The sequence below is a fragment of the Pituophis catenifer genome, unplaced genomic scaffold (assembly GCF_029215685.1).
Source record: "Pituophis catenifer annectens isolate HBS135680 unplaced genomic scaffold, rPitCat1.0.hap2 SCAF_3, whole genome shotgun sequence".
Classification (NCBI taxonomy): Eukaryota; Metazoa; Chordata; class Lepidosauria; order Squamata; family Colubridae; genus Pituophis; species Pituophis catenifer.
Genome location: NW_027256883.1, coordinates 26,173,927 through 26,744,199, shown reverse-complemented (window position 1 = coordinate 26,744,199; position 570,273 = coordinate 26,173,927). Strand labels below are relative to the sequence as shown.

General features: G+C 37.2%; 7 protein-coding genes across 18 annotated transcripts; 4 read left to right on the top strand and 3 right to left on the bottom strand.

The window, feature by feature from the left end:
- Window positions 1-20,969: 20,969 nt before the first annotated feature.
- On the top strand, window positions 20,970-30,961 carry OSR2 (odd-skipped related transciption factor 2). 3 transcript variants are annotated; one of them, XM_070942097.1, is made up of 4 exons: window positions 20,970-20,991; window positions 26,700-27,506; window positions 28,787-28,886; window positions 30,425-30,961. In XM_070942097.1, exons 2-4 carry the CDS (start codon window positions 26,788-26,790, stop codon window positions 30,605-30,607), a joined length of 1,002 nt encoding a protein of 333 aa, XP_070798198.1. In that variant the 5' UTR covers window positions 20,970-20,991; window positions 26,700-26,787; the 3' UTR covers window positions 30,608-30,961. The 3 variants fall into 3 exon arrangements, with proteins under 3 accessions (XP_070798198.1, XP_070798197.1, XP_070798196.1); XM_070942096.1 differs by lacking the exon at window positions 20,970-20,991 and having other exon boundaries at window positions 26,709-27,506; window positions 30,507-30,961; XM_070942095.1 differs by lacking the exon at window positions 20,970-20,991 and having other exon boundaries at window positions 26,709-27,506.
- Window positions 30,962-91,804: 60,843 nt separating this feature from the next.
- On the top strand, window positions 91,805-408,009 carry VPS13B (vacuolar protein sorting 13 homolog B). 2 transcript variants are annotated; one of them, XM_070940432.1, is made up of 61 exons: window positions 91,805-91,951; window positions 93,680-93,823; window positions 107,228-107,345; window positions 108,636-108,803; window positions 109,822-110,003; window positions 111,215-111,389; window positions 116,738-116,982; window positions 120,207-120,302; window positions 120,846-120,968; window positions 122,615-122,752; window positions 124,624-124,711; window positions 127,702-127,893; window positions 129,301-129,470; window positions 129,697-129,891; window positions 130,348-130,472; window positions 133,710-133,891; window positions 151,928-152,062; window positions 152,586-152,759; window positions 182,167-182,276; window positions 197,644-197,785; window positions 199,351-199,481; window positions 204,695-204,929; window positions 208,802-209,022; window positions 212,965-213,171; window positions 217,077-217,248; window positions 218,065-218,179; window positions 228,644-228,785; window positions 232,283-232,691; window positions 233,889-233,997; window positions 250,805-251,008; window positions 254,449-254,575; window positions 256,119-256,262; window positions 283,499-284,189; window positions 290,547-290,684; window positions 297,825-298,232; window positions 320,026-320,228; window positions 322,028-322,235; window positions 323,492-323,676; window positions 342,019-342,215; window positions 343,196-343,377; window positions 345,490-345,839; window positions 352,796-352,957; window positions 361,270-361,425; window positions 363,851-364,114; window positions 366,155-366,238; window positions 366,396-366,571; window positions 367,115-367,285; window positions 369,298-369,499; window positions 371,082-371,270; window positions 371,995-372,141; window positions 373,051-373,334; window positions 376,868-376,995; window positions 377,314-377,513; window positions 385,540-385,655; window positions 386,899-387,722; window positions 391,702-391,878; window positions 393,279-393,449; window positions 403,172-403,348; window positions 406,659-406,761; window positions 407,347-407,596; window positions 407,713-408,009. In XM_070940432.1, exons 1-61 carry the CDS (start codon window positions 91,805-91,807, stop codon window positions 407,959-407,961), a joined length of 12,057 nt encoding a protein of 4,018 aa, XP_070796533.1. In that variant the 3' UTR covers window positions 407,962-408,009. The 2 variants fall into 2 exon arrangements, with proteins under 2 accessions (XP_070796533.1, XP_070796534.1); XM_070940433.1 differs by having other exon boundaries at window positions 369,298-369,503; window positions 371,086-371,270.
- Window positions 408,010-412,615: 4,606 nt separating this feature from the next.
- On the bottom strand, window positions 412,616-417,932 carry COX6C (cytochrome c oxidase subunit 6C). Of its 2 annotated transcripts, none has more exons than XM_070942094.1 (4): window positions 417,849-417,932; window positions 415,332-415,459; window positions 413,448-413,583; window positions 412,616-412,721 (listed from the first exon to the last, which is right to left on the bottom strand). In XM_070942094.1, exons 2-3 carry the CDS (start codon window positions 415,443-415,445, stop codon window positions 413,467-413,469), a joined length of 231 nt encoding a protein of 76 aa, XP_070798195.1. In that variant the 5' UTR covers window positions 415,446-415,459; window positions 417,849-417,932; the 3' UTR covers window positions 412,616-412,721; window positions 413,448-413,466. The 2 variants fall into 2 exon arrangements, with proteins under 2 accessions (XP_070798195.1, XP_070798194.1); XM_070942093.1 differs by lacking the exon at window positions 417,849-417,932 and adding an exon at window positions 416,325-417,304.
- Window positions 417,933-425,595: 7,663 nt separating this feature from the next.
- On the bottom strand, window positions 425,596-511,744 carry RGS22 (regulator of G protein signaling 22). Its single transcript, XM_070942092.1, has 28 exons — window positions 511,720-511,744; window positions 509,595-509,623; window positions 503,521-503,583; window positions 500,984-501,211; window positions 498,167-498,252; window positions 494,079-494,244; window positions 492,286-492,430; window positions 490,286-490,357; window positions 487,494-488,142; window positions 486,296-486,457; window positions 482,977-483,157; window positions 481,016-481,176; window positions 478,802-478,907; window positions 476,796-476,921; window positions 473,837-473,938; window positions 455,809-456,003; window positions 452,359-452,451; window positions 450,551-450,717; window positions 447,033-447,195; window positions 442,528-442,686; window positions 441,399-441,467; window positions 437,829-437,987; window positions 434,332-434,511; window positions 431,326-431,469; window positions 429,210-429,320; window positions 428,225-428,333; window positions 427,727-427,849; window positions 425,596-425,618 (listed from the first exon to the last, which is right to left on the bottom strand). Exons 1-28 carry the CDS (start codon window positions 511,742-511,744, stop codon window positions 425,596-425,598), a joined length of 3,996 nt encoding a protein of 1,331 aa, XP_070798193.1.
- Window positions 511,745-520,034: 8,290 nt separating this feature from the next.
- Window positions 520,035-524,285, bottom strand: FBXO43 (F-box protein 43). The gene is made up of 4 exons (XM_070942091.1): window positions 522,814-524,285; window positions 521,892-521,994; window positions 520,659-520,844; window positions 520,035-520,283 (listed from the first exon to the last, which is right to left on the bottom strand). The coding sequence occupies exons 1-4, from the start codon at window positions 524,283-524,285 to the stop codon at window positions 520,035-520,037; spliced, it is 2,010 nt and encodes a 669-aa protein (XP_070798192.1).
- A 9,346-nt stretch (window positions 524,286-533,631) lies between these two features.
- POLR2K (RNA polymerase II, I and III subunit K) lies at window positions 533,632-538,121 on the top strand. Of its 8 annotated transcripts, none has more exons than XM_070942085.1 (4): window positions 533,632-533,825; window positions 535,398-535,504; window positions 536,044-536,136; window positions 537,990-538,121. In XM_070942085.1, the coding sequence occupies exons 2-4, from the start codon at window positions 535,411-535,413 to the stop codon at window positions 538,010-538,012; spliced, it is 210 nt and encodes a 69-aa protein (XP_070798186.1). In that variant the 5' UTR covers window positions 533,632-533,825; window positions 535,398-535,410; the 3' UTR covers window positions 538,013-538,121. The 8 variants fall into 8 exon arrangements, with proteins under 8 accessions (XP_070798186.1, XP_070798185.1, XP_070798191.1 ...); XM_070942084.1 differs by lacking the exon at window positions 533,632-533,825 and adding an exon at window positions 535,107-535,170; XM_070942090.1 differs by lacking the exon at window positions 533,632-533,825 and adding an exon at window positions 535,114-535,170 and having other exon boundaries at window positions 535,441-535,504.
- A 1,328-nt stretch (window positions 538,122-539,449) lies between these two features.
- Window positions 539,450-569,138, top strand: SPAG1 (sperm associated antigen 1). The gene is made up of 19 exons (XM_070942081.1): window positions 539,450-539,597; window positions 542,630-542,771; window positions 543,331-543,490; window positions 544,049-544,174; window positions 544,730-544,794; window positions 545,112-545,221; window positions 545,921-546,026; window positions 547,246-547,376; window positions 548,692-548,798; window positions 550,817-550,970; window positions 552,108-552,527; window positions 552,946-553,045; window positions 555,580-555,732; window positions 561,639-561,814; window positions 562,464-562,605; window positions 563,104-563,230; window positions 565,597-565,761; window positions 567,448-567,819; window positions 567,924-569,138. Exons 1-19 carry the CDS (start codon window positions 539,450-539,452, stop codon window positions 568,053-568,055), a joined length of 3,036 nt encoding a protein of 1,011 aa, XP_070798182.1. The 3' UTR covers window positions 568,056-569,138.
- The last annotated feature ends 1,135 nt before the right edge of the window (window positions 569,139-570,273 follow it).

Genomic DNA, 570,273 nt, shown 5'->3' with positions numbered 1-570,273 from the left:
CTTTCATATACGTAAGAGGGAGCAGAAAGGAGCTCTGTCAGACTTCCAAGATTATGTTCATATTCCCTACAGCTATAAAGTCTTTATGGTGTCTATTTCCTGACCTGTCTACCTTGAAGGACTTAGAAGAGATGCTAGCCAATAATTAGGCAGAAGTGGAGGTGACCTCATTTTTAGATAGTCCAGCACCTGGGTATCAACTAGATCAGGGGTGTCAAACTGGATTTCTTTGAGGGCCAGATCAGTATTGTAGTTCTCCTCCGTGGGCCAGGGGGGAGGGGCGGGGGGAGATGGGATGGCTGGCTCCTGCAGCACCCTGCTGGCCAAACTGGGGCACGGGGGGTCCACATGCAGCCCCCCGCGGCTCATTTTAACCCTCCATGACCTCCTGCAGCACTCTGGTGGCCGAAAATGGGCCCCGCATGGTCCATTTTCAGCCCTGGTTTTGGCCCATTTTTGGCCCTGGTTTTGGCCCATTTTGGGGACATTTTTGGGCCCATTTTTGAGCCCATTTTCAGCTGGCAGAGTGCTACAGGAGGCCATGGGGGGTGAAAATGAGGCATGGGGGGCTACACACGGCCCATTTTAGCCACCAAAGGCAGCGTGGGCTGGTCCTTTGATTTTCCAGGCTGGCCCCATGGGCCGGATTTAAGCATCCCGTGGGCCAGATCCAGCCCACAGGCCTTGAGTTTGACACCCCTGATCTAGATGCATTTCATCTAAATTTTGGTCATATTCTCTCTGCAGACATAGTCAGCCAAATGTTAAGACTAAATTAAACATTTTTATCTACCTATTCAGTCCTTCTCAAGGACCTGGGATAGGTAGAAATTGTTTAATAATGTAAAAAGTATCTTTGCAGAATGTAAGCTGTTCCAAGTAAAGCTGCCTTTTGAAATTGACTGATAGTGATTTTGTCAATGTTGATGGTGTTTGAGTGGTGTCCAGATGTTTTGAGATTGCACCCAAAGCAGCTTTACTATTGGTGCCACAGTTGTTCTATTTGTATTGTAGATCTTGGCATTTTGTGATTTTCTCCAGTTCTTTCTCTCCTATTTCGCTGTGGCCAGGAACTGTAGCATCGACTGTCTGGACTCTTTTGTCCTTCTTATTAACACTTGTTAAAGTATGGGATGTTATGTGGCAGGTGCTTGTCTGTTTGATTTCTAAAGTTCCAGAGGACTTTAATGTCTTCATTTTCTATGATTTTGTCTGTTTTGTGATCTCATCAGTTCTTGCTTGCAGGCAAATAGTATTTCTTCCAACTAATGGTATTAGATCTTCATAGATCTTCACACCATTGTTGCTACTTTGTCATATCATTGTTTATAGTCAGTCTGTGCAATCTTCTTGCAGCAGCTAACTGGGTGGCCTACTGTTTCTTCAGCTTCTTTGCAGAGATGGAGTTTGCTGTCTGTTACTATCTTCTCAATTCTTGCTCTGTATGCATTTGTTCTTCAGGCTTGGTCTTGTACAGCCCAAATTAGCCCCTCTGTCTTTTTCTTAATTTTCCCTTTCTTAGCCATTCTCAGGCCTTGTTGTTATCTGTTTTGCCTGGTTTCTTTCTTTTTTGTTTAATGTACTGACCATGTAATATTTTGCCTTGCCATGTCTCTTTTCTATTCTTCTTTTGGTCCTTCTTATAAGCCAGTTTGGTTTCCCCGGTACACAGTAAGCCTTCATGGTATACTAGCTTTGCTTGAATGTTCATCAGATATTTTTCCAATGCCCCTTTTTCTTCTTCAGCTATCTGGTACACTTGCAACATTCCACACCCACCTTTTTAGCTTGGTAAATATTCTGTCAACATCACTGCCTAGTTGAAGGAGTGATTCATTGTCATTACTTTTCTGGTCTTCCAATCCCACGGCTTTTAGTTCTGCTTAAGGCCAGTCCACTACTCCAGCTGTGTACCTAATGACTGGAATTGCTCAGTTGTTAATTGCCTTGATGGTATTTATTATTGTTATTATGATGCATTGCACAGTCAGTCAGATGTTTAGACTGGATTTGACATTTTTGTCCACCTATTGAATACTTCCCAAGGAGCTGGGATAAGCAGACATTGTTGTTTATGGTTCTTATTATTATTATTTTGAATATAAGGTTAGTGTCGCTAATTTGCAGTTGCAACAATAAGAAATGGAAATGTGACATACTCTGGGCTAAAGGTGATGAGGATTAGGAAGATAATTATTAGAGATCTTTACCTCCCTGAGCAGATCTCATGAATTAGCCAGTGTCCTTGGCTAGGTCGTCTTCTCAAAAGAAACCTGTAGGGCTGTACTCTCCTCCAGTAGGTGGAATGTTGATCTTGCTCCTGGACCAGGGGTGAAATCCAGGAGGTCCTGACAGGGTCTGGAGAATTGGTAGTGGAAATTTTGAGGAGTTTGGAGAACCAGCAAATACCACCTCTGGCTGGCCCCAGAGTGGGGTGGGAATGGGGATTTTGCAGTATCCTTCCTCTGCCACGCCCACAAAGCCATGCCCACAGAAATGGTAGTAAAAAAATTTGGATTTCACCACTGTCCTAGACACTGAGCAGCCACACCAGATGAAATCAAAGGACACAAATAAATTGAGAGGAGAGAGAAGCAATGACAGGACGTTCTGATCTGGTACTTGCCCTTTGGAACATTATTTCCCTGGAGGTCAGATTGCCCTTGCTGACCTTCCAGAATGGCCGAAAACATGGTTCTGTCATCCAGTCTGGGGAACCTAGTAATGTGACTATGGTGTCTGTAAAGTAACAATAGCACTTAGACTTATATACCGCTTCACAGTGCTTTATATCCCTCTCGAAGCGGTTTTCAGAGCCAGCATATTGCCCCCCCCCCAACAATCTGGGTCCTCATTTTACCAACCTCGGAAGGATGGAAGGAAGGCTGAGTCAACCTTGAGCCTGGTGAGATTCGAACTGCCAAATTGCAGGCAGCCGGCAATCAGCAGAAGTAGCCTGCAGTACTGCATTCTAACCACTGCGCCACCTTGGCTCTTAAGTAGTTACGGTTTATAGGTAGCCCTCAATTTACAACAGTTTGTTTAGTAATCGTTCAAAGTTACAACAGCACTGGAAAAAATGACTTACGACCATTTTTCACACTCAGGACTGCTGCAGCATCCCCGTGGTCAAGTGATCAAAATTCAGATGCTTGGCAACTGATTCATATTTATGACAGTTGCAGTGCCCCAGGATCACGTGATCCCCCTTTGCGATCTTCTGACAAGCTAAGACAATGGGGAAGCCAGGTTCACTTAACAACCATGTTATTAGCTTAACAACTGCAGTGATTCACTTAACAACTGCAGCAAGAAAAGTCGTAAAATGGAGCAAAACTCACTTAACTGTCTCACTTAGCAACAGAAATGTTGGACTCAATTTTGGTCATACGTTTAGGACAACCCCTATTCTTATATAATATCCACAAATTGCACTTTTATAGCTTTAAGGGTTTTAGTGCTTTTAATGTTTTTAATGTGTTTTGTTGTGGTTTTTGTTATTTATTATAGTGTTTTTTTAAAACTTTTTTCACCATCCACATATATGAGATGGGAAGTAATTTACCAAATACATAAATAAATATGCATTATCCAGAAATGAACCACATATATTGAAGGAGACATAAAAAGTTTTAGCAATATGGAAAATGAATGGTTGACTTCAAACAAGCCAATTTTCAAAGGTTGCTAACAGCAGATGAATGCATACGAGACAGCAGTAGCGACGTAGGTAGGATTTTTCTTCAGGGTATTTATTCTTTGAGCATTGCTCTGTGCTTTAAAATTCCATGAGAGCTGTTTGGAAACAGGTGGGTTACCAGTATATACCAGTCTTCTTCATCCTTTAAACACAAAAGGCATAATTATTTAGGCTGTGAGGCGAGAAATCCAAAATCCACATTAAAGCAATAACATTTTCCAGCTTAGGGTTTCAGATTAATGTGCAAGCATTTGATTTTCTTGAACTTTTCACCAGACAAGATGGTTTAAAGAAAATTAAAGGGAAAGAAAAAGAGAGAGCATGTAGTCATTTGTTCAAACCATGGCTATGCTCTAGTAAAGTCTTTGATGTAATATGAGCATCAACTGCAGACAAGCAAATTAATCCTATCATCTGCAGAAGTGGTGTTATGTTTCACCAAAGACTCTTCCAAAAATTGCTGGAATAATGAAAAAAAAAAAAAAGCAGCCTGCTGGTTTTCCATCCCACCCACCCCCTGGGGAGTAAATGGCATTTTAATTCATTAAAATAATGATGATTGTGTATGCTGGGTCAGTTCAAGCCATGTTGGTAAGTAATTCAGACATCTGTATTCAAATCTCTACCAGTGGCAAATTGAATGAAAAGGCCACTGTTCCAAAATACATTTACATATATAAAAATCCTGCTTTCTGTATTCTGAATTAACATATTTTTTGAAAACAAAAATCAGAAAGTATCAGTGGCTTAAACATCTTTATATTAATAGCCACTTTTTCAAGACTATTACTGGATTTTAACAGCTACTGTGACAACATTATAAAAGGACAATATATTGACACCAACAAACTATCATTGCAAGTTTATTAATTGCCTGATTTTAGTACTGCTGCTAGAATATACATTTTCCATAGAATTGAAGGCCCTACAGGTAATCCTTAACTTACAACTGGTCTCTTAATGACCAAAGTTACAATGAACCCCCCAAAAGCTATTTAAGGCCCAGTTTTGAAGTTCCAACATTACCCTCCCTCTCCTGAGGTGGCCCTCCTGAGCTCTGTTTTCGCTGGCAGAAGGTTGTATGAGGCTGCCGCAGCCGAAAATGGAGCCCGAGAGCCCGTTTTCACCGGCAGAGTGCTCAGGCCACCAGAGGCACCCAAGACACAAATGATGTCAAGCTGGCCACCTGTCCCCCCCCAAGGTGAAACACAACCCTGATGTGGCCCTCAATGAAATCGAGTTTGACACTCCTGGTATAAATAAACAAGGAAGTTCAGAAATATAATTGAAAGGGAGACAGTAAAACTTACAAGAATTACAGTACACGTTTGGAAAAAGAAACCAAAGCATCTTGTCCAGTGCAACCCCTCCTGTCCCCAATGATTTCTCCAAGAAAACAACCCTGTCTTAGTGGAGAACACATGCAGTTCAGAGTTGAGTTGTTGGGTTCATGATGCTTTCTGAGATTCTCTTCCTCCATATTGACATGCTGCTCATGTTACCTTCCCTGGAAGAGAAGGGAGCTCAGGGAACATCAAGAACTCAACAACCATTAGCTTTCTTTGCACAGCCTGAAGGTGAGAAAAAAAGCCAGCATGCATGTAAGCCACAACTGATGTTGTCTGGGAAATTCTGAGAGTTGACATTCACACATCTCCAAATAGTCAAAGTTGAAAAACACTGCTGTACAGGCTAAATTTAAGGGAAAGCATAAATGCAGGCTCACCCAAAATTATGGTTCTTTTATCTTGTTTCAATTAAAATTGCAAGTATTTTCTTGGCAGCGTTATTCCTTCCCATATTTTTCAAACAGACAGACAAACACAAGAAAGGTGTAACCGAAGATGCGGGAAGGAAATTGCAGTGCAGTGCAGAACAATGTTTTTCAAACTTGGTGATTTGAAGATAGGCAGACTTCACTTTTCAGAATTGGTGGCTGGGGAATTCTGGGGATTGAAGTCCACACTTGGTAAAGTTGCCATGTTCAGAAAACGTTGCATTAGAACAGGGGTGGGCAACTGTGGCAAACTTTATAGACCTGTGGACTTCAATTCCCAGAATTCCCCAGGTCAGGAATTCTGGAAATTGAAGTCCACAGGTCTGTAAAGTTGTCATAGTTGCTCAGCCCTGTATTAGAGCATAGACTTGAAGAGTTGAGTTTTGAAGAATCCATGAAGGTGGGATTAGGAAAGCCAAGTCTTGCCCGCCCTCTGGTCTTCTTACAGCGAGGGGCACCGCCCTGTTGAACATCGAACCCGCTCCCATACGAGACGCATAGCCTCCCCAAGCGAGCTGCTGCCTTGTGTTCTAAAGCAGGGGTCTCCAACCTTGGCAACTTTAAGCCTGGCGGACTTCAACTCCCAGAATTCCCCAGCCAGCTTTACTGGGTTGAAGTCCGCCAGGCTTAAAGTTGCCAAGGTTGGAGACCCCTGTTCTAAAGGACAGAGATGCCCACCAGCATCAGTGTTCCGACCTCGAGACTTCTCACCTGATTGGTTGTCAGTCTCTTTCTACACAACCTATAAGTCCCATCCCATCCATCAAGAGCTCTTCCCCTTGAAGAGCACCTGGAGGCCCCAACTGGTCCAGAATGCAGCAGCGTGGGTAGTGATGGGAGCAACATGGCGCTCCCATGTAACACCGCTCCTGCACAAGCTGCACTGGCTCCCGGTGGTCTTCCGGGTGCGCTTCAAGGTGTTGGTCATCACCTTTAAAGTGCTCCATGGCATAGGGCCTAGCTATCTTCGAGACCGCCTGCTGCTACCGATGACCTCCCATCGACCCATGCGCTCCCACAGAGAGGGCCTCCTCAGGGTGCCATCAACCAAACAATGTAGGCTGGTGACCCCCAGGGGGAGGGCCTTCTCTGTGGGGGCACCTACCCTCTGGAATCAGCTGCCCCCAGAGATAAGGAGAATCCAAGACCTCAGCGCCTTCCGCCGTGCCCTTAAAACCCATTTTTTCCAGCAAGCCAGGCTGGCTTAAGAAGAAATTTTAAATGTTTTAATTGGTTTGTGATTTTTAATTTTTGGGCCAAATTTATATATATTTTAATTGTTTTTAATATTTGTATTTTATGTTCTTAATTTTGGCTGTACACCGCCCTGAGTCCTCAGGGAGAAGGGCGGTATATAAATTGGAAATAAATAAATAAATAGATAGATAAATAAATAAATAAATAAATAAATAAATAAATAAATAAATAAATAAATAAATAAAATAAAGAAGCTTCTTGGATGAGAAGCGAAACGTCCTCAAAAGAAAAACCAGAAAGTCCAGTTGCCTCTTGCTTTTTCAAGCAAGAGGCCACCTTGACCTGGATGACTGAGTATTTCCATAGACAATCACCATCCATGGTTGCTCTCGGCGGCGGGAAGCTGCGCTGGATTGCTCCAGGTTTGCAGAAGAAATTCTGGTTTATGGGCTGTGGGGGAGGAATAGAGTCCCCCACCCCCACCACAAGATTAAAAGTAATCCCGGCTGATCTCTTCTTGTTCCGGAATACATCCATTACTATTCTGAACCGAAACCTTCCCCCCCCACCACCTCCTTATTCTCCACTTCACTTCGTCGGCGAATAAAGCAGATTGATAAAATTGTTTGCAAATATAAACAGCGATCGAGCAAAACGTAGCTCGAGAGGAAAAGCCCCGGTCTGCGCAGCTACTAGGATGCTTTAAAAGAGAGAGAGAGAGAGAATTTGGTTACCAAGTACCTGACATTGTCCCATTATCGATTAAAGGACGAGGTTAAAAAAAGTGGCTCGTTAATGGGCAGAGTTCGCTCTTAACTCAAAGGACCGGTTGCGTCGGAACAGCGTTAGAGTTTTTAGGATTTCGTTGCCTGTTGGTGTTTTCGGGACACCAACGCCCTCCCGATTTATTCCTGGAGGCTCGTCAAATAAAGAGTTCCCGGTTTTGAAAATCGTGGAGGTTTTTTCACTTGGGAAGACACGTTCTTAAGCGCGGGTGGGGGGTTGGGGGGGCACTTCTGGAAAATTAGGCTATCAACTACCATCTGCTTTGCTGAATGGTTTATGATCATTATCAGCATAATAAATAACATATACTAACATGTGTATAGTAAATAAAATCATTAAAACTAAGCTGGCAAATCTGCTCAACGTTGTTATTGGGTAGACTGGAAAGATGATTTGTTTTACAAACCTAACAATTTTTAAAAACTTTTTTTAAAAAAAAAATAAAATTTCATCACTCATTTTTCTGTCTGAATCAGTGTGTGTGTGTGTGTATATATATATATATATATATATATATATATATATATATATATATATATATATATATATATATATATATATGTTCATAAGAGATTTATGAAGGCGATGGTAATGACTTAGATTTTGGACTGGGTCTACGAGTATTAAAAATTAAAAAAAATCTCATCTTTTTTATCTTCGTCCTATGCTACAAACTCAGCACAGCTGTAAATATGCTCAGCTCCAATTAATCTTCTGACATTAGTTTGGGGATGGCTATTGGGCATCCGGCCTTCCTTGCCAGGGCTCCCAAACCCAGTAAGATCCCAATGAGATTTCTTCTTGGATAGGAAACCACCAAGAAATTCCCCAGCTGTAAGCCCCAACTCCTTGAAGGAGGGGCAACCCACTTTTGCAACGCTGCCCAGAGCCAGGAATCGAGTTCTCCTGCAGGATCCTAAAATCCCTGCATCGCTCGCTGTACTCAAGCTCTTCAATCGTTTCCCACTTAGGAGAACCTGAAAGAGAAGGGCGATGTAATGCCACAGCTAATCCTGTGGGATCCCCAGGAAGGATCCCTTTGCGAAGAGATGCCCTGATCCTCTGGTTTAGGGCTGCCTGATATTGCAATCTGTCCCTTCCTGAAGTCCGGATCCGAGAATGCCCAGAAGGCGAATGTCTTCTAAAAGCCCATCAGTGCTGGATTTTGACAGTCAAAGGGGTCTTTCACTCTTCATTTTTCCCCAGTGCCTCGACTCGCACGCACCATTAAACCAGGGGTGAAATCCAGCAGGTTCTGACAGGTTCTGGAGAACCGGTAGCGGAAATTTTGAGTAGTTCAGAGAACCGGCAAATACCACCTCTGGCTGGCCCCAGAGTGGGGTGGGAATGGAGATTTTGCAGTATCCTTCCCCTGCCAGCCCACCACGCCCACCAAGCCACGCCCACAGAACCGTTAGTAAAAAAAATTGGATTTCACCACTGCATTAAACTCACGGGCGTGATCTTGAAACCACCAGATATTCTCTCCCCAGCCCTAAAACGACGCTAGTGAAAAGGAATCCCACTGACTTCTTAAGGGACTTGTTGAAAATTAGGAAGCAACTGAATTCTGAAAACCGATTTCTCAGAAACAGCATCACCCCCTCCATCTCTTCCCTGGGCCAGGACTCAGATGCAGCCTTTAGACCCAAAGGATGGGAAGGTCACGCCCAGCTGGACTTTCTTGAGGTTGCGGTAGGGTTGGAAATAAAGCCGGCTGAATTTTGTTTAAACGAGAAAGACAAGAAACAAACTTGGGAGTGGCATATGGGCGATCTTGGTCCGAATAGCACGTGAAGAATGCCGAACAGTACACAAATACCCACATTGTTAGTGTAGTATTTAGGAACACGGTGGGGTGTTAATCAAATCCAGGGATCCCTTTGTATCTTTTGCAAGTGAAAATAAGAGTCAGAGTGAAGAGAGATGTGCTTCAAATGTACGGTTCACAATAAAATAAACCAACTCCTTCCATTTCTTCCTTTCCCAATAGGAATAAATAAACTTTAAAAGTTTTTCATGCTTCTGGGACGAGGTCCAGAGATTATAAAAACATTGTTTTGAAAACTCAATAAATCCAATTAACGGTAACAAAACACTCTTGCAGACTAATCCGCTTTGTGCTGAAAAGGCCCAAACTTGGATTTGGGTCGAAAGACCTGACCGCGACTCCTCTGAAATCCACAGCAATTCGGGTTTAACGGAACTAACAAGTTGACTTCAACCAACTCATCTTAGGTTCCAGTAAGGTTGGTTACTTAGGTTCTAAGTAACCACATAAAGTTGCTACTCGAAGTAACTCCGGGTGGGGAGAAAGGGATTCAAGGTAGACAAGAGGGGGCAATGAAAATCTAGGTGGTCTGCTTTGCCTCACCTACGCAACCTTCAGGTACTCAGGTAGGTGTCTGCCAGGTGGCCCAACCCGCTGAGCCACAAAGCAGCCAACCTCACCTGTGCCTGGAAGGTGTGCAAACTCAGCCCCGTGGCTGGTTCGTGGTCACTATATCCTCAGACCCCAGAATATGGGGCCAGGTGAGAAAAGCAGAGTTGACACAAGCAGGTCCTTGTGGCACCTTCAGGATTTACTGGGGGAGGGAGGGAGGAGCAGCTGGGAAAAATATTCTTAGGTGAAGGAAAGGAACAATCCAGTGTCTTTCTTTGAGTTGCTGGCAGACATCAACTCAGTGGTGAAATCCAATTTTTTTTACTACTGGTTCTGTCGGCATAGCTTGGTGGGCGTGGCAGGGGAAGGATACTGCAAAATCCCCATTCCCACTCCACTCCAGGGGAAGGATACTGCAAAATCTCCATTCCCACCCCACTCTGGGGCCAGCCAGAGATGATATTTGCCGATTCTCCGAACTACTCAACTTTTTCCATTACCGGTTCTCCAGAACCTGTCAGAACCTGCTGGATTTCACCCCTGCATCAACTGTTTGGGAAGAATTTGAATCTAATCCTGAGGAAAAGCCAATGATAGCGGAAAGGAGAGCGAAATCAATCGCTGGCTTCAGATATGGGGTTGGTTTCATTTGGCAATTGTGGTTTATTGGCAATGTCAAGCCCAAACAAACCATTATTTGGCTCAACGGATGGTTCAAGCCAGTGTGTTGAGAAACGTAGAAGTGATGGCAATTAGCAGGACTCCAGAGTGCTGGAAGATTCATTCCCTCAGCGCTGTGAATTACCTGCCTGGTTCAATCCAGTTGTTTCTGTATATAGTCTGCCTTTATTTATTGCTAGGTCGCTACAGTCACGGTTGGAGAGTGCTAAAAGAAGTTGTAAAATTCAAATACATTTGTTTCAGGAGTGAATTACAAAACCAACAGGAACAAAAGATCTGCCACCTTCAATGGGAAAGGGAGCCAGTTGACCTAATGGACGGAGTTCTGATCTTTAGGTGATCTTTTACTTCAGGAAACGATCCCTTTACTCTGTCTGGACTCCTGTCAGGTATTTGTGGCCAGAGGCCCAGAGCAGTAACAACCTGGCTCAGATTTCTCCTCTCCTGTTAGCGCACCATTTAACTTTCCATTCCTTGGCTAGTTTTGGCCCTCGTTCGTTTTTAGGTGCCTCGCAGCAACCTGGATTTGCTTTTACAAGTTGGGGCCTCTAGTCAGACCGTATTAAATTCAGTTAAATTGAGTGGTCTGTTCTACTCAAAGGCATATCAAGTGTAGGGGGAAAGGGGGCTCCTAGGGGCCCTGCCCAGGCTCCCTCTCTAGCAACTCCTTGGCCCACCCCTTCAATGAACCTGGCTGACGTGGGGAGGGGCCATCTGAGCTGTGGGGGGAAAGGAGCAGAGAAGGAGGGAGATGGGAATAGCTGTCTCTGCTGAGCACTGGAAAACAATGACTCTCCGAGACTCCCATGGCTGCCAGTCCTCTTTTCCTTTGGTCCTGAAGCTTCTTGCGTCCTCCTATAACTGTCGCAAGCGGGGGGGGGGGGCAGCACAGGTCGCCCAAGCTGCATTACTTGACCAAGGAGAACTCTTACTTCCTTCCCCCCTTTCTTACAATCCTCTACCACCATTTAACTCAAGGCGACTTCCTTCGGAGAAAGTTGCATATCATTCTGTTATTAATGGAAAAGTTTATGGGGGGGGGGAACCACTTGTTTTAAAAGGGCTGTCACCGGATCCAATGTACTGTACATTGCATGTAAGGGGGGGGCGGGGGGGCGAGAGAGTTTCCCCAGCCTGGCGCCCCTCAAACCTTCGATGTGATCTTTCAAAGCCAGCCAAACGACAAGGCCTCCTCTCCTCTCTGGAAGTTGGACCGCGAGGCTTCCAGCTTCAGCTCCAGCGGTTTCTGCCCCACAGCTGGCTCAGTTCACGTCTGACACGCATTACATGAGCTGGGCAAGCCATCCACCTGCCATGTGTCAGAGGCTATCAAACCCTCGAATCCCTGGCTAGAGACAAAAGAACTTCCTAAGCAGCAGCAGCAGCAGCAGTAGCAGCAGCAGTAGCACTAACCGACTCTGGCTAAACCATTTCCCCAGAATTTACCAGGCAACATAAAAAACCCTCAAGCCAAGCCAAATCAAATGGGAAGAGCCTTAGTGGCGCAGCAGACTAAAGCGCTGTTAAGTAGCACCAGCTGCCTGCAATTACTGCAAGTTCAAATCTCACCAGGCTCAAGGTTGACTCAGCCTTCCATCCTTTCTAAGGTAGGTAAAATGAGAACCCGGATTGTGGGGGCAATAAACTGACTTTGTATTAAAAAAAAGAACACCGCTGGGTGGCGGGGGCGAAAGCCCTACTAAGCAGGTATATACAAAAGTATGAAGGCTATTTCTTAACGCATTGTAAACCGCCCTGAGTTTCCGGAGAAGGGCGGCATATAAATCGAACCAAATAAATAAATAAATCGAACCAAATAAATCAACCCCCCTGAAAGAGTCGGCAGCCAGCCGTTCTTCCCGGGGCTCTTTCGGCATCCTCCAAGCCTCGTTGCGCGGAGCTTTATTTGGCCCCAACCACGTTCACCTTTCAGATGCTCCCGGGGGGCGGGGGGGGGCTTGCTGAAGCCACGCCTCCGCCTCGCGGGCAGGGACGCCCCTCTTCCTGGGGGCGGGCAGCAGACTCCTAGAATGCAGCTCGGGCGAACAAAGCGCTTCTTCGGCTGAGCTCCGGGTTGCTTTGTAGCCGAAGCTGGCCAAATCAGTCTGGAGACCGGCTAGGGAGCCAGAAGCGCAACTGGAGAGAGAAGCTTCCTCGGCTCCACGTGCGTAGACTTGAAACCTAACCTCCCAAGCAAAAAATGCATCTGGGAATCCGCGGAGCTTTGGCCCGTAAATAAAGGCTCCGTGTGGGCTGAACGGAGCTAAAGTCCACCTGTTTCCCACTGGGCCTTTTCTCCTGCCAGCGAAATATCTTTATTTATTAGTTTGATTTGATTTATATGCCGCCTTTCTCCCGAGACTCAGGGCGGCTTACAATGCTTTTAAGCAATAGCCTTCATACTTTTGTATATAACTGCTTAGTAGGGGTTTTGGCCCCCCCCCCAAAAAAAAGCGGTGTTCTATTCCGAAGACGTCTCACGTACCGCAGCAACTCATTTTACGTAGTCCTCCTTCCTACGATACTAGGATTATGCGGACAACGCATTTGGGTTTTTTTTTAATTTGATTTATATGCCGCCCTTCTCCGGAGACTCAGAGCGGCTTACAATGCGTTAAGCAATAGCCTTCATACTTTTGTATATTTATACAAAGTCTTGTAGTACAGTGGTCTAAAGCACCCTGTTATTAAGACCAGCTGCCTGCAATTACTGCAGGTTCGAATCTCCCCAGGCTCAAGGTTGACTCAGCCTTCCATCCTTTCTAAGGTAGGTAAATTTAGGACCCAGTTTGTGGGGGCAATAAGCTGACTTTGTATAAATATACAAAAGGATGAAGGCTATTGCTTAGCGCATTGTAAGCCGCCCTGAGTCTCTGGAGAAGGGCGACATATAAATCAAATGGGAAAAAAAAGTCAGTTTATTGCCCTCACAATCTGGGTCCTCATTTTACTTACCTTAGAAAGGAGGTAGTTTAGAAAGGAGCCACAAATTCTATTGCACATTGTTGTTGTTCTTCTGGCCAGTTTTATGATTACGATTATGTTGCACATGACCTGCTGTACGGAGTCTAAATAGACAAGCACACAGCTTCAAAAAGACCGCTTTCATCATGCTTTGGATTTGGGGATGGGGAAAAAAAAATCCCACGGCCGCTTCCCTAGCAATAATCCGTAATAAAATCAGTGGAATGGATTTCTCAGAGATGCAGAATTGCATTTGACTGAAGGAATTTTCTGGACAAGTATGAATCTGTACCGCAGTGCTCTTTCAGAATGGAACGTGCCAGAATTAATTACCCTAACATTCTTCTATGGATACCTGGTGTCTGAGTAACAGCTGTTGTTACGGGATGAAGAAAGCATTCTGCACATGCTTAGGCACACTCTTCTTCACCAGGCCGCAATGCTCAAACTTTGGGGGACTGGTCTGAGTTTCCCCCAATATTCGGACCCCCGAATAGCCAGAAACTCAAAGTTTGAGCACTGTCTCCTTCCTTCTTTCCTTCCTTCCTTCCCTTTCCTCCCCACCCCCGGCAATTCTGCGGGATGCCTCCAGGGGGCGCCGGAGGCCTTAGTTTCCTGCTACTAAATGCGTGCCGCAACTTCCCTCGGATCCGCTTTCTAACCCGGTTCTTCCCCATGAGCGCCTTTGCGGGGACCCATCCGGATCGCGCGGACTTAGGGATGGCCCGTCCCCGTCTCACCTGGACCTTGTGAAGGGTGAAGACTACTCGGCGAATGAACGCCGGGGAGACAGTCAGCTCCATCACCAGCAGCGGTGGCCGAGCGCACGGAGTTCCCGGAGGGAAAGAGCAGCGCGGGGAAACCTGCACCTGTCCTGGGGCAGCTGCTCAGGGAACTGCCAGCCCCTTGGCTTCCAGGGAAGAAAAGGTTACTACCTTTGGCTTTCCCCAACCCGGTGCCTCTGGATGAGTCGGGCAATAATAACTCACCCGGCTGAGGGAGAAGGTGGCTTCTAAGCAGGGGTGAAATCCAAAATTTTTCCCTACAGGTTCTGTGGGTGTGGCAGGGGAAGGATATTGCAAAATCTCCATTCCCACTCAACTCCGGGGGAAGGATACTGCAAAAACTCCATTCCCTCCCCTCCTGGGGGAAGGATATTGCAAAATCTCCATTCCCACTCCACTCTGGGGCCAGCCAGAGGTGGTATTTGCCGGTTCTGTGAACTACTCAAAATTTCCGCTACCGGTTCTCCAGAACCTGTCAGAACCTGCTGGATTTCAGCCCTGCTTCTAAGGCATTAAAGACAGGGGTCTCCAACCTTGGCAAGTTTAAGACCTGTGGACTTTAACTCCTAGAATTCCTCAGCCAGCTTTGCTTTGCTGGCTGAGGAATTCTGGGAGTTGAAGTCCACAGGTCTTAAACTTGCCAAGGTTGGAGACCTCTGCACTAAAGGCAGGGTGTGTTTGTTCGGAGGGACTCACGGGAGAAAATTCGCGGCGAGGGTGCTTCCGATCATGTGCAGAGTGCGTTTTACTCAGATAGAGGAGCTCTAATGAAAAAGGGGAGAGATGAGCAGATGTGGAAAGCTGTTCTTCTTTTCCTTGGATAGCAGCCCCTCACCCCATGTCTCCCGATTGTGGATTGCTTTGATGATACACGCAGGATTTGTAGAATGTCCCGGAATGGAGGAGAACTCGCAGCTGAATTCCTCCTGAGCTTTTCTGGACGAGGGAAGGGTGAAAAAATATGCTGGTGCAAAGGAAGAAGAGAGGCGCTTCAGAAATCTCGGAGATCTTTTCCACATTCCTCCTTCCTTTCCAGACCCCCGGCAAGGTCGAGGAAGAGAGGCGGCGGCGGCAGCAGCAGGAGGCGTAAAGCTCCCACCAGCGCCCGGCGGCTTCGAAGTTCCCTCTGGGCCCGCAAATGGAAAGGCCGCTTTCATTCCACTGAGAAAAGGGGGGGGGGGATAAATTCACGGTCTCCTTCCTTCGCTTAATTAAAAAGGACCCCCAAATGCCATAAGAAGAAAGCTCGCTCCGCAAATGCAGGTCTTTTGTTGCCTTCACTCCACTCCACTCCACTCCACTTCCACTGAGTTTTTCTGGACGAGCCTCTTCCTGGTCCAAAGTTTTTTTTTTTGGGGGGGGGGGAGAAAACGTCCGGATGCGAACTTAGGTATCAGGAAGGACAGGACAGCATTCAGGGAGATGCGGGTTACCGCACTATAGGTTTCCTTGGCAGGAAGCCTCCGCCACGCTGACCTCCCAATGAAGGGCAGCTGCTCACACCAACCTGACGGGGAAACCTGGGATGTAAACGGGGGGCAAGTTTAGGATCAGATCCGCTTCTTCAGGAGGAGGGAACCAAATGGACAAGGGACAGCTGATTTCCATCCGACTCAAGCCTCTCTTAACAGTCAGTTCAACTTGGCTGGAAAGTAACACCTGTTTGGCCTTTCCTGACTTTCTTTTAAGGGTCAGGACTCCCAAGTCTTCCCTTTAGCTCCTGCGGGGAAGGACCTTCGAGGAAGTCTCACCGATCCCAGAAGAGAAGATGTCTTTTATCTGCTCTACCCCTGCTAACTGTGACTTTGGTCGCTGAATCATTGTGGAAGAAATCCATGGTTGTACCAATAGGAGCCCTTAAAGCAACACTCAAAGGGCTGAACTTATGGAAATCCTGAATTTATTAGACCTGAATATTCTGACTGCAAAAAGCCACTCTACTCGGAGCTGCCTGTATATTTAGACGTTACCTTAACAGCTCTTACGTCTTTGGTCAGGACCTGAGCTGTTAAGTTTTTACCAGTCCCAGACTGAATCTAAATGAAGATTAAATAATAATAAAGTGCATAATAAAGCTTTGCTTGGACCAGTTTACGTCCTGCGGGGCGATACCTTTAACACCCTCAAACAACATCTGCCAATCGTAGGTCTTTGAGAAGGACCTTCTTTCCCCCCCCCCCTCCAAAAAAGTGGAAAAATGCCAAACGGGTCTTAACAACTGTGCGAAGAACCATAATAATAAAGCAAAGATAGTGCCAATAGTAATCTGCACCTTGAGTGTAATCCCAAAACTTCTGGAGTATCACTTGAACATCATTGGCATTGATAAAATCGCCATCAGCCAATTACAAAAGGCAACTTTACTGGGAACAGTTTACATCCTGTGATTGTATCTTTAACACCTCCAAACAACAACATCTGCTTATCTTTGAGAGGGACTCCAGTGGTGGATAAAAATCCCTAATCCTGTCTAAATGCCTAAATATCTGTCTGACTGTTCAACCAACTGTATAATGAAGAAGAAGAAAAAGAAGAAGAAGAAGAAGAAGAAGAAGAAGAAGAAGAAGAAGAAGAAGAAGAAGAAGAAGAAGTAGAAGTCAATATTTGTGATACATTTTTAAATGTTCAGTTGACTGAGTTTCATGTTTAATGAATAAAAGATAATAGTAATAGTAGGAGTAGGAGTAATAAATTAAGAATAGCAGAAAAATCACTCGGTGATTTTATTTAGATATCTATTTACCTCTTACTCTCGTTTCTTCGCCAATACTTTATGCAAAATCTGCATAGGTTTTTTTTTTAATTTTGGTCCTTTAAAATTTTTAGAATATTAAATCTGAACACACTCAGTAATCGTTCAGGAAGCAACTGCCATTGGATGCCCGGTTTTTTTTTCTTTCTTACTGGAATATTGATACCCCTAGAATGTATTGTTCTTCTTTGATATGGTGAAGGGAGTCAATATTACAGGAGGCAGGAGGAGTTATTTTTGGAGATGCTTAATCAGTATCTGCCACTCTCCCAGAAAATGCCAACTAATTAAAGGGGCAAGAGGGAAGACTTATTTGAATGTGTTCGGAACATGAATATCACCTTCTCGAGCTAAGGCAGAGAACAAAAGATGGCAACCGCGGTGAGTGCAGATTATGCCAGGTGAGTTGAGGGGTTTTCTTTCAGGGCACTGCAGCGAATTAGGTGAGGGGGAAACTAGGATTAAGTCCAGCCAAGAAAATTCACGGAATGACTTTGTACCAATCACTCACTCGAGTCTACCTCACAGGGTTCCTGTTGGGGCGATCATTTGAAGAGAGATTGTCAGGGAGAAAAGGCAGGATATGTCAACGTAAAACGGAGCCGTTCTTAATGCCGGTGTTTAATCGTGCTTAATTTGAAACAAATCCCTGCTGCCTTCGAGGTGTTTACTTACTAATAAATATCCTGTGCTCACCCCAACACGATTTAGGATTGTCTGGTAAAATCAGAGTTTGCCAGAGTGCCCGATAAGTGACTCCCTTGGAAACCTGTTCCTAGAATCCGAAGGGGAGGCTCAGCTTCCATTCTAGGGTGAATCCTAGAGGTGTGTATGAGGGAGTCGGGGGTGGGGGGGGTCGGAGGGAACCACATTCGCCTGTTCTGATGGCTTGGTTGACCTCTGAAATCAACACTTCCAGGTTCTTGAATTGCCATTTCTCATCCCTGCTTCCTCAAGGACCTCCTTTAGTTTGGAGGACACGGTTTTCTCCTTTTCAGAGAAACCTTTCCCGGTTTTCTTTTCCATAAAGAAAAAGTATAAATAATACTTCCCGGGCGATGGGGGGACGGAGACGAGAATGATTAAATACCCACTGTTTTTGTGTCTGCGTGCGTGCCTCTCTTTTGTAATAAAAAGCGGGGTTTTTTTTTCATTGCCCCATCCAGTAATTTAAATTTTTCCAATGTTTCCAATTTCTGGACTCTTGATTGATTGTATTTGTTCCTCGCTCGTTATTTGAAACCAAAGGCTTTCGCATCTGGCCCATTCGCTCCTGATCGCTCTCCTTCCCTCTCAAAATCTCACTGAGCAGGTCTTGTTCCGAGACCCGGCAGGGTGGGGAACCTGCTTTTCAACGTCATTTCACTCCGTGGGTCGTGTTAGGTTTCAGGGAGCCGGTCGGCCCTGTAAAATTCCGCCTGGGGAGCATAATCATCCTTTCTTGCTACCCCGTTCCATGAATGAAACCCCGCTCCCCTGCAGTTAAGTAATATTCGTCTAAAATGCAACGCACGATCACAATTTCAGAACAAGTAATCTGTTTCTATTTATCCCGGGGCTCAAGTTAAAGAACTTGTGATTGGTCACTTGGCATGAGCAAAAAAAGCAAGAACAAAATACTGTCTTGGGTCGGAATGGAGAAAAAGTACTACTAGCAAACAGATCTCAGGTTTGTGAATTTCTGCACAGTTCTTACAGCCCAGGAGAGATAAAATAAATCTAAAGGAAATTTCTGAAGCAGAGCGGCAGAGGCACTTCAGAATTTTATAGTGTGAGTTCGGAGAAGTTTTAAATTCGTTTTTTCATCACTCCCTTTCTGCCATGCAGAAAAGTTGCTTCGGGTTATTGATTCTATCTTTGGATCCACCTGTTTCAGCTAGAAGAAAATATATCGTCAAAATTCCGCAGGAAAATCTACTCTGTATATGAGGATGATGAGCGTCACGATAATAATAATAATTGCCAGGTGGATAAAAAAAATATAAAATCCAAACTGAACAGCAGGCTGACTGAGCGACTAATCATAATAATTATTCCAGGTCCTTAGAAAGGACTGGATAGGTGGATCAAAATGCCAAATCAGTCTAGGTATCTAGCTGTCTGTATGACCAACCATAATAATAAATGACACCATAAATTCTTATTTAAATAAGAGATTTCCAAACTTTGCAGTCCGATAAAGAATATTAGTTAAACGGGGGAAAAAGAATAAGGATTAGAACTTCGGAAAGCAATTGATTTAATAGTGCTTTGTTTTATACATATGGGGCAAATAGAACGTAAAGGCTTAGAAAACACGGTCCGCTTAGTAACATCAAACACAATTAGAATGCTTAATGTCTATCGCTGATTTTCTGGATACATTAAGTTGGGAGGTGGGGTTGCTTTGACATAACTACCGAGGTTTCTGCGGCTGATAGAGATAGGGACGCAGAAGTCTAAGAAAGGAAGGTTTGATTTATGACCTGGCCCTGTTTTCTCAAAGAAAAAGTCACCTTAGGTAATGTGTAAGAAGGGGGAGGCGGGGGAGAGAGAGAGCGAGAGCGAAAGAGGGGGGAAAAAGACCTCTGTCCCTTTAAAAGCCAAGTTGCTATCCAAACACAAGTAAACAGAGTGGTAGAAAAGAAAGTGGAGGCGGGCTTTTTGAGGGGCGGTCTCACCATTTTACAGCCCGCTGAACGTTCGGCGCTGGGCGTGGTCAGAACGTTCAAGCCGTGAACATTCGACTCGCAGCGGCTCGGGGTGGGACCGCGGGCGGGGACAGAACACTTCGCCGCTGGAACTGCTGAAATGTGATGGACCCGAGAGGGGGAGTTTCAGACTTGTATCAAACTTCGCTGGAGTCGAAAGCCAGGCGCTGGAAGAGCGGTGCGGTCGGGGGAAAAAAAACCCCAACCTATGCGGGGTCTTTTGCCTACCGCCGAGCAGCCGCTAGGGAAACTCTGAAGGCGGGAGGAGGAGGAGGAGGAGGAGGAGGCGGCGGAGCCCCCGAAGCCCCCTTCGCCGGCTTTTGGAAGCCCTCCCGAGGCCATAATATGAAAGAGCTCCTGGAGTTTCCCGCCCTCTCCGCGTGGATCTAAATGAGACCGGTGGGCTAACGCGGGGCTCCCCAGAGGCCAGGCGGAAGGAGGCTCCGGGGGGAGGCAGGTAAGCGGCTCCCGTTCGCGCCCGCGTTCCGCCAGATCCGCGGCTGGAGGGACACCGGCCCGCCTTCCAGAAGGGCTCCGGGCGGCCACGGGCAGCATCCAGGCAAGCGCGGCGGCGCCCCGGGCAGCCAAGTGGCCCAAATGCAACTCCGCAGTGGGAAAGGAAAGAGACGCGTCCCGATTGCGGAGCTGGCGGAGGGAACCCGGGAAGCTGCCAGCCGCCTGCCCGAGAGCCGGTCCCGATTGACTGGGGGTGGGAGTGGGGGGGGTGGCTTCGCTTTCGGGAAGCGGGGCCCCGGGGGGGGGGGACGGACGAGGCGCTTCGCCAGCACCGAGTGGGGAGTCCGAGGTGATCGCGCGTTTACTTTCGGTTTGACCGCTTGCCTAAGCCGTTGAAGGAAGGCCCGGGTGCGCGAAGAACCGGCGTTGTTCTTGCGCTCCCGCGGAGAGTCCCGTTAGTCACATCGCTCCACGCAGACCGGCGAGCTTTCTTGCCTTTGGTTAGACCTGCCCGAGCGGAAGGACCCTCGCGGGACGCCGAAATCAAATTAAATGTCGGGGAGGGGAGGGGGCTTAACCATGGGTGGTTTCTTCGGCCCTCCCGCCATCTCCATCCACCAGTGTTTGTATATCTGATAGCTGGGGACCATCAAACTCTATTCTTAGCCCCCGGCCCACCCCTGCTTACCTCCCCCCCCCTCCTTTCTAGAGCGCACAGTTGGTGGTTTCACTCTCACACCAAAGTCGAGGCGACACACGAAGGTATCCTCCAGCCTTGATCTTGGGAAGAGTTGAGAAGGAAAAGCCCCTTCGCAGCAAGGTGCCATTTCGGGGGAGAACTGGTGCTCTAGACACCGATTTTAATTAAATTTGGGATTCCGATCGGGAAGGAAAGGGACAGGGCTTGTAAATTACACCCGTGTTCGATTCGCGCCTGACTGGCAGCGGCGCCTCCAAGGAAAAGGTACCGTTTCTCTGCAGGCGGTTTCCGATTGTCAACTTGGCACCTGGACCTATTTCTTTTATCGTTGTTCTGGTTTCAGTGGCTGCCGCGTACAATCTCCATTCATAGCTTAAACGGTACTTTATGGCTTTCCAAGAAGGAGAAAGAGAGTACTGTATGCGGTTTGAGAAGAGTTTTATTGCTATCTCCAGCTTGATTTCATAGAAGTATTAACCTTATCCAATGGAATAACCTGCATTAATCAGTCTACAACATGTAGATAGTCCCTTGAAACAAAAATCGTTTTGTTACATGGTGCTATTTTCTAAAACTATTGAAAAATCGTTTAACTGAAATAACCTCAAAACCATTTTTAATCTATTTTAAGCAAAAGATGTATTACTGAAATAACTAGGAGAGATGAAGCTGTTATCTCCTTGTGTCAAATAGACACACCTCTAAAAATGTGGATTTAGGAACATTTGTAAAATGTGATCCTAAACAACCTCACTAGTTTTGCTAAAAGCTTTATTTGTTAAGTACCAAGGGATCTTACCAAGTTTACTTACTAAGCACTATTAAACTTAATAAGCAATACTTAATAAGCTTAATAATGATAATAAACTTAATAAGATCACTTAGTAAACACTTAAGATCAATGCGACCTACTTCTGAGTAAACATGCATTGAATTGGCCTATTATAGTGAAAAAATCTAGACATTTCTACTTGTAAATAAGTACTAGTAAGATAAGCTCCCTTTGGATTTAAGCCTGCATAATATTTGTTTAAATGTGCTTGTATTTTAAGCAAATTTATTCTCTCACATTTGGAATTTTTTTTATTACACCCTGATGTTAATAGGAAAATAATATAATCCATATTTTAAAAACTCACCTTTAATATTTATTAAAATAAATTGTAGTTTTTCCTGCCTGCAAGTCCTAAATGAGTTTACCTTGAAACCAATTTCCACTGATTTTTTAATAGAGTTCTCTTTTACTAATAGCACAATCCTATGCAAGTTTGCTGAGCATAATCCTAGCCTAGTTTACTCAGACGAATTTAAAGGAATTTACCTGCCGATAAGCATGTATAGGATTCAACAGGAAGGCATCCACCTGCGGCCATAAGTAAATTCTGGTTGAATGAATTCAGATGCTTTGATGAATGTGTTTGTCTATTTGTTATGATGTCTACGTGGGAGACATTTTTAAGATAAACTAAGCTATTTAGGCCATTTGGATGGAAAATGTCAGATAGTATTAGAATTATTCCCAGTTTGGAAAACATTAATTTGGAAGCAAGCGCCATTGAAAGCAGTGCAACTTTCTACTCGGTAAATAGGCACGATGGACATGTTCTTGGGAAGGGAGAGGAGGAAACCTGTCTTATCTCTAATGGAAATAGAACCTAATTGCTGTGATGCTTCACAGCGCAACTAATTTAATAAAGGACAATCATTTAAAGGATTTTTTTTGGGGGGGGTGAAGGGTTCCAATCTTTCTAAAGCACTCTCACTTCTCTTCTTGAACAACTGTGGAGGCGGGGTGAGGGCATGCTGTATAATGTTTTATAAAAATCACTCCAGATCTGCAGACTTGCCTTCTTGAAGAGAGTCCTTTGAAGCAGGAAATTATTTAACACTCACCCTTCCCAATAGAATGGAAACTTCAGTTCAAAAGTCAAGTGGTCCAGGGTTAGTACCGGTCTGAAGAGGTTCTCTCCCCCCCTACCCCCCCCATTTCTCACCCAAGCGTGGCCTGACTCCCAACCCGAGGAGGGTCTGTTCGTGTTGTGGACAGGTCAGAGACCAGCTACTGCTACTAAGAGGCGGCAGGCCCTCAATCTGCCAATTTCAGAGTGGAAATTGAAGCTGAGAGAAAGGAGGGGGGAAGCTGCAGCTTATAGTTTTGGTTAAAGGGGCTGAGCTAAGCGGGTGGGGGGGCCCTCCGTCACACACCTCCCATCAATTCCCTCCCCTCCACGCTGGGATCCCAGGCCGCAAGAAAGGAAGGTTTGGAGCTCGCTCGTTTATACGAGAGAGGGGGAAAAAAAAAGAATTGGCGCACTTCAAAGAATGGCACGAAGGGAAGGAGAAAAGCCATCCAGGGCCCAGACTGAGGGCTTCGGTTGCCCTTTGGCTTCTGCCAAGCCCAAAGACCGCAGGAAGGCCTGGGCAAAGCCTTCAACACCGCCCAAGAATGAGGCGACGCAGCCACTGCTGCTGAGTGACTCTGTACAGGTCTTTTCCCACGCTGGCTGACAGGCTTGCCCAGTCATTCTTCGCTCGTTGGGGCGATGGGATTTGTAGTCCAGCATATTTGGAAGTCACCCGCTTGGGAAAGGTTGGCCTAAATTAATTATCAAAATTATTAGGAAATTATACTTTTTTTTTATAAAGGAAAAAATATATAAATATGTAGTCACGCTTGAGCAAGACGATTCTCTTTCTTTTTCCCCCGGAGCTAAATTGGCGCGGGACACATTAAAGCCTCCACCGTTGCCGAAGATCGCCGCTGACCCTTGAGCAAGCGGGGGGCTAAATGAATATGCACAGCGTCCAACTTGGATTCTTTAAAATACTGAAGTGTTTCTAGTTCCGAATATAAAGCGGCACCACCTGAAGGCATTTTGGACTCGGCGCTGCGTGCGAGAGAGGGAGCCAGCCAGCTGAAAGGGACTCGTGTGAGTCGGGCTGCTCAGCACAGCCTTGTAACTCCCGATTAGGTTTTGGTGCCTCTTTCTTTTCCTAAGCAATATCACATTTCCCACACTTTCCACAACTCCGGTAACAGGTTCCAAATGTAGTAAGAACGCGGAGCAGGGAACAGCCGAATTCCTACTGCGGGCCGATGGCCATAAGGCGACAATATGAGAGAGGAAAGCGGGCGGCGTGGGGGGGGGGGAGGGAGGAAGAAAGACAGAGGAGCCTCACCTGCTCCTTTGGGGTTTGTTGAGGCCAACAGCCCCCTCTCCCCCACCCGCATGGCCCGTTTCTTGCCCGCAGTCCGAAACCCAGCCTTTTCGCGTGGGAGGTGACCACCGGCCGAGTCGGCCCAAGCTAGATCGCGATCGCCCATTCCCGAAATCCCGCGGGGGGTGTCGCTTCGGCCAGCGTAAAAGCACAGCAGGCCAAAGGCAGCTGGAAGGACTCCGGGCCGTTTTCTTTAGACGCCGCGAAGCGCGCGCGAGAACCCGGCGTTGCTTTTCTCCGAGTCGCTTATCTTGATCAATGACTTGTTGCTGAAGGAAGAAAAATAAGCACCGCGCGGCAGGCGGGCGGGATGCGGGGGGAGAGCAGAAGCGGCCACGGATTCCCCCCTCTGCCCCCCTTTGCAACAGCATTCAACCACAGCCGGCTACTCTGGAGGCCTGTGCCTGGAGGAACTATTCTCGCTTCCTAGTGGGACGACTCAGATTCTGAGCCTTGACGTTTCCCCACCTTTCCAAATGCAAGGGTTGTAGGCCTTGGTGTCCGTTGTTTCCGAACCGGGCACTGGCTGGACTTCAGGACAGCAACCCTGTGCCTTTTCAGGCTTAGCTTCTAGGCCCGACTTTTTCCAAGGCAGAGCCTTGGGTTCAGCGCCAGGATCGGGACCATGGGTGCCGCCAAGGCCTAGAAGCTGAGACAGGCATAAATAGTAGAGAGAGAACAGACGCAGAGCAACCGACCGACTCCTTTCCAAGCTTACGCCAACGGAGTGGTCTGTCTGGTCTTTTTTTTTTTCCTCCCTTCATGTTCCGCCTCCTCCCATTGCAAGTGAAATTTCCGCTGTCCCGAAGAAGGGAAAGGATTTGGCTCCAGGCTCCGCGCACTTCTATTCGCAAGTCAGTTCGGCCGAAAGTCTGATCCCTGCAAGTTTTTTTTACCCCAGAACTCACACGCATCTACGAATGGGTTACAGGAAGATTTTATTTCAAGAACGGGAGGGGGCGGGGGCGGGGGCGGCGGCGGCGGCTGGGGAGAGATCTCCTAGGATCGCACTGTTTTTCTCTGGGTTAAGGAATTATACCGACTGTCACGGGTTCAGCGCTGAGCACGTAGGTATCCACTTGCTGTATTTAGGGTTCTCTGAATTGCTGTTCCAGATCACGTGTCGGGAAGAAGCATATAAAAACAGGAAATCTGAATTCGAATCCACGGCACCGCCGGTTCCCACTTTTATGGGACGTGCAACGCTGCATTTTGGAGGCGAGCTGAAGCCATTCACTTAGGCTTCTCCTCTTTCTCGCTGGTTAATGACCCGAGCCTGCAAGTAATGCGAGGAGACCGCACATTCCCCTTTCCCGGGAAGAATGCACGTGTCTCTCTCTGTACTTTTACAACTTCTTCCTAGGCCGCAGCGCAGAGTTTAGAGCTGCCAGGGATTGACCTACCTAGAACTGCTCCAGAATAAGCCCTGTGGCCGACAACACAACCCTGTGAGGGAGCCAACCGGTGTGTTCGGAGGGCAGCCCTTTGCCCCTCTGTTCATTAGGGCCCATCCCGTCCTTCCCCGCCCGCCTTGCAGAACAGCCTCCTTGGAGTGCTTAGGCGGCAAGGGCTGATCCCCTCGCGGGCCCTTCAAAAAAATGAGGACTCGCAGTTTGCCGAGAGGCAGAACGCAGCTGCTCTTCGCTTCCCGAGGAGGACAGGAGAGGTAGCCGAATCGAGCTCCTCTTCATCCCAATAAAGTTTCTCGCTCTCAGGCGTCCACGGAGGTCGTGGTTTTATTTCCATTTTACCCGCTTCTGAGCAGGACAGGGAGCAGTTAACCATCAACCTAACAAGAGGCGAGAAAAATCGGCGTTAGGTCGGCTTGGTGTCAGGGCACCTGCACTTCCTGGCACGCCGGTGTTTCCTTGGCTCTTTACCTTGAGCACTTCGGCCAAGCATGGCGTGTCTTCGGTTCAATGGCCTCCGACTGATTCCCCTCGCCAAGTGCGTAACTCTGCACCGCGTTGGTGGTGCTCCCCTGCCAGTTCGGGTGGCCTGACTCACGCCCCAATAAGCTCCAAGGTATCGCTTGCATTATTCTCCTCTCGCTGCTCCGCAGGACCTGGCCCTTTTTCAAAGCTTTTCCCTCCGACCTTGGCTGCGATGGAGCTGAAGTCATCAACCAGCGCTGGCAGGTTGGCAAGAACTGGCCGCCATAAATTGGGACGTCCGGATTGCCCTGCCCACCCGCACTCTTCGCGCCTCGCAGGCCGAGGTCCGTGTTTCCAGTTCGGAAATTAGGCAGGGTTTGCTCCAAGGCTTGCCTGGCCTGCTTTTCTCCTCCCCGCTTTGCTTTCCCAGGCCGTATCTCTAGTCACCCGCGCCCACCAATCCTCTTGACTCGGCCGCCTTGGGAAAAAAAGGGAGCGCAGACCTCTTTTGGTCCTTCTTCTCCCTTCGTTGCAGCGCGTCCCGTCAGCGGTGGGCATAAAATGGATTAACGCCTGGTCTTGTTGGGGGAGGGAGCACAGGGGCCACGAGAGGCTGGCAGGCGGTTTAGGGTCGAAAGAAACCACACGTGAGGAAAGGGCCGTTTTGTGCCTCTCCTCGAATAACCCGCAATCTTTTCTCCTCCCCCCCCCCCCCATGTTCCTGTTTCTGCTTAGGATCCGAACACCGGAGAAAGAGGCCCTCGCGCGCTTTCCGACCACCGGGTTCAACCAGTCAAAGCAAGGCCCGGCCCGGCCCGCCACGATGGGGAGCAAGGCCCTGCCGGCGCCGATCCCACTGCACCCTTCGCTGCAGCTGACTAACTATTCCTTCTTGCAAGCCGTCAATACGTTCCCGGCCGCCGTGGACCACCTGCAAGGCCTCTACGGCCTGAGCGCCGTCCACACCATGCACATGAACCACTGGACGCTGGGCTGTTACGCGGCCGCGGCCGCCGCTGCCTCGGGCGGAGGCGGCAGTGGCCCGGCCGAGATCAGCCGCTGCTCTGCGCTGAGCGAAATGGCGGCGGCGCAAGGCCTAGTGGAGCGCTTCCCCTTCCCGGGCCTGCCTTTCGCCACGCACCTGTTCCACCCCAAGCAGGCCGCCGCCATCGCGCACGTCTTGCCGGCGCTGCGCAAGGAGCGGCCCCGCTTTGACTTTGCCAACCTGGCGGCGGCCGCCACTCAGGAGGACCCACCCAAGGCGCACGCGGTGGCGGCCGCGCAAGCTCAGGGCGAGCTGGCCAAGCTGGGCGGGCCTCTGTCGGCGGCGCTGGGCAAGCTCTCCCCCGAGAGCCGGAAGCCCGCGCGGGGCCGCCTGCCCTCCAAAACCAAGAAGGAGTTCATCTGCAAGTTCTGCGGGCGACACTTCACCAAGTCCTACAACCTGCTCATCCACGAGAGGACCCACACCGACGAGCGGCCTTACACCTGCGACATCTGCCACAAGGCCTTCCGGAGGCAAGACCACCTTCGCGACCACAGGTCAGCCTCTGCCTCCGCTAGGCCAGGCAAGGGAGACCCGCTAGGCCTCCTCGCTCAGATGGCGGGGCTGGAGGCCCGCACGTAGGTTTTACTCATCTGGGCTTCAACGGTTTATGAAGAGTCAGGCTTATACCTGGAAGACTGTCGAGTGTTTTCTTCCAAAAACCACAGTTCAGATAAACCAAGGCTTAAAGCGGTTTGAACGTAATAAACTGAATTCAGATATCAGGCTAAGCTATAATATGTTGTTTGTTTGCTAGGAAGCCATTGCTTCACGATGGCTTATGGCCCGTTCAGTAAATCCTACTTCAAACAAATCATGATTTAGCATGATGTAGGAACAGGGCTATCCGCAGCAGACCCAATCTAAACAAGAGGTGTTCTTATTATCCCTCTGAAGGAGGTCAGTAGGATTTATTTCCAAGAAAATAAATGCAGTCATTCTGTTGATTTTCCCTTCAACCCTTGATCTGAAGGGACATGGCTGATTTTTAAGCCCAGGGATTTTTAAGATGGTGAGGCTAAACTACTTGATCTGGTTGGAGCAGAATTCCTATTTCCTTGTGGAAGAATGGTTGACTTTAGTCTTATTGTCTTCAATGAAACATATTCCTAAAGTTAGAATCTCAGTTTAGAATTCTCTCTCACTTGAAGGTCCTCTGATGTTCTTGATCATGTTTCTTGCCTCTGCTTTCTTTCTTTCTTTTTTGCCTTTGGGCTATAATATAACTATCACTAAAGACTTGGCAGTAAGAGCACAAAAATATTTATGGGTTTGTAACGATATACAAATCTCTACAAAGAGACTCTTTTGTGGCTTGTTTTGAGAAGCCAAAGAATGTTGGTCTCTCTATTCCACAAAACCCCTACATTCTCCTGTCAGATTTATAAACTTCAACAAAAGCATTCAAGCTGACATTAATCAAAGGGCAATTTTGATTAACTTCACCTGGAATTACCTGCCAAAGTAGTAAATTGGACTTACACCCATGAACATTTACATGGGATTGCTCCCTAGCTAACCATGTTTACTCAAATATATGCATATTTATCCAGAAATATGCTTTTCCTGTTTAAAGAGGCTTATTCCTAAGAAGGCAATGAAGAGCTGTGAATAATTATTTCAAAGTGTCTGAACATGTTAAAAGGGACTTTGGGGATGAGCAGCTAGGCAGCATATAATTTTGGTTTTAAAAAATTGATTACGCAGAAGTTGGGCTGTTGTAGCATTTGTTGTGTGTATAGAGATATTGACTCCAAACACTGTGGTTGATTTCCAGGTATATCCACTCCAAAGAAAAACCCTTCAAGTGCCAAGAGTGTGGGAAAGGATTTTGCCAATCTAGGACCCTAGCCGTTCATAAAACTTTACATATGCAGGTAAGATCAGGCTCCATTATTTTACACATTTTATTTTGATTTTAATTGATTGTGAATATAAACAATTATTTTCTAGATGCAAAATAAGAGATAGAGATGTGCTTTTTAATCTGAAATCTTTTGTGCTATTTGTCTCAAATGCTGATATGTAGAAAACAACAAATCCATATTTTAATGTATGTAAAGTTTGTAACATGGGCATTTAGATGGTGAGGACAAGGGGGCAAACGATGAAATGTGCAAAGTGATATCAACATGCCAGTGCTGTGACTCACTTGCATCAGATGTAATAGCATTGTATTAAGACATCCCTGCCTACATGTCATCATTTTGATGTATAATAATTGCAATTCACTGCATTTGCCCTATTTTTCTCTGACTACTAAAAAAAGCATGCAAATTCTAGGTGAAAAGTGGGATATCAGTAAAATAAATAAACTTAAATAAGTAACATTTCCTAGGGACTGGGAGTTTATGTACATTTACTTAAGAGTATATTCCATTGAATTAAGCAGGATTTACATTTGAAAGATAGCCTGGCTAAGATTGACTTCACTCATTCAAGACTTCCACATTCTAACACTGGAAAAAGTTCCTTAAGTAGCCAGACCATTTGGAAGCAACCTATCAATGCTAAATGAGATGTGCTCTTTGATGGAAAAACCCAGATTAAAAATACTTGCTTTGTGGAAGACTTCTCACTTAGAGAGATAAACCAAGTCTCCCTTGGAAGCCAGGTGGATTATCAGGAGAATTTCCCCCTTAGATTCCAGGAACTAGGAAATGCAAAGCCAGGAGGACTGGCCTTGACAGGCAGGAAGATATGTCTGTGCAATTAAGACTATAATCTTAAACACACAAGGGACTGAGAGTAAATCAGCAGACTTGCTTCTGGGTTCCAGATGCATTTTCTGGAAATAATTGTGCCTGCAGTTGAAACCCGCAGTTAATGTGAAAGTAAAGCTGTGATTCTGAGATCAGTTTCAAAGAAAATTGACCAATTGGGTAAAAAAGAAAGTAAAATCACATGCATGTTTGGATGCCCATAAATGATGGTTGGAGAAATCTGTGTCATTGAAGTGTATGCAGATTTTCTTTAAATGTATTTGTGATGGACAGTAAACACAGAAAGGTATGAATCTGATTCTAAATCTGAAAATGTATGTGGATTTATTTGGGAGTAATCCCTAATGAATCCTATTGGAAAGACTTAAACTAAATTTGCATAAAACCAAACTAAATGCGTGCAGAGTGCAGTCCTATGTACTTTAATCTGTAGCCTTCATTGTTGCCTATTACTGTCAATTTACATTTGCACAGGATTGCATTGGGTTTTTCTGTCCCTGTGGGCTTAGATTGCAAGTTTTTTTTTGCCTTGCCATGTTCTTCTTGTCCTACAGCAATTTAATGAGGCCAAAAATGAGAGCAGGGGGGCTGGAGGGTGGAGGTGGTGGAAATGCTGAGTGAACTTTGAAAAGCTCAATAATCCAAGTAGTTTGTCAAGGGTTTAATCCTTTGCTTGCTTCAAATCTGAACAGGAATCTCCACACAAATGCCCCACATGTGGAAGAACCTTTAATCAAAGAAGTAACCTGAAAACTCACCTTCTCACCCATACAGACATCAAGCCCTACAACTGTGAGCAGTGCGGCAAAGTGTTCAGGCGCAACTGTGATCTGCGGAGGCACAGTCTAACTCACACCCCGCGGCAGGACTTCTAGAACAGCCGAGAACCCCCTCCCCCGGGGAGCTAATTCTGGCTCAAGGACTTGAACTGTAGCGTAATCTTTATGTCCACATGGGTGATGTGGACAGGTGCATCTAGGGGGCTTGATTCCATGTCCCCCAGTGCCAGCCGGTCCTCTTTCTGTTGTGGTGGTGGGGCTGATACCTGTTCCAAGCATTCTCCCTGCACCGAGAGGGCCAGCTGGTTTCTTGTATATAGTAACAGAGCAGCTCATTTTCGAGCTCTGCACAGCAATATGTTGGCTTTCTATTGTCTTACCAAATGCACATTGGTACCAACAGCAAAACCTAGGAGTGAAAATACTTTTTTTTTCAAATTGTATTTCCAAATAAACACTTTCCCTCCAAATATAATTCTCATTCTGAGTTTGAGTAAGTGACATTGTTTATTTCTCACAAGAGCTGAAACTGTTCTTTGGGGGGAAAAACACTTTGTAAGAGATGTGTGTGCATGTATTTATTGGGGAGGGGTGGAATCTAGTTTCTGCAATTTTCATGGCAGGGTTTTGTTTTGTTTTTTTTTTAAGTGGTTTCCCACAGCCCCTTCCTGAGAGAGGGTTGAGAGAGAATGACTGACCCGTCACCCTGCTGGCTTCATGATCTCATAGTCCCCTGGTTTTGAGAAGAGATCTATGCACATTGAATCAAATCTTGAGTGCCTCTGGATGGACGGCCAGTCAAAACAGATCAGGCAGCTATTCTTTGTGTGTTCATAAGCCATCCTAAAACACAGCTGAGCCAAGCCAGGGAGAACACAAGGATAGCCTCATGGGGAAGCATTAACTGGCCAGGGATGGAGAGGGGAGAGGAGCAGGCTGTTCCTGTGATATGATAAATAGCTAATTTAAAAAGCTCTCTTTTTAATGTTTGGACTAGAGAAAAACACAGAAGGATTGTAACGATGGTTGGGTATCCTCCATAATTGTTGACAGGCAATTTATACACTCAAAGCCTTATGTGGAAGAATTCCTGTTAATATTGGACTGAATTTAGTGCAGTTGTATTTACTGATGTGTAATAAGAGTTCAGTGGGACTTACTTGTCAGGTAACTAGATAGGGATGTTTATAGTAAAAAAGGAACTCTACTGATCCAGTGAAACCTAAGTCTAGACTGCTCATTTTTGTGGAATCCAACCTCATCTCTTCACTGAATCCATTATGGAATCGACCTCCATAATTCTGTGGGATTTACTCTGAAATAAATCACACCAAATTCACACAGTTATACTCTGTAAACACCTCAAGGTTATAGTCTTTACTTCTGCTCCCCCTGGATTACCTTCCCTCGGCAGGCTTAAACCATCAATCATGGCTAAGGTGCTACATTGGCTGCTTACAAAACACAGTCATGGGGGCTTGTACACCGGTCGAACATTCACGTTTGGGATGAACTCAACCTATGGGTCTCTTTGCTTCCCCTCCAGGATTCAGCCCGCATATAATGATTGAAAGAAAGGCAAACGGGAGGGGGGCCGGAGCCGGGAAATGCCTTCAAATCCTCCCTAAGGCCTAAAAGGATTTATTAGTTACTTATTGGCAATCAGGCCAGCTCTTCCCGAGCGATTGCCGCCTCCTTTTTAGACTTTGAACGCAGGGCGGCTGCAGCTTGGAGACAGGGACTTTACACCGCCCAAGACGAGCCCGGCAAGGAAGCTCTGGAAAGCAAACAGAGCGGCTTCAATAAAGCTGCCGGCGGGGCGGTGGCCGCCTAGGCCGAAGGGCTTCTCAGGGGAGCCGCGTTGGGCGACTTCATCCAAATCGCCAAGGCTCCCCGAGCCCCGGAAGGGCGGAAGCTCCATCGCCACTTCATCCCGGGCGTTTGGGGGCAGCTTCTATCTTGGCGGCGGCCAAAGTAGTACCAGGAGCAGCTAAAAACTGCGCGGGATCGCGGGCCACGGGGGAAGCAAAAAGGACAAGTCCCGCAGTGGTGGAGATGCTCCCTCCGACGGCTCCCAGGGAGCCTCCCCAGGGCGCCCGCAGCTCCTTTTTTTTTTTTTAAATTTGATTTATATGCCGCCCTTCTCCGGAGACTCAGGGCGGCTTACAATGCATTAAGCAATAGCCTTCATTCTTTTGTATATTTTATACAAAGTCAGCTTATTGCCCCCACAAACTGGGTCCTCATTTCACCCATCTTAGAAAGGATGGAAGGCTGAGTCAACCTTGAGCCTTGGAGAGATTCGAACCAGCAGAAATTGCAGGCAGCTGTGTTAATAACAGGGTGCACTAAACCCCTGTACTATCAAGGCTCGCGCTGGGGATCCGCGCGGAGGGGACGAGAGCCTGGCCGGTCAGAGGGGAAGGAGGGGGGTCGCTGGGGTTGGGGGTAGAGGCAGCCCAGCAAACGAGCTCAGCCCAACACTTTCCGCGCCGAGTCCCGGATGGGCGGAGGTCGTAATTGTCGCGATCCAGTTTTGAAATGGTCAACGCCCCAGGTTTCTTCTTCGAAGGAAACGAAGTAGCCAAGGAATCGACGGCGGCTCGAATCGTGTGTTCCTACGTGGGTTTTCATGTAGACGTTTCTCAGGAGGAGCAACCTGTCCTTTTCCAAATATTACCGACTACAGCTCCCATAAGCCCCCGCCTGGACAGCCTGCGATGGTGCCAACTGTAGTTCCTAACATCCCCAGAACACAACGGCTCACCTGCTTCCCTATATTAAACATCACATAAACTGGGAGTATAACTAGATGAAGGGCTAACGGAGGTAGTCTGCAAAGGTTGGGCAGCTTTTAAATTGAGAGCATGGATATTTAGGAAACTCAAAGCCTTGGTGCCATTCATTGGTTGTCTGGATCTTTACAGCCTAAATTTGGTAGTCACAATAAATCACAAGCCTCTGAAACTGTGGGATGTCAATTGCAATCTTAGCCTCAGGATTGCAAAAGGCAATTTTTTGTGACCCTCAAAACATTGGCTGCAAGTACAGCATGGCAAATCAAAGATACAATTACTTCTAATTCTGAGATGGGACGCACATGTTGGGCAAGCCACAGGTTTTCAAATGGTGGACTTTTCAGTGCTAGGGTGATGGGATGGGAGGGATGAGCATCTTTGAAGGCCATCATTCATGATCCTGGTTTGCTCAGATGTGACCTTTACCAAGCTGCTGGAACCAGCCAGGGCTCTTTGCTGGCTGTACTTACAGCAATGTTTCTCAACCTTGGAAGCTTGAAGATGGGTGGACTTCAACTCCCAGAATCCCCCAGCCAGCAGAGCTGGCTGGGGGATTCTGGGAGTTGAAGTCCACCCATCTTCAAGCTACCAAGGTTGAGAAACACTGACTTACAGCAACAGCTCCTTTAAATCACATGCACTCCTTAGGATCACTCCAAAGTGATCCTGCCAAGATTGAGGAGTCCTTTCCCAGCCTGCTCATCTTCTTCTGCCAAGAACAGATCTTCCTGGGCATCTTCCTTGTGTGCTTACTCCAGGCAATTGGTGGCCACTGATGTTGGGGAAGAGAAGAAGAAAGCCAAGGAACTCCGTTCTCCCTTTTCTTAATTTGACCTAAAGTAAGAAAAGAGTCCAAGTGAGACATATTCCTCCTAACATATTTCTATTGAGGGGAGGGTCATCTAAATTTTTTTTATGTTGGCTAGGTTCAGAGGTGGGTTTTAGTAGGTTCTGACAGGTTCTGGAAAACCGGTAGTGGAAATTTTGAGTAGTTTGGAGAACCGGTAGCAAAAATTCTGACTGGCCCCGCCCCTATCTATTCTCTGCCTCCCAAGTCCCAGCTGATCAGTATAAAATGGGGACTTTGCAGTAACCTTCCCCTGCAGTGGGGTGGTAATGGAGATTTTACAGTAGCCTTCCCCTGCCATGCCCACCAAGCCACACCCACAGAACCGGTAGTAAAAAAATTTGAAACCCACCACTGGCTAGGTTCATATGTTATGCTAAGAAGTGGTTTGCTTAACCAAGGTTAATTGAGAAACAACTTGCTGTCCTAGCTAACATGCTAAGTGAAAAAGAGATCATGTTTTGGCTTTCTGAAAAATGTGTGAAATGCAACTTTTTTTTTTTTTTTTTAATTTGATTTATATGCCGCCCTTCTCCGGAGACTCAGGGCGGCTTACAATGCGTTAAGCAATAGCCTTCATACTTTGTATATTTATACAAAGTCAGCTTATTGCCCCCACAAACTGAGTCCTCAATTTACCCACCTTAGAAAGGATGGAAGGCTGAGTCAACCTTGAGCCTGGTGAGAATTGAACTCGCAGTAATTGCAGGCAGCTGGATGTTAAATGCTGCCTTAGGAGGCATTAGCCTCCTACGCCACTCAGGCTCCTTTTAACTTAAGCTAGGTTTGTTTAAACATGGTTTTGTTTGCATGCATAGGACATATTACAGTAAAATTAAAGAACTCACAGCATTACTTATTTTGTTGGGTAAATTGGTCCAATATGTATATGCACAAATAAACATATATACATAACCCACATTTTGCAATCTTTAAATATTGCAGAATACAAGAAAATACATTTAGCCTTCTTGATGCAGATGATATTAATACATCTGAAAATGATTTTCAAGATTTCTATTACTCTATGTTACAAATGGAATAGACCTATTTTTCCAGACACTTTGCTAGGTCATTTATTACAGTTATGCTTGCAGAACATGTGCTAATACACCAACGTAAAATTTGAAACCAACATAAGACAATGCAAAAGCTCATGCTAAAAATATCCAGGCAGCTGGAAGTAACAGAGCCATGTAGTACAGAGTGTGGGCTGTTTGTTTCCAAAGATTTTTTCATAGAGTTTGTCCGTAATTAAAAAATAAGGTCTGTCCATCCAGCTGCCATGACTTTTTAATCACAGTCTCATGCCACTGTGAAGGATGTAGGAAGTAGGGTATTCTTTCAGGATCTCCCAAAGGGCAGAGGGAAAGTCCAAAGCTTGTGTTAACCCCATGGTTTTCAAGGGGGAACAAGGGGAAGGATGTCATATCTATCATGATGTCATCACACAAATTGCAAATTTATTCATTTTATCAATTTAAAAATTCTGGGCAGCTAACATAGGATTAAAAAGAATAAAGGATTAACAACCCAGTAAAAATAATAACTAAAAGGAGGCCCCAATTCACATTCACACATTCCCAATCATTAGAATATAGGCTCATCCAAGATCGTGGCCAAGGGAAGAGACATGTCATTTGTGTAACAATGTCATGATGCATTTGATGTCAATAAGGTTTGTATCAGACATTTATGGCCTTCCCTGATTGGGGGAGGCAATATCTAAGTTCCAAAAACAGTATGTTTTCTTTTGATGTGGAAGGGTTATATGAACCAAGCTGCTCTATTTATTGCTTAATAATATGAGTGGTTTCTGCCACTGTGGTTTGTTAATGTGTGGCCTCAATTAGTGTCAGAAGAAGAGATGAAGCATGACTTCTGTCATGTTTCTGAAGGTCAGGTACTCACTCAGTATTGCTTCAAGAAATATGACTTCCTCCCTTTAAAAAAGTATTCCAAATGTGTAGTTTACATGGCTTTGTGGCCATAAAAACTGCTATTGCTGCTTCATCGTTTAGCAACCATTAAAAAAACAGCAAACCCCAACTAATGTATGTTGTGATGTTTGTGTGTGTGAGTGATAGTTTATTATACACACATGCATACATATATAAAGGTAAAGATTCCTTTTCCACATATGTGCTAGTTGTTCCCGACTCTAGGGGGTGATGCTCATCTCCGTTTCAAAGCCAAAGAGCCAGCAATGTCCGAAGACGTCTCCGTGGTCATGTGGCAGCATGACTAAATGTCAAAGGTGCACGGAACACTGTTACCTTCCCACCAAAGGTGGTCCCTATTTTTCTACTTGCATTTTTTACTTGCTTTCGAACTGCTAGGTTGACAGAAGCTGGGACAAGTAACAGGAGCTCACCCCGTTACTAGGGATTCGAACCACTGAACTGCTGGTTAGCATCTTAGCCACTGAGCCACCGCATCCCTTATATGTGTGTATGTGTGTGCGTGTATATGTGTGTGCGTGTATATGTGTGTGTGTGTGTGTGTGTGTGTGTATATTTGTTTTTCTTTCTTTTTTGTAGGTTTTATGTGTATTTCTCTTTAGCCAGGTTCTACCTACGTAAATATCTTGTGCATAATATCTTGGTTTACGTAGGTAGAACCTGGCTAAAGAAAAATACATACATTACCAAATTTATATTTGCTGATAAAGAAATAAAGGGAGACTAGTATAGATCTATTTCAAGCTATTTAGCTCTCATCAGCTAGCCATACTCTTACTCGGATTCAAACTTTTAAGGGTAAGGGTATGGCTAGCTGATGAGAGCTAAATAGCTTGAAATAGATCTATACTAGTCTCCCTTTATTTCTTTATCAGCAAATATAAATTTGGCATAAAATGGTTTGTTGTGAATGTGACTGCTTGAGGGCTCCTGGATTGGAGCTGAAAGGTGAAAGGGAAGCAGTATGCTCCCTCCCATATTGGGGAAGACCAGGTGCTTCAACAGAAAAACATATATATATATCTTCTTAACACACACACACACACACACACACACACACACACACTCTGCTTAAAAAAATAAAGGGAACACAAGCAGAAGACATCCGAGATCTGAATGAATGAAATAGCCTTATTAAATACTTTGTTCGTTACATACAGTAGTTTTGTGTTCCCTTTAGTTGTTTGAACAGTGTATAAACTACTGCATGTAACGAACAAAGTATTTAATAAGGCTATTTCATTCATTCAGATCTCGGATGTCTTTTGCTTGTGTTCCCTTTATTTTTTTGAGCAGTATATACTATATATATATATATACATACGTATGTATGTATGTATGTATGTATGTATGTATGTATTTCTCTTTAGCCAGGTTCTTCCTACGTAAACCAAGATTTTTCTGCAGCCCTAGTTCAGTGAAATCCCAATCCACTAGTTTCTAGGCTTTTTTTCTCCAGCAGCCAGCAAGCTCCCTGCTGCCCATTGGGAGACTAAGGAGACTATATATACATACACAGACACACACACACATACATAGATGCATACATACATACATACATACACATACACATATACATACATATACACACACATATATATACATATATACACATACACACATCTATATCTATACATACATACACATGTACACTGTGTGTATGTATATACTTGCATATACATATACACATACACATACACACACACACACACACACATATCGGTATATATATGGTTAGTGTTGTTATTCACTACCCTGCACACCATGAAAACACGTTACTTTGAGTATCAAAAAATGAATACATACACCACAAACTATGACATCTATGGAGAGACAATCCAGCTCAAAGGTGACTGCAAATTATATCAGCTCAAGTCAATAGGGTGAATGATCAGGGATGATGAGAGCTATAATCTGCATATGGAAATGCTTTTCACATCTGGAGATGACGAATTTATGAAACATTTCAAGAGTTTTTTAGCCCTTCTGTGGCATTTTCAGATTCAAAGTTTTTCTACAGGCAAAAGAAACGATCTTCTTAAAAACACAAGCCATAACACAGTGAGATGTGAATGCCAACATCAGTGGCATTTGAGTGAATCACCCAGAGAACCACAAACAGACATGCTCATTGATCTGTATTTTGAATTTGAAAGAGAAAAAATGATTAGCAATCATGGCAGCTGAATCACACTTTTCCCAAGATTAAACAACAACAAGATGAAGTATATTAGATTCAAGTGCTGATTAAAAGCCAGGCCTCAGCAATTAGTACCAGTAATCAATGTGAAAATGCCATTAGGCAAGGAAGACAGGTCTCTTCATGTAGAGGATTTGGGGTGCAATTAAAGGACATGCAGCTGTCAGCTTTTTAATTAAAATGTATATTTTTTTACTATATGGAGGGAGGTTGAATTATATGTTTCTGATGTCAAAGACATTGGGATGGTTTTGCTGGGATGTGATTTAATTTGATCAAAGAATATTTTCCTTTAATATTTAACATTGAGATGAACTGGGTTTACTCAGTGATGATAGCAGTTGCATGTCACGCATGTTTAAACGACCTCTTTTGTGAAGTATTATCTGTTATATTCCATCACTGAGTTCTCCTATGAAAAATACTTCTGTGTTCAGTTCCAGAACCTATTAAATACAGATTATTTCTTCCATTCCCGTCACAACCAACAATAAGATCTAGTTTTTAAAAGTGGAAGAATTCCTGATTAAAAATTTATTGGCTATGTAATATTGTATTTTTGAGACGTTTTATACATGGATTTTCATTTTTGGCTGCCTTTCTCCTCCTTTACTATTGCTGCTTTTTACCATGCCCCATTTATTCTTAATTTTGTCTGTAAATGAAATGTATGCAATATGTATCATCCTGTTGGTTCAGAATCTGTCTGGTGTACTCTATGGTATATACACACATACATTGTGTGTGTGTGAAAATCTGGAAATAGATTTTAATTACAATTTCAGTGCTTTAGACGATATTCAGAAACTCCAGAGATTTTCTTTATGCAACTCCCTCATGTTTTAACTACATAAATAGTCTACCTTTGAATTTGTAAATAAGGTAACTAGTGTCATATTTGCTCATTGAGAATGTAATTATGTTGTGCTTTTTAACATTTTTGCCATACATTAAATCAGAGTTGTCAAACTTGCGTTGTCATGTCGTCACGTGACGTATTGTGGCTTTCCCACCCTTTGCTAAAATGGGGGTGGGGATGGCCAGCACGTGACACATCTGGCCTGCGGGCCGTGAGTTTGACACCCCTGCATTAAATAAATAAAAGACAATATTCAAACCAAGCCATTCATCTGGGAGTTAGAGCTAGATAGAAGTGTTCATTTGAAAAACATCTATAACAGAGAGCAAATTTTTGGAATTTAATTGGTCCACTAAATTTTACTCTTTACTGAAGTCCAAATTTCACCTTTTACATTTAGCCTCAGTGCTTTAGACTAACAGTATAGTCAAACTTCCCTAATGTGATACTTGTTTTCCCCTTTGATTCCATCATATGTACGCAGACCAAACGTGTTTTACAATACACTGGAGGACAATGTGGCCATGTAAGAGGTCCAGTTGCTTACTCAGCATGATGCCACTTTAGATGCCTTCTCAGATAGTGGCCATATAAGTGACATGGTTTCGCTAGAATTGTGGTTTTCAGTGTCTAGTTCAGTGTTTCTCAAACGTGGCAACTTTAAGATTTATGGACTTCAACTCTGGCTGGGGAATTCTGGGAGCAGAAGCCCATATTTTAAAGTTGCCAAATTTGAGAAACACTGGTCTAGTTAATGGATCAAAGTCGGCCTGTAGATGGTTTATTCTGGCAGCAAAAGCACTCATCGCTTCTTGCAACCAGATGGAAACTTCTGTTCCCTCTGGGCTTCTATGCCTATTCCAGCAGTAGATCAAGCACTCCGAGAATTATTCAACTTTTGGGACCTGAATCAACCTCTGCTCCAGAGTGAGTTGTATGCTGTTTCCCAAAACAGCCTTTTTTGAAGTGGCATTCCAGAACTGGCACTCCCAACGTCATGGGGATTGAAGTTCTAACTGGGTTGGACAGCTCAGGGAAGGCTGGTCTAGGCAATTCAATTGTCTTGTGCAACAGGCAGCATCCAATTGGCAGGATAAAAACTGTACAAAACTCTTCGGGCCTTATTTGGCTCAGTCTCTCCCCATTGTAGGAGGAGGGGCTGTTTTGCATGCTTTTAAGTGGTTCTGTTTGCATTACATATTTATCCATGACTAACTTAACCATTGTTTACTCAACCCATTTTTCTGAGCTTGCATCGCATAGCAAACCCTATCCGCTGGGTTTGCCCAAGAGGTAGATTAAAATGCGGTTGATTAATTTGTGATTCAGTGTGCATGCAAAGAGAACCTGACTGTCTTCATGTGAAGCATAACTGGGGCAAGAATGGGTTATTGTCTTGTGAACATCATAACCCCTTCAGAATTGGAGTTAGAGTGAAGATGTTTTGGCTTGAAAAGGCTCCACTGTTACTGGTTAAACTAACTTCCTCTGATCAACTGCCCTATACAAACATGACCCAGAGAGTTAATAAAGGATTAGTCTTCTGTTTCTGCTGCTGACTCAGGGTCCTAGAACAGCCTTACAAAAATGTGACAACTCCAGAAACTCTGCTTCTCTTTCCATTTTGGTTTCTAATCTAAAAAGTGTTGGAGGAGTTGTAATAAAAAGAGTGTACATTACTATCTGTGGTGGCAATGCACATCATTTATTCATTTTGGTTAAAAGATGTTGAGGACACTGGAAAACCTAAACAACACTTTTTAATAAGGAACAAAATAATTTTATTGTCCACTTTTTCTAGGATGTAGAATACTTAATAAATGTTTATGGCTGCCCAAGTCAATTTCATCTTTGGATGACATGATGTACAATCATGAAACAACAAATAAACATTCTGAAACAAAAACAAACAGGAGTAGATTGAGTATTCAAATTTATACAGCATCCCTTTAAACAGAAACTCCAGTCAACTTGGCACCAGTGCCTAAGAAACAAATCAGAGTTTTGGAGACTTTCTAAAGACCAACAAAGTCAGGGATAACTCTATATTGAAGGAGAGGTTCATTCCATCAGGCAGATGTTGCAACAAAAAAGACATGCTTCCCGAACCCCACCAGATAATATTACTTCAATGAAAGGACCCAAAGTATGTCCACCTCTATTAGAATGTATGGGTTGGATGGGTACCACTGGGGACAGGTGATCCTCCAAAAAATCCAGTCCTGTGCCAAGTAGGACTTTATATATGAAATCCAGCAACTTGAGTTGTACCTGGAGCAAGTCTGTCTGTGCACAATCTGATTCATTGCATTCTCATTCCAAGCGGTGACTTAAAGCCTCAGTTGGATCATGCATTAAAACATGGGTTCCCTCTGAATCCCAAGTTTCCTCTGAAAGCCTATTGGGTCCATCAGTCACTTGGGGTTCACCTGGTTCTTGCCTCCTTGCAATAGAGAACAGTACATTTCAGGATTATCAGGGAGTATTTTATCCACAGCAAGGGACTGATGGTAATATCCTCTAACTCCAGATCACATCACCATTGCTCCAAGAAAAAGTCTAACATCTGCTCCCCCTCCCCACAGTGAACTAGGTCCTCAATAAATTGGATCAGGCACATGATTGCCAGGCAAGTCATGAATTTTCCAGAGTCTGTGTCCATGGGAAAAGAGGTTGAAGTCCTCAGCACCAAAAGCCCAGGGAACTCTACTAACTATCCAAACATAGCACTGAGCAACATAAGACAGAAAAGCTGATAACAACATGGAGGATGATACAGTATCAGCAATCCCAACAGATTAATCCCTAAATCTCAATCTCACAGGTAGGTCTGACACCTGGATATCTGAGTAGCAACATCCCTGAAAATACCCAGATTCTCTTGGATAATCATAGTTACCCCTCTTTGGGGTCATGGCTAGTGCCTCATTCAAAACCCAGATGAGCACATTTTAAAGATTGGATCCTTCCTCTTCATGCCCAGGCAGTAAAGCATGACAGGTCATCCCATTTTAGATTCTGGCTGAGCAACTTGGCATTAACAGCAACTGAAACCTCGGCTCTTAAGGCTTGATGAATATATATTTATATATTGCATTTGAAACACTACCAAATCAATTACAGAATTTCAACAGTATACAATAACAACCAACAACTGTGGTTTATTCAATACATCATAGTGAAACAAATCATGGCTTATTGTGTGATGTGCAAAATGAGTCCTAGAATAATACTTCGAACATTTAATGTTGGATTGGCAATATTCCTACTGCGTTCATTTTGAAAAATGACTTTTCTCTTATAAACATTTGCAAAACTTTATGAGTTAAAAGCCCTTTGCCAGTTTGCATATCTGTCTGATTTTCCTGAAATGAAGAAAGAGCAAAATATTTTATTTCACAATAAAAAGTCTGAAGGCACAAATTGATGTCCTATAGCATCATTTCAATCATACAAAAAGAGCATCAACTGTTGCCTAAGGTGTTTAAGGATGCTTGAAGATGTGTCAGCCATAAGACGTGTCAATGTTGGGTTTCCTTGGAATGGATTAAAAAGTACAGTTTCTAAATCTCTTGGTGACCTTTTATTTATGGATCATTGGTAAAGGAGAATGCAATTGCTTCTGTCTATCATATTAAAACTAGTTTATCTCCATGCAAGCAATTCACGTGGCCACTCGGGGCGGGGGAGGGGAAATTGGTGTCAACAGGGTGTGACTGTAGGATTAAAGTGCAAGTGGGACAGGACCTCACACTAGCAATTAGGTAGCTAAGTTTCTTCTTTCTTTTTTTTTAATCACGGCACTATTATTGCTGTGATTGTGGAAGGATGGAGAATTGCATGGTTGCTGACATGCGGTGGATGGTGTTGAGGAATGCTCGATTACCTTTTGAGGAGATTGGGATGGGTGTGGAAGTAAAACAACAGTTGTTTACATCTTAAAGGATTGTAATGATGGACTGCAGGGTGAAGGAGGAGGCCACTGAACCTCAATGGAGGTCAATGATGATCTGTCTGGAGAGAAGTGAAGTGCTATGGATTAGACTGGGAACAGCATCCTGGTCATAAATTGTTTTCTCAGGCACTGGGGAACTGCTTGTCATCAGGTTTAGACAGCCACAAACCTGGGGTTGTATTTTTGCTTGTGATGGCCTTAGCTCCTTTAACTTCCTTAGTTGCATTGATCACTGCATGTTTGTGGAGAGCTGACAGTGGAAGCAGATGGAGTCTCCAAAGAAGCTAGGACCTGTGGCTACTAGTGTGGGATTGGCTTTGGAGCATGAATTGTCTGTCTACTTCAGCTCCAGGGATGCTCTCAATCATTGCCTCCTTCCCACACATTTGGGGTAAAAAGTGGCTCCCTACTGTATGAACCTTTTGCCATTAGATTGGAGTTATAAAATTAATCTCTATCAGTGTGAGTTCTTCTATGTTTGGTCTTCACACAAGTCCATCAGGAGGTTGACACTGGATTTGGAGTTTAGGTCTTAGGAAGTTGCATTGGATGCCATGGTCCTCAGTTTTGCTAGTCAACCCCCTTTTTAACGAAAATAGAGTGGGAGGTTAGGTGAAGCATGTGGGTGGAATGAGGTTGAGTGGGATGAATGAGGAGTTTAACAGCTCAAGAGTCATTCAGGTTGATTGAGTCTGGAATGAGTTGATAGAGCACTCTGGATATGAGGTGGTGATGGAGGGGCAATCTTGATGAGCAAGAGGAGATATGATGGGAGGCTGAGACCAGGTTGCACTAGATGAATAGAGATTGATATATCTGATTTATGTTTTCTTCTCGCTCTAAATCTTCATCCCAAAAGCTAGTACTAGATCTTTGAAACCCTGGGACTTTAGCTGCAGCTGCTAAATGCCAGGTTTTAATAAATCTGTAATAAAAACATCTTCATCCATAAGTGAATTATGGATGTGAAGATAAATGTGGTTTTATTACCAATACTTGGCTGGTGGAGGAGCAGGTGTTCCCTATTCTGAGTTCTTCCCAGCTGGGTCTCAGGGCTGGCACCAGAGACAGTCCCAGCAAAGGATGGGTAAGGTAATCATTGTTAATTAGGAAACTCTGTTGGCATCAGGATGTGCTATTTCACAGTCAACTGGATGTGAGACCTTGTTTGGGCAGCTGGGCCACAGGGACCAGACGAATGTGTTGTTTGTATAATATTTTCTCTACTGTACAGTGCATGGCTGTCAGGGCTGCTCAACCTGATTGTTGAATCATGTTGGAATTCCGGAGACTTGTGATGCTGGTGAACTTTAATCTTCCCTTGTCACCTTCTTGAGGGGACTGGAGTGACCAAGAAGTTCATGGATGCTGTGGCAATCATGGACCTAACTAGACTCAATACATAAGAGCACTCACAAGCATGCATGCATCCCTCTCTCTCTCTCTCTCTCTCTCTCTCTCTCTCTCTCTCTCTCTCTCTCTCTCTCTCTCCCTCCCCCCTCCCTCCCTCCCTCCCTCCCTCCCTCTCTCTCTCTCTCCCAATGCCTGGAGGTTGTCTGAGTCTAGATGATGTAGATAGATTCAGATTGAATCCCTTTAAAATGGAATGGCTTTGATCTGGAAGTCAGAATATTTAAGGATCTTAAATATGCCATCTTTGGTTTTGAATGGCATTGTACTCCCCTACTCAGCAAATTTGGGATCCCTTATGGACTGTAGCTTCTGCTGAAGGAGCAGGTGGCAGTTGTGGCAGGAGGACTTTAACACACTCTATATGGGACTTCCTTGACAAGTATTTGGAACCTATAGCTGGTACAAAATAAGGTAGTCCAGGAATGGTGGGTATTTCCAGTTATGCTACTAGAGAACCTGTATTGATTGCCATTGATTTTGTATACTTGGAGGAATCATACTGCTGCTGGTTTGGTTTATATTACATATAAACATATATAATATTTCTAGAGGATTTGTTTTTAGTTATACAATGATTCTAATTACAAGCTGCTCAGAAGTTTAATAATATAAAAAAATAGTAAAATTGGCTCCAGTTCAGACATTCAGCATATACTTTATTTATCCCTTTTGTATCCTGTTTTTCCAAAGAACCCAGTGTTTTGGAGAAATCAGTTAATGCTAAAAAGGTTGCTTGCCTGTTTGCTTCATAGAGGGGGATTGGAAGTCAGGTTGGCTTATTTCTAACCTGACATTGAAGCCAATGGACCACCTCATCGTGATCTGCCTATTTCAGAGCTCTATTAGTTAAATTCCATGGGGACTGGGCTGAATCATATGATCATCTCAGCTAAATGCACAAAGGCATTCATATGACTGCCACTCATATTCATAGAAGTCTGTGACAAATTAGTTTTATGGATATGGCCCTGGAGGGCCTTTGAGCCCCTACTCATTAATGGGAAGAAGGAAGCATGTCCATACAAACTTATTTTAGCACAATCTTATGATCGTTTCAATATATGAGATATCAGAATATGTTTGCATCAGCCATGCAGAAGACAGTAGTGTAACTCAGATCTTCTTTCCATTTAGCAATCCTAGGATCTAGTAATTATAGTAGGTCTACAGCTCTGATTAAAAAATCAGAGTAGGGCTAAATGATAGAAAATAAATGCAGAAAAGGAATTATTTGCTGCCACTTAGAAGCCATCCAGATTTTTCACTCCAGATCTGAGAGCCAGTGTGGTCCGATGGTTAAGGTGCTGGCCTCCAGGAGACTGTGAGTTATAGTCCCACCTTAGGTATGAAAAACCTGCTGGGTGACTTTGGGCCAATCACTCTTTCAGCCCAACTCACCTCTTAGGGTTGTTTTGTGGAAAATAGGAGGGAGGACTATTAGGTATGTTCGCTTTGAGTTATTTATAAAAAATAATAAAGGTGAGATAAAAATCCAATAAATAGATAAATAAAGCCCTGTCTATACAAATGATTTATGGGGAGTCAGTCAATGATCACCATTCTGTGATTCCTTTAAGAGTTAATCAATTGTTATCCAGTTCAATATGGATCCTTCTTTAGCAACATCAAATACTGAGCAAAACTCAATTCCACTCTTGAGTGATTTATTTGGAGGATTTTCCTCTACAAGAATGCTAGTTTGAGTACTTTCATTTTACCAGACCTCCTTTCTTTGAGTATTTTATTTCTGAATTACTTTTTTTAATTTATTGGTTGCTATTGTCTCTATTGTTCCTTGTGTATTGAAACAATTTGACATTAATAAATTACTGCACTGTAAGATATTTTGAGAATGTATGGTTCGAATAGCAGCCTAGAAATGTATATAATAAAAAGTATTATGTATATATATAAGCCAGGTTCTACCTACGTAAACCAAGATATTATGCAGCCCTAGTTCAGTGAAATCACAATTCACTAGTTTCTGGGCTTTTTTTCTTCTGGCAGCCAGCAGACCCTTTCCCGCCCTTTCGCCTTAAAGATCTATCTTAGTCTCCCAATGGGCAGCAAAGGGTCTGCTGGCTGCCAGAAGAAAAAAAGCCCAGAAACTAGTGAATTGTGATTTCACTGAACTAGGGCTGCATAATATCTTGGTTTACGTAGGTAGAACCTGGCTAAAGAGAAATGCGCATAAAACCTACGAAAAAGAAAGAAAAACAAATATATATATATATATTTGTCGTCGAAACGTCGCCAAGACACTTCCAATTTTACGTGGGAGAAGACCCGAATAACCAAAGACCTACATTCAAACACCCGCGAAAACCTGAGAAAACAAATATATATATATATATATATATATATATATATATATATATATATATATATATATATATATATATATAATATTTCTAGACTACCATTCCATCTAGGGATGTTTAATGGACATTTGTAATAATATTAAAAACTCTAAATGTATAAATGATAAATTTAAGAAGAGGAAATGTCAGGAAATAATACTTTCGAGTTCCACAATGAGATCTTTTTAAATCTATGGATACTAATTATATGTTTAATATTTCATTTCTCTGATAATGCATATAGGTGGCTTAGTAAAGTTTAATGTGTACTAATACATCATCAAAATGAGATGACAAAGATATATTAAAACTGGATTATTGAAAACTGGATTATCTTTGGCTTTGTCATGATTAACTGGTGTATGCCCTATTTTGGCTACAATTCTTTGTTGATTTAATTGAGGAAAAGTACCAATTAATTGCGATTTATTTCAGTTATGGATATATAAACTTCATATATCTCTAACCCTGTATTTTCTAATCTGTCTCATACTAAAACTTAGCACAGTAATAAAGATTTGGTCACACTAAGCCATGTTTCCATACTCATGATTTGTTGAATAATTTGGGATACATAACACTAAGGTATAATGGGCATAGGGTGCACATTATTTAGAAAGCAAAAATATGGATGCCCTCTAGAAAGCACTTAGCACTTAGACTTATATACCACTTCACAGTGCTTTACATCCCTCTCTAAATGGTTTACACAGTCAGCATATTGCCCCCAACAATCTAGGTCCTCGTTTTACCAACTTCAGAAGGATAGAAGGCTGAGTCAACCTTGAGCAGGTGAGAACAATGAGTTTGTTATCATCTAATGGTCATACGGATTCTTGCAACACTGACAGGCTTGGGGTGCAAATAAGCTTTGGTAGACCTAATTATGTAATTTGACTGTTTTTTACAATATGTAAAGACACAAACTTTTGTGAATTAAGCTGATTTTATTAGATGCTTAGAGTGGCTAAACCGGTGTAGAATTTAAATTGGGATGAGACTGCAGAAAAAGGAAAAGAATACAAATTAGTTATGTAACATGATAAAAGCCCATTATGTTTGAGCTTTTGAGACCGTTTACATTTTTTTGATGTCTGTAAATTCATCAGTGTTTTGCTCAGTTGTGTTGGTAATTTTTTTTATTTCAAAATTGTTCTTTGAAATCTTTAATATAGTGTCCTGAGAGGTCACAAAAGTTCCGAGATTACTTTGTCCTTGTTTTGAGTCCTGATGTCAAATTTGTGTTTTTTAATTCTTTTGCACAAAATTTGACCTGCTTGTTTTACAGAGAGAGAATCCAGAGGGACATTTCTGGCAGATGATGGCATATATCACATCAGAGGAGAAGTATGTGAAGGCATTCTAATCTTGTGTGTAACATTGTTGAAGCCTAATGATGTTACTGTTGGTGTAACTGTGGGGGCAAAATAGACTTGGCTCTCCTTTTACAATCTGGAGGTTGATTTGGGAGCCTTAATGTTTTTGTGACATGATCTCTGCATAGCAGTTTTTACTCTGATCCAACATAATTTGCAAAGAGGTCAGAGAGATGGGGGCTGGTTGCTCAGAGCAATGTGTCTTGAGGCAGCTACAAGTCAACCTGATGGTTGACTCCTCTGTCGAACACTTGCTCCAGGTGGGTGAAATTTTGCCTTCCATGCTCACCTTTTTACCTATTGTTTTTCTACATGTACATGTCAATCGGCTTTGATCAAACGTCTTAAATTTCAAGCAGCAGCATGATTCTACCTACTGTCTCTTACTCATCTCTCTTTCTCAGTTATTATCTTAGTAAACATCAGTATGAATTTAATTTTCAGAAGATACTGATGAAATCAAATATGCACATAATGAGATTAATAGTGAGTACAAATCAAATCATGTCTACTTGGAAGTAAGTCCATTGTTTCTGGTGGAACTTATTTCAACGTAATTGTGTAACACATTTAATTGAGCACAATTCCCACTTAACTCAAAGTTCACTTCCAAGAATTATGTTCTGTGTGTGTTTTTCAAAAGTAGATTTAGCCCAAATTCTGTATTCTTTCTGAGCATTTCTTTCTGGGCAGCTAGATTTAATGAGTTACAGGTAAAATCATTGAGAATGTATGGCAGATTAAATACTTTTTGTGCCTGTTCTAAAAAAGTAGCTATGTGAATCTCATGGAGCCAAAAGACAAAAAGTTCTGTAACATTTTAGAATAATGATTGATCATGTTATTACCCAACCTTTCACATATTTTACCAGCTGCATGGGATACAGACTTGAAAGAAGCATTTGGAAAGACCAGGGAGAGTGAGGAAAAGTATTACTGTATGAAGCTTTGTTGCAGATCAAAATCTTAGGTAATTTGGTTTCTCAAGTATTGTTATTTCTTCAAGATTAAAGAAAAGAAGGAAAGGATTAAATTGTTTCTTCATGCCTGTTTTCATTCTATTAACTGGCATCTCCCTATTTACATTTTTTCAAAATATTACATTTAATAGAAACAGAAATTTCAACGCTGCGTCTACTTTGATTTTGGAGAGCTTCTACAGATTAAAATGGGTCATTATCCCAAAATTCCTATCGAGTTGGGAATTTGGAATTGTGTTTTAGGATCTACTGAATGTGAACTCCAACTAACAAGGCAGTGTCCTGTGTTAAAATTTTATTTGCAAATTGTATAATTTTCCTAGGAAATAAAACCAAACAACCAGATCTGGGCTGCAAAGTTCTAGACCAGTGTTTTTCAAATTTGGCAATTTAAAATGTGTGAACTTCAAGTCCCAGAATTTCCCAGCTAGCCAGCCAAATTTAAAAAACACTGATCTAGACAAGGAATACATGGCTGCAAAGAGATAAAGAAAAATGTATGACTTTGCTGTCATTTTGGGTAAGTCTGGATTTTTCAGCCCAAACATGAGAGCTGTAAATAATATGAGTTCCATGCAATGAATGAAAAAATTATGTGACAGGCAGGTTTCCGTATCCAATTTTTCTTTATAGTTGCTAGTTAAATTGTGTGTGTCAAGCATTTCCATAGTCATAGGAAAATGAAAAGAAACATAAAAGTTTGGAGAGAGGAATAGCAGAAGATAACTCTCCAGTCATCTGCCCTTTGAAAATAACCATTTTTGAGCTATGTTCTTTCAATGGGTTCCAAAAAGGTTCAAGGATTACCCCTGGGTGGGTAGGAAAGCAGCCTGAAATTACTACAAAAAGTACGGAAAGGGTTAAATTCTCATCTCTTATTCACATTTCAATACCTCTGAAATGCTTTTAATTAAAAAAAGTGTTTGTTTGTTTGTTTATTATAGTTGCCCATCTCATCATGGTGACTCTGAGTGGCTAACAACATAGAAAAACAATATAATAAACTTAAAACCCAGAAGAAATACAATGACAGTTCAGATGCCAGAGCAATCTGCATCAAACAACACAACCGACTTTCATGGACTTCTGAAAATTCTGGAATTGCCCATCATAGATCATTTGGCTCTGTTTTTTTCTGCGTTTTTGATAGGCTTATTTCATATGTGGAAGTTTAGTTCCACACAAACATGATACAATTATCTATTTTTAAATCTGTACACTTGCAAGAATCTTGTTTGGTCAGCAGATTAAATAGCTTCATAAATACATATTTAATAAAAAAAATTTTTTTTCATGACAGGATGAAGAAAATAAGTTGACTCAGACTGGCTCTCTTTTTGAAGTTATTTTGATATACATCTGGTTGGAGATTTTATTTATCATGGGTTTTATTACCCATGAAAGGGTATCAAGAGAAAGCATCTGTCCACTTCATATTTCTAGGCTTGGTCTTTTGCTATTCTGGAAAAAGCAGTTGGGCCACAGTTTCTCAACTATTACTTGTTGAGAGCTAATGGGCAGTTGCATGGGTTCCATGTTGCAAACACCTGGCTATGCAATCCATCCTGCTGACAAGAATAATTAAACCAAAGAAACTGCTTACTGACAAAATAGGCAATGCAATGATGGGCAGATGTGGGTTCACAAAAGACCCAGCTGAGCATGCAATTAGAACCATGCTATGCATTTTGTAAATATTAAAGTGCAGGAGATGGGATCCTTGCTCAAATATTTGCAAGTTGCGGTCCTGGCAAAAACAAAACTGATCAAAGATAAAACTAAACCTGACTCCTGCTAACAAATCATGTCTTTCTCCTGGCATCCTTGTGGAAGTGGTTGGCCATTGTGTTTTTATGGATTGTGTTTTCTATATCGCAGTCTACCCTATAACCCTAGGATTTAGGGATGATCTCCCAACCAAATCTAAACTAGGACTGACCTTAGCTGTTTCATGGTCAGTTAAGTGATATTTACCTGCAGAGGCAAATAAAATTAACTCATAAAGTTTATGTTAAAATATTTTCATGGTGTAAATCATGCCTTAATAAAAACAAAAATAATTGTTTAGTGGAAGGAGAGACGCCAATGGAATAGTCGCCACACCTGAAATCCACTAAGTCATGGAGAGAACTAAGGAAGTATAAAATGTGTCCACTTTTTTCTTATGACTCAAGTCCAACTTTTTAACAGATTAACAGAGTTGGAAGGGACCTTATAGGTCATCTAGTCCAACCCCCCGCTCAAGCAGGATACCTTATACAATTTCTGACAAATGGCAGTCCAATCTTTTCTTGAAAGTCTCAAGTGATGAAGCTCCCACAACTTCTGAAGGCAAGCTGTTCCATTTTTGGCCACCAAAACTGCTTCCTGGTCAAATGCAGGGTTTTTAAGAATCCGAAATGGCCAGCTAGTCTGGAATTATGACTGCGCTATAGGACTTCCAGCTGGCGGGGACATATAGTTTTGAACCTTTCCAAGCCAGTCCATCTCTCATGGTCAAGATATCCCTATTATCTATGAACCATGGGTCGGCTGGGAGCACTGCTTTCAGTGCCGCCATCAGCTTGTCCCGGCTGGGATCGGGTTGTTGTCTGGTTTGGCCCCTAGTGGTGACTTGTGCAGCTGATTGCAAGGTCACTTGAACTGTCCATGTTCAACAATCAGGGATAGTGGCGTGACAAAGACACATCTCCTACACACATCTGTATCAGCATGCACATCAGCAAAAACATTCACTTAGAGAAACAGGCAAATTTCAAATGGATGAAAATAGAGTACCATAATGATTGGAATAATAATACAATTAAAATGTTAAAAAATAATTGAATTGACTGGGCCTGATTGTTGAAGCTCTGCATTCCTCACATTCCTTTTATAATCGTGTGGAAAATAAACACATTCCTGTGATGTGTAATCTCTACCTTGCCAAGACTGTAGGCAAAGTTGTTCATAGTTTATGTTTTAGGAAAAATTATTTAAAACTTTGGCAAAGCATGCAAGCATTGCTTTATTTTCTAATGGAAGTCTGATCGGGTGCTGATAACAACATCTCAGGAGGAGTAAAAAGGTTAAAATATTTGCTTATTTCTTTGCTTTTACTTCATTTTATGCAAATTCTCTGGATTCATCTGTTTCAGGTTTTATGTGTGTTTGTATTTCAAAAATTGTATTTGAAGAACTTTTAAAAATAGATTTTATTCAAAGTTTTAAAGAGGACATATGAACTAACACAAATAAATACAAACTAGAGAAAAGAAAGAAAGAAGGAGAAAAGAAAAAACAGTGCAGTTAGAAAGAATAAAAAGAAATAGAAGCTTCTGATTTCTTCTACAGCAAATACAAGTATGATTACAACATTATATCTTATTCTATGATTACAAAAAGCTCAGCTTTTTCTACCAGTATTATCTATATTTTTTTCCTAATCATCAAAACCGCAGGTCATAAGTACATTTTTTCCGTTTCATGCAAAAAACTCTATAAGGGGCTTCCAGTCAACCATAAACATAGATACTGTCTTTTCTCTGATCAAGGAAGTTAATGTAGCCATCCATGCAAATTTTATATCTTCACCAACCCTTCCTCCATTGTGGGTAATGCCGAACCTTTCCATTTTCCAGCAATCTTGCTGCAGTTGTCATATAGAAAAACAAAGTTCCATGACTTTTTTCTAGTTGCCTGTCCATTAGTGCCACAAGAAAAGCCTTTGATTTTAGTTGTACTTTAATCTTTAAGATTTTCAGAATTAACGTATGCATTTGTATCCATTTTTTCCCTAGCTTTTTTATGTTATCTGCCAAACATGATAAAATGTCTTTTCATGTTGTTCAAATTTCCAGCAAAGATTCAAAACACATTTATTATACATTCTAGACATTTGGTTTGGTCATGAATGAGGGCAAATATATGTGTACCAGGATAATGTTGCAGGATCCAATCTGGGTCAGTCATGAGGACCAGACATTTACTGGATCCCATCCTCAAGGATGAGAGAGAGAGAAGAGAGAAGTTCCCTGAGGATGGGCTCTGGCACGAGTCCGAAGCTTGGCAGACTAAACCTCTGGTCCTGGTGACCGATTCAGATTGGATCCTGCAATTTCTCTAACAAATACCAACAATATATCATTTTATAGACATTCTCTTTAAGGGTAGACCATAATGTAAATATTTTTTCAGCCATGTATTTTCCCATTGCTCTAACTATATGTTGTAACCGTTTTTTTTATTCTATTCCGTCTTACATTTTTTCACTTGTTCTTCTGTCTCATATTTCAACAAAAGTTAATACATTTTAGCAGTAACATATTACCATTAATACACAATTCTGTTTCAAACTCAATCTTATATTAATCAAAACCATCATTTATTCCCTTTAAATCTTTCCGGTAATTGTACGTAAGAAAACCATTGACAAAAATATTCTTCCATTGTCAAATCTTTTTTTTTTATTTTATTTTGCAATCTCCTTGAGAAAATTCTAGTAAATCACAGTAAGTTAACCATTTGTATTTACTTATAGTTTCTAGTCTATAAAATTTTTCTTGCGCTGAAAGTCACAAAGCTGTTTTAGGGTAAAACTTACATTTGTATTTATTCCATACTGTAAGAAATACCTCCTGACATGATTACTTTTGAATTCTACATTCATCTAAATTTTTTTCATACCATAAATATCTATGCATCCAAATCTCTGATCACGTCTTTCCAATTTCACTAATTTTCTCTTTTTAACAGCACCCACTGTTCCATCCAAACTAAACGACAGACCGCAAAATATAATTTCAAATCTGGTAGACCCAATCCTCCATTTTCCTTTTCATCTTAGACTATTTTATATTTAAGTCATGTTTTTATCCTCAGCCCTACAAATGTAAATATATTGTTCTATTATTGTTTAAATGGTATATCAGTTGTCAAAAAAAGTATTGTCTGAAACAAAAAATAACATTCTAGGTAAACGTTCATCTCAGTCACACAAATTCTAACCAACAATGACAATTGTAATTTGACCATTGTAATTTGTCCCATCTTGACATATCCTATTTAACTTCATTCTATGTTTTAACGTAGTTATTCTGAAATAACATACAACTCATATTTGTCATAGTTTGTTTTCAATCTTAAAATCCATTTTATTCATCAATTCTCTTTGATTTTATATCTTCATATTTTTTGTTAACATCTTTGACTTCTGGTTATTAATTATGAAACTTGCTAATGCCTAAATTCTTTTAAATTATTAATTAAAAATGCAATTCCCTTTAAAGGGTCTACCAAAATGAGAACCAAGCCATTCTCCAAAGTTCTTAACTTGTATGATTCTTTTTAAACTTTTAGACCCACATTTCGTTCATTTTGTCTTGTTTCTATTTCAAGAAACTCTATTTGCAAAAAATTGATATTACTATTTGACCCAAAAGTTTGGTAGGAAAAATGAAAAATGCAATAGAGAAATAGAACAAAATTTCATTATAGGGATATCAATAAGAAAGACTGAACTGCTATTAATTTAATCATTGCTTCAGTTTATATAATTCCTTCAACAGTTGCTCAATGCAATATAAAACATGATGTAAAATAATGGTGTTATAAATTCCACGGTAATCTAATTATGGTGTTTAGGGACAGCCCTATGGTTCTTGAGGCATGGAGGGTCTCCAAAGATAAGTTTTCCAAGATTGGAATCCAAGTACATCCTACCTTGGATGGGGAAAATATAATATTGATTGCTCTTTTCATCTCCTTATAGCCTCTGCGGATCAAAATCATTTCATTGTTCTAAAAGTGTTCCATCATTGCAACTATAGGGATATATAGAAAAACTGGATGAGGTCTCATGCATTCTAACCTCTGAGTTCTCTAAGCTTTGATATTAATTATTGTTAATTGTTATTAACCATTGATATTTATGCATTTAATCTTGACATATCGAGCCGTTTGTAAAGTTTACAACTTTGTAAAGTTTACAAAATCACATGAATCCTTTTGGATTATTCTCACATGAGCTGTGGGGACACATCCCATCTTTTAAAATATTTGGAAATATATAAGTGATACAATGGTGGAGACATGTCTTCCCATTAATGAGGAACTGTAAATCAACATAGGTGTAATAAGACCAGGAGCATCTATCTACAGGATAGGCCAAAAAAGTCAAGGTGGCAATTGTGATTGTTCAATCACAATCACCCCATTTTACAGGGTTGCAACATATGTAAAAAAAGGTCCAGGTTTTGATCAAATTTTGTTTATCAGCACTCAACCCTCTTCAGATGCTCTTGGATAAAATTGTTACTCACCACAATTTACTCTCCCAAATCCTCCCTTTCCTTCTGTTTCCTAAACATGTACATAATATTGCACTACTTTTTTTCATTTTACATATTTTTAGGTCCACATTTTCACTGTCTTCTTTAGTGAGCAGGGAGGATTTATACATGCATAGTTTTTTTTTAAAAAAACCACTGTCTTATTTTCATTAAGTTAGCTTCCTGCTGATATCATTTTTGCATTACAGAGATCTTAATTTAAACCATGACATAAATGCTTTTCATCAGTTCCTTCTTTTTTTTTTGTTCTTTGTGCCAAAGTTCTTGCATTTTTAAAATAAAGAGCATGTTGTATAATAATTGCTGTAGGACAGCTCTTTTATTTTAAAATATGAAAGATAAATGGGGTGTGACATGCATATGTTTCAACATGCAGGAATTATTTCTTCAGGACTTGTGTTTTTTTTAAATCTATTTTTTTCATAGAATATTTGAGATTCATCAAATCTGACCTCATAATAACATGAAATTTTAAGCATTGTTTCTATTAATGTTTAAGACATAAATGTTTTTCTTGCCATATTCCACACTGTCCATGTGCACAACTCCAGTTAACAATTATACTTTTAATGATCCCCTTTTAGAAAAAAACAATGGAATACTTCAATACTCTTAAATTCTGCTTTATGATCTTTGTATTACAAAATCCATGGAAAGACTGTAATTTCAGGAATGACCTAACTCAAGGCAAGGGAAGATCCCCTTTTCACTGATGATAGTATGATGATGCTGATGTTGATCAATATTTAAAGATGTACTAAGACAAATAAAAGTTCAACTTTATCTATTCTTACTTTGAGCAATATCTATATCACTTTTGCAATCCATTAACTGACTCAATACCTAACAGATCAAAGTTTGTAGAATTTCAAGACACCCACTTTTGGGGAGAAAGCATTGGTATTGAATGCCAATCAATATTGAAATTCCCATCTTCGAAGATAATGCTGAGCTCACACATTGTCCTTAGCCAGGGCTGTTATGACCATAATTAAGTCCTGTGCACATACTGCCACATTATAAATACTATACAGATCTGTGTCCACAATGGATGGTTCATATATTGCTTTAAGCTAACATTTAAAAGGCAATAATTGTACAATATGGGAATCGAACCTTACTTTATTTAACTAACTAACTAACTAACTAACTAACTAACTAACTAACTAACTAGAATTAAATAATTCCTGACTAATTTTTTTGATTGAACACAGCCAATATCTTAAATGTTAAACAGAAGTAATCACCCTTATTTAATTTTTACAGGATATTAGGACTTGGACGTTTGTATTGAGGCTAGATGACCATCAATGGTAGCAAAGAGTTAGTTTTCTGCATCTTTTTGTTCTCACTGAATGATCATAGCCACAATATGGGAGTCGCAGCTGATGTTAGAGATTGTATGTTTAAAATATAATTTTATTTTGATTCAGAGGGGAAAAAAAATAGAACGTGATCTGACCTGGGTATTAATTCCTTCCTGACCCCAGGAATGGGAATTAGAGGGAAGAAGAAAAAAAACTTGGAGCGTCTTCAATTCTGCCTAAAATTAGCATTGGCTAATGCTAGGGGTTGTCAACTATAGGTCTCTTGGGAAGCGTGAGGTATCTGGTTTAGTACAAGTAATAGAAAACATCCTGAGACAGGTGGAATCTTTAGATTCTCATAAGCTTATATCTGGATGATTGAATGCCTATTGGCAGAGGGCCTCATGATGGATAGAGAGGGATGACCCATTATGTCAAGGCCTTTTGGAAAAATGGAAGCTTGGAAAAAACTGCTTGTTTTTCTCCCACTAATATTCTCTCATACTGTTTTTGTTTTTGTCTTTTTAAGGAGGGGATCAGAGATCAAGTTTGTTCTGTTGATGTTTTAATGACAGTGAGTTGTTGTTTTTTAAATAAATAAAAAGCCCCACTATTTTTATAAGGCTTTCCTAAGTTGTACCAAATTGTTGCAAGCTTTTGAATTTCAAGAACTCCACATCAGATCGTTAATTTAAACAAAATGGAGGAGGGAGAAAGATGCTGGTTTTGCGGTTATACCTTAACCAGTTTTCATTGTTACATAGAATGACAGAAAGTCTTTAAAAATGTAACTGATTCTTATTGGGTACAGAGCAGTTGTGAGTTGCTCCTGGTTCTGTCCGGTTCTTGCGAACCGGTAGTAAAAGCTGCAGGAAGCTTCGCCCATCCCACCCCAGGAGGTCATAATGGATGGATCTGTGCATGCGCAGAAGCGAGCACGCGTTCGCACTCCCGTTGTGAACCGGTAGTAAAGGTAAGTAGAACCCACCCCTGGTACAGAGAAGCGTTCAGTTACAAAAAGACTCTCCCAAAACATTTTGAGAAGCAGCAGCAAGCAAATGTTTATACATTCTCCATTTTTGGAAATATAGATTCCAGTATTAAAATCTAAATTATTTATATCCAATTGAGATACACAGATATCCCCAGGGAAGTGTTTATATTAACAAAGTTGATGAGATTTGGGCTGTTATTCCATGTAAAAAAAACATTCGCATGAGATGGGAAAGGTTACCTAGCAGAATGTGGCTATATAGTTGGGGAACATTTTATTTTGTAGAATGATATGTTGGACCACTCTTTTGCAGTCCGACTTCCAATAGATTATTGGGTATTCAGTCAGAAATATGGAAGTCAGCGGAAAAGCTGAGTAGATCTGTCACCCCTATAATCAGCTTGCTCCTTCCTTCCTTCCTTCCTTCCTTCCTTCCTTCCTTCCTTCCTTCCTTCCTTCTTTCCTTCTTTCTTTCTTTCTTTCTTTCTTTCTTTCTTTCTTTCTTTCTTTCTTTCTTTCTTTCTTTCTTTCTTTCCATTTCTAGGTTGCCCCCTGCTAATATATCAAAGATAAATGTAGAGCATTACACTCTCTTTGAAGTTCCAGATTTTTCAACAGCACTGAAACATTGGATTGCTCATCAGTGATAACTGAGATTCAGTATGGTGTAATAATGAAGATATTGGGCTAAGAATAGGGAGACCCATTCTAGTCTAATCCACTCTCAGACATGGAAGCTTGGTTGGTGAATTTGGACTTTTTGTTCTCTCTCTGTCCAGTCCAGTTTTTCTAGGGAAAAATGGTAAGAGGAAGCACAATATACATTGACTCAAGCTCCTGAATGGAAGCTAGAGCATAAACTTTATGAAGAAATACATGCATTCAGCTGGCAGGGTCTAAGATTTATTTCACCTCAGCTTCTGAACTGTTTTTGCAAAATAGAGCTCCCCATTCCTGTTTATTGACAAGCAAAATTTTACCGGTGCAGAGTCTGGCAGCTAATTGCTAGTACAGCTGTTTTTTAAAAAAAAATGTCTGCATTTGTTAGGGGTTTGTGGTTTTTGTCTTATTTTCAAGATCCTTCAAGCTTTTTTTTTTTTTGCATGTGGTAATAAATGCTATTTAGATGCTATTATATGTTATCATAGGCACTAACAAGTCACAAGAAGTTCTAGGGAGAAAAGCAAGTGGAGATGACAGCCAGGTCCCTTTCTGAAAGCTCTCAGTGCAACCAGTCTCACATTTCAAAGAGATGCTAATTTTCATGATTTTTGACAAGTCATTCCTTAGATCCACTGTCCCATTCTAATAAGATGCTACAGGGTGTAATATCAAAAGGCAGATAGTATTTCTAAGATCTTTCTTCCATTGTGGGGGAAACATCTAAGAAACAGGCATCTACATGCAAACGATCACTTGCTGTATTGATTCTTGGAGATGTCAGCTACTGGACTGATTCAAGCGGAGACAAGGATAAGGTCAGTCCAAGGGCATGGTTGAAAACTTTGATTTACCTTAAAGGAGAGGGAAGCTGTTTTAGAAGGCAACCAGGAAGATTGCGAATGCTAACATGGTGCACCTGTCAAGCTATGGTTTGTTGACGAAGCCCACGGTTGCTGCTTTTTACATCATACTACCCATACATTGTGGCTAAAACTGACTTCGCACAGCACAAACCCAAAATCTAAAAAAGCAGATTATGACTAAATGGATGGATTTGAACAACATATTTAACCAGTCCGATTAAAAAAATAGTGGCAGCATATGTTGTTTTAATTTTTGTTCTGGTATTGTAAATTAGAGGTAGTCCTCAACTTACAACCACAACAGGGACTGTAATTCTATCACTAAAGGAGATGGTTATTAAGTGAGTCATGCCTAATTTTATGGCCTTTTTTTTACCATGGTTGTTAAGCGAATCTGGCTTCCTCCATTGACATTGCTGGCTGGTAAGGTTGCCAATGGTGATCAGGATGGTGCAGCTGTTATAATACATGCTGGTTGCCAATCACCTGGCTTTTGATCACATGATTGTAGGAACATTATGATGGTCATAGTGGTGAGGACTAGTTGCAAGTCATTTTCTGTCAGCACTGTTGTAACTTCAAATGGTGGTTAAATGAATGTTTGTAACTTGAGGGTTATTTATAGTATCTAATATAGGGGTGTCAAACTCACGGCATCATGGCAGCGTCACGTGACATATTTTCCCCCCTTTGCTAAACCAGGCGTGGGCGTGGCGAGTGCGTGACGCATCTGGCCCACGGGCGGGAGTTTAACAGCCCTGATCTAGTATAAGCACAGCTCATTCAGCTAGTTTATGGTTTAAAATATTGTGTGAACCTATGTAGCAGGTTGAAACAGCTTAATTGTGTTGCCAAATCATGAAGAGTGTTAACCATATCACCCCAACTTTGGATCAATTACATTGACTGATGACTGTTTCCAGACCAAAGCAAGCTTATTATTACTGAACTTTATAGCTCCAAATCAGGGGTGTCAAACTCAAGGCCTGTGGGCCGGATCCACCCTGTGGTGTGCTTAGATCTGGCCCACTGCATCTGGAAACCGTGAAGGACCAGCCTGTGTTGCCTCTGCCAGTGAAAATGGAGCTCGGGAGGGCCGTACACAGCTCTCCAGAGCTGCATTTTTGGCTGTGACTGCCTTGTGCAGCTCTCTGCCAGCAAAAACAGAGCTTGAGAGGGCCAAGCTCTGTTTTTACTGGCACAGCACTTGGGCTACCACAGTTGTCCCCAACATGAGTGACATTGAGCTGGCCATGCCCTCTGGCCATTCCCCCCAGCCCCCCTGAGGTCAAACACAACCCTGATGTGGCCCTCAATGAAATTGAGTTTGACACCCCTGCTCTAAATGGTTTCAAATCATATAGAGTGAAGGACCGCTGTCACAAAATCTTGACTGAGTATTGGCTTTTCATTTATGCAATTATGGCGTGGGGCAAAAGACAGGTTCTTTTTAGGAGAAACCCCTCAACTGTAGAATGTTTTTATATAAAGAATTGTATTTAAATGTCTCTCTTCTTTGCATATGAAATTGGTTGGCTTAATGTATTTAACTGCTATTAGAACACTTCATGTTATAAAGTACTGTGTTTGCATACTGCAAATGACTGGATTTAACGACTTTGTTTTAATGATTTTATTATATTGTGGTCTTTAAAAACTTTTTTTTTTCCAAATGAGTCACTTTAGCAGAATTGTTAGTTTTGATGAATGCTGTGTTATTTAAATAATAAAGTTGTTGGAATGCCAGCTGTGACTTGTTTCTGAAGTGTGCTAACCTTGCCAGAAGGTCCCAGACTTTTGACAGTTTTGGTTAGGTTATTGTGACATCCTCTGTGTGGGATTGCTTTTGAAGAAATTTCAGAAGCTACAGTTGCGTCCAAAGTATGATGGTTAGAGTTGTCACTGGCTCAAAAAAAATTATAATTTTTACAGACTTAAGTATTAAATCACCATCTGTTCTTGTATGAATCTACACTGACTTCTCCGTTTATAACAGCTAGGTCTTCTCGTCTCTTCTGTAACTTAATCGTATTCAGAAAGATATTACTTCTGGAGAGTCCATATTGCTATCACAGCTAATATCACCATTAGCACAAGCCATGAATTTATCTAAGTTCCTTTAAAAGCCACATCATCAGTAGCTTATACCTACTCCTTAGGACTACTCCAGCAGAAGTCAGAATGAAATAATTCTTGCCTGAAATCGTTCTCAAGAATCCAAATTTGCAGTTTCAACACTTCACTAACCTGTGAAACCTATGTAGGACTTGTCACAGCCAGTCCACACTGAGAAATAATGAGAAACAATTAGATAGACAGGAAGACATATTTGATAAGGAGACTGAGACACGAGCAGGTATTTGGGAGAATTGCCCGCATAAGTTTGTACTGGGAGAAATGCTTAGACTAAACAAGAAAGATATAGATAAAGATTGAGATAAAGATGAGGAGTGTGGGAAGAGAATAAAAAAATGGGTCAAAATTGAAACACTGAAGAGGAGAAGAGATGATGGATAGAAAGAATTGCCTCTTAAAACATTAAGGGAGCTTGTTGTAAGCTGATAGAGGCAGAAATAAAATTAGATAGGCGAAATATTAGAACATATATTTTAATAGAATAAACAAAAATAATAGATAGAAGATTAGAGGTTTGTAGATGTTAGGCATTTTCCCCCCTGCTGTTTAAATAATATTATGAGGATCACCTAAGTTTGATAAATGTGATAAAGATTACTAATATTGTTATTGTAATTTGGATTAATATTAACGATGCCCAGAATCAATACCTTGGAGGTCTTCTAGTCCAACCCCCTGCTTAGGCAGGAAACCCTACACCACTTCAGACGAATGGTTATCCAACATCTTTTTAAAAACTTCCACTGTTGGAGCATTCATAACTTCTGGAGGCAAGTTGTTCCACTGATTAATTGTTCTAACTGCTAGGAAATTTCTGACAGTGTATGGTATGTATGGTATGATGTATACTAAATCTATGTTTTATATATATTTAGGGCAAGGAAGGGTATTAATATTTTAGATCAGCTTTTTATTCATCCATTTTAAAATCATTTGAGCCACTTTAAGATTAGATTTTTTTTTAAAAGCAGAATGGCCATATATATTCAACCGAAATACCTTTTGATCTCACAAGACTTTTTTTTAAATATTGAGAATATGCCATGATCTTAAAATAAGATAAATTCAACAAAATAGTTTTTTTAAAAAATATGTATTGGACAAAAACAAAAAAAATATTAAGAAAAGTCTAGTTGTCAGCATGTTGTGTGGGAAATGTAAAAGATGGTAGGAATACTTACATTTATAATATGGTCTTGTCCTTTGTGGTTTGATATCGAAGAATATAGATTTTGGAAGAGACATATTTAATTACAGTTCCCCGACATTTGGAAGTTTGTAAAATATGAAAAGCTGTACATTTACCAAGCAACCGCTGTGGTAAGGAAGCTTCTTTTGTTACTATACAAAGATACCATCACGGTAGATTGATGGTATTTGTTCAAGCTCCACTGATAAATTGGCTGTCAACCTAATGGAAAGAAATTAGTCCTTACAGTTAAAATGTATATTTTTTTAAAATGAAGCTTTTAAAAAAATCCTAGGATACTTTTTTACTTTTTTTAGTATCCATATGCTTTTTTTTTTTTTTACTTGTACTTCCTTTCATTTTGAATGTCAAAAACAAATATAGCAAATAAAATGCAAGCGAAAACAGGATTTCTGCTACTAATTTGTAAATTTGCTCTTAGTAAATAGATAATGGTTCTTTTCAACCTTCCTGTCTATGGCCTGATTTATGAAAAATCCTTCATTTTCTACTTATCAGCATTTCTTTCAAAACCTACTACATTTATTATTCTGTGTTATTCTTGAAGTAAAAAAATGCTGTTGCTTCAGACTTAGTATAATTTTGTATCTACAGTCAAAGAAAATCTTAAGCAATCTTCTCCGCTTATTTTCTAGCAACAACGTGACAATTTAATTACAAATGTGCTTTATGGATGTAGAATAAGGAAGATTTCTCCGACACCTTTGCTTGGAATCGGGAGCTGGGAAGACACTGGCATATATCAGCAACAAACCAAGATGTTAAGAGTGCTTAACACTTAGAAAGATACTATTAGAGGAACAAAAAATCTCATGCCAGTTAGTTATAGGGAAAAACAGAAAAAACTTTAAAACTTCCATAAATTATATGTCCGAAATATAATAATAGAACTAGATTTGAAAATTAGATAACTTTCGTAGCTTGCAAATCTGAGATTTTATTTGTTAAATGTGCATGGTTTTGTTTCAGCAGGAGGAAAAAGGAAGTTAATCTTCATTTCAATGCTTTCAATAATGCTCACAGGATTTACAGATTTCCTAAACCTTTAGATATATATTATATATTTGCAGTACTTTCTATATAGTAATATAACTTGAAAGATTTGAAAAATATAATAAAACCTAAGGCTTCACATACTTTACATACAAAAGGGTTTTCTGAGTCACATTTTTGGGATATGCAAATCGTTAAGATATATATTAATTGCGATTTCCCATACTATTTATATAATCATTGAGCAAAATGCGTGTGGGAATTAATGCTTGGCAAAAGATGGTATATGTGATATGTGGTGATGCTTCTTTTTGTGTTTTGTATACGTGATTTCTGTCTACAGATAGTGTACCTAAAATAGTGTTTTCCAAACTTGGTAATTTTAAGATGTGTCAATTTCAACTTCAAAAATTCCCTAGTTGGCGGTTACCATTTTATAGAAAGTAGCAGGATAACCCAAGATTCAAAGACTGAAGGTCCTAGTACAAATTAGAGATGACTTTTGGTCTACAGGTAGTCCTTGACTTACAATCACAACTAAGCCCCAAATTTCCATTGCTAAGCATGACAGTTAAATGACTTTTGTCTTATTTTATGACCTTTTTGCCACAATTGTTAAGCAAATCACTGTAGTTGTTAAGTGAATCATGCAGTTGTTAAACAAATTTGGCTTCCACCCCTTTTGCTTGTCTAAAGCTGGCTGGGAAGGTTACAAATGGTGACCATAAGGCCCAGGGGACAATGCACCTGTTGTAAATACATGCCAGTTGCCAAGCACCGAAATTTTGATCACCTGACCATGGGCACGCTACAACGGTTATAAGAGTGAAAACCGGTCATGTCATATTCCATTGTAACTTCAGTTCCATTGTAACTTCAGATGGTCATTAAACGAATAGTTGTAAGTTAAGAACAACCTGTATTAAGCCACTAACATATCAGGTGTGTCCATTGAATTTTGGAACGGTTTATCCATAACCTGAGAAATGATCAATACCCAGACAAAACAAACACTTTAAGACATGAACAGACTGTACATTGTTTGGCAACAGTGGAATGTATCTAGTTCGTACAGGGCTTACCCTCAGGCAATTCAATCATCATAATTGCAGTCTCACACTCTACCTTCTGACATATTCTTCTCTGTAGATTCCAGGATCTGGGATTCTTTCTTTTGAATAAACATGGATGTCTCCTTCAGGGCCTGAAAAGGAGAGAGAGAAATCAACTTGTCAACTGCACTCCAAAATAAACCTTTCTGGATGAAAAATAATTCTTGCAACAACCTTGCACTACATTGTAGTTTTTTTTATGGAATATGTTTAAAACCTGTAGAATATATAAAATCCAAGATCTAGACTAGTGTTTCTCAATCTCAGTCAAGCATGTCTGACTGGAGAATTCTGAGAATTGAAGTCCTAAACTTGCCAAATTGAGAAATATTGGTCTAGATCAGGGGTGTCAAACTCAATTTCATTGAGGGCCATATCAGGATTGTGTTTGACCTCAGGGGGCCAGGGTGGATGTGGCCGGGGTGGGTGTGGCCAGCTCAACATCACTCCTGTCGGCACCTGTGGTGGCCCGAGCGCTCTGCCAGTGAAAACGAGCTCCCGAGCTCCATTTCCTGCTGCCACGGCCTCCTGCAACCTTCTGCCAGTGAAAACGGCTGCGTGCGACCCTCCCGAGCTCTCTCTTCACTGGCAGAGGGTTGCAAGAGGCTCTGGCAGCTGAAAAGGGAGCTCGGGAGCCTGTTTTTCCTGGCAGAAACACCACAGGCTGGTCCTTCTCTGTTTCCAGGGTGGCCCCATGGGCCATCTCTAAGTACCCCGTGGGCCGGATTTGGCCCCTGGGCTTTGAGTTTGACACCCCTGGTCTAGATTATCCTCTAAATTTTAGCTCTCCTGCATGTTGGATCCCCAGCTATTGCCTGAGAATTTTAGGCTCTATAGTCTTAATCATCTGTATAATGTCAAATTAGAGAAGACAGAACCAGAAACAATGGATGGAAACTAATCAAGAAGAGAAATAAGGAGAAATTTCAGTTAGAACAATTAATCAGTGGAACAACTTTCCTCCAGAAGTTGTGAATGCTCCAACACTGGAGGTTTTAAAGAAGAGACTGGACAACTATTTGTCTCAAATGTTATAGGGCCGTGATGGCGAACCTGTGGCACTGGTGCCACAGGTGGCACACGGAGCCATATCTGTGGGCACGTGAGCATTGCCCTACCTCAGTCCAGCATGCATGTGTGTGCTGGCCAGCTGATTTTCAGGCCTTCCGGGCCCACTGGAAGTCGGGAAACGAGCTGTTTCCAGGCCTCCAGAGTGCCTCTGGAGCGTCTCCAGGGGGGTAGGGAAGGCCGTTTTTGCCCTCCCCAGGCTCCTAGAAAGCCTCTGGAGCCTGGGGAGGGCAAAAAGTGGGCTTACCGGGCCTACCAGGCCATCACGTGCCAAAAGCGGGGGAAGAGCGGGGAGGGGGGATCATGCCTGCATGCGTGGGAGGACGGGGCGCATTGAATTACGGGTGTGTGCACACACACGCACAATCCCCCCAACTCCTCCCGCTTTTGGCACACGACAGCAAAAAGTTTAGCCATCACTGTTATAGAGTTTCCTGCTTGAGCAGAGATTGAACTAGAAAACCACTTTCCAACTCTGTTATTCTGCTAAGACAGTTTTTGAGTGAATATCAAACATGCTGTGCTGGTGCAAGATCCAAGGCATTTCTTTCTCCTTTTTCAGAGTGAAAACTCACTAAAACCAACCAACAAAATAACAACTATGTTCCTCCATGAACCTATGCCGTCCCCCCTTTAAAATCACCCAAACTGGCTGAGCTTACTGCAGCTGTTAGCAACCAATCCCACAATTCAACATTATATATAAAAAGTATTTTCTCCTTTGGGTCCTGAATCTTTTTATATTCAATTTCAGTGGATGATCTTGAGTTTAAACATTGTGTGAGTGGGAGGAAAAATGTATCTCTACTCACATTATTTGTGCCTAGCACAATTTTATACGTTCTTATTAGGGCTTCTTTTGCCTACCTTTGTTTTAAGCCCTGAAGCCCCTAACTCTTGTAGCCTCCTAATGATTCTGGTTTGTTGCATTTCCCCCCCTAGCTCTGGATGCACATTCAATGAAGTTGGCACTTCATTGTGGCCACAATACCCATTGCAAGGTTTAACCCAGGGGTGAAATCCAGCAGGTTCTGACAGGTTCTGGAGAACCGGTAGCGGAAATTTTCAGCAGTTTGGAGAACCGGCAACGGAAATTTTGAGTAGTTCAGAGAACCGGCAAATACCACCTCTGGCTGGCCCAAGAGTGGGGTGGAAATGGAGATTTTGCAATATCCTTCCCCTGCCATGCCCACTAAGCCACACCATGCCCACCAAGCCACGCCCACAGAACCGGTAGTAAAAAAATTTGGATTTCACCACTGGTTTAACCCTATCTTCAAATGCTGCTGCAACATATCCAAAATTAGATTAAGGTCAGAGAAACTACAGATCCAAACCCTGTATTCTTTATATTCAAAGTGCTTACTAGATTTCCCAAACCCAATTCAGTAACAGCTCTTTAAAAACTCTCAGCATAGACTCAAAATGCTACTGGTTGAACCTTGGGACTTTTAATTTGTCTATTTTAGTCTTCTAAAATTAGTGATCAAAGGATAGTATATTCTTTCCTTCCTTAAGAATACCACTCAGTAAGCCATTTCAGAATGCCCATGGCCAAGTCTAGGTCAGTAATCATTTCATCACCTCCTGGGAAGCCATTGCTATAAGAAATCTTCCAATTCCCCAATATTTATGGCTTCAGCCTGGGCTAAACTGTTCTACTCATCTGTTGCTACAAAGAAGTAAATGAAAGACACATTTACACCTGCACATATGTAGCTATGGGAAAAGCAATAATTTTTTGGCCACTAGCCATATCAGGGATTTTGAGAGCACATTATAGGTGCTTTACAAAATGGCTATTATATGAGGATTTGCCTATTCATAAAATGGTTGTCCTGGCCAGTTGCCAAAAATCCATTTAGCAAAAGGCTTGCTGGCTTCGGGCCACAATAAAGTGTTTTCCATCTTTAGAAAGAGTTAAACTGATAGGTTTCTCCCTGTCACCTTCTCTTCTCGGGATGTTCTTTGCCACCCCACCTTAGCTTTAATCAGGAGGTGGACCTGCTTCCTAAAAAGAATTGGGGTGCAGCTATTCATTCTTCTACTTTGCTAAGAATGTATAATGAAACCTATTTGAAAATTTCACATGAATCGGGATGATGCCAGCAGCTAGAGCTGCTTCTTTTTTTTTCTCACCATGGCAGCTTCTCACTGATTTTTGTTTTAATTAAAAGGAATAATTAAAATCAAAATGAGATGGGGCAGGGAGAATAGCAGCCTATCTATTTAGCCTGGGTTTCTACCAAAAGATATAATCATTCTTCTGCTTCTATTCCTTTGCTGCTGTACTTTTAATCTGATTTTCATTTGATATTTACTGGTGTAAACCGAAACTAGCCAGAATATTTATTTATTATTGCTTCCAGATAATACAAAATTCTATCGTATAATTTAAGTTTTAAACCAAACTTTTAGACCAGATGGTCTCTTAATACATTGGTATTTAACTACACTAAAATTTAATTCCTTGGGAAGGAATAAAAATTAATAAAAAGAAAGACTGGAGAATGCTAACGTATCATTATATTTCAAGGAAATCACAATTTTATTATTATATAATGGAACATTTGATGCTTCTTTGACTTTCTTGACAAAGACATTTTTAAATTTGGTCATTTTAAAATCCAGTTCATGTAAACTTACAACCAGCTTCTATAAAGTGAATTAAGTCTACACCAGCTACTAAGTTATTCCAACATTCTAATATATTTGTAATTATTTTAAGTTTAATTTATATGTATAATAAAACTAATTTAAAGAAAGCAAGAAGGCCAAAATGCAAAAAGAATGATTACCTGACTCTCTGAAACTCTTTATCTTACACCTTTTCCCCATAATCTCAAGTCAGCTAACTGTTATTATGCCAAAATAATAAGAATGAAAACAAGTTCCCTTTAATTATTTAATATATTTATATGCTTTATAACACTTCATTGATGGCTGATTGATGAAAACGCTATTGGTCACTACAGAAAATGGTCTTAATGAGGAAAAAGTCAGGGGAAGTTGGGGATGATAGGAAAAGTAAGTTATAAGCTAGAAATTAAAAAAATTAAAAAGGCATAATATTTATGAGGGTAATTATATAGCCAGGCATCAAAGGTTTAGATGTGACCACGTCACTCTGAAGATGATTGGAATTGTTTAATATTTTAAGGGCTTGCCAAAGGAAGCTTGAGCATAGAATATGTTCACACCAATCTTCTCAAATGGGAATAATTCATTTCTGCTCATTTTAGTCTGCTGATGAAATCTCAGTGGCAGGCTGCCAAATTATAGTAGCATGATACTTTGTATTATATCTAAAAAGTAGTTAAATAAGTGCATTAGGCCTTTAGTAAGTTCAGCACATCTATTGTACTATATTTACATTAGAGAATAGAATAGAATAGAATAGAATAGAATAGAATAGAATAGAATAGAATAGAATAGAATAGAATAGAATAGAATAGAATTCTTTATTGGCCAAGTGTGATTGGACACACAAGGAATTTTTCCTTGGTGTATATGCTCTCAGTGTACATAAGGAGAATAAAATACATTCATCAAGAATAAAAAGATACAACACTTAGTGATAGTCAAGGTCACTAATAAGCTATCAAATCGTACTAGGAAATAAATAAAAACAATATAAATTGAGAAATATAAGTGACATGGTTAATAATGCACACAGGTATGCATGTAGGACCAAAAATTCTGCTCTACAAATGTGATCCATTGCAATGATCTGAGGCTGAAACAAACAGCATAAAAAAGCTTGCCTACTTTTCTGTTCAAGGTATTTTAGAGCTGATTACAGATCCCAGGGAATTTGTACCATCCACACACAATCAACTCAGATATTGACCCTTACTAGTTCCTTCACTATGGCCTATTTGGTTGTTAGAGGGAACCATCCCTCTCCTTGCTCCTTTCAGGTTATGGCTCACTCTGGTTTTAGGGGCTGAGGAAAAGGTAAAAAACCCCCAAGAGGTTAATATATGGAGCAATGTAAGGCTTGAAGTTTGTGATACACAAATCAATCATTCTCTAGCCAGACAGGATAATTGGGTAGAGATAGAATAGGTGTCACCAATAGTGAAAGAAAGAAAAAGAATTGACTCAAGAGTGGGAGGAGAAGGCATATGATTATACCCTGGTACTGAAAAGTATAGCTTAATTTTCTGTGTTCTGCAGTAGGTAGATTTCCTGTGCACGAATGATGTCTTTTTTGCCAAAATAAAGCAATGTACTTAATCACGGCAAGTCTACAGAGCCTCTCTTGTTTGGGTTGAATCTATTGTCAAGCCTGGTGAAGTCTGAGAGACATTTCCAATCTGGAGTTTCTAATCTATATTAGATTTCAATTCCCGTAACTCTCAGATAGCCTGCAAAAGTTAGACCTGATCTTTCATTGTTTTGCCTTTAAACAAACTCCGCTTTTGTTTGTTTTTCCTGGTTTGTTCAGTGGAAACTGGGGACCAAAATGAATTAATGATGCTTGCACAACCTTCTCAAGATGCATTATTAAACTTGGCATAGCACGATATTATTTCTTTCTTTTCTTTTTTAGTCATCATTTCTTCTTAATTCAAATAATATCTCATCAATCATTCAACTTGTCTCATATATCAAGCTTAACCATTCCATACTTGTATTTACACTTCTCATGAATCCTTTTCCCTCAGCTTTTCATCACTTTACAACAGTATTTAAGATCCAATAGTGTATTAGTCATCTCTTTTATTGGAGAAATACATAATACTCCTATGCTATCGGCATAATTGTAAAGCTGTTATAAATCATAACCTGTCACAGATATTAATCTTTGTAGAATCCAATTGCCTCATTTCCCTTTTTTGTCTATGTGTTGTTTTAATGCATTTGTTCGTGTTTGAAAACAAGACATTATTTTTACCCTTCTCTGTAAGGTAATGAAAACCTTTCTATTTATACCATACAACAGCATTCTTGTAGGCTATAAATGCATTCTGAACCACTACCCAAACACACACTTCTCAAATACACAATTCCCTTCCCCACAAAAGAATTTGGTGTTGCAGACAAACACTGACATAAGCAGTAATAGTTTACGATTATTGCATTCATATTATTACACATTCACTATGTATTTTTGTTGATTTAGCATCATAAAAAGTGGAGAAGCAAGCTATGTGACCTTTTCTTTTATATATGTTTAAGGACTAAACAGCCTATCAAACACCAAAAATCCCCTAAGGAGAAGGGTGGAGTCTTAGTCCTTCAGAAGCTCCTGGACTGAGCAGGTCACTGTTTTCTCTAATACAGTGAGATTTATTGCATTTTATACAGCTGTTGTGATGTAATATTTGAAGGATTGGACCAGCATTCAAATCCATATTTGACCTTGGAAGCCCATTGGGTAACTTCATAGTCCCATTCTTTCAGCCCAATTTCCATCACTAAATTAAATTAGAATAGAGAATACAGTCTATGCCATTATGATCTCTTGGAAGTAACAGAGACAGGATAAAAATCTAACTAGCAAAATAATAATCATAGTAATTATTTTTAAAATCTGTATTAGAATATTCAAATTTTATGTAAATCCATATTCACTTTGTCTGGAGAATATACCTCCCTGAAAATAGTTCAGAATTTGACTTATGGAATCAATAATTATGATTATTACCTGGAAACCTGGAAGCCCAATCAGACCTTGCTGTCATATCCAAATATGAGTTCTTGGATAGACTTCTAATCTTCTTCCGAACCGGTTAGATATCAAAGTGAAATACTAGTTCCCAAATTCAGACGAGCCCTGGCAGGATTTAATGCCCTTTCAACAGAAAATTACAGGGCACCCCATTTGAACAAAGATTTTGCCCCTGGCAGGTTACTGAAACATTAAGCCATGTTTTGTTATACTGTTCCCATATAACAATGGGACAACTAATAATTATCTGAGCAGCTGCCCAGAGTCTTTTGACCATGAGATAGGTGGTATATAAATTTAATAAATGAATAAATTCCCCATCTAGTCAGAGCCCGATGTTACCTGGAGTCATTTTATTTAGAGTTGTAAATAATCAGTGTAATTTTATTTTCATTAACATGGCTAAATTTTGTTTTCTATTTGAAAAATACTCCATATTCTGGCCTCACTAGTTTTGATTTTATTGTGGTTTTTGTTTGCTGACTCACAATTTGTATTTTTTTATTTGTTTTTTCAATTGATCAATGACTATAATAACATTTACATACCATATTACGCATTGGGGTACCTTGTGGAATTTCAGATATGACATTGTGATTATTTTTATCTCTGCTATGGTACTTTGAAAAAAGCAAAACAAAAAAGTCACAAGTCCCATCATTTCCATTGTTGTGCCTGTAATCTGCTCCTGAATATCAGGTAAAACATAGGTTCAGCATCAAGATACAATGTACGTAGAACTGGCTTTTGGATTGAATGTGCCATCGCAACAGTGGTGGAATGAGATAGGCCATCTCATCATCCTCAAAATATCTGAAAGGAAGCTAAGTGACAAGAAGAGAAGGAATGTACTTTTACATATTTAAATCCCTTCCTTTTTTCCTTATTTATCCTTTCATTTCTACTCTTTCATACATTCTGTCTCATTTCATCATTATTCATATTATCAATAATACAAAAAATAACTTTTTCCAACTGCAAGCATCACTATGCAATCTGTTTCCTCCCACTTGCCCCTAATTTCATGAGATCTCATGAGATTTTAGAGATCTGATCTTTACATTATTAGGACATTTTATTTATGTATTCATTTAAATTTATTGGGCGCCCAACTTCAATGGCTCTATGCAGGATACTAAACTAGAAAAAACATAACAATAGACAATAGACAACCCAGACTAAAATAATCTAATAAACAACAAAACCAACAGAATAAAACAGGGGCCACTGAATAAAAATCAGTCCCAGGCTTGAGAGTAAAGCTAGCTTTTCAAAACCCTAATATTGAAATTGAAAGAGATTTTGCATCAGACTTTAGTGTTTTAATATATTGTGATATTTGTATGTCACCAGAATCTTTCAAGATCTCACAGACTTTTCAAGATCTTTATTTTAGATATTTTAAAAATAGTTTTAACTTTGTGAAGTTCTGAGCAGTTACCTGTGCTGTGAATAATACTCATGAACAAAGCTAAGAATTAAGTAATTTTTACACATATTGCAGAGTTGCAGAATTTAAAAAAATTGCTCAGTTGTTAAAGTAGCAATTTGGATTTCCCAGTTAGATGCATTTTTGATGTCTCTCAAAATAGATATTTATGATGGGATGGACATGAGAGTTGGAATACCACACCAAAGTTTAAATTTGCTTTTCTAGTCTCAAGTATCATCGATCAACACAACAATTCATTGATTGGGATGAAGAAGGGCAGATCCATAATATGTCTCCTAACCCACTCAAGACATACATAAATCTAAGGAAGCCTTTATCTAGCTTTCACAATTCTGTCTTCATTGTTGTTTATATAACTTCAAGACAAATTGCAATGTAACTTTTTTCAAAGGTATTCAATGCCATTAGCAACTAATCCAAAATAACAGAAGCTCTAAAATCTGTAAACTTATAAAAGCACAGTGCTATATGAAAGGCTCTAATGTTGACTACTTTATAATGTATTGTATCACACAGACACAAGTCTTTGGATAAGTAAATGCTAAAATGGAAAGAACCAATTGTTATTATTGATGGCTAGCCAAATGTAATTCACTTTAAAAAGAGTATTATGCTTTTTTGGTTTTTTTCTTTGTTAAACATAGCTCAAGGAGTATGTTTGTCATCAGGAAGAAAACATTAATAATTGAGCAATCCCAAACATGTCAACCTTAGCTGCATGTAAGTCTATGTTCTCTCAGCTTGATCATTGCACAACATTTATTGTGCATGCTTAGCAAAAAAAAAAGTGACTTTTAGGCTATGTGTATGTTTTACAAGTTGATTGAAAGTAAATATGGTCCATATAGAAGTGCTGATAGAACGGGACAATATTTTATACAAATAGTGATGCTTCAAGCTCCAATTTAGCTGATTGACGTGAATGCAAATAAGTCTTTTACAGAATCTCATTATCTTTCTTACTAGTCAAGGTCCAACGATCTCACCTCTTTGAAAAATGTTATCTTCACTTAGATCTTCTTCAGTAGAATATTCACCAGTCAATCATAAAACCTTCAGGTTCCAACTAGATATTTTTACCATGACACATCACAAAGTGTACAGTATACACTGTGTGAACATACCCCCAGAGTCTGTGTTTATTCATTTTGTACTACAAGCTGGCTTTGATATATCATCCAAGTCATGCCCAAATAGTTCTATATTTCACTATGGAGGGGGTAAAAATACACTGTGATGCCATTAGAAATGAAGAAGTGGATGTAAATACAAACTATTTTATTTTCTGCTCTACAGGACAGATTTTTGTTTATTTTCTTTGGTCAGTTTGTGGTAGAAGGAGTTTATTTTGGAAAATGTACAAAATGGCCATGATTCTCAGCTTTTCCTTCTTTTCATAGCAAAAATGGCATAAGTATTTACAGCATATAAGGCATTCCTGAGAAATTGTTTTGGGGTTTTTTTTTGCATCTTTTGGAAATTGCATCTTCTGTTACAACCATGCCAACCTATCCTGTTAAATGGATGCATGATTATTTCAAAGATATTACAAAAGAGAATGAACTCCTGAAGGAAGTCCAGTGCTGCTGTGAGAATGCGCAACGTTCTAGCTTTGAAAAAAAAAAGAGGGGAAGGCAAGAGCAAAAATGGCACCAGTTTATTTTGTGCATTTTGAAAAAATATTTTTTTCCCATCTGGGGAAAAAGAAGTGCTAGTTAGGCTTCATTCTTGCTACAACTAATCATGTCCTCTATCCTTTGGAGGCAACGATAATAAAGCTCTTGTGAAATTAATTTTTTTATCTCTCCCTTATTTCTTTTATGCCTCCCCACTCCGTTCCTCTGCCTTCTCTATCTCACTTTCACATATATTTCTCCCCCCCAACCATTAATCTTTTTCATCTACTTTCCACCGCACCACTTCCATCAGTTGTTTTGAATGAAGCCATACTGTCACTTCCACTGTGTCACTTTCCACGACTTATTTGACAAATGTTAATGGTGACTCAAATTAGGGTTACTAGAAACAACCTGCTGAGTTAGATTTTAGGTATTTGTGTGTATGTGTGTCTACATGTTAAAAAGAAGTTTACGATGTTGAATTTGATGTCTTGAGATAATTATATCCCACTAATTATTCCCTACCTATGAAAGCATTGTGTACAAGTCTACTACGTATATGGTGAAAAGATGCCCAGAGTCACTTTGGATAGTGAAATGGGTACCACATAAATTTAATAAATAAATTTTAAAAAGACCCTTTATTCCAAGGGTTTTTGTTTTTTCAGAGGCATTAGGTCCGTGATGGCGAACCTATGGAATGTGTGCCACAGGTGTCACACAGAGCCATATCGGTGGGCACGCGAGCATTGCCCTAGCTCAACTGGCCAGCTAATTTTCAGGCCTTCCGAGCCTACCAGAAGTCAGGAAACAGGCTGTTTCCGGCCTCCAAAAAGCCTCCGGGGGGGTGATAAGGTTGGCCCATTCTTTGCTCTCCCCAGGCTCCAGAGGCTTTCTAGGAGCCCGGGGAGGGCAAAATCGGCCTTCCCCCCCCACCCCCAGAAGCAGGAAATGGCCCTGGGCACATTGAATTATGGGTGTGGGCATGCATGCACGTGACTCCTCCCACACTCCCCCCGCTTTTGGCACACAACGGCAAAAAGGTTAGCCATCACTGCATTAGGTGGTGTTATACATGCTGCTTACCATTCTTGTGTAAAACAAGATACTTTCAATGATTCAATGGCTAAGAATAAACAATGTGTTAGAACAAATGCAATTTTGTCTGTCTACATGCAAAATTTTGTCTGTCTGCATGCAAAGTCACATGCATGTGGGAATATTATGAGCTCCATGATGGGGTACCTCTTGGAATTCTAACTGGAGACGAATTAACAGTGTGCTACATTCCTAGGACTATTCTGCTTATGACTGATACTGTAAAAGATGGTTCTATTTGTGTGCTGAGAACCATTTTTTTATAGCTTCCCATAACTGTAGTTTTTCTAAACTCTAAAGGTACATGACAATGAGAAGGTTGTGGCATTGCTAAATGAAGGGGCAAGAACCTTGCATGCATGTTATGGTACTCCATTCTCACCTTCCTAATTCCATTGTAACCATCACTCATCCAACTTCCTTACATCCTAGTTCACTTTCTCCCTCCTTAAGATAGGATCCTCCTTCATCAGTCACCCACCTATTCGTATTTCTTCTCCCCACTACACACATATATTTATTAGGGAGCAATAGCCCTATTTTTGTTTCTGTTTGAATGAATTGAATGAATTCAGTGATACTACAAAAGAAAGCTGCTACTTATTTGGCATTTTTGTTTCTTCAGAGGCATTAGGTGATGTTATATATGCTGCCTACTATTCTTGTGTAAAACAAGATACTTTCAATGATTCAATGGCTAAGAATAAACAATGTGTTAGAACAAATGCAATTTTCTGTTCATGGCTTAGTATTATAAGAACTCAATAGAGTAATATGTAAATCATTGTTTATGCTCAAAAATACAAATTCTTACAGGCTAAGTGTCAATTGTGGCCATGCTGGGACCCACAATCCAAAGAATAATGCTAAATCTATCAAAAAACAAAATCTAATTTCATTAATCCTTTAGTATGTAATTAAGATGAAAGAAAGTTGATATGATTACTCTTCAGACATGTATTTAATAACTATTTTAAAGTCAAATTAATTGTTTTTGTTTGGACAACTACAGACTGTTGTAAGTCTTTTAAGGGGTACCTGTAGTCTTGGGTCATCTCTGGTTTCTGGCTTAGTGTACTGCATTAATCCAATCAACTATAACCTAATAGGAACTCCGCCAATTATGACTTCATATACTTCACCAATATACATCACCAATATAAACATAAACAAAAAGGATAATGAAATGATGATAATGATGATGATAGTATCCATTCAGATGTGTCCAACTCTTGATGATTCTATGGGCCAGGTCTCTCCACATTTTCCAATTTGAATTATCTCTTTGAATTTTTCTATGCTCTGGCTGGTGACAGCTTTGATGGTGTCCAGCTGCTGTGCACTTTGGTGGCCTTGTTCCCTTTTACCACTAAAATAATAGTATAACAGATTTTAATTGGCTTGTAAAGCTTCTGTGCAAGGTTTTTCCTTTCTAAAGGACTTCTCAATTTAACTGTTCTCAGCAAAATTGACAATAAGCACTAGAGTGTTTTTTCAACCCTCTGGAGACTAGACAAGCTTTTAAGGATCCTGCAAAGAGAGAAAATTGAATGTAGAGTACAGAATTGCTGGATACATTTCAAGATCATATAGATGTCCTGAAGGATGCCAGTACTGGATTATTCAGCTGTTAACCATAACAAAGTTATTTACATATAATTATTTATTGATACACAGCAGTTTCGGATGTGAAATTTAATGAAATTTCAGTCTCTACACTGGCTTCTCAGGTGCCAGGTTATTTGTTTAAGCATGTTCTTTAAGTAGCATTTTGACTTTTTAAGTATACATATAAAATATATTTTCACAGGTTTAATGTAAACAGAATGCATTATGCATTACTCTAGGTTATTTGTCAACCATCTGTGTCATTAATTTGAAACTAGTTCAAGGAAATAGCAACTTGCGCCTTTCACATTTTTTTCTCATTTTCTTTTTTATATTTTGTGTTCATGTTTTCTTTTTCTCCTGTAGTTCATATTTATGCTATATAAAGCAGCTTGCTAAAAATGCTTACAAGAGTAAATCAAGCAACAGTTTAACCTTTGACAAAGATAGTATTTTTAGATTTAACTGAAAGCACTTAGTTAAGAAAAATCTGTTTCTACTTTGCTGATGAGATATGTTTAAACACATGGTAGGTTACAGCTACATATGGCAAAACTTTGGCTATGCAAAGAGCCTAAGCTTCTATCCTTTATTCTGTGAACTTCAAACATGTAATCAGAGTAATATGACCAAGGGATCCTTTGACAAATTATGTTTTACCATAATACTTTCTATAGCCTTACTTAAGTGGCTTCTGATTCTTGCCTAAAAATGTAGTCATATGTATGTCTACTTAGAAGTAAATCATGAAGCATACAATAAGAGCTACTCTCAGTAAGTGAATATATTCTTATTCTTATTATTCAACTTGGACACTGTCTCAAAATGTTGTGCTCATCTATTTGGGAATAAACACCAATGTAGTAATTTAACTTGTTAACTTTATATGTCTAACTTGCTAACTTGTATGATGTCTTTTAACTTCCCTTATTGTAAATTCTAACACTGAGATAGATAATTTATTTTGAAAATCTACAGCAGATCTTTACACTATTTCATGAATATAGCACACTCCAATGTTCTGTTTGCATAAGAAGATCATTTTCAAAATCGGTAATTTCAGAAGTATATTTAAGTAGTACTTAAAATAGTAGGATCTTGCTGAGAAGCTAAGATTGGAGTCTAAGCTTAATCTTTGCATGTATTAAATGTTCTATAAAAGTAGGTAAATAGCATCCAACATATCATAGTTATTTATCCACATTCCACATTCAATCAGCCCATTTTTGTTCTATGAAATGAAAACGTGCGATGATAGCTGCCATCTTAATTGCATAGATGGGTTTAACCTCAAATGCTCTGGCAAATCTGTAAATTGAACCCTTTCGGTGGAAGCATCATCAGTTTAAAGTACAGCTGGAAATTGAGAACAAGTTTCTTTTCTAAGAATTTCCAGTATTGGACTAGCAATTCCTTTGTTTTAAATTTTTGGTGCAAATTCATGGGATGAGGCAGACTTTCTTCTGGAGCAGATGTCTGTTCTAAATATAAATATTATGATTTTTAAAATTTACCTTTTCCCTTTTTTAGTTTTATTCCTTTGTCACTTAGTTTAGTTAATCTTTGGAAGTATAATGTTTTTATTCCTGTGAGCAATAGCAATAACAACAGATCATTTAATGCTATGTCAAAATTATTATATATATGAAACTCATGCACAATTAGTAGAACAAAGGGTTAAAGACTGGCTTGATATTACACCCCTTCAGGATTCAGAGAATTGCATGTTTTAACATTTTTCATTAAAATATTCTTCCGAATTCTGGATGAATTAAAATTAAAATCTAAATTTGGAAACAAAAAACTGTCCTATTCATCCCTTTTGGAATCCTATTATCTCTCAGTAAAATTGTTAAATCTGTTTTTTTATAATAGTTGAAGAGATGGCTGGTCCCAATTCTGGACATTATAGGAGTGCCTTGTTAGTTTATGATAGTACAAAATCAGGAAGAATCTGCTAGCACCTTTGTCAACTAGCGCATTTTATTTTATTAAAAGGCAAAAGTTTCTGTGAACTTTTAATAAATCTTGGACAGAAAACCTGCTACCAGATTCCTCCTTGTTTTTCACTTGTTTTTCTGTGGATTCTGTGAACTGCCCCCACGCCCTCAGTTCACTTCATTTTCTTTATAATCCAAGTATCCCAAGGCAGAGGAAATGTGCATGAATACAAAATCCCTTGTGAATTGGCATGCCATTCCTTTTTGTGTTTCCACACTGTACATGGATTTTGTAATAAGAATTGCGTGCGAGAGAGTTGCTCCCCTCCTTCAGAGTTCTTGAAAAAGCCCTCTAAATCTCAGGGCAATTTTTAAAAATTTGCAATTCCTGATGGAATATGACTTCTATAGAAGAAAAGCATTGATATTGATCTGTGCTGAGCTGGTTAGTCCCTTTGGAACATGCTGGTTCTGACTGCATTTCTGTATGCAACATAAGCAGCTGAGAACACATTGATTTAACAGAGAAATATTTCAAATGTTGATGGGAATGAAATAGAAGGAAATCAGTATTTCTGTCATGCTAACTAAGCTAGAGTGTGCAATGATTCCATCATTATTTCCTTTTGGGATTCAGAACAGGCAGAGGCAGCTGTTCAGGAGTGGGATTCAGAGTTTTAAGTGCTGAGTGTTGAAGGCTTAAATTCTAGTAAGAATTCCTAACTTATTGCGTTAAAGTACATGCAACCTCTCCCTTTTGACCTTCTAATACTGCACTTGTAGTTCTTGTGCTACCAATGCAATGATGCTTAAGCAACACAAGCTATTTTACTGCTCTTTCCTCATTTGGCTTTATTGTAGTGGGATATTAATTCTGAAGATGACATAAATCAGAAAATAATTTCATGTAAATGTCCATATCCTGCCATCAAAAGCAAGCAATTGGTAATTTAACCAGTACGACAAAAAAATAATTGCGAAAAGCAAATTCTGGCCCAATATAGGAAGTTATTTCACGCTGGTTCAGTTTTTGTCTACCATAAGGTTTTGTCTACCATAACCTCAGAAAGGTTGTTGTTGCAGTACTGATAACGTGCATTTAATGTATAGGGGGAAAAGAACTTAAAGTTGTATACAACTTTAAAATAAGCCTCCGTCGCTTCAAATTATATTTATAAATTTACAGATCAATTATATAATTTTCCTAGAAGGACAAATGCCTCTTATCTAATAGATCTTTACATTGTTTTAATGTGACACTTGGTTACACAATGCACCAAATATAATACACACAAGTTCTCTACATCTTGAGAATAGCAATAATGCTATTCTATTTGAATTTGAAATGTATCTACTCCTCACAAATGAAAAGATGATTGAGAAAACAGTTTCCCACAAACTCAAAATTTTCAATCTGCAGTAAATGCAACATGAAGAGAATTACACCAATATACAAAGAAGTAGTAGTGTAGAAATATGTTGCCTTTTCTTAAAAAAATCATATTTACAGTAAATAAATTAGGATAAATATAGATTAAGAAAAGAATAAAGAAATTCTTTAATTCTAACCTTTTCTTTAAGTATATTCATACATGAATGATATTCCACTAAATTAAACTGTTGATTGCTCCTAATAGTGACTGACTTATCACAATTGTGGAACTTGCAATAGTTAAACAGCCAGTACAAACCAGGCAAAAATTTTAATGGTCCTTTCACGGCTAGAAATGTCTTTTAAACAGAAGTTACTTTGTTAGAAAGTGAATGCTTGAAACTGGAGTCCCATCATATAAAGGAAGGTGCCAAGTTTAAAAAAACTATCAAAGAAATGAGTCTTAGAAACACAGCAAACTAAATGAAACAGTTCAGACGTAGTACTCTATGTACGTTTTCCCAAGATCACCAGTCCTACCAGATGCATGTCATTACAGGTCAACTCAGTCCAGGAGATACATAGATACATTCAGCTGCTAATTCTGGAATTGGAAAAACATCGTTTTTCCACTTGGAGTGGCCCCATTCATTCTCATGTAAAAGAAATTCCCATATGAAGCTCGTCTTTCAGGGTTCTTGCTGCTGCTGCTATCAACTCACTGGAAAGAAAGTTGAAGTTTGGTTTGAGAGAATTCTCCCTAGTAATGTTTATCTCTGTCTTGACCCCATTTCTCTTCCCGGTCTGCCATAAATCTAACTTAAACTTATGATCAGATAATCAGAAGTCAGTAATGACTAGCAAAACCGTTCCAAGCATTACAACAAAAGAGACTCTTTTCATTGAGTTTCATTCTCCACACAATGAAGATAAATAAACCGGAAAATATTTTTCTTATGATCAGAAACATACGTCAGATCTCAAACAGAAGCAGTGAATGAAAGCAAGCAGGAATCTTAGTTGCTACTAGTGTTAAACAAGAGTAATTCCCTGGCTGCCACACTTCATTGTATAGGGATTTTTGGAGTTTATTTTGTATGGAGACACAGGATTTATTGTCAGATTTCCTGGCTGCGTGCTGTGCAGGTTGCATGGGAAATCTGACTGAGGTGAGTAAATTATTGTGGTGCCTGTTTGGAATGTCATCCAACTGCCAATTAGAATTATGCTTGTTTGCCTTTGGCTTAAAGTGTGAACGGAGCAGCCATACATTTCAGAAGTGTGAACATACATTTTTATATCTCATGCAAACGATGCATTTTTTATATTCTTCCCACTTCAGAGGGAGCGTTTGTTACCTTTATTTACTCTTTGTGTGTGGTACAGAATGAGAACTTCGGCCTCCAATGTAACATGACTAATGTGATATTAGATGAACAACAATTTTGATTTCATTAGATCTAAAGTGAGGCAAAGTTATACTGGTGTTTTAGCAAATCTCAAACAGCAAAAAGGAAGAATTTATTTTCCTCTTCTTGCTATATGCCCCTATCTATATACAGTAAATAAAACTGGAATGATTTCAGAGTACAATGATGAAATAAGGTAAATTGAAACTTTAAAATAAAATAAAAAGTAGGTAGCAGAAGGAAAACAAAAAAATGAAACAAGAACCATCCCTACTGAATTTGTACAGGGAATGCTTGGATGAAGAGAATGGTACCCTGCAGACATTTAAAAGATGTGAGAATAGGTGCCTTACTAATTTACAAAATGTTACACGATTTCATATGGCTGCATAAAGGTGCATTTTCTTTGGAAGAACTTTCTATTTTAAGGCATCAATTTCTCATACACACCCTTCTTCTTGTCTTCAGGCACGACCTCTTCTTTTATCAACAAACTGATGGCACTGCAGTTTATGATAGGTTTTGATGTGAAAGGAGCTATAAAAAATTGAATTGCTTTTGGTGCTGATACGATTAGAATTTTTCCCAACTGGAGCTGTCAATAACTGACACTAAACCAATAAGTTACAAAGTACACCTCAAAGATGTCAATCATCATTGGATCTATTCTTTGCTCCAGATAAATTATTTTAGAAAGTTAATTTGATTGAAGGGAGGCATCCTGAGACAGAATAAGAGGTAGAAGAGAATGAAAAAAAGAGAAAGAGCAAAAGAAAGTAAGCAAATATTATACTAGTAGATGTAACTTAACTTTTCATGTTCTAACATAGGGAGTTAATTGAGGTTTTGTTGGTGCTCTTTGAGCTTGGTTGTTTGATTGCGCAAAGAAAGCACCAAGGACCCCTCATCTGAACCATGAGCTACAGATATTCTCCTTTATTGGTACTTAAATTAAATGTTTTTGATAAGAAAATCCAGCCGTGTTTGGTCAACTCTCTACATAATTTCAGTATGCAATACAGGAGTTGATTTGCTTGACTTTCATAAAAATACCACGCCAAACTATAAAATAATAACTAAAACTAGGCATAATTTATATTCTTGTAAGTCTTTACAGAAACAATTATAGCAAGCCACCCAAAGTTGTTTTTAATATGGGCAGCTATATACAAATCTTTTAAAATAAACAGTGAAGGCTTTCTCAGTTTTGTTTTTCATTAGGCTACCACCGATGTACAAATTTTTAAAACAAAGTACTTGTGTTTTATTGTTCATTAAAGGGTACGCTGAAAGTGAGAAATATAAATTCATATAGTATATGAAAACAACCTTTAGAAATGATAAGGTTTAAATAGATTTTAGAATTCAGTATCAGTACTGGACTATAAAAAAACAAAATGAGAAGTACCATCTTGCAATATGAATTCTTCCCCTGTCAGATTAAAAGACATTCAGACATGGTGAAAAACGGTTTGCTGTGTGGAAAATGCATTGTATTTTTCTCTATCCCCAATAAGCATAGTTGGTAAGTGTCAAATGGCACATGCTATAAAACTGATGAAAAGTTAAATGTTTTTCCAGTGTAGGCATTTGTAACGCTCAATGCTTTTACCATGTTCTTCTCACTTACAAAATAATTCAGAAGATTAAAATTTCCAGTTTTATTTTGTTAAGGAAATATTGAACAAGCTTGTACTGCCGATGAATTTTAAGATGAATATGTACATTTAAAGAACAAATAAATGAAATCCTTCTGTGCCTTAATTTAAGTGATTAACTGATAGGTAAATTAGAAAATTTTGGTAATCTTAGATAGTCCTCAGGCGCGTGCACCTCACATATAAGAACAAAAGGCTACATTTATTTATTTAAGACATTTATCTAGTCCTATAACCAATTCTGAGCAATCAAAATAAAAACAACACAAAAGTTGTAAAACTAAGCATATTAAAAAAATAAAAAATCTGGCCTCTTATCACATAATTATTTCTCTGAAGAGTGGAATCTAATTGAAACCCCAGGTATAAAAGCTAGAGCTGGGGTTTAGAATCCAACATTCATCCATGTTTGGAAGCAATTTTGTATCCAAAGTGTCAGAATTTGTTTGTCCACAGTCTTGTTTTCTTTAAATTATTCTTGCAATTATGCTCTATCTCAGGAATATGAGAGTTTTCTTTAAATTAGTTTAGTTTAGAAGGCTAATCTTCTCCAACTTTCTCTTTGAACAAAATGGCTGCATTTATCAGCAGCAGGACTCTAAACTAGCTTATGCTCCCTCTTCTGGCTGGCATGTATCTTTGCAGCAGCAGACCCAAAATGGTTTTTAAAATTGGTCTTCTACCTGTATTGTTTCATTTCACAAGGACATTTTAATGTTCATGTCTCTGTCGTGTTTTGAGGTTCTCAGCTCAGAAACTGAAAGCTCAGAAAGAATTGTTGGAAGACCAGTGTAGTAGTACAGTTTATTATTTAGTGTATTTTACATTCCCTCTCCCCTTTACTAATAAAGGGATACAAAATGACAAATCTCAACTATCGAGAATTTATGACCAGACAATGAACAATTTATCTGTGTATTTTATATGTTTTGAGTGGGGCTTCTCCTCTGAGGTTTGTTTTGTTCTGTTTGTTCTGAGGTTTGTTTTACATTGTGGTTTTTAGCTTTTGTATCTATATTATCAGTTGTTCGTTGTTAGTTTTAAAAATTATTGTTGTGTGTTTATGGGGTATGCTGCCCAGAATCACACTGAGTTGGGTGGCTTTCTAAATCTTAATAAATATATAAATGAAATGTTCAGAGTGGGGATACTTTCAAAGTTTACCCAACTTGCGACTTATTAGAATTGGTCCAGATCCATGCTCTGCATAGTTTTGTATTATTGATAAATGATATTTCGTATGTATTTGTCTGTGTTCTACATAACACGTGTTTTCAAGTGAAGTAACACCTATCTAAACATCCAAATCTAATAACCACCTTAAGGCTTAGCTTGATGTGCGAACTCAAATCACTCAATTAAATGCATCCTTTTTTAGAGATCTGCATTGTAACAAAATTAAAAGTTCTTCCCCTACTTAGAAGGAAAAGAAAGTGAGCAAACTGCTAGTATCTGAAAGTCCATTGAAAGAGGAAAAAGAAAGCACATCTGTTCTCTATTCTCCTTTCTTGCAACGTCTGGAAACACACAGATCTAATTTCTCATTGCAGCTGGCCACAGGGAGGTCAATTTGAGTGTATTCATTCTCTGAAGATTCACTCTAGAATGTTTTGATTTCGGTCCCAGCCTCTAGCTGTCTTTTGCTTTCAGGCTGGTTTACAGAGTGCATTTTATTCAAATACCTTTTGGGTATTCAAGGGCGATTCTTGAATCCACTATAAAGCTGACTTCTGAGTTCCGCAGAAAGAAATTTCATTCTCTCTGTTGGTTCACATGTGGTCTTTGCTTTCTGGAAGGATTGCCTTTAAGTTCTGTCCCATGTGGCCCTTCATGAATCATTGCCCACTTGATCTTGACTTCCTCGGCTTAACATTTAAATTTTCAAAATTTTCCATGGAATGTTATGAAAGCTCATCTGTACTCCTGGAAAGGAAATCTCCAAGGCTATTGACAGGATGTTTTGGAAGATGCTGACTGGTCAATAGGTTGCATTCTTATTGCTCCACTTGTTCGGGGGAGGTTGGGCAGAAAGCCAAATAACTTCATGGTGCATATGTAAGCTCAGATTACATTGGTCCTTTGGGTTCAGTTACAGCTAGCCTTTCGGACTCAAATTATTCATAGTAGATTGCGATTAATGAAGCTCTGAAAGTAGAATGACATATAGATAATTATGAGAATCATAATCTTTCTTCCTGGAGCATAATCAGCTAATTCCACTGTTTTTATTCCCAAAATAGCAAAACATGAAAAATTTTGAAAAAGTTACAAAGAACATTTATAGAAACTGCAATTTAAAAAGAGTGTATATAAAGAAAAGGAATGTTAAATGAGAGAGACTTTATAAAGAACAAAATACAGTGAATTCACTGGTACCTAAATGTGATAGAGACATGGATGGTTTGCAAGGATGGAAGTAATAATCATAGTAAACTATCTATAGTAAAACATACTGTAAACAACATAGCAATCAACTTATAACAACCCCCAATATTTCACAACAAAAATTCACTTTTAATCAATTTCTGGCAAGCTATCAGTATAAGTACGTACCTAGTTTTTAGCATAGCTATTATTTCACAAGATAGAGGTCGTTACCAAAAATCACTGTTCCTGAGACCAAACCATTTTATCTTCCCAGAATGGAAGGTTACCTGCTTATTTTGTTTCAGGAAGAATATACTGCTTGGAGAGACACTCCTGGAAATACCTAGAAGCCGACCTTATAGCTCAGAGCTTTATAGGTGAACACCAGAATTTTGAATTGCATCTACAAATCTATTGGGAGTCAATGTAGGATCTATTGCATAACTGTTAATATGACTACAACTGTCACCCATCAATAAATGAGCTGCTGACATTTGGATTAATGTACAGTATAGCATGATGTAGTAATCTAGTTCTATAGTGCTGATGAAAAACTACAGCTGTTGAGGTTCTGGAACAAAGGAGTAACATGATAGCATTACAGGTAGTTCTTACTTAACAATCAGTTGCTTAGTGACTGTTTGAAGTTACCACCGAACCCCCCAAAGGTACTTAGGACTTGGATTTGAAGTTGTGATGGCCGACCCTTCCCTGCGGTCACATAATTTCATTTTAAATGCTCGGCAACTGGTTTGCATTTACAGTTATTTGTAATCTTTCATGGTCATGTGATTGTGTACTGTCAAAAACCAGATTTACTTCGAGTTTATGGCAAAAAGTGCCAGAACAGTAGGTTTGCTTAACAATCACAAGCATTTGATTAATGACTGCAATGTAACCGCTGGGAAAAAAATGTTGTAAAATCGGGTCAGTCATATAAATGACCTGTTTAACAACTGGCACAATTTATGACTATAATTCCAGGCTGAATTAATGTCATAAATAGAGGACTACTTGTATATAAAATCATGCATAGAATTATAGAGAGTTTTGCATAGAACAGAATGATTACTATAAATCACCAAGAGTTTTGTAGCTGCAAGTCCAATAAATCAATCAATTAGATAGAAAATAATTTCTGTCTTTCTCGCAATAAAAGAACCTCAGATACTCTACTGAAATTAATGCAGGATATTTAGGATTTAGAGAATGATGTATAGGCTTTATACAGAGAAAATTATAGAACTGACAGCCAGCAATTTGGCTCATGGCAGACAACTTCAATGGTTTTAAAAAGGGACAAGTGAGATTCATGGAGAATCAAATTATGAATGGGACATAGAATTTTGGACAAGATGAGATTCCAAAATTCCCATCCATGATTCCAGATACTATATTGTCTATTCCTGATTTATTATTTAGGATGTTGTGAGAACCCAACTATTATAACTTTTTCATGGGGTAGGGACATGTGAGAAGTCAGTCGATTTATACAGTATTGAATAAGACAAATGATTTTTGAATTCCACTAATAATATGCCATAAAATGTCTGCTGAAGGATAATTATGTTTCTTTGAAGTTACATTCTGAAATAGATTTTACCATGAAAAATAGCAAAATAGATTAGGATCCCAAATGCAAGTCATTTTGGAGATTTCTGTTAAGCTGTGATGCTCTTGGTTCTATAACAATAACCAATCAAATTGTTGTCATGAATTATAAAAATGTAGGAAAAAAATATAATGAACAAAACCATCTAATCTAAGCAATATTTTCTAAATGCTTGCTATTAAGATAAAGAAATAAGAGTAAGCTATCATTGTCCAGACCCTCTCTTTGAAGGAGAGGGGCGGTTTAGAAATATAAAATATAAATAAATTTATACTGGCAAAACAGATTTAAATTCTTGCTTGATACCAATTTATTATATTTCCTTCTAGTACATTTTGCTCTGGTGAGAAAATATGCTTTAGTCTAACCCAGTTTTCTCAGCAACTTTAAGATGTGTGGACTTCAACTGCCAGAAATCCCTGATAGAATGGGAGTTAGTCTACACATCTTAAAATTGCTGAGGCTGAGACATCTAAATTTAAGATTTAAAATGTAGAAGTCAGGAAGTTCTTAATATTTATTGTTAGAAAACTTCTTTTGGGACTTATATTAATTTGTCAAATTAATATAATTTTTCTCTATTCATTAGAAATGCCTTTAGAAAGTGTTTTGTTTTTTGCAACAAGATTTTTTAGACCCTGGCTGTTTGCATTTGACATATTTGCAAGGTCATAGAAAACCACCTTTTATACAACATTGCAGTATGAAATGGTAAGATAAAAGTAGCATTTTAACAAATATTTAGGCTGCATTCATATATCAAGCCAAACCATGATTTGGTTTGTATAATATGGTATGCTAAAACCAAAGATACTACATTTTGGTTTACCATATTATATGAACCAATCCTTACATTTGAGATTATGGTATTTTCACCTCCCCCATTCCTCCCCCATTACCGATGTCCGTTCAATTGTGGCTGTGCTCACAGGAAACCACAATGATGCAAAAATAACATCCTTTCAGGGGTGTCATACTGCCAAATGCATTCTTGCATCCCAATGTCTGATACAAGTATGTTGCAAGATTTTCATCATGGCACACATTTCATTATATGCTTTATTTCCCTCCTTATTTTCAAGTCAGCCTTCCTTGCCTTCATTCTTTGTAAAACTGGACAAAGTGGCAACAACAATAGTCACTGGGGCTTGACATAGACTAAAGGTGTAATGGCAAAACTTGATGAAATGGCAGGACCTGCCACCTCCTACTTCTCTCAAAGAAAACTGAGGAATCTTGAAAGCAGGATCTGTTGCAAGTACAAGAATGGGAAAAATTCTAAATCAGAGTTTTTTTTAAACTAGGCAACTTTAAGATATGTGCACTTCAACTTCCAGAATTCCCCGGCCAGCATAGATTGCCAACTTTGTCTAGTTTCTAAATGGACAATTCTAAATAAAAGTAGTGCTTGTGACTCACTTCCCTTCGCGACTTCGGTTCTTTTAAACTTTATTTGACTCTAGATTACAACAGGATGGAGTCTAGAGATGACAAGGGAATCCTGCAATCAGACCTCACCGGTTCCTTCTGCAGGATGCGACTGGGGACTGTTTCTCTATGCTAAGTGTGCTGAAGAGGGATGATCAGCCTGGTGGAATTAACCAACTATATTGGCTGCCCTACAGAATCAGGACAGCACCCTTCAGCAAGGAGTCCAAGCAAAAGCAAGCTAAATTGTCCAGGTAGCTATTGCATTTCACGACAATTGAAGGAGAGGTGAAGACAGTAGCAGTTCAGCAGCAGAAAAAATCCTAGTCTCCTTCCATCTCTCCACGTCAAACATGAAAGTGAAGCTGTGGTTGGGTCAATGCTCCCGAGACCAGCATCCACGTCGTCACTGACCCGCATCCTCTGGGTCCTCACAATACGTGGGACACACATTCAGTAGCCGGCAGTGCTTTAAAATGCAGGTCATCAGAAGAGGCAGAGGAGTCAGAGCGGCTCAATCTTCCCTTTCCATGGATCCCGGTCCAAACCTCTCCCTCCCTCCCGCCTGGACTTGGACTCTCCTGCTCCGCTGCAACCTTCGTAAAGAATGCCGTGATCAGTAACACCACTACGGAAGAAAAACTTGGCCTGTTACAGGGAAACTCTGCTCCAAAAATGACGGGATGCTCCGAAGTCCGTAGTACCGTCTGAATTTGCGGCACTCCGCTGCAAAAAATAGAAAGCGCGCGACTCCTCGAGCTACGAGCGCAAGGCGCCTCCCGCCCGCTTTCCCCTCTTTTCGACCTCCGGGGATGCCTTCCGCCGGATGGTGTCACCGCGAAACCTGTCCCCGAGATCGTGAGGGGCTGCTTTAAGGGGAACACCAGTTGTCGTGGAACCCGGAAGTGTCCCGGCGGGCGTGGAGAGCGCAGCCCCTTTGACCCTCGGCGGCCCCTTTCTGTTGGGCTGACCCTGAAAATGAGGGTCCCGACGGCGGGTGGCCCGGAGCTGCGCGGTTTGTGAGGCGCCTGGGAAGAGCGGCTTTTGACCGTGGAGGCTTGATGCGAAAACGGACTCGGCGGGCAGAAGAAGAGCCGGAGGCTGTTTGGGCAGAGACTTAACTCGGGAGACAGATGTGAAGACGCCAAGCAGGAACACGCATCTGGACGCGTGTCAGGCTCGAAGGCAGCGGAGTGGGGGGGAAATTCAACGGGAAAGAAGTGGGGGGTCTCACCCTCCAGAGGTACGAAGCTGCAGCCTCTTGGACCTTCTCCGGGGAGGGAGCGACGCCGAATTTCGGGGTCCGCGTGGAAAGCCCGTCCTTGAAAGGTACGTGGTGGTTTGCATGTTTTTCTTCCGTGCACTGGGAACTTCTGAGAATATATCGCCGCTTTAATGAGGAATGTGCTGTTATCGTGGACCGTAAAAATATAAATGATGCGGGAAGTGTGAGTAGGAGGTTTTGTTTCTTAACAAGCTGCGGTTAACTGAGTGGAAAGGTATGCTAAGTCATATTATGACATTGCGACAAGTGAAATAGACGATGCACATAGTCTGTTTCTTTTTTTGTTTGTTTTGAGAGACACAACTGGGGCAGTAGTGTGATTGATTGATTGGATTTATATGCCGCCCTTCTCCGGAGACTCAGGGCGGCTTACAATGGGTTAAGCAATAGGCTTCATACTTTTGTATATACCTGCTTAGTAGGACTTTCATTCCCCTCCCCCCAGCGGTGTTCTTTTTTATACAAAGTCATCTTATTGCCCCCACAATCCGGGTCCTCATTTTACCTACCTGGGAAGGATGGAAGGCTGAGTCAACCTTGAGCCTGGTGAGATTTGAACTCGCAGTAATTGCAGGCAGTTATGTGGTAAAGTTAGATATTTTACAGTATTTTAAAAAAAATATTTGCTTGCTTGCATTCAGACAAGAAGATCATGATCATTTATGGGCAGAATACACATTTATTCAAAGTACATCAATATTTTGCACTTTAAAGCCAACTTGTATTGTTGCCTAAGAGTAAACTGGTTACAGAAAGTACTAACATTTAATTTGCTGCATATTTCAGTCCAATGTAAGATTATAGAATTAAATCATTGAATGAGTTTAAAAAAAACATTAAACCCAAACACAGAAATTTAGTTTTGGCTTAGCATGATGTTTGGAAGAAGACATCATGCTGGTTGCAATCCTTTTAATTGGAGACTCATTTCATAAAAGTCATTGAGGGATATGATTGTGTATGTGTGGGTGTATGTATACACAAACACACACAGACATGCATGTAATGGAGGGGGGGTTCAAAGGGAAGGAGGTTTTGTTGTATTAAATAGAGTTGTAGTTTGCTGTATATATATTCATATAATAGCAATATCTTTACTATCATTTAGCTGATAATAAAAGCCACAGACTCCACTGGATTTACTTCTACTTTTTAATACCTACTTATATATTGCATTAAATTTTCAAGTAAATATACATTGATCCAAAGTGTTAGAATACAGTATAGCATTCTAAATCCATGAGCTTTTGTTTAATACTTGTGAACCACAGCTAATCCTAAATTGTTATGTATGCTACAGTTACAATATGTTTTCTTAAAAGGCTCTTGTGAATAAAGGCACAATGCTGGAATCCTATGTAACTCCTATTCTAATGAGTTATGTGAATCGTTACATCAAGAATTTGAAGCCCTCTGATTTACAGTTGTCACTCTGGGGAGGAGATGTAGTTCTCAGCAAACTTGAGCTAAAACTTGATGTTCTTGAACAGGTATGTTATTGTAATTATTTTGATTAAATCTTAAATAAAACTTTATCCTAAAATAAATTATTCTTAATTATAACTGTCTGAGAATATTATATTACAACTATATGATATAATTTATTAATATGTTATGTGTCCTTGTTATGTTGATAAATATTGTATGTGTCTAAACACTTCTATATAATAGATGTGATAATTTTGGAAGGATTTCAATTAAATTAAGCAATTATCAAAATATTGAAATAGGCCTATGATTTCTATTATATGAATAAATAAGCTTTCTTTGATACTTAATGACAAATACTATGTATTTGTGCCTATGTAGAAGGTCTAACTTATATAACTAAAATTCTTGAAAGGTTACATTAAATGGGATTGTTTTCTGAAAGATGCTGTAAGCAGTATTTTAGTAACCATTCATTGGCAGAAATCATGGTAGTGGTACATGGTTAATTTAATTTAATTTAATTTAATTTCCAATTTATATACCGCCCTTCTCCCTGAGGACTCAGGGCGGTGTACAGCCAAGATAAAAAACATAGAATACAAATATTAAAACATTTAAAAATATATATAAATTTTGGCCCGAAAGTTAAAAAAATCATAAACTAATTAAAAGAATTTAAAAATTTCTTCTTAAGCCAACCCAGCTTGCTGGAAAAGATGGGTTTTCAGGGAACGACGGAAGGCATTGAGGTCATGGATTCTCCTTATCTCCGGGGGCAACTGATTCCAGAGGGTAGGAGCCCCCACAGAGAAGGCCCTCCCCCTGGGGGCCACCAGCCTACATTGTTTGGCTGATGGCACCCTGAGGAGGCCCTCTCTGTGGGAGCGCACGGGTCAATGGGAGGTCGTTGGTAGCAGCAGGCGGTCTCGCAGATAGCTAAGCCCTATGCCATGGAGCGCTTTAAAGGTGATAACCAACACCTTGAAGCGCACCCGGAAGACCACCGGGAGCCAGTGCAGCTCGCGCAGGAGCGGTGTTACATGGGAGCGCCATGTTGCTCCCATCACTACCCGCGCTGCTGCATTCTGGACCAGCTGGAGCCTCCGGGTGCTCTTCAAGGGGAGCCCCATGTAGAGAGCATTGCAGTAGTCAAGGCGAGAGGTGACGAGGGCGTGAGTGACTGTGCACAAGGAATCCCGATCGAGAAAGGGCCGCAACTGGCAAATCAGGTGAACCTGATAAAAGGTCCCCCTGGTAACAGCTGTCAGATGTTCCTCCAAAGACAGCTGCCTATCCAGGAGGACTCCCAGATTGCGAGCCCTTTCAGTGGGGGCCAAAGACTCGCCCCCAATAGTCAGTGATGGAGTCAACTGACTATATCGGGATGCCGGGAGCCACAGCCACTCAGTCTTGGAAGGGTTGAGTTTGAGCCTGTTCCTCACCATCCAGATCCGCACAGCCTCCAGGCACTGGGACATTCACTTATTGGGGTGGCCCAATAATATATTTCATATTTTGTAAGCTATGCATTTTTACTGTTGAATCTTCAAGCATCAATTATAAAATCCAAACAATCCATGGAATTGTGAATTCTCTGAAATCCAGTTATTTTGAATGTGAAAACATATTACAGCAAATTATTTGATGTGTGCGAATATTGTTAGCTATTAAAAAAAGAAATAAGCTGAAGTAAGTTTTAATAATTGTAAGTAGTGTTGAAGCAACCCGTTTCATTTAAATTAGGTTTTAATAGCTAATTCGGTCATCTCATGTTCTTTATTTTCAAGGAGCTGAAATTGCCGTTTACTTTTTTAAGTGGACACATTCACGAATTGCGTATTCATGTACCATGGACAAAACTTGGTTCGGAACCAGTCGTGATTACGATCAATACAATGGAATGCATCTTGAAGTTAAAGGATGGACTCCAGGTAATAACTGGCAACCCTAAATGAAATAAGACCATGTGAACTGAGTCAGATGACATCTTAAGATTGTTAGTTGTTATTAAAAGTATTTTGTGTTAATAATCTTACATGTAGAATTTTGGAAAACGGTTTATAATTTTTGTGAAATTATGATTGAAAGTTCAGGGAAATTATGTTTTCCCTAAAAACAGTTGGTACCGCTTTTTTGCTGAACTGGCAATAGGTTTGGGATTGAGGATGTCATGACCAGTCGAATTCCTTCAGGTTTTTTTTTTTTAACCAGCTAGTACTCTGGATCTATTTATTTGTTAGGAAAAGATACAGAAGTAGCATCTTGACTTAATATTGTTTGTTCCTTCTGTACCATTGCTTGAATTCCATGTAAATCTTCTCGACTTGGAATTTATCTTTATAGTCTAGTAACTGGATATTCTGATTTAATATTGAACAAACTCAGTGGTTGGGAAGCATGTGAAACTTGAGTTGTCAAAGTTTTCTTGGCAAACACCACAATTGGAAATGTCACAAGCAGAGATTTAAGGATTCAAATGTTGATAAATTTATTGCAAAACTGTATTCATTATGAAAGAATTTCAGCAATTGCTATATGTCAGATTAAGCTTTATTTATAGTGAAATTGAGTTTCAAATTCCTATACCATTTTTTTCTGCTTTTGTGGTGCAATCTGTTTTAATCTGCTTTCTTTTGGTGGGAGGGATAGTTTCTGCATGTCCTTTATTATTTTATATCCTGCTTTTATTATTTTTATAAACAACTCAATACAACAACAACCCTGTGAGTCGAGTTGCGCTGAGAGAGAGTGACTGCCCCGGAGTCTCCCAGCTGTCTTTTGTGTTTAAGGTTTATAATGGACTAATCTGGATTTAAGTTGCTTGCTTTTGACATTGTAAGAATTTGTCTTCACACCTATGAAATAATGGAATTGTGCAGTTATGAATTATTTCCAGTAGTAAATGTAGATGATTCTTCCAGATTTATCATATTAAGGGGTAAATATATACATTACATGTATTTGAAATTTATTAATGCATATACCTAACTTACTGGAATTAAGAACCAGATTCTAAAAAATAAGAAGCCACTATTTACTCAAATGGAATAAATGGTAAAATGGGGCCTAAATATCAAATACATTACAAATAATCCTTGAATTACAACTGTAATTGAATCCAGAATTATGGTTGTAAGTTGTGCTGGTTGTTAACTAGGTGATCACATGACTGTGCCTGATTTTATGACCTTTTTTGCAGTGGTCATTAAGTGAATGCAATGATTGTTAAGAGAACCCTTTTTAGCCAATGGCTGTTTTGTTTGTTTGTTTGCAAGAAACAAGATCATTATAAATTGTGGTCATAGGACCACAGGATGTTGCAAACTGTCATAAATGTCGGCAGGTTGCTGAATGCCCCAAATGCAATCTTGTGACCACAAGATGGGGGGGATGGGGCTAAGTGACCAGTCACAAGTCAAGGACTATCAGTGCTTAATTTTCCAGATTCACTGCTCCTGGTCCAGCGTTTGCTTAAGGAGCATATTCTGAATCATCATCTGGTTCCCTGCCCACATGCATCATATTTGCAGAAACTGAAGAGAGTAAATTAATGAAAAATTTCTTTGTGCAACTAATTAAATGGAATTTACCTTCTCCTAAATTTACTGCCCTAAAATTTACTAAAGGCAAACTGCTTTTATAAGATTTTTCTTTAATTTATCGATGATACATCTATTACTTGCTGGACAAAGTTGTAGAGGCCAAGAAAGAGTCAGTTCTTTGTTTTCGAATTTGAACAGGACATTTCAGTGCAGTATAAAACTTAAATCCATATGCAAGGGCTAAAAAGGCCATAACTTTCATGCTTTGTTGTGATCCAGTAGCTGGCCACAGTTCAGGACAGAAAAGAGGATGAAGTTCGACCTTGTTCTATCCTGCTACATATTTTGTAATATTCTAAATCAATAATTGAACTCTAGATTATCATTTCTCTCTCTTATATATACTTTTCTTTTAATTACCAATTTGTTAGAGCTTTCTTTTTTTTCTCCTTCATGTAGTGTATTCTCAAGACAAAAGTAACAAAATGTTTAAAAAAGAATGGGTTTGACTCCATTATAAGGGAATTCTGTGTAGATAGCAGACATTGATATAAAATGGTAAAACATAAGATGGCAAGGATGGTTACAGCAAGAATTTCATTAGCAATCAACTGAAAAAAATGCTGTTACTATTTTTAGGTAGCTTGTAACTTAGACATTTCCATAGCTATTTAATGGACAAATTCTACTAATGAAAGGAAGGCAGCAGAGGGATAGTTATAAAAGTATACAAGAAATGTGTTAAAAGCATAACACAGACTTTGCTTTTATTGAGGAAGTACAATAATTTTAACAATGTTGTTGTTAAAATAGCAGTATTGCAACAATAACAGGGTTTATAGTCAAAAACCCAACCAAAAAAAGCACACACATTAAAACAGTAAAATGAATAAGTAGAATAAACATAAAATGCAAATCAGCTTGACAAAGGACAAATTATTAAGTATATTGGATAACTGAAAATGTAATAGTAGCAGAGAGGTGTCAAACTGGATTTCATTGAGGGCCACATCAGGGTTGTGTTTGACCTCGGGGAGCCGGGATGGTCATGGTCGGAGTAGTCAGGGTGGGTGTGGAGGCCAAGTGCTAAAGCAGGACTTCCCTCAGACCCTCCCTCAATCTCATTATAATCTCCTTCCTCCCTCCCTCCCTCCCTCCCTCCCTCCCTCCCTCCCTCTTCTTCTTCTTTTTCCTTCCCTCTTCATTCTCCTTTCTTCCTTCTCCTCTTTCCTTATTTTTCCTTCCTTGCTCTCTTCCCATCTTCCCTTCTTTTTCTTTCCCTTTCTCCTTTTCTGTCCCTTCTTGCATGCTCAAATGTGAAAGAGGAAACATTTCTCCTTTTGTTTTGTTTTTAGTTTGTTCTGCTAGCCCTCTACTGGCAGAGAGCTGCAGGAGGCTGTCATGGCCAAAAACGGAGCCCGGGAGGGCCGCATGCGGGCCCCCTGAGCTCCATTTTTGATGACAGAGGCACCGCGGACGGGTCTTTTGCTATTTCCAGGGCGACCCCGTGGACCTTGAGTTTGACACTCCAGCAGTAGCATATTCATCATATTTAGTGACTCTTCTGGAGATATTTGGTGATCAATCAGCTAGAAGAAAGTAGATAGTTTCTTCTGATTTTACATGGTTGTGAGCGAAGAGGGGTATCACAAGAGAATGTGTTAGACTTTTTCTATTTCTTTTAAGTTGAGGAACCTGGAGTCTTTATATAGTATAAGTACAGGTAAGGCATTTATGTATATATGTATGTACCTTCTTTGTGGAAGGCCTTCTTAGTATCTCATCAAAACTCTAGGGTGTCTCTAAAGGATGCATTGGTTTTGTTGCCAACAGTATTTTCTGATTTGGAAATTATTTTGTTGCTCTCGTCTACATCCTGGCGACCAAAATTGGATGCAGTATTCCAAATGTGGCCTTACCAAGGCATTATAAAGTGGTATTAATACTTCACATGATCTTGATTCTATCCCTTTGTTTCTGCAGCCTAGAACTGTGTTGGCTTTTTTGGCAGCTGCAGCACACTGCTGGCTCATATTTAAGTGATTGTCCACTAGGACAATATAAATAAGTCACAGTCATTCAGTTTCCAGCCTTTACAGTAGCCTGGATCATTGCCTGGGGAAAGCCATGTCTTCAAGGTCTTACTGGAGGCCAGCAGGATTGGGACCATCTGAATCTTGTTGGGTAATTAATGTGGTTCCAAAGCCTGAATATTACAACAGAGAAGACACACCTTTTAAGTTCCATCAGATAATAGTGTTTCATACCATCTCATGCAATGATAATGTCTCTTGGAGATATATGGTTCTAAAGTAACTTGGTCCTTGTAATGAACGAGTTTATAGCACCTTGTTATATGGGAGCAATAGTTGGAGATGACAGGAGAAATGTAAAAGTACATTGAAATTCAATGAGAATAAGTTACTAATAATTGTGTGTGGTAAAGCAAGAAGAGTTAAGGTCAAAAAGAATGGATGTGGAATGAACATGAATTGAATACAGTTGACTGATCAATGAGAAAGGAGTAGGTTGAGATGATTTGGTCATACACAGACAATAAATGAGATTTGAATTATTAAGTTATAATGAAAGGTTGAGAAGAAAGCGAATATTGAAAAAAATACAGTTGGAATGAGATTTAACAAGATTAAATAATGACAGGCAATATATGAAGTGGTATATGAAATGATGGAAGCAAAATGTATAACTAAAGAGAATGGAGTGATGGACATGAATGTGTATAGTTTTTACAAATGTATTTTGCTCTTTCTCTTTTAGATGATTTATGTTTATTTGTCACTTGTAGAGATGTTATTTAAGCATTGGCTCCTGAGAGTGATATATTTTAAGCCTATTCATTTTCCTTCAGTAATTATTCTTGTTGCATTTCTATGATCCTCTTGTAAAATGTACAAGAGAACCAAATCTCTGTATAGAATGCCTTGCAGTATAATCTATGTTTATTGAAAAATAAGGATTTTGTCAAGGTAAAGTATGCAGAAATACAGCGTTACTCTTCTTAATATGATGTTGATTTTTTTTGTATATTTGCATTTTTAAAATATATACTATAATGCGAACCTTGTTTTTTTAAAAGAAGCCTGGTCCTAGTTATGCCACCCATGTACTGTTTTATATTTTAAAAAAAGAAAACATCCAGAACACTAAGTATTTTTTGTTTCAGTGCTAAGGTAGAAGTTTTGAGGCCAGATGTCCCATAAGAAACACATTTTAGAAGCAGCAAATTACAACTAATTATAGAAGCTGCAGAAACAGATTTGTAACACATGACATTGTGCAACCCAGAACTAATATTTGATATTGGACCATGCAGATGGCTACTGCTGGAATGATCAGGTTTCCTGCTTGCGTGGTATTTGAAACTTGAATTTTGTGGGGCATATAGCAAAAGGTCATATGTCACAAATGTAAAGCACTCTCAAAACAAGTATTTGTTACAGATGTTTAAGAATCTATGGCAAGAAAGGCATTTTGAAAATTACAACTGACATTTGGACAAATTATTCCATAGCATGTGGACCCGTGGAGAGTAACATTTGGACTTGTGCCAATGATAGGATTTATCTTTGCTTTCATTTATATTTTTTTGCAATCATTTTTTTCCTTTTCTTTACCTATATTTAGAAGCTTAAGGAATTTAGGTAATTAGCTTCCAACCTTTCTCTCTAAACTGCTCCATATATATCTTTAAGAGCTTATTTTTTTATAGCCTATTAATACTGTAGATTATACATTTTTAAGTAATTTGTGCATTTAGGTAATATATAGCTCCTTGCCCTGACAGAATATGCCATCTGATCAAATTGTACTGATGTTGGTTATTGTAGATTATCCATCTGATTAGTTTTTTTATCTATAAACTCTTGAATTTTTTAATCCGTGTATTTTATCTTGGTTAGTAGTATTGCACTGAGAAATAAGTTAAAAATAGTAAGTAGATGTTTCAAAAGTAGGATAATATATTTATAAATTGCTTTTTTGTATATGTATAGTTTCTCATTATACAATGTGACAATTTTATTATAGGTAATTACTAAAGATTAAAGGAAAAAAGCGTTCACTTTAAATCCAATCCAAATAATGCCATAATCCATCAAGTAGTTTTTGTAGTGTGATGCTGAAAAAAAGGCCCATCTTCCTATATGCACTAATTTCTGTTACTAAGAGGTCATATATCAAATATAAGTACAAATGCTTTAAAAGGAATTGCTTGGAGACAAAATAACAATATATATTATTACAAATAAAAACTTTTAAACTATTTCAATTTTGAAATGTGTGTTTCAGAAAAGAATATTAAAGAATTGAAACAAATCTTTAAAATAAAATAAAAATTATATATAATTTAATATATCTTTTGGTTAAAAGCTTACCATAGTTTCCTGATTGTGTACTTTGTTGGCAAAAAAATGGCTAAATGTAAGAATGAATAATATAAAGAATGCCACCTGGTGGGATGCAGAAAGAAAGAATTTTCTGCCCCTGGCTCTTGTAGATTTTGCAAGGCCCTATATATGTCTCCAATATTTCCATTATTGTGAGAATTATTTAGTGCTATTTATTTTATTCTACTCTATCCAATAACCAAAATTTTCTGAATGAATGACAGAGTTATCTAAAACATTAATTTTTCTAAGAACATTTAAAAAGCAGGAAAAAGTAAACCGTAAAAACAGTACCTATGTTTTCTATTTCTAGGTACTCGCAGAACCTGTAAGCCAGTAAACTTAAATTTTGAAGATAACAATGATCAAAACATTATAGCTGGAGAATGTTTTCAGGTGAAAGAAAAGGATTACTCAGACATGTATCAAGAATGTGTAGAACATTCTACAGAAGAAAAAGATTGTCTTTTAAAGTAGATTTACAGTAGACAACTAAAAATGGCATAAAATATGATCCAAGAAAAGAAAAACAAACAAAATCAGCAGCAGAAACCAAACAAAATTAAAGGAGGAAAAAGGAAAAAAAACACCAATTCAAAGCATAATTATATGCTTAGGTCTCTTGAAACAAAATTTGAAACACATGTGAAAATTAAATTTTGCAGGAATATGACTTCACTTTTAAAAGTGAGGAAATTACATATCTTAAAAGCAGCGTGAAAGCAGATAAAAGAAAGCCTTCTGGACTCTTGGAACAATATATTTTGGTTATGTTAATTTTTAAACAAGTCTTATGCCTTATCATATTTGGCCTGATCTGATTTAAATTACTTGTTTAGCCTAGTAAACAAAGATTGTACTGCTATGATACCTGTACTAATAGCAATGTAGTCATGTAAAAAGTGTAAATATCTTCTTTTTAAGTGTGGCAATCACAAGAGGAATTTCGAAGTCAATTATTCTGTTTTTATCTTTTTATTATGTTAAAAATACGGTGAACTAAAATACAATTTTAGTATTGCAGGCATATAATTAGTTCCCTTTGGTGAATTGTATGTTGTTTCTTTGCTTCCCTTTGTTTCGGCTAATTAAAATTCTGAAGATTGCTTATCCGTGATCCAACAAGTGGCTCAATAAAGTTTCTCTATTCCTTACTGTCAGGAGCATCATTTATAGCAGGGCTTCTTAACCTGGAGTCTATAGATAGATTTCAGGGGTCCATGTATTTGGATAAGGAAAAAAGCAGAATTTTGCTTTCAGTAAATTCTAACTGAAATGTAGGCTTTCATTCAATAATGAATGTAAGCAGCCAAGTAATTAATAGCCTCTAAACTCCAGAAATCTTAATTAATCCCATTATCTAAAATTATTTGAATTGTTTTTAAATATTTTGATAATTATATTTGAGCTGCTAAGCTCACTAGTGAGTTGTCATTTGTTGTTCTGTCGCTAAGTTGTGTCCGACTCTTTGTGACCTCATAGACCACAGCATGCCAGTCCCCCATCTGTCATCCACTGTCTATGGAAGTCTGCTCAAATCCATGCTCATCCTCTGCTCTCCCCTTCTTTTGTCTTCCATCTTTTCCAACATCAGGGTCTTTTCCAATGAGTTCTGTCTTCTCATTTAGTGGCCAAACTATTTGAGCTTCAGCTTCAATATCTCTCCTTCCAAAGGAAGTCAGGGTTGATTTCCTTTAGGATTGACTGATTTGATCTCCTTGAAGTCCAAGGGACTCTCAAGAATCTTCTCCAACAACAATTTGAAAGCATCAATTCTTTGCTGCCTAGCCTTGCTTATAATTCAACTCTCACAGCCATACATTACTGTTGGGAAAACCATAGCTTTAACAATATAGACCTTGGTTGGCAAGATGATGTCTCTACTTTTTAATATGCTGTCTAGGTTTGCCATAACTTTCCTTCCAAGGAGCAAGCGTCTTTTAATTTCATGGCTGCAGTCGCCATCTGCAGTGATCTTGGAACCTAAGAAAATAAAATCTGTCACTGCTTCCATTTCTATATTTTAAAAAAGTTAAACTACATTTAGGGCTTTGACTGCATGCTGATCTAAAACCATATTTTAAAGCAGAATCACAAAAAGGATCCTGGCCCATCTTAGCAATTTGTATTGCTGAATTATAGCTAAGTAAGCTTAATGCTGCATAGTATTGCTACTGTCTTAACAGTTAACTGATTAAAGCTGGTGGGAAGGGAATTCATGCTTCAGAAGAGAATTAATGGAAACAGCCTGTATTCCACCAGTGCTTCACTGTTTAATGAAGTATATTTTATTTATTTCCGTTTTGATAAGGAAGCCCTAATGGTATTGCATTTAAGGCATCTCTCCTTAGTTGGATAATTCTAGTGTTTTGGGGAATAATTAGTATGCAATTCTTAATCTCAACATCATTTTTAAATGGGCCATAGATCATGCTGATGTAATGTAAACATCAGAATATTAGGAATTCCCAAGTAAATTATTTTTTAAATGAATTTTCATTGGAGAATCAAATGTTTTGCTTATCTGTGTAGATTAGTGTATGACCCAATTGAAAAATACCAAGGCTATTTAAAAAAAGAATGGCAAGTAAACTGTCCTTGATTTGATGGCTTAGTTTTCTCCCAACTTGTTCAACTGTAATTTCACGCAGTTCTTTGTAGAGAAAACTGTCACGTCATTCTGTCATTTTCTTTTCTACATATTTATTTACATGACACGAATTTACATGTTGCCTTTTATTGATTTTAACAAGCCACTTTTGGAAAAGAATGTAAAAGATTTTTGCAAATTTAAATTTGTTTCTCTTGATGGAGAAAATTTTATAAAAGAGGTAGATTTTGCCATATGTCTTAACATTGCTTGAATTCCAGGCACTTGCATTCCTGAGGGAGCACATTCTGTAGTTAGATCCCCTCAACCCATAATGCTTTAGCTCCGGATCTCATGCATTTGTCAGGAATTCCTAAATGTCGTTGTCCCATAAGAGTGCAGCTGTCTTGTTGGGTCATGGGGATGTAGTTACAGATGTATTGGATCCTAATTAGTGTGTGTAATTTTTTGTGTAACAGACATATTAAAGTACAGTATAGTGCAATACATTTATGATCAACGTTGTTAAATAATGATTCTAGTAAAAGTATGTTCAGTGTCAGCACTAATAGGATCACTTTCTGACTGTAACTGGAAAGCAGCCTAATCTTAGTTAAATAATTGAAATAAAATAAACATGTAACAGCAGGTGGCAGCACCTGGCTGACCTTGGCTAGGCTTGGAAGCTAAACTAGATTGGTTCTAATTAGTATTTGGATAGGGGACCTCAAAGCAGTGTCAGGGCTGTAGTCTGGGAAGTTGAAAAAACATCGCAGAAGTCATTGGCAAACAGCTTATGTATTGTTGCCAAGAAAACCACATGGATAGTTTTTGAGGCCACTAGGACTTGAGCTAAAATCTAGGTAGGCTTTACTTTTTAGGAAGAAATATTTCTACAGAATAGAACAAACTACATTGTTAAACTATTTAGATTTGAAATCTTACCGTTTTTAAATCAGATCTCAAGTTTTAATCAAAAATGTATTTTCTGGGTTATAAATCACACTTAATGCAATAGAATTAATTTAGGACTATTTAGTCATTATAGATTTAAGTGTAGTATCAACTATTTTAGGAACTCAAATAGTTTACTCAAATGGAAGGATCAATGTAAATATCTTACAGTATTTTTATGCCTTCAATTATAAGATTTAAGTTCTTTGTAGAATAACCATTCTTAATCCTTGGGTTCCATCTTTAATTTGAGAATCTTGGCCAATAAGGCAATATTCCAGGAGTTAAAAATAATGCTCAATAGCACAAGTTGCTTCAGGACTTTTTCTCAACTAATTTTCTTTTCTCTCTGCAATATGAGTTTATCACTGAACCAAGTACATTAGCTACATCATCATTTTGTGCAGAATCACCTTCCTAAGTAACCACCATTCCAAAGGGCTAGTCACTTAGATTGTATTTGTCATCATTGACTCCATTTTGACTCATGTTAATTATACAAAAAAGTCCATGGCAACATTTTTCAGAAGAACGTTATCATTACCTTTTTCCTCAGGCTGAGCGCTGGTTTTGTGTCCAAGAAAAGACTAAACTCATGGTTGTCTGATTTCTAAACCTTAGTTAAACTAAGTTAACTAAACTTAGTTTAGTCATGGCACTAAACTGGCTGTCAGTGACTTAAGATATATTGCAATCTTTCATTTATTCAGCAATCATTCAAAGTTACAATGGTACTGACCAAACAATGACCGGTCCTTAAGGTTTGGGTTTTTGCAGTGCTGCCATGTACACATGAACAAAATTTGGCCAGTTGGCAACCAGCTCAAACTTATGACCAGTTGTAGTATTCCATGGTCATGTGATTACCATTTATGGTCTTTCCTGCTAACAAAGTCAATGGGAAAGCCAGCAGAGAAGATTGCAAGTAATATCCCCCACCTCTCCTGACATTTCTTCACTTGCATGCACCACATCCTCTTGCCCCACTCTGTTCACATGCACCCACATTCTCCTTCCTACTTGCGCACACGCATGCTTGCGTGTACCAGGCACTTTCTTTCTTGGCATTCCCTGCTTGCCTGCACAGATGCATGCTCTCTGTGCTTTCTTTCCCTAGCCCACCTATTCTTGTCCCATGCCCTCCTTCCCCCCCCCAAGTTGGATCAAACTACTCTTTGTAGTTGTCAACACATACCTTGATAAATTGTGATTTCTTTAAATATTTATTTGTTCTGGAAAGATTCCTAGAGAGAAAAACGGATGTTCCAATTCAAGCTTTATTTTTAAACTTCTTTGAATTTCTTTCCAGTACTTTTGAATGTTTTTTAATGACTACCACATAGAATAACAGGTTGCTTTGGTACTGTAATGTTTCCAACAGGTGGTATTCTATGATTTAGCAATTTTTGAGATTTGTACCAATATGGGGTAGTGGTGAAGGCATCACAGTAGAAACTGGAACACCATGAGTTCAAGTCTTGCCTTAGGCCCAAGGCCAGCTGGATGATTTTGGTCCAGTCACTTTTTCTCAGCTCCAGGAAGGTGGTAATGGCAAACCATTTTTGAAAATCCTTGCCAAGAAAACTGCAGGGACTTGTTCAGACAGTATCCAAGAATCAGACAGTATCCATCAGAAATGGAAGGGGAAAGAAGTATCAAATGTAAACATTTTCTATCAATTTTCTCTTAAATTATAAGGCGGGGTAAATTTTATTGGTTTTTTTTTAAATAAATCTTTCCATTGTAAAGTGTAGTAATTATTTATTTAAAAATGCATCTACTTTATCATAAAACCTTTTACTTCTTCTGTCTTGTTATTATTTTAATAGTAACTTACACATAAGTCTTAATAGGCAGCCTTGGTTCTGTATAAGTATTTCAAATTCTGTCATTTGTCTTTAAAACTCTCTGTACTTAAGGTTGTTTTTTATTCTTCCAGAAGTCTTTAAATAAATCAGCTATGGTTAACTTTGGATTTTGGCAGATAATTCTTTCTGTATCTTTAGCCTATTTCTTTTTCAAACATGATTCTCATAGAGTTTTCTTTAGCAAGGTTTATTGATGTGCAAGGAGTAGGAATATAAGAATTTCAACAGGTGAATTGCTCTCAGTTTGGTACCAATACAGCTCTGTGTGTATTTAGGTGAAAATTGTCTGATTCCTCTATGCAGCTTTTCCACAAACTAGTAAACAGTCAGGTTTCTTCTGTGGTACTGGGGAAATTAGCAGCTGGTTGTTCACGTAACTGTCTCTTGAAACTTTATCAGTCTGGGAACCAACTTTTACAGCACCTGTGCTGTTCAGCATCTTTAGGAAATTGCTGGGGAAGTCATGTGGGCCTTTAGAATTGGATGTTATTTGTTTGTGGATGACAAAGGTTTAATTGCTCTTTGCATCAAATTGTAAGGGAGTAGTCACTACTACTAAGTATTACTTAGATTTGTTAATGGGCTAGATTAGGAAGAACAGAAACCGAGGTCCTGCTGTCAGTAGGAAACTAGTTGGGATTGAGGTTCAGCCAATTTGGGTTGGTTTAGAGCAGGGCTGTCAAGCTGCTGGCCTGTGGGCCGGATGTGTCACGCATTGGCCACACCCACACCTGTTTTAGTGAAGGGGAAAAAAGTCCCGAGATGTCGTGATGCTGCCATGATGATGTGAGTTTGACACCCCTGGTTAGAGGTAGGCCAGGTTAGGAAAGAGACATCACAAGGATTACAGCAATTCTATTTTATTGTTTTGGAATATAGTAACAGAATCTTAAAAGGCTGCAGGGTTCTTTGTATCCTCACCTATATCAACCAGATGTCAGAGGCTATTTTGGGTATCCTTTTCACATTTTTCAGGATGTGAGTTACTGTATCCTTCCATTAAGATCTTTTCCATTCTTTCCTCAAGCTTATTTCTACATTATTTTACATGGTTTTATGCTACCTTTGATTGATAAATCTAAAAATGTTTCTTGATCCTCAGCTATCAATAAAGTTACAGAGGATGTTCGGGCAAGAAGTACATTTATAGTTACAAGTGCAATAATTCCTAAGTCAGTCAAATTTGGCAACATTTTTGTCTATACTTTGGTTCCATCTAGTTTTGACTACTTTAAGGGACTACCCTTGAAAATATTTGGAAGTTGTAATTGTTACAAAATACTGTATGACATCTGGGCTGTTAACTGTTGCCTGAACTGAAAAATGTACATTAGTTGCCTATTGCTTACTGACCACAATTTAATGTTGGCCTGAGCCTAAATGAGTTACAGCAGTGTTTTTCAACCTTGGCAATTCTAAGATATGTGGACTTCAACTCCAAGAATTCCCCAGCCAACCATGCTTTTGGCTGGGGAATTCTGGGAGTTGAAGTCCATACATTTTAATGTTGCCAAGGCTGAGAAACACTGTTTTAGAGTACAGCCTATTTCAAGAATTGCTTTTATGAACCTGACTGTGAGTTGTGATCTCCAAGCAGACCTTTTGAAGATGTCTCAACTGTCATAGATTTATTTTCTGGCATGTGTGTGAGGACCTCTCACTGCATCATTTCTGTTCTGTGGAATGCTGGCTTTGGAGTTCATTTAGTTCCTACTTTCTTTGCATTTAGAATAGTAGACCAGATATTTTTCCTTTGCCAGGTTTTAAATGTTAATGTGTTTTAGTATTGATTTATTTTAAAGCTTATTCTGTGTTTTGTTTTTAATCTGTCTTAAATACTGATTGAGTTGAAAGCTGAGATATAAATCAAATTTGTTCACTAATTCCAATTAAAGAAAGTACAAAAATGACCTAACTACCAAATGTTTGCACTTATTTTGCTGATTTTTAACAAATAATTTAAAATGTATTTTAGGATGACCATGAAAGTTGTGGTTCCAGTTCAACAAATCGTAGTACTACAGAAGGTTCAAAAACGACAGTGAAACCAAGAAAAATTCAACAGACTTCTCCTGACCCTGATTTGCCACCAGGTGATTTGCCATATTAATATTGTATTTGGGTACTTAATAACTGTTGTGGAAAAAAGGTAGGAGATACAAAGTTTATAGCAGGCCTTTTGAGTTACCACACTACTTCCCAAATCTGAATAGAAAGTTTTTGTGGGGGCATTTGTCATTGCCTTGGAATTTCTGCTTTGTTATTAAAATTAAGTAGACATAAACTTGGAAAATTAGTAATTGATCTATTTTTGTTGGACATTGACTTACAAATAGTACAAGTAGTCCTTGTTTCACAACCACAATTGGGACTTGCAGCTCTGTTACTCAGCAAAATGGTGAAACTGCAGCTGCGCTTATGATCTTACTTCAGCTTTCCTTTGTTTTGCAGACCTGTGAAGGTTGCAAGTGCAAGGATTGGTTGTAAAAATGCTTTTTAAAAAATCACCGTTGTAATTGTGAATCATCACTAAACAAAGCAGTTGCTAAATGTGGACTTATGAAGCAATTCTAAGGCATCAACTTATTGCAAAGACTTCTTTTTTAAAAATCAGTATTTTAGGGTGTTAATTGTCTAAAAGGAAATCTATGCCCACTTCCTCACTAGAGTTTGGTAGCATCTCCTACAAATTACTGAGCCTTTGTTGTAACAATATAAAGCCTATCCTCATTGTTATATTGGCACAATTGTAGTTTGATAATACAGTAATTGCTATAAATCACTAATAAGGCACTACCACAGTCTCTCAGCATTCTTTCTGCAGCATTAGAGGATGCATGAGTTGGGGTGCACAGAGGAAAATGTATGCAAGAAGTATTTCTTGGAAATAGAGATTGCTATGCAGGTCTATGTTTTTTCTTACATAAAACATCAGTAGCCCAGTTTTTTCCACTTACGCATTAATTTGTGATATTTAAATTAACTTTCACTGGATAATGATTATCTACTGATTTGGGGGGAATGCCCATTCTATTTGATATTTATAATTACTGAAGACTAAAGACCAGAAAAGGTGATGGCATTTGTTTTATTTAAAAGCTTTTTTTGGATTTTATTTTATTTTATTTTATTTTATTTTATTTTATTTTATTTTATTTTATTTTATTTTATTTTATTTTATTTTATTTTATTTTATTTTATTTTATTTTATTTTATTTTATTTTATTTTATTATTTTATTTTATTTTATTTTATTATTTTATTTTATTATTTATTTATTTATTTTTATATATTGTCAAATTTAACAAAGTTATTTTGTTTTAAGCAGCTCGCCGGTGGAATTCCCAAATAATAAGACTGACCATATTCATATTTCCTTCTTAGGTTATGTACAAAGTTTGATTTGGCGGGTTATAAACAACGTCAACATCGTCATTAATAATCTCATACTCAAATATGTGGAGGATGATATTGTTCTTTCTGTTAATATTACTTCTGCAGAATGTTACACAGTAGATGAATTTTGGGATCGAGCCTTTATGGATATATCAGGTAATCTATAAGTCCTAACTTTCTGCCAGATTTAAAAAAACCAGCTCACTGTCTTCAGTTAAGGACACTGGGAAATGGTTGTTCTATTAACTAATAAGGGAACCATGATAGGTAAATGGGCTCTGTAAAACTTAGCAGAGAGATGATTAATCCTGACTGGACATATGAAACATCAGACCAGCTAGTTTTGTGGATAAGATGTTTGTGTTTCCTTGTTGTGTCCTTAGAACAAGAAACACAGCTTTTTGAGAGAGTGGGGGAGTTGAGGCTTCCAGATTCTACAGTGACTTATTAAAATGTATACCAAGCAGCAGGGTGTATTTGGGAACTCATCCTGAGTTTAGTCTCCCCAATGTTATTTTTTATATGTATATTAAACAAATTCTGGATATAAAGAACTGTTACTGGAATTGGGTTTGTCTAGTCTAGTGAAAAAAAGGACGGGGGGGGGGGGGTGACATGATAGCAGTGCTCCAATATCTAAGGGCTGCCACACCTGACAGAACAATTAATCAGTGGAATGACTCGCCTCCAGAAGTTGTGAATGCTCCAACACCAGGCATTTTTACGAAGATATTGGACAACCATTTGTCTGAAATGGTACAGGTTTTCTGCTTGAGCAGGGGTTAGACTAGAAGACCTCCAAGGTCCCTTCCAACTCTGTTATTCTGTTATATATCAAAGAAGCATACATAATCTGGGTGGTGTTATTTTTAATGTGAAAGGAGGGGAGTTATTTCATACATCAAGAGTAATTGCATATTTATTTTAAATGAAAGTTAATGCAAATGTAGTTTTCATACTGGTACTATCTATTGTATATTTTTTGTCCCAAGCACTTCCTTTTTTGAAGCATTATTTCCAATGTCCCAATCAAAGGTTGGCTGTTATTTTGAAAAAAGCTTATTCAGTCTTGCCATGTATGGTTCTTTCTAAATTAAGCAGAATATAAATAATCATACAATATTTGATTTGTCTTGCTATTAAAATGGAACAATATTTTTCTTTCTTTTCATAGCAACTGACTTGGTACTAAGGAAAGTGATAAACTTTTCTGATTGTACAGTTTGCCTAGACAAGAGGAATGCTAGTGGCAAAATTGAATTTTATCAAGATCCTCTGCTATACAAGTGTTCGTTTAGAACTCGCTTGCACTTCACTTATGATAATCTTAATTCGAAGATGCCATCCATTATTAAAGTAAGTAGATTTCCTGATAATCGGGTCATATATTCTTGAAAATCCAAAAATAGATAACTGAAGGTTTTTTTTTTTGAGGTACATTTATGCTGAAACAAAAAAAAAAAAAAGAGAGAGAATTGTGTTCTGACCCATGACCAGAATTTAAGTTTCAGGAATTTCTGTGTTAAGTATTAACTTTATCCATGTTGTACAGTGATGTTACTCTATGAAATTCTGGACGCCTTATTTCTTTCTTGATATTGGCATGACTATGGTTAATAGAAAAAAAATATAACTAAAGGAAAGAAATCATATAGTTTGGAGTTCAGAATATTTTTTTGAAGTTTTTTATTTTAATCTTATGTCAAGGTGACATATCTTAATATGTATCTTGGGACCAGCATCATCAGCTAAATCCAAGAGTCAATAGCACCATATATTTTTGGAAATTTATCCTATTTCTGACATAAAACTGAGGAAGCTCCGTAACTTTATCTATATTGAAGTTGTTTCCAGATGTGGACTTGTGTATTGTAATTCATCTATCCCTATGTGCAGTTAATTTTACTAGTATTATTGATGCCACATGCTGTAATAAGCAGTTGTTTTGTGCATAATTTATCCAGTAGCATGTGGTTTCAGTCTTCTAATGCAGGCTACCAATTCAACATAAAGGACATTTAAAGCTGTTCAGTGTAACTTCAATTTATTAGCTATAACAAATTTCAAACAGGCTTGACTGTAGAATTGAAGATTAATATTCAGAAATATTGGATCACTATCAACAAATTATTTTTTTTAGGTGGTGGCCAATTTCTATGGAATTCTGAGCTTTATTCTCTCAAAGTAGATTTTCCAATTTAGAATGTGTACATTTTAGAATATCCAAAATGTTTCAGAACAGGGTATTAAAGGTATTGGTTAGATCATGGACTTTAATTTTTTGAACTAGTGCTAGCTTTAACTATTCCTTATTAGAACTATTAAAGATAAAGTATTTTCTTTCAGAATTGTATTGGTTATGTCTATTTTACTGAGAATAAAAGTTTATATTTGTTTGGTTCCGAAGTTGTTTTGTATGAGAAGATAGAGACTTACCCAAGACAACCCCACTGAACGTTTAATTTTTCTGTCCTATGATATCTATGCCTGTCAGTCTTCAGATGCTTCTTAAACATGAGCGTTGGAATCTGACTATTTTTATTATGTGCTTTTCTCTGTACTTGCAGGTTCATACTTTAGTTGAAAGTCTGAAGCTTTCTATTACTGATCAACAGCTTCCTATGTTTATCCGTATAATGCAGCTTGTAATTTCACTGTACTATGGAGAAATTGGTAACTTTAAAGATGGAGAAAGTGAAGACCCTGTTTGTCACACCAAGGATATCTTGGGTAATATCTCAGGTAATAAGAAAGAATCTGACTTTGAAACAGACTGTTCACTTCTATAAAACTCCGAAGAGCCTATTTTTAAGGTGGAATGTCCCATAACTGAATATTTTGTACATTGTTATTTATTAGGATTTAAATATTAAGCAATTTGATTTATAGAAAAATCTATTTCATGAAGTCTTGCACAGAAACATTTTTATTAAAAGCAATTTTATCTTCTAAAAGCAATTAGTGGAAATGCATTTTCTATGAGATATGCATCTTGTTCAAGAAACCTTATTGAGGCCATGAATCTATACTGCTCAAAAAAATAAAGGGAACACAAGCAGAAGACATCCGAGATCTGAATGAATGAAATAGCCTTATTAAATACTTTGTTCTTTACATACAGTAGTTTATACACTGCTCAAACAACTAAAGGGAACACACAAGTACTGTATGTAACGAACAAAGTATTTAATAAGGCTATTTCATTCATTCAGATCTCGGATGTCTTCTGCTTGTGTTCCCTTTATTTTTTTGAGCAGTGTATATTTAAAACTGATTGCTACCTTATTGAGTCTTCCACAGATCTTAGGCTGGTTCAAAGAGCCACATTAATATTTTATAATAAGATGCAAAAAGAGTATGTATAGAATAAATCTATTTGGATGATTTAGATTCTCCTGTTATATAATTCAGTAACAATCAATTGAGAAGAAATTACCTTAAATTATATTTACTACTATATTTGGTAGGTTTATTTAATGTAGGTTAGCATTAATAGAATTTCCTTCTTAATCTGAACACACTTTAGATTATTTATTTTATTTCTCAACCATATGTAATGATACAAAAGGCGATGTGAAAGCATACTAACATTAATAAATTGCTTTAACTAGCCATCTCTGAGGAGTCCTTCGTGTTCTCTGAGCTTGCTTGTTTTTTGCAGATGTTTCAGTAACCCAGCACCCTAGCACTGATGATGTTACCTAGTTTAAATAGCTGCACGAAATATCTTGCAGAACATCTGCAAGAAAACAAGCAAGCCCAGAAAGCACCAAGGACTCCTCATTTCAACTCTGAGCTACAGATATTCTCCTTTGTTGCATCTATGATAGATGCAGAAAAAGACATTTACAATTTAATTCAGATATGTGTACCTATATTACAAATCAATTCTTAAATGTTGGATAATTTGAGAGTAGAGAAAGATGGGTTTTTAAAAGATTAGATAACATCAAAATAACATTAAAATGTATGTGGGTTGAAAAGAGACAATATAATGAAATGGGTAAGTATATCTGAGAAATACTATTGAAGTATCTGTGAAGCAAGCTTACTAATGTCTGGGTATAGTGATCTTAATTTTTTTAAATCTTGATTTTTTTAAAGTATAACCATAGATAGGTAATAATCACTAAAGAGCATTTTAGAATGCAGTGCAGTGTGAATTGAGAATAGGTGTCAAAGTTATGTCATTTATGCCCTTGAAAGTAATGGGTACTTTTATGCAAACATCTGAGCCTATTTACAGTGAAAGTGAAACTTACTTCATTGAGTAGCCAAGTTTAACCACTTTAGCTGTTGTGTGGCTTTCATTAGATTACTGTAGGAAGCAGAGCTGTTTTGCCTTTATTGTACTGATTTGGAAGAAAAGAATGATAAACTCTGTGTTGGGTCCATGTGGATTTGTTTCCATTATTTTTATTGGTTTTATATGACAGCCTCAGAACATACCACCTACAAAGCTATCCGTTGTTTCTTCTATTATTTAAATGAAAAACTAAACATAGGTGCCCCATCTCTTTAATAAGGAAATTTATTATAATAACACACACACACACACACACACACACACAAAACTGTTTCTCATTGAGCTCTTTGTGTTATTTCACTTTATAATGAACTTGGAAAAACAGAGCGTGGAGCACTGACTTTGAAGGATTGTAGTTACATATTGTTGCCTGATTCTAATAATATAGAGAGTAGTTAGCACAGTTAAACATGAGGTTATAAAATGGGCTTGATCAAATATAAAATCCATTTACCCTTCCTTTAAAACAAAACATTCTCTCTATAGAAATTGTTTACTTTTCCTTACTGATCATTCATTTTTGTATTCAGTTCGTATTCACGTATATTTGTTCTAGACCTTTCTCCTCTTTACCAGATATACTCAGTACTCTATGACTTTTATGTTTCCTCATGTAATGCTGCTTTTGAAGACATCCAGAAATTGTAGTTGGTGCAGCATGCAGTGACCGGGAATGCTTGTGTATTATCAAGTATTCATCACCCTCAGCATATTGTACTTGTGTTGAGAGCCAAAGACATTTTATGTGTTTTAATATTTTATGATTCTGTATTGTCATTTCCTATGTGGTAAACTGGGAGTCTTGAGAATATGGCAGATATTCAAAGATAGATAAATAGATAGAAGTCAGTCAGTCAGTAGAAGAACACACGGATTTTGACATCTTATGGAAAAGAACTCATTCCTTACAAGAGAGGTTTAGCTGTAAATACATTAAACAACCAAGGTGCATACTAAATAAATGAGGTGACTCATTTATTTTCATACGTGTTTTATTTTTATCACATTGATTGATTGATTGATTGATTCACTCACTCACTCATTCACTCACTCACTCACTTACAGGACTGATATGGCTGCCTGTCTCATATAATGACTCTAGGTGGCTCATAATAGCCCATAAAAATGTGCTAAAAGCTCCAAGCTCTCATCGCATTTAACAACTAGCTCCATATTCACCCAGACATTCTGTAATTCAAGTATTTGGTTTATGGTAGGATTTCTCTGAATTAAGTAATATACCATCATTCTCACTTTCATTCATTTCTCAGTGATTTGCTAAAGAGCAAAAATCTAGTTTGCATATCTCCCCTGAAGCAAAAAGTTGAAGTGTGCTTTTCATATTTAGCCCATTGTCACTTCAATTCTGTCAAATATCTTCCTAGATATATTTAACAAACTAATTCCAAACTAATTTTGCACTTACTCTTTCTACTCTTCCTTTGTATAGGAAAATATTATTGCTATTCTTCTAATTATCTAGCCCAGAGCCAATCTTCATGCCATGTTAAACAAGTCTGATGACCATTTCGTAAATAAGCTCAATTCAAATTATAACATTTCTCCAATTATACTATCCCTACATGCAGCCCTACTGTTTTTGAACATTCTGGCAATATTTAGGCATTCCTTTTCATCATTTTTCCTCAAATAAATGCTAACATTCATAGCATTTGTTTCAATTCCATTTGTTGTATTTAATTTTATTTACAATATTTATGATTCACCCGAATCTACAATTATTCTGGGCATGCTTACAAATAAATTATATACAGCCAAGAAAAATAAACGATTATGTAATTATAGCAAACAATAATAAACCAGAACCCAAGACCTACTGAAACAATACTGTACCTGCTTTCTAAATGCAAGCAGGGTAGTCTTGTGGCCTTCTGAGGAGGGGATGTTCTAGAGATGATATTATCATTCCCATATACATCTTTAAAATATGTCTTCCAATACCTCTTCACTTCAATTTCATCTCAAATTATTTCATCACTTTTTAAAATCTATTCAGTCACACCCATATATACCCACACAACCTAGACAACCATATATCCTTTTTGTAATCTATAACTCAAGTCCTGCTTTTTAATATCTCATAGAAGACACCATGTGGGCCCATAGACAACAGTTACCTGGTATTATTGTTGCTGCTGCTGTTGGTAGCGCATGGCATTGTTACATTAGCCGGGAGACCACAATGCTATTGCAGAATAGTACTTTGGCTGCCAATTTACCAGTTCTATTGTAGGAAACACTTGCACGCTTCCCAAGGTGTGCCACAGGAGGGGGAGCTGGCTTTGCACTAGAAAGAAAGATGAGCGGCTCTTCCTGCAGCAGCATCCAAAGCTCCCTCCCTCCCCAGAGCTGCCTCATGAATGGGCGTTGCAACCGGGAAGGTTCAGAGTTGGCAGAAATCTGACTGTCTGCACGGAGCACCAGCTCGTCTTCCCACCGAAGTAGTACCTATTTATCTACCTACATATAACATGCTTTCAAACTGTTAGGTGTACAGAAGCTGAGACAAGTGACAGGAACTCACTCTGCCAGGCAGTTCTAAGACTTGAATTGCTGGAGCAGAGACTATTTCCAGTGTATTAAGCCACTGAGCCTCTAAAACTGATACCTGCTGTCTTCATGGTTTAGACAAATTAAAATGAAAGTGGTCTGAGTGGCCGTAGATGTGTCTTAGACACATTTCTTGCTTATAGTAAAGATAGTACAGGCCAGATTGGGCCAATATACCCAAAGGCAACCAGTCTTATTTTACTCTATGCAGTCCACCTTGCATAAAACATTTGAACTAAAGTCTATTTTCTTAGCCAGTCAACATCATATAAACTAGGAGTTAAATGCAATAGACACATATTCAGATGCTTATAATGTAAGTATTATAACTTAAGTGGTGTATTGATTTAACTCTATCCAAAGACTTTGGGGACATAGGTGTGAATGTGGCTACAAAGCACCCCGTTTGGTAAGGGAACATTAAAATAGTTACAATTTACAGTATATCAAATGACAATACAGAAAATGAGTGGGATGATTTTTGTTTTAGGAAGTTGGAAAGTTGTAAATTCCTAGCAAAGAAAGATTCTTAGTATGACTCTCCTTAAGAACCCTTTCCATTGCAATGAAGTTTAAAATAGTTCTACTTTAGGATAATGTTTTCAGCTGTTCAACAGCACAAGTGTTTCATATTTCCTTGAAGTTAGGAAGTAAGGTTGAAAAAAAGTGAGAGGTTTGGGGGGGCATTTTTTTTTCAAACTAATCAGGGCCCAAATTGCCAGTTTACGATAGCAATATTAGTATTACTATCTGCAAATTCACTATTCCGGGTTGAAATAAGTAGATTAGCTCTATCTAATCTTCGTTGCCAATCTTTGTGCCTAATCTTTGTGCCAATTCAAATTCTTATCTTTAAACAGCCTTTATAGATAGATTTTTAAATTTAAATTAATATTGCTCATATATAACAAAAATGTTCTATATGAGCAACAAAGGCCATTTTTAAAATATATAAATATATATTTTAATTATATCAAATACATAAACTACTATCCTTAATTGTACAATGCATTTGGAAATGGATATTTTATAAATATGTTCAGTCCAGCAAACAAGAAAATTAAATCTTCTCTTCATGTTAATTATAACAAGACATTTAATATATTCAGGCAGAAAAAATGTCTTTTCTTCTACAGAGGTAAATACAAATTGGCTTCAATTTTTTGTGGCTAAAATTGCATTGTTAATTAGCTCTGTTTCTTTATGTTTTAAGGTGCAGAAGACGAAATAGGCAAAGACATTTCTCCAGAATTTTACATTCCACAAGATGATGATCAACAGCAAGGATGGGTATCGTGGGCCTGGTCGTTTGTACCAGCTATTGTGAGCACTGATAATGAAGACACAGATGATATTGGAATGGATGACGGAATGATGAACCAACAGAAAAGTCCAATCATTAAGGATCCCATTGTTTCCATAGGATTTTATTGCACAAAGGCAACAATCACTTTCAAAGCAAGTATTTTATTTTTAATACTAGTATATTTTTAGCTGTATTTAATTGAGTGATGAATCAAGTGCAGTAGGTACAAACAAGATCACTCAAATTCTAATACTCTGAGAAAATGTATATAAAATGTATTTTATATATTTGGTTATTGTAGTTGTTAGGCCAGGATAGTGCATCAAACTGTTGTCAGGCGGGGAAGCCACTGCCCTCTTCATCTCTCCCAATCTGCCTATCTCCTCCCATCTCTGCCCTTTTAGTGTGCTGCATTCTGCTGACTACCCTGCTGTTCTCTTTTACCCATAAATGACTTTCGCCATCTTTTTCCTTCTGCTGCTGGCCCAGTATACATGTGCTGGGTGAGGATGCAGCCCTGGGATGTGTGCACCGTGCAGTGAGTATGAGGGGGCTGCAGAGCCTCACCTGCCAAAAGGAGTTTGCCAAGCTGACCGAGGAGGATGCAACAGGATAGGGAGGTGTGCAACAAGTGTCCACCCTATAAAATTTGATAAGGTTTATTGCACAAACCTATGACAAAGACCCAAAAGAAGGATCAAACAACTGAAAAATAATAAATGAAGAAAGGAATGTAATCACCCTGAAAGGGGGGGGGGAGCTTTAATTCTCTGCAGATTTATTTATTTATTTATTTATTTATTTATTTATTTATTTATTTATTTATTTATTTATTTATTTATTTATTTATTTATTTATTTATTTATTTATTTATTGCTTCCTGAACATTTATGGCATTACACATGATACTTTGTTTTCTCTGTCAGTAATCCTCTGACAGAATTAGTCTAATAGCCCCAAATTATCTATTAAATCTCAGTGCTAAATGAAGATCTGAACCTAGGCTTTCTTGGAGCAAAATTGTTATTACTACATTTGAGCTATAACATCTATGTTATCAATTATTTTCTCTGTTACGAAATAAAAATCACAGAGTTTTCTTAGTGATCTATGAGCTTAGTTGTTTACTTGCAAGCATTTCGCTTCCCAACTAAGTAACATCATCAGTGCCTAACATTATCAGAGCCCAGGTATCATCCATTATAAGTGAGCATGGATGATATTACCTAGTTAGGTAATGAAACATTGGCAAGGCAGGTGAGGTCTGTTTCCCAGGGTGAAGGTGGAGACTGTGTGGGAGATGCTGTTTGGGATGGCAGCAGAACTGGAAGAAGCATAGTGATGCAGGCTTCTCAGATGCGCAGTGTGCACTATGCAGCTTGTGTTGGAACACTCCTGGAAAACCAGAACTCAGGCTTCAGCAAGGAGTGGAGGTGAGCCCAGCATTAAGAGTTAACCTGTGGTAAGTGGGGCAGCCAATAAATTTCACGAACAAATAAATAAATCTATCCATAGGCCCTCTGCTTGCTTTTGCCCCAGTCTTCTTCTTGCAAAGGCTCACAAATGGCCAGCAACTTCCAACATGAACTGCGTAGTGTGTGTCAGAAGTATACCAGGAGAACTGATCAGCGGGGCTTCAGCAAGGAGTAGAAGTGAGACCAGCTCTGGCAGAACTTGCCCACAGGTCCTCTACTTGCTCTCAGCCCAGCTTTCCTCCCGCAAAGTCTTATGAATGGCCAGCAGCTTCCAATGTGCCGAAGCCTACAGACCTTGCAACTCCTTACAATTCTTCCAGTTCTGCCACCACCCCAGATGGTATCTTCCAACAACTTCCAACTTCCTCCATGAACTGCCACTCTCCTACTTCACACAGCATTGCGCCTCACTGTCCAGCTAGCTACTCCCCAGCTGGGCCTGGCGAGCTCCCTTCATCAGGTCAGGCTCCATCATCCCGCTGTGTTCACTGTGTGCACCTCAGGGCTGCACCCTCTTCAACTGCCTGGATCCTGGGCCAACATCAGGAAGAAGAGGATGGTGAAGGTCAACTGGAGGGAGCAGCAGCAAGGGGATATCAGGGATATAGTGTGTGGTAGAGTGCAGGGCACTCAGAAGGGCAGAGATGGGGGGGAAATGTATGTGTGGGAAATTCTCCAGCAGTTGTAAATATGGGTAGATTGCAAAGCAGCTGAATTCACATAACCAATGTGGTGCTACAATGGCGTATCTTTGGGAACTGGGCGCAAGTCTTTTATTCAGTGCTGCTTTGACGTCAAACAGTTACTGAATGAATCATAATAAGTCAAAGACTACAACTCCTGCAGATTGACCATTTTAGCTATTCTTGTACATTTCCCTGCATTAAAATAATTTAACCATATTCCAAAATTGTTAATATTACATTTCTACATTATAAATTGGAATACTTAAAGGTATTATGCTGGCATTTAGAAGGCAAACATTAGAATCTATTGTTCTGCTTGAATGCTAAAAATGTATGGAATTAATTTGTGGTTCATATTTTGGTCAAAAATGAGGTCAGGTTTCTGCATTAGCATTCTGAGTAGCTGATACTACTCCAGCTTAAAAAAATCATACCAAATTAAATGTAGCATTTTCCTAATAATGTCAGAAATTGTTCTTGCAATGTTTGAGTTCTTTTAATCAATTAATTGCTTTTCCTCTACAATAATTGCATACAGCTGAAGATTTTTTCCTGTTTTACTTGAATGTTTGCCTTATGCAATTGTGCTTCAAAATGTCAACCATGTGTATACTCAGTCGGAAATGACAAAGTAATGAGAACTTCTAGAAATTTTGTTTTATGAGAAAGTTAGAAATTATTTTGGCAGTTAAAGATGAACAGGGTGCTGGGAACAAGCAAAATATTAATCTACCTATTTTAGTGAATAATGCTAACCTTTTTAACCAGTGTATGTGTGTGTTTGTGTCTGTGTGTAAAGTTGAAGTATTTTCTTATGATTTAAAGTTCATAAGGGTCAATGGAATACTTCCATCTTTTAAATTACTTCCTGTGTTATTGCAGTGTGCTTCATAACATTTGGTTTTATTCATAAACTATGTTACACCTGCACAGAGGGTAATTTATCTTTTCTCTTCATCTTTTATGATTGGAGAAAGGAAAAGTATTTCATTTTTTTTCCAATTGTAGCAGTATGTGGCTAAAATAGTATATTTATGTCCAAGTTATTTTCTGTGTGGACAATGCATCATAGCTATTTTAGTGTGCCTGTTTCCTGCATTATCATATTAACCAAAACTAAAATATGTCATCATTTTTTCTTATAGAATAATGAGATCTTGCATGTATTTAATTCTAATGTTGACTAATGGTAAATCTCCTCCTATTGTTACATAGCTTACTGAAATGCAAGCTGAAAGTAGTTATTACAGTCCACAGAAAGTAAAATCCAAAGAAATAATTTGCTGGCAACAAGAAGGAACTACAATTGAGGTAATTTTTCCACTATTTTTGTACAGTGTTAATTTATAGTAGAAATCTTGGCATCAGTAGTTTTTCATCAGTATTATTATTTTCAGCTGGCAGTTACAGTATTGTTTTTATATTCCTCTCTTATTGGACAATTGTAATTATTGAAAGAGATCCATTTTTAGATTATAACTATACTCCAGAAATGTGTGTATTTTCATGTCTTCCCATTACAAGTACTCTTTTATTTGATTTATTTTTTAAAATTAAGTATAGTGAGCCTACATACAAGATAATCCATAGAGCTATTAATTTCACTGTAGTGTCCAGGATTGTAAATTAACTGGAAGTCAAAAACATTCCAGAAAAATGCAATGGCAAATCATATATATTCTATTTTCAAGAAAACTGAATAATTTTGCCTAATTTTCACCAGAAGTTGAACTCTTTGGGTGTCTTTATTTTCTTGTTTTATTTATGTATATATAACTAGGTGCAGGATCCCACTGTAGTTTGAATATTAACCATTGCCCATTGTTTTTATATCACGTTAAATTTTCTTCCCAGGCCCTTATGAGAGGAGAACCTTTCTTTAATTGCCAGATAGGATTTGTTGGTTGCCAAGCTTTTTGCCTTAAAGGAATTATGGGAGTTAAAGATTTTGAAGAGAACAAGAATAGAAGTGAATCAGTGAGTATAATTTATATTTTATTGGATCACACATATGCTAATATGTTAGAAAGCCTGGAAACAGTTTTAGAAATTTGTAAAAGATCCTGACTTAGATCCAGAGTGCCACGTCTTATTCTGAAAGTCAGAACAGGATTTAAGTAGCGCTTTTTAAGTAATAGAAAGTAATTTTGAAACTGTTTTTAATTAGTGCCTCAGTGATTTAAGTATCAGTGAGAACAAAAGTCCCAATATTGTATATATGTTCGGCTCATGAACACATCTGAAGTACTTTTTTAGATCCCACAGTAAAAAAAGAAATGGGCAGGACAGTTTCAACTAAAGAGTTGATAACATGTTGGAAAATCACTGTATTTATCAATATCAGTGTTCATTTGTTCAAACTCTCAAACACTCTGGTGTGTGTAGGTGTGTGTAGGTGTGTGTATGTGTGTATAAAGAGAAAGGGGGATAATATAGATTGATAGATATAGGTATAAATATAGATATAGGTATAGATATAGATATTAGATAGATATAGTCTGTGTATACACACATACCCTAATGATTGATAACTTTGATCAAACTACTGAAATTATATAATTAATAAATGCTATTAAAGTATTTTCCCCCTAAATTTCAGTTTCCTGTAGTAAAAGCTCTAGCTGTGTGCGATCTGGTGTAGGAGGTGGACTGGCTGACCAGAGGGAGGAGTCAAACGGGGAATTAGTCTGGTGTCCCTATATGGGCGCAAGAAGTTAAAGACTGACCTTCCCTGAATGCCATCGAAGTTTATCTAGTCTCACCCTGCTGCACCATCAGTCTGAGAAGGTTCCTATGTATAGGCTTGAACAAAAAACCAGCTAGTTGAACTCTTGAGGTGTGGGTCTGGTTGTTTATGCCTGACATAGATGAAGTAGGATATATAATAAAGCAATTATATATTTATACAAAATGTAGGGCAGAGTTAGTTTAATTTGCTAATAATGAGTTCACATACAAATCTTATTTGCTGCACAGTATTTTGTGGTGATCCTAGTAACTGTGAGATATTTTATGAAATTTAAAAGAAAATACAGGTACTCCTCCACTTATGACCACAATGGAGCCCAGAATTTTGGCCATGAGTTGTTGCTGTCATATGTCAAGATAGCACATGACCAGACTTGATTATGATCATTTTTATGATGGTTGTAAAGCAAATCACTGAATCACACAGTTGTTAAATGAATCACATAGTTATTAAACAAATCCATTCTCTTTAATGGTTTTTTTTTTTGCAGGAAACTGGCAAAAAATGTAGCAAATTGCTACACATGTTTGCAGAATACTACAGCCAAATGTAAATGTGAACCAGTTGCCAAGTCCTGAAATGTGATCATGTGACCACAGGGGGAGTAGCAGTCAGAACTTTGAGAATAGATCATAAGTAGCTTTTTAAAAGTTCATTGCAACTTTGAATGGTCATTAAACAAACGGTCGTAAGTCAAAGAGTACCTGTAAAGATATTGTGTGTATTGAATTAGGGTGAGGGTGAGCAAACTCCACCAGTTATTATGTACAGTATTGGAACCAATCTGCATTTGTGAAAAATATGTTTATTTAAGTTCTACGCTGTGATTTCTTTATATTCTTACATATTTTATTTTATTCCCCTTTTATACCAGGAAGCATGCTTTTTCCACTGTGGAGAAAATCTCAGTACAAAAGGAATGACATATCTTACCAATTCACTATTTGATTATAGAAGTCCTGAAAACAATGGTGTCCGTGCAGAATTCATTTTGGATGCAGCTGCTCATAAGGTCTTTTTCATCCCTAATTTGAGTTTGCTTAATAGTCAGATTTTTTGTCTTTATACACTTTATGTTTAGTAGATATAGTTATAAAATATGTGTTACGCAATTTCTTAAAATATTTTATTACTTGCTGGCCTTAATTTTTGTGCTGAGAAAGGTATATGAGTGTTATATCCAGAAACTCTTGGAATACATATTTTTCTTTACCATGAGGTGACCAAGTGTGTTACTTCTAGTGGTGTAAAAAAAAAAAAATAATAGCCCTTTTTAATTGGAAATAATTTTCAGTAGGTATTAGGTATTCATTAAACCACTTTATGTAATGAAATTATTGATTAGTTGTGGGTAGGCTACTATCTTGCAGCATAACCTTAAAAAGATTTTGTGCTTATTAAAATAAGATAAATGTAGTATGCTCCCTTAAGCGATATCAAAGATTGTCAAAGTGTAAATGTGAGAAATGAAAGTTAGTATATCCATTAAACTTGTTAACTTTTGGTACTTAATTACAGTTTTTAAAGGGCAAAAGTTATTTGCCATCGGAATATTCAGAAGCAATAGGCTAATTTCCTAACAACGTTCACATTCAGATTCTTTAAAGCAATATAGTTTGAATTCAAGTGTCCAGGATTTCGTTTTTTTCAAAAGAACTTTTGAGGTTGCCCAATTAGAGAACAGTGCAATGCCTGACAATTAAAATTGGGATAGAGAGGTGGAAGAAACTTGATAACATTTTTGAGGCAGCATCTTCAGAGGTTAATTGCAATAGAGTGGTACCTCGATATTTGTCTGGGATTCTTTCCGTGAGGTGCAGTGAGTACTAAAAACAACGAATAAGTACCATGTGGCCCTTTAGGAGTAGTGAGTCACGAGGCAGCTGATGCCAGCAAGTTCTACCTTGCACATCAAGTACTAGGAAAAGGTATGAGTATGGGAACAAGATTTTTGCATGAAAAAGCATTGAGTATCAAATTCTATGAATTTTGAAGCAGTCGAGTAGCAAGGTACCACTGTATTATACATGTAATTTCATTATTCATTCCCTATGTCTCAATTATTTTCAATATCGTGAAAATAGAAACTTACATTGAATTGCCTTTTCCATTTTTCTCCTTCAATTTTTTGGAGCTTTTCTCAATCCATTTTGTTTTTATTGATTACTTATTATTTACTACTCAAACCATTTATAAACATCTTAAAAAGTAACAGTAGATGTATGATTCTTGGAATGCTCTTTCCTTCCTTCCTTTCTTTGTGAGAAATCTCAGTTTATATGGTGAACTTTCTATCGATTCTCAGTCTGATCTGACTGATAAACTTACTTTGTTAAAGCTTGAAGTATTCCTTTATTAGTAGTATATAGCTACTCCTCAGCTAATATCACCTTCAAGTCTAATGACATGATTAGACTGTTATTTAAGGTTCATTGCTTCCTATAGACAATGAACAAACAATTCCTGCTGAGTTCAAATAAACCTAATTGATTCAGACTCCATTTCCTAAACGTTTTGTAAATTGCAAATGTTAGATTTTTAGTCACCTGGTTTACTAGGAAATGAGAGGTCAGATTGAGATAATTCACTCAATTTAAGATACTAATTAACTAGCTTCTGTTGGTAAAACTGAACAAAAGATCCAGAAGGCTTATAGATGCCCTTTTGTGTAGCCTGGTATGGAAGTTGCATTAGCTGTTTGAAGGATGAATTCTTTGACTAACCTCTGTCCTTTGTATTGATAAGCTTTACCATGTATTCATGCACAAACCCAAACAAGCATATATCTTTAGTACTTCTATATGGCTCTGATACCATTGGGTTATAATCTCAAGATTCTTTCTTAAGAGAACATTAGTTGTATGTACTTTGCTTTGTTGGTAGGAGATGTACACAGAGATAACAGGAATGCAGAGGTTTGGGGCTTTCTACATGGATTATCTGTACACAATGGAGAGCACCAGTGGCAAAGGTACTTAATTTCTTTGTTTGCTTTCTCTTTGAATAACAGAAACAAAAGCTTATTCAGAGGCACCTGACAGTCCTTGACCGACTGTCCTTAGGCTTACCTTTTTAAAGCCTAACTTAAATCTGGCCTGATTTCTTTAATACCTGTTTGTCCTTCATCCACCTCTTGTTTTTTGTTCAGAGATTTCAGAATAAAATAATATGCATAGTGATACCTTATAATTTTTTAATTTAGACTGAGGGAACCTGGGTTCAGATCTCCACTTTGAGGAATGCCGAGTTACAAAAACAGCTTCCAGAGGCAAAGGGGAAGTGAAAAACCAATTATTATAACTTACTTAAAAGATGTAATTCAGTATGGGTAAAAGCTAAAAAGAAGAATCCATCAAACACTGAGGCAGTTTGTTTCAGGAAACTCTGTGCATTAGGAAGTGCTTTCTGATGTACTTTCCAGTTTAATCAAATCTACTTTTCTTGTAGTTTTGAGCTCATTGGAGGAACAGAACAAATTTGTTCAATGGTACTTATTCCCAGGTTACTTACATAAGATTGTGCTGAATAAATAAGCCCACTCCTTATTTCCCATTGGCATTGATGAATTCACCATCAATCAGTTATAAAAGGCAGCTTTACTAGGAACAGCTTACATCCTACAACAATACCTTAAATACAACCAAACAACATCTACCTATCCCAGGTCTTTCAGAAGAATTCAATAAGTAAATAAAAATGTGAAATTCAGTTTAAACATCTCCCTGACTGTATAATCAGCACATTAATAAATAACTTTCTGTCTATTCTCCACAGAGCAACAATTTTAATATTAATAGTTACAAGGGTTATCTAAATATTTGATTCATTGTGATATATAATAAACTAAATGATAACAGTAATATATCAATGGCATATAAATAATAGTTCTTAACTTTATGACATCTTTTTATAAATTGTGGCTTTAGTCTTTGTAGCTTTGGTCTGGTGATGTCACATTCTTCTGATCTTCTTATAAATAAATATTTGTTTCATTAGTAAATAAAAGGTTGCATGTCTGCAGTTTTTTCTTGTTGTTTTGGGTTTTTTTTTTGGAACAACTGATTTTCCATTAGTTTTCTTTGAAGGTTGATTCCTTCTCTTAGCGGTGATAGCTACCTTTAAACTTACCCCCATCTGCTCTCACCACTTTCACCTTCCCCACTGTAAGAAATGTGGACCTGGCCTTGGAAACAGAGGAGGATCAGGTGGCTGTTAAGGGGGCATTTTCACAAAAAAATTAATCTTAAGAGAAAAAGCAACTCACCAACACTGGCAGGGCAAGCTACTTTATATAAACAGGGAGCAAACCCCACACTCACGTGTACTGATGTTGTTACATAGTTGGATAATGGAAGGTCTGCAAGCAAACAGCCAAGCTCAGAGAGCTCCAAGGACCCTGCAAACTCAAAATAACTCCATCTTGATTTTATTTGATCTATGATGGGATTGAAAGAAACCCAGACCAGCTTCCAAATTTAGCTATTTTGCCTTATAACAATAAAGAGAGTAAGGATAAGTAATAAAGGAATCCCTGCTTGTCTGGTTTTTGGCCTGCACTAACCTGAAGGTCTGACGCCCTCCCCCCATTCCTTTTTCATCTTATCAACCAGGATGACATTTTCAGAAGCTCATACATCCATCATCATTACTGTCAGGGTCATTAGGGTTACAGACTCCTTTCCTTGCACCCTGGGAGTAATCCCCTAGGTGGAGAAGGATTAAGTTTAATAATTTTTCTAAAATGAAGATTCCAAAGATATTAAAAGAATCATGACTTGGTGTTGGCTATTTCATTTGTTCGAAAGTTCAGTTAAACATCCTTTGCATTTCAATTAGATATTGTTTGCATTGTTCGGATTTACAGTGTGGAATACAACAGTAATATTTTCTGCTACGATGGTGAGTTTTAATGCTAGTTGTGGCTTCATGCCTCATTGCCTTTTGGTTAGAGGCTGTGTTAGATATAAATGTTCCTCTCTCTGATCCTTCTCTGGTGTGACTTTAAGAAACTTAGAAGCTTTTGCTTCATTATAATTTGTCTTTCATTTAGTTCATTATCTGAACGTGAAGATCTCTGATTGGTTGAAATAAACCAGTTTTAGATACTATATTTATGTATACATTAAACTGTAATAGTTTTTTACATCTCTTCTCAGCAACATAATTCCTTTTCACACTTTAGATTTAATTTGGGTCACTCCTAGTATTTTCAGAGAAAAGAACAGAAATCATAACTAGTGGACGTGAATTAAAGGAAATACAGTTGAATTGGATCTGTGAAAAATGTAGTTTCACTTGTGCAGGCAGTACATGTATTTCTTGTGGATTTTGGCTGTATGCTTTGAGCCTTTTTTTTTTAAGGGGAGGATGGAAATGAATTACTTCCTAGAATCAGATATCTCCTTTATATTACCATTTGTCCACCCCTTCCTCATAACTGTTACTAAAGTTATATTGGTATAAGGAAATTGGGCTTCCTTGTGAATTATAGATGCAGTAAAAATTATTCTTTGAGATAAACATACTTAATTAAATCTGTCTAAAATACTATTTCTTTAGCTGAATTTAATTTTGAACTGGCCAGTTTCCTTGGGCTAACAGTGGGAGAAGCGAGCTTAAATGCCCTGTAAATTTGATTTATATGCTGCTGTTCTCTTGTTTTCTGGCAAAGTTTGAAACAGTATTTTGTAAAATGATAGGGAAATGTTTAATTACCTCATTGTGCTATTATTGTTTATATACATTGACTATTTTCAAACTTCAAGACTCAGGACAGCAGCTTCCTTATCTTTCCATAACTGGATCTTTAAAGAGAAAAGAAGTCCTTTGGTGTGTTATGTGTCATGTGTCCATCCATTGGTGCAAATACTAACCTGTGATATTTGCTGTATAATAAAATACCTTCCGTAACATTTTCTTATTATATATTAACACCCCAAAACTGACTAACATATATTTTAGGGTCTGGAAATCAGCCAGATGTAACTTCTGTGAAGATTGAAGACTTCAGTGGTGTTCAGGAGATGTCTACAAAAAGTCTAATTATAGGACCTCTCAGTCTTCGACTTGATAGCAGTGCAGTGCACAGAATTATAAAAATGATTGTTTGTGCTCTGGAACATGAATATGAACCTTATAGCAAGTCTAAATTAGGTATGTTTTGTGAATTTTGATTTTTTAAAAACAAGGTAGCTGAGTTTTCATTGAAAAACTTCAAGGATAAATATGCATGTGAGAGAGAAACTTCTGTGAGATTTCAGCTGAGTGTTGTCTATTGTTGTCCCACAGTTAGTCCATTTTATTATCTGCTTAAGGAATTGATTTATTGAATCTTTTGAGAATTGAAAATGAGAAATATTATGATATATTGTAATACACTATATATTATTTTAAATTATACTTCAAATGGTAATTTTTAAAAAGATCCTGCATAAGAGGAAACATGTCCAGTCAGGCATATCTTCAAAATTATTATTTAAATAAAAGCATGTCACTTTACAAAGAATAAAAGAATAGATTTAGTAAGGAGAGAAGAAAAACAAGGGAAGAATATACTTGCAGTACTGCTAAAATCATAATGAGGGTACATTTAAGCTATAAGAAGTATTTCAAGCAAATATATTGAGACATTTTTATGTTAGTGGCATGCATTTATTGGTTTATTTAGCAATATAGTAGTTCAGCATATGATACAATAAAAAGCAATTAAAATAATAAATATGTGCTATTGTGATGACCAGTCTGAGCTTGAGTGCAGGGTCAAATGCATCATTAGTATTTTGAATGGAGCCCTATGCTCCCCAAAAAGACATAAGCCTAGCGCCCGCCCCCCCAAAGTCCATTGACTCTATCTGTCACCAATTTGCCTTGACTGTTAGTAGATCAGAGTCTTGTACAGGCTGTACAACTCCCAGTACTTTTGAACTCTATCCTGGCTCTTGGTTTCTTATGACTGAGAGTTACAGCCTGTTAGCTTGCTGAAATGGTGCCATTTTAACTGCTTTCCTGGATCTGGTGGTGGTGGTGGTTACCCTCAAATACTTTCCCCAGATGTCCAACAGACAGATTCTATTTTGGCAATGTCTTCCCTGCTATACCCTAGTACTATGCCATTAACAGCTTTAAAGTTGAGGAACAGCACTTTAAGTTGGGCCAGGAAGTATACTGATAACGAGTGCCAAGATTCAAATCAGGGGTTATTCATTCTGTACTAGCTGGATAACCTTATCTGCATTCTACTTGCTGTGTTCTGTACTAATTGTAAAAGTAGCCCCACATAGTGTCTGATCTAGCAGTCTAATTATATGATTATTAGATTGTGTACTTGTTGCCTGTTGCTAACCTGGTTAACTGGAGCACCAGCCAAAGTTGGACAAAGGCCCTCCTGGCTACAGCTTCCATCTGCTATTCTACAAGGATTCAAGAGTCCAAGGCAAGCCTAAATCATGATCTGACTTGTTATGTCTAAATTAAGACAAATTGATAAAATAAAATATTGGAGGTACTATAGACATTTATTTTGGTAATTATATTAAATTTAACCAACTCTTATTATTATAGATTTTATAGAAGGAGCCAAAGTTTTGCCAAGCACAGAAGAAGCTGCTGCCTTAGAGGAATATATTCCAACTCGGATCACAACCTTTACCATTTTGAAATGCACTGTCACTATTCCTATGGCTGAATTCAACTTGCTTGCCCATTTATTGCCTGTCATCATGGGTCAAAAGGTGCTATAAATTTATGAACTATTTATAATTAACGTCCGTGCTTTGGGGTAGATATTATTTTTTATGTAGTCTTAACATAGTTTGTGTGTATTTGTACATATGCTAAATTTATAATAAAGTAGGTGATCTTGAGTTATATATAAACTATATTTGGAATTATGTAGTTTAAAACTTCCAAGTTTTAAATATAACTTTATCCGTGTATTTTGTGTCCTATATCCTGAAGAGTTCAAGCAGCTTCTTAACTACAACGAATCTTCAGTTGCTACGGCCTCTGCCTTGCATCCGAATATTGGTAGATAAAATGATCTTGGAACATTCAGTGCCAATGAATGCCGATCAACTTGTGCAATATGTCAGCAGCCTTAATCAACCATCTGATAATTTACTTCACTATTGCTATATGCACTGTTATCTTAAGGTATGTTTTATTCTTTTTTTCTGTTCAGTAAATAATGTAGGACATCCCACTGGTATCTTCTTAATAATGCAACAGGAACATATAACTGTTTATCATATTATGGGCCATTGGTTCCAAGGTATAGTAAATCATGCTGTCTTAGCATTGTTCATTTAGCTCCTTGCGTGATTTCTCTGCTTAGACCAGAGGTCTTCAAACTTGGCAGCTTTAAGACTTGTGGACTTCAACTCCCAGAATTCTCCAGCCAGCTATACTATACTGGCTGGAGAATTCTGGGAGTTGAAGTCCACAAATCTTAAAGCTGCCAAGTTTGATTGATAAGTTAGACCTCTGGCTTAGACTTTCTAAAATATGCAGAAAAGCAAGAATCTCATGGCATTGAAATGAAAAAATATGTTGATGAAAAAGCCCCAAATATTTATATTTTGTTATTGACTATGTTATTTCTTTTTAAAGATATTTGGTTTTCAGGCGGGATTGACATCATTGGATATTAATGGATCTTATAGTTTACCAACTTCAGTAATTCCTTCCTTCAGCACAGCTGTATATGGCAAAATGCTTAAGCTACCTAAATACTGGTAAGCGTTTCAGAATGTGTATATATGTATAAACGCAATCTGTCAATCAGGATCCATAATTTTTTGAGCATGGAAATTTATTAAATAAGTTCCTTACATCAATCTGTATTTTTCAGCCTCCAGCTATTATTCGGCTAGATTAAATTTTCAACATTTTTCTTTCATTTTAATAACAACTTTAATTTATACTAAGGCAAACAATTAGATACAAGTATATAAGTAGTCCTTGCTTAACAACCTGTCATTTTTTGATGGCTACGAAACAGGTGTTTTATGGCCCCTATAGCTCCCCTGGCCTTCGTAAATGCTTGCACCACCTTCCAATCCTTGTCACATGACTGTATGTTAGATGGCTCATCTTTTACAACCTGTTGTGGTATTTCATGCTCATGTGACCATGATTCATTATGTATTTTGTCTGTTTCTGGCTTTTTTTTTTTTGCCAGTTAGTGGCAAAAGACATCCATTTAAATGAATGGGTTTCCTTAACAATTGCAGCATTCATTTAATGAATGCAGCATCCGCACTTGCTTAATGACCTCTGCAAAAAAGGCTGGAAAATTACTTCCAGTCACATGGGTGAATTAATTTATGGCCATGACTTACAAGGTTGTTGAGGACTAGCTGTGGTAATGGAGTAGGAATAAATGAATATTACAACCAGATTGCTAAATGTAGTCTGCAATGAATAGAACTCCAGATGAAATACATCAAATGGTATTTGAACTGATTTATCCAAATCAGCCTGCAGACTGAGAGCTTCATTAAAGTCATTTAGTGAATGGGAACTAGTCCTGAAGAATAACCTGGTAATGAGATTAAACTTGCACATACACTTTGTTTTTTTAAATTACACCAGCTGCTTTATCTGGGTTTTGAGATTTTACATATCAGTGTTGCTTAAAGTATACACATTGGATGATACACATGTTCTACCTATCCAACAGACCATCATTTTTTAAAAACAAAGATATTTTATGAACTATTATAGAATTCTCCTTGTGGTATGTTTTGAATAATAATTGAAAATCTCAATTTTATTTCTTGGATAAACCTGCAACCTACATAGCTTTCTTTGTTTTTATTTAAAAATATTTTCAAACATTATGTATCAGTATATATTATTATTGTAATATTTGTACTTCTAAATTGTATTTGAAAAATTTGACTAGAATATTTCATTGCCTGGATGAAATAACACATTTAAAAATATTTGTCACTATCAAGCAACATATTTGGAATGATTAGCTAAAAAAGTTATTAATAGGAATGTTACTTTTGGTTGGTTGGTTGTGATGCTACATGACTAGAGCAGAGGATTCTGGGTAGTACATGGAAATCTGCATTAAATTGTGTTGTAAAATTCTAAAGTTATTGCCATTTGAAACCATTTTAACAAAATATGTAACTTGTTTACGTATTTCTTGGGTTTAAATCTTTTCTAATTAAAGCATCATAACTAACATTTTAATACTTAGTGTTAACTTTAAATTGTAATATTTAGGAAGGGCACTGGAAGTGTTCTTGTTTTACTTCATTGTTTTAATCATGAATTTGTGGAAAGTCAATAAACTCCAGCATCTTGATTTTGCCTGGTGGCTGTGAGTTCAATGCAATTATATGCAAATGACACCAAGTTTCTGGTTTGGCATCAGAGATATCCATTAAGCATTAGCCTTTTTAAACCTTCAGATGACAAAAAATAGATATGCTACTCACCTGTGGTCTGTGAGATGGTAGTGACTGTGAGGCATGTTTTAAATCTGGCTTGTTGGGAAAAGACTCTGATTTGGGTGATCTCCCACTCACCCCCTTATCAGTCAGCAAGCTTGTTCATTAGTTTTATTTCTAAAATATTTATTTTTTATTTGGATTATTGTTTTTTGCTATAGATATTTTGTATTTTACAGTTCATAATTTATATTTGTCACTGAGGTTGAAGAAGTACTGTATTTCCATGTAACAACATAAAATATAGAGTTAACATTTGTGTGCATTTGTGTGCATGCAAAAGTTCCAAAACTTTTGGGAAGTGACCATATTCAGGTCGATTTGCATTATTTGGTTCTCGTCTCTTTTAATCATTTGCTGAAATTAAGTAGTTGCAATAACTGACAACGCTATGAATATATGACAAGCCTTTCTCTCTTTTTAAGATTAACTGAACATGTTGAAGTGCATAATAGCCAATTTGATTATATTTAGCCTTTTCTTTAGATTCTTTAACAGCCCTCTTGCCTGATTCCCCCCGCCCAAACTATTTTTTAATCACAAGTTTCTAGTAGCAGGTCCACTAGTCTTATGTTTGGGAAAATGAACTTATTTTACTGTGCAGGATATGAGTAATAAAAAATAATTTTAGGAAATTCTTGGCAGATTCCAGTCTTACATTTTGGGACATTATATAAAGCTGTGCAGCCAGCTGTTCACTGCTATGTTCTTTAAATCACGAAGGGGTGTTGATTTTAAAAGGAATGGGTTATTTCTAGTGTTATACATACTTGTGTTTCATAGGCTGTAGATTTGCATGGCCTTTGCTTAAGGACTGAACTCTATTCTCATTTAAAAATAGCGCTTAAACTTAGTTTAGCAGATTTTTCAAAACATTTTGCTAACCTGTATCAAGGGAGTAAGTGTCTTTTTAAAATAAGGACAGAATTTTGTCCTCTCTGCCCCAATAATGTTATGGCATAGTCTATGAAAACAATGGATTGCTTCAAATAATTCTGGAACCTTCAAAAACTACAAAAGTACACTGGGTTCTCATGCAATTTTCATAGGTTCTGAAGGTTACACAACTTCCGGAGGGTTTGGGGGCCACATGATAGTACACCCCATTCTTGTGTGGTTTCTATAGCTTCCAAAAATCACATGTGACTGGGGCGTGCTTTGGAGAATAGTTGCTGGGTGTTGGTGAATGCTGGCGTGTGACCCAAAACATCATGGCATTTCACCTTTAATGTGTGTCAAATGTTCTTCATCACTGTTCTAACCCCTAAATTGTCTTGTAATTTAGAAATTTAATTTGTCATGCATTGCAGGACTATATGGAGATTGTCTGTCTGTCTGTCTATGTATGTATGTATATATATATATATATTTATGTACACTATGAATGAATGTATGTATGAATGTATGTATGTATGTATGTATGTATGTATGTATGTATGTATGTGTATATGTTCCAATGATAATACTAGGGAATTCTAATTTCTTCCATCCTTTTTTATTTTCTAGGTCTAAGCGATCTAATACTGCAGTGAATGAATTTATATTTGAACTTCCAACTTTGACAATTCAGGCAACGAGAGCTCAGAATTTTCTAATGCAAACTATTTGGCAGAGTTGGGTTTATACTGGAAATTCCAGTTCATCATTAGTGAATGAAAGTTTAATGAATGAAGTCTTCCAAATATCAGGTAATGACAACATTTTTATGTATGGTGTGTCATTCATTCATTCATTCGTTCGTTCGTTCATTCTTATGTTTAAAGTTGAGATAAAGTTTTTTAAAAATATTCTGATGTGATCTAAGTCAGTTTGTACATGTAAAAACTGTACAATAAAATGTATTGAATATATTTGGAAAAAACTGAATGCACTCATTTAACTAAATAAATAACATATTATTTAAACAAATTAACTGAAGACTTCTCCAGGTAAGCCATTGTATTTTGACTGGCATTAATAAATGTGTTTGTGGCATAATTTACTAAATTGACATTTGAGTTCTTGAAAATAAATCTTAACTAATCAGTTTAAAACTTGGTTTGCATATTGGTCAGCAAAAAAACCCTTTGGTTTTCCAACAAGACATTATCACAGGCAACTGGAGCTTGTTTTTATACTTGTTCAATGCATGTGTTTAAATATCTATGTTTATCACACCTTCCTTTTTTCTAAAGTATACAGTTCAAGAATTCAGGTTAGTAGGAGACAATATTATCCCAGTTTGTAATTGAAGAATTACATTAATAATGTTCATTTAATTTAATTTATTCAATTTAGGCACCATCTGTTTCCAAACAGATGGAAGGCTGTGTTTATCTCCTCTTTGAGTTTTCCTAATGTAATTCTTTGTAGTAAGTTTGAAGTTTGGATTCTGCTGTGTATGCCAGGAAAATATTAATGCCATTGCATACAGTTTTATTTTCCGTAGAAACTGAACCTTGAGAGTGCATTTTTCCTGCTGCATTTAAATAATTTGTAATTTTGTTGACAGTCCAATTCTATTACTCTGTGTGGGGGTTTTAAACAAAATTGCTTGCAGACCTCTAATTTATCTGCTTAAAATGATCAAATAGCATTTTGACCTCTCATGTAAATGATGTATTAAAGTGAAAATAAAACCTATTTTCCAGAAAGTAACTGCAAAACTATTTTATGGAAGACTTCATGTGGAATACTGTAATGGTTGAATAATAAATTTTACCTCACAAAAATGAAATTCAATAATACAGTAGCTTTCTCAGTGCAGTAGCATCTGGTTAAATCTCAGGAGAGCCAATATTTTCCAACTCATTAGGATCATGTCGTTCTATATGTCGTCAACACTGACTTAGCCAAGCTACCTTTACTTACATAACCACCAAACTATTAAATAGGTCTCTTGTGGAGTGAAGTCAAATATTCCTCTTATTTTCCTTTTTCCTTGGAAGAAAAGAAGAAAAGTACATGTTGTAACATTTAAACATCTGGTCAAAACCACATCAGGGTAATGTTGAGGAAAGTAACAGAATTCAGAATTCTTCCCAGGTGTGCATATAAAAAGGGTTTTGGATTTGCTACATAGTTCTTTAGCCAGTTAAGAGAAAGATTGGAAAGACAGGCAATTGCTGTTTTAATGCCTCTGAAATCTGTTCTTCCTCCACCCTTTACTTTCTCTCCCCCAACCTCCCCATCACACACATTTCTGAACTGAATCGTAATGCAGGTTGTTGAGCTTTAATCATTTCCTTCCAATCTTCTGGGTTGAAATGTGTGCTTCACGTGATACGTCCAAAACTGACACTTATTCTGAGCACCCTGAGTTAGATTTTAAACTACATGCAGTATTGTTTAAGGTATCATTTCAGGGACTAATGAGTTCAGTGTTGTTCTTACCTGTTGGTGTGCCATGAGTACATTAGTTAACTTGATAGCTAATTCAATTGTGGCTGAAAGCAGTAAGTTTTAGATCTGATTGCCTTTCTTTGGTTCTGTACCCTCCCCAGTGAAAATTAGCTACTTTAGCCATTGGACCTGTACACCTAGGACTACGGAAAAGTTTCAGGAAAGTCAGATGTAAAATAATATAGTTAATGAGTTGAAAATCCCTCCATGTGATTTAATATGACTGTAGGAAGAAAATGGCAGCCCAGTAATTTTCATGCAAATCTGTGCAAGAAATGAGCACTGTAGTCTTGAGCCAGGATGTATGATGACAGCTGAAAGAGTTTCAAAGAGCGGTGTGGCAAATATTGGCAATTGAGTTTTAAAGCAAACTGGCTCAGCCGTTGTCCCCCCCCACCTTTCAAAAAGGTTTCTCACACTCTTAATCCCATTCTTTCATTACCTGTCACCTTTTTCAATGAAAAGCCAAGTGATTATTTTGTGTTGTTTAGGTTTAATTGTATAATGTAGGGGTGTCAAACTCGCAGGCTGGATGCGTCACGTGCTGGCCCCACCGCTGCCTGGTTTAGCAAAGGGGAAAAAAGTCCTGATATGTCCCATGATGACACGAGTTAGACACCCCTGGTATAATGCATCATATTGAAAGAAAAAAGGAAACAATACCAAATATTAGCATCATTGCTTTATGTTTAAATTGCCAAGAGTTTTCTTGTCTGGGTGTCCTATAAAGCAAACCCAGCTGTAATTTAGAGTCTTTTTTCCCCCACAAAGAAAAGGCTGCAAATTTCTAATAGTAAATTGTGGTGCACTATTCTGGCAAGACATTGTCATAATGTCACACAGACTTCAAACCTGAACTAATTAATCCATCCAATTAACCCCGAGGGGGTAGATTTAAATCTTAAACAAAATTGTGTTTGTTTGGGGCTAAAGTAACATTCCCCATGCCAAGCAAACTATTTACCTGAGGGTTAACTGTCCCTTCTGATATCTGTGATTTGAGACAAAGTCCCCTGTTAAAGCTTAATATTCTGACTCACTGGTGGATGAAGTTTTAACTTACCTAAGTTGTATGAAAGGTTGAAAAAAAGAAGCACAAGGATGAGATGGATATGAAATATTACCACATCTGCTATTTCCAAAACCCTTTCAATTTTACCCATTTTACTTGCCTAAGAAGAATTAGTAATCTGGACATTTGTGGAATAAGAGAATCATTGAATGTTGCAAGGTTAATAACTTGAACAGATAAATGTTCTGACTATAATGCATAGCAGCAGTGTGTCTACTGCTAAGGTCAAGAGTCATGATGTGGTGCAATGACTATGCTTGACCCTAGTTAAACTTTTCTGCATAGGCATTTTGGACAATGTGCAGGATTCTTTTGAGTGCTGTAATCTTGCAAACATTTATGTATATGTAAATTTCACTGAATATACCAAATTGCCATTGTACATGTTAATGGCTACCAGGATTCTACAAATCTTTTATGGAAAATTTATCATTTGATTTCCTGTTTGGAAGAATAATATTCATCCAGACATCATTACAAACATTGTTGATATTGTGGCTACTATTTTCTGATTCTGTGCTTTCAAAAATCTACTTTAGTATTTTCACTGTTATAATTCTTTGCAACATTTTACAGGCTTTTCTGTACCCACTTTAGTCCCTTCTAGTGTCCAGTTTTTGAAATCATGAAATTGCTTATCTTTGTTTTATCTTGAAAAATGCAAAATAGAATATTTCCCATAAAAAACTGTTATTTATAGTTAGTTCCAAAATCTTATTGTAAATTTTTAAGTATTCTGTACCCTTTTATAGCTTTCTAAAAATCAAAACATTATTTAGCTTTTTACTGTTTATTTCAAATTCTTTAAATTCTTAAGTTTATGATTAAAATTTTCTTTATTCAGGATTGAAAGCAGATTCACCTGGTGCTTTTAAACATGTTCTTCTGAAGATCTCTAATAGCTTAGAAGTAGTTAATGAACAATTCATGAAAAAAGTTCTCTAATAGTTTAAAAGTAGTTAATCAGCAATTTTGTGATTAGAAAATGAGGTTTGTGAACTTAGTGTCTTTAAAAGTCTCTGCAGTTGCAAGTAAGAGAGCTAATCCTGTTGTTTCCCAGCACTCAAACCCGCAGAAAATTGCTGTCCTGTCAGAAGAAATAAAATATGGAAGCAATGTATTGTATTCTGAATCTAGTATATAATTTTGCATGTTCCATCTTTTTCCACATAAACATATTTATTAGATAACCTTGGCCAAAGTAGCTTTACTTCTGTTTGATGCATGAAAGTCCAGAATAGAAAGGAGAACAAATTATCATCCAATTTACAAATATTTCTGTGCGTCGAGATGTTTCTTGCCATCTACAAACTTCCATTATAATGGCTTTTTACAAGCTTGTTTTAGAGGACTGTCTTATATGGCTGTATTTGACTGTCAGCTAAGAGAGAGGGATAGATAGCTCACAACAGTATATTATGTTTATGAAATATAACTGCTACTATGACAATTCATATCTTTTATTCCCATTCTGTTTAATTATTTCTAGCTAATTAATTTATCCCTTTGAGTTATTTATTAGTTCTGTTGTAGCATTGGAACATCTGGGTAGGACTTTTATTTTGAACCCATGTTTCATTAGAATTGCTAAAGGCTATTTGTAATGCTTTAGTTTTATTTATGTGTTTATTTATTTATAATGATTTGTTCTTATATTCAAACTTCTCAAGCCTGGTATCTTCTGCATATGATGTGTCAATGTCAGAAGACTAAGATATAAATTTGCACATAAATAAAAATCTGTTGGACCTTTGGTTGGGAATTCTGGGAGTTGTATTTCTAATAGAACTAGCAGCACTAGGTTTGAGAAAATTGATGTACACGGTAATATCGTTTTACATAAATACTGGAAACAGGTTTTTAAGATTGCTTTCCAAGAAAAGTCATGGGACATCAGCACTGTGGAACAGTATGAATTCTCTTAACACTCCTTTAAAGCAATTGTAATTGGGGATATATAAATTCTTGAATAAAATTTATAGTTGCTATATGAGATGTGCAATAACAGTGGAATGACTGAGTCAAGCCTATTAGCAATGTAGTATGTAGATGATTTTTTTCTAAAACAAAGCCAGATATTAGCTATAAATGTGAGGGTAAATCATAAAACATAAAGCATATTTATCTTTGGTTAGTGGAATTGAAAAACTGAAAGAATTGTAGGTTCATGTGATACATGCAGTATCTATCCTAAAGAATAAGAGTTAGGAATAAATATTAGTTTAGTTTTTCAAAAATCATACTCAATTTCTTGTCACATGTTTAGTGGTATTTAGATCAAGCTGTATATTTCATGGCCTCGGCATTAATTGCATAATATGAAAATTGGGCACCAGAAAAATAAACTTCTACTAGGACCATGTGCATCTTAGTGTTGTGTGGCAGCTGTAAAATACAGATGTGTAATGTGGGGCAATGTTGCAGCCTTAAGTTGTTGAAGATGTTACCTTCTCACCAGGGGTGAAATCCAGTAGGTTCTAACAGGTTCTGGAGAACTGGTAGAGGAAATTTTGAGTAGTTCGGAGAACCGGCAAATACGGCTGTCCCCAGAGTGGGGTGGGAATGGAGATTTTGCAATATCCTTCCCCCAGGAGGGGAAGGAATAGAGATCTTGCAGTATCCTTTCCCTGGAGTGGGGTGGGAATGGAGATTTTGCAATATCCTTCCCCTGCCACGCCCACCAACCCACACCCACAGAACCGGTAGGGAAAAAATTTGGATTTCACCCCTGCTTCTCACCCCTACGCACTTGGAAGCAATTTTTTCACTTTCAAAGTGTAAATATATCTCTAATTCATAATACTAAGTACAAAAATAAAATCCTGTTTTGTTTTGCTATTTTAATAATATTGACATCCCATCTCTAAGTGGGAAAACATGCACAGTAGTTTATATAAGGGTAATACTAAGACAGTTGGTATTTTTGTATTCACGTTGAAATAACTTGTCTGTTAATAAACAGATTGCTATTAATTTTGTTTTGGGGCTGTTGAGTCAGTCTTGACTTCTGTATTTTCCTTGGAAGGTTTTTGGAACTGGTTTGCCATTGCCTGCTTCCTAAATAACTCTGTATTGAGACTTAAACCAAGCAGGGCTTAGAGATCAATACTGGACCATGAGTTTATGCAGCTAGTTTCTTCCATCATAAATTCTCTTCTATACTGATTTTTCCATGACCAACATTGCTAAGATGACTATAATGAATTTGAATAGGACAGCTAATGAATTAGTTAATGAGATTTTTTGAAGCATATCCGCTTGTTTCATATTTTAGTTTAATTTTTTAAAGGCTGTGCTCACAGAAATAATTTCGTAATAGGACAAACTTGCATGCTTTGTAATGGTATGTTTATACTTTAGACTTTTTCTGTCAGACATAATGGAGTCCTTGGAAAGAATATTACAAGTTTTCTATGTAGTGGTTGCATTGCAAGTGTTCCTGAGAGAAATGTGGATAGAAAAAAAACCTTAATGTGATGCATTTCAATATTGAATTAATTTCTAAAGGAATGTCTGTTTCTTGTTCTGAAGATAATACTGCATTAATGTATGCTTGGCATATGAAAATGATTATGGAAATAAGGGTATGGGCTCTGAGCTGTATTTTCAGTTGGAATGTAATACAGCTTCTGTTAAAGACCCATGTAATTCAACACCTCTGCTAATAGAGATATTAATGTTTTGTTTTAAGGGTAATGATCTCTTCCATCGTTACATATTTTTCTTGTTTTTATTGAGCAGGATATTACCCTATATAGTTTTAAATAAATTGCATTGAAGGTTCCATTGTTGATTGATTTTGACACACTTCCTCTAAATTTTTTTTTCTTTGCTTGTAACTAGAATAAAATGGATTCAATTTTCTTTCCCTTTGAAATATGTCATGTCAGGCTTTCCTTTGAAATGAGTACTGATGTTTCTTTCTTGCAAGACGAGATATTTTAAATGTTATGCCTCATAGAAGCTCTAGTTCTCTCTCAGAAGGCTGCTAAAAATATCTTTGTGTAAATCAAGTTCATAATGTTTTGTTGTTTTGTTTGGATGGACTAAATAGACCAGACTGAATTAAAATAGTGTTTTATTATGGCACGTTAGAATGTAATTCGGTTGGGTTTTATAAATGTTTATGAAATGGCCTAGAATACATTAGATTAATATTCTTGTGTGCAGCTGTGGAATGGATTTCTTATTCTCTAAATAGCAACTTCTAGCAGGGTCTTCATAAAGTGTCAGTGCTTGAGTTGAGCAGTTCAGCTCATGTCCCTTGATTAGATCAGGCAAAGGAAAAATTACCCTTTACATGCCAACTCATAATCTCCAGGAATAAATCAAAGGAATCTGCTTCAGACAATCCTGCATTCTGGAAATGCAGAAATAAGTAAGAATCAGCTGTGTAGTATGTTCAAGACAGGAAGAAGTATAATGGCAACAAATTACTTGAGCCAGTTTGGTATAGTGGTTAAGATCCTGTCCTAAAAACCAGGAGACTGTGACTTCTAATACTGCCTTACGCATGAAAACTGGTTGGGTGATCTTGGGCCAGTCACTGATTCTGAGCCAAACCTACCTCTTATTGTGGAATAAATAGGAAGAAAAAGAATTATGTATATTCTCTACCTTGAGTTACTTATAAAACAATAAAGATGGGATAAAAATAATAGTAATAAACAAATTATGCAGAATTCTCCAGATCAGCAAGTCCAATAGAATATTGTATAAGAAGAAAGCCTAATTTTTTATTGGTACTTAAACTTCTGTTGGATCAAGAACACTTTTTAAATTAATATCTGGTGGGTGCTATATAGTAATATGCAGATCAGTGGTGAAATCCAATTTTTTAACCTACTGGTTCTGTGGTGGGCATGGCTTGATGAGCGTGGTGTGGCTTGGTGGGCGTGGCTTGGGCATGGCAGGGGAAGGATACTGCAAAATCTTCATTCTCACCCCATTCCAGGAGAAGGATACTGCAAAATCCCCATTCCCTCCCCACTCCAGGGGAAGGATACTACAAAATCCCCATTCCTGGGGGAAGGATATTGCAAAATCTCCATTCCCACTCCACTCTGGGGCCAGCCAGAGATGGTATTTGCCGGTTTTCTGAACTCAAAATTTCCAGTACCTGTTCTCCAGAACCTGCTGGATTTTCACCCCTGATGCAGACAACATCTTACCAAAAGATTAAAGAAAGTCAATAATTATGTTAACTTTGTATGTGCAATTCTCCCCAATTAAAAGTCTAAGCCGAGAGCTTTCAATGGTTACTAAGAAGTTGCAAAGGTCGTAATAAGAATGAAATATTCAGCATTTACTTCTTTGATAATGCATTCTAATGTTTGAAAGCACAGTGTGCATGGTTTAAATAAAATTTTAGATTTCAGCAAGTTTATCTTTTATGGTAGTAATCATAAAGGCCATTTTAATTCTAGCAAATCTTAAAAGTAAGAATGTTTGAAATAGTTCTGTTTAATCTTTAATGCTTCAGAATACATACATGAGAATCTGTATGTAGGTAGCATATAAGATACCATTTTCAGTGGCATCAGACATTAGCCAGCTTTCAGTAAAGTAATGAAAGCAAATTAAAATGCAATGTGCATTGAGACAACAAACTGTGAAATAAAGCCGAATACTAGTTTCTGTTGTTTCCAGTTTAATAAAATTATTTGCTTTATCTCATTTTTATTTCATTGACCTTTTCTCCATGCCCATGAATCCATTCAAGGGAAATTCATGAATGTATAACATAAGTCTGTAGAAACAAAAAAGATTACCTTTTTTACTGTTCCTTTGCATTAAAATAATGCAAACTCAAAGCAGTGGTAGTCCCCTGATTTAATTATGAAGAGATGCAGAAGATAGCATTTTCTGGCGGCAAAGGAGTTTTCAAAGATTAGTTAGTTGTGTAAGTTCCAAACAAGTAACAGAGCACACATTTTGCTAACTTAAGACATTGGCTTAATTTCATTAACTGTGGTCTAATATTTTGTGCATCCTACTCTTGGTAAACCACAGTGGTATTTTCTGGCTATTGCTTCAAAGCTTTACTGTTTTTCATCCATTTTTATTGACCAAATGTGTCATAGCAACATTCACTAAGTCTGGAAAATAGACTTTAAATGTTTTTGCTCTAATGAAAAATCTAGCATGTAATGCACTTGCTGATGTAATTAAGTTAATACTGTAGAATTTGCAAAATCTTGACTTTATGGCTTCATGTTTAGAAAATGTTATGTTTCCATGAAGTAATTTTTTTAACATGTATTTCTTAAAATACAAAGCAGCTGAATTAAAAGGGCCTGTTTGTCACAACAGTCAGCAATATTATGATGTACTATTATAATCGCTCTATAAAATGATTGCTCTGTATGAAGAAGGGGGGAAAAAACCCAGAATGAAAATAGGTTATGGTAGAAACAGAAGCAGCCATGTACAGGACATGAAGCCTGAAAGAGGTCTGGCTTTCTTAACTTTTGAGATTGCTTCTGCAGCTGTCTTGATGAACATTAGTTTTCAGTTTGCAAAACTCTAAAGCTTAAGAGTTCATTTGAACTTTGTTTATAGTAATTACAGATATGGTGACTAGAGAGAGAGAGATTTAATTATAATGTTTCCCAGACCGTTGAACTAAAAGAATAAATGCAAGAGTTAAAGTTATTCCACTTTTTCTCTGCACCATTATTAGAGGGTAAAATAGATATGCTCAATTACTATTGCCTTTCATCTCCTAGGCCTGTTGTTTTGTCTGTTTAGCTCAAAAAACTGGATGCAACATCCATAATGTTTTCTTACTGGAGAGTTGTCAAGTGGTTCACGTAAGAACTGAGACCGTATAAGTTTTGCAGTCAGATGGGTGGCAAATAAGTCAAATAAATAAATTAATGTCAAAGAAATAGAAATATGAAAACAGAGTATGAACCCACACCATAAGCTTTGAACTACTTGACTAATAAATGTGAGGTAGACACTGTGGAGTATTTATTTTTTTAATTTATATTCCACTTGATACTACTCACTCTGGGCAGCTTTGATATTTGTTTGATATTCACCACTTGCTGTAATAAAAATCCTATCTCATGCACAAGAACCACTTACATTGTAGTGATTAGTATTGTAGAAGAACGGCTCAATCAGTGGAACTCAGTTAAATTCTCCCTTGCCCTCTGTACTAAAGGTGTTAGGGGCTTTCACAGTTAGAATATGGTTCCTTACCCAATTAATGGGAGTACTGCAACAGCATGTATTTAAGTGTCTCCATGGCCATCTGATCCTTTTGACTTCCTTTTCCCTGACAGTCTATCTGATCAACTTCCAAATAGTTTCCTCAAGAGGACAGCCTTATTTGAACATAGTTTTGTTCAATACATGGTCCAACCTTCTCCACTTTGTTTTTTCAAGGGAAATCTATCCAGTAGTAGTCTACAGAATAGAATAGAATAGAATAGAATAGAATAGAATAGAATAGAATAGAATAGAATAGAATTCTTTATTGGCCAGGTGTGATTGGACACACAAGGAATTTGTCTTTGGTGCATACGCTCTCAGTGTACATAAAAAGAAAAGATACATTCATCAAGAATCGTAAGTTACAACACTTAATGATAGTCATAGGGTACAAATAAGCAATCAAATCATATTAGGAAACAGTCAATATAAATCATAAGGATACAAGCAACAAGGTTACAGTCATACAGTCTGTGGGAGGAGATGGGTGATAGGAACGATGAGAAGATTAATAGTAATAGTACTGCAGACTTAGTGAATAGTTTGACAGTGTTGAGGGAATTATTTCTTTAGCAGAGTGATGGCGTTCGGGGAAAAAACTGTTCTGGTGTCTAGTTGTTCTGGTGTGCAGTGCTCTATAGCGTTGTTTTGAGGGTAGAAGATGAAACAGTTGAACGTGATGGGGCAAAAAATGGAAAAAAGGCAGGATCCCAGCTCTGCCAACATATGTGTGTTTCTCTCATAGAGTTTTATCCTGAGGACTCTGTGTCAAAGTAGAGTAAGGTACGGAATATGGATACAAACATCGGCAATGAACAATCATGTCCTTGTCATAGTTACAGTACATCCTTTAATGAGAAGTATTAGGAAAGAAATGAAAAGAAACATCCATGGCTGTGGTCAATTAGGCAGCTGCTCTTTGGCAGTTTTTGAGAAGTAGCTGGTGGTAGCATGGCTCTACTACTGTACTAAAAATGTTGTTTTGATTGAATTGACTGATGACTTTGCTATGGAATTGTATAATGCAGTGTATCTGGAAGCAATACTTGGACAATCCACAGGAACATTGGTTGCCACTAACTACTGCTGCTAGGCATATAGTGTCCTTTACTGAGTGTTTGGAAAATCCAGTCACTTCATAATTGAGTAAATAAAATAGCATGTGCTGGAATATGTGTTCTGTCTTGGAAATGTTTAAGAAAGTTAAAAAAAAAGTGTGAGTGATACTACATGAGTTTTTCCTAACATTAGGCAGAGTAAAGCAGTTGCTTTAATCATAGAATCCTAGCCAGGAAACAATAAGTTTTTATCTTAACTCTTGTCATTCCTTTGGATGAAAGAAAGGTCTAGATATTCTGCGCCCCAACACCAGCCTAGCTCCCTTAGGTTGATGAAGGATGATATGCTGTTATAGGAAGATATAAGATAGTGTGTAGTATACAGTGGGCTTACTCCTCTCTCTGAAGGGATTGTATTGTATCTTTGTTGTCTGATTGAGCTGTGATCCTTTAAGGTAACTGTGCTTGAGAGTTTGGCCAGTAGTGCCCATGACTGGAGCGCAGATCCTTGCAGTTTCAAATGAAAGCAGATTTACATATTTAGATTTATGAGCCCTGGTGGCATAGTGGTTAGAATGCAGTATTGCAGGCTAACTCTGCCCACAGTCTGGAGTTTGATCCTGATGGGTTCAAGGTTGACTCAGCCTTCCATTCTTCTGAGATCAGTAAAATGAGGACCCAGATTATTGGGGGCAATATACTGACTCTGTAAACCACTCAGAGAGTGCTGTAAAGCACTATGAAGCGGTATATAAGTCTAAATGCTATTGCTAGTGCTATTGCTTCTCTGTTGGAGCAATGTCATGAACTGTTAGAATTGGTGAGCTTCCTTTGACTGATGGTGGATTTGAGCCTGGGTTTTCTTGTTCAAGATATTATGATTCATAACAAGTTGCAGTAATGTTACAATAATAACATTTCATGACATTGTCATGTTAAAAGATCCCAGTTCGTATTTGTGTCTGATATAAATATATACAGTAAGTTGCATCATTGTGTCATGACATCATGGAATCACCATTTCCAACATCATCTTTGCTTCTGTCATGCTTGCCATTGATTTAAGAATCCAAAAAAATTTCATAGCTCAGATTTTTTCTCTGCACATCTATCTTGTGAATCTTGCCATTATTAATTTAATCTCATGACTGTAGTTTATTCAGTTTTCAAATTGGAATTTCAGGTAGATTTTTCAATATATGTTGCAATCATTACTTCCAAACTGACTTTCCATTACTGCGTACTAAATAAATATAAACCCTTACAATAGTCTGTCTCAGGGCTTGATACTTAATTTGTTGGACACATTTATAGAGATGAAGTGTGATTCATTTTAGGTTAGAAAGAGTTTAATAGGTTCTGTGTGGGCATTGTGTGGATGAGAAAAGAGCAATAGGCTTTGTTACTAAATGATTTTAGTAGGCATAATCTAATATTCATGAATTTGAGTGAGTGAGTGACTTTATACATATTTGTTTGCTGGATCTTCTTAATTAGGATTTATTTGTAGGTGACTTCATTCCTGCTGCTGGCAGGGTGAAAAAATACCATTCCTTAAAAAAAAAACTTTCCTAGAAAAATCGGAAACACAATTAAAAAAGAAAACAACACAAAACTGTTGAGAATATGTCCCAGTGGAATTAGCATTATAAATAGGAGATTTCAGGGTAATTTTTGTCTTTCTGCTGTGAAAGCAAGGATGCCATTTGTAAGTCTTGGTTTTATATATTTATACCAAAAATGTGCAAGTTTGTTGTGTAAGGTAGCTGACTTGAAACTATAGAGAAAAGAGAGAAATGTTACAATGAACATAGCAAAACATGATAACAATTTATGATTTGTGGTGCTATAATGAGTACACTTAATGAGTTACCCTGTGGTAAGAGGGGCAGCAATAAATTTGATAAATAAATAATGAAATCCAGCATGAAATCTTGTTTAGCATTTTGCATGTAATAAAACTTATTTTACATATGAAGCTACTTTTGTGTTATAAAACATTCACTATTTTCCTAGTATTTAAAAAAAATGTTTTTTTTAAAAAAATAATAACTAGACATGACATAAAAATGACACAACCCAGAAGCTATTTTGGAAGGGTAGGATAATCATAAATTTGCCATCCTTGCTTTTCCAAAAATACTAACTCATATTGTTCTCTCTGGATTTTAAACAGCTGCTGAGGTTTTCATTATGCATTTCACTTGGCTTGCTTGGTTACAGCTGTATGTTTATGTACCATGCACACCTGCAGCCTGACAATAACAGTGGTGTGAATGGTAGACAAAATTATCCTGGCAATGCTGCAAATAAGGATGTTTCTGGGTTTGAAGTTTGTATCTCTGAGAGCATGAGATGCCAGCTGGGATTTATGTGGCATTGCATGGATGTAAGACTGCCAACTGACTTCATACCAAATAGAAAGATAATCTTGTATACGTCCTTGTTGTCAGAATTATAAAGTTCTCATTATGGAATTATAGAGTTCTCATGACTAAAATCTTTTAAAATAAACATCAGTTCATTGAATGAAAACAGTAAATATTTTAATTAACATATTTAATATATTTATTAAGTGGATAATATTGTAAGGATTTCTTTTTGTATATAGCTTTTTCCTATTTATTTTATTTATACAGCTTTTTTCTTATAGCTCAGCATCCTTTGCTGAATTCATTTTATGAGCTCTAAAATGTGAAAATGAAATGTGTTCTGCTACATTAACAGCTTTGTTGTCTTATTGAGTTTGGGGTGGTTAATGCTTGTTCCAACTTCTGAGCTCTTATTCTTATTCTTTACATTTTATTTCAGCGTGGGGCTTTGAAGGATGCATATTTTCATGACATAATCAGAACATGATTATTAGATTGATATATTCATAAAAAAAGAACTTTGGATAGGTATATTACATAACCTGCTAATGTTTACATGCGGTATTTCTTCCAGACTTCCTTACTGAAATGTCATGACAATTTGGAAAGGTTTTCCCAACGCTGGTGTTATTGGACTTGTGTATCAATTAATTGGCAAAAGTTCCAACATTGTCTGCAGTTATGTATGCATGGTAATTTTTCACAAGTATGCACAACATTTTGTAGAGGTAGTCCTCATTTGCTGAACACAAATTTGTACTGGCAACTCTGTTGCTAAGTGCCTTGATCTTAAAGAAAAGCATAATTTGACTGCACCAGACTTACAACGTCAATTCCAGCTATAGTTGTTAAGAGAATCACACATGGTCCTTTAGTGAAACATCAACGACTACAATTTATATCTCCTGCCGGCTTTTCTATTGACTTTGTTTATTGGAAGCTGACTGTGAAGGTCGTAAATGGTGATCATGTGATCACAGCAGTCTGTGACTGTTATAGATGCACATTGATTGCTAAATACCCAAATCACAATAGTGGCCGCAGGTATGCTGCAACAACCACAAACAAGTTCAAGGACCGGTTGTAAATCTCTTTTTTCAACATCATCATAACAGTTGCTGAAGGAGTAGTTGGTAACTATGGTAACTGAGGATTACCTTTAAAATAAAATCAAGTAAGAAAATGATGCTAAAATTTATTTAGCATTATTTTCTTGACCAAGAGCTTTTACAGTTTTCAAACACCTGATTTAAATAGAATTTTGGATCTCCTTTGTGAAGTTATGCTACAGCCTGTCATTTACTTAATGATAAATTTAGCACTTCTGAAAGATTTTTCATTTCAAACGTGTTACACTTTCTACTTACTGCCCATATATAATTGAAATTTGCTCTGGCACATACATCTTTCAAAGATGTTGGCCTGTAATTTCTTCATATTGTATGGTTTATCAGCAGCATATGTCATCAATCCTGTAGGGCTTGCTGAAGTCAGCCCCAGCTTGGCAATTCAGCTGCAAACAGGTGAATAGGAAGAGAGTAATTTGTGCAGTTTGGTGATTGTCAGACAAAAAAGACCCAGTCTGCATTTTTAACAGACTGCAGGTCTTGCATGAGCCAGACAGAAAAACAGCAAATAATTCCAGGGTTGACATATTTTCCTTTGTGCCATTATGTGGTTTGTTAAAATTGGAAATAATGACTGTAATAAATTTACAGAAACAGGTGGTAAGATGAAAGGAAGGGGATCAGTAGTGTACATCCTTTTGTTCAAAGTGTAGTTGGCAGTAGTATAGTTTTGTTAAGTTATAAAGTGATTCTTCCTAGCCACATCTGTTATGCAATATTTTGTAGTATAGTAAAACTTCAGGTTTTTTTCCAAATAGAACAAGTACATTTGAGCCTCATATTACATCTTTAATCTGGAAGGACTTTTATTATATATTTTATCAATAGTAATTGGAACTGAAAATTTAAAAGCCAAATAGAAAACTGAGTGGTTTTTTTTTAAAAAATGAAAAAGGAATTCCTGGAAGCGAATTGTGTTGTATTAATTATTTATACTTGTGATAGTAGAGCATACTGTGTTCCCAATGACTAATGCATTGTCTAGAATTATAGAGAAAATGAGATCATTAACTAATGAAATAGTTTAATTGGTATTGGTAAATCAAGAAGATGCCAGATTTGGTTTTTTTTTTTTAAGGTACTCAAGGCAGCTGCTATTTTGTGAACTAAGAATTAATGTTATTTGTTTTAGGAGGGATTGTCATTTTTCAAAAGTAAATTCCCTACAAACTTGACTCTGCTTGGATAGTCTATAGTGGTCATCAGAGTATCATCTAGCTCTGTTATCCAGGATTCTTTTTGGCCTGTGAATGAACTCTGGGAAGGTTTATAGGATACTACCTAGACTATACTCTGCCCCAAACTGGTGCATCAATTGTATCCTTACCTGCTACAAGAGGACCTAGGGATAGTAACTCATGTTCTCACCACTACCTGCATAGACTGCTGCAGCATAGTTTATGTGGAGCTACCTTTAAAGACTACACCAACATTAAGAATTAGTTCAGAATGTGGTGGCCTGTATCTTAACTGCCTCCTGATGCTGGGAGCAATTTATTTGTTTATTTATAAATGGGAACAGTTTATTTAATTGGGGGAATTTTATTTATTTATTTATTTTCTATGTCCATTCATCTCAACAAAGTAATTCTGGGCAGTGAACAATTTTTTTTAAAAAAAATTAAACAATTAAAATAATACAAACATTAAAATACATAGTAGCTGAGGATAAAGCACCCATCATAATGACTAGATTAACCATTAAACTATATCCTGCACATACTTGGGGCTCCAGGTCTGGGCAAAGAACCAGCTCTTTATGAAAGCCAGCAGGATTGGTGCCATCCTGATGTCCCGTGGGAGAATGTTCCATAAAGTGGGCATTATGGCAGAAAGTCTTCTAGGCCTCTTCCGGTGGCGTTTCTTTGCTAATAGGATTTGAAGCATGCCCATCCTGCCTGAGCCACAATAGAAAACTGAATGGTGTTTGTTCTTACACTTTGTTCTTCCTCTTCCAACTGGAGGAGCTCATCTTCCAATATCAAGTTGACATTGTTCTGGTTGTAAATGGCTATTTATTTGCTTGGCAGAATATTTAAGTTGCCATTTTTTTTCAATAGATTGTGTTTGGTCTAAGTCAGGGCTGTCAAACTCCCGGCCCACAGGCCAGATATGTCATGCACTGGCCATGCCCATGTCCCGTTTAGCGAAGGGGGAAAAAGTCATGATAAGTCATGTGACGCCACTGTGGCGACGTGAGTTTGACACCCCTGGTCTAAGTATTTGTCTATGCCAGCTGAGGAATTCTGGGAGTTGAAGTTCATATTTCTTAAAGTTGTTGGAGGTTGAGAAAAACTGGTATAGTTCAGTATCATTGAGATGTGGAAACCTTATTATTTTCAAAGTAATGATACACAAAGAAGTGTTTTATATAGAGAACATTAAAAGTAATGTTTTAAAAAGAATTTTAATGTTTATCCATACCTTTGAAAATAAAGTTGCAGTCTTACAATTTTATCAATGTTTAAGAATCAGTGAAGATATAGGTATGTAAATGCAATTTTTTTCTAGACCCCTTTCCAATTTTAATTGGAATATTTATTTTCTGAATTTTTTTTTAAAATGCTTATGTGAGACTGAATAAAGTATGGTAATATGAGCCTAAGAATCAGAAAAATTACTTAGAATAATAATTATGATATGGTTAGGCTTTTTTTTCCTTTTCAGAACTGTATTTTATACCGAAGACTGCTGAGCCAACTGTAAATATGAGATGCAACAAAGAAGGTTCTGTTTCAAAGTGGACTGTTTTTAAAAAAATCTTTCTTCCAATTAAGAATTGGGGTCCATTAATTTTTTTTGACATTTATTTACTTTTTAAAAACAGGTGCTGAAACTATTTTTTGCAAATACAGTGAATAAGGGTAGTTTTGAACATAGAAAAGATGAAATAATATGAATGGCCACAGCCCAATATAATGTGGGTGGGTGTTTACTGAGCTTTCCTTGTACAACTGTGCCAGAGTTCCGTGCTTCTGACCTGTTACACCTCCCACTGTTACAGTTCAGGTCTCTCTTCAGGAATAGCTGCCAGTAAGTTTTTCACTTGTGGCAAATGGCTTCCTTGGACGTGCAGGGAGAAAAAAAGAGACCACCAAACCTATTTTCACTTTTGACCTCAAGTAATTTCAACATTGTTTTCGTAAAAGGATGACAACTTCTGTTACATGCTGTGCTACCCAGCTGCATAAATTTAATTTATATTTTGTAACTGATTTGAATGGTTTCAAGGAGTCATCTATTATTTTAATTGATTTAACTCTGGGAAATTATACATAAAGCTAGAGAAACAAATCTTTACAGAAGTCTAACATGAGCAGAAAGTTAACTGCAAGTATATGTATCCAGCTAATTTACAGTGCTACGTTTTGAGTTTTATTGTGTTAACTGAGTGTATTGAAAGTAAATAATTGTAATATTTAAATGTCTTGATGAAAAAATATAAATTTGTTGAATTCACAGGCTAGTACATTTACATTTTTCTTTTTATTAGGTGTGAAAACTAAGAATCCTCAGCCGAGTCTTGAGGGTTCAATCCAAAATGTTGAATTGAAGTACTGCAGCACATTGCTGGTCAAATGTGCCTCTGGAACCATCGGATCAATAAAAATTTGTGCCAAAGCCCCAGGTATGTGCAGCTGGACCATGTAAAAGTTGATGGCCCTTTTAGGAGAGTTTGTCTTGCTTTTCACAAGGAGGATTACTGAAACAAAAATGTGGTATTGTTCCTATGAATCAAATCTATTTCTTAATTTCTATTTTTGAAAACAAATTTGGATGATGAAGCATTGCAATAAGAATACTTCTATCATTGCTAACGAACTGTACCTCGGTGGTTACACAGCGTTTTAGTTGTGCAAAAGCTAAGCATAAAAAATTAAAATTATATCTACAATGAATTTACCAGAAAGTCCAGTTGCCTCTTGAAAAAGCAGCTTTGAGACAACCATGACCTGGATGACTGAAAATCTCCATAGATGTTTAACACATAGTTATTATTAACAAAGTCTTATGTCAAATGCTTTATTTTAGTATTACTAATAGAAAAAAGTTATACTATCTGATTTTTTAAACTGTAATACATGATGCTATTATATTCTGTTCAACATTTCTTCCTTGCACTCTTAATATTTTTTTAACCATCTATCCAGGTGATGGCGGAAAGGAGAAGCGTATCCCTTTAATACAAGGTCCATCCGATACCAGAGATCTACACAACAGCAAATGGCTCAAGGAAAGCAGAAAGCCAGAATCACTCTTTGCTCCAGATTGGTTAGCTTTCACCATTCAGATCCCTCAGTGTAAGGATTACAGCTTCAGTTCTGGTAAGTGTCAAATTCTTGGAAAAAATGTACCTAGAAGGAGATGGAAGAATTTTATGAGCATGTAAGAGAGCTTCAAGGAAAACAGATGTGTTTCAGAAACCGAGATTCATTACAATCTCAATGGAAAAGTTGAGGGTTTTTTTTTTTTTTTTCATTTGACCAAATTAGACATTTTCATTTAGATATTGCATCCATCTTTCTAACCGTGCTACTTTATTTATTAAGTCCATTATAGATAGATTGTTATTGCTATTATTAATATTTTTGGTATGGAATATACCAAAAGTAAGTATCCCTTTGTGATATGTTTCAAGGCAACATGTAAACTTTTAATTTGTTTTCATAAAGATTTGTTAACTTAAATCAGCTGGTTGGTTAAATCTTAAGAGTTGCCAAGTTTGAAAAACACTGACTTAAAAGGATTAAATATTCTTTGGAATGTTCAGAATGATGAACAAATTTTGAAAAAGATATTTTGCTCACACTGTTACTATGGTGACATAAACTTTAAGAAATTGAGAATTTAAAGAAACAGTTGACCCCTTTTCCTTATGATATCATAAAGAGAAAATGCCATAGAATACTCGTATTGGAACTGAACCAATGCAAAATATGATGGATGGAATATAAGAAATTTAATTTGTTGGAATAAATCAGAATTTAGTTAAGTTTCATGTTCATTATAAAGGTGGCTCTCTTTATTTGCTGGGGTTTTGTTAAAGTTGAACAATCACGGATAATGAAACCATAGATAATGGGATGTTGAAAAGATACACTTCATAAATAATGCAAAGGTCTGTTTGCCATTTTGCTCATGTGCAAAATATATAAAAACATTTTAAAAATTCTCCTCCAAACAGAACCTTACACCAATAATCATGGATATTCAAAACCCTTTACCATAGATAATGATCTGATCTGTATATACTAACCACCAACTCACAAAACAGTGGGTAATGGGACCACAGATAACTAAGGCCACATGTATTTTGTTTGTAGTTCATTATGTTGTTAAATATTGGATATTGAAAACTCTTTCCACTATTTTTGTAGGGAACAATTTATCAGTTCAGTTCAGGGAAGAAATACAAGAAAAAGATTTGGGTTCTTGTCAATTCATTTAAACATCAGATGTGGTTTAAAGACAGTTACACTTATTCCACATGTTTCTACAGGTAATCCTTGATTTATGACACAATTGGAACTGGAATACTGGTCATTGAGTGAAGAAGTCATTTAGCAAGACATCATGTGAGAGTTTCACTCAATGCCCGTAATCCTTCACTCCCAGTTGTCACTAAGTGATTATGTGGGTTATCAATAGCAATAGTACTTAGTCTTATAGCATTAACCATTCCATAGTGCTTTACAACACACTCTGGGTGGTTTATAATGTCAGCATATTTCCCCCAACAATCTGGGTCCTCATTTTACTGACCTCACAAGAGTGGAAGGCTGAGTCAACCTTAAGCCCCATCAGGATCTAACTCCAGGCTGTGAGCAGAGTTGGCCTGCAATACTGCATTCTAACCACTGTGCCACCAGGGCTCTTAAGGGGATGTATCCCCAGATAAGGAGTATGGGATGCTTCAGGGGTGGGAGAGACCCTGGAAGGATCTGCTCAAGAGCTGAAAATCCTTCCTGCCAAAACCCAACCAGGATTTTTAGCCCCTGAGTGAAGAGACACATATGTGCTCACCTGTGCCAGGCCTCGCAAGGCCTCTCCCACCCATTTAAGGCTCCCTGCATTCTATACCTTACTGAGCTGGCTCTCTGCTCTCTGCTTGGATTTCGGCTTCCTGTTGTTTCTGGGGACTGGTTGAAAGAACTACCTACCAAAGGTGTTCAGGTTGTATTCAGCTTTCCTCATGAGGCAGTTCTTTCAGCTAGTCCCCAGAGACAAACTGGAGTCCTCTCTGCAGTGGCAGCAGCTTGCAACCTTCCCTGCTGGTTTCCCCATTGACTTTGTAAATGCCAACAGGTTCCCCAGATTATGATCCAGATTAGGATCATGTGACCCAGATCACCCAGATTACGATCATGTGACTGCAGTGATGGTGATGCAGTATTTTGTGACAGTGGGAAGTGTTTACGGGCCACAAAGTATCCTTTCTGAGGCCGTAATTTTGGACCATCATTAAACAATGGTCATAACTCGAGGACTGCCTATATAGTTCATATTTCAAAATTGGCTTGACCTCTGTTCATTCAAAGGGAAAATAAACCAGGAAGGATATAAACAGAATTCTACAAATTTAGAAAAAAATGTTTCATCTCCAGAAAGAATTTTATAATAAAGGGATAAGTCAATTAGAAAAAAAAAAACGAATTGAGAATTTACAAAGAATGTCCTTTTTCTTACTGACTCATTTTATAACATCTCAATCCCATTTTTCATCCCTCAAAAAGAACCCCCCTCCAATCTGCCCAGGACAGCTGTAGGGAACAAGATGTTGCTGGCAGCAGCCCCAGCAACCATGACCAATGCTGAGGGGCGCTTAGGAGTAAAATGTAGAAGATTACAAGATGCCTGGTCTAGTAGGAGGTCTTGTTATAAAAAGGATTTTATTCTTCTTTCATGATGAAGGTTATATGTTTTTTTTTAATCAATGAGTCATATAAATTTGTTTGCACCTCTTAAAAATTGCATAGAATAAATAAAAATATTGACTATAAGATGAAATCTATAGTATTATAGATTTAAGAACAGTACTATATATTTCTTTCATTATACCCAGTAAAGGACAACTCTTTTACTGAAATCTGCAGAAACATAAATTACAGCAGCAAAAACGTTATTTGATACCTCCATATGTTGCAGAGGTTAATTTTCTTCAGTGGGGTTAATTGGAAAGGAAGAGATGGGCATAAAATTCAGGATGGTTGCCTCATTCTTTTTTTTCCCTTAGTATTGAAGTTTGGATAAAATGAAATTGTCATTTTTTCATTTCAACTTTTGGTCAAAGATGGAATTCATTCAAATAGAGTTTGGTTGGCAAAATAATGATTTTATATCACTAGTACATAACACCCACACACATGCACATGCACACACACAATTTTAAAAACAGTTTATCTTGAAGAATTTTTAATTAAAGACAATTCACATTTATGGTTTGGGCATAAAGCATAAAAATTATACTCATCTATCCTGTTACACTTCCTCTTCTCTCCCTGAGGATTTCACTCCATACTTTATGTGTAATTGTTGCTGATTTTCTATCATGTTCCCACTGGATTTCTACTCCAAAAAAGAAAGAAAAAAAATCTTATCCCTCTGATGACAGAACTTGCTTCAATGATTTCATGCTCTTAGCATTTTTGTTCACGGGAATTAGGAGCAAAATGTAGTTGCAGCTGAACATGGCAACTATTTTTGTAATGCTGAAGTTTATGCTTTGTTATTGGAGCTAAATGAAGAGATACAGGTGTTCCCCAGCTCAGTCTGCTGGGATTTCTTGATGGTTAAGGCTTGCCTGTGCTTCCAGAGTCAAACAGCAGCTGTGAGACAAGGATTTATGCTTTTCTTAGAACTTTGGGATTTTAAAATGTTACATTTAATCACAAGCACAGAAAGAGAGCAAATGTTAAAGATGTTACATATACAAGTTGGAGGTTGATCTCTTTTCCATATGAACTAGTTGTGGGAAGAGAGGAGCCAAGTTCTCTTTAATCTTAATGGATAATTTTATAAGATTATGATATGTTCCAAAACATGGATATCAGGATACTTATATTATGGCATACAATAATTCTAACTCTTTCTCGTTATTCACATGATTTTATTTTTGAGTGCCTGGTATCAAAAGAATAACGATAATCTGGTACTTTGGATATTGTCATATATTGAATTGTATTTATCCAGGAACATGGTCAAACCCAAAATTAAAAAAATGTTTTAAGCTCCATCAAATTTAAATAGTCCAGCAGATATTGATCTGTTCGCTGGCCCCCAAATCACCTGGGTTTAATATATATTTTTAATGTGAAGGGAAATTAAAAATTGAAAATTCATTGAAATTATTATTAAAACCTGCTAGTTATAATAATCTAAAAAGCAGAGACTTCACCCTGCCAACAAAAATGCATATAGTCAAGGCTATCGTTTTCCCAGTTGCAAAAGTTGGACCATAAGGAAGGCTGAGTGTCAAAAGAATTGAGGCCTTTGAACTATGGTGCTGGAGAAGACTCCAGCGAGTCCCTTGGACTGCAAGGCGATCAAACCGGTCAGTCCTAGAGGAGATCAACCCTGACTGCTCTTTAGAAGGCTAGATCCTAAAGATGAAACTCAAATACTCTGGCCACCTAATGAGAAGGAAGGACACACTGGAGAAAAGCCTAATGCTGGGGAAGACTGAGGGCAAAAGAAGAAGAGGACGGCAGAGAATGAGATGGCTGGATGGAGTCACTGAAGCAGTCGGCTTGAGTTTAAATGGTCTCCGGGGGATGGTAGAGGACAGGAAGGCCTGGAGGAATGTCGTCCATGAAGTCACAATGGGTTGGACATGACTTTGCAACTAACAACAAGTTATAATAATAATTTGATGAGTATATTGTCATTCTTTTGCAGGAATAAAGTGTGAGCTTCTAAATTACTTTTCTATCTCAGGAAGATTTATAAATGGATTCAAATGTCAGGGTGTGAAAACATATTGATAAAGCATTTCCTAGAGCTAATTGATACTCAAATACTCTGGTAATAATGGAAAGTGAACATGCTAAAACATTAAAAATGGTAACGACAGCATTAACTGCATCCAGAGGTCTGGTGTAATGAATAGGAGTTAACTACAAAATCTCAGTAATAATATTTCTTACTACTAGGAAGAACACCCCGTTATTTTGTAACTTTCATACATGTGCATATAGAAAATTAGCCACACGCTGGAGGAAAAATGCCTTATGATTACCTCAATTGGCTCGGGAAGTAATTTTCTAAACTATAATGTGGTACCAGCACCTGATGACAGGGTTTAATTATAATTTTTTTAAGGAAAACATTCCTGAAATCTCTAACATGAAATTCTAAGCAAAAACATTCAAACTGTTATTTTTGGATTATTATATATGTGTTCTGACATGGTACATTACTGAATTAGGCTGTATATTTTGGAGTTGCTATTAGAGACGTTTATAGGGAGAAGAAACTGTATCTTTTATTATGTGCAAGTTCTTCTCTTGCCAGATCTTATGGGTGAAGTCATAGATCTATATTTATGATGCAATATTCTTTTCTTAGGGAAATAGTGATTTGGCAGATTTTGCATTTTAGGTTTATAAAAATTAAATTGGGGTATCAGATGTAATGAGACCAAATTTAGTACAATGCTTTAAAAACAAAATCTTACCATTGTAGAAAGAATAGCATAGTTAAGATTTCTATTATAACTGTTCAAAAGATTTATGTAAGGAATTCTTATATTCTTGTAGTTGTTTTTACAGGTATTAATTTTTTTCTACTGTCTAAATGGGCTTTGGATGTTTCTGTAAATACTCCCCCCCAATTGTAGACTTACTTCTATATTTTCATGGTTTGAAAAGCCCATAACTATTTTAGAATTGTTTTGCAGCTACCTGTAGCAAGTAGAAAACAATTCCTTTCCTGTGCTGCATATGTTATTCTGGTGTTCTGTACTCATAAGAATATATTATATATAGAAGTCTGTATAATATCGACTTCTTTCAAAGATACAAGTAGGGAATTAGATTTTAATCTAAATTTAATGTTTTAATTTTGAGGCTAGTTCCACGAGGACTTAATTAAAGGGAGTGAAAAAGAAACAACATATATTTTTATTATTTATTTATTTAGTTTGTCAAACATGTACGAGATAACAGGTATAAGTATAAACATGGACAAAAGCACATGAAATGAATACAAATAAATGGGGAGAGTAGGACAGGGATGGTAGGCATGCTAGTGCGCTTATGCACACTCCCTTACAAACCTCTTAGGAATGGTGTGAGGTCCGCGGTAGTCAGTTTAAGGTTGAAGCTATGGGGGTTTGAGGAAGTAACAACGGAGTCAGGTAGAGCATTCCAGGCATTGACCACTCTATTGCTGAAGTCGTATTTTCTGCAATCAAGTTTGGAGCGGTTTACATTTAGTTTGTATCTATTGCTTGCCCATGTATTATTGCATTTATTATTTATTGTTTAATATTAATATTAAATATTAATATTAAATATTTAACATTATTTCGGGTATTGTGTATTATTGCTGTTGAAGCTGAAGTAGTAGTGAAGTAGTAGTATATCAAAGAAAGGGAATATAGTTGATAGCAAGATTGATCCTATAACAGAGGAAGACCAAAAAAGATCCCAAACCAAAGGGGCTCAATCATCATCATAACTCAAGATCTGTGATAACAATCAAGTTGTTAAAAATGATAAAAAAAATACAGTGCAGAGGGAGCTGGTTTTCAAAGGAAACTCCATGTAAAGCACATTACAATAGTTCAATGAATGACTGAAGGACTTTCTGGTGCATGAATGGACATAATTGTGTAATGGTTCTCTTGACCTTAGCTGCCACCTGCTGTGTAATATGGTTTTTGTTCATGGTTGTGATTTTGTCTTACCATGAAAATTCTTACCATGTTCTTACCATAAATTTTTTTACTTATCTTATTGATTTCTGTCTTGCTCTTTGATTCAGTTGTGTTATTCAGATGTAACACAAGTTACATTACATAATTATAACTAATTATATTTCATGACTTTTTTAAAATCTTTTTTTAATTGAAGTAGTATATTCCTTCTTGTTTCATTTTTGGATTGTTTGCATTTGGATGGTTCATTGCTTTAGTGTGAGTCACATTAGTGACTTGACTTCCGAAGTTAGTTGTACATTTTCAGGCTTAAATAGAAAGTAAGGGTCTCCTACCTGAATCACAGAGAGTTCTGCTTGTATAAGATTTAGAGTTATTATTCTGAATTTCCACAGTCCTAGTCCATATAAGATCTAGATAAATTGAGCAACTTTAGTTAAAAGAAGAAGAAGAAGCAGGAAGAAACAGACATGTACATTACATGCAGATATTAATTTGAGCTTCAAATAAATAAATATTGTAAGGTTGCTTCCAAAATTCTTCTGTGTTTTTTCTTTCCAAAGTTGCAATTAGAGGCGCAGAGTTGGAATTTTCTGTTTCATTTCCTATAATTGAGACATGATTAAATACATCATTTAAACCCATGATTAATGCCTATACTGGGTTTACATATTAGGGTAAGCTACATTGTGGTTTGTTGGCTTATCATATATGAATCCAGCTGTTTTGGATTGCAAAACATAATTTAGAACTTTTTGTAATTTATGTAGTCTTATGGTTTATTTTTCTTCATGAGATTGATTTTATTATTAGGGAAGGGTTTTTCCCCATTTTTGTTTTGCTATCTAAAAAAAAAATCAAATTGCCTGTGGAGTGCTACTCCACCCCTCCTCCCGTGGCTCAGTAGACCTCCTTTTGAAAAGATGTCAAATGCAGCAATAAACCTTCACTCTCAAACAACCTACTGGCCTCTCATGTTTGTATACATATCATTTAGTGACCCATGTCAGCATTATCAAATTTTATAAAGCAAGCAGACTATAATTTATCTTCTCACCTTAGAGCCTTACTCTGGAAATGGCCTACAGAAAATGACAATAGTTAAGTTGGCACTGGCCTTAATACAATCAAACATTAAACAACTCTCAATTTCAATAGCCTTGACACCAGAAATGTCTGTTACAGATGCCTGAATCCAGAGAAGTGGGGAAACATGAGAAAGAGACTCATAGTAACGCCACTTATATTTAATTATCTTAAGTATAAGTTGAGCTAGAGAATTACTTTGGCAGGCTTTCAAGGGTCTGTTATGATACCCTACTAACAAAAAAGATATTTCCGATAATTCTAGTGAGACAGGATTTGTAATAGATTTTAACTAATCTTCCCAAACCTTTATAACTGCCTCAGAAGAGGATATCATGGAGTAATCTATAGGATCTAAGACTCCACTTAAAAAAAACCCTCTCTTGCTCTTCATAATATGGATACTAAATCCCCCATGCTTGATCCAGATGCAGCTAGAATAGATTGCTTATAGTATTTGCTAGACTTTTTCCTGCATAATGTTTGAGATTGAGCAAGTAATAATTGCTCTCCATCCTAGTCACCATCATAGATAGCATTTAGTAGTTATTCCATTAATATTGATCCTGCTTTTAGAATTGTTCCAAAAAAAGTGCTCCTTTATGACTCCTAATTACCACATGTATCTAGAGCCATTTTTATAATCAAAGAAATTTTGTAAGTTCAACAAGAGTCTCAGTTCTTTACATCAAAATCACAGCTGCCCATCAAATCTGACAAGTTGCAAGAACTGGTATTTAGTTCTTCCTCTTGATTCTTCCCCTTCCATTTGTCTGTTGGGTATGATTATGAAATTTCAATATCATTCTCCTTCCCTGCTGAAGCCACAGTCGATTCAGAAGTTGGAATATCCCCTTCAAAGAATATCAGATATCAGATTGTATATTGAAGGAACAAAGTTCTAGGTTTCAAAATACAGGTAGTCCTTGGTTAACTGAATGACTCATTCAGCTGTCATTGGAAACGATGATGGCGTAGAATGAATGGTACTTAAAACTGGTCTTGAAAGTTTCTGCCATTGGTCATATAATTTGGATGCTTGGCAATTGGCTTAGACCATGGAATGGTTGTAGGGTCCCATTTCATGTCATCACCATTTGTGACCTTCCTGTTCCTACAAACAAAGTCAATGAGAAAGTGGCAGGGAAGCTCACAAGTGACTCTTGTAAATCACATGTACTTCTGCAGGTTTTTCCTCTAAGAAGTCTGGCTGTGGTACCCACAGCACCCCATCAACCTGCAACAGTCACTTACACACCCTTGCCTATCTGGCAACAGCCATATCCTGCTGCACTGTGCTTGTGCTGTTTTGGCACACAACCACCAGCCACACTCTGCTGTACTCATGCCATGCCTCGGCAACCATCCCATACCCTCGCACATCTGGTAGCAGCCACCCTTCCCTTGTTGTGCTTGCAGTGTGCCTCAATGACTACCTGCACATCTTCTTCCATCTTCCCTCACCCAGCAGCAGCCCCGCTGCACTTGTGCCAAGTCTACCACCTGAGCACCTTATACACATTTGCCCAGTCTCAGCAGCTATCCCGAGTCCTGTATTCACAACAAACCTCAGTTCCATTGTCATGTGCCCTTTCTCACCCTACAGCATCCACTTACCTCTCTGCCAGCCTTCTTGTGACATGGCTGAGACTGGCAACTTACTTCTGCTTTCCTCATTGACTTTGCTTGTTGGAAGCCAACAAAAGTTGTGAGGAGATCCTCACTTAATGACCCATGATTCTTATTTAACAGTGGCAAAGGGGATCTCTGGGATTGCTGTTGCTAAGCAATTGCCAGTCTTTCCAAGTAAACCAGACAAGAAACACAACTAGATGAGCTAAATTTACTTTATTGTAAGGGTACATTAATCAAAACTTGCAAATCTGAATGTACAAATGCCCTCTCGCTACTTTTAACCACCTGATTAATTAGAGCAGATTTTTCCTAAGTTTTTTTCTCTGATCATTAAGTCTTTGAGGGTTCCTCCCTCTCTCTTGTCTGATTGTTTCCTAGGAATTCTTGTAATAGAATGTATGGATGTCCTTGGGGGACAAGAAAAAGAGATGCTGCATAAATTAGTTAAGTTTATAACTGAAATTATATATGTAATATATCAGATTTCTATAGGACAAATTTGTAAAAGCTCTGACATTTGAAGTATTTTATTGAACTAGATCTAGCCAGACTCAATCAAGAAGTAGATAAACACTGTGTCAACTATGCCTCAAGAACCATGGCAAGAGAGAAAACTTTGTGTTGCTGTGCTTAATTATGTTCTTTGGATCTCAATAAAAATCCAAGCCTTTAAACTGAGAATCTTGATATTGGAGGATAGAGATTATTTCAGGAGAAAACAAATAATGAGATGGCCCAGGTGCAGAGACATTAGAACATTGCCCATCAGGCTGCGACAGTACGTTTTCTATAGCATAAATAACAGGCTTGAGAAAGATATTTTCTTTTCATTGATAATGCCAATAAAGTGGTCAATCCTTCCTGGAATTTACATCTACATCTAAGGTAGAAATAACTTTTGTATATTTGGATCACCAAAGCTCCTAACTCTTTTTTGAGCCAAAAAATGCCTGGAGATTGTTGGCAACAAAAATTGTGGGCTGTGGTGTGCCAAGGGAGCAAAGTCAGAGGGCCAGGTCTTTAGAGCTTGGGCCAGCACTGAGAGAGAGAGAGAGAAGGCTAGAATTAGATAGAGACAAGACACATTCAGTATGAAAAAGAGTGCAATAAATTTTTGTTGGTGTTTTTAAGAGAATATTAAGGAAAGAAAATAGAATAAATATAATTAATTGTATAAGGGAAAAGGCTAGATTAAGGGTTAAAAACAAGAATAATTAATAGGTATATTAGAAACGCAAAGGTTTATACAGAGGTAAGATAAGACTAAAAAATAAACGTATAGGAGAAAAAAGTATGAAACTAATGTTTACTGCAGAAGAAAGTTATTTTTGTATTGTAACATTATAAAAATAAACCTTTTTTCTAGACGGGTATGGTTTTATCATGCCTGGGTTGTACAATCCTGGAACTGATAACAGAGCAACTTGGAATTCTCCCCCCATCCTTTGCTATGCACAACAAAATGCTGTATAACAGGAGTGTCAAACTCAAGGCCTGGGGGCTGGATCTGGCCCAGGGGGTGCTTAGATCTGGCCCGCAGGGCCGCCTTGGAAACAGCAAAGAACCAGCCCACGGTGCCTCTGTCAGTGAAAACAGAGCCGTCACAGCCAAAAATGAAGCTTGTGAGGGCTGTGGCGGCACTCCCAACTCTGTTTTCGCTGGCAGAGGATTGCAGGAGGCTATCACAACTGAAACCGAGGAGCCTGTTTTTACTTTCAGAGCGCTTGGGCCACCACAAGTGCCCCTGACACGAGTGACATTGAGCTGGCCATGCCCCTCCTGGCCACGCCCATCCTGGCCCCCCAGGTCAAACAATCCTGATCTGGCCCTCAATGAAATTGTGTTTGACACCCCTGCTGTATAATGTCCCTTGGATAAGGGTGTGGGATAAGACCACTTCTCTGGGCAAAAGAAAACTGGACTTTACAGTTCACATCCCTTCCTTGAAATGGGGTAGAGCCTCAAATTCAACACTGTATTTTCAAAATTGAAATAATTTTAACTTGATTTTATTTTTATCTTTAACATCCATTTTGTTTACAATCAACATGCTGGCTGGGGAATATGCCTTTCGCGCTAAAGTTTTGGTAGTAGATGAATGGAAGTAAATGTGAAACTTCTGTGCACCTAAAAGCCGGTAAATATTTTAATACACAAATAAATAATTTGCTTAATATTTATCTTATCAAATTTATATCTACACCTATTACACAAGGAACGATTTTGTGTGGCATACAATAATGGAGTAAAACAGTATTTAAAAATAGTGATCATTAAAAATATAACTATTATTAAAATATTGTAAAATTAATACAAAGCTATATTAATGAACAAATGCAGATTTGTTCTAAAAAATAGCTGACCTTTAATACATAAAATTATAATACTTGATATTTAGAAAATTAGACATTTTCAAAAGAAATTCAGGTTTCTTAGAAACATTAAAAGTTAATTCAAGAAACAATCTGAATTAGCTTTACATCTTATGTTTAAAATGTATATAATGGAGGTTCAGTCAATACTTCCCTACGATTATTTAGCTATAATGAGAGGCAATTGCCCTCTTCAAAAGGGTTAGCGTAGCAGAAACGTTGATGCATTTGGAGTGAAACATCTTTATCAAGTTAATGCAAGACACAGTCATGCCCTACTTGAATTACTCATTTATAATAGCTGAGCAGCAGCCTGCATGTGGACTTTGAAATCCTGGGAAAATAGGATGTATGCATGCATTTTGAAAGTCTTTGCTTGAAACAGCTGGAAAATGTTCCAGTGGGTAGTCAGCTACTAGCTGTTGCCTGCAGTTTTCAACATCAGGAAAATGTGCTCAGATTAATTACTTACTAGATTCATTATTTCCAATGTGTGAATTTCATTGCCCTTTCTTTGTGACTGTCTAAAAATATAAGTGACTCCTTCACTAACTTGAACCTAATTATAGATGAATGTGACAGATGTCACTTTTGATAAACGTATCCAGAATAATACCCAGAACAACACATTTGGACAAAAAATTAAATATGAATACAACAATGAATGTCTCAGATTATTTGGCAAAAAAATTCATTTAACCAAAACAATATAATTAATATACAAATATTCTTTAAGCAAGAATCTCAGAGCATCTGATATCAAGAGATACTGTTAACATAGTTTGTACTAATGAAAAACCAGAACCAGGAAAAATATTCCTTAGAAGTTGTCCAAATAGTGGCTGAGTTTTGTTTTAGAGTCTTTCTGTAGTTACTTTTGTATTGTTAGAAAAATAACATTACAATATTTCATTGGATTACTCTTATAATGAAAACAACAAAGAAAACAAACTAAATACTGTACATGAATTAAAACATTAGAATTATGACATTTTGTGATGTTTGGTTTAATATTGTTCGTTATTATTTCCTTTTTCAATTTGCATTCTGTATGATCTCATCTTTCCCAGCAGACATGTGTTGCAAACGAACTACACTGTTCTATTGAAGGACAGTGCAGCTGTTAATACATATATTCAGGAGGTGTGTATAATTTCATATGGAAGGGATATATGATCAACATTAATAAAATCCCCAGTTAAAAAATTTAAATCATTTGAGCAATTTTATGTACTGTAGGTCAAAAAAGTGCAATTCTGCAGTCCAACAGATGTGTGCCAATTTGAGCTAAAACTACTTTTGATGTTAATGAAACTGTTACAAAGACCCAGTCAAATTCAACTCACCTTCTCTGGCCTAATAGAATAAGTATATTGTTGCCTCAAATATTTTCTAGGTGCAAAGATGAAAACGTTCAGAGTTTGCTTGTGGATATAGTAAGAAATGCAGTCCAATGGGGAAAAGCTGTGGCCATGTAAGCCATATTGGGTGCTCAAAGAAGAGCACATATGATGCCCTTGATCCATGACCTGGACTGGATGCCAGTTTGCTTTTGGGTCCAAAGCAAGATAAGTTATCACTTATCACCATGTCACTATATGGCATGGGGCCAGGCTACCTATGGGACCGGCTTTGCCTGTCACATCAGCCCATCCCATCAATCAGGCAGGGAAGGCTGCAAACCCATCTATCAAAGAATTTCAATTGGCAGAGTCTTGGAAAAGAACCTTTACTGTTGCTGCCCCCACATTATGGAACATCCTGCCCTCAGAGGTGAGACGGCCCCCCACTTTCCTGGCCTGCCGAATAGGAGTCAAAACATGGCTCTGTGACCTTGCAAGAGTGGGCACAGAGGACTATGCACTGGTGGGGCTCCATGAGAGCCCCTCCCCCCCTGGTATTAACTAATGTTAAATGGCCATCTTGGAATTTTCTATCTTTCTGAAATTTTATAATATTGTAATCTTATAGTTCTAAAATTTTTAAACTTATGTCAATGTAATGTTTTAATGTTAATTTTATTTGTTGTTTTATATATCAAGTTATATTGCATACCATCCAGAACTGCTCTTTGAAGAAGCTGGGTGGTTTGGAAACACGAAATATATAAGTGAATGAATGTATGTATGAATGAAATGAATGTATGAATGTATAAAAGAAATGGGGAGGAAATGGGAGGGGAGAAACAAATTCAGTTACTTACTTATTGTATATATGTGCAATATATGCTAAACATTATTTAACTTAAATAGTGCAGAATATTTACAGAGATGAATGATGGAGAAAAAAATCTACCACTTTGACCATATCTGTTCCTGTTGATGTTCTTTTGGCTGTTCCTTCAGTGTTTCTGATGAAGAAAATGCCTTTACTGCAGTTAAAGGTGCTGAAGTTTATTTGATGTGGCCTGGCACTTGGCTAGATAAATCAGTCTATATGTTTTGACAAGTAATAGGGACAAAATCCTAGAGCTTGGAGAAGGATTTGTTTGTTTGTTTTGCCAGCAGCTTAATCCGATTCTACTTTAACTAGAATCAAATGATGACCCACATGAGATAAAGTTTTCATACTGGCATCTGGATTATCCATATGTTAAAAGTGAATTTGGTTTTGATGTGTTTATTAATTAAGCTTGCTGGCTTTCCGTAAGGAAAGTAACCAGCTTCAAATCAATATGTGGTTCAAATTTTGCTAAAGTTTTTAGTGTTTTTATTGGCAACACTGCCTTAAAAATGAACTATATGACTTCTTAAAAAAAAAAAAAATCATTTATATCTCTTCAAATTTTACTTCGAGTGGTAAGGTACATAAATAACAACAGGAAATAACCTTAAAAAATGAATTGGACATGTAAAAATATTGAAGCAATGATTGTATAGTGATTGTACTTGATGATATGCTAAGAATCACATTCAAAGTATATGCTTAATTTACTCTTACTCTTGCCATCTACATTTATTTAAATACACCTAGATCTTATAAGATATGGCTAACATTTTGTTTGGCTCGAGATTAACATTTAAAAATAATCTATGAAAAACATAAAGAATGTTAGAGTCGAAATAAATATTATTTTTGTCCTATGGGTTTTGCATATTTTATTGGGTTTGTTGTTTTTTTTTTGCTTGTAGATGCAATTCTATCCAGATTATCTTTAGCTCTTGTTATATTGTTATGCTTTGGATCAAAAAGAAAGATAAAACAGCTTGAGTTAACAAGCTCAGAATGATTTAAAGTTTGTACATATGATAGAAAGGAGCCGAAGTTAGACTTATAGTGAATTATTTTGAATAGTTTTCTGTGCCATTAGCGGAACAAATTAAACTTTCACTGGTTGACTGCAGATACCTAAACATTGTAGTGTGGGAGGATTATCAGACAGTTAGCTCTTCTGGTTTATTGGCAGCAGAGCAGATTTAGGACAAATTTTCCCATGGCAGAAGTACTCTTCTCAAAATTCCAGAAGTTGAACTAAGAAATTTATGAACTAGTAAGAAAGTGAATTACTGAACAGCCATCAAAGTAAGCATGTTATTAATTGAAAATTTATTGACTTCATCTTAAAGCCAGTTTTTTTTAAAATTTTTACTTAAAAAGATTAACTTACAGCATTGCCTTTGAAATCTCTGTGAGGTCTGTAATATGAAAAAAAGTCTTCAGTTAAGCTGTAATTAATTATCCTAATTAAATAAATATTAGTAACAAAGCATTCTTACTCTGGAAGAGCAGTAGTCATGAGATCGGCACAAATACCTAATCGAAAGTGTGAATCTGGATCTGGTTTAAATACAATATGGATTACCTTTGATCTTCTGAGAAACTTGGGACTCGCTAGTCTTGAGTGTTTTGGTGACAGCACTTAAATGCCTTAAACTGCATAATATATAGCCTTCTGGTTTCTTATAGTTAATAACACATAATTTATACTGCCTTACAGACAATATGTATTGGCAGATTGTAGACAAATCTATAACAGCAAAAATATGAAGTGCAGTTTTCCAGCTCAGTCTGATATGAATTCATCATGGCTTAAACTTCTGTTCTACTTTATCAATAATTCTGAGCTCTAAGCTGAGACATTTACTTCCCTGTGCCAGAAGGGTGCTTTGTGCTGCTGCCTCAGCTGATTTGGCTTGGTGACAACTATTTATTTCAGAGGATGGAAGAAGACACTGGAGAATCAGCTATCCTTCACTTGGTACTAATCCAAAGAGATTTGTTGATGAAGTATCAGTAACATTAGGAGAGATGCAATATAAAGCTGGAATTTTTGATATTGATGGAAACTGAATGTAGTTGATACATACATTCTATCATGCATATCTTTTAATAAAGCAGATTTCAGTAAATCAGATCAACGATAAGTAGGATTCCATAGCAGAAGAATATAGTGGAAAAAGGAAACATGCATAAATAGGTGTTCCTAAAAAAAGCAATATGAAAAGTCAACACTGCAAGGAGAATAGATCTTAACATAATAATAACAGTAACAGAGTTGGAAGGGACCTTGGAGGTCATCTAGTCCAACCCCCTGCTCATGCAGGAGACCTATACTAGGGATTCGAACCGTTGAACTGCTGACCTTTCTGATCGACAAGCTCAGCGTCTTAGCCACTGAGCCATCTAGCCAGGCTAATCTAATCTAATGTAGCTCCACTTAAAGCTTAGTGAAGACCTGAAAAAAGATAATTTCAAAATGACATATCTAGAAGATGATAAGGAAAACAGTTCACCAAGGAAGAGCAAACGGAAACAGATTGTATGGATGATGTAAAAAAAGTTAAAGTTTAGACTAAGCTGAGATTGTTAAAGGATGCTAAGGATGGTGAGTTGTGGTAAAAATGCATTTTCAAGTATGTTTCAATTAAAAATTGTTCATTATACCAAGTGGTCCTTTATTACATATTACAAATATGTTAACAAAATGTTAACAAGAAGAATTAGAAGAATTCTAAGAAAATAAGAAATAAGAATAAAGAAGAATTCTTATTTTGATTTAGTTTTCTCCAGCAAAACTTGGTGTGGTCCAAAAAATAATCAGGATGACCATAGAGCAGTATTGAAGCTTTGTAGTATATAGTAGTATTGTATGTGGGAGGGTTCTCCCCTTTGGCTAAAGCTGTAAGATCTGTGTTGTGAAGTCCACCAATGCTACAGCAGAGGATTACACTTATTCAAAAACCAGAAAATTCAAGATATTATATATGAGGATGTGGTTGGCAATTTTAAACCTCTGATGTGTAAACCATGCAAAAGAAAATGAATGAAACTAAAATGTTGTGGTTTAACCATGAATGTAGACATGAAAGAAATGCACTGGCTGGTCTAGTCAGATAAATTAAGAAAGAAAAATCATTTGACAGGGTAAATGTAATGAAGATAAATTCTGAAAATGTCAAGCACTGATAAGGAAGAGCAAACAAGATTATTATAAAAGTTAGTGGCAAGAATGAAAATTGTCATGTTTGCAAAATAAAGATACAAAATTCTGGGAACTAATTTCCAAGACCAGAGAGAAATAAAAGTAATAATATAAGCACAGATTTCACCTGGAGTTTGGATAGCTTATTTTAAAAATAAATTTGATGATATTAGAATATCAAACCAAAAGTTACTGGGTACAGATTTATTAAAATATTAATGACTGAAATGGCTCTCGCTAACTGCTGCAGAAGTGAAAAGAATAATTTCACAACAGATAGCTGGCAAAGCCCCAGGAGAGGGATATGGAATCACCAGACATTTTTAAGGCAGTTCCTGATTGACGGGCTCCTGTGCTTGCCTCTTTGTTGAATTACATCAATGCCACTGGAAAAATTGTGGTAGCTTGGAAAGACAGTGTAGCAATTCCAATATTTAAAAATGGAAACTCCTCAATCGCCACTAATTTTCTCCCAATAAGTCCCATTGACATAGTGTATAAACTGTATATAAGGTATCTTTTAAACAGATTGATTGATTGGGCAGACACTAGGCAGATTATAGCAGAAGAACAGGCAGGCTTCAGAAAGGGGCACAGTACTATAGATCAGTGTTTCACTTTACAATATCTGATTCACAAATCAATGAACAGACCCACAAAATGCTTATTATGCAGCATTTATTGACTTACCATCTGCCTTTGATACAATAAATAAAGGAAATGTTTGTGGTTGAGCCTCACAAAACCAGCCAAGGATGTTTTGCATAGATGCTGAATAGAGTGTAGTAGTGAATTGTGGTTGGGTGAAGAGACAAAAGGTCATATTAGAGGAGGAACATGTTTACACAGAAGCTGCAGAGAAAGCAGTGGGAAGTATGTTCTTTGGCTGTTGCCCAACCTCTGAAATACCATAGGGCTGTGGATGTTGAAAATTGTAAAATCAAGTGGTTTTGGCTTGGAGGGAGAGTTTTTTTTGGTGAAGTAAGCAACAATCAATGAAGTAAGATACTTTAGCAATATCTAATTGATTTTATGGACTATTTTAATTGAACCTTTAATTCCTGTGTATGTAACGATATATAAACATTTTTACTCTCTATGCATTTTACTTAAGTAATAACTTCAAAGGAGTGTCTTGGTGCTCCATTTATGAATACCTTTGAATGATATCTTTGTTTTCTTAAAATCTCTTGAAGACGTCTGGGGATTAGAATTTCTCAAGAAACTTAATCATATTAGTATTACATCCAGTAACCAATGTAACTTTGTATATTTCAAGGAGACCAAATTTCTGTTAGATTTACAGACAGTGACTTGAACTTATTAGTGTTTCCTTGGTATAAAATTTTGAAGAACTCTGCTTAGAAATAGTTTTTAAAAAGAAAAAAAAATCCTCCATTTCTTTACTTGGCAATGAGTTTAATTTAACTTAATGGAATGTTTGACTAAAAAGGCATTGTATTATTAATATAATGTAACAATATATAAAATGCAGAGGCGTATTTTCACTTCTGAACAAATAATTTTATTTCTTAATTGGATTTGTAATTGTCAAATATCTTAGGGTTCTGTACAGGAATAGTGTCTCTTACTAGCCCTTGTTTTGTGATTAAAGTTGGGACTGGCAACTCCATCACTAAGCATTGTTAAATGGAAAATTATGTGACCAAGACAAACTTACAGCCTCACTTCTGCTTCAGTTGTTAAGCAAAATATAATGTGACTATAATTTATGATTTTACTTTAATGTTCTCTATTAAGTCTGCTTGTCACAAGCCAGTTGCAAAATTCCTGAATGATAATCACATGACCATGCGACATTGCAACAGTCTTAAATATAAGAATTGGTCATGAAGCTGTTTTTTGAAACCATCATAAATTTGAATGGTTGTTAAACAAGGCAGTCAATAAGGGAGGTCTTCCTGCAGTTCTAAAGTTAAGCAGAGGTAGCTGGGTAGAGCAGCAGATGTGGCCCAACTTTTTTTCTTACACAGCTAGAAATTTGTAAGACACAGCAGTTGAACAGGACAGTGGAAATTTTCAGGAAGAAAAAATTACTTCCCAGGACTATTATCAATAAATGCAAAAAACTGAATCGTCAGTTCAGTTCAGGAGTTTTTCCCCCCAAAATATCTTACTTAAGAATAAGCATACACATTTATGCTTCATTTATGTTTCGTCTCCTTGAAAATGACAGTTCAAAAGACTTATGATATATAGGTAAATGACTTTCTGCAATTTATAATTTTAACAAATTAAATAAAAGTTTGCAATAATAGTTTCTAATTGCTTTGAAATGGAAATATTAGAGTTATTTTTATTAGCTGTTTTGTTCTAAGTACGTTGTATCACGATTGCAGAAGAGATAATTGTCAGCTTTCTCTTTCTGTGACTATACCAGGTATTTAACTGCAACTGTTAAGGTCCTACTCCACCAGGCAGAGAAAATCCATCTGCCATAGAGGAAACTCCTTATTAGTTCCAAATTATGAGGAAAACTGATCTCTTTTCAGTCTTTAATCTACTTCCATCTGCAGTGAGCTCTACAGTTCCTTCTGGTAGTCAGCTGGTGTGATAGCTATGAGCTTAATCAACAGATATGCTCCATAGATTTAACCCTCTTCAGCTCTGTGTATGTTCTTTGAGCTAACAACCTGACACAGAAAGGCCCTTTCTTTCTCTGTTCTAGAAATCCATGTCAGCTTTGGCCAAGTAAGGTGGTGATTTCATCACAATATGCTTCTGTGAATCAGAGCAAAAATCGTTCCCATTTTTTTCTTGTAAAGGAGCCAAGATTTTTGGCTCAATTGTTTTTTACTAATTTGTGTAGATGAGTTCTAGTTCTTTACTTCTTCCCTTCTCCTTCCCTTGAGTGGAGAAATTTGAACTTTCCGGGCTCAAATAAATTTGATCATTGGATATTTTTATCCCAAGAAATGCCATCATGTTTATGTTAGTGTAGCTTCGCATGTTCAGGATTACAGGATTATGTAATGTAGCTTTAGTATATTTCAAGATTGTTTCCTTCTTTTATACCCATATTCTGATTGCCAGACCATTTCGCGTGCATGTGTGTATGTGTGTATCTCAGTGCAAAATATTTTATATTTTATATTATATTCTGTTCTACTTGTTAACGGACATCTGGTCAGCCTGATTTGAAATATTTGAAACATTGATTGGATTGTTTTGATTGAGAACTATATTCACTTGATCAGTTTTGATATATTGGGATCCACTAGGTAGTTCAAAATAATATTTAGGTAAGACATGGACATGTGAGATTATAGATTTCCGTGACCAATTTTGGTTACATTGAAGATAGGAAAAAATGATGAAGTTTAAAAAAATGCTTTAATATGCTTTTAGGTGGTTTCTTTTAGAAGTTGTGAATTGCTTAACAAAAATGTGGAAAAAAGCAGAAACATACTACATCAGGATATTATCGAGACTGAGAGAAAACTTCAGTCTTAGAAACTGAGATGTAAAACTGCCAATATAGAGAGGAAAATTCTACATATTCCAGAAACATAACTGAACACTGGGTGGTCTTAAATATGACTCTTCAGTTGCATTTTAAAAGAATGCTGTTCAGAAAGCTATAACCTGAAGGTTTTACATTTGTTTCTTTCTGATTAATAACTGTATATGTTTTATTCATTCAAAATATTCAAGAAAGACCTTTTGAACAAATAATTAAGGCCACTGTTGTATAGTATACTATTTTTCTTAAACTGTACTGCCCCCATATGGACACAATGAGGAATATTCCATAATTGTTTGTTTTGCCTGGGATGAAAACCATTTTGATTTCAAGTCTGGAATTTATATTTCTAAAAAAGGGAAAGTCCCAACTATTTGTTTCCTATTTCCAAAAGGATTTGGGAAAATTTATATCACAATTGAAGATTACTCTATATCTGATAGGGGACCTACCTTCCCTCCTCACCCCAATACATTTGTCCAAAGAAAACTTCTTGAAAAACAAACAGTTGCAACAATTTTTAAAGTTAAGGAATTTTACAAATCTTGCCTGGATTTTGAACAGCAAAAGATTCTTGTTGTATAGCAGCCCTCCGCAGACACTCTCCAGATATTTTGGAATTATAAATCCTGTTACCCTCCATCCGTGGTACCTGGGCAGAGTGGACCAAGTTTTTGAGACAATATAGGAGAGTGACATAGTATAGCTGCACAACCAAGGCATAATTGAATCAAATAATACTTATGTCTCCCACTAATATACAATTATTATGGCTATTTAAAAACATGCTTGTTTTCTTCAGTGTGTGTATGTGCATGCATTTTGAAAAGCATAATCAAATTTAATCTGGTAAAATTGGTCCCTGAAAATTGCTTCCTTTATCCCCTTGAATAGTCCTGTCATCTTTCTTTTCTGAGAAGTTTAGTAAACCCTGGGTCAAGGTGTATTTTCAAAAACAGGTTTAAATATAATATTTATATAGCTTTGTCATTCAACAGGTTCAGTATTATTTTCCTGATATCTGAAGCTAATTTAAATATGGCTTTTTAAACTTTTGTAATTCTAAAATCCAACTATTTTTATATTCAGGAATATTTGAAGCTGCATCTATAAAAGAAAAGTGCTGACGGTTATTGAAATTATCTGAATGAGAAACATAAATTGAACAATTTCCAGTATTTCTTGGAATTCACTGGATTGATTTGTAGGCTTAAATTGGATGGTCTTTAAATAGAATGTACATTGTAGGAAATACAAATATTAATGACATTATATTTGCTCCTGCATTTCAAAAACGGGAATGGGGAAGAAAAGCTTTCACTTAGTTTTAATCAGTTAGAAGAGCTATATGCCAAGTTAATGGCATTCTTTTTTCATTCCAAGTAGTTAATTCACTGAATTATCTGATTGTCCCAGAGGGCTGTGTGTGGAAAGGATGTTTACAAGTACAAGTGTAGAGTTATACACACTCTGCCTTCTCAACTCTAGTTTGTTTCATAAGGATAAGTAGTTTGCTGCTTTAATCTTCCTAAATGTCATCTCAAAGGGAAAAGCAAAATGTATTTCAAAGTCTGTTAATCTGCAACTTGTCTTTGTAATCAGGCGCAAACATAGAAGCAGCACTATGGCCTTAACAAAATAAAACTGTGTGTGTGTCTCCCAAGCAAAATCTCCCTTCTCAATTGTGTGGGCAATATATCAGACCTATAATCTTTAACATCCACTTTCCTTAACTTGAAGAATAGTTTGTATGTAGTTTCTACATTTACGATCTTCAATGGTGATGGATTTTTGCTGTTCAAAATTTGTTCCATTGTTTAGACATCTGCTTATCCTCCAGTTTTTATATAAAATGCAGTGACATGTATACTAGGGTTGTCCAGCACTTTGGATTCAAAAGCAAAATAGTGCTTTGGCGTATGTAGGGGCACAAACATAGCTCCTGTTGGCCACTCCACAAAGCAGCTGTTCCTTTTCCTAGTATCACCCAGATGCTCCATAATCCTAGGACAGTGATGGCTAACTTTTTTGCTGTTGTGTGCCAAAAGCAGGGGGAGCACGGGGAGGTTGCCCACGTGCGTGCCCACACCCATAATTCAATGCGGCCCGCCCCCGCGCATGCACGCATGCTCCCCCATTCCCCCCTGCTTTTAACACACGATGGCAAGGTGGGCCTGGTAGGCCCGTTTTTTACCCTCCCCAGAGCCTGGGGAGGGCAAAAACAGCCTTCCCCACCCATCCAGAGGCCCTCCGGAAGCCGGAAACAGCCCATTTCCCAATTTCCGGTGGGACCGGAAGGCCCAAAAATCATCTGGCTGGCGCACACATGCGCGCTGGAGCCGAGCTATGATAACACTCGCGTGACCACTGATATGGCTCCGTGTGCCACCTGTGGCACCCATGCCATAGGTTTGCCATCATGGTCCTAGGAAAAAGCACACTTGGATTAAAGAGTTACATGGAAGCTCCCCTACATACACATTCCCTTATATGCTTAAGAGCACATTTTTTGTGTTTGCATTCTAAGCAATACGTAGTCCAAATACTGATATGAATCTAAGAACACATATGCCACTTTCAATTCCATTTTCTGAGAAGTGCTTTCTGTCAGCTAACTGACACATCTTGTAGATTTGATTTGGGAAATTGATTTGTTATCATATAAGAGGGTTATAAACCTATGAAGTTTTGCCTTCCCATCCAGGGTGTATGTTAGGCACATTATGTTGCTTTCCTTAGTTCTGTCAACTGAATTACACAATTCATCTTGAGATAATCTGGGTTTGCTTCAGTCAGTTTTCAATAATCCAGTGTCCTCCAGGTGTGTTGAGAATGAAACTCCCAGAATCTCATTGGCAATAGCTAAATACTAGCCCAACTGATTTAGATTTATCTGTTGAAGGAGCCAAGGTGGCACGTAGAGCTTCTAATAATTTTGATTGGTTTTCTTTTATATTTACAGCAGTGGAAATCCAAGAGAGAAAATACGTTTAGTAATGTTTAAGATATTAACAATTTTGATTCAGCACAGACTCACTGTAATAACTTCAATTTCCATAACCCTTCCATATACTGTTTCAACTTCTCCTTTCAGAATGCCTTTATAGGCGTGCTAAAACAATTAGACATAAAGATAGATTTTTCCCCATTCCATCACTTTGCTAAATATCTAATTCCCACAGCACTGTCTTTTGCCTAAAGATATTTACCCATGTAATAGGTACCCATTTACCTATACAGCTATTTACCTATACAGCTATACTTACCCATTTGGTAGGGCAACTTTATCATTTTACCCATGTAATAGGGCTGTATTACTATTATCATTCTCATCTTTCTTATTACCTTCTCCTATTGGTATGTTATGAATTATCCGTTTGTTATTTGTATCTTGTGTTTTATGACTGATTCTTATGATTTATCACTTTGTTGTTTCTATGTACACTGAAAACTTACGCATTGGAGACAAATTCCTTGTGTATCCAATCACATTTGACCAATAAAGAATATTCTATAATATTCTATATTCTATTCTATTCTATTCTATTCTATTCTATTCTATTCTATTCTATTCTATTCTATTCTATTCTATTCTATTCTATTATTATATTATTATATTTATTATTATAATAAATAAATAAATAATAAAGTTATGTAATAAATAAATATAAATATATTTATTATACCTAATAAATATTATATATATATATATATATATATATATATAATATAATAAATAAATATCATTAAATAATAAATAAATATAATAAATAAATAAATATATAATTATAATTATTATAATTAATTAATTAATTATATATAAATTAATAAATTAAATATCTATTATTATATTATATTTATTAATATAATATAATATTCTGAGAAGCAATGTCTCAGTGGCTAAGATGCTGAGCTTGTTGATTGAAAGCTCAGCAGTTCAGTGGTTCGAATCCCTAGTGTTGCATAACGGAGTGAGCTCTGGTTACTTGTCCCAGGTTCTGCCAACCTAGCAGTTCGAAAGCACCTAAAAATGCAAGTAGAAAAATAGGGACCATCTTTGGTGGGAAGGTAACAGCATTCTTTGCACCTTTGGCATTTAGTCATGCCGGCCACATGACCACGGAGACGTCTTCTGACAGTGCTGGCTTTTCGACTTTGAAACAGAGATGAGCACCGCCCCCTAGAGTCGGGAACGAGGGGAACCTTTACCTTTACCTTTATATATATTGGATGTGTAGGAAAGTTTTTTTAAAAGTTAGGTTTCCAAAATATAAAATAGATTTGAATATTTACCAATTATTGGTGTGGTGTGAAGTTTAAAAGATTTCAGGACAACATAAGAGAAGTATGAAGACAGACATCCAAGATATTGTTCTCTTACCCTTCTTAGGTGTACTATAGGCAATAAATATATTGTTTCTTCTAATATATTGCCAAATAACTATTGCAAATAGTATTCTTCATGTGAGGAAGGAAATTCCCATTCATACCCAATAATAATTGTTTTTATATTGTCTGATCCACATGGATTCTGCAAAAATATTATTCTCCTGTTTCTCATTTCCAGCTCTGTCCTCTAAATCATTTCAGCTGCAGGTCACTTCAGCAGAAAAAATAGTTTGTTATGCATGCACGTATTCTGTGGTGTTGAAAACTTGGGCGCGTCTTTAATTTTTATATTTTATCTGAAGCTTAAAAGTCTATATTTTGTTGATGTTATTATTCACTCACCCTGCCAACATTTATTTTAAACAAAATATTAATCTGCCGAAAGTTGAATGTTTATTCCTGTTGTTGATCCTGAACTGCTGAAGTGTGTAGACCCCAACCTTTCCAACAGGGTTCGGAACTTCTTCTTTCCTTTGCAGCCCCAAGCAAAAATAATTTGTTTTATTCAGCTGTTAACCCTCCTGCAGGGAGCAGTGTCTTTTCTGCTTCCAAGAGGAACTGCAGCTTCCAATGCTATCTCCAACACCAAGAGCAGCAAAGCTCGTAATGTATTCATATATTTATTTAAAACATATGGGATACTACCATCTCTACAAGGAAATCTTTGAGAGTAATCTTTGGAGGAAAATTAACAGCAATAAGGAAATAGGCTATTCTGTTACAATAATGTAACAGTTTATTTCCCTCAGAGCTGGTAAAGAAAAAAAAACTCTTTTTCATTGGATTTGGGCAGGTGCATAAGGGGAATCTGCTCCCTGCTGAGGTTTAAAATAAACTTATTTCATATATAAAAAAATCTAATTGCTATGTCTGTATTTTTTGTTTGACAGCAATACAAAATAGCATATGTGTATGCATTTAAACAACTCCTATGTATGTGCTTCCATTAATTGCAACAGTTAAATGTAAGATATGAGTGCCCGTAATTAAATATTAGCATGTATGGAAACAGAAATTTGAACCTGGAGAACCAGTTTTGATATAATTCTTTCAAGGTGAAAAAGATCCATGGGTGTTATTTTGGGCCATTGTATCAATATTTTGTATCTTCAGCTAAAACTATAACTGAAAATGATCACAATATACTTTGATAACTTAATAATATATGAATAAAATAAATTTTGGTGATAAAAAAATCAAAACAATATCCTTTATTGTAAAAAGGAAAATGAGACAAGATTGAATGTCTCAGTTTAATGTCTGATAGTAAATATACATTAGATACTAGGATGCTTCCATGTAGAACAAATTTGTTTCGATACTATCATGTAAAAAAAAAGTTCTTCATAGGATGTTGCATGGTTAGATTAGTACTATAAATTGACCACATATGTTCATTATTGCACATGCGCTACCTATAATTAAATATAATTAAATACCAGTCAACTTTTAATTTTCCTGCTAGGAGCTAATTTTTTAATCAATATGTATTATGGTTGGTTGCACAGTCAGTCAGATGTTTAGACTGGATTTGGCATTTTTTGTCCTATTGAATATTTCCCAAAGACCTGGGATAGGCATACGTTATTGTTTAATAATATTAGAGGCATTGTTGCAGAATGTGAATCACAGGTAAGTAAAGCTATAAATTATTATTAAGGTAAAGGTAAAGGTTCCCCTCGCATATATGTGCTAGTCATTCCTGATTCTAGGGGGCAGTGCTCATCTCTGTTTCAAAGCCGAAAAGCCAGCACTGTCCGAAGACATCTCCGTGGCCATGTGGTTGGCATGACTAAACGCCAAAGGTGCATGGAACGCTGTTACCTTCCCACCAAAGATGGTCCCTATTTTTCTACTTGCATTTTTTATGTGCTTTTGAACTGCTAGGTTGGCAGAAGCTGGGACAAGTAACGGGAGCTCACCCCGTTACGCAGCACTAGGGATGATTATTATTATTATATACACAAAAATGTGGAATCACAGCTGCCAGTTCTTTAGCTGGTATTGGCTTTCATCTGCATCAAGTTCTTTCCAAGAACCTAGGATGTTGTACTGTGAGAATCCAAGTAGTGTGGCCTTTTTTAGTTCACAATGGAAATTTTTGCCAATGCACAGATTTTCTAAGTGGCATCCAATATTTTTTGGTATGGCACTCAGTGTGCTGATAACCACGGGGTCTACTATGGCCAATTGTGATCTTCTCTGAATCTGCTATCACCTAGTATTGCCCCATCAATTATCCATTTTTCCTTCTTTTCAATCACAGTTAAATCTGGTGTGTTGTGAGCCAAGACTTCATCAGTTTGAATCAGAAATCCCGCAATATTTATTTATTATGAGATTGCTAAATCATTAAACTCAAAGTAATAATTTATTTGAGTCTCCAGAGTTCATCTAATTTATGAACTTTGAGCTTAAAACGCAAAGACTGTAAAATACATGGTGCCAAAAAAAGTATTATCCTTTAGCTTTATACTTCAGTATCAACAAGCAACTTTTAAGATGCATGGTAGATGAGTTTTAGTGTTTTAAGTATTATGTGAGGAAGGAAAATCTTTGAGTAGTCATTTGGTTTGTCTTTTTTCTTCCAGCATAGACCTTTTAAAATGTTGTTTTGTGTTGAGAATTTGATTTCTTGATTAGAAAGCCTGGCAATGTGACTAGTATTTTATCCATGGCCCCCTCTTCCAGATCATATCAATATGAAAGAATGTGAAACTATGACTAGAGATGTTCACAAAACCATGTATCTGCATTTTTTAACCTAAGGTCATAACAAATATTGTTGCTCAAAACAACAATAAGATAGTAGAAAATATAAACACTTATACCTACTATTATAGGGAACGCGGTGGCTCAGTGGCTAAGATACTGAGCTTGTCAATCAAAAGGTCAGCAGTTCAGTGGTTCGAATCCCTAGTGCCGCATAATGGGATGAGCTCCCATTACTTGTCCCAGCTTCTGCCAACCTAGCAGTTCAAAAGCACATAAAAAATGCAAGTAGAAAAATTGGGACCACCTTTGGTGGGAAGGTAACAGCGTTCTGTGCGCCTTTATCATTTAGTCATGCCGGCCATATGACCATGGAGACATCTTCGGACAGCGCTGGCTCTTCATCTTTGAAACAAAGATGAGCTCTGCCCCCTAGAGTCGAGAATGACTAGCACCTATGTGCGAGGGGAACCTTTACCTTTATACCTACTATGTCACTAAAATCTAGAACTTATATTTTTCTCTTTTAATATACATTTCCACAAACATTTCTGAGGGTCTTTCTGTTGAGTACTATATATTTTGAAAGCTAGGATTAAGTAAAATAAATTTGCTGATTTAGCAATGTTGGAAACAACTTCTATAGTTTAAACTCAATTATTCTATTCTGAATTTGTATCCTATCACTGGTTTTAAAAAGGGATTTCTCTTTCAAGCTGTAAAATAATTTTCTGAAAAAGATATAATTCTGAAAAAGTTACAAAAATATAAAAATGAAATTTATTATCTATTGTATCTTAATATATTCTACTAAACTGAGTTCTGCTGCTCACTGTGATTGGCAGAGATCTAGTTCAATAAAAGGGTATTGCAGAAGTCTCCATAGGATTGAATACTCTCCAGGTCACTGTACAGCATTACAGAGATGATAGCTCTTAGATTTGTTTGGATTTTGAAACACATAGGTTGCTAAGTGAAGAAACTTTATATAACTCATGGATAAAAGCAATGAAGTGGCTTCATTGAAGTAGTCTTCAGTAGACTACTGAAGTAGTCTCTAGGGTAGTCTTCACTGTTGAGATGTGCCAAACCTTGGCTTTTCATTTCAGCTTTGCGAAGTTGAAATAAACTTTAAAATCATTTCTATTTATATGATTCTTATTTTTAATGTTTTTATTTCCATTTTATCCTTGCAAAATCTGCAAAAACTTTAAAAGTAGGGCAATGGTTAAGATAAAAAAAAGTTTAAAATTTAAAAAATCAAAATAAGTTAAAAATACTCTTTTTTGAAAACTTAAAATAAATTAAAATGTGCCAGCCCCTCCATCATGGAACTTCAATATCAACAAGTAAAAATACAGGAAAATAAATGGTGAAAAAATAATAGGATGATCTTAATCCCATTTGTTATTTTATTATGTTTGAATATTACCTGACAGAAACAGCTTATACATTTGTAAAACCTTTGGGTAGCATTCCCTTCCCTTCTCTCCCCTCCCCTCCCCTCTAGATTCATATTATATTAGCACTTTGTCTAGATCATTAATGTATTTTGAAAACATAAACAATCACTTCAGATATTGTGTAGGCAAGATTGCTTTGAGAGCATGTAATATAGTTTCCTTCGCTTTGCAACCAGGCTGCATTCAAAAGAATGTTTGGCCTTGATCTCTAAACATAGCATTAGATATTCCAAATGTTTTCAGCATTGATGTGTTAATCTCATTGCTTTTGTTTTGTAATTGTTCTTATGTAGGAGCAGTGCTTTTGGCCAGCATGCAGGGATTAACAGTTAATATTGATCCAGTTTTATATACTTGGCTCATGTACCAACCTCAGAAACGGAGCAGCAGATTGATGCAGCAGGTAGGACATTTTTGCATATTTATTTATGGTCCCAAGGCAACATGCAGTACAAACACGAGGCACAGTATTGAAACATTAAAAATCAGATAAATCAGGAGAAATTAGATGCTCACATTATCACATATTTTTTTAACATATTGTAGAAACATATTGCACCATTGACATGATCATGTGATCATAATTCAGGCACCTGGCACCTAATTCACATTTATGATGTTTGCCATCACAAGATTTGTGATTTTCCCAACCTGTTTTCAATATTTGCAGATTCTCTTAACTGTGTAATTCCATGTGATTCGCTAATGACCATGGTAAAAACCAAGGGTGAAATGTAAAATGTGTTACTACCAGTTCTGTGGGTGTGGCTTGGTGGTGGTGGGTAATGTGACTGGGTGGGCGTGGCCAACTTTTTTTTTTTTTAACTTTTCAAAGCATTTTTTCTAATGCTTTGAAAAGCCTCTGGCGATCAGGCAACTCAGCTGGGATAGTTAGAGAGGCATTTTAAAAAATGCCTCTCTGCCAATCAGGCAACTCAGCTGGGATCGTCAGAGAGGCATTTTAAAAAATGCTTTGAAAAACCTCTCTGACGATCAGGCAACTCAGTTGGGATCGCCAGAGACTTTTCAAAGCATTTTTTTTACCATCTCTTCAGCCAAGAGGTTGCAGGAAAAAATGCTTTGAAAAGCCTCTGAGGATCCAGCTGAGCCGCGTGATCATCAGAGGCTTTTTTTTTTTTAACTTTTAAAAGCATTTTTTTGTCAGAAGAGGTTGTAGAAAAAATGCTTTTAAAAGTTAAAAAAAAAAGCCTCTGATGATTATGCGATTCAGCTGAGCATGGTGGGCACAGGGATTTTTGCTACTGGTTCTCCGAACCACCAGCTGCCATCGCTACCGGATCGGGCAATCCGGTCCGAACCGGGAGAATTTCACCCCTGGGTAAAAACGGTCTCAAAATAGGGTCCCATTATGTGATGATTTGCTTAACTACCATATCATTTAACATCCAAAATTCTGACTGCAATTCTGATCAAAAGTTGAGAATTACCTGTAAAGCTAATAGGTCCAGCTAATGAGTATATTCCATAGTTGGAACAAAATGTTCATATGACACATTGCATAAAATTTGTAAGAAGGTAAAATAATTTCATATTTTGAATTGTAGGTGCAAAGACAGTGGGATTCAGTCTATTTTTGTAATATGCTCTTGAATATAGTTTTTAAAGGTTCAATTTGACAACATTTTCATGGAAAGAAAATAAATTGCTATAGCCCCAATATCTGTCAAACAAAGTGTGTGTGCAGGTGCGTGTGTGCATGTGTGCATGTGTATACATATATACATATGCATATGTAATATCTTAAAACCTGTTCTTGTTTTGTCTAATCTGACAATGATTTTGTTTTGTAATTGCTTGTTAATTGTTTTTAGGATTCTTTAAGATAGTATTTAAATCAACTTATTTTACAAGCAGCATTGCTTGAAACTTAAATGAATACAAGATTTCAAATAAGATACTAACAAAAACATTTTTTAAAAAGGAAACATTTAGAAACATTTAGCTAAACATTGCCTATAACTTAATTTTAGCTATAAGCATGGATTAAAAAAAATAGAATCAGAAGATAGTCAAATATAGCTTTGATCGTTTTGGAGAAAAGGTTATCACAAATAATTTTTGTCTCAATTTAAGTTTGTCTTCTTTGCAAAACTACTTTAGAAGCTCTTTTCTACTGTGGAACACTGTTCTATAAGAAAATGAATGGCTGGGTGGAATGGGATTCAGCTCAGAGTATTGAGAGGTCTACAGAATAATTCAGACTATTCTTCCCAATGATGAACAAGAGAAGAGAAGAGAAACTGGTCTACTTAGATACTGGAGCTGAGAGCTGAGTGCTTTTTGTTTATGTGTTCTTGATTTATTATATTTCTTAGAAGAATAACTGCCATATTTTACACACCTACTGTGTAAAACATTGTATTTTATTTATTAGTCATATTTCTATGCCGCCCACTCTTCGAGGACTCTGGGCGGCTTACACCAAAGACAGTATACTAAATAGCATATTGCCCCTAACAATCAGGGTCCTCATTTTACTCACCTCGGAAGGATGGAAGGCTGAGTCAACCAGTGAGATTTGATCCGCTGATCTGATGAACTAGCAGTCAGCTGAAGTAGCTGCAGTACTGCACGCTAACCACTGCACCACCTCGGCTCTTATTGCGTGTGTAACCACCAGAAAAATTATAAAATAAATTATTTATATATTGATATTTTTGAATACATAGGGCTACAGTGTTTTCTTAAGCAGAATTGTAGAAAAGTATGAGACAGTTTGTTGTCTCATCCATATTTGGATGGATGGATGGATGGATGGATGGATGGATGGATAGATAGATAGATAGATATTCCATTTTCTATTAAAAGAATTCCCAAAGAGGAGGTGAATGAAACAACAAATATTCTAATTATTTGGTTAGAAAACTACAAGCTAAAATGGGTCACAATACTCTCTATCTTTGGGATATGCTGTATTTTTCGGAGTATAAGACGCACCAGAGTATAAGACGCACCTACCTTTTTTGGTTGTTGTTTTTTAAAAAAAGTTTTTTTTTATTTTTTAGACAAACACACATACAAACATACAAAGTATTTTCTTTGAACAGAGTATTTGGCTGGTTCACAAATTTAAACAGTGTTTAGTCATTTCAATTAAATTTACAATTTCTATATTTCCTTTTTGCCATATTTATTCCTCATCTATTTTTTTTAAAAAAAAACAATATTACCCTTCATTCTCATCTCTAATCTTAATCAAATTCAATTTTCCCTTCTATTCTATATTATACCCCTTCCCATTGTCATCTATTTTTATATCCCTCCTCACATTGGTTAATTATTTAATATTACAATTGTTTAATACAAATTCAACATTTTTATATAAATCAATTAGTTATAACTATCCTTTTTGTATATTAATCAATATGAACATGAATATTCCAATTATTTCCATGCAATCCAATTTCTTACAAATCAATTAATTATATTTACCAATAATAATAAACCAAATAATTTTCTCCATATATTCCTCCAAACCACAACTTAACCATTTCTGCTTTCAACACAATATACAATTAATAGTATCTCAATTATTACAATTCCCTAGTTAAATAGAGCTTTTTTTCTTTTGTGTTTTAAAATCTTGAACTCTCCTCTTTTGCCCTAAATTTCCCTTTGTTTGCACCTCTGCCTTCTCTCTCTGCCTCATTTTGTCACGTTGCAGGAAAGAGCCTGCTTTACTTTCAGTTTCATTTTTTCAGCATAGCTAGGGGAAAAAAATCTGCTCCAGCACTCTTTGCAGCAAGCAGGAGAGCCCTGCGCAAAACAGCTGAGAGCAAATCAGCTGAGAGTCGGGAGGCCGATCTAATCAACTTGTGCTAATTAACCTATGCTGAAGCATAGGGCTGTTTTTTCTTGCTGTTTGCTTGCAAGAAGGTAACTGCTGCGAGGCAGAGGCCAAAGGGTGGGGGCCAGTGGGTGGGCAGGGCTACATTTGGTGTATAAGATGCACCTAAATTTTCACCCCCTTTTGTGGGGTAAAAAGGTGTGTTTTATACTCCGAAGAATACGGTAGTTATTTCTAAAACAATAGAGATTGATTCTTTAGAGAAAGATTCTTGTAGCCAGCTGTCAAAGCTTGCTTCTATAATTTGATGAAATATAATGCAGTAAAATATAGAGAAAGTGAAAACATTATATCCTTCTTGAGTTTCTTAGATTAATTAAATTTAGTGCATTATCTAAGGCATTGTAAATAAATAATAAAATAATATTGAAAGTTGGTGTTTTTGAGTTCTTTCTAAGATATATTTTTATATCTTTATATCTCAATGCCGAGGCAATTAACATTTAAACATGAAGTACAGATGAGAGAAATAGACATGAGGGAAAGTGCACTGAAATCTGAAACCTCCCAATGTCATCTCAGATATTATATACAGTATTTGCAATCAAATTGAGAAAATCCAGAAATCTAAAATACAAACCTGAAAAAGTTGTTATTAAGTAATTAGGTAACTAGCAGATTTATATATTCTAGTATCATATTTGTCAGCATCAATAGTATTAAAAAGGGAACTAACTTGCTGGTTATAAGTAGACATAACTTGAACAATAGTCTTTGATTGAAAGATAACCATGACTGAAGATAGAAGCACATAACTAGACTTTACTTTTTTTTAGTAAGATATCTTAAGAGCCCTTTAACTTTGAAAGTTTGGAAAATAATACTGTAAAGAAATGATGAAAAGCTTGTAAAGCCTGTAAAACTGGCTAGAATCCACTCAATTTTAATGTATGGTACACTTCTTAGAATATGGTTGTGATGAGATCGCATTTTCTTTAAGTAATTCCAAAAGAAATCCATGGAACAAATTGTAAATCTAATGTGTATTTCTTTTGGTAACTTATTTCTCCGGGCGTAGTTCGTGTGAACTCTATAGATTTCATCTATTCCGCTACGTATCTCTTCCTTGTCCCTCTGGGTCACTTCTGAGAGTATCTCAGTCATAATTTCTCCTAAGTCCTCCTCGTTTTGCGCTTCTATGTTCTGAAACCTTAAATAGAAGGATGCCTTCTCCATCTCGAGGTATGATAACGAGTCCTCTAGTTCCTTATTTGTGGCCGCTTGATTGTATTCCATCCTCTCCATTCTCTTATCCGTATGTTCTATTCTCTCCTCCACCTTATGGATCCTCTGTTCGTTTTCCTCTATGTTCTGTTGTATCTTTCCTATCTTCTCATCCATGTTCCTAATAATATCCTTTATCTCTCCCACATCCGTCCTAAGTTCCTCATGGTTTTTCCTTGTCTCTTCATGGTTGTGGGCCATGGTCTCTTGCATTCTATTCCTTCCTTCCTGGATCATCGTTAATACGGAGTGGATGTTTTGCATACTAAGAGTGGGGGTTGCCTTATCCTTTTCCATAGTTTCGACTGATTTTTGTTGTGCTGGAGAGACCATGAGTATCATCTGGTTTGATGGTATTTTCTTACTTGACTTAGTAATTGTTGCTGAGCCTGTAGTTGCCATTAGTATTTCTTTTGTTATCTTCTCCCAGAGTTTCATATACTGATTACTATCTCTTTTGATATTTATATTCAATTTATAGCTTTCAGTAATCCCAGGGAAATAAACAACTAGGATAAGTTTCCTTATCATACAATCACTGTCTATATATAAGTTTATCTATAAGTTCTGTCTTTCACTTTTCAATGTTTTACAGAGTTCTTCAATTCTTAATGGCTATTTAGCCTATATTATTCTCTAAAAATGGGGATAAAATATAGGGGGAGGGAGTGAGAGAAAAGTCTAATACTTCAGCAATTCATCAGTTAGTTGTCCTTATAATTACTTACTTGCTATCTTGTTTAAATTTATTATTAATTACTATTTATAGATATCAATTACCCTTAATTACAATCCTAAATTCACTTAGTCTATCTAATATAATTCTTCAAAACTAAACATACAAAACAATATGATATTTAAATACCAAGATAAAATATAAAACTAAGGTAAGTATAAATATATATTTAAAGTAAATATAAAACTAAGTTAACAGTTGTATATGTGGTATATAAGGTTATATATGAGATTTCAAGAACAGTACGTTTAATATTAATACTTTTTATGCTTTTTAATCACTAATTTGTTATCAGACTTAAATACAATTAATTATACTTTACAGTTGATTCTTCTTCTTCTAGATCACTCTCTTCTTTTTTTTCCAAATTTGTATCCTTCTTGTTTATTGTCTATTTGCTTCCAAGGTCTAGTGTCCCAGTACTTTTAAATTGAGTGTCCACCAAAGCTCCAAAATGTCCACCTTTCAAAAAAAAAATCCAAGTCCAGATGTCTAAGTGCTGTCTAAATTTCATCCAAATCTCCAAATATCCAAAAGTCCAAAGGAGAATATTCCACTTAGGTTGGTTTGGTTTAGCTCCAGAAATCACTAGCTTCCACTTTAAACGGAGCTTTTCTGCCGCTCTCTCTTCCGGTATCGGCTGCTTGTTGATTGCCTCGTTGCCGCCTCCACAAAGGGCAAAGTCTGTCAAATTTATCCCTTTCTCTCCTTAAATTCCGTCTCTCCTCTGTGGCGAAATATCCAAAGTCCAAATTTTCTCTGGGATCACTTTCTCTTCCTGGGTTTCCTCTGGATTTCCTCCAATTTCACCGGTTGTTAATTTATGCGCTGTCACTGTCAAGATGGATTCCGTCTCCGCTTATTTGTCAGTCGCCGCTTATTTAGCTGTGGTTTGCTTCTTAGTTGGAGTTTATCTTCTCCCGCCTTCGATCCTCACATTATGGATTGTAAATGTACCTTTTGAGCTATTTTTCTTCCCGATCCTTCCACCGAAGTCTTCTTTATTTGATTTTCGCTTCCCTCTTAGTCAGCTGTCAACGTTTCTGGCCAGCCAGGATGGCTGGTTCTTCCTCGATCAGGATTAAGGGGGGTTTCCTGAACCTTCAGGGGGGATTGCTGTCCTCCCCGAAGTCCTCGGAGTTTCCCCTTTTTTCTGTTGACCTCTCCAAGGTCAATAGTGCCTAAATTGGCTCCTAAATCGAAGATATTAGGGACTTGGAGAACAGAGATCCGTTCCTTTCGTCCCTAACATGCTGACGTCACCGCCGGAAGTCCTGAAATCCATGGAACAAATTGTAAAGCAGGTACCGTAGTTGCCTGAAAATAGTTCTAAAAATATCAGTTTTTGTATTGCTTAAAGTAAAGTTACCTTCTGTATCATACACTTCTGTATCATACACTAAAGTTACCTTCTATATCAGGCACTCCATCTCTACGTTTGGTAGATTTGTCAGAAAAATTCTTATAAAGTTTTGGGAGAGAGATCTTTAGCCAGGGGTGGGTTCTAAATTTTTTTACTACCGGTTCTGTGGGCGTGGCATATTTTGTGGGCGTGGCTGGCTGGCTGGGGGATAATCTGATTGGGTGGGCATGGCCAACTTTTTTTAATTACTTTTAAAAGCATTTTTTCTACAACCTTAAGAGGTTGCAGAAAAAAATGCTTTTAAAAGCCTCTGACGATCCCAACTGAGCCGTGTGATCATCAGAGGCTTTTTTTTTTACTTTTAAAAGCATTTTTTCGGCCGAAGAGGTTGTAAAAACAATGCTTTTAAAAGTAAAAAAAAAAGCCTCTGATGAGTTGGACAGGGTAAGTGAGCAGCGACTGGGCCGGGGACCGGTTTGGGGGCGTGGCCAGCCAATGTTATTACCGGTTCTCTGAACTAGTACAAATTTTTACTACCAGTTCTTGCGAACCGGTGCGAACCGGTAGCAACCCACCACTGTCTTTAGCATATATAATTTTGCAGTGGACTTTTGATCATTTATAATTTAAAAATTCCTACTTACTGTTATAACTATTTTCTTTATCAATGAGATTTAAAGTTTTAAATAATATTATTAAGCTATTGTCTTTACTATTACAGATTTGGTAAAGTTAAAGATAGCAGTGCTTTTCTCCGATTCAAAGCTTGTTATAAATATGGAATGCTGAAGGAGAGTTTGATCTGGCTATGCATTTTTAATGTAATGTGAGTTTAAAATGCATTTTAAAAATATAGCATAATGCACTACATTTGTGCTTTTCCTACTACACAGAAAATCCAGGGTGGGTTATGGCGGCTGTTACTTATTTGAGTTAAAGACCTATGTAGTTCCTGTTGTGACTATGTGGTTAGTGCTATAGGGGCAAAAGAGGATGTTTTCTTATATTTGCAGTTGGCTTCTGCATGTGTCTAAACATTTCTTTTTATTTCGAATGGTGAACAATGTTGACATTCACTGAAAAACAATGTAAAACCCATGGCAAGACTTTTGAATGCCTGCATAAATTTACATAATGTCTTCTGACCCTCTTTATTGGGTAGTGGTAAAATATGGTATTTATTTCCTTTTTAAAAAAGTGTCCTGAAATGTAGTTATATATAATACTAATCTACAAATAGTAGTATAATGGCCTAGTTACTCTTTATATACAGTATTTATTCACTGTTTAGCCATGCCTTTTTCTTCAAAGAATCATGTGGAAGGCATTTCTGTAGAGAAAGCTGTTTAGATGATCTCTCATCATGAACATAAATGGGATCATTTAAGATCCTGTAATTAATGCTGGGTAACAGAGAACATGGTACTTCTTGTCACGTTATTGCAATGAGAAACTGAACCTTCTCTGGTGCTATTAAAAGAAGCTACATTCTTCAGAATTATAGAGGATTACTGATAAATATTTATTAATTTATATGCTGCTCATATAAATTAATAAATGATCAGGTGACTCTGGATGGTTTACATCATCATAAAAGCCAAAATAGAAACCTTTACAAGTTTTACAGTCATTAAAACTTTAAATATTAAAAGTTAACAAAAATGAAATAAACTAGGAATTAAAGAAGTGGAGGTGGGATCCTTTTCCTAGTCCACTAATCACCTCCAGTGTGAAACAGTCTCATAAAAAAAAGGAGCAAATGAGAATATTTTACATCTTAACCTATTTCCTATCAGTCTCTGATACTTCTTTCATATTTTCCGCTGTTTCCTTTGTGTTTTTGGAGGTTCTTATCCAGTATTGTCTTTTTGATGAAGATGTTTTTAGAAATGCAGATCTAATTTTGCAATAGGATTTTGTTCCACTCCCTGATTCCCACAAGATGAGAATAAAGATTTCTTGGTAGTATGTAGGAATCCTTTTGGAAAGATCATGTGAAGTTGGCTGCGCTGTCCATATCTTTGCTAATAGTGAGTGATTTGTCTGCTCTGGAGCTAGTGATCAACCCAATACTTGACTCTAGGATGAGAATTAGTATTGCTGTTATAAATTACCGTAAAAAGTAAAAGCTAAAGCAAAACATTTACATTGGGTATTTCTTTTCTATCTTGCTTATATTCTAATCCTAGTTATCTCTAGGCGAGATAGATGGCATACAAGACAAACAAACAAACAAACAAACAAACATAATTTCTTTCAGATAATTCATTCGTTGCCCTCTTTATTTCTTACAGATATATTCTTATTGCACTTCATATTTTTTCTTTAGTTCTGTTTTCCATGTTTTTGTGGATGACTATATAAGTATATAAAATTATAAAAAAAACTATTTGATTGAAATTAAGGGGATTGTAAATAATATTGAAGTTATTTCAACCCACACAATAAATTATGAAAGATGGTAAAGAAATATTTACTTAATTTATATCAGACACTTTTCCACAAAGAAGTCAGTGATGCATATTTATATCCCCTTCAATACTTTGTTTATCTAGACTGTTTCATCTCTAAAATGGCTAAAAATATTAGTTTGGTCTTTTAATCTGATATGTGTATGTCTAACTCTGCATACAATTCACTTTAACTTTAAAAATTATATGGTTTATTACATTTTGAGAGAGAGAGGCAGGAATAGAGGGGCGGGGGGAAGAGAGATTCTATTGTTTGAGAGAGAGAGAGGGAGATTATATTGTTTTACAAAAGCATCTCAGCAAAGCAAATTGCATTGTTATTCCCAGGATTATCCCAAATTACTACTTTGTTTAAGAACTGCTGTCCAAGTGACCAAGTGACTTATATAATTGAGTTATCTTGTCTTGAATTATCCTGTGCTGATTTTCTAATTGCTAAATTGATTCACAGTATGTTTGCCCTATGTTAAGGTACTGTGACATGAATGTATGTTTTTGTTTAAAGCATAATTGAACATCTTTATTTATTTTATTTATTTATTTATTTTATTAGATTTTTATACCACCCTTCTCCCACAGGACTCAGGGCAGTGAACAGCCAAGAATAAAAACATTGCATACAAAATTTAAAAATTTTTAAGAAAGAATTAAACAAATTTTGGCCCAATAATTTAAAACACCCCAACTAAAATCAAATTAACAATTAAAAATATCTAAGGGAGGAGGTTAAACCAGCCCAGCTTGATGAAATAAAAAAGCTTTAAGGGCACGGCAAAAAGCACGGAGATCTGGGTTCCTATGTATCTCCGGGGGAGGTCGTTCCAGAGGACTGGTGCTGCCACAGAGAAGGCCCTCCCCCTGGGGGTCGCCAGCCAACATTGTCTGGTCGACAGCACCCTGAGGAGTCCCTCTCTGTGGGAGCGTACTGGCTGGTGGGAGGCTATCGGTGGCAGAAGGCGGTCCTGTAAGTACCCAGGCCCTAAACCATCGAGCGCTTTAAAGGTGGTAACCAACACCTTGAAGCACACCCGGAAGACCACTGGGATCCAATGCAGCTCGCACAGGAGGGGTGTCACATGGGAGTGCCCCATCGCTCCCATAATCCCCCGCGCGGCCTCATTCTGCACCAGTTGGAGCCTCCGGGTGCTTCTCAAGGGGAGCTCCATGTAGAGAGCATTGCAGTAGTCCAGGTGGGAGGTGATGAGTGCCTGAGTGACTGTGCGTAAGGAGTCCCGATCCAGAAAGGGACGCAACTGGTGAATCAGGCGAACCTGATAAAAAGCCCCCCTGGTCACTGCCGTCATATGCTCTTCTAAAGACAGCCATACGTCCAGGAGGACGCCCAAGTTGCGAGCCCTCTCTGTGGGGGCCATTAACTCGCCCCCAATAGCCAGCTATGGCACCAGCTGGCTATATTGGGACACCAGCAGCCACAGCCACTCGGTCTTGGAAGGGTTGAGTCGAAGCCTGTTTCTCCCCATCCAGACCCGCACAGCCTCCAGGCACCGGGACATCACTTCAAGGGCATCATTGGGATGGCCTGGGGTGGAGATGAATATCATCAGCGTACTGATGGAACTCCACCCCAAAATCACGGATGATCTCACCCAGTGGCTTCACATAAATGTTGAACAGGAGGGGTGAAAGGACCGACCCCTGCGGCAGCCCACAAACAAGGTGCCTTGGGGTCGACCTCTGCCTCCCTGCCAACACCGATTGCAACCGGTCGGAGAGATAGGAGGAAAACCTCCGTAAAACGGTGCCCCCCACCCCCAACCCCTCCAACCAGTGCAGCATGATACCATGGTCGATGGTATCAAAAGCCGCTGAGAGGTCTAACAGGACTAGGATAGAGGAACAATCACTATTCCAAGCCCTCCAGAGATCATCCATCAATGCGACCAATGCCGTTTCCCTGCTGTGCCCAGGCCTGAAGCTGGACTGGAGCGGATCTAGATAGACAGCTTCATCCAGGTACTGCGGAAGCTGTCGTGCCACCACACTCTCAACAATCTTCGCCACAAAGTGAAGGTTGGAGACTGGATGGTAGTTAGCCAAAACAGCCGGATCCAGAGGGGGCTTCTTGAGGAGGGGCCTCACCACCGCCTCTTTCAAGGCGGAAGGCAAGACACCTTCACTCAAAGAAGCGTTAATAATCCCCTGGAACCAGCCTCGTGTAACCTCCCGGGAGGCCAGCACCAACCAGGAGGGACACGGGTCCAATAAACATGTTGCGTTCAGCCGTCCCAGAATCCTGTCCACGTCCTCGGGAGCCACAGGGTCAAACTCCTCCCAGATAACATTCTCAAGACCTGCCTCCATCATCCCGCCTGAACCTATCCAGTCAGAGACCAAGCCTTCCCAAATCTGAGTGATTTTATCGTGCAGATACTGTACAAAATCCTCAGCCCGACCCTGCAAGGGATCCTCCCACGCTCCCAGATAAGATCATCTTTAATGATTTTAGATTGAAATAATTTAAAATTAAAGATTAAGAATAACTGCTGATGTTTTTCAGTGGGTAATGGCAAAATGGGACCCCTTAACTGCATATCATCTGTTGAGCGGAGGTGTTGTTGTAGTAAATATTGCTTTTGCAGCTTTCCAAAAGCTGATCAGATTGCAACAACATAACATTGACTTCTGGAAATATAAATGCTCTTTCCTAGTGTTTAGAAATATATTCCGTAATGCTTTCCATGTTTTCTGTAGTAATGCATTTAAAAGGTTTGATCAAAAGCTGTGTCATTTTATGCATTCTATACAATTTTGGGACTGTTCACAAGGAGGAAAAAACAAATAGTATGCCTGCATTTATTGTACTGTAACCATCTAGTCTCTGTCATGATAATATTGTTCTTAAAAATAAGAATAGTGCTCTATATTTATACATCTTTCTTTTTCAGACAGAAATCTTTTTGACACAAAAACTCTTTCCATTCATTGCATGAAGAAATATCACATGTAAAATGAGACTAGAGTTTCCTCTCCTTTTGTGATTCTGGAAACATGATCACTTTCTCTTCCAGAATCATGAAAATCCCATTATAAAATATGAATGATTGGGTTGAGAACGGATGGGGCATCTGGGGTCCGGATTGTGCATTTGAGAAGGATTCTGCATTTAGGAAGGAAATAAAAAGAAGAGGATGCATTTGTATTTTTGTGTATTTTTATATTTAAATTGCTGTAGCATTTTGTTTATTGCACAGATAACAAGACAGAGCTATCAGTTTCTAATTTGTTTGTTGATAAAGATCCCTCTTCTGCCCATGATCCAGATATTCCTCAAATAATAATAATAATTGAAAAATCATCAAATGATTCAGAGGGCAGTTTGTGTCAGAGAGGGAGAAAAAATAGTACATCATTAAGATCAAGAAGATTGCACAAAGTGATTATAAACAACGACATATACTCTCAATTTTTGTGGGAACATAGAATTGGAAAAAAAAAACATTGAGAATGAGTATGTTAAAATATTGTGGGATTTCTGAATACAAACTCATAAAGTCTTGGCTCATAATGCACCAGATTTAACTGTGGTTGAAAAGAAGAAAATGCAAATTATTGATGTGACAATACTAGGGGATAGTACAATAGAAGACAAAGTATTGGCTCAAAGTATCAAGATCTGAAAATTGAAATTGAAAGATTGTGGAATAAACCAGTTATGGCAGCTCCAGTGATTATTGGCACACTGGGTGCCATACTAAAAACGCTTAGGCGCCATTTACAAAATCTGCACACGGAAAAAATTTCCATTTTACTACCCTGATAGATTATGACGCCTTAGGTTTTCAGGAAGAGCGGAATGCATATGAAGCCCAACACTTCCTACAGAAATAACAGTTTTGCTTTCACATTTTTGTTTATATAATAATAATATAAAATGTTACTATTAATATACTATTAATAGTATATTATCAGTAATAATGATATGGTAATAATAATATAGTAATATTGGACAACATCTTGAAGAATATTTCTACTATGGAAAAACAAGGAGAAATGAGAATTATGGACCTCTAACACATAGGATTACAACATTAAAATTGTTTTCTGGAATTATAGCAAGACTAATATTTGCTAATTTGAAAAAAAATGCATTTTTTTCAGCGGAACGAAAAGGGACTTGCTAAATTCACATGGCGTAAGATCAGCTACTTAATGAAAAAATGATCATTAAAAGCTTAAAAGAATTTTTATGGCCTAAATATTTTATACAAAGGCTTATAAATCATTTCTCATAGTTGGATTTAAAAACACTTGGAAATGTTTGGAATAAACTGAAATATTAAAAGAGTTTTGGATGTCATTTGCTTCATTGGAAACCACCCTTACAGAATATGGGAGACATTTGGGAGAACAAGAATAAAAACAGGTCTATTTCAAAGTAACACATTGTCATCATTGCTCTTTGTACGAGCAGTGATTCTGTATTCTGAACAGAATCAATTGTAAGTAACAATTCACAAACAAAGCTCCTCAAATAAGCCATTTTCTTTATAGAGATTACCTAAAACTATATTGAATCAGAATCTAAAATTGAGTCTCTGTTACATATAGTTTGTATATTTAATAAAGATACAGGAACGAAATTTGGTCAGGATAAATGTGTAATTTGGCAATGAAAGGAGGTAAGATTATGGGAGAAAATGGGTTGCACCTAATGAATGGAAATGTCATTAGACACCAGGCACCTGAAGAAGGATACAAATATTTAGAATTAATGGAAGCTTCTGATTAATTGCACAGCCAAGTTAAAACACAGACAGTTTAAGTTATTTCAAACAATTTGAGGTTTTTTTTTTAACAAAAACTAAACTAAATGGTGGAAATATTGCTAAAACAATAAACGCTTGGGCAGTCACTGTAATTAAATATACTGCAGGAGTAATTGATTGGATCCAAGCCAAATTGGACAATCTTGATCAGTAAAACAACAAAATTAATGATCATAAATCATGCACTTCACCTAAGAAGTGACATTCATAGATTATATGTATTCAGAATTAGAGGTGGTAGAGGACTATTGCAAGTAAAACAAACTATGGAATAAGAAAAATATAGTCTGAATGATTACATCTGGAAAAGAAAATAGACTGTACTTATGGAACTTCACAAGGAAAGCCTCCTGAAGTAACACAAAAGAGCTAAATTGGAATATAAAACTAAGGTAATTCAAAATTGGATTAACATTTGGTAAAACAAACCACTCCATGGTGAATATATGTATGAGACTGAAGGAAAAGTGAATCAAAATCTAACATGGGTTCTGGTTGAAATCTGTAAATTTAAAAAGGAAAACAAGGGAAGAATTCAAAGCCAAAATATGGTGAGATGGGTGCACACAAGTTTAATAAATCAATCAATAATGAATTGAATTGCAGGGCAAGCAAAATTAAATGCAGCCCTCTCTTCCTCTTTTCACAGAATTCATTGATAAATTACTAATGTTCCAATAATCTTCCATGCCTGGGAACTGGATCAAAAAAATAGAAATGATTATTTACTCAGCAAATATTTCTATCAGCAGTACTCTTATCTGGTCTGATATATTGACCCAAACCCACTTTTTCAAACATGCAAAAATAGAACAAGGCATAAAACAAATAAACATAATGAAAAAATTAATTTCTTCCTTTAAAAATGAAGTACAGAATCAGATATAGCTTACAACAAAATATTGCAGAATGGACATCTGGAGTTCACTGTTCCAGTAAATGAGTAATCTAGCGATAGCCTTCAAGACACTTCATTCTACTGAAAAACTAAATAATACATTTAAAAAAAAAAAGGCTTAAACTTTTATCGCTTTTTATTTTTAAGTGACGTTTCAGTAACTGTCAAGAAAAAAAATGAAACAATTGCATACTAAAATGTATATGCTCAGCGCTGCATCAGTCTAGTGCTTTTACTGTAACTTGTATTGATTGGCATGCTTTTTTAGTTTTTCTAATTAACTATTTTATTAACCATTTATTAATAAAAAATTAATAAATTAACTACTTTCTGTTACATGAAAAAAACATTTCCTACATGCTTATTTTGGAATTCTGAATTACTCATTGTGTTTCTTTTTCTCTCCTTTTTTAATTCTGATAGGCCACATCTGTTTCTCTTGGGACACCCGTTACAAGGAAAAAAGATGATGACATGTCAGTTGGGAGCACACCATTGATTAAGCATCAGTCCAATCAGGCTTCTGAATATGCCAGTAGCCCTATAAAAACAAAAACTGTAACAGGTGCGTCTGCTTTAATTCAGTTTGGAATTATGTATATAATTTTTATGATTATGTATATAATTTTATGACTTAAATAATAAGAATTTCTCTTACTGATCCTTTGATCATGATTTGCTTGGCACCAACCAGTCCAGGTTAAATTTACTAGAAGTTTTTTCAGTCCATTTTTCACTTCAGTTTTTTTCTAATTACCATCCAGTTTTGTAATTAGTTAAGCGTTTTAAAAAATACATACAGTAATTATCACATCAAGTTGGTAGTGCTGAAGGGATACCTCAGTCCAGGGAGAGAAGCATGTGAGAGAGACTCAGAGCAACTCCTTTTTAGTTAAGCTAGATATAAGTTAAACGGGAAAATTGCTTTGATGGGTTTTTAAAACTCTTCTTCTGCATTCTACAAATAATATCTTTCTAGAAATCCAAGTGGTTCTGATTTCTTCAGATAGGCAGCCTTGCAATCGACTTTGAAGGCTTCTCAAAGCAGGTCTCCCATTCAAGGTATATATAATGTAATGAAGGCAGAGTTACTTTGAGTATTTTTCTCATGCTTCCTCTCTCCCTTCGACTGATATATTTTTCTTCACACATGACACATGTTGCTAGATCCTTACTGGAAAATAACTCCATAGAAAAAGGCAAGGAAACATTAGAGAAGTTCACAGTTTATAATGGATAAAAAGAATTGTCTTGAAGGACAGAGGAAAGATAATGATCAAGGCAATGATCAGATAAACAGAACTTAAGCCCAAGAAAATAATTAGCAAAAAGATCTCAGATGAGAGGGAGGAAAGGTAGCAGGATTCCATTATTATTAGCTAACATTTATTAGTTGTTCTAATAAAAGTAGCTTAGAGATCTTCAAATGCCTGTTTTCTTAGTCTGGTCTACCTGACATCTTTGTCAGGGTTCAACCTATCCAAAATTGAAGATAACTGGGAAGTATAAGCATTCTTAAAAATGATAATGTATTTGAACTATGCAGTACTAGCTCCTTGATATAACCAGTAAAATAGTTTTTGGAAAAGGACAATGGAGTTCTGCTCCCTTAAGATGTATAAAGGCCTCAGCATTATAAGACACAATGTGTGGAAGAAATATTTTTGAATTACCAAGATTAAGATTATAAGATTTCTTTCTTTCTTTCTTTGTTTAAGGAAATGTCTTTTTGCAGGGATAACCACAAATCTATACTGATAGATAACTATTTTCCTTTCTTTGCCTTTGTGTCTTAATTGCTACTGACGGTCTATTTTTCTTCTAAAGGCCAGAGAAAGATCTCCTTTTAGATGTTCCATTCATGAAGTAAGTTTATGAGGAATGGGCTGTGAGCCAAGTAAATCATGATCAAAAGATCAGTAAGAGAACAGAGTTTTAGAATTTAAGGACATTTATAAGCTCTAAATTTGGAGCACAAAGAAGCTTATTAGTGCTGGTGAACTCTAAAACTAGGATTCAGTTAGGACTAATTTTGGTTTTACTGGGATTATTAGGTATCTAGTAACATGTACTCCATTTAGCAAGCTATTTGGTCTTTCTTTTTTCTTTCTTTCTTTCTTTTTTTTAAAGAATCACGACCATTATCAGTACCCGTGAAAGCCATGCTTAGTTCAGCTGAAATGTGCAGCAAAAGTCCTGAAGAAAGAATGAAAGAATTTATTAGTGTGGTATGGAATGCAGTTAAGTGCCTTACCCTTCAGGTAAGAAATTGTGGATAGGAGATGAAAGAAAGGAATATTTTGATGTGCTTTTAGAATCTTCCATTATTTTGAAATTTCTATGAAATAGGTTTCCATTTTAAGTTTATTGGGGAATAATGAAGCCAAATTTCATTAGAATGTCATGGAATGATGAAGCCAAATTAATTAAACTTTTCAAAGTAAGTAAGCATAGGGTTAGATACCTATATATTCTGTTGTATATAGTCAGGTGTAACAAAAACAATGCTAGAGTACAAGCTTTCCATAATAAAGCTTTTAAAATGATTTATATCGCAGCTCAGAGTAGTTTCAGTGGTTTAATGGAAGAATAGCAGTAGCGCTTATATACCGCGTCAAAGTGTTTTACAGCCCTCTCTAAGCGGTTTACAGAGTCAGCATATTGTCCCCAACAATCTGGGTCCTCATTTTACTGACCTCGGAAGGATGGAAGGCTGAGTCAACCTTGAGCCTGGTGAGATTTGAACTACCAAATTGCAGGCAGCTGGCAAGCAGCAGAACTAGCCTGCAGTATTGCATTAGTCACAATTAGACTGTATTTAATCCACTGCAATGCACTCTATTTGGGGCTACTCAGGGCTGTCTTAAAGCATGGGCCTGATGGGCACTTGTCTGTGGGTCCCACGAGCATAGGGGCCCAATACTAATCTGTGTATGTTAACCCTTCAATGCACCTTGTATCATATAAATACAGCAACATATTTATTACATTTTACTGCATTCTTAAATTAATACTAACATGCCAATAAAATAAATATATGTTTAATTTTATCGACCATTTACATTTTTATTCCTGTGAGTAGTTATCGTAGGGGCCCCAGTACATTGCTTTGCCCAGGGCTCATAATGCTGTTAAAACAGACATTGAAGACCATTTGGGAATTTAGTTTGTGTAGTTGACTGCCTATAAATTTCCAAGTATAGTTCAAAATATAGTTAAAGAGCCTTGGTGACGCAGCAGACTAAAGTGCTGTTAAGTAACGCCAGCTGCCTGCAATTACTGCAAGTTCAAATCTCACCAGGCTCAAGGTTGACTCAGCCTTCCATCCTTTCGATGTAGGTAAAATGAAGACCCGGATTGTGGGGGCAATAGCTGACTTTGTATAAAAAAGAACACCGCTTAGGGGGCCCTGAAAGCCCTACTAAGCAGGTATATACAAAAGTATGAAGGCTATTGCTTAACGCATTGTAAGCCGCCCTGAATCTCTGGAAAAGGGCAGCATATAAATTGAACAAACAAACAAACAAACAAACAAATAAATAAATAATAAATAAATAAATAAATAAATAAATAAATAAATAAATAAATAAATAAATAATAAGATCTTATGAAGCCCTAAAGATCATGTAACTGGAAGTGACTGCTAATTTTCTCCTTAAGTCAAGGATTGACAACTGGCTATAATATAACTTAATACTCCATTAATACTACAGTTTCCAAGATCAATTTAGTCTACATTTATTACTACAAATGCTGTTTCTTCTTTCTGAAATTTTTTTTAATGGCACAGTTGGCACAGTTTTAAGAAAGTGTGCTTATTGATGAAAAGACAAAAGATGTTTTACCTTCATTTTGTGATAAATTTTGCTATTGTTTATTGGGCTTGCATTATAAACTGTTGCATAGAGATTATGATCTTTACATAATCAAAGTAGGGGAAGAATCTATTTCAAGAAATTGTAACACTTATATGTTAAAAACAAGGAATTATGTTCAGTATTGGCAAAAGTACAGGTTGCTACCAAAACTGAAATTCAATCCTTGAAACAGAAAATATGTTACCATGGAAAAATAAAGTAACACTTAGTGCAGCTGTGATGCATTAATGAATAGATTTTTTTTTAAAAAAAAAAATCATTTGTATATGGTATGGCTTAGAGGATCTCAGCCAGATGATTTCCTTGAACAGGATCTGACCTTCATCTTGAGGATTTCTTACTGGGAAATTATTTCATTTTCTTTCCTTTTATTTGTCAGTTCTTTACATTAATGTAAGAATTACTGTTGTAGATTTTTATTGTTACATAAATAATAATAACATTTTATCTTAAATTTACAGTATTAAACATGTAGTTTAATAGTGGGTTTCAAAGTGTAAAAATAATATAATATATCATATTATAATATATTATAATATAATATATCATATTATATCAAGCCGGGCTGGCTTGATCCCATCCTTTGGTTTTAATTTGAAATTAATTTTAATTGGGTTGTTTTAAATTGTGGGCCAACATTATTTAATATCTTTTAAATTGTTTTAATTTTTGTATGCTGTGTTTTTACTTTGGCTGTCAACCGCCCTGAGTCCTGCTGGAGAAGGGTGGTATAAAAATCAAATCAAATAAATAAATAATATGCTGCATTAATTTAAATCTAAGGATACAGGAATTTGAAGATATTTTAATATACCTATCAATAGTAGCACCTTCTCATTATTTAATGCAACATGAGATTTTTAGGTGCATTTTTTCTCCCTGCTACTATTATATGCCAAAATTCACCTGCATTCAGTGATTGTAAAAAGAAAGTTTTATGAACATTTGCATACATGCATGTAGATATGTAAGCAAAGTTATTGTCCTGTACATAAAAAATGGATCATATGTGACCTCAATAAATATTGTACATATTCATGCTTTTAAAGGATTGCATATGCAACTTGTTCATCTTCAGACGGTAATTTCATAAGAAAGTAGAAGTAACATCTAGTTGAAATACTATTCTTGTTTTAAATGTTAATATCTAAGTTAATCAAAGAATTTAAAACTTACTCAAGGTGAGCAGCTTTATGGATAGATGTCTTCTGAACATATTTATTTATTTATTTATTGGTTCGATTTATATGCCGCCCTTTACTGGAGACTTAGGGCGGCTCACAACGCGTCAACCAATAGCCTTCATACTCTTGTATATACCTGCTTAGTAGGGCTTTCCTCCCCCCCCCCAAGCGGTGTTCTTTTTTATACAAAGTCAGCTTCTTGCCCCACAAACCGGGTCCTCATTTTACTACCTCGAAAGGATGGAAAGCTGAGTCAATCTTGAGCCTGGTGAGATTGAACTTGCAGTAATTGCAGGCAGCTGGTTTTACTTAATAGCACTTTAGTCTGTTGCGCCACCAAGGCTCATATATATACCTACTTTTCCTGGTTTCTTCTTGAGTTGTTTTTAGATAAGAAATAGAATTAGACTCCTAAGCATGGGACTGAGAACAAGGACAGCAATACCATCATCCCTATCTCCACGCGCAAAGGAAAGGGAATAATGTTAATGCAAGAATTGCTATGCAGAGCAGCTCATAATGCAACTGGCTCAGAATTGTTTCTTCTCTTATACGGCAAATAAAGCTTGTGACAATGGCAGCCTATGGATAATTAAAAGAAATGCAGATAGCATAACTAATACCTTTCTAGAACTTTTCTATTTGGAGAAGTATAACAAAATCTGAGCACATTCAGGAGTCAGTTCCAGCCAGTGGCAACATAAGAAAGCTCAACTGAAAGCATCATTTTTCTAATGTGATTTGATAAATGGTCATTGAAGAAAACCAAATTTCCCACCCAGCACCGAGGGGAATTTCATTATGTCTCCATCAATTTTTCCTTACTGTATGTCTAACAATATTAATGATATAATGGAAAAAAGAGTAAAGACATAACATCTGCATTTTCATATATTAGAATCACAAAGTTGCTAGGATGTACAGAAGTAAAATCAGAGGAAGTGAGCAGTATCCCTTAGCTTTAGCTGAACTACTTGTGTTACTAAAAATGTCACAATCTAATGCAATTTAATCTTAAATTCCAACTTACTATTTCACATATAATTTTTTTCAATTTTTTCATATATAAACTTGAGGAAAAGCTAACAAAGCGACCTTATTGCTAAAAATTATAGAGAACTTCATAGAGAAAACTAAAGGGAGGGGGATCTCAGCTGAATTGGATTTTTTTTATTTCTAACCAAATTACCCACTTAATCGGGAGGCTCCTATGAACATCCTATGAACACTTTGGCTGTAGATCAGGTATCCACAAACTCCCCTTGTCAAGTCTAGTATGGATTTTGACCACCTCAGATTCCCTAGATCAATCCTTGCAGTTGGATCAAGCTAAAAATTTTTGTATGTCTCACAGCTCTCTTGTTAAAAATACTACCAGCTTTTCTTTCTAAAAATAGTAATATAAATTATCTATAATTCTTTATTCAGTTTTTACTTATCTGTAATATATTAATCTGTCAAACAAACCTGAAATAGAATTATCTAGATCATATTTATCATAATACTTAAATTATTTAGTGCTCAGCCCTCTATATTCAGGTACCAAGAGAAGGTTTTTAGGAGTGTGTTATAACTTATTCTTTATGAATTTTGTCTGTCTCATCAACAATTGTTAAGTCTGTAGCAGGTACTTTGTTTGAATTTTACATGTGTTGATATGTCGATTCCTGAATTGAAATATCATTTTTAAAGATGGCACGCACATTTTCTTCTCTGAAGGTTGATTTCCTAGATACTTTCAGTTCTTTCTTCTGTTAAGAGGAAAGCTGGAAGCTTTCTGGTTTAGGAGGTATTGTTTTTTTTAAATCTAAACATGAGGCTAAATTGCCCAGGAGATTATGTTGGTTATCACATTCCATGTGCACATAGCTACAGAACACAAACAGTGCTAGCTGTATGTGGTTTTGGCAATAATGAGAATATTTGGCAATGTAACAAAGGTGGTATTTCAGCTGCATTTCTTGAGAATGATGCAGTCTTCATAATAAACGTCATTCTCTGTGAACTTCAAAGAAACGGAAAAATTGTCACTAAAAGAAGCAAGATCAGAAGCTAACAAACTACAAATGGATTTCTTTTGTAAAAATGTTTGTGAATATATTTTACAAGTCAATCATCTTCCTTGGGAAAAATGTGTGAAAAGGCATGTTTTTTTGCCAGTTTCCTGAATAAATTAGTAGGACTTTTCTTAGGTATTGACTGAGAAACACATACACACAAACATACACGCCACAAAAATACAGATCACATGGTGCGGTTATATTTTTTAAAAATTTAAGCATAAAAAAATATCTAGTAACCAATTTTGATGCTTGTTTTCCTATGAACCTTAGATCTAGGGCCACAGTAAGTATATTGCCTTTCATCCTTACGCATTTTTATTTTTAAAAAATGGCTCTTTTTGTCTTTCAGATGGAAGTGCAGTCATGTTGCGTGTTCATTCCCAATGACAGCCTGCCATCTCCCAGTACCATAGTGTCTGGTGATATTCCTGGTACTGTCCGTAGTTGGTATCATGGGCAGACTAGCATGCCTGGAACTCTTGTCATTTGCTTACCCCTTCTAAAGATTATGAGTGCAGGGCACAAGTACATGGAACCCCTCCAAGAGATTCCCTTTGTTGTGCCAAGACCAATACTTGAAGAAGGTAAGAGATAACAAATTCCAAAAGAAGGAGTGTTATAATGAGGCACTGTTTTCTAAGATGAATTATGTAGCTTGATATCAACATTCTTCTTTAATCTTTTCAAAATGCTTCATTCTTTTTAAAGTGCTTGATCAGCTATTTTTTATTACTTGCTTTTTTACCATTTTTAAAAAAATGCTCTTTGCATGACACAAGAATTAAATAAAGGAGAATATTTGTAGCCTAGGATTGAAATGGGTGTTCTTTGAGCTTGGTTGTTTTCTTGCAGATGTTTCGTTACTCAAACTAGGTAACCAGTGGTGGGATTCAAATTTTTTTACTACCGGTTCTGTGAGCATGGCTTGGTGGGCATGGCAGGGGAAGGATACTGTAAAATCTCCATTCCCTCCCCACTCCAGGGAAAGGATATTGTAAAATCTCCATTCCCTCTCCACTCCAGGGGAAGGTTACTGCAAAATCCCCATTCTCTCCCGATCAGCTGGGTCTCGGGAGGCAGAGAATAGAAGGAGGTGGGGCCAATCAGAGGTGGTATTTACCGGTTCTCCAAACTATTCAAAATTTCCACTACCCAGAATTGGTCAGAACCTGCTGAATACCACCTCTGTAGGTAACATCATCAATGTTCAGCACTTTGATAATGAAACGTCTAAGAAAGCAATCATGCTCAGAGAGCACTAAGGCACCCCCCACTCCAAGAATTAAACCCAGATATCTTCATGCAATCAATATCTGTATTTTAATATGTTTGCAGTAGCCACTATACATGAGGTGAAATTTGACTAGCATATTTCATATTTTTCATACTAACTCTCTCTGCTCAGAAACTAAATTCTATTAACGGTACATTACTACATTACAGAAATGTTATGGAATACCATACTAACGAGGTTAGACTAAACACTGTTAATAGTGCCTCCTTTTGTAAATTTCAATTTTTGGGATACACTTGAACATATCACATCACATATTCTAATGTATCCTTTTTAAAATACAATTTTATTGAAAGTTTAAAAGCAGGAGTAAAATTGATGCAAACTAGAATAAGGATAAAACTGAAAAGAAGAAATAAAAGAGGAAGTTAATGTACAAAAAGAAAAAAAAGAAAAAAGGTAGGAAAATTAGAAAAGAAAGAAAAAATATATAAAGAAGTGGCTTCCACTCTTCTTTAAAGCAGTTATAATCTTAATTTACCTTTTTCTCTAAAATTACATCATGTCTCTTCTTTCTGTAATCTATCCTAAAAATCATTAAAAGCATAGGTTCATTTTTTTCCCGTTTTATGCAAAAAGTCCATAGGGGGTTTCCAGTCAGCAGTAAACATACATAATTGTCTTTTCTATAATCAAATAGATTAATTTGTCCATCTCAGCAAGTTCTATCTTCACTGACCATTCCTGCATAGGAAAGTTCAATTGAAAGCATTCCTTTTAATCTGATTGATCTGTTGGATTGTTGTTGAAGAAAATCAAATTTCTCATTTTATAAATTTAAAATTTTAGTACACACTTGAATATATCACATAACATGTCCTAATATATCTTTTTAAAATATAATTAACCATGTTGAATATTTGCTTGAGGAGAAAGGTGGGCTGTAAAGCCAATAAATAAATAAATAAATAAATAAATAAATAAATAAATAAATAAATAAATAAATAAATAAATAATAAATAATAATAATAAATAAATAAATAAATAAATAAATAAATAAATAAATAAATAAATAAATAAATAAATAAATAAATAAATAAATAAAAAAACAGTTGGAAAATAACTGTATTTGCCTTTGAATTTCAAATGAAACATTCCCAGCAATTAAACTGGAGTGAAAGTCTGCTGTGACCATTATGACATCAACATGGTATTTTTTCCCCACTCATAGTTTAAGCCTAATATTTTATGAATGGATCATATTTGACTATATTTGTGAACAACAAATGTTTTCATCTCCAGCTAAACCGTAGTGATCCCCATGGGATAAAAAACATGCATACCTAGTTAAATGTAACCTAATACTTTTACCTCTAGTAAGGAAACCGAAGAATAATATTTGCCTGTATTATTATGTAAAGACAATTTCCTTCTCCTTCTGAGGTTAACTAACCAGCACTTTAAGACTGACTCTCATAGAGTCTTCCTAGAGAAAAGAAGAGAAAACAAGGTCAGCTTCAGATTATATGAAGTGATAATTTCCCAGGATTCAGGAAATTTCACATTCAGATTTCTGGGATAACTAAGTAATTAGACTTATTAAAGGTTTTGATAGCATTTCAGGTGTGAATGTGATTTTCTACATGTAACTGTGTTGAGGATCCAGTTTGGGACTGCTGCTGCTGAGATGCTTGCATAATATCTCAAAGTTTGTTTTGTGGAGATTGAGACTGGGAAAAAGATTAATTGTTCAGTCACTGGTATAAGACATGAAGCAAAGTAAGGCTAAGAAAGGCAACAGGGAATGCCAAGAAAGAGGCAACTAAATCAAGACTCAAAGATAGTTTCATGGTCTCACAAAGAACTTAATATTTATACAGCTGTGATTAGATTCAGGGAAGTTTTGTTTTTGTCTGATTTGTCGATCATTCAAAAGCAGATTAACTGCCAGAGAGAAAATGATATTTTGAAGATTATATTAGTGAATTTCTTGATCACTAATAAGGACAATAATTCTTCCTGACTCATTTAGTCAAGACACTTCTATGCCCAATTCCAGAGTTCCTCTTGTGGCTTTACTATAAAATGGTGACATTTGCTAAGTAAGAATTTGTAAAATACTACTATCTATCAATAGAAGAGCTCTGTGTAGCTCAGAATTGAACTTTGGAGTCCTTGGTGCTCTCTGAGTTTGATTGTTTTGGTTGCATTGATGATGTTACCTACTTGGGTAATGAAATGCTTGCAAGAAAACAACCACGTTCAGAGAGCTCAAAGACTCCACTACTATCTATCTAGAAAATAGCCTTCAGTCTTATTAAGTAGGAAAAGGAATTTAGTTCTGTTTTGTTCATTAATGTATTTAATAATAGAGATACAGCAATAATAACAATCATAGTGTTTTGTTCATTGCATTTGCATCAATTTCCTAACTGGGAAATTTATTCAAAACAAAATGCATCTTTTATCTAAGCGTCTTTTGCTTCCACATATACAAGCCAAGAGTCATCATATCAGAGCCCTCCTGTAGCAGAATTGAATTATCCTTCTCCCAGAATATCATGCTTCCTCTTAGAGTCTTATGAACATAATTGCTGTCCTTCAAACACATCCACATACACACCTCCCATAGTTAAACAAAAGAGCATTAGGAAAATGGAATAGATTGCTTTTTTCTTTTATTTCTTTCACATGAAAGCTGGTTACTACACTGTTAATAAAGTATTACTCAAAGTAACATTTAAGATATTTTTATCTTTCTGAATCCCAGTAATTAACACTGTCTCTTCTAGCAAAAGATAAACATCAAAGGGCATGATCAAGAAAAGCCAAATTAACATTAAACCTCTTATATAAATTAGGTTTAAATCTCCCAGTGGAAAATGTAATTTAAAATTGATCAGTTTTGGTAATATTAAACTCAACAGTAACAACAATGCAGTGTAGTTAGATGCAAAGAATATAATTGTGCATATTCTTGATGTATGCATTGTATGATATATATTATATCTGAGAAAGAAACTAAAATATAGCACCACTGTGTTACGTAACATAGAATGTGCTCTTGAATAGTATTACTAAATACTAGAACTAGACTTTTATTAGTTTTGTAAAGGAATAATCCAGAAATATTTTAGTTTTATGTGAAAATAATCCACATTTGGAATGATTCCTTTATATACATATTTTACTTTTGTTTTTGCTTTCCTTTTGATTAACCAGGAGACGCTTTTCCTTGGACAATCAGTATGAATTATTTCAGCATCTATACGATTCTCGGGCAGCAGTTGACTCTTAATATCATAGAAACTGTTGGCTGCACTTCTACTCTGGCAGTTACTTCACAAGTGTTGCCCGCTGCAGGATCAGAATCCAGGCACTCATTCGTTGTTTGTCTTCATGTTGACCTTGAATCACTTGAAGTAAAATGCTCAAATCCTCAGGTTGGTGCATTTAATTTATTGGAACAAATTAAAATTGCTTAATTTAAGTATTGTTCTGGATTCTATAAGAATTGTTTTTTTTTTCTTTTAAGTATCTTTCCTATAAAAACCAAGTCATCAAGATCAGGATACTTAGATTAAGATTTGCTTTGAAGCTCTTTCATGTTTTGTAATTTAGATTCATCAGTAATAGCTATAGCACATAAGTGCATCTTGGGTTTGATGGAACGAAATCACTTGCAGATGTATTGTTAAATGTTGAGGCCCTGCTTTGCTGTCAAAGTGGATACATTTGTTGAAATGAATTAATGTACTCTTTGCAGAAATTAACACACGTACCTGATCTCATTAAGCATCAAATTATTTCATCTAAAGTAAAGATACCCTCTATGAGAGTAATAGAACATGACTTTATTTATATAAATATTTTCTTTCTTCTTTTCCAACCAAGCAGTCACTCAAAGTGGTTAGCCATGAATCAAATATAAAAGCAAGTTTAAAATGCATAGAATGCACAGAAATAAAACACCAGTGCCACTCAGTAATTACAAAAAGAAAAGGAGCAAAAGTAGAAACAGTCCCTTAAATAAGGACAGAATACAAGATCAATCAATTTAAAAGCACAAAAATCACAGAATCTGAAAGGGTAAGGAGGAGGTAGCCAGCTGAATATTACAGTGCAATAAATACTATTGTATGATATTAGCTTTCTGTGGATCATTTCCCTTTGTGAAATATTTGTTGAATCTTGAAATTTGCCATATCTTCAAGTAAGTAGTTATTCCCAATGAAAAAGTGAGAAATATTATAACAAATTCTGAATGATTTTATAAAATATATTACAGAAACTTGATTCAATGGATATGTACTTGGTGCAGTGATAGGGTTACAAGATGTCATGACTTATTAATTTATATTTCTTCAGGCCATTGGAGAAGTGTTGCTGAATTTGTATTTTGTTTACAGCAACAAATGCTTGTGCAATTCTTAAGGAAACTATGAAATTTGACTAGGATAGGAGCTATCTCTGCATTGTTAGTCTTAAGGTTATAAGATAAGTTAATAAAGCTAACAGCATTTAAATTGTACTATAAAATCTCCATTCCCTCCTGACTCCAGGGGAAGGATACTGCAAAATCCCCATTTCCTCCCGATCAGCTGGGACTCGGGAGGCAGAGAATAGATGGGGGTGGGGCCAGTCAGAAGTGGTATTTACCGGTTCTCTGAAGTACTCAAAATTTCTGCTACCGGTTCTCCAGAACTGGTTAGAACCTGCTGAATACCACCTCTGCCTCACACATATGTGCTAGTCATTCCCGACTCTAGGGGGTGGTGCTCATCTCCGTTTCAAAGCCGAAGAGCCAGCGCTATCCGAAGACGTCTCCGTGGTCATGTGGCTGGCATGACTAAACGCCAAAGGTGCACGGAACGCTGTTACCTTCCCACCAAAGGTGGTCCCTATTTTTCTACTTGCATTTTTTACGTGCTTTCGAATTGCTAGGTTGGCAGAAGCTGAGACAAGTAATGAGAGCTCACCTCATTATGCGGCACTAGGGATTTGAACCGCTGAACTGCTGACAAGCGTCTTAGCCACTGAGCCACTGCGTCCCACATGTAACCATTTGGACGCTGCAAATGGCCATACACATGGGCTGGTTGCTGAGTGTCCAACATGGCATGATGTGATCACAGAAGAGGACGTATCTGTCGTAATTTGGGAAGCAGGTTGTAAGTACCCCCAGGAGGTCCATCATAACTTTGAATGGCCATTGCATTGTTTTGCACTCATGTTGGAAGCACCGCTTCCAGGTTGAAAGGATTAGCCAGTGACATCACCATTGCCCAGGGGATGCCCAGTTGGGGCCTCCTTTCAAGTCTCGACCGGAGCTGAAGCAAAGGATGGAAACTCCAGTTTGTGTGTTGATAAAATACTTGTAATTTGTGTCATGTGTAACCTGCATGTGCATAGCCTATCTTCCACTCCCTCCCCTTCCTTCTATCTCATGCTAATTTAAATCTTAAATCAGTCTAGCTTCTCAATAGATCTGATGAAGTCTTCTAATAAAATGGAAAAGATGCTACTATGCTCGTTTTTGATTATTGATATTCAGATTATCGAAGTAAGGAGAGACACAGGAAAAACATTCAGTTCTAACTCTTTAGTGAATTTTGATGGATCTTGGTTAGTAAACTTTCAATATAAAAAAATACTTTTGTCCTGTCCCAGTCCATGCACGCACATATGAAGGAGTTTAGGATACTTTATTGAGGCACTGTAAACCCCTAATTTTATTTCCCAGGACCCACTTACATTAAACGCAAAGTCCCAAAGAGTTTTGAGTCGAGGCACAAAGTCATAGGCAACACAAAGTCCAAGGCACAAGTCTGCAAATCCAGACACAAAATCCAAAGTCCAGGTACGAGTCCAAAATCCAAACACAATAACCAATGCCAAGGTCCAAGTCCGGAATCCAAGCACAAAATTCAAGATGGTCAGAAAATCGCATGGTCAGAAAATAAGAAGCAGGTCCAGAATCAAAGAAACACAAAGTCAGAACACACGCACAACAGGGAAGTTGGAGGGGCGAGGATGCCTTGTGAGTAACCTCACCAACCTCTGTTGCACCTCCCTCCGCTTGGCTCTATGCATTCTGGGATCCATTGAGGGAGGCAATTCCTCCTTGTCTCTGCTGACTGACTGCAGCTACATCGCTTCTCCACTCTGTGCCTCTGATCATCTGCGCTTCCAGGCAGCAGTTATGTCTCTTCTTTCTCCTCTTCAGCCAGGTGCTTGTCTGGTTGTTCCTCTGCCAGTCTCCAATATTCCTGGCTTCTCCTCCTGTTGCCCATTCACTCCTGGCATGGAGTCTCTGCATCCTCCTGATGCTCTTTGGCACCCTAGTCTGGAGCCGGATTTCCTTGTCTAGAGAAGCCATTATAGCTGCTCAGAATAACTTGTTGAGATCGGTAGTCATAAAGTGATTTGTTTTTTGATTGGTTGAATGAATGAATGATAGTATTAAATTAAAACATTGAAATAGTAATGTACATTTTTCAGTGTGTAAGGAAATTCTCCAATGTTGTATCAATACAAAAGCAGCTAAGGGAGATCTGTAAGGATAAATTATGTTCTCATATCCACAAATCAAGTCCTGCTTTATATCAAAACTAGACAGACAGCAATGTTTCCCTGCATCTGTTTTGCCCACATTAGAAGCCAACGTCATTCTTTGGATGTGTCCTGAGGCTGAAACTTCTTCATTAAATATATAAAAAAAAATTTTTTTCCACAATGGCAAGCGGGTATGGCATCCAGCTGTGGATATGGTTATATATTGTGCAACTTCCATGGGATTTTTTTATATTCTAAATGGCAAATTACATGATTATTGCTTATTTATGAAGTATTTTCTATAAATACTTTAGATCTGAGGTGAAGAATACAGTAAGTAAATTATGCAGAATGTTTTCTGAATAGATAGATGTCATATCCCAGGAGATAGCTCTAAAAATGCTGATTCTTTTCTTCTGTGGTTAGAGATTATTTTCACACCTACTACAGAAATTGAATTCTCCTGTATTCTATAAATTAGATTTTTGTTTTTAGAGCTGCTGATGTTTTAGTTCTACTTGAAGTAGCAGCTTCTATGAAAGTCTGTGAAATAATCCAGAAACTAAATTAACTGTTCATTCATTAAAACCACACGTTAAGCTGTACAAGTGGTGATGTAGGTCTTACAGTCTTACCTACTGTTATTTGATTTCTTTTTCTATGCAGATTTTTCCCATATGTATCAAATGAAAATACTGCTGTAATAAGGCCGTAACAAAATTATTATTTTTAATATACAATTGTATACAATTATTATACAATTATTTATTGTATGAAGTTGGATTTGTGGGAAATGTTGACATATTTGTTTATGTATTTATTCATTTAAGGTGCAACTGCTATATGAACTAACAGATTTAATGGAGAAAGTTTGGAATAAGATTCATAAGAAGGGAATTTTCCATCAGTCTCTGGCACATACGGAATCTGTTTCAGGACCTGTACCACCTGTTTCACCTGTTAAAAGTAGTATTGGGACTGCTCCACTGGATGCTAGTACATGTAGTCCATCAGCTGACATTGGGACAACTACAGAGGTACTGAAATAAGTGATCTGATAGAACAAGGAATTAAACTGGTAATGAAATAATAAAGAATTAAACTGGTAATGAAAGAATAAGGCACTCAAATTTATGAATACATGTGTCTTTTTTTTTTTAATTTTTTTTAACTCAGTTGAGTGGTTGATAGTTTGAGTAGTTCATAGCTGAGTGGTTCATAGTTTGTATTTGTGAGTTGGGTAGCCTAAAGAAAGAACAGCAAATGAACACAATTATAACACTTGAGTGATTGCATAATTGCCTAGCTGTCCTCAGACATTTGATTATGGATGGCCAAATATGTTTGCTAAATGATCACGATCATTATTTTATAAGATCATGTACAAGTCATCATTTTGTGTCATTGCAGGTTGCTGAGGGGGCTGCAGTAAAAACTACTACAGCTGCTAAAACCATTATGATCGTGTAGTAGAAATGTCCGAGAATTTTTATCTGTTTTTGTGGAGATAATCTGCCTTGGATTTACTATTTTCCTTGAATATATTCTGATCCACTAGACTAGAGAGAGGAAGCAGCATTAAAATATAGCATCTATGATTATGTTTAAGACTTAGTATTTGAACATATTAAAGATCCATATTAAAAAAAAATCCATCTTTTAAAAAATGAATATGTTTACAGACTATATCAAGATAAGTGATTAATATGCCTCAAAGGAGGCAACATTTTAATGCTTTAAGATAATTGGGCTCTTTAAGTTGAAAATTTTATTTCTCAGGGTTTTAATGTTTTTGTTTTAATTACTGGAATTCTATAGTATAGAAATCCTGTGACATACTTAAATTGTCAAGGAACCACTTTGACTTTTTCCCTTTATTTTGTTGATACATCCCTTATATACACTTTACACTTAAAAACTTGAATATTATAAAAAGAATATGCTGTAAGCTAAGCACATTTCTTAAAAATTTCATACATTTCACATTTAAAGTAAACTACTTCTCTATGAGGTCAAAATGATTATTTTGAAAGTGTCTTTAGCTCTTTCAAGTAAAAGACTTCCTATAAATGAACCAGTGGTGGAAAGGTGAGGAGGTACGGCTCACTCCAAAAATTGTTTACATTAAATAGCATATGAAGTATTTATTTATATTATTCAGCTGTGAATAATTCTTTTCATTTTGACAGATTGATAGGGAATGCTGCTCCACCATATAGTTAAAGCTGTTAGGATTCCTGAATTACAAACTAGGTAGATCTGAAGATGAAAACTTGAGTGAGGCTTAAGAACCAAAGTTTAGAAACACTTAATCATTTTTAACCTCCTCTGCATTTGAGTAAAGGTAGTACAGACTACAACTGGCCACTTGTTACTGTTTACTTAAGTACAAACAGTTGAGGAAGTGTTTAGTCCTTGGGGAACAGTAATTTGCTCCAGACTTCTATCATCCCTGAGCTTTAATGCAGATCAAGGATGAAGGCCTTAAATGTTTGGCTTTTCCAGATGAATAAAGATAAATTCTCCTAAGAAAAATATACTTGATATTTTGGTTCATTTTGCAAGAATTGGCAAAGAATGAAATTGTGTATTTTAGAGCTTGGTATGAGGAGGGTGGAAAAAATAGTTTACGTTTATTCTAGCTTTATTTTATGCATTTGAATACAAATAGAAAACTAATGCATAAATCGTTTTTAAATAAAATTTAAAATAAAAGTAGATATGGAAACTGAAAGATTATGATAAAGTGTTCATTTTTAGAGAAAAGTGGACACAAAAAATAAAGTGCAATAATGTTCAAGATTATGGATAATGATTAAAGTGGGCTTTAAAAATAGATCAAAACTACCAAAAAGGACAAATTGTCATACTGAAATTCAGCTTCTTTTATGAAGTAAACGACATTCTTACGTATTTAGCTTTTTAATTTACAAGACGTTTAGCATTATTTTCAACCTACTTACCTATTGATAATCAAACATTCCTATTATATCCTGCTACTTCATAAGTTTTTGACTCTATAGTGAAGTCAAAGGAAAAAGCCACATCTTCTAAAAAAAGAATAGCTGCTCTTGGGAAATATCTGCAAATTATAGTCATGGTAGCAATCGTTGTGCTCTTGCCAACCTAAATTCCTCTTACGTTTGTGAAGGAAACTCTCCTGAATTTAAGAACAATTCAAAGATCATTTGAATTATCTGTTACCAAGAAAGTACATCTGTGCTTATTCCACATGGATAAATATTGTATTTCATCTATGACAACCTCACTGGTACAGAGATATACAGTTGTTTCCCCTTCCAAACCTTCATGAAGTTGCCAGACTTATTTCAAATGTTTTGAAAATTAACTTAAATTTCATTTCATTTCCATCTTGTTTGCTGTCATTTGCCCATCCTCTTTTTATGATGTGGCCCTTGGCCTGTCATTCAAAAGCCAAGTGAAGCCCTAAACTCAAAGGTTGCCTATCTCTGCTTTAGTGGCTCATTATAAAATGCATTATAAAATGCAGTGTTTACCTCATATCATCTGAGATCTTGGAACTGTTGTGAGGTTTATTGTTGCCTTTGTTAGGATACAGATTTTAGCCTTTGAAATTAACTGTGAAACACAGTTAAATGCTTAGTTCTTCGATTATAAGAATATTTTTAAGGTGCAATCATGCTTTCATAGAAAAAAGCTGTTGCTATTTTTATTTACAATGAGAACAGATTGATCATCAATGAATTTAAAATATTTCAATTTGGGCATTTTCCCACAATAATTATTTTAAATCATACATTACATTGGTATATGTAGCTTCCAAATGTTAAACACAAACATATTTTTATAAAAGAACATTTTGCATTTAGATTAAGTATCAAAACAGTTGAATGCAAGCCATTTTTAAGAATTCAATCTTCCCATGGCATATATGTTATTTTTGTATGCAATTTGATATCTTTGTTTATTATTGTTAGGTTAGATTTGTTATCATGAAAATCATTTATTTAATTAAATTAGTACAGACCAATGTATTTTTATGGAGAGAAGGGCACAAGAGAAGGGCACAACTTCTCTGTGCTTCTCATGTGTAGTCTATTGATTACAATTTGGCATATTCAGCTAAGATGGTGTAATAAGATGTATCCTGCTTTCAAGTACATAGAAAATAATTCTTTTATAAAATGTTGGGAATAGTTCATCTATTCAGAGAAATAAAAACTTTCTTGAACTTCACTTCTAAACAATACTGAGAATATTTTGATTTTAATTAAATAGGGCTGTCTTTTTTCTTTGACTCCTAATTACATTGTATTGGGAGGGGGTTCAGTTTTGCAAAAAATACATTTTCTGGAAGTTGATTCTCTGTGGATTATGATGGAGAAGGCAACATTATAGAAATAGGGGGCACCACTGTAAGAAATTTAAATGTAGATGAAAATATCTGCCATGGTTTTCTATTATTCTAACTATGACATCTGTTGCAGCGCTAGATAAATTAGTAAATCTGTGGATATCAGAAATGAATGGGTTGGGTTTATATCCATGTATGTATGTATGTATCAGAGTATTCTCAGCAGCAGGGTCCTCAGCATGTGTGAAAGATGTAAAAATGGATAAGAGTGTTTTATGTCCTAGTTTCTGGTATCATTTTAGAATGGTACCAGTTTAGAAACAGCACATTTTGTTTGCAGACTGGAGAAGAAAGTATTCATAACAATGTACATCAGAGTCTTTCCTCACTTTACAGCCCTTACTTAATAAGCCATATCTTGTAAAATATTTTATTTACATGTACATTTTCTATGTCAGAATTTCTTTTTCAAATATACTTTTTTATTAACTTGAGTACCATAGGAGTGGTTGATATTTTAAATTTAGATTTTTTAAAATTTGCGCTCCCCCCCCTCTCTCTCCGCCTCACTTTCCCTCCCCCTCCCTCCCTCCCTCTCTCTCTCAGGGTGAATCCCTCCAAGGTGGTGATGATTCTCCATTCTCAGACTCTGTTACCTTAGAGCAAACAACAAGCAATATTGGCATCTCAAGCGGACGTGTGAGTTTATGGATGCAGTGGATGTTGCCGAAGCTTACTGTAAAGTTATTTGCACCAGATCCAGAAAACAAAGGCACAGGTATTACATTTAATTTTAAAAAGCAAATGGAACAGAATTGGTCTTACATATTTGCTCAAATATGCTGTCCTAATGGAAGCTTAGCATATCCTGTTTCCATGTTTGAGGGAAGAAGACAGACTAAATCACTTTGTTCATTGTCTAGTGTCATTGTTTTGACACTAGACTTGAATAATATTTCTGGATGGGTCTGAGGACTATAAAATGCATGTTGCGTAAGACCAGAGCCAATGGTTTGCCAGCTTTATGTTAGATAGTAGGATAAATAGAACAATTATGCTTTATCAACACTGAGGCTATAATTGATGTCCTTCCACGCATCGTATCCCAGTCAGCAAAATCTTAAATATGGCTATAGAACAAGTGATTTTGTGTACCATGTACTGATTGTAATGGCCGCTTTAGGATTGATCTGTCTTTTAAAAGGCATAGGTTATATAATAGCAGCTAGAAATTATATAACTAGATGGATTTATAGTAGTGGGTATATGCATACTGTCATTTAGCAACATGTACTTGTATGCATATAGCTTTAGTCAGGTCCATGGTTTTGTTTGTGGAACCGAATTCAGCCCCTGTCCCTCTCCTTTATGAATACAATATCTGTATACTAAGCCCATTGGGAGATAAGGTTAAGAGTAGGGGAAACCAAATTATACATGAACTTTCCATAGTTTCTGGGGGGAATTATTAGTTGTTTAAGATTTGTCTTAATAATATTGGTTTGAAATTAAGGCAAACTTATTTTCTTCTCCATTTCTACAAAATAACCATGTGACTTATTGGTGAACTGGTTAATTTTATTGGCTACTGCAGAGATATGTGTGGTTGGTGAGTTAGAAGATCTCAGTGCCTCAGTAGATGTACAAGATGTCTACACTAAAGTAAAGTGTAAAATAGAAAGTTTCAACATTGACCACTACAGAAATAGGTAAGAATTTTATGTTCATTTTACATTAGTATTCATATAGAAACATACTATATTGTTTAAATGGTAATAATTATTGATCTGAAAGGTTGAGGCTACATATTTGAAATTATATTACTATGTCATAATTCTACGTATCAATATTACAATCTTGGTTGTAATTGGAAGTTCATCTAAATAGTGTCCAAATACGTCTCCTCACTAACATCTTAAATGAAGTTGTTGACATGACAAATTTCACAACCTCTTAAGCCAAATTTTGGCTATAAAAAGCCAGATAGCAGGTAATTGGCACCAGAGAGTCAGCATATTCTATCTAGATTTTAACTGTTTATAGCTCTTGGTCATAGATTAAGCCAGGCTAAATGCTTAGCGTAGAACAGGGGTATCAAACTCAGTTTCATTGAGGGTTGCATCAGGGTTGTGTTTGACCTCGGGGGGGCTGGGGTGGGCGTGGCCAGGTTGGGTGTGGCCAGCTTGACGTCACTTGTGTTGGGGTGCTTGTAGTGACTTGAACATTCTGCCAGTGAAAACAGGCTCCTGAGCTTCATTTTTGGCTGTGACGGCCTCCTGCAACCCTCTCCCATGCTCTGTTTTTGGCTGCGATGGCCTCCTGCAACTCTGTCAGTGAAAACAGAGCTCGGGAGGGCCGTGGGCGGCCCTCCTGAGCTCTGTTTTCACTGGCAGAGGCACCACAAACCGGTCCTTTGCTCTTTCCAGGGCAACCCTGTTGGCCAGAACTAAGCACCTTGTGGGCTAGATCCGGCCCCCCAGGCCTTGAGTTTGACACCTCTGGCCTAGAACATGCCTTCTTTTCCCATTGGCAGTTCTTCCTGAAGAAGGAGTATATCTAGGAAACAGCTTGTTGTACAGGTAGTTCTAACTTACCGATTGCCTCATTTAGTGACCATTCAAAGTTACAACAGTTTGGGTGGAAAAAAGGCTTTGCAACAAAATCTTGAACTAACAGCCATTGCAGCATCCCATAGTCACATGATTGCCATTTGTGAATTTCACAACTAGTTTCCAACTGGCAGAATTAATGGAAAACACAGAAGTGAAATTTCAAGTCATGGTCACATGATACGCATGTGATTTTTCACTTAGTAACCACACCCTTAGTAATGGAATTGCTGGTCTGAATTGTAGTCACTAAGCAATGACTTCCCTGTACTTCACTTTTAACTTGAAATGTTCCCTCTTGCCTGGAAATTGTAGAAGAAGCCATGACATATTTTCGTGATAGTATTGGTTACAAAGGCTGTGGGCTGACCCGTTACGCAGATACATTCCTTACTAAGTTGATTATCTATCTTTTTCTGTCACAATCTCTGGTGTTCATATATACTTTTACTTACCTTCCTTCCTTTTTTGCTTCTTTATTAAACATTTTGTCATATTCTTAATTAAGGTTGTTAATTTATCATTAAAAAATGAAATGAAATTTTAATCTTGCCATAGAAAAGAGAGATCTCCTTCCTTTTGTGTATGATTTTTGTGAGCTGAAATTGTAGAAATTTGATACTGTGGTGGTATAATATTCATAACATGTTCCATGAAAAAAACCCTCTTATATTCTAATACTTTGTTGCTCAGATTAAAAGTGTCAGATATAGTGTAATAGTAATAGTGCTATGTTGCTGAAATGTATTTTATATATAAGAAATAGCAAAGATTACAATTGTTCAGTAAAGCAAAAGTCTTCTAATCAGCAATATGAAAATATATGAACTGCCATTTGGATTAGCCTCATTTAAAATTATGATGGTGCTGAAAAAAGTGATGTATAACTGCTCCTCGCAGTTACAGCCATTGCAGCACCTCACAATGAAATGATCAAAATTCAGGTGCTTAGCAACCAGCATGTATTTATGATGGAGTGTCCCAGGATCACGTGATTGCCATTTGTGATTTTCCCAGGGGGCTTCTGACAGGCAAAGTCAAAGATGGAAGCCAGATTAACCACAGTCATTTGCTTAGTTATAATGACAGGAAGGTCATAACCAGGGGTGAAATGCTCCTGGTTCGGACCGGATTCCCCGATCCAGTAGCGATGGAGGTGGGTGGTTTGGAGAACCGGCAGCAAAAATCCCTGCCCCCCCCGCCCAGCTTGGATCGTCAGAGGCATTTAAAAGAAAAAAAGCCTATGATGATCAGGCAACTCAGCTGAGTTGCCTGATCGTCAAGGTGAGTTTGACGATCCAAGCTGACGATCCAAGATGATGCCTGACGATCCAAGCTGAGTTGCCTGATCAGCAGAGGCATTTAAAAGAAAAAAAGTCTCTGCCGATCAGGCAACTCAGCTGAGATCGTCAGAGCCTTTTGAAAGCATTTTTGCCGAAGAGGTTGTAGAAAAAATGGTTTTAAAAGTTAAAAAAAAAAAATGGCCACGCCCACCCAGTCACATTACCCCCCCATCAAGCCACGCCCACAGAACCAGTTGTAACAAATTTTAGATTTCACCATTGGTCATAACATTAGTGTGACTCACTTAATGACTTCATCAATTAACAATGGAAGTTCCAGTCCCATTTCTGAACGTAGGTCGAGGATTTCCTGTATATAAAAGAATTATTATTATTTAAAGTTTAAAGAGTAAAAAAAAAAATCTCATTATCTACATTAACTAATGATGGCTCTAGGAATTTATGATAAAACAATCTTATTCATAACATGGCTGATGTAACAGTTATTGAGAAGAAGAAAGGCTTGTTCACTGAAGCTACTATTCCAAACTGAGGAAAAACAATTGGAAAAAATGATGAAATACATGAAATGATGAAACAAGCATAATGCATATGTATAGATAACCAACTAAATAGAGCAGGGGTGACAAATTCAATGCTTAGCCCCCATGGGGCTGCCCTGGAAACAACAAAGGACTGGCCTGCAGTGCCTCTGACAGCAAAAATGGAGCAGCCCTCCCAGGCTCTGTTTTCAGCCAGGATGGCCTCCTATAGCCCTCTGCCAATGAAAACGGAGCTCGGGGGGCTGCGCATGGCCTTCCTGAGCTCCGTTTTCACTGGAAAAGGGTTGCAGGAGGCCAGCCCAGCCAAAAATGGGGCCACACCTACGCCAGCCCGGCCACGCCCATCCGGTGTCCCGAGGTCAAACACAAACTTGATGCGGCCCTCAATGAAATTGAGGGCCATGGCTTAGGACCTGGTTACCTACGGGACTGCCTACTACCACCAATAGCCTCCCACCGGCTGGTACGCTCTCATAGAGAGGGGCTCCTCTGGGTGCCGTTGGCCAAACAATGTCGACTGGCGGCCCCTAGGGGGAGAGTCTTCTCTGTGGGGGCACCTACTATCTGGAATGAGCTACCCCCCGGAGATACGGAGGATCCCGGATCTGCGCACCTTCCACCGCGCTCTCAAGGCCTTTTTATTCCATCAGGCGGGCCTGGCCTAATCTTTTCCCTCTTTTTTAATTATGTAAATTTTAATTAGTTTTTAAATGATTGGGGTGTTTTAATCTGTCTGGGCCAAATTGTCTAATTTGATTTAATTCTGTTTTTAAATTTTGTATTTGTGTATTTTTACTGCTTTGGCTGTTCACCGCCCTGAGTCCTTCAGGAGTAGGGCGGTATATAAATCAAATTAAAAAAAAATTGAGTTTGACACCCCTGAAATAGAGTTATTTTAACTAAAATATGTAACTAGTGGAGAAAAGATATATTTGAAAAAATATTGGGGTGAATTATACAGACAGTAGAACAATAGTTAGCAAAATTCAGCAAAGTAGAATCTTATTGGTCTATCAGTAGAACTGGAGGTAAAAGGGGTCAGAGCAACTGGAGAGCTTGACTAAATGAAGGAATACTGATTCCTGGTGAACATCAGCCCAGAATAAGTATTATAATCCTCCACTGCAAAGGCACAGTCACTGCTCAAATACTTTTATCCACACATTCTTTGCTATCCATCTGGATTCCTGAACTTTAGTCTGTTTCCTGCTTACTTTTTATACTTGCTCCTCTGAATAGGTTGTATTGCCTCTGTTGTTTTCATTCCTGAAGTGGAAGTGAACGAGTCTACTTCTTTTCTGTTCAGTGTATGTATCTTTTGAATCATTGATCTTAGTTTGTCACATCACATTATGCTGGATATCCTTGGACATACATGATACTGACTATTCTTGAAATTAAAGTATTGCTGCAAGATACTCAGATGGATCAGCTTGTTCAAGTAACTATTATAAAAGTTATGCAGGGATAACTAAAAAGACTGGAGTTGAGTCAGCCTTTGTAACTGAGTTACCTGAGTGAAAATGCCTTTTTGCCTCACCTGCAAAATTTGTCTAAAGTGCTGAAAAGTTCCCCAAAATTCCAGCTCATGCAGTACGTATGCAGCTGCAGGATGACTATACACAAGTGTATTTTTAAATCAATTATCTGACAGGTCTTTTGATTGATTGGCAGGTTCATATCTGTTGGAATAAATCCCACTACTTTGCTGTTTGTAGAAGAGATTTGAGGAGATTAGAAAGTGGAGACATTTAGGTGCCTAGTCCAGCAACGTTTGGTTTACTGCATAAGTCTTTACCTGGAATAGGCTGCCTCATATGCCAATGTCAAGAAAAGATGTTGGATGTGTTAGAATATATATTGCCTCCTGGCATATGTTTAAGATCAGTGGATGACCGGAAGTTTAATACGGTGAACACTGGCATAACAAATATTGAAGTGCCATGAATCCAGTGTACTCAGCTGCTATGGCACTTTCACAGCAGAAAGGGCTATACCATAGCTTTCTGGAAAGAAAACCAGGCTGGGCATTTACTATGAATATCTTTGAAAAAAAGATGCTTTGCAAATGGGAACAAATTATTCTAGGACCAAAAAGGTAATCAGTTTGAAGTGGTGACTAATCGTGCTCCTAAATATCCCAGTGAGACACTGCCACAATTACCTTTGTTCTAGTGATTTTGTGAATTTTGTGTTTCACAAACATGGAATTGCCTTGGAAAATTCATTCCTTCTGTTTCTACAATAATTGGGATAAATTCAATTCAATGTAGTACCTAAAATCCCTGTTTCCTGTAGCATTAAGTTCACTGTGAAGATTCTATGAAATGCAATGTTCCTGCAGAAAAACAAAATATTTCTCCAGTAAATATCAAGGGTATTTGCAGCTGTTGCAGCCTAGTGCTGCTGTTGCAACATCAGAAGAACCTGAGTTATGTTGTGGGCAAAGTGTCAATTTCTCCAGGATGGTTTTCATGAAGAAGAAACAAACCAGCTGCCTGTACACCATCTGTGACTATACTATTCATTTAATTCCAGGCTACAGATTCTATCTTATTGACTTTGTACCTTATCTGAACTGGAGTTAGATATGTCATACAAGTTTTAGGAAGAAAACCATCTGCACTGGGGTTTCATTTAACTTTTCAAATCATCAGGTGTTGATAAAAGGAAAGGAAATCCTCATGTAAGCAGACTCACGCTCCTGGAAAAAGACAAGATGTAAATAAAATACATACACCATGAACAAAATACGTTGTGTACTAATCATCAAGCAGAAGAACATCCTGGGTTATGCAAAATACGCCCACCTTTCCCATGATTTCTGGTGGTCTTGGGTTATGATTGAGATTAAGGACAACATTGAGGCATGCCCAATGTGAGGAAGGGCTGAGAAATCCTTGAATCTTCTCATGTCTTGACCCAGCCAAGCATCTGAGAAAAGTAATTTATATGGATTTAATTACAGAGCTTCTAAACACTCAAAGACACACTAATATAATAGCATTCTTCAACTTATCACATTTTGTCCTTGGCTATGCATTATTGTGAATTGATTCTTCCATTGCCACTAATGAAATCAAACAACTGTTCTTGAAATGTCTTCAGACTTCATGGGATGTTTTAATGTATCATCACTTCAGTTCACTGTTCTGGAAAAACCTCTCAAGGGTTTGGGAATGCAGCTAAATTCCTAAATACTTTGACATTCTCAACCTGATTGAGAGAGTGTATCAACCCTATCTTAGAACAATATATGTGTATTAAAAAGGCTGATTTACTTGATTTACTACAAAATAATGCATAGTCCATCTCTATGCTTCTACCTTGTTCTGTGCAGTTATGAAATGCACCTCATATATTTTTTCCAAAATTACATTCTCCATCTTCCAGCATTAGTGGTAGAGCAGCCAATAGAAGACCTACTGTTAGATAGCTGAGCAAGCCTTGATGGTACAGTGGTTTAATGCACCCTGTTATTAACACAGCTGCCTGCAATTTCTGCTGGTTCGAATCTCTCCAAGGCTCAAGGTTGACTCAGCCTTCCATCCTTTCTAAGGTAGGTGAAATGAGGACCCAGTTTGTGGGGGCAATAAGCTGACTTGTATAAAATATACAAAAGAATGAAGGCTATTGCTTAATGCATTGTAAGCCGCCCTGAGTCTCCGGAGAAGGGCGGCATATAAAACAAATTAAAAAAAAAAAAAGTATTACTACTTGCTCAGGGAGAAAACAGTGTTGACTTTACTAAAAATTTCTGACAAAGGTCGACTTCCTCTGAAGCATTTATCAGTGCAAAAATTAATTTTTTGGTTTACATGCATATTGAGAATCCCAATCAATCCCAGGAATTGATGAGAATAAGAATCTATATGTGATCTCTGACTTGACATATTAGATCTGAACATTGTTTTTTGGGCAGGGCTTGACACCGAAGAAACCCATGCCCACAAGACAATAGGATATTACTGCCAATAGGAGATTACAAAGCTAATTCAAGATTAGAAGGCTAAATTCAATAAAATCTTATTTAGGAGATTGCCATTTCCCCTCAGTAGATTATTTTCTCTTAAAAGCTAGCAAGCAGAGTCTGAGTATGAGTGGATTTTTAAAATAATCTCTGCATAAACCTTTTGGGCAGAAGACAGATCCTGGAAACAATGTCTGTTGTTCCCTACTTGTGCTGCAGTTTCTGAACCTTGTCTTTTCCCAAGTTCCCCAAGTTCCCCAAAAATTTAGCCTGCTGCTGGACTATTCTTTACACATGTTCCTCAGAATTGCTTGTATTATCTTTATTTAACAGCTAGCATACCTCCATTCGCTTCTGCATACAATATTCTCCTTCCTTGGCATTATATATTTCCAGTAGAGGTTCTTTTGTAATTGTCTACTTATTACGGATCTGTGTATTCTACTCTTACAGGACTATCCTATTTAATTCACATTTTTAATGAAGTTGTATTTGCTTTTTAGCATTATATATTTTTTCAGATTGCATCTTTATACAGTATACAATATAGGCATTGTTTTGAACCTGGAGCAACTTTAGTCAAAATAACTTTAGTTTCCTCCTGCTTTTTCTTTTCCCTTTCCCTTTCCAAGGATTTTTTTAAAATCCACTATTAGGTTACTATATTTTTCCTCTGAAATTATGCTCTAGGAATGCATATTGAGAGATATCCCAGACTTTGTGACTGTTTCCATTCTATTAGTCATAGATTTAAGAGATAATTATTTGTGGATCAGCTCTTCAATTATCAATTTGTCTTACCATTAAGATCTGTAAAAGAGGGATTTCTTCCTCTGTTAAAGAGACATTTATATAGTTTACTTTCTTCTCAGATGCCTTTTTAACATATGTCTACATTGTAGATATTAGACATTTCTTTTACATTTTTCCCAGAAGTTTGTAAATTTTGTAGAATGTTAAATATTGAAAAGAAGCTATGCAAATCTTGATTAGCTTTCTGAGATGTGTTCTATCTGAAGTTGCACTTGAAGTCAACCTGGAAACTTCTGCTGGTGGAAGATATATATCTACCCTTTGCCCACAGAATAATACCATGATATTGCTGTGGGAGCTGCAATAGTTGTTAGCTTATTCCAAATGTAATTCAAGGTGCTGGTCATCACCAATAACTCATTCCATGAATTGAGGTCTGACTAGTTTAGTGACCACCTATCCCAACTAACTTCTGCTTGCCTGAACTGTGTAAATAATATCTACTAATGACTCTTTCCTGTCATGAGATACTAAAAGAGGGGTACCAAGATAGGCATTTTAAGAATGGCCTGTTCACACAAGCTTCTGGGGATCTGTTAACATCTGGGTTTTTTGGAAGGCCTTTAGAAGTAAACAGCTAGAATAAGTTGCACCAAATATTGCTGTTTTATTGTTTCATTTTTTTTCCATATTATTTTTTTCTGTAATTTTGACTTATTTTATATATTACCTATAACCGTGATGGTGAACCTATGGCACGTGGAGCCATATCTGTGGGCACGTGAGCTTTGTCCTAGCTCAGCTCCAGTGCACATGCGCGTGCCAGCCAGCTGATTTTCTAGCCTTCCAGGCCCACCGGAAGTCAGGAAATGGGCTGTTTCCGGCCTCCGGCAGGGTGGGAAAGGCTGTTTTCACCCTTCCCAGGCTCCAAGAAAGCCTCTGGAGCCTGGGGAAGGCGAAAAAACGGGCCTACCATGCCCACCGTGCCATTGTGTGCCAAAAGTGGGGGGAGTGCGGGGGGTCATGCGGGCATGCACGGGGGGCAGAGTGCATTAAATTATGCATGTGGGCACACGCGTGTGTGACCCCCCGCACTCCCCTCGCTTTTGGCAAACAACGGCAAAAAGGTTAGTCATCACTGACCTATAACATTTGAATTGAAACAGTTTATTGATCCAATAAACAAACAAACAAACAACTAATGTTGAAATTAACCTTGTATACATATTTTAATATTAGTGCAGTTATTCAGGTAGTCCTCAACCATTCATTTAGTGACAGTTCAAAGTTACAACACCATTGAAAAAAAGTGACTTACAACTGTTTTTCACACTGTCGCAGCATCCCCATGGTCACATCATTAAAATTCAGATACCTGGCCACTGGTTCATATTTATGTCGATTGCAATATCCCAGGGTCATGTGATTACCTTCTCACAAGCAAAGTCAATAAGGAAGTCAGATTCACTTAACAACTGTATTATTAACTTAACAGCTGTAGTAATTCACTTAACAACTGTGGCCGGAAAGGTTCTAAAATGGGACAAAAGTCACTTAACAACTGCCTTGCTTATCAACAGAAATTTTGGGCTCAATTGTGGTTGTAAGTTGAGGACTACCTATACAGGTACATGTAAAAGTGTTAGTTATCACCTTTAAAGCGCTCCATGGCTTAGGACCTGGGTACCTACGAGACCGTCTTTTGCCACCAATAGCCTCCCACCGAGCAGTTCGTTCTCACAGGGAGGGACTACTCAGGGTACCGTCAGTCAAATTATGTCGACTGGCGACTCCCAGGGGGAGGGCCTTCTCTGTGGGGGCTCCAACCCTTTGGAATGAACTGCCCCTGGAGATACGGAATATCCCTGATCTCCGTGCTTTCCGCCGTGCCCTCAAGACCCTGATGTTCCAACAGGCAGGGCTAAACATACAAACGTGAATGATTTTTTAAATGTTATCTAATTCCGGGTTTTGTTTAATTGACCAAACTAAGTAATAATTTTGATTGGCAATTTTGTGATGTTTGTGTGTCTATATTTTTCTTGACTGTACACCGCCTTGAGTCCTACGGGAGAAAGGCGGTATAGAAATATAATAAATAAATAAATAAATAAATAAAATAAAATTGAATGGCAGCTGCATGTACTTTAAAATTTATTTATTTTCATTTTTGTTGTGCATTGTTATTTATTATTATGTTGCGGCTCCCCCCCCCCCCCCTTCCTGGTTAATGCCTGGAATTGTTTGTGCAAGATGGGTGGATATAGAAATTGAATCAACCAATGAATGACTAAATAAAATGTATATGTTTTTATGTAGTTGAAATGTTTAAATTCTGAACAGCTACTTAGAATAGATAAGGTGAACATTATGTTTTCCAGACCAGGAGAAGGCTGGCAATCTGGACATTTTGAAGGGATATTTCTACAATGCAAAGAAAAGCTTGTGGTGAGCTTTTTATGTAGTGGAATAATACATTTAACCAAATAATTACCCTAAAATCTAAATATGACTTTATTTTCATTACAAAAAGAATGATTGCAACAATTATGATGTAAGTCATCACGATGTTAATTTGCTCTTGCAGAGGTGGATGGGAAAAATCTGTTGAGTTTTGTTTCTGTCCAAGTTCTGTAGCTCTTTTAATCCATCTCCTTCCATTTTAATAAAACTTATTTGGTTCATAATTGAAAAGCAAATCAAGTGACATTATCCCTGAATAGCCATGTTCTACCTTGAGCCCTGATTTTTGTTGTTGTTGCTTCTGTCCTGCTGAGCTGTTGCTTCCAAATAATGAAACAGTGACATCTTTTTCAATTTCATGATTTCTCTTTTTTTAAAAAAAATCATTTGATCTGTGATATTGGAAGTGAAGGCCTCACAAAGAAAACTCAGACTTCAGAATTTGGCTTAATTTTTTTAATGCCTGTGAGTTTTTTTCCCCTTAAGGCTCAGTGTTTATTTTTCTGCTTTTTTTTATCTATATCACCTCAAGCTTTGGGGAAGATTCTTGGTCTCTGGGGAAATGTGGAGGTGTCTTCCTTTCCTGTACTGACAAGCTGAACAGACGTACATTACTGGTTCGACCGGTCAGCAAGCAGGATCCTTTCAGTAACTTCTCTGGCTTCTTTCCTTCTGTAAGAAATCAGTGCAATATGTATGTTACAGAACTTCCACTAACAAACAGTATTTCAGAGAGGTGATGGTGAAGGCAGAAAGCTGTTCATCTAAAAACCCATTAGTCAAAGTCGTATTTTTGTTTTTTAATGTTTAAAAAATATGTTCTGTTTCTCAGTGGTATTCTGGCTAGGGTTTTCACATGCAAAGTAGGTTGGCTAGAGTAGCAAAGGAAGAATATTTATCTTCACAACTTATGGATTTGAATTTAATTATGTGAAGAATGATGCATATATTTGGCCATTTAAGAAGCTACAGCTGTACAAGTTAATAGTTACAGGATAGGTTTAAGTGTTTTGCTGCTCCACGGCTGTTAGCAAAATTACTGAGTGCCTATTAAAATATTTGAGATAATTTTTTGCAAACTTAAAGCAAACTCACTGCCAAAACCCAAAAGCCACAGTAGGATAATGCTAACTTTTGTTCAAAGTAACTAAAATCTTCCAAGATTTGTGAGTGAGATCAAGTTTTAACACGCTTTAGAATTCAAGGCTTAATGGGTTACCAATGGAAGAAAGGGAAATATATAGATATAGGAGGAAATGAAAGCCACTCTAGGATAAAACTTTTTAAAAAAATATTTGCTAATTTAGGGACCCTAAAATAGCCATTTGTTTTTTTCTATCTCATATATATTCTATATTGCTCTAAATATATTTTAGTGACTGCTAGAATATTTTTTTAAAAGTCAACTGTACTGTTGTTTTGTTATACTAGCTTCTCTTTGTATACACCATCTTTTTTATATTTGGCAAAATTAATATGTTTAAGACTGCCTTATATATTAATTCACTTGTTACTTTCCATGGAGAAATCTCAATCTCTCTAGGACACACACATATATACACCCCATCTTCTACATTCAGATTTTTTTATCTTTTGAGCGTGGAAAAAAATAACAAATTCAATTATCCGATTTTCTTTATTTTCATCTTCCTAACACATTACTGAAAATTCGTATAATTTCCCAAGGAGTAATTCTTTAAGTCTATTGCAACAAAAAATAATTTAAAAAGTACTTAATGTCGTCTTAAAGACTGACCATCTTCTTCTTATGGCTTAATTTTTCATGGAATATAGCCCACTTCATCTAATGAACAGAATATTATTTAGTTTGTATATATGTACCCAAGATCTATTTTGATTGTGATGTAACTGCATGAGAATTAATCAAGATATTTATTTTATTGCATGTAGAACATTTTTTTCCACTGATGTAGTCATCTGTCTCTGGCAGTTTCTTCAACTGGACAGAAACATGTTCTGTGTCCCATTAATTAAACAGTATCACCAGTACCCAATAAATGGACTTCTTAATCTTATTGTCCCTCCTTTGGAGCAGGATCCCCCAGAGACTCTATCCTGGCCTTATGAAAACAGTAAATATGTTCTCCAGTCCTTGGGCAAAATGGATGGCAGGCTTTTTATGGGCTGTGCATGTTAGGTATGGAAACTTTGTTGGTCTCCTGGATATCCATCATTCTATCTATTTGGTTGTTATTTTTATTATTCTTGTAGCCACCCAGAGTGTTTATGGATAACTTTATAAACCTGATAAATAAAATCAGGTTTAGCAGAAGATCAGCAGAAGATTCTATTAGAGTACATTTGTTTTTAATGTGCAACAGAACACTTCTCAATAAGATAAGCACAGTGCAGTCTCAATTTCACATTGTTTTCTTTCCGCTCTAAGAAGAAAGTGAGAAAGTCCAAGGTTTTCACCATGTTGAGATTTTCTCTATGGGCAGTAATGAATGAATAGTCAGTGTTAGTTAATATATTCAATAAGATAAATATATTTTTTAAAATGTGTTACTGGAAGTTCTGTTTTTAATTATTATCCTATCAGGAATACACACAATTATTGTTCATGCAAAATTATTGTTTATATCTGTTCCAATCATTTTGTTCTAACACGAATTAAGCTAATTTACTAATATTTACTATTTGCCATAGTCCATTTTCACCATGCAAAAACACTTGTTCAAATTATATAAAGTGAAATATAATTAAATTTTTAAATAATTTGTTAGTATTAGAAAGAAAATGTTAAATGCAGTATATATATACAAAAACTACAATGTACACTGCATGTATAGAACTCCAATCAAAACCAGATTTCAAATATTATTCACAACATGGTAAGCCTGGTAAAGAAGGAAGGGAGGGAGGGAGGGAAGGATTTCTCCAAATATAGAAGTAGTAAATAACAGGTAGTCCTCAATTAATGATCACAATTGGGACTGGCAACCCCATTATTAAAGAACACAGTTCTTAAGTGAGGCATCAGATGACCACAATCGGCTTATGATCTGTGATTATTAAACAAATCATCTGCAGTCATTATGTAAGACATTACATAAGACTGTCCTGCGATTTTACTGCTGGTTCCTCCATTGGCTTTGTTGGAAGTCAGCAATAAAGTGTGCAAATGGCATTTCCATGATCATGGAACACTGTGATAGTCATAAACATCTACTGGTCGCAAAGCACACAATCTCAGTCATGTGACCATGGGGATGCTATGACAGTTGTAAATGTGAGGACTGGTCGTAGAGTTAATTTTTCAGCACCGTTGTAACTTTAAATGGTTGCTTAATAGGAGAGACATTAAGTGAGGACTACCTGTATAAGCCATAGTTTTGAAACACATCTAAATGTGCCTACATACACACACAACATGCATCTGGATTGGTCTCATTTGGATGTGATGCAAAATTGTGGCTTGGCATCCTTTAGATGCATAGAGTATGCAGATGGATGGAATCTAAAGCATCCATTGTTGATTTTCAGTTAATTGGTGAAACAAAAACTGTTCACAATTAACAAACTTAAGAACTATATTATAATTTATTTATTTATTAAATTGTTCTGCCACCATCACCCCTACAGGGTGACTCTGGGTGGCCATAATTTCAAATCCTGATTTGATAACGATAAACAATTACAATGAATCCTTGTTTCCTAACTTTTGATTGAGTTAAAGTTGCAGTTTAATCAAAGTTAACAATGAAAAGATATTTCCTGCCTTTGTATGCAAATGCTAAGAAAACAAAGAAGTGATCAGGAGCCTGAAGTTTTCTATGGTTCATCCTCTGCTTCTCTGAACCAATCAGTTAGCATACTCTATATCTGAAGCTAAATCATGTTTCTCAACTTTGGCAACTTTAAGATGTGTAGACTTCAATTCCCAGAATTCTAGGAGTTTACATTTACATGGCTTAAAGTTGTCAAGACTGAGAAAAACTAAGTTAAATGCATTTAAAAACACCTCTATGGATGAACAAATTTCAGTCAGGTCTTCAAGGAGACAGGGCATTTATTATTTTCATAAATTCTGAAAAATACATTCTTCTGCCAAGAAAGTGGAGAACTTGAAAAATCAGAAACAGTTTTATAACTGTGATGTAATGCATGCAGATTTCTTATTTCTGGATATTTCTCTTTCTCGGCACAGGCAACTGCAAAACTTTTGGATGGCTCTCATCAACAGCATGGATTTCTCTCTTTGACTTACACGAAAGCAGTCACAAAAAATGTCCGTCACAAATTGATCTCAAGAAATGAACGAAGAACTTTACAGAAATTATCTGAAAGTTTTACAGATAGTTCTCCTCATTTTCTTCATGAGATTCTTCTTTCAGCTCAGGCATTTGATGTTGTTTTATGTTTTCCTTTCCTCAATGCAATTGCAAGTATTTTTCAAACAAATCTTCCAAAGAGTCAAAAAGAGAAAATAAAATCTCCAGGCCAGCCTATGAGGTCCCATATTCTCACATCTCGCAACTTGCCACTTATTTATGTCAATACTGGAGTAATCAGAATCTTCTTCCCCAAAATGGAAGAAGGACCATGTAACACAGAAGGTATTTTTTAAGTTTGTGTACTTATTTAGAAAACACATACTTTGCTCACTCCATCAATACCTCTGGGGAGCCTATAATGAATATTCTTTGGATCTTGTTTTCTCAAATTTATTGTATCATGTCTTTAATGCAGTTTTTCTTTAATTATTTTTAGTGCATTTCTGTAATAAAAGGGAAAACCCACTGCACTAATTTATGGTACAATATCTTTTTTCTGAAAATAAGGGTTTTTTAAAAAAGGATGGCTGTCTGTGAAATAAATATTTGATCGATTTGCTTGACCTATGTCATGACTTTTGCACTAATGTGTGTGTCCATATTGTTAATTATGGCCTCTGGTTGTTTGATTCATTGTGGGTGCATTTCTGTGGTATATTTAAGTCAGTTTACTTACACACACACATGCACACACACACACACATTTGATTCTTCTGAATTGCATGTGAAGCTTGCTTGTTCTTTCCACATCAAGCAATATGTTATTTAGTAAAATACTTAGCACTCACCACACTTAACATTTGTAGCTAAAAGTTTAACTTTCAAAACAAGTCTGGGATAACTCACTGGGTGGCCACAGATGGAGAAATTGAAAGCTTACATCCATCCTCAAAACATAGACTCATGGAGAACACTGGGCTTGCCTTTATGTATATATCAGATGTCAATATCAGCTTCTAAAATATAATAAAATCCTTCACAGGCTTAAAAAAAGTTACAAAAATATAGCGTGTAGATTGATTGCTGTACTAAAACATGTCAGTTCTTTATATATTAGACTGATGCAGCATTTCTTCCAGTTTAATGCAGTGCAGAGAGTACAAGCCTTAGATTGCAAACAGCTATACTGAATTATAATATGTGGTTACAAAACCCAATAGTTGGACTGAGATTTTGATTTAAGCCAAAACCAATCAGAGCTCATAAATAAATAAATAAATAAATAAATAAATAAATAAATAAATAAATAAATAAATAAATAAATAAATAAATAAATAAATAAATAAATAAATGCACTTGGCTGTGAAAACTGGCTTTCTGTGTGAATTAGTATCAATAAATAATGTATTATTTTGTTAGTAATAATTTAACAAGTTTGTTGTTCAGAAGTGACCTTAAATCATATTTATCCACTTCAAGTTCTTTTGTTAATGACTGGCTTTTATAACGTGTGGTCAACGTCTTCCATTTCTATTGCAGATAAGACAAACACGGAAGATACTTTGGTACTGAAAATTGGTTCTGTATCAATGGCTCCTCAGGCTGACAATCCTCTTAGTAGAGTTGTGTTGAGGAAAGACATTTATCAGTAAGTATTAAAAGTTAACTCATATAGCTCAGCATGTACAAGGCATATCACAAAAGTGGTATAATACCAGTGCACTTTGATTCTTGTGTAGAGGGTCTATTTGCATATAGTAACTTGAAACAATAAAGGGCTTGAATGGGATGCTTGAAAGGGCAAATCATTGTGCTTCTTGTCTCCACCTAAAAAGTTCATAGGTATTCAATCATCTGACATAGAAGTGATCAGAAAAAGATATGTATTAATCAGCCTAAATCTGGTTTATATCACTGTTGTTACTCCATTCCTTCAGGGTTATTTTTGAAATGTTGCAGCTAAAATTAGAAGAAAAACTACGGAATGATCTGCATTTCTTGCAGTCTTATCTCCCTTTCCCTAATGTATGAAGCTTGCCATAGAGCCAAAGTGGAATCATCTTGGTTCTTAATAGTTTAACAGCCAGAGGAACAAAATTGTAACCTTTATGATTTACAGCTCCAATTATCTCATTTGTGGTCTTCTGTGGATGAGACTATGGATATATTAATTTCAGGGAGAGGAAAAGTAGAAGGTGATATACATTCTACTTTTAAACTATTTAAAATCCTTACTTTGCTTTATTGGAACGCGTTCTTTGCCATTTTTGTTGTCACTTGGAGATAATCATAGGGTTTTTTTTAAATGACAGGACTTAGCTGGTGCTTATAGGCTTGTTTGGAAACCTTCCTGGGAGAAGTAAAGAACAACCAGGTCATTGGCATATAATAGCTCATGGATGCCTCTGTGTGATAATACTGCAGAACTAAACAATGTACTTATTAAAAAATTTACTTTGTAATGAAATTTTCCATATTCATTGTTACTTTTTATGCATGCTTTAATCATTCATTCCAACACTTCAGAAAACTACAAAATTGGACTTTTGTGCATTGGGAAACAAACCAGGCTTAGAACACAAGTGAAAAAGCAGGCTAATCAGTGACCAAAATAAAGTACTTTGAGCTTTGAAAAAGCTTTCCCTCATCCCCAGAAAATTATTCACTTACACAAAAGATATTTTTGCAAATACTATCTGTTTCAGTAGCTGAATAGTGTGAAAGTGATTTTCATAATGTTAAATGGTTTGCAGACTTGCAAATGCTGGACCATTGATGTCATGTGGATCAAAGCTGTGAAAGAAAGCAAAGTTCTAAGGCAAAGTTTCACAGTAAACACATTTTTTTGTGTGAATATCTTGCTCTGGATTGTGTCACTGCCTTTGTGAAAACCACACTAATCATAAGTAAGCAGAAAAACTGGAGAACATATGTAATCAACCTGATAAAAATAATATATGATCTTTACTAGATTTGGCATTGCTGGAAAACATGAAAGTATAGTTGCAAATAATACCAAGTGAGAAAAGTCACAGAAATACAGATGAACAAGTGTCTTATTCTTCCTGTTGGTCTGTTTCTCAGATGTGGTGTATGTTTTTGTATGTGCATATGTTTGAAAAGTACACTTCAATAGAAATAAGTCAGAACCTTCAAAATCTTTCTCCAACAGTAAAACATTTTACAGCTTTAAAAATGACAGATATTACTTTTGCTCAGACATTCTAATGGCTTAAGTTGTACAGATTCTTTACAACTTTTGATCTTTTATCTGAGAAGTGGGGATGGGGGACTTTCCCAGAATGCACTTTAAGATGGGTTGGTCTATTAGTCTCATACTCACATATTCTCTGTAGCAGGGGTGGGTTCTACTTACCTTTATTACCGGTTTGCAATGGTAGCGCGCACACGCACTTTTGCGCATGTGCAGATTGTACCTAATGTCCGGGCGGGTGGGCAGAACCTCCCGCCGCTTTTACTACTGGTTCTCAAGAACTGGACAGAACCAGGAGCAATCCCCCCACTGCTCTGTAGTTGAAATGCACCAATCAGAGTCTCATTTAAATCAGGAATATTTTTCTCAAGCAAGTAAACATATTGAAAAAACACTGCTGTCTTCTCAAATAAAGTGATGAATGATAATATAACATATTATATTATATACTATATTATGATAATATAGAATGGCTCCCCAAAAACATTAAATTCCTTATTAAATAGGAAGAATTAAGTGTAGAGCTTCTGTTCAACTACTGGCATAATATGTTTGAGAAAGTTATTCTGGAGCTTAAGAAAAAATGTTGCCAAAAAAGAAGGAATTGTGTTTCAATTTGCAGAAGTTTTCAAAACAAATTTTCATGTCTCTGTTTTGATAGATTCTTGTGGGGATTATTAGTTTGTTATGACAAATTTGTTGAAAGGGCAGAAAAGTACATTGCTTACATGGATGGCAGTTGTAAGTTTTAGAATGACAGTATATTCATAAAGTCTCAATAAGCAGGAATTGCTGTGCCATTTGGGCCAACAGCATTTTTCACATTTTTAAAAAATAAATATCTCTTGTAAACATAAAGTAAATTTAATTCTATTCTGGATTCATACACTTTTCCCTTGTTTGATATTATAATCAGCTAATGTATACTAATGTTTTATTCAGAACTACTATATTTTTTCCCCAACTGGGTTACCCTTAATCCAGGCTCCAAAAACGCTCTTGAGATGTGACAGTATCCCTAAGGAAGCACTCCAGAATTGGGGTATGTCAAAGGGAAATCAGTTGGTCTCACTTTATCCATGCCTTATTTTTCAAAGACAGGAGTTGGGTTAAAGTCTCCAGGGAAGATTGGTTTGTTTGTTTGTATATCGAACGTCTATGGCCGCCTATCTCACAAGAAGTGATTCTGTGTGGCGTACAGCAAAATATATAAAAAACAATAAACACGTCAAAAGTCAAATTAAAAAGCATAAAACACACAAGTGATTATATCAGCAAGGAAGCCAATTGAAGATTTCACCAGTCCCCTGAGAGAGCCCCCAGGCTGGAATAATTAAGTAATTAAGTAATAATTAATAATTAAGTAGTAATTACTTAAATTAATTTGAGAGAAAAGGGACTTTCAACTATATAGAACCATAACCAGTGGTGGGTTCCTCCCAGTTCCGCCGAGGTGGTAGCGGTGACAATATGATGTCACCGAACCGGTTCTGCCCTCCCTGCCCCCCCCCACCCCCACGTTATTCTTACCTTTTATTTATCTATTGCTGTCTCCTGAGTCCCAGCTGATGGGCTATAAGGAAAAAAACTGTTTAAACTCTTGCCGGGGGACTTCAAAGGGCCACCCTTCAGCTGATCAGTGGTAAAAGGCAGTTTGGTGGTAGACCGGTGCCTCCAAAAACAAATGAGTAGACCAGTGCCTGCAAAAATACATGAGTAGACCAGTGCCTGCAAAAATAAATGGATAGACCAGTGCCTGCAAAAATACATGAGTATTTTTGCCTGCAGTGCCTGCAAAAATAAATGGGTAGACCAGTGCCTGCAAAAATATATGGGTAACCCAGTGCCTGAAAAAATAAATGAGTAGACCAGAGCCTGCAAAAATAAATGGATAGACCGGTACAGCTTTGCAAGCAGTTAAAAGCCTGGTACACCAGTACCTCTGCTAAATCCTAAAGAATTGTCACATGACCATCAAGCCATGCCCACAAAATAAGCCACGCCCACAGAACCGGTAGTAAAAAAATTTAGAACCCAACCCTGGCCATAACTTGATGATACTACACAGTATCAATACCTTGAATTGGGTTAGAAAGAGTTTGGGAGTCAGTTTCATTATTTTAAATTAATTAAGTTAACATGTACCCTGCCATTAATCTAAATGTTGTCTTTGAAACAACCTTTTAACATTAGACTAATAGAAAATACAAAAGAATAATCTTGTGCTTTGCCCTGTTTTGATGTCATATTGAGAGAATGTGGCTGTGATGACTAAAACGATGTCTATATGTATGTTGGGAGGAATTTGCTTTAGGTTTGGACAATATCCTGTGAGCCAGATGCATTTGGGAGAAAGAATTATGTTCCTTAACCTTAAATTACGTCACTTGTTTCATTGGATTACTGAATTTGTTAGATAGGGAACAGGTTATCAAATTCACATCACAAATTCATCTAATTGAACAAGACAAAAATGTAGGTCATTGGAATATATTCAAATAACTGAACAGTTTTGTTTAGTATGTATCTGCATCAAAATTTGTCTTGCCTGCAGTATCATAACTGGGAGACTAAAATTGGACAACACAATGGCAAAATTGACAGTATATATCCATTAGAGAGGTTTAACTAAGTTCAAGCAAGAAATATTCCTTTGCATACAGTAAGTCACAAAAGAGTTCAATGTCTGAAATTCAGGTTTTAGGACTTAAATAAAAAGTAACAATTGCTGCTTTATATCAATATTTGATATAAAGTTAACATATATAAACTATGGCTGTGGCTGAAGATATAAATGGAAGGGAAGAAAAGGATGTAATCCATTTTTCACTATGTTTTTTTAAAAAAAATTAATGGTCTCTTTTTTGGCATTAACTTGTTCCCCCCCCCGCTTTTTATCTACTTTCTTTGCGTCCCGATTTTTGCTTTTTACAAATTTCTTATATTTCAATACTTTCATAATAAATACATTTTAAAATTATATAAATCAATAATTATGTAACTGAACTAAAGCAGTTAAATCTCATGGGAGCAGATTGTATAGATTTAATTGAAACCAGTACTGGATGTTGCTGTGATACACAAAGAAAAAAAAGGGCTTTCAAAAAAGAGGCTCTATCTGAAATTTGAGTTTCTTTTAGCATGAAACAACAGTACATTTAGTTACTTAAACTAATTTATTAAATATTAAAACTTTTAACCTAATCCTGTGCTTATAAAAATATGTGTTTATCTACCTTATGCTTTTTTTTTTTTTTTTGGTTGAGTGACCTGTCTTTTTTGTAGGCTCTATTATGATTTCTGGTTTTTTGTCTATATAACCAGTGGAAGTGTAGCATATGTTTCTTTGACTGTCTTTTAAAATGAAGTGTGTTCTCATACAATATATTACAGAACTTCGGTATCCAATTTATCCCATGATGGCATAATTTTGCATTTAGTCCTTTAGATTAGATTCTTTACATGTAAATGACTTTTTACTAAATGGTTCTTAAATTTCTTGCTAATTTTAAAAATACCCTTTTAAACATTTCATTTCAAGGATACCTTGCTGACATGTGTATGTTTAAAAACAATATTTAAAAATAATAGTAGTAGTAGATGTAGATGTAGTAGATACTAGTAGATACTATTACTAGAAAAAGAACGCCTTCTGAAAAATTAGTTTTTCTTTTTTTACTCTGCATCTTATGACTAAATTGCAAATTATGCAATATATTGGTTCAAGAAAAATTTAAAAGTATTTCACAGTAATATTTAAAACATTTTATTTCTTTTAATTATGGTAGGCTTTTAATTTAATATATTGTGAAGATGTACAGCTTATGGTTCATTTTAACAATACTTGTGGGCTCTCTGATGACCTCTATTGAGTTTTATCTATGAGATTTTTTTTACTATAGCTCTTGAAATGCTCTAGAAGAATGATCCTTCCTTCCTTCCTTCCTTCCTTCCTTCCTTCCTTCCTTCCTTCCTTCCTTCCTTCCTTCCTTCCTTCCTTCCTTCCTCCCTCCCTCCCTCCCTCCCTCCCTCCCTCCTTCCTTCCTTCTTTCTCCATTTTCTCTAAAATCTTTACACATTCTAGGGTTTCTTTGTCTTCACTATTCTTACCTTATTACAAATAGATCATTAATTAATGTAGTATCCTATTATTGATTCCATCAAATTGAAAATCTTTCTCTTTATTCAATTTTATTCATGAATTAGTATCTACAAAGTTCTTTTTCATTGCAAATTTTACACAGAATAAATGTATTTTAATCAATTGAGCCATGTAATTGTCCCCCAGTTTCAGTCAATTGCAATATATATTTTAGACCATAAAACATATCAATAAATCCAATAATTTTCCAGTGAGATTCTTTCCTGGCCAGCTAATATGTGCATGTGCGTATGTGTATTTTTCTCCATGGGGTTTTCAGCTGACAGATGTGCTTTTATTTTGGGATATTATATTACCTTAGGATACATCATAGTTTGGCTTGTGTTATTAAAATATGCTACAAATATTATTATACAATTTGCACTGCAGACAAGTTAATTTGAATTAATCTGAAATCACACGTTTGAACTTATCTAAATATTGCATAATGAATATCAGGGAGAAGAAGATTCTTTATTGTCTTTTCAATAATCCCTTTAATGTGTGTGTGTGTGTGTGTGTGTGTGTGTGTTATTATGTACAAAATATAATAGATACATTTACTCAAGGTTCTTCACAACATATCCAATGTTTTAATCACTGCAGTTACTATTTGTAAACAAGAAAACAAACCATTAGAAATTTTGTGATTTATGATTTTTTAGCTTTTTTGACTGATCCTGTAAGGCAAAAATGAAGTGATAAGGAATTTATCAAATGGAAACACTAATAACAAGAAAAATAAGACTGGGACAGTGATTGCAGTCAGATAGCAACCCAATTTTTTTTCCTGTCATTTAAGCAGGCTGATTCACGTCTGCATGGAATTAATAGAAAGCCCATTGGTGCATTTGTTTCAGCAGAACACATTGTGTTATCTCCATAAAATAGTGTGTGACAAGCCAGGATCTTAAAATACTATATGAAAATAGCTAAAAACAAAAGTATCAGAAAAATTTCTGAATTGAATTATGAAATGAATATACATTTCAGGTGGATTCAGTCTGGATCTTCACAAATGAGAAAATTCACAACATATCAAAAAAGTTGTATTGTGCTGGTGCTTGATACGGTTACTTGCAAGTGACATAGCTAGTTTGATTTATAGAGGTCCTAGATCCGTGATGGCGAAATCTATGGCACGCGTGCCACAGGTGGCACGGGGAGCCATATTAGTGGGCATGCCAGCTCAGCTCTGGGGCGCATGGGCATGCCAGCCAGCTGATTTTTGGGCCTTCAGGGCTTACCAGAAGTAGGGAAACAGGCTGTTTCCTGCCTCTGGAGGGCCGGGGGTGGGGGGGGGAGGCCGTTTTTCTTTCTTACTTGGCTCTAGATCCTCTATTTATCTGGGAAGGGTGAAAACAGCCTTTCCCACTCTCTTGGAGGCCCTACGGAGGCTGAAAGGGCCCATTTCCCGACTCCCGGTAGGACAGGAAGTGACTTTTTTGCTGTCCCCAGCCTCCAGAGACTCCTAGAGAGGCTCCTAGAGACTCCTAGAGAGGCTCCTAGAGACTCCTAGAGAGGCTCTTAGAGACTCCTAGAGAGGCTCCTAGAGACTCCTAGAGAGGTTCTGGAAGCTGGGGCCGCATGCAACCCGCCCCCGTCCCCCCTCTCCTGGCCAGCGATGGCAAAAAAGTTAGCCATCCCTGCCGTAGATAGTTTCATATGGAAAATTCAGGCTAGTGGCTGGGACTGTTATTAGTTTCATTCTTAGCTACTGGCTTAATTGTAAAAGAAAATGGAAGAAAAGCAGAGATATGTTTTTGAGGACTGTAATAACATGCATTTAAAATATGTCACTTTACATTGCAATTTAAATTAATCCCTTTAGGAGACATTTCAAACATTATAAATGGTTTATACAGAAAGTATTTCAGTGTAGGAAAAACCACAAATATGCCAATTTTCATAATTCTGCTTTAACTATACCTGTTGCAAAGTGTTGCTACGGTATCTCAATGCATTTATTTGAGGCGAAATAGCCATAAACAGTGCATTCAAAACCATTTACAATGCAATAATTAAAAAACAAAACAAGCAGTAGTATGAACATAATATAAAACAGCACAATTGTTTTAAAATATGGGCAGGAGAGACAAAAAGTGAAACAAATCATGCAGTATTTCTTTAAAAAATATGTAGATGAAAATATGAGTCTTCAATGGGTATTTAACAGGAATTATAGTAATCTCTTCATACATTTGGGAAGACAGAATATTCCAGAGTGGAAACATTACCATAAAGAAGTCCTGTCTACAAATGAAAGGGAGGTAACACCTTGCATTTCTTAATATATGCAGTATAATCTTCAATCAACAGCAGTCCCTCAAATATTTGAGTCATAGATTGTTGCAACATTTGGACCAAGAGCAGAGGTATCCCACAAAGAGTGAGGTAACTCTCGTGTTATGACAGTCACATTGCAACGGAGCACCCAAAAGTTATTTATGACCCAGTTTCAAAGTTCTGGTGACCACCCTTCCAGTCACATGACAGCATTTTGGGCTCTTGGCAACCAGCCTGCATTTATGGCCATTTGCAGCATTCCAGGATTACTTGACTGCGATTTACTATGTTTTTTTTACCAGGAACTTGTGTTTACTTCCAATTTTTGGCAACAACTTTGCATAGCGAACAATGGGTTTGCTTAATGACTACAGCTTTTGCTTAATTACCACTGCAATCAAATGTCTAAAATCAAATTGGTCATGTGATGACCCCCTTTATAGCTGTCACAACTTACAACAGTAAGGATCCATTGCCATGATACTTGCAATCTAAAAATGAGGCTACTGCAGTAGTCAGAAAGGGCATAATTGGCGTGTCGGCAAAAAGAGGTAATGTAGAAACCATAGTTCCACATTAGAATTCGAATGAGAATAATAACTCTAGGAGCATTCCCAAACTACATTGTTCCAGTATTAGAAATTCCCCAATCATCATCAGAGGTTTTGCTAGATAAAAAGAAAAGAAGTGATACGGTGCTCATTTTTCTGGCCAGTCAAAGTATTCACTAGCCAATTCACCATGGTTGGAGTTTTCAGAATGTTACCTCAAGCTACTTAGGCAGTTTGGTGCAGCTTGTGTTTTAGGGCCTATTTTTTGATGAATTGGAATCAGCAGGTTTATACTGACTCACCTAACCACTCTTGTTATGTATGTCCTTTTCTCGGTAGCAAATTTTGGACAAATATTCTCCTCTAAGCAGTTCAGGAAGGTGATCTCCTGGGGAGGGAGTTTTACATGTCCTTTGATTTCATGACATCAGCAGAGAAATCACATCAGCAGAGTAGGTGAGGTTAAATGTTCAGTCCCAATGTTGGAGGGGTATAAAAGTGTGAGTTAGAGGCCTCCCAGAGGAAAACTATTGTAAAATGGTGAATTTTGGGACATGTGACCTTGAGGACAGCAAATGGAGAACCTATACATCCCATGAGCTTCAGGTTGACCAACTCTGATTTAGGATTTTTTGTCTGAGAAAGAATAGAAATGTTGTCTTTCTTAAAAATCACACCAATTAATACATGTTTTTATGCGTGGGTATAATGTTTTTAATTCTTAAACAGCTATTGCTCAATTAATAGGACTTTTTAAAAGTTATGCACAAATTTGAAAATTATTTTTCCAATGAATTGTTTCAGTGATACAGTTCTGCCTTACACAATAAACTTATTAACAAACCTTAGCCTGATCTCATTAAATAATTGAAAGCAGTATTATTACTCTTGCTTTTTTATTTATATTGAAAAGTTTCCTCTTTGAAACTATGGACCATATCTGAAACATTAGAATGATAATGCTTTAAAATAAAAGATCAAGATCAAATGGTTTCTATAAACAATAGTATACAAATATTTTTAAAAGTATCAATTTCCATGTGGCCCTGGGAAATTATTGCTATGTTTTCATTTCTTAATAACTTACAGAATTTAGTGAAACAGAAAAAAAAAGTAAGAGAAAATTTATTCAAAGATTTGTTGCCTACAGTTTTTTTTATCAGATAAACATAGAAAAAGTTGATTTATTCATTTTTTCTAATGCTTGATTGCCAGTTCTTTCTTTTCCTTTCCTTTTCCTTTCCTTTTGTTTTATACTAACGTAATTATTTTTATCTGAGCTGGAGATTTCTTGTCTCCAATGTCCAGTTTTGTGCAAAGAACTTTTGTCTATGAATTCATAGCACTTTTATTGGAAGTAAAGAGAAGAAATATAACAGTGAGAAAAACAGAGTTTATTTTTCTGAAACAGCTATGAGTTTATAGACCTTGACATCTAAGTAGCATCTTTAGATAAATTACCATTTTTACAGATGCCTTTTCCTATCGGAAATAATAAACTCTTCATTCTATTAAATTTCAACTGAGCAGCCAGTGTTAGGGATCAATGGAGAAATTCACTTTGTGTTCCTCAAATATTTTACTTGAGAAAGACCTCAAGCTTGGACTTTGGTTTAGATAATCTCTGTACATCTAAAATACTCAGAATACAAACTTAGAAAAGAAGACCAGCATGTAAATACAGAAAATCTTTATCATATTTAAAAGCAAGTAAGAATAAAACATTTATTTACCATTAATGTGTTGAGTATAGTTGTTCTTAGTTAATATTTCACTGATTTGGTAGAACAAGCATTAGTTGAAACTTGTCTTTAAACAAAGAGCAAATGTTGATTCTATTAATAAAACAGTGTTGAATTTCAGCTTTGGCAAGAATACTTGATTGATGTAAGTGAGGACCCCACAGGTTTCTTGTGATAGGGTGAAAAATAAAGACAAACAAACACAGGAATACTGTGTGACAGATATTTTTTATACTCATTTTTAAAAAAACTGTTTTATTATCACAAAGTAACATCATGCATATGTCAACATGAAATGTCCTCTTATTTTAATAGTTAAATACCATATGTAGTAGAAATATATAATTTCTAAGGTATAATGCTGACAAATATGGATTTAAATAAATAGCTTATGAAATACACCACATTTTCTTCCATTAAAAAATCTATTAAATATAGCAGCAATTTTGTCATTTCAGGAGGCAGCTGTTGAATAATAACCCACCTAAGATTTTTTTCATCTATAATATTTAAATATATAATATTTGAGCAATGCAGCAATAAAATAGAACAACTTGGTGTATATATCATATTTAATGTAAGTGGAGATCATCCTAGTTATCATATGAGTTATTCTTTAGCTTTTGAAATTAATTCATTGTGCTTAATAGAGGATTTGATTGATATCCAGATATGCTTTGATAAATTAACACAACAATGAAAAAAATCCTGTCCCATGTCAATTTATCAAGCAAACTGTGAATGTTCTGTTTTATCCTATATAAAAATAATTACTACTCAGTAAACACGAAGCTCATGTTCAGTGAAACTTAACCTCAGAACTTTCAGGTGAATATATATACAGCACCTGATAAGGCTGAGGTATTGTACCACTAAACAAACAACCTGAAGCAACCCTGTGACTACTACATATGACCAGATTAACATTAATAGAGAATCAGAAGGAGTCTGTTTACTCAATTTCACACTAAGCCAAATGTTTGTATGAAGTTTGGGAAAGCCAAACCCTGGTCTCCTATTACTGGCAAGCAATGTTGTGTTCTGAACTAATTTTTTCACACAGAATGCAAATCCATAAAGAATGCATTACTTCATTACATTTTATTTTGGCACAATTTGTTACAATCTGCTAACCTCTATTTCCTCTGTCCATGTTTCTGAGTCTGTTTAGAAAAGTTATATTCCTGGCTGGTCATCCAAACATTTTGCATGCATTTAGAATTATTCACTTCCTCATTTACAGAATGATTTAGATTATGTTATGCATGTAAGGATAGGCTTAAAAGCAAATCAAACTTTTTATCATAGAATTTTTTTAAAAAAATCTTACACATAACCCGATATGCCAGTCTTTTAACTGAGGTATTTAAAGAAGACATAGATCAATTTTACAAATAATAACAGACAGGTTATATACATTCACATAATAAAAATGTACAACTTTTCAGAAATCGGGTTTTTCTTATTTCCCCCTCAGACAGATTGAAAATACATTGTATAGTTAACGTACTTTACCTTTGTTCCCACTATTGTGCTCCAGTTACAAGTCTAGAAGACAACTGCAGTGGAAAACAGTCTTCTGCTTATTTGTGGTAAATTATTGTACACAGAGCTTTTTGGAACAAGGCACTACTTTTAAATGTCTGGTCACCTCACGGGATATGTAGTGCATTTCCTGCCACTAGGATAAGAGGAAGGAAGCACCAAGGCCCAAACGTTTGATGTGTGGTCTACTGTAATTCCTTTCATGTGTTCAGTGGCTTTCATAGGATCCATGTCCTACAGTCAGTTTTGACCAGGCTGTGGTCCATTTCATTATGCTGACCCTCTTAAATGGAAAACAAACATTATAAGTGGTATTAAGCTGCCACTGTTATAATGAAAGGGCTATCATTTTGCCCTTAAGCTGATTGCTTTATTAAATTTTATGGGAAGGTTTCCTTTGTTTTTTAAAGATAATTTCATTTTTGGAAGGGAATACTAGAAGTATCTGATAATTTAAATTAGACACTGTAGCTAGTATTTACATGACTTGCAAAAGCTTGGAATTATTCTTAAAAGTACCATATTTTAATATTTTAAGATAGACTTTCCCAAGATTCCTTGTGCGTTAAGAATCTTTATGCTATTTCACAGAGCAAAATCGCCACTTACCAATTTTTGAAACAACTTATGATGGGTGTTACATGTTTTTATGCATTTTATACATATTAACCCACTATGCATATTGATTTCCACTGTAAGATTTAGTTAATTGGTGGCATGAATTTGCTTAGCTAATGAATGAATTTCTTAGTTTGTTTTCATGTGGAGCTGCTGCCACATGAACTTGAATTTCATGTGATTTCAAGACCAAAACTGTATCAATAAATGCTTAGAATATGAGTTTTATCTTATTATAAATTGAATGTGTTACATCTTGGAAATATACACAGGTCTGACAAACATACAGAACTTTATTTCAGTAATAGATTAATAAAAATATAATTAGTAAAATGAACAACACAAAACTATCCTTAACAATTACAACTATTAGCAATGATTTGTGGGTGAAACTTACACATAATATTGATTTAACAGATAGCATTATAAAAGCTTTGACGGTGTCCTGGAAATTTAAATAAAAGAGATTAAACAACTGGTGGCAAAAATCCCTATAGAACTGGTAGAAGAACATGGGTTATGGTTTCTTTGGCAACCATATCACAGGGCAGTATTGGATTTCATATGGGGGTTTTCTATATTTTCTAAACTGTTTGCCTTTTATGTTAATAAGCTGTGACAAATATCATGGAGACTTGTTTCCTTTTGTTTAAATTCAGTTGTTAATCATTAAAATATTTGTGGCTCCCCATTGCCATATTGTCTAATCTTTAGATTGGGGAGTCCAAATCTTTAAGAATGTGGGGAAAACTAAAAAATTGGGTATTTTATGTGTTCTTGCAAAACAGCTGTTTGGAGAAGCGTGCAAATTCATAAACTTGGTTGTCAATGAAGATAGAAGTGGTTTCAAAACATCTACTGCATTGCTACTTGTTACCATTTCTACCCTCAACAATGCAAGGCAGTTCCAGGTTTTTTAAATGATTTTTCTAGGCAAGTAAATCCTTTAGACTTCATTTTTATTATTTTTTATAAGAAAGATTATGGATAGAGATGCTTGAGACATAAATTTTGCATGCAACCATGCCTGTTCTCATTTTTATTAATTAGTTTTGTATAAAGGATACAATTGGACACCAAGGATTGCATATCTCTTGGCACATTAACTTTGGGTACCTGACTTTTTCTGTTTCACATCTTATGTGATATGTTATTTTTCCATAAGAATAAAATTTAGGTATTTGTAAATTTTGCTTAAATGGACAATAGTTTAAAGCTATATATAGAGTACTAATTAAGAAAAAATAAGAAGAGATAAAAATCCCTTGGCAGTACAATGATCTCAATTCAAATTGACAAATTCATGGCTGGTCATGTCACCTAAAAATATGTGACATATTTTATATTTTAGCTGACATGACCAGCCATGAATTTCTCTTGCTCTTTAAATTATTATTATTAAAATTCTGTGTAGGGCAGAATCCATTACTTTGCTGGAGAGAAAATTATTTATTGTTTTGTGGTCTTTCCCATATTTCTTAAACTAGATTATTTTTAAAAGGCCAAAATAACGTTTTTAGAGGTGCTCTAGGTTGAAGTAATGTTTTGGCTCTTATACATAAAACGGCAGGAAAGAGAAAATGGGAAGAAAAATATGTATGCCAAAAGCTTTTTCTTTTTGAAAGCTTCTTACACCTAATATCTTGACCAGATGAACACACAAAATACTTCAACACACAGAATGTGAACACCTGCTCTTTGGATCCTTTGTTAAAAGCAGTTTACAGTATATTGATATTTTATCTTTATAAAAACCTTTAAAAAGCATGTTAAGCCAAGAAAAACTGTTTCCCTGAATGTAAACTTCAAAGCATAATACTGAGAGCTAAATGCTATAACCATCTATAATATCTAGTTTTGTAAAGTAGATAAAGGTGTAAAAGTTTTTATATTAAATACGATTATATCATATAAAGTACTATTATGTAACATTTAAAAATATTTTTGTTTGGGAGCTTTTTTACCTGCTTTCTATAGCCTTTTATAATTCTCCAATGGACTGTAAGAGAATACATGTTGAATTTCTTACAATAAGCCTCTGAATTTTGCCTATTCAGCAATGAATAGTAACTGATTCAACATGAGCTGTTTCTTGTATAAACATACAAAATGCCTGACCCAGACTAAATCAATTTAAAAAGGAAAACATTAAAGTTATGTTTCCGGTTACATGCTTAAGGTCTTCTTTGACTGTATTACATTACTGTGTTATTTACCAACTATGGTAGACTTTCAATTTATCCTTTGATGCCACCTGCAAAGAAGAGGACAGAGATCTTATAGGATGGCAAAAAAAAAAAAAAAAAAAAAGTTTAGAGAAGTTTTAGTCATTTATTGTCTGGTTACTATATATTAATGCAAAAATGTAATTCGCTAAAGTTTGAAAGTTTAGCTGATTGTTTTGGCCTATGACATTAAAATTTAATGAAGTGCCAAGATCTTCAACAAAGGATTATTATAAAGAAGGTAATGAATAAGGAAACTTTTATACCTGGCCCTTAATAAATAAAATATAAGCATAATTTTTGAGCTAGTCAGTAAGTGATGAATATCCATAACAGGAGACAACCTGTGATTGGTTGCAGCTCTCCATGGTATCAGTCCACTACTAGCTGGAAATACTAAGAGATAAAAACTGATCCTTCTATATAGCATTAAACATGATAGCGCTAATATATTCCATCACTGAATTTTTGGTCAGTCACCAAAATATGTGTTATCCTAAAGACTGATGAAACTGGATAGTTTTAAAACTGAATGATACCTGTGACATAATTGAAATTCTGCTGAAGTCTGAATGATATCCTGGAAATTAGCTAACTTCACTTGACACATTATCTCCTAGCTATTCAGTATACTTTCCAGTATAATAGGTGCTTTGTGATTTTCTTTGGAATTAAGGTGTATGATGCAGCTAAAGTAATGGTGTAAGAAAACAACTATTAACTTAAGACAAATTTGATATAATCCATAGCTGAAACCAAATTTAAAATATGTTTATTTTCTACTACTCTGAGTCTATATAGGATTTATGTTCTGCCCAAGTAAGAATGTTTGATTTGAATGGTGAGAGTTCTATAAGGAATTACTCTAGCTTGGTTATCACACTATGACCTCTGTGCCATCAATCTTGATACATTTTAGTTATTGATGTTAAATGTATGGATTAAGTGCATTAGATGCTTGACAGTTTACAGTTTATTTACATGTCCACCCAAGATGAAAAAATGCTCCCTCAATTTGATTAAATATCCAACAAGTATTTGAAATTTTCTTATAATTTTTAACAATTTATCTAGTGTTGTACTAACAATACATCATTTTATCAAAGTTCTCTTTAAGATTATACAATTCAATGTAAATTTTAATCCTTTCTTCTATATACTCTTCCATTGGCCCGACTATAGATTATATCCTATTTTTTTGCCTGTTTTATTATAACAATCTTTAACTTCATTGTACTGTTTCCATTTTGATAAAGTTTATAGATCTTAGCAATAATATGATCATCATTAGTACAGAACTCTACATCAAATTCAGTATTATGCTTTTCAAATTTATAATTCATTTCATCCAACTTAAATCTTGTCATTTGATAACCTAGTCTATGCTGCTTCTAGTTAACAAAATATGTATTAAGTGAAATTCTTAATTGATCTATGCCTAATAGAGAGATCAATAGTTATGGGTTAATTTGATGATGATGACCACAGCATAAGGAAAATTATGACTTGGAATATAAGAAGCATAAATGATAAAACATGTGAATTAACAAATGAAATAAAATAAAATAAAGTAAATATGTTACATGCCTGTGAAAGTTGGAGAAATGGGATGGATGAAATAGATCTGGCGTTCATTTCCTTGTGTGTAATTCACCTGCTCCATTTTGAGATCCAAGAATGATGGAAAATGATGGTTGCCTACTTAGAAAAAAGATCTGTTTCTTTTGAATATATATTTTAATATGTTCACATAATAAAAGAATGATATAAATCTAAAATTGTAGTTTATTTTATTATTTATAATTTAAGAGACTTAATTAAGAATATGAAACAGTGAGAAGTTATGTCATGAAATAGACCATTATTTGGTAGTATGAAGAATAATTTGGGGGAGAAAACTGGATATGGAAGAAAAAGAAATTAAAAAAGGAAACAAATTAGAATGGAAATGGAATGACTATAGAAAATTCAGGTACTGTATGAAAAACTGTTAGAATATTAGTCTCCCAACAGAATAAATGGGTAAAGTGAATGGATCCAATCTCATAATTAATGTTATTGTTGCCTTAAAACTGTTGAGTTAGCTTTGGATTTGAAGAAAATAGTGACATTGTTTGATTTCTGCCATCATAGGAGAGCACTGAATTTGGGAGTTCTTCGAGATCCTGGTTCAGAGGTTGAAGACAGACAGTACCAAATAGACCTCCAGTCCATCAACATTGGTACTGCTCAGTGGGAACAGCTAAAGCCGGAGAAGGAAAATGGTAAAAGCAGGGCTGTGCCAGAGAATGAAAGGAATTCTCAGAATCCAGCACTTGAATGGAATATGGCCAGTAGGTAAGAATCTGCTTGGAAGTGGTGCTTTGTGGATTCTATGCAAAAAGGTGTAATGATAACAGCATCTCATAGATTTGAGCTAATTGGTTTTTTAATTTATACATAGAAGTGTATGTTTGCACTTCCATTGCAAACACGTTTTCCATGAGCTAGGATTCTGAATAAGGCATTTCAAACTGTTTATAGAATTGTTGTCCAATAATCATACAGATAAAGTTATGTCTATATTTCTGTAATAGCTTATTATAGCCATAAAGTGTAACACGGGCCAAAACCTGACATTCCCATTACTAGTCTAGAAAAAGCAGCAGCATTATCCCTTTTGTACTTTTGTAAAAGTTTGAACAGAACTAGTTTAGACATTTTAAAGCCAACAGACGACAAAAATGTTTCCCCCCAATTGGCTTGAAACCAGTTTCTGTGCTTCTGTAAATGAAAACAGCTGCTGTTTCTGAAATGACAAATTTCTGTTGATTTGTTGATATGCAAAAGAGGGCTTCCAACTCAAATCTAGTTAGAAATATTACATTGACATCTTCCATTTTTAGTTCTCCATTTTGATTACATTGCTACAATAGACTTTGATTTGTTTTCAGTCAAGGGTCACATCAGTCCTTTAAAGATAGGCTACCCAGCATATGCATTGCAGTGAATGCAAAAGAGGCAATTAAAATAATGCATGTTGAAAAGAGTCTGATCAATGGAGTTCTGCAATATTTTATGTAAAGGGGGGTGGGTGGGAGCCAAACATCTACCTGCAAAGGCTGTGGTTCAGGAGCATAAAGCATTTTTCTAAGGTTTCAGATCAAGCGGGTATATTTTTTCCATGTTCCTTGTTTCTTTATTTGCTGCATTTTTTGATTAGAATAACTAAATATAGCATCTCTAAAACCTTAAAACACCCTTAATATTAAAAAAAAAACCTAAGATCAAAATCTTATTTAGCTTTTTGCAGTTTATTTCAGATTATTTAATTTTTTAAGTTTATGATTAAAATTTTCTTTTGTTCAGGAATGGAGGCAAACTCATGCAGTTTATTCAGAGCTTGTTCTGAAGGTCTCTAATAGCTTAGAGGTAGTTATGATTAGAAAGTGAGGTTTGTGAACTTAGTGTCTTTTAAAAGTCTCTTATCACTGTTTGGAACAAGTTAGCTGATCTCTTTGTCTCCTGGCATGCAAGCCTGCAGAAAACCTGTCCTGCAGTTTCCTCAGGAGAGCAGTCATCCAAAGCACATGTGGGCAATCTCCTGTCCTCTCTTTATCCAAAGAGGTTCCAAGGAAACCTATTCATCAATTCATTAGCCTTTGCTGTAGTTGAGGCTATTTTCAATTCACAGAGGCAGAGCTGTCTTCGATTCACCATAACTCCTCAAGAAGTTGAGTTTGATGGAATTTTGTTACACATATGCATACACATGGCATGCTTTGCTAAGGGGTTCTTTTTCTGCCTGTAGCATTTTTTTTTTGTGATGTTAAGTTGTGATGTTAAGTTTACAAACACATGTCTTTTTGAACACTGCAAAGGCAAAATCATCCACAGCAGTTAAATAACAGCATTTTTTTTTGTAAAATATATCTACATTTTTTTTAGTTTCAACACTGCTGTAGTTTTAGTTTCAGCATCAATTCCCAAATACAATAAATATAAATAGCAGTTTAAGGCCCATTTGTAAATCAAACCATTTTTATGGTATGGTCTTAAAAGCTTTGCAAAGTCTTCACTGTACTTATTAATTAGATGAAATGAAATAGATTGATATTCCTATATAAAATCCTTCATATTAAATATATATAAAGTCTTTGGTATCCAGATTTGAATAGACCAATGATAGTATTTTAAATGACCTGGAATGCCTTTCAGCTACTGTTATATTATTGGGCATACAGTCAACCAGATGGCTAGATTGTATTTGGCATTTTTATCGGTCTAAAGTCCTTCCAAAAGGGGAAGGACTTGGGAGAGGCAGAAATTGTTGTTCAACAGTATTAAATGTATCATTGCCGTTTATTATGATGATGTGTGAGTAATGTACATAAACATTTAAACTTCATCAAGACAATTGTAATAAGAAAATAAAATAATAGTGGCTTAATATTTTCATGTTTTGTTCTTTCAATTTATGCTCTGCCTTGCTACCTTTGCAAGTTTGGGAGAAAATGTGCTCAAGGTTTAGGTCAAAGTATGCATGTAACATTAATGTTTTATTCTGAAGTATTCCAAATGCCCAATGAAGCTGTCTAAATATTCCTCTAAGACAGTTGGTTCCAGAATATTTTTCTCCCTTTTTTAACCATTGTGAATATGCAGCATATAGGCACAACATAAAATGCTTGGAAAATCCTAGTAGGTTTCACAGAAGAGGTCTGATAAAAGGATATTATCAATTTCTGTGCCTTGAGATTTCTGGCAAAATTTACTTGTGTGTTTAATTGTGCAAGGCCTTGTTGATTTAGCAGAGGGGCATGGACATAAACTAGAAAGAAAAATAGATTTTATTTTTTTAAAGGCCAGAAAAGCATTAATTTCATTCATGACTCCTAATAACTTAATTGGTAGTTCCCTCAAGAATATAAGGGAAAGAACCATTTTATTCTTTTTCTGTTATAGGATTTACATGGTCACTTGCATCTCCAATACTTATTTTGTGGGTACATATTCTGGAGCATTTATTTACTTGTTTTCTTAGTACTATGTTTGAAACAAATGTTTTTTCAAAGCAGCATGTACAAAGAAGAGTCATATATATTTCTGAAATGTTCCTTCTGTTTCAAAAATAAACAGATGCCTAGGTGATCATACTACATTATACTATTCCTCACTGATGATACTCATATGGCCAACACCTGCCCCAAATTAATGGAACATTAAAGAGTGGTACCGTGTAGGAAAATTAGTAGAGAAAGCACAGGTTTATTTCTTGTTATCTCTTTAGAATCACTGGAAAAACCTTCAGATCTGAAGATAGTGTCTTACAGTTTAATTTAACACTTGCATGAATTCTAACACCTGCTGTAGCTTCTTTTCTTAGAGAAACATTTAAATATCCCACAAAGCTAATTTTGCTGATTCAGTGGGTCCCCAATTAGGCAGTGAATGTTGAATAGTCCTCTCTTTCTCTGGATCCTTATCAGTTATCATGACTATTTAAAATTTTGTATAAGATTTAAAATATATGTTTATAAATATATTTATTACATATTTTCTAATAGAATAGCATTTATATGTTTATGTTGGATATTGATAGCATTAAAAAGTAATCTTAGAGCATTTTCTCAGCTTTCGTGCTCAGTTGTGTATGTGTGTTCTCTGACCATTATTGTAACAGTATTTTTCTGTAATGTTGCTAGGTTAAGAAATTAATATTTACAAATATGAAGGAACAGTCTTTTAACCATAAGAGTTTATCATTTAGTGTGCATTTATTTCATTTTATTTTTTAGCATAAAACACCATCAAGAACGAAGAGCTATTTTAACTCCAATTTTAACAGACTTCACTGTACGGATAACTGCAGCTCCTGCCATCATTTTCACAAAAGTAATTTCTCCAGAGAATTTACACACAGAGGTCAGTACTAGATATGAGATGTTTATCACCGAGCTTTATATCTGCACATTTGTTAATTATTAAGATGATATATAAAATTGTGTTAAAAATACTGTGTGGTATGCACTTGTTGGGCCAGAACAGAAAGTCCAGGCAAAATTGTTTGCTGAATCCTTCAACATTGTCACCAGATCTCTAATGGATAATAAATTCTGCTTTTAAATGAAGCACATAGTGAAAACTGACTTGATTTAAGTTGAGATGCCAACCGCAAGGAATGCCATATTATTTTCCATGGCCAAAATTATATTTAAATCAGGCTTCTGAGCATCTTTTCTGAAGATCAATCTAAGAATCCTTAAATGTCAACATTGGGAAAGCAGGTCATTTAGGACCCCAAATGATATTTTCTTTTATAAGAAAGAAGGCTAAGGCATAATTTTAGATCACCCAAAGGAAATACAGTTTCAAGGCAGATTATTTTCTCTTTAATTTTTTTTTCAAACTTTCATCAAGAAAGTTTATATCATCTTTTTGGCAGCCAGCTGCTTGTTACCCTTAGCTCCCATCAGTTCATTTCAAACTTTGCACAGAGGTTTGGGGCTCTCATTCTTTATGGAAAAGGATTGTAGTTGTGGTACTTTAGTTTCTGTCACTGGGATGGCCAGAAATAGAATTGAAGGGCTCATGAAGCCTGCCCTATTTCGCTGCCCATGGCCCCAATCTCCACAGCTTTATCTTGTGTTGCATATCTGCTGAAAAAGAGAGTTTGAAAAAAAAAAAGATGAATAGAGAAAGCATATAGTACAAAGTAACAGATGAATTTTACTGTTCCTGTTGTTCAGGAATGTAGCTGTTTTAATTTTTCTTGAATCTACTCCCTTTGGATATTCAGTAAGAAAGGGAGAGATCTACCACAGATTACTAAGGAAGAATATGTACATATTTTTTTTATCACAAGAGGATATGATTTCCTGCTTAGTAAGCAAATCTGTTTATTTTCTCCTTTCATTAATTTCTAAAACATGATTATGATTGTTTTCTTTTCTTTGTGTGGGGGTTATAATAGCCAGGGGACAATGGTCATTTATCTATGCTCCAAATGTTAGCAGACAGCTACAAATCAATTGAATCAGCTATCTGTGAGCTGCAAAATACAGTTTCATTATAAACTAACATGTGCTGGTAGACTCAAATACATCTCTGTGAGAAAGGAGAATTACAATTTTCTGCCAAGAAAATGAATAAGGGCTCTTGACAGCCCAGAATTTAATATAACAAAGAAACAGGACCTCACACATGAAATACATGAAACAAAGAGAAAGCAACTTAATTGTTAAATATCCTGTTGGAACTGTAGCTGTATGACATATCACTCCTCCACTTGATTTTATTTTACAGATGGTGCATTGTCTTTTCTCTGAAGGAGATAGAGAAAATGTTAATAAACAATTGAGAGAATATAAACAGCTTATATTGTCTTTCTTAAAAATAAAATTATATAAATGCCAAGAATAAGCTGCTAACCAATGGAATTTGTCTTGCAAACTTGTTTCTTTCATAGGAAATTTTAGTATGTGGCCATTCTTTGGAAGTGAATATGACAACAGGTCTGGATTTCTTCCTCAGTGTTGCTCAATTACAGCTCCTACGACAATTAATGCAGGATAATATGTCTGGATTGGAGCCTTCCAATAAAGCTGCAGAGGTAACTTCCATTATCGGTTGACTTTTGGAAGCAACTATGCTTCATCATCCAATATCTAACATTTTTATTATTGATAGTATGTGCTGCCTAAATATGTGTTACACATATCATGATTATGTCTGAAAGTACTTCAGTATAATGATCCCCTTTGGGATATACAGGTAGTCCTTGGCCACAATTGAGCCCAAAGTTTATATTGCTAAGTAAGACATTTGTTAAATGAGTTTTGCCCCATTTTACAACTTTTTTTGCCACAGTTGTTAAGTGACTCACTGCAGTTGTTACATTAGTAACACTGTTGTTAAGTGAATTTGGCTTTCCTGATGACTTTGCTGTTCAAAAGGTCACAAAAGGTGATCACATTGCCCTGGGACAATGCAACCCGGGGCATTGCCATGGTCATAAGTGTGAAAAATGGTCATGTCACTTTTTTCAGTGCCGTTGAAACTTCGAACGGTCACTAAGCGAACTGTTGTAAGTTGAGGACTACCTATGAAGGAACCCTGTCTTCTGTATGTATTTTCTTGGCTACATTTTGTTTGTCTGATCATAGGAAAGGAAGAGTTTGGTTTCATTCTTTTCAGCTATTGGCTACAGTAAAATCAGTCCAATTGACCTGTACAATTGTACAATTGAGGAACAAGCAAGTAGTTGGTAAACTATAGTTAAACCTTTCTCCAATTTGAGGCTTGATTGAAGCATTAGAATTGCGATATCAGAATTTTTTTTCCTATTCTAGCTATGGCACATCACTTCATTTCATTTCATTCATTTATTCGAATTTCTATACCGCCCTTCTCCTTTCGGACTCAGGGCGGTGAACAGCCAGATAAAAAAACATCTATACAAACATCACAGTTAAAATAAAGTTAAAATAGTTTATAAATTTGGCCCATAATTTAAAACTTGTCAATTAAAATAAATATTAAAATTTTAAAACTAACCCTAAAATCAGGACAGACCGGCTAGCTGAAAAAAATGAGTTTTTAGGGCCCGACGAAAAATCCGGAGGTCGGAGATCACTCGTATCTCTGGGGGTAGATTGTTCCATAGGGTAGGTGCCACCACAGAGAAGGCTCTCCTCCTGGGGGTCGTCAGCCGGCATTGTCTGGCCGACGGCACCCTGAGGAGGCCCTCTCTGTGGGAACGAACCGGCCGGTGGGAGGCTATTGGTGGCAGAAGGCGGTCCCGTAAATACCCTGGCCCTAAGCCATGGAGCGCTTTAAAGGTGATCACCAACACCTTGAAGCGCACCCGGAAGTCCACCGGAAGCCAATGCAGCTCGCGCAGGAGAGGAGTCACATGGGAGCGCCCCGTCGCTCCCATAATCCCCCGCGCAGCCGCATTCTGCACCAGTTGGAGCCTCCGGGTGCACCCCAAGGGGAGCCCCATGTAGAGAGCGTTACAATAGTAACTTGAACTAGTCTCAGGTGTATCACATACAGGTGTTGCCCAGAATAGTCATGGTTAGCTGCATAAATTCTGTAGCATTCATTGGGATATCAGAGAAAACCAGGCTCTGCAGAACAAATTGAGAACACTACCTAAAATCCTATTTTTCCCAAAACAGCAACACTGTGAGATGAGTTGGGCTCAGACACAGTGGCTGCCCCAAAATCACCCAACCAACTTTCATGGCTAAGGTGGAACTAGTATTCACAATCTCCCACTAGGCCAAACTGATTAATCTTGTTCTAAACATAGTTTTCTTTCCTCTTGTAAATCCAAACCTAAGAAATATATTTTAAGAATGAACATTTCTCTACAATAATATCCTAAATTTCATCTACTTTTTTTTCTTTCAAATAAGCCAGAGTCATAATCTTGAATTTCCTTTTCATTACTATTTAGGCTTGTTTGTAGAGGTTCCGGTGAGGTATCTTAGTTCCTAACATTACGCTAAACAAAACATACATAGGGCTCTTTGTGTTTGCTTGACTCTGCACCCCAAAGCATTCTTAAAAAATTTAAACGGTTACTGGTCCAGAGTATTATTTCAATGTGTGCCCAGTGGCTCAGGACAAAATAAAAACAAAAGGAAATTGGATATCATAAAGTTTCTTGGGGATCTAGAGGGATTGGCAATATTTCCATAATCATATTTGGCACAGCAATCTATACCAAATCAGCTGTTTTCTAAAGGCACCTTCAAACTGCTCATTAAATGTTCATTGGTCTGAAAAACTGGACTCCTTCATTTCTTGCTGGGAATAAACAATAAATAGAAATAATTACATTTGCTGACTTATTTCTTTATTTCGGATAAGCAACACTTCTAAAATAGTCTAGTTTATCATTGCCTGTGAACAATGCTACTCCACAAAAGTATTCTCTTATTAGAAATGATTACAGTGACTATAGTCCAGCAAGGAAGAAGCAAAATAATTTCTGCTCATTGGCAGTGTTTAAGATTATCCCTTTTAATGGCTTCAATATATAAGTAACCTAAAACTTCTCTTCAAGTTCCATTTCACAATAGAGCCTATTTATTCAATTCCTCCTATCTTGAGCTGTTATAACTTATTTTATGGCAGCGAACCTTTGTTTCATTTTCACTCCCCCACTTAGACACTCTCTGAACGATGAGCATCAAGAAGGAAAAGAACATTATATTTCCAACATTACATTTCCTTTGCTATATATTTCTCAACTCCCATTAGGAGCTCCTTCACATTTCTTTTCCTAGCAAAGGAAGACCATCTTCTATCATCTGCAAACATATCCTCCAACACATAGTCTTCTGAGACCTCTACAAATCCTAAGTTTAAAGAAAAGCAACAAAATTACTCAGAGGACTGGGCTGATTTATGATCAAGGTTTCTGAAAATTATATATATATACGTTTGACTAAGAAATGCAGAGTCTAAAAGAGGACATAAATCTGCAAATGTAGCACCATGATGTAAACATCAGCAAAAAAGGGACATTTTAGGACTTCATAAGAGATCATTACTAGAAATCAGATACTACTATTCAAAGTAAAATAGTGCAGGGACCAAGAACTCTTCAGATGGAGTTAATGGTTTGAATTACAAATTATTTCTCAACTCCTGTTCAGTTGTTTGTACTAATTCAAACCTTATCACTAATTATTCTACATAATGTTGCATACCTGAATTTCAAACATCACTTAGACATTTTGTGGTACAACACATTACAAAAGGATAAAAGTTGAAGACTGAAGATACATTACAGTAATTGAATAACAAGTTTGTTTTTAAAAGTTGGCTAGCTGATCTGGAAGTAGTAATTACTTTGTTCACAAATATCCAGTAATCATCATATTAAACCCACTTCCAAAAGGACCATATGTAAGAAATAGTATATGTATACTTTTTAAACCAGTGTTACAGAGTAAATTAAATGTTTATATTTTACCAAAATAAAAAACATATTGTGTAGAACGTTAGAGAGTAACCACATAATTAAGGCCAAAAATGGTTCTTCTTTGATCTATGTAGGTGCTAAAGGACAAATGTTATTTTATGTAAATGTAAATTTCTGAATTTTCCAGTACTTCCTATTACAGTTCTCAGATCTTTATTCTTGTACAGTTGTCTTATTTTGATTGGACTTACTTTACTAACATTGTCATTCCTTTAGAGTTTAATTTTGCTTGTTTATCTGTAATTGAGATTAAAGTATTTAAGCAGAACAAGAGACTTCTGTGGGATCGTTTAGTTTCGGTTAACATAGCAAAGATTTTAATTTTGTTATGCGAAAATGCAAACATTAACTTATGCATCACCAGGTAATATAGGATTGAGTTAAATCTTCTTGTATGCTAGCTTCTGGGGAAAAATATTTGTACATTATTGAAAGTATAAAATTACTATTCCAGAATCATAATTTTTTGTTTAGCAGGGGAAATAAATCACTTCTGAAGCAATCATCCTTTTTTCTTGTTGTTGGGTCTTCTCTGTATGTACCTATAATGAAGTATACAAGCTCATCAGAATAGTTTTATCAAGTCAAAAATATTGCGGAAGGTTTTGTAATAATTGAAAAAGTAGTAGTGGAATGTTGAGCAACTTTCATTAGTTTTGGCTGTATCTTGTGTGAAAAAATCCTGGACTGCATTGAAGACCAAAGGATATTGTACAGCTACTAGGCTTTTGAAAATGTATTTATGTACTCTATTCCACATAATGAAATAGATCAGGGACTATTTCCATTTAGTGTTAAAGAAACAATCTCAAGTGAATAATAGCCATGTTTCTTCTTAATTTTTAATATTCTTGACATATCCATGAATCTTTTATACTGTCTGTTTACTTATTATTTTATCTTTATTCCTATTAAAAGTACCATATCAGTAGATCTCAAGATAATTTAGAATATTCATAAAGATTACAAGCAGATAATATAATTCAGTAAAAGAATTACAAATTCTCAGAACAATTCCAAAGAAAAAATTACGAACTAATTTTTTGTGAATAATTTATGATTTGTGGCAGGCTGGTTAGCAAATTCTGGCATCTTTAAAGTTGCCAACTTTGAAAAACACTGGTTTAGGGACCCTGTATTCTAAGCCTGATTATTTTTCAGCTGCTGTAGCATCCTCAAATCTTGCAGCTGACTTTCAGAAGCAAAGCCATGAATTTTCATCAATATATTTTTAGTTATTGTAATTTGTATTTGAGGGCAAACTAAGATGCTAAATAAGTATGCAAAGGCTCTATTTTGTAAGAGCTGAAACTAGCGAGATGGGAGATAGCTCTTCTCAGGCAGGAAATCAAGGCTGACAAAATAATGGATAAGCACATGATAATTTAAAAGTTGGGAAAAAACTCTTAAATTTTGAAATGGAAGCATATATGTATTACATTTCTGTGTTTTGTAGCAGGATAATTTTTTTTAACAGTTATGACAGCAAATATATCTACTGGCATCACGTCCTTGAAATTTGTAGTTGCTGAATGTGAGTTTGAGTTTCTGGTAGTTTAAAGCTGAAGTTCTGAAGAAAGGAAGGAGGACTGCCCTAAATTTTGTACTGCATATAACAGTTGCAGCAGTTTCCTATTCCAGAAGTAGACAGAGGGGTAGTTGATAATATCAGGAGTTCCTTGGTTCTATAATGATCCACAGCTATCAGATTTCTACAGTATCTGCTGTGAGGAGCAGGTGTAGAACCACTAGCCATCTGCAAGTACAAAGGAGACCACACACTAATTTATAACCAAATGCAGATCTCACTAGATAAGCTTCTTGTATCCCTTTTCTCTTCTGCATTCTGGGGAGAGTCAGTGGGCTTTATTGCAAGAGGCAAGTTTATTGGAATACAAGAATTGACACCTCCTAGGGGGAATTTTTTCCATTCATTTGTTTGCAAATCTCAAGTCTCATTCTCTTTAATCTGAACAAAAGTTCCCATAAATTGGGAAGAATATGTGGTTTTGCTAAGAGCAACTGCGGTATGCTAAAGGATGGGGAACTCTTATATTTTACTCATTACAAATTCTTTCATATTCATCACAGGATATTTCTATGTAGCAGTCTTTTTAAAAACTACTGATCTAGCAAATACCACTACCTAGCTTAAAAACTGAACTTTGATTGTCTTCATTTGTGCAATCTTGAAAACAGTCAGAGAAAACCATACACAAAGCAACTCTTCCTCCAGCTGATTAATAAAAGAGTTCAAGAATTAATTAATTAAATAAATAAATCCATCTGGGCATTGTGAAACTGACCAGAAGGATTAAGAATGGGTTGCTTGGTAAGGTTGCTTGTATGTCTTTCCTCCTTCCTCCAGTTTGCTTCAGTTACTTGGCCTGTTTGTAACCAGTGTCTAGGAAGCTGTTATGAAGCACAACAATGTTATAGAAATAATAAAAAATATTATTACATTTATAGGTCACTTGACCCCCAGTGATCCACTCAAGTTCCGTATTGTTAAATTAAATAAATAATCAGGACTAGTCACATTTTCATTGATTAAAGTAAATTGTACTTAAGATCTTGGAAATATTAAAAAATTGTAGATACTATAGATTAGATGGATGTAATTTGGATAGTAAGATGGGCAACATATAAATTTAATATATAATAAAATAAATTTATAGACTACAATTTCTGTATATTATATTACTAAATTTATGTATGAAATTTAAGCCAGTTTGAGGTCTGTAGACTCAGTGGGCTCCTGACTTATTTTTTAGTGTAAAGAAGCTTCCTTGATAAATTCTTTTGACTCTTTTATAAAATCAAATTTCTTTGATATGTTACAGATTTTTTTTTAAATAAGGAGTTTCAGAAATTGTTATAGCATGATTTAGTGTCAGTTTCACTGAGCTTTTGTACAAATCTGTGTAGTTTTTTTAGACACTGGTATTAAAAAGTATAAAAAGTGTATATCAGTTAGTATGTCAAGGTTCCGACTAATGAACCCAAGCAAACCAGAACTCTGAGGCTGGAATCTTGCTCAAAGGACTTCCTTGGTTCCTTGGAATGTCCTTGGTCACTGATCTATGATGGCTCATGGCTCTATTACAGGGGTCCTCAAACTACGGCCCGCAGGCTGGATATGGCCCGCCAAAGCCATTAATCTGGCCTGTGCAGGACAAGGCTGCCCTCCCCACATCGCCCCACCTACCCGCTGCCCCCCCACCTTCTGGAGGCCGAGGAGGCCAAAAATGGGATGTGTGGAGGCCTCAGGAGGCCAAAAACAGGCCCATTTTTGGGCGGCAGAGTAGATGTGGAGGACGAGGAGGTAAAAAACGGGCCCGTTTTTGGCTTCCCTGGCCTCCAGAGAGAGGGAAACAGAAAGGGAAGGAGGGAGAGAGAGAAAGACACACACACACACACACACACACACACACACACACACACACACACAGAAGTCCCTCACCCACCCACCCCCAAGGCAGCCACATCCCTTCACTAACCTGATTTCCACCCCCAGGAGCATAACAAATTAAAGTTTAATTTATGTGTATTGTTTAATGGACTGCTAAATTGGCCATGTCCACCCAGTCACATGACCACCTAGCCATACCCACCCAGCCGATCTGGCCCCCCAACAGTCTGAGGGACCGTGAATTGGCCCCTGTTTAAAACATTTGAGGACCCCTGCTCTATTACATATTCAGATCATTATTACATAATGCCAAGTAATTCTATTACTGGATAAACTATATACATTTGTTCCTAAGAATGTTGCTATATATTATATTTCTTATTATTTCTCCATAAAATTAAATAAATATATTCCAGTTTATAGTCCATTCCCATAATTAAGTAATCTTAAATAATTTATACCCACTTTCAATAGCTCCCATGGTGATGGATGTTGCAATTAAAGCATAACTTTAACCCTATGAAAAAGCAATATAAAATCAGATTTGTGAATGTACCTTCTCATTCATGTGATTGTGCGTTTATGTAAGAAAGCTAGATCTGCTGAAATATAAGTACAAATAGGCAAATTCCTTTTAAAGATTATTGAGTCAAGGTTCAAGAATGGTTGAGTTACTTTTTTTTTTTTTAATTTGATTTATATGCCGCCCTTCTCCGGAGACTCAGGGCGGCTTACAATGTGCTCAGCAATAGCCTTCATCCTTTTGTATATTTATACAAAGTCAGCTTATTGCCTCCACAACTGGGTCCTCAATTTACCTACCTTAGAAAGGATGGAAGGCTGAGTCAACCTTGAGCCTTGGCGAGATTCGAACCTGCAGTAATTGCAGGCAGTTGGTCTTAATAACCAGCTTAATAACAGGGTGCCTTAGACCACTGTACTACCAAGGCTACTTGACAATGGTTTCTGCAGAACTTTTTGAAGATAAGCAAAAAAAAGTAGTATCACAATTCCAAAATAAGCCTATTATAGTGTAGAGTTTCCTGTTCTCATGTCTTTTGTAGTTCTTTAAATTTTTCATTGATTACCCTGTTTCCCCTAAAATAAGATATCCCCTGATAATAAGACAGGGTCTTATTTTTGGGGAAACATGGTAGACACAGATTTCTTATTGTCTTTATTATAGTTATAAAATTATTCTGAAGTCCTGAAATCAGATCCTTAGCAATTTTCTCTCTGCATTATTGATGTAAATAGATTTTGCACTTACTTGCCAGACAGTCTCTGAGAATCTGATATGCGCACCTTCCGCCGTGCTTTAAAGACCTTATTATTTCACCAGGCGGGCCTGGCCTAATTTTCTCCCTCTTTTATAAAAGATTTTTAATTTTTAAATATCTTTTAGTATTTTATACATTCAATTTTAAAATTGGTTTTAAAAAGTTTGGGGTTTTAAATTTGTCGGGGCCAAAATTATTTAATTTGATTTTATTCTACTTTTAAATTTTGAATGTATGTGTTTTATTGTTTGGCTGTGCACCGCCCTGAGTCCTTCGGGAGTAGGGCGGTATAGAAATCAAATCAAATCAAATCAAATCAAATCAAATCAAATCAAATCAAATCAATCAATCAATCAATCAATCAATCAATAAATAAATAAAATATGATTGAACAGAAGGAAAATAATATACAAGCAGTCATTTTATGCAGCAAACTTTCCTAGTTTTGTCTGTATATTGTCACAAGCTGTTTACAACAGCATGCACAAAAACAACATGGTGAGGGGCTGCTGTGGGTCACTACTCATCATATGGTACCTGCTGAGAGTCACCACAAAAACTCTGTTTGAAATTGTCTTTACATGATAATTGCCTTACATAGCAAACCATTATGAGATGGCTTGCTCTGGGAAACAGCTGGCATACAGAATCAGTTCAAAGACAGAATATTTTGGGGAGGGGATAGCAAAGCATGTGGCAAGGTCACATTCTCATGAGAAGCTGGCATGCACACAAAGCAATGTTCCGTGGAAGCAGTTTTAAGAAGCCACTTAAAAAATCTATATCATGAGAAGCAGTCCACAGAAATACTTCATCATGTGGCATAACTACATACAAAAGCAGTAACCATGAAGTAACCATGTGGTGAGAAAGCAGCCCTTAGTTTTTAAAATGCAACAGCAGGCTTGCTTGCTTATTCATTTAGCACTATTGCTTCACCATTTACATTTATTTATTTCTTTTATACAACTCAAGGTGACGTACCTAATGCTCCCTCCTATTTTCCCCACATCAGCAACCTGTGAGGTGGGTTGAATTATGAGAGAATGACTGGCCCAAATTCACCAGTCAACCCCATGCTGGAATCATTGTCTCCCACCATCACACTCTCTGAAGAAGTTGTTTTAGTGTGAAACCAAACATAATGTTATTGAATGTGATGTCATAAAATATTGTAAGTCTGTAGTAGCTTCTCCAACCTATATTGATTAAAGTTCTGTGTTTCAGATATTATTATTATTATTGTTGTTGTTGTTGTTATTATTATTATTATTATTATTATTATTATTATTATTATTATTATTATTATTATTATTTACTTGAGATGTGTTGAATGTCCATCCTTGAACCAGGAGAGACAGTATATTGAGTATTCATCTTTAGCTTGTTAAGGCCTAAGCACTATTCCCTTAGGCAAGAAAAGGCAAGCAGTACAGTCACATATGAAATCTTTAGGAAACTTACAAGCATTTGTCATTGATTTCTGTGTTGTGTATGAATAAGGTAGCACACATATTTGATGGCAAAGTTAATCATTCTGCAGCCATATCATGAGCAGAGAAAGAAACTGAGAAATTAAACACCGTAACTTATCAGGCTGTAAAAGAGAATGCTGGGGAGTTTTACTGACAGACTTGCAAGATTGCAGCCTTACAATAAAGTAGAACTAGCTCGTCTGGTTTTGTTTCTCAGCCAGCCTACTTGGAAAGGCTGACAAAATCTGAGTTTGAGAGGAATCCCAAATTCCAAGTCCCCCCAAAAATTTCAGTAGTTCATACAATTGGTCTTTTCATGGTGAACAGCCTTTTCGGTCAAGGCTTCAAAGTACAGGAATGGATGTTAGCTTTACTAGCTGGAATTGTGAAGCATCATCAAAATGTAGGGGTGGCTTCAGTGCTTTGTAAATTAACCATCTCTGTCCTCTTAAATATCTAGCAGATAGCACTTCAAGCACTTATTAGTTGGCAGAGCAAGCCCTGGAATTTAAGGTAGTCTGTTTTTATCTTTTTTCTTGTAAAAATCAAAAGTGACTCTAAATCCTTAGCTCACAGTTTTCAGATGTAATGACCCCTCTCCCCGGTGAACTTGCATTTTTATGTTATTTCACAAGATAATAGTTTGTTTCGAGAAGTTATGTAATTCTTTGTTGATAAAGACTTAACATTTACTCTTTTGGGTTGTAAAATCTCACATACTGGCTCATGACCAAGATAGTAATTGCCCCAAGGGGATGATTTTCCCTTAGAAAAATGTTGGAAACCCAGGTAATGAAAAATCTAAAAGATAAATAAAGTACTTCAGCCAAAATACATTTTTCTAGCTTTTTAAAAAACTTAATCTAATTATTTTTATTTATTTTCCAATGTGTTTGAGAATTAACCCATATGGATCAAGCAGTTTTAACCTGAGTGTTAAGTGCACGATTGGGCTCAGTCCAGATTTTGCTTGATTATCTGAAATCAGCTCTTTGTTGTGGGGATAGTATTTCTTTTGTCTCTAACTTTAATATAGTAGCTTAACATTCTGCTCAATGTCTTTCAAAGTCTATCAGATTATTGCATAAAATGTGGCAGAGCTTTGTAAAATTCAAAAGGCTAGTTTAGTAGCTAGAGTTCGTATTCTACTTTAATTCTTCAAATTGTAATTTTTAGATTTAGAAAACGATTACTAAAATTAAAATTGTAGATATTATGTATGGCAGCGAATGCAAGCAATACATCTCACAAATTAAATTTTTAAAAGGTTTTGCTGCCTCCATAGAATGCAGCATTTAAAATATTACACATACATTTAAAAAAAAAAATGAAGAAATGGCCTTCTATTTGCCTTCGTGTACTCATTTTGCTGCTCTTATTGCATCATCAGATAATCGCCCAGCCGCCCTGTTTAGGGTGACCCGCTCCCTGCTCCACCAGGAAGCGCGGGAGGACCCCTTGGAGGGAAGAGCCGAGGATTTTGTTCAGTATCTGCATGACAAAATCACTCAGATTCGGGAAGGTCTGGACTCCGACTGGGTAGGTCCAGCGAGGGTGACGGAGGCAGGTCTTGAGAATGTTATCTGGGATGAGTTTGATCCTGTGACCCCAGATGAGGTGGACAGGATTCTGGGTAGATTGAACGTGACCACATGTTTGTTGGACCCGTGTCCCTCCTGGTTAGTGCTGGCTTCCCAGGAGGTGACGCAAGGCTGGCCCCAATGCTTCATTGGGTGAGGGTGCCTTCCCCGCTGCCTTGAAGGAGACGGTGGTGAGGCCTCTCCTCAAGAAGCCCTCCTGGACCCGGCAGTATTGGCTAATTATCGTCCAGTCTCCAACCTTCACTTTGTGGCGAAGGTTGTTGAGAGTGTGGTTGCGCGACAGCTTCCCCAGTACCTGGATGAAATGTCGTATCTGGATCCATTCCAGTTGGGTTTCAGGCCTGAGTACAGCACGGAAACGGCATTGGTCGTGTTGGCTGATGATCTCTGGAGGGCTCGGGACAGGGGTTGCTCCTCTGTCCTGGTCCTGTTAGATCTCTCAGCGGCTTTTGATACCATCGACCATGGTATCATGCTGCACCGGTTGGAAGAGTTGGGGGTGGGAGGCACCATACTACGGTGGTTCTCCTCCTTTCTCTCCGACTGGTCGCAGTCTGTGTTGATAGGGGGCAGAGGTTGACCCCGAGGCCTCTCATATGTGGGGTGCCGCAGGGATCGGTCCTCTCGTCCCTTTTGTTCAACATTTATGTAAAGCCGCTGGGTGAGATCATCCGTGGTTTCGGGGTGAAGTACCATCAGTACGCTGACGACACCCAGCTGTACATCTCCACCCCGGACCACCCCAACGATGCCCTTGAAGTGAGGTGCCGGTGCCTGGAGGCCGTACGGATCTGGATGGGGAGAAACAGGCTCAGGCTCAACCCACCCAAGACCGAGAGGCTGTGGTTTCCGACGTCCCGATATAGTCAGCTGGTGCCATCGCTGACTATTGGTGGCGAATCATTGGCCCCCGCAGAAAGGGCTCACAACTTGGGCGTCCTCCTGGATTCATGGCTGTCTTTAGAAGAGCACTTGACGGCCGTGACCGGGAGGATTTTTCATCAGGTTCGCCTGATCCGCCAGTTGCGTCCCTTTCTAGATCGGGACTCTCTACACACAGTCACTCATGCCCTCGTCACCTCTCGTCTGGATTATTGTAACGTTCTCTACATGGGGCTCCCCTTGAGGTGTACTCGGAGGCTCCAACTGGCGCAGAGTGTGGCCGCGCGGGTGGTTATGGGAGCGACATGGAGTTCCCATGTAACACCTCTCCTGCGCGAGCTGCACTGGCTCCCGGTGGTCTTCCGAGTGCGCTTCAAGGTTCTGGTTATCACCTTTAAAGCGCTCCATGGCTTAGGACCTGGTTATCTATGGGACCGCCTGCTACCACCAATAGCCTCCCACCGGCCAGTACGCTCCCATAGAGAGGGGCTCCTCCGGGTGCCGTTGGCCAAACAATGTTGACTGGCGGCCCCTAGGGGGAGAGCCTTCTCTATGGGGGCACCTATGATCTGGAACGAGCTCCCACCGGAGATACGGAGGATCCCGGATCTGCGCACCTTCCGTCGCGCGCATAAGACTTTTTTATTTCATCAAGCTGGGCTGGCCTAAATCTTCTCCCCTTTTTAAATGCAAATTTTAATTTGTTTTTAAATTATGGGGTACTTTAAATTTGTTCAGCCCAATTATTTAATTTGTTTTTATTCTATTTTAAATTTTTGTATTTATGTGTTTTATCCTGTGGCTGTTCACCGCCCTGAGTCCTTCGGGAGTAGGGCGGTATAGAAAAAAATAAATAATATATATATATATGTGAAAAGTTATTCTCTAGTGTCAGTGATATATGCCATTGATGAGAAAGCCAATTTGGTGTAGGAGTGACATTGCTGGTCTAAAGATTGTAAATTCTAGTCTTCCCTTAGACATGGAAGCCAATTGGATGACTGAGTCAGTCATTCTCCTTCAGCCACAAGTTGTTGGGGAAAATAGGAGGCTGAAGTATTATGTACACTGTACACTGCCCTGAGTTGTAAGAAAATGAAAGTTAATAGCAACAACACACTTAGATTTGTATTCCTTCAGCCCTCTCTAAGCAGTTTACAAGTCAGCATATTGCCCCCCATAATCTGGATCTTCATTTGACCCGACCTTGGAAGGATGGAAGGCTGAGTCAACCTTGAGTCGTTGAGGATCGAACCCCTGGCATTTGGCAGAATCAGCCTGCAATATTGCATTCTAACCATTGCAAATCACGACTTTTACAAATAAAATCAAATGTATTCATGGTTAGCAATTGGCCTTTAAAATCTGGCCTATTTTTTTTTGGTGACAAGCACTTACTTAACCTTAATTGATCACTTAAAATGAAGTAGACATGACGTTAGCTTTGGCATTTGTAGGTCTTGCTCAAAGAACAGGTGGCAGCTGTGGTTAAGAGGGTTTTTGTACAGGTTTGTCTTGTGAGTCACTTGTGCCTGTTCCTGCACAGTGAAGCTTTGCTCATAGTGATTCAAGCCTTAGCCATCTCTTGTTTGAATTACCGTAATGCACTGTACTTGGGGTGACCATTGAAGAACATTTGGAAGCTACAGTTCATCCAGAATTTAATAGATTTAAAAAGCCACCCAACTCAAACAGTATAACACCGAGCAGCATGCCACAGAAAAACAAACCAGGAAATGGGAGATAAAAACCCAAATACTATAAAGAAATAGATTATATAAATATAAGATGGCAATGAGTAAAAGAATAAAAAGTGGATCCATTCAACTTGACCCAAATTCCTGGGAAAAATGCCAAGTCTTAAAAGCTTTCCTAAAGCTGAGTCGGCGGCTGTTGTATGTTCTGGGGAAGAACATTCCAGAGCATTTCAAGGGCAACCACCAAAAAGGCACGTGTCCTCAATCTCCTGAGGTGGCAAAATTTAAAATAGGAAACCTGGAGCACGCCCTCCCTCTGAGACTCCTTGGGGTGGCAGATGTTTGTGTGGGAAGGCAGCCCTACAAATAACCCCATCCTTTGCCATGTACAGCTTGGGACCAACTGCCTTCCATTATTTCTGCTCAACCTCCAGATCTATTTAGGAGAGCATATTCTGAGTCTTACCATTAAACAATGTCATCTTCTTGGACCCAGAAGTTGTGTCTTATCTGTGGTAGTGCAGCCCTGTGGAATAGCATTCCTCTAGGAAATCCAAACAACCTCAACCCTGTTAGCCTTTTTCAAGGCTTTGAAGACTGTTTCCTGAGGCTTTGGGGCCAGATGGTAAGGCAAGCTCTGCTGTTGATGTGGTTTTTCTGATTGGTTTTTGTTTTGTTTTGCTTTAACCTTGGACGTCATGGGTTATATGCAGATGTTTTAGTAGTTCTCTTACACACCACCCAGAGTCATTGTTGTGAGATGGGTGGCCCTACAAATTATAAATAAATAAATAAATAAATAAATAAATAAATAAATAAATAAATAAAATGTTAATCGTGGAGATAAAAGTAATATCTACTACATGTCAGAATACTGATGGCATGAGAAAGTGCTGAGACCTTCAGGAATGGAAATTGGGAGTTTACCTTGACCCGACCTTGTCACCATTCCAATAAAGTCCCCTTTCTGACATTGCTCAGCCTTTCAAAGAAAGCTGTTTTTGGCAGTAAGAGCATTTTCTTTTGGCTTGTAAATAATAGCTTCAGAGGTGAAATCTTTGCAGGATTACAGCAAGGATGGGATGAGAGTTGAGCTCTACAATGCATCTAAATGTTGCAAAGCATCTACCTTAATTTTTGGAATTATTTCTTCTCTGTACCTTGTTTTTTGTTATATCTTCCTTGATGAAACCTTGTGGAAAAAAAGATTGGGCAGCCTTTGATGTTATTTATATGGTGTTTGTAGGTTAGTTTTCAATATTTTTATACAGCCATGTTCCAGAAGGATAGGAAGATTTTTTCCTACTACATCTTTTTATCCTCCACAATCCCCCTGGACTCTCAATTGTTTTGCAAGAATGTGCAGTACTAAAACATTCATAAATGTTATTACTAAAACAATAATGGAAGTCTGAAAACATACTAAAAAGACTAAAATCCAGGTGTCAAATCCCAAACATCCTGCAGAGCAAATAAGATTCAATGGAAGTCATTCCAGGGGGCTGATGATACTGCAGGAAATCAGAGCCTTGTACCTCCTTAGAGTGTGGAGCCTCCAGCTGGTTTCCCTTTTCCTGGCAATATCAAATTGGTTGGACCAATTCAACTGGGGGCATCTCCCCCCTCCCTTTCCCACTTTCTCTCCCCCCCCGCGCGCCATGGACTAACACAGATATAATTGCTTTTTATTTGGCTTTCTAGGGACTGCTGCTTGTGTAACATCTACAATAATGTACATCAAACAATACTCAAAGATTTAATCTGGTTCAGCTGTTGTATAGTTAAAGTTACACTGAATAAAATCTTAATGGGTAATATAGAAATATATCCTATTTGGATGGGTGGGAAACCTTATCACAACTGAAGGAAAACATAAGCCAATAAGAAATGGATAAACTGCAGAGACATGTGTCTCGGGATTCTCAAGCATCTGTTTCTGCAGTGATGGGAATGATTCCACGGTTGAATACCTGAGAATAAATTTCAAACCTTAATACATGAAATAAATCATGGAAGGTTGAGAAATGTCATTAAAACTTGGATATCTGTAAAGTTGGCAGATTTTTGTTGTACCTGAAAGAATTAAAGCCTAACTGTAGTAACTGAAAATTATTTGTTTTAATAAATTTCACAATACCATTTAAATAGCTACACTTAATATTGTATTCTGGAGGATTAACTCCTTGTAGTTTTTAGGCAGTCATGAAACAATCCTAATATTGTAATGTATAGCGGTATGTAAAGCAAACTACCGGTAATGGAAAGTAAAATAGATGCAAAGTGCAATTCATAATACGGATGTAGAAAATTAACCCTGCCTTGAAATATTAAAGCTTTTTTTCCGGGATTATATTTTTAAAGTAGGGAAAATCAGAAACTTCTAGCTTACAGTCTTAAATATGCAGAGCTTAGAATTGCCAGCTGCTAAAGGAATCTAAATGTTTATGATTATAGGTTCTTGCAACATAATGGGTTTTTATTCATAGCCATAACTTTCACTTTTTGTTGAACCAGATTAATTGGCTAGCAATTTCTATTTAAGTACAGTATGACAGAGGGATAATTGAGAAGACTGAGAACACACACACACACACACACACACACACACAAATAATAAATAAAAATTCTGTATTCCCTCTAGATGTCATCTGATTTGGAACTACCACAATCTGTCAATACCTTTAGAGTTGTATATTTCCCATAATAAATCATCCAATTAAAATGCTTTCATTTCAAATCTAGAAAGTTAGTTGTTTCTTCAATCTTGTTTCACTGAAAAAAATGGTCTGGAGCAAGAAATGACAAAAATCTACTCTGGCCCCGTATTGCCATTAATTATTATTTATCATTTGAAAAACTAATACACATTTATTCTTGCTTTTTGTAAACTCAAAACACCAACAAGCATTTATGTATTTTAAGGTCATTTCACCCATGGAAACGACAAATCATTGAGAGCTATGTATCTCAAGTACCTGTTTCAATTAGTTACTGACTAGTAGAAAAGTTTTAAAGAATGTTTTAAGATAGAATACATATGGCAATTTGGGACAATTATCCATCCAAGTGATAGGGTCCCCTGATCAAAGAAAACAATGGTTCTCATCTTGTGGAGCTCAACTAAGAAAACTACAGTCATTTAGATTTGTAACTATTATTAAGTTCAAGAGCAATATGTCATTACATGGTCTTTTTCTAAACATGAAGGTTAAAAATAATGGTGTCTCCATGTGTAACTAGCTCTCTTACTGCTCCCAGTCAGTCCTCAGTGTTTAGCCATTATTTATCAAGAGGAAAGGCAGAGAATCTCAAAAGATTTCAAACTCTGTACCAGTGTTATTTTGGGGTGGGAGCAGGTTGACACCTGAGGGACTTTTGAAGGGGAAGGGATATTAAAACTAGTGGTTTAAACCAGTGGTGAAATCCAAATTTTTTTTATTACCGGTTCTGTGGGTGTGGCTTGGTGGGCGTGGCTTGGTAGGCGTGGCAGGGGAAGGATACTGCAAAATCCCCATTCCCACCCCACTCTGGGGCCAGCCATAGGTGGTATTTGCCAGTTCTTCGAACTACCCAAAATTTCCACTACCAGTTCTCCAGAACCTGTCAGAACCTGCTGGATTTCACCCCTGCTTTAAACAAGTTCGTTTGCATAATGCACCCTGTATGAGCATGATTAGGCAGTGTTTCAATTCACATGCAACAGGCAAATTAGAAATTGGCAATGGTACTGATTAAGAAATTAATAGAAGATTTCACCACCATCATTTTCTGCTGATACACCTATGGATGAATAGTACTTCAACTCATCAATGGAAAAGAATCTTCTGGCTGCTATAATGAAATATTTACAAATATAGGATATTTTTTGGCTGCTGTTCATTGCTGCTTCAGCTGCTGGAAAGTGAATGCTTTCTTTTTCACGTTGTGGCAGACTCTCAACTGGAATTGTATGCATTGTTCCAAGTTCTTATGCTTGACTATTGGATGCAGATTACGTTCCATCAAGATGGAGGTATTACAGTGGTGAAGGTCCAATTTGCCAGTATTTTCATAACATGCTCATCTTGCATTTTTAAAATACAATTTACCTTATAATTCTGAGATACTGAATTCATTTTAAATTGTTCACAGACTCTATTGCAAAATAACAAAGCAGACATCATTGATTCCCAGGCCAGAGATGACCAATGCATAAACATATAACAACTGCTTTACTTCAAAGCCACCAAGCAGTGGGCCAAAAAATCATTAATTTAGGGATCTTTTTTCAACTTGGCCCTAATAGTTGGCAGTTAACTATTGTGTATAGCTTCTTTCTTATCTGCTATATAGATTCTAATTAAGCTGAAACACCTCTGAGAGTTTTCAGCCAAGTGATAAAATGTTAGGAGATCTGAAATTTACTGCCACTTCTGCAAAGAAAAAAAGACTTAAAATTTATTTAATTTTTAAAATATATGTTACAAGCAGGATCTCATAAGAAAATGAAATCTAATCAGAAGACATAGTTTTGTAATTTATATAAATATTGCAATCTCGAGATGTTTCTGAATGAATTTACTAAAGAATTAACACTATTAATTCACTATTGTACCTTCTGGGTACACAACTTTCCTCTATTTCTTGTTTGTAAATTTAGCATTATACAACATATTGATATTGTATAATGCTGTATAATTTTCCTTTTTTGAAAAATGTATTTGCTGTGTAAAGTGATAGCGTTAACTGGCTGCCTATGCCTTTCTTTTACTAAGATTTTGGAAAAAATCAATTATTTTTATGAGATACTGTTCATTCATCTGAACAAAAATACTCCACTTAGAGCAACATGGCTCCCTAAACTGAAAGGATAATTAATATCCTATCTTGGCTGGAGTAATTATTAAAAACATTTTATTTGAAATTATTTGAACTGATGTTTTACGGTGCTCAGCAACAGCATATATTCAAAAAGGGCGATATAGATTATAGCCCTTATCTCTTTATCTTCTCTAAATGCTATTGAATTCAAAGGGTTAAGCTATAAAGTCACTTATCTCAACACATGACAAGGAAGAATTTGCTAGAATTCCCTAGCTACCAGCATAGCTTTCATCACCTTCTCTGTTGGACTACTGTGATGTGAAAGAATGGGGAAAACGCACTGAAGCCATCTAAGAAGTAAACTATCAACTTGACATTTTTCAGCAATTGAAAACGTTTTCACATTGCAATTCCTTCTGACAGAGAAATTGTAGAATTCCTCTGATTTAAGACCCATCTGGTTATTGTTCAAACATTTAGAACTATTATTTCCAGTAAAAAAAAAAATCCAACTCATATGCTATTTTTCTTCGCCAAACTATGAATATTTCCCTCTGCATTTTAGATTTTATCTTTAAAGTATATTTTAACAGTATTTTAAGTACTTTTTTAAAAAAAAATTAGCAATTTATCTTGATAGTGGACATGCTGTGTTTTTTCATTTTATTTTAATTAGCCATTGTGAAACTAAATTCTCCTTTGTTTTACTCCTTTGAATACTGTTTAATTATGGTTATCATGCCAGATATCTTAAAGGTTATTTTACCAATACAGTTTCATTTAACATAAGCCATATGGAATCAATAGTACTGTTTCCTAAAGTAAATGCTTGGAAAATCTTACATTCATATGTTAAGAGTGCACATCCTTTCCTCATTAGTTGGAAAGTACAGGGATTTTGGCACAGGTTCTGTGTGGAAGCATTGTGCAGCTTTTATATGGATTTTGTTTTTAGCCTTTGATGACACTGTTTAGAATAGGAAGTATCTAATAAGTAAAGCATTTTGTCTAATGTGCTGCCAGTGTGTTTCATATATGCCTGGAGGTCTGAAACATTATCTTCTCCACTGCAGTAATATGCATTTAATTCTCTGAAAGCAGAAGGTTGAACTTTTAAAAGAGACTCAAAGTACATTTTCAGCTAAAATAATTTGAAACACATGTGATAGCGGACCTGAGTAATGTACAGTTGGTTTTTATGGTTTAATCATGATCATGTTAATGCACACCAGTAGCTAATTAAAGAAAACTTTTATTGTTCATTTTAAATGGGTTATGTAAAGAGTGAGTGAACTGATATAAATGCAGTTCAATGATAAATGTTACCATTACATCTGCTATCAGGAAGCCGATATTGGTGTTTTTGACATCTTTAAAGTATTGGGCCATTTCTTTTGTAACAAAGCAAGAGGATGTTTTTAAAAGTTTTACATTTGGAATTGTTCACTAATGTAAAAGGATATTCACTTGATTCCTGGATTTATTATCAAGCTGGCTTTTTAAAATTAATAGCTTCAAATCCCAAGTAATGTGTATGGTTGCACATCCTCCAAGGAACATTGATGGCAGGTCTCAAGGGCTCTGTGTCTTTCCATAGATGCCATGATCTACTGGAGATTCTTTGCAAAAAAAAAAAAAAACCCTTTATGTGCCAAGATAGTCCATCAAGAGGAAAATTGTTAGTGTTGTTTTAGCCATCAAACATTTTCCTGTTAGGAGCCCATTGAAGTTTGGTTGTCTTGGAAAATTTAGTCTAGATTAAGAATTCTACCAAGTTGTTTTTTCAGTTGCATCTCTATTTTGATCTTAATGTTTCCATTGGGAATTTAATATTTGAGTTTATAAATTCTGTTTTTTTTAATCAACCTGATTTCCTGAATTAGCTGCTAATCAAAGGGCTATACCATTTAAATAATATTTTTAAATAGAAGATAACCATTGGAGCCAAAAACAATCATCTCGTTATCAAGTGATATTTTACAGAACATAACCAATTTTTAACTAAGTGATCATACTAAAATTAATCCAACAGGTATTAAAAAGACTTTAAAACATATTTCAAACCAGGGTGAAATGCTTCTGGTTCGGACTGGATCGCCTGATCCGGTACTGATGGAGGCGGGTGGTCCGGAGAACCGGTAGCAAAAATCCCTGGGCCCCCCCATGCCCAGCTGAGCCGCGCGATCATCAGAGGCTTTTTTTAAAACTTTTTTAAAAAAACTTAAAAACTTTTAGTTTTTAAAAGTAAAATAAAAAGCCTTTGATGATCGCTTGGCTTAGCTGGGATTGCCAGAGTCTTTTAAAAGCATTTTTACTAGAAAAAATACTTTTAAAAGGTAAAAAAAAAGCCTCTGACGATCCCAACTGAGTAGCGCGATCGTCAGAGGCTTTTTTTTTTACTTTTAAAAGCAATGCTTTTAAAAGTAAAAAAACCGCTTGCGCGCCACAGCTTATCACACTCCCCCCTCGTGCGCTGTTCTACTTACCTCTTTTTGGCCTGCACTGTGTATGCGCACCTCACATTTGGTGTGTGGTGCGCACTGTGCATGCGCAGCCAGAGAACCAGTAGTAAACCAGTTCAGATTTCACCACTGCTTCAAACAGTATTCATATTTTAACATCACCAATTTGTGCCTGCTTCAAAGGCATAGATAGATAGATAGATAGATAGATAGATAGATAGATAGATAGATAGATAGATAGATAGATAGATAGAATTCTTTATTGGCCAAGTGTGATTGGACACACAAGGAACTTGTCTTTGGTGCATATGCTCTCAGTGTACATAAAAAGACAAGATACACTCGTCAAGAATCACAAGGCACAAAACCTAGTGACAGTTATATGGTACAATAAGCAATCAAATCATACTAGGAAACAATATCAATATAAATCGCAAGGATACAAGCAACAAAGTTACAGTCATGAGTCAGAAGTGGGAGGAGATGGGCGACAGGAATGATGAGAAGAACAATAGCAATAGTAATGCAGCCTAATGTGAATAGTTTGACAGTGTTGAGGGAATTATCCGTTTAGCAGAGTGATGGCATTCAGGAAAAAACTGTTCTTGTATCTAGTTGTCTTGGTGTAGAGTGCTCTATAGCGTTGCTTTGAGGGTAGGCGTTGAAACAACTTATGTCCAAGATGCGAGGGGTCTATAAATATTTTCACAGCCCTCCTTTTGACTCGTGCAGTATGCAGGTCCTCAATGGAAGGCAGGTTGATAGTAATTGGTTTTTCTGCAGTTCTAATTATCCTCTGAAGTCTGTGTCTGTCTTGTTGGGTTGCAGAACCAAACCAGACAGTTATAGAGGTGCAGATGACAGACTCAATAGTTCCTCTGTAGAACTTTATCAGCAGCTCCTTGGGCAGTTTGAGCTTCCTGAGTTGGCATAGAAAGAACATTCTTTGTTGTGTTTTTTTTATGACATTTTTGATGTTAGGTTTCAATTTTAGGTCTTGAGATATGATAGAACTTAGAAATTTGAGGTTCTCTACTGTTGATACTGTGTTGTCTAGTATTGTAAGAGGTGGTAGTATGGAAGGATTTCTCCTAAAGTCTACCACCATTTCTATGGTTTTGAGTGTGTTCCATTCCAGATTGTTCCTGTTGCACCACGAGGCCAGTTGTTCAACCTCCCATCTGTATGCGGATTCATTGTTGTCTCAAATAAGATCAATCAATGTTGTATCATCTGCAAACTTCAGTAGTTTAACAGATGGATCATTTGAGATGCAGTCAGTGGTATATAGAGAGAAGAGAAGTGGAGAAAGCACACATCCTTTGTGCTTTGGGGGGGGGTATGCTAATTGTACAGGTGTCTGATATGATTTTGCTTAGCTTCACCTGCTGCTTCCTGTCTGTTAGGAAGCTTGTGATCCACTTACAAGTGTGTTCAGGTACCGCTAGCTGATTTAGTTTAGTTAGAAGAATGTCTGGTATGATGGTATTGAATGCTGAACTAAAGTCTACAAAGAGGACCCTTGTGTAGGTCTTTGGAGATTCAAGATGTTGTAGGATGTAGTGCAGAGCCATATTAACAGCATCATCTGTCAATCTATTTGCTCGGTATGCAAATTGCAGGGGGGTCTAACAGTGGATCCATGATGGTTTTCAGTTGGGACATCACTAGCCTTTCAAAGATTTTCATAACTACAGATGTTAGAGCAACTGGTCTGTAGTCATTCAGTTCCTTGATGGAGGGCTTCTTCGGCACTGGGATGATAGTGGAGCGTTTGAAGCAAGAAGGAACATGGCACATCTCTAGTGATTTATTGAAGATTCGGGTGAAGAGGGGGGCCAATTGGTCAGCACAAACTTTTAAGCAAGAAGGAGTTATCTTGTCTGGGCCTGGTGCTTTTCCTGGCTTTTGTCTGTGAAATAGATGTTGCACTTCCTTTTCTGTGATCACCAGGGGTTGTGAACCCAATAGGATTTTGTCAGTTGTAGGAGGCTTGGCTGTTGTTGGTGTGTCTGGGATGGGGTTTGTGGAGATAGGTGGCTGTAGTTTCCTTTAAAATCTGCAGTAAAACATGTTCAGGTCATCTGCCAGTTGTTGATTTCCTTCAGCCTGGGAAGGAGGTTTGCCATAGCGGATGATATTTTTAAGAATTTTCCACATGTTTGCTGGTTCGTTTGTTGAGAACTGATTTCTTAGCTTGTCAGAGTAGCTTCTTTTTGCTGCTCTGATCTCCCTTGTTAATATGTTTCTGGCCTGATTGTACAGCATTCTATCACCTTTTCTGTAGGCTTCTTCTTTGGTACGACGTAGTTGTTTAAGTTTAGTTGTGAACCAAGGTTTATTGTTATTGTATATTTGCAAGTTCCTGGTCTTATTAGTTCCAGTAGCTATAAAATTCAAATTGGAAAATATTAATTTTTTAAAAATCAATAAAAATCATTTCTGAAAGTGTCTTTGTCCTAGATATGCATTCTTCTCTGGAAATATCATTTGTTTCCTTGAAAGCAACAATGTAGAAGGATTCTGTTGGGATGATGACTTAGTGTTTGGTTTTGGTGCCTTTTATGTCTGTCTTTCCAAAATTGATACCCTCTAGATGTGTTGGGATTACAGTTCCTAGAATTTCCACATTCAACACTCTGGAAAAGTGCTGGAGTGTTGCTATGCACAAGTGTTACCCTACTTTTAAAATCTTGTGAGACATTACCTAGCTAATCATTCTGTAGTTCTACTTCTATAATACCAGTCTACGGTTTTCATCTTTCATTGAGTTGATCAAAGTCCTCTGAATTTTTCAGTGTTGTGACTCATAGTTAACACTTAAGAGAGTTAAAATGTATAACATATTTTATTTTCCTGGGTGGTTATTAATATGATTTAAAGGAGCTATGGTGACACAATGGCTAGAATGCAGCATTGCAGGCTTGCTCTGCCCACACATCCAGGAGTTCAATCCTGACTAGTTCAAGGTTGACTCAGCCTTACATCCTTCCGACACTGGTAAAATGAGGACACAGATTATTGGGGGTAATATGCTGTAAACAGTTTAGAGAATGCTGTAAAGCACTATGAAGTGGTATATAAGTCTAAGTGCTATTAAACTAGGAAGCTACTAGTATTGCTTGATAGATTTTTGTCTAATTTTTTAAAAATCAGCTAAGTTTTTAAAATTTAGAAATATTAAATATAATTTGATTTATAGAGAGCAAAATTTATTTAATTATTTTATTTATTTGAAGCAAACGCCTCATAGACATTTCAGCTAGTAGGTCCTATTTAATCTTTGTCTCAGTCAAACCATATCCTTAATAAGAAGCGGATCTATCAATGTAGATTGCCAGACTTGATATATTACACAATGCCACAGGACATTAGCTGTTGTTTTGGTGGTTACTTTTGATGTTATGTAATGAAGAACTGAATAAGAGAAGTTATTAAACTAGTTCTTTGCTTACTTTGAGGGTATTAGTGTGAATGCCTTTTTGTTGGTGGGAGGAGAAATCTTTAAAAAATCATTTAAATGAGGAAAGAATTATAATAAAAGCTTCCTAAGGCATGACTTAAAGCTTAGATCTTTCAATTCAATTCAACTCAGTTCAAGATCTAGAATGCATTGTTTAATTTCAGAAATGCTTTTCTTCAGAACCATTGTTTTTAGCACTTAAACTGACAGACTATAGCAGGGGATACCATTCGTTGTTATTTTTTTTCTTAAATAATTTGTCTACAAGGATGAATTGCGCCATAATCTCAAGTGACAGATTTTCATATGATATGATATGCTAGAGAAGAAGATCCTTATAAAGTCTTGGAACATTAGAGATAATTGAGAAGTACGGGGAATCTTTATTGAACTACATCTAAGGATAATATGTCTTTATAAAGACAGAATTATGCACTATTGAATAAAAGCAAAATTGCCTTAGGTCTGAAGTTCATCTGCTGCTGAAATAGAAGCCTGATAGATTATCACATCTAATAAGCACATTTGAAGCCTCTGTTTGTAAGATGAAAGTTCTCAAACTTGTTGCTTTCAACTAAAGGACCACTATTTAAATCACTTGGTTTGTTCTGTTTTGATACCATTTATGTTTGTAGTCAGAGCTTTTTTGTGTATGACTACCTTCTTTTTGAATAATTAACTATAAGCATTTTTGGCTGCAAAGCTGGCTTAATTGAAACAAAGAATTAGAATATAAATTGTATTGTTCTATTTTATTAGAATAAAAATTTTCACAGAATAATATAATCACTCAAAATATATGACAAGCAAGGTTTGGTTGCTGCTGATTTCTTGTAAAACCTTTAAGTCAGAATTGTATCCAATGCTGTCTTCAGATTGTTGAAGACAGATTGGTGGGCATATTGAGCATATTTTTGTGAAAATGTGATGCAGGATTATGCATTGATGTAAAGTTGAATATTTGAGTCTGAACTGGCTTGTTCTATAGCTGGAATCTTTTTTAGATTACTCAGTGAAAAAGCTTGATTAGTTTATAGTATATAATTGCCTATTTATACTTTTAGGCTTAAATTTGATGTAATTAGATAGATTGGATGTTAATGGGGATTGCTATAGAGCAGTGCTGTCAAACTCCCGGCCCATGGGGCGGATGCATCATGCGTTGGCCACGCCTACACCCAGTTTAGCAAGGGGGGAAAAGTCCCAATACGTCATGTGACAGCGCCATGACGATGTGACTTTGACACCCCTGCTATAGAGCAACCCATCATCCAGCATTTCATTTTAAAAAAATAGGTTTTCAGCAAATATTAGATTAGCCTTAGATGTTAATGAACATAAAACTCTTTTTAAACGTTAAAGCAGGGGTGAAATGCTACCAGTTAGCTCCGGTTCGGGCAAACCGGTAGTGATAAAAATTACCGGTTCTGGCGAACCAATAGTAAAAAAAAGCTACCAGTTTGGGCGAACCAGTAGTTAAAAAAGCTACTGGTTTGTTCAAATCTGTATTTCCGACGATCAGCTGTGCCATGCGGTTTAGCTTCGCTAGAAAGCAGGAAATCCGGCTTTCTAGCAAAGCTAAATTGTGCAGCACAACTGTTCCCCCCTCACTGTTCTATTTACCTATTTACCTTCTTTTTCAGTGCAAAGCGTGCATTTGGTGCACACTGTGCATGTGTGCACAGCGTGCTTTTGGCATGCAGCATTCATGCATAGGCAGCAAACAGGTGGCGATCCGAGGAGGATTTCACCACTGCGTTAAAGTAGCACAGTGGTTAGCAGTGTGCTAATTCTTTATCTTCTAGCCTAAATGCATATGACCAAAATATTAATTGTTTTCATTGGACAGACCCTTTTTTGTGCTGGCTACTTTTAAGGGTTTACTTATCTGCAATGTTCCACCTCACAAAGATACATTTGCATATGGATATGTAGAAGACCTTGAGTTCCTAGCAAAGGATTCTATTCCACAAACACAAAATCTATAAGATTTATTTATTTATTTTTATTTTATTTATTTAGTTTGTCAAACATGTACGAGGTAACAGGTATAAGTATAAACATGGACATGAACACAGGAAATGAGTACAAATAAGTAGGGAATAGTAGGACAGGGACAGTAGGCACGCTGATGTGCTTATGACGCCCCCTTACAGACCTCTTAGGAATGGTGTGAGGTCCACAGTAGACAGTTTAAAGTTGAAGCTATGGGGGTGTGAGGATGTAACAACAGAGTCAGGTAGAACATTCCAGGCATTGACCATTATAGTGTTGTATCTAATACAGTAATGAAACAAAAAACAATTATGAGGTTGATATTCCCCTCTAATAAATCATGCCAGCTTTGACTTATGAAATAGATATTGTGCCCTTTTTCAATATCGCAAAAAAATACAATAGCAAGATTTTAGTTTTATTTAAATCTAAATGCTTAAAACAGTTTAATTTCTTCAGTTACTTGATTTTCAATACTGTATCATGACATTGTATCTTGATAGCATCTGAATAAAAATTATTTGAACTTAGAAATATTTTCTTCATCTACCTCTTTCTCCCAACTTGTCATTATGAGTCATCATTCTCTCTGGACTAAACACCTGATAAGTTTTCATGAGTGATTTTCTGTTTCAAAAGTTAACTTAGCGAACTTTTCTTTTTTACAGAAATGTATCTGACTTGATTTTTTTTCTCGTTCGTTTATATAGCAATTGTTTAATGTAGGAATGGAAATCTTTGAGAGTAGCAATTTTATGATACAGTGTTTTCCTTTCTAGGTTTTCAAACAGGAACAGAAGAAGATGGATACAGCTGATGGGGGTACAGCTGAAACATCTTCACGTTATAGTGGAGCCCAGGACAGTGGCATTGGCAGTGACAGTGTTAAAATCAGAATAGTCCAAATAGAACAACATAGCGGCACCAGCCAACATCGCATTGCCCAACCTTCCCGACAGTCTTCTATAGTGAAGAACCTGAACTTTATTCCATTTGACATTTTTATTACTGCCAGCCGATTCTCCTTCATGACTTATTCATGTACTACTTTACTTAAATCAAAATCACAGGAAGATCAAAAAGAGGGTGAAAAAACCATCAAAAGTTCATTAAACCTTCCAGAAGCAGTTGATGAGTGCAAGAAATCTGACAAAGCAGGTTTTTCATCAGTAACAGCAGATGATCTTCTAAACTGCAACAGTTCATTGCCCTCTGGGAAAAAATCAGGTCTTATATCTTTGGAAAGTCTTCATGCTTCTACAAGATCATCTGCTAGACAAGCCTTGGGAGTAACTATTGTCCGGCAGCCTGGTCGCAGAGGAACTGGAGACTTGCAGTTAGAGCCATTTTTGCACCTGGTTGTATCGCAACCATCTTTTATCTTAAGCTGTCATCATAGAAAACAAAGAGTGGAAATATCTGTGTTTGATGCTGTCCTCAAAGGTGTCGCATCAGATTACAAGTGTACAGGTAAGATTATTTACTATTCTTAAGGTCATAGATTCACTGCCTAATTTTTTTTGTTCAGGTGTGAACAAAAAGAAAAAAAAAGTTTATTCTAGATAAACGTGAGGTTATTTATTCAGTAGCTTGAGCTGATTTTATTGGCTACATAATTTGATTCACTAACTTAAAAATACCAGGAAAGCAACAGAATACAGTGGTTCTACAGTTTTTTTTAAATGTTCTAACATTTTCATGTTGGTTTCCTGTCCCCTCCCCTAATCTCTTACACACAATTACTAGCGCATACACGGCAAGATAAATTACCTTTTAACCATCTAATTACTCCACTGTTTGTGGCCGTGTACTATTATAATTCCTACTTGTTGTAAGAAATTAGACAGTTTCGGGTGCTCTTAAACACAAGAAAAACCTTTTGGGTAATATGTTCAACTCAAAATATTCAAAGAAAAATAAGTCTGGTATAAGTCTCTTGTTGCCCTACTTGGGTACTGGAACTGGTCAAGATCTTTTGAAAAGTTATGCTGAATATTACAGGCACTCTTGTAAATCAGAGCTCCGTCTTGGGTTGGGTATATGCATTGTTTTGTTCTGTTTGATCATTGCTCCTTTTACTTCTTCCCCATCTCAGGTATTTATTTATTTTTTTGTACTCTTCTACTATATTCTTTCTTTCTCAATAGATTCCTCTTGTTCTCTTCATTTCTACATTTCCTTCTTAGGTTTATTTAAGGTTTATTCTTTCAGCTATAATGTCTGATAGTCTTGATAGTCTGTATTTTTTTCCCTTCAGTCTTGACTCCTGGCAACCGCTGGACAAGTCCCTACAGTTTTCTTGCAAGATTTCAGCAGCAGTTTCCCTGCTTCTTAGGTCTGAAAGAGAATGTCTGGTCCATGCTCACCCAGATGGCATTGTGCCCAAGGCAGAATTAGAATTTATGGTCTCCCAATTTCTGGCCTGATGGCTTAACCACTACATCAACTGGGTGCAATATCTCAACTTTAGCCTGTCTTGCTAAATTTTCTCCATGAGATTTTTTTTTCTCAGTCATAAGACTTGCTTCAGTGAATTATTCATGTCACTCTGAAAAGTGTTCTGTAGTTTCATGTGTTAAATCAGTCAGAATATGTTAGAATTCCAAAGCAGATTGGTTGGATTTTTGGGGGGGTAGTGGTCGTGGTAGTTGCAACATCATTTGCAATCTAAGGCAAAAGTTCTTTAGCTTCACAGGACAGTTAGGCAATGTTAATTTTCATTTCTACTTAAATTTTCATATTAATTACTTATATACTTAAAAGTACACAACATCATAGTTCTTTTAAAAGCTATAAATGATTTAGTATGCAAAAATTCACAGGTTCTGTGACTGGCATATCGAAGGAGTTACTTATCTTCTGAAATGATGGACAGCCAGAATAAGTTGGGGAAGTTTTTATTTATTTATTTATTGGTTCGATTTATATGCTGCCCTTTTCCAGAGACTCAGGGCAGCTTACAATGCGTTAAGCAATAGTCTTCATACTTTTGTATATACCTGCTTAGTAGGGCTTTCGGGCTCCCCTAAGCGATGTTCTTTTTTATACAAAGTCAGCTTATTGCCCCCACAATCCGGGTCCTCATTTTACCTACCTTCGAAAGGATGGAAGGCTGAGTCAACCTTGAGCCTGGTGAGATTTGAACTTGCAATAATTGTAGGCAGCTGGTGTTATCTTAACAGTACTTTAGTCTGCTGCGCCACCAAGGCTCTGCCAAGGTTGGCAGAGAGTTCGTTTAATTACTCTTTCTAAGAGCTTTTTCCTGTGCTTCCATTATCTAGTCTCATCCATTCAAATTAAAGGTGCCCTTCTGATGTTGATTTCATGGAGTGATAGATTTGGAAAAGCCATGGAAGTCATTTAGTCTTATCCCTCCGCTCAGTGTAGGTTCTACTACGGCATATCTGACAAATGACTAAATATGAGTCAGTTGCCCAAGCATCTGAATTTTGATCACGTGACTCTGGTGATGCCGAAAAGGTGTTAAGTGTGAAAAAGGGTCATGTCACTTTTTTCAGTGCGTCATAACTTTGAAAAGTCACTAAATAAACTGTTGTAAGTCGAGGACTATCGATATACCCAGATCCTTTCATCATTCCCCATAAGGCTTGGCTTCTTGGTAACTATCCTTTGCACTTGTATTTACTCTTCTTTTTGAACCTTACCAGAAATTGAGGCAATGTTTAGAAATGGAGTCTGATGAAGGGAGAGTAGAATGCAATCTATGATCTGCATTCTGTGTTTCTATTAAATACACTCCAAAGTGGCATTGTGCCTTTTTAGCATCTGCATTTGACTCCTGATTCACATTTCATATGTTGTTGAGAAGGACAGATAAGTCCATTATGTAATTACTACAAATAGTCCTAAACGTATAACCACAGTTTGGAACAGAATTTCCATTGCTAAAGAAGATGGTTAAGTGAATCACATCTGATTTTGCAATCTGTTTTGCTATGGTTGTTAAGCAAATCATTGCAGTTGCTAGGTGAATCACACGGTCATTAAGCGAATTGGGCTTTCCCCATTGATTTTGTTTGTCAGAAACCAGGTGGGAAGGTCGTAAAGAGAAATCATGTGACCCCAGGATACTGCAACTGTCATAAATACATGCCAATTGCCCAGCACCTGAATTTTGATCGCATGATCATGGGGATGCTGCAACTATTGCAAATGCAAAGACCAGTTGTAAGTCCCTTTTTTCAGTGTCTTGGTAACTTCCAATGGTTGCTAAACAAATTGTTGTAAATTAAGGACTGCCTGTACTGCCAAGCCAAGTCTCTTCCGTCTTATAATTTGTGCCTTATATTTTTTCCTACACAAATACAGAACTTCACATTTTTTACTTAAATTCCATCCTATTCATTTCAGTCCACTGCTCAAGCCTGCCTAGATCTTTTTTTTTTTTTTTTAATTTGATTTATATGCCGCCCTTCTCCGGAGACTCAGGGCGGCTTACAATGCGTTAAGCAATAGCCTTCATTCTTTTGTATATTTTTATACAAAGTCAGCTTATTGCCCCCACAAACTGGGTCCTCATTTCACCTACCTTAGAAAGGATGGAAGGCTGAGTCAACCTTGAGCCTTGGAGAGATTCGAACCAGCAGAAATTGCAGGCAGCTGTGTTAATAACAGGGTGCACTAAACCCCTGTACTATCAAGGCTCTTTTGATCTATCATTTTTTTGATCTATCGTTCATCTAAAAGATTAGTTTTGTGTCATCTACAAACTTTTAAAGTTTCTTTCCAACTCTTTCACCCCAAACATTAATAAAAAAACGTTGAATTACACAGGGCTCAGAACACTTCACATTATGCTTTCCTTCAGGCTAGAAACATTGATCATCTTTGGGGATGGTAATTAAGCTGATTGTAATTTCATAAAACAGGAGCATCATTTGGTTCATATTTTACCATTTTATGAACAGCATCAGAAGGTACTCTGTTGAATAGTTTGCTGAAGACCAGTGATAATGTGCCTGTGGCATTCCTGACCTACTAACCAAGTAATTCTATGAAAGAAAGAGATACTGTAGAGTTAGCATGACATGGTTTATTTATGATATACCCCTCTTAGATCCTATTAAATGTAAAATGTCTATCCATGGGCTCAGAAACATGCTGCTTCATAATCTGTTCAAGAACCTTACCTAGTAAAGATGCTAGATTTACAGCATTGTTCTTGCTTATGTCTTCCTCCTTTCCCTTTCTGAAGATGGGGATGACATTTGTTCTCATTCAGTATTCAAGGATCTGACTAATCTTGAAAATTTATTGAGAATGGTTCTATGGTCACATTTTCAAATTCTTTCAGTACCTCGCAACATGCTTGATCATCACTTGAATTCATTTAGCTAAATTCTATTATGCTGAAATTCTCTCCTTTCCATAAATGACATAATTTTGTTCATTTCCTTTCTAAGATAAGATGCAAAAATAATAGTTAAGATGTTAAATTCTGCACACACGGGTGAAATCCAGCAGGTTCTGACAGGTTCTGCAGAACTGGTAGTGGAAATTTTGAGTAGTTTGGAGAACTGGCAAATACCACTTCTGGCTGGCCCCAGAGTGGGGTGGGAATAGAGATTTTGCAGTATCCTTCCTGTGCCACGCCCACCAAGCCACACCACACCCACCAAGCCACGCCCACCGATAGTAAAAAAATTGGATTTCTCCATTGTGCCCACATAATGAAGATCCCAACTGAACCCTGAATTTTTACTATGTTGACAGTCACTTAACTATTTTCCCTCTCCTAGTGTTATGAGGGGAAGGTTATTATTTCATTTTTTTCCCTAAAAGGATGCTCTTATCCAAACATGAGAGATGCATGGCTCAGTGACTAAGACGCTGAGCTTGTCGATCGAAAGGTCGGCAGTTCAGCAGTTCAAATCCCTAGTGCCACATAACGGGGTCAGCTCCTGTTACTTGTCCCAGCTTTTGCCAACCTAGCAGTTCGAAAGCACGTAAAACTGCAAGTAGAAAAATAGGGACCACCTTTGGTGGAAAGGTAACAGCGTTCCATGCACTTTTGGCATTTATTCATGCCGGCCACATGACCATGGAGACGTCTTCGGACAGCGCTGGCTCTTCGGCTTTGAAACGGAGATGAGCACCGCCCCCTGGAGTCGGGAACGACTAGCACATATGTGTGAGGGGAACCCTTACCTTTACCTTATCCAAACATGATCAAATAGTCTATTGATTGATTATTTTCAATATTAAGAATCACTTAACAGAACCCGTGAAGTCGTCCCCCCCCCCAATAACAAATGTGCCCAGAAGCAGCTATGAATTACTGGTTGCCCAAAGCTGCCATTTCCTTTAATTGCAAAAGTCAGAAGCAAAAGCCTAGTTTCGTTTAAAACATATTTTCTCAGTAATGACTCTGACTAACTGGCTGTGGAGGATCATTTTTTTCTGAATGGACAATTTCCATCCATACCAAGTCTCCCATTTTTTTTAAAAAAGTCATAAAAATAAAATGATACAGCAAAAATTTGCTTAGCAGAAGGCATTTCCAATTTTTCAGAACACCATGCTCTTCTACATAGCCATTAATTTTAGTTTTTCACAATGTGTCTGATTAGACTGGGACTTGTTTTTTTTTTTTTAATTCTGTGACATTAATCTGCTTAAATCACATTAGATTGCTTTTACATATTGAAATACACATCTAAAATTTAAAAAATATATTGCCAAATTGAGTGCATTCATTTGTCAGACAATAAATTCCGTTTCTCCTTTGCTGATAGGACTGACAATCCTTAAATTCCTTTGTCATTCATGTAACACAATTCCTGCCAGGTTTTCTGAATCATGATTACACTAAATAATACATTCCAAGAGAGACTTGATGTGCTAAAACTCATACTGTGTTACCATGTGCTGGCTATAATTATGAAGCCGTTATGCTAAAGTTTGAAGCTTGTGTGCTTAAAAAGAGAACAGTCTGTTGAAATGAATAATGCAGGTTGGCAAAATCCTTAAATTATCTAAAGGGCATGGTTAGGGTTTTTTGTTTTTGTTTTTTAAATTTTTGGTAAACACCATTATGTAACAGAAGAGGAGTAAGTGTCATGAAGTTGATATGACATAATTGAGATTTACTTATATTCTTTTATTGTTCAGCTCTAATCAACTTTAGAAAAACAAACAAATAAAGCAAAGGAAGTGACCAGCCAAAACCCCCTAAATGGTTTTATGCAGTTTTGATTTCTCATATATGGTGTCCTGGACATGAAGAAAGGCATAGAGCTGAGAGGTACCAAATGTGAACTTTTAGTCACAATTGGGAATATTAAGAATTCAGCAAAGAGGTCCCATTAAAGAGAACCAAGAGGAAAAGCTACTGAAGTCAACTTCAAAAGTATGGCTGTAAAAAGGGATTGAAGTGTCAGTGAAACTATAAACTGTATCAAATAACCCATAAGTAGAAGCACTCTATTGCATCTCGAACCATGTGGCTTTCTGATCTCTTTAGTTTCTTTTATTTTGGGGCAGATGTCATTTTTAAAGACATCTGAAGAAAATCTAAATGCATTACTAGAAGAAATAAAATTTAGATCATAGACCTTATTAGATGCACAATTACTAGAGATATTTCAGATATAATAAGCTTATTTGTCCATTCCTGATGGCTTTTACATTTGGTGATGATAATATTTGGCAATCAATACTTTTTACTAATGTGTAATTAACATAATACAGAATTTATATGTGCCCTGAATTAGATACAGTATTATGTACAGAATAAAGTTTGTCTTATTTTAATACTGTTAGTGATTTAATCAACTATGTCATAAATGGTCTTCTTATCATTTGTAGATCCTGGAAAAACTCTCCCAGAGACACTTGACTACTGTAAGACCTGGTTACAGACAGTAGCAGGGGAAATAGATGCTAAAAGTGGTATTCCACCTCCTCTCATAACATTGAAGATTAAAGACTTCCTCAATGGCCCAGGTAAGAATGACCAACAATTGTCAATTGATATTCTAAACTTAATATATTAATTATGTTTCTTGGAGCAACAGGCACAGATCATAAGTGTGGAGATTCTTTTCTCCATTGTTATCATTAAAAAAATTAATGTACAGTAACTCAACTTCCAAACTTGAGTTAACAATTGGTATTCACTGAATGAAGACTTCTTCCATTTATTTACAAGCTGTAGTTGCTTAAGGATGGTAATTGGGACAGGAATTCCCATTGTTACACAATGTGGTCATAAAGCACAGTATCACGTGATGCATCACTTACGGCAAGGGCAGTCATTGCCATCTTTAATCAAAATTTCCAGATCCTTATGATCTGATGATCAGCAAGAATCTGATGTGATTACAACTATGTGCTATGGCAAGTATGTGTGGGCTGGGGAGGGAATGCTACAGAGCTATATGATTACATAAAGCTGGAGAGGGATTTATGCAGTTGGGGATAAAGGTTGCGGTACTCGTGTGCATGTGGACTATGGAGATGTTGCTGTAATACCACATGAGGGTTGTGGAGAGGTTGCTGCAGCACTGCATGAGTGCATGCAGCATGCAGATAGGTTGCTGTGATGCTGTGTGAGTGCATATGGGCTGCAAAGGGGGTGCTGCAATGTGAATGTGACACAGAATACGAGGTCCCTTGGGAGAAAAAGTTACAACATTCCCCATAGACTTCCCCACTAACTTTGCTTATGGGAAGCCTGCAGAGAAGATTTGGTAATGGTGATAATGTGAACATAAGTTGCTGCAACTTTCATAAGTGTGAGGCAGTTACCAAGTGCCCAGTTCTCAACTGTATGATTGCAAGAGTGGTATACTGACCAGAAAGTGATAAGTACCACTCATACAGCATTGTCATAACTTTGAATAGTTGCTGAATGAGTGGTTGTTAACCAAGAACTATCTGTACTCCACCTGTATTCTGCCCAAATTCAGAAACTTTAGGTAGCTCGTATATTTTATAACATTCCTTCTTTCAATTATGATACCTTGTTGTTTATACAGAGAATAGTGTACTGTAATGATATCAGTTATTTCATTTCTTGATACATTTCTTGACAAAAACACAGTATCATATGAAAATCTCTGTAGATGGGAAGGCCAGATTATATGTCTTAAATGGGGCATAATTACTTCAATATTTGAGAATGCTTCTAATTCACTGGTTCTCAACCTTCCTAATGCCACAACCCTTTAATACAGTTCCTCATGTTGTGGTGACCCCCAATCATAAAATTATTCCTAAAACCATTGAAAATATGTGTTTTCCAATGGTCTAAGGTGACCCCTGTGAAAGGGTCGTTCGACCCCCAAAGGGGTCCCGACCCACAGGTTGAGAACCGCTGTTCTAATTGCTCAAATTGAAGACTTTAAACATGAATAAGCACTAGCCATAATAGAGACCATGTACTCCACAGTCAACAATAAGTGAACTAAGCAAATAGAAATTTTGCATTGCCTGCTTGAAGTTATACTAAATGGTGCGCACACATATTGTGTGTTCTCTCAAGCGTTCAACAGTGTCTGCATGAAGAGAAGAGGGGCAAATGATAAAAACACCATTGTACCCATGCAAGGCAAGATTGTTGCTTGGAGTGGAATTTACAGAACAATGCTACTTTCATCATTTTGATGTGGTGGTAGATCCATTAGATGTGTGACAGTTGTTTCATTGATGGTTCCCCATACATAATGATTGCATATTGTTTGACTTGCCAGACACAATTCTTCAATTCTGTCCTAGACACCCTGGCTCTATAGCCAAACTCCTGGATTATTTGAACATGTAACCCTTAATCCATATTCGGCATGCTATTTGTTGAGTAATCCCTTCTCTGTGGAAAGAAGGCATTGCTATTTGAGACTGGCAGTTTATTCCAGGGTTAGGCCAGGTGTAAGAGAATGCCTTGTATAGGAAAATGAAGAAAACTTCTGTCATCAGTCAAACTGCAGTACTTTTTCAATATGCCAAGAGTTATTTTTTTAGAATATGAATCAATTAGTTAATTTATCTTAAAATTTCTGAATATTTTATGTAACACTGGTGAATCATTTGCAACTAGATATGAATTTCAATTAAATTCAAATGGTCATTTAATTTTGGTGAACCATCACTAACACTTTTGTATTATTTCTTTTTAAGTATACAACTACCCTGTTTTCCCCAAAATAAGACATCCCCTGATAATAAGCCCAATCGGGCTTTTGAGTGCGTGGCAATAAGGCCAAGGGCTTATTTCAGGGCTCAAAAAAATATAAGACAGGGTCTTATTTTCAGGGAAACATGGTAGAATAAGGGAATATTAAAATTTTCAACACACTTTATCACAGTTTTTGAAATAATATATTACAAAAACTGTCAGTGATTCATAAAATTTAACATGTAAACACAAGTCCAAAAAATCTTCAAGCTGTTCATGTTATTTTCTTGGAAAGTTCTCCATATATTAAATGATGAAGCTTCTTGAAAATTTACTATCTAAAGTGATTTGCTGTAAACCTTTAGCCAGTTCAAATTGAGAAATATATTAAGAATGAGAAATAAAAGGTTGCTGAATGAGCTCTGCATTTCTAGGGTTTCCCTTCTCTCCCTTCTGTTGTTTGCATTTTGTGATGAATAACATACATACATCCAGCCATCCATAAAAAAGCACTTTGTACAGATTCTGTCCTCTTTACTCCAAAGGAAACAATTGTACCCATTAGCAAGGTCAGTGGTTTGGAGAAAACTGGAAAGGAGCAGCTACCAGAAGTCCCAATACAATAATATCTCCAGCAGGTGATAGATTAGTTGGAACAAATTGGAACCATTGCACTTGGACAATCCTGGTTTCTTTCAAGCTGTTTTAAAATGTCGTCATTTTAATATACAATCTCAGCCCTGCAGAACAGTCCACAGCAGGTTAATTTGAATCATATGATGTGTCATTGCCCTCAGTTGACATGAGCTCCGTTCCATGTGTGAAGCCATAATAAATCCATTCCCAACTGAGACAAATTCCCTGTGAGAAGGTGAACTAATCCAGGCCTCACACTGGTATGCTAGCCCTCTGTAATTGAAAGCAGGATCACCTGTTTCCATCACAGTCAGTCTATGGACGAAAAAGTAGCATGAGATCAGATAGTTACTCTTTTGAAAAATCATATTTCTCAGAGAGTTCAATTATAGGCTGTCTAATATGACATCATATATAAATGTAGGAATGTGCTCATTTGATCCCAGTTTAACAGTTTTGTTAACCATTGTGTTGCTTAACTTTGAAATGAGTTTTTTTATATATAATTTAATGAGAGATGATATATGAGAAGGGAACTGACCGGAGTACATACTTTTCTGATTAATTTAGGGTTATTTGCAAAAGCATTTCAGTACTTGGGTAAGGTTATTTTTTCATTACTTTTTTTACAAATATCTTTTTGAGACAGTGATACTGTATAGTTATAACGCTGAATTCTTTTGTTAGAGGAAGTGAATTATGCCAAAGACCAAATATTCTCTCAAATAAATATGGTTTAGTTGGTTGCAAAGGACAGTTCTAGGAAAAGCTGCAAGTGGGAATGTCTGTGGAGATTCTCAATCATCCAGGTCATAGTGGTTCTAAAGGTGCTTTTCCAAAAGGCAACTGGACTTTCTTTCTTGTTTTTTTCATTGAAAACCTTTCACTTCTCACCCAAGAAGCTTCTTCAGTTCTGACTTCTTCAGCCAAAACTGAAGAAGCTCCTTGAATGAGAAGGGAAACATTTTCAAGGAAAAACCCCCAAGAAAGTCCAGTTGCTTTTTGGAAAAACATCTTTGGGACTTCAAATGGGATTTTTTTTTCATCAGTCGAAGGTATTTATAATACATAATATTGTTTTTGCCTTTCATATTCTTCTCCTATTCAATCCTATCCATCTGTAATTATTTTCACTTATATTAGAAAAAATGTTGCTGGATTGTGGATTTTAAAAGATGCTCAGTTCCATCTCCACTCCACAGAATCAGAACATTTTCATTCATATCTATTACATCCATCCTTCTTCTGTTGGTTTCGTGGACATGGCATCTGTATCTGTTTTCTTTTACTTTCATTCCAATAGCTCATTCTTGCTTTTTACCATTTAGTCTTCTTACATTCAAATCATATATATTTCATATGCCATAGCTTATGTCAGATAGCCCATAGATGTGGCACTTGCCTATCATGGTTTAGTCAGTTGAAACTTTTATATATCACTGCTTAGTAAAACAGGAAAATGGGGAGGCTGGGTTACTAGGTCACTATCTCATGTAGCAATCCCTATTAATGATAAGGATTCATAAACATTTGGATACTATACACTCAATCAAAGTCTAGTTTTACTCCAGGAATATGTGCATCTCATCAGTTAGAAAGTGCATGTAGTATACTGACATATGCAGGATGAAACCAATTTTTTAGAAAGCCCAAAACAAATTGGTTCTTTGGAAATATGCTGTCTTTACTTGCCAACTCCCGAAACACCTTGACATTCTTCCCTTTATAAAAGCACTTCCAGAAGAAGGAAGAAATTTAGCAAGGTCTTCAGCCTTAGCATTTGGACCAAGAAGAAAAGAAGAAATTAGCAAAAGTTTTCCTATTGCAAAGATCTAAAAATGTCATTAAGGAACATGCCTATCAGACAGCATCAGCTGAAGAAGCAAAATTTCTGCTGAAAAAAATCTTATTTGGAAGTAAGTTCTGTTGCCATCAATTACACTTCTAAGTGTATGTACTCCAGATGATAACAAAAAATGTGAGATTTTAAAGTTAATAGTTAAACTAGAACAATGCAATTCAACAAGGAAATTGAACACATTAAGATCTTACCAGACTTTCAGACTTTTCTTGATAATGCTTAGAAACCATTTGGTGTGTTGATGAGAAGACCCACATAATAAGAATGCTTGGAATATTTTTGATGCAGGCTAAATATCAGCTTACAGATATATAACAGGCTAATAGGCACAAGACTTTGGAGTATCCATTAACCATATGTTTTGCTAATTAAAGAAAATAACAATTAATCTTACTTTCCCAAGTAAATTCAGAGTTCTATTCGTTTTCTGATCCTTTGTGGTGAGGGATTTCAATTAGCTAAAAGGGGGAAAGAAAAAAATGGTTTTAAACACAATTCTTAAGGATGTATTTTGTTGGAGAAAATGAAAAACGGCTATACATCAAATCACTAGAGATAGTTGGAAATACCTTACAAAAAGCCTAGGAAAAGATGCAGCTGCTTTAATGGGAGCTGCTGCTTATCTATTCCCATGGATTTCAGTGAACTTTTACAGAGGACTTGCACAGCCCTAATATTGAAGAAATATAAACGAATAAAGAAAGTAAATCGGAGAGAGAATGAAAATAGAATTTTGTAAATTGTGTCATTGGAGAGGGTACATATTAATATGTCAAAATGGATATAGGATCAATTTGTGCATTTGCCTCTAATCAAACTGTCAGACAAGGATTACAGAGGGAGTGAGATCCAAGAGAATATTATGTTCGTTTGTTTACTGTACTTATATCCTGCGATAATCCAAGATTCTCAGTGGCTTACATATTTAATATAAAAAATAAAATTTCTACAGTATGATTAATGCAATAAAACTAATAAAACAACAGCCATAAATCCCCAGTCCAAAAGACTCTATACATCATAAAAATAAAATAAAATGGAATGGAATGGAATGAAAAATGCTGCAGTGCACAAACATCAATGCCGTCCAAAGTAATTTTCTTTTTACCATCTTCATGAAAACCAAAAAGGAGGAGAGATCTAGGCTGATTCTGGGAGACTCTTCCAGAGCCCTGGCAGCACCAGGCCCTGGATTATGACAGGATATAAATACAGTAAAGAAACAAACAAACATGATAATCTGTTCATGGTTAGTCATTTAGAAATGTGTTAATTTACTTCCATTAAATGTTCGGCCCTTTCTTTGTCCACAAATACCAGAGGGTCTTACTCCTTCTGCAGTCCTTCTCTGACAATTTGATTAGAGGTAAATGACTTGTAGCTTTGCTCCCCTCACCTTTTAGAAATGTAGGTCAAATAAGAGGTTTTTCTCAGTCTGATGCATTGTTGGAGTTCCTTGTGCTTCTTGGATTGAATTTATAATGCTAAATTTTTCATTACATATTTTGACATCTTCATAAACAGGATTTGAGTCAATATGCTTATTAATCCCTATTTGGTCAGAGTACAATGTTTCTAAGAATTGCATTTTTCAGTTTGGCTTTTTCTAAAGTTTGTCATTGTTTTCCCGTTGAAATTCTGCTGAAGATTATCCATATGCAAGGAGATTTAGTAAAGTTGTGTTGTGTCTTCTGACAGCTTGTTCATGGATATGTTCTGCCTGTTTGTTCTACAGAGTGGTGTTCATGATGATATTAATACTTTATTGCATTTTTGTTTGTAAATTAGACCTGTATTATCTTCCTTTGGTACTGGCTTTTGGGGTTCCTTAGTATATTTTGCTGGTTTGTGTTCCATGTTTATTTCCAAATTAAAACTTTTATTAGTTTATCAAAGTATAAAATACAAAGAAAAAAAACATGCCTTTGATGTAATAATGCAGAGGTCTCCAACCTGACAACCTTTAAGACTTGTGGATGTCAACTCCCAGAATTCCTCAGCCAGCATGGTGACTTGCCTATAATAATGGATTTTTTTTTTTTGAAGGCTTCAGTGTTAGTGATATCGGTGGGTTGAAGTGCACTTTTTGATGACATTATACAAATATTGCTTGCATTGAAATATACTTTGAATTTATATCTGTTTTCTGTAATTCCATGTGTTGCAATGTGTTATGGCTCATAGGGTCTTCATGAAGCTGAATATGGGTCTTCATCCAGCTCTTCTTTGTGTGTGTTGTTGGGTTGTGCTTTTTAATAATTCATAATTATGCATTAGTACAAAAAGTATTTACTTTTAAATGTCTAATTACAGTGCTCTAAAGTACAGACCTCAGTTATAAATTACCTAACAAATCTGTAAATTAGCATTCATTTTACCACCATAGCTGTTTGAGATTAGATTATTTTTACAAACAAAAAGCTGTATTAAAATTTTCTTTGTTTCTCTCTTTCTTTCTTTCTCTTTCCCACAGCCAACATAAATGTGGATATATCAAAGCCTCTGAAAGCCAATATCAGTTTTGCCAAGCTAGATCAAATAAAACAATTTCTGAAAAAGCTAAGGCAAAAGAATGGTTATGAGACCCAGGAGGAAAATGTTTCAGCAACTGATAGTGTTCCAAACAAGGATGACACATATACATCCCAGTGTTGCAAAAATAAGATTTCCAACTCTGAAGATCATAGTTATGGAGGGGGAAAAGCTTCACCACAAGAAAATCTATGGATGAGCATTTCCTGTTGTCAGCAATTTTCTATCCATACTACTCAGATTATGGTTTCTGTGGAAACTTGCCCAAATCCCTATAAACCTCGCCTGTTGGTATCTTTATCCAACCTCAGTGGAAATTTGAATGTCAAAGTCAACTGTAAGAATAAAGGTAAGAATATTGAAGTTATTTTTGTTCATGATAATGGAATCCTGACAACAGTACAGGTAGGCCTCGATTTACAACCACAAATGGGATTAGAATTTCCATCACTTTGTAAAGTGATCATTAAGTGAGTTGTGCCTGATTTTACAATCTTTTTTGCCATGGTCATTAAATGAATCATTACAGTCATTAGGAAAATATGGCTTTCCTTATTGACTTTTTTTGTTGGAAGCCCCCTGGAAAGGTTGCAAATGGGATGACATGACCCTTGGATACTTCCATAAATACGAGCCATAAACTGTCATAAATACGAATCAGTTGCCAAGCATCCAAATGTTGATCACATGACAACAGGGATGCTGCAACAGTTATGTAAGGATAGGTTACCATTGTAAATTGGAATAGTCATTAAATGAATGCTCGTAAGTTGAAGACTGTCTGTACTTATATATAATTAACCTTAAATATACCATATTGTTATAACATGACTAATAAACCTAAAGAATGAATACATAGCTTTACTTTGGGACCACTTCATTCAGGTTTTTACTCAAGATATGGAAGTAACCAAACTGAACTTTTTAAAACCTTGGTGTCCTCCAGATGTATGACAATAGAAGTCCCTACATCTGGAGGGCACCAAGCTTGGGACATGCCCCCAAGTTTTAGCAGTAAACATATTGACCAAGGAATACTGGAAATTGAAAACTGTATATCAAGAGAGACTCCTGATTGGAAAAAATATTACTGAAACTGAGAAGGAGACAGGACCCTATTTATTTTGAACAAATATATTTTTCTTGATGTGTTTTGAGATGTATCTATCAAATAAAATACTCACTGGTTTTTGAAAGCTCATGTGACTTTACTCAAGGCTGTCGTACTTCTCAAGCAAGTAGAATATGCTTGACTCACTTTTCCTTTAGATAAGTCTTCATGAGCTAATCTGCAAATATCTTTGGAGTTTCAGAAACTAGATACAAATTATATTGATAAAAAAACATACTCATTTCCCCAAAGCATGTGAGGAATAATATTTTTGTCTTGGTTTTGGCTGTGGCTTCTATTATGTTCTGTTGTTCATTTGGTAATCTCATAGCCGCCCTGAGTCTTCGGAGAGGGGCGGCATACAAATTGAATTAATAAATCACTTTTGGGTCCTATTTCTTCTGGACATGGTGGGTTGCACTTTTGCAAGCACTATATGACAGTGTTATATTTTTCTGTTGGTTTGAGTTCAAAAATTAGTATTGAAAAATTATTGTTTGGCATCACAGCTATTAGCTACGGTGCCGCCCCCCCCAAACAAAATTTGCCTGTGTAATAGTGAAAAAATGTGTGGATGGGTCCAGAGCTTTAGAGCAAGGAACCTTCAATAGACACATGACACTAAGATCTACAGCACTTTAGAAAACTATCTCAGTATGTGATATTGAGCCTTCAAATTGAAAGCTTCCACTTTCATTGGTGGAAAAAAAAAACCCTATGGTTTCCCTTGATGCTTCCAAATTTGGAAACTATTATATTGTGTTATTTTAAACAAACTAACCAGTTCAAACCATGTAAAAGTGGTTGCAGATGCAAATTTGTTTGAATGAACTATCATTAGAATAAACACGTTTTCCAAGTTTATGAATGATTGGAAACTCGTTTATTCATACCCTAAAGTAAGAGCCTTATTATTTCCTTCCACCTTCCCAGGCAGATCTGAAAGGAAATATGCCAGATGAGCTAATACTACTGTATTATTGTAAGAACTAAATTATTGTAAGAAACTTGCAAGTCTGTTAGTACAATCCTCTCTTCATTTGTTTTACAGCCTGAGAAGTTAGGGAAGATCCTTTCTGAGTCTCTTTCTCTACCCATTATGCAGCTGTAGGCTATATACTCTCGTATCTGATCATTCCTTAGGCAGCATCCTTTCTCCCTACATCCTCCCATCTCCCAAGGTCTGTCACGCTTAACCATTATGCTTCCCTCACAAATAGAAGAGAGAAAAGCTGGAGGAAGCAGGGAAACATATTCCTGAGATTCAGTCTCACAATGTTACCCATGGCTTAGTGTTATGCTTTGATTTATGTCCACGTTGTGTTTAATTTAATGAATAGCAGATAAGAGCCAATAAATTCATAAATGATTTGGGATCAGGTTATCTAAAAAGCCCACTGCAACCTTATAAGTTCAGCTACACTTCTGCATTTCAACATTTAAGGCGGGTTTTTTGTTCAAGTAAAAAGAACAAAACAAATAGCTGTATATCAGAGATTTGGCCTATTCTGTAGTAACCCCAATTTTAAAACTCCTCATTCCAAGAAATTTAAATTGCTCAATCTTTGCTCATTGTTTTTAAAAATATTGAAAATGCATTATTTCCACTTATGATTGGTTTAGTGTATTATTATTTAAGTAATATTTCATTATGCAAATATATGTTAGTTTTTATGATTTTTGTATTAAATGTGATTTAAAATTTTCCTTATATATATCTTTCTAAGCTATATTTTTATTTGTGAGTTGGCCCTGTAAAAGGAAATGAGTAAAAACCTCTACCTTTGCATGACATTAAGAAGAAAAGGATATGCATCATTTTTTAAAAAAAAAATGAAAACCGTATTCTTGAGAATACTTTTTGATCAAGTATACAACAATTTATTTAAATGAAATGTATGAATGTGAAAAGTATTTGCTAAAAAGAAAAAAAAGAGTTCCTGAGAAGAATGCAAAAGGCAAAGGCAAATTAATCTCACACTTTTGCTTCCTTAGTTTTGTCATTTGGAAACATGCAGGTGCATAGAGGCAGATAGACCAAAGTTTGGGAAGCGAAAGTAATAGTAAAAGGAATACGTTAATAAAGTATAACTCATATGCATTAAATTTAGGCAGGAAATTTTATTTTTAATTTTTTAAAAAATAACTTCTTTTAAACATCCTGGTAAATCAGTAGTACAGTTTCATTTCATTTCATTTCATTTCATTTCATTTCATTTAATAGATCATTGCTTATTCTAAAGGAGGCTATTTTATTTCTAAGCCCAAACTAAGAATAGTTTGGTTGAAGATAAATTGCAGTAACTTCATTTCAAATGAAAATATAAGCTCAAATCTATGTAAGAGCCAATCTCTTTTTATATTCAACAATTTTATGGCAGTGTTTTTGAGCTGAATAAAGCTGATTTTGGCATATGAAACTAATATGTAAATACTTCACAGTGTTTCAGGTTTTTACAATCACATAACCATGGTGACCAGCTGCACCAGCTGCATTTTACGAATTATTTGCTGAAGCAAATGGCATACAATGACAAAAAAAAAATTGTCCTCTCAGATGTACTGTTAAAACAGACAAAATAGCTTTGCTTGCCTTTTATATAAAATGGCCATCTGTTATACAGATGTTATAATAACCAATGACTTCAGATTCAATAATTGTAGAAAATTTTCATTAAAACCTCAACAATTTGCACTTGTTTACTTGAATCTGCATAATTCTCCCATGAGACAATACAACACACTTGGGGCTTTTTTTTAGTTCTCACTAGCAGTGGCTTTGATCCTTTTTGATGTGCTGACTTTAATAAACATAGTCAAAAAGCGCTGTTCAGAAACATCATGGAAAAAAAAAACTACAAAGGAGCAATTATAGCAGCAGAAACTACTCTAATCCCTTACTTACGCAAGCTATTTTTAGTGAATGGCTTTTTTTTTTCCTTACAAATTTTATGTGACAGTATTTTATAAACAGTGTAAACGGCCTCTTTTCCAGATGAGTCTTTGTGTAAGAGATGGAAGTTGGTTTGTAATGTAAGAGGAATCCTCTTGTGCTGAGAACCATTTTTTAAAAGCTTCGATTGGGAATGTGTGAAAAGCATGTTTTCTCCCTCATGGAAGCAAAACAAAAGCTTATGGCCGTGCCTAATGATTTTAAAGCAGGTTTCATTAACTGATAACCTGATAGTAAATTATGTTTTCCAGATATTATTCATCAGGAGTTTGTTACTTGTACGGCCTCTTTTCTATTGAGCAATCTGTTTGATACATGCTTTATGGGATCTTGTTGGCTTCTATGCATAGAAATACATGCAGAATATCACTGAAAGCAAACAAGGCTTCATATGGATTGGTAAACAGAGATATGTTCTCTTTGTGAAAACGCACACCATAGTGATCCAGTGTGGCAAGCTAATATAGTATATCTTAATGCAAGACTGAACATATCCTTATTATCTGCTCTTTGGCACATGAATTGAAACCAAAGTTGACTTTGAATGCTGAAAAAAACCACCAATTCTACCTCGAATTATTGCTTTAACAGTAATCAAAATTATTAGAGTGATGCATTTGTTAGTTTTTGTGGATTGGTGGGTAACTGACTGTTCTCAGGGATATTCAGGACTCCAAATTACAAATAATGTTACCTTGGTATTCCCATAAATTTCTAGGCTGCTTCATGCTAAAACCAGCTGAAGTCTCCTAATGGGTTTCAAGGGCATTTCTGTATTAGAGTGATTCCAATAATGTAGATACAAGGTGAGAAAGCCCAAGTACTATAAACAAAAGACTGCTGTTTTAGAAATGGCCTCAATTAACACACAAGACATAATTGTGCAAAGGCTGTCCTGGCCACAGTTTCAACTTTCTAGTCAAGCAGGAACTGTGAGTTCAGGAGGACACTCAAATTGTGGGCCAGCTTTATCCAGAACTGAGGATGAAATATCTCTGGAATTAGTCAGCTACTCCATCTTGCTAGGATTTGGCTACTCCATCTTGCTAGGATTTGGCTTAAGCGTCTTCTTCTGCATCCAGCCCTAATAGCCTCCAGGTGTTAGGTCAGGACCTACATTACAATTCCTTCTCAGCCTGTGGCAAAGACATGCAGTTGAGTATCATCCACAGATTGATGATACCTCACCCTATGTGATGGATTACCTTTCCCAAAGGCTTCAAGTAGATCCTAAACAGAGAAAAGGACCAGCCGTGTGATGCTCCACAACAGAGGACATGACCTCTCTCCTAACCAAATTGGATGAATCACTCAGGAAAGAGGAGAATCGTTGAAAAACATTGTTCAAACCACCAGCTTTTGCAACCAATCCAAAAATGATTCCATGGTCGATAGTACTGAATGCAGCTAAGAGATCCAATGGGAGCAGGAGATTTCTTCTCCTCTTATTTTGATCTTGCCAGAGTTTATCAGCAAAAGCAACAGCAACCGTTTCTGCACTATACTCAGCTGACAGCACAGATAACATTGGACACTTCCTCAGGATCCTCGGGCTCAAATTAATCCCAGATCATCTCAACAAGAATTTAGCCAAGTAGCATTCAACTTTGAGAAAAATGTGAGAAACTCTATCCTTCAGATGCTGAGTGAATTCTTTGCAATGATCCAGCAGCCCTTTTTCCAGCCCCGATTTCCCCATAAGGGAATATGTAACTCTAAATAATGCTGCTGTGTGGCTATCTGCATATGCAATAAAAGTAGGATAATCACACTTCACTGCTCTTACTAGCACAGTATAATTACATTTGTTCTTCTTCATTGCACGCCAGAATTGCCTCAGGCATCTCTTCCGTAGCTTCATCTCTTAGAGCTCCTCAGTAAACCAAGAAGTTCTGTTGGCTCAGCAGTTCAGGACTGGGTGTTTAGGAGCAACCCTGTCAAGCACCGCTGCTAACCTCTCATTCCAGTGGTGAACAAAGCACACAACAGAACTGCCTGCCTTAGGAAACTCCCCAGGCATTCTTGGAAACATTTAGGTTCTATTTCTCCTCTTCCAGGCCAAACACTCTCACACATTGTTAAGAGGTCTTGTTCTAAAGTTTAAATAATACAGACAGTGGCAGGCAGAATGTGTGTACAATAGGGAGAAAGGTGTAAGCTTGTTGGCATGATTTCCAAAGCAGTATGTGAGATCATTATAAGGTCACAGTCCAAGATCCAGGAGACCAGTGTTGGTTTGTCAGCCATACAATTCCAAGAAGCAGAGATTTCTTAGACAGTAGGTTTAGGATGCAGAGTACTGGCAAGCTGAGAGGTTGTTCCCAGTAGAGAATAGCTGGGCAGCTTATAGGGAGTTTGCACTGAGCGCAGTCAGTGATGGAAACCATACGAGGAGCCATTTCTGTTTTGCTATGGACGCAGTTCTGGGTGGAGGTCCTGGATGCAGCCACTGGCCAACTCCTGCTGTCTCCTGTTATGTCAGCCTTAGGTGCTTCTTGAGGCTAGCATTATCTGGGGCACTATGAGCAGCTTCCTTCGTCTCAGTTTTTTTTTTAAATCTGAGCTGGCCATCAGAGATTGGCAACGAGATCACTCAAATACATCCTTCTCCCTCAGATGTTTGTGTCACCAGTTAACAGCATAGAAATTAGAAATGATTTTAGTATGATATCTCCTCGGTCCTTCTCATCTATTTCTAGAGGGAAAAACCCAGATCTAACATATATATTATGCTGGTCAAACCCATGATCACTCAGGATAATCTCATGGTATAGAAAATCACAAAGATGGTGTTGAGGAAAATAGGCAAAAAGTGTTATATAAGCAAAGACGGCTGAAACATTGCTTAAGTCCCAGGAAATGAAATAGTATTTGGAAAAGACTCAAGCTTCTCCCTGATTCCCTACATGATGACCAAGCAGTTTCTTCTTCTTCAAGAAATAAATTGTGGTAAATTCAAGCTGCCCAAGCAGTGATAAAAGTATGTAACACGGAGGCCAGAGAATAGTAAAACAACCACTTGTCCTTCAAGACCAACCTCTAATGTGAACTTTACATGCTCTAAAACAATGTTTTGATCACTTGCAGAATCTCCTAGATGACAATCACCAAACCTGCTCCCCTACTTTGAGTTTTGCTGATGCAACACTTGAAAGCCAACTGGGTTTTGAGAGAGGAACTTCCCTCTGCTCATTCAACTAGGTATCATTGATATAGGTCTACCCTATAATCCATGATCAAATCATGGATAAAGAAATATTTATTATGTGCAAAATTATATTCCATAGGATGAGTTAGTATTCAGGGCCCCAACACATGATTCCTGAGATGAACATTGTGGAAATATTAAAGTGGGGATTGGCTTGAGCTTTCAAGTCCCTCTTCTGAGAGGGCAGACCACATCTAGCTTTGCATTTTCCATTATACTTCCCTGTTGATGCTCCCTCCTCATTATTGCTCCTTTCCACTCTCCCACCAGATGATTTAAGGGACAATTAACTCACCTACCCACCTCTCTTGTCCCGGCTTCCTTTCCACCACACTTTTTGCCTTTACTCCATAGCTATTCTTTCATTTCACCACTTTCACTGTAATTACCCATATCCCACCAATCATCTTGCATTCCCTTTAACCCATGCTTCACTTCTTTCCCCAAGATATAGTTTAATCTGATTAGGATTGGGTAGATCAAGGTTCTGCTCAGGAATAGGCTCCTCAGAATTCTTACTACTGATAGACACTCCACCAGAGGATGGCCCATACCAATAGTTGTCTCCCCACAGTCCTCTGTCACCTTTTCTCTCACCCAAAGGATGATCTACATTAATTATTCATTCTTCGCAATCCAGGCTCCAGCATCAGAACCAATCCACACTATCTACGATTCCGTCTGGTAGATAACTGCACTTCACCTAATTTACTATATTAAAACAAACTTCTTGTATTTTATATTTTCCACCTCTAACGATGGTTGCTTGCCTATTGACTATTATGACAAAGGACTTCTTGCTTGCTCTTTTTTCCTGCAATTCCTCTATCCTCATAGACTTGTCCAGTCACTGATGCTTTCTTCCCTGGCTTCAGATCCTGGGAGTCCAAGGTTCTTTCATGTAATTTGCAGCCTCTGTTGGTTTCCAATCACTGGTTATCTCCTGATACATCATTCTAAGTTTGCTCCCAGGATTCACAGCCATTACAGTTCTCCAACTCTCTCAAACTCTTTCCTTGGTTTGATTTCCACCCCCATTTATCCTTTCTCTTCCTTCTTCCTCTCCTTTCAATCCAGTGCAGCACTCTCCATCACTCCTTATCCTTATTCCTAATCCTCACTTACACCTAAGGACTCCAACCCAAAAAGAAAACAGCTACTTGCTTTTCCATCCATCTCCCCTTTAATATAACGTGAATATTATGAGATTCCAACTTACAATATAGAGACTTTTTTTTCTTATACAGTGTATTCTATTCTCTCTTCTATATGAATATGACTTTAATCCAGCAGAATCAGATTTGATTAAAAGGAATGGGAAGAGACATTCTACATAACTTACTAGTATGGGTATGTACAAAAGAAAAAAAAAAGGATTTTGTTTTGCATTAAGCACAAAATGAACAAACAGAACAAAACTCCAAATACTTCAAATCTTCCATGATCTGTAAAGACAAAACTGAAAACATTTTGAGTACTCTGCTGTAGGAACAATAGAAACTCATACAAGCTCCTGTTTTTTCACTCAAGTCACAAAAATAAGTGGGATGGTGATCCATGCTTACCGAAAGCCAAACTAGGAGATAATATTTCAAAATTCCTGTAGCAAATATTGAGAGCAATCATTTAAATGTTTCATCCAGTCTCAGTACACAAACAACCTGAGAGGCCTAATATACAATTTACTGTGCGGTTTACTTTAACGTAGCCAATGAATTATTTCTGCAGTATAAAAATGTACTTTTCACCTCTTAACTTGAGGGTTTTCTTTCTTCTAGTGCCCAAACCTAATGCACATTTCTATATTTAGCAATCTTTCAGCAGGGCTTAACAAACAATACATGCAACATGATCTTTACTTTTAGTACGCAAATACTTTTAGTATTTAAAAGCTTAATATAAATATATACAAGCACATACATTGAAATTCAGTCAATAAATAAGGAATATAGTCCTCACATTTTATAATTTACAATTTAAGATGTAAACATTTAAGATTTTAATGTAATGCATGCAAAGTTTACAAAATAAATAATACTGTACACACAAATCATAGTCAAACAATACCAATTTCCTTATTTTTTTTAAAAAAAACCCAGCTGTAATGGTATCTGCTTGGCACATAAGAAGATATAATCTAACTTCTTTTTTCACATATATGGGATTACCTATTTAGAAATGCCTCTTAATTTAGGAGTAATACCCTGCCCTACCCAGCTGTAGTACCATCTGGTTCTGAATATGTGTTTTAGTGACTAAGATTCTCCTTCATCCTTTTACTCCCTTCTCCTTTTCTTAAGATGGCCAATAGCAGAGAGATGCAACTGGACTTTACAAATTTTCTGGTACATTGGAGGAAAAAATTAAAAATGACTCCATCATAATTTATAAAGCAACAAACTAATCATAGCTCAAGCTTCTTGGAACATCTGGAAAAAAACCACTATTCCAAAATGGCTCTATTTAATGTTTATGCTTATTCTAAATCCGGATGTACTCATTTGTGTGTTTTTTTCCAGATATAAAATTATCAAAACTGGCAGAAATGTCAGTGATTGAATGCTGTTTAACAGCCTTTTCAGTTATACATTCCACAGTGATAATGTAGCATGTAGTATGTGATCCTTTGGATAGGTGATGGGGTGATTTCCCTGTTAATTACAGTCTGTTCCCAAATGTAGGGTTGCATGATGCAGTGTTTTCAACCACAGGCAAAACATCCTTTTATTGAGCAGGAAGATGTGAAGGATGTTAGCATGAATAGAGAGGAACCCTATATGGTCAGGAAGCTTGACAAAGTAGTATTTCTTCAAGACAGTTCTGACTTCCTTCCATCTGTTCAGGTCTTGCCACTCAGTCCAGCAGAATCCAGAGCAAGAGGGGCAGGCAGGGGTGAGATTCAGCCAATTCGGATCAGTTCGGGCGAACCAGTTATTAGATTTTGCACAGTTCAAAGAACTGGCAAAATCAACCACCGGTTAGCCCCACCCCGCCCACCCCACCCTATATATTATCCTCCCCTCTCCATGTGGCCAGCTAATCTCTGTGCTTCGCCTCCGTGCCTCACCCACTCTGCTCACCAAAGGTAAGCATGCCACCTGCTCACCTTTTGCCTCGGGTCGGAGCCCAGGCACGTGCCTCCGCCCACTCGCCCTTCACCTCAGCCGGGTCGGGGAATGTGCCATTCCCCGGCTCTGGCCTTGCCCCGGAGCCTTCGTCCTTTCCCTTGGCTGGGTCAGGGAACGCACCTGTTGTGACCTAGGCCCAAGTAGTTATTGCCAGACACAATCAGTCCTAAACAAACATATTTTATTAGAACAGCTGAGAATTACTTCATTCTCAGCTTAGTCCAAGTTAAATAGTCCTTCAGCCTTATCATAAATCTTTGTCTTCTTTTGCACCCTGTCAAAGGCTTTTTTTGGCAAAACCCCATTTTGCCAAGTTCAGAAGCAAGAGACGCTGACAAGAAACAAATGTAGCAACGTTGTTTTCCTACAAAAATCCCAAGAGTCGTTGCTGCTCTTTTAAGCCTTATGGGAGGGGCCACTCATTTCCTGGCCTTACTCCCGAGTCCTTTTTGCTTTAGCTGCTCTTGCCTTCTGGCAGCTCTTCACATGCGTGCACTAGGAACAGGCTCCTCCTGTTCTTCTGCCTCTCTGCTATCCACCTCTGGAGGCTCCGGAGTCTGCGCATCACTCTCAGATGGCCCTGGCCCCATCTCTGCCTCCAATACAGAGCCCTCATCTGGGCCTTCCCTTGACTCCAGGACTGGCCCATTGTCCTCCCCAGCCTCCTCACTGTCCAACTCTGCTGCCAGCTCTGCAGGCTGCTGGGGGACCACCACAGCACTATTCCCTGGCTCCGGCCTTGCCCCGGGTCTCCACCTGCATGCCGCCGACCTCCTCTGGCCTCAAACTACGCCCCCCCCCAGGCTGAAGCAATTTATTCGGCCTGTGACCTGCTGCACTAGGCCAAAGGACCGTGGGGGGTGGTGCAGGAGGGCCGAAGCAGTTTGGGAATGCAACAGATGGTTGTTCTTACCTGTAAGAAGTTCCATCCGGAAAGCGGTGCAGGGGAGATCTTGCAGCCACCCTGGAGAGCAGAGATGGAGGGGATCAGGCCCTGAAAGGTTGCTTAGTCGAGCCTCACTGCGTGGCAGAAGCCACACATGTGCGGAAGCCGTGCGTACATGCATGCACAAACACTCACATTTTTGGTGAACCGGTTGCTAAATGGGTTAAATCCCACCACTGGGGGCAGGTCTTGGTAGATCTGAATAATGTCTGATCCTCTGACTAAAACTTTTGTATAATCAGTTCTACTATAATTGCTGACTTTACCTTTTAAATGAAAAAGCAAGGAACCATATTTAAGTTCCACAACCCCAAGTATTCCAAGAATAACCAAGTATTTCTCTACTATAATGTCCCTGTCAGTTAATCAGTTCAGCATTGATCAATTCAGCATTGCCTAAATTGTGAAATTTTGCTAGAGTCAGTTTTTAGTTGTATAGTGCATCTGAAATAATTCTTGGAGCCAATATATTCTAAAGAATTCCCAGATTCATGCTGGCTAGCAGAAGGACAAGATCATATCTGTTGTATTTTACAACTTAGTAAAATCAATAGGCTGGATTTGTTGTTGCTGCTGTTTCTCAAAAGAACAAATAAAATCTACTACTAGCATCATCATTGCCTCCCCAGAGTAATCAGTCTTCTCTAATTTTTAAGTGGTCACAGAGTTTATTACAAGCACAGTTTGCGATTCACTGAAGTAATCTAGGACAGTAGTTAGAATAGTAGAAGAAAATGAATTAAGACATTTATAGTTATTTTCAATAAAGTTGGGTTTTGTTTTTTACATAAAGTAACTTAGTAATCATATTTTATATTGGTTACTTTTGCAATTTGTCCAGTAACTCTGATTGTGGTATCTCACAGTTAAAACAGAACGGAATAGAAGGCGAAAGATAAATTACAGAGGGAAGAATAGAAATCATTTTTTCAAGTCTTGAACTGAGGAATGAAACACACTGAACTATAGAGCTGTAATCAGTATATTCCATTGTTCTCTCTCGTGTATTTCGAAATTATTTCTTTTTCTTACATTGAAATTAATTGGCTAAAAGAAACCATCTACAAATAAAAATTGGAAGTTGTAAAAGCTTCAAAATACAATGCATTGTATTCTCTCAAATACAAAGGATTTTACAGAAACCAATACAATTTATATTTTCCCCCAAAATTCATGCAACTAATTGGAAGAGTCTGCCAAAATGTTGTCATGTCTTTTGATGCTTAAAAATACTTATTTTAGGAAAAATATAACATAAATTTAATTCTAACTACTTAAAATAATAAGATAGAGTAACAATCTTCTTAGAAGTACCAAAAGACTTTTAGAAAAAATCATAATCATAAACTCTTCCCAGTGCTTAAACAATGGGAAATTAATTCCTTGTCAGTAAAAGCTAGAGAAGAAGCAAAACGTTTTCATGGCCACTGAGGGTTGAAATGGAAGTTCAGCTGGTAGACATCTATACAAATCATTAACGAATCATAATGAATATTGGGTGTGGGCATCAGGGTCCTGTCACTTTTGATGCTGTGTCCCAAGTAGTTTAAACACAACACTCAAGGAAAGGTGGCGACCTCATCAGCTCTGTAACATCTGGGATTTTATTTGTCATTTTGGCATACTCTGCAAGCGCAAAAGAAAGAGTAAAAGAGGATTATCCTGACAATGAAATGAGTTACTGAATCTTGTGATAATGAAAAGCAGAACAATCCTAATTCCTTTCTATAGTCCCTAAGGTAGAGCTGCTTTTATAGTTCTGCAGACCTAAATGTAGGAGGGAGGAACAAATGGCCTAAAATCCATGAAATAAAATACTACCTAATCCCAGGACCGAGTATCACTATTAATCCTGGTCAGATGCTCTAATGTTACTTTATAATAGAATTCATAGTTGCTACTGTTAAACTAGCTTCTTCCATCACCTCCCCGCTAATACAATTAATAATAGCATGTTGGTTTTGAGAAAGACCCCAAATATAAAACTCCATTATATTCAAAATTCCATTTGCCAGTTAATTTAGGGAAGTGTGAGCAAAGATTATATTCAGATGGAATGACCTACCCAATGTAATTTATACAGTAATAATGGAATATACCCTGTGATTATTGCACATTAAACATGGTAGAATGTTTAAAATGTTGGGTTCACACAATAACTAAAAGTTCTGAATTGCTTCTTTACTTTGTTTTGGGGTACTGATAAACTATTTTTACCAGTATAGGTACAGGGTTAAATATTCTTCTAAGTATTCTAAGCATAAAGCTGCAATTAATTGAAAAGACAATATATATTTAAAATAAGGTTAGATATATTTGCTTTGAATGAAGATACAAAACTATAAATCAAAAACTATCAGATCACTGACCACCATCTGATTTCCAGATTATTTAACATTCAGCATTGACCGTGATGTACCTGCTCCTTTCCTAAATGGAGATGAGCTCATTTCATAAAGATAACCATCTCTGACTTTGCTTCTGATTCATCGCTTGTCTGAACTCCATTTGAACCTTGTTAGACAGAAAACAAGCAGGGCTCCTGGCCTAGGCTATAAAATATAATTAAGCCCTTTTGAAAAGATACGTAAAAGAGCTTTCCCCCCCCCCACCGCCCCCCAAATAGATCCACTACCTCCAGCACAGCCAATAAAATTAAATGAAGCACTGCCTGCAGTGGATTAAAGTAATATAAGTCCCTGAATATTTAGTGTTTGATGTAACTCAAACAAAATATATGTTCAGGCTGCCAAAGCTGCTGTAATGCAGGAGGAACATACATTTATTCAAGGATTTGATATGTTCAAGGTCATTAATATCTGTTTATCACTGATAACACATCTTGTATTTTTACAGTGCCCATATGAGGCCATATACAGTATAATGCTAAAAAAGTCTCAGTGAAGATTGGTTAATTGACAGTGTTGAAGTATGGTACTCTAGTGATCGGTTCATTCTCCTCAAACTCGGTTTCACACAAATGAGAAATCTAGTAGTCTAATCTATTGTGTTTGATCACTACTAATTTTTTCATATAACCTGATTGTTTTGCTGCTGGTGGTGTTACAGTCTGGTCATTTCATTGCACAGTCTTTTATTAACAAAAATGCCATCCTTCAAGATCTGTTCTTTCATCTTTTAATATCTTATTAAATAGATCTTTGTGACCTTCTTCTGTGACAATGCTGATTACTTTCAATTGTGCAGTTTGCAATCAAAGGAAATTAGCAGCAGGATTCTTTCATTAACCTTGCTGTTTTGACACTGATTCTTCTTTCATTCCCCCTCAACCTTCAGAATTGCCAGTAGAAGCAGGAGATGAGAAAACTGGCTGATAATCATAAATACCAGATGGGTAATAACAATCCAATAAAAATCCAGGAGGAAGGTCACCATAAGATGTACTGTGTTCCTTTTTAATCTCACGCTGATTAGACCTGAGCCCAAATGGCCTTTTAAAATTCCCTGTCAAATTACCAGAAAAAGAAATTAGATGAACAATTTCTCAAAATTTCTCTAAGCAACAACACTTTCAGTTATGACAAAAAACCATTGCCAAAAAAAAAAAAAAAACCTATTGTAAAACATTCCCTCATGAGATCTTTACCTCAATTAAATCTCAATAGAAACACAGGATTTCAAGGAGTTTACAGGAGAGACACTGTTCAGAAAAACAGAGGAAACAATTCTTTCATACACACATGGTAGTTTTCTCTGTCTCTTTCCTCTTGCATATATAAACACACCCATAAGATCATGCTAGATCTATATTAAAAACATTTGTTGTGTAGGTTTAAAACCAGTCATTCTCACCTAAGCTTCAAGCTCCTTAACTTAAACCAGTAAGATTTCTGACAACTAAGTTTTCAACAGGGTGCTTGGAGGATGGAGGCAAAAGGGTAGAATAACAAACATAGAAATTATAATAGATTTGCCCAAATGTTGCACCCAAAATATCTGTCTTTCTTCAGTTAACGAAACTAAAATGCTTTTGGAAGAACTGTACGACCAGATTTACATACCATTCTGCAGATTTCATTATAACTTACTAACTAATTGTCAGTGATTGTCAATAGACGAAACATCCACTATTTAAAATATTTTTCACCCGGAGTTCTCCATTTGTAACTATCTTACTAATGGGTTTTTAAACTAACCAGAAGATGACAAAAGCATTGGTACTCTTCAAATTTTTGAAGATACTATGTAATGCTTTTCAATATCTGAAAATGTTTTTTTAACCATGTTAGTGGAATCATTTCTTGAGTTTGGGATTTTAATTAAAAAATAATAATAATCCTGACCATTTAAATGCAAGAAGCCTAATTGATTTGGTTACATATTCAGACACAATGCATACATTTGAGAGATTATTATTGGGTAGCAGTTCTTACATAACTTGTTTGAACCAATAATGTTTTAAATTCATGACAGACTGCAAGTTTTCCATATAGTAACATCCTAGCAAACAGAAATGTGGTTACAAACTGGGTCAGATAACAGGAGAAAAGCAAGAATTTTCTTTGAATAGTACTGCCAGTCAAAGTATGTAGGTAATATTGTGGGAAGATTTTTTTTAAAAAAAATTCTATAATCTTACTTCCTTGCTTCTTCATGAAATTTGTTTCAAATTACATAAAAGTAATACAAATGCACGTGTTCATTCATTCACAAACCACACATATATAAGTACACTGAATCTGTTTGGCTGGAAATTGTACAGAACAACTCTTAGGTTTCCAAGAAGGAAGGAGCTATTGGCAGAAGAATGAAACTGACATATCTTTTTGGTCCAAGAGAAGAAGCTGTTGGAGATAAACCAAGAAGCAGGATACAGCTATAAATAATTATTTAAGAGAATGGAGCTAAATGGGAAGGAGAAGACTGCTTAAAATGATTTTCTTCTTGCAGGAGCACTTCAGAAAGCCTGAGGGGAAACATAAAATATATGGACCATTAGAATTTTGCTGCTCAGGAATGAGGGATTTTTTTTTTATAGTTGTCTTTACTTATTTGCCCTTGTCAATTGTCATTGTGCTACATCTTTCACTATTATATTTTGAGAGCAAAATAAGTTATATAGTGGTTTATAAAAGTTAATAGTTCTGGCTTCAAGTAATTGCTATGCAAATCAGCTTCTGGTTAGTATCAATCACATGCCTGCACATTTGTCAAGCATTCCTAGATCACTTCCAGCTGTATAAAGACTACCTACTTATTTCTTTCTAGCATATGGCATCCCATACTTTATAATGACATACAGAAGCCCCATTTTAACGGAGTCTGATTGCCTTTTCTCCATCAACACATTGATATATCCAAGCTCTATAAAGGATCAAAGCGGACCTTCACAATGCAAGGGCTGGCAATATTTTGTAAATCTCATCTAACCATTTTTATTAGCCTCCCGAAGGACTGTTTTGTTTTTTTTAATTGCAGAATAGTTGACCAAATTGTTCTTCTCTTGAAAAAAAATGCAAGTGCTCAGCAAAACAACATGTTAACTTGCATGGTATCCATGAAGAAAATTGTAAGCTTTGGATAGCAACAGATTTGGGAATAAATAAATAGATTCTGTGAGCTAGCAGACAATGATGGAAATGATTAGATTGCTTAAAAGCAATCTACAATTCAGAGTATCCTTGGAGAGCTTGTCAAAGCTTTATATATTGGTAGGGAGAAAGGAAATGTCCTTAAACTTTTTTTTCCACCTTTTCTAGCTAACAATAACAATAACCATGGGAATTCATTTTGTACAGTGTAGTTGTACACAATATGCAGATGCATAGAGATCCTACAGTTAGCCTCTGGGATATGCTGATAGTTTCCATTCATGTTTCAGCACCTTTTCTTGTAGTGTGTAAAGCCTTGTTCTCTATGCATCTCAGCCCCTGTCCAACTTCCAATCCTTTCATTTGGTGCAATGTGATTTCAGCTGCAAAATTTAGTTCATCCTAAAGGAGAAACAGAACAGCTGAAAAATAAAGCTGTAATGGCCTTGAGGAAGAATTTTGGCTCTTAGCAATACTAAAAGTATTTTAAAGTATTTACTTTTTAAATTGTGCAACTTCAATATACAGGTAGTCCTTGATTTACAACCACAATTGAGCCCAAAATTTCTGTTGTTAAGTGAGACATTTATTAAGTGAGTTTTCCCCATTTTACGACCTTTCTGGCCACCATTGTTAAGTGAATCACTGCTGTTGAGAAGTCAGAAACCTGGTTGTTAAGTGAACTGGGTTTCCCCATTGACTTTGTTTGTCAAAAGATTGCAAAAGGTGATCACATGACCTTGGGACACAGCAACGGTCATAAGTATGAAGCAGTTGCCAAGCATCTGAATTTTGATCACATGATTGTTGGCAGGGTGGCTTCTACTTACCTTTACTACCGGTTCTCAACAGGATCGCCTGTGCGCACAAGCAAAAGCTCGTGCGCGCCTTGCTTCTGCGCATGCGCAGATTGCCGATGACAACATCCGGTGCGGTGGGCAGGGTCTCCCACTGGTTTTACAACCGGTTCTTGTGAACCGGTCCGAACCAGGGACAACCCAGCCCTGATTGTCAGGATGCTACAAAGGTGGTAACTGTGAAAAATGGACATAAGTCACTTTTTTCAGTGCCGTTGTAACTTTGAATGGTGATTAAATGAACTGTTGTAAGTCGAGGATTGCCTGTAGTTGCTTCTGACAGTATAAATGATCTTCATTTCAAATTCATGGAAACCTTTCCTTTATGGATCATTTGGGCATAAATAAAATTCATACTACTTGACAAAAATATTCCATCAATTTGTCTTAAACTGAAATTAGAGTAATTTTGAGATTAATGTTAATTTTAAAGGTAGGTGTCTCTGGTTAAAAAAAATTAGACTTTGTAGTAGAACATTTTACTGTAACTCGGTGTTTAGTTTCATAGTCACATGAAGCTACAGTGATAAAAACAGAATGGCCATAAGATTATCTGCATTTGTAGTAGAATATGTTAGGGGTGCTTTTTAACTGAAAACCACATTAGATTGAAGCATCAATTGACAGTACCAAAGGCAAAGACAGGCCTAAAGAGGGGTGAGGTAACAGTCCTTTTTTATAAATATACTGTAAGCAAACTAGAATATACATGTGATTGTCTAGTGCAGCTGTGTATTTCATTGGATATAATACATCATGTGCCTAGTGAAGTCATTGAGGCCATTAGGTGTAACTATGAGGCAATGGGGCAGGACTGCAAAGACAGATTTTGAAAAAAAATAAAGAGGCAGTTATTCTATGAACCTTGTTTAGCAACCATAATTGAAACCAGCAGCTTTGTTGTTAAGCAAAGTGGTTGCTAGGTGAGAAATCACATGACCATGGTTATGCTTTCCTTTTCGCCATTACCTCACCTTTGCAGAGTGGGAGAGATTGCTTAAACAAGCAACGAGTGGGACATTGAAAAACGCTCTGGGTACCTATTTAGAATAGGCTATAATCCACCTTTCTTCTGGTTTACTTGGAAACTGTTCCCCGCTAAGAAATATCTTTTCTAGGGAAGCGAGTGTGACAGCGGTCAGGACAGGGTTAACTGCCCTAATCCGGCAGGATCAAGTCAGGAAGTTAAGCTCCTCCTCCTCCTGCTCCCTCCAGCTTTCTGACTCGATCTGTGCTGGATCGGACGCACTTAGCCATTTCTCTGCCTTAGGCATTCTCAGTGATTGATTGACTGTTTTTTTTTCTTTCTCCTAAATTGAGTGTTTTCAGAGGTGCAGACAGCGAGAAGGCTTCGTCCGAGCCCGCTGTGACCACTTGCGGTCTTGGGGATTGAGGCTCCTCTCCTGGGCCTCTCTCATTATTGACGCGAACGGTTCACTCCCGAAACCGCCGAACAGAGCCTCCTCGTGGAGTCAAGGGGCGGTTCAGATTCCGGCGAATGGAGCTTTCTCCTCTCACCGAAGGCACCTCTCAGCAGCACTAATCTTCTGCCGCTTTTAGCCGCCTCTCTCTCCCGCAGCCGCATTTCACGATTTGCAGCAGTTGCCGCCTTTGGAGACCCGTCCGCGCTTGGCGCTGGGGTGACTTACAGTAGTTTCTATGTGTTTTTTGGGCACATGTGTTGCTTTGAGTTGACAGCAGGACCTGGGTAACACTTATCTTGAGTTCTGAAACTTTTCCATTATTATCAAATTCAGTGACAGAACTGAGCAAGTATTTGTTCTGTGAACTCATAAACATTATTATGTTACAGAAAGCTTATTTTTAAAGAGCATTAATTCAATTTGTTATAAAATTATTCTTGGCATAATAGCTACTTTTCAAAATTTACAATAAGGAAACAAGCCGTTTTCCTAATTTCTAAAATAAATTAATAAGTAAATCTTCCTTCTTTTCTCCCCCAACACAGTTGATGCAAATGCTTTTATGTTACACACATGGGATAGGGCTCTGTCTTATAGAGGGATTGGGGAGTTGGGGCAGTTGAATCACATGTTCGGAGATCCTGTTCTATGAAACAGCTGCCTGTTGTAGACCCTGGATGTATTTTTAGTTCATTTTTATAAATATTAAATTTCTTTAGAAAAATAAGCCATAGGCATTACAAATTAAGCATAGTGAAATTCAATATTCACAATGACAATTCCAAATATGAGCACCATAGTTAGAATGGGGGGGAGACCCCTGGCTGAGAAGTCCAGTTCATTTCAATTTATTGTCGTAAGTATAAGAGAGGAAATTAAAGATTTTTTTAAGAATTAGAACTGGACTATGAGTCTGTAATTTTAAAACAATACTTTTCGTAAAATAAATATTTTCCACCAAATTTAGCAGTGAAGTTCATAATGTTTTAAACTGTAAATAAATTATGAAAGGATTTATTTTTAACTGTAAGTGTATGATACATAAATCAGTTGGCTGAAGAAATTATTGAAGTCACAAAGTATACTTAGCAAATAGAAGATAGACAATTGCCCATTTTAGAGTAAATGTTCATCTGTAATTAAATGCTATGCAAACAACTGGAAATGATCTTTGCACACACCACATTCCATCTTTAAGTCTTCCTCATTGAAGCTGCAAGTACAGAGCTATAGAATCAACCTACTGTATCACAGCTAAATCAAGTCCCTTAGCAGTGTTAAATCTTAGGATCCAGAATATAATTACTGTTATTGAAAATGTTATACATTCATTTACTAATAATAACAAAGCTTAAAGTATCGGTACAGTGGAGATCACAGGACACTCTGTTTTTTCCTACTGACATAAAAACATAAGATTATACTTTAATGGTTAATAAAATTGCCTATCAAATTCATATAATTATTCATTTATATAGCTGGTTCAGTAGCTTTAAAACACAGTAGTTTCCTTTTTAAACTGATAATTATGAAGACATCATGCAATTTTACATTGTTTATTGACATTTTATATTTATAACATTTTATGTTGTATATTATAGACATACAGCATATGCTGTATATTTAATGTGGACTCTATAATGAACTCAGTGTTCAAATATTAATATTTTTTTCTCATACTCAGAATCCCAAAGACTATAAATTATCACCTTTTGGATGGGTGATATAGTTTGAACAATTTCTTGTTTTTGGCAATTGACTAATCAACTATTAGGCTTGTTGCTTTCTACCATGGGAAAATTTGCTGTCACATTATGTTACAGAAAGCTTATTTTTAAAAATCATTAATTCAATTTGTTATAAAAAATTATTCTTGGCATAATAGCTATTTTTCAAATTTTACAATAAGGAAACAGACCATTTCCCCTAATTTCTAAAAGAAATTAGAAAACTTCCACTTTTGACTCATCTAAACATTTCTTTAGAAAGATAATCCAGTGATTTTTGCAAGCTTGAATGAGAATCAATAATCTTCTCAGTAAGAAATAATTTCTGCCTTGTTATAAGGTGACAAGAATCATTCTGATTGTGGTGGCATTAAAACTTGTTAAATAAATAAATAAATAAATAAATAAATAAATAAATAAATAAATAAATAAATAAATAAATAAATAAATAAATAAATAAATAAATAAATAAATAAATAAATAAATAAATAAATTAAATAAATAAATACCTTTATCTTTAATGTAGTGCATCAAGGCATTTCTTATTAATTTTCTTATAATCTGGTCAGTCTTTTGAATTATCCTACTCAAATAGCTCTAGGACTCCATGTTTGTATTCTGCTGTTCAATATTATTCTTTTTTCTGGGGAAAAATCCCCAGAAACTAAATATTCTAAAAGGAAAAAGGATTCTTGCTGTTAATTCTCTTAACAAACATAGTTCATTCAACTATTTGAACTATTCAAACATTTAAGTGTTATTAGAAAATGTGCTTTTTGTTCTTCTGTGTTTGTGATTTCCTCTCCCATTCATATAGTTTCCCCCCTCTCATTTGCATGTTCATATTTCATCGTTGATACTTTTATTTTCTCATATAATAATTATGTTTAGCATGGTAACAATTTAATAGACAATTAGCAATTTAAATTCATTTATTAATTAAAATACTAATTCACATTTTGCCAAATTGTTTGCTATATTCCCTGAACGTCTCTTTAGTATAAACAATGGAATTTATTAAAAGAACTTCCTTTTTACATATTAATACATGAGTTAATGCAAAAAAAATTATAATTGACTGGCGAAAAAAATAATGTTTTAAAAGCATTAAATATATACGATTTGTACATACTTATGTAAGTTATTCCTTTAAAACTAAATATTTTACTTCTTGAAAAGAAAAAGCAACATATACTTTATGCATAATTAATCGTAGTTTTTTTACGCTTACTTTAGGTATAATTAATAAATCATCACTTACCCTTGACATCAATGATTTCCTTGTCAAGACAAGTCTTCAGGAGAAAAGCAGGACTCTGGTTGGACCTATGTGCTGTTCTGTCACCATAGAAGCCAAATGGTGTAAACATAGCGGGAATCCTGGTCCCGAACTGGTTACTCCAAAAGTCTGTATTGATATAAGAGGTGGACTGATTCAGGTCTGTATATAGAAAATCATTTGAAATTGTGGACAGAATGAGTATGGACAATAGAAAGTTTTGTTGAGTTAGAGAAAATTCTTCAGATTTAAGGAAATCTTAGACCCGGTGTATTTTATTATCTTACTATGTGGAAATGACATATAGTTCTCTATGTGCCTTAGAAATATTCTATGGCTTATTAACAAGATCCTTTTCTGAGCAGAATATATTATGTCTATGATTTTTTCCCCTATAGCTCTAAGTAAATTTCAGTCTTGTAATCTGAATTTCAACTGTTTTGAAAACATTCAAAGGAAATGACTTCACAGGATTGCTTATTATATATAATTTTATATTCCTTCTATGTAATAACTTCAGACCATTTGAAAATAAAACCAGAAAATTGTTATATGGCAGATGACCAGACACTGGTAGCATATTCTCCCGATGATTATTTCTATTCTACTTTTAGCCGAAATAGAGTCCTAAAATTGTTTGCAATTAGAGTTCACAAAAAAAGAACACATTAATCGTAAATACAGATACTTACTACTGCTGCTTGATGTCGTAGTCACAATTCCAGATTTTTCTCTCTCTAAAAATTCCAAAACTGGCTATTGGTAAGTGTGCCACCCTACAGAAGGAGCCTTTCCATTGAAGAGCAGAACTTAGTTTTTTCATATTTCATTACACAGTTCAGTCTGCAGCTCCTTCCTCTAAAATTAGCTGCAGAATGGCAGGGGTTAGCTGATTTGAAAGATATAAACCCATTGGATTAGCAGTTTGTATCATTACTTAACTACAGCTGTATGTAAACACTCTGTGTCATATGACTTCTCGTCTGTCTTGGGAGAGAAATGAAAACTTGAGGAAATGAACAGTTGTTAGACAATTTTGTTTTTCTGATAGACAGTTCCGATGTTTTCCTTTCCTAGTTTGCTTGTCAGAATAGATGCATAATGTTGTTAACAGTGTATATAATCCCATAATCCTTCAATTTAATCCCCAGACTGACTGGAGATACTTGAGTTGAAATTGAAATAATATATAGGAAACAAAGATGGGAAATGACATACTAAAGTATGTAGGTGATATAAAATTAATCATCCACAGTAGTGCTTTAAAGTTTGTGAACTCTTAAATTTTCAGTATTTCTGATCAATATGACTTAAAACAAATCCTAAAAATAGATAAAGAGAACACAATTAAATAAATGAGTCAAAATATATTTGATCATTTATTTATTGAAAGGAAAGACAAAAACAGATTTCTTGCATACCATTATTAAGAGATCTTATACTTTTTCTCTACATTTAAAATAAATCCTGTTTCAAGATTTTTGCAGTAAATTTTTTTTTACTACTTATAAATACCTTCTGCCCTCAGGACCAGGGTCTGAATTTTTAAACCCTTTATGATGCACGAACCTGTTTTTCTGATAAATCTAAAAAGGTCCTAGAATAGGAGCCTTGGTAGTACAGTGGTTTAATGCACCCTGTTATTAACACAGCTGCCTGCAATTTCTGCAGGTTCGAATCTTACCAAGCTCAAGGTTGACTCAGCCTTCCATCCTTTCTAAGGTAGATTAAATGAGGACCCAGTTTGTGGGGGCAATAAACTGACTTTGTATAAATATACAAAAGTATGAAGGCTATTGCTTAACGCATTGTAAGCCGCCCTGAGTCTCCAGAGAAGGGCGGCATATAAATCAATTAAAAAAAACAAAAACCTTTCTAACAATTAAGTTACCGGAAAGAAGTGGATATAAATTATTTAATTTTTTTCAAGTTGCTCACTATAATTTTTCTCGTTATAAGGTTTTTTGGGGACAGGAACATTTGAACTGCTTAGTTCTTCTTAATGAACTTCTGCAAACTTACCTTGTTCAAGAAGACAAGATACAAGGACAAATGACCAGTCAGATATATCCAGTACAATTTTCAATGGAGAAGAACCAGATTTCTAAAACAGAACATACTTCAGATGATCTACGAACAGGCTTATTCCAGTATATACAAGATACAGGTATTATACAGCAGTTATGGAGTAATTTTGTACTAATCTGTAGTACTGAATTTTCTTTAGATAATTTTTAATAAATTTTTATTTTTTATTTTTTTCAAATGTTATTGGTTTTTTATTATGAAATATAGTAATACAATTCAACCTTTTTCAGTTCCATGGTGTTAATATATAAATACATGTTATTTACATGTTATTTACATAATATTGCATCTTTGCTTAGATATAATTTGAAAGATATTACAAATAGTAATGCACAATTCTTTATGATTAGCTAAATTGTATAATTACTTGCTGGAATACGACATGGTAGAAGAGGTGGTCAAGGATCAGATGATAGCATGGGCCAAAAACATTGGACAAAACATAAATTTAAACGAATGGGACACAGTTTGGAACAGTAACCTTAAAATGACCAGGGCGGTAGCTTATAAGGAAAATCAATATAAGATGCTGTACAGGTGGCGCTTAGCCCCTGCCAGGATTGCCAAAATCTATCCCAACATGAGTCCCAATTGTTAGAAATGTGGCCACCACCAAAGCACCTTCTACCATTGTTGGTGGACCTGTCCCCAAGCGAAAAAATTTTGGAAAATGATTTGGAAATGGATTACGGAAATAATAGAAGACAATATCGATTTTGAATCAAAAATCTTTCTCCTGGGAATCCTGAAAACAGAATACGAAAAAAAAAAGAAGTACCTAATTATACATATAACGACAGCGGCAAGAATAATGTATGCTCAGTATTGGAAAGAGAAAAAACTACCACCCGAAGAACAAGTAATCAGGAAAATACTAGAGTGCGCCGAAATGAATAAGCTAACATCAGAACTTAATGAAAGAGAGAACACGGAATACTATAATGTGTGGGAGTGGATAGAGAATAATGTATGAGTGGATATAATATAATGTATGAGTGGATAGAGAAAAGAAACAAAAAGTGAAGTTTGAGAAGTATAAAGGTTAACCAATAATGATCATAAAGAGTTGAGTATTATTACTTGCATTATTAAATTGCAACTAAGTAAGGATGCAAATTTATGTAAATAACAAGTAAACAACATGTATATATAATTTTTAACAAATTTTTAATACAGACATTTGTTCGTTTGTTTTTAAGTTTGTGGGTGCTTTTAAAATTTGGATTTCATTTTAATTTTTCTTGTTTTAATTTATTTTAACTTCATTGTTCTCCGAGACTAGGACATTCTTTGGGTAAATTATTCTTCTTCCTCCATTTCACCTCAATTTAATAGATACACAAAAACTACCAGGTGCCTATGAAGTTGTGTTTTACAATGAAACCGAGGATGATCCAGGAATGATGTTATGGAGATATCCAGAGCCCAGAGTACTCACCCTTGTGAGAATCACCCCAGTTCCTTTTAACACCACTGAAGATCCAGATATTAGCACTGCAGATCTTGGAGATGTACTTCAGGTTGGTAGCATCTTTATTAATTTGGAAAACAACTTTTAGGATGCCAATGAGAAATTAGTTTAAAAAATAAAAATACATCCCTGAATTATAAAAGGCAAACAGTGGCCCTTCATGAGAAATTATGGAGTCTCAATTTGTTAAGAGTTTATTTATTAAATTTGTATGTCACCAGACTTCAAATAATTTCCAATCTTTGGTTTCAGTAAATCTGAAAAAAGAAAAATATATGGTACTTTGCAAATGTAATATTAGAAAGAAGATGGCTATTTAATATAATATTGGTTTTTTTCTATGTTTTTGTAATATTTGCAGTGCATTACTTTGTCTTGTAAGTAATTTAGAGCTAATCTGGAATGGAACCACATCGAAATCTTAGAAATTACAGCTAGTCCTTATTCAGCAGTCACTTATTCAGTGACTATTTATGACAGCGCTGAATAAGGGGACTTACAACTATTCCTTGTAATTGTGGCTGTTGCAGCATTCCCACTGTCATGTCATCCTGATTTGGTTGCTTGGCAGCCAATTCACAATCACGATGGTTGCAGCATCCCGTGATCTCAATTGCCTTTTGAGATCTTCACTGCTGGTTTCCAACAAGCAAAGTTGATGGGAAAGCTGGCAGGAAATCACAAATGGCATTCCTGTGATCACAGGACACTGCGGCCATGTGGGATTTGTCTAACAACAGCCACTGGAACTGCTGCAACTGCCATTATAAGTGGGCTTGAAAGAGTTGCTGGTCCCAATTACCATAATTAAGGGAGGACCGCTTGTAATTTATTAAATATATTACAAATAATACAATGAAATGCATAATTTGCATATTTTTTACTCATATAGAGATGGGCTCTGATTTTGTTTTTACATATTTAATTCAACTTTGTTCAAATAGCCACTATAGGTGTCATATGCAGAAATCACTCATTTAATTGATTTGTTTTATGCTCTCAGGTGACTAGTCAAACAGCTGAATGATTCTGTTTTGTTTTCAAGAGAAGAAGCCCTAGATTGTTCAAATATATCATGATGAAATAAAGAGGGAAATACCGAAAGATGTTCCTTTTGAGAAACAAAGATGTTTTGCAATGTTGGATGTTGCATGGGCAGATAATCCATTAAAATGTCTGTGGACTTGTACTCTTTTAGACTTTTAACACTCAGATGATGATCTATAAATTCTATTCCTTCTCTGTTTACAATATATAAAGTAGTAAGTACTTGCTACTACTTTTTCTTTTTTCTTTTGGGATCTCTGCAAAAATCAGTACTTTGTGATTTGGGGCAGGGGTGGGTTCTACTTACCTTTACTGCCGGTTTGCAGCAGGGCTGCACACTCTTCTGCGCATGTGCAGAAGTGTTTTGATGACGTCAGGGTTGGTGGGCGGAGCCTCCCGCCGGTTTTACTACCGGTTCTATAGAACCGATGCGAACCAGGGCAACCCACCACTGATTTGGGGGCAATATAATAGATAGTACTCAATTTATGACAATTCATTTAGCTACCATTCAAAGTTACAATGGCACTGAATAAATGGTGCTTATGACTGATCATTGGTATTCAAGTTGTCTCAGCACCCTTCTGGTCACACGATTGCAATCTGAGCGCTTAGCAACCAATTTGCACTTATAAGTGCACTTTTAAGTTGCAGCACCCCACTAACCCCTAATGACCATTTGCAACCTTCTCTGCTGGCTTTTCTAGAAATGGGGAAGCCAATAGGGAAGGTTGCAAGTTGCTAGGGTAAGTCTCCCCCATCAGTGCAGCCTTCTGCAGTTTTTCTTCACTCATGCTGCACTGTCTATTCATGCATCCCCATGCACCCTTATAGAACATTGTCACACTTCCTTGTACACTTGCATATCTTTCCCAAGCATCATCACAGCTCCTTCACACCCATGTGCACCGAGAAGCAGCCACTTATTTGCCTGCTAGCCAGAGGTGGGTTTCAGCAGGTTCTGACCAGTTCTCGAGAACCGGTAGCAGAAATTTTCAGTAGTTCGGAGAACCGGTAGTAAAAATTCTGACTGGCCCTGCCCCCATCTATTCTCTGCCTCCCAAGTCCCAGCTGATCAGGAGGAAATGGGGATTTTGCAGTAACCTTCCCCTGGAGTGGGGTGGGAATGGAGATTTTACAGTATCCTTTCCCTGCCATGCCCACCAAGCCATGCCACGCCACCAAGCCACACCCACAGAACCGGTAGTAAAAAATTTTGAAACCCACCACTGCTGCTGGCCCTCTTGTGAGCTGCCTATATTGGCCTGCTTATGAACTGCCTGGGACTTGAAACTGCCAGTAGGCTTCCCTGCTAATTTGGTTGTGGAAGTTTCCTCACCTAACGACCATGGGATTCGATTAACAACAATAGTAAGAACTACAGGGATTCCTGTTACTAAGTGATGCAGTCACACTTTATCACCTCATCTCTTAGCGAATTCCACTTCTAGTTGCCATCATAAGTCAAGTAACTACTTGTACAGAGTATAAACAGCAAAAATGTCCCCTGTTAAAGTATTAAATGAGGACTAATTCAAATGACAGCCACAAAGTTCATAGAGAGAACTTTCAGCCTTAACTTTTGCTTATCTCGTTGAATTCCTTGTGAATATAAGTATGAGCAAGTGAATCACATTCACAGGTTTGAACTTGTTAGAGGAAACACAGAACATAATTGTAAGATACAGTGCTATTTTTGTTCACATTGTTTTAGAAAAATACAATTTGTTTCATCCTATAATTCTTAAGCAGTAACCATTTATAGCAGGTTTCATTGAAGTTTAGGGAAGAACAAACTTCAGAAATAAATCTTTTGAAAAGCAGGAAATTTGCTTGATTTGGGTTTTTTGTGTGTGCCATAATTGCATTTTTGGCACTTTATAAAATACAAAATGAAAAGAAGGAATATGGAACATGTATAATAAGTAGTTTCTACCTGGGAGGAGTTCTACCTCTCTCCTCTCTTCCCTCTGCCACTATAACCTGTATCTTTCGAAAAGGAGTATTGGCCCATAACCATTTAGGCTTGATTGAGACAGGAAATCTATATTTTACATTCATTTAGAATTTACATTCGTTTAGAAAATGAAAAAGGGAATAGTATGTATACATTGTCTAGTTACATGATTTGACCCTAACTTTAAATAAACATTTCTGAGCTAAAATATATGAGCTAGATATTTATTTTAAGCACCATGTTCAGCTATAAATAGACACTCTCCCTCTCTCCCCCCCTTTATATACATATACATATACATATACATATACATATACATATACATATACATATACATATACATATACATATACATATGCTCTTTGGGGCAATTGTCTTGAAATTAGTCACGAGTTATAACTTTAACACAGATTTAACACAGCAATCCATGAGAAAACAATTGTGAGGCGCATCAGAGGCACTCCTATTTTTTCTTTTTGGAGAGAATACTTCATTTTGTGCTCGCTTGTGACTTTTTGTTTTACATTTCCCATTGAGACTACAGTGTTGAGCTGGCAATTGAGAGCCTGGGAAAAGAGCTTTTTGGAAAACCACACATTTTACTGATGTTTGAGTCATTTCTCACATTTCAGAAGCAAGTATTTTGGAAATCCAAATAATTTGTGTATGACATGCAATGATTTAAGTTCTTGGTATTAGCAAAGAAAACCATAAAAATTCTACCACAGTTATCAGGAAGGAAGGAATTCTTCCCTGGTTTAAAAGTCTTCAGTTTTAACCAATCTCATTGCCTTTAATTGGGAAATAGAATTAGTACAGCTTTTTATTCTTTTGCAGTGGATTTAGCAATAAGTTCTGTAGACCCTAAATGTTTCCTGCAAACATTCAAGGGTTGCATGTTTATCTGAACAATTGGCTTAGAAACAAATAAGGCAGTAATTGAATGTTGGAATTCCCATGCTTGCAAAATAATGCTGAATTGGAGGATCATTCTATAATACAGAGTAACAGAGTTGGAAGGAACCTTGGAGGTCTTCTAGTCCAACCCCCTGCTCAGACAGGAAGCCCTATACCACTCCAGACAAATGGTTGTCCAATCTCTTTTTAAAAACTTCCGGTTTTCGAGCATTCATAACTTCTGGAGGCAAGTTGTTCCAATGATTAATTGCTCTAACTCTCTGGAAATAATAATAACGAGAGGTAGAGATTTATTTTGTTTTATTAAAAGTAGATGCCACTGATTTTTAAAATGTTTTATTTTAATATCTGTAAAGAGTGACAACTATCTTTTGTTTTCGAAGGAATATAACCCAACTTTTTCCTGACTATCTGATTAGTCTTAGTCAGTGGTGAAATCCAATTTTTTTTACTACCGGTTCTGTGGGCGTGGCTTGGTGGGTGTGGTTGGCTTGGTGGGCGTGGCTTGGTGGGCATGGCAGGGGAAGGATGCTGCAAAATCTCCATTCCCACCCCACTCCAGGGGAAGGATACTGCAAAATCCCCATTCCCTCCCCACTCCTGGGGGAAAGATATTGAAAAATCTCCATTCCCACCCCACTCTGGGGCCAGCCAGAGGTGGTGTTTGCCGGTTCTCCGAACTACTCAAAATTTCTGCTACCAGTTCTCCAGAAACTGTCAGAACCTGCTGGATTTCACTCCTGGTCTTAGTGCTCTACCTTTGTGGAGGAGATTTTTATTAGTTTCTCCCAATGAAACAGATACACCTATTCCTGTAGAAGAAAGACTTAGTGGTGATGACACTTGAAAATTCAAATTTGGATTATTAGCAATTTCCTTTTTATATAGTAGCTTGTGAAGCCAGGCTTGAGTCATGAGAAATTGAGCAGATTAAGGACAGCCAAAATTTGCACTTGGCTAAGAATGTGGTAGCAGAGGAGATGTATGTATTTCCAGCAAATGCCCTAGTATCCTTTGTTGGGATAGCTTCACTTGGTTATTGCTTCTTTCTGGATTCAAATCAATGTTCTAGTTTTGTTCTTACAAAGCTTGGGTCTAGATTACTTGGCTACATGAAGGACCACCTTCAAGTATCCAAGATATCATACGTTCTTTGACCTTCCTTGGAGTATCTTTTGCAGGTCCTACCATAGATACATATACATCAATGGCTAATTCTGCTTTTTCTGTGGGGGAAGCTAAACTGTCAATCAATTTGCCTATTGGAATTGAGGGTGGCCTCTTCCTTGTTTAATATAAAGTATGGAATAAAATATTTATTTTTACTAAGATTTTATTGTATATTTATATTATTGTATAATAAGCCACCTAGAGGAAACCACAAAATGGAAGTGGGTTGTGTATACACAAACAAGAGTGGTCAAGATATGAGTTTTGAGGTCTGTCTCTCTCTCTGTGTCTCTGTCTCCCTCTCTCCCCGCTCCTTCTCTCTCCACACACACACATATACACAACTTGCCTTTTCAAGGTTTTTGGTTGTTACTGAATTTTCTTTCAGTGAAAAATTCATGATCAAAAATGATTCAACAATAAGTGCATGTATCAAATGCGTGTTTGACATGTACACATCGCCATTATAAATCTCAGGTAGTAATGTGGGAAATTAAAATGGTAAATATTGGTCTAGATGTCTTGATGATCTGATTCACATGGGTAGTTTTGTATACAATGGTATAGTGGCTTTACTGCAATAAAATGCAAAGCCAGATAAATATTAGAGCCAGAATTCTTGAAAGTATTCCTTGTTTTCCTATTATTGCTGTTGAAGTTTTAAGACAGTTTGTGGATAGACACATAGTAAAAAAAAAAAAAAAAAAAAAACAACCCTAGTGGCTTTTCTCCTAATGATACTGGTTTTGTATGACTTTATTTCCATATATATGTACACACTTTATGTGTAATGCATTTTTCTTTTCCCTCTGATTCTGTGTGTTTTGTCAGACTGCTTTTAAATGTATGTTTAGTTGTTCATTTAGTTTCCCTCCCCCTTTTATTGAGACGAGGCAGGTTTTGTGGCACATTTTTTAATTCACAGAACTATTCAGCACACCTGCATTTGCTCTAAACCTAGTAGCTTGATGAATTGATAAGATAAGCTGGCCACATGTTTTTTCTAAAAATAAAGGAATGTTATGTATTTCTTCCTAAAGGTTAAAATTATTTCTCATGGCTCTTGAATTACCATATTCTGATACCAAGGGAAAATAAAACCTCAGCTCAGAATCTTGTTTGTACTTAGAGGGCTTTCCGGACAGGAAGGCAATCTTGATGCAATGCAGTAAGCCACAATACCAGTGGGCATTACAGGTGAAAAACGTGCAGCTGTGCCCCATACCACAAATATACAGTGAATATTTCCTGTACAGAAATAAGGCTTGGCTAACTTTGTTTCCCAAGAGGAGATCACATTAAAATGTTATAAAATCATGATTTCCTGCATTTGAATACTTGTGGTTTCTCAACTGGTTCCAATATTACAAAAGTTTTTTTTATGGCTTCTATTAGTTGAAGATGTATAGGAGCCTCATTCTTAAGTAATCTAAAAGGCAGAGAGAGATACGTAAAAAAAAAGCTCTTTTTCAAGCAAACTTGGATTTTCTTGACATTTCGGCTATATAACTGAGGATTCAGTTATATAGCCGAAATGAATAATAATTCCATGGGTTTTATTTAATAAAAATCATATCTGTCCAAGTATTGGTAAAATGTGTATACCATATATTAGCTGCTGGACTTTCCCATAAAGAAAATTTAAATGCAGTAACATGGAATGGAAAGTATTTTTTAAATTTGATTTATTCCTGTGTAAGAAAAAAAAATCAGTACAGGACATTGAATTCATAATAATGATCTTAATAATTATACAATAGAAGATAATATTTGTAGCTCAGGGTTGAACTGTGGAGTCCTTGGTGCTCTCTGGGGTTCATTGTTTTTTTGCAGACGTTTCATTACCCAACTGGGTAACATTGTCACACCCTAGGGCAGTGATGGCTAACCTTTTTCCCATTGTGTGCCAGGAGCGGGGGGGGAGTCACGTGCACATGCCCACACCCATAATTCTATGCATCCTGCCCCCGCGCATGCGTGCATGACACCCCCCCCCCCATATTCCTGGCATGTGATGGCATGGTAGGCCCGTTTTTTGCTCTCCCCAGCCTCCAGAGCCTTTCTAGGAGTCTGGGGAGGATGAAAACGGCCTTCCCCACCCCCCCAGAGGCCGAAAATGGCCCATTTGCCAACTTCCTTTCCCACCCATGGAGCTGAGCTCGCATGCCCACCGATATGGCTACGCATGCCACCTGTGGCACACGTGCCATAGGTTCACGATCACGGTCCTAGGGAGTGGGAATTTCTCTCTTTTTATACACTTGTGTCTTGCTCTATCAGTGTTGGTGGGTCCTTGATTAGCCTTTTTTTACTATTACCCTGTTTTCCCCAAAATAAGACATCCCCTGATAATAAGCCCAATCGGGCTTTTGAGCGCATGGCAATAAGGCGAAGCGCTTATTTCAGGGTTCAAAGAATATAAGACAGGGTCTTATTTTTAGGGAAACACTATAGCTTTGTCTGAGCTGGTAGAATGACCAACAATACAAGAGGGCATAACCCTTTTATGGAGTTACCAACTTTACATGATAAAAGAAAGCTTATTAGCTTCAAATTGATGGTAACAGGAGTTCCTAGTAAGTTACTGCTTCTGGCGAGGTTAAAGGCAGCAGTGAAGTAAGGGTAGTCCACAATGGAGATAAGGTTCCAATAAAGGAGACTTGTTCTAATATTTCAGACATATCCATACAATTTTGTTGGAAACAAGTTTAATTCTGAAGTTCTTTGTCCTAGATAAGTTGACTTTAGATCTGAGGCATCTTTTTACATTTTTCTGTTGTTTTTCTAGGTTTACTATTAGCTGTTTTATGCTTGTCAGCCCAATGTGATGTGATTTGATTTGATTTAAGATGGGTAGCCATATAAATTGACACAATCAATGAATTAAATACAAATAATGTTTATAATATTATTTATTTATTTTGCTTTGAGAATAGACCTGCAGATTGCTGAGTAGGTGTGACTGGTGAGCCAAATAGTTCTTTCATTTCTCTAACATTAAGGCTGCCTCTGATTTCCCATTGTAGAGGCACTTTGAAAATAACTTTATAGCTGGTAATGGAGAATGGGAGGAGCCATTTTTTAAGAGAGGCAGCATCTAGGCTACATTGGACTTTGGCAATCAGAAATAGAATTTTAGATTGGGCCAAAAAATAATTAGTGGTTATTTAGTGAAAGACTCTTGCTATTCTACTGCTGAACAAATAGGTGTGGGATTGTATTAATATTTTAGTGTACCCTATGAGTTGCCCTATGGTCTTGTTCTATGGATACTGATTCCTGTTGCAGGTGGTCCTTAACTTAGCGACTGTTCAAAGTTACAGTGCCATTGAAGAAAAGGGACGTATGAACAGTTTTCACACTTTATGACCATTGAAGCCACCTCATGGTATCATGATCAAAATTTGGGTGCTTGACAACTGGCATGTATTTATGACAGTTGCACTGTCCTGGGGTCATGTGATCACCATTTGTAACCTTCGCTGGCTTCCAACAAGCATAGTCAATGGGGGAAGCCAAATTCATTTAATGATTGCATGATTCCCTTAACAGCTGCAATGATTTGCTTAACAACTGTGACAAAAAAGGTCAGAAAATCGTGCACAACTCACTTAACAACTGCCTTGCTTAGCAAGAGAAATGTTGAGCTCCATTGTGGTTATAAGGGGAAGGCTACCTGTTTCAGTGTCTCTAACTCCATGGAGAGTATATTACTTCTGGTGTTGGTTATTTTTTTGTCTCAGTTTACTATTTTAAAAGGTATGTATTCTGAATATTTATAATTGGTATAATGCCTAAAGAAACAGTTTTGCAAGACATGTGGTAAAGTTACAGAAGTTAGCCAAGAAGTAAATAATTTATTTATTCATAATGTCTCCAGATTCTTATGTGGGGAGAGAAATAGTTTGGAATTTTCAGCTGAAGCTTGTAACCAAGGACATTGTGTTTTGCTTCCACAAACAATGTTCGTATGAGAGATGCAGAAGGAATTTATCAAAAAGCCTTTCTTCCTATCTATATTAGTTGCAGTAGCAATAAGACCTTCCAAAATGGCTTAAGATTGGAAGCTATCTGTCATCATACTATCTATTCAGTTGGCTGATATTAGTCTAGATATGCTAACTTCTTCTAAATTTCCATAACCAGAATAAATTTTCTCTTCAGTTGGGTATTTTAAATGGAAGGCTCTTATTCAACAGGCTTTATGCAGTTCTTCCTTTTCTATATAACATTATTAAAAAGAGTTACAGAAAAAAACAAAAAAAAAAACTAATGTATGGAGTAAGCAAAAAAGAAAAGAGAGAAAAAGAAAAAGTTGAAAGTAAAGAAAAGCAAAAAAGGAATTATGAAGAAATACTGTAGCTTCTGATTTTCTTTACAGCAGTTATAAATATGAATTTACCTCTTACTCTGTGATTACGTCAGTATTTTCATTTTTCTATAATCTATTTTTTAATCATCAAAACCATAGCACATACCTTTGTCTTTTTCTGTTTCTTGCAAAAAGCCTACAAAGTGTCTCCAGTCAACCATAAACTTAGTTAATATTTTTTCTCTAATCAAAAGTGCCAATTTGGTCATCTCAGTTCCATAAACACCATCCATTCCTCCATTGTGGGTAATGTCAGATTTTCCACCTCTGTGCATATAAAATCTCACTACAGTTACTATGTATAAAAACAAAGTTCCATTATATTTTTTTTCCAACTATTTATCAAGCCCCAAAGAAAAACCCTCTGGTTTAAACTATATATATTAATCTTTAAAATCTTCTGAATAAATGTATGTAGTTGAATCCAAAACTTTCTGGCTTTTTACACATCTCCCAAGCACGATAAAAAGTCCCTTCTTGTTGTTCTCATTTCCAACATAAATTTGAATAACCTTTTTACATTCTAGACAGTTCTCTGGTAAAATATGCCAACAATATTTAATTTTAAAAAAATTATCTTTAAAATTATAACATAATATAAATTTCAGCCCTTTCAACTACATATTGTCCCATTGTTCCATCTGAATATTAAACTGTTTTTTAAAAATCTTTTATCTACCTTAAATCTTTGTGATAATTGTACCTAAGTAAACCACAATACTTTGGTACCATTCTGTCATCAAATCTTCTAAATGTAAAATTTACGTTTTACATTCCCCTTGACAAAATCACATCACCATAATTTGACCATTTGTTTTTACTACAACTCTTCCATCTTTTCTTCCATACATTTTTCTGGAAATTTATGTATTTCATTTATTTATTATAATGGAGGGCTTCAGTTAACAACAGCAGTTGGGTCCAGAATCGCCATCTCTAGCCACAATGGTCATAAAGTATGAGGACATGTGACTGTGCTGTTTAGAAAGAGCAATTTCCATACTCCCTGTAGCCACCATTAAGCAAATCATCTTAATGGACCATTAAGTGAGCATGTCACATGGTCACTATTTGGCTTCCTGCCAGCTTTCCTATTGACCTTGGCTTGTCAGTCGCTGGTAAAGTAAGTTGCAAATGGCAAACATGTGACCATATGAAGCTGCAATGTTGTGATTGCAAACTGGGCTCCAAATGCCCATATTGTGATCCTGGGATCGCAGGGACACCGTGACAACCGGAATTCTGTGGACCAGCCCTAAGTACCACTTATTCAGCCCTGATGCAAGTTTGAACAGTCATGAATGAGTGGTACTTCACCGAGGACATCTGTACAGTTGCAGGCCAAAAAGGAAACCCACATAAAAACCAACACAGACAACATTAAAGCAATTTGACAAAAGATAGGATTGATAATGAGCAACTAGACTGCTTGAGTTAGCTATATTACTGATATTACTTGATATTACTGTCAAACCCACTTTCTCATAGCAATTGCAAGGGTAAACATTTCATGATTTTCATAGAAATCTCATCCCTTAATAAGTAACACATTTATTTATTATTTATTTATTAATTCAATTTATATGCCACCTTTCTCCGAAGACTCAGGGCAGCTTACAAATTGTAATCAGTAATTACATAATCAGTAATTACAGCCAAGCATCTACTAGTCAGGGGGAAAAATATTGTCTTTAATTGTCAGACATGGTACAGAAGAGCACACAATAGAATACATATAACAGTTTCAATCACTCATTCTGAAGATACACATCAAGGTTCCTCATAAGCAATGCTGTTGAATTTCCCCTCCAGCATCTTGAAGAATAGTGTATAAAAACTTGGCAAAGTGAGCCTCCTTCTATGTAGAGCCAACAAAATATTGTCAAAAAATGTGGTGATGTCATTAAAACCGGTGTTGATGTCTCCATAATGATAACAGGAGAGTTGATACCTGTCATTTCATCAATCCATATCAAATACTTTCTTTTTCTGGATTCAGCATAAGTTAGCACAAGGTGAGAGCCCACAGTGAGCCAGATTAGAAACAATTTGTATCTTCCAAATGGAGGTACCATATTTTTTGGACTATAAAATGCACCAGTGTATAAGACGCATCAAGATTTCAAAGAGGTAAGTAAGAAAGAAAAAAAAAGGTTTCGCCCTACCCAGCCCCCAGGAGCACTCTGCAGGCCTCCCAAACCATCTGTACGCCCTGTTTTTTGCCCAATTTTGCAAAAACAGGGTGCACAGAGGGCTTGGGAGGCCTGCAGACTGCTCCTGGAGGCTAGGGGAGGGCAAAAACGGGTATGTTTTTGCCCTCCCCTAGCCCCCAGGAGCAGTCTGCAGGCCTCCCAAACCCTTTGCGTGCCCCGGACCCATTTTTCGCAAAAATGGAACAAGCGGGGCGGGGCTTCAGGAGGCCAAAAATGGCTGTATTCAGTTTATAAGACGCACCAAAATTTCCACCCTCTTTTAGGGGGGGAAAAGTGTATCTTATACTCCGAAAAATACGGTATGTTTTACTCCTTCCTCCCCTATTTTTCCCCACAACAACAGTCTGTGAAGTGAATTGGGCTGAAAGAGAATGACTGACTCAGAGTCACCCAGATGGTTTTCATACCTAGGGTGGGAATAGAACTCATCATCTCTTGGTTTCTAGCCTGGTACCTCAACCAGTACACCAAACTGAGTGTCTCTTAATTGTTAACATTCTAAGTCAGGGAGTTTTTAGTCATTACTTCAGAAAACAGGGTCTCATATAAAACGTGGATGCCCCTAAAGTTTTTGAAGCTCAAAAGCTAAGTTTATAAATTTAAAAAGTCACACAATCGATCAGAATAGAGATGGAAGGGACCTTGGAGGTCTTCTAGTCCAACCCCCTGCTCAAGCAGGAGACCCTATAACCATTTCAGACAAATGACTGTCTAGTCTCTTCTTAAAAACCTCCAGTGATGAAGCACCCACAACTTCTGGGGGCAAGCTGTTCCATTGGTTAATTGTCCTTACTGTTAGGAAGTTTCTCCTTAATTCCAGGACAGTCTCTCTGCTTGATTAGTTTCCATCTATTGTTTCTTGTCTTGCCTTCTGGTGCTTTGGAAAATAAGTTAACCCGCTCCTCTTTGTGACAACATAATACTTATAATAAAGAATTTATAAAATTACCCGAAATTGCCTTTCCATAAAAATCCTCTACATCTGTCTCCTGCATGTCATTCTCATAAGTCTATAAAAATGTAAAAAGCTTCCAGACCTTGATTCATGTTCCCCCACTAATAGATAGAGAAGTTATTCAAGGCTTCTGAAAATTAATTGAGGCTGTGTCTCAATGTCAAGGTAAACTAAAATATCATTATAAAGTATTGAAATGACCTGCCATTGAGCAAGGTAATTCTCTGCACAGCCTATATTCAAAATATCTCTAGTCTGCAAAATTAAACCATGTCATTTATTGGACGGATTCACTTTATAACCAAAGCAAAATAATCCATGTTAGTGCCAACTTTTACATGTGGTTCCTATATTGGATTCCAGCATTTTCCCAGCTATTTACCATCAGGACCTAGAAAGAAATTTTTTCACATATTAAGTACAGGTTTTTCTTTCTCCTTTTTTCAAACCTGGAAGCATAAATATTAAAGGTTACTGGATAAAACTTTCAAATTAAAGGGCTAATTTCCATGCAATCATGCACCCAACACCTCTTGTTTTACAAGTTAATTACTGTCTGAAACATGTTCTGCTTTGCCTTGGATTACTCATATCTTGTTGAACTTGTGATGTTCATAGAATGCAATTATGAGTAAACAGTATCCTTTTTTCAAAGGGAAAAAAAGTTTCCAAGGAGAATTATTAAAATATTCATCTTCGAAAAGATGAATCGGTCGGAGTACAAAAGAGAAAGCAACTTAAATTTATAATCCCTTGGGAACATTTTAATTCTAAATACTTTACCAGAAAAATAAAAAAGAATGCAGTGGCAGCATAAATAGGTAAATGTCAAGGTTTGTCAGCTCTGCAGATCAAGGAAAACTCTACTGTGGGTGACAAGTGAGAGGGTAGAACATGTGAAAAGATTACTAAACCTTGAAAGGAACAAGAAGAGAAATAAATGAAGAAGAAACAAAATTCCAATTGTCTGTAGGGAATTAAAATTATAAGTGCATTCAGGTTGTCCTCTGAAATGTCAAGTGCTACAGGGTTACAAAAGCATTAAAAAAATAACCAGCGTATCCCCAGATATTATACTCTCAAGGACCTGAAAGAGCAATCAGGTGCTTTTTTTTTTTATTCTTGATGAAAGACCCCTAAACTTAAAATAAACAATTGGGTAAATGTCTACTATGTATTATTTCACTTATAAAATGTACAACACAGAATCACAGGGACCTTAGAGGTCATCTAATCAACTCCTTGCCCAGTGCAGTACCTTCGTACCATCCAGACAAATGACTGTCCAATGTTTTCTTGAAAACTTAAAATGATGGAGAACCATGACCACAGGAAGCAGGCTGTTCCATTTTTTAAATAGCTCTCCCCGTCCAGAAATTCCTCTTTATTTAAAGTTTCCTAACAGTGTTCATTGCAAAAAACCTTATGAAGTCGTATCTCACCAGTTATGAGCTCCTTGCTTGATAGCCAAGAACATTCCAAAGAGCACCAAAAGGGATGCATTAAGAATTGGCAGATTTATGCAACAACAAAAATCTCAATTTTGGGTTCAGTAGATGCTTTATCAGGTATAGTAAACTGCATATCTGAATAGCCAGGAAGGAAATGGGATAAAGAAAAAAGTGAGTGTTCCAGTTTAGTTGTTAGAAGCTAGAATTGGGTAAAAATATTGCTACATAAAATCATGACAAACCAAGAGCTGCCTTGGATCAACCTTACGTGAAATAATGATGTTGAGGTGAAGAGAATGAATAGACAATAGTGATAAATGGTAATATAGGCTGTGATAAAGTAAAACAGTACTGTAAAAAGAAACTTTGGGGAGAGTTGTGATTTTTTTAAAAAAGCAGATCATTGAAAATTATTGTGATAGCCAAATGTTATTCTGAGCATTATCTTTTTGTGAGGGATGGGAATGCTCCACAACTAATCTATTTTTCTAATCAGAACTCTATCTTGAGTCAAATCAAGGATTTCTCATATAGGTTTCCTGGGTTGGAGAATTGGAGAAATATGATTTGATGCTCTTGGATGACTATTTAGTTTGCTTGAGATAAAGTCCTAATTATTACCACAGTTGCCTTTCAACCTGTGCCACTTTCAGCTTGTGCCACCCTTGGAAGACAGTCAGTTTAGTCTAGTGCAGTGGTTCTCAACCTGTGGGTCGTGATCCCTTTGGGGGTCGAATGACCCTTTCATAGGGGTCGCCTAAGACCATCGGAAAACACATATTTTCAATGGTTTTAGGAATAATTTTATGGTTGGGGGTCACCACAACATGAGGAACTGTATTAAAGGGTCGCGGCATTAGGAAGGTTGAGAAACACTGGTCTAGTGGTTAAGGCACCAGGCTAGAAAGCCGGAGACTAGCCCTGCCTTAGCCATGAAAGCCAGCTGGGTAATCTTGGGTCAGTCATTCACTCTCTCAGCCACTTTACAGGTTGTTGTTGTGGGAAAAGTAGGAGAAGGAAAGTGTGTCGGATATATTTGCTGTCACAAGTTATTTGTAAAAAATAATGATGATGGACTATATATACAAATCAACAAACAAACAAGCCAACAGTCATGGTATTCATATGAAGAAAGCTGCTGTGTTACGACTTCTTATGACATACAAGTTTCGGCAAAATTGAAACCAATGTTCTTGTTGCAGAAATGACAGCAGCAATATTTCTGGAATAAAGATCATTTGTCATGTAGGGAGACTATTAGTCTTATTTTTCAAGACAAAAGGAATACAATTTTATTTTTCTTATGGGACTCTCAATGGCATCTAATAATCGCACTTCCCCTGCCCATGAGTCATTTTGTATAATATATTTGATATTCAAGTTTTCGACTTATTATTTTTGGCAGCAGCTACTGCGTAAAGCATTCGTCTTCCTTTAAAATTATCAAGCTGGGCCACTAGTCATAACCTATCTACCCAAAAGAATAAATAATGTGGTATCCATAGAAATACATAATGTAAATCAGTTTAAATTCCCAAATTCAATTCATAAAGAGCTCTGTTGCTATAAACCTGTGCATTTTGGTGAGATTTTGTTTCTTCCTAGGCATTTGTGTACTGGATTATAACTTTCTTTTTAATATTTCATATTAGGTAGCTTATTTTTTTTTTCCTTTTGCTTGCCAAAACCTAACATTCTGTAAGCATTTGATGAACATAACAGTATGTATTTTTTAACACAAATTCAGTTTTTCCTGTATTCTGTGTACTTGCTGCTATTAACAGGCTTTTCGGTATTGCATATATTAAAATGAAGGATTATAGCTAAAAATCTTGCTTTCTTTTGCTGCCTAGTTTATTATTAACTAATGTAAAAACAAGCATCTTTAAATAGTTAACTCAAACTTGCTAGTGATTATATAGCCAGTTCCTGGTGTGTAATAAAATGGCTTTAAGAGATTAAGAGGGTGTTCCAAATCACGACATTGCCTAAAAATGAAATCACTTAAATCATTTCTACCATACAGTAATTCTGTTGGGGCACATATATATATGGAAGGAAGGCCCCCAGCTTCATTCTCTTTCAAAGGGCCCCTGGTTTTGCCAGTGGTTTTGGGGACCCCAGAGTGATACCGAGCCCATCAAGTGGCTTGTTTGTTTGATTGCTGTTGTTGTTGGGGTGGTTATTGGGTTTTGTATTTGGGTTTTACTTCTGTAAGCCACCTGGAATCACCGTGAGAGGGTTGGGTGGCCATATAAATTTTCTTAATAAATAAGCAAAATAAAGTAGGATAATTGGGGAAAGAAATCAAAGTTCACCCCCTACTCCACTAAGCAGATTAATTTCACTGGTGCTAGGAATCATCAAACTGACAGTACATCTGCTCTGATGAGTATCTGGGGATTCTCAGAGTTGCAAAGTGAAGATTAAATAATATACTCTTAGATATGTTGTGTGCATTGAGGGGCTGTGCTCCCTCAGATTATCATATTAGATTTATCTGTTAAATTCTTCTGGCAGGTCATAGTGGAAATTCAGAAAATTACATTCAGCTGCTTTGTATGCTGCTTAATGCTGCATTTTCAGAAAGTAATCATACATATTTTTCTCAGAAAATCAGGTACATGGACTACAGATAGTCCTCCACTTAACAACCGTTCATTTAACGACTGTTCACAGTTACAATGGCTCTGAAAAAAGTGACTTATGACTGTTTTCCAAACTTATGACCATTGCAGCATCCCCATGGTCACGTGATCAAAATTCAGATGCTTGGCAGCTGGTTCATATTTATAACGGTTGCAGTGTCCTGGGGTCACACAATCCCCTTTTGCGACCTTCTGACAAGCAAAGTCAGTGGGGAAGCCAGATTCACTTAACAACCGTGTGCCTAACTTAACAAATGCAATGATTCACTTAACAACTGTGCCAAAAAAAGGGGTGGAACTTACTTAACAAAGTTTCACTTAGCAACATAAATTTTGGGCTCAATTGTGGTCGTAACTCTAGGACTACCTATACTCAAAGTTGGGTTGAAATCCCATATTGGGAGATATTCTCCATCAGATTTAGGGGATCGTGTAAAACTGGAAGCAAAACCAAACTTGTCTCTTCATATAGTTTTGTCACTGGAAACTGCTTTTATTAATGATGTCATAGTCTGGGATTTCATGCTGTGCTTTATTGCCTCTCTTTTTACATTTCTATGGAAAGCTGTTAAGTAAAAATAAAATTTTACAACTTGGTGCGGGTCACGCATCATTTTTCTTTATCAGCAGTTTAAGGAGCAGCAGTGACAATTCAGACCTGCTGCCTAAATACAGCAATTGATGGTTTAAGGGTTAACAAGCTGATCTAGATAAGAACCGTTTCTTTTTAATGGTTGGTTTCTCTTATGACTGAGATGAGGTGGATATCCTATCCTGAACTGAGTCACACCCTGCATGAAAAGCTTCCAAGAAGATAATTGTTCTCCAAAATATTTCCTGATCTATTACAGATGTGCACTGAGAAATACTGATTTCTGTCTTAGTTTTTGGTATATGTGAAAATGGCATTTAAAAAAAGCCAATTAATCAAAATCTAAGTAAATTTATTCTAAATATAAACACAATTCATTCTCTTGGTTGTTGTTTTTTATAATTATAGTAATATCTGCTTGCATTTTACTTTGCATAATTTAGAGAAATGTGTATACATTGTATGGTAGTTAATATTCCCTTTGTGTGGTAAGAAATATTCTCTAATACCAATGAGATAAATATCGGTATCAATTGTATTAATATTAAAATATATTAAGATGATTGACAAAGTACTGCTTCTGAATGGCAGCATCGGTCCTTTGGAATGGCATCCCAATGGAAATATGGTTGACTTCCATCTTTATTGCTTTCCAGAAACAGCTCAAAATAAAGTTCTTTCAGAGGGTATTTAGATTGTGATGTCATCTTGGCTGAGATTTATAGACTGATTTTTGTTGGGACTTGTTGGGACTTATACATCCTGAAACATATATTTCAATTTTAATTTGATTGTGGATTGTGTCATTATATCTTTTATTTTTGTGAACTGCCAAGAGTCCTTTGGGACTTCAGAGGGATCGATGGACAGAGTGACAGATAGACATTATGTATGTGTGTATTTATCAATGGATGGATGGATGCATGCATGCATGCATAGACAGAAAGAATCTCTCTCTTTCTCGATGGGGAGGGACAGACAAACAGAACAACTGTATATTACACTGAAAATAAATGTCTTTGACTTTGTTAAGAAATGCCAGACAACTAAGATTTGCAATTGTTACAGATCCCCTGCAGTTTGGAATACTGGGATGAGCTCCAGAAGTCATTTGTTGCTTTCAGAGAGTTCAGCTTATCGGAAAGCAAAGTTTGTGAGTTGACCCTGCCAAATATCAACTTAATAACTGATCCGAAAGAGTTTATAGCTTCAGATCTTTGGAGAATTGTTCTGAACAGCAACCAGAATTCAGGGGATGACCAAAGGTAAATGCCGTATTGATTATGAAACAGTAATGTATTTCACCAAGACAGATCATGCTATTTTCTAAACCAGAAGCTAAAACACTGAAACAGACAAAAACTCATGACTCTTCAAACAATTCATTATTTGCTGAAAGAAATTTCACTGAAATAGATGACTGAAAAATTACACAGATCTAGATTTTTAGTTCTGGAAGAATGCTAAAATTATCCAAGCCTTCCACAGGGTAACTTGGTTGGTCATGATATAAAGAACTCGAGATAAATCTTGGATCCAAGAAGTTCCCACCTGTCTTTCTCTGGCATGATCACAAAGAGATTGAAAGCTTTAAAAGAAATATCACAGTATTGCCTCTGAATCCTAATCTACAGTTATATTTAACTGTTTTGTTGAGATAAATCCAGTACATAGCCCACTGTATTTACTTGGCCATGTTTCAAAGAAATCATCAAGATCGACTACAATATATCAAATTGAAATAATAAAATAGCAGTGAATCTTTGTAAATTTATGTTTGTGTTCGAAGTGAGGAATTTGTTTCTGTTACGTTGTGTCCCCTCAGCAATCTGACAAAGTTAATTCAATCAAACAGACAATAATTGATTCAGGTTCATCTGAGTTCATCTGTAAAAACTTCATGGCTAAGTGAGAATAGAATCCTTTCTTTCTTGACTCTAGTTCAATCTTTTAAGAATACCTTACTCTCTCACCATTTTTTTAATTAGATGACTAATGTATTCCCTAGAAAACAATTAAGGCAAAGGTTTGGAGACTATTGTCTAATAAGAGTTTATTTCATTTAAATAGGAATATAATATATTCTTATTATAATACTGTTATTGAAATAATTATTCCAAATTAATATTTAATAATGACCACATTATTGGGGCTCTGATCCTCAAAGATGCTGTTATTTTAGAAAACAATTTAATGTAGTATATTAGAACATTACTTTTGCCTTTTTCTCACGTCCCTTCCCCAGTTCAGAAAGCGAATCAGGTTCCCAGAGTGCATCTGATCAGTTTGTGACTCCTACTGCCCTAGCAGCCTGTACGAGGGTAGATTCATGCTTCACTCCCTGGTACGTGCCTGCCCTGGGGGTTTCAGTTCAGTTTGGTCATGCCGAACTTCATCTTTGTCACCATCTGGATCAGCTGGGCAGAGGTATGTATCTTAAATTCTGAAACAGAAAGTTGTAGCTATTGCTTTTCCATTTACTCATCATCCCACCTGCTTTACATTTGCAATTCTTTTGTCCACTGGACCATATGCTCAGATAGCTTACACCTACTTATCAGTAGCAGGAATGTGTAAAAACCAGATGTATTTGAAGGCAGTCATTGCAGAAGGTGCTTCATTTTTTAAGCTTCAGTAGTGGGCTCAAATACCCCCTTTCCTTTTACTTTATTGTGAGGCTAATGGAATAAATTTTGCTTTTCACTTTTGCCAGCAAACCTGCTCCACTTTTTATGTGCCATTGAACAAAAAGATTCCAAAGGAAGTACCAAGTACTCAAAACTCAGTTACAGTAATTTTAAAAAGAAATTGGGAGTAGAGATGCAAGCCACCTGGTTTCATTCAGTAATGTGTTATTGCATTATTGCATTATTGTCAGTTTTATTTCCAATACATATTATTATATTGTGTAATTTCAAATAATATTCTCCATAAGAAATGAGCAAATATCTCAGTAATTTCTAAAGTATGACATCTTGCTTAAATGATGGTTTTGAAAGTGGTGAATGACTAACATTTTCTTCAACGTTTCCAAGTTTCCCCATTACTTGTTAACATTTTTAGCACTTCAAATGACAGTGAAAGGAAGAAAAGAAGCCTGAATCAGCCAGAGGTCCTTAAAAAGATTCTCTTTTTTTCTCTTTTTTAGAAGCCTTTTTTAAACTAAGCTATTCTTAATTGCTGTTTTCTTATTCACTTATTCACTAACTTATTCACTAACTTATTCACAGTAGAACAATTAAATGTATGCAACTGGGACTATTGTAGATTGACTACGTCACAAATTGTTTTCTGGGTTAATTATTTTCTGCAAATTCAGAGTAATGCATTCTGTAATTATCCTTTTAAAAATTGTATTCTTTAAAAAAACATTTGTGAGAGGATTATATGTATTCTTGTGATAGCCTTACTCTTTACATCTTTTTAATAATTGACTACATTTTCAATAGTCTTATTTTCTATTTCCCTTCCCTTCATCAGATGCTGATCTCTACCCACATCAATAATTGCATTTATTTTAACTTACATATCAGCACTGTATTTGAACATACAGTCCTGAATGAGTATCCTCTCCATTCTCGTAATGTGTTTGACAATTTTGATTTCTGTTCTGATTTGAAGAATGTTTACTGTTTACTTCTTGGTAGCTCTTGCTGCTTATTGTTTCACTTTTTTATTAGCATTGCTCTCAATATCACCTTCACAATAGCAACTTGTAGTTACTGGTTAGTGCACTGAAGGGGCAGGCAAATTAATGCTTTCCAGAGACTTGTGATATATACCAGCCAGTGCTGCTGGCCGTGTGACTGGAGGGCAAAGCTGACACCCTATGTCTGGAGATTACCATGCTTCCTACTATATTCCTAATACCATTTAATATAGGCCTTAGCATATTAACTTTTCCACAACACACCACATCTTTTATTTATTGATATCATACTTCTAAACACAAAGAGGCACAGAAAAGGTCTCTCTTCCATCCAAAATTTGACCAAAGGTCAGGTTATAAGACTACTCTTTCTTATGGCTTTAGGTTTTACTTGGGACTTCAAAAGCTAACCTTACCTTTCACAAATAGGGACACCAACTCCCAGAATGTTTAGTAATGTCCAAGTTGCTTAGGATTGAACCCATGCATCTCAGTGGCTCTCAAGTGGGCAGAAAAAAAGTTCAGTTAACCTTGCAAAAAAGACACGTGCAATGGTTATATTGTAACTTAGAAAAAAAGTCATAAAGTTTTATTGTATGATTACAGAACTTGGATATAAGCACATTTTTAAAATAGAAATGTTGCTGATAGCAGTAAACTTTCAATGGAGAAAATATTGTTTTCTAATATTTTTCAGTTTACATTTCATGTCTGTAACTACTTAACTATGGTCAAATAATATCTAGATTTTAAAATAAATTGATTTGATCTAGAAAAATATAGCTTGGTCATTCTGGGCATATTTTTCTTCTGCATGTGTTCACTCCTAGTTTTATATCTGCAACATTACATTAACTATTAGTAATTTATTTTTACCTTTTGTTCTACAGAGCCACCAAAGTTTCTACATCCATTTATCTCTGATAAAAATGTGCCATCTGAATTAGAATATTCAATCATCTCTTTTGAAGAACCTCATACCTATTTCAGGCAATGGAGTGATGGATCCGTCTTCAGAGACATGCAATTATCCACTAGAATTGATTGTAAACTTTTGGAATGTAGAAATCTAACTAAGCAAACTGTTGCAAAACCATTTGGTGTATTGGGGCAGCTTTCTGTTTCTGGAAATTCCATGGAAAAGATTTTGGATGGAAGTATGGTAGTGGATCCTGTATTCATCAGCTTTGGCCAACATACCATCCACTCTCTGCATAAAACCCTTCAGGCTTGGCAACAGGTAAGCACATAGGCCTGAAACGAAAAGGTTAAACCAGATATCATAACTAAGGATTCCTAAGAGTGAAGAAGTATCAAAAGCTTTATAGGGCAAAGGGACTGAAATAGGAATGGTAAACTGGCCTCAGGTCCTTTTTGTTGTGTCATGCATTTTATTGAAAATGAAACAAAAGCAAATGAAATATATAAAACCTATTTACATATAATCATTTAGTGTTGTATGAGCATGATTGGGAAATGTATGGATTAGGGGGGGATTTGCTCTTACATGGGGAAGAAAATTTATTTACTTATCAAATTTCTACACTGTTCATCTCACTTAAGTAAAATGAATGAAAGGTTGCTGAATGAATGTGAATTGAATACAAAAGTCCTGCAGAGAAAATGAATGAGCAATGAATTGCAAAAGATATATATGAAGAAACGTGAATGGGTTGGGAGGAAAGACTACAGGTAGTTCTTGTAGTTGGATGGAGTCAATGAGATCCTCAGATAGAAAGAAAGAAGTTTAAGGAACTGAGAAGAGCCTGTAGTACAGTGGACTAAAGCACTGTTATTAACATCTGCTGCTTGCAATTACTGCAAGTTCAAATCTCACCAGGTTCAAGATTGACTCAGCCTTCCATCCTTTCAAAGGTAGGTGAAATGAGGATCCAGATTGTGGGGGCAATAAGCTGACTTTGTATAAATATACAAAAGTATGAAGGCTATTGCTTAACGCATTGTAAACCACCCTGAGTCTCCGGAGAAGGGCGGCATATAAATTAAAGCAAAAACAAAAAAACAAAAGGAAATCTAAGAATTCATATAAAGATATAGTACAAACAAGACTGGTTTGCAAGGATAGAAAGGTATGAAGAGTTACATTGATTGGTGTTTTTCTGGTTTTTTGCATATTCCCCAAAAGAAATGTTATTACACGATGGATGGAGTCTTATTTCCCATTTAGCAGACACCAGAGATTATGTGGGTTTTGCCATTATACCCAGGCCAGTAAGCTAGGGTTTTGTTTACGTTTGAAATCCAAGCAGTGATCTGAATGTGGCTTCTCCAGTTTGGAGAATAAGCAAAAATCATAATATGAAGGTTCAGATCCAAGCTTGTAATGCAATTTTGTGCTTATCATGAAGTAATTAACTGAAACGGAAGGTACATATTCAAGGAGAGCAAAGATAAGGAAAAGATATATGAATTAGTAGTAAGAGAGCAGATTTTCAGGGTGTGCTAGTCACTGAGTGACTCTAGAAGGATGCAGACTGAACATAAGATGTAGCAAATGCCAAGGAAATAGTCAATTGTCAGTGGGAAAACACTTGAGAACAAAAGCTCTCTTTTCCTTTTTGAATTCAATTAAAGTCTGAATGAGCCAGAAGATACCCTGGCTCAACTATTTTCTGGCAGTTATTTCAATAGGATATACAGTATCTAAGCTGATTCACAGAATAATTGATGCAGGGGCTGTAATAATGAGTTTTGCCCTGATGGAGAGTGGCTATTTTAGGCAGACCAAAACCTCTGAGGAGCACTTGGCAGAAGCTACAGCAAGTATATCCTGTTAGTTTTATTATCCATTTTGGCAATAATAAATTAAACAATTATGGCAGGAAAGAGTATTTTACACTAAAATTCTTACTACTGTACCATTGAAAAGACATCAAGATTTCATGGACCAGTTTGGATGGATTTAAGTTTGTGTAAATGAGATTGAAATATAATTTGTGGAATAATTATAATTTCTCACATAATAATAACCAAAATAAGCACTAACAACCTACTAAGGCCCAATCTACATATAACATAGAAAAATATTCCTAATTTTTTTTTTTTAGTTCAGATAGAAAGCATAACCAGGGAACACAGAATGTTTCACCCAGTCCCTCCAATTGATATCATGGTTTAAAGTTAAACTTTTCCCTAATTTCTTGTTTATCCTGTTGAATGAAAAAAAAGAAAGAATCCTATTACATTTGATATCTGGCACATATCTTCCCTGTTACTCTAATGAAGATTTTTGCTACAACTGTATGATGTTCTGTATATACAAAACTGATGGATCAAATTAATAAAAGTATATCCAAATAATATTTTCTGCAATTATCCAAATAATCTCATCCCAGGATTTCTCTTTACCGATCTCCGTACCTATACAAAGTTTTCTGCATTAATTACCCATCACAAAACTACAATAGCAAAGCTAAAAAAGATAAAACATCTGTTTCACATCAGAGTTTCTTTTTTCAAGGCATTCCAGGATTTTCTTATTGTAAAAGGACATTCATAAAATAAGAGCTAGTGTGATTTAAATCTTTACATCTGGTTCAAATATCACTGTGAAAAAAGAGTCTTTGTAGCTCCAATTTCTGCTTTTTGTCATATTTTGAGCAATGTGCTTAACAGAAAACAAGCAAACAATTTTGAAGGAGGCCTGTTTGCATGGGCTGGTGGAGGAGTAACTACTGCAAAATGGCCTTCATTACTTTGTGCAGTGAAAAAAGTCTCTCCAGTATCACATATGTACAAATAAAGTGCATTGTATAAATATTTAAATGTGTAAGACCACATCAGAAAATGATTGACTGACTTAAACTATAGGGAGTCTTTAAAGAAATACCCTGAGTTGGAAACAACAGGATTGTATAAGTAGAGCCATATGTTGCCTTGCAAGATGTACCAGTCAGGTACATTCTATGAATAGTTAGACCTGATTTATATGCAGGGGTGGCAATGTTCAAATGACCCACAGAGGATATGCCTCTGTAATTGTTGTTGCAATTTCCTTGTTTCCTCTCATCTCGGGAGTTTTTGCCACCATCTTCTGATGTGGTGGGTGAGTCTCTAGCCAAGAGTGTCCTTGATTAAAAAGTCATCCTATTTTTACATTTGGCTGCATTAGTTATTGAGGTGGGCTCTGAACTACATATTAATGTTAATTGGTAACAACATGTTTCTTCAGCGGGTTCTCTTCTACCACGTACTGAAAATTAACTTACCACTAGTAAGTATTTTGTGATGTTCAGTGTTCACAATTAACACGATGTTCTGCCAGACCAAATCAAGAGCACCACCATTAATTGAATTCCTCACATTTTCTAACCAAGTATCAGAAACAACTAATGTACACATTGCGGATAAGAGCTGACATACATAAATGACATAAAGTAATTTGGCCCTACACCTTTAGGTCAAGAGTTCAAGATAAACGGAAGCCTCTGTTGGAATTTGTTTTTCCCAAAAGGTGAACTAATTTTATTCTTGAATAATGAAGGAAGCTTTAACAATAGAAATAGGCATTACAGACATAACCAGGCTGTTTGCTTTTATGATCCCAGGTCATCTGTTCAAATCCCAAGATGATAGAACTTTTTTTTTTCTTTTAAAAGCAACTGCTTTTATAGATAGATAGATAGCTTTATTGATTAGCCTATAGGCCATATCAAAGCACTAGGTTCAGACACATATCACCAATAAAATCTTATGCAAACAATTTAAAATAAGAGTAGGGTAAAATACAATAGTTATAGGATAAGATACAATATAATTTAATACCTAAATATCTAAAATAGAATAAAATGACATAAAACTCTATTTCAGTGCCACCCTTACAATCTACCCCAATCAGTCCCACGTATGCAGATCTCAACCGAACCATTTTGTTTAAATACTGTGCTGCTTTTATAGTTTTTAAGATTATAGGGCCTTGAAAATTTAGTTGGGAGCAAGTTTTATTCAACTTAACAGGAATACCTTTCTGAGTTTCTATAGGATTTCATAATTGAAGTGGAAAAGTGTTCTGGAAACATAAGGGGCATAATCCAGTAATTCTAAGTGTTTATGTAGATTAACATGTATGATAGGTTTTTCCTTATATTTGAATACAATAAGATTTGTTTAAGGGCTATCATCATTTATGGTAAAAATTTAAAGTTTGGATTATTTTGCCAACAAAATGTTGGCGCAGTAAAATATTTCACTCTACAAATGTATGTAGCATGTATAGTATTAGATATTACTGTGTTTCCCCAAAAATAAGATCCTGTCTTATATTTTTTTGAACCTTGAAATAAGAGTTTGGCCTTATTTTCAAGGAGGTCTTATTATTTTGGGGCACGTGGAGCAAGACGGGGCTCCTTTTTACCTGATTTCTTACCTGATTTCCAGCTCTGTCTCCCTAACCCTAACCAGAGGAAATGGCGGGAACCAGCTGCGCATGCATTTAAATATTTTCAGGGAGGTCTTATTTTGGGGAAAGTCTTATTTTCGAGGGGGGGTATTTTAGCACATATGCTTAAAAGCCCAATTGGGCTTATTATCCGGGGAGGTCTTATTTTTGGGGAAACAAGGTATAGAGGCCAACGCACAATTTTCAGATTTAAAAAAAACTTTCTTTAACGAAACCCTCTTTATAAACCGGTAATAAGTAAATCCATGTCTGTGAGTAATGGTAATCAGAGATGTATCATTAAAGAATGTCAAAACAAAATAAGTTCTTATGTAGCACCAGGAATGACAGTATTGTTTTCTTCGATTGTTATTAAAATTTTAATTAAATTACAGTGTTCCTAATAACATTATAAACTCTATAATATTAAATTTGTAATATCAAATCCTCTTGACCATGTTGCCTCTGCCCCCATTATTTCGAACCCCCTTTCTGACTTCTACAATTGAGTGGAGTTAAGAGTGGATAGGTATCTACATAAACATTTAAAAGGGGAGAGGAAATAAGCAGGGATTATATAAATGGCCTCTGTGGAAAAGATGCAGCAATTCAATCCTGCCAAGAAGAGATGTTAGGTGAATATAAGAATGCAGTATTTTTTAAACAGATTCAGTAAAATGAAGCATACACATTAAAGCAGGTGGTCACCATAGAAACCAAGTTCTGCAAGGAACAGATACATACATCATCATGGCTGATTTTGCCTAATTTTCAAAAGTAATGGGTTACATACTTTGTGCACCTAAGACCTGAGAAATACGTTTTTTGTGTTGGTCTAAATGAAGTGTTGACAACTACATTTTCTAAAGTGCATTCTTTAGAAATCTGATGGCCAAGAAAGAGTTGGCTGGTTGAGAAATCTGGATATCTTCCTTGCTTTTATATGCTTCCATGATATTGCTGACAGCACCTTGAATAACTAAACAACAAGGGAAGAGTTTCCCCACTGATGTGGGAGAAGATTCTACGGAAGAAAAAAAAAATCACCCAGATATAATTTCAGCTGTGAAACTGACAATCATCATAACAATATAACCAAAGATAATGGAAATATAATAAGGAAAATGGAACTGAAAATAGGAAATCAGTTGTGGCCCTGTAGGCTTCAGTAGAAGAAGTGGACAACTTAATACTGTATATTACTTACTGAATGAAGAATATTGAGAATTGGCAATCAGCTTCAAATTTATGGCGTGAGAAAATGTAAAGGTCAAAATGTAAAGGAAGAATGCCTTGAAGATCTCATTGTAACACTGCCACTAACTCTTCTGCAATCAAACCATTCTTGTAACACAATGTATTATAGGGATTAATAAACCCTTGAGACATTGATAATTTATGCATTGTCAAATACGGCAATTGTTCATATTGTATATATCTTTTGTTCTAGTCTAATCTTTTAAAAGCAGAAGCAAGGCCAAATACAATTGATTGAAGACAGACAATAAACAAATTCCTCTAATTTGAATGTCAGAAATTTATGGTATGCATTAATACATTACCCTCATGGCCTGCAGTACATTGTTCATTTTTCACTTACATGCTTTGCTCTGTATTCATTTTGAGGAGAAGGATGTTCCCAGATACAGAAGCATTTCTGAGTAATTGAACATTCATATATTTGTCCTCAAGCATAAAGAGAGACTTCATTCTTTGACAGTTGTCCATGCAATTAAATACTACATTTGTTGCTGAGCTACTTTAAAAGAAAAATAGTGATTTCCTCCCCCCCCCCACCCGCCCAGTGGTGGGATTCAGCCAGTTCGCACCTATTCGGGAGAACCGGTTGTTAACTTTCTAAGCAGTTCGGAGAACCCGTTGTTGGAAGAAATCTTATTTTGTTTTTTCCCACTTTACAGGGCTAATCCTGTAAGGAAGGCAGAAAGGAAACATTCTGGTGTTGTTTCTAGCCTAATCTTTATTGCCCTGCTTACAGAAACTGCCTCTCTGGTTAACCCTTTTTACATTGTAACAGCTAAGGTGAAGCGCCCATCGACCTAAGTGACGTTGAGTTGGCCACGCCCATACGGTCACATGACCATCGAGCTACACCTATCCATCTGGTCATTAGGGCAGATAATCGGTTGTTAAATTATTTGAATCCTACCACTTCCCCCCTCCCCCAAAGTATTTGGCTATATAGTAGCCTTGCAATGGAAGAAAATATCAACCAGCACTTATATAAGTTTCAGAATGGTTATTATCATTAAAAAGTTAATAAGTCCTTTTATTTCCAATGTGTATACAGCCCGGCACAAAACAAATCTGAATTGCTTGAGCATTCTGAAAACTGTGAATGGACACTACAGTAATCTTTAAAACCAGTTCAGAAAGGTTGATTGGTTTTAAAACATTACCTAAGATGTATTTTTCCTAAAATATTAATTTTTCCTAAAATATTAAAAACTCTAATAGGATCTTCACTAACATTGGCAGTATTAGTATAACTATGGAATGAAGTTAACGTTTGTCCACATGTCTACAACATATATTAAACATTTTTAAAATTGCAGTTCCCTTGTTTTGCTATTTGTTTGTGTTAGCAATTGAAGATATACAAATGGATATACATTTTGGGATCCATCAATGATTCTGGTATTTTTGTTATGAGGAAAGAATGCTTTGTAGGAAAGCTTATGCTAGCAAAGACACAAAAATAATCACCATTGGGCAGATAGTTGCCAAACATCCTGGAATTATTCTGAAGCTTGTTTTGTTTTCTATTCTTTTTCTTACAGAATCAATGTCCTGAGGCAGAACAGCTAGTCTTTAGCCACTTTGTAATCTGTAATGACACACAGGAGACGCTGCGGTTTGGCCAGGTAGACACAGATGAAAATGTTTTGCTGGAGAGTCTTCATAGTCACCAGTATAGCTGGCGCTCTCACAAGTCCCCACAGGTATGTATGCCATACAAGTGCAGTTGCAACAGTTGTTAAAAGTGGAAAGTGTTGAAATAATTCAATTTAAGGATTTGGAGGTGGAGGAGAATTCATGCATTCTCCTGTCTTTAGTTTTCTAGATTTCAGCCAAAGGTCCATGCTTAAACTACAAGACAGAAGAGATAAACAAAAAGGATGAGCAAACCCAGAAATGTTTATATTTCATTCGGGTTTGGAGCTATTCAGCAGTGTTTCTCAATCTTGGCAACTTGAAGATGTGTGGACTTCAACTCCCAGAATTCCCCAGCCAGCATTCTGTGAGTTAAAAGTCCACACATTTTAATGTTGCCAAGACTGAGAAACACTGCTCTGCGCTCACACACGGTCCAATTTTTTTAAAAAAGAACTTCAGGCTTCTGTACGGGAGTACATAAATAATTCATTGGGTTTGAGAGAAAGCAAACGTCTTCAGTTTTTGGGATGTTAATCCTAACAGTGTGAGCACAAACCTTCTGTTGACATAAGACAATACAATTGACAGCACAGTACAATAAGACAATTTGAAAATGACAGTCCAAAAGCTGAGCAATGAACCAGAAACAGAGATCTTGGAGAAGGATATCCTTGATGATAACCGCCTACTGAAACATACTGACATTAAAATCTCAACTTTACCACTCAGGGAATTCATAGATATCCATGTTCATCGACATCTAATTGTGATGAGAAATTTTCCTCTTCACATATATATGCTTAAACTGTGTATGCTTTCACAGAGTTAGGGTACATGCATAGTACATGTATGCACAGAACTGCAGAATGCAGTGATTAACAGAGCAAACAATCCTCATGTTTTTCATGACCAGTTTCTTCATAAAAGCTTCTTAGATTTTACAGTTAGAAGATGTTCTAATGATAATAAAAAGAGATTCTAAAAAAAAAATCAAACATTCTAGTATTTATTTTTTCTGTACATGTTTTAGGCAAAAATAACAAACATATAAACAGGAAGATCACTGCAGTGTGCTGTTCGCTGTTGAACATAAGCAAGAAAGGGATTGGACTGTGTAAAATTAGATTATGATTGTAAAATTCTGAGGTCATAGCTGAAAAGTAGCAGCCTGGTGATTGAAGGACAATTTCTTATATTGCTTGACCGCTACTGATCATGCTGATATTCCAGAATAATCTGGGTGGGCACTCTTGAAAGAAGACTTGATAGTGCCATAAGTCAGGGGTGGGCAAATGTGGCCCTTTTACAACCTGTGGACTTCAACTCCAAGAATTCCTGAGACAGCCAAGCTGTCTCAGGAATTCTGGGAGTTGAAGTCCACAGGTTGTAAAAGGGCACATTTGCCCACTCGTGCCGTTTGTTATACTTGTTCTTGGGGGGGGGATTAGTGAGAAAATACGATAATTTTGGAAGAACTATTATCTATATTTTTTTTCGTCTTCCTTAGTAGGAAGAGGTCTTCCTTAGCAAGAAGATAGGTAGCATATCATAGAGAAAATGATCTCTATGATCTGTAAATTGAGTGCAGGTTAATTGAGCGGCTAAGGTCAATCACAGAAACCTGCATTTAGTATATATTTACTGTGGAATAACCACACTGAGTTCACACATTTTTAAAAAAAAAAAAAGCAAAAGAAGAAGAGCTTTAAATTTTACACTGTTATAGATTATCCATTGCAAAAAGCAATTTAAGGTGGGTGGGGATGATCGGCAAGTTATGACCGGTATAATTGATAAATCTCTATTTTCCTCTATGCTTTTTGCTCATGTGGAAGTAGTGTTTTCACATTAATCTTTCCCCTTTGAAATAGCATTTTTTAAATATCTTTTATCTTTATCTTTTTTTTAATCTTTTATTAGATTTATATACCGCCCTATGAGTCCCGAAGGACTCAGGGCGGTGAACAGCCATAAATAAAACAAATATAATATAAAATTTAAAAACAGTTAAAAAAAACATATTAAATAGATTTGGCCCACTAATTAAAACACTCCTATTTTTAAGAACAGATTCGAATTAAAATTAAACAATTAAAAGGGTTAGGTCAGCCCCGCTTGCTGGAATAAAAAGGTCTAATAGTGGTTTCTTGTCTCTTTTTAAACTGCAGTAAAACCGAGCCAATCATGATCAGGACTTTTTAACCTTTTTATCTCAACGTAGTGAAAATCATACCTTTTCCACTTGTCTTTCTGCCAACATTTAGAACTTCAGGTATTAAGACTGCCCAGCTAACTGCAGAATGTTATTTGGCTTGTTAAAAACCTGGAAGGACAGTTGAAGTCTTCCACAAGCAATGAAATACAAACAGCCCTGACTGGGCATTGTTAAAGTATCCTTGTCTGGAAGCATCACTGACTATTTAGAGATTACTGCATATTATTTTAGAGTTTTATTGCTTTTATTATCTGTGTGACTATAATCTCAATAATAGAAGTTACCTGCACAAGTTAGTGATCTAAAATGAAACAATAGAAGATTTCAGAGGCAAAAAAAAGAAGAAGAAGAAAAGAACAGAGGGTATTTTAAAATACCTTAAACAAGACCAATTTGTTGAAATTTCTTGCTAAACAAATAACATAATTGCAGGGGAGAAACTGTACTGTTCTCCAGAGGGCATTCATAACTTTGAAATGGATTTCCCTCTTCCTGCATCTACACTTATCTTTCTCTTCTAGGCAGAGTGAACAGGGACAAAGGGGGAGGGATTGAACTGGGAATTGTAAGAGCCTCTTATATAACATCTTTCTGGGAAGTTATTTCTTCCTTGGGACACCATGGACTCTTTTGTAGCACACATTTGGTTGAGGCCAGAAGGGAAGAAAAGCAAAACAGCAGTGAAGCATTATCTATCATCAATAGCACTAAAATGCTTGGCTGTCTGAAACCTAATATTCTAGTAATTATTAAGTTAATGTGCTTTGTAATATTCCATATTATTATCATTCTATTGATATTTTATTATTTCTCCCTTGACACCAAAATTGAGAAGTGGAAGTGATCCATGGAGAAACGTAAGAATTTGGTTTAATACAGTTCTCTCTTTTCTTCTAAAGCTACACCTGCATCATGTAATTTGTGTGGCTATTTTAAAAAAGTAGTTTGTGTGAAAATGTCAAATAGCTTGTTACCTAGGGGACCAGAACAGCAGAGTTCTTGCTTTAATTTTTAATCTTTCAACAGCATTCACTTGTAAGTATCCAGGATTAATACAAATTTATTAGGACTTCAGCGTGGGCATATTATATTGTGGCATGTTCCAAACTCTCTTGCTGCTGGACTTCTTGAGGAACCTATTCTCTGGAGGTCAGAATAGTGCCCAGCTGTGGACAAACCATGCAAGTGTCAGTTTAATGGAATGTGAGATGACTTCATCATTTTGAAGCTATTTCATTCCTCATGATAATTCTCATCTTGCCAAGCTAGTGAATTTTAAGAACTCTGGGAGCAGATTTTAAGATAAATGTGAAATATGAAATAATCCATATTTCGGAGTCAGAAAAGTTCCTCTAGGCATTAGTTCATATTTGACTTGTTCAACTCACACTTGGGAATAAAATGAGTTAGGATCAGGTCTCAAACACCACACTCCCTTATTGGGAAGGAAAACCTGTGTCTCGTGTTTCTTGTTACAGAGGCACTAAGCAGCAGAGATTGCCATAAAATATTTTATTTAACCTTGCAAAAATGTTTTTTTTAAAGTATGGCAAAGCAGTTCTTTTAATGAAAATAAATAGTTTTCAAAGAGTTGGATTTCATTAACATTTGCATCATTTAGAGACTTAATTGTTATTTTGCTGATTATAGATGAGAAGTATTGTAATTGCCCATTTAAAGTACATAATAAAAATAAATAAAAAGAGGCTTAAAATTCCTTTGGTTTTGCCTCAGTGGTATACAGCTAAAACCTCAAGACATATTTGTTTCAGATGTAAATTTGGTAAAAGAATCAAATCATGGGATTTGGAAGTAAACCCTTTATTTAATAGCTACTTAAAAAAGCAATAAATAGAAGATAGAATTTTAGATTCCCATATTTTGGAAAACAGCTGCACATCTTATTGAGTACATATGGTTAAAAAGATAATTCTCAGAATTATTGTTTTCCCTTTATTCTTTTTATGCTTATCTTATAAACATCTCACTGCATTTTGTTCCAACTACACTTCTCTAGCAGATAATATATCTACCACACTTCTTTCATGATGTGAGACCCTCATGTGTTCTGATGCCATTGATATTCAAGATGTTGCTTGAGTCCAGGTAGTCCTCGACTTATGACTGGTTGCTCAATGACCATTTAAAGTTATGACAGACCCCTTCAACCCAGTTCCAATGGCCTTATCCCCCTCTACAGTCACATCGCCACATTTTGGGTACTCAGCAACCAGCCCACAATTATAACTGTTTATAGTGCTCCATGGACATGTGACCTTGATTTACAATATTTTTGCCGGAAAATGTTTTCTTCGGGTTGGCAAAAGTACTGTAGGAGATGACCAGGCTGAGCCCAAGGAAGGGGTCAAGCTACTCATCAGTTTGGAGTCCTTTCATGCCCACAAGCAATCTAAGTCCAGCCCAGCTTGAATTCCATTTACTCTTATCTACCACCAATTTGCCTTAATCATTAATAGTTCAGATTCTTGTTTAGCAGTATTATGGAATAAACTTGTACTTCTTTGAATAACTCTGATTCCTGATTTCCTGCACTGTTATATGAACAATGGGTTCACTTAACAGCCACTGCAAACAAAAGATCATAAAACTGGGCAGGTCGGGTGATGATCTCTTGTACTATTGTCGCAACTTATAACTGTAATGGGTAGGCTCCATTACAGTCGTAAATTGAGGATTATCTGTGCATGATTCTGCTCAGCTTCATATTTAGGAACTGGTGCATAAAACTATAACGTACACTGCCTTCTTGCCTCTGGAAATTGTAATCCTGTTAAAAGCAATAGCAACAACACTTAGACTTGTATACCACTCCATAATGATGGGGTAAACTGTAGTTCGTTCTATAACAGAGGCCAAAAATAAAGTACAAGTGGAATTTGTTTGTGACATTTTGGCAAGTTTATCGTAAATATTTCCACCAGATTATTTTTTTTACCTGCACAGCAAAAATAAGAACTTCTTGACATTGTACTAGCATAACAGTTAGTGATCCAATCTAAAAAGGTTATTTTTTTCATATAGTAGATGGCAGCCTGACAGCCGTTTAAGCTGTTCTGGGAATTATCTACATTAAGTATCCCACTCTCCTTTGCTAAAGTTACAAAGGACCAAAGAAAATGGTACTATGGAATCCAAATGTTTGGAGATTTGGGCTTCTTATCTGAGACTTTGTAGCTAAACAGACAATCCCCTTTTAAAGAGAAAACACATGAATTATATAGTTTTTCATGATTATTAAATGTGATATAATTGGGTTGCCTCTTCCACTTTATGTTGAAAGGATTAATGCAAGGAAGAATTTCATGACTGTTGAAGTTAAAATTCACAACAATATTGAGCAGAGTATTTGTAATGATACACTAATCTGAATTTCTTCTTCTTTATCTGTGCCTTCTGTCATTCTGCTTGGTGTATCTAGAACTGTCCTGCCTTCTTTTTTAATCAAGCTATTTTTCCATTGTCCACTGATAAATTCATTTTCAAAGTAAATTCCTTTTTCATGAATTTCTTGAACTTTCCTAATTTCAAACCATCTACGTTTTCACTAACATCTGGGCTTCTTTTAACTTTTACAGTTAATGGAAGACATCTTGCCAAACTCCATTAGTTTCATCTTAATCTGTTATAGATTTAAGCATTGTAAAGGACTGTATCACTTCAGAATTCTGCATGTCAAACAAAGCCATCATACTGATGACCAACACTATACCACAATTTATTTCTTTTGCTCATTCATCATGGCTTAGTCTTATGTGCAGATTCGATCCCTGTAGTCTCTTCAAATTATGATTAGAAATCCTGTATTGCCATGTTATATACTATATGTAGCATATAGATTAATAGTTTACTACTATGTAGGTTCAGCTTTATTTTTAAAGCATAAAACTTAAATAATAGTGTAGGGAAGAAAATAGGAACACTGATATCAGCGTTTTTTAAAAAGAATGTAGCCAAACCCAGTCCACAAATACTCCCTATATAAAATATTACAAATGAATACAAAACCTTTGAAATGTTACCAATGACATCAGGAAGGGTCTGGCTAAATTCCACACATTCATATACTAAGAGGATGGAAGCAACTGAAACATATCCAGAAGCAGCAACTTAATTGTACAGGATTAATTTGAGGCCTAATCAGGTTCTAAAGCATGAAATCAGTGAATTATCCAAGATCTCTACATAACTGCAATAAAAAGGGAAGAGGGAGCATGCAAACAGTGTTTCCAGTAATTCAGTTTAATCTCAGAATATCTGGCGTGTAGCCATGTGCTAAAGAAACTTCTTGACCTAAGCCTCAGACCCATTTTACTTGTTTGCAGCTGACATGCCACTAAATTATCATTTAATATGATGAGCACATGTGGCCAAGAAATCATAGCATAGCCCAATGCCCCAAATTGGAATGTAAATATAGCAATAGCACTTAAGACTTATATACTGCTTCACAGTACTTTTACAGCCCTCTCTAAGCTGTTTACAGAGTCAGCATATTGCCCCCAACAATCTGGGTCTTCATTTTACTCACCTCGGAAGGATGGAAGGCTGAGTCAACCTTGAGCCTGGTAAGATTTGAACTGCCAAATTGCAGGCAGCCGGCAGGCAGCAGAAGTAGCTTGCAATACTGCATTCTAACCACTGCGCCACCAAGGCTCTTAAATAGGAAGATAATTTAAATAATCTTTCCAATGCAGAGCCCCAGTGGTAGCCAGATGCAAATAATGTTTGTGACATAAAGTTAGAAAACATAGTAACTTTTTGTTGAAAACTGAACAATGAAAACTGACAGCAGATTAATTGGCAATACTCATTAATGAGATAGTTTATACAAAGTAGGAAGGATTCTCTGACACAAATAGTTTACATTCAGGCTAGATATATTCTGCATTGTATTGTATTGCATTGCATTGTGTTTTACTTAAGACACCATCCAATTGCAGTCCACTCTGGGCGGTTCTCAGTACAAAAATAAATCACAAATCTACATAAAGCGTACAACAGTTAGAGCAGAGGTCTTCAAACTTGGCAGCTATGCTGGTTGGAGAATTCTGGGAGTTGAAGTCCACAAGGCTTAAAGCTGCCAAGTTTGGGGACCCCTGAGTAACAAGATGGCAGAAACTGGTCAATGTCTTATGCATGCCCTAAACTTAAGGGACTCCAACTATTTTAGCTCAATGCCTGAGATAACAATATATCTTAGTTCAGAACATTTTATTTTTTCGTGTTGCACCATAACTGAGATTAGTTTTTATATATCATACTCCATTTTGTTTTTCTATCTCCTTTTCTTTCTCTAAATTCTTATTCCTTGTACTTTGTTTATATGCCATTTTGGTTTCGGCCACATCAATTCCATTTCTCTATTTGGTTCTAAGATTTAAATACCAAAGTTGCTTCAGAGAATGATTTTTTCCCCCTTCAGGGTACTTATTATCTTGTATATTTGTGTTAGTAATCAAGGTCTAGCGCTTGTCATTCAAAAACCACCCACTGTACTGGACATGTTTATTTTCTATTCAGTTTTGTGCTGAAGGGACCAAAAATTGCCAGCAAGTTACTGGGTTGCAACATTTAGGCATTTGCTATTGTGCCTCCTTTTTAAAGGTCAGTGTCATCCTTCACTGAATGGAAAGCATAATTTCAAAATGTTCGTTCCATTAGCCTTGATTCATTGCCCTCAGTCTGTAAGTAGAGGGGCTGTTATCTCCTTCTGGGGCCTTGGTTTTATTTGTGTTTTTGGTATTCACAACACATCAACTTGGTAACCTTCTTTGGACTAGAGAAAGTGGTATCATCATAAATAACTATATGGCAGGCTGTTTCCCTCATGTAAAAGTTAGCCTCTGATAAAAAGGCTAATGTGCTTAGAAATTCTCTTTTCAAAACTGGAAGTTTATTTACTTTCTGGAATATAAAACACATGATTATCAAGACTTATGATGTCCTCAAATGCTAGATTACATGGGTCATGCAGCTTGTTTATTTTTCCAATGAAAGGTAATAGACATTTTCAGTTCTCATAATGAGAACCTTTTCAGCAATAAAACTTCTTTCTTGCCATAAAGTTAACTGGTTATTATGGGTCATCAGTTAACATGTTTATTGTTTATTTCTGCTTTGTTTGTTTTTTATTCTTTTCAGCTGCTACATATTTGTATTGAAGGTTGGGGAAACTGGCGGTGGTCTGAGCCATTTAGTGTAGATAATGCAGGAACATTTATCAGAACTATTCAGTATAAGGGAAGGACAGCTTCGCTTATTATCAAGATTCAGCAGCTCAGTGGAATACAAAAACAAGTAAGTAAAAAAAAGAAGGTTTGCATGCAATACATGAGCATTTCTAGATAGGATTCTTTCCCATCATATGGTCTAGGGATGCTGTTAGCCATAATTATGCTTAGTAATAGCACAATAGCAACAGATGCTTTGAAGCTTTCAGTTCAGACGTAATCATGAAGCTTCTTTCTCTCTTGCCACCCCTTTTCCTCTTTCCATGGATGGTCTAATAGAGGCATTAATTCTGAAAACAAGAATCATTGTTAAACAATAGGAAACCTATCAGTTGTGGCAGGTTCAGTTTTATACATTAGGACTACTGCCAGTTACAACCATAATTGAGCCCCAGATTTCTGTTGTTAAATGAGACATTTGTTAAGTGACTTTTGCCTGATTTTTCGACCTTCCTTGCCACAGTTGTTAAATGAATCGGTGCAGTTGTTAGTAACATAGTTGCTAAGTGAATCTGGATTCCCCATTGACTTTGCTTGTCAGAAGGTCACAAAAGGTGATTACATTTTTTTTTTTTTTTTTTTTTTTTATTTGATTTATATGCCGCCCTTCTCCGGAGACTCAGGGCGGCTTACAATGCGTTAAGCAATAGCCTTCATACTTTTGTATATTTATACAAAGTCAGCTTATTGCCCCCACAAACTGGGTCCTCAATTTACCTACCTTAGAAAGGATGGAAGGCTGAGTCAACCTTGAGCCTGGGGAGATTGGAACCTGTGACAATGGAACCATCGTAAATATAAATCAGTTGCCAAGCATCTGAATTTGGAACACATGACCATGCTACAATGGTTGTAACTGTGAAAAATGTTCATGAGTCACTTTTTTCAATGTCATTGTAACTTTGAATGGTCACTAAACAAACTATTGTAAGTTGAGAACTGCTTGTGTTGCACTCATAATACTGCCTCTCGGAAAATCCTGGACACTCTGCCCCTCTCTGCCTTTAGTTACTTGTATCTAAAGTGATTTTCCACATTGATCATAATTTCACAGTAGTACAGGCAACTGTGCAAGAAAATACTACAACTGAAAACGAACTAATTGAGAACCGAATTTAAAATATAATACAGTCATTACTAAAATTGTGTGGCAAAGGGAAAACATCAGCCTCCTTTTGAGTAAAACACAGCAACAGTACATGAGTGTCTGCAGACTCTGTGCCTGCTGAGTATATAAAACAAATGACAATTCATAACATGGTAAGTGGCCTCTCTGATAGTAATAACCTAGGCCTGTGATGGCGAACCTATGGCACGCGTGCCAGAGGTGGCATGCAGAGCCCTCTCTGTTTGCACGTGCACCATCACCAGCTGCTGTTCCGGTTTCTATAGTGTGCATGTGCACACCAGAATCCGGAAGAGAGCGCTGGCTGGTTCGCATGCATGTGACGGAACCCAGAAGAGCAGCTGGCCGCTACGTGCATGCATACCGGCCAGCTTTCTTCCGGGTTCTGGAGCTCCAGCACGCACACATGCACATACGCACACACGTGCCCATTCCAGTTTTGGCACTTGGTGCCAAAAAGGTTAGCCATCACTTGCCTAGGCAATTTATGGTTTCAAAGATTAAGGCTAACAGCTTCTATTTAGGCCTGGAAGCAGGTGCCAACCAGTGTAGGAATTTCATTATATGATATGATCACAGGTAGCAACTTGCGTTGATTAAAACCTATTGGTAGTCTTTATGGCAGCATGTTTCTGAGCATATTGCAGTATTCGAGACAAAATGACATTAAGGCATGAATTGCCTTGGTTGTTGCCCACCTGGAGAGAAGCTGGTTTAGTTTTACATGATTTTTTTTTTTCAGTTTCGAGCTGTTAAAAATAAGTTGTGCTTTTTTTAAATTTTACACTGGTAACTGTATTCACCTATCCTGATTTTAAAGTCAATACTTAAAATAGAGTATCCCAATTCAGATGAGACAGGAAACTTATTTAAGAATGTGTTACGTATTTCTCAAAGCTCAACATGGAAAAGAAAAATTCAAATCCAATCAGGACAAATGGATAAAAGGCCTGATTTCAGTACAGTGTAATAAACATTGGTTTACTGGCCGAGATAGTCACATCTGAGCATTCTTGTCTTTCTACAAGCTTCTTTCTATAATGCATGGGTCCCTAACCCCCAGGCTGGGACCTGGTACCAGGCCACAGTCCATTCAGAACTGGACCGCAGATGTAGACACACACACGCAGCTTCATTTGTGCAAGTGACGGGCATCCATGCCTGCCGCTTGCACAAATGGAGCTACACACACTTGTCCTTCGCTCACACAAAAAACAGTCCCTCCTCTCCCCCGCCCCCTGTTGATCAGCAAAAACCAGAAAGGTTGGGGAACTCTGCTGAAAGGTAAATGTATGTGCAAGGTGCATTTTAGTTTTCAGTCTGTGAACTGATTCATATGTAACACTCTTCTATGTTTTTAATCTAGATAATTATTTGTGGAAGACAAATTGTATGTAGTTATCTATCTGAAAGTATTGAATTGAAAGTTGTTCAACATTATATTGGGCATGATGGACAAGCTGTTGTAAAAGAACATTTCGATTGCCTTGAACCCAAGCAGAAACTACCATCATATGTTCTAGAAAATAATGAGTTGACAGAATTGAGTGTAAAAGCTAAAGGGGACGAAGATTGGTCAAGAGATGTATCACTTGAGTCACAGCTGACAGAATATAGCACAGTCATCCAGGTATGGAAACAAATATTGGTGTGTATGTGTGTGTGTGTGTAGTGTTGAACAAGTCAAATTGAGAATCGAATTGCTTATGTTTCCTTCTTTGTCCCCAACCTATAAATATCCCAGTCCAAATGAGTTAATTCCTATATATGTTTTTTTTTAAATCCTATTCACTTGCTAATAGTATGCATGGTGCCATTTCCAGTCTAAACAAAAATAGAGATAGCCTCAGGAAAGCCAATTAAAAACTTTATTATGTTGAAAATAAAGACAAATAATTCTTTTTCTCAGTGAAGAAAATAAAATGCTAATAGGCAACAGAGGAAAGTTAGAGAAAATTAATGCTTCTTGTTGCGTAGTCTTCTCCAACTAGTGGTTGGGTTTCCTGAATCAATTGTGAATTAAAGGCACTAGACTGAAATTTGAGATTGACAGAAATTTTGTAAAGGAACATCCTACTTTCAGTTAATATAAATCTTCAGAGCCAGATGAATTCCACCCTGTAGTACTGAAAAGATGATATTTGGCAACTACTAAATGATCAAGTACTATCCCTATTATCAAAAAGGGTGGAAAAAAAATCCAAAGAATTACAAACTAATCAATTGGTGACGTTTATACCAGATAATAAAACTTTAAGGAGTTTGGAAAAATGTGGAGCATGGCCTATCAAGAGCAAATCTTCAAAAGACTAACATCGCTTTTTTGATAGGATAACATCTTAGTATATTGTGGTAATATATAAACATCATATACTATGATTATGTATTTGGAAAAGCACCCCACATTTTTATTAGCAAGTTAGGAAGATATGTAAAAGGGACATGGTGGCACAGTGGATAAGATGCTGAGCTTGTCGATCGAAAGGTCGGCAGTTCAGCAGTTCGAATCTCTAGTGATACATAACAGGGTGAGCTCCCATTACTTGTCCCAGCTTCTGCCAACCTAGCAGTTCGAAAGCACATAAAAAATGCAAGTAGAAAAATAGGGACCCCTTTTGGTAGGAAGGTAACAGCTCTCCGTGTGCCTTTGGCGTTTAGTCATGTCAGCCACATGACCACAGAGACATCTTCGGACAGTGCTGGCCCTTCAGCTTTGAAACTGAGATGAGCACCGCCCCCTAGAGTCAGGAACGACTACCACATATGTGCGAGGGGAACCATTACCTTTACCTTAAGATATGTACTGAATGGCAGGACAATTAAATGCTACATAAACAGTTTAAATATTTTGCTCCAGAAAGATCAGCAATTCATTATCCAGCTAGACAAATGATCTGACAAAAATGAACAATTGTAACAGAAACCAATATAAGTTTATTTGTTTAGGGTTAGGGTTAACAGAAATTAAATATCTGGGTATAGAATGGGAAATAATTGGCTTGGTAACAGAAAAAAGATATTTAAGCAATAATTGATTATAAATAATAATGGTTTATAAATTAAATATGAGTTGTCAATGTATTGCAACTGGAAAAAGAAAGAAAGAAAGATTCCCTTCTATTAGATGTGTTGGAGGCAAAGCTCAAGAGATATCAGCCACAGATGCTTTAATTTAGATTCCTGAACTCGGCAAAGGCTTGCAGTTGAAGGCCTAAATGGCCTCTTCCATTTCTCTAATGTTAGTTGGACTCTAAACAGGCATTCTTTTTTTTTTTTAATTTGATTTATATGCCGCCCTTCTCCGAAGACTCAGGGCGGCTTACAATGTGCTCAGCAATAGCCTTCATCCTTTTGTATATTTATACAAAGTCAGCTTATTGCCCCCACAAACTGGGTCCTCATTTCACCTACCTTAGAAAGGATGGAAGGCTGAGTCAACCTTGAGCCTTGGCGAGATTCGAACCCTGCAGTAATTGCAGGCAGCTGGTCTTAACCAGCTTAATCACAGGGTGCCTTAAACCCCTGTACTACCAAGGCTCTTTATTCTTTAAAAATAACAATTTGTATCTCTGCTGAAAATGATCTTTCTGCTCTGCAGTCTGTTTGATTGTGGTTATTTACTTCCATGAGGCTATATTAACCTCTATAAATATATTTTCCTTCACTGCAGGTGCCATCATCAAATAGTTCTATTATTTATGTATGGTGCATGGTTTTGACATTAGAGGCCCAGTCACAAGTCCAACAAAGAATTGTGAGTACCTTCTCCCTTGTGCAAATTGATCTTACTCTTCCTGTTCTGAATACGGTCAGTTTGACCCTAAAACAGAGATTTATTGACAGTTTATTATAACTGTCCAACTGAGCTGGAACACTGCATCTAATATTGCTCTGCTCTTTTACTTTTGTAGATTGTTTTCAGCCCTCTTTTTATCATAAGGAGCCATCTTCCAGATCCCATCATCATACATTTACAGAAAAGAAACCTGGGTTTGAGTGAAATGCAGATAATTCCTGGAAAAGGACAAGAAAAAACTCTGCAAAATATAGAACCAGATCTAATCCATCACTTAACCTTCCAAGCCAGGTAAAAAATGTTTTCCTAAATATGTTAGATTTAAAGATTGCTTTTGTGTCTCATCAGCATTCTCCCAATTTCATATAAGTAATGGAAATTTAGAGCAGTAGTTCCCAACTGCTTGTTTTATTAGGATCACCAAATTGTTATTGGAAACTTTTCAGACACTAACATAAACTAATGTTTGACAGTACCATACCTGCCAGACCCTCAACTGATACCCACAGGACTCTAAAATTAAATAAAAATAATTAATACAGAAAGATATAATGCCCAAAATTTTACACAGATTGCGAAATCTGATCAAATGTCAATGTTCTCACCAAAGTCCTGTAATTTTTTGCAGTCACTGAATAAAGTACTAGATCAATTATTATAATAATGACACTACTATTTTTATTTAATAAATTTGTTAAGGAGCGCTCTTGGCATTTTCATGCTTGGACGAATCGTTTTGAACTCAGGTAGCTGCCAAAGGTTTGACAGTTGCTTTCTTAATAAATTCATGCAATGAATGCCACACCTTTTGTATTTTTTTTATCCATATGGCAGGGAAGAAGATAATCCCTCAGAATGTGCAGTGCCTATTTCAACAGCACTTATTAAACAGATAGCCACCAAATCGAATACAAATGGCACCATACATGAAATACTTAACGATTTTTATGGGTGCAGCAGCTCGCCTCAATCTATCTGGCCTTACACAAAGAAAGATTTTGCCAGGTACCATTTCTTTTGATTATTTCTCTTTGTATCTCTGCAAATGACACATGATCTTGAAATAACTCATGTTTAAGAACTTGATATGTTTCAGATTAGCTTTCTTTCCTAAAGAAGAGAAGGGGACGAAGGTGCTATGGATATCGAATGTCCCATTCGCTCTCTCTAGCATATCCAGGGCAGAGTTGAGAAAGCTCCTTTTCCAAAATGCTAGAATGTCTCTTCCATCTACAATCCAGACTATTCTCTCCCAATTGCTTCATCAAAGTAACTGCTATTGTTCCAAAAAGGCATATTGAATATATAATTTAATTCTAAGAAAGGTAGCCTTAAGGCAGAACAGACCAGAAACGGAATGCAGTATTTTTGCAAGCAGATTTGCTTCAGAGTCCTAATTCAGCAAATAATTATGAACAAGTTATTTTAGTACTAATTCATTAATTATCATTGTATGAATGCAGTAATAATAACCAGAAATCATGAATGAATATATATAAAAACCTCTACACATCAGGAGAAATAAAAAAATTAAGTTAAATCAGACAAAAGGTGCTTGCAAACTTAATATTTGTCTAGATGGGCATTTGGTTTAGTTTGAGGTGTTGTTTATGTTGATTTATTTTTAAAATGTTCAACACAATCTATCATTAGCTGTGCTCCGGGGGGGACGGACAAAAAAGGCAAAATGTCAGTTGTGCCATCACAATCAAAGTCCTTCCTTTTTGTCAGTGTTGCAGTATAATTCAGAGGTATAAAGGGGCCATGAGAATGGCGATGCCACAATCCCTTTTTGATATACACACCTTGGGCATGTCATAGATGTGGTGGGACATTTAAAAAGTGGAACAGGGTGGGTATCACTAGTTGACTGAGAGATTGCAAGGCATCCAGCAGCAACCTAAGGATGTCTGGTGATAACCTCAGCTCTACCTGCATACTTCTTTAAGACCTACAGTTTTCAGAGATGATTAGGAGAGTTGCATAACTGTAGCCAGGCCTTTCTTTAAAAAATTAAGTAAATGAGGATAGATGTCAGCGTTCCAGAAAAAACCCAACTCCAAGTAAAGACACGGAAGCAAGCATTTTTCCAAAGTTCTCTTTACTAGAATAGGTAAACTGGCACATCTGGGAAAACCCGAATCTGAAAAGCCCGGTTTTCCTTCGGTAAATCAAAGCTCCCAAAACCATCCCCTTTCTCCCCAGTCGATCACATGCTCCAATCAACGTCCGTTCCATCTCGACCCATCCCCCTGACCACTCCTTCTCCAGATGCTGGATCGCCCTGACCTTGACCGACAGGAAGAATGCTATTATGTCTACTAACAACCCCTCTCCTTAATCCCCCCTCCTACTTTCCCACACATGAGAAGGTGGCAGCATTGAAACTTCCGGCCTAATATGGCTTCCAAAGCTGACAATAGAGAGATTTGCCATTAGGCTCTATGTAAATGTACTCATCTCTGTATTAATCCTAAAATAAGTAGCTGGAATATCAAGAAGACTTACTTGAACCCATGCATATTTCAGTATCTATTTGGCATTTCCCTCCTAACTAGGAGTCCCTAAACTTTTCCTTTTGTAACTTCCCACCTAAACTGCATTCCAGGACAGGGGGTAATTTTTACATGGCAATATAGGAGCAGGAGACATATGAGGGCTAATATTTATTTTTTTAATATGACAGTCATATATGCAGAAAATATATGTACCATCATTTCAAGAATAAGAAACTGGCCAAGAGTCTCATTGCCAGGTGTTGCCCAGGAAATACTTTAATTCAATTACTTAAAAATCTCAGCTGCTTTTTGATCCTTGAATAAACATATATTTCAATCAAAGCAGAGACCCTAAATCAGGGACAGGTTTGCCTTGATTGTCTTTCAGAATCATACCTGTTGTCAGAACTGCTTCGCTGTAACCAGAGCTTTATGAATGGCTAGGATGATAAACTGCAAATCTGACCAATGAATTAACCATTTTCTTTTATCTCCCCTTTGATATGTTCCTTGGAACAGCAGTGAACAGCTCACTCAGTGGGATAGCCCCATGCGCGTGAAGCTGTCGGTGTGGAAGCCATGTGTGAAAACGCTGCTGATAGAACTCCTGCCATGGGCTCTGCTGATCAATCAGTCCAAGTGGGATCTTTGGCTATTTGAAGGAGAAAAGATTGTTCTGCAGATTCCCACTGGGAAAACAATGATACCGCCAAACTTCCAGGCAGGCCTTTCCATTGAAATACATATGTGTTATTTTCTTGAAAAAGTTTCCTTTTCATTTCGTGTAGATGAGACATGTCAACTCAGAGGTCACAAGGTTTTTCTGAGCCATGACATAGGGCACAATGCATCTTGTTTTTGTCAGCAAATGCACAAGTAGAGAATCGCTTATGTCACAAGTGGGACGCATTTGTCTGCCCACTCTCCAGCTGAAAATTAGCCCACCTATCCAGTTAATTCTGTTCATCATGTGAGACAACAGTGAGAAGTCTTTTCTTAAGATCAGCAAGAGCTTCCATTATTTGAGATGTGAGGGGTTTTATGGGAGTTTGAGCAACAGGGCTACTATGTTGGCTAGTGCAGGCTTTGAAAATGTTTCGGGATTGTTTCAAACTTCACATCAGCATGGCACATTCCTCTTTTTATCAGAGTAGCCCAATTGTTTCAGGTGTTCTTGTGTTCAATAAATTCCCTCATGAATGTTAATGCAACTTTTAAAGCATTAGGAGTTATAATGTCCCCCCACACACACTTTTTTTCTTCTGTTTTTCACAGAAAATGTTTCCCACACACACACACACACAAATTTTAATACCAGAGAAGTGCTGCATTTGTGCAAATTCCAATGTCTTTCTGAGGAATTATTTCTGAACTGTACACAATTTTTATATTTATTCCCTTGTGGTCCTTAAATGAACAGGATTAAAACCCTTTAATATAACTTAACTATCTCTAACTATGTGTGTAGGCCGGATTGATTTGTTGACCTAAAATATGTACTTCTATTTAACTTTCAGTGCATGGCTCTTTGGTGCTTTCACTATTTAGAATTTTAAGCCATATATTTGGATGTACAGAATTAGTCTTAGCCGTGAATCATACATGTAGCTGGGTGGGAGATGTAGAAGTTACTTGAGTGTCTTTCCTACAACATATAAACAGATTGATCTGTTTATCATACTAAGGTATCATTGTGCAAAGCTTTGTATAGTGTGGTAGAAAAAATGAAGCTATGAAAGCAATATCATTCTGGGTTTCAAAACCAGAAATAAGAATGTTGATAGGAACTCACAGAGTCCATCTAGGCTGGGGGGAAAAAATCAAAGTCCCATGTATATTATTGGACAGTGGTAGACATGAAAGGGATCTGGGCACCTTAGTAGATCAGACACTGAACAAGAGGCAACAAGGAAGCAGAAAAATAAACTGCACTGACAAAGTTTGTGTCAGAATCTTCACTCCTTTCTATTCTGCTTTGGTTAGAACATATCTAAAATACTGCTTTCATTTTGCAATTGCATGTAGGAAAGTAAATCAGAGCATATCCAAAGACGGTCAAATTAAGTGGTCTAAAATAAAAACTTAATGAGGAATGGCTAGAGGAGTTGGATATGCTTAACCTAGTAAAGGCAACACTGGAGAAATAAAATATTTATCTTCACATACTGAAGGATTGTCCTGTAAAAGAGGTTCCAAAGTTTATTTAGGATTATATAAATCTGGAAACTCCCTCTGCCTAAATATCAAATGGATGTATTGAGAAATGGAAGTGTTGAGGGTAATCAGATATTTTTTTATTTCAGGAAGCTTTTCAAATTGGAATATATTGGGCAAACAGTAATACTGTGCACAAGTCAGTCGCTATTAAGCTGGTTCACAACATGACATCTCCAAAATGGAAGGATGGTGACAATGAGGAGGTGGTAACATTGGATGAAGAAGGATTTGTGGAAGCAGAAATCAGACTTGGAGCTTTTCCAGGTCATCAAAAGGTAAGTCCTATTAGAATTATATCCTAGTCTTTAAAAGCAATAAACAGAAAAAAAGTGTCTGCCATTAAGTTGTGTTTTTTTTAAAAAAATACCCTCATTCAAAAATAGCTAATTAAAGATATTCCAAATATTAAGTAATTAATTAATAACTGATTTTATACTTGAATTGGAAGCCATTACTGTTGCTCCTGTGCCTATTACTTAGAAGAAAACAATTTGGATTCCAGTTCCATTTAGTACAGCCAGGAATGGAGAACTAAATTCTGTCTGCAGATTGGATCCCATTTCTCAACTAAACTGGCAAACAGGACAATATCAAAAACTCCATCTTTTATCATTATTTTTTCTGTATAGGGAGCAAAGGACCCAAAGAATAGTTTTGAGAACTACTATTTTTTTTCTCTTGTTGTGGTTAAGCAAAGATGTTCCTGCTTAGGGGGGCAATAAATGAAGTGGTAAAGGTAAAGAAGAAATAGAGAACTGTCAGTGAAGTCATCTGTCACAGAGATGGAGAACTTCCTGTCAGGGAAGCCTCCCATGTCTGTTTCTCTGAACTTAATGAAGGGAAGGCCTTAAGAAAAAAGGGCTCGATAGACTTCAGAAGAAATCTTTGTGTTGAAAGAAGGGGGCATTTTTATCTCTCTTTCTCTGAGACTTTTCTACTTTTTTTTCTAGACAAGTTATTAATTGTATATGCTTAACCTTCTATTACTTTATTCTGCAGTTGTGTCAGTTCTGCATTTCTTCCATTGTTCGACGTGGTATTCAAATTCTGCAGATTGAAGACAAGAGTATAATTGTGAATAACACCCCATTCCAAATCAGTTGCTGGCCGCTGTTCTCTGCTATGAATTCCCAGATCAGGGAAGAGGTACAACTTTGATTACACATTTTTTTAATATACATTCAAGCTGTTTCTCTAAACAGGAGGAATTTACAGCAGGAGGAATCTGAGTCTGAAGTAATATTTTTCTCAACTGAAGGAAAATCAATGGATAAGAAAAAGTAGCCATTTTAAGTTATTCCAGTTAAAAGGTAGATGCCACAATACAGTCAGTCATGGAAATGCAAAATGATTGTTTGCCAGGTCATAGTATTAGTTCTACCTGGCTCTCTTTAGATACTTTAAGCTGCTGAAACAGGAGTAGCAGAGTCTGGAATAACAATTGAACATTTCTAAGAATTACGTTACAGCATTTTCATTATAAGATCTGCTGACAGCTTGAAACTGTGTGCAGCACCTCAACACAACTCTGTTACTTTATAAGCATTTCCCAAGCTCTGTATACAAAACATGTGAATAAAATACGCTTAAAGATGCAGAATGCCACTCTTTCATAAATCTCTTCCTTGAAACCAAACAAATAACATGTGGCAGTCTTCAAGGTACTATATATGACTTGTCTTGATTTTTACTGAAGTTGAAGCACCTGCTAGTGTACCATTGGGCAGAACATATCAGTTGTTTCTTTTACTAAAAAAAAGATATGTGTATCTCCCAATTACATTCAAAATAATATTTTTCAATAAAATAATTCTGTGAGCTTCAAACTACTGCTGAAAATTGTGATTGCTCTGCTTTCGCTGTCAAGTTCTCCATTCATTAGAATAATGAAATTTGAATATTGAAAGATCAGGACAAAGTCTTTATTATACATGAAATAGCTAATTCTTTAGAAGTTTACAATACCAATTTGTCAAATATTCCGGCAAATAACAGTTATATACGCTATTTCTCATTTTATTTTATTTTATTTTTTCTTGCCCTTTTGTTTCCTAGTTTTTACCATCTCTAGACAGCAGAATATTTAGTGTTGGTTCTGCTACAGAGTCAGATGCTGCCGAAGCTTGTTCTGTGCTTTACTGGGACTTGATGCCTGACATGAGCCAATTAATTTCTGAGGAGCTTCCCATTCAGAAGTATATGTTGCTAAGCTTCAAACACAACACAAATGGTCCTGACGCTCCATGCTGGAGCTTACCAGCTGTCATTAGACAGGAATTCCCAAGGCAGAGCATAGCTGTACCTGTCGGTAATAGAGATGAAAAGGGATTCCATACCAGGTATGTATACTATGTGAAAATGAAGCTTTCATTTAAGCAGAAACAGTGTTTGATATTGTAAATTCAGTTGTACTTTTCATATATTCACATTATTAGAAAAAAGGAAAGATATGTATTTCTCACTATGTGTTCACTGTGTGTTTCCAATAAGAAAAGGAAAGGGAAAAAAGGAAATGTATAATATTTTACTGGACAGATTTTTTTTCTGACATAGTTAATGTGAGCCAGAGAATGCCACAATTCTGCAAAACAAGAATGTTTTTCTTTGTGGTTACACATGTAAGTGTCCTATACCTGTGCATGGCACTCTTGGGATGTCATGGAGTTCAGCTTTTGACAGGCTACATTGTCACCACTATTGCCTATGACGCAGCTCAAAGACCATCTTGCTATTTACTTTAGTTCTTTCAATCACTGAGCAGTTACAAAAGCTGTTACATGTATACATATATACCAGGGAGGAAAGAAGCAGGAGCAGCACTACGGTAGCTATGTTATTTTTCTGTGCTTCTGATTAGGCCCAATCAGAAGTAATAAAATACAGTGTCAAGAAATTGATACAAAAATATACTACAACTCAGATTAGAGATTTCTTATATATCTGATGGTGCAGTGCTACTCCTGATGCCTTTTAATAAAATGTGTTAATTGGAAAAGAAGTCTCCAGATTCCTTCTGATTCTTTACCACCATAGACCTAATACATATCTCTTCCTACATGTTGGGAGTTGGGCAGCCTATAAATTAAACAAATGAATAAAATTTTTATCCGTAACCCCATGAAATAGCAAATCATCTGAAACCATAGGAACATGACACTTCTATCAGAATACCTTATTCAGAAAATGAAAGTTATTCCTGATTACTACCATTACCAACTACCATTCAGTTATAAAATTTGCTTTCTCTTCAGAGATTTACTCAAGTCGGTGCCTTAGTAACATGAGAAAGCACTAGGAATTCTGGTGTGGGCCAGTCAGAATTGGATGTAAGCTCTATCGAAAAATGATACAGTCCTATGATATGTGCAGCCTCCTATCACATAGGAGATGCAACTATTAACAGCAGGAATGGAGGAATTGTGTCTTTTAATGGTGGGGAAATGTAGTAAAGTACTTGTTAGGTGAAAAAGAGCCCTCTTTTATTTCTTTCATATTTCATCTTTTCATTCCTTATACATGACAGCAATCAATGATGCAAATAATTTTGTTCTCAAAGCTTCAGGTATTTTGAGAACTCTGAGATGTTCATTATCCAACCTCTTCCACTGGATGAGGTAGATCTCTTCCGATGTAGTAGTTGAAGAGAAAGCTAGCTGTTTACATCTATTTGCACAGTTTATTTGAAAAAAGAACAAACGAGAACAATATGGAAGAAAATTAATGAGGGACGTGATGACCTGGAGAATATAGAAGGAAAGGGTCCAAGTTTTAAAGGCAACCTATATCTAAAGTTGCCTTCCCCTTTGAAACTAAGCCACTCCTTACAGTAAAAATTCCATTGCTGATTAGAAAACCTGATTTCTATTTCCTGTCCCGAAACTGATTTTGTTCTTAGAATATGCTGTAGATATAAATAAGAAGCTATATAATGTAAGATCAGAATCAACCATATGGTATTGCCTTTAGAGTGAGCTATGTGGGAGATGCTTTGAAGACAATGAGTTTCAATCCCTAAGCACTGAGGAGGGGAATACCTTATATCATTTCAATCACTCAGCAGTGACTTCCCTGGATGATTTATGAATAGTGTGGCTGAGCTTCAAGAGATTCCAAAATAGTCCTTAGAAAAAAAGCTGCTGACAAAACACAGTAATCCTACCAGACATCAACAGGACACACTAGCAAAGTTCTAAAAATGTAGATTCCCGGCTCCAAACTTGATATATATTTTTATTCACTTATTTTAAGTTTATTCTCTGCTTTGTAATAAAAACCCTGTGTAGACTAGATATGCTGAATAGACATGAGAGCTCGGTTATTTGTTCATTTCTCCTTAAATAATAGAAAAATTGTCTTCTTTTTTTCTAGCTGCATACTGAACACTATTTTCATTATTTTCTGTATTCATGTGTTTGTATGCTATAATTTTTGGGATAAAGATGTGTAGATTGTTTTAAAAATGATCTCACTTATATAAATGGATCCTGGTTAATTGTTCTAGTGTAATATTGGCTATTTGTTTCAAACAATTGGCCATTAAACTAACAGGAAATTGTTAATACTGCATCAGGTCATTTTCCTTATTGCTTGCTTTTCCAGAGTAACCTTGGATTTTATTCATGGAAAGCATGTTGAGAAAATAGTTGACTCTTCCAGCACTGAAAATATGTAAGATTTTAGTGTGCCACAAGAATTTAGTTCAAGAAACATTCTAAATAATTCTTTAAAATTTGCTTTGATAGTTTACCTACATGTTGAAGAATATTATCAATTTCTATGACAATGAATAAAATCATTGTATTTTTAATGAGACTAAATTAATATTCTTGATCAATGTTAGGTCAAACTTTATTTAGAATAGAGAAGAAAAAATAATTTGTTTTATTCAAGTTCAAAAATAGTGCCCAGGTTTTTCTTTCACTAGATCTTTTTAAAACTATTCAGAAATTAAAATCAGACATTCATTATATTCACAGGACACTAATAAATATTTTTGAAATATTCAACAAACTATTTAATAAATAGGAATGTTAAAAATGTAAGAGTACATTCTTAAATTGAGTCCAAAACAAATTATCTGGAATTGAACAAAACATTATAGTTTTAGTTGCTTTTTATCTGTATGAGATTTATGCCAATAATCCCATATTTCAATTACTTTGTATATGTGTGTGCTAAAAATCGGAAATATTACATTTTGCTACTCATATGTTACTGCAGAAAAAAGTTTAGACACTTTGCTGAAAGGAATCTCTGATAAGGCATTGCTTTAGCAACTATGAGGTTCATTTAAATAATAATATAACCAGTTGGTTTGCTTTATTTGCTATTGTTGTAAAAATATATAAAGGAAAGTTTTAAATTCATGGCTATAAGTATTAACACGCTCATTCAGTTTGATTAATGTTTATTTTTATATTTTATATATAAATTATAAGAATCTGATTTCATTTATATTCCCATATGATAGTCATTCATGATGCTAACAAATGTACATCTTGCTTATAGATCTTGCTTTTTATTACTATTTTGCATTTATTTAATATAAGTGATGTTTAGTGCTGGAGAGTTCTTTGGAGTAGTCACATTAATATTACAGAATTATCTTTTTAAATGAAGAACATTTTTAGGAGAAATTTTATACATGTCTATATTTTCTCACATGAAACCTTTTTGTATTATAATTACTTTCCCGTCTTGTTTTTCTTTCTTAACTTTTTCATAAGGGTAATGTTATATTTTTTTAAGATAGGAGGATTTTGATTTTAGGTTCTTCAGATATTTATTCTTTAGTATCTTACTAAGAAGGTACAATTTTTAACTACAGATGAACTTTTTTTTTAATAAATGTGCAATTTGCACTCTTATTTAGAGCTATAGCACTGACTTACCAGGAACATCTTGGGGTGACATATTTAACTCTATCAGAAGATCCTAGCCCTCGCATAATTATCCACAACAGGTGCCCTGTCTCACTGCTTTTGAAAGAAAACATCAAAGGTATGTCACTTTTGTTGCTACAGCGTAATGCTTCAGCCTTTTAATGAAGAGGCTTGTGCTTGTTTTTCCTTCACAACTCTTTGTTTCAATATACTTATTCAAAATGAAATGTATTTAAGTCAAACATTAGAATGCGTAGGCAAGGAAGTAAAGAGGAGATCCGTAAAATAAACAAGGAAATTGTATGTACTGATAATCTGTCAGATAGAGTTCTCTACAGGCTGGAATTGCATGTGCACATTGAGATATTATAGAATTGCACCATAAATTCAGAGAATGTTCTTCAAAGTGCCTGTCTGATATTTCCTTAAATTCTAGACACACTAAAGTTTGCTATTTACTGCAAGCATATTCCAGCTGAAAGTGCAGTACACCACGAACTTTATCATCAGATTGCCAGCTATCCAGATTGCAAAACCAGAGAATTGGTCCCTAGCATTCTTTTAAAAGTTGTATCATCGGAGGAACAGGCAAATGAATGGAGTGATTCTGTTGACATTAATAACCAAGGAACGCAGGTTAGTGGTTTGGTTGGCTTATGTATTGCAGCATAAAGTATTTTAACAATAAAAGATAACATTTGCATAGAGCAGATTATAAATCCATAATAATAACAAATAATATGTATAAGTTAAAAACAGGAGTTAATTACAAATAAAGGGCCTGAATGCATTTCCTTGTAGCAGGAAGTAGGTTTTTTTTGCTCAGTCTAGATAGGTGTGCTAATTTTATGACACTCTTCTATTTTATTTTTAAAACGCAAGAAATATCTACTATGAAAAGGAGAGAAACTAATGTTTTGATCCTCCCAAGAGATTCTAAATGATCCTTTCTTAAATAATTGTTTTTTCTATTGTGTTTAGTGATTCCTCTACCTTAGCCAAGCCATATATATAAATATTTCTTCAGTTTCAAAAATAAAGCAGAATCACTTCATAATACCTTATTGATTTGAGGGCAGTTGTGTTATTGTGAGGATAGAAATACAATCTTTTTCTGGCTTTTAAAAACTGAATATTCTTTTTACATTTTATTCTTGATTTCATTTTTCAGTTCCATCAATCAACATGTGCTTTCCATTGTTCAGAAACATTTTTTGTTTTGGGTTCAGTGTTAGAAGCTAAGATTATCTTATAACAATTAAAAACGCATGCTTTTTGGTGCCTTTTAACCATATTTAAAATAGAACCAGCAAAAGATTGTGGAATGGTATCATTTTTCTGCCTCAAATCAATGTTCCTATCCAAAATCTGTTGGGGAGAGATAAAGGCTGGATAAGAGTATCACTTTAACTTTTTAAGAGTAAACATTAGCTCCCACATTGGTGATTACTTTCATTTTAAACATTTAACAGTGGCAGAGCTTGCTTTGCTGAAACCTTGTATTATTTACTTGCACCATGAATATATATGAAGTTTATAGAGCAATAGATTTAAAGAGGAAAGGAATCCTGGCCAAGGATTTTCCAAACCAAATGTTGCTAGTGAAGAGATAAAAGGAATGAGAAAATATAATAAGGAAAACTTATAGGGAGGTGAGAGGAATGATAAACACAACACTACCAAAGGATTATTATCAGCAAATGCTATATTTTTCCCAGGTTAAGCTAAAAAATAAAAATCAATATTTTATTTTTATAGTTTATTGCTGAACAAACACTTGGATCATAGAATTGCTACCAAAAGAAGAAATATTATCTCTTCCCTTGGTCTTCTCCTGCGTTGTCTGGGATTGTGGTGTGGGATTGGTTGGGGAATGGATTTTCTCAATGGCAACCTGTAGTCAGAAAAATGAGGCCACTTTCAGTCTATGTCTGGGTTTCCACAGTGAAAGTTCACATTTTTAATGATGTAGATGCTTTTATCCTGAGAGCATCGGCTTCCACTGCTTTTTCTGCAGGTTTCATTTTCTTGGTGATGTATTAAAGTTCAAAGAGTTTTTGGTTACATTAGTTAAAAACTTATTTGCCAAATGGAACTCTATCTTGAAATCAGAATATTGAAAAAATGTGCTATCAAGTATATAATCCTTTCTCAGAAACGCAGAACTTACAATTCCTTTGCATTAGAATTGGTTCGTTCTGGTTGTAATTTTGGCACAAAAATGAAAGCAACTCTGATATCATAGGATCACAAGCTGTTTGCTCTTTCAGTTGAGCCATTAATTTAAGTGCTCTTTCTTCTTGTAAGAAAACTCAGTAGATACTAACTGAAATTCCCATCTGCCATTTGCTATCAAACCCAACTTTGGCTCAGATTCCAAAGCGTTCAGAAACAGGCAGGAGTTGCAAGGGCAAAAAAAAACAAACCCCCCCCCCCCACTTTTCACAATGCAAGTTTAAAAGCATACTTAATGAACGCAAATGTCTGTAAATCTAAGAAACTAAATAGTATGGCTTCCTCTGCTATGTTTATTTGACCTGAGGAATTAATTGCCATCAGGAAATCTTCAAAGAAATAATTCAGCAAGATGTTATTTCATGTTTCAGAAGAGTGCTGTGTCCACTAATAACATTGGTAAGCCAAGATAAGTGTAACCTAGAAACAAAAATAGTAATTTATCAAGCTTTTAATAACATGGCTACATTTGAGAAAAGCTTCCCTTTCCCATTCCCCTGGTTATGTTAGCATATTTCAGGGTTTTTACCTGCCTCAGAAGCAATGAGGTTTTGTCACTGGTGGGAATATAGATGTCTGCGTAGACCAGAGGCTTGGTGATATAGTTAAATAAGTAGCACAGGCCTTGCTCTGGACAAATTAATATCAGCACTTTTCAGTTTATATATGTAATGATAACGTTTATTTTCATAAATCTATGAATTTAAAAATTAATATAATTTTCAAAAAGCAAAAGATGATTCTTTGTTGAGTTGGGTAAATTCTTGTGCATCCATACTGGAATTATTTGGACTGGAGAACCTCTGAATCAGAGAAAGAAAGAAATGCATCACAATATAATATCAGATCATTAGCTGGCACAGTGTTTTAATAGGTAATTCTTAGAAGTGGCTTACAAGTGGTAATTCTTAGAAGTGAATATACAACTATTTATATGCGCTCCCACAGAGAGGGCCTCCTCGGGGTGCCATTAGCCAAACAATGTAGGCTGGTGACCCCCAGGGGGAGGGCCTTCTCTGTGAGGGCACCTACCCTCTGGAATCAGCTGCCCCCAGAGATAAGGAGAATCCAAGACCTCGGTGCCTTCCACCGTGCCCTTAAAACCTTCTTTTTCCAGCAAGCTGGGCTGGCCTAACACTTTTTAAAATGTTTTTAATTGTCTGTTATTGTTTTTAATCATGGGGCCAAATTTATATATATCTTTTTAATTGTATTTTAATGTTTGTATTTTATGTTTTTACTTGGCTGTTCACCACCCTGAGTCCTCAGGGAGAAGGACGGTATACAAATTTAAAAATAAAAAATAAAAATAAAATAAATTTATTTATTGGTTCAATTTATTTGCCACCCTTTTCCGGAGATTCAGAGCGACTTACAATGCATTAAGCAATAGCCTTCATACTTTTTGTATATACCTGCTTAGTAGGGCTTTCGTCCCCCCCTAAGCGGTGTTCTTTAATACAAAGTCAGCTGATTGCCCCCACAATCCGGGTCCTCATTTTACCTACCTTGAAAGGATGGAAGGCTGAGTCAACCTTGAGCCGGGTGAGATTTGAACTTGCAGTAATTGCAGGCAGCTGGTGTTACTTAACAGCACTTTAGTCTGCTGCGCCACCAAGGCTCTTTCACCATGTCTTTCAATATGGCTGAGTATACTTTCATGCAAATGTTTAGCCAAATGCTCTGCCTTTGCTAGAAGTTAAAAGCCAGTGTAGACAATTATTCTTATGGAGGGAAGATGGACCCTATGAATTAACTCTTTGTTGTTAGTTGCGAAGTCCTCTCCGACCCATTGAGACCCCATGGACAAAGTTCCTCCAGGCCTTCCTGTCCTCTACCATCCTTTGGAGTCCATTTAAGCTCACACCTATTGCTTCAGTGACTCCATCCAGCCACCTCATTCTCTGTTGTCCCTTTCTTCTTTTGCCCTCAATCTTTCCCAGCATTAGGCTCTTCTTCAGTGAGTCCTTCCTTCTCATTAGGTGGCCAAAATATTTGAGTTTCATCTTCAGGATCTGGCCTTCTAAAGAGCAATCAAGGTTGCTCTCCTCTAGGACTGACCGGTTTGATCACCTTGAAGTCCAAGGAACTCACAGGAGGCTTCTCCAGCACCATAGTTTAAAGGCCGCAATTCTTTGTCGCTCAGCCTTTCTTATGGTCCAGCTTTCACAGCTGTACATTGCAACTGGAAAACCATAGCCTTGACTATATGCACTTTTGTTGGCAGGGTGATGTCTCTGCTTTTTAGTATGCTTCCTAGATTTGCCATAGCTTTCCTCCCCAGGAGCAAGCGTCTTTTAATTTCTTGGCTGCAGTCCCCATCTGCGGTGATCTTGGAGCCCAGGAAAATATAATCTGTCACTACCTCCATTTCTTCCCCGTCTGTTTGCAAGGAATTGAGAGGGCCAGATGCCATGATCTTAGTTTTCTTAATATGGAGTTTCAAGCTAACTTTTGCACTCTCCTTCTTTTTTATTTTTTTATTTTTTTTTTTATTTTTAATTTGATTTATATGCCGCCCTTCTCCGGAGACTCAGGGCGGTTTACAGTGCATTCTTCACCCACATCAAGAGGCTCTTTAGTTTCTCTTCGCTTTCTGCCATTAGAATGGTATCATCTGCATATCTGAGGTTGTTGATGTTTCTCCCGGCAATCTTTATTCCAACTTTTGATTCATCTAGCCCTGTGGCCACTATTGAGTTTTCCAAATTTGCTGGCAAATTGAGTGTAGCACTTTTACTGCATCGTCTTTTAAGATTTTGAATAGCTCAGCTGGAATATTGTCTCCTCCACTAGCTTAGTTGTTATTCAGATTTCCTAAGGCCCATTTGACTTCACATTCTAGGATGTCTGTCTCGAAGTCAGTGACCACCCCATCATGGTTATCAGGGATGTTAAGCTCATTCTTGTATAGTTCTTCTGTGTAATTTTGCCACCTCTTCTTAATCTCTTCTGCCTCTGTTAGGTCCCTGCCATTTTGATCCTTTATCATGCCCATCTTTGCATGAAACATTCCGTTCATATCTCCAGTTTTCTTGAAGAGATCTCTGGTCCTCCCTATTCTATTGTTTTCTTCTATTTCTTTGCACTGTTTATTTAAGAATGCATTCTTATCTCTTTTAGCTATTCTCTGGATTTCTGCATTCAACTGGGTGTATCTTCCTCTTTCTCCCTTGCCTTTTGCTTCCCTTCTTTTCTCAGCTATTTGCAAAGCTTCCTCAGACAATCATTTTGCTTTCTTGCCTTTCTTTTTCTTTGGGATGGTTTTAGTTGCTATCTCATGTACAATGTTGCGAACCTCCGTCCATAGTTCTTCAGGCACTCTGTCTATCACATCTAATTCCTTAAATCTATTTGTCACCTCTACTGTATATTGATCAGGGATATGATTTAGTTCATACCTGAGTGGTCTAGTGCTTTTCCCTACTTTCTTTAATTTAAGCCTAAATTTTGCAACGAGAAGCTCATGATCTGAGCCATAGTCAGCTCCTGGTCTTGTTTTTATTAACTGTATGGAACCTCTCCATCTTTGGCTGCAGAGCACATAATCAATCTGATTTCTGTGTTGACTGTCTGGTGATGTTCATGTGTAGAGTCTTCTCTTGGGTTGTTGGAAAAGAGTGTTTGCTATGACCATCGTATTATCTTGACAGAATTCTATCAGCCTGTGCCCTGCTTCATTTATTACTCCAGGGCCAAACTTGCCTGTTATTCCAGTTATCTTTTGGCTTCCTACTTTAGCATTCCAATCCCCCATGTTGATAAGGACATAACTTTTTGGTGTTAATCTATAAGGTGCTGTAGAGCTTCATAGAACCGGTCAATTTCATCCTCTTCAGCACCAGTGATTGGGGCATAGACTTGGACTACTGTGATATTGAATGGTTTGCCTTGGATTCGAACTGAGATCATTCTGTCATTTGGGGGATTGTATCCCAGTATTGCTTTTCCTACTCTTTTATTGATTATGAAGGCTACTCCATTTCTTCTGAGGGATTCTTGCCCGCAGTAGTATACTTGATGGTCATCTGAATTAAATTTACTCATTCCTGTCCATTTTAGTTCGCTGATTCCTAAGATGTCGATGTTTAGTCTTGTTATCTCTTGTTTGATCACATCCAGCTTGCCTTGATTCATAGATCTTACATTCCAGGTTCCTATGGAGAAAAAAATCTTTACAGCATTGGACTTTCCTTTCACCACCATATGCATCCACAGCTGAGTGTCCCTTCGGCTTTGGCCCAGTCACTTCACTCTTTCTGGCGCTACTAGTACTAGCCCTCTGCTCTTCCCCAGTAGCACATTGGACACCTTCCAACCTGAGGGGCTCATCTTCCAGCGTCATAACTTTTTTCCTTTTGGTATTGTCCATGGGGTTTTCATGGCAGATATTGGAATGGGTTGCCATTTCCTTCTCCAGTAGATCATGTTTTGTCAGAATTCTCTGCTATGACCTGTCTGTCTTGGGTGGCCCTGCATGGCATAGCTCATAGCTTCATTGAGCTACGCAAGCCCCTTCGCCACGACAAGGCAGTAATCCATGAAGAGGATGAATTAACTCTAACTGTTATTTATATTTTCTTAGAAACAGTCATTATCTCTTCTATTTCAGAAAGTGCTTCCTCAGTATTCTTTTTTTTTTTTTTTTTTCAAAAGTGATAACGGGATTCTCCCATTTGATATGTCTTTTGGTTTAATTTTTGTCTTCCTTCTTTAGACATTTTTGGATTTTTAGATCATATTCTAAACTTGAACATCTGATAACCTGGAGCAGTTTTCATTTTGTGGGATTGGAGAAGGTGGCCTGCTGTGGGGTGGAATCACATGTAGCGATGTGTCAGCAGCCAGAGTCGTAAGGAGCTGCATAGCTGAGCAGTGAGGGGCACATGCTCCCAACAAGTAGAGCTAGAAGAATTGTTTAACCAGAGATGTCTCTCATGATGCTTCCACAGCCAAATACAAAACTCAGAGAAGTTATGCCCTCCTGCAGGAGATTTCATGCTATGTCAGGAAGCATTTTGAGGAAAGAAGTCTTTTAAGAAGGATGAACACTTATTACTATTAAGTATTAATCAATTGGCCTAGTGGGACAGCCAGTTTGGCCTACTGGTTAAGGTGCTGGCCTAGAAACTAGGAGACTGTGAGTTCTTGCCTTAGGCATGAAAGCCAGCTGGGTGACTTTTGGCCAGTTATTCTCTCTCAGCCCAATGTGCGTTACGGTGCTGTTGTTGTGGGGAAAATAGGAGGAGGAAGGAGGAAGGTATTTTGCCACCTTGAGTTACTTATAAAATAATAAAGATAGGATAAAAATCAAATAAATAAATAATGTTCAAGTGAACTTTTTCTCTTTATGGTGTAAGATGTTTCAGGTACATAACTTTTAACATACAATTAGTCCTTGACTTACACCGGTTGCTTAGCAACCATTAAAAATTACGATGGACCCCCAAAAGGGTACTTATGACTTGGTTTCAAAGTTTTAACGGCCAGTTGACCCTTGTAGTCACATGATCGCATTTTGGGTGCTTGGCAATAGGCCAGCATTTATAACTCTTTACAGCATTCTGTGGTCACATAACCACGATTTATGACTTTTTAAAGCAAAAATCGGTGTTTACTTCCAGTTTCTGGCAAAACCTGCCTAACGCAAAAAATGGGTTCACTGAACAACTGTGGCATTTGCTTTACAACTGAACTGTGTTCACTTAATAACCACCATAAAAATGTCATTAAATCAGGCACATTAATAATCACAATTGGCATGACTTATGACCTTCATTCCTGGTAATATCATAAGTTGAGGACTACCTTTAGCTGTCTAGGCCATAACATTCCTGAGGGAATACATGTTCTTGTAGTGTGGTGTTTTGTGGGCAAGGGAAACAAAAATGTATCAACGGATATGATGAATGAAGATACATCTGAACGAAGCATCATTATTGCCTGCATGCAAGCAAGGAGTTATGCTCATCAGGGATAATTGGTAATATTTTTGTAATTGGGGATAGAGATATAAACTCCCCTTATTTGTGCAAAAAACATACACACTGTAAGCTTTTATAGTTTGGAGAAAGCCTTGGAAGTATCTGGTGTTCATAATTTTGGAATAATGTATCTAAGTAAGACAAATTCAACAATAAAATATGGGGGAGGATTTAAAAAACGAAGTCCTCATGTTCTGGACTTTATTTTCATTCAATTTTGGAGAATCCACTTTTTGAATTATTTCCAATTTTTGTCTAACATTGTAGGTCTCTTATTTAGTTTGATGCTGAATATTACTAAATGTTGCCATTTTCAAACACTTGTTTCCATTATAGTTGTACAGATGTCACTCTGGAGTAAATAATTCCAAACAGCGTCAATTTTAATGAATCAAGGCAGAGCCACTTTTGTTAGATTTCTAAGTACTATTTATTTTTCGCAGATTGTATTTTTAACTGGGTTTGGCTACCTTTATGTGGATATTGCTCATCAATGCGGAACAGTAATAATCACTTTAGCACCTGAAGGAAAGCCAGGACACCAAGACAGTTTGATCAGGTATGTTAAAACTGCTCGGAAAGAAAATTGTTCTGGGTAGCTGTTTAGCCCTCTAGGTGTGAAGTGACTTATTAAAACTAGCACAACTATTTGTTTTGTCTGGTGTCACACAGCATATGTGTGGCGTATGTTTAGACCACATGTTAACATTTTGTATATCATTGTAAGGCATGACAATTTAACATCTGAGGTCATGTCACCAAAGGATAAACATGAAGTGCCTGTTATAATAAACAAAACTCAGGGAAGACACACATTTCAAGTTTATTGGCCAGATCAGCAAACCTTTCTTGCACATAACTCCCATTGAGATCTGTGGGAGTTCTCATTCATGATGCAGGACAGAAGAATGGTCCAATACAGACTTTGTAGTTGATCATCTTTATTGCACTGCCTTGGTGCCCCCAAACTGCAAAATCTCTGTTGTGAGGTTTATAATGTCACCTATTTATATCTGCCAGAGTGCTTGACTGTATTATTTGGCATCAAGAGAGCAGAGAAATTTTATTGCAGGCTTGGTTTGTGTAGTTTTCAAGGATCCTATAATTAGGAATCATCATGAAATGAAGTATCAGTATTTACTGGTTCATTTGCAGTTAAACTTGGCCAAAGATTAGCTAAGACTATGAATCAAGCCAGCCTATCATCAGTTTAAAATAGTGATGGTGATTTAACACAGGAAAATGCTGCTTTCATAATGTGACATTAATGATCCATAATAGAAACTATCCATATTTATTTATTGTTTATTTATTAATCAAATTTATATGGTTGCCCATCTCATGGAAAGTGACTCTAGATGGTATACAACAATTCAATAAAACAGTAGATATATAAAACAATCATAAGCCTATTATGTAATAATTATTTTAAAAACTATAAAGACAAAGCTAAAACAAAAAGAAAATACTTAGTATATGGAGGGTTTGTCAAACAGCCCAAGATATAACAAGATGTGGGGATATTTTCCACTGATTGATTTACTTGCCACTACATTACAAATACAACTGAAAATTACTGTGCATAAAATGTTGCAAGGAAGTTTAAACATAACATTACATTAAGAATTCAAGTATTCATGTATGTTAAATGGGTAGGAAAGGTATAGCTTGGCACATATAATTGTTATCTGTTTGCATGAGTTGACCAGAGCCTCAAGTTCAGTTCATAACAATTGCATATACATTTTATTTTTTTACTTGAAACTGGAGGAATCTTTACAAAGCTGTTTTCTCTTATACAGAAGCCAGGAGCAAAGCCTTGTGTTTAAGTTGTTTATTAACCAGCTGAGCCTCACAGTATATGATGACATCACGAATCCTAAAGTATCATCAGAACTTCTGAGATTCACAATAGACTACATTTATCTTAATATGGTTCCAGTTGCTAGCTACCTTAGACCTCTCTTTCACAAATTTCAAGAAGAGACCACCAGTGGCCTTCAGCAGTTTTATACCCTCCAGATCTACTGTGGAGACTTTCAGCTGGACAATCAGCTTTACAACAAGTCCAATTTTCATTTTCCAGTGGTGTTGTGCCAGGGAGAAAAAAATGAAAACATTCAGTGGGCTAAAGTCCATAACCTTACACTTTCCAGTAAAGACCTGGAAGAATGTAACCAGAATGCATTTGTAAAACTTTGCGTCACTTTGTCAAAAGAGCAGAATTTATTATTTCATGCGAATGACCTCAATTTTGAATTGAAACCAGCCAGGTTGTATGTGGAAGACACCTTTGTGTATTACATTAAGACTTTATTTGAGACCTATCTTCCAGACAGCAGAAGCGTTTGTCGTTCCGCAAAAGCATTAACTGTTAGCCAGGCATTGCCAGAACAGGTGAGGCAACACGCGAACACTTTAGTCAATCCAGTGAAGTTAAGGAAGCTGGCCATCCAGCCAGTAAACCTCTTGGTGAGCATCCATGCTTCGCTGAAGATCTATATTGCTTCGGATCATACTCCTCTCTCCTTTTCTGTGTTCGAACGAGGACCCCTTTTTACAACTGCCAGGCAACTTATTCATGCCCTAGCCATGCATTATGCTGCAGGAGCATTATTTCGAGCAGGTATGTTTTTTTTTTTTAATAGTTGTACACATTTTTGTAGATTAGGTTTACAATGTATTATTGGCTGCATTTCTGAAAGACCCCAATAGACATTATGCTTTGCCCTGCACTGATGACCAAAAACCATATGTTGTCTTTTAGAGATACCTGTTTCTTTCTTTGAGAGAGAGAGAGAGAAAATCAGTCTGGCAGGACCTTTTCCAACTAACAAGTTTTATTAAAAGGCATAAGCTTTCATCAGCTGCAGCTCATTTCATCAGATGCGAGTTAAGTTGAGGAATGACCGTAGCTTAATCATTATGAGGTTCCAGAAAGTGTAGCTATGGCTACAAAGTACTTAGAATTAACTTCCATTCTTACTCACGGAGATGTTATTTTAAATATTAGGTGGGCTAGATTGAAAACATTCTGGAAAAAGGGGGAGGCAACCAAACTATTTCCATGCTGTTGCTAAGAAAAAATGTATTATCTATTCAGATAGCAGACATTGGGAGGGTTTACTTTTTATTGTCAGCATGCCTATTGCTCCGCAGCTGCAAAGTAGCAATCTTGTCTGAAAGAATATTGTCTTTAAAACTTCCATCTGAAAATGAGAAGAAAATTTAGTAATATTAAACAGCAAAAATGATTTGGACTTTTATGGGATATGGTCACAAGCCTTGACACAAAGAGAGAGACGATTCTACATTCTGATTGTCTCTTTGCTGGGCTAGCCAGCCACTCAAGTCGAAATCCCAAACCATTTCTTAACATGATCTCACAAAAGGAGTTTTTTTCGTGGCATTATTCAATTCATCTCTGTACATTTGAAGCAAATTAGGCCATTGAAAACTGTGTTCTTGTTCAGTTTCTCTTTGTCTGCCGTTTATGATTAGCAATCTGTCTTCCTTCACAGAATCCTCACACTAGACTGGCATGCAGATGTTTATTGTCCTTTGATCTGAGGAGCGTGTTTGTTTTGCTGATTCTTTGCCATCCAAGATCAATACTGAACAGACAATCTTTTAGATGAATGGATAGCTTGTCTTGCTTCCATACCTGCACATTCACAAAATGACTCAATCCCCGTAGCACATTTTTATAGACAAGTATATGCATTGCATTGAAACAATTATTTTTCTCCATTCCAATTGCTGTGACCTAGATCATTCTGATGTGTGCTCCTGTCAGCGACTATGCAAATGGGTGTCAGTGGAAGAGCTAATTTTATATACATCCAGAGGCCCTGTAAATGCTGCAGGACACATACAGATTGGTCTGAGGAGTCCTTTGTGTTCTCTGAGTTTGGTTGTTTTCTTGCAGACATTTCATTATCCAAACTAGGTTATCTACCGGTAGTATGGGTAATAACATCTCTGCAAGAACACAACCAAGCATAGAGAGCACCAGATATTCCCCTTATTGGTGCCAGTTTGATCTGTTTATAAGAACAGATGAACTCATACATTTTTTGAATTGCTAGATGAGCAAACCATAGAAATGATCCATTGTTCACACCTGTCTTGCATGCATACCGTGTTTCCCCGAAAATAATTACATTTTTTTGAACCTCGAAATAAGTGCTTGGCCTTATTTTCAGGGAGGTCTTATTATTTTGGGGCATGTGGAGCAAGATGGGGCTCCTCTTGCCATCTTACCTGATTTCCAGCTCTGCGTTTAAATATTTTGGGGGTGAGCTTATTTTCAGGAGGAGGCTTATTTTAGCGCATGTGCTCAAAAGCCCGATTGGGCTTATTATCAGGGGATGTCTTCTTTTCGGGGAAACAGGGTAGACTCCCAGAATTATTTCTAATTCAGAAGGCATAGACAGCAGGAGTGGGGAAAGTCGACTTCTGAGGTCTTAAAAGTCAGAATGGAGAGTGCTTGAACTGAAGAAAACAAAAAACAAATAATCTATGGATATTGTTTTCTTCCTTTCAATTGTGTCCACTTCTTAGACTGCCTGAACATGTCCCTGCAGTTTTCTTGGCAAAAGAACTGATAATTCATTCAGCTCTGCCATCCCTAAGGAATTCTTTCCTTGGGAAAACTCCATAAAATGTGAGCTTACATTATAAGTTATCTCAGGTACAAAAACATTCAAAACATTGAAAACGTTATACTTACTACCGGCATAAATGTTTATAGTACTCTTCCATAAAAACCTTGGACTGAAGACAGTTATTGTCTGACTTAATGAGCCAGCATGAAAATATGATCAACTAAGTGATCTGAAAGATGGGACCCTGGGTTAGAAGGTTTGGTATCCATGCAAATTTGAGTATGAATGCACATCCAGTATATTTTCTGAAAATAATATCTTGGTGGCATATAGCCATTTGGAATAATAGCTGATGGCACCATTGCTTGTTTGGAATTCTGAGAGTATTTGCAAGAAGACAAGGTTGGGAGTATTGTTTAAATAGTGTTTACTTTGCTTGTGTAATGCACTGGAAGGTTGTTTGTTTCTTGTTGGATATAGGCAAATAATTGAAGTAGAAAATGCAGTACCACCCTAAAGGTGGTCAAACAAGTTATCTCTTTTATTTGCTTTTGTGGGTAGGTTTATTCAGTTATTGAGACTCACTGAAAAGTTTCAGGAAGAAGCACACTCTTGATGTATCAGGAATTGGAAAAGGAAAAGAAATGCAAAACAATTAGTTCCATAACATTTACTGCAGAATCAAAGGAACAGCTTTTGTCAGAGTGGACTCTTAACTATTGTAGCTTATGTGGGTTGTTTTTTTTTTAAGTTGTCTTAAAAATAACGGAATGAAAAATCAGAATGTTGAAACACTATTTTTTCTTATTGGCTTGAAAGTCACTTGGTATATCAAATTATTAGACTTTTCTATAACCTTGTAAGTTGATCAGTATAATAAAGCCTTCTCTTCTCACTCTGGAATGTTTTTCTATCATAAGTTGTAGAAATACTGCATTAATTGAAAAGAACTGGCAGGAGAAATTGTCCTGATTAATTGTCCATCCGTTGTGGCTGCTCAGCTGATGATAACAAGCCTGGACAGCTAGTCATGCCTCCAGGCAGGTGTGAAACTAGGCTCTTCTACTTTGACAGGAGCCTCTTTGCAATGCCCTGACTACAGAAAGTCTCCTAGGCTTGGTGGCCTTCTGGTCCTTCTGCCTTCAGAACTAGCATTGCTGGAACGTGCTCAGAGTCAGGCTCCCTGCCAAAGCAACCGTAACTTTGTGTAAGAAACTAAATCTTGGAAATTCCTCCACCCTCAAGCTCTTGTGGGGAACTTAAAAGGATCCTCCCTCTGAGTAATTTAATCAGCATGCAAATGCCATTTCTGTTTACACAGTTATGTTGAGCAAGAAGTCATTTATCTGGCCATAACTAGAACTCCACAGGAAAGTGATCAGCACAGAGCTGTTGGGTGGATTAAAATAATTCCCTGTGCTTGTCAAAAACCTGCATCCCCTTTCCCAACACCCCATCAAGCAGCTGACCTTCACGCTCGCCCCCAAGGCGGGACAGTGTGTCACTGTAAACTAGCTGTCACGACTCTTCGGCTGCGTAGACGTGAAATAACAAAGTCGCTTGGGGAGATGTAAAGCCTCCAAAGCAAAATAAGCCCCTGGTCCTATCACTCCCGGTGCTCTTTAACTGCAGTACCCATCTCTCCTCACATAGCTTTAGCAGAAATACAGGAGGCTTATGGAAGGAAGTCATTTGAAAGTTATTTGCGTTTTTGCCAAAGAGATTTCTTTGATTTAGAAAGCATGAAAGATTGCCATGACTGAATCTGTAGTGGATGAGCTATTTCCCGTGTTTTTCTCAAAGGAAGTTTATGATGTGATAAATTTCAGTGTTTAAAAAAATGGGGGGGGGCCGAGGGGATGAGAGTTAGGGGGTTTTATTCCCCTTCTTCTTCTTCTCTTTTTACTTAACTGCAGCTTCTGTGAAGTTAGCGTGAGCCTCAACACACATACACACACACATATATATATATATATTTAACCATGCCTTCTTTTGCAGGATGGGTTGTTGGATCTCTGGAAATTCTCGGCAGCCCAGCCAGTTTGGTGAGAAGCGTTGGGAATGGGATTGCAGACTTCTTCAGGCTTCCTTATGAAGGACTCACCCGTGGTCCAGGAGCCTTTGTTAGTGGGGTTTCCAGAGGAACCACATCATTTGTAAAGCACATATCCAAAGGTATCTGTCTATCTTTTCCTTCTAATTCCACTGCATTCTCATCAGCAGGGAGCCTTAAAGGAAGGCATCAAACTTTTCAGATGAACTTGCTACTACCCTCAGCTTCCTTTAAGCTCCTTGAGTCTCAGTGAAAGGCATAGGTTGCTCTGCGTGTGTATTGGGGGGGGGGGAAGAACTTTTTCTATTCTGCTATTGTTTCTACTAGTGACTTAAGCTTTCCCACATGACCATTTTGTAATGCAGTAACTGAGGAGAAACGTTAAAGAAGTTCTGCAGTGCTTCAGAAATCTTACACCACATTGCCTCATCATATCTAGTTGAAAAGATAATAATAGACACCGTTATTAAATATTGCTGAACACATTTGTAAAAGCAAGCACACATCTGGCTTTCCCTGGATTTCTGTACAGACATAGCGCCATCTCGTGGCTTCCTTAGGCCAGCTGGAAAATAGAAAAGATTCAAAGACGGGAAAACTGCTAGTTTGCCAGCAGTTCAAAGCACCGTCAGATTATCTCCACGTAGTACTATTGTTTGCTGAACCTTCGTTACCTGGTTGCTTCTTGATTTAGGATACAGTTTAAACAATCTTTTCATAGCCAGACAAAATCATGCTTATTTCTCCTATGGCCTGGATGTGGAAAAAATTTTTGAAAGTGGAAATTCTCCTCTTGAAAACCGGGGTGGGTGGGGGGGAAGCTAAGAATTTTACTTAGTTCCCTGGAGTCCATTATAGATTGCCACATTGCCAATCCCAGTTTAAGTTTTGTTGTATCATGGTTAACAGGAGGCTTCATAATAAAAGCTACTGAGTAGATTAAGAATTGGGGGCATTTATTATTGGTAATGTTTATTAATATAGTAGTATCATTTATTATTAGTGTAACATACCATTTTTATGTGTTATGGATCTTGATTGTAGTAGTTTCCATTATTTTTAAACAAAATACAGATAGTCCTTGACTTGTGACCACAGTTGGCCCAAAATTGCTGACGCTAGGTGAGACATTTGATAAATGAATTTTGCCCCATTTTACAATTTCTTGCCACAGTTGTTAAGTGAATACTGAAGCTCCTTAAGTTAGTAATGTGGTTGTTAAGTGAATTTGGCTTCCCCATTGCCTTTGCTTGTCAGAAGGTCACAAAAGGTGACCACACGACCCCGGGACACCGCAACTGTCATAAATATGAGGCAGTTCCCAGGCATTTGAATTTTGAACACATGACTAGAGGGGTGCCACCATAGTCGTAAGTGTGAAAAACTTTTAAATCACTTTTTTTTCCAGTGCTGTAACTTTGAATGGACACTAAACGAACTGTTGTAACTCAAGGACTATCTGTAATAACATCTCTTGCCCTTTCCAAATTAACTGGGCATTTACTCATCGGTTTGCCTTCAGGTACACTAACATCCATTACCAACCTAGCAACAAGCCTGGCACGAAATATGGATAGGCTTTCCCTGGACGAGGAGCATTACAATCGGCAAGAAGAATGGAGAAGGCAGCTGCCAGAAAATCTGGGAGAAGGACTAAGACAAGGCCTTTCCCGGTTGGGCATCAGCCTTCTGGGTAAGACAACCTCTTTGGTCTTCATTATGTTCAGCATTTGGGAAAATGGGATCTGGAAATACCTGCAGGGTGGATATGTTTATGCGGTCTTTTCCTTTTGCCAACTTGAGTACAACTTTTTTGAGTGCAGTTTCCAATTCCAGATTCTTCCTTGAGTGAGGGCAAAAAAGTAGGGCGTGAGAGATGGCAGAAGCAAGATCTATGTGCCCCATAGTGTAGATATTGCAGTCTCAGCTAGGCAAAATACAGTTCCTCCACTATTCTCAATTCCTCTAGTTTTTCCCATTTAACCGAAAGTGAGTTATATATTCCCACCTCGGTGGGGATAAGAAAATTCATTTGAAATGAACGCTTGTGTCAGAGGTAGCCACTGCCAAGTGGAAGGAACCGAGGCTGGGCAAGCAAAGCACAGTTAGAAAGTAAGGCTGTTGCCTTGGACAGCAGTAAGTTATGTTCTCAACTGTGATGGGATCCTCCCCGGGGGACCCAGAGTGTGCTTTGGGATGGGAGGAAGCACATACATTATTTTCCTGTATTATTTGATTTCCTTTCCCTAGCCAGGCCCTGGATAGGCTGATTATTCCTGGCAAGGAATTCTCCCTGAATCATATCAGTCTTGCAGGAATGACTGCCTCTCCCCCCACTTCACCCACCCCATTCCCCCCACACCCCACACCCCATCTCATCATCCTAATCTAATCTGAGAAAAAAGAGGGCTCAGAAAAAGCTCTGGTTTCTTATAATTATGAGTTTCTATAACCTTGGAGGGGAACAGAGACAGGATGTTTTAGCCATCTGGTAAGACCGATGCTAGAGGAAGGCTCCGTTTCACAGAGCTGTATATGTAAGCAGCAACGGCATGTGAATTATACGCACTTGGGGAACAGATTATTTAAGGGGGAATCACAGAGTAATCTAATTCAGAAGGAAAGCAGGTTCACAACAATGACTGCTGGAGGCCAAGACTCCAAATCTTGGAGAGTTTATATAGAAATGGATTTTGTTCAGCCTCTGGCTTTAACTTGTTACTCCCCCATGTTGCTCCCAGTATGGACTGAGTAGATCATACTAGAGCCTCTTGCTTAGCTAACCAGCAAAACAGCTTGTCCTGGGCAAGGAATGCTCTGTTCAGTATCCCTGCAACAAAGCAAGTTTATTAACACAATTCACTGAAAGTGAACGGAGATGAACACCCATTTAAAAATCAACATCAAAAGGCCACCAGAAACAACCTGCCCCAAACTAAAGGCTACTGAAGAATAATACTTAAATCTGCATTATATTGTTTTAATTGCATGTGTTATGTAGTAGGCTTGTGGAGGAGATCTTTTGGATCTTTTAATTATGCAAGTGAAGACTTTGCAACACATGAGAGTGTGCACAAAGCACCTGTATCTGAATCATTAAAAGGAGCTGTTTTGGGGGAGGGGGGGTGTAGGGGGACTTGTGCAGCATCTGTGGGGACCAATCCTGGCTGTCTTGCAATGTCCATTCATGCAAAGCAACTTACTTTCCCTTAATATCTTGTAAATAGTAGAAAGACACAAGAGTTCCATATTTTTTTTTCCTTTCAGTGAAAAGTAATAGTGTTGTTTTCTGAAATTCCCATTGCTTCACAGCGCTTCAGTTTGCTCGATTATAAAACATCTGGGGGCACCAAGTTGGGGAAGGTTAACTTAGATGCTTGTTTTTGTTTGAAAACAAGTTCAAATATCACATAAACATTGATGAAAAATATTTCTTCAGAAGAAGATGACACATTTGTGCCAATTTAATTAACCACTATATAGACATTTCTAAAAGGAAAGCAGGATTTAGAATTGTGAAAGAAGAATGTACACAGACCTTGTTTTACTAGCCAAAAAAAATCACAAATATGTATTGCTTGACAAATGCTTTCATGGGATTATGAGACCACACTGTCACCCTGGGAGATCAAAGTGACTAGAAATAAGCAAACATAAAAGTTCAGAAGAATCTTGTTTGAAAAGATTTTTTTTCTGTTTCTTAAAAAAATCCTTCCCTTGTAATTCAATAACAATATAATATAATATAATATAATATAATATAATATAATATAATATAATATAATATAATATAATATAATATAATATAATATAATATAATATAATATAATATAATATAATATAATATAGTAATGTAATGTAATGTAATGTAATGTAATGTAATATAATATAATATAATAATAATATAATATAATATAATATAATATAATATAATATAATATAATATAATATAATATAATATAATAATATAATAATATAATATAATAATATAATATTATACAATATAATACAATACAGTACAGTAATATTATATTATATTATATTATATTATATTATATTATATTATATTATATTATATTATATTATATTATATTATATTATATTACATTATATTACATTATATTATATTATATTATAATATTATAATATTATAATATTATAATATTATAATATTATAATATAATGTAATATAATGTAATATAATGTAATATAATATAATATTACTGTACTGTATTGTATTATATTGTATTGATTAGATTAGATTAGAATAGATTAGAATAGATTAGAATAGATTAGATTAGATTATAATAATTCACTAAATTTATGTAGCTGTCCATGTCACCAGAAGTGACTCAGGGCAGCATACAACAATCAAATAAAATAAATAATATAAAAACAATCATTGTAAAAATAGGCAATCATTATTAAAAGTTAAAATATTTCTTAAAAAGTAAAGTACATAAACCATAAGTAGAGAGAGTAAATATTGCAAGTATTTATCATCTGTAATAAGGGAGCTACCTTAAAATGTTGCCAGTTCCTTGGGATCCCCAAGCCTAGTGACATGACCAGGTCTGGCATGACTTCCTGAATATTAACAGGGACATAACCTGACTTCTTGGGGGGAGGGGGTTGTTTCTTATGATGGACAATTTCATGGCTTCCTATTTTACCCTTCAATAGGACATTCTTATGATATTGTATATTATTTCCATAATGTACATTGTACTAACATTATAAGGAAGGGACCCATTAGAGGTACTTCACATTTTTAAAATCTTAGTTTGACCTACACATGACAATGTCATAATATGATTTGTTTCTTCATATAGAATGATGTGTGAATGGACCACTAAACAATTTTTTAAATAAGAATTTGTACCTTTCTAGTTTATGCCTGTTTTATTCTTATGCTCTCCCCTAGTCTCATATTAATTAGCCTTCAAAGGATGCAAATTAAGAGCCACTAAAAAAGGTAGGAGAATAAATCAGGAATTGTTCAAATAAGCCAACGTAATTTTATTCAATAGAAAGACCAACTTACTTGCTCTGAGTTCAGCAAAATAAATTATACTTGATGTGTAAATGCAATTAGTAGCCTAGTTCATACATAACATTAAATCATGTTGTGGTTTGTTATTTTTCAATGGTTTTATTTATGAACAAGATTAATATAACTTATTCAACAAAGCAAGCAATTGTTAAAATTCTGGGTTATCATATATGAAATAGGGCAGTATACTTTACCTGGAAATAATTTGTCAGTGAAATTTTCAATTTTTCAAATGTTAGAAAAGTGATAAAAATGTTAGAAAATTATGTTATGGCATGACAGAACCCTACAGCAAGTGTGTGTGTATGTGTGTTTGTGTTTGTGTTTGTGTATAGTTAGATATATAGATATGTGTATATACACAGAAAGAGGGGGAAGAGAGAGAGAGGGAGGGAGGGAGGGAGGGAAGGAGGAAGAGAAATAACCTACAGTATCTGCCAAGAAAGATGTATCTACAATATATATTCTACTTTGTAGAAAATGTCTACAAAGACTATTTCATTACTCTTTGAAATCTTAACAAGCAGAATCCTTGGTAAAAGCATCACATACAAACTACTATCCCAGGAATATTTAAAAAAACATTTTGTATTTTAGCTATGACAGCCATGGACAGTCTCCCCAAAAGAAAATGTGTGGTGCATGATTAATACATACCAGCATGTTCACCATTTATTTGTGCCTCTGCACTCCAGAACATAATTATTGTAGAGTTCTGTAGAAAAGCTCCTCAGATCAATCAATTATTAAGGTTCTTCAATATAGTGAAAGTTGCAGCAGCCACACCACCTTCTTGGTTCTTTGATTAGCTACAGAGAAGATTGGTTGAATTTATCTAGCTCTGAAGATTTTCTAGAAAGCTCTCATTATTACATGAATAATTGTGACCGGACCAAAAGAATCTTCTTGATCCTCCAGGGATTTAGACACTGCGATGGAAATCTGTTGTATTTCACTCAAACGGATCACTTCTGGCTCTTAATTGCTGCCTTTACTCAAGATATCGACGAGAAATTTGAGTTTACAATTTGGCTTAGGCTGCGTTGCCTGCACTGTTTTGCTTAATCAGAATGAAAGACTTGAACTGGCAATGAGATTCTGTTTACAAATTCTTTGTTGCTGAAATAATTCCCACTACTCTTAGTCTCAGAAAAATTAACTCTCCAAATAAATTACAAGCACTTTGTGATATAAGTATCTGAAGAATCTAAATTGTGTTTTAGGAGTAATGAATACACAAGCAGATATTTTCAGGAGCGCCAGACTTTATCATCTGCTAGTATTTTAAAGTATCGCATTCAACGCAAACCCAGCCTGAGTGAACAATTCTGTAAATAATGGGTCCATCAATATTTGATACCTCCTCATAATCTCTGTTTTCACCTGTCTCCTCTGGTGTGTGAGATTTCAAACAATATATTTTTCATGGCACTTTTCAGATTTCATTGGTTTACCATGTCATAAATGAGTTTGTCTGATAGCCTTGAAAAGTTCTAGTTGCATATTCTAAGGTTTGTTAATTGTTATTTCTTAAACCAAGGCAATTTTAGGAATCTAACATTGTGATAGATGGGAAGAAACAAAATATGTTGAACTTGATAATACAATATTTTTTCAGCTGTTATTGAAGGAGAGGTACACTTGAAGAGCCTTACTCAAATGGAGTCAGGGAAAAGCATAAGATGCTACCATATCTGTTTCCCAGATGGCATGTTGCATTGGCACACCCATTTTATCTAAACTCTTTTGTACAGAAATTGCTAGCAGATAAAAAGGATCTGAAATACATAGGATGCGTAGTACATTGTTTAACTGTGATTTGCCAGAAACCTTGTATTAGTTCTAACCCAAAGTTTTTAAATGTTAATAAGCTATGGGTAGTGCTTGACTTTTGAAAACTTTTGGGACCAGAATCTTGATCATTGAGCAAAGCAGTTATTAAGTGAAATGTCATGTGATGGTTTCATTCAACGACTGCAATCTTGGCACTCTTGGTTGTGGTCTTTAAGCAATCATTAAGTGGGCAGAGTGTCAGATAAAGAATGTGGCATGTCTCAGGGCCATGGGAGTTGTCCTAAGAGGCCTGGTGCATGCCATACATGAGTTGAAGGGTGCTGCGGTGTGGTGCAAAGCCACAGGTGCCCATGGAGGTTTCAGACACCGACCGAGCCCACCAGCACAAGGAAAGCTGGTGTGGCCTGGAAAACCTCACTCACCCACCTGGCCCACCAGTGCATGCAAAGCATTGATTTGGAGAAGGAGGCTTTAAGAATGGAGCCCGTTTGGAGAATGCCCCAAGGCAACCTCAGTAAGACAGTTGTGCCTTGTATTGGCTGGATGTGTCTGTCAGGTAAATGGAGCATTTTGTATGTGCTGGTAGGCCAGGTGTGTAGCAGAGCATGGACTAGTGGGCTAGGTGGACAGCTGAAATTGGGGGGGAAAAAGGTGGGCAGGGAGCATTGCATTGCCACTGTGGTCATAAGTGTGGGCAGGTTGCCAAGTGCCGAATTTTTATCATGTGATCATAGGGGTGCTGCAATGGCCATAACTTTGGGCACAAGTCCCTTTATTCAGCACTGTTGTAATTTAGAATGGTTGTTGAATAAATGGTCATAAGTCAAAGACTACCCTTATTCAGTTCTGACCAATTTCTTTGACTAGACAAACTAGGTAAGGTGAAAGAAGTCAATAATAGTGACTTGACACTGTTTTGAGAAAGAGCATTTTTATTTTCTTTTTGGATGCTACAGTATAGTTTGAAGAAGCAAAATGTCCAAATACAAACACAAGAAGCAGGAATATTCGCTAGACCTGAGGACGTCTTCAGAAAAAAAGAAATAAGGAAATGGCAAGGACAAGTCACTTTTAATGGGGTAGCATGAGCTGAAAAAACAGTGTCCTTTTCAATAAAAAGAGGAAAAAACCTTTTCTGGGAGAAATAACTTTCATGTTATAATTCTGCAGTATGCACTCAGAGGTGGTATTCAGCAGGTTCTGACCAGTTCTGGAGAACCGGTAGCAGAAATTTTGAGTAGTTTGGAGAACCGGTAAATACTGACCCCACCCCCATCTATTCTCTGCCTCCTGAGTCCCAGCTGATTGGGAAGAAATGGGGATTTTGCAGTAACCTGCCCCTGGAATGGGGAGGGAATGGAGATTTTACAGTATCCTTCCCCTTCCACGCCCACCAAGACACGCCCACCAAGCCAAGCCACACCCACAGAACCAGTAGTAAAAAAAAATTTGAATCCCACCACTGTATAATGCACTGAAAGAATAATGGCTTTTGTATGCTAGACATTTTCCCCAGGCGTTCACCCATGTTTTCCTGGGGCTCTGGATCTATATTTATTTATTATTAAATTTGTTTGCTGCCCATCTCGCCGCAAGGCAACTCTGTGTGAAAAGTCTGGAAACAAACTTCAGTGAGAACATCACTAAAGGTAAAAAGAGAAGGCAGTCTTAGTGGGAAAGAAGCTATCAAAGAGGAATTAAGCACCCTTCACTTCTTCAGAACTAAAAAAGCTTCTTGGATGAAAAGCTGAATGTTTTCAAAGAAAAAACAAGAAAGACCAGTTGCCTTATGGAAAAGCACTTTTGGGACTTCACTTTTTTTAGCATTAATTACTTCCTGTTGAGGGCTATCTGCAAAAGAGAAAGGCAGCTGTAGTAGCATAATATGTAGTTTGGTTTTGAAATGCAAGATAAAATTAGACAGCATATTCCTAAGTGTGCAAGGGTTTTATACAAGTAGTAATTACTGTATTTGCATCCCTCCCCAAATGCATTGAAGACTACCACACTTGTATAAAATACTTAGCATCTTCTTCAAGTACAAAGTGCATCTTCCTTTGGTGATGGATACTTGTCTAATGCCTGTCAATGCCACAAAATACACATGTTCAAGCTAGAGAGGGATCAAGGGCAATTTTTGAATATAAAGAAAATGTGTTGTGGCCTAGAATGGAAAAATGTTTCATTTCAAGAACAGCTGAATATATTTTAAATTTTTAGTAAAATGCCACTATAGTAAAGCAGTCATTTTAATACAATTGTACTGCTCATTCCTTTAATTTTTTTTTAAAAAAAATAATCATGATCTATTAGTTAAAGGAAAAAACATTTCCATCTCATCTCAGGCAGGACTCATGGGTGGATTGTAAGATGGATGCAAAGAACAACCTGAAACCACCAGAGAGCAGTGGCTAATTTGTGAGACTTATGGAGGTTGAGTCTTATGATTCTGCTTATCTATTAGTTTTGTTGTCCCCAAAAGCACCTAATCATTTTATGCAAAAATATTTGTGTTTGTTGTTGTTGTCGTTTATGTGCACAAAATGAATAACAGTTGGCCCTAATATAGTTATTGTCCACATGGGATGAAAAAGGTGTCTCTTGCCCATATTTCCATATTTGGAGGGCTTACAAAGAGATCTGGAAGCTTCAGCTAGTCTTTTCTGTACTGAATGATGACTTTCAGCATAAGCACTTCAGATTCATAATGTAACACCTTGTCATCGTGTTCAATCATTATTCTTTTAGTGAGTTTCAAATAAATTATCCATCAAAGTTACAACAGCTAGAGGCATCTCTGGGGTACATGGCTTGAATAAACTCAGGATCAAAGGAAGATCCCACCTGACATACCTGTTTACATTTAGGAAGATTTAAACTGCTGTTCTCTGTTGATATGAAAAGCTGGAGGGTCATTAAGGCACTTGTAAAAGTTTGACCTGTACACATTAAAATAAAATATGATTGTGTTCACAAAAACAGCAACAAAAGTCTCCAGGCCTAATTCTACTAAACTTAGTAATATATTAAAGATTGCATTGGTTTATGACCATTTTGATAATATAAGGGCATGTTAAAATGATATAGTGGGCATAGGAAAGGCTTAAGGGTTTGTGAGTTTTACTTTAAATAGAGGTCTAAAATCTTACAATGTTAGCAGAAAATTGTTCTCATCTAAAATACACATATATACAATATATTCTTTTTAAAAATGAATTCTTAAGTTTATCAGGATATAAAATACAACAGAAAATGAAAATTGTGGGAAAATGAAGAAGGGAAGGAGAAGAGTGTAGGGAAAAGAAAGGGAAAGAGAAAAAACTTTGCCGACTCTTTTTAGTGCAGTAGAATAAAGTAATAACATTGTAGCCGTAGCATGTGTACTAACCATTACTGTAACAACAAACCTATTTTATCAGCAAAATCCAAAGTCAACATTTCATTTTTCCCTCTCAAGCACAAAATCCAGAAGCAAAATATATACAATATATTCAAATTTGTGATTCAACAACTTCATTTAGAAAAAAAAGGTGGAAGTTTAAAAGACACCTAATGAAGCCAAGTTTTAATATTTTATCTGCTAGTCCCCAGTATGGTACCAACGTAAATCAAAAGGTCAACACACATCTACATTAGTGCTTCTTAGGCTCCATATCCTATGCCTCACTTAATTTTGTTTTATTTATTTTATTGGGTCGATTTATATGCCGCCCTTTTCCGGAGACTCAGGGCGGCTTATAATGTGTTAAGCAATAGCCTTCATACTTTTGTATATACCTGCTTAGTAGGGCTTTCGGGCCCCCCAAGCAGTATTCTTTTTTATATAAAGTCAGCTTATTGCCCCCACAAACTGGGTCCTTATTTTACCTAACTTGAAAGGATGGAAGGCTGAGTCAACCTTGAGTCTGGTGAGATTTGAACTTGCAGTAATTGCAGGCAGCTGGGATTACTTAACAGTGCTTTAGTCTGCTGCGCCACCAAGCCTCTATTTTATATTTTAAAAGAAGTAAATTTTTACTTTTACACCAAGGCTCTATTTTATATTTTTAAAGAAGTAAATGTGAAGTCAGCATGTTGCAAAGCTTAACGTTTATTTACAATAATGTTTTGAATTCCATAGAAATCTTAGCAGATATCATAGAAACTACAGCTCAGGGGTTGCTTTGGAAGTATGTTCAAAGAAGGCAGAAATACGGGTTGATATGATATATTCAGAACCACTAGAATGGTTATTGGGGAACAATTTCCTGAATTTGCTTTTCTGGTAAACTGTTTTGTAACTGGGTACGCCCATCATTGCAATAATCTGGGTGAGGGTCCAAAACATGCTATCAGTAATCCAAATCTGTGAAGCAGCTCAAAACATTGGACTCTCTTAAGTGAAATAAGAAGATGTGACTAGCAGAAATTTTCTTACCCTGAATTAAAGGGACCCAATATCAGTTCCTTATTGCTGTGTTAGACAAAGGCATAATATTCAAATGAAATGAAGCAAAAATGTTCAAAAATCAATATTTCATCTTTCTCGGAGATTATATCATTCTGTCATACTTGAAAACTCTTTACAGGTGCAATTGCTGGGATTGTAGATCAGCCAATGCAGAACTTCCAGAAAACATCGGAAGCCCAGGCTTCAGCGGGACTCAAAGCCAAAGGCGTGATCTCTGGTGTGGGGAAAGGAATCATGGGAGTTTTTGCTAAGCCTATTGGAGGAGCAGCTGAGTTAGTCTCCCAGACTGGCTATGGTAGGTTTGAGCAAATGTATAAATTCAGCTCATTGATAGGTTTCATGTATTATTTTAATTGTAGCATTTAGTATTACTAAAATCTTATTTAAAATATATATTTCCCTCCCACCATCACATTCTTTTAATGAGATTACACTATTTTCCTATTTCAGATACTTAGCCCTCATTAGCCAGTTTTTTTTTTTTAATTTATATATAAGATGCATTGCAAATCAAGCAAATTTAATAGAGGAGTTTACCTCAAATTAAATCTTATTAAAATATAAACAGCCAATTTAAGTCATAAATTCCTGATAAACCATAAGTGTTACCTATCAGTGAGGAAATTCTGTGAAGCTCAGATGATCTTGCACAGTTCACTATGGACTAGTGGAAGCTAAGTGCCTATTTACACCAAGATCAGTCTTTTGTCTTGATAACCGTAGTACAAAGCAGTTGCCAGCTGTTATTTCTGCTTCCAGACTTACTGCTGAAAAAAATAAGATGCATTCTGAATTTTCCCACCAGGTTATATGACACCACTGTATAAAGTATGCTCGCTTTATCTGAGCCAGGCCCAGATGTGTCAATATTCCATTAATGGTATATTAGATTGTATCCAAGAATTGCAAACATTGTAGATATCATTGCTATAATGCGATTACTCATATAGCATCTTCCTTTAACTGGCTCAATGTTTTCCTCCTTGAGATGAGTCACTAACTGCTTACACTGGCCAGCTTTTTTTATTTCCATTAACTAAACTGTTAGGCATTATTTTGCACCCAAAAGAATGAAGAGTGTAACCAGTCTGTTCTGCTCCTCCATGCTTTTCAAAACATCTTGGAGCTAAAGATCCTGTTTGGACAAATGATAAAATTAGAGGCCTGGGTTTCAAGCACATTGCTTGAAGAAATAGGGGGTCATCCAAAGGTTACTCTCACAGGTTTTCCCTAAATTCTTCATCAGCTCCAAAAGCATAAAAAGAAGCCCCCCACCCCCACCCCAAAAGCCACCTACAACTGTTCATCTTCAATATATACATCTTCATCCTTCCTAATCCATATCCAAGAATTTCCTAATTCTCTGAAGAGGTTTTGGAGGGACAAGATGAAACTGTTGTGGGTGGCTGTTTTCTCACATAGTTGTTTATCCAACATGTGTGTCAGATGTGTAGTTTTTTAGCCTGTTGAGCAATTGGAAGTTTGTTGCACACAAAACTTCGATTCTAGGAAAACTAGAGAAAGAAAAAAATTGGAAGTTAGTGTAAGAGATGTTCCATGTTAATAGATTTTAGATTTTTAAAAAATGTTGGCAATTGAGAAGTGACCCGAAATAATGGAAAAGATGCACTTTACTGCAAACAGTGGCTTGAAACCAGAGAGCAAATTTAGCAGAGCCAACTTTGCAGAACTCAGAAGACAGTTTTTGTTGTTGTTGTTTGTTGAATAACAATCTCTCCCCCCCCAAAAAAAGTGTCGAGTTCTTTTGCAACTCTCTTTTTTCCTCCATTTGAAACCGGGTTTGCAATACAACATTGCCCTGAGTGCATAGAATTAATGACAGAGCCTGCTAGATTCTGACAGCTGTATTTCTATTTTTTTGTGTCTATTGGCTGAGAGAACTGAGTCTTTTCCATAATAAATGGAAGTGCATGGAGTTATATCTTGCTTGTGACAAATGGGCGAATGGGCTTATGACTTATGGGAGGAACAAGACCACACAGAAGTAATCACACATTCTGCTTTTCCATCTGCCAATGACTATCTCACTCCCAATAATGCTGAAAAATTTCAATCAGCTAATTATTACAACTGGAATATATCTTTTGAGCATTACCAGGAGTTGGTGTAAGTTCAATATTAAAGTTAATTCTTTCTGAACAACACCAGTGCATTATTTAATTTGGTATTTGTTTTATAAATTTTTACCCTGATGCAGAAATGTTTGATGAATTAGTGCTTAGCTCTCTCTCCCTATCCAGAAATTCTGCCATCCTCTAAGATGCACCCCAGTTTCAATCCCAGTTATAAAACATTTATCCTTTAAGTCAGGGGTGTCAAACTCAATTTCATTGAGGGCCGCATCAAGGTTGTGTTTGACCTCAGGGGGGCATGACCAACCTGACATCACTCCTCTTGGGGGGCGCCTCTGGTGGCCCAAGGGCTTTGGCAGCGCAAATAGGCTCCTGAGCTCCGTTTTCAGCTGCCATGACCTCCTGCAACCCTCTGCCAGTGAAAACGGAGCTCGGGAGGGCCGTGTGCAGTGGTGGGTTGCTCCCGGTTTTGTCCGGTTCTTGAGAACTGGTAGTAAAAGCGGTGGGAGGCTCCGCCCACCCACCCGGATGTCATAAGGTACCATATGCATAGAAGCTTCTGTACATGTGCAGAAGCACGTGCAAGCAAAGTGAGTGCTCCCAGTGCGAACCGGTAGTAAGGGTAAGTAGTACCCACCCCTGGCTATGTGTGGCCCTCCCGAACTCCATTTTCACTGGCAGAGGGTTACAAGAGGCCGTGGCAGCCGAAAAAAAGAGCTCAGGAGCCCGTTTTCACTGGCAGGACCACCACGAGCCGGTCCTTTGCTGTTTCCAGGGCAGCCCCGCGGGCTGGATCCAGCCCCCAGGCCTTGAGTTTGACACCCCTGTTTTAAGTAAATCATCCAGTTATTGACTCTCTGTCATTTCCCAGCATAAGGGCCATGACCTGTGCCAGCCATCAGAAAGCAACATGCTAAGTCACCCCCTTGTTCTCCTGATCAGGGCAAACAGGAAGAGAAGTAGACCTCTACAGAGCTCTGCTGTAGTGCAAGAAGACACCTCTCACATTTCAGATGCCTCAAGAGAATTCATAAACATTTGGGTTTCATATTTAACAGATGCATTAAGTAATTTACGTTGAAATGCAGTATCGGGGCAAATTTACCTGCTGCTTTTTGCTAATTGTGAGATACTCATGAAAGAATGTGATTAAGCAAGAAAGTTAACCATGGTCTTGGATTGATATGCCTACATTCTTAACTAACTTGTCCAATCCCTTTCTAAATCTGTGGCCCTCAAGAGCATTTAATTTTCCCTAATTGCTAGTATGTGACTGATGCTCCGGCTTTTGTTTATTTCTAGCTAATGCTAAAATCCATTACGGTTAAGTGCATGATTATTGTGTTCTAATATTGAATGAATTATCTCCACTAGAGCGTCCAAAGATGTGACATCACTTTGGATCTGCACAATTTTATGGACTGTTTAAGAACATGACATCATCGCAACATGTTTCTGTTTTCCCACCCTGTAAAAACAAAACCAAAAACAGCCTAACTTTTATCACCACAGGTATTTTGCATGGAGCTGGACTTTCCCAGCACCCTAAACAGCGATGTCCTCCGAGCGATCAACACGCTGAACAGGCACCAAACAGCCACGTCAAATATGTCTGGTAAATTATCTGGATACTGACTGACTCATTTCTATACCCCAAGTGTTGATTAATAGATTCTGGCTTCTGGTCAAGCTAACAGAGCAAAAGGCTGACTTACAGCAGAATATGTAGGAATGCTAAACATAAAGTTCAGCAGAGGCCCTCTCTGAAAGCCAGCTGTCCTTTGAGCTTTGGAGATCTGATGTGAGCCTGTCTTTGTTTATGAAAGATATTACTTAGTTGCCTTTGCCCAAACATTGGACATCTCGAGAAATAACTGCTACAGTAGTTTCTTCTCAGTTTGATTCCAGTTCCCAGTTCCAATCCCTTGGAGTGGATTCAGGGCTGGAATAAGAAATGAATTGGACAAAAGAGATGTGGTTGTGACCATCAGTTAGGTCAGCTTGGCTGCAGAAGACGGAGGTTTGAGAGTATTACAAAATAAACAAGACCTCTTTGGGATTTAAAATCATAGCAAGTTTTGCAAAAAAAAAATTGTTTGTGTGTCATGCTACCGCTTCTTTAGAGGGGAAAAAAAAGGCAGCAGAAATTTTGACTATCAGGTGAATGCATGTTCTTCATCTTGAACCTTTTTTTAAATAGGAAAATGCTTCAGTCACTGGGGAGACCAGAGGTCCACATGGCCTTGGATGTGATAATTGTGAGTGGATCAGGCCAAGAACACGAAGGATGTTTACTCCTTACTTCAGAAGTGCTGTTTGTGGTTAGCATTGATGAAGACACACAGCAACAGGCATTCCCAGTGACAGAAATTGAATGCCTGCTAGACCGTAAACAAAGCAATCTGTTGAAGGTGCAGCTCAAACAGCAGAGAGTGTCTTGTGATCTAGAGGTAAAGCTCCAGACTTATTTTATTTGCAGTCTTTAAAAACAGCCATGATTTTTTTTTTTAGAACTTTATTAGCAATATATTACCCTTTTCAATAAATCTGTGTGCTCTGATTTCAGGCAGATGGAAACAGAGAGAGACTGTCCGAACAGCAGTACAACAGACTTGTTGACTACATTACAAAAGCATCCTACCACTTGGTTACTGTCCCTGTGTCTGTACAAAACACAGCACCTCTCATAGCTGCAGAACCAGTTCCAGCAACAGTAAAGACTCATCAATACCTGGTTAATCCCATTTTTGCTCATGTATTCATCAGCAAATTTACTATGGTAAAAAATAAAGCTTTGAGTAGAGGATTTAACTGAAAACGCTCTGCTGAAATGTTTCCAGATTTAAAGTACTATTCTATGCAGTTGCCTAATAAGAACTTTACATTTCACATCACATGAAAACAGATGAGTTTAAACTTAAGTGTGCTGGGATATTGAATTAGCACATTAAAAAGAAGAGTCTATTTTGCACTCAGTACATTTGAGTTGAATTATGTAGTCTGCTTTATGAGACAAAATTATGTATATACATTGTAAAATAAACTGTCAGGAAACAGAAATTGGCAACCTTGTAAGATGAGAGTGAAAATCTTTATTTTCTTTTTAATTGGAAGTCTAATATATAAAGATTGACAGAATGCACAGAATGAACATTATAATGTTCTTGTCTTTCTCTTCATTTTCTAAAGAGGTGCCAGTTAATATAAGCAAGGTTTAGAACTTAGCTTTAAAGACTTGCTCAGGGCTGAAATTTGTACTGCAACTGGCCCAACCTATAGCAAAATTATTCTTTCTATTCAGTTTGGAAGTACTTAGGTGTGCTAAGTGAATTGTGATAACCTAGGGTTCCGGACCATTCTGTTAATCTTCACTGACTAAGATTGTGCCTTTGTTTAGTTTGAAGAACAAATTGGTGACAACACTAATTTGATATTTTTTGTCTATCATAAAAGATAGCAATGTTTTCTGAAGATTGTTGAATGTATCTGCTATTGCAATTCTTTAACAATGTATAATTATGCAAGAGTTCTCATGGACTATTAATGAGGGACCAGTAACTTGCATTATATAAAGCTTTACAACTTTTGTTTAGCCAAGGATACCAAAAATGAGAAGATAATTTAAATCATCAGCTGATTCAAGATGCATTACTCAAAGTATGTTCCATTGAGGTACATCCAAGCAACATAACAATTGCTACATTGGTTGTATTAATTAATACATTTTCATTTTGATCAACATATCAAACTTGAGCACCACAGCAAACACAATTTGGGTTCCCATAATTCCAAGTCATGCAGTTATAATTGAAACAATTCTGGGTAGATGCCAGCATAGGGAAGGCTCATCTAAATACATGATTGACTTGAAGCCTATATAGCCATGTTTAAGAAGTATACATAACCTGAACTCATATTTGTCTCACAGTTTTCTATAAAATAAGAGATTCAGTGCATCACTGAAAATGCTATTTAATACTATGAGATGTAGTTTCCTCTAAAAGCATGTGAATTTTTAACTGAGAAAGTTAGTAGTCAGAGTATCAGCTCTCATATAGCTCTGTTACCCACTGTCATCCGAAGTTAAACCCATATATCCACTGGAAAGGACTCAGTAAACCATAAAACTAGTGCCTGGTTTCATTACTGCTATAGTATTCAGCAGTTACGCTTGCACCAGAAGGTTAACTGGCACATTCTTAAGAAAAGTATATACTTGTGACATAGAACTCTACACTAAACCATCAACCCAGGAAAAGTAAAATTCATGGATGTATGGCCAAACCATTTTAAACCATACAGCTGTGTTACTGGATCAGTTATCAGATTTCTCATTTCCTGTGTAGATCTAATTTTTCAAAGACCTCTGTTAATAGTGGATGTTTTTAAATGTATCTTTTCCATAGATTTTCCAACATCTGTTTCCAACTTCGAACTGTAGAAGAATCACCAGCATAAAATAGCTATTAGATTTAAATAGATTGAACTGCGATCAGCAGGTTATAATTTCAAAAAGTGTGATTTTCTCTGGGCTCTTAGCTATTTATTTTTATTTAACACTTTTGGTCCTAAACATTTTTTTCTTTTCCTCTCCACTCCAATACCCTGTTCAGCTTTTTAAGGCAAGAACTCAACATTAATCTGTACAAGGCCAATCTGCACTACAAAACTACGTTGAAGCCAACTGTTTTAGCCAATTTTCACTGTTTCCAGTACATTTCTAGGCAGAGATTTTGAAAGCTCTTTTGATTTTGTCATATATCTTATGTATTCCATTTTTAAAATATTCAGCTTTTGAAAACTGGGTTTATCCTAAGTACAAATGAGATACATGAGATACATTCGTTAAATGTTTTTAAGTTATTTGTTAGTCCTTGTTTATTTACACTGCTTTAAAATATTGTATTTTATAATTGAATCTTTCATGAGAAATAAAGAGTTATATTGCCACTTTGTCTGTTGACAGTACTGTTATAGCAATTTGATTCAAAAGAAAAGCATTTTAAAGTGCCAAAATAATAAACTAGCACAGACAGGACAGATTATAGCTAGAGTGAAGCAACCAAATTTGTTTAAAGCTCTTCTAAATTATAGCAGTAATTGCTTTACAAATCCAATTAAATTTAAAGTGCTGACCTAGCTACAGTTCTGAAAATAGCTATTGGTTCCACTATACGAAGATACTTTTTTTTTTAAATCTCCCGGAGATTTATTGTCCCCGATATCTCTAAACGTCACCTATATTGCAACTGACTTTTAAGATTAAAATTAATTGCATGGCTAATTATAATATTTGAATATTTATTAATAAGACTTAAATACCAGTTTCCTGCCAAGACACATTTTGGGCAGCTAACAATAAAAAAAAACGTATTATTTACAATATCTGAAAATGTTAACAATTGCAATTAATTCAAGCAGAAAACACTTGGCTAAAGAAAAATATCTTTTGTTCACCAAAGCAGGAAGAATGGAAGCCGAGTGTCATGCCCAAGAGTATGATTTGGGAGTAAACCAGAATGTCCTTGACCTACAAGAAACCTTAAAAAAGCAAGGGCATCTGTAGTCCATTCCCATGCCATGCAGTTCATAGCAAGCTATGCACGGGATGGTGAATCCTGGAATCCCTATGGCATCACTAAAAGCACTATGTAGATTAGGAAATCTGGGACACAAATTGTGCTTCAATCGTAAACATATTGCATTGTTGGGTAACTCAACTGTCAGTCTATAGTCCTCCCACTATATTTAACATATAGTATATGTAGTTATAGTTTCCCTGAAAATAAGACCCAACCGGAAAATAAGCCCTAGCATTTTTCAGGATGCTTGTAATATAAGCCCTGCCCCAAAAATAAACCCAAGTTAAGATAGTCAGCCAGATGGAGGTGTTTAGTACTGTATTTCCTCCAAAATAAGACCTAACCAGAAAATAAGCCATAATGCATATTTTGGAGCAAAACTTATAAGATCTGGTCTTATTTTGGGGGAAACACGGTATAAAGTAGTATTCTAAGGATTGCAACTAATAATGTATATGTCTGAACACTGAAACGATGAAAAAATTATTAGGTTCTATATTATTTTTGTGCACAATATATTTTCACCACCATAAATGGTCCTTAGAGGGCCTTGCTGGTCAGGGAGAGCAGACTTGGGCCAGAGGTTCCCAGCTCAATCAGTATTTTTATGTAAGGACTAAACAACCAGTGAGCCACTCGTTAAACCAGCTCAGATATATCCTTACCAGATTCCTCAATGACTTCAACAATAGCAGAGCTTCTAATGTACTCGAAAAGGTCTTAAAAATTCAGTAAGGATTCAGAGGATTAAAGCAGCCATGTTCAACTCAGGCAATGTTTTATGACGTTTATATGTCACAATATGTTTTATAATTTTTATGTCAGAAAGCAACAATTCTGGGCCAGATGGATGTCTGACAGAATTACGGTATCTGGATGCATTATCAACATAGCTTTTTTGGTTGTAAGTTCACTTGCTTGCTAATTTTTTCCTTACCTCTTATGGTCAGACTGATAACACCAGATTGTCTTAGAAGGACAGCATATTAACAACAGGTGGCAACTGAAAAATGAAAGACTTGATGAAAAAAAAATCCACCATTATCTAATAACAGATTTTGGAACAAGAAGCAAGTGACTAGTTAGTTGAACAAAATCATTTTTCTAACTTTGAAACGTCCAAGAAGGGGCAAAGTGCCATTAATCTGAACAATAAACCTGTAGTGTTCCTTCTGGATGGACCACAGTAGAACTAACGCTAATTTAGATAAGCTGCTATGCTACTGTGGCACAGCTCTTAAAAGCCTAAAGCAGCCATTTGCTTCTGCCCACCCACAGCGATGTGGCACGTTTCCACAACACCTGTTACAAAGTGAACTCTTGTGAATAACAGCAATTTTTAAAACTACTTTTATGTTATCACAAAGGGAAAAAAAAAATCTGGTTGTTGCTCAACAGTGTGCTACCTGCAAGGTACTCAATAAATGTTCTGAGAAAAAAATTATAATGGTAAATGTAAAATGTGGATGCCATACACATGGCCATACACATGGTCACTGAAAACAGTCCAGTCTTCATTTCTCCTTTTTGCCCACTTCTCTGTGAAGCCGAAATTACAAACGGAGAGAAAAAAATTGCTTCCAACTGCCAGCACTGCCACATAACTGCTGCTAAAAGGAAGCTAAAAAGATCCATATCAATCATAATATCAAGATTTTGCCTGTTGTTCCTTAGATTTGACACACCCTCTCCTCTCAGTATTTTATTTTAGAAAGAAAACTTAAAAGATTTCTGCTACTAGGGATATTTCTGCCTGGCACATTGTCCTAGGAGCAGAGGGTGGGGTTAGAAGACCTCCAAGGTCCCTTTCGAATTCTGATGATGAAATATTGCAGTACTTTCCATGAGCTTTGATTGCTATCAACTGAAAGCAGCCAAGACACACACTGAGATAAAGATTTCCTTTAATGAGCACAATACAGGAGGACCAACATTGAAGGTGATCGTTATTGATCACAATAATATTCAACTATTTTGTCTCCAAAGGGAAACTCTGAAAAAGAAAAAAAAAGCAAGTTATTAAGAACCTGGAATTTATTCTCCCATTTTGAAATATCATTTTATGTAAGTTATAAAATATTTGTTTTATGAAGTCCAAAGGTCTAAAAGTTACAATCCTAAAACAAGTTCATGATATGATGAAATGCCACCACAAACATAATTAGCCAGCTTGTGCCTTAATAGTAAAGCTGCTAACAGCATGATTTGAAAACTGATAAAAATTAGCAGCAGTGAAACCTGCTACATTTTTCAGAGAAAGCACATGAATATTAGAATTAAGAAAAGTACATCATCATCAATGGACCAAAAAAAAAAAAAAAAATCATAGGTGTGACTTCAGTTAAAACAAATCTTATTTTATTATTGTTTTACTTTGCTTTAAATGAATTACTCTCTTTTATTCTGTATTTTAATATGCACCAGTAACAGGCCTATGTCATTTCTTTGCTAACAATGTGAAAGTGATTTAATCAGTCTTATTTATGCCACCCAACCCACAAAGCAATTCAGTTGTCTGCCATTGCCTTCTCCCAGAAAGCGTTTTGACTTCCTGGGCCTGTGTGGCTCGAGATCACCCAGCTGGCTTCTAATAAGGGAGAACTCAAACCTGGGTGTCTCACTCAATGTCAGCACTTTAATTGCTATGCTACACTATCTAACCTAGCTTAAAAGAAACATTCCCTTGAATTATTAAAGCATAAGCTGAACAATTGCTTACTTATGATTAGTAGATTTCATTAGGGCTTCACACTGTGAAATATTCCCGCTTTTTTCTTTTCCTCAAAGTCTTTTGCGAAATCAAATGTTTTATAGAAATCTCTGTATTTATTTTGCCTTCCTTGAATGAAAAAATGCTGAAGAGAAAAAAAAATTACCATTACAAGACTTTTAACACAGGAAATTCGATTAAATACTGAATAAGGACATTTTTTAAAAATGAGACCAATGTCTATGAAAACACTGCACTCATGGGCAGCTTAAATTGTTTACAAAGTGTTGAGAAAACAGTGATGCAATGATGAAAAAGGTGTCCATTGTTAACACTACAATCCCGTACCTATTTACCTGGGACTTCCTTAATGACCCTAATTGGGACCAGAATTCTCCTTACTAAACGAAGCAGCCATTACACGAAACACGTGACATCACCGCTTAGAAATGGAAGTTCTAGTTCAGGTAGTCGACTTTTGACCATTTGTCTTTATCATGGCCTCATGAAGGGTGCTATATAACCCATAAAGCACTTCCAGCTGACCTCAAGCATCACCACCCGCACCTCCTGCAGTCACGTAAATACATTTTGGGCATTTGGATACTTGTTCACACATACCATCAGTTGTCAAATGCCCTACAATCATGTTATTGCCATTTGCAATCTCCTCTGCTGGTTTTCCCAGATAGTCAAGCAGGAAGCCAGCAGGGAAGGTTATAAGCTGCTGCCACCTGTCAAAAAGTTTCCCTCTCGTCTCTGGGGACTGACTGAAAGAGCTGCTGTCTGAGAGAGCCTGACATTCCTCTTCAGAGTGCAGAAACAAAGCTTAAATCATGAAGCTCTAAGCTCTGTTTTGGTACCCTCTGGTAAGACAAGGACTTGGTCCTCAAGCTCTGAGATACAACAGGTTTTATGTTCACCTTGCTTTCATTTGCTTCCTGGGAGGCGCCCCACTCTCTTGAAACAGATAGTTGCTTTTCAATACCATGGCTAGCAAACAGTAGGAAGCAGTGAATTCTACCAGGTATTTGGAACCCTGGCAAACAGAATGGCTGTGCATAGGGGAATGTGTGGTGAGCGAGACTGGCAGCCAAGGAGACAGTGGTGGCAAGCCCAGCACTGATACACCCCACCCACCCACCCACCCCCGGCCAAGGAGCATGACAAAGGTCACCCTGGAAGCAGCAGAAGTGAGCAGAAGGGCAGAGATGGGGGAGGAAGATAGTGCAGGGAGTTGAAGCACACCCTACGATTGTTAAGTCTGGCCAGGTTGCTAAGCACCCAAATTTTGATCATGTGACATGAGAGCAGTGCAACAGCCATAGCTTCAAGTACTGGCTGTAACTACCATTTGTTCAGCACCATAACTGCAAACAGACACTGAGCAAATGGTGGTTAAACAAGGCTTATTTGTAATTTTTCAGGACTTGCCCAAATATATAAAAACTAGCTGGATACCCATGATGGGGCTTGATAAATTGACATTTAAAGCTTGAAAATTAATGAGTAAGTTACAACTGGCCTCTCCTCTCCCCTTTTCTCCCTCAGGCTTGCCCCACAGAAGCCTCCCCTATCCTATCCCCTTCACTCCAGAGTTATTTTCAAGTTGGGAGGGGGAGTAGAACATCTTAACAAATTAGTATCAGAGCGTGTTAATAATAATATAAGAAATACTAATGATCTGATGGTCATTTCGAAAAATCCTTTCTTAGTGAGCACCTAGAAACCAAGAGGAACATACATGGCAAATTTCAAGTTTGTAGGCTTTATGGTTCTGGAGATTTCATGATTACGGCGTGAGTGGTTTTCGCTTTTATATATATATAGATTTCACTTAAGAATTTTTTTAAAAAATGGTTTGTATTGAGTTTTAACATAAGAAATCCTGACCTCCAAGAGAAAAAAGCTTCCTGTTACTAAAGTAACTCCTATCAGAAAATTCCTTCTTGCAATTCTTCCCAGGAGATCTCTCATTTGTGGCTTGGGCAACAGACTAGAAGACATATTGAAGCTTTCTCCTAAAACAGAAGGGGAAATTAAGGCTTTGCTATTATGATCACAATATGAACAAGAACAACAAAAATCACAACCACAAAGTATTCCCTATAACAGAAAGGGAGTATTTTTACAGAACTAATTCTTTGGAAATTGTTTTATTTGTTAGAAATACGTGTGGCATATAACCTAGGGCTCTATAAACATTTTGAAAAGAGATTTTCAGTAATAGTTCAGGACACAGTTCATAAAGTGCCACTTTTCAAATTAAAGCAATCAAGTTGCAAGGCTCCAGAAGCTATATGCAAACACACAGCAGCATATATACAGACTGTATGACTGCAACGTCGTTGCTGGTATCCTTACAATTTATATTGATATTGTTTCCTGATTACTTATTTGTACCCTTTGACTATCATTAAGTGTTGTACCTTATGATTCTTGATGAACGTCTCTTTTATTTTTATGTACACTGAGAGTGTATGCACCAAGACAAATTCCTTGTGTGTCCAATCACACCTGGCCAATAACAAATTCTATTCTATTCTATTCTATTCTATTCTATTCTATTCTATTCTATTCTATTCTATTCTATTCTATTCTATTCTAGTCTAGTCTAGTCTAGTCTAGTCTAGTCTAGTCTAGTCTAGTCGTCACTATATGCATACATGCAGCAGAAACAGATGGAAGCAGTTTCGAGGGCAAAAATGCAACTCTATAAAAAAAAAGTGACCATTGGTTAGTAGAGATTTTACATTTTACAAAGCCTCTCATTCTAAAGCCTTGCAGTCGCTGCACAACGTATCCTTCCTTTCCACATCTGCAGATGGCATTTCAGTCTTCCACTTTGGGATCCAGTGTTAACTGTCAGCTGTGACAAGGACTCACCTGTACAGTCAACCTGCTGACATTTTTTTTTAATTCCGCTACTCATCCGAAATGCAGCAATGGTCTCTCCCCGCTTCCAGCACTACAATCCGTAGCTTCCTTAATCATAGTTTACAAATGATCCAGAGGTGGGTTTCAGTTCTGGAGAACCGGTAGTGGAAATTTTGAGTGGCTCGGAGAACCGGTAGTGGAAATTCTGACTGGCCCATCTCCATCTATTCTCTGCCTCCCAAGTCCCAGCTGATCAGAAGGAAATGGGGCTTTTGCAGTATCCTTCCCCTGGATTGGGGAGGAAATGGGGCTTTTGCAGTATCCTTCCCCTGGAGTGGGAAGGAAATGAGGCTTTTGCAGTATCCTTCCCCTGGATTGGGGAGGAAATGAGGCTTTTGCAGTATCCTTCCCCTGGATTGGAGTATCCTTCCCCTGGATTGGGGAGGAAATGGGGCTTTTGCAGTATCCTTCCCCTGGAGTGGGGAGGAAATGGGGCTTTTGCAGTATCCTTTCCCTGGAATGGGGAGGAAATGGGGCTTTTGCAGTATCCTTCCCGTGGAGTGGGGAGGAAATGGGGCTTTTGCAGTATCCTTCCCCTGGATTGAAGTATCCTTCCCCTGGATTGGGGAGGAAATGGGGCTTTTGCAGTATCCTTCCCCTGGAGTGGGGAGGAAATGGGGCTTTTGCAGTATCCTTCCCCTGGAGTAGGGAGGAAATGGGGCTTTTGCAGTATCCTTCCCCTGGAGTAGGGAGGAAATGGGGCTTTTGCAGTATCCTTCCCCTGGTGTGGGGAGGAAATGGGGCTTTTGCAGTATCCTTCCCCTGGAGTGGGGAGGAAATGGGGCTTTTGCAGCATCCTTCCCCTGGAGTAGGGAGGAAATGGGGCTTTTGCAGTATCCTTCCCCTGGATTGGGGAGGAAATGGAGATTTTACAGTATCAAGACTTCAACTCCCAGTAATTGGGGAGTTGAAGTCCACAAGTCTTAAAGCTGGCGAGTTTGAAGACCTCTGATTTTATTCCATGGGGCCGGCATTCGCCATAATTCACGGCCCACCGACCGCAATGGAGAGAAGTAAAATGCAAGTCACGAGCCCAAAAAAAAAAAAAATCGTCTTCTCTTTTCGGTCTCGTCGCTGCACGGCGAGATTCTGCTGCATTTGGCGGGGACCCCAAAATAAACAGAGCCCCCCCCCCGCCCACCAACTGCACCGCCACCGCCAGAAACCCCAAAGGGCTCCCGCCTCCCCCCCCCCCCCCGGAATCTCCCTAGACCAGTGTTTCTCAACCTTGGTAGCTTGAAGATGGGTGGACTTCAACTCCCAGAATCCCCCAGCCAGCAGCGCTGGCTGGGGGATTCTGGGAGTTGAAGTCCACCCATCTTCAAGCTTCCAAGGTTGAGAAACACTGCCCTAGACTGTTCTGTGTGGACCGTCCCAGTCTCCAGCTAAGCCCGGCGTCCCCCCCACCCCACCCCGCCCCCACAAAGGGCAGGGAAGCAGAGAACCGCGCAGGAGGCCGCCGCGGACACTCACGCCCGACACCAACGCAGGAGGAAGTTCCTTCTCTGACCCCTACAGAGCCAAGGCCGTCCTTAACGCCTTCGCTTTCAGAGGAACGGTTCCGGCCTTGCGCATGCGCGTAGGTAACTACGGCAAGCACGCAGCCCAAACTTGCATCCCGGCCGCCGTTTCTCAGGAGAGCGATTGGAAGGGGTGGGGGACGGCGCGGGCGGGATCATCGGCGAAGTGGGCGGGCTTTTGCCAGGCGAGGGGCGGGGCTGACAGTTGACGCAGCGCTGCGGCGCGACGTGGTTCGGGATGAGAATAAAACGCGATTCAAGGAGCGCGTGGCCCCCAGTCGAAGCGGCCGAACTGCTTTTCCCCAACCTGGCGCCCGCGATTCGGCTGTACGATGGTGCTGCGAACAAACTACTCTTGATTCGCTTTTGAGAGGCCTCGTTTACAGTGCTGAGACCCGCAATGCGCTAATCGTGAATCGGAGCCTGCCAGTGTGAAGATAGGATAGAATAGAAATAGAATAGAATAGAAATAGAATAGAATAGAATAGAATAGAATAGAATAGAATAGAATAGAATAGAATAGAATAACAGAGTTGGAAGGGACCTTGGAGGTCTTCTAGTCCAGCCCCCTCTCAAGCAGGAGACCCTATATCATTTTAGACAAATGGTTGTCCAACATCATCTTAAAAATTTCCATTGTTGGAGCATTCACAACTTCTGGAGGCAAGTTGTTCCACTGGTTCTCACTGTCAGGAAATTTCTCCTGAGTTCTAGGTTGCTTCTCTCCTTGATTAGTTTCCACCTATTGCTTCCTGTCCTGCTTTGGAAAATAGCTTGACCTCTTCTTCTTTGTGGCAGCCCCTCAAAGTTTGGGATTGCTAATTTTCGTCTAGCTCAGGGGTCTCCAACCTTAAACACTCAAAAGAGCCATTTGGACCTGTTTCCCACAAAAAAGAAAACACTGTGAGCCACAAAACCTGGGTGGGTGTGGCCAACTCCAGGTCACTCACTTCCAACGATCACATGACATCCCCATAGCCACGCCTACCCAGCCGGTCATTAGGGCAGAGAACCTACCGGGAACCTTGATACTACAGTGGTTTAATGCACCCTGTTATTAACACAGCTGCCTGCAATTTACTGCTGGTTCGAATCTCTCCAAGGCTCAAGGTTGACTCAGCCTTCCATCCTTTCTAAGGTAGGTGAAATGAGGACCCAGTTTGTGGGGGCAATAAGCTGACTTTGTATAAAAAATATACAAAAGTATGAAGGCTATTGCTTAACGCATTGTAAGCCGCCCTGAGTCTCCGGAGAAGGGCGGCATATAAATCAAATTTAAAAAAAAAAAAAAACCCACAAAACCCTTTTGACAACTCTTTCCCTCCCCCTTCTCTCTCCCCCACTCTCTCTGTATCTATGTCTCTCTCGCTCCCCTTACCTGTATCTCTCTGTCTGCCCTGGCCGCTTCTCCATCCACCACCATCACCCTTACCTTCTCAGGCCAGGCAAGGAGTGACTGGGAGGGGAGGGCGAGGGGCGGGGCCAGCCAGTGGTGGGATCACCCGATGGAGGCATAGCAGAGGGCCCAAAGAGCCACATGCACCTCCAGAGCCGCAGGTTCCTGACATCTGGTCTAGCTTTTAATGGAGCATTCATGGCCATTCCTGTGATTTGCATTGCTAAATTCCAAATTCCTCGCCATCCCAGGTTGTCCGGATGAGGAACTGCAGTTTAGCCACCACCACTACCCACAATCCCACCCAAGAAGAAACCCTGCAGAACATCTGGACATAAGAATGCCACCAAACTGAGTTCAGTTCAGACAAACCCTGCAATTTCAGGGATTCTAAACGCAGCTTGCCAACTGCCCTGGTGAGGGGACATCCCTCACCAGGGCAGTGAGGGATGCCCCCTCACCAGAGGGGGCATCCTTCACTGCCCTGATCCTCATCCAGAGTCATTGCTGGTCCTCCTGCCGGGTACCAGCTGGACCTGATGCTGTGCAGTTTTGGAGGCCAGGCGAGGTTAGCTAGATACCACTATCGATATCATTTTTGTGGTTCTGGACTGGAGTTACTTCTGAAAACTGGACTAACAGCTGGCCTGTCAGACATAATTGGCATTGTTGAACACTGAATGCAAAAACAAGTCCTCTGTGCCACAATCAAAATCAGATTTGCTCCTTTTTTCTGGGCCAGGAATGAATTCATGGCAAACAGTTGATTTAGAACTGACATAATGCCAAAGATTTTATAGCATTGTTTAAAAATTAGTATTTTAAAGTGGATGTTATTTAAAACAGACATCAGAATTTCAGACATTTTATTTGGATTTGTTGTACTGTGTTGGGCATACCACAAACATTTTGCTGTGTTATAAATTAAATTGGGACCAATTGATCACACATCATTTTTGCCATAGTGTGACAAGTTTTGTTTTCTGTTGATATGAGTTATAGTATCTTTTACTAAATTTCTGTTATATGGCTTCACGAATATTCCTGATGTAAGTTTTGCCTTTAGATAATTCTAAGTGCAATTATAGAATTTTTATTGCAGAATGATATCATATAAAAATTATAAGTGTCCCATTTTCTGTTTGTTACATCAGACTGCGCTTGGCACTATTTTTAATGCAAAATTAGCTATTTCTACATTTTTTATAAGAAAAGAATTTTTATCTTAAAAAGTGCATCCCATGTTTCTATTATATTAACATATCTGAACTACATGATGGTCTAAAATAATCAAATTTATATATATTTACATTAAATTATTTTTTATTTATTTTTGTACGGCACACTTGGGCATCTTCTGTGTGGTATAAGTATGTATATCCATTTTTTTAAAAAATGTGGCATTCTTTACTGCTTCCTGCCTCTGAGCATAAGATATGAACTTACTTCAACCCATGTTTGCCATCCCGGTATTAATTAAGTACTTGCCAACTGGAACTGGAACTTAATGAAATTCTAGAAGGGTATCAGCAAAGCAAGATGTTAAAGGCAAATGGAAAACATGAACTAATAAAAAGGCTCAACCAGTGGATCTGCAAATTCGGCTTTTGAAGTTCTTTCAAGTACTGCATGCTTTAATTTTGGAGTAATCTTACAATGATGAATGCAAAGAACAAATAAGCAGGAATGGTTTTTCTAACTTTTGGATCATATGAAGATGAAGCAATATGTTGATGGTTACCAGTGATTGCCACAACTATTGAAAGCATTAGTCATTAGGTTGGATTTTTAATCACTGGCTTGCAAAAGCTTTGAGGGTGAGAAAAGAGAAATTTTGAATGCTCCTTTCTTTTCCTTTTTAAGAAAAAATGACAAAAAATAGCAAACTTCATAGAAAAGGTTGCCCAAATAAACTGGACTATTTGGGAGCTTGACAAACGACGATTAGTTTTATTTCAACTGAAAAATGGACTGCAATCTATAAAAACTAATTTTGAAAGAATTGTTTAGAATTGTTTACTACAAAGTCTTACTTAAGTATTCTCCAGATATTTGCAACTCCACAGTTAGTAGAATTGCTAGGAGTTTATGACCACACATTTGGACGTCTCCTAGATTCAGGAAGGTGGACTAAGCACTATTCTATGTATAAACCAATAAAGCACAGAAGGGATCGAAATATTATTGAAGCCATCTGTCAATGTAGGAAACTTTCTGACATTGGTCATTAAGCTGCAGCTTAAAATATTCTATTTCTGGGAATCTTAATTTTCATTTTCTAGTCTGAGAAACAGTTTGTGTATTGACAATCTGCCTGTTATCAGAAAGTATGCCAAATTTGTGATCCTTTTGACACCTCAATTTATTCCAGAAAGTCATCTTTTCAAGAAAAAAGCAGTTTCCTCCATTTGCCAGAATATTACAAAGTTCTGGTGATCAGAGAAGGTACCATGTGAAGATTGGATGTTCTTTATAGAGAACTGTCTTCAAGCTTTGGTTTCTGGATTAGATCTGACTCATGGGCAGTTCCTGCCTTTGTTTTATGTCTAGATTATAATTGTATTATAATCAAATTCTCAGGAAATTCTTCCTAATGTTTATATAGACTCTCTTTTCTGGGAAATTGAACTTGTGGTCTGGATCCTATTTATCAAATGACAAATTTCCCTGATATGAGAGCCATTCAAATATGTTAAAAGACGATGGATGATTGATTGATTGATTCATTCTATTCCATCATGTTGTTTCTGATATCTAGTGACCACATAGATTTTCTCCATCATGATCTATCTTTTTAAGTCTTCCTTTATTTTTATAGTAATTTTATTAAAGATTACAATTTCTAACAGCAAAAACTAATGCAAACTAAATATATTTAAAAGATTTTAAAAAATATAAAAAGTGCATAAAAATAAGTAGAAAAAATATTTTAATGTAGGTTGGAGGACCCATAGCTCAGGCAGTGAAGAGGGCTGGTAATCCAATTTTATAAGTGAAAATCTATTTTCTGAAAGTTAGAAATCTATTGGCTCAGATGCCCTCTTTATAAATGCTTACAGGTGAACATTTAAATAGTTGTGATTCAGGTACTATCAATACATTCTAAGAGGATCTTTGTGGGAAAGGGAATATAGTGTCCTGGATGTATTGATTACTTTGACAAATAATCCCAATGCCATAGCAGGCTAACAGCCGAATAGATAGTCTGAAGTGTATATTTTGTTAATACAGGATCTAAACCAGATGAAGGTTTTAAAATTATGTATATTCTTGCCAATGTGGTTTTTTAAAAATCTGCATTGAATTATCCAGAAATGTAAACATTAATGAAAAATGTAATTTAGCAATGCCCTGTATTCATAGGCAATTATAATTTGGTGATTGCTTCATATCAAGCGTCTCTGGAGAAATGAAGACAAAAAACCAAAAACAATTCAGTGAGAAAAGTTATAAACTGCTAGTTTATTAACAGATTTATTAAGACTAACCACAATGTTACAAAACAGTGAAAAATGACTTGTTGTCAACAAAGCCACAAATTAGTGAATGACTGTCCATGTATTTACTGTCTGCCATTCATTTTTTTCTAACCTCATTCCTTACAACTGCTTTTCTCCAATCATTTCTATGTATCCTGTATTGCATTATGTTTCTCAAGATAATTTTATTGTATTTGATCAAATGGATGTCAAACTATGAAAAAATTATTCCTTTGTAATTGTGTAAGCCTTAAAAGTGTCACAATCCAAACATAATAATTATTAAACATTGCCATCTATAAAACTGTTGCTGGGCATATCAATTAACCTTGTTTTGTTAATCTAATTCACACATACTGTATGCTATGATTAAAAATGTTTTATACCTAATATACCTAAATTACAACTATATTAATGTTGAAAACGTAATATCTTTTCTTTAGAAAAACCACAATAGATCTGCTAATCTTTAGATGCCACAAACCATCACACTTCAAAGTTTAAAAAAAGTTTTAAGTACCATTGATTTTCAAATAAAAATATATGAGTATGTGGTTTCACTCTCTCCTTAAAATAAAGTAGACTGCAAAGAAGGTCCTAACTTGACTGGATCATGATTATATTTCTCCCTCTTTCAGTTAAGATTTGAAAGACTGAGTGTAAGTTGGATAAAATCGTGAACTACTCTGGAAAACTGAGGGATGGTAATTCAAGGGAAGAAGACATGGTGGCTCAGTGGCTAAGACGCTGAGCTTGTCAATCAGAAAGGTCAGCAGTTCAGCGGTTCGGATCCCTACTGCTGCGTAATGGGATGAGCTCCCGTTACTTGTCCCAGCTTCTGCCAACCTAGCAGTTAAAAAGCATGTAAAAAATGCAATTAGAAAAATAGGGACCACCTTTGGTGGGAAGGTAACAGCATTCCATGCGCCTTTGGGTTTAGTCATGCCAGCCACATGACCACAGAGACGTCTTCGGACAGCGCTGGCTCTTCGGCTTTGAAACGGAGATGAGCACCGCCCCCTAGAGTTGGGAATCACTAGCACATACGTGTGAGGGGAACCTTTAATTCAAGGGATGAATTATAGTCATGCAAAATTCTGTGAGATTATCAAGCAATGATATTTCTTATGACAGACAAATAAGACATCTACTTTACACCACTTCTATCAAACCCACAAGGGAACCATTGTTTTACTGCGTGGGTGGAAACAATTCTGCAAAACCAAGTATCAATCAAGCAAAGTTTATCCTCCCTGACATATGCCTGGATTATATCCTTTATATAATAAGTCTGCTAAATCTGATTCAGAATGGAGCTACTGAACGGGAAAAACAAGTTGTTTGGTTATCAAGTGTTTGAAGGTGTCATGGGGGACATATAAAGGATTAATGGATTGATGTTTGGATTGGATACAAATATTGTCCAAATCTAAAATATGGGCACATTGTTGGTTTCATATTATATTTGGCTGGAGAAAAAAAATAAATAGGAGTTTCTTTTTAATATATGACATAAATACTTGTTATAGAAAAGAAACAATCCAGAGTGCAGTTGTTTGACATGTGGCAAAGAAAACAAATTTCTAGCATGGTGAATCTGATCTTAGACACAAGGCCAAAAAAAAAAAAATGATGCATCATAAATCTAAAGCAAATAATCTGTAACAGGTGAAGGCAATCATTTTGCAGAAGGATTTCATTTGTTGTTTTTCTTGTGGTTCCTCCTCCTTCTTCTCCTCCTCTTTGATGCCCAGAGGGACCAGGGGCAGGATTTGGTCCCAATTTTTCCCTTTTGGAATGACATGTTTTTGGAGAACATTGAAACCATCAAAAAAAGACCACATATGGGCCACAGATATTTTCCCTCTTGATACATACTTCATTGTTTAACATGAACATTGCAAAAGGAAGAAAGAACTAATGTATTTGAACCCTTCAGCAGCAATCATCCACAACTCAGCTCAAGCTCTCACTGTAATTTATAGTACGAATCAGATGTGGCTGTGAAACAATATGGCAGATAGAGAGTCACAGATGTTGCTGTTTTGAAGCCCTACAAATTGCTCTATCAGTGGACCAGCCCTGATGTTCTCGGGAATGTTTTCTACATCTGTTCCTAAGACTTCTATATAATGAAAGCAAGAGGAACTGCCTTGAAGTTAGTCCCAAGAAGTGCATGTTGCATTTCAGAATCCTCGTGAACAGGGGAGGGATTCAGCCTATTCGGACCGGTTCGGGCAAGCCGGTTGCTCCGACAATCAGCTGAGAGCGGACTGGTTCACTCCGACGATCATGTGGGCCCGTCCGCCCGCCTCTGCGCTATACTGACCTTCATTTTATTTTTTTGAAGTCCAGCTGATGGGCATGGCAGAGTGGATTGCTGCGCCTCAGCTGTTTTACTTACCGGGACTGCAGTCAAAGGTAAGTTTTAGACCGGTTTGGAAACGAACTGCTTGTGAAATATATAGGCTTGTCAGTGAGCCGCAAACCTCTCAAATAGTTTATAAGTAAATTAATTAACAATTCTTCCTTCATTAAAAACAAGAATATAATAGCAGAGGATTCCCAATCTGACACTGAAAAGTTGTTGTCTCCAGATGATAGGAATTGTATTCTAACATAGCTGTTAAATTGTAGAAGGCTATAATAGTACAGTATATAAGGAAAAAAGTCCCACTGGCACTGAATGCACCAGACTTAGTTTCTTTCCTCTCTTGGTAACTTATCTCTGAAAAATAGGGCAAACCAGTGAGCAACGTTCATTTATTTCTGATAAATTGTGGCCCCACTGTGAATGTAAACTCATAATTTCTTCACCAGTTTCCTTAAAATTTTGATGGTCCTAGTTGGGAGGGAAAGACACACAGGATTAATACTATAAGAAACAAAAAATAATACCTGTAAGACAGAAAATGAACACAATTCTTACAGTTCCAAACAAAAATCTAGGGGAATAAATTATTTTGCCTTTTCACAGGTAATTCCAGCTGACAGTTGCTTCTAAATTTGTGAATATATCATTTAATTTATTTAATATAAACATTTCTATCCCTTTCTAGTACATATGTTATCTCTCTGAACAGTTTATAGTATTTAAAAACAGCAATAAATTCAAATAGAAGATATTAAATAGAAATCACCTCAAAGATCAAATTAAAAGCATTAACAAAAGCAAATACAGAAAGGTAACCATTTGAGAAGAGACAAGAGATTTTCTAAAATTCTTGGCCTATTGGTGAAATGCCAGCAAATAATAAGAGCCTTGATAGTACAGTGGTTTAGTGCACCCTGTCATTAACACAGCTGCCTGCAATTTCTGCTGGTTCGAATCTCTCCAAGGCTCAAAGTTGACTCAGCCTTCCATCCTTTCTAAGATGGGTGAAATGAGGACCCAGTTTGTGGGGGCAATAAGCTGACTTTGTATAAAATATACAAAAGAATGAAGGCTATTGCTTAACGCATTGTAAGCCGCCCTGAGTCTCCGGAGAAGGGCGGCATATAAATCAAATTTAAAAAAAATAAAAAAAATAATGAGCCCAGGGAGCCTTCCAAAGTAGGGATTCCAAAAGCTTAATTAAAAAATATTTTCTCTTGCCTCAGTCAAAAATATCTGTCACAGAAATGGGCTTTTCCATAAGATCTAGTAGACCGGACAGCAATACAGGATGCGGGGCCACCCCACAAGACATCCTGGATCAAAACCCTTTATACATGCGCATGCACGTAACTCAACTTGAGCTCTGTGCGCGTATGTGTACGCTGGCCCGCTGCTCGTGAGGCCCAGTTTCCCTCTCCCCACTCCCAGCCAGGCCACCAAACCACAAAGGTTGGGGACTGCTGTCCTTTTTGAAGATAGCCTCCTCCCCCCCCCCCCAAGAAATATACGTTGCAGAAATTCAATCTGGAGGTAAGTGAAGGATGGGTTTACATAGGCAGCTCTGAATTTATCAGAAACATTTTCTGCCTTCAAAACTGGCCACATGATCTCAAGAACAGAGGCAGTTACTTTAAAGAGTTACAGGCAGGTGGTGTGCTTGCGCTCCTGTGCATTTTCAAATCTGAAACACAGTTCAACTACAAAGATTGTGTTGAGGTTATGGAGTTAATCTGGAATGAAGGATGTTCATATGCCCAATCATTGTGTTTAAATGATAGGAATGTGAATGATTAATCCCCACATATGTGGGTAGCTCAAAGAAAAATAACATCTGCTTCTTCCTAGAACCTTGGGTACCAAAAAACCCAGCTTTCTATATATGTCTGATTCTCTACATCACCATTGCAATTAATTGTAGCATTGTTCAATTTCCAGCCCTCTGTGTTTGCTGTGATTTAGTTACAGTTAGGGGCATAATAGATCATGTCTAAAAAGACATTCCGTAAACATATTAAGAACATGATTAACTATTTCCCACCAAAACTGGGGCCTGAAACAGTTAACATTTGGTTGAACAACTCTGAAGAATGCAAGAATACTAATATTTGTGAACTAGAATTTTGCAGTATTTATATGACATCACTGTGCAGATGGTGAACTATAAATTAAGCTAACAATATCAGTGTCAACCATTCTTTTGAAAATGGACTAAGGAGAAGAGGAAGCAATTACTGCAGGAGGAGCATTTGCCCACTGCAGGTAGAATGACAACAGTACGAAATCAGAAGAGCAGGGATGGAAGGAACAAGAATGTTTTTAGGCAAGCTGATGAAAAGCTTTCCCTGCCAGCTTGGAAGGGCAAATCTCCTATGTAGGCAAGAGGGAAAGAAACGCCAAGTATGAAGTGCTGGAAAAAAACCTACTGGCACATCAAGGAGGATGGGCTGCTTATACTTACGTGCTCCTCCTGGACTGAATCCACAAGGCATTTCATTTTTACATTATTATACAAACTGAGCATCTGATGAAACGATATTTGTTATCAACATGGAAAATTAATTGAGCTCCTAGAGACATACTTGCAGTATCTTTAGATGGGAATGAACGTTGCTTCACAAAAGCTGTGTTGAAGTTTGCTGGGGGAATAGATTTTTCGGAGCCTATGACTGTATCACTTTTCAGAGCGAGGAAAGATGAGAGACCTGGGGGGGAAAAAGAAAGAAATGAAAGAAAAAGAGAGAGGGGGAGGGCGGGAGAAAGAAGGAAAGGAAAGGAAAGGAAAGGAAAGGAAAGGAAAGGAAAGGAAAGGAAAGGAAGGAAGGAAGGAAGGAAGGAAGGAAGGAAGGAAGGAAGGAAGGAAGGAAGGAAGGAAGGAAGGAAGGAAGAAGAAAGAAAGAAAAAGAAAGAAAGAAAGAAAGAAAGAAAGAAAGAAAGAAAGAAAGAAAGAAAGAAAGATGAAAACCATAATAAAGCTCATTGTCTTCAGAGAACATACTATTGTTGTGCTTCACATAGTTAGTAAGGAAACAAATGTTAAATGGGCCCACAAAAACCTTTCTCATTGATGAAAAGCTGACCTGAATAAGCAGATGCTGCAACTGATTTTTTCTCTAAATCTTCTTGAACCTGCAGGAGAATCCTTTCTTGTTCAAGAGCTTCTATGTACTTTGAATAAGACCAAAAAAACTGCAACAAAGAAATTAAAAAAAAAAACAAGCAAACAAGTTAGGTAAATGTGATAGTAAGCCCATAAATTGGCAATCCTTTTTTACATCCTAAGATAATGTTAGCAATTCTTGCTTTCAGAAAACTGAAATCTTAATAAAAAAGAATAAAGTTAGTATGGCATTATTTATCAATGGGGCAACATAATCATTCATGTTGTTTCCTAATACCACTTGTAATAAGAAGGAGAATTTCCAGTACAGACATTTGAAGAGGTTGAAGAGCCAATTTCCTCCAAGGCAGTTGTGAAATATCTGAATTTCATATCAAATCAGTACTTTAATTATTTGGATTTATATCCTGCCTGTAGTGGGTAAAATACTGAATTAATCTGCACTATATGCCAGCATCAAACATACGCTCAGTTATTTGCCAGGGCTATTTGTCCCTTCTCATAAGTATTTTCACATTATTTAAGAGACAAACGGTTTTTCCTTAATTTGTTTTGCAATTTTAAGAAGGGCTTTGATTGTTTTAAATTAATAAAAATAACTTCAACATGTTCATTCAACATTTTAAATTACATTTTTTTTAAAAAAAGCTTCCATTCTCATTTAGCAATATGAAGCCCCTGTCATGAGAGACATTCATGTAAAGTGAAATTGATATGAATTTCAGACGTGTCCAGCTGTTTGCCTTCTTTTCCAAAAATAAAGGGAAGGGGTCCAAATGAATGCTAGCAAATTCATTTGCCCACAATTACACAATAGCAATTTCTTAAAAATGAAACTGGTAACACATCAGAAACAGCTTTCAATCTGTTTCCTAAATCCACTGGATCATCCCAGATCACCACTCTGTGCTTCAGGAAGGACTGATAGAACATGATTCAATTACCTCTCGGCCCAATCCAGAGAAGCTCGTCGATGGCGAAAATTCAGCTAAACTCAGTTTTGAATCAAGAGATGAACCTGTTTTCCCAAGAATAGAACTTTTCTTCTTTTGTACCTAGCATTAAAATAAATAAATATTCGATTATTTCTGAAGTAAAAAAAATTACTGGACAGTAGATTTCAGTATATTTTTGAGAATCCACTTTATATCTTTTTAAAAATTTTGTATTGGTTTTAAGTTTGGTTCTAGTCAGACTTCTCTTGAATAAACTTTCTCTTATAAGGAGACTCCTGTTGAGAAAGATTTCCAAAATAATTACATTTGGTAGACAAAGGAAGTATTTTGGGAAGTAGTTAGAAAGATTATCAAGGAATCCAAGCAAGATCTCTTTGAGGCTCTAGTCTTGGTTTGCAATGGGATTATGATGGACTCTTCCAGTTACTCAGTTCTACAGAGGATTTCTATAGGATCCCAGACCTCTTTCTCCGAGTTCCTCTCAACCTCTGGTTCAAGCAAGATCTACAGGTAGTCCTCACTTACCAACAGCCATAGGGACTGGCAACTCTGTGGTTAAGCAATGCCAGTGATTAAGTGTGACCATGCCAATTTATAACATCAGTTCAGGTTGCTGTCATTAAGCAAATCATGCATAGCATTAAGCACTGTGACTACAATTTATAACTTCCTGTCAACTTTCCCATTGGCTTTGCTGGCAGAGAAGGTCTCAAATGGTGATCATGTGACCACAGAATGCAGCAGTTTTCATAAATCTGTGCCAGTTGCCAAGCATTCAACTTGCAATCACATGACCCCAGAAGCACTGCGACAGTTGCAACTTTGAGGACTGCTTGTAAGTCTCTATTTTCAGCACTGTTATAAGTTCAAATGGCCACTGAACAAGTGGTCAGGAAGTAAGGACCACCTGTACCGAGGTTCTTTTTTCGTTTTTCCTCAGGTGATGACCCTCAGCCTTGTCCTCCAAGATTAGCAGTGAGGAGAAACACTGAGCTCAGAAACAGAATGTCAAATGACAGATTGTTTCTCTTATGGATGAGAAGATTTGGCTTGCAATATCCAAAATAGGTGAGATGTTGCTTGTCAGGTTGGTTGTGGGAACCAAGCAACATTCACTTCCGTCATCATTTAACACTCTCTCCCTTGTTCATGGTTGATATCTGCACCTACTGTAAATACTGCTTTCTGCTGAGTATTGTGGAGGAAAGTGAATTTCTTCACTTCCCCACTTCAGTATTTTCCCACAAGGGTGGAAGTTAAAAATTTTATTATGGTGTCTCTGGAAACTGAGTCATGTTACTGGACTTCTTTTCTTTTCCTGCTGGTTAGAAATGTTTCACTGCTATCCAAGTAGCTTCTTCAGTCTAAGCAAGTTAGTTGGGGGACCCCATATCTGTCCTTCAGGGTGGTTTCATTCCTCACCTAACCTGAATAGGCTTGTTAGGTGAAGGCAGAGTTCTTGGGATGTAAATGTTCCATTTGGAGGGTTACTTCACAACATATGATATGAAGCCCTGTTCTCTTCTGTCTTTCCTTCCATATCTCTGCCCCCTTCCAATCCTAACATTTGGGCTGGGGTCACTTGAATAATAATATTTTAATAATATTTTGATTAATGGATCCTATGCATACAGCATTTAGCAACTCTCTGCAAATATAGAATTACATTCTTGGGAGAATTCACAAGAATGAGGATTCTTAAAGCAGCTTTCCCCAGTTCAGACTGAATTACAACATTGTGTATGATGTGAACCTTATTCCCACACATCTCAAAGGCATACATTTAGAGAAAGCAGATTTATGGAGAGCTGGCATCAAAAGGTGTTTTCATCTAGGTTGTTATACTTCAGCAAACTTTCAAAGTATGCTTCATTATAAAATATTGCTCTCTCTCTTAAAATTCCTACAGTGCCAGAAATCAAATATAATAAATGAGTAGTCCTAAATAGGGGAAATGCCATTTGTAATGTGGACATTTTTTTTTATTTCACTTCTGCAGGATTTGGATCAGGTACAAAATAGTTGTGCTATTTTGAGAGTTTATCTTACTTTGAGTGATTCACATTATTAACTGGAATGTGTGTTGTTAATCTGGTCTTCTTACCTTCTGTTCTAATTCTCTTGCTTTTTTAAATTTCTGTATCTTCTTTTCTCTTGCCAAGCAAGGCAAAATAGCTTCATCAGTCAAATTACCTCGAAATTCACAAAACATTGGCCAAAATTTAAAGAGAAGTGCAAAAATAGTCATCTGAAGCAGGGAAATAGAAAAGGATGTCTTAAAATGCAGTACTCCACAGAAACAAACACTACTGCAGACAATTAGAATATTTGCCAATGATAAATGCTTCTAATGCATAGCACAAACTCCCAGCATTGTACATATTGCCTTTTAATATTTTATTCCAGACAGGCAGATGCTTCCCATCAAAATGCGTTTATGGTTGATGAAAAATTTCTTAAGCCACAGTTTCAAAGCCTTTCCTTAAAAAAATTATAATGTCTTGCATTAATAAAAACATTAACTGGTGAATTGTTTTTAATATGAGGTTTCTAAAACCAACCAAACAAATTACATCAGAACTACTTTTAAATCCAAATTGTTGTCCAGAATATTCAACTTTTGACAGATGAATGGTGCCTCTTTTGAAACTTAAGTTTTTGCCTCCAGAAAAGTTCTGAAACAACATTGCAGAACTGGTGAGGTTTTTTGAAGTGATATAATCTCTTTGCAAGAGAGATTATTTCCTTTACATTACTGACACAAAAGAGATATGAAAGTACAGATTGTGCTGGACCAGGGGGTGTCAAACTCATATCGTCATGGCGTTGTCACATGACGTATCATGACTTTTCCCCCCTTTGCTAAATCAGGCGTGGACGTGGTCAGTGTGTGATGCATCCAGCCTGCAGGCCATCAATTTGACACCCCTATACTGGATTTATGAACCCAATCAGGACCAGAATTTCCATTGCTAAGAAAGACACTTGTTAAGTGAATTGTGCCCAATGTTATGATCTTCTTTGCCATGGTTGTTAAGCGAATTACTGCAGTTAAGTGAATCATATGGTTGTTAAATGAATCCAGCTTCCCCCACTGATTCTGATTGTCAGAAATCAACTTGGAAGGTTGCAAATAATGATCACATGACCCTGGGATGCTGCAACCATTATAAATAAATGCAGCCCTGAATTTTGATCACATGGGAAGGCTGTGACGGTCGTAAGTGCAAGAACTGGTGGTAAATAATTTTTTTCCAGTGCTGTTGTAACTTTGAATACCCAGTAAATGAACAGTTGCAAGTTGCGGACTACTTATAAAATCAGAGATTCAAAAATTCACTATATGGATTTCTGGAAAATTAACACTAAATATAGGACATTTGTATATTTATCTTTCTCCTTACTTGCCTAGCATCTGTGTCAGTTGCAACTCTCTCCTGCCCGCCAGGCACAAACTGAGGGGATACAAGGAGAGCCATCACACTTTCCATGATCTCTTCTCTCAAAGCTCCAATTTTAGTTTTTGAAAGTTAATTTTATTTTCATGCATAAGTCATTAGAACCTCTCAGAAGCTATTTGATGTGGGAAAGGAAAGGAGCCTGGTGTTCAAGAGGACCTCCAGACCAGTGGTGGGTTGCCCCTGGTTCGGACCGGTTCACAAGAACCAGTAGTAAAACCAGCAGGAGGCCCCACCCACTGCCCTGGATGTCGTTATCGGCGATCTGTGCATGCATGTGTGGTGTGCATGTGAATGAAGTGAGCGTGCGCGCACAATCCTGTTGCGAACCAGTAGTAAAAGTAAGTAGAACCCACCCCTGCTCCAGACTATGAGCCAGCATCAGCTGGGGGGCCAAAAAGACTCAGTCTGGCTCCTCCATGGGGTATCAGAGGGAGAGGAGCAACGCACAATCAGTCTGACAAGATTTTGTTAATATAGCATTAATAAAGTGTATTTCTGGTCATCTTGTGGAGACTAGGTTCTTGTGTTTCAATTAAAGATTAATTGATCTTTAAAAGGTGAAGGATAGTGGAAGGACGCAACACTCAGGTGTGTTTCAAGGTGAAATGATGGAAGGATTATTAAAATACATTTTGAAAAATGATTTTACCATCAGTAGTCAACAGTAATTTTTACAAGATACCTTATTTTGTCTATACAGCAAATTGCTGCCACTCACACTTATGCTTATTTTTTAAAGGGGAATTGGAACAGGAGTATATAATTGGATCCAGAAGCACTCTGATTTTTTTTTAAAAAATTAATAAACTGCTCTGTGCACTGATGACATATATTCAGCACAAATCTAAAATCTCTGTACTTTTGTATGTACATGTGCGCATGTGGAGAGAGAGAGAGAGAGAAAGTGAGAGTAGAATATCCTATTTTTTCTTATCAAGAGTTTCTTGGGTATTGCATTGAACAACTCTGAAAGATCATATACTTTTAGAGTATTTCTTAGGAATCACAAGAAACCAAAGTTGGAAGTGGCCCTGAACAATATTTGAATGTGACAAAATCTTATGTAAAGGTAGCCCTTGACGTACGACCAATGGAGCCCAAAGTTTATGTTGTTAAAGGAGACATTTTAAATGAGTTTTGCCCCATTTTACAACCTTGCTTGCCACAGTTGTTAAGCAAATCACCACAGCTGTTAAGTTAGCAACATGGTTGTTAAGTGAATCTGGCTTCCCCATTGACTTTGCTTGTCAGAAGGTAGCATAAAGGGATGACATGACCCTGGGACACTGCAGTCATCATAAATATGAGTCAGTTGCAAGCATCTGAATTTTGATCACGTGACCAGGGGGATGCTGCAAGGGTCATAAGTGTGAAAAGTGGTCATAAATTACTTTTTCAATGCTGTTGTAACTTTGAACGGTCATTAAATGAACTGCTGTAAGTCGAGGACTACCTGTACACAGATGGAATCTCTATGCATATCATGGATCCCATTTTTCATTTTTATTTTTAATGCCCTAATATAAAGCTAGAGTATGCCAATCCAGATTCTGTAATAGGGACAGCTTTGCGCCCATCACGTTCATTCATAAAAATAATTCTCAATCTACACAAAAGGCATTGGCTACCCACAAGGCTTATTCCTGTACCTGTGCTTCTCTAAACACATATGGGCCTAGCTCTTTCCTGTGTTCAATGATCTTTTGGGCTTGGTCCTGAGGTATGTCAATCTGAAGAGCAGGTGGAATGGCAGAATTAATAAAGCAATTGATAATGGTTGTGATCTTTTCCTGAATAATGGACTCATCGCAGTGAGAATGACACAGGTCCTGAAAATGAAGAAACGAAACATTCAGAGCATATATGCAATTACACAGTCAACATGTAAATCAGTTTTCCTCAACCTGATGAGTTCCAGATGTGTTAGGATTGCAACTTTCATAATTCCCAGTCTGTATGGCCAACAGCTGGCGGGAAATTCTGGGAACTGCCATCCCAACATATCTGGAAAGCACCAGGTCAAAGAAAGCTAATGCAAATTATTTAGATAGTGAGCTTGATTTATGTCTAAAATACAGTTCCCTAGCCACTCTTCAGGTTCTATTTCTCAGGCCAACTCACTTTACAAAAATTTCCCAGGGAACCATTTCAGAATCAGAGCTTCATTGTGTGAAAATCTTCTTCAGTCATCATCACCTACTTCAGTTTGGCAAGAATCTGAAGAAGTTCTCAGAAAAAGATCTCAGTAAGTAGGCAAGTTCAAAGTTTCTTTAGGAATCAGATAAAAATTCATGTTAGAAGGGAAGATCTCACTCCTTTTGGACTGCAACCATGTTAAGGACAGAGAGAATAAATTAACTCTCAGAAGACCCTTTAGGACAGGGGTCTCCTTGGCAACTTTTAAGATTGTGGAATTCAACTCCCAGAATTCCTCAGCTAACAAAGCTTCGCTGGTTGAAGAATTCTGGGAGTTGAAGACCACAAGTCTTAAAGTTGCCAAGGTTGGAGATCCCTGCTTTAGGATGCCAATGGCCAATTAGGTGACCTTTAAGATATTGTATGAATTATAACTCTCAGCCCTAAGAAAAATGATAAGCAATGAGGATGATGGCAATGTGTACTTCAGTAACATCCAGTGAGCTGTGGGGTTTTTTTGTCTATTCATTTCATGTTATTTAGCCATAATGTACTATATATTTTGATTCTATGCCAAGCATGTTCTTGTGTTAAATGATAACAAATATTGCAAACTGTGTTAGATAGATACATGAATTTGCCACCACTCCAATACACAACTAATGAACTGTTTGAATGTTACACTTAATAGTATCAAGACATCTCTAAGGATGAATTCACACTAGTTTCTCACAACACACACACATATACACTCCTTATCCACCTATTTTTGGGCTCTTCTGCATAGTTAGTTACATTGATCTACTTTTCTCTCTCGTCCTTGAATTCAAAGGAAAACATACTGACCAGAGGTGGGTTTCAGCAGGTTCTGACCCGGTCTGGAGAACCGGTAGCGGAAATTTTGAGTAGTTCGGAGAACCGGCAGTAAAAATTCTGACTGGCCCCGCCCCCATCTATTCTCTGCCTCCCAAGTCCCAGCTGATTGGGAGGAAATGGGGATTTTGCAGTATCCTTCCCCTGGAATGGGGTGGGAATGGAGATTTTACAGTATCCTTCCCCTGCCATGCCCACCAAGCTATGCCACGCCCACTAAGCCACACCCACAGAACCGGTAGTAAATAAATTTGAAACCCACCACTGATACGGACATAAATTGCACTGCCTCTTTATGGGGGTTGCCTGAGGGCATTCTAAAGGACCTTAAAGACTTGGGTCTTCTCCCAGGCTTTAGGCTAGGGTAGTTGGAGCCCCTGAGGGGCGTATAGCATCTATTTTAGATATTGACCAGATTCACCATCTGTTTGCAGTTTTAGGTAAATTGTTATTTTTATATTAACTTGCATGTGAACTAGGAGTCAATCTGAATTCAGGCAGTACCTGTACTGAATGAATGAATGAATGAATGAGGGAGGGAGGGAGGGAGGGAGGGAGAAGCACACTTTTCTAACTTTTAAGTGTTTCAGACAGAGAATAAAAATTGCAAATACAAATAATTGGAACTGCTGTCATACTGCATCAGGCATTGTGTAGATACTCCTTGCTTTTAGTTCAACATCTCAAATGTTAATAGCAGCCATGTTACATAGTAAACAATTTGAATGTGTGCATAAGATTCATTAACTAATGGATAACTTAACAATGAACAATGAACTCAATTTTCTGAGCTTGCACAGCATACTGAAATGTCAACTAAGCACAGAAGATGGCCACACACTCAAGATGCCAGAGGAAAAGCTTATAAATTGCCATACAGTCTGCATAAACAAAGTGGGCAGTTGGAAGGGTAGGCTAGGAGGTCAAGAGCACAGCAAACAGCAGAGAACAAACCAATGTTTCATTTTATGCTTAGCAACCATTTCAGTTCTGGTTCAAGGTCTTATCATAGTTTGCCATCACAATGTTGATGCTTTTATAAAATGATAACAAGGTTAAAGCAAATCCTGGAGGGAAGAGGAGTTCAAAGCATGGGAAGGAGGGTTCTAAATCTTCTAGCCACAATTGGGAATTACAGTTTGATATTATGCTTGCACAACTAAGGCCTAGAGCTACAGAATCAGGATTCCTTGCTAGACTGTTGATCTTATTTGGTAAAAGCCACAGTATCCTATCCTGGATTGAATACTGTTGTGTCCTTATATGGGAATCCGCCGGTGGTTGGCTAATCCACCGGCGGGAAGTTTAAATAAATGTCATTGGCCGGCTAGCTTGCCAGAGCTGTATATAAGGAGGGCTCGGCAGCTCAGCCGGCAGTTCCGCTTGTGCTGAATAAAGTACTGAACGGACCTCTGCTGAGTCGCGTCTTCTTTTCCCTGCGCCAATCTAACAAATATGACAACCACAGTATGATTAAGTAGCCTAGAGACTGCCATTTAAACTGGGTAGCAGGATCAGACCTGATTATGAAGTGAAGGACTAGCAAGAAATTCTAGAGGTATAATCTAGAGGGACACAGTGGCTCAGTGAGTAAGATGTTGAGCTTGTCGATCGAAAGGTCGGCAGTTCAGCGGTTCGAATCCCTAGTGCCATGTAAAGGGGTGAGCTCCCGTTACTTGTCCCAGCTTCTGCCAACCTAGCAGTTCGAAAGCACGTAAAAAATGCAAGTAGAAAAATAGGGACCACCTTTGGTGGGAAGGCAACCGTGCATCTTTGGCGTGTAGTCATACCGGCCACATGACGTCTTCAGACAGCACTGGCTCTTCGGCTTTGAAACAGAGATGAGCACCACCCCCTAGAGTCGGGAACGACTAGCACATATGTGCGAGGGGAACCTTTACCTTTACCTTTAAACTAGACAAAGGGGAAGGAATGGGATATTTGAGAAAAAGGTATTTGGTCATCAAGGTTGTATTTCGGTATTTAGCTAAGTAATAGGACAAAGTCTCAAAGAGTCCTGGAGTTAGTATCTTTAGATCACCTATTCTGAAATGGTTCCAAAGTAATACCATAGCTCTAGACATAAATATTCTGGTTGCTGAGTAACTGCATTATTTCCATTTCTTAAATGCTGTACCTTATATTTCTGTACCTCCTGCCAGAAAATCACTCCATTCCCCAATAAATCTCCTTTCAGGGACACAAAGTGTTGAAACTGAAGAGCTGTGATGGGATTCATCAGAGCTTTACGGAAAGTAATGATTTCCTGAGATGAAAGCACCCAATTCTTCTTATGCTGTTGAAAGGAGGGATGGAGAAAAGAAAGCACACATTTTATACAACGGCAATAACACAAGCATTACTAGGGCAAGCTGTCTGATGCTTATCTCTGCATTGACCCCAATCTTCAGTAGTTCACTGCATAGACGCAGTAGAATTTGGCAGCCACTGTCTGTCTCCCACTCTTTTGTTTGATTTGGGCATAGTTTCTCTGGAAGGGACAACGGGAAAAAGGAAATGACTAATAATGATTTAGAACATATGACTGTGCTGTAAGGTATGAGTTATGAATAGAAAGGGGAAAAGTTTGAAATTGTTTAGAAACATGCAAGAGTAATCACAGATCGTGAAAGGTGCAAGTTTAAAACTGCCCTGCCCTTGACATCTTGTAGACAAAAGCCACTCTAAACAATCGCCATGAACCCAGACAGACGCTGAAAGTTTGTTGTTTCACTGAATGAATGCCACCAAGACATTTGTGGGTCTTCACATCAAGAAAAGGGGAGCACGGAGGACAAGTATGGAGGAATAGGCAGACTAAAAAGAAACCGAAAGAAACAAAAAAAAAATTAAAAAATCTAAATACCACTGCAGAACCTACCAGCACAGTGGAAGGAGTCATTTTTAAATGACACAAGACAGGGCTAAAATTCAAAATTTTTCCCTACCGGTTCTGTGGGCGTGGCTTGGTGGGCGTGGCAGGGGAAGGATACTGCAAAATCCCCATTCCCTCCCCACTCCTGGGGGAAGGATATTGCAAAATCTCCATTCCCACCCCACTCTGGGGCCAGCCAGAGGTGGTATTTACCGGTTCTCCGAACTACTCAAAATTTCTGCTACTGGCTCTCCAGAACCTGTTGAATTTCATCCCTGACACAGGAGATCAGGCAATAATTTGTAAAACAAATTTGAAACATGACATCTCATACATTTCTCCTACCTTGTTCCAAGATTTTTGAGAGACATCTTTAAAAAGGAAAGACACCATTAGGAGTAGAAAAAAATCTCTTGAAGAGATTCCCTGCACACAAGATGCCCCTCCTGAACTATCCCTCAGTCCTGCCTTCCTATTTAACCTGCCTGTATTCCCTGGTCCTGCCAAAAGAAACAACTACAGGGAGAAAAACAAAACAAAACAAAAACATTAGTGCCAAGTCCTTGGTGCTCTCTGAGCTGGGTTGCTTCTTTGCAGACATTTCATGACCAAACTAGGTAATGTCATCAGTGCAGGTAATCCTCAACTTCCAACAGTTCGTTTAGTGAATGTTCAAAATTACAACAGTACTGAAAAAAGTGACTTCTGACCATTTTTCACACTTACAACCATTCAAGGTCATATGATCAAAATTCAGACACTTGGCAACTGACTCATATTTATGACAGTTGCAGAATCCCAGGGTCATGTGATCCCCTTTTGCAACCTTCTGACAAGCAAAGTCAATGGGGAAGCCAGATTCACTTAACAGCCATCTTACTGACTTAACAACTGCAGGGGTTCACTTAACAACTGAGGCAAGAAAGGTCATAAAAAGGGGCAAAATTCACACCTGAGCCCAAAATTTATGTTGCTAAATGAGACATTTGTTGAGTGAGTTTTGCCCCATTTTACAACCTTTCTTGCCACAGTTGTTAAGTGAATAACAGTTGTTAAGTGAATTACATGTGAAGTGAATCTGGCTTACCCAGTGGTGGGATTCAGCCAGTTCGCACCACTTTGGGAGAACCAGTTGTTAACTTTCTGAGCAGTTTGGTGAACTGGTTGTTGGAAGAAATCATTAGGGCAGAGAACCGGTTGTTAAATTATTTGAATCCCACCACTGGGTTTACCCATTGACTTTGCTTGTCAGAAGATCACAAAAGGTGATCACATGATCCCAGGACACTGCAACCGTCATAAATGTGAATCAGTTGCCAATTATCTGAATTCTGATCACGTGGGGATGCTACAACGGTGGTAAGTGTGAATAATGATCATAAGTCACTTTTTCAGTGGTGTTGTAACTTTGAATAGTCACTAAATGAACTGTTGTAAGTCGAGAGCTACCTATAGAAGCTAAATCAAAAAGAAAAGTCCTCCGACCTCCAAGATATATAAAGAGTTTGCTGTTCTTTTGAGATAGAAAAAAAACTTTGATGATTAAAGAGAGAGAGGATACTGACTATTATAAGATATGGGGGAAATTTTATGATTGGTTAAAAAAAAGATATAGATAAAGATTGTGATAATTAAATAAGGAGAATGTTATATTAAATGTATTGTAATTTGGGGAAAATATTGCAACAGAGAAATGGAAACTATCAAGGAGAAATGAAGATAGGAGGAGTAAAGAAAGAAGAAGTCACGGAAGAAACACTGAGAAGACACACGGAAGGATTGATTGTTTGTTTAAAAAAAAAACTTTTATAAATAAAAAGAGAGGAAAAAAGGAAAAGGCCAGAACTGGTCTGATATATGTCATGTCACAAGGCTTTAAGTCATTTAACAAATCAATACGATCATCATGTGAGAACATAGCTATAAGTAAAACAGACTCCATGAGTCATGATTAATCCTGCTCACTGTGCTGCATATTTCATATTTTTTAATGAGTGCATTTAATCACTCTCAATAATAAATTATCTTCCAGTTGGTAAAAACCAATATTTTGTTCCAGAAAGAAAACATACTTTCTATATTAAATTAAAGTGTAAAGCCATGGCAAGCAATTAAAAGTAAAATATCAAAAGCTTGCATCTTTATTCAGGTATTGTTCATACATTTGTTAATTGCACTTGTAGCCACAGAAATCAAAAACAAACTTTTTTTAAAAAAAAGACCATTTAGATTTCTTTTTTTTTTTTAGGTTTCTGACTCCAATTGTATCAATTCGAACAGAGACTGTGGCATTTGCATTAACTTAATTTTCTTAATTTGACAATACGAGCCAATGCTACCGATGTAGCATCATGAATGCAATACTGAAATGACTGTTCTTACCTAACACCAGCTAGGCTTACTCTCCTGTTTATGTAAAGACTGCATAGTTTAGAGCAGGGGTGTCAAACTCGATTTCATTGAGGACCGCATCAGGGTTGTATTTGACATCGGCGGGGGTGGGGGGGCCATGGCCAGAGTGGGCGTGGCCAGCTCGATGTCACTGGTGTCGGGGGCGCCTGTGGTGGCCCCGAGCATTCTGCCAGAGAAAACAGGTTCCTGAGCTCCATTTTTGGCTGTGACAGCCTCCTGCAACCCTCTGCCAGCGAAAACGGACCTCTGTTTTTGATGGCAGAGGCACTGCGGGCCAGTCCTTTGCTGTTTCCAGGGCAGCCCTGCAGGTCAGATCTAAGCACCCCATGGGTAGCCTCCGGGCCTTGAGTTTGACACCCCTGGTTTAGAGGACGATGAGTCCATATTACACAGACCCAAGTAGAAACAAACACAGCTTGCCTTCCACGGTGCTTCTTTCCTTTCCTGTTCCTGAATTAAAATGTCTTCCGCTGCCTCTTCCATATGTAGCTGAAAGCAAACACGACAAAACAGCTTATTGATTACTTGCATGAATATTAATACCGATGCTGAGGGTGTCCTCGTTCCTTGAAGGATATCCTAACTCTGGTCAATATTGATTAGGCTTCCTTTAAAGAACGAAATTATATTTTCTTCAATCTGGACGGTCAAAAATCAAATACATTGGCTATCTTAAAATTTGAAGCTAATGAGGAAAAGGCATCCTGATTACTTCCTGAAATAGCATGGGCCTGAATGGACCACTGCTGAAAGAGAACAGCTGCCCTTAGATATACTAATACATTTTCCCCTAACTATTATTTCCCCTAGTCAGGAAAGTAACCTGATACACTGAATAAACTTTGAAGAAATGAAAAAGAACAGAAAACAAAGCCAGGCTTAATCTCCCAACTCCACACTCATAAAATCAGTGAAGTGAGGACTCTGCAGATTCAACAATTTTCCTCTTTGGAGGGGTACCAACTTAAAAGCCCCTTTCTCATCCAGTAGATTCATTGCAGCATAGAGCCAATAATTCTTTCCTACACTGAATGAAAGGCCTGGCTGATAGCCAGACAAGGACTCCATCTATTTTACTATCGTGCAGAAGAAAGGATCAATACTGTTCTTGATAGAAGGCAGTGCCGTAGGTGGGAGGATGAGCAACAGCTGCAGTGTGAGAAAAAGACAGGCTGAGCATGAAGGAGCCCAGCCTCTTGTCTTCAGAACCTGCATTATTCTGTGAGCTTCCACATGGACTGAATTGCATTTGTGTCTCAGTGAGGGAGGGACTGTGGATGATGGAAAGAATCTTGCAATGATCAAGGTCTCTACCTCCCGCCAGCAAACTCTGGAATGCTTGCCAGATGTAGAGGCCCAACTTTCATTTTCAGTGGCTTAGAAGAATATCTACTAAGGAATCCATTAGAAGCAAAACTGCCTACCAAGTCATCTGTACTCTCTTGCATGCTTCTTATGATCATTGATTTTCAGATAATCAAGCACTCTGAAGTATTCACCATTCAAACTACATGTCACTAGAATGCCATATAAATTATTAAAATATTACCTTTAGTGTTTTCCACTTTCCAGAGTCTTTGCGGGTATAAAACAGCGGCAACCACTTATTCTCTAATCTCTTCTGGGCGTACTTTTGAACGTCTAACAAGATTACGGGAGAAACTAGTTCATGAAGTACTTGCCCCCAGCCTCCATGTGACTTCATTACCTAGTAAAAACATCCAGGGGACCACAAAATGTTTGAGAGTAAAGCAAAGTCAAGGCAAAACAAGTGAGGAAAATCCAAAATTCATTTACCATTGATTGATTAATATTTGAGGCAGGCCTTCACAGGGTGGCTTTTGGGAAAAAAAATTAAAAATTCCAATTAAAGTAAAACTTAGATCATTAAAACAATAAAGCAATTATTTTTAAAACAGCGAAATAATAAAACAGATACACTTAGGGAACTTAGATAAACAAATATTTCTTGAGCTCCTTCCTAAATGGTAATGAAAAAGGGGATTGCTTCCCCTTTTCATGCAGAAAGCAACATTAACCAGAGATGCTCAATGTATCCAGAAGTATAGAGGGGATGTTTAGGAAGGGCAGTCCTGTAAATAGTTTGGTCCTAAACTATACATGATTTTATGCATCATATGGTCTTTATTTTATAGCCCAGTGTGTTTTGAATTAAAGAAGTCCTTCTTCAGAGCTACTGTGTCTATAAATCAACTTCAGCTTTTTAAGGGAAAGAATTTCCACTGTAATAGAGTCTTCATACAATCCCTTAATTACTTTCTATTATATACAGATAAAGGAATGTGAACTCCTTACTAGGTAATCTGTCAAATCTAGGGCAACATTTGCATCTGTTATCTTCCTTATAACTTGGTCTACCCCAGCCATCATGCCAGGCACACTTAAGCCATGCTGAATGTAAATGATGGAGGCCGTAATCCAACTCAGTGTAGGAAAGATAGTATAAGCATAGTTTCCATCTCCATGGAAAACAGCTATTTCCATCTATAACTGAAATGAACATAACCTACATTGATAAAATGCACGGGTGTCTAAAATTGTCATTTAAAATATTTTTTTTGTTAATATTATGTATAAGAAGATTAGGGGTGAAATGCTCCTGGTTTGGACCAGATCGCCCAATCCAGTAGCGATGGTGGTGGGTGGTTTGGAGAACCGGTAGCAGAAATCCCTGCCCCCCCTATGCCCAGCTGAGCCGCGCGATCATCAGAGGCTTTTTTTTTACTTTTAAAAGCATTTTTTCTACACATACTTTTAAAAGTTAAAAAAAAATGTTGGCCATGCCCACCCAGTCACATACCTCCCCCACCAAGCCACGCCCACAGAACCGGTAGTAACAAATTTTACATTTCACCACTGAAGAAGATACTCAAAAGGTAAACTTGGGCAGGAATTATACTGTATATGTCTGAGATATTTGAACTTTGGTTACTGTCCTACAATATTTTGGCATTTCCCCCCTCAGATCTTCTTTATTCTTAGTGATCTCTGATTCTAAAATACATTATGAGACCTGATTTCTTCCAAAACAACAAAAGTAATTTATTAAGTTTATATGCCACCCAGATCCTAATGACTCCCAAAGGCAAAGTACTGTAAGATGATTTTACTAAATCAACTCATTTATACACATTTACTGTATTTCCAAAGCATAGACATATATAACTCCAGGCCGACATACTAGCTAATATTAAACACATTTAATAAGAAAAATATGTTAATTTCAGCAATCTTAAAATAGGGGTGAAATTCTCTAATTTTAGAACCATTCAGTAATTTGAGGCACTTTTTTCTTTCTTGCCAAGAATGAAATATTCGTCATCATGCAATATAACAGATTATATTTTGAATGCAACTGTAACTAAAGGAGACCTTTAGAGTAATCAAGAGCCATCAACACCCTTTCACAATTTCAGAGTGAAAAGTTCTTTGCTTGCTTAGTCATTAGATGATGCCAAGGGAAAAACTACCAGATCCTGAGCCCCCACAATGAAATTTGGATATTCTTTTAAATATTAATTTGCGTAATGTATGTTTTATATGCATATTCATGTTTATAACATTTGGAACTATGTGTATATTCATTTGCTAAACATTTTAATCTCTTGGCTGCAAAAACCTCAGCTTATATCTTTGGTTTTCCAATATTCATCTAAATATCTAATATTTTAAAGTAATGTGTAATCCTTTTTCTCATCATTTTTATCTAAGTCTTAACACATATTCCTCTACAAGTATAAGTTAATTATCAGGTCATATAGGATAATCACTGTTGCAGGAAACACATTTAAATATGCATCCAACTTTCCTATAGAAGTCCATTAGAAGTATTTATTGAAAACAGGGACCATGCTATCTACTGAAGGAACCTGTTCAACATTATTGATCTTCTAAGAAGGCTTCTGAGAAGTCCACATTAACCAGTGTCTACGGAGATTCTCAATTATCCAAGTCATGGTTGTTCCAAAAGTGCTTTTTCCAAAAGACAACTGGATTTTCTTGGTGTTTTTTAAAAAATGTTTCACTTCTCATTTAAGAAGCTTCTTCAGTTTAATTCAGTTCTTCTTCAGCACTGAAGAAGCTTCTTGGATGAGAAGTGAAACATTTTCAATCCCCCTCCCGCAAGAAAGTCCAGTTGCCTTTTGGAAAAAGCACATTTGGGACATGCATACATTTTAAGTCAGTAGTGGAATTCAATTTTTTTTTTTTTTGCTACTGGTTCTGTGGGCGTGGCTTGGTGGGCGTGGTGTGATGTGGTAGGCATGGTTTGGTGGGCGTGGCAGGGGAAGGATACTGCAAAATCTCCATTCTCATCCCACTCCAGGGGAAGGATGCTGCAAAATCCCCATTCCCTCCACACTCTGGGACCAGCCAGAGGTGGTATTTGCCGGTTCTCTGAACTACTCAAAATTTCTGCTATCGGTTCTCCAGAACCTGTCAGAACCTGCTGAAGAGCACCCCTGTTTTAAGTCTTAAGATGAGCTACCATATCAAGAGAGGCTCAGATTATCCTATTTTGGATACGTTATGTAAAGATCTAACTCTTTGGAGAAGACTGTAATGCTGGGAAAGGTGGAAGGAAAGAGAAGGGGATGACCAGCAGCAAGTTGGACAGGCTCAATTACAGTGCTGATACAGTGCTGAAAGAGTCAGTTAGGGACAGATTGTCACAGGAAATTGATCTACATGGTTGCTATGAGTCAACAACAACTTGATGGCACAATAGCTGAAACAGGCTCCGATTCAATCCCTCCAAGACTGAGTGGCTGTGGCTGCCGGCGTCCCGATATAGTCAGCTGGTGCCATCGCTGACTATTGGGGGCGAGACATTGGCCCCCACGGAGAGGGTGCGTAACTTGGGTGTCCTCCTGGACGCACGGCTGTCCTTAGAAGAGCATTTGACGGCCGTGGCCAGGGGGGCTTTCTATCAGGTCCGCCTGATACGCCAGTTGCGCCCCTTTCTGGATCGGGACTCCCTATGCACGGTCACTCATGCCCTCGTTACTTCCCGCCTTGACTACTGTAATGCTCTCTACATGGGGCTCCCCTTGAGGAGCACTCGGAGGCTCCAACTGGTGCAGAATGCGGCCGCGCGGGTACTTATGGGGGCGGCATGGCGCTCCCACGTGACACCTCTCCTGCGCGAGCTGCATTGGCTTCCGGTGGTCTTCCGAGTGCGCTTCAAGGTGTTGGTTCTCATCTTCAAAGCGCTCCATGGCTTAGGACCCAGTTATTTACGAGACCACCTTCTGCCTCCGATAACCTCCCACCGGCCAACACGCTCCCACAGAGAGGGTCTCCTCAGGGTGCCGTCTGTCAGGCAATGTCGGCTGGCGACCCCCCGGGGAAGAGCCTTCTCTGTGGGGGCACCCGCCCTCTGGAATGAGCTGCCCCCAGGGATACGACTAATCCCGGATCTCCGGACCTTCCGCCGGGCCCTGAAGACGTTTTTATTTCAGCAAGCCGGGCTGGGTTAAAAAATTTTTAATTGGTGAATTTTATGGGTAATGGGGTTTTAAATTGGAGAAGCCTAAGATAATTTAATTCTGTTTTAATGTATTTTAATATTTGTATTGTGTGTTTTTAATTTTGGCTGTTCACCGCCCCGAGTCCTTCGGGAGAGGGGGCGGTATAAAAATTTAATAAATAAAATAAATAAAATAAATAATAAATAAATCATCAAATATTTATTCTGTTGCCATCTAGTGGTCATCTGGATTTTGCAACCCAAATTATAGTAGTTTTACTCTAGGAAACGTTCATTTATATGGAAGAATAGGTACCTTTCCAATCCACTTAATCTGTAAGGCTGTCATTCCCTGCTTCTGTGGGGCTGCATTTTGAAAAAAAAAAAACTTCTACATAGAAGCCTGGTTTTATTTAAAGGGCATCAGATCAAACTAAAACACAATGCATGTTGGCCACCAGGAAAAATATAGCTTAGTACTAAGCACACAACTCAGCAATCATAAGATGTGAAAACGAACGGAACCAGCACCATCTTCTACTAACATTTTAAATGCAGCCAGTTACCTGCTCTTGTTCTTCTTTTGTAGCTGGGCTGTCAGGTCCTAAGAAATATTTCTTATTTAGATATTTCTTTTTAATGTCCTTAGATTTTTCCTCTCGTTGTACTTTATTTTTGTGTAACATTCTTCTGAACTGCTCAATGTCTATCCAGCACAAGAGGTCCGCGCTACAAAAGAAACAATATGTTTTTATCCAGTGATGGGATTCAAATAATTTAACAATTGGTTCTCTGCCCTAATGATTGGCTGGGTGGGTGTGGCCATGGTGCGTGTGGCCAAGGGGTGTGACAGGCAGCACTTGGCCTCCTGCACCCCCCCCCGGAGCAAAAATAGGCTGCGGGGGCACTGCCCCCCTCGTGCTCCATTTTAGGTCTAGTAGGCCTCTGTGGAGCATCCTGGGAGCAAAAATGGGCCGCGGGGGAACTTCTGGAAGGGGAGGCGCAGGAAGGAGAGGGGCCAGTCAGCAATTTAACAACTGATTCTGCCAAAGTGGTATGAACCAGCTGAATCTCACCACTGTTTTATCACAGCATCATAAATATTACTTCGCACCAAGGATGGGCAAGATAGGAGGAGATGGTCACTATCTACCCAGTGGTGGGTTGCTCCCTGTTCATGCAAACCGGTAGTGGCAGTGGCAGGAGGCTCCACCCACCCGCCTGGACGTCATCAAAAATGCTCTGTGCATCTGTAGAAGTGCCATGCGCTCACTTAGCAAGCAAGCGCAACCATGCGCTCCCAATAGTGAACCTGTAGTAAAGAAAATTGAAACCCACTACAGCATCTACCATCTACTGACATCACCAGAAAGGGCAGATTCCCCCCCCTTTTTTTGTGTGTGTTTTTACTGTTTTAGTCTGAAGATGAAAACAAGTACAGGAGGCCTCTAGCAAACAAATTGTTCCTATCCTCACCTTAAATTACCCCATCCCCATCCTCTGAAATCCCCATTCTCCTAATGGTGTGTTCTATTCTTATTCATAATTCTTCAGGCATACATCCAAATGAAATTCTATAATCTGAATAAACATGGATAGAACGGCACTGAGTAATTGTATGCAGCAGGCACTTTGCCACTCAGAACAAGTAATTCTTCCACATACTTACAGGAGCCATGAAGATTGACAAAGGTGAATTGGCAACCTCCACAAGCTCTCTAATAGGATAGATAACTGAAGTGGTGGGTTTCTACTGGTTCGCCCCAGTTCGGGCAAACTGGTAGCGGTGGTGGCGGAGGCTCCGCCCACCCACCTGGACGTCATCACAGACACTCTTCACATGTGCAGAAGCGCCACACATGAGCAAAGCAAGCACGCACATGCACTCACAGTTCCGACCTGGTAGTGAAGGTAAGTGAAAACCACTACTGGATTACTGGTGATGTCAGCAACTTCTACGAACTTGTCCACGTTTTCAAATTTATGGTATTATATAAAATGAAAGGAAATCCCCATGTAAACTATCTGGAATTCTTGGAGGAAAGGTGGGTATACAAAGCTAACAAATACATAAAATAAAAAATAAAACGGAAGTTGACCTCTAGTGTCTGTGGATGCATCTATGTATCCTTGGCAATAACGTGGAAGAAATTTGTCACAACTTCTACAGGGACGATTTTCAACTCTCTGGTCCAACTATTTAACCTGGGTTTCCTGTTTCGCTTCCAAACCTGGGTAAGGTCTACCACTGGCTGTTTTGCTGCCACGTATTGAGGGGAGTGGAATTATAGAGAATAAAAAACAGCAGGGACAGCATTTTCCTGATTTTTGCTGAACTCTTAAAAATGTAGGAGTGGGGTAGCTGATTTTTGGATGAGTGACAAGGAGGAAAATCCAGGAGAACTATAAGTTAGAGTGGGGAATTGCAAAATACCCTGCAAGAAGCCAATAACAAATCACTTGTATATTGTGGGCAATAAATGTAATTGAGTTGACACTGATTTAATTGCAACAACAGATGTAAAATTATTACTATGGCAATTAACAAAGCTTTTGGTATCGTTTAATAACTGTTGTCTTATTAAAGCAACCTTTCCACCTTGTCACCTTCATGTATTGTAGTCCAGAGCCAAGAATTTCCTAATCTGCATGGCCAAACATATCTGGAAGGTGCCACGTTAGAGAATGATATATTAATAGCTTCCTAAATGGAAACTGACTTGCTTGTAGCTACTACAACTGCAGTGAGTACACTGGACTACAATTGCCCATAAGACCCAAAAGTCTTGCTTCCTTTATGTTTCTACACTGCATGCTGGAAAGAGGACATGGTTCGTACATAGTACAAAAAGCAGAGATTTCTTTCTTTGAAAATAATTGGCTCATTTACACGCTCCATTTACTATTCCAACTAAATTCAGGTTTTAAAACTCTTTACTTCAGCCCAAGTAAGTTAAGCTTGGAAACTACTTTATCTAATCTATAAAACGTCATGTGCCTTAATTGCACACATGTTACAGCTTTGTGAAACTTTGATTCACAGATTTGGTTCAGCATATCTCTAAATTGAGCCAACTTTCCTACTGCTTTAGAAAATGGAATCAAATGGTCAGATCTGACGAGAAAGGATTGGGAAAACCAAGTCAAAAACAATTGAAATGTTATGTTTAATTGTGGGTTTTTTTCCCAAACTGATTTGAATTGTTAAATTGAATTAAATTGCTATTTCTAAGTGAATCACTAATTCAAATTGTGCAAGAATCAATTTCTACACTCTAATAAACATCACTGCTAGATTGATCTTATTGCAGAGGCCCTTCAAAACAAAAAAAGGTTGAGAAACACTGACCTAGATTGCTATAACAAACCTCCTGGCTTAAGTAGGCTTTGCACCTGTAGCACACTAAATGACACCTTTCCAGAAATGTAAAATCTCATTAAAAGAGAAACATTTTGCATTGAATGCTGCATGTGTGAGATAATAAAATTTCATACATTAACCTAATTTGCCTTATTTTCCTCTTTATTCTTTGGTACTGGACAAATGAACTAGAAGAAAGTATATCTGCAGATATGGATATCGTATCCTTAATCAGTGGATGGAAATGACAAGAATAGAAACTGGAATATAATGGAAGTTCAAAATGTGCCTGGAGCCAAAACATTTTTTTAAAGATAAAATTTGGAGTGAAGTATATATGAATCCTTGGCATGCAGACCAGGGGTAGGTTCTACTTACCTTTACTACTGGTTTGCAACGAGATTGCACGTGTGTGCTCGCTTCACTCACGTGTGTGCCAAGCTTCTGCGCATGCGCAGATCACCTATGATGACATGCGGGGTGGTGGACGGAGCCTCCCGCTGGTTTTACTACCAGTTCTTGTGAACCGGTCCGAACCGGGGGCAACCCACCACTGATTCATACACATCTCATTCTTTAAAGACACTAGCTGTTCAAAATCCACCAAGCGGTGAAGAGTCTTGCTATTTCATTGTCATACCAATGAAGTAAGATATAGAAATTATAAACATTACTAGGGAAATTGGAGTTCACAATAGGGCCACTCGATAACAGGAGAAATACCTTGCTGATTGCTCCTCAAGAAAGATACGGAATTGTTCCAAATCTATCCTGTTGTTAAGCAATTTCATAATGGAGTATGATTTGAAACCCTCAGGATAGTCTTGTTCAACAGAATCTACAAGTTGAATAGACTCAGACTTCCGGAGAACTTCTTCAACTGCCAAAGCCTAAGGAAAAAGTTGTACAGGATAATGCTCGTATTTCCTGGTTTCCTAGCCCACGAAGATATGTATTTCTTCTTTGTTTTATGCAGTTTCATTGTATTTCAGGATCAAAGATTAAAGGACACCTCTGCCCATCCAGATCTATGACTGGGTGCATATTTGATTAAAGATAATATCTGTATCATCTCTTGTCACTAATAAATGGCTTTATGTAGGAGTGACAGCTGACTACAAAAACTAGGGTTGTGTGGACATCTATATAAGAGAAAAGAACAAAAAGGTCATCTATTCCTTTTTTGTAACATCATCTTTCCTAATATAACACTGGCACCATGATAATTGCTGGCATTTTAAAGGCTCAAGAGAAGATAATGTATTGTTTCTCTCAACACAATATACGAATCCAGGACACCATAGCAGATATAGGCAGAAAATGGGGACATGACTTCTAGAAGATGATCTGCATATTGCACATATGTTGTCTATAGCACTATTTCAGAGCCAAATTGTTGCTTTGAAAATGGGCCATTTTGTAACATCATGCTTTCAAAGCACTTTTGTTAAAGGAGACTGGTATGTTCTATTCCATTGCCCTCCCACCAATGGACTTCTTTGGTTACATTTGCTGGGAATTATGAGGGTTGAAGTTCAACACATTGAGAATTTCCAGAAGTCTGCCTTAGGATATGATTTAACAGTATAACTATTTCCTTATTGCTAGAGAAAGGAGAAAGCTATGTCTTTTTATGATAAAAATACTATTATACTATACTACTATTCAGGAATATCCCCAGCATGTGTTTTATGGCCTATTGTATGAAATATTATTCACTGGTTGATGCTATATCAGTGTATCTGTGAGAAAGAGCAATGAATGTAGCATTTTGGCTATACAACTAAGATGAGAATAAAATCTAGTGAGATCTACAATTCATTTCTCACAGTACTTTTAATATAAAGGTGGAGGATTTTGCTTTTGGGGTGAGTCGCCAACTGCTTATAATTAATATTAATTCCCCCAAGCTCATAGAAAGAAAACAATACTCATTTGCATTTGATAATCAGATAAAATTCCCCCTGTATTGAAGTTGTATGTTTATTGTCCCATATTCTTCCCTCTATCTTATCAATTAGTAGTAACAGCATTAATAGCAGAGGTGGTATCCAACTGGTTCTGACCAGTTCGCTCGAACCAGTAGCGGAAATCGCAGGTGGGCCTGCCCCTGCCCCCCCCCGGCTCTATGCTATCCTATTTAGGCACTTTTTTTAGGCCGGGCGCATGCATGAAAGGCAGGCGCACGTACAAACCGTGCATGTGCACGAAGCGAACATGCCCGTGGAGAACCAGTAGTAACATAATCCAAAAACCACTGCTGATTAGTAGTATTAATAGGATGAATATTGTTCATTTGCACAGCAAGCCTTTTCTCATGACACACTATAATATTAAAGCCATGCAGCAATTGGCTGGTATGGAGTAAATGTTTGCAGATTGAATGTTTTTAACGTAGAACTGCACTGTGTAAAAACTTCATAGGTTTCTCAAGAGACAGATTTGCTGCCACAGAGAAGCACACAGGGTTAAGCGCTCAATATGAGGCAAGAATAAGGATGTTGTTTTTGTTAATAGGTGCTTGCCTTTACCTCATCCTTCTTGGAAATGCCCTCTGCATGCAAAGCCTTCAGCTTTTTAAAGTACACCGAGTCCAGCTGTCGAATTTCTTCCACCAGCTCCACCTAATAAAATAATAACTTCTGTCATCCACCCAGGACACATTGCAGAAAGAAAGATGAAGGGGTAGGAGAGGAAAGCTGCCAATGACAGTGGGTAGAAAAGAACCACACTTGCCAGGAACAAGACAGATGTTGAGGAAACATATCTCTGCATGTTGCATTTCCTTCAAACCAGATGATTGAAGGAGAATATTTGCTGAAACAGCTAAAGCCACAAATATTGTGTGCATCCATTTGGCCCCTCCAGAATCAAGAAAGACTTGTGGAGTTGCTTCTGGGAAGTTTCCTTTATTGTTCCTTATCTACCGTGTGTCAGGGTTCCAAGTAACGGGCCCAACAGAATCAAAATTCCAAGACAGGTGAGTTCCTCAAAGAATAGATTTATTAGGCACATCATATTGGCACATCTGGGGAAACCCAACTCTGAACCTTCCTCAGGTTTTCCCCTAATTCAAAGTAAAGTTTTTCCTCCCCTGCCCAGGCAGTCCATCACATGGTCCAATCAAGTCACAGTCCACGGGTCACTCTGTCTCAGACCCCAACTCCTTGCACCTGATGGGAAAACTCTTGGTTCTCAGGAGAAAGAATTTTATTATGGCTAAAATTCCCCAGTTATCTCTTCCTCCCCCCTCCCATTCCCACAGCTCAACTTTGTTCGCTGTGGCAGCCCTGAAGTGCCAAGAGGGAAAATGGCTCCAGGGCTAACACTGTGTATCCCCGAAAATAAGACCTGGTCTTATTTTCTTTTGGGCCCCAAAATAAGCACCAAGTCTTATTTTCGGGGGATGTCTTATCCACTTACCTTAGGACCACCACAGCCAGGCCTCCCACACCCCGACACCTGTCGCGCTGCTGCCTGACTTCTTCTGTGGCTGCTCACAGCCGCTTGTGGCCAGATGGCCCATGGCTCATCACACTGGTGTCGCCACTCATGGCAGCAGGCCATGTGGTGTGTTATATCGTTGCATGTGTGAGTGGCAGCACAGGTACTACATGCCATACAGCATCCTGCCACAAACGGAGCACTAGCGCAATGCGTCATGTGGTGTCCAACCATGAGCGGCCACAAGCAGGAGCAGAAGTCAGCCAGCAGTGCGACAGGTGTTGGGCCATTGGAGGCCTGGCTGTGGCAGTCCTAAGGTAAGCGTCTGCGGGGCGTGTGAGGCAGCTCCACCCCCCTTAGCTTGATTTTTATACATGCACCTTGCCCCATTCGTACAACCAGATGGTGAGGGAGCTTAACTAGGGCTTGTTTTTGGGGTAGGGTTTATATTAGGCATAAAAATCAGGCTAGGGCTTGTTTTTGGCATAGGTCGTATTTTTGGGGAAACACGGTATAGACAGAAATCTTGACATATTAAAGTAACTAGTTGCATCACTGTAGATATATTCTGGGAATTGTTAAGGAGCAGCTGTTTTACCAAATTTCTCCAGACAAAACATTCCATACTTTGCCCTCTTGGATGCAGCCCCTCCCTCCTGGAATCCAGACTACATTCCACCACAGAATCTCACTTAGGGAGAAATATCCTCTCGTTTTCAAAGAAAACTGTGGCAAAGTCACTAGTGGTGTGTGCATGCTAATTGATATGTTTGATTTGTTTTGTTTTTTTGTTTTGCATGAAAAACAAAATTCAACCTAAACTCACCAGGTTATTCAATATGGACTAACAAGTGCACTTATTAATTTCTTTGTTATAAAAAATATGCTAAAAGCACCAAAAAGAACGTTGCTTCTTCTGATAGGGAATGGATAGTGCTTATTGGGACTACAGGCAAATAATCTTTACTGGAACATTAACAAGTTTTTGTATAATTTGTAAGCTACCTTGGTAGGATTCGAATCCAGAAATTTGAATTGCAAATAATGTTGATAAGTAATAAACAAATAAAATGGGAGCACCAAAATATAGCATCGGTAGCAGCATGTTGGGGAAAATGCTAAGGTCTGTTCAATTACAAAGGAAATCCTACAAGCTTAAGGAGGAAAAACTTAACTAAAACTAAAAACGTAACGAGAAAAAATTCAAAACAAAGCATTATGCTCAACAGCCATAGAATTGGAAAAGAAAAATAGGAGAATAGATTATTAACTTGGACAGAAAGGATGACTGATCTCTAAACGGGAACATTCTGCAACATTTACCAAAATTTAACATTCAAATGGTTGTAATTAAGTAATTGAAAAATAATTTTTGTCTTTGAAACTGCTATTCTTGCTGCCAAAAAGGAAGAAGTAATTGCTAATATCACCTCCTTTGAACTGCTGTTGGGAAAAAGCATCCTAAATACTTTATTCGAAATACAAGCTGAAGAGTATAAAGGTAGCTGGTAATATTGTTTTGTTTTGCAGAACTATGTGCCTATAAATGACCCTGTATCACTTTGTTTTGTTTAATTGGCATAGCAATAAACCTTCAGTTAAAAATTGCCGACGGCAGTCTTTTTACATTTCAGCAAAGAATTTGGGAAGAATATGGGAGAATGAAAAATGCGGACTGTTTCCCTAATGATGGTAGGAATGGAGTAAAGTCAAACAAAGGAGATGCTGAAACGGAGGTTAGGTCATAGTTAGGAAGATTAAGACAGGCTTCATATGGAAGGATTATATACATGGTGGAGCAAATACTAACATGTTAATAGCTTCAATCTTAATATTTATAATATTATAATTATGTGAGTATTATTAATGTAACTAGTATTATCAATATTACCACTATTATTATGTATCAAAACTAACGATACCCAGATGCCACACTGTTCATGTATTTAATAACTATGTATATTTAAAAATAAAAAAGTATATACTGTATTTTTTGGACTATAAGACACACTGGTGTATAAGACGCACTAAGATTTTGAAGAGGTAAGTAAGGAAAAAACGTTTTTGTCCTCCCCGGCCCCCAGGGGCACTCTGCAGGCCTCCCAAACCCTCTGTGTGCCCCATTTTTTGCAAAAACAGGGTCATTTTTCGCCCGTTTTTGCAAAAAACAGGGCATGCAGAGGGTTTGGGAGGCCTGCAGAGTGCTCCTGGGGACCTGGGAGGGCAAAAACGCCCCCGTTTTTGCAAAAAACAGGCCCTTTTTCGCAAAAACAGGGGCGTTTTTGCCCCTCCCCAGTCCCCAGGAGCACTCTGCAGGCCTCCCAAACTCTCTGCGTACCCTGTTTTTGCAAAAAACGGGCCCATTTGTCACAAAAATGGGATGAGCAGGATGGGGGTTTGGGAGGCTGTATTCGGTGTATAAGACGCACCAACATTTCCACCCTCTTTTAGGTGGGGAAAAGTGGGTCTTATACTCCGATAAATATGGTATATATATATATATATAAAAAGACAGGCTTCATATGTTCATAGATTACCTTCCCATACGTTTCTCGGTCTTCCTCTATCATCTTCATCCATGGAACCAAAAGAAGGGAGAGGATATATTCTTCTGCTGGGTCAAAAAGATCTTCAAATGGCGGATCAATTCTTTTGTAAATCTCATTTTTTGTAGTCTGTTCTATTCCAATATCCATTACAGCAGAAGGAGCAATATAATTGGCATAAAGGAGCTATGTTAGATTAAAAAAAGAAGAAGAGAGAAATGGCTCAACAATTATCAAGTACAATAAAGTTCTGTTAAAATGAAAGATCAAAAATATTGTTGTAATATTATTTGAATTAACTTAAGTTTTTTTATTGTGTACTGTAACTAATAACTGCAAAATGTAGTTTCTCCTTTCTTCCCTATTTATTTTTTCTGACAATTTCTACTTTATTTTTTTCCCCTCAAACAAAAGAATATATATTTTTCCTTGATCCTAAGACTGGTTCATGCACAAACTGCTTTATGGGTATTTGTGAACAAGATCCAGATAAGTACATGTTACGTATTGTGGCAGACACAGTGATTTTTAAACAAAGACACTTCGATGCATTATACGCTATACATAAAGCAAAGTCCTGCAGTAGTAGGTCTTAGTATACTGTTCTGAACTGAATGAATATAAGAAAGTCTTGTATAAAGAAGGAGCAGTAGCATAGGGCAGGCTAGATTAAAATCTGTCAGATATTATAGTTACTTAGAAAGTTTCTTTAAAAAAAAAAAACACAGAAGCGGTTTTAAAAAAATGCCACTGTGTGTGGTCTAGTAGTAAAATCCACTTTAACGTCATAGTTCTCTGCCATTTCATCCTGCAGCACCTTCAGAGCATCTAGACCGCAAGTCTAAGTCATCAATGTACCTTATTATGCTTATTTTTGATTGGTAAGAAGTTCCAGGGTAAAGTTATGCTGGCCTTGTTTCCTTTGGAAGAAGATCAGTCCTACCAATGTTTTAAAATACTGACATTTATTTATAGCTATCCAGGTTGAGCCCAGGGCTGCTACATCAGAGAAAACAACCTGCACCACAAAATGTTCTTAGCTTGTCCTCCTCAAGTCTGTAATTTCTCTTCCCATGTACACATTATCTAAAACAACATCACTCTTAGCAAGCAATTGCCTAACAGCTGAAAACCCCAATCAGTCATTTCCCTAATAAGATCTTCAGCAACATTACCAGAACTATTGGAGACACTTGTTGGCTGCATTCCTGAATCAATTATCTTTTCCTATTTCATCCCTATGAAACAACATTTGAGAACTCGATCGCAAATGATGACCCAATGTAGTTCAACTTCTGTCAGTTTTAAGTGTGAAAAAATGTCATGGAACTTTGAAGAGTACATTGAAATTACCAGGCTCCAGGTGTTTGGTTTTTTTAAAGAAATTGCCAAAGAAAGTAACTGATTTGAACAAATTGCTATATAAAAGCTGGTTTTAGTCCTATATGCCGAAATTAATTTTTATCTCTTACTCTAGTCTATAAAATGCTTGGACCATAAATGTTCTAAACTCTGGACAAGTCAAATTTAATTTAGTTTGGATAGGAACTAATGGTGGATAGATTAGTTCTGATTCAATCGGAATAACTGATGTGGCTGAGATTATTGACGTGATTCAACAATGTAATCTGTCAATTCAAAGAGTTGTCTGAATTGATTTCCCAAATCAAACTTCACACATCCCTGGTGGAAACTATTTTATTTTATTTTTATGTGAAATAAATGGAACTTTAGAAAAAAGAGGAAATACTATGTTGCTTTTTTTTTTTTTTAATTTCCACAATATCAGAATGTGAATACTTTCAGGGACTACATACTGTGATGAATAAAAATATGGTGATTTTACAGTATTGTATTTATTAAGGCTGTGGAGTTTCTTTAAAGAGATGCAGACCAGCACAACAGTTATCCTCCTGTCAGCTACAAAGCGTTTTGGAGAATTGGATCTGAAACATTACACAGCACCATTATTTAATAAGGCATCTATATCCTTTTGAATAAAAACACCCCAGAGGCCTGTTTACAATTACATAAAAACAATTTAACAAAACAACCAAGAACAGCACACAGAGTCAATATTTAAAACCAAAACATAACAAATATTTTCTACCAGATATAACAAATGCTTGTTTGGAAAAACAATATTCATATCCAGCAACATGAAAAACAGCCAGGGACGACACCAGCTAACTTTGTGGGTCAAGATGTTCCATAATATGGGTGCAATCATTTAGGAAGCCCTCTTTTTCAAATTAATGAATAGTCTTCTAACTTAGATGGGGTCCAGGATAACAGCTCTCTTGGGAACAGACGTATTAAAGTTGGAGCAAATAGATTTTTAACAAGCAATCCAAGCTATTTCCCACTAACTGTCCCAGGACTCTAAAACAGAGATTAAGAAAAACCTCCTCACAGTCACAATCCTGGCACTAATCTTGGGTTGTTACACTGGTGTCCCAGCCAGGATTTCCTCCAGCTGGCCAATGAGAAGATGCAAAGAGGGGGAGTAGCTGGCATCCTTCCACTGCTTTTTTTCCTTGCTATATTTGCTTTTGCTGGGGGGGTGGGGAAGGGAGGGAGACAAGGAAGGGACTAAAACAATAGCAGCAGCAACATGAGGGGAAATACAAAACTACCCCTTGGAATGAAGGATGGAGGCATGTTAAAAAGAGGCCACTACGCCTTGCCTAAAGGAGGCTGGAAGAATTCCCGAAGTTAATAGACAAGACAAGACTTGATTTCCCACCAAATCATTCTGCAGTTCCAGGAGAAATATTGAAAAAAATGCCTTTACTGTGTCCCTCTGAAGGATAGAATTATGAAACCATAGCTATGGAGGTTTGAAAGATAACTTGGATGTCTTCTACTATAACTCCTGTACAAGGGAGGAATCCTGAGTCCATCCCAATCAAATGGCTGATCAACATCTGTTTGAAAATCTTCAGTGATGGAAGCACCCATGACTCCAGGAAGTAGGTTGTTTTCTCTGCTTAACAGCTCTCACAGTCAGGAAATCCTTTCTTATTTTGAGTTTGTATCTCTCTCTGTAAAGTTTCCATCTGTTGGTTCTTATCCTATCTTGGGGCATTATGGAGTATAAATCTACATTTTTTCCCGTTGTCACAGCCCTTTAAAGTATTAGTAGACTGCTATCATGTTTCCCCTGAGCCTTCTTTTCTTTAAGCTCAATATACCTAGCACGGCTCATACTTAATTTGCTTCCCAAAATCAAGACAAGCTTTGAAGCATCAAATAGAAACAGCCAGGCAGTTCTGATCTCAGATCAATGCAAAAACTGATCTGGGAAAATCAAACAAGACAGCAAGCTCAGCATCAAGAACCAAGCCTTGCATGTACAAAAGGAGTGACCAAGCAACAGCTAAACATATGAATCACGTCATTTTCTCCTGGAGGGTCAATACTTTGTCAGTACTTTGGTAGAAAATTTTTGGGCCAAACAGTGTATACACAACCTCTGAGAGTTACTTCTTTTGCTAGCAGGAGAGTGAGGTAGACAGGACCAAAGCAATACTTACATTTGATTTCTCTTCTGTTTCATTTCATGAAATTTAAATTAACTAAGTACAGCTAATAGAATTACTCCTATGCATCTAATAATTGTCCTGTGCTGTCATACCAAAAATTATAATTTGACCACTATTTTAAGAGGCTTCAGAGGCAGCAACTAAAAATTTGTGTGACTGCAGGTAGTGTGTTTGCTAAACAACAAAACAAAATAAAAAGCTCCATCTGGGAAAGTCATAAGCAAATATGCCATTTATATCTGTGTGAAGGATCTGTAACATTTGCTTTATTAAAAAATTTTTATTTCATCAAGCCGGGCTGGCCTAACTCTCCAATGGTGTAATTTTAAATTTGATTTTTAAATGGGGGATTTTAACTGTCGGGCCAAATTGCTTAATATATTTTTAAATTGTTTTTAAATTTTGTATTCTATGTTTTTTACCTATGGCTGTTCACCGCCCTAAGTCCTTCGGGAGAAGGGCGGTATATAAATTTAAATATTAAATTAAATTAAATTAAATAATTAAATTATAATTCTGTGTTTCGAGGAGCAAATTGTATAAGTAAAGTCCAGGCTGTGAGTCACCATGGCATTAGCGGAACAAGGAAGAAAGGAAATTCAGAAATATTTTTGTGTATAAAATTTAAGAGTTAAAAGGTGTAACTGATTATTTCTAGGACAGGAAGGTTTTCCACTTCTGTATTGCTATCTGATTTATCTTATCCCTAGGCTGAAACTGCAGATCAAACAGAAATTTAAGTTCTTCTCCAAGATGGTGTCTTCTCAATGTGTGGAATTGCATTTTGCAATTCTAAGGCAGCATGGACAAAGGTTGGCAAACTAGGAATTCTGAGAACGGTAGGACAAGCCTACATCTAAAGAGCCCCAGGTTGAGGGAAGTTCTATGAGGCCAATCATAATGATCGAACAGTAAATTTGTGAGCTGTCACATCTGACATAAATTATATCATTCATGACATTTGTGTGATGACACTATGATCCTTGTGATGTTACTTGTCATTCAGATCAGATCCTAAAGGTCAAAGCTCTTCACTGATTTTAGAGGTCCAATAGAACAGTATGCTGGATGAGATGGACTTGGTCTGATGGATTGCAACTCAATGAAAAAGCACATCATTTGCCATTAGTTGACTACTGAGTGCCAATAATTTTAACTTTTCCCTTTTCTTAATTGTGAGAGCTCTCTATTATAAATTCAATTCCCATTCTGTTTATGCTTTCCAGTTTTTTTTCTGGAACACTAAAACTTTCAAATGGCCTTGTATAGGATAATACTCCCAACAATTATTGTATGATACAGTCCATAACATGGAAAATATGTTTTAAATGGTTGCCTATAAATACTTGAAAAGTTCATATTAAAGTCACAGTATATATAATAGAATATCAGGCTTCATTTATTTGGTGATTTCTTTTTTACCTCAGTAAAAGAAGAATGTTTTATTCTATATTGCCTCTATATATTTCTCTATAATATAAAATGTATTAAGAGATGGGCCTAAAGCAACTACCAGATGTAGATTCTGCTCGGGTTTTGCATCTTTATGTAATTTATAAAAGCAAAATCTGGAGACAATAAATCCAGCTCTCCCCCTTCCCCACGCCCCTTCCTCACACCCCCTTCCCCATCCCCCACTCCCAAAAAATCAGAGCAGCATTCAGGCTTTTAAAATCCTGAATCTAGGAAAGTAGATATGGATTAAATCATTTAATAAAATCATAACGTTTCTTCAAATTTCAATTTTTAAACTCGAACTGTATAATCAAATCAAGCATTAATCCTTCTTGAGTTAAATAAGGAGCTTAGTTATATATGATTAGCCATACAATGTCAAAAAGTTAGATCTATCCTACTCAAACACAATTCAGAATACCTGTATTATTTTCTAGCAGCTTAATTTCTATCTACAGAATAATACATTGTATTTTTTATATAAACTGCCTTTGCTATATATATGTCTCGTAACTGTCTTTCATTTTTCTACCTCTAAACAACATTTTTTTTCCCAGGGCCAATTCCCACATATGTTTTCCTTTTCCAATTCAGTTTGCAATTTACTATATGTACTTATAGCAAAATAACCACATGCATTCCTTTCATTATACACACAGTGGTTCTCTCTCTCTGGAATACATTGTCTTTTCTTTAATATATCACAATGTTAAGACAAATATAAATCAAAGAAATGAAAAGGCTTAATAGAAATCAAATTAAGTACTTGTTTTAAGTGACATTATTACTCTAAATACAAAAAAGCTATTTTAAAAAATATGGGGGAACAATTTATCTGGAAATGTCTATGTAGTGTACAGTCATATGAAGAACACCCTGAAAGGTCTCAGTAGGTGGTAGCTTTTGATTGACTTTGTTTGGGCTCAGAAGCCAAACAGAATTAGTCCTAGTTAATATTTGGATTGAGCACCACCAAGGAATTCCAAGAATGTAGGCTACATTGGGAAATCAGTCAGTCAGTCTATCTGTCTGTCCATGCATCCAACCATCCACCCACCCCATCCATCCATCCATCCTTCTATCGATTCATTCACAGCAAACCACTTCCATACCGTTGCCAAGAAAAATGCATGGACATGTCCTTGAAGTCATCAAGAATCAAATTTGGCTCAAAAGAGATTTTAATTATTATCTCAATTTAGAGTACTAATCCTATAAACAGCAATAACAAATTAGTTCTCCAAATAATTATTCTTACGTAATCAAAACTGTAGCATCCACATAAAGAGAAACAGACATTGGAAATCTTGATAAACCCAAAGTGCACAGAAATAGAAATAGGCTTTAGAAGAAAAATATAAGAGGAAAATCACAAAATAGTGAAATCAAGATTTCATTGGCTAAAGAAAACTGAATTTCTTGTTTGGGAAGAGTGAAATGGAAAATATGGAAAGAGAATACAATGGAAGATGACTCGACTCAATGACTAAAAGTTTAAACAAAAAGATTTATACTGTAAATATGTAGACCATTGTTTTCCATATCCTACTTATTTATTTCTATGAAACATATACCCCAGGGGTCTCTCTGGATTTCATTGTCATTTCTTCTTGTCATGAATACGTGTTGATTATTTAAACAATAAATTCACTCCATGCTCAGAGTTCAAGGAAAGTTACATCATAAATCATTCATATAAGAATTGAAGAAATGAAGAATCTGTTAGAAACTCAATCCTAGCCACATAAGTCAACTCCAAAAGAAAGTGAATGCAATATTTTCCATGGAGGGTTAAGACAGCTTCTTACATCCTTAAAAATAAGCTTTCAGAACAAATGCATGTTTATTTATATGTAGCGTTTGAATATTGGCTTTGTATGCACTGATTCGATATAGAGTAAAATCCAGAATAAGCAACATAAAAACTACATCATTAATATAAAGGAGCTGCCTTACATCTCTCCACATGATGGTTATTATTAAGACGAAATATTTATGTGTAGCCTCTCACCAATGATTTCCTTAACATTACTTTTTAACATTTTGATTCCTTCATTCAAAAATATTTATATCTGAAATTGTCCAAGTAAAATGTTGGATAATGGGAGGTAAAAATTATAAAATAATTAAATTAGACTCAAAAGTTATCCTTTGCAAAAACATCCCCTTTCTGCCAAACTAAAATAAACCAGCATTAAAACAGAAGATCAGCCATTACAGACTCAAGAGTATAAAACTTGCACTGACATTGGATGTTTGTACTCAAATAGCTCTTAGAGGTAACCAACGAAAATATTATGCAGTTATTTCAACTTTTTAAAAGAGATTATTTATGAAAGAAACAGAATGGCTGAAGCAATGAGAAAATAAGGAAGTTGATTGTCCTAATTAGCTTCCTATCTAATTTCTGTCCTAAAATTTTAAGTCTTCCAATGCTGAAATTTCTACTCAACAAGAGATATTTATCATTACCATTGAATGATAGCTCAGGAAAGAGTTTCTACACATACTAATTCAACTGATGTCCTACTTATATGGATCTCTGCCAGAAATAAGCATTCTTAGTCAGGCCACACCTATATGGCTACATTATTTGAACAGTCCTAGTCACAGAAAGAGCAAAATTTAGAGGATTTTGATGAAAATTCATTTGTAAAGTAGCATCTAATGGTTTCCAGTCTATGGTTTTCAGCAAAGGTAACACAAATGGTTTATTTGTGGGGTGGGGGTGGATTTGTGTGTTAGACAGCAGGAGAGGTTTATGTTAATTTCTTTAATTTTAGAGAAATGTTCTCACATTCGCCCACTCAGTGTGAATTATTCTCCTCTTATTTTTCAGCAATTATGAAATGAACAGACAACCCTAGTTGTTGGGGTTTTTTTTTTGTTTTTTAACTTTTACAGATGAACTACCATGCTACCACGACTGAGTGTGCACATTCCAATTTAGAACACAACAGGGGTAACTAGACAAGATACAGTTCTTGTTTTAGACTGAGGTTAGTCTCCTGATGATCAAATAGAATTCTGAGGAAAGCTTGCAATCCCATGAAATTTTGATATATGCCTTAGATCAGGGGTGTCAAACTCGATTTCATTGAGGGCTGCATCAGGGTTGTGTTTGACCTTGGGGGCTGGGGTGGATGTGTCCAGGGTCAGTATGGCCAGGGTGGGCGTGGCCAGCTCAACATCACTTGTGTCGGGGGCACCCTTTCCTTAGACCCTCCCTCACTCTCATTATAATCTCCTTCCTTCCTTCCTTCCTTCCTTCCTTCCTTCCTTCCTTCCTTCCTTCCTTCCTTCCTTTTCTACTTATTCTTTCCCTCTTCATTCTCCTTTCTTCTTCCTTCCCCTCTTATTTTTCCTTCCTTGTTCTCTTCCTATCTTCCCTTCTTTTTCTTTGCCTTTCTCCTTTCCTGTCCCTTCTTTCATGCTCAAATGCAAAAAGGAAAACATTTCTCCTTTTGTTTTGTTTTTAGTTTGTTTGCTAGCCCTCTGCCAGCGAAAATGGAGCCCAGGGGGGAGCATGCAGCCCTCCCAAGCTCTGTTTTCACTGGCAGAAGCACTGCAGGCTGGTCCTTTGCTGTTTCCAGAGTGGTCCCACGGGCCAGGTCTAAGCAGCTCGCAGGCCGGATCTGGCCCGCAGGCCTTGAGTTTGATACCTCTGCCTTGGACATTGATTCTAGGATTCTACTTCAATTTTTGCACTGGACAGACAAGGTGGACAGAATTTGAAAGAACACAATCACAATATGCTGACTCTGGTCTTGATTGAATACAGCTTGAATCTCATCTGGGTTACAATGAATTTAAAAAAACAAAACCATAAAAGCAAGCTCAAGAGCACTATCAAAAGTTGCCTCACATGTGTTGATTTGTTATATTACATTTGGGCTGTTAGTTATGCTAGTGGAAGAATTTCAGATATTGCGCTTTGATGAATTTGCTTGTAATGATCATGTGGATTTAGCTTTCCTCAATGTTTTAGTTATTCTCTTTATGCTATGTTCTACTGTCACCACCAGGCCAGACTGGAAATAAAATTAAATGGAGAAAAAATAATAAACCCATGGTGTTTAAAAGATACAGATAAATGGTAGAGAGTGGCTGCTTAGCAGAAACATTGTCATCTCTACATAAACTCCAAGCACTGATTATGAATCCTTCATTTTACCAGCCAGATATGAACACATGACCTTATAAAATTCATGATAGACATCCCAAGGAAGAAAATACCCATTATTTTCCTGAAAATAACCTAATTGTTGAGATTCTAATCAGTGCTTAAATTCTTTTTTTACATCAAAATAGATAAATCAGGCTTGTGTTGCCTTTTAAAAGCATTAGAAAAATTACTGGAATGTAAATTTGTCAATGGTTTTCAGGCACGATAACTAATTGGAAAAACTTTTGCATGAAAGGACTCTCTTCCAGAGAGAGTAGATGAGGTCACAAGGAAAGGGCCTGAGACCAAAATGGTGCATTGCAGTAATAAAGCATAGCTATCAATGGTTGCCTCCTGTAGAAAAATTAGTGATCTTCAGTCCATTACAATATGTAGTCAGGGGAAAAAAAATGAGAACCTTGGGTCTGCATCACAGTCAAGTAGTGGTCCAGTTTGACCAGTTGACCTTGGCACCAAATCCCTTAGCTCAATGTGTACATGCCAGAATGTACCCTGCTGACCACTCCAATCCTTCCTCCTATTCAAGTTACAGTAGATGAAACCCATACCAACTCGGTAGTTGCCCAGATCAACAAGGACCGTGCTATGGGTCGGAGTTCCTAGATATCTACTGAAAAATGGGTTACAAGACTCAGGATTATTGGCTGAGAAACCACAGCCAGCAGCCACAGGACTACTGGAAGGAAAGGTGTTTACTCGTTGCAAAGATACATTGATTTGAAACAAAGAAATAATCCAACAAGAAAAGGATTCTTGAAACAAATTCTGGGAAGAACAACATCTAGAATCAGAAATACCAATAGTCATAGGTGCCTTTGGTACAATCCCAAAAACAACTGGAACACCATTTGAACACCATCGGCATTGACAAATTCACCATCAGTTAGTTGCAAAAGGCATCTTTACTCAGAACAGCTTACATCCTGAAATAATACCTTTAACACCACAAAACCTCAACATCTGCCTATTCCAAGTCCTTGGGAAGGACTTCATAGATGGAGAAAAATGCCAAATCCAGTCTGAACATCTGTGTGAAGTAACACAATAAAATAATAAAGGTAATCGTGACTATCATTCTCCAGTGATGGCCCCTTTCCTCCTTGTCTGACGACTATGATAGCCCCAGCATTTATCAACCACCTGTTAATGAGAATCATGCTCCTCTTTAATGATGGGATATTACTCCACAGATTGTTCCTGTGCATGTGCATGATTTATAATTGGCTTTTTGACCAGAGTTGCTGAAAAAAAGTGATTCCTTTTCTGAAACCAAATAGACCAAAAGAACTAATTTTCTGTCAAAGTTGAAAACTAATGAACCATTCAAAGGATTGGCAGCCAAATGAGATCTGGCAATTGTATCAAAATAATAATAATAATAATAATAATAATAATAATAATAATAATAATAATAATAATAATAATAATAAAAATAAATAAATAAATAAATAAATAAATAAATAAAAACCATCCAAGGCACTGCATAACAATACTATAAACCAAAGCAACATGTAACTGGCTGCCCTAATCTTCTGGCCCTAACGCAAGGGGGGAAAGCCAGGTTTTAACAGTTTCCAGAAGGCCAAGAACATGGGGGGACTGACAGTGTTTCATAGGACAGACAGTGTGACAAAGAAGGCATACCACCTTGGTTGTAAAAGGTGGCACTGTTTGTGAGAAGGCACCTGGAGCATGCCCAGCTGTTGAATCTAGTGGAAATCCTGGGAGTTAGATAGTCTGAAGCCATGTCAAGTTTTAACGATGATAACCAATGCCTTGAATTGCACCTGGAAGCATACCGGAAGCCAATGCAACTCACACAGTAGTAATATTGCATGGTGACTTTTGGCGCCCCCAAAACTGTGTACTCCACTGCATTCTACACCAGTTGAAGTTTCTGAGTGTGCTTCAAAGGCAGCCTCACATATTGAGTGCATTGGAAAATCCGATTAGGAAATGACTATAGTATGGGTGACTGCAAGCAGAGCATTCCAGTCCAGGATGCAAGTCAGGGGCGGGTTTTAAAACCCGTCACTACTGGTTTGCTCGTGGGTGCGTGTGCGCTTGCGCGCAATGCTTCTGTGCCAGGAGGTGGGCGGAGCCTCCCGCTGCCACCGCTACCGGTGCGCTCGATCTGGAGGTCTTGGAGGTCTTCTAGTCCAACCCCCTGCCCAGCCAGGAAATCCTACACTACTTCAGACAAATGGTTATGCAACATCTTCTAAAAAATTTCTAGTGTTGGAGCATTCACAACTTCTGCAGGCAAGTTGTTCCACTGATTAATTGTTCTAACTGTCAGGAAATTTCTCCTTAGTTCTAAGTTGCTTCTCTCCTTGATTAGTTTCCACCCATTGCTTCTTGTTCTACCCTCAGGTGCTTTGGAGAATAGTTTGACTCCCTCTTCTTTGTGGCCGCCCCTGAGATATTGGAATACTGCTTTCATGTCTCCCCTAGTCTTTCTTTTCATTAAACTAGACATACCCAGTTCCTGCAACCATTCTTCATATGTTTTAGCCTCCAGTCCCCTAATCATCTTTGTTGCTCTTCTCTGCATTCTTTCTAGAGTCTTCACATCTTTTTTACATCGTGGTGACTAAAACTGAATGCAGTATTCCAAGTGTGGCCTTACCAAGGCATTATAAAGTGATATTAACACTTCATGTGATCTTGATTCTATCCCTCTGTTTATGCAGCCCAGAACTGTGTTGGCTTTTTTGGCAGCTGCTGCACACTGCTGGCTAATATCTAAATGGTTGCCCTAAGCACTCCTGAAATCATTTGTCAGGATATGATTCAATGCCCTCCTCGTAGGTCAGGGTCTCGGGTGGAAAAATCAGAACAGTAAACAGGATTCAGATCTTTGAAGATGAGCTCCATGATTTCATCCTTTCTGCTATTCTTCAAATTTAGTCTTGCTCTTCAATGCATCTTTAGGTCCAAATAGATTTTGGCATCAAAATAATCCCATGGAGCCTTCTACGGAACGTAAATCAGCCTTGTATCCTTGAGGGGCAACCATAGATGGCAAATTCTTATAATCAAAGCAAATTTCTGAATGCACAGATGTTCTTCTGCTCACCATCTGTAACCAAGTTTATTTGGCATCTTCTCTGAATTTTCCTATAGAAATGGGAATGGGATGGTTTTATATACTAAACTGCCAGGAAGAAAATTGGCCTGAGCAGCTATAATAAGTCAGTTTACTCTATTACTCATATATCATAATTTCAAGCCTTATATTGCTACCATTCACATCACTTTCTCCAGGCAGCATAATGATTCCTGAAACTTGCCAAGGTTTCCTACGAACAAACTGCTAATCAACATTGCCAGGCAATTGCTGACCTCACCATTGCTGCAGGAGACTTCATCTAGCTTTCTACCAGATTTCTTCTTGGTACCCGATTGTCTAAAAAAGCCAGACACCATACATCTAAGATTTTTCCCAGTACATGGACTGATCATGGACTTTATTGTAGTTTTGTTGTATCACTCTTTGGTAGCTTCCAATTGCATTAAAAATAAACCTGATTTTCTTCCATTTCTTCCTGTCCTAAGATGCCCCTGTGCTTCTTACCACACTACCAGAAGCAGCATCCATGTTGATGTGGGGAAAGGAATACTTTGAGATGGAGCATATCTGGATTTTTGGCACAGAAGAGACAGACCAGAATACTTATTTCACTGGAAGAGTTAAGCAGACCCAGCCAGATCCTGGAAAATAGGAGTTGGTGACCACACACTCCTGCAACAGTTCTACATGCTCAGTAGCAGAGGTGGTATTCAGCCAGTTCGGACCAGTTTGCCCGAACTGGTAGTGGAAATCACATGTGGCCGCCCACTCGCTTCGGCTCTATGCCATCCTATTTAGGCACGTTTTTGAGGCTGGGCTCATGTGCGGAAGGTGCACGTGCCAGCAAAGCACATGCACGGAAGGCCAGGCACATGCATGGACATGCATGCTCACATTTGCGAACCGGTAGGGAAAGTAAATGAATACCACCCCTCCTCAGTACCCAACCAAATCCAAGCCTCTGACTGGTTTGCATTGCAGCTTTAGCACTTATGGATTCTTCAGATACTGAGAGGAAAAGTGCTCATACCAGACGAGTGTAAACCTGCCAAATATCTGAAAATCTGAAGTCTGGAGTCAAATTTGTATGTTCTAAAATTAAATATATCCAAGATATTACTACTTTATTATGTGTGTCTTTATTGCAGCTAACTCTCTGACTTATTGAAGTATATAAGTCCAGGGAATCCCGTTAAAACCATAATATCTGATTACCACAACGAGGGTTGACAGGGCTCTTAATGAAGTTCTGCAACAACCAGCAGGAGAAACAAAAACTGAGAGGACATGAAATGAAGATTATTTGAAATGATGCTGCTATGACAATAAAAATAATCAAGTTTATTTAATGCTCATCTCTCTTCCATCAGTCAAAAAGATCTTAACATTTTGGTGGTCCTGACAGAAATCTGGCCATGACACCTCCTATAGGTTTTATGGCAGCATTCATTTCATTAAAACTACAAACAAATACAAAACCTTAATCAAAAAGTTGGAAATCTGAACATTTGAGGAATATACTGTACAGTATGTGCATGCACTTGTGTGCAAGAATTTAAAATGTAAATAAAGGGTTTTTTTCCCTTTGAGAAGCAATACATATTCTGTTTTTTCCCTGCTGAAATCATAATTATGGTTTCCATTGACTGTTGCTTAAATAATAAATATTTAAGCAACAGTTAAGAGCCTGTAGTACAGTGGACTAAAGCACTGTTATTAACAACTGCTGCTTGCAATTACTGCAAGTTCAAATCTCACCAGGCTCAAGGTTGACTCAGCCTTCCATCCTTTCAAAGGTAGGTGAAATGAGGACCCAGATTGTGGGGGCAATAAGCTGACTTTGTATAAATATACAAAAGTGTGAAGGCTATTGCTTAACGCATTGTAAGCTACCCTGAGTTTCTGGAGAAGGGCGGCATATAAATTAAAGCAAAAAAACAAACAAACATAAAAATGATTAACATCAAACTCAGTTTAATTTTTATTGTAGCTCAATAAGGTATAGCATGAACCTAGTCCATTCTTAAAGACTCGTAGGCAAAATCACATTTTTATCCTTCTTTGTAAAAAATTAACAGAAAGCTGATGGTCAACTAGAAATTGCATCTTATACTTTACAAAATTTCTTTCTCTATAATATAATTCAAAATTGATAGAATGTAATAGGTGTTTACTTTAATTAACGTTGGGTTTATGTTTCCTGTTTATTTATAGATAGACAAATATACAAATAGTGTATAGGCACAGCCAGATGTGCTATTATCCTTCTCATCTTTCCTATTACCTATTCCTTTAGCACAAGGGTGCTAACTCAAGTGCTTAGATCTGGCCAGCGAGGCTGCCCTGGAAACACCAAAGGACTGGCCTGCAGTGCCTCTGCCAGCAAAAATGGAGTTGGCTTCATCATGTTATGACTATCACTTTATTGTTTGTACCTTTTGATTTATGGTAATTGTTTTTATTTAGCATCTTATGACTATCATTGAGTGTTGTATCTTATGGTTCATGATGATTGTATTATGATTGTGATTTATCACTTGATTGTATGTACACTGAGAGTTTATGTACCAGAGACAAATTCCTTGTGTGTCCAATCACACTTGGCCAATAAAGAATTCTATTCTAAAATATAAAAAAAAGAAAAGAAAAAGAGCCATATCATAGGAAATATAATGCAATGATATCGATTGAAATAGGGTTGTGGATGCAGAATCTACCATTCATAATGCAGCTATAGTATATTTGAAAGAATTTAATCTCTAATTAAATTACAACTCACAAGATGAAATTTTCCATCAATTGATTTCCAACCCCTTATATATCTTGTTAGCAAAGGTTATCTAGCATAACAATAACAAGTTTTCTGTCATTGTTTACTGAACAGTGATGAGATCCAGTTACTAACATCATTCTTAACTTTATGACTTCATTCACATAAAGCCAGAAATACATATAGCGGTTCATACTGTCCATGGACAGATCCCTGTGTAACTTCAGTTCTGCTACGGTGAATTTACGACATATAAAAAGGAAAAAATAAACTCCCTTTTTACGACCCTGAAATCCCCTAATTATTTGGGATAGAGTCAGGGGGGACTGGATGGAGCTGAGAGTTTACTGGCCAAATGCCCTTCCTTACATCACCCGGATTCGCAGCAAATATCTTTTCTAGAAGAGAAATATCTGCTGCTTCCTAGAATTGAACTCTCAACCTGCCGAGTGGGAGGCGAGCATTTTCACCACTAGGCCACCATGCCACTCATATAGAAAGGGGAAAAAAATAAATTTGCAAATATGTTTTGGATACTGCACATGCAAAGAAGCCAGAAATAATGGTAGCCCTGTGGCATATATCTGTCCTGTCTCCCCCCCCCATGTTATTCTCTTTATCAATGCCTGTTGAATACATATTTTCCCAAGCTTTTAAAACAAACATGTTATTCAGCTGTGCTTATATTATTCTCATCTATTTCTTGTTCTTGTGATTTCTTTAAGAATAACAAGTGGCTCAGTGCTATATTTTACCATTTTAATTTGAGATGTCCTCAGAGCAGAATTAGATTGGAAGCATGATAGAGTATAAATTCAAGAAGTAATGACCAATGCAGTAGTAATTCTTGCTAGCTATGTTTATTCCCACAGAAACAGGATTCATGTAACCGTTGTTAATATATTAATTTAATTTAATTTAATTTAATTTAATTTAATTTAATTTAATTTAATTTAATTTCCAATTTATATACCGCCCTTCTCCCTGAGGACTCAGGGCGGTGTACAGCCAAGATAAAAAACATAGAATACAAATATTAAAACATTTAAAATATATATAAATTTTTGGCCCGAAGTTAAGAATCACAAACTAATTAAAATAATTTAAAAATTTGTTCTAAGCCAACCCGGCTCTTTAAAATATTATAAAAATGAACTAAAGGAATGCTTTTGACCTAAACTTTATTTCAAAGCTCCTCCAGAAAAACATGTAATTTTGATAAAAGTGAACTGTTTTTCTTCCAGCAGCTCAGCAACTCACAGGGCAAGGAGAAAACGAAATGGAGGTAATGTAGGAAAACAGAAAAAATAGCTTCAAGTTTTTTCCACCAGCAGAACGCTGCTCCTGAAAAATTATTTTTTTCAAGAAAAGATAGCTCTGAATAGAAAAATAGTTTCCGCTTTTTCATGAAGATGAAGGGAATAAATAGGATCAGGAATTATGCAGTTCTTAATCTCTCAAAAAACTACAGAATAGGAAATTATTAAACTCATGAAGAATAATAGTAATGCCATTTATTTTTTTTACCCATTCATTAATTAAATATAAGTTAAATCAAATTTGGATTTTGCTCAGTCAGCACCGATATTGCAGAATGAGGCTCCTTACGCCCAATTCAAGGGCAAAGTAGAGGTCTTGGCTGAAAAAAAACCCTGAATGTTCCTGTTGTGAAAAACAAAAGAGCTCTCAAATACCCCTGCAGGATTTAACTCTTAATCATTTTCTGGTTGAGAAAAACTTACGTAATATATGGACTATGCATTTAGGAAGCACATATAAGCAAGTTAGACATGAATGAATGAACAAATGAATGAATGGACAAGCAATTTTGATGGTTACAGCAAATTCAGCAAGGAGAACATAGAAGAAATCAGAAGAGTGCCTGAATGGATGGATATAATAGAAAAACAAAAATCTGAATAGATTCCTCATATGCATAGAGATGCCAGTTTCTCCCAAATTCACAATCTGAACTACACAGTTATATGCATGGAAGATAAATGCTTTTCACTATTTAGTCTTGAAATCTGTGACTGAGAGATAAATTGTCCCTGCACAAGCAATGTACTATCTAAATTTAGACGGACGGACAAGTAAGAAAACAAGTAAGAAGATGGAAAGCAAACGTGGGCTGAGTTAAAAATAATAACCAAGGAACTGGATAACACCCTAATCATCAGCTTAATGTCCTCCAAAACTAATTGCCAGAAAGTTTGTATTTATGACAGAAATATATTTTCTTTTCTGTTATGCATCCAAAAAAGAAAAAAGAGCTAAAGTAGGAGGTTTTCTCCAAACCTATATAAACAAGATGCCCAAAAATGAATCTTCAGCTGATTGATACAAAGTGATTCTTTCATTTTAGCATCCCACAAATATTTCCAAATATTTCCAAATCTTCTATAGTACATACTTAATAACAATTCACCCCATCAGGATGAAAGAAAGAAAGAAAGAAAGAAAGAAAGAAAGAAAGAAAGAAAGAAAGAAAGAAAGAAAGAGAGAGAGAGAGAGAGAGAGAGAGAGAGAGAGAGAGAGAGAGAGAGAGAGAGAGGGAAGGAAGGAAGGAAGGAAGGAAGGAAGGAAGGAAGGAAGGAAGGAAGGAAGGAAGGAAGGAAGGAGGGAGGGAGGGAGGGAGGGAGGGAGGGAGGGAAGGAAGGAAGGAAGGAAGGAAGGAAGGAAGGAAAGAAAGAAAGAAAGAAAGAAAGAAAGAAAGAAAGAAAGAAAGAAAGAAAGAAAGAAAGAAAGAAAGAAAGAAAGAAAGAAAGAAAGCCAAAACACTAGCTGGACAGAAAACAGAATAATTGCATAGGAATTATATATCCATGAAATGCTTGGAACTGGGAGATATTTCTGAACAAAAACCATGCCTGGTTGATGTTTAGATAAACTCGGTTACTCCCATTTATACATATTTTGTTAATTAGGATCCCAAACTATTTTCCTTGGGGGTAGAGAGAGTCTATGAAAAACTCTTGTTTATGACTTACTTGTGCTTGCTTGCATAGTTTCAGAGGATGGAGGGTTTCTTGATAGAAAAGCTGGTGATAATCCTGTAGGTCAAACCAAAAATATGCGCTGTTCTTCCATAGCTACAGATGGAAGAGATGGGAGGAAAGATATTACTACCAAGTTTTTATTGCTTCGTGCTGCCTTGCTCAATTTGGCAACTTCATGATGTATGGACCAGAGGTGGGTTTCAGCAGGTTCTGACCAGTTCTGCAGAACTGGTAGCAGAAATTTTGAGTAGTTCGGAGAACCGGTAGTAAAAATTCTGACTGGCCCCGCCCCCATCTATTCTCTGCCTCCCAAGTCCCAGCTGATTGGGAAGAAATGGGGATTTTGCAGTATCCTTCCCCTGGAGTGGGGTGGGTATGGAGATTTTACAGTATCCTTCCCCTGCCATGCCCACCAAGCCATGCCCACTAAGCCATGCCATGCCACGCCCACCAAGCCACACCCACAGAACCGGTGGTAAAAAAATTTGAAACCCAACACTGGTATGGACTTCAACTCCCAGACTTCCCCACCCAGGGCTGTCTGGGGAATTCTGGGAGTTAGAGTTCACACGTCTTATAGTTGCAAAGGTTAAGAAACATTAGGTTAGTGTCCTAAATTTCAAGAGTTCTCCTAGGAAAAAGTACACCCCCCCCCCCAGTAAAATTTGGATAGAATCCTTGCCAATTATATTGTATCCATGGATGGGTCTGCTATATTAAGGCTGTTTCAGAAACACTTCACAAATGCTGCTGTGCTTAAAAGATCAGGAGGGAAGACAAATTGCAGGGGAATGTTTGTTTCAGTGCATAGTAGCATGTTGGCTTGATAAAGCAAAAGAAGCTCAAATACTCAATACCTAGGACAGCATCATTAGAAGGTGGGAAAGCACTGAAGATCTGCTGTTAGAACGAGTGCAGAATCATAAGGGAACATTAGCAATTTATTCTCTTTTCTTTTTGTGAAGATGGGAAATGAATGTGGGCTTATACATAGATTTGGAGGGGTAGCTAGAAGCAAGCTTCATTGGAGATCTATTGTCTAGAAAGGTTGGCAGTTCAGCGGTTCAAATCCCTAGTACAGGTCTCCGGCCTGAGCAGGGGGTTGGACTAAATGATCTTCAAGGTCCCTTCCAACTCTGTTACTGTTAAACCATGCACACAGTCCTGTCACTGTGTCCTGATCTCCAAACAAGATCCGATAGAGTTAAACAAAGAAACCCAAGTCAGTTTTGGGTGGGTTTTAAAGTAAATTCAGATGGTTGAGAACAAAAGAGTAGGAGATCTGGAAGAATACCAAGGGAGATTCAGTTCCTTGAGATTAATTATAAATCATATTTAATTTAGCACAGTTTGAGTAGTATTTTTGATACTGGCAGAATGACAGCAATGTATGAAGATATTGAATGTAACTGAAATACGTTCTGTATATTTTATTGTACGCTTTGCATACAGTATAATTGGTAATTAAATTGTTAATGTAAATTGCAAAGTTTAAACATATTGGGATGGAATTAGAGCAACTGTTCATAATGTACATCTAAAATTTATGCTTTGACAGCATTTTTTCACAATTGCTGATATTATTATCCTGACCAATATACCAGTACATTTTTATGAAGCATTCTTGAACTATGTTTTATTAAAGTTATTGCTCAGAGCTAAGTGTTTCCAGAGGGACAAAAAAGCTTTATGAATCTTGTTAGTTCAGTAGCTCCTCTTTTTTTTAAAAAAAATCTATTTTTAAAACTATTATTTTAAAATGCTGAACAAGCCAGCTGACATAACATATAAATTTTGACTATAAAAATTGGACTCTACTTTATGTAATTTTAGTGAACCTACAGTGAGTTGAAATAATTCATATATCTTGAACTAAAAACAATAAACATACTTAATTACTTTATTTATTTATTTATTATTTTAAAAGTATATAATTTAATATTTAAGACCTGCTGTCCTCTTGTATACAAACATATGGACTATGTTTGGATGCGAGAAATACATTCAGCTTTAATGAATTATGTTTCCAAGTAAGCATACTCAGGATTAAAACATTGCAAATCTTTTACCTATAAATGTCCCATAATTTTCAATAGGTGTCATTTGGTAACACCTATAGATAAGATAACCTATAGATAAGAAAAGCATTTCTGACATTTTCTAAATATTTTGTTGGAAACAAGATCCAGTGAAATAAATGGGGTGAAATCCAGTGAAATTACAATTTCAAGTAATTATGTATAGAATTGAAATAGTATGGACTATACTTTAAAATAGACCCCCACAGAAATTGCTCAAGAAACACTGTTATTTCTTGAAGCATCTTTTATCTGAAGGCACAGGCATATATTTATATCCATTTATGTATCTTAGTTTTTCAGTGACACATTTTTCTTCCATTTTAGTGGAAATTGAATAGATATGTTCACCCTAAAGACAGAATTTACTACATAGATTTCAAGAAGAAAAGTGATTCCACATTGTTAATAACCACCTTTAACTCTATGAATGTACAATGACCTGCTGCGAATAGAACTTTTTCTGAAATAGAGAATAGTTTTGTTTGGAAGAATTAAGTATGCTGACTATAAGAGAGCTACAACAGATCATTCCAGAGCCATGTGAAGCTGAAATGAGCCTAAACCAATGCAAGACAGCACCACTTATTCAAATGTTTAAATTCTCACAAGGGAAAACTAACACTGTACTGGATTAAAAACCCCATCAGCTTCAGCCAGCATGTTTATTTAAAATACTAATATTCAGATGTAATTAACTTAAATGTGCAAAGCTGTAGGTGCAAAGCTTCAATTGCAAGCTAAATTGCTGATCTTTGGCCAGACACTCTTGATTTTTACAAGCCTTTTTTTCCTCCTTAAAGCTGTGGGAAATCTCCAAGTTATCAATGAAAATCCAACCAAGAAATCCACCAATAAGAAATTCTTCTTACCCTATCGCCTGATTTCTCACAGAAGTCAGTGAAGACGTAGCCTGCTCTGTTCTCCAAGTAAAGAGATTGCAGCATTCTTTCCATTTTAGAACTCCCAAGTTCGGAAAAATCTGGGGAGATTTTACCCTGAATAACAGAGCAACAATTCATCAAGATGATGCAGTTTCATTGTGTCTTGGGTGAAACTGTCTTTGTAACTGCTGTTATTTTTATTTGAAAGAGAGAAAGCACAATCAGATATAAAATTTGCTTTGCTGTTTTTATTACAAACTTCATAGGTTTCTCCCCCCCCCAATTTCTTATATAGTATAGTGTTAAATTTGTCTCCCTCCCCCTTCCTTTCCCCGTTTTCTTCCTAGTAACATTTTTTCCCTTTTCAATGGCTACAAAATGCCATGTGGGTGATGGCAGTTTTTAAATTCTACTGATGCTATGGTTATAGTTAGTTGAACTTTTTCACTTCTTTGCAATAATTAATAATGAAGGGACCCTGGAAGACACTGCAATTTATCAGATTTGCTGTTATGTTAAAAGGGACTTGTAGCAGCTGAGTCTCATTTAAAAATAAAAACAAAAACTGGCCATGGGGTTCATTTTGTGTAGCTTGTTCCTTAACCATTCTTGACGTATGTCAAGTGGACATATCTTGATTATGTTGCTAACTGCAACAGTTAGCTAACCATAGATAGTTAGATGCATTTCTGGTATCTGCTGGTTCTTAATAAAGGTAAAGGTTCCCCTCGCACATATGAGCGAGTCGTTCCTGACTCTAGGAGGTGGTGCTCATCTCCGTTTCAAAGCCGAAGAGCCAGCGCTGTCCGAAGATGTCTCCATGGTCATGTGGCCAGCATGACTAAACACCAAAGGCACATAGAACGCTGTTACCTTCCCACCAAAGGTGGTCCCTATTTTTCTACTTGCATTTTTTACGTGCTTTCGAACTGCTAGGTTGGCAGAAGCTGGGACAAGTAACGGGAGCTCACCCCATTACGGGGCACTGGTTCTTAATAGACCTGCTAAATTTCAATCAAATTTTCATCACAGATTTGAGTCTAGTGACAGATTCAATCCAGAGTTATAGTACTAAATTTTAGATAGCAATATTCAATTTGAAGGCAAAAAGAAGGAATTTTTCAGCCTTTGGAAAACTTTAATTCATCAAGAAAGGAAAGGATTAATGAATACACACGAATATGCTCTATTGCAAGATTATTTCAGCATTGTTATGCCATTTTTATAAAAAGACAAGAAATTTTTGCAGTTAGCTATTATATTAGCTGCACACCAAAAGAAGGCACTACATGTTTTTATATTGTTTTAATTCTTGATTGGGAGTTGCCCAGAATGTAGTATAAGATGTGGTAATTATATATAAATTTTTAAACTCAATTAGTAACTAGTTTCATTTTTATTGGTACTCTTCGGATATAGGTGTCTTCCATACTACATGTTCTATATTTAATTCTTTAACAAGATTTGAACCTACAAGAAAAAAGAAGGTGTACCTGCATAGCTTCCATAAGTTTTGCATTTGTTTTTATTTGTTGCTGTCCCAAATATCTGAACATATTAGTTTTCATATACCCTTTTGAAACTGTAAACTCTTGATGTTCACGGAATAGCCTTTTCCCAGAAGAAGAATGGCTATGGTCAATTCTCCTTCACCCAAAATATACTGCTCAAAAAAATAAAGGGAACACAAGCAGAAGACATCCGAGATCTGAATGAATGAAATAGCCTTGTTAAATACTTTGTTCTTTACATACAGTAGTTCATACACTGCTCAAACAACTAAAGGGAACACAAAACTACTGTATGTAATGAACAAAGTATTTAATAAGGCTATTTCATTCATTCAGATCTCGGATGTCTTCTGCTTGTATTCCCTTTATTTTTTTGAGCAGTGTATATTTCATTTAGACATCCACAATTTTTTTAAAAAAATTCTGCCTCTCCACAGAGAAGATATTTAATGCCACAGTTCTTGGTACTCAAATGGTACTCACAGGGATCACTTCTGCATAAGTGTATTTTCGATCTAGTTGTGGTTTCAGGTAATCCATTCTATCACTAAGTGTCATATGAGACACGGTGCTGCACGCTGTTGCTGGCCTACACAATGAAAAACAAATGGGCACAAAAGGACCTTGAGGGTAATCAGAGAAATTAAATCATGGTTAGTGTTGTTGATTCTGCACCTAAATAATCAGTACCATCACTTTTAACTGCTCAAGGTAATAAGAAAATATATAGAGGTTTAGTTCCTTTATCTTTTTCTTAAGCCTTTTGTATGCACCCTCTTTGTGATGAGACACTGTCTCATGAATAAAGAAACTATTCTATTTTTAATGGATAGAAAATAACACCAGCATCTGCATATGCATGGATTTTTGCAAGTTCAGAGTACTAAGAAATAATAATGTATATTCATTAGTAGCTGAGCAACTTATTCAATAGTAGGAAGGTGTAGTGAATTCATAATTCCATTTTACAATCTTTTCTTGCAACAGTCGCTGTTAAATAAATTTAATGCAATCATTAAGCAAACTCATTATTTGCTATGAAGCGTTTTTGCTAAAAACCAGAAGCAAATGCCAACTTTCAGCAAAACCAACATAAATTGCTATCACATAACTGCAAGACGTGGCAAAAGGCCATAAATGCAGGCTGGATACTCAGCAGTCATGTGACTGGGGGGGGGGGCTGGCTGTTGGAACTTTGGAACCAGATCATGAGTACTTTTGGGGGAGGCTCTATTGTAACTACAAACAATTGCAAAGCTATTAGTTACTGTATATGCTGAAAACTACCTGTATTATCTAGGACTTCTTTTGGCCTGAAAAGGTTAGGGTGCTAGGTGTTCCCTGCTACTTGTTCTTTGGACCACTGCACATTCTGGCTCTTGTGGGGAGCAGGTAGACAGGTAATTGCTAGCACATGGGTGTCAAACCCGCTGCGTTACATTGCCGTCACATGACATTTCGTTACACTCTTCCTCTTTGCAGAGCTGGAGTGGGCATGGCCTGTGTGTGATGCATCCGGCCTGCAGGCCGCCATTTTGACATCTCTGATCTAGGAGATTGTGAATACTTTTCTGTGGAAGAGGATGTACTAGCAGTCTTCTGTAGAGCTAGATATATTCCTTCTGAAGAGGCCATTTCTGAATCCAACTGATTTAAGTTAGTATAATTTGATCTCCAACCTCTCCTTTGTGGGGAAGGTTGTTGAGACAATGGTGATAGACTAACATTGCAGCACCTGAAAGAAGCATATTATTTGATCTCCTACCAGTAAGGGTTCAGGCCTTGGTATGGAACAGAGATCGTACTGATTACGTTCAACTCCTAGCAGCAGGCAAAGTTAGCCTGCAAAACTGCCTTCTGACCCTTGCAACACCACGGTTCCTGGCAATCTCTCCCACGTCCCATGATCTTGTTAAGCATGCTGCCCCATCAAAACCATTGTTTGGTCTGGCTAAGGATAAAGTACGCCAGGAGTAGCTGTGAGAGGGATCTTCAAGTCTTAGTGAACAACCAGTTAAATATGAGCCAGCAATTTGCAGCAGCAGCTAAAAAAGCCAATGCACTCCTAAATTGCATTAACAGAGGGATACAATCAAGATCAAGTGAGATACTAATACCACTCTATAAAGCCTTAGTAAGACCACACCTAGAATACTGCATCCAGTTTTAGTCACCACACTATAATAATATGTTGAGACTCTAGAAAAAAGGCAGAGAAGAGCAACCAGGGTGATTAGGGTATTGGAGACTAAAACATATGAAGAACGGTTACAGGAACTGGGCATGGCTAGTCTCGTGAAGAGAAGGTCCAGGGGAGACATGATAGCAATCTCCCAAATATTTGAGGGGCTGCCACAGAGAAGAGGGGGGTCAAGCTATTTTCCAAAGCACCTAAAGGCCAGACAAGGAATAATGGATGGAAACTGATCAAGGAGAGATTCAAACTAGAAATAAGGAGAAATTTTCTGACAATGAGAACAATCAACCAATGGAACAGCTTGCCTTCAGAAGTTGTGGGAGCTTCATCACTGGAGGTTTTCAAGAAGAGATTGGCCGGCCATTTGTCAGAAATGGTGTAGAAGACCTCCAAGATCCCTTCCAACTCTGTTAATCTGTTAATCTGTTCATAGAAGAATGCCTTCCTTCTCTTAGCACGTTGCATGATACATCATTATACATGAGCATTTCAGTTCTTACCTTTTCTTAATATTTTCTAAGCTAATTAAGTCATAAGGATATTCTTGAACAGCAGTTTGACCTTGAGGTAGAATTGCAGATAACAGCCTGGGAGACCTTTGGGGACAGATATCCATCATTGCTCCTTTTGAAAAAGTTGGGGTTAATCCGGTTTCTCCTCTCTAATAAAGGGGATGGAAAAGAGTGAAAGCATCTAAGAAATAATTCTTGCTTCTTCGTGTCTATTTTCATTTGGTATCTTCTGTATCACATATAGATACTTCATTTTGATAATTATTCACATATTATTTAAAAAGTAATTTTAGTGTTACACCAAAATAAAAAAATGTGTTTTTCAGTTCAGGTGAATTTACATTTTAAAAAGTATAGGTTGGACTAAAACAACAGAAGCTTGTGTTCAAGAATAATCTATGTTCTAGAGCCACAATGGCGCAGTGGTTAGAATGCAGTACTGCAGGCTACCTCTGCTGATTGCTGGCTGCCTGCAATTTGGCAGATCGAATCTCACCAGGCTCAAGTTTGACTCAGCCTTCCATCCTTCCATGGTTGGTAAAATGAGGACCCAGATTGTTGGAGACAATATGCTGACTCTAAAAACCGCTTAGAGAGGGCTGTAAAGCACTGTGAAGCAGTCTAAGTGCTATTGCTATGCCATGAAGTTTCAAGGAGTACCGTTAGGGTCAGTCACTGTAACACTGACTATCCTACGGATTCATTGTTCGGGGGGAAAAATTGTAGGAGAGAGTGCAATGCAGGTTGCCTTGAATTCCTTGAGGAAAGTCAAGGTATAACAACAAAGGTATGCAAGCCTGCATAGCTATAGTCAAGACAGAGATGTGGCTTTTCCATTTGCAGAAGCAATGTGCCTTGGAATCCCAATTATATGAAATCACAGACAAGGGCTCTCTCTCGCTCTCTCTCCCCTTTAAGATTTATTTCAGGTCCTTTAGATGATTTTTGTTGCTCTCTAATAGAATGCAGGATGCAGAAGCAAACCCCCCACCTATACACAGATAGTCCTCAACTTACAACCACAGCTGAGCCAAAAAATTATGTTGCTAAGTGAAACATTTGTTAAGCGAGTTCTGCCCCACTTTATGATCTTTCTTGCCACAGTTGTTAAGTGAATCATTGCAGTTGTTAAGTTAGTAATATGGTTGTTAAGTGAATTTGGCTTCCCCATTGACTTTGCTTGTCAGAAGGTCATAAAAACTGATAACATGATCCCAGGACACTGCAACCGTCATAAATACGAACCAGTTGCCAAGCGTCTGAATTTTGATCACATGACTTGGGGGAACACTGCAAAGGTCACAAGTGTGAAAAATGGTCATAAGTCACTTTTTTCAGTGCCATTGTAAAGTAAAATAGTGATACCTAGTGGTTACCCATATTTTTGCAGTCTAGTTATGGTACAGGTAGTCATTGATTTACAACTAATCACCTAGCAACCGTTTAAAGTTCAAAGAGATTCAAAGTTCTGATGGCTATTTCCTACCCCCCTGTTACATGACTTCATTTTGGGCACTGAGTAACTGGCCTGCACTTACAGCAGTTCCCTCAGTCATGTGACCACAGTTTATGTCATTTTTTTTTTCAGAAACCAAGGATTACTTCCAGTTTCTGGCAAAAAAAAAATACCCCATAGAGAACAATGGGTTCACTTAACAACTCTGGTGTTCTGCTACAACCATTACAATAAAAGCTGTAAAATCAGGCATGGTCATATGGTGGCCCACTTAATGACTGCCATGACTTACAACCAAAATTGTTGGTGTCAGTTACGGTCATAGGTCGAGGACTGTATTCCAACACTCCATTATATAGCTAAGCAGACTACGCTGATTATGACTCTTACTCGCAAGCTCAGCCTTTCAATCATACAGTCTTTCCTTCAATGCTTCTTATATCGGTAAGACAGACCCCTTTACTTTTGCCAAGGTTTAATGTACAAGCAATACCTGATAACATGGAAATGCTATTTTTGGCATGCAGGATTTCGGCCTGAGTGGTAGCAGGGACACCATCTGTGGGAAAGGATCCACGTCAATTCGTGGTTTCTGTTGCCGAGCGTGCCAGATTTTCAGCTTGGTAACTGTGGCCTGAATGGTAGCTTTATGAGTTACACAAAATCGGGGACCCCTAGGAAGAAAAAGACTTGTTATGGCTAGATCTTGAATTTTATTTATTCTATTAGTCTGTTCTCTTATTCAGTTCCCTAGATTATTAAAGGGTAGCCTTCAGTCTGTGACCCCAAACCTCTTGAGCAGGGGTGTCAAACCCGATTCCATCACGGGCCGTATCGTGACATATCAGGATTATTATTTTTTTGCACTTGAGGGGCCAGGGTGGGCGTGACCTGTGCGGGCCACATCCGGCCCATCAGCCGCTTATTTGACACGAGCCACAGACAAAACTCTTGAAACTCTTTTTTTTTTGTAGTGGTGGAAGCATTTGGAGGTTGTAAGTTGAATGGTAGAACAAATGGTTTAAACTTTGAAAAGGTTTAAGTCTCGATTTTTAAAATTCCACTACTAAAATGTACAAAAGGGAGTCTGAAATTTTCAGTGCATCTTAGTCTGGGACATCATTGTTGTCACTAGCAACACCCCTGCAGCTTCATATACTGTAGGACACAAAAAACAAAGGTTAGCTTTCTTTTCTCTTGATGTGTAATAGTTCAATTAGAATAGTTGATTCCTAACTGTCAGGCACAGAAAATACTCCAGTCTTCCCCAAACGAGCTGCTAGAATCACTGATCTGCATTAACTCAGATATAAATTTATTATTCTATATAGAGAATAATTTCCTGCCTAAGCAGGGGGTTGGACTAGAAGACCTCGAAGGTCCTTTCCAACTCTGTTATTTTAAGATCATCCCAGTTTACCCCAACGATGCCCTTGAAGTGATGTCCCAGTGCCTGGAGGCTGTGCGGATCTGGATGGGGAGGAACAGGCTCAAGCTCAACCCTTCCAAGACTGAGTGGCTGTGGCTCCCGGCATCCCGATATAGTCAGTTGACTCCATCACTGACTATTGGGGGCGAGTCTTTGGCCCCCACAGAAAGGGCTCGCAATCTGGGAGTCCTCCTGGATATGCAGCTGTCCTTGGAGGAACATCTGACGGCTGTAACCAGGAGGACCTTTTGTCAGGTTCGCCTGATTCGCCAGTTGCGACCCTTTCTTGATCAGGATTCCCTGTGCACAGTCGCTCACGCCCTCATCACCTCTCACCTTGACTACTGCAACGCTCTCAACATGGGGCTCCCCTTGAAGAGCACCCAGAGGCTCTAACTGGTCCAGAACGCAGCAGCGCGGGTAGTGACGGGAGCAGCATGGCGCTCCCATGTAACACCGCTCCTGCGCGAGCTGCACTGGCTCCCGGTGGTCTTCCGGGTGCGCTTCAAGATGTTGGTCATCACCTTTAAAGCGCTCCATGGCATAGGGCCTAGCTATCTTCGAGACCGCCTGCTGCTACCGACGACCTCCCATCGACCCGTGCGCTCCCACAGAGAGGGCCTCCTCAGGGTACCATCAGCTAAACAATGTAGGCTGGTGACAGCCTTCTCTGTGGGGGCACCTACCCTCTGGAATCAGTTGCCCCCAGAGATAAGGAGAAGCCAAGACCTCAGTGCCTTCCGCTGTGCCCTTAAAACCCACTTTTTCCAGCAAACCGGGCTGGCTTAAGAAGAAATTTTTAAATGTTTTAATTGGTTTGTGATTTTTAATTTTTGGGCCAAATTTATATATATTTTAATTGTTTTTTAATATTTGTATTTCATGTTCTTAATTCTGGCTGTACACCGCCCTGAGTCCTCAGGGAGAAGGGCGGTATATAAATTGGAAATAAACTAAACTAAACTAAACTTTACGGCTCTTGGACTGCGAAAATGCAACCGAACCTGATTTGTGGCTATATTTTATAGCGAGATATAATTAATTAATTATAGAATTCTGGTAAGAAGCAAATTAGATGTTCCAAGCCTGAAGCCTGAGCACTCTATATATCAGAAGTAATATCTTCAGTGACGCTTGGAAAATAATGGACAGGCAATATCACTATCTCAAAAAAAAAAAAAATGCACGAATACCCTTGGGCAAGTCATCCTGCTCCCAACTGAATAGCTGCATTTGCATTAGCTGAATGGACAAATGACATTGCTAAACTGGAAAAAGTGCATTATGAGATGCAAACATGCAATTTATGCAGGTGATTCAATTACATGATTTACAAAGATCGGTGATCTCTGAGTTTGGTTGGTTTTTTTGCAGCTATTTCATTATTCTACCAGATAACATCATCAGTACAGATGATTTAACTCACTTGGGTAATGAAATGACTGCCAGAAAACAACCAAGCTCAGAGACCACCAAGGACCCTATAATTCAACCCTGAGCTATATATATTTTTTTCTAATGATATATGATCTACTTCCATAAGGAAAGCCAGAATTCAATTACTGTTACGAACAGGTCATAACAATCATACAAATCTCTTTTAATCATGATGGGTTTTATGTGATCATATACACACTGTCTTTAGGAATGTTTAATTAAAGTACACCTGCTCCTAATTGGTTTTGCCTGAATCATTTTCCTTTGCCTGTATCAGTTAAACTTCCACTATAATGAATAGATTCTATATCTCATCATAAAGTATTATCCTCTTCTGGCCAGAATTAAGTGGTCCGTTTAGGAACAAATGGTTTGCAGAACAAATGGTTTGCAGAGTATAATTTCAACTCTTATACCAGTGATGGCTAACCTTTCTGCCATCGCGTGCCAGAAGTGGGGGGGGGAGTGCGGGGTGGTCGCGCACGTGCTTGCCCACACCCATAATTCTATGCATCCTCCCGCCCCCCACACTCATGCATGCGCAACACCCCCCCGTGCTCCTCCCGTTTTTGGCATGTGATGGCATGGTGGACCCAGTAGGCCAGTTTTTTGCCCTCCCCAGGCTCCAGAGGCTTTCTAGGAGCCTGGGGAGGGTGAAAACAGCCTTCCCCACCCCCTCTGGAGGCCCTCTGGAGACCAAAAACAGCCCATTTGCCGGTTTCCGATGGGCCCAGAAGGCCCGAAAATCAGCTGGCCAGCGCATGCATGCGTGCTGGAGCTGAGCTAGGGCAACGCTCGCATGCCCACCAATATGGCTCCGCGTGCCACCTGTGGCACACGTGCCCTAGGTTCACCATCACGGTCCTATACCATCCAATCACAACAGCTCCAGTGTTCAGAAAAAGCAATCTAATTTAATAAATGTACCAATATTTCATCCTTTTACCAGTAAAGCAGCAAAGGTTTCACCACTTCAGACTGGATGCCCTTTAAATTATACACATTCCATTGATCGCCATCCACCAGGTTGAGCTTGAACAGAACTTCAAAAGTCAGGTAATAATCTCCATTGCTTGCCAGGTATAATTTTTTCATCCGATCAAGCTGTCTTGAATCAAGGAAAATATTAACATAATATATGCACAGATAAACACTGGGAAATAATTCAGAAAAAGACATCCAACTCTAAAGCTCTTTTACATTTTAAATGGAATTCCATCTTTCTTCACAAAATAAGGGCCAGGGTTTAGAACATATAGCCACAATAACCTTCTTATCCTGGTGCTTTCCAAAAAGCTGAGTTGGAATTATCATCAACTACAGGTAGTCCTCGACTTGCAACAGTTCATTTAGTGATCCTTTAAAGTTACAAGGGCACTGAAAAAAATGTGATTTATGAACCGTTTTTCACAGTTACCACATTTGCAGCACCTCCATGCTCATATGATCAAAATTCAGATGCTTGGCAACTGGCTCATATTTATGACTGTTGCTTTGTCCCAAGGTTATGTGATCACCTTTTGCAAGCAAAGTCAATGCGGAAGCCAGATTTATTTAACAACTAGGTTACTAATTTATCAACGGCAGTGGTTCACTTAACAACTGTGGCAAGAAAGGCTGTAAAATTGGGCAAAACTCAACAAATGTCTCACTTAACAACAGAAATTTTGGGCTCAATTGTGGTCATAAATCGAGGATTACCTGTATATCCAACATGAAAAGAGGAAAGTAGGTCCAATACATTTCAAGTTCACTAGTTTGGGGGATGCTACCTTACTCCTTAGTTACTAAAATATCAAATAAGATGTATTCTGGGAGAAATCTTGCATGGTTTATAACCAGCTTGATACTTATCATCCGTCTTCATATTTCTCCTGCTTTTTCTGCTTCTAGGTTGTCCTTAATTTATGATTATAATTGGAACCAGAAATTCCATTGGTAAGCAAGGCAGTAAAGTGAATTGTGCCTGATTTTACATGCTTTTTTGTCACAAATATGGGAAACTAATTTGCGGTGGTTATGGGAAATGAACTTGTCAGAAGGAAGATCTGACAAATAAACTTAAACCAAAATGAAAACAGCAACTAAACTCATCCAATATCTTCATCTCCGAAGGCTCATTTTATATTAAAATCTGGAAATACCTTTTCTGCCTTTTAAAACTCTTCAGGACCTTCAGTCGTTCAATATCTATCCATAGCCACCAGTATTTTTCTCCCAAAGTTCCTCTGATGAATTTTTTAAATCTTTCAAATTCATGTCTGCTACCAATGTCATACGTCTTGTGGCTCACACACCAAGCAGCTCTGGTTTCAGTATTATCCTTTTCTGATTTTGCAGAAATGTCACTCTTCACATCTATTCCATCAACCGTTCCATCAGCAAAAGACTTTTCAAAGCCTGACTCTATGGACTTTTCACTGCTTGCTAACTCATATATAAAAACTCTAGTTGTTTTACTGAAATTGATGTCAAAGGGACTGTATTCAGGTGGCTGGCCAGTGACTACTGCAACAGAGTTTTTTAGTACATATTTAACAAAGGCGAAAGAAAACTCATCCATAGTGTGAAAAGATGCCAATTCTTGATATTGCATAAGGTCTTCACTCTTTCCTTCCTGAGGAGGGAGTCTAAGTTCCCAGTCTTGTCCTAAGTATGCTCTTAATAATGTCTGTGAAGGAGTATCAGGAAGTGACAAAGAATAACCTTCATCTATGCTTCTTCTGGCTTCTATCTTTTGAACAAGTGGGACATCAGTTAAATTGGGCTTCTTCTTAATTCTGGATTCAGAACCTGCATGAAAATTACAGATCAACCCTCCAAAGACCACCAACATACTAACATAATCATTAATTCAAATATGTAAAAATTGTTCTATCTCACTATCCAGAAATGGCTTCTTTTCTCAAACATTTCTGTAAGTCAGAATCTAACTTTTGAGTTGATATTATTTTACAAAAAAAAAGTTAAGAACTGCCCCAAGTCACCATGATTTGTCTCCTATCACATATGTCTGAATTTATTTTTCAGCCTGAATGTGAAACAAAAGAACGTCTAGAGGTATGCAAAAAAAAAAAATTAAGGCAGAAAGTGGGAGCAATATTTTCTCCCAGAAGAAATTATTATATTCCAGAGTTTCTCCAAGAGTCCCAGGCCAGGCAATTCAGCTGAGTCAAAACCTGGACAACTTTTATTGATATACTATTTAGACAAAACAAAGTCTAGATGGGTTCAGTAGGAGGTGACATTTTTTTCCACTATTCTCCAAGCAAGTCCACCACAACATATCGGTAATATTTTGGTGTTCTTCCTGCCCACAGTTTTATTTATTTATTTTTTATTAATATATCAAACTTCTTAACCCCCCATTTCCTTTGTACAGGGGCTCTTTCCCACAATCTTTCCAGCAGTTTCCCATCCACACACCTCTCAGCTGCTGTTGATGTCAAAGCCTGGCATATTCCACCAACTAACCAACCAACTAACTAACCAACCAACCAACCAGTGGTGGGTTGCCCTCCTGGTTTGCACCAGTTCTATAGAACCAGTAGTAAAACCGGCAGGAGCTTCCACCCACCGACTCCAATGTCATCAAAATGCTTCTGCGCATGCGCAGAAAAGCGTGCACATGGCCCCGTTGCGAACCAGTAGTAAAGGTAAGTAGAACCCACCCCTGCAACCCACCAACTAACCAACCAACCAACCAACCCATATCCCCAATATCTCCCCTCTATCTCCCTCCTCTGCTAATATCCTTAGGTTTGTCATCACTTATCCTGCATAACATTTTGCCTGGAACGTAACAGTCCCTTTTCATTCTGCACACAGGAAAAAAATACTATTTTGCACACCCATAGGTACTAAAACACCCAAATGTGACATACTATGTTAGTTTGAAGCCAGTGCTTCTGTGTGGACACAAGATGCCATCTTATTTATTTTATGCTCCTCTTGCATATTTACCAAATTCATGCGGCCCATAAATATAAATAAATGTCTTAAATTTGTAACACTGTATATCTTCTCAAAGGAAATAATCATGTTTTTAAAAAACCCTCCATTTTAAGCCTCTTGCACTTCATTTTTTCAATTCTGTATTTATATTAGAGTTGCAAGATTTTCCCATCACATTACTCCTGAATAAATGCAATGAAAGGGCCTTTGGGATATATGTTCCTTAGTGATTAATTAAAAAACACCATGTAAGGAAAGGCAGGGCATTAATATAGATCTGCTCGGGTACTTTGTAAGTGAATATAAGAATGCAAAAATACCACTTCCCTAATTTTTTCAGAGCAAGTACAATAAAAAGCAGGATTTTTCTGCCATGAATTTATAAACCAGGAATAATGAAGCCAGCATTATTGCATCTGCCCAGCATTCCAAATCATACTATTAAAATCTGGTTGCAAAATAGATAAAATTTGGTGGCACTGTTTCTTAACTTTTTAAAATTCAAAACTGTGATTAAGAATGGGAAAGATGTTTTTTCTCCCTGAAGTCTCCTGGTTCCAGGCCCAACCTCAGCCCTCCTCCAACTTCAAAATGACTGTAGTCAGCACAATTTTAGTTTATTTTTGGTATTTCTTTTGCCATTCAAGAATGGGAACAAGTGACCTCTGAGAAGCAAACCATTGGTCTTGCAGCCCATCAACACATCTCCAAAATTCCCTCTCCCCAATTGTTATCTCAGTGACATCTGTTGCTCCATAGGAGAGGATTTAAAGCTGGCAAATTGTCTCTAGAAACATCTTGTTCCCATTTCCAATTTTATGTTGTAATTAATAACAATAAAGGGCAAAATCAGTTGGCTCTGTCTTCTCAGTGACATGCTTGGTGTGGTCTTTTGGAGCCTTGCAAGACTAAACTTTTCCTTGATGCCTCAAATTTTGTTCTTTCCTGCTATAAATGCAACTTGCCCACAAATACTACTTACCTAAGTGACCACTGTAAGTAGAAGCATTAATAATGGATGAAGAAGAGTTACTCAGTTCTTGAGACTTTATATCTGAAGATAAATGTACAATATAACATTGTTAGGAAAGAATTGGGAAGAAGAGGACAAAAGCTGGGTAGGAGAAGGAAATATGTCCATTACAGGGGGGAGGGGCTGGATAAGATCATCCAAAACCATGGGGTGAGGTACTATCAACATGCAGAACATATCCAACTTTACATCTCTATCCCTGGTGATCCAAGTAATGCTATAGCTTCCCTCTCATGATGCCTGGAGACTGGAGGGGTTTGGATGGGGGACAACAGGCTTTAGCTGAACCCTAGTGAGATAGAGAGGCTGTGAATTCAAGGGGCCTCGGGATTTGGGGGTTTATCATCCTTAGTTCTGGATGAGGTTGCACTACCCCAGACAGATCCAATATGCAATCTGGAGGTTCTCCTGGACTCACAAATCCTGTTCAGAGCAGATGGCAGTCGGGGCTAAGAGAGCCTTTGTGCAACTTCGTGTTGTGTGCCAATAACACCCTTTCATGAGACCCTGTGCATAGTCACTCATGCCCTGGTCATCTCCCAGTTGGATTACTGCAACACGCTATGCATGGGGCTACTCTTGTAGAATATTCATAAACTACAACTGGTACAGAATACAGCAGCACAGACGGTTCTATAGACCTCTCGGGTGGTACCTATGACACCACTGAGATGCGAGCTGCACTGGTTGCCAGTTTGCTTTCAGGTCTAGGTCCAGGTACAGATCCAGGTGATTGTTACCTTTAGCCCTTTATGGCATGGGCCCAAGGTATCCGAGGAATCACCTTACCCTGTTGGGATTAATCCACCTTATTCATTTCAGTGGAAAGGGCCTACTTTGGATCCCATCAGTCAAAGAATTTCAGCTGGTGAGGTCCAGGAGAAGAGCCTTTTCTGCTGTGGTCCCCATACTATGGAATGTTCTCCCATCAGAGGTGATATCTGACCCCACACTTCTGGCTTTTTGGAAGAGCCTAAACATTTGGCTCTGCTGTTTGACCTGGGACTCGAACAAGGGCACACTACATTGGGGGTGGCTGCCCATCATCTTTGCTTTTTAATTTTAATTTTTTATTGTATTGTAATTGTTTTTTGCACTTTTTAATCCATATTATATTGTAAACTGCCCAACGTCACTGTATTAGAGAGAATAAATAAATAAAAGAAATAAATAGATCGTTGTTGCAATAAACTATATTTTCTAAACTACTTCCATATTGCTGCCCCCAAATTATATAAAAGAATCTGTAAAGATGAAATCATCAGCACAAGCTCATCTCAAAAAAGGCTTTATCTCTATATGTTTATAAAATCATTAGTGTTATTTATTCATTTATTTAAAGCATTTGTATAGCCACTTATCTTAAAACCAACTGTGGGTAGCTTACAGCTAACAAAATAATATATATGCTCATAAAACAAACCATGATAAAACTAAAAAAAACAAACAGAAAGCCTGATGCTACATCACATTTCCCTGTTGCTATCTGCATTCTCATCTCACCCTGTCTTCATTCTATCCCTACTGGCTTGTTACCATGGAGGTTTCTCAAATAAGATCTACACAACAACTACATCATTCAGTATGTAAACAATTAATACATTACGGCCTTCTTCCTATATTAAGGTTCTCCATTAAGTAACTTTGAGGCTCCAGAGAAATAATAATTGTGATTAAGCAGTAAAAGCAGATCGATTAAGCAGATCGACTTTCATGAAAGTCGATCAACACAATTAGAAGTTTTGCAAAGCAGTGAAAAGGAGAAAGGGAATAGGTTGAAGGACTCAGAAGAAAAATAATGTAAGTTTTTATAAAAAGATGAAATAGAACAAGTTGGAAAAAAAACAACATTGACAGACTGGTTGATTGATTTAGTTTGTAAGGCTGCCCAATTGTTCCTCCAACCATGTCTACTACCCTCACATATAATTTCCAATGGTTAATATTACCGTCATGTGTAGACCATGACTTTGAAGTATCAGTTGAAAAATGAACACGAGAAGATGTCACAGGACGGGTCATAGAATCAGTAATGATCATGTTCTGACTTTGCTTGGCTAGAGTAAACCAATCCTGTGTCTGAGTAACAGTAGCCTATTAAATAAAACATATGGTGGTTTAAGTTACTTATAAATTAAGCGGAGAAGACAAGTGGTGGAGAAATGTTAAGTCTATATATCTGAGATGTCCCAATTCAAAGGAATATGTGACATAAGGTAAAGAAATCATTTAAGCACACTATATCCCAATCAAGTCAAATAAAAATAAATACAATAAATAGTTACCAATTAATACTATTTATGCCGTGGTTTCTATCAGGCAAAACTGATACATCTACTGCTTATTATCAGTATAAATGTTTTAATTAATTTTATTAATCTTTATCTCATTTCTTATGCACACCATAAACTGATATTCAACCCAAAAGCTTTACTGTAGTCAGAAAGAAGGCTGATACTGTTTTTTCCTCCAGGACTATCTGATCTAATTGGTAAATGTCCTTTTTGTGTAGTTATTGAACTGTCCAGGGTCCAAGCAAAAGAAAAAAGTGTTATTTGTTTCATAACAGTGTAAAAACCAGTTGACTTTGGAGTTATTGCAGAAATGAACTTGTCTTTTATTGAAGAACACAGTCCCTTCTGGATGGTCTTTTGGGGACTATATTCCATGGTTGGAGAACCTACAGTTTTTAGTGAATGGGACAAAAGGGACAGTTGTGCTGGTCCATCACATTCTTTATGCTCCCCCTTCTCACTTTTTCACAGTCCCCTTTTTCTTCCCCTCTTCTTCTAGATGTGTTTAAGTTAGAAAAGAGATTCAGCTTTTGCAATAACTGTTTACACAACAAGGGAATGACCCAGTGCCCAAAATGGTAAAAGAGGAAGTAAAGAAGAAGAAGACAGGGAAAAGAAGGTCTTCCTTTGATCCCCAAATCCCTTCCTTATAATATCCTTCTGCCATGAAAATTTAAGACTTTTTTTCAAAGTTTGTCATGTAGAGTTGAGGAAGGCAGGCTGCAGTACACTTGTAGTTCCTCTAAGTTTTCTACTTTAGTATAGTGTGCTAGACTGAGGAAAGCTGCATTCAAAACCCTATTCAGCTAGGAAATCCCCAGGTAAGGATAGGTCAGTCATTCCCTCTCATCTTAACACATTTTTAGGGTGGTAACATGAATAAAATAAACAGCAGGCATCAGTGAGAAAATGGGAATATTAAGAAGGATACCTTCATATTCCATGCCCGTTTACATTTAATATTTTATTTGCTGCTGTGCAATCTGAGACGAAAGCAACACACATTAAAACATACACAGCAATGAAAATGTATGCTTAAAAATGACATAAAACCAAGTCAGCCAAATCCAAGAAGGCACCAGTTCACTATAAGAAACTTATAGGCAGACAGAACTTTTGCTGCTGCCGTTGGAACATCCAAACATTGGTCACTTAAAAGAAAATACTGATCTCCACATATGATGAGGAAAATTAAAGATCCTAATAATTTGGGGTTATAAATTCTGATAATGAATGTGGATGAAAGTGGGCATTTTAGTAAGACATGAAAAACAGAATCAATCACTGTGTCTGAACATGTACAGGTATGATTTTCATATGGGAGAATAATATCTTCCAGTTGTCACCCTGATAGGTAACACATCAACTTGAACCAGGGGGAAAAACCCTCCCACTCTTACTTTATTCTTCACACGATACTCTTATTTACAACACTCGATGTATTTTACCTTGCCAAGAGAAACGTAGAACCTTTTCATAATCAAATTATCTTCATTGTCCTCAGGGCTTTCTATGGTGGGTGGACCTTTTGAGAACCAAGGATAATATGTTTTGTCTATAACAAAACTGATCCCAGTTTTGCTCCATTCCACTTGTGAAATAAGTTTAGCTAATCTACAAAGAAGTGACAAATAGCATAAAGTAATTTAAGGTTACTCAGATAATATTAACATCAACAAAACTACTGTTCTTTTAAAGAAACCAAAAGCTCAAAGACATTATCTTAATTCAATATGATATAATAAATATAATAATATAATATAATATAATATAATATAATATAATATAATATAATATAATATAATATAATATAATATAATATAATATAATATAATATATTTTAATCCTATTCAGAGTTTTAAATGTTTTGAAGAGTATCAGCAGCCTTCAGATCAAGTTCATCTAGAAATTTGTCAAGAAAGTCTTGGGGAAAGTTTTATAAGCACTCTTAATTTGTTTTAATGCAGACAAAAAGAATTCCTGTATTTACTCATAAGATCACTCTGGCACAGAACATAGAAATCTATTCCATCCAGAGGTGGGATTCACTTACCTTCCCATCGGTTCGCAAATGTGAGCATGCGTGCCTTGTGCACATACACAGTGCTCACGCATTACGTCCAGGCGGGTGGGTGGAGCCTCCCACAGTTACTGCTACTGGCTCGCCTGATCCGGAGAGAACTGGCTGAATCCCACCACTGATTCCATCCTATATACAGGTAGCCCTCAACTTACAAGCCCAAAATTTCTGTTGCTAAGTGGGATATTTGTTAAATGAGTGTCAAGAAGGTCGCAAAAGATTATCACAAACCCCAGCACACTAGAACTGTTATAAATATGAACCAATTGCCAAACATCTGAATTTTGATCACAGGATCCTGTGACCATGGGAGGGCCGAGTGTGAAAAACAGTCATGTCACTTATTTTAGTAATGTTGTAACTCTGAACAGTCACTAAACGAAAGGTTGTACATTGAGAACTACCTGTACAGTATACATTTAGCTCCAACATTTAAATCAAGCCTTTCCCTTTTTCAGGTTGATGGATTCTTTGCCATTCTTTTTCAGATCTTGTCAAATTGTAATGCACTTGCTCAATATTTTCCCTCTCTCCCTCTCTCTCTCCCTCCCCCCCATCTCTCTCCCCCTTCCCCCAGCTGCACTGGATCCTAATCAGCTTTACCACTTAAAGCTAGTCCATACTGCTAGGGTGATTATTGCTAGGGTGCAGCCCAGGGGTGGGTTCTACCTACCTTTACTACCGGTTCGCAACAGGGCCGCACCCACGCACTCGCTTCGCTCACATGTGCGCTCTTCTACACTTGCGCAGAAACTTCTGCGCATGCGCAGAAGCATTCTGATGACGCCAGGGTTGGTGGGCAGAGCCTCCCGCCGGTTTTACTACCGGTTCTATAGAACTGGTCCGAACCAGGGACAACCCACCACTGGTGCAGCCTGGAGACACTATATTTAATTGAACCATGATTGCAAAGTAGTTATGGTTCTTAGTTCTTCTGAATCTCACATCGTGTCACAGCTAAATCACTCATTTTTCAAAAAATGATTGACTCATTTACCTTTATCTCCTTACAGTTAGTTCTATTTTTCACTATTTTGGATTTTCAATGATGCCAGCAGAAAAACATTTGTTTTTTCCAGAGGTGAAAATGCCTCGTGACATTGTTTCTGATGGCTGAAGAAATAGTTTTAGGGCAGGGGTATCAAACTCGCATCATCATGGTGGTGTCATGTGAAGTATTGCGACTTTTTTCCCCTTCTCTAAACTGGGCGAGGGCGTGACCAGCGCATGACACATCCAGCCTGCGGGCCGCGAGTTTGACAGCCCTCCTTTAGGGCAGTGGGTAATGCCTTAGCTTCAGGGCATTGCTTCCTATGCCTCGAACATATTACACTGAGTTGTAGAACAATTTAACAAGCAGATATGTAAACATTAAAATTCATCCAGTTGTGAATTTTTCAATCCCTAATTAACAACATGACTTTGTGAGCAAAAAGTTTCCTATTGTTTTTATTTCTGGTACAAAATCTCTAACCTAAATCCCTAACCTTCCTTGCCTTAACCAGGACTAAAGTTAATCAGGCTAAGTCTTAAATACTGTAGTATGAACAATTTGGATTTGAAGCTAACTTCTCCACTGGTTCTCATTTACAACTGCTTTAATTAAACATGATAAAGATTAACCCTAGAATATAGAGTATAGAATCATGGGGCTGGAAGGGACCAGCCTAGTCTAATCCACTTCTTGAGGTAAGAGACCTTATAACAGGGGTGTCAAACTGGATTTCTTAGAGGGTCAGATCAGCACTATAGTTCTCTTGGGGGGGGGAATGGGACAGCTGCCTCCTACAGCACCCTGCCAGCTAAAATGGGACATGGGGGTTCGTGTGCAGCCTCCCACGCCTCGTTTTTGCCCTCCATGGCCTCCTGCAGCACTCTGCCAGCCAAAAACTGGCCCCGTGCGGGCCGTTTTCAGGGCCATATTTGGGCCGTTTTCAGCCGGCAGAGTGGTGCAGGAGGCCATGGAGGGTGAAAACGAGGCATGGGGGGACCGTAAGCAACCCATTTTAGCCGCCAGAGGCACCACAGACGAGTCCTTTGATTTTCCAGGCCAGCCCCACAGGCCGGATTTAAGCACCCCACAGGCCTTTTTTTAAAAAAAATTGATTTTATATGCCGCTCTTCTCCGGAGTCTCAGGGCGGTTTACAATGCGTTAAGCAATAGCCTTCATACTTTTGTATATTTTTACAAAGTCAGCTTATTGCTCCCACAAACTGGGTCCTCAATTTACCTACCTTAGAAAGGATGGAAGGCTGAGTCAACCTTGAGCCTGGCAAGATTCGAACTTACTAATTGCAGACAGCTGGAGTTAAATTACAATGCATTAGTCTGCTGAGCTATCCAGGCTCCTTGGATACCCTTGAGTTATACCCTGCCTTATAACATCCCAGTCAAATAGTTGTCTAGTTATTTTTGAAAACCTCCAGTGATGGAGTTCCCACAACTCTGGGAGGTAAACTATTCCACTCATTGTTATCATTCTCAGAAAACTTCTCCTTACTTCTAGGTTGGATCTCTCTTTAACAAGCTTCCACTCATAACTTCTTGTTCTGCCCTCTGGTGCTTTGGAGAATAAGTCAGTCTCTCTCCTCTGTACAATCTCTCATGTATTGGAAGACAATTATGTCCCTTAACCCCTCTCTCTTCGATTGGCTAGACATACCTAGCTCCCTCAACTATTCATTATACAATTTAGTCTCTGGAGCCTTTATCATTATTGCTGCTTTTCCCTGCATACTTTCTAGAATCTTAGCATCATTTTTGTTTCGTGGTGACCAAAACTGTATGCAGTATTCCAAGTGTGGTCTCATTAATGCGATATAAAGCAGCATTATCACTTTTCGTGATCTTGATGTTATCTCTCGGTTGATGCAGCCTACGACTGCACTGTCTTTTTTGGTAGCTGCAGCACACTGCTGGTTCATATTAAGTGGTGCTTCACTTAAGAACTCCCTAGATCCCTCTCGCTGTTACTGCTATTGAGCCAAGTACCACCTATTCTGTAGCTATGCATTTGGTTTGTCCTGCCTAAGTGCAGGACTTTACTTTTCTCGTCACTGAACTGCATCTTTTATGTGTGGGCGGGTTGACGACACAACATTTTCCCTGTAACAGAAGGATTATATTATGTCTTCCTTAAATGCTGCCAATATTTGAATTTTTAAGAATAGCAAATAGATTGATACACTTACCAAATTAGGTAAAAAAAACCAGTAAAATGAGATATAATGCAAGAAAATTTTAAATTAATCAAAGTAGTACTTAAATATAGACAATGACTTTTGGCCATACATGATTGCTTGTGAAGGCTATAAAAATAAGGTTAGTTTCATTGCTAGTATTCTCATAAGCCATTAAAATTATATATGTGTGGCCAAAACAATCCAGTTTTTGTTGTTGTTTTTGAGAGAAACTTGCAGTTTTAAAACTTAGATTCTAATTAGAAGTCAAAATACCTGTATTCAAAGTAGCAATCACTCTCTAAAAATGCTGGAAATCTATTCTTTTTTATCCATTCAATAGCTTGTTCTCGGTTCAGACTCTAACAAAAGAAAATATATTCTTTAAATTTTATTTGCTGTATTATTAACAAACAGGATGGCATAATCCAACAATTTCCAAATATTTTATAGGAGCTCAGTGGAGCCTAGAAACATACACACAAGTTATTTCATTACCCAACTACGTAACATAATCAGTGCTACTTCTATCAAGCTGTGTTTATTGGAGGTTTGTACCTGAAACTGGTGGGCAGAGCGTGTTGTTGTAGGCATTCCTGCAGCAAAAAATACTTATTCTTTGGCTGAGGCTTGCCTAAATGCAAATTTATCCCACTTGTATGCTGTCTGAAGCATTTGATACCCATGTGTCTGTCTATTGAAGAGAATATTTGTAGCTTGGCGCTCTCAAGCTTGGTTGTTTTCTTGCTGATGTTTCCCAATTAAGGAAAATCATTAGTGTAACATCATCAGTAGTACTGATGATGTTCCTTGGTTGGGTAATGAAATGTCTGCAAGAAAACAATCAAGATCAGAGTGCATCAAGAATCCCATAAAAAGAAAAATTGCTTGTCAGGATTCATTCCCTATGCAAAACACTGCTCCTCAAACAAAGGATGAAATCTGAAAAAAGACGTATTTCTTAGAATTCGTTTTTATGGAATTGTACTAAAATGATATCCTCTGGCATCCTGTGACATAAACATTCTGATACTGCCATAAAATGCATTTTGATAGAGTAGCATAAAATTGTTCCTTTCTTAGTAGAAGTTGCCTCTCCTCTTGTGGCTTACTAATAATGGTTTCTGGAAAGGCTGAACATGGCTTCTTTACTTTAGCCAGTATTTCTGGATGTAATCAAATAAATTTGTAATTATTTATGCTCAAAACAAATTCCATGCTTTTGTCTCCGTATCCATGAGAAAATAAGTCAGGCCAAAGTCATATTTCTCATATTAATGGAAACAGCTTCCAAGATGTCAATTTTATAAAAGAAAACTATATTGAATCCTATATTGCATTCATTATTCTTCATTTAGGATTGCGCTGTAAATATTTTTGTTGTTATAGTTCATTATTCCCAAACCTGGTGTTGTCAAATGTATTGCAATTACAGTTTTCAAAATTTCTAGCAATGATTTGACTAGATTAGCTGAGAATGCTGGGAACTGCAGATCCAAGACATCAGAAGCTGAAAAAGGCAGTGATAATTCTTTAGTTCAGTCTTGCTCAATATTGGTGCCTTTCAGAAGTGTAGATTTCAACTAGCAGAATTCCCCAGCCAGTATGCAGGCTGCAGAATTCTGGGAGTTGAAGTCCACACTTCTTAAAGCCAAGTTGAGAAACACTCGCTTAGATAGTGAAATTCATATATGTGTGAAGGTTTGAATGGAGGGAAGGAAAGTCATGATAAGTGGATTTGTTTTCTACTTCCATGCTTGAACACCTGCCCTCCCCCCCCCCCCGGCCACACACACATACTCTTTTGGCAATGATGTACAAAAGGTTTGGTTTCAGTTTTCAGTCTTCACATCATCCCATTTGGAGTTTGAAATGGCTCATGTCACATGTACATATTGGGTTCCCTAAATATTTTAAAAGTAATTCAAGATAGAATTCTAAATAGCTGAATTTAACTTTTTGCACACCGTTTATTAATGGCTTTCTCTCCACATGAGTGCAGGTTCTAAGGATGACAGGGTCTTTAAAAACAACATACAGTTAAATATGTATAGGACCAGACAATGTCACATATACAACAACAATATAGTGCAAATTATACAAAATATGTAATCTTCATCAAGGATATCACAATACATTACATCATCAAAGCTTACATCAGACGTTATGGGACACATTGTTGTGGCCCGCCAGTGGAGCTGGCAGCAGATTCGGACAGTGAGGAGGTTGGGGAGAAACATGAGCCAGTCCTGGAGTCTGGGGAAGGCTCTGATGAGAGCTCTGTGACGGAGGCAGAGAAGGGACCAGGGCCAGATGCCAGTTATCAGCTCCCTTCAGAGATAGACATCAGTGAGGCAGACGAACAGCTGGAGCCTGTTCCCAGTGTGTGCATGCGCAGAGTTGCCAGACGAAGGGAACAGCTAAAGAACAAGAGTCAACTTAGGAGTAAGGCCAGAGGTGGACAATGAATGGCCCCTCCCAGAGGGAATAAAAGAGAATGGGGAGTGGAGTTTTCAGGAGACAATTAGTTCGTCTAATTGGTTTGTGACTCTCTGAGACTCTTTGCCAAGTTTTAAAGATATTGGCCTGGCAGCTCTCCAAGCCAGATAAGGTCTGTGACTGTAAATTCTTCCTCGAAAGACTTTGCTGAAGGTGAATGAGAGGAATTCACTGTTTGTTTAATAAAAGGGATTTTGTCGGGACCAGAATTCTGCTTCCTGCTTTTTGGGGAAGCCTAGGTCAGAACACATATAAAAACTCAGACTTTCAGATTTATTCACAGAAGTCAGGATGGAAATGGGAGTAGATCCCTACTCACTGATATTCCATACAACTTTCTTACCAGGGTGAATATGAATGTGGATTAAGTTTTAATTACTCCTTTTGAAGGAGCTATACTTCTAGGAAAGTCAAAGCCTTTGAAACTCAGCAACTTTTTAATCACCAGGTATAATCAGAGGAATCATTGCAGGATCAAAAGATTTTAACATCAATCTGATTGATTAAACATGGAACCCCAATTAATATAGCAAGATTTCAGAGTTGGTTGTACATCATATTTCCACAATAATAATAACACCAATTTATTCTTACCATGGTTGAATAATTTGGATTAAAACTGAAGGCCGAGGAAGGGGGAGTTTTAATATCTTTAGAAAAAGAGGGTTGTATCTTTGTCTGCCTTGTAACATCATAAATGGGATTTCGAGGTTTCTGATCCCGAAGCATCTGTTTTAGCTGGTTTTCCATGCTTTGTGGAACATCACTAGCAACTTCAAAAATTCCAAAATCGGGATTAAATTGAATTGGTTCTGCAAATGTCTATAAACATGAAAAGTGAAAGATTAGGATTCAGAAATAGCACAGCACTGAAGGGATATAATCTAATCATGGATTTTATAAATAAAGTGATGGCCTGGAATTCTGCTTGTATTCCTCTTAAGATATCTTGAGCTTTAATTTTAGAGGGTTTCCCCCTCTTCACTATATTTTTATAGCCCTGGGCTTCATTTTTCTAACTTTCTAGAACAGTGACTTCTTCCTATAAAAAAAATTAACATATCCGTTATTAATGCCATTTAGTAGAGGCATAGAGAAATTCATGCATATTTACAGTTTACGTCCATTCAAGCTCCTACCACTTAATCCATTCTGCAGTAATTGATGTGGTCTGTCATAAAAAGAGGAAATATGACTGTAACCTTTTAGCATTCCTGGAGCTTACAGAAAATGCGCCGGTAAGTACATTTTAAAAACTGTTGTAACTTCCCCAACCGATAGAATTTACCACTATCCTCTGAGCATTCAGAGCTGACCGACTACATTGTGCTGTCTGATGAGAGGAAAAAGCCCATAGATTCTTCTTGGCAAGAAATTAAAACAGTGATAAGAAGTAACTATCAATTTCCTGCCTTTTCCGGACTGCTTAAATTAGCTGCCTGAAGTAGCTCCTTCTTTCTTTGTTGAATTGGCCTTGAGATAACAAAGTTATTATTCATAAGTATCATAAATTTGTGATTGCTAACATTTCTTCGGGGAAAAAATATGCAATGTACTAATGTCAGGCCAAAGTTTCTGTTTTTATTTAATTTGGAGGGAATACAAATTAAAATAACAAAAAGAATAAACTTTTAATTCCAAATCATTGGAGATATGCTAGTTTATGAGAATATATGAACAAAGCATGTAAATTCTACAATCTGGAACTATTTTAACAGATGCTAGATAATTTTAGTTATGTGTTATTTATATAGAAAACTAACCAAGGATAACATTAATTAATCACTTGTATCTATTTTTAATTTCAACTCTGGCAATGGAGCCCAAAGACCCATTTTCCAAAATGCATTCCAATTAATTAAATTGAAAACATCTGGATCTTCTAATGTAATAAAACAGATGCCAATAACAATGTTTTAAATATAAACTGTATTGTCATCTTGGATGCTTGACTACCAATCAATTATAATGTATATAAAGGGATGGAATGAAAGAACTAATAGTCTTCGCCAATAAGCCTAGGCCAAACTACTAAGTTAATCAAAGGCACATGTCTCAATCCAACAAGTGACTTCACTTTTCTGAACTGGATCCTACATATGCAAGGAAGCTCGGAGTATGGGAGGTGTCACATTTGACATCTCAGAGCTCTGAACATTTGCTGACCAGTTGAATCCAGTTCTTCCCCTTCAGTGCAGCTGAAGCAAACTGCAATCACCTGCAATCAACATGGGAAGATGGAGGGAAATCTTTGTTGGTAAAACCCACTCCTTATATACACAGACGTCATGCACGTGCATAAAATAAGCAATATATTATAAATGTGTATACAATAATCATGAGTTACCAACTGTCTTCTGATTTAGTCAAACATGATCCCAGCACATATTTGCTAGAACACATATTGAAAGCTCTACAACATGTTTTGTGATTAGGATTCATTCAGATTCATTCCACTTCTAGATTGTTAAAAGGCAGAAGCAGTTTGCAAATTTGCAGGATGATTTCCAACATTGTAGTACATTAAAAACATTTCTTTTATTGAAATATTTTCTTGTAGTAAAGTGAACAATTAATAGCATCATATATTTGTTTTACTTTAACAATTTGCCCATATACCAATTTTTATGCCTGGGAACCAAATTGTAATCAGGTTTTCATTGGCATTACCCTGAATAATTTCTATGATGAGCTGCAGCAAAATAAAACTGGACATATCAGACACTCTGTATCAAAGTTGAATAGAACAAACTGAGAAAAGCTAGTGATGAACATGGTCAAGAATTCTCAGCAGATATTCTTAAAAGAACAAGAGTTTCTTTCTGTTTTGGCCTTTCCATTCATTGCACCACTGTTGCCTTAACTAAGACATTTGCTGAGGTTTCCAGCATGAGATAATTACAACATTCTTCTGAGGGAGTAAATCTTCTACTGCATGTACTACTTTGGGAACACAGTTTAGGATTTGCAATGATGGGCAGGCAAGCAAGAGGGATTGGGTAAGTAAACCAGAATATATTGCATGAGTCATATATTGTATATACAGTATAAGTATATATTGTAACCATCTAGTCAATCAATATTATTGGGTTAATTATAAGGAATGTTGGAGCAATATATGTCATACTTACTGGGAGACCCAAAAATTCATTGAAGAAGTCTACAAGTATATTGTCGGTTGCTAAATACTCTTCCTGTGAGAACAGAGAAAGGGGGGGAAATGTGATGTGATGTGGTAGAATAAAGACAATTCTTCTTATTGTAGATTGTAGTGGTTAAGAATTTCCAGAATTCCTGCAGAGTAGCAATAGCACTTAGACTTATAACCGCTTTACAGTGGTTTATAGCCCTCTTTAAGCAGTTTACAGAGTCAGCATATTGCCCCCAACAATTTGGGTCCTCGTTTTACCCATCTCGGAAGGATGGAAGGCTGAGTCAACCGGAGTCAAACCTGGTGAGATTTGAACTGCCAAATTGCAGTCAGCCGGCAGTCAGCAGAAGTATCCTGCAGTACTGCACTCTAACCACTGTGTCACTGTGGCTCAGTTTCTAGTCCACGTCAGGTCAGATTATGGTCTGCCTATATGAGCATTACCAGACTAATTAATAATATGCAGCTAAATTGCTAGATTCTTCAGCTGACTGGAGCCTCAGGCCAAGGTCTTATCTATCATTTGTTGCCTGATCCATTTACAAATAAACATCACTAATCAATGGTAGTTTCCCAATGGACAAGCAGAAAAATCATTCTCAAGCCAGACCCTTCAGCCTAATTCCAGTGAAAGTAAATCATTACTCTTCCATTTAAAGATATTGGAATCTTTATCATAGCAAGATTCTATTCCATTATATTATATCCAGCTGTGCCTTCAGGTTGACTATGTTGGCTGGGGAATGAAGGGAGCTGAATATCAAAACATCTGGAGTGGTAATATATTTGGATTTATCTCCTTTATTGGCAACTTCAGCTACATTTCCCTTAAGTTTTATGTTTTGGGATATATTGGTTTTGTAACTTTATGAACTCTATTTGCTCAGCTTTCCATTTTCAATTTGGGTATCAATTGAAGGATACTTAAGATTAGATTTAGGTGCAACAGTTACCCTTCCTCAACGTGACTCTAACATCTCCAATGCAAATCAAGTTCTTTTGCATTAGGTAGTGATTTGGAAGGGGACAAATCTTAGCAAACCTCTAAAATTAATGGGGAGGGAGCAGCAGCACCCTTCAAATGAATTAGAAGCCTCCCACTGACTAAGCTTAGCCTTAATGTTTTGAAGACTTTGTGTGAAAAATGTTATTAAAAACAGGTTACTATGTCCTATAGCATATTTCACATTTCATCAGTCACAGTGGGCGGATGACAACACTGTAAATGACGGGATATGACAAAAAAGAATGTTAATGGCTTTACTGGCCCAAGAAGCCCATAGAAAATAAATCCCTTGTTAGTTAGGGAATTTGAAGCAGGAGAAAATATGCAGACATCTATGTGTTATTAGCCCATGTTATTGAAAATACCAACTGTGAACCTTTTCAATTTTATGACATTATATATATGACTTTCAAAACTGTGTGGGTGTATATGTGCCTTTGAGTCAATACTTTTTTTTTTTAATTTGATTTATATGCCGCCCTTCTCCAAAGACTCAGGGCGGCTTACAACGTGCTCAGCAATAGCCTTCATCCTTTTGTATATTTATACAAAGTCAGCTTATTGCCCCCACAAACTGGGTCCTCATTTCACCTACCTTAGAAAGGATGGAAGGCTGAGTCAACCTTGAGCCTTGGCGAGATTTGAACCCTGCAGTAATTGCAGGCAGCTGGTCTTAATAACCAGCTTTTAATAACAGGGTGCCTTAAACCCCTGTACTACCAAGACTCTTGGTAGTACAGGTAGTACAATACTAACTCCTAGTAAGTGCCTGGAAAAATTCCTGAAGTTTTCTTGGCAAGATTTTTTTCAGAAGTGGTTTGTAATTTTATTTTTAATCTTTTAAAAACCTTTATAATTTCTATAAGAATTATATTTGTATTTTAATATCTAATCTTTTATTATTCCCTGTGTAATAGTACTAGCATCAGAATAATGTAAATTTTAGGAAAGCAAATCTCAAGTGTTAGAATAAATCTCAAGACAAAAAAAAATAATAATTCTACATTTCATATTTAACGCAATGAGTTAGCAGCCAAATGTCCCAAAGGTGCTTTTTCAAGAGGCAACTGAACTATCTGATTTTTCCTCTGAAGACATTACGCTTCTCTTGAGCTGAAGAAGCTTCTTGGATGAGAAGCGAAACGTCTTCAAAGGAAAAATCAGAAAGTCCAGTTGCCTGTTGAAAAAGCACCTTTGGGACAATCATGATCTGGATGACTGAGAATCTCAATAGACATCTAGCAACCAAATATTTATTCTTAAATTTTGAACTTTATGAAAATCCTGGTTGACTAATAATTGAATAATCAACATTCACTGAATAATGAATGTTGTTAAAATGCAGACTTATTTGATAGGGATACAAATCTGAGCTTCAAAAACACAGATAATCAATGGATGGCAGTAAATAGAAATAGAAATTATAAACCAGTTGCTGCCATCTAGTGGGTGTTTGGATTTTTGCAGCAGGAGATCTTCCCAAGCTTTACTGAATGTGCAATATGTCCATATTGGTGCTATGCATTTGTGTTGTTGTACTGTCAACAGCAGTTTTGAGTTAGATATTATCAGGAATAACAACATATGAAAAATACCTTTCCCATGATAAGAGCCAGCCATGAATACCTTTCCCAATAAAGAAAGAAATCCTGTTGTTCAGACTATGAATGTGTGAAGAGAGGGAAATCTGAATAAAGATGCCTCCCCCTTTAGCAATTACACATGTAGAGGACTCAATGCAATTAGAGTAGCTGGTTTTCATTGTTGGCCCCACCCAAAAGGCCTTTAGTTTTTCTCTACAGGAGAAAAGCCTATGTATTCTACATACATGCATCTAAAGTAAGACATTTGCAGAATAAACATTGATTCCACTCTACAGTTTGATTATTAAAAGATATTTCTTGCTTATTAGACACATTCCACTAGGCAATAGTTCTCAACCTTGGCAACTGTAGGATGTGTGGACTTCAATTCCAGAATTCCAGCCAGCATCCTGGAGAGACATATTTAACCAGTCCAGTGGCGGATTAAGGCTCATTGGTGCCCTAAGCACTGACAAATCTTGGTGCCCCCCTCCTTTCAATGAAGAACCAATCTTCATTGGGTTTTTTTTTTCTTTCTCAACTTTGTGGTGCCCCCTTTGGGCCTGGTGCCCTAAGCACGTGCTTAGTCTGCCTAATGATTAATACACCACTGAACCAGTCTGTGAGACATATTTCATAGTCAACTCCTGGCTGTGGAAGTATCAACTTCTGTTTCATTAATGCCCAGTTAATAAAAAGATGCATATACATATAGTCCTTTGGATCCTACCTAGAATATTATTTAAAGTTACAGACAGTCCTTGACTAAACAACCATTCATCTAGTGACTGTTTGAAGTTACATCAGCACTGAAAAAAGTGACTTATGACCATTTTTCACACTTATGACCTTTGCAGTATTGCCATAGCCACATGATCACAATTCAGATGCTTGGCAATTGGTATGTATTTATAATGGTTGCAGTGTCCTGGGATCACGTGGTCACCTTTTGCAAACTTCTGACAAGAGAAGTCAATGGGGAAATCTAGATTCACTTAACAGCCATTTGACTGTTGACTGATTTAAGAACTGCTGGCAACTTGAAAGCTTTGCAAGTTGACATTAGGGCATCTTTCGGAAACTTGACAACTGCATTCACTTAATTCACTTAACAACTGTTGCAAGAAAGGTTGCAATGTCATTTAACAATTGTCTTGCTTAGCAACAGAAATTTTGGACTCAATTGTGACATAAATCAAGGACTATCTGTAATCTATTTGTGCATATAAATCTTAGACTGTAATTCTCTATCTGTTTATGTGGCTATATGTTGCACTATAATTGAACTTTTTATTTTTTCAATATTCTTGTGCTTTCTTGAACACTATTAGATTTAGCCGAGCTGCTTGTTGTCCCAAATATTTCAAAGAAGCACTTATTTCTTTAATATTTCTGTTTCCCTATTATTTTGTATATAGTGATCTAGCTGCTCTTAGAAGAAGCACTATTGGTTTAAGTAAAATTGTGGATATATTTTTAACTTACTGGAACAGATAAAAGAAGGAGTATATTTTAACTTCTGATAATGACAACAATATTTTTTGTGAACATATGATACTACAGCAATACTACTGCCTAAAACTTTCCACTTTTATATTTAAAATTATATGTAAAATATATTAAGCCTTTTCTTGTTCTTAACTCCTTGTAAGGGATGGATGATATTGTACAATAACAAAAGATATTTATTCCACAAAATTGATTTGCTTGCCCTTAGTATCCTGATAATCATGTATAAATCTTAACTTGGCTGCCAGCTAGAACGCAAACCTCTGCCAGAAAGTTGTGTGCTGATTTATCGTCAAGTAATTCACCTACTTTGACAATTCAGCACATTTTTCTTCAATTCCAGATTGCCTCCCTTAGGCAGAGCCAAACTGAACTAAAGTTGTTGTAGAAATAGGGTCAAATTATTTTGTCCTAAATAACGTATACTTTGTCAGAGCAAAAAGAAGCAGATTCTTGGATAGGATGAGGTAATGGGGTAGGCAGAGACGTTTCAATAGGTGCATTTCACCAAAATATCTATGGAGATTCTTAGTCATCCAGGTTGCAGATGTCCCAAAAGTGCCTTTTCAAAAGGCAACTGGACTTTATTTTTTCTTTGCAGACATTTGACTTCTCAAAATTGCCTTTTGAAAAGGCACTTTTGGCTTCACCAAAATGATGTCCCCATCTGCATCAAACCATCTCTGTCTTTCTGCTGGGTCCCTATGACATTGCCTTTCTTTGTCCTCCAAGTGAGCTGGGTTCAAGTTGGCCTAAGCTGTACTGTTATTAAAACAGAGCTTTTCCTCGTATTCTGAGAGTAGCCTCAAATTGTTTCGCACCTGTTAAGCTTTGTACCTTGAAGGCTAATCCAGTGGCTGGCAGGGACAGGGAACACGAGTGACAGAGGTAGTACGAGTTTATGGATCAGCACTGGTTTCATACTTGTAAAGCTTTTTATTGACCCAACAATGGGCCAATAGAGAGCACTATCCACTGCTTAATGTGGAAAAGGGCCTGAGATATCAATGCACTTAATTCTTTCCTGTTTTGTTTATAACTTCCTGTTTAATCTGACTTCTAAACAGAAGTTTTAGAGCATCTGGCAGGCTGAATTATGGAAAGGATAAGACCTTTAGGGAAGGAAAGCCACGTTCCTCTCTCTGAAGTTATTCCTTTCTTTAAAGGCCCAACTTGGCCCTCCCTATTCTTCTTCTAGTCTATCTGAATCTGTGAAAGAATTGGAAAGATGCAGATGGAAAATGGTCATCCAGGCAAGAAAGATAAATGATGATGGTTCCCTGCTTTGTCCTGAAACTTAATTGTGGAAGAAGAGGTTGTATATCAATGTTTCTCAATCCTGACATCTTTAACATGTGTGCACCGGTTCCCAGAATTCTCCAGCCAGTCTGTTGGATTGGGACTTCTGAGAGTTGAAGTCTACGCATCTTAAAGTTGCCAAGATTGAGAATCAATGCTCCATGTTTCTCACTCCTCCTGCAAAAGATGTTTGAAGTAAGAGGAAAGATTTTTGGAGGGAGAGCTCTAAGCTTTCCAAATTAATGCTCCCATTGCATTCTTTTTCAAATTATTACGTACGTCTGTCTTCAATAATATTCACAGTTACTATGGAATGAAAAGCATTTGATTAAGTGGAACTTATTTCTGATTCAAAATGTTTAATGTTCTGCCACAATAACACGGTTGCATAATAACACAGTTGCAAAATAACATGGTTGCATAAACAGAGTGATAGAGTCAAGATCACATCACACTTAAGACTCTTATCTCTGCAAAAAATGCATGTAAGATACAGTTGGTTGCTGCAACTGACTGGATAATTATATATAAAGGACAGGGAAGATTTAAATGTCAGTTATGCTCTATCAGCATAGCTGCTCTATCTGAAAATCGGTCAAATATTAGAATGACTATTTTCAACAAGTTGCAACGAGACAGGAAAAACAGTTTACTTACAAATTCATTCTCTCTTATGGAGGGAGGCACTGAAACATAAACAAAAATAGAATTAATAATGTATATCTAATAATGAAAGTTATCTGGACCAATTATGAAGTTATTAAAATTATTCAGACAAATAAATTCTTGATGTTTTATTAGTAGCCAATTATCAGTTATGGCAAAATCAGTTATTAGTAAAGCAAAATAGCTATACAGTAATCATAAGCCCCCACCCCCAAGATCAATACACTGATCATAAGTTTCTGTTCACACTAGAAACAGCAATAACCAAATAAATCAAACACCCAGATAGTTTCTTCCTTGTAAAAATACTGTTTTACTTGCTTGTTAAACGCAAGCAAGTAAAATAGTGAGGAATTTTGAGAGACAGATCTCTTTATGGTGTCTATTCATTTTAAAATATTCATGCCAACATATAGGATATTTCAACATGTTTAGAATGTATATGTTTGCCATTAAGCAAGAAGAAAGCCAATTTTTAAATGGTTCCTTTCCTGTGTAAAAAGCTTGTTGGGCAGTTCTTAGCAAGTTATTATTAGGTTGATAAAACATTTCAATTTCTACATGTTTTAAAGCTTATGATAAGCTTTAAAAGATGTAGAAAGAAGAACAAGAACAATTCTGATTAGTTCTCTGAGTCTGCTGGCAATCCTATATATTAAGTTCTAATATTTTTAAAACATCTCATTTTCTAAATTCTAGTTTTGTAAGACAAATGTCAGAGAAATGACCACTGTGTCAGACTAAATTGGTGTTTCAGAATGAAGTGTCCATGAACATTCATTATGGCTTGCTGAATTAGCTTTCATTGAAGAGTAATAGATTTTGAGTTCATTCAGTTAAATTTCTAAGCAAATGTCAGAATTATTTTTGAGACTTAAATGATTCAGAAGAGAAAAACAACGAACTTGGATCTAGAAACCTTGGTTGGTGATCTGCTGCTTTCTGTATGTTGCTGAACAACAATTCTTTATAGTCAACATAGCTAATGTGAAAAAAGCAGGAATGATAGAAAGTAGATTCCTCATTTTGTGGAATCTGTGTTCTGTGTTCTGTGTTCCATATATAGAATGGAAACCAAATCCCATTTATAAAAATAGCATATTCATGTTAAAAAGTATTTAATTTGGGTGCAACAGACCAACTCAAAATAAACCAGAGTTAAGCTTTCATTTATTTCACTGAAATGACAGCTACTTCATTCTTAGTTAAATTGTGTTCTTTTGTTTCATTAGGACCTTTTGCTGTGAACCCAATTCTGCATTTATACAACCGTTTGCCCACACTGGGTCATCAACTAGCCAATCTTAACTGACCCTGACAAAGCTGAGCAGGGTTAGTATTTCATCGGAAGACTAGCACAAGATCCCAAGGCTGATAAGCTTGGGGAAAAAATCTTCTTGGAAAAAGTCAATGGCAAACTTTAGAACTGCTAAGAAAACTGCTCGGTCAAGCACAAGTCATTGGAGACTTTACCATTTGGAAATATTATTCATGAAAACCGGAATGTAACAGTTGGAAGGGACTTTGGAGGTCATCAAGTCCAGGGGTCTCCAACCTTGGCAACTTTAAGCTTGGAGGATTTCAACTCCCAGAATTCCCCAGCCAGCAACTTGCTTTAAACCTGCCAAACTTAAAGTTACCAAGGTTGGAGACCCCTGATCTAGTCCAACCCCCTGCTCACGCAGTAGACCTATACTAGGGATTCGAACCGCCCAAATGCTGATTTTTCTGATCGACAAGCTCGGCGTCTTAGCCATTGAGCCACCTAGCCAGGCTATGGATTGACTTTTTAATTTGACTTTTTAATTTTAATTCAGTTTTAATTTTACACAGGAATTGCAAAGGAGGAAACCCCCAAAATTAATCTGAGCGGTGCTTGAGGAAGAGCAGATCAGGACTTCTATGTTTTCACTGTCCACAAACGATTCATGTTGTCCAAAAAAATATTTCTGACTACTCTCCTTTCTTTCTGACCTTGCCTTTCCTTAGAACAGCGGGACAACGCTGGGGGCAACGGGAGAGGGGCGAACTGGCATTTTCCAGGGTCCGCTTCTTTCCCACCCTCTCCGGATCACGGTGAGGAAGCCCCGGGCAGCCTCTCAGTTCTGGCACCTACCGGTAGTGAGTTTCTTCTCTCGCATGGTGCAGACGCGCGGCCGGGCTCTGCAGAAGCCCTGTGGTTCCCCCCGCCCACGCCCCCGAGTTGAGTTAAAGCCTCATTCTTCTCCGGCGAGCGCAGGGGGGGAAAGCGGAAAGAACAACCCTCCTCCGCTGGGGCCGTTGAAAGAGGCTGCCTGCGGCGAACTTCAAGCCGAATTTTGAGCGCAAAAGGGCTTGCCAAGAGTTTGCACTTGGCGCTTAGCCTGGTTTGTGTGGTCTCACAGCGAAGCTGGGTTGCTATGGAGCTGCGGGTGACAATGCGGGGAGGAAAGACGAGGGCAGTTGTTGACCCCAACAAGGCACCAACCCTGGTCGGGAGCGGGCAGGGCAAAGCAGAGGCTTTTCTCCACCACACGACCCAGCCGGAGGAAACGAGGCAGAGAGAAGCGACAGTCGCCAACTCGAAACAACCAAGAGAACTTCTCCCCGCTGGTAGTTAGTTATTCGAGAAGCAAAGAAAGGACGGAAAATGTGGCTTATGCTAGCCCGGCCGGCCAAAGCTGATGGCCGCTCTTCCCCTCGCCCCCCTCCCCGCTCCCCCCATTGGCCAGTGACCGGTGCACTTTTGAAAGTTTGCGCGCCCCCTCCCCGCCCGCTCTTTTCTCCGGAAGCTCGGAGAGTCCTCAAGACTGGTCTGGCAATCGGCTGGAGAAAGTACTGAACAACGTGTTTATGGTTCCCACCAGGTGGAATTTGGATAGTCTGATCAAAAGATGAAGCGAAATCTATCGATCTTATTTTCAAGATAGGCCATTTCTATTGTGATGCATTTGGCAATAGCTAATGCGGCTGCCTTGGTGACGATTATACTGTGTGGAATTCTTACCTGCGTTTATCTGGCAAGGCTCCCTCCTACCAATGTTTAGCAACAACCTTTTTGGTTAGTCTCCGGGGGTTCAGATGAATGGCTGGCGTTTTGGGCCAGTCACACACTTCCATTCTACCAATGAATTGTTTGTCTTCAGTTATTTTCATTATTTCCCATTTAAAGTTCTATACAATTGGTCTGTCATTAGTACATATACACTGCTCAAAAAAATAAAGGGAACACAAGCAGAAGACATCCAAGATCTGAATGAATGAAATAGCCTTATTAAATATTTTGTTCGTTACATGCAGTAGTTTTGTGTTCCCTTTAGTTGTTTGAGCAGTGTATAAACTACTGTATGTAAAGAACAAAGTATTTAATAAGGCTATTTCATTCATTCAGATCTCGGATGTCTTCTGCTTGTGTTCCCTTTATTTTTCTGAGCAGTGTATATTAATAGTGGACACCCATATAGTGTCGTTTTTCCAAAGATCAAGTTAGAAGTTTCAGATTTTTCGGTCTGAGAGATTCCTGTATGCATGAGGTTGATTATTTAAGTTGCAAGAAATATCATTCAGTCCTACAGAGATTTTTGGTGGACGATGACAGAATGAGAAATGAAGTCATAGTGGCAGGTTTTGGTAACTTGAAAAGAAGATTAGGCCAATTTGTGTAGAAAAAGCTAGAAATGATTACTAGTCATGCAATGTATTACCTTCAGTAGTAGAGGGACTGTGCTTCTCATTATCAGTTAGTACAGAAAATGAGTAGGATGTATTTATATAATTATATATTATGAAATATATATCATATGTGTACATATATAGACATTGGTGGGACAAAAAAGTTTTAAGTATGATTTTCAGGATTTAGAAAAATTTTGCGGTGAATAAATCGAAAAAGGATTAGCTTAGTGTTGTTTTTAGAAAATTAGAAATTCCCTGAGGATCCATATCAATTTGAAAGAAGATTTTGAAATTATTGATAAGATTCCTTCCAAATGGTTGTTGTTTTGAATTCTGAGAAAAATGATAAGATAAGACTTTCAAAGTTGGACATCAGAGGAAACAGGAAGAAACTAAAGATTACAATTAAAGCAGACTTACTTAAACTCAATTTGCTAACATAGAATGGAGCAAAATATTTACATTGGACATGTTGAAAGGTATTTGTGAACAATGGACTCCGAAATTAATTTTAAAAATGTCTGCCAATATAGATAGACTGTGTAAATGATCTTATGTAAGAGGAAGAGGTTCTACCAGACAACACTGAAATTGATTTGAATGTGGATTTACAAATTACAGGCTAAAAGAATGATCTGTGAAAAGAGGATATATTGAATATACAAATGAAATGTGCGAATGTCTTAATAACTATCTGTAAAAAAAACATATAAATAACAAGCCAGAAGAATGACTATATTGATTTAGTTTTGTTAACGTTTTGAAGACATTTGTGAGAAATGACAAAGAAAAAAAGGACAAGAAATCAAGTTCTAGGATTGAAGGGATTAAAGATTAAGATTGTTAAAAGTAAAGGACTATAAAGTTGGTTTATTTGACCACGGTTAAAAAAGATGTGTTGCTATCTCTGCTAAACTTTAATGGACGTCTGCTGTCTAGGACTGAAATAACAATGTTTTACGGATTTGTTCATAAATAAGAGATAAGTTGGGAAAAAGAGAACACTTGTATTTTAGGGGAAGGTAATAAATTACTAAAATTGCTTATAATTGTGATGAAGGGGAAATTACTTCTTTATATATTTCTTTTCTTTTTCTTTACTATATCCTTTTGTTTCTTTTGTTTCTTTTCTATTCTTTTCTTTTAGCACTTTTTTCTTTTATTAGTTTTCATCTGCATTGTAACGTAATTGTAACATTTAATAAAATTATTGAATATATATATATATATATATATATATATATATATATATATATATATATATATAGAGAGAGAGAGAGAGAGAGAGAGAGAGAGAGAGAGAGAGAACTACTTGCAGAAGAATAACCACTAATTCAGGGATATGGTTCATGGAGTTCTGGAAACTAAAGTAGAAATACCCCTGATTAAGCCATCCTAGTCTTCCCAGTTTATCATAACATAAACAAGCCAAGAACAGAGTCCTGGTTGAATATTTTTACATCTAACAAATGCCCTTCTATATATGCTGGTCCTTTTGTTTCAGACAGATGTTTGGCAGTTGCAGAGACCAAGGTCATTCTACTCCTAAACATCCAACTTCCATCCTCTTGCTTTCAGGTCTTTACATGATCTCATTGAAATAAACCAAGATTTCTCTGAGCAGTAAGTTGTAACTGATAGCCAAAGAAAACATATTTTAAATATTAAATACACACTGGATATAGTTGGCAGGAAGAACTGGAATATGAATCTATGATGCTGAGTTTACAATTGCCATGAATAGACCTTAGTACAAGATTAAAAATAGGTATATTTCTGAAAATGAATCTTTGATGTCCCCTACTGGTGAAATCCAGCATATCTCAAAAGAAACTCACAGGGCTGTGCTGTAGAGTGTCAGATATCAAACATCAGGGGAGTAGAAGATATTTGGTTCTCTGAGCCTATTTATTGCAAATCCTCCTACATCCCTCTCAGCACAGGCTTCCCTGAAGATCCAAATTCAACAATGAAAAAATGCCCTCAGTTTCTCACAAGATCTTCTGGCAGCAGCTTAAAGTACTCAGAGGGAGAGTGTGGGTGTTTTGTTGTCTGTTTTATATCACTTGAATTCATATGGCATGGATTTGGTTATAATTAATTTCATTCTAGTCATGGAAAAGCACAAGCAATTGGAACCAAGATATTTCCATGCTGTGACAAAACCTTTTTGGAAGGGATTCTTTATTTGGCTTGTTCTTCTTATCCCATATTTATGGCATTCATTATTAATTTGATTGTTGCATGTGTCCAGCTTGCTTATGGGAGGGCAAACAAATTGAAGCTTAATCGTAGATAAAACAGAGATCCTCCAGTTGTCAATCAGGCAGATTAGGAACTCAAGATGCAGCTTTCACTGCATAGAATCACATGAAGATTCAGATATGCATTCTAGGTGTTCTCCTGGATTGTCCTCAACTTGAATGCTGAGATTTCAGCTAGGGCCTGGAATGAATTTGTATATCTCAGCTCAATATGCCAAATGCAGCCACTTTGGTGGATTTCCAATGGGAAAAAAGTCTTGATAAAGAGGTCTTAATGAAGTAGAGCTTAGCTGTATAGGGAATGGACCATTTTTGCTCTTCATGGGCCACTTAAACTATCCAAGATGCAACTGATCCAGAATATTGCATTCAGATTGTTGATAGGAGTCAAAGGTAGGTTAGCAACTGCATCATTTAGCAACCAATCTCAGTTATAACAGTGATGAAAAATTAGCTTTGTGACCAGTGCCCACATTTACAAACTTCACAGCACCTCTCTCAGCCACATGTTCGCCATCACAGACAGTTAATACACACTATCCTGGGTAAAATCGTAAACATGGCTGGGATTTTTTTACTTGGCAACCCTTTTATTTAACAACTGAATTGTCAGTCAAATTAAAACTAACAACTTCAACATGCAATGCCCTATCACTAAGTCATGGGTATTTCTAAATTCATATATGGTTTACAAGATTGTTAACATGATCTAGAAGATGAAGAGGTTGCACATGGGTAAAAATACAAAATAGCAAACCTGTCTTTGGATTACATACTGTACTTTGTTTTGTTAGGGCTTTGTAGTCCATCTTGTCAATTGAAATATGGTGACTTTATAGACACAACAATTGGGCAAGTTAGCATTAATGGAAATAGACTGGGGTCAAATTTATATTCAGAAGTTTCATTAAAAATTACTGACATATGTTTATGATTTAGCTTGAACAATATGCTGAGTTGATTTAGGGCATGTAGAACACATAACGCAACAACAACAAATCTGAAGGTTAAAACCAAGCCAACCATGCTTTGTACATACATCTCTTGGAATGCTTATCTGGCATAAAAAAGCATATAGTTTGAACCTAGTAAAAGTTGGCTGAGCCCATGAGATGTTACATATTTACAACACAAGCATCTGTCTCTCCACTGCTTGAAAAAGGCAGATAGCATTACAAAAACACCTTTGGCACATGCCGGCCATTACCCAAATGTAAGTTTGGCAAATCATCCCACAAATTATATCACATTTTACAGTTCACTTAACATGTTGGTGTTGTCAGAAGAAACCATTAAAAACTGAAGCCTTGTAACATTCATTACCATGCCCTCAATAACTCAAACTGAATCCCTGTTTCATGACTATGCAAAGATAAATCCTATGCATTCATTTCTGAGCAATTTATGCTGGAACATTGGGCTGACAAAATCACAAGGAAAGCCTCCTGTTGTGAAGTTTAAGATTTTGCTCCTTCTCCAGCAATCACAGAGAAGGTATTATCACTATAAATAGCTTTAGCTCCATGGCCAACTCATTCCCTCTTCCCCCAAATTGCTGATTTTGTGGGGTCACATGACATGATAAATCAAGTACTATACTTAGGTAATTTTGTATCAGTACGTATTATGTTTTAATATTCACATGTTAAGACAATGATTGTAACACATTCAATGGCAAACTGTTTTAGTACAGTCTGATAAGATCTCAACAAATGACTCTGGGCAGTGTACTGTACATCATAAAACAAAAATTAAAAACAATTAAAATACATAATGTATGGTCCCTGAATAGAACTATTACCATGGATGTTAAAGCAGCTAAGAAATGGCTATATTAATCCAGCCTATATGCTCCATTCATGATGAAAAATTAGAATGCTTGGTTTTTGGGGGTTTTTTGTAATTTTTTTGTAATTGGAAATACAGTGGTACCTTGGTACTCAGTTGCTTTGAAACTCATCGAATTTGGTACTCAATGCATTTTGATGCGAAATTTTGCCCCAGTATCATCTTTTGTTTGGTACTCGATGCACAAGCTAGAACTTGTCAGTGACAACTACCTTGTGACTCACTACATTATTCCTTATGGGAAAAATTGTTTGGTACTCATTGCATCTTCTGGAACCACTTAACGATGAGTACCAAGCTTTTGGAGTTTCCTCAAGCATTTGAAATACTGTATATATTAAATATATATAAAACCTTTAGCAGAGTTCTGCTGATGCTTTCTTTCCAGAGAAACCCAGTAGAGTGAGAGAAGGCTCTTATCATGGAAGGACAATTCCAATTCCAACTCCGCTGCCCAGAGTCACCTATTGTTGTGGTCCGCCAGCAGCCTGCGGAGCTGGCAGCGGAGTCGGACAGCAAACCTGTTCCTAGTGCACATATGAGAAGAGCTGCCAGAAGGCAGGAACAGCTAAAGCAGAGAGGATGACTCGGGAGTAGGGCCAAAAGATGATTGGCCCCTCCCATAAGGCTTAAAAGATCAGCAACGGCTCTTGGCCTCTTTGCCAGAAAGAATTGGTTCTTGTTTCACTGTATTCATTTCTTGTCAGCGTCTTCTGCTTCTGAACTTTTGCCAAGAAAAGCCTTTGGCAGTTTGCCTAATTATCCCAAGCTCAGATGATAAACTGTGGAATGGTGTTTTGAAGAATTTGCTTTAATGTAGTTTGGACTATGCTGAAAATGAGTTAATTCTCAGCTGTTCTAATAAAATCTGTTTGTTTTCGAACTGTTTGAATTTAATACTAACTACTTGGGCCTGGGTCACAACACCTATGTATGAGTTGGGCAGCTATATAAATTTGTTTAATAAACAAGCAAACTGGGCTGGCCCTATAAGAGGAAGATGAATGGAAAATATAATCTGTAGGCTCTCAATCTCAACTATTGGAGATGTTCTATTTTGAATTTAAGCAGCATACAATGCAAGTTATCGTATTTCCAAATATGATGTTTGAAGTCAAAATCTATTATATGTTGCCATATATTTTTCTGCTCAGGATCTTCCTTGTACAGAACACAATATTTTAGAACCCAGAAAAATAAAAAGGAGATATATACAATTTCTGTTCCTTATTATAAGAGCCATTTGTTATAAACATAGCTTGGGAAGAAAGTAGTTCTGTAGGAAGAACTACTTTGTTTATTCTATGGTGATTATCTTGAAATATATTTGCATGTTTTCCAGATTGCCGTGGTTTTGATCTGCTGAGATTCCATCACTTGGCTCCAGTTGCCCTGAAACTACAAAGTGAAGGAGGTTATGCTCTGGCCTCATCCATCAGCCAGAGGACTAAAGGCTGCTGAGTCATTTGCATACTCAGAGGCAGAGAGGCTCACCCAGTGGAGGGTTGCTTCCGGTTCGGCCTGGTTCTGCCGAGCCGGTAGTGGTGACGATGTGACATCACTAGACCGGTTCTCTTTGACTGGGAACTGGGCCCTCCCGCCCACCCCTGCTTTATTCCTACCTTTATTGTGTTTTAGCCCAGCTGATAGGCACGGCAGAGTGGATTGCTGCACCTCAGCTGGGCAGAAACCTAATACTCTTGCGCGGAGCGCAATTTTGGCATGCATGCGAGCGAAGCACTCATGCGTGTGGCGATTGCACGCAAAGCGCATGCACAAAGAGAACCGGTGGTAACACCGTTTGGAACCCACCACTGGGCTCACCTGTTCAGTTCAGACAATTGGCAGAGTGTGTAATTTCAGATTCTAGTATCTGAAATTCCTTTTTTCTCTTTTTATTCTGGCTTTTATTTTTCTATCCTGTCTGCTGAACATAAACTTATTTTTCAGTTGTTGTGTATAGCATTTAGAATATTAGATACCATAAAAGTAAATAATAATATTTGGAATTAACATAATGTTTGAAAATATACGACTTCTATGCTATGGAAGCTTGATTCCACAGACCAATAGTAAATGAGGAAGTCCATGGCAACCCTACAGAAGTGGTTTTCACTGTTTTCTTTTAGGAGGTGTTTTTTTTCCCCAACTCCTTACTATAGCCTACAGTCTTTGTAATTCCTGGGGTCTCTCATGTATGTAATAAATCCAATCTGTCTTAGTTTTCTCAATTAATCAATTATTACTTCCTATGACTTAAATGTTGTATTATCATTGTAATATATTTAGAAATACCTATTAAAATGTAAAATATAACACACATTACTATAGTAATTCTTTTTTGACAATAACAAGAGCTAAATTTAAAATTCCAAAGCAAGATTGCAAAACAAATTATGTTGAAAGTACTTTATTGAAATCTCATGAGTGTGTCTGGCAAAGTAGCAAACACCAATACAAGAGTTTAAAATTTTTTCATTTTTTTTTCAAAAATGTATCAAAAGTTATATTTGGAATATTGATACAAAGAATTAAATTATTGACTTGATTCATGGTCAAAGTAATACTTTCAAAATACATAATTATTAAAAAGTGTTACCTATATATAAAAAAGAAAATTTAGGGGTAGGGGATGACACACTTGGTTCTCTTCACTCCAAGAAGCTTAGAGTCGTTTTAAATTTCTCTTGCTTTCTGCACTTCCTGGAGGAGCATCTTTTTTACTTTGCCGCATAGAAGATAAACTGCTACAATCTCTAGACCCATGGAAGGCACATTGACATAAAACACAAAAATCAAATGCACAATCTTCCCGGCTACAGAGTCCACGTTTTTTTAAGGAGTGATACCTAGCAGGACACTGACATCTTGGACAGGGTTTTAAAGCTTCATCACTGAAAAGAGTTTGTGCAACCTATATCAGGAAGACAGAGTTTAGGTATTGTATGCATGCATTTTCATAGAGCCACTAATTTATTCTCACATTATATATTTTAGGAGCAGAATGCTCAATATATTTCTAAACAAAAAGTCAAAACACTTCATTATACTTGAAAATATATTAGGGCAGGAGACAAAGTTAATGGCAACAGATATCACTTTTTCAGTAATATATAACAATAGTCTCAGTTCATTAAATAATACGTTCTCCCATAAATATTTTTTTTATCTTTGCTTGCATAATTCAGCAGAGACCATGTCAAATTATATTGTGTGAATTATATTATAAATATTATTAAAAGAATTATATTTGTGTTTTATTCTAAAGTAGATAATTGCAGTTACCTACCTTTATATATGCTTCTCGCTTGCTCCTTGATTGAAGATTAAGGCAATGCTGTATTGGTGTCAAAGATTCATTGCATGATGAGTGCATTTGTAATACCACAGATTTTGCTTGAGCCTGGATTGGTCGCAGTGCAAATCTAGTCACCATAAATTTACTACCAGCATTTTCCGTGTCCAATAGGCATCCCTTTAAAAATGACCCAACACTACAAATCATTTATTTTTACAAAAACCAAAATTAATTTACCATTTTATGTCCACTATGCATTTAAAGATCCTATATGTTGTTTGTCTGATAAGTTATAATAGGGTAAGAATTATATGAAAAACTTTCTAATTCGTTCAGTTTCAATACTGTAGGGATCTTTAATATCCGAACTGAATACATTTCAGCATGATGGCAATTGTTTAGAAGTTTGTTCTAGATTACAGAGTTGATAGAGGAAGAGACCTTTTGAGCTTCACATTGCCCTATGTTAATGTCTGTCAGTTCAATCTTCCAGTTCCAGGAGCATAATGTAAAGCATATCCAACAAATTCAACCTATCTGTAATGGATAGGTTATCTTCTATGGTAGCATTCTATGACTGAGTGCAGTTTAAATGCAATTTTAAAAAAATCACTTCCAACAGAGAATTAAATAAATTAGAAATGCATACAAGTATACATTTATCAAAATATTTTACAATTTTACAATCAGAAAAATATAGAAATCTCCCTCATCTCAATAATTTTAAAACAGAGGTTTCTTAGATGGTTAGAGTTTAACCATACAATATATATATATATTAAGATTAATTTTATTAGATTATATCTAACAAAACAGAATCATATAATCAAACCATATGGTTGACACTAGACATAACATATTAGCTTTCGTCAATCAAGGCCTTCATATAACACTTTTTAGTAAAATAGAGAAGGGGTAAAGTAAGTTACCTTTTTTAATCATACTCATGCCACATGCTAACAACAAGAGCAATACTGGCCAATATGCAACAGGTGCAGCCAAAATCCAGTTTTATCAATACTAATATTGTTCTGTTTAAACTAGAATTTCTAATATAAACTTCCAAACTGGTTTATTGTTACCAACATCCCACCAACTCAGTTCAGCAGTATACTGACATGCACTTGAGATGATATATATTTGTCATGTTGTTTTTTTTTCTTTAAGTTCAAACCATGTCTTTTCAATTCACTTTCCAAAGTGCCTGTGTAATTTGTAAGTTACCTTAGCATCTGCTCTTAGCTGTTTTATATACAACTTCCGCCTCCGATTTGCATGCTTATCATGTACAACAATTTCTCGCCAGTTTTTGCTTACTTTCCACATACTGAAAGAAAGATTTGTTATCAGTAGCATTCCAACATTATGCAACAATTGAATGGATTGCTTCATTCCTAATACACTGTAGGTATAAGTGTATATAATTCAAGTATACAGTGTTCCTAATATACTGACAAATGAAAGAACTACACTAGAGGTTATCATTAAGAACAAACTAAATCAAGACAATATATGTTCATCAAATTATTGAAATATTTATAGATTAATCATTTTTAACAATTTACACCATTTACTATGGAGAAACAAATGCTAGCATTAAATATTCAATTCCTAATATATGCAATTCATACATATGATGTTGACATACTTCATTCCTCAGCCTAACATGAAACACATAGAAAATACTTTTCCATACATAATAACTATTTGTCCAATTCCAAGCCTTATTTAATGAAAGTACTACCATGTCAGAAATTACATAACACAAAGCAAAAAGAAAAGTTGGAATACAAGTGAAAATTACCACAAGATGTTGAAAAGTAGAGTGTTCTTATCCAGATTTCCATTTACCAGTCACCTTCCACCTGTTTTTTAATCAATAGCAGCAAATATTCTACTCCAAAATATGTCTTCAAATTTGATTTTTGTAATTTTTTTTCTAAACGTTTTGTTGGTGCTATTAGCTTCTACAAATTTTGCAGATTTTCAGATTAGGGCACATTCATTTTGTCTAGTGCAGTTAGGCTACATGAGATATGCACTCAGAGGGCTAAATTTATTATTAGTCTATGTGATTTAAATGTAGCTATATTTATATAGAAAAGTTCAGCAAACATTTATAATCTTGCAAATATATATTTCTTACCTGCATAAACTTTCTACAGTCAAGATGTCTAAAATTGTAGCAAGAATATGTTTTAAGTCTCTGTCTTTTAATTCTGTTAAGATATCTACTTTTTCTATTCCTATTTTCTTGCCAATTAGTTGAGCAACAATATATTTTAACACAGATAAATGATCACCATCAAGTTTCTCCAGTAGATCTTTTTTGTCTGTTCTTTTATTTCTGGTTTGCATAAAGATCTCATGAATGACTTGCAAAGCCGGGGTTTTTGAGAGATTTCCAAAATTTGGAGCCACACATTTACTTTCATCTTCTTTAAAAACTAATTCATTTTCTTCATTGATAAAATCATCTTTTTGTTTGGGTTTTGAATTGGCATTGGTATTGTAATCTTCCTCTTTTTCTGATTGTGACCCACGTTCTGAAAGAGTGGATAATCTTCTTGAGCGCTGCAGTTTTTTTACCTTTCTTTTAGAATTTAGATTGCTGTAAGATTCATTACGATTTTGAAGTAATTCTTGGAAGGATCCCTCATGATCTGAAAAGGAATCCTCTGATTTATCAGACCCAAGTGAATTATAGCTACTAGTATCAGGAGTTAGCAAGCTCAAGTCACTTATTTCTTTAACAGATGGTGTATTTGTTTCACATGTATTAAGATTAAATCTTTCAACAAGATTGTTGATGGGTGTGATAAATTTGTCATCACTTACAGTAGATAATGAAGATTGAGAAGTTCTGATTAACCCTGAACTCTGATTACTAAAATATATATGTGTACTGTCAGTTAAAACATTAGGAGTGATTGTAAAAGATTTGGACTGGATTGGTGATAAACCACCTGGTTCTAACAAGCTGCCTTTAGGTTTTGAATCATCTATTGTAGAAGTCCTTTGCTGGGAGAACATAGACCTCAGTTTCTGACAATCAGAATGAGATTCTTCGATTTTTAGCGTACTAGTAGCCAAAGGCTTATAGCTTTTCTCTTTTGGAGAATCCAAAGCATGCTTTGATATCCTTTCATCGAAGCTAAGGAAATGAGATAAGCATGTTTTTTTCTTATTATTCGCTGAAGATGATAGTTGCCTTTCAGAACATCCCAATGTACCAACAGATGCTGCTTTTGACACAAGTAACCTTCTGCGGAGTGTTGAGTCTTTTTTAGCAACTTTGGGTGTTTCACAATAGTCTCTAGGTATATTAGCATCCTTTCCTTCTGATAAAATAGCATTATGTTTAATGGGAGACAAAGCTGAAGTGCCCAAGCTACTAGAATGCAAATATGTAGAATATTCTGTTTCATTTTGTTCTCCTTTGCATTCTGCATCAGTATAATAAAAACTTGGGTCCTTGATTGATTCATTGTATCCACTGTCATGAAATATGGAAGGAGAGCATGAATCTTTAAAACTGCAGTATTTTGCACTATTTCCAGGAGAGGTCAGTCTACCCCTTTTAAAAATATTAGATAGAATTGAATGGGTTTCTGACATCTCGTGTTTGGAACCGATTACCCTCTGCAAAATAAAAAAATAGTATTTTACATCAGAAATCAATAGCATAATTTTATTTATAATTATAATTTTATTTACCTTTTAAGGCTTTTAAAAAGAGGATTTTTGTCGGGAATGGTACAGGATTTCCTGCTTGTTCAGCAGATTGGACCAGAAGACCTCCAAGGTCATTTCCAACTCTGTTATTCTGTTATTTAAGAATTTACTATTCTTTGGTATATTCATGGAAATACATTAACCAAAGAACTCAGTCATCACACTTTGTGTCTGCTTTATATTATATTAAGATATTTGTGTTCTGTACTTGGCATTATAAGTTATTATTGAAAAAAGCACCATGCTATGTTTTGCTTATTAATTTCTATCCAGTTTTCTAGCATATATTTAATAACTCTGGAATAACTTGGTAATTTCTGATTTGTATCCATGAATAAATTGGAAGCTGATAAAAAGTGAAGATCAAGCTTTAGCAAAATTAGATCTTAGCAGTTTAGTTTTTTTCCTTGGAATAGCTTATATAAAATTTGCATAGTAATGTTTTAATTAAAAAAATAATTTTAAAATGCTTGAGTTAAATGTTGCATTTCTATGTACCGTGTTTCCCCGAAAATAATCTTATATTTTTTTGAACCCTGAAATAAGCACTTGGTCTTATTGCCATGAGCTCAAAAGCCCAATTGGGCTTATTATCAGGGGATGTCTTATTTTGGGGAAAACATGGTAAAAGAAGCTATACTGAACATGTTGAGGGATATTTTTTGTTTTTTTAGTAAAATTGCTATAATTTCATTTCCTTCCTTTTTTTCTCTCTCTTTCTAGAAACTTAAGCTTGAACATATGGGATCTCCCAGGTGTTATGTCCAAATAATCAAATGAATTCCATTGTCAGTAGATTCAACAGAGTATTGGCTTTCCTGTTATCATCCACTACTGTCCTTCATTGGCTTTTAAAATAATATGGTAATATTGTACTTAATGTTTTTATTAAAGTATCAAAGAAGCTTTGATTCTAAATATTCTCAGGTTCATATACTATATTAATCTGGTCCATTCTTATTTATATATTCCAAAAAGTTGTAATTTATAACCTGTTTGGTTACTGAATTATAAGTACTTATGACTTTTCTAACACATTGCATCTTTAGCTTCTTCTTAAAGGGAACAGTTATTTTTTTCTCAAGGTAGGAAAGTTGTTTCCTGCTTATAAAAATAAATATGTAGGCAGTTATATACATGCATAATTAGAAAGAAATGCCACTTTGTTCAGAGGATTTTATTTCTGAATACAGTAATAGAACAGTAGTTTTAGTTTTCATTTATGTAATAAGGCATATGATAAGGGAGTCTAATAGAGATTGCAGTCTCTATGCAAATCTAAAAAATATCTGATAAACTACCTTACAATATCCCTATTAATAAACTAGTAAAATACAAACTGAATAAATCGATTCATTACTCACTGAATGATTACACCCAGAAAGTACTCATAAATAATTCTTATCAGACTGAAGTGTATTATAGTGAACTGCATCCCAGGACTCTGTCCTGGATCCTGTTTTATTTAACATTTGTACTAATGACTCATATGAGATGATTACTGTCAATTTGGTGACACAAAATTGTAAGAGGCTAACTCTTCAGAGGATAAAGAGAAGATTCAAAAATATCCAGACAAGCTTGAACATAGGAGTGAAATGAACAGGATGAAACTTAATAGGTAAAGATAGGGGGGATCCCACCTGGCAGGAGTATATATGAACAGAATCTGGGTATTTCACTGGATGGCAAGTTGAATATGAGCCAATGAAGTGACAGAACTTCTAAAAAGTTCTATGTGGGGATGTAATATAGGATGCATATAGAAAACCAGGGAGGTGGTCTTGAAGCAAGTATTTAGAAACCGTTATGTAAATAAAGAAACAGAAATATTCCTTAAATTCTGGGATGGGAGATACAGGTAGTCCTCGACTTATGATCAAAATTAAGCCCAAAATGTCCATTGATAAGCAAGACAGTTGTTAATTTTGACTAATTTTATAATCTTTCTTGCTACAGTTGTTAAGTGAATCACTGTAGTTTTTAGTTAATAATATGCTTGTTAAATGAATCTGACTTTCCCATTGACTTTGCTTGTCAAAAAGTCACAAAAGGTGATCGCATGAACCTGGGACATTGCAACTGTCATAAACACATGCCAGTTGCCAAGCATTCAAATTTTGATCATGTGACCAGGGGGATGCTGAAAGTCGTGTGAAAAATGGTAATAAATTGCTATTTTCAAATGGTCACTAGACAAATGGTTGTAAGGCAAGGACTACCTGTATTATAGCCTATTTCAATAAACATAGTCTGGTGAGAGAGAATTTTCCTGAAGATGGGCTCCAGCATGAGTCCGAAAGCTCAGAAGACTAAACCTCTGGTCCCGGTGACTGACACAGATAAGGTCCTGCAATATCCTGAGACATGTATATTTGCCTTCATTCGTATCTCAATACACAGACCTGTAGATTAGTGGCCGTCATCAATGCCCCCCAATTGTAGAGGGAGCTATTCTGGATTTCAAGTTTCGCATGGAGCCGGACGATGACTGCGGTTCTGGCCCTTCCCAGCTTTCGTGAGAGGGTGGCTGGTGTTAACAGCTGGCCTGAAGTGGCTTAAGGCTCCATCCACTGCTGTGAGAGGGCAGTGGAGTTTATTAACTTGGAATTGATTGAATGTTCCTTTCCAGATTTGGACTATCTTGATTAACCCCCAGGCCATGGATTTTCCCCCTGATTGATTGATTAATTAATTGATTAGATGTATTCGCTAACAGAACTTCTTATTCCGCGAGACTCCCCCCTCTCACAGGTGTGGCCCTCCACTTTATCAAGGGCCTACCTTTATGACGGGCGTTGGCACCCCGAGAGGTGGCATGTCGCAAAAAGGGGATTGAGGGGTTTTTTAGGGAAACTTTTTGATAGGTTTTTAAGGGATTTTAAGGGGAGGGAGGGTTGTGTGGGTTTGGGGGTTAACCCACGGGGGGAGGGATCCAGTCCAGCTGTTAGTGGGGCCACGGAGGGTGCGGATTCCGGGGGTAAGGGGGACATTAGGGTCTGTTCTGTCGAGGGCCTTTCTATCAATGTGCTGAGTGAGAGGGGCAGATATGGCGGGAGCAGGGGGCCGTACCATGTGGTGGGGGTACGCACTCGCTATCTTCGAGCGGTGGCACGCCCCGGTCCCCAAAGCCCTTCTCGCACCCCAGGCTGTTCAGACTCTCAGGGCCCAAGCCTTCGGCTGTTGTTATGTAATGCCAGGTCCGTGGTAAATAAAGCCCCCCTCATCTGCGATCTTATTCAGGAGGAGGGAGCGGACCTGGCAGGTATCACAGAGACCTGGTTGGGCCAGGAGGGGGGAGTGCCCCTCGTAGATATGTGCCCACCAGGCTTCCGTGCATTCCATCAGCTGAGACCTCAGGGCAGGGGCGGGGGGTGGCGGTTATTATAAAGGAAGGTCTTGATCCGAGGGAGACCACTGTGCCACAGATAACCGGATGTGAGTCCCTTTTTGTGAAGTGGGGCCGTGGAGTACAGATGGGCTTGTTGATCACGTACCTGGCTCCCTGCCGCGTGGCAACGGCCCTGCTCGAGCTGCTCAACGTCATAGCTGAGGTGGCGGTTGGTACCCCCAGACTTCTAGTCATGGGGAATTTCAACCTGCCATCCGTCGGCGAAACGTCTGAGGTGGCTCGAGAGTTCATAGCTTCCATGACGGCCATGGACCTTGCTCAGTTAATTCATGACCCTACACACACAGGTGGACACACTCTGGATTTAGTTTTTGTCTTTGGTCAGTGGTCGAGTGGCCTTAATACAGGGGATATAGTCATCGAACCCTTGTCATGGTCTGACCACTCGCTCCTTCGACTAGACTTTCTAACCGCTGCACCCCGCTGCAGGGAGGCGGGACCAACTAGGTGGTTCCGCCCCAGGCGCCTGATGGATCCTGATAGGTTCCAGATGGAGCTTGGGCCATTTCCTGAGACTCTGGCTCATGACTCGGCTGAAGACCTAGTGGCTGCCTGGGACAGTGTGGCCGCCGGGGCTTTGGACCGCGTCGTGCCTTTGCGGCCTCTGACCCGGCACCGAACTCACCTAGCTCCTTGGTTCTCCGAGGAGCTGAGGGAGATGAAGCACCGGAAAAGATGCCTGGAGAGTAGTTGGAGGACCAGCCGCTCCGAAACCGACCGAACACTGGTGAGGTCTCATATTAAGACCTACCTAGTGGCAATAAAAGCGGCAAAATCTAGCTATTTTGCCGCTCTTATCGCGTCATCAGATAATCGCCCAGCCGCCCTGTTTAGGGTGACCCGCTCCCTCCTCCATCTGGAAGTGCGGGATGATCCCTTGCAGGGCCGAGCTGTCATGCAGTATCTGCATGACAAGATCGCTCAGATTCGGGAAGGCCTGGCCTCTGACTGGGTAAGTCCAGACAGGATGACTGAGGCAGGTCTTGAGAATGTTATCTGGGAGGAATTTGATCCTGTGGCTCCTGAGGACGTGGACAGGATCCTGGGACAGCTGAACGCGACCACATGTTTATTGGACCCGTGTCCCTCCTGGTTGGTGCTGGCTTCCCGGGAGGTTACACGAGGCTGGCTCCAGAGGATTGTTAACGCCTCTCTGGGTGAGGGTGTCTTGCCGGCCGCTTTGAAAGAAGCGGTGGTGAGGCCCCTCCTCAAGAAGCCCTCTCTGGATCCGGCTGTTTTGGCTAACTATCGTCCAGTCTCCAACCTTCGCTTCGTTGCGAAGGTTGTTGAGAGTGTGGTGGCGCGGCAGTTTCCCCAGTACCTGGATGAAGCTGTCTATCTGGACCCGCTCCAGTCCGGCTTCCGGCCTGGGCACAGCACAGAAACGGCATTGGTCACGTTGGTGGATGATCTCTGGAGGGCTCGGGATAGGGGTTGCTCCTCTATCCTGGTCCTGTTAGATCTCTCAGTGGCTTTTGATACCATCGACCATGGTATCATGTTGCACCGGTTGAAGGGGCTGGGGGTGGGGGGCACCGTTTTGCGGTGGTTTTCCTCCTACCTCTCTGACCGGTCGCAATCTGTGTTGACAGGGGGGCAGCGGTCAACCCCGAGGCACCTTGCTTGTGGGGTGCCACAAGGGTCGGTCCTCTCACCCCTTCTGTTCAACATTTATGTGAAGCCGCTGGGCGAGATCATCCGTGGCTTTGGGGTGGAGTTCCATCAGTACGCTGACGACACTCAGCTGTACATCTCCACCCCAGGCCACCCCAACGATGCCCTTGAAGTGATGTCCCAGTGCCTGGAGGCTGTGCGGGCCTGGATGGGGAGAAACAGGCTCCGACTCAACCCTTCCAAGACCGAGTGGCTGTGGCTTCCGGCGTCCCGATATAGCCAGCTAGTGCCATCGCTGGCTATTGGGGGCGAATCATTGGCCCCCACGGAGAGGGTTCGCAACTTAGGCGTCCTCCTGGATGCACGGCTGTCTTTAGAAGAGCAGATGATGGCCGTGGCCAGGGGGGCTTTCTATCAGGTTCGCCTGATACGCCAGTTGCGCCCCTTTCTGGATTGGGACTCCCTACGCACAGTCACTTAAGCACTTGTCACTTCCCGCCTGGACTACTGCAATGCTCTCTACATGGGGCTCCCCTTGGGGTGCACCCGGAGGCTGCAGTTGGTCCAGAATGCGGCCGCGCGGGGGATTATGGGAGTGACGGGGCGCTCCCATGTGTCACCTCTCCTGCGCGACCTGCACTGGCTTCCTGTGGTCTTCCAGGTGCGCTTCAAGGTGTTGGGGATCACCTTTAAAGCGCTCCATGGCTTAGGGCCGGGGTATTTGCGAGACCGCCTTCTGCCGCCAATAGCCTCCCACCGGCCGGTTCGCTTGCACAGAGAGGGCCTCCTCAGGGTGCCGTCGGCCAGACAGTGCTGGCTGGCAACCCCCAGGGGTAGAGCCTTCTCTGTGGCGGCACCAGCCCTCTGGAACGACCTACCCCCTGAGTTACGCACGATATCAGACCTCTGGACTTTTCGTCAGGCCCTAAAAACACACTTATTCCATCTAGCTGGGCTGGCTTGATCCCGTCCTCTTCGTTTTAATTGATTCGGTTTTAATTTGGGTTGTTTTAAATTATTTGGGCCAAAATTATTTAAATTTTTTTAAATTGTTTTTTAAATTTTGTATACAATGTTTTATTTTGGCTGTGCACCAGCCTGAGTCCTGCGGGAGAAGGGCGGTATAGAAATAAAATAAAATAAAATAAAATAAAATAAAATAAAATAAAATAAAATAAAATAAAATAAAATAAAATAAAATAAAATAAAATAAGAAAGAAAAGAAAGAAAAAAGAAAGAAAGAAAGAAAGAAAGAAAGAAAGAAAGAAAGAGAAAGAAAGAAAGAAAGAAAGAAAGAAAGAAAGAAAGAAAGAAAGAAAGAAAGAAAGAAAGAAAGAAAGAAAGAAAGTATAATACTGGTCTTTATGTAGAGTGTATTTCGAGATCTGGTCTATCCTGAAGAACTGATATAACAGAAGTTAGAGTCCTGTTTATGGGAAATAACTGCCCCATTTTGTCTTGGTCAGGGCTGACATTAAATACGGTATCCAGTTTTATTTTTAAAAGGACATTGACAAGCTACAATGAGTTGAGCGAAGGATTGTCAAGATGGTATAAGACAAGGTACCATGTGCATGTGTACTTCCTAAAGCTTTTGGAAATGGGGTAGCTTCAAATCAGGTTTTTTTTTCTTGGCAACTGCCTGGATTAGATCCTGCAGTTTTCTTGGCAAGGTTTTTCTGAAGTGATTTGCCATTGCCTGCTTCCTAGGGCTGAGAGTAACTGACCCAAGATTACCCAATCGACTTGCCTAAGATAGGACTAAAATTTCTAGACTTATGCCTTAACCAAGACACCAAACTGGCTCTCCTACAGTTTATGCTATAATGTGCTAATCTTTAGTTCTTAATTAAAAGAATCTTAATTACAGTATCTTTGTTGACATGCACTAACATCACTATTCAAGAATCAATTGAAAAAAATTAAAATTATGACAGTCTTCCTTGGAAAGAAAAGCTATTTTATTAGTTTCAATGAGGAGTACTGAAAAAGCATGGCAAACATTTTCTAAAATTATTTATATTGTAGAAAAAAAGTCCTCGGGAAAAATTAACGTGTCATCTAATGAAACTTTTTGAGCTTGCTGCCAAGTAAATAAAAATGTCCTAGAGTATTACTTGTCACAGTTAGAACTATGATCACTTTCACAAAAGTTATCACATACCTGAAGATTCTTTGTTTACTTATGCTCAATTACATTATTAGAAAATACTACTTTCCTTCCACTTTCCTCTTCCCTCTGATTCTCTTCCTCCAATTTATATCGTTTTTCCAGTGAAGTCTTGAGTGTGAATTGATCCATTGTGGGAGGGGGGTTTTTGCAGGAAAGCAACAATTAAATCACAATTTCATCCACTAGTGGATTTAAAAATATAGAGAAATAGACTTGACAGCCTTAGACAGCTTTTCCCTGGAGGGAACTAAGGTGTAGGCTTATAGATGCAGCCTGTAACTATTTCTTGGAATATGCAACTAAAAATGGAACCACCATGTTCAAAAGCAGCATATACAGGTAGTCCTCGACTTACAACTGTTCATTTGGTGACTGTTCGAAGTTACAATACTGAAAAAAGTGACTTAAGACCGTTTTTCACACTTATGACCATTGCAGCATCCCCGTGGCCGCATGTTCAAAATCCATATGCTTGGTAACTGGTTCATATTTATGATGATTGCAGTGTCCTGGAGTCATGTGATTACTTTGTGCAATCTTCTGGCAGTTTGCAACCTTCTGACAGTAGACAAGCAAAGTCAACAGAGGAAGCCAGATTCACTTAACAACCATGTTACTAACTTAACATCTGCAATGATTCACTTAACAACTGCAACAAGAAAGGTCGTAAAGTGAGGCAAAATTCACTTAACTGTCTTACTTTACAAAATAAAATTTTAGGTTCAATTGTGGTCATAGGTTCAGGACTACCTGTATTTGTCTCCTATTAGAACACAACAAATGATCATCATGAAGGAAGGACTTTGACATCTTCGATCTTTTTCAACTGCTTAGAAAATGGTAAGAATTAATATTCTACTTCTGTTCTACTTTGAAATGAACAGCTATCAGTAATAAAATTTAGCAGAGAATGGCATACATTACTGAAAACATACCGCCCCCTAAAACCCTGGGTAGAAGTTTTGGAATATATTTAAGGCAAGTTAAATATTAGTAATTAATTTAATATATGTTGCCTGCCCTGAATTTTGCATAAGCCGTTGAATAAGAAACATTTCTGATACAGACGTATTTATGTTCACCTTCAACATTTTGATACATTAACAGCAGCCATCTTAAGCATGTCTACTCAGAAGTAAGACCCTTATTTCCCCCTCAAGTTCTAGATTAGTGTGTAGAACCCTGCAATCCTAAACTACTCCAAACATCTCTCCTCCCGGTGTATAAAGTCAGTTTCATCCCCTACTGATGTCTTGGGTGTTGGCTGCTTGAAATTTCCTCCACCAGACCAGGCAACAGACCTCACTTACCTAGTCAGTCTGAAAGGCAAAAGTTGCTTCAGGTGAAGTTTTCTGCATATTTAATTCGGAATGGAGGAGGAGGAGGAGAGATGAAAGGCAAGGGGGGTGGGAAACCCCTACCCCTTTCCCCAGTGTATCCTTCAGCAGTATGCTTAAAGCCCTCAGTGGCAGGTAACTAATTCACGTCCAGGTATGCTCAACCAACCCGCTTTGCACCCCAGGTGAGGGGTTACACTCTTGCCATTTTTTCTGGGATCAGAAGAGCCGGGACAGAAAGAGACGCGGGGTTTATTCCCCGGGATTGAGGGGCAAAGAGAGCTCCCCAATTCCCTTTCTGGTCAAGGTGGGCGAGGAAAACAGGTGGAGTGGAAGGGAGGGCGATGACCAACGGGGAGCCAGTGAGACTGGGGGAAGCAATGCGAGGGCCGCCCCGGAGATTTAGAGGAGCGCTCTTGGCAGCCCAGAGCCGGGTCAGCTGTGTCTCTTGTCTTTCCTCTGCCTGGGACCGCCGAGGAAGGAGCCGCCGGCTGCTCGCGTGCGTCAGCTGAGGTTTCCCTCGCTCCGGTTTGAACTACCCGCCTTTCCTAACTGTTGTAGCTCCCCCGCCCGCCCCGCTAGTTCCCAAGGAGGGAGGCTCGGATAACCCTCAGGCGCACGAGCGTCCCGGTTCGGCAAAAGGGAGGAGGAAGAGCGGGCGCGACGCTGCAGCTGCCCGAGGCTGATTGAGCGGCCGGTGAAAACAAGGCACCTACTCAGTGGGGACTTTTTGCGAAGAGCGGTTAAACCAGCAGGAAGGCTGGCTTCCCTTGGATAGGTTCCATCCCTGCCTTAATTCTCTCTTCATCTCAGCCCAAGTCTACCGTAGTTCTGCTCCGGGCTCCGCTGGATGCATTATTTAGCCGCTGCCGTTAGGACGTTTTCTGGTGTGTTTGTGTGTGTGTGTGTTTTTTACACTGTGTATAAAAAAATCTGTTTATGTTTAGTGCTGAAGCGGAGTCCCTGTTCCTCGCCATCGCAATTCACACTGAAGTCGATTGGAATCCTCATTCCACTCTCTATGGAAAAAGCCTCGTTTCACAATGTTCCAAAAGAATTCGCAAGGTGTCAAATCGATACGAGAATGAAAAGTCTTGTCACAGGGCTTTTATTTAAGACTCTTAAAATAAGCCCCATGCGGGTTCTCCCAATTTAGAGCTGGGATTGAGTATTATATTGATTAATTGTGCAAACTGGTTGTAAAAGTAGCATGCGTTAGTATGAGCAGCACATGCTTGACTGTAAACCCTTGACTCATGGGGTATTCACCCACTTTTTCTGAATGTCAAAGACATATTGAACCATAAATGAACAACGGTATGTTTGCTAACCTATTAGGCTAAAATGTAGTTAGCTAAAATTCAGTAAGTCATGTGAACACACCCGTAAGAACACCTATAAATAGAATGCTTATTACTCGGAATGGTAGGTGGATTTAGTCCGGGACTACAGATATTTACTAAACATGTTTGTGGTATTCTTCAGAGCTTGTACAGCATTCGGAAGGACTATGTATCAATCTGAAAAAAAAGAATTGTCCTTATAACAATGGAGGCACGACTTCCATGTTACATAATTTGTTTGGTTTGAGTTAAATAATGTGAACCTAGTCATTGTGGCTTGTAAACTATGGCGAACTATTTTTTAATAAACTTCGGTTAAACAAAGAGTTTTTAATATGTGAATTTAGTCACAGTATTTTCAAATATGATCATTCAAACTTATGAGTTTGTCCCATTGAGTTCAATGAATGTGCTCACAGTCCAGTGCTGTGGCTTGATGAGACCTTGCATTAAATACTAGATTTTTTATTTAGTAGTGAAGAAAAGCATTTTGCAGGTCTTCGGATCAATTTTCTTGAAACCAACATGTAACCATAATAAATGCTATTCAGATATAGGTGTTGGTATTTCAAGCTGTTCTAAATACGTTATGAATCTTCCAGCTTCCTAAAGTCATTTCAGGATCTTTTTAAACATTTTGTTTTCATTGTATATTGAAAAAGAGAAATCTCTCCCCGCCCTCGTTTACTAAACCAAATTAGTAATATATGTACATTCATAAAACGTTATATAATTACATCAAGAATAACTCAATTTATGTAACTGAAACCCCCTGTGTTATAGCTCTAGATCGCTTTCTCGCGAAGGCGACAGCGTTTTGATTACGTCATCAACGTGCGCCACAGAGTCGTGCGTGTGAGATACATCCTAAGGGGAAGAGGCCGTCATAGTAGGTTTATTTCGAAGAAATCACTTCGTTTGAACAGGTCTAGTCTGAATTTTTTTTGTCCCTTCCCGATATTCTTCCTCAATTCACATTTCCTTTTGACGCTCGGAGTAAAACCTCATAGATCAAGCCACGACCGGTAAATCATGGGCTGGGGTAATTTGCATTTGCGTTGTTTCCAATACCTTAACGAGCTCTTTTTGTATCATTTTCTTTTTAATTTTGCTCAGCCGAAATTGATTTATGGAGCGTGCTGGCTTTCTTTTACAACAGAATATGGAAACTGAAGAAGATGCTCCCCCTCCAAAGCAGCAACCTATGATATACATCTGCGGAGGTAAGTAATGCCATAGCACACAGGGAATAAAGCTGTTAAAGGGATAGGGTTGGCGTGGGGTGGGGTTGTTAACAAGACTTTCTTGCTAAAAGGGTTATATTTTTTTTCTTACTGATTTTGAGTCCTAATTTTTTAAAAGCATGAACCTGAATAATGCTATAGATTTAAATAGAATGTGTGTTAGTTAAAAATCATCTAGTTAATCTTCTGGAGTTTCCATGCTAGTGCCGTTTTTCTGCATTCTGAAGAAAGAGGAAAGAAGCTAGATATTATTGCTACTATGGGTTTGCCTCTTCCCTGTAATTATTCTGTGAAAAGGAATATGAGATACCAGTCATAATCTGGTAGAACTTTTTTTACTAGGGAGAGAAGTTCTTGAAGTTTTAATCATATATATCACGGAAGAGTAGTCAGAAAGTTGGTTAGCAAAATTTTCTTATTTCCAATAAAATATGTGGGTTTTTTAATGTCTTAATGCTTAGTTTAATTTCATTTTTCATTTTATCACTTATTTTACCTCTTATTGTCATTATTTTCAGATTGCCACAAAGAAAATGAGATAAAAGCAAGAGATCCTATCAGATGCAGAGAGTGTGGTTACAGAATAATGTATAAGAAAAGAACAAAAAGATGTATCCTTATACTTGCGCATCTTAATTTGTGTTTTTTATCTCTTCTAGTATCTCATTCAGTTATGTCATTTTATATTTACACAGTGATTTGCCAATGAGTCTGTTGTATTTCATATAGGTATACCTCATACAGGTAGACCACAATTGTGCCTAAAATTTCTGTTGCTAAAAGTTGTGAAATGAGTTTTGCAACATTTTATGACCTTACTTGCCACAGTTGTTAAATGAATCACTGTAGTTGCTAATTTAGTAACACAGTTAGGGTTAGAGTCTCGCTTCCCTCTTGACTTTGCTTCACATAAATTTACAAGAGATGATAAAATGACCCTGGGACAATGCAACCATCATAATTATAAGTAAGTTGCCAAGAATCCAAATTTTGATTATTTGACCATGGATTGCTGCAGTGGCTATTAGTGTGAAAAACAATCATAAATCACTTTTTCTAGTGCTGCTGTAACTTTAAACAGTCACTAAACAAACTGCTGTAAATCAAGGATTACCTGTATATTAGTTAGATGAAGCATACTGTAAAATTGGGACAATATTAAAGCTCTTTAAAATGAACTATAAAATAGAATCCCAGAGTTTACTATTACACTATTAGATATGCAAATATTTGATCTGATTTAGAAGTACTTTAAAGCAGGCTTGCCACATCTTAAAGTATATAACATAATATTTTATAACCTATTTTCTCAAGTGACATTGTAAGTGTGACTAGTGAAAGCAGCATCTGTCACACTTAATTGTGCCAGCATTTGCTGTCCTAATTTAATGTTTCCTTTCATAACATTTTAAAATCAATTTCTCTTCAGGCTTCCAGCCACTTAAGAGAGGAGTACATTCAAAACAGTCTGGTAGGATCCTTGGTGGCGCAGCAGACTAAAGTGCTGTTAAGTAGCACCAGCTGCCTGCAATTACTGCAAGTTCAAATCTCACCAGGCTCAAGGTTAACTCAGCCTTCCATCCTTTCCAGGTAGGTAAAATGACAACCCGGATTGTGGGGGCAATAAGCTGACTTTGTATAAAAAAGAACACCGCTTAGGGAGGGCCGAAAGCCCTACTAAGCAGGTATATACAAAAGTATGAAGGCTATTGCTTAACGCATTGTAAGCCGCCCCGAGTCTCCAGAGAAGGGTGGCATATAAATCGAACCAATAAATAAATAAATAATAAATAGGGAGTTTTTACATGCAGCACACCCATTTTTCCTTACAATGCCTGAAAATTCTAATAGATGTTGACTTGGGCTTTTATTTATTCATAATAATTGTAGATATCATAGTTGTGAGATGCGGGTAGAAAATAGAAACTACACATTAAAACAACTTAATAGATACATACACAATGGATCTTTACAATTGCTTTGTTCAAAAATACAATAGAATAAAAATATTTTTAACTATTTTGCAGAATGCAAGGAAGTAAGTTTCTACTTATACTTCCAGGGGAATCAAATTCCACAGTATTGGGCCACTGTCTCATCGAAGCCCTATGTACTTCTCATGGAATGGAAACTTTCAGAAATCCTTTTGAGATAGGTTGCATGGGCAGAATCAGTTTAATAGTTTTTAGATCTGATTTAGAAAATCTTTGATTATTTGCCAGTTTTATCTGTTAGTGAAAAAGAGCAATAGGAAGGATTATAAATAAAATAGAATGCATGGGTAGGCCTCCAGTTAGGAATAAGTTTGTGAACTATGAGAAAATATACATGTGACAGAAGATCAGCTAAGGGACAACTGCTCTTTTATTTATACATTGCAAATTATAAAATTATTTGTCTAATTTTTATTATAGTTGCCATTTTTCATACTTTCCAGTCAATCATTTCTTTAACTGTGTCACAGTAGTTGTATTTGATGCCCGATGAAGAGAACAGAAGATGCATCTAATTGATCTGAATTCATGTCCATTCTGTGTTGATTTTATTTAAGCAAATACTCCAATTTTGGTTCTTGCAATAAAATTTTATTCAAGTATTTTGTTGACTCTGTTTATAGAAGCAAAATTTGATTAGAATTAAACCTACATGTTAGTGGGTAGTTGTACTATCTAATGTAAATTATACTAATTAAAATTACCGTTGTATTCGGTTTGAAATGAAATAGGGAAGGTTTGGAGGAATGAAGTAGTTCATAAAACAATGGTTCAATCTTCCCAGCTTTAAGCATTAAGCTCACTAATAGATGCCCAATCATTTACTTTTAGCTTTATTTATCTAACTGACTAGTTACAAATATAATATATGCCCAATACTCACTCCCCATCCCCCAGTGTTCCAATGTTGGGGGAAAAATATGCAAAGTACAGAAAAAGTAATATATCAATTTAATATGTGTACATGCCCTTTGATTTCTTGGGAAATGAAAATGACAAGGATTTTAAAAGTGAGAACCCCTTTACAGACATTTGGCTTGATTTTTATGTTTTTTTTTAATTACAATATAACAGTCTCCTCCCTTATGTTTAACTTTATTGAAGCTTTAAATATTTACATACTTTAGTTTCAAGATGGACAATCAGTCTTATGGGTTCTAAGTGAAGAGATGACATAGAGAATACCTGTTGAAAAATTGGGTCTGATACTGTATTATACTTTTTCAATGAGATGGAAGAATTCTGAATCTAATTTTCCACCTGCTTTGCATTACATTTATATGAAACCTGGTTATCTTCCTTGGATCTACTAAGAATAACAAGGCCCCTCCAAGCTATGTTTAATTAGCTGGCGAGCCAATTTTTTTCTTGCTCCGTTCCTTTGCTAAGTTGCTTTGCGTGGAAGGAGAAACGGAAAAGAATATGTAAGCTCAGTAAAATAGTCAATCGATTCCTTCTGTATGAGATATCACACCCTTCCAGTGGTTTTAAACGGGAGAAGCGAGTTCTTTCCCACGCGGCGTCTGTTCCAGTGTCGCCATAGTGACCGTCCAACGACGCCACTCCCCTCTCCTATGGAAGGTTTCCTGGCTGGGACGGGGGTTTCCACGCATGCTCCTCAGGTACTGAATCTCATGCCTGGAGGGAAACGCCGTCGAGCTGACTAACCGGCGGCGCTTCTGCCAGGTGCGTGAGCGCGTGCGTTAATTGGCTACTGACGGCGGGTGGACGCTCATCTCGCAGCATCCCTTGTGGGGCGGGACTGTTGGGAAGCAGTGGAGGGAGGAGGAGGCGCTCGGCTTTCATTGAAGCAGGTAACCGTCCAAGGAGCGAGAAAGGAAAAGGGGTGGGTTGCAAAAGAATCGGGGAGAGCGGGAAAGATTCGGGGGGCGGGGGAGTGGACAGAGACATCAATGGGAACAATTAGAGGATGGCTGCGGAGGGAGGGGGGCTTCCCGTGAGCGTGGTAAACACGGGTTTCCTTTGGGAAGGAACAGGAAAAGGTGGGGAAAGGCTGAGGGGCAATACCACTCCGTTCATTTCCATCTACCTTTTCTTCAGTGTCTTGGATCCTAGATGTAAGTTGAAACAACTCCCAGCATCTCTTGATGTTATTGGGAGTGGTAAATTTATTGTGTGTGTTGGACCTGGTCTTTGGGTGTTAAGTGAATTTCGTTGTATGGGTATACTGTGTATACAGGTACAATGACAATAAAGTTGATTGATTGATTGATTGATTGATTGGGGAACAAAGAGGCTTCATCTTGCCTTGGCTTAAAGAACCCTATAGCAACTTTGAGATGGGTAGACTTCAACTCCCAGAATTGTCCAGCCAGCATAATCCAATACAATGCTAGCTGGGGAATTCTGGGAGTTGAAGTCCATCCGTCTTCAAATTACCCAGTTTAAAAAGACACCTCGATTCCTATTTTAGTCTGGATCTCACAGGAGAAGATTGATGCTCCTGTTATGCATAGGGTACCTAATCAATCTTATTTTCTGAATTCACTCTCAAGTATAGGAATTCCTTTCACAAAAGAGCTTAGTGCAGCTTTGACACGTTAGATCAGCATTTCTTAATCTTTGGTTTACTCAGAACTTTCCCACTTTAAAAATGATGAAGGGTCTCCAACAAACTTTTGCTTATATGGGTTATGTTATCAATATATTAAAATTGACATTGTTTGATGGGATTTTAATATAGTAGTTTCATAGGATTTAAATTCTGGAAAATAATTTCAGTTTCACAGTCTTGATGAAACCCTAAGCATCTTAGATCCACATTTTATGGAACAGTGGAGTAGGTTCACCGATATACTGAAGCTGTGCAAAATCCCAGGAAGCCATATTTTTCAGTTTAGTACATAGCAACAGTTGCTAATCATTTGCAAAAAGGCTGCCGTATTGTTTTTGAACGACAGAGGGCATTTACAAGAACTGCCTTTCTTAACTAAAATTGTGCTTTGCTGCTATTCTTTATACATTTCTCCTGTTTTCTTTGTGTGTCTTTAGAGTTCAATCACAAAAAAATAAAATGGAGTAAATTGTTGTATAGAAGAATGAATTCCAGCAAGATCCATGAAATCTGAATTTTAAAATTGGTTGATTCCAAAGAGGAGATGTCACTGGTTTTCAATTAATTTTTTATTTATCATTTGTAATGAAACAATTTAGCTGCTTTTTGAGTGAAGGTTTTTTTTTTTTTTGCTTTTTGAGTGGGTCTTGGGCCAGTATATATCTGTACTTTAACATCTGTCTTAATGTAATTCCAAAGAAAACCAAAAATAATTTCCAATATGGCCATTTACAAAATTTAAAATTTTGTAGCAGAAAATACTTATTTACAGAGGAATAGGCATGTTTGCCTAATATGGCAAAAACTACTGTAACATGATGTTCTGCTACAAAATATATAGATTATATACAAAGATGTATTCTAGGAATTAGTATTCCTTTTATTTAAATCAGCTGCATAGATGAAGAAAAAAGACTTCTCACTATACTACTTTATTCAGTGAAATTAAAATTAGAAACATGTACACTGATGATGATACATTTAACATAATGTATTTACTAAATTAGAATTCTACACACACTTTTTTCCTCTTCATTTCTTTAAACAATAAAGGCCTAAAACATAGAGGCAATTTATTTCTTATGCAGCATTAAACCTGAGCAATTATCTTATGGGTAAAAATCTCTGCAAATATTTTTTCATTGGGCAAACGGAAAATTTTTTTTCTTCAGGCAAAGAGAAAAGCATGAATAACTTACATTCAGTCAAAGATAAAATTCCTAAGAGCAACTGGATCTTTTTACACTTTATGTTTTGCAGAATAATACAATTAAAATAAGCTATATAGCTCCTAAAATTCAACATGTTGCTCATTATAATAGCTACTCTACTTATCTGTAAATAGCAAAAATGAATTTATAAGACCGTTTTTCATTTTCATTTTTTTCTTTGCTAACATCTCTTGGGTTTAGCTTAAGGCAGAATAATATTAAAATAATTGTTTGATAAAATTGTTAAATATATCTTATTATATAAGTTGAAATCTGTACAGCATGTATAATATGATCTGAAAAAGGTGTGCTGTTGCCAATGGAACAGATTTCTTTTCTGATCATTCATAAATCTACTCAAGAAGATTTAGTGACCCTTCAGGATATTCGGAAAAAAGAACCCTGCAATATCAGCAATAGTCTAATTGTCTATTTTTGAATAAAATCCAACATGCAATGTTTAATTCTATCGGAGTCAGATTATTATCATCAAAATAGAATCTTTTAATATATTACCTTAATAGAGTACAGCATATCCTGATTTAATTCTGGCTTATTTGAAATACTGAGGCAAGTTAGTAACAAATAATCTATCCTATTTGGTTTTGGATTTGTGTGTGTGTGTGAGTGTGAATGAATTCCTTCTATTAAGTGCTGAGCATGAATCAGTACTGCTCTAGTCCCAGAAGTGGTTCCATGGGAGTGACTTCAAATAAAAGCATGTATAAAAGAGGTCCATGAGGAAAATCTGAAAGTATTTTGTCTTGTGTTTCTGTGTTCTCTTTTCCTGCTCATATTATTTTATTTACATTTTGTTTTAATTAAAAAGAAATGAGAAAACATACTATGAAGCAAAAGAACCTGAAATTGGCATTGTCTTACAGTATCGTTAAGAGCCACATAGGCTTCCTTGAAAATATTTGAATAAAATATGCAGTTTTGCTTGGCAGTGTGCCCAGAACAAAAGCTGGGAATAACTTGGAGTAGTAGAAAATATTTAGAGTGGATTATGGGGCAGAGTCACCTGTTTTCCTTGACTGGTAAATGGTTATTTATGATTAATCACATCTATATAGCAGCATTTTTGTGAGACCATCAAGAACATGGTCTCAAATTTAGATGAAACTATGTATGCCAAGGGTTATAGACAGGTGTTGTAAATTGATCCAGATCCAAATTAAGGTTGAGATTGACTCCTTTCTTCTATATTTGAAAACAGTTTCAAAAATAACTTGATCAGTTTTACAGCATTTTATTCTATAACTTAGGCAATTTAATAATTTTGAGAAAATATATTGGAAAAAATTAAATTCTATCTTTGTAGCTATAAGTGCTGGTCAAATGTCATCCTGGTTCAGCCATGAAACAACAAAAACATACCATCTTCCTATTGATCATCTGGACTACAAATTCATTGAAAAATGCACTGATGTTAAGTATTTAGAAAAAATTCTCAAGATATTAAGGTAAGCATTTAAATGATGTTTATTTTTTATCATACTGTTAGTAAAAATAGATGAATAAAATAGAACTGATCTTTCCAATGAACTCTTTACCTTTAAGAAGGCCATCATTTATTTTTGCAGTTTATATAAATACATATAACGATGTAACAATTTATAATTAAAATTGTATCTGTCATTAAAATGATAGATTTTTAAAAATTTCTTGCTAAACACATTTGTGGTAGTAAGAACATTTAGGTTTCTACAAGCCTTATTTTTATGTAGTGTAGGTGGAAGCTCTAAATCTGATTAAGTTAAAAAAGTAAAGGAAAATGTACAAAACAAGAACCATAGCGAAAGTAATTGGCGATATGTATTGTAATAAATCAAATAATAATTTACTCTAGATAGGTTTGTGTGTGTTAAGAGTGGCGATGTTACAGAAACTCCCCAAATTGAGGGTTTTTATTAATGACTGGGAGGGAAGGATAAGTATTTCATGTTGGTATTGGTATTTATGCTTTAATTATTGGAATAATAATGTGTTTAGTTGGTTATCTAATACCCTGTTTATCTTAAGGTCGGGTGAAGAAGGATTTTTCCCTCAACTTATTTTATTTTGTGAAAACCGCATTGAGTCTTTGGCTCCAAATAGCAGAGTTCTTCGAAAAGAAAAACCTGTAGCCAATGCTTCTGATTTTACTACTGAAGAATGGAAAAAAATAAATGATGACTTGACGGTAATTCGTAATTTCTATCTGTAATGTGAGAATTTTAATTTAGGGTTTCATCTAGTCCTCTGTTTAATTCCCCACCCCCCCAAATGCCTTGTTCTTCTCAGCTGGCCACCTTCAGAAGACTAAATTCATCCCCTTAGTGAATTGCAAAACTTTTAATAATTCTTGATGTTAAATTTTAAGATTGTCAAGCAAAGTACTTTGTCTGAGATCCTGTTTCTTATGAGAGATAGCAATAAGTTGTGTGTTATTTTATTAGCTCTCCAGCTGTATTACATTACAAATTCTCTATTAGCCAGGGGGTAATTAGAATTGTAGTCTAAAATAGCTAAAAAGTGTATAGAGAATATCATCTATTTGTTTTTCTTTCTTTATATATCATCTATATATACAGGCACACACAAGCACAGCATTGAGTTGGTTTATGTTTTTATTTTCTGTCTTGCTGAAACTGCAATAAAAATATTAGTCATTAATGCATCTGTAAAAATGTATTGTTACTTAGAATTTTTAGGCTGCAGATCTTAAATATAGCAAATCAAAGTTATCTGTTTGTTTTAGAGCTGGATTACAGAAATGAAAGAAGATGAGTATAAAACGCGATATGCTACAACTGAAGTTTTCAAGGAAAATGTGGAAAATTTACCACCAATTCGTAGTTCAGAGAACCATCTTTCCCTAAATCAGGTTATGCAGTATCCATATGTGAATTTTATACTATATGGGGCGAAGGGGAGACAGAATAAAAGCGCCATTCTTCATTAGAATATGTGATATTCTTCTATTTTTTTAAAAAAGCTCTTAAATGCATGTCTAAATTTGCTACATGTGTATTAAATAGTAGTGTTAAAACAAAATCATTGATTTCCCAGAATTGTATCTTGAAACAACTGTTGAACATATTTGCTTATTTATGTTAAATTTATATTCTACCTTTCCTTTACGAGCTCATGGCAAGATATATGGCACTGGATCCTTCCTAATTTTTTTCTTAACCATTAAGAGATAACAACTAACTTAAAGTTATTCAGTAAGATTGCCAAGGGAGAGTAAACTTGAATCAGTATCTACCCAATGTTCAACCAGTACACTAAACACTAAAGAAACTTAACTTGGATCAAGAATTACTGACAGATGTAAGCTAGCATGGCCATGTAGTAGGAGAGTTGAGCTCTAGTTGAATGAATGTGCTGAACAATAGTAAAAAAAATTAAAAATATGTTTTTATAATGTCTGTTACAGAATGAAACTGTAAAAACAAAGCAAAAAAAGAAAAATATACCAAGAGACTACAAAGAATGGGATAAGTATGTTGGATACCTTCTTCTCATTACTTAGTATGGAGAAATGCTTTTACTCATCTGGATATAACTGTAAACAAAATGTCCTTAAGGCCCAGATTCAATCCCTGATGTTGCTGGTATAAGAGTTTCTAATATCTGCATTGGGAAAGATAGCTGCCTAGGATTGTGAGGGAACATTGCTTTAATTGATTGGCAACATGGGTTGTGATAGATCACTGGCTTTCAAATAAAGGATTGAAGGATATAGTTTTGAACTTAACTCATATTGTAATGAACGCTTATTGTAACTGAAACATACACTAAATCATTTTGAATTTAAGGTTTGATGTTGAAAAAGAATGTTCCAAAATTGAGAATCAGGAAGACAACAACTCTAAAACCAGCATTAACAATAACATAAAATTACCAAAAGCAGAAATAGACACAACAGGTAAGTAATCTCTAAGGAATGTATAGTTTTTTTAAGAAACTTTGGTTAATTGTATATCTTCATGGCATCTGTACATATCAGATTTTTAAATTTCCATTCTCAAAAACAAGTTCCTGCCACTTTATTATGCTTTGGTCTGTGAAGATACAGCTTTGCCCGCTGTAAAACAAATAAAAAGAAAATGTTTTTTCTAATTACTACTGAAGTAATTAAATTACTAGTAGAAGGCAGGTATTTTGAAAATGAAATTTTAAAAATTATCCTTACCATGTAGCAAATTATATAGATAAAAAAATTAAAAGGTTACAAAGAACAACATCAAATCTTGACATTTTAGTCCAGGCAGAGTTGACTGGCTGAAACTTTCGAATATATAGAATGAGCTCATAGGCTTCTAATCTGCAGTTGTTCATTGGTAACATTGTTCTCTAATGTCTCAGGCACAAGTATGTTCCACCTTTGCTACTTGAGAGCCTTTTAAATGGAGATCCTGAGAATTAAACCTATGAATTCCCCCCAATGCAAAATCTATATCGAAATTATATAAAATCTATAGGGTTATTGAAATGCAGGATTACTGCTTGCCAGATTAGTGCACTTTTTATAAGATATCCATAGCTATGAAAGTTAAAATACTTTTATATAAATGTTTTTGCATGCAAATGTTATTCCTTTCATTTATAATAAGAATTATTCTAGGGATGACTACAAAAGAAAAGACATTTGCTGCTCATCGTGAAAAAGAAAAAGGTAATGAAGCATTTGTCACAGGTGACTATAAAGAAGCAATTGCCTACTACAGTCGGTAAGTCACTGCTCTTTGAACTTTCTTTCTGATTTATTAAAATAATTTTACTTTGTCTTTATACAAAGTAGGAACCTTGATTTGCTTTAAAAATAATCAGTTTCATAGATGGGAGTTCTTATATTCCATAAAGGGTATCTATCAAATTAGTATTGTGAAACTCTATAAAAGGACTGAGAAAAGGCTACAGACATCACAATATATAGATAGAATCACTGTAAAGATTAAGGGGGGATTGGGGAATTGTTTCAGTAAAGGGCAGTATTTTTTTTCCTAAGTGCCAAGTACAAAAATAGGCAGCAACAGCTTTCCTCTCCAACTTGAAGTTGGACACAACAATGGGAAACCCCTCTGCAATATCTTGTATGGTGAAGCTTAGTCAAATGACATATACATGATCCCTTTCATTTCCCAATTCAATGTTGGTGATGTCACTATCACAAGAGAACAACCTCAGTTACCCAACATGCTCTTTCCTTATGGTGAAGCAACATTATGAAAGAAGTAGTAAGTAAAATTAATTTATTTCGCTTACTACTTATTTCATAATGTTGCTTCTCCAAAAGGAAAGAGCATAAGATAGGAGATAATAGAAAAAGGAATCAAACTAAGTCTGGTTTATTCTGAATGTTTATTTTAACAAAGTTAGTCAGTAGAATGGCACATTGATGTGCTTTTCTTAATTTAGTTTTTGTTTTATGGTAAGATATTACATTAATGTTTATATTATAACAAAAATTACATTGAAAGCTAAATTTTTTCAAGCTCCTATATCAAGAAACACAGGAATGCTGATTTTGCTATAAAAAGTCATTTCTATCTTCAGATGTTTCAGATGCCCTTTTCAATTTGCTTTTTCCTATTAATTGTTTGATCAGAGTTGATTGCATTCACTCTGATTGTGTCATTAATTTCTTTCCTACTATATCTTGCCCTTGAATTGCTATGCATAGCAATATGCCTAAACCTTTCTTTTGCATTTCTAAACTATATTGGAATGCAATAACAGTTCTTTTGAACTCACCTAATTCTTCTTTCTGTAGTAACTCAAGTAAGTATTTGTAAACTCTAAATAATGTTGCTTACATCTACTAAAGTGAGTTTTGGCCATAACGTCTGACATAACAGTGAAATTATCAAGCATTAAATTGCTAATAACTATTTATTGAAGAGTCTGGATTGATTGTATGGACTGATTGATATATTTTGCTCTTTGAAGAAGTATATCTGCACTCCCTACTGTGGCTTCATACAATAACAGAGCTCAGACAGAAATCAAACTCCAGAACTGGCAGAACGCGCTTCAGGATTGTGAGGCTGTATTAAAAATGGAGCCAGAAAATATAAAAGGTAGAATTATTTAATATATTTCTGAACACATTAAGTGCTAAAACAAATGCCTTATAATTATGGAAATAAGGCTAGTACAGTATATGTGGCAATTTTAAACAAAGTGTGCACTGTTTTTGAATTGTCTCTCTTTGAGCCTTTACCAATAGATTTGGAGAGGGTAAGGGCAAACACACTGGGTCAATCAGGTGATTTTTCAAAAAAGGTGCATTTTATGTAATTGTGCCAACAGTTGCTACATGCCTGCTCTAAAATGATCCAAATTACCTTTTGTATTTCAATCTAGAACATACACAATTCTATAGTCAAATAAAATACATTTAATACCAATAATTTATTACACAGAAGTGTAGAGTAGAAAACTTACATGCTTATTATTTAGAAATTAATGAGAAATTGTTTAATAGATGAGATTTATAGACCGTTTTGAATGACAATTATTTTAAATATGCACAAAGACGTTGCATAGTCTTCACATACTTCTTTGCTGAGAAAAAGCAGTGACAGCATAAAAAATATTGAGTATTTCCCTATTGTTATCCTATGTTAGCTTCAAAATTTTATTTTATGCCTAATCTGAAACAATATTAACTAGGGAAGGAAAAGAAATACTCATTTGGTACCATCAGAAATTCATTTTGGTTATCTGTATAGAAAGGTTTTTTAAATCATCCACAGTAAATTTTAAACGGATTTTAAATTGAAATGTTTTAATTACGGCCAAAATTATTTAATTATTTTAAACAGTTTTAGATTTTGTATGCTTTGTATGTATGTCTTGTTTTTACTTTGGCTGTTCACCGCCCTGAGTCCTACATTGGAGAAGGGCGGTATAGAAATTTAAACAAATAAATAAATAAAATAAATAAGTAATAACTGAAAAAAAATTGAGGCCAGATTGAAATATGGATTTCTTTAGCTTTATGCCAATATTCAATAGTGAGATTGCAAATTAGAATTCATGCTTCTTTAATTCAAATGTATTACTACAAAATTAAAAAAAACCCTATCATCTGACACCCTAATTAGTAGATGTAATTAGTAGATGTAAATAGTCATGATATACTTATCCCCAAATCTGTTTTCCCCACCCTCTCCCCTCAATACAAGGAAACCCCAGTCATTTTAATGAAATCTGAATAGTCTGCAGATTACGCATAATATGTCAAATGCGATTTTTTAAAAAAACCACTTGCTATTGAGGCTGATTATATGTAAAGACTACATAATTGCTTTACACTTACAGTATGTATGCAGCACTAAAATCTTGTTACTCAGAAGAAAGTGATAACTATATTTGTTAATTAATCTGTAGCTCTTATGCGTCGTTCCACTGTTTATAATAATCTACAGAATTTTAAAGCGGCTGCTGAAGACTTGAGGAAAGTATTACATATTGATCCAAAAAATGCCATAGCTAAAGTAAGTATTAATACTTATTTTGAGAGTTGTAGCATTAATATGTAAGGATACTTGCATTGCAAGTTGTTTGTTGTTGGACATAGGATTATAGAAGGTGTGCTAACCTTTATTTGAATTCTGCTAAATTAGTGGCTGTGGCATTTGACAGAACTCTGTTGTAATGTGGAACCTGGGATTTCTGATCAAGACGGGTTAGACAGGGGCAGGTGTATTCCAGGACTCCTTGAAATTCTATTAGGCTGATAACTGTTTAATTGGGGATTCCTGTTGGAAATGAAAACTCTCTTCTGATAATTGATTATAGAAGTGGCATCTAAGAAGATACTGCCACCATTTTTCCTCAAGGTGACAGCCTCATATGGATAAATATGTAATGTTTGTCTTTTTAGTGAAATAGAAGTGATATAAAGACACCAAAATAATTGTTAACTCTATAAGTACTTGTTTGGATGTGTCTAAGAATAGAAACTCACAGTTAGAAATCTTACAAAATCTGTTGTCACATCTGTTGCTTCTTAAATGAAGTCTCATAAATCTCTTCTGGGCAAAGCCATATATTTAGAAATTTAAATTCAGCTTTAAATGATGTAATAGGAATTTCAATGAAAAAAAGGAGCCTTCTCTTAATAATAGCAATAATATGTTAAATGTTGGTCTTGACTTAAGGTTATCAGCTAAATACTGGGAACATCTATTGCTCTCCTTTTCTTATACCTATAATGCTTGGCCAATTATTGTGAAGTTTCTCAAATTTGCCATAAGAGGTATAATCTAAGAAAACCTATCTTGATGGTATAAAATGGGCAAATAAGTTCCATATTATGTTTTTCTTGAGCTACCTAACATAAATCCAAGAATATGTCTTCTTTGGAGGATAGAAGAGTACCTGTGTTTGCTATTGTGATTCATTTCAACTTTGGAATCCAGATTATTTCTGGATTCCAAAACATTGCAGGAGATTGTTCAACTTAATGTTTTTCTATTTATTTTTCTATTTATTTTCTTCTTGATATTTTTGACTAATAAGATGGTAGAGCAGTGATGGCTAACCTTTTTGCCATCACGTGCCAAAAGTGGGGGGAGTGTGGGGGGGGCGCTCGCGCGTGTGCTCACATCCATAATTCTATTCACCCCACCCCCCGCGCATGCATATGTGACCCCCCCCGTGCTCCCCCCACTTTTGACATGCAATGGCAAGGTAGGCCTGTATTTCGCTCTCCCCAGGCTCCAGAGCCTTTCTAGGAGACTGGGGAGGGCAAAAATGGCCTTCCCCACTCCCCCAGAGGCCCTCCGGAGGCCGGAAACAGCCTTTTTCCTGACTTCCGGTGGGCCCAAAAGGCCCAAAAATCAGCTGGCTGGCGCATGCATGCACACCAGAGCTGAGCTTGCGTGCCCACTGATATGGCTTCACGTGCCATCTGTGGCACGGGTGCCATAAGTTCGCCATCACGGTGGTAGAGTAACAAAAAATCTTTTCCATCCTAGCTCCACCCAGAAGCAAAAAAATATATATGCTAGTACTCACTTCCATTGTTCAAAATATCTATTGTTTGAAGCAAGGAAAAAGCTACCTGCATATGAAAATGTGATTTTCCTGGTTATAAATTTCCTTTGGATAACTTCTTTGATAACTACTTTTCCTGATGGCAAAGCTTTGGTTTTGGGTTGCAAAATAAACTTTGTGTATGTGAGGCACAAGACTGGCAGACAAAGTGAAACAAGAATTCAGAATTGATTATACAGAAAAAGGAATTGTTGGACAGGTGCCCTGTAGAAATTGAAAAACTAGTTAGGAGTACTAACAATTCTTTCATGATTAAATGACATAAAGTTGGATCCGGATCTAAATTACGGTTAAAGAAACTCCATTAAAAGAAATTAATGTTTTTTAATAACTCACACAAACTCCTGGATTTTTATGGGCTTAAAAGCAAGTTTAAATCCAGTCCATAATAAGATTGGTACAGCTGAAAGTACAAATTGTAATATTTAACTAAAATATTACTATTATTCTACAGAAAAAGCTACTAGATATTGATAAGAATCTGACAGAATCAAAACCTATATCTCAGACCCAAAGCAAGGGAAAAAAAATATTCATTGAAGAAATTGAAGAATCAGAAGAACAAGAGACAAATGAAGGAGAATTTGTAAATGGTTCTGGAGATGGAAGTAAGTTTATTGAATGTTTCATTTCAGAAACAGTGAGTAGATTGCACTCTGTTTTTTAAAACACTGTCAATCTAGTTTAGGATTTTTACAAAGACTGTAAAAACTCTCCAAGATTTTTGAAATTTCTTTAAACCCTACCAAGCGATATCAGGGACTTGAATCTGAATGTTTCTATGTGCAAAGTATTATTCTGTTACTTTATTAAGCTTCAGTAAAGATCATATGCCTGTTATCTCTTTGAACTCTTTACAGCAGTGTTTCCCAAACTTGACCCTTTGAAGATGTATCGACTTCAACTCCCAAAATTCCTCAACCAGGCATACTGGTTGGGGAATTCTGGGAATTGAAGTCCATGCATCTTAAAATAGCCAAGTTTGGGAAACACTGCTTTACAGTTTCAATATCAATAGTTTTCCTTTGATGACTGTTCACATTAAAAGTCTGAATAACTTTTGGAATTAATGTGTAACAGTTTCCAAGTGGGAAATAAAGCTAAAGACAAAGTATATCTGTTCACAATGGCATATTTAAATAATAGCTAAAAGTGTTACAATTTAAAGCAATGATACTGATATATTCAAGTTTATTGTATTCTGCAAAATAATGTTTGAATAATGTCAGAAATTTAAAATGCTTTTTCTTTATAAAGCTTTTAAAAGCAAACAATTTATCCATAGTGGTATTTTCTTCAATAGAAATAAAAACACCTACATTTTACAAAATAGTACATGTTTTAAAATAGTCTTTTCTACTTAATATATTTCAGTAATGATACCCAGTAAGTCTGTTTATTAACATAGTTATGACTGCTAATTCCATATAATTTACTGAGGGGTTTTTCACTGAACACCTAGTATTTAGATAGTTAATTCCAGGTGAACTGCGTGTCATGCAAAAACAGGGTCCCACTAGTCTTGAAATAACAGCAGACTCGGCAGTTTTAAATTTCTGTTAATAGCAGTTGTTTGGATCTTTATAATCACTTACAAGATACACAAATCTTGGGCTCAGTTCTTTTCAGTAAGCTAAATATCCTGTGAACTTTCTGATGAACATTTCAGTCCACCCCTGCTTTGTTCTGACAATGGTTCCTTCCAATGATGCACACTCTAACCCAGCTGATTCACTTCCTTGTAGAAACTGCAGTGCTGGTGGGAAAGGAGAGCACAAGCGAGCCAGCCGACATGGGCAACGTACAAAAGAAGTTCAATAGTCGAGGAGGCGCCTGGAAACCAGACCATAAAGAAGCCCAGAAGCCCAGAGACCGTTCAGAGAATAATGTTAAAAAAGGTGTATTGGAAGAAACGATACGGGAATCTTTGCAAGATGATAAAAAGGAAATAAATGGCTACCAGAGCAACTATATAAATGGAAATGAAATTGGGGAAGGAAAACCAAAGGATGTGGAATCGTCAGCGGCTGGAAAAAGCAGTTCTACTCTGCTGCCTGCTAATGCTGCAAAACTGAAAACTGAAGGAAATGAATTATTTAAGGATGGGCAATTTGGAGAAGCTATTCTGAAATACTCCAGAGCAATTGAAAATGTACTCAGTTCAGGTGAGATACATATTTTATGTATATATTTTTATATGCAATGATTGCAACCTTTTTCAAAAAGATGATTTTAAAATACCACTAAGCTTTTTGATCTTTCCTCCTTTTTGTTTTGTTCCCGGAACTAGCGGATAAAAGGTTCCTTTGCAGTAACAGCCAATTATAAAATTGAATTCAAATTCAATAGATGACTGAAATTTTGTAATGTAGATTTCCTAGAAGCTGAATTAAGGGTTACATATTTAAAATTACCATAACTGCCTAAAAAAAAAATTTCCTTGAAGCAACTGAATTACTGCAGTTGTGCATTTTCAGCACAACTCTATTACTGCAGTGAAACTTGGGAACCCAATGAAGCATATTTTTATGGTAACAGCAGCTGCATTTCAGTAACCAATTTTCTCCATAATTGTAATTCTAGGAATCCAAGCTCCAGAGGATTTAAGTATTTTGTATTCAAACAGAGCTGCGTGTTACTTAAAAGAAGGGAATTGTGCTGACTGTATTCAGGATTGTAACAGGTAAATAACAGTTGTTAACAGGGAAAAATAAATCTCGTGATTACGACAGTATTTGAACTAGATTTATAATCTGATAATTTTTTTTAATAAATTGAAAGGTGTAGCCTGTATTAATGCTATCACACATTCCATTGGAATATATTGCACCTAACTTCTTTTGTAAGGCAAAGGAAAGAAGATGATGAATAAGCTAGTTAATATTTCTTCCAAATTGCATCACAATGCCTGAAAGGCTTTAATGTTAAGGGAAGTTCATTATAGAATTTGGATGGGTATTTATGCATGAATTTCCTGTTTCATATTTAAACCTGCAATCATGTACAGGGCATCTACAAAGAGTTGTATTATAATTACAACATAGTTGCAAATTATGTAGAAATGTTTCTTGACACACTAAGGCAACCATGTAGTCTGTTGCAGAAAGATATTGCCATTAGAATCTCCTCTATCTCGAATATCCTGCAATGTTCCTACTATTTTAAAAAAGCCTTCTGTTTTTGTGTTCTTAATTGTTGTCTAGTGAATCAGATCTCAGGAGGTAGACATACATAAAAAAGACAAAAATATTTAGTTTTTTGATTAACTACAAAAATACTAGATGGCAAATGTGTAATATTATTATACTTACTTAGAAGTTATATAATCCACAAACTACATACAGAATACTGTGGTATTCTGTAGAGAAACTGATAACATTATGTAGTATTAATATTATATAGTAAAGTAAAATAGATAAGGTAGGGTATTATTACTGATTTACTGTGCTACAACATGACCCCAAAAATTCTACATTGAACAAAATAAATAAATTCATATTTGGATGCTGAACTATTTTGGGCTGATCTTTAGAGGAAAAAAAATCATTTGAAAACAGATGAGGGACTATAACTTATGTTTCAATCATTTCTATAAGTTTCCTCTAGTAACTACGTCTAGATCCAATATATTTTTATACCCAGTAATGCATCTACATCGTTTACCATATATTATTAAGGGCAATAGGCCTGCTAAGATAAAAACGTTTAGTGCTTTGTTATATCATTCATAAGTAGAGTGATGTAATGGAACTAGAATACGTGAATTCTTGTTTGTACTGTGCAAATGCAATCACAGAAATGTTATCCTGTTAATATGTCCTATTTGTCTATTTCAAAATATATATTAATGCCTTTATTGATATATTGGACATTTAATTTAATCATACAGCAGTTAAGAAAACATTGAAAATAAAGAAACAAAAAAATGAAAATATAAAAAGATGGAAAGTAAATAAAAGAAAAAGAAATATATAATTTGGGAATGAGTACCTTTGTAATCTTGTTATATTTGTAATTTTAAATATTTAGCATGTTATACCCAAAAAAGGTGGCGTAATCTATTAAGAACAACTTTGCTGATGTAACTGAAACAGGAAAAAACAGGTGTGAACCCAAAATCTTTAATTAAAGGATTCTTAAAAGCAGTTTGCTGCAGTGTAAATTTTTCAGCCATGCAATTTCCTACTCTAATTTTCCAATGTATCATTATAAGAAACTCTGAAAGCCAGCAACAAAGAATTAATTTCCTGTGTTATATCATTTAATAAATCCTAGGAAATAATAATAATAAAGCTAGGTTAGCATTAATAGCTGAACATCTATTGTCCAGTCTTTTTTACTTTTAGCCAGAATGGGGCCAGAAAGGGGGCATTTCCAACCAAAGGTGTTAGCTTCTTTATATGCTCTCCAACATGGGCTAGAACCTATGGCATGTGTGCCAGAGGTGGCACACAGAGCCCTCTTTGTGGGCATGTGCACCGTCGCCAGCTGCTCTTCTGATTTCTGAAAAACGGCCCAAAAACAGCTGAAACTGGCCTGAAAACGGCCAAAAAACAGGCCTGGGCATGCCTGCCAGCTGGTCTTCAGGTTTCCAGTACTCTGACAGATGCATGCACATACACGTGTGTTCCGGTTTGGGCACTCAGTGCCGAAAAGGTTCTCCATCACTGGACTAGAACTTCAATTAATATAATTTTCATGTCACGTGGTAACCATAAAGAATTTATGTTTAGAAAATCTAGATGACTTGACCAAAATACTTTTAACAGAACGTTTTAAGTTTTGAGCTAATTCACCTGCTTCGAATTCCTAAGCTTAATGTAAGATTTTTATTACAGTGTTGAAGCTGTTTCTTTGATATAAAACGCTGCATAGACACCTATTCTTCAAACTTTTTTAATGGACTTGATTGGTAATTTTAAGAAGAAATCATTGCTGCAGAACTTTACTGACTGAAACGAGCGTGGGCAGTTCTGCATAGAACAGTTTTTGTCTTATCAATAGAGCTTAACAAATTTCAGTAAGCATATTGTGTGAAATGGTAGTAACACCAACTGATAAATCATTTTGTTTATCTATCCAACTTCCTAAAATTCATTTCATTAGAATCTTGTGATTAAGATGAAATCAATGTTTAAAAAAGTTTAAACTCTGCATCTTTCCTATATGTTTTATTTTTTATCAATGCATGTAATAATTTTAACATTTGTTCTTTAGTGCGTTGGAACTTCATCCATATTCTATTAAGCCTCTTCTACGCCGAGCACTGGCCTATGAGTCAATGGAACGATACCAACAGGCATATGTGGATTATAAAACTTTATTGCAAATAGATAGTGGAATCCAGGTTGCAAATGACAGTGTTAACAGGTAAACATTTATGACATTTAAAAGAACCACCAGTATAGAACACTTTGAGAAACTATGTTATATACACACATTTTTAAAATAATTACTCTCATCATAATGATATGGTTTCTTTTTTTTATGTAGCTGTCCTGACATATTTTTCTTTTGCATTCATTTATTTATTTTTGAAATTTATAAGGCTGCCTAACTCAAATACTGTGATCTTGGGCAATGATACTATTAGATGTTGTTATTCAAGTACTTAGCAATTGATTTTACACAAAACTGGGAATGCCTATCCATTTATATACTGACATTAATGCATCTTAATCTGCAAAAGGTTAGCCAAGGAGCATTACTTGCAGTTTCTAAACATCTGGTAATAAAAAGAGAAATGTTGTAGCCAGTTGAATCAGTAAAGATTGTATAATTGTGATGTGTATACTCTTGCGTATCATCAAGCCAGTGGGAGAACATTGCTTTTGTTATTTAACATCCCATTTTGTGTGCTAAAATATCCTCTTTGGCATCAATAGTAATCTAGTATTCGGGAATAGATAGAGTTGCAGTAGCCTCTGATGTTATTTATCAAATTCTATGTCTACCAGTAATCTTGACTCTAAGTGTAAGAGCCTTGGTGGCACACTGGTTAGAATGCAGTACTGCAAGCTACTTCTGCTGGCTGCCGGCTGCCTGCAATTTGGCAGTTTGAATCTCACCAGGCTCAAGGTTGACTCAGCCTTCCATCCTTCCGAGGTGGGTAAAGTGAGGACCCAGATTGTTGGGGGCAATAGGCTGACTCTGTAAACCACTTAGGGCTGTAAAGCACTGTGAAGCAGTATATACAGTGGGGCAAAAAAGTATTTAGTCAGCCACCAATTGTGCAAGTTTTCCCACTTAAAAAGATGAGAGAGGCGTGTAATTGTCATCATAGGTAGACCTCAACTATGAGAGACAAAATGAAAAAAACAAATCCAGGCAATCACATTGTCTGATTTGGAAAGAATTTATTTGCAAATTATGGTGGAAAATAAGTATTTGGTCAATATCAAAAGTTCATCTCAATACTTTGTTATATATCCTTTGTTGACAATGACAGAGGTCAAACGTTTTCTGTAAGTCTTCACAAGGTTGGCACACACTGTTGCTGGTATGTTGGCCCATTCCTCCATGCAGATCTCCTCTAGAGCAGTTATGTTTTGGGGCTGTCGCTGGGCAACACGGACTTTCAACTCCCTCCAAAGGTTTTCTATGGAGTTGAGATCTGGAGACTGGCTAGGTCACTCCAGGACCTTGAAATGCTTCTTACGAAGCCACTTCTTTGTTGCCCGGACGGTGTGTTTGGGATCATTGTCATGCTGAAAGACCCAGCCACGTTTCATCTTCAATGCCCTTGCTGATGGAAGGAGGTTTGCACTCAAAATCTCACGATACATGGCCCCATTCATTCTTTCCTGTACACGGATCAGTCGTCCTGGTCCCTTTGCAGAGAAACAGCCCCAAAGCATGATGTTGCCACCCCCATGCTTCACAGTACGTATGGTGTTCTTTGGATGCAACTCAGCATTCTCGCTCCTCCAAACACGACGAGTTGTGTTTCTACCAAACTGTTCTACTTTGGTTTCATCTGACCATATGACATTCTCCCAATCCTCTTCTGGATCATCCAAATGCTCTCTAGCAAACTTCAGATGGGCCCGGACATGTACTGGCTTAAGCAGGGGAACACGTCTGGCACTGCAGGATCTGAGTCCCTAGCGGCGTAGTGTGTTACTGATGGTAGCCTTTGTTACGTTGGTCCCAGCTCTCTGCAGGTCATTCACTAGGTCCCCCCGTGTGGTTCTGGGATTTTTGCTCACCATTCTTGTGATCATTTTGACCCCACGGGGTGAGATCTTGCGTGGAGCCCCAGATCAAGGGAGATTATCAGTGGTCTTGTATGTCTTCCATTTTCTAATTATTGCTCCCACAGTTGATTTCTTCATACCAAGCTGCTTGCTTATTGCAGATTCAGTCTTCCCAGCCTGGTGCAGGTCTACAATTTTGTTTCTGGTATCCTTCGACAGCTCTTTGGTCTTCACCATAGTGGAGTTTGGAGTGTGACTATTTGAGGTTGTGGACAGGTGTCTTTTATATTGATAACAAGTTCAAACAGGTGCCATTAATACAGGTAATGAGTGGAGGACAGAGGAGCCTCTTAAAGAAGTTGTTACAGGTCTGTGAGAGCCAGAAATCTTGCTTGTTTGTAGGTGACCAAATACTTATTTTCCACCATAATTTGCAAATAAATTCTTTCCAAATCAGACAATGTGATTGTCCGGATTTGTTTTCTCATTTTGTCTCTCATAGTTGAGGTCTACCTACGATGATAATTACAGGCCTCTCTCATCTTTTTAAGTAGGAGAACTTGCACAATTGGTGGCTGACTAAATACTTTTTTGCCCCATTGTAAGTCTAAGTGCTATTGCTATTGCTATATATTCTCATGAAACAGATTCCATAATATGAGAGAGAAGCTATTTTTATGGTAATAATCTATAATGATTGGGATGGCAACACATTCTACCACAGTCTTCTAAATGGTAGCATTGACCCATGGAGCTGTTGTAACTGATGAGAATCCTAGCATTCTGACTCTGGGAAAAGGAGATGAATATCTAGTAGTTTTATAAAACTACTTCATGAATTATGCTGTAATTACAGAAATTTCTGAATCATTCTCTTAAGGTTTATATCATGATATTTTTTTTTAGTTCATGTTAGTTTAAGAAAGTATGTAGTGATATAAGGCAATCTTTTCCATCCTTTCCCAATTCAAAGAACTAGAAGTGTAAAAGCTTGTTAGATATATCAAAAAGTAAGTAGGAAAACATAATACTATATTGAGACTTTACTTAAAGGCCATCCTTAGGTACTACCAATTTGGACCATTTTTGGCTTAAGTTCAATTTACCACAAATGGTATAGGTCTGATATAAGGATATATTACCCAGGTATTCCTGGATGATACAGATAATTGGTATTATTAAGGACTTAAGTATCAAATAAAATAATCTCAGTCTTTTAATTTCCAGTCTGATTTTGAATCAGAGATAGCCTAATTTTCCCTGGTGGATGATTTACATTAGGAACTAGAGGGGATCGTGTGTGTCTCTGGTGATTCTATGGAGTCTCTAGGTGACTTTTGATACTATTGATGATCATATTGTTTTGAACTGTCTAGTTGAGATAGGATGGAAAAACAATTGTGTAGTAACATTTGAAACATAGATTCTGCAGACAGTACCGGTAGCCTGCTTTTCAGCCTCACAATTATTGGCTAATGAAGTTGTTCTCCATTTTACTTAGTATCGCTATAGAACAGCCTGAAGTAATCATCCAGAAAATTGGATCTGGGTGTCAAAAAAATCCCAGCGATACCCATCCTCCATATTAATATAAAGGACCTGCAGAGACTGTAGCAGTCCTGATCTGTTACCATTTGGTAGCAACGTAATCCAGACAAGATAATGAATACTAGCTGTAGAAAAACTAATCTGTAATGAAATGCCTGCTTTGTGTGAGGTGGCACTTCTCTCAGCAAACCTGTAAACAGCTTGGAAGTGCTCCTCAGCATTGCTCTTAAATATCTCAAGATACTTGCAGCTAAAAAGTTTGACAGATCAGGTAGGTGTGCCAGCCACAGCCTTTCTGGAGTATGTGGATGTATCCAGTGTTAGACAAATGCTAATCACATCCAATTGAATTATGGTAACCTGCTTTGCTGGGGATTTTGAAACATCAATTGGTGACTAGTCAGAATTCTGATTTTTCTTTTTCTGAATTCATGTTTTAGGTGTATTATTTTTGCTGTCTTAGTAATGTAAATGTGAGTGAAAGTACTTTTACATTTGAATTTATTTAGTAACAAGATGCTTGATTCATGGGATTCTGATACTATTGCTGAGTAGAGTGGAAAGCTTTTCTCACGTGGGTTCCCAGCCTTTGAATCTTGGTCCACAATAAGTGGACAGATAGTACTTGGATTTTTGTTTTGCTTTCTGTTGTTACAAATAAACATCAATCTGCTTTTTAGACTAAGGGGGGGAAACGTATCCTATTTGCTATCCCATGTCATCTGATCTCAATTCCCTATCTTTCCTCCCAAAGACAATAACTGATGCAAAATGATATTTGAGGGGCGGGGGAAGGAAGGGATGTGTGCAGATAATTTTTGCATGGATGTTTGGTAGGACAAGGAAAGCAAAAGAATGGTCTAGTACTGTGATGGCGAACCTATGGCACGTGTGCCAGAGGTGGCACGCAGAGCCCTCTCTGTGGGCACGCGCACCGTTACCAGCTGCTCTTCTGGTTTCTGGCGTGTGCATGCACACCAGCCAGCTGGCCTTCCAGTTTCTGGCATTCCGGCGGGTGCGCATTCCAGTTTGGGCACTCGGTGCCAAAAAGGTTAGCCATCACTGGCCTAGCAAGTTATATTTGATTTATTTATTATGTAGTGTTTTTAATGTGTGAATTTAACTGATATGTACATTTTCTATTTGTTGAATTAGTACTCCTGTACTTTAGCATAATGTGCAGAATATAAATAATCAGTACATTGATATTGCATATTATTATTTCAGTGTGAGTAGTCATTTTTAAAGGATTTGCATTTGCCACACTGATAGATTACTTTTTTTGCCATACACCAATCAGTGAAGTTGTATTAATATTATTGTCAGTGTTCCGAGTAACACACCCATTGAAAGCAGAATTCTGAGGCAGGTAGATTCCTCAAAGAACATATTTATTGGATACATCATATCGGCACAGCCGGTGAAAACCAACTCTAACAGTTCTTGCAGTTTTCACCTAATTAAAAGAGTAAAAATCCCCCCTCCCAGGTATCACCAGTCACATTGTCCAAAGCGCGCTCACATTTGCAAACCGGTAGGGAAGGTAAGTGAATCCCACCTCTGGATACAACATTATCTATCACCTTGTGAAAATATATTTCAGACTGAACTTTAAATAAACTGAGAAAATGCTTAATTTAATATTTACTGTAAGATCTCCTAGCATTATGATACAACCTGAAAAATCTGTAGAACATGTTTTTTATTTTTACATTTCAATATACATGCTTTCAGAATTGTCCAGAATAGCCTAACTACTCATTTATTGACTGAGTTCCATTCCAACAACCAGGTCATTAAACAAAATGGTGGCTAAGTGAACATGTGATAAATAGATGCACTGTGAAGATCATCGGTTGCTGTGATCATTCAGATATTTTCCTACAGCTACATCAGTGTTATTCTCATTCTGGTGTGTGTTGTTGTCAGGCAGACAAAATTTGTTGCAAATAATCTGCAATGGTCAGAAAATGATTTTTTTTTTATTGCTTTACAAATGGGTGTACTTCTGGTTTCTGGCTTGTTATTTAAAAATGTTTCTGTCTGTCATGCTTAACCCAATGACTTTTTCCCCCTTTCTAGGTCTTATTTATACTTTTCCCTTCACTGCTTATTACTCTTTTCTTCCTGGCAACCCATCTCCTTATTTCAACTGCTTCCTTCTCTTCCTCTTCCTCCTGCTGGTAATTCTTTTTTTCAGCTTGCTAAGTATTTGTTTCTGGACTTTATTAAACAGAATTAAGTTAAATTGAAGTGGACTAGATATCTCAATATGTTTAATTTTTTTTAATTGGTGTCCTGTGATGTTTTTAGAGTTGCTTAAAGATTACTATTAACATTTTCATACCTAGTGAGAAATGAAACTAAGCGTCTTAAGGATAACATAATCTAAGTGGCCAATACTGATCTGAACAAAACAAAGGTTGGAAAGACTTTAAATTTGTACATACATAGATCTGAGGTAACACTGAGTGCTGTGAGCATTTTTAATAAAAAATATTGTTATATATAATAAAACTTGTTTTACTTTAGGATAACGAGAACCTTAATAGATCTGGATGGCCCAAATTGGAGGGAGAAGTTATCACCAATACCTGTTGTCCCAGTTTCTGCTCAGTTACACTGGTGGGATGGAGAAAGCTTTACTTCAGAGTCAAAACAAAAGAAAGCTGCAAATACTTGCAGAAACCAACTGTCACAGACTCCTAGTATGTGTATATTGTTTTAGTATACCAGTAGAATCATTAGTGAACCATTATGGAAAAAAGTTATATTTGAGATGTTGGTTCCATATCCACAGAGATGTTTATGTAGTCTTTCATTGTTTATGCTAAGCTTCCTAAGCTTTCCTTTCCCTGCAACTTCTCATTCTACGAAAGAGCATCTCAGAAAATCAGACCATGTCCTGGAGCCGACAAAATCCAAAGTGTTGTAGTACTTAGAAGTAGAAATTAAAACAATCTGGTAAATGCAACATTTAAATGTAGAGTTTTTTGGGATGGCCTTCATATCTCCTTCACTGGAAATAAATATTTACTACTGCAGTCCTCAAGGATTGACCATACACTATTTTTCAGCTGATATCTTGCTTCACATTCCTCATGCAGCATTGGGGCGAGTGGCTATGTGCATCTATTTAATGTACCTTGAAAGTGTGGTGCTTAGTTTTGACTTTTTGGTGGCAAAGAAGTCTTGTGAGATCATAAGGTTAGCCGCACTGATAAGAGCATGTGGAAACTCCCTTATTTAATAATGAAAGGAATGTTCTATAAGTATTTGAACTTGCTTTCTGAATAGGTATAAATATTCTTCGGGCTATTAATGAATGGGCATCTATTTATCTTTATTGACAAATAGGTGATAATGCAGAAGAGAAGTTCAAGCTATTTAAGAATCAAGGAAATGAATTTGTGAAAAAGGGTAAATATGAAGAAGCATTAATGAAATACAACGAGTGCATAAAGCTAAATTCACAGGAAAAGACTATCTACACTAACAGGTAACAAGATATCTAATACTGCATCCAAATCCTAGCCAGCTTTGTTCAGATTGTTAGGCAGTTATCATTCGTTTTAGTGGAGAAAAGCTGTTTGTAGTAGTCATCATTTTTGTAAATGAAATACAGTTCCAATTTTGTAGATAACGTATTTACATTTCCTGCAGGAGCTCCAAGTAATATACATGTTACCATTTTAATATCTCTTATAAGGTCAGTGAAGTAAGAGATAATAATTAGCCCAAACCCATTGAATGGACTTCATTCTCCACATAACACACTACCTATTATATCGCACCATTGCAATATTGTATATTCATTTTACTATAGCACCGTATATTGATACCAATATGGCATTTGGGCCCATAATTTGTTCAGATGGAAATACTCTACACAGCTGGGCAAATGACTATAAAGAAATAATAGAAGCATAAGCACCAAGCTGTTTTGAGTGTTGCAACAGGCTCTTACACGCTTTTGTCTCTGATTGTACTATATTAGGGCTCTTTGTTTCTTGAAACTGCTTAAGCATGAAGAAGCCAAGAAGGATTGTGATCATGTTCTTCAGATGGATGACTCTAATATCAAGGCTTTATATAGAAGAGCTCTAGCATACAAAGGTTTAGAGGTAAGATCGAAGACTGTTAACCTGTCATATCTGTTAACCTGTAGATATTACCCATCAGATGTGTGTAATGGCTATGAAAATAAAAATGATGCACAAAACATACATTATTATATAATAAGTAAACTTAGCTTAAAGGCTTAAGGATGTCAAAATGAAAAATGCTGAATTGGGGTGACCCAAATAGTAAGAACTATTTTAATATAAACCAGATGGGAAACATTTTTAAGGAAGTATTGGAAAGCCAGTAATATCAAATATCTCCAGGACTTGCCCTTTCACTGGCAGGAAAGATTTAAGAGGACACAGCCATTGCAGGTTCAACTGTTAGAGTTCAGTAGAAACCAAAAGGCAGTGGATATATTTAGCTGATTTATATATGAAGAGTTCCTGCAACTGTAGCAGCTGGAATCCATAGGAAACTACTGGAGTGTAATCAGAGGCATGCTGGATAATAATTCTCAGGATGTAAAAGCCAAGGAAAGGGAGCATAGTGACAGGGTATTTGGAGAAATAATTGTTTCTAGTTTCACATGTTTAAGTGTTGCTCTACACGTAGTTCTCAATTTATGACCACAACTGGGAATAGAATTTATGTTATAAGTTGTTATGGTTATATGTGGAGTCACGTGGTTGTAAATACAAATTCAGCTTGGTTAATGGCACTTTTTCCTGGCAAAACTAGCCAAAAAAAAAAAAAAGCAAATCACAATCACATGACAGTAGGATGCTACAATCAGTGATAAATGCATACTAGTTGCCAAGTGCCCAAATTGCAATTGTCACCAAGGAGGCAAGGCAACAGTCATAAGTTTGAGTTCAGGTCATAAATGACTTTTTTTTTTTTTGCAGACTTCTGTTAATTCAAACCATTGTTAAGTAATTAGTCATAAGTGAAGGACTATCTCTATTGCTTTTGGAATGATTGTTGGGACCCTATCTTAAATAAAATGAATCTTTTATACATTTGCCAAGGGACCTGGTATATGTTTTTGTAAATTACATGAGGTTTTGGTAACAGAGATAACATAGCTTCCTCCTTACTTTGATAACCAAAAGCTTTTATAGCAGATCACTCACCACAGTAATGGATTCCTTAAGAACATAAGAATATCCCCGCTGGATTAAAGATTAATCCAGCAAATAGCTATAAATATAGTAACATTTAGAAAATGTTGGGAAAGAACAGAAAACATGAAAGCAAAAATCCAGGTTATTTTTCTGACTATAAGTAAATATTGTAACTTTTCCAACAATTTGGAGTGGAGTTCTATCAGTACGCTGACGATACTCAGCTGTACATCTCCACCCCAGGCCACCCCAACAATGCCCTTGAAGTGATGTCCCAGTGTCTGGAGGTCGTGCGGGCCTGGATGGGGAGAAACAGGCTCCAACTCAACCCTTCCAAGACCGAGTGGCTGTGGCTTCCGGCATCCCGATATAGCCAGCTGGTGCCATCGCTGGCTATTGGGGGCGAATCATTGGCCCCCACGGAGAGGGCTTGCAACTTAGGCGTCCTCCTGGATCCACGGCTGTCTTTAGAAGAGCACATGACGGCCATGGCCAGGGGGGCTTTTTATCAGGTTCGCCTGATACGCCAGTTGCGCCCCTTTCTGGATCGGGACTCCCTACGCACGGTCACTCAAGCACTCGTCACTTCCCGCCTGGACTGCTGCAATGCTCTCTACATGGGGCTCCCCTTGGGGTGCATCCGGAGGCTACAGTTAGTCCAGAATGCGGCCGTGCGGGGGATTATGGGAGCGACGGGGCGCTCACATATGACACCTCTCCTGCGCAAGCTGCACTGGCTTCCTGTGGTCTTCCGGGTGCGCTTCAAGGTGTTGGTGACCACCTTTAAAGCGCTCCATGGCTTAGGGCCGGGTTATCTGCGAGACCGCCTTCTGCCGCCAATAGCCTCCCACCGACCGGTTCGCTCGCACAGAGAGGGCCTCCTCAGGGTGCCGTTGGCCAGACAGTGTCGGCTGGCGACCCCCAGGGGGAGAGCCTTCTCTGTGGCAGCACCTGCCCTCTGGAATGACCTACCCCCTGAGATACGCACGATATCAGACCTCCGGACTTTTCGTCGGGTCCTGAAAACACACCTATTCCATCTAGCTGGGCTGGCTTGATCCCATCCTCTCAGTTTTAATTGAATTTGGTTTTAATTGGGTTATTTTTAATATCTTGGGCCGAAATTATTTAATTGTTTTTTAAATTGTTTTTAAATTTTATATGCAACGTTTTATCTTGGCTGTACACCGCCCTGAGTCCCTAATTATTATTATTATTATTATTATTATTATTATTATTATTATTATTATTATTATTATTTCTTATTTAAGCCAATAATTGATTTTTCTAACTTTCAGAACTATGAAGCTAGTATTGAAGATCTGAATAAAGTTCTTCTAATTGATTCCAGTATTGCTGAAGTACAGAAGGAACTGGATGAAACAACTCAACTATTTAAACTTAAATGTGAATTTACAGCCAACAATCAGCCAAAGCAAAGGAAAAAAATTGAAATCCAAGAGGTATTTAAGAAAAACCACAGAGGCTTAAAAGCTTTAGATTAAATTGCTAGATTTTATTTTTAGCTTTATTTTTAGCGGATACATTCTCTGAATACATACGGCATTTGGAGATATTTTGTAAGAATATACAGCGTGAAATATAGAAGTCAGTTTGAACTACGCTTTTATAGTTTAATCTTCCCCACTTTGGTCAGGCGCCAGACTAAAATTCTCCACTACAAAATAAAGTCCCCATGAGACTTTACAACTTTTCAATTTTCAGTGATAGAAAGCTGGACAGAGCTGGACGGCATCCCTGGTTGGAAACACTAATAGTTGACCTTGATAAGATGTAAGCTAGAAACTGCCCTCCTTCAAGTTGATTTCAGGAAAGTGGTGCTGGAAGATATCGCTTCACTACATTAGCCATTGGTCTGTGATGTCTCTCAGGATAATACTTTGCCTTTGTTTCCCTGATATTGTTTAATGTATATTAAAACTGGCAAATTACCTTTTGGATTTGCTATTCCCCATATGAAGGCAACAACCACTTCCATGTTGTTTTTCCCTGAAATTAGTGAGGCTGTTCTAAATTTTACTGCAATAGCTGAGATTACTAATGGATAAGATGAATGCAAACATACTGCATCCTAATCCAGATAAATCAAAATTTGCGTGTAGCTGGTCATGAAGGATTCTACCTCTACTGGAGGAAGTTGTATTTTTCTTGAAACCTCTTTCCTAGTTAGGAAGTCTGTTGTCCGGACACCCAATTTTTTATGGGGTTCAGGAATCCCCCACTAAGACTAGCATGTTTGTTCCTGAGCATGTCAGATTCAGTCACAATATATAGATCCTGCTTACATCCCAGTTGTACTATTTTAACATACTGCATGCAAGACCGCCCTTGAGAAACTTCAGTTTATATATAATGCAGGCTCAACTCCTAACTAGAGCCAATTATAAACAGCTTATACTCTGTGATGAAAATAGCCACTAGTTTGTTTCTGATCTGGCATGATTCAAAGCTGATGGTGCTTTTTATGAGTTGGGAACCAGACCTTTTGAAATATCATATTCTAATTTACCAATCTCCCTTAAGATTTAACATCTTATTCCTTAGAGAAACCAATTCAGGAAAATAATAGATGGCCCCTGATGATTTTACCCAGACTTTGATCTCTGTTAATGCTCTGTTTATTCCCCTGAGCAGGACTTTGCAACAAAACTGCTGAGCTGATTTTATGGTTTGGTGTTTTATGACGGCTATATTTATTTTTAAAGTTTAGTTGTACTTTCAATTAGTGTATTTTTATTGTTATTGCTATTAGCCTCCTTGATTGACATTTTTGGAGAAAAGTGAACTATAAATAACTGACTACTACCAAGTCACTTTGGACAAATCATATGGAACTTTCCCATGAAATTAGCAACCCACTGAGAATTGGGCACTAGAGAATAACTCAATCAGCCTCTCTGTGATCAGCTGCAAGTTATATATATGCGCAGGAACATTTTGGAAGATAATTTAGGAAGTAATAAATGAAAACATGATGATGATGAATGAACTTCTCCAAAGACACATTTAAATGTCTTTTAAGTGGTTACAAACGCTCTTATGGCTCGACTCCTGCTTACTGTAATTAGAATTTTTTTAATGTTGTATTTATTAAGGCTGACCAAATGCATGGTTATTTCTTTGTGAAGGTAAATGAACAAGAGGAAGATGATACAGAGACGTGTTCTTCAAATACAGCAATAAACTCTTGCAATGCTAAAGAGGAGCTTGGAACAGCCATGCCATTGAATAGCTCAGAAAAGCTAATCATTTCTAAGCCATCAAATGCCTATGAATTTGGGCAGATAATCAACATCGTGAATGCCCGTAAGGACATTGCTGCTTGTGCGGAGCTCTTAGCAATGATTGAGCCAAAAGATTTGCCAGTACTACTAAGCAACAAATTAGAAGGAGATATTTTTCTCATCATTATTCAAGCTCTGCAGTCTGATGTGTTCAGCCAAAAGCCTAATCTGGTATACCAACATCTTTTCTACCTAAGTAAAGCTGAAAGATTTAAGGTAAGCAGATTGTCTTCAGTGTAGATTATTTTTCAAATAACACTGGTATTTAGGTAAATGTCATTTTTAAGAACTAATTAAGTGCACATACTTTTTTTGCTCAGGTGGTGCAGACACTTCTTGGTAAGAATGAAATAGAACAGGTTCAGCAGCTACTGGCTTCTCTTTCCAATGCGCAAGACCAACAATTTTCTTTGAATGATCTTGAGAATCTTAAGAAAACCTTTGAACTGTAAACAGCTTCTTTTTTAATTACTCCAGGCAAATATGCATAGTATGTATGTCCATCTTACACCAAGGGAAGGCAAACAAATAAGTTTTATCTGGGTTATTTAATATGCTGCATATTTTACACACACTTTGATAATCAGCTCCTTCACCTTGTATATGTTTTATTGTACAATTATTTTATTTATGGGAATGTTCCCTACTCTTTGGCACCTGCACTTATATCAACAAATAGATTAGAAGTAGGACTGGGGCTTGAACGACTCATTTAGATAGGAAAGAAAAAGAATGAAAAATACTCGGTATTTGCTTAAGAAAGAAAACCATGAGCCACAAGGACACAGTCCCAGAAGGCCAAGGAAATCATCTAAAATGTTCCTTTTATGAAGGGATGTTAAAACAAATGATAATACTTATATGGAAAGTGTTCAAATGGTAATATGTAGCTGTTTTTGTTTTATTTTCTTCTAGTATAGGGGATTTTTCTAAAGAAAAACCACTGTTCAAAAATGGTGATCAACACTGCAATGAAAATGTCTTTGAATAAGCCCCATTAAATAAGGAATTGTGAGTCTTATTTTAAGTGGGCATGTGTTGAAAGACTATGAAAGTGTAACCCGGTGATAGCACTTTGTTTTTGCAGCTGGGGGAAAAAATGGACACTATGCATACCAAACTACAGTATATTTCAACTTCAGTTTTGCTTTCATTTGCTGTTCCAAATTCATCTGGCTTACGTTGAGTATGGCTTTCAATAAAACCCCCAAGTCATTTCTTGCCTTACTCTTACAGAATTAACATGCTGGAGGGTTCTGAATGTGTACAGCTGTGTGAACCTTTTAGCAGCTGGTTGCAACAAGAGATGTTTGAATCTCCTCTGAATTGCTTCCATTGAATATACAAAGGGAGAGTTCTCTGAGCTAGTGACTTACTATAGAACAGCAAAGATGAAGCAAAAGATGTAAAAAATGTTTTGAAGCAATAGAGTTATTATATTTTAAACTGAAAACTAATTTATTAATAGTACGCAATCCAAATTATATTACAGGAAATAGTACAGAAGTACTATTTGATACTTTTACTATTTTGAATTAAATGTTTTCTTGGATTAGAAACTGTAAAAAAAAAAGTTAAGAGCTTATCCACTTGAATTGTTTCCCTTGAAGAATTTTTGTAATAAGGTATTGAGCTGATCGATATAAAAATACTTGTAATGAATAAATATTTTAAAAGAAAGATATTGGGCATTTATTTTTATTCTTTGTTAACGGCTTTGTTTTCCAGAGTGCCCCAATATATTTTTGTAGGATACTGGTTGTTCAGTTCCTGAGGTGAACATTTGGTCTCTAACATAGAAACTGGTTTTGGTGTTTATGGATTGAAGTGTAACTTGGCTTCACAAAAGTGTGGTCAATTTAATTTGATAGTACCAGTTCAATTTGCAGTTTATCTTTTAGGGCAGGGATGGGGAACTATGGCCCTTTTATGACTTGTGAACTTCAACCCCCAGAATTCCTGACCCAGCCATAAAGGGGCCATAGTTCCCCACCTCTGTTTTAGGGGAATGGTCATAATCTAGTATAAAAACACAATATGGACTATTAAGATTCCTTCAAACATGGCTTTGGCTATAGTAGTCTCTCCTAAATCAATGCATCTTTGATGTTTCATACATTTAAACATTGTGGCTTGTGAAACTTGTCTTTCCAAAGATGTGTAATGGTGTTAAGATAGTTAAATAGGCAATTTTTATTAGTAGCAAAGTTAGAAACTCTTTTCAAAGACCCCACCATGTATGAGCAAGTTGGCTAATCCCAACATCTCCTGGTGGTCAAATCTATCGAAAACATCTGTCCTGAGGTTTCCTGGAAGGAGGAGTCTTCCGGAGCACATGTGCGCAATCTCCTGTCTTTTCCTTGTCCACAGAGGTTCCAAAAAACCAGTCTACTCTTTGGTTCTTTGGTCTTTGCTGCAGCTGTCATTTCTGTTCTCCACAGAGAGATTTCACTGAACAAGTCCTGATTTGCTTTGAAAAATAATATTTCTGTCCTAACAGCATCCCTAAATCTTTCAGGCAGAGTTCAGTGGCGTATCAAAACCCAGAGAAAAATGGTTTCGGAAACAGCTAGCAGTATTATTCAATGTAATTCATTACTCATTCCTTGATTAATTGGACTATTTTGGGTACATTATCATAGCATTTTTAATCAGTTGGAACAGAACTCT

Bases quoted from the DNA above. Each gene is read 5' to 3' on its own strand.
- FBXO43 (XM_070942091.1), bottom strand. From the start codon at position 524,285: ATGTCAGAAACCCATTCAATTCTATCTAATATTTTTAAAAGGGGTAGA. The intron at 520,845-521,891 runs GTAACTTACAAA...TCATTTTTAAAG, and splicing joins AGCTAAGAGCAGATGCTAAG to GGATGCCTATTGGACACGGA. The intron at 520,284-520,658 runs GTAGGTAACTGC...TTCCTGATATAG, and splicing joins AGCGAGAAGCATATATAAAG to GTTGCACAAACTCTTTTCAG.
- POLR2K (XM_070942085.1), top strand. From the start codon at position 535,411: ATGGAGCGTGCTGGCTTTCTTTTACAACAGAATATGGAAACTGAAGAA. The intron at 535,505-536,043 runs GTAAGTAATGCC...CATTATTTTCAG, and splicing joins TATGATATACATCTGCGGAG to ATTGCCACAAAGAAAATGAG. The intron at 536,137-537,989 runs GTATCCTTATAC...ACTGTGTCACAG, and splicing joins TAAGAAAAGAACAAAAAGAT to TAGTTGTATTTGATGCCCGA.
- VPS13B (XM_070940432.1), top strand. From the start codon at position 91,805: ATGCTGGAATCCTATGTAACTCCTATTCTAATGAGTTATGTGAATCGT. The intron at 107,346-108,635 runs GTGATTTGCCAT...TTTCCTTCTTAG, and splicing joins TGACCCTGATTTGCCACCAG to GTTATGTACAAAGTTTGATT. The intron at 366,239-366,395 runs GTGAGTACCTTC...TTACTTTTGTAG, and splicing joins CACAAGTCCAACAAAGAATT to ATTGTTTTCAGCCCTCTTTT.
- RGS22 (XM_070942092.1), bottom strand. From the start codon at position 511,744: ATGCGAGAGAAGAAACTCACTACCG. The intron at 473,939-476,795 runs GTAAGAAGAATT...TTCCATCTGTAG, and splicing joins GTGAGAAATCAGGCGATAGG to CTATGGAAGAACAGCGCATA. The intron at 447,196-450,550 runs GTATTTCTCCTG...TTTCTTTTGTAG, and splicing joins CTTGAGGAGCAATCAGCAAG to CGCGGACCTCTTGTGCTGGA.
- COX6C (XM_070942093.1), bottom strand. From the start codon at position 416,370: ATGAGTAGCGGAATTAAAAAAAAATGTCAGCAGGTTGACTGTACAG. The intron at 415,460-416,324 runs GTGAGTCCTTGT...CTTCTGTTTTAG, and splicing joins TCAGCAGGTTGACTGTACAG to GAGAAAGCTTCAATATGTCT. The intron at 413,584-415,331 runs GTCAGGATTTCT...TTTTCTCTTCAG, and splicing joins GAAGCTTTTTTCTCTTGGAG to CATTTTTTCATTCAAGGAAG.
- OSR2 (XM_070942097.1), top strand. From the start codon at position 26,788: ATGGGGAGCAAGGCCCTGCCGGCGCCGATCCCACTGCACCCTTCGCTG. The intron at 27,507-28,786 runs GTCAGCCTCTGC...GTTGATTTCCAG, and splicing joins GACCACCTTCGCGACCACAG to GTATATCCACTCCAAAGAAA. The intron at 28,887-30,424 runs GTAAGATCAGGC...AAATCTGAACAG, and splicing joins ATAAAACTTTACATATGCAG to GAATCTCCACACAAATGCCC.
- SPAG1 (XM_070942081.1), top strand. From the start codon at position 539,450: ATGGCTGCGGAGGGAGGGGGGCTTCCCGTGAGCGTGGTAAACACGGGT. The intron at 545,222-545,920 runs GTAAGTAATCTC...GAATTATTCTAG, and splicing joins AGCAGAAATAGACACAACAG to GGATGACTACAAAAGAAAAG. The intron at 567,820-567,923 runs GTAAGCAGATTG...TTTTTTGCTCAG, and splicing joins GTAAAGCTGAAAGATTTAAG to GTGGTGCAGACACTTCTTGG.